The sequence below is a fragment of the Gorilla gorilla genome, chromosome 3 (assembly GCF_029281585.2).
Source record: "Gorilla gorilla gorilla isolate KB3781 chromosome 3, NHGRI_mGorGor1-v2.1_pri, whole genome shotgun sequence".
Lineage (NCBI taxonomy): Eukaryota > Metazoa > Chordata > Mammalia > Primates > Hominidae > Gorilla > Gorilla gorilla.
Window position 1 is genome coordinate 165,634,131 of NC_073227.2, and position 549,534 is coordinate 166,183,664.

General features: G+C 38.2%; 3 protein-coding genes, 1 long non-coding RNA gene and 1 pseudogene across 24 annotated transcripts; 2 read left to right on the forward strand and 3 right to left on the reverse strand.

Moving 5' to 3' along the window:
• Positions 1-105,011: 105,011 nt before the first annotated feature.
• On the forward strand, positions 105,012-106,800 carry LOC101127487 (60 kDa heat shock protein, mitochondrial-like; annotated as a pseudogene).
• Positions 106,801-130,321: 23,521 nt separating this feature from the next.
• On the reverse strand, positions 130,322-365,642 carry ANAPC10 (anaphase promoting complex subunit 10). Of its 9 annotated transcripts, none has more exons than XR_008679333.2 (6): positions 365,515-365,640; positions 363,381-363,507; positions 349,052-349,142; positions 331,887-332,007; positions 226,807-226,882; positions 130,322-130,340 (listed from the first exon to the last, which is right to left on the reverse strand). XR_008679333.2 is itself a non-coding variant. In XM_055385591.2 (6 exons), the coding sequence occupies exons 2-6, from the start codon at positions 363,493-363,495 to the stop codon at positions 261,303-261,305; spliced, it is 537 nt and encodes a 178-aa protein (XP_055241566.1). In that variant the 5' UTR covers positions 363,496-363,507; positions 365,526-365,642; the 3' UTR covers positions 260,327-261,302. The 9 variants fall into 9 exon arrangements, 7 of the variants coding, with proteins under 7 accessions (XP_055241566.1, XP_063561635.1, XP_018880973.1 ...); XR_008679331.2 differs by lacking the exon at positions 130,322-130,340 and adding an exon at positions 172,001-172,202; XM_055385591.2 differs by lacking the exons at positions 130,322-130,340; positions 226,807-226,882 and adding exons at positions 260,327-261,348; positions 291,043-291,206 and having other exon boundaries at positions 365,526-365,642.
• A 3-nt stretch (positions 365,643-365,645) lies between these two features.
• Positions 365,646-396,566, forward strand: ABCE1 (ATP binding cassette subfamily E member 1). Its single transcript, XM_031010027.3, has 18 exons — positions 365,646-365,849; positions 371,815-371,944; positions 373,021-373,106; positions 375,424-375,521; positions 376,540-376,657; positions 377,508-377,645; positions 377,780-377,849; positions 378,373-378,469; positions 379,637-379,726; positions 384,654-384,775; positions 387,290-387,511; positions 388,532-388,591; positions 388,691-388,749; positions 390,374-390,484; positions 390,568-390,710; positions 390,831-390,953; positions 392,341-392,452; positions 394,919-396,566. Exons 2-18 carry the CDS (start codon positions 371,842-371,844, stop codon positions 394,964-394,966), a joined length of 1,800 nt encoding a protein of 599 aa, XP_030865887.1. The 5' UTR covers positions 365,646-365,849; positions 371,815-371,841; the 3' UTR covers positions 394,967-396,566.
• Positions 396,567-401,045: 4,479 nt separating this feature from the next.
• OTUD4 (OTU deubiquitinase 4) lies at positions 401,046-448,053 on the reverse strand. 3 transcript variants are annotated; one of them, XM_031010023.3, is made up of 21 exons: positions 447,160-448,053; positions 442,003-442,086; positions 439,021-439,071; positions 432,487-432,533; positions 431,490-431,562; positions 429,975-430,056; positions 426,861-426,993; positions 423,310-423,373; positions 422,943-423,060; positions 422,785-422,849; positions 419,925-420,019; positions 418,191-418,294; positions 417,902-418,088; positions 413,669-413,831; positions 411,716-411,839; positions 411,351-411,406; positions 410,770-410,850; positions 409,597-409,735; positions 408,780-409,040; positions 407,346-407,386; positions 401,046-406,052 (listed from the first exon to the last, which is right to left on the reverse strand). In XM_031010023.3, the coding sequence occupies exons 1-21, from the start codon at positions 447,316-447,318 to the stop codon at positions 404,832-404,834; spliced, it is 3,348 nt and encodes a 1,115-aa protein (XP_030865883.2). In that variant the 5' UTR covers positions 447,319-448,053; the 3' UTR covers positions 401,046-404,831. The 3 variants fall into 3 exon arrangements, with proteins under 3 accessions (XP_030865883.2, XP_030865884.2, XP_030865885.2); XM_031010024.3 differs by having other exon boundaries at positions 422,943-423,057; positions 447,160-447,959; XM_031010025.3 differs by lacking the exon at positions 447,160-448,053 and adding an exon at positions 446,921-447,022.
• Positions 448,054-459,902: 11,849 nt separating this feature from the next.
• On the reverse strand, positions 459,903-541,139 carry LOC129533256 (uncharacterized). 11 transcript variants are annotated; one of them, XR_008679341.2, is made up of 12 exons: positions 540,773-541,133; positions 535,665-535,724; positions 535,076-535,172; positions 533,915-534,049; positions 532,785-532,868; positions 518,660-518,710; positions 499,050-503,423; positions 480,184-480,297; positions 473,520-474,278; positions 472,308-472,403; positions 468,739-468,881; positions 463,417-464,385 (listed from the first exon to the last, which is right to left on the reverse strand). It is a non-coding gene; the product is annotated as an uncharacterized lncRNA (long non-coding RNA). The 11 variants fall into 11 exon arrangements; XR_008679343.2 differs by having other exon boundaries at positions 463,429-464,385; positions 473,520-473,621; XR_008679334.2 differs by lacking the exon at positions 472,308-472,403 and having other exon boundaries at positions 463,419-464,385.
• Positions 541,140-549,534: the final 8,395 nt, after the last annotated feature.

Below are 549,534 nucleotides of genomic sequence, written 5' to 3' on the forward strand. Positions count from 1 at the left end.
TAGGCGTGACCCACCATGCCTGGCTGATACAAATATTAATAAGAATGACAGACCAGTGAGAAGAGAGATGATGTGGTGGAACTAAAAACGGACATGATGAGATCTTTAAGAGGACACATTAAGAAACTATTATCTTGGATCCCATGTGATCACAATAAAATGAGGTTAGATGGATCCTACTTCTAAACGTGGAATGTAAACCTTAAATTTCTAAGGCAGTGGAGAAGTGGTACCTTCACAGTTGTCACTAAAAGACTTCATAGCTCACACTGGTACTATCACAATTCTCAGCTGCCAATTTCCCCAGGATTTTGACAGTTAATGTGACAGATATGTCTATAAAATCACTCCTTTACACTCACTTTTTTAATAGAAAAGTTGAAACTAATGTTCTATTTCCAATGGAAATGCAATTTAAAATACCAGCCACACATAATATCTCATCAGTAAAAAATAGTTTTTTTCTATTTGGAGTTCTAAAGAGGACTCTCTGAAGATTAAATCCTATTATCATTCGAAGAAATGAGAGGATAAAAGAAAGGAAAACAATTTGGATAAAATATTTCTTCTACATTTTTATAATTTCCATGCAGTATTTTCTATGATTAAAATAAACAAACACTTTAAAAGGGAAAAGGAGAGGGGAAGGAGAAGGAGGTAGAAGGCTGGGTAGCTCCCAACTATAAAACTCATTCTTCTTGGGACTATGCCAGCATCAGAAACTACTTGAGCTCAGTCTTGTAATTTAATAAGATGTTGTCAGATCCTTTTGACATATTTATAGCCTTATAATTAAAACTCCCTGATGCAAAATCCATGTGCTTCATGTAAAGCAATTTCACTTATCGTAGACACTCTGTTCTATGATCTACAGCTACCAAAAGCCACACATGCCAGGTGTACTGGCAAGAGGCAAGAGCTCTGGCCTAGGGCTGGGAGATGCCAAGTCTCCAACTAATTAGCTGGAAGCTACTGGATATATCTCTCACCGCACTGGGACTCAGCTTCCTTATATATAAAAGAACTCAGGTTCTCTCAGCTCTAACAAACAGGTTTACTATTAGGTAGTACTAATTCCATGATCCATGTGGATGGAAGATTTGAAACTGCAAATCTTAGATAGGAATATATTAACTACTGCATTTCACGAATTTGTAGTGGTTACATAATCATAAAAGACACTCTTACGCATTTTCCTCTAATCTCCCAGCCTCCTGTTTGCCCTGGCTCTCCCACTCTTCTGTGGTTCTGGTGTTGCCTCCTCTTAGATGTTCTCTCAATCTCCTTTTTCTGTTTCTTCCATCTGGTAGGTTCATCCTTGAATCCATTCATGTCTCCCACAGCTCTCACTCAAAATTTTTAAGACATTATCTGATCCATGTCCATCATTTCCTTTATGCTGAAGAAGTGCATGTTACAGGGAAGCTGCCACTCTCTTCAGGGTCCCTAATGCTTGGTTTTGCAACTGTCACAAATATCATTATTGCCTCTTCCGTGAATTACGTCCCCAAGAGAACTGCTGTAGGCACCCTACCTGACAGCATATTCTGGGCACGTAGAAGAGCAGAAATGCTCTGTTGATGTCATCGAGAAGGCAGTCAATTCAAGACACAGAAGAAAGCATAACCAAGAATATTAGCCTTCTCAGGCTACCATAACAAAGTATCACACACTGGGAGGCTTAACAGAAATTTATTGCGTTGTAGTCCTGGAAGCAGGAAGTATGAGATCAAAGTGTTGGCAGGCCTGGTTCCTTCTGAGGGATGTAAGGAAAGGATCTGTGCCAGGCCATCTTCTCCCTGTGTCTTTTCACATCACCTTCCCTCTATATGTGTCTCTGTGCCTACCTTTCCCTTTTTATAAGGACACCGATCATACTGGATTCAGGCCTAAACTAATGACCTCATTTTAACTTGATTGCCTCTGCAAAGACCCTCTCTCCAAAAGGGTCACATTCTAAGGTACTGGGGGTTTGGATTTCAACATATGAATTTGAGGAAGGGAGAGGGGGAAGGGACACAATTCACCACAGCACTGTGCCCCAGAAATGGCATCAGACTTCATGGAGGTCTCGTTTTCATTGTCTGACACAGTGCTTCTCAAACTCCATGGTGCCTCATGTCAGATGGGGACTTCACTAAAACACAAATTCTGATTTAGTACATCTGGGCTGGGGCCTCAGATGATTTCCAACAAACCCTGAGGTTATACTAATCCTGGTGGTAAACAGCCTTACTTTTAGGAGCAAGGATCTAATTCATGGTGGATAGGCTGTTTTAACTTCGAGGGCAGAATGGTAATGCTGGAAAAGACTTAGTGGAAACATGACCTTCTGCCTCCAAAAAGGAAACAATGGTGTGGTCTCCATCTTAATTCCAGGCTTGTGCTTCATCGGGTAGAATGTACACAACAGCACAGAGTCAATATTTGTGCTTAGCAGTCAGTCATCCCCATGACACTGGGGATCCTTGCTGTGGTTACTACAGCTGCTGTTCTTATTTTCGTCAATAACATTATAATCACACAAACAAGTACAATATTTCAATGTATGCTGGAATTCATCTATCTGTTAAAAACTGGCTTGCTAAAGTGATATGTACTATAAATAAAATATACATTAGTTTTAAACTGTGTAAATTGTGCCAAGACAGTACATTGCAGTAACAGAAAACTGTGAAAGTACTCCTGTTAAAAGAAAAACAAATGAAAGGAAAATATCACTATGAATAAATATACTTTAATGAAGATGTAGACCTTGAAAAACAAACAAAATGAGCATCTGTGTTATATTGATTTTTTCTACCAATTTTATATAGACTTTATGTTTTAGAGCAATCTTAGGTTCATAGCAAAATTGAGAAGAAAGTACAGATATATCTTGTATACCATCTCCCCCCACATATGCACAACCTACCTCTCCTGTTATCAACATCCCCCACCAAAGAGGTACATTTGTTAAAATTGATGAACTTACATTGGCACATCATAATCATCCAAAGTTCATAGTTTACCTTAGGGTTCACTCTTAGCTCTGTATTCTATGGGTTGCGATAAATGGAAAATGACATGTACCTGCCGCTATGGTATCATACAGCATAGTTTCACTGCCCTAAAAATCTTCTGTGCTGCACCTATTTATCCCTGTGTCTCCCCAAGCCCGGCCAACCACTGATCTCTTTAACTGTCTTTATAGTTTGTCTTTTCCTGAATGTCATATAGTTGGAATCATACAATGTGTAGCCTTTTCAGAATGGCTATTTTGCTTAGTGATATCCATTTGCTTAGAAATGTCTATCCAATAGACATTTCTTCCATGTCTTTTCGTGTTTTGATAGTTGGGTTTTTTCTTTTTAGCACTGAATATTATTCCATTGCCTGTAACACAGTTTACTTTTTCATTCACCTACTGAAAAACATCTTGGTTGCTTCCAAGTTCTGGCAATTATAAACTTGCCAACCATGCTATAAACAACAACATGAAGGTTTTTGGGCGGATATAGTTTTCACTCCTTTGGGTAAATACCAACGAGCTCAATTGTATGGTAAGAGTATGTTTAGTTTTTTAAGAAACTGCCAAACTGTCTTCCAAAGTAGCTGTATCATTTTGCATTCCCACAAACAATTAATGAGATCTCCACATCCTCACCAGCATTTGGTATTGACAGTGTGTCCTGAATTTTCAGAAATACGGTCAGGTGCTGTGGCTCATGCCTATAATCCCAGCACTTTGAAAGGCCAAGGCAGGTGGATCGCTTGAGCTCAGGAGTTTGAAAGTAGCCTGAACCACATAGCAAAACCCTGTCTCCACAAAAAAATACAAAAATTTAGGGTGGCATGCACCTGTGGTCCCAGCTACATGGGAAGCTGAGGCAGGAAAATTGTTTGAACCCAGGAGGTCGAGGCTGCCGTGAGCCCTGATTGTGCCACTGCACTCCAGGGTAGGTACAGAGTGTGGCTTTGTCTTCAGAAAAAAAAAAAAAGGAAAGGAAAGGGAAAAGAACTAAAGTTTTATAACTTTATCCTAACACCAAGGTATAATCATGTTACTTAGAGTTGTAAACATATCTGAAATTATGTCAAAAATGCTATGGAAGCAAATTTAGTGCTATTTGTTAAAGAACAACACAAAATATCTGACCCACACATTTATGTACCACACTTAGAAGGGCTGAGAGCAGGGCTGCCCAATATAACCTTCTGTGATGATAGAAATGTTGTATACTTGCACTGTCCAATATGGTAGCCACTAGTCACGTGTGGCTGTCAAGCTCTTGAAATGTGGCTGGTGCAACTGAGAAAATGAATACTTAATTTTATTTTATTTTAATTAAATTTAAATATTAGTTGCTCATATAAAAAGAGCTTTTTGGTGTTTTTTCTTTAATATTGGCTACTTCAAAAGCCAGAGCTAAAAGCAGTTCAGACAATTTGGTTAAAACATTTTGGTGATATGTTTGACAATCCCATATATGTAATTCATACTGAAATGTTTCATATTCCCTTTTCCTTTGTTCCCTTTTGCTCCTGTAGCTTACTGCAAATAGAATAGTGTACATACTCTTTGCTCTAAAAATTTTTACCTTCACCTTTGACCAAAATCAGTAAAATTCTTAATTCTAAGTAGTTTTATAATGTAGTCAAAATACATTATGCGAAAGTGGAAACTATGCACAGTGATCATGTATATGCCCATTTTTGAGTGTGTACAAGTGAAGAAAAAGCATTATATACAGAGAATTGCTGGTGGGAAGAAGAAAGGGAGGCTAGTACTTGTCAGGTGCCAAGCTCTCCTCAATTAGAGAAAATGCAGGCAGAGGAACTAGGGGCATGAGACTGCCACCATGTATTTTTATACTTAGTTTTGTAAAATTATCCTGGAAGACACAAATTTTGGAGCAATATTTAAAGACAATCAAATCCATTACACTGATCTATAAGATACAGCTCTAAAAATTTCACTACATACAACCTGAAATAACCGTGAGAGATAAGCAATAGAGTAGAGCCAGAGGGAATGTCAGAGGCCCAAATAAAGAGCGAAGAAAAGATACCTACGTAAGTGGAAGTGGACATAATAGGTGTAGTACAGTAACAAGTCAGCTAAACTGAATGGAAACAAGTGGGAGTTAGTAATAATTGCTAACACTTATATAGTGCTGTGTGCCAGACACCTCTTCAAAGAAATGTCAAGAACTGTGAAAGTTCTGAGATGTCACTCCTCTTAGAAACTAACAAGTTAGCCTGCCATAATTTCAGGGAAGCTGACAGAAGACATAAGACTCCTGGGTCAGAGACAAAGGACCGTTCATTAGTCACAGGAATAGCCAGAAGCAGTAACCAGTTCCCTGAGCCCCAGTTCTCACAGATTGAAACAGAAAGAACCAGGTGATATTTGCACTGGAAGTTGGTTGAGTTACAGAAAAGAAACTTTGAGCTTAGGGATCCCAAATCTTTTATAACAGACAGTAGGCAAAGCTACCTTACCTTTGCATTAGAAGGAGAAGCTATCACTGTCTTCCAAGGCTGGCTGTTATACAAGCATCCTTTAAAAGTTAGTTCAGAAGAAATGCATTCAAAACTTCTGCTTACAAGATGTGCAGAAACACAAAAGGTCCATTGAGAATTGTCTCCCAATAAGTACTTTACATATATTGATTCTCTGGACCTTCTCAACAACCACATGAGATAGGTACTCTTATGTCATTTTATAGATTAAGAAATGGGACACAAAGTTCCCACAGCTATTCAATGGTAGAGTGAGGATTTGAACCCAGCAATAGGGCTCTGGAGCAGCACTGTCCCACAGAAATATGTGAACTAGACATATCATTTTAAATTTTCTAGTAGCCACATTTTAAAAGCAAAAATAAACAAATAAAACTAATTTCAACAATACATTTTGTGTAACTCAATGCACTGAGAATATTATTATTTCAACATGTAATCAATATCAAGACTAGTCATAAAATATGTTATGTTGTTATAGTGTCTTTGGAAGCCAGTGTGTATTCTACATTTATAGCACATCTCAATTCAGCTCAAAATTTTCATCAAAAATATTTGATCTGTTTAATAAAGTTTGCATAAAACTTAGAGCTGAAAAAGTAGATAAACATGCCCAAGTTGTTCCAAACACACTTAAAAGCTTTCTAATGACTGAATTATCACTTTTTAAAGTTAAACTAATTAAAATTAAACTACTTAAAAACTCATTTAAACATTGAGTTTTTCAGTCATAGTAGCCACATTCCTATTACTCAAAAGCCATATATGGCTAGTGGCTCCTGTATTAGACAGAAAACTCTAGAACGTGGGCACATAATCACTATGTCCTCACTTACAAAGAAAGTGCATTAAAAACATACAGAATTTTAATTTAATTTTTTGTTCTTCTATTTTGATTGTTCAATGAAGTCACAGTTGTTTACTTTAATCTGCCTGCCCTGACGGATTATTGCAGCAGTCAAGAGAAGCCAGAGCAGAATGGCTGTAGTGTAGTTGAAATCCATTATCAGAGCACAGGCTCATAGCCAGACAGACCTGGTCTGATCCACACTCTGTCAAGTCTTGTCTTTTCTCAGCTGTGTGACCACAAACATATATCCTGAACTTCCTTAACTCTAATTTCTTTATCTTTAAAGTAGGACTATAATAGCACATCTGAGGATAAAATAAGGTGGTTCATGTAAAGGACCTGACATAGTGTTTGGCATATAATTTGTGCTAAATAAATGTCTATTGTTATTCGGTAGCTAGAGTAAATTTAACACAAAAGACCAAACACACATTTAAGAGTAGATAATTTTGAGATGCCCATTTGTTTTCCAAAGAAAGGGCTTGCTCATTGGCTATTCAGCCCAGTGTTACCCTCTAGTGCCAAAAACCTTGAACAGCAAGCATCACCAACCAAAACACCAGAACAGCAAATCTCTGAAAAGACGTGTCCATTGATTCAACCTCAGATGCTGTTAATTAGCACACCATTTTCTAAGGCCCATTCTTCTCAAGTTTTAATGCTCTTTCTTACCAGTTATCTGAGGATCTTGTTAAGATCTTAGTGAGTCTTGTGACTCACTAAGAATGAAGTGGAGCCCCGTAGTCTGCATTTCTCATAAGGTCTCAGGTAATTCCAATGCTGCTGCTCCACAGATCCTCCCTGAGTAGCAAAAGTTTAGACAATTCTATTAATTACTCAAACTCTTTTGAAAGTAACCACCACCAAACTATTAGAATAAGGAATTGCAGGATTAAGCAAAATGTTGTCGTCTTTCTCCTATAGACATGTGCAAGAGGAAAAGCCCTAAATTTATACTAAAGCTGAAATACACCTGAAGTTTAAAGAGTATTTCAGATTGCTTTCTTCCCAGGAAAGTGTCTCAGCAAGACAATAGTGGGGTGGATGGGTCAGTATGCCAATTCTTACATTCCTTTGAGCTCAGAATGTAATTCAGCATCATGTGCTAGACTGGAAATTAATGTTGAGTATAAGTTAATCTGTGTTCATACTTTGAGGTTCGAGGTACTTTGGACTAGATAACAACATGGTGGCAAGGTACTAAACCAGCAGTGGAAACTGAGTCAGAGTCTCAGTAGCTACTAATTAGTAGTTGTTCTAATGTCCCATAGTCAAGACTTTGGAAGAAACCATCATCTGTGTTTTATTTCATATTTGATAAAATGGATGAAAAGATAATCGACACGTTTCTGCAAACTTCAAATGAGATAATGTGGTGAAATTTCTTTGAAACTATTGTCCCATAGATACAGATACAATTCATTAGAAGTCTAACAGAGCAAACTAGCCTCGTATCTTCTTGGCATAATGGACAATATTGATTGTTTCTGGTAAGAATAAAAGAGGAAGGGGAATTTGAACTTTATTTAAATTTGTTCATCCATTTAAAAACACTAATTAAGGCCACAATGACTTAATTGCTCCAAATTTCTAGGTATTTATGTTGCCTCCCACAATGAGACTGCCAAATTAATGATAATATTTATTTTTATGTTGTTTTCAAACATTTGTTTCTGATTATGACTTTAATATACAACAATGCAGTCATGCTTTGTTGGTAAGTTTGCCCATTATCTAGCTGAACTCACTATGCTACTGACTTTGATTAAAAACAAAGTCCACAGAGTTTTTCAAATGCGTGCTGAACATCAAACACAGCAGTCATGTAGAAGGTCTATTGCACTTATCTCACAAAACATTATCATATACTAGACATGAACTCACGTTTTCACCTACTTTCAACAATCCCCTGCCCTCCATGGATATACGTGGAGACTGGTCTCCCTACTTCCTTGTTGTTGTTGTTGTTTTGAAACGGAGTCTCCCTCTGTCGCCCAGGCTGGAGTGCAGTGGCGCCATCTCGGCTCACTGAAAGCTCCGCCTACCGGGTTCACGCCATTCTCCTGCCTCAGCCCCCCGAGTAGCTGGGACTACAGGCGCCCGCCACCGCGCCCGGCTAATTTTTTGTATTTTTAGTACAGACGGGGTTTCACCGTGTTAGCCAGGATGGTCTCAATCTCCTGACCTCGTGATCCGCCCGCCTAGGCCTCCCAAAGTGCTCGGATTACAGGCGTGAGCCACCGCGCCCGGCCCCTACTTCGTTGTTTCATAGTAAGAAATTTCTTTATGTGTTTCTGTTGGCTTCTCAGAAGCTTGCTTTAAAGTATTTCAATTCCACCTGTTTTGACTTAGGATCTCCCTAATTCACTACCCATTTACAATATTAGATTTTTAAAAAGCATTCATATTAATGTGCTATAGTTACTGCCAATGTAAAGGGAAATAGTGTACTTTGATTCCCAGAGTTTGGAGAAAAGCAAAGTCAAATAAATGCAGCCCCATATTTCTATAATGAAAAAAATCAAGGGAGAAAAGAGAAAAGGAAGAAAGGAGGGGAAATTGAGAGAGAAAAAGCAAAGAAGGAAGGAAAGAAAGTAGAAAGAGAAAGAAAAAAAAGAAGGTATGAAAGGAGGGAGGAAGACAGGAAAAAAATTTGAAGGTTTATTTCTCTTATGTTATACTGTCTTTTTAAATTTACACAACAAAACCCAACAGGGCCTAGAATAGTCTTCAACAATCCACCAATTAATTGATATATAATTCTCTAAGACAAGTCTAAGCCCTGTTGGAAAGACAAAGGTATAGAAAGAAGGTCCTTCATTCTCATAACAAACTCTGGGGGAAAAAAAAACAACAACAATCTAAACACAAAAAGATAATGCTATTAGTGTCTAAAAGTACTTACTAGGCAAACCAAAACTTTTTTCTTACATGTAGTCTACTGTGGTTACTTAGCTAAGGCCTATGTTTGGATCCTGGATCAAGAGATGTGGGTGAGATCTTACCTGTGTCATAATTAAGATTCCAGGTGAATTGGCTTGATTAACCAAGAAAAGAAGAAAGAAGATTCAAAAAAGTTCAATTAGAAATGAAAATGGAGATATTACAACCGACACCACAGAAATACAAAAGATCACTATGAACACCTCTATGCACACAAACTACAAAATCTAGCAGAAATTGAAAAATTGGAAACATACAACCCTTCTAGCTTGAATCAGGAAGAAACAAAAATTCTGAACAGACCAATAACAGGCAGTGAAATCAAATCAGTAATTAAAAAAAAAAAACTGCCAACAACAAAAAAAGCCCTGGGCCAGACAGATTCACAGCTGAATTCTACCAGACATTCGAAGAAAAATTGGCGAATCCTAGTGAAACTATTCCAAAAGATTGAGAAAGAGGGAATCCTCCCTAATTCATTCTATGAAGCCAATATCACCCTGATACTGAAGCCAGGAAAGGACATAACAAAAAAAGAAAACAGAGACCAGTAACCTTGGTGAATATAAATGCAAAAACCCTCAACAAAATATAGTAAACTGAATCCAACAGCACATCAAAAGATAATTCACCATGATCAAGTAGATTTTACCCCAGGGATACAGGGATGATTCAACATATGCAGTTCAGTAACTGTGACTCAGCACATTAACAGAATTAAAACAAAACAAGAACTATATGATCATCTCAATAAATGCAGGGCAAGCATTTGTTAAAATCCAGCATCCCTTCAACAAATTAGGCATAGAAAGAACATACCTCAAAATAATAAAAGCCATATATGACAAACCCACAGCCAACATCATACCGAGTGGGGAAAGTTGAAAGCATTTCCTCTAAAAGCTGGAACAAGAAAGGATGCCTACTTTCATCACTTTTATTCAATGTAGTACTGGAAGTCCTAGCCAGAGCAATCAGGCAAGAGAAAGAAATAAAAGGCATCCCAACTGGAAAGAGGAAGTCAAGTTATCTTTGTTTGCTGATGAGATGATCATATACCTAGAAAACCCTGAAGACTCCTCCAAAAGACTCTTAGATCTGACAAATAAACTCAGTAAAGTCTCTGGTTACAAAATCAATGCACGCGAATCCGCTATACACCAACAATGATCGAGCTGAGAATCAAATCAAGAATTCAATCCCTTGTACAACACCCTCAAAAAAATAAAATACCTAGGAATATACTTAACCAAGGAGGTGAAAGATCTCTTCAAGAAGAACTAAAAACACTGCTGAAATAAATCATATATGACACAAAAAAATGGAAATACATCTCATGCTCTGGATTAAAACAATATTATGAAAATGACCATATTGCCCAAAGCAATCTATAGACTCAATGCAATTCCTATCAAAATACTAACATCATTTTTCACAGAATTAGAATAACAATCCTAAAATTCACATGGAATTTAAAAAGAGCCCAAAGAGGCAAAACAATCCTACACAAAAATAACAAATCTGGAGTATCACATTACCCAACTTCAAATTATACTACAAGGCTACAGTAACCAAAACAGCATGCTACTGGTATAAAGGCAGATATATAGACCAATGGAACAGAATAGAGAGCCCATAAATAAAGCCAAATACTTACAACCAACTTATCTTTGACAAAGCAAACCACAACATAAATTGAGGAAAGGACACCCTATTCAATAATTGGTGCTGGGAAAACTGGATAGCCACATATAGAAGAATGAAACTGGATCCCTATCTCTCATCACATACAAAAATGAACTTAATATAGATTAAAAACTTAAATCTAAGACCAGAAACCAAAAAAAGACCTCTAAAAGAAAAGTTAGAAAAACTTTTCTGGACATTGGCCTAGGCAAAAAATTTATGACTAAGACCCCCAAAAGCAAATGCAACAAAAACAAAAATAAGGCTGGGTGCAGTGGCTCATGCTTGTAATCCCAGCACTTTGGGATGCCAAAGCGGGTGGATCACGAGGTCAGGAGATCGAGACCATCCTGGCTAACACGGTGAAACCCTGTCTCTACTAAAAAAAAACTACAAAAAAATTAGCTGGGCGTGGTGGCAGGCGCCTGTAGTCCCAGCTACTTGGGAGGCTGAGGCAGGAGAATGACATAAACCCAGGAGGCTGAGCTTGGAGTGAGCCGAGATCACACCACTGCACTCCAGCCAGCCTGGGTGACAGAGCAAGACTGTCTCAAAATAAATAAATAAATAAATAAATAAATAAATAAATAAATAAATGGAAACTAATTAAACTAAAAAGCTTCTGCACAGTGAAAGAAATAATCATCAGAGTAAACCAGCAGCCTAAAGAATGGGAGAAAATATTTTCAAATTGTGCATCTGACAAAGATCCATAACTTAACATCCAGAATCTACAAAAAACTCAAGCAAATCAGCAAGAAAAAAAACAAATAATCCCATGAAAAGAGAATGGACAGTTCTCAAAACAAGATATATAAATGGCAAATAAACATGACAAAATGCTCAACATCACTAATCTTCAGAGAAATGCAAATTGAAACCACAATGAGATACCGCCTTACTCTAGCCAGAATGACTATTATTTAAAAAGTCAAAAAACAACAGATGTTTGTATGGACGTGGTGAAAGAGGAACCCAAACATACTGCTGGTGGGAATGTAAATTATTACAAACTCCATGGAAAACGGTACGGAGATTTCTCAAAGAAGGAAAAGTAGATCTATCATTTGATCCAGCAATCCCACTACTGGGTATCTACCCAGAGGAAAATAAGTCACTGTAGTAAAAAGACACCTGCACATGTACGTTTGTCACAGCACAGTTCACAAATTGCAAAGATATGGTACCAATCTAAGTGCCCATCAACTGATGAGTAGAAAATAAAATGTGGTATATATACACTGTGGAACACTATTAGCCATAAGAAAGAGTGAAATAATGTCTTTTGCAGCAATTTAGATGGAGCTGGAGGCCATTGTTCTAAGTAAAGTAACCCAGGAATGAAAAACCAAGTATTGTATGTTCTCACTTATAAGTGGGAGCTAAGCTACGGGTACGCAAAGGCATACAGAGTGGTATAATGACAATGGAGACTCAGAAGCGGGGAAGATGAAGGTGGGGTGAGAAAAGAAAAACTACCTATTGGGTACAATGTGCACTACTCAAGTAATGGGTGCATTACTTAGACTTTACCACTATACAATTCATCCATGTAACCAGAAACCACTTGTACCCCCAAAAGCTAGGGGTTCATTGTTGCATGCCAGGAAAATTTAAGACATAGACACATATGAGGAGTTTAGGAGTGGAGGTTTAATAGGTAGAAGAGAAGAGAAAGAGAAACAGCTTCCTCCATAGAGGAAGGGGTCCCCAAGCAGAAAAGACCAGCAGACCTCAAATGTGTTAGGTTTTATAGTCCAGTTTGAGGAGGCAGTGTCTGATTTAGGTAGGGCTCACAGATTGGTTCAGTCAGGTATACCATTTACATAGCATGTGGGGAAGGCTGGTCACCCCACCCTAATCTTCTTATACAAATGGCCTTTCCTGTTGATCAGCCCCATCTTGTCTGCTTCTTACCGTGCACATGGCTGGCAGAGAAGGGAATTTGAAGCCTCCATCTTGAACATGTCTAGTCCCTAGTTCCTGCCAGCATTCACCTGTGCGATCTCTCAGCTTGCTTGTCTATGTCTGCAGCTCAAATTTCCAGGCTGCTCTTTGTTAGAAAATGATTTGGGGCTGCTTTTCATTAAAAAGAAAAGCCATACTGAGGACTCCTATACCCTTACTATCTGCCTAAGTGAGTTTCTCTTAACTCCTGTATCACAAAGTTGCCCTCTCTCACCACTCCTATTCAACATAGTACTAGAAGCCCTGACCAGAGCAATTAGGCGATAGAAAGAAATAAAAGACATCATTACATAGGAAAAGAGTAAGTAAAAATATCCCTGTTTGCAGCATATATGACTCCATACCTAGAAAACCCCATGGTCTCTGCCCAAAAGCTACTTGATCTGATACACAACTTCAGTGAGGTTTCAGGCTACAAAATTAATGTACGAGAATCAGTAGCATTTCTGTACACCAACAACATCCAAACTGAGAGTCAGATCAAGAATGCAATCCCATTCACAATAGAATAAAAGAATGAAATCCCATTCACAAAAAGAATAAAATACCTAGGAATACAGCTAACCAGGCAGGTAAAAGATCTCTATAATGAGAATTACAAAAGACTGCTCAAAGAAATCAGAGATGACACAAACAAAAAGAAAACACTCCATGCTCAGGGATAGAAGAATCAACATTGTTAAAATGGCCACACCAACCAAAGCAATTTATAGATTCAACACTATTTTTAATAATATCAAACTACCAATGACATTCTTTACAGAATTAGAAAAAACTATTTTAAAATTCATATGGGACCAAAAAAGAGCCCTAGTAGCCAAGGCAAGTCTAAGAAAAAAGAACAAAGCTGGAAGTATCATGCTACCTGACTTCAAACTATACTACAGGGCTACAGTAAACAAAACAGCATAGTATTGGTACAAAAACAGACACATAGACAAGTGGGAACAAGATAGAGAGCCCAGAAATAATGCTGCACACCTACAACTAAATGATCTTCAACAAACCTCACAAAAACAACCAATGAGGAAAGGACACCCTACTCAACAAATGTTGCCGGAATAACTGGCTAGCAATATGCAGATGATCGAAGTGGACCCCTTCCTTACACTGTATACAAAAATTAACTCAAGATGGATTAAAGACTTAAATATAAAATCTAAAACTATAAAAATTCTGGAAGGTAACCTAGGAAATACCACTCTGGATGTAGGGCCTGGCAAAGATTTCACAATGAAGATGCCAAAAGCAATTGCAAAAATAAATAAATAAATAAATAAATAAATAAATAAATAATAAGACAAGTGGAACCTAACTAAAGTGCTTCTGGGCAACAAAGAAAACTATCAACAGAGTAGACAGCCTATAGAATGGGAGAAAATTTTTGCAAACTGTGCATCTGAAAAATGTCTAATATCTTGAAACTATAAGAAACTTAAACAAATCAACAAGAAAAATACAAATAACCCCATTAAAAAGTAGGCAAAGGACATGAACAGACACTTTTCAAAAGAAAACATACATGTGGACAACAGGCATATGAAAAAATGCCCAACATCACTGAGCATTAGAGAAATCCAAATCAAAACCACAATGAGATACCATCTGACACCAGTCAGAATGGCTATTACTAAAAAGAAAAAAAAAACAGATGCTGTCAAACTTTCAGAGAAAAGAGAATGCTTATATACTGCTGGTGGGAATATAAATTAGTTCAGCTATTGTGGAAAGCAGTTTGGTGATTTCTCAAAGAACTCAAAGCAAATTATCAGCCCAGCAATCCCATTATTGGGTATATACCCAAAGGAATATAAATCATTCTATTGAAAAGATACATGCACACAAATGTTCATTGCAGCATTATTTGCAATAGCAAAGACATAGAATCAACCTAAATGCCTATAAATGGTAGACTAGATAAAGAAAATGTGGTATGTATAAACAATGGAATAATTACACTGCCATAAAAAAAGAATGAGACCACATCTTTTGCAGCAATATGGATGGAGATGGAGGCTGTTATGCCTAGCAAACTAACACAGGAACAGAAAATCAAATACCCCATGTTCTCACTTATAAGTGGGAACCAAACATTGAGTATCCATGAACATAAAGAAAGGAAAGACACATGGGCCTACTTAAGAGTAGAGAGAGGGAGGACGGTGTCAAAAAAAAAAAAAAAACACTTACTGAGTATTATGCTCATCACCTGGGTGGTGAAATAATTGGTACACCAAACCTCTGTGACACACAATTTACCTATATAACAAAACTGCACAGGTACACCTAAGGGAATCTAAAATAAAAGTTAAAGAAAAGTAACAAGAAGCTTCCTAAAAGTAATAATAATAAAACAAAATGAAATCACATTAAACTTTTTAAAAAGGTTGTTTACACTATACTGTTGTATGTTGTATATTATGTATGAAATAGCATTATGTCTAAAACACAATATATATACCTCATTAAAAATACTTTATTGCTAAAAAAAAGCTAATAATCAACTGAGTCGTCAGCAAGTCATAATCTTTTTGCTGATGTAGGGTTTTGCCTCTGTGTTGATGGCTGCTGACTGATCAGGGTAGTTGTTGCTGAATTTTGGAGTTGCTACGGAAATTTCTTAAAATAGGACAAGAATGAATTTTGCTGCATTGATTGATACTTCCTTTCATGAAAGGTTTCTCTGTAGCATGCAATGAAGTTTGACAGCATTTTACCCACAGGAGAAGTTCTTTCATAATTGGAATCAATCCTTTCCAACCCTGCTGCTGCTTTATCAACTACATTGATGTAACATTCTAAATCATTTGTTGTCATTTCAACAATATTCACAGCATCTTTGCCAGGAGTAGATTTCATCTCAAGAAACCACTTTCTTTGCTCATTCATAAGAAGCAACTTCTCATACAATCAAGTTTTACCATGAGATTGCAGTAATTCAGTCACACCTTGAGGCTCCACTTCTAATTCTATTTCTCTTGCTATTTCCACCATATCTGTAGTTACTTCCCCCAGTGAAATCTTGAGTCCCTCAAAGTCATCCAGGAGGTTTGGAATTAATTTTTCCAGCAGTCCTGCTAATGTTGATATTTTGACCTCCTCCCATGAATCATGAATCTTCATAATGACATCTAAAATGGTGGGTCCTTTCCAGAAGGTTTTCCATTTACCTTGCCCAGATCCATCAGAGGAATTGTTATCTGTGGTAGCTGTAGCCTTATGAAATGTATTTTTTAAATAATAAGACCTGAAGTTTAAATGACTCTTTGATTCATGGGCTGCGAAATAGATGGTGTGATAACAGACCTGAAAATACCATTACCCTCCTTGAACACTTCCATCACAGCTCTTGGGTGACCAGGTACAATTGTCAATGAGCAGTAATATTTTGAAAGAAATCCTTTTGCTAAGCAGTAGATCTCAAAAATGGGCTTAAAATATTCAGGAAACCATGCTGTAAACAGATGTGCTGTCATCCAGGTTGTTTTTTTTCCATTGGCAAAGCACATGCAGAGTAGATTTAGCATAATTCTTAAGGGCCCTCAAATTTTGGGAATGGTGAATGAGCATTGGCTTCAACTTTAAGTCGGGAGCTTCATTTGCCGCTAATGAGAGAATCAATCTGTCCTTTGAAACTTTGTAGCCAGGCATTAATTTCTCCTCTCTAGCTATGAAGGTCCTAGATGACATCTTCTTCCAATAGAAGGCTGTCTTGTCCACAGTGAAAAATCTGATTTTAATTGTAACCACCTTCATCAGTTATCTTAGCTAGATTTTCTGGATAACTTGCTGCATCTTCTCCATCAGCACTTGCTACTTTATCTTGTACTTTTATATTATGCAGAGAACTTCTTTCCTTAAACCTCATGAAGCAACCTCTGCTAGCTTCTAACTTTTCTTCTGAAGCTTCCTCACCTTTCTCAGCCCTTATAGCATTGAAGAGAGGTGGGCCTTGCTCTAGATTAGGCTTTAGCTGAAGGGAATGCTGTGGCTGGTTTGATCTTCTATCTAGGCCACTAAAACTTTCTCCTTATCAGCAATAAGGTTGTTTCCCTTTCTTATCATTTGTGTGTTCACTGGAGTAGCACTTTTCATTTCCTTCAAGAACTTTTTCTTTGCATCCACAATTTGGCTAAATGTTTGGTGCAAGAAGCCTAGCTTTCAGCCAATCTCACCTTTCAACATGCCTTCCTCATTAAGCTTAATCCTTTTAGCTTTTATTTAAATAAGAGACATGTGATTCTTTTTTTTTTTTTCATTTGAACACTTAGAGGTAATTGTAGGGTTGCTAATTGGCCTAATTTCAATATTATTGTGTCTCAGGGAATAGAGAGGCCTGAGGAAAGGAAGACAGATAGGGGAACAGCAAGTTGGGGAGCAGTCAGGATGCATACAACATTTATTAAGTTCACTATCCTACACAGGCATGGTTCATGGTGCCCCAAAACAATTACAGTAGTAACCACAAAGATCACTGATCACAAGTCACCATAAGGAATACAATAATAATAATAATAAAGTTTGAAGTATTGTAAGAATGGCCAAAATGTGACATAGACACCAGGTAGGCACATGCTGTTGGAAAACTGGTCCCAATAAACTTGCTTGACACAGAGTTGCTACAAAGTCTCAATGTGTAAAAAACATATCTGTGAGGATCAATAAAGCAAAGCACAGTAAAATGAGGCATGTCTATACCCAGATTCAAAAAAGTTTATTTTTAGGCAGGTAGCCTGGGCAAAAAACAGTATGACATTGCCATACTGCTCCAAACAGAATGTATTCATTTAACTTCCCATAAAGTTAAAGTCTCTAATAAGAAATATGCGACTATTGCCACAGACATACATAGCTTCTCAAGATCAGTACCTCATACTACTGGAGTTACTTCGTGATCCAATTTGCTTCTATACTCATTATGGAAAAAAAAACCAGCAATGCTAGTATTTTTAAGATATATTAATCTAAAAACCACTGTGTGAAGATACATCATTATTATTCCTTAGGAACACAATCAAATGCATTTTGCACAGCATCCCTAAGTGTGGTTCATGAGAACCCCAAGCAGAATTTTTAATGTTCATCTGGATAACTTTGTCTAGGCCTTTTTCACCTCAATTCCACTTGTCCCCAAATGCCTTTCCAGGCAATTTAACAAAACATGTGAGTCATAAGGAATAAACAGTTGAGCTAATTGAAAGGGGGAAACGGGAGCAAAAAATGCCCATAAAATAGTTCCTTACCCAGACCTGAACATTTATATGCACACCTAATGAGTGGCCAAATGCTTCACTCTCTGGCTAGGTAAAATGTGATCCAATGTTCATTGAATTATGTATCTATAGCAGAGAATTCCTGTGACATACTCATTGCCCTATATTGGAGAACTTAGAGTGCTACTGGAAAAACTAGACTGGGCAGAAGAAGAGCAGAGGAAAAGAAGGTACTTATTAGCAGAGGTTGCATCTCTAGAAAGTGGGTCTGGCAATGGAAGAGAATAGAGAACCCAGAAATAAGACTGCACACCTACAACTATCTGATCTTCAATGAATCTGACAAAAAACAAGCAAAGGCAAAAGGATTCCTTATTTAATGAATGGTGCTGAGATAATTGGCTAGCCATATGCAGACGATTGAAACTGGACCCCTTCCTTATACCATATACAAAAATTAACTCAAGATGGATTAAAGACTTAAATGTAAAACCCAAAACTATAAAAACTCTAGAAAACAATCTGGGTGATATCATTCAGGACATAAACACTAAAAAAGATTTCATAGTGAAGATCCCAAAAGCAACTGCAACCAAAGCAAAAATTGACACATGGGATCAAATTAAACCAAAGAACTTCTGCACAGCAAAAGAAACTATCAATAGAGTAAACAGAAAACCTACAGAATGGGATAAAATTTTTCTAAACTATGCATCCAAGAAAGTTCTAATAACCACTATCTATAAAGAACTTAAATAAATTTACAAGAAAAAATACAAACAACCTCACTGAAAAGTGGACAAAGGACATGAATGGATACTTTTCAAAAGAAGACGCACAGGCAGCCAACAATCATATGAAAAGAAGCTCAATATCACTCATCATTAGAGAAATGCAAGTCAAAACCACAATGAGATACCATCTCACACCAATCAGAATGGCTGTTATTAAAAACTCAAACAATGACAGATGCTGGTGAAATTGTGGAGAAAAAGGAACGTTTATACATTGTTGGTGGGAGTGTAAATTAGTTCATCTATTGTAGAAGACAGTGTGGCAATTCCTCAAAGTCCTAAAGATAGAAATATCATTCAACCCAGCAATCCCATTATGGGGTATATACCCAAAGGAATATAAATCATTCTATTATAAAGACACATGCACACATATGTTCCTTGCAGTACTATTCACAATAGCAAAGACATGGAATCAACCTAAATGCCCATCAATGATAGACTGGATAAAGAAAATGTGGTACATATACACAATGGAATACTATGCAGCCATAAAAAAGAACAAGATCATGTCCTTTGTAGGAACATGGATGCCACTGGAGGCCATTATCCTTAGAAGACTAACACAGAAACAAAAAAAACAAATGCCACATGTTCTCACTTATAAGTGGGAGCTAAATGTTGAGAACACATGGACACATAGAGGGAAACAACACATACTGGGGCCTTTTGGAGGGTGAAGGGTGAGAGGAGGGAGAGGATCAGGAAAAATAACTAATGGGTACTAGGCCTCATACCTGGGTGATGAAATAAACTGTACAATGAACCCCCATGACACATGACACAAGTTTACCTGTAACAAACCTGAATATGTATCCCTGAACTTAAAATAAAAGTTGAAAAACAAAGAAGTGGGTGTGAGTTGTGGGTTTCTAGAATAAGAAGGCCAAGGAGCAGAGGAAAAGCCTCAAAATGTCTGTGTCTTTTAAATAAAAACTTAAAAGGACTGGACAAATGTCAGCTTAAAAGGAAGAAGAAATAAGGAAAACTTCTTATTGCTGTTATGTAGTTATGACTCCAGCCTTCCAAAAGTGTATGGACCAAGGGGGAAAGGCTATTTCTCTTTTTTTTTTTTTTTTGAGACGGAATCTCACTCTGTTGCCCAGGCTGGAGTGCAGTGGCACAATCTCGGTTCACTGCAACCTCTACCTCTTGGGTTCAAGCAATTCTCCTGCCTCAGCCTCCTGAGTAGCTGGGACTACAGGTGCACACTGCTACGCCCGGCTAATTTTTTTTGTATTTTAGTAGAAACAGGGTTTCACCATGTTGCCCAGGCTGGTCGCAAACTCCTGAGCTCAGGCAATTTACCTGCCTCGGCCTCCCAAAGTGCTGGGATTACAGGCATGAGCCACAGTGCCCAGCCAGGAAAGGCTACTTCAAAATTAATGTGTTTTAGTTCCATAAAAGAATTGAGTTGGAATCTGCTTTCAAGATGGCCGAATAGGAACAGCTCCAGTCCACAGCTCCCAGCGTGAGCGACACAGAAGACGGGTGATTTCTGCATTTCCATCTGAGGTACAAGGTTCATCTCACTAGGGAGTGCCAGACAGTGGGCTCAGGAGAGTGGGTGCAGTGCACCGTGTGCCAGCCAAAGCAGGGCGAGGCATTGCCTCACTCGGGAAGTGCAAGGAGTCAGGGAGTTCCCTTTCCTGGTCAAGGAAAGGGGTGACAGATGGCACCTGGAAAATCGGGCCACTCCCACCTGAATACTGCGCTTTTCCGACGGGCTTAGGAAACAGCACACCAGGAGATTATATCCCGCACATGGCTCAGAGGGTCCTATGCCCACGGAGTCTTGCTGATTGCTAGCACAGCAGTCTGAGATCAAACTGCAAGGCGGCAGTGAGGCTGAGGGAGGGGTGCCCGCTATTGCCCAGGCTCGCTTAGGTAAACAAAGCAGCCCGGAAGCTCGAACTGGGTGGAGCCCACCACAGCTCAAGGAGGCCTGCCTGCCTCTGTAGGCTCCACCTCTGGGGGCAGGGCACAGACAAACAAAAAGACAGCAGTAACCTCTGCAGACTTAAATGTCCCTGTCTGTCAGCTTTGAGGAGAGCAGTGGTTCTCCCAGCACGCAGCTGGAGGTCTGAAAACGGGCAGACTCCCTCCTCAAGTGGGTCCCTGACCCCTGACCCCCAAGCAGCCTAACTGGGAGGCACCCACCAGTAGGAGCAGACTGACACCTCACACGACTGGGTACTCCTCTGAGACAAAACTTCCAGAGGTACGATCAGACAGCAGCATTCGCGGATCACGAAAATCCACAGTTCTGCAGACACCACTGTTGATACCCAGGCAAACAGGGTCTGGAGTGGACCTCTAGCAAACTCCAACAGACCTGCAGCTAAGAGTCCTGTCTGTTAGAAGGAAACCTAACAAACAGAAAGGACATCCACACCAAAAACCCATCTGTACATCACCATCATCAAAGACCAAATGTAGATAAAACCACAAAGATGGGGAAAAAACAGAGCAGAAAAACAGGAAACTCTAAAAAGCAGAGCGCCTCTCCTCCTCCAAAGGAAAACAGTTCCTCTCAAGCAACGGAACAAAGCTGGACGGAGAATGACTTTGACGAGTTGAGAGAAGGCTTCAGACGATCAAACTACTCTGAGCTACAGGAGGAAATTCCAACCAAAGGCAAAGAAGTTGAAAACTTTGAAAAAAAATTAGACGAATGTATAACTAGAATAACCAATACAGAGAAGTGCTTAAAGGAGCTGATGGAGCTGAAAGCCAAGGCTCAAGAACTATGTGAAGAATGCAGAAGCCTCAGGAGCCGATGTGATCAACTGGAAGAAAGGGTATCAGTGACGGAAGATGAAATGAAAGAAATGAAGCAAGAAGGGAAGTTTAGAGAAAAAAGAATAAAAAGAAACGAACAAAGCCTCCAAGAAATATGGGACTATGTGAAAAGACCAAATCTCCGTCTGATTGGTGTACCTGAAAGTGACTGAGAGAATGGAACCAAGTTGGAAAACACTCTGCAGGATATTATCCAGGAGAACTTGCCCAATCTAGAAAGGCAGGCCTACATTCAGATTCAGGAAACACAGACAACACCAAAAAGATACTCCTCGAGAGGAGCAACTCCAAGACACATATTCGTCAGATTCACCAAAGTTGAAATGAAGGAAAAAATGTTAAGGGCAGCCAGAGAGAAAGGTCGGGTTACCCTCAAAGGGAAGCCCATCAGACTAACAGCAGAAACTCTCGGCAGAAACTCTACAAACCAGAAGAGAGTGGGGGCCAATATTCAACATTCTTAAAGAAAGAATTTTCAACCCAGAATTTCATATCCAGCCAAACTGAGCTTCATAAGTGAAGGAGAAATAAAATACTTTACAGACAAGCAAATGATGAGAGATTTTGTCACCACCAGACCTGCCTTAAAAGAGCTCCTGAAGGAAGCACTAAACATGGAAAGTCACAACCAGTACCAGCCGCTGCAAAATCATGCCAAAATGTAAAGACCATCGAGACTAGGAAGAAACTGCATCAACTAACGAGCAAAATAACCAGCTAACATCATAATGACAGGATCAAATTCACACATAACAATATTAACTTTAAATGTAAATGGGCTAAATGCTCCAATTATAAGACAAATACTGGCAAATTGGATCAAGAGTCAAGATCCATCAGTGTGCCGTATTCAGGAAACCCATCTCATGTGCAGAGACTCACATAGGCTCAAAATAAAAGGATGGAGGAAGATCTACCAACCAAATGGAAAACAAAAAAAGGCAGGGGTTGCAATCCTAGTCTCTGATAAAACAGACTTTAAATCAACAAAGATCAAAAGAGACAAAGAAGGCCATTACATAATGGTAAATGGATCAATTCAACAAGAAGAGCTAACAATCCTAAATATATATGCACCCAATAGAGGAGCATGCAGATTCATAAAGCAAGTCCTGAGTGACCTACAAAGAGACTTAGACTCCCACACAATAATAATGGGAGACTTTAACACCCCACTGTCAACATTAGACAGATGGATGAGACAGAAGGTTAACAAGGATACACAGGAATTGAACTCAGCTCTGCACCAAGAGGACCTAATAGACATCTACAGAACTCTCCACCCCAAATCAACAGAATATACATTTTTTTCAGCACCACACCACACCTATTCCAAAATTGACCACATAGTTGGAAGTAAAGCACTCCTCAGCAAATGTAAAAGAACAGAAATTATAATAAACTGTCTCTCAGACCACAGTGCAATCAAACTAGAACTCAGGATTAAGAAACTCACTCAAAACTGCTCAACTACATGGAAACTGAACAACCTGCTCCTGAATGACTACTGGGTACATAACGAAATGAAGGCAGAAATAAAGATGTTCTTTGAAACCAACGAGAACAAAGACACAACATACCAGAATCTCTGGGACACATTCAAAGCAGTGTGTAGAGGGAAATTTATAGCACTAAATGCCCACAAGAGAAAACAGGAAAGATCCAAAATTGACACCCTAACATCACAATTAAAAGAACTAGAAAAGCAAGAGCAAACACATTCAAAAACTAGCAGAGGCAAGAAATAACTAAAATCAGAGCAGAACTGAAGTAAATAAAGACAAAAAAAACCCTTCAAAAAAATTAATGAATCCAGGAGCTGATTTTTTGAAAGGATCAACAAAATTGATAGACCACTAGCAAGACTAATAAAGAAGAAAAGAGAGAAGAATCAAATAGATGCAATAAAAAATGATAAAGGGGATATCACCACCGATCCCACAGAAATACAAACTACCATCAGAGAATACTACAAACACCTCTACACAAATAAACTAGAAAATCTAGAGGAAATGGATAAATTCCTCAACACATACACTCTCCCAAGACTAAACCAGGAAGAAGTTGAATCTCTGAATAGACCAATAACAGGATCTGAAATTGTGGCAATAATCAGTAGCTTACCAACCAAAAAGAGTCCAGGACCAGATGGATTCACAGCCGAATTCTACCAGAGGTACAAGGAGGAACTGGTACCATTCCTTCTGAAACTATTCCAATCAATAGAAAAAGAGGGAATCCTCCCTAACTCATTTTATCAGGCCAGCATCATCTTGATACCAAAGCCGGGCAGAGACACAACCAAAAAAGAGAATTTTAGACCAATATCCTTGATGAACATTGATGCAAAAATCCTCAATAAAATACTGGCAAAACAAATCCAGCAGCACATCAAAAAGCTTATCCACCATGATCAAGTGGGCTTCATCCCTGGGATGCAAGGCTGGTTCAATATACGCAAATCAGTAAATGTAATCCAGCATATAAACAGAACCAAAGACAAAAACCACATGATTATCTCAATAGATGCAGAAAAGGCCTTTGACAAAATTCAACAACTCTTCATGCTAAAAACTCTCAATAAATTAGGTATTGATGGGACGTATCTCAAAATAATAAGAGCTATCTATAACAAACCCACAGCCAATAACATACTGAATGGGCAAAAACTGGAAGCATTCCCTTTGAAAACTGGCACAAGACAGGGATGCCCTCTCTCACTACTCCTATTCAACATAGTGTTGGAAGCTCTGGCCAGGGCAATTAGGCAGGAGAAGGAAATAAAGGATACTCAATTAGGAAAAGAGGAAGTCAAATTGTCCCTGTTTGCAGATGACATGATTGTATATCTAGAAAACCCCATTGTCTCAGCCCAAAATCTCCTTAAGCTGATAAGCAACTTCAGCAAAGTCTCAGGATACAAAATCAATGTACAAAAATCACAAGCATTCTTATACACCAATAACAGACAAACAGAGAGCCAAATCATGAGTGAACTCCCATTCACAATTGCTTCCAAGAGAATAAAATACTTAGGAATCCAACTTACAAGGGACATGAAGGACCTCTTCAAGGAGAACTGCAAACCACTGCGCAATGAAATAAAAGAGGATACAAACAAATGGAAGAACATTCCATGCTCATGGGCAGGAAGAATCAATATCATGAAAATAGCCATACTGCCCAAGGTAATTTATAGATTCAATGCCATCCCCATCAAGCTACCAATGACTTTCTTCACAGAATTGGAAAAAACTACTTTAAAGTTCATATGGAACCAAAAAAGAGTCCGCATCGCCAAGTCAATCCTAAGCCAAAAGAACAAAGCTGGAGGCATCACGCTACCTGACTTCAAACTATACTACAAGGCTACAGTAACCAAAACAGCATGGTACTGGTACCAAAACAGAGATATAGATCAATGGAACAGAACAGAGCCCTCAGAAATAATGCCGCATATCTACAACTATCTGATCTTTGACAAACCTGACAAAAACAAGCAATGGGGAAAAGATTCCCTATTTAATAAATGGTGCTGGGAAAACTGGGTAGCCATATGTAGAAAGCTGAAACTGGATCCCTTCCTTACACTTTATACAAAAATTAATTCAAGATGGATTAAAGACTTAAATGTTAGACCTAAAATCATAAAAACCCTAGAAGAAAACCTAGGCAATACCATTCAGGACATAGGCATGGGCAAGGACTTCATGTCTAAAACACCAAAAGCAATGGCAACAAAAGCCAAAATTGACAAATGGGATCTAATTAAACTAAAGAGCTTCTGCACAGCAAAAGAAACTACCATCAGAGTGAACAAGCAACCTACAGAATGGGAGAAAATTTTCGCAACCTACTCATCTGACAAAGGGCTAATATCCAAAATCTACAATGAACTGAAACAAATTTACAAGAAAAAAACAAAGAACCCCATCAAAAAGTGGGCAAAGGATATGAACAGACACTTCTCAAAAGAAGACATTTATGCAGCCAAGAGACACATGAAAAAATGCTCATCATCACTGGCCATCAGAGAAATGCAAATCAAAACCACAATGAGATACCATCTCACACCAGTTAGAATGGCAATCATTAAAAAGTCAGGAAACAACAGGTGCTGGAGAGGATGTGGAGAGATAGGAACACTTTTACACTGTTGGTGGGACTGTAAACTAGTTCAACCACTGTGGAAGTCAGTGTGGCGATTCCACAGGGATCTAGAACTAGAAATACCATTTGACCCAGCCATCCCATTACTGGGTATATACCCAAAGGACTATAAATCATGCTGCTATAAAGACACATGCACATGTATGTTTATTTCGGCACTATTCACAATAGCAAAGACTTGGAACCAACCCAAATGTCCAACAATGATAGACTGGATTAAGAAAATGTGGCACATATACACCATGGAATACTATGCAGCCATAAATAATGATGAGTTCATGTCCTTTGTAGGGACATGGATGAAACTGGAAATCATCATTCTCAGTAAGCTATCGCAAGGACGAAAAACCAAACACCGCATGTTCTCACTCACAGATGGGAATTGAACAATGAGAACACATGGACACAGGAAGGGGAACATCACACTCTGGGGACTGTTGTGGGGTGGGGGGTGGGGTGAGGGATAGCATTAGGAGATATCCTAATGCTAAATGACGAGTTAATGGGTGCAGCACACCAGCATGGCACATGTATACATATGTAACTAACCTGCACATTGTGCACCTGTACCCTAAAACTTAAAGTATAATAACAATAAATAAATAAAAAAGAAAAAAAAAGAATTGAGTTGAAGCATCAGTTAATCTTGGCATTTGGGTATTCATTCAATATTCCACTAAACCATAATTGCACACCCACTTTGGGCTCGTGGTATAGGAATTACCAAGATAGACAAGGCTCCAGGCCTCAGAGAGTATACATTCTAAGGAGGGAGGCCTATTAGAGAAATTAATTATAAACACAATAGCTACATATTGCAATAAACGACACTGTGGCAGATCACATTTTCCAAGGCTGGATGCAACAAGATCTCCCATCCCACATGTTTCCTGGAATCATTCCCCATGAAGACGTGGAGTCTCATTCCTCTATTCTTGAATCTGGGCCAATAAAAAGGAGAAATGATGCTAAGTGACTTTCAAGGCTAGGTCATAAAAGACAATGAAACTTGCACCTTGCTCACAAGAACTGTTGGCTCTTGAAGGCTTTGGCCACCATGTAAGCAGTTTAACTACCCTGAGGCTACTATGCTGTGAAAAAGCTAAAACTAGTTCCACCTGGGAGACCATGAGATTACATGAAAGTCATGTTCAGCCTGGCCCAGCCACAACAGCCTTGCACTGTCCCAGCTCCAGTCACCCCTTGACTGCGATGTCGCAAAAGACCTAGAGGGGAGGCTGCCCCACCAAGTCTTTCTCCAATTTCTGTCCTGAAAAAACTATGAAAATGATCAAATTATTGCTTTTGCTTTGACTCACTGAGGTTTGTAGTGATTTGTTGCATAGTAATTGATGAACAGAATAGCTATGAAGGAAATGAATGGGGTGATGACAAAGACAGTAACTGGGAGTGAGAGCTACTCTAAACAGGGAGGCCACAGAAATCCCACCTCAGGAGAAGGATGTGAGGAGTTTGTGGGGGACATCTGAGGGAGAAGCAAAATCAAGACCTGGAGGGAGAAACAGACTGGTCCTGGCCACCAGAATGGCTGAAATATTGGAAGCAAAGGAAAGAATCAAGTTGGAGATGTAGGCAGGAGACAATTATGCAAGGTCTTGTAGGGTGAATAAGAAGTTTGGGTTTCATTTTAAGTGCATCGGAAAGCGCTTGGGAGATTTGAAACCACTAACATGCACCAGTCCACACCCACTAAGCCAGCTGCATTGATTCCAAGGCTGTCCCCTCCTTTCCACAAGGGATGATCTTCCCCGAGGATGAACTTCCTCGGTGGATGATCAGTAATCCAAATAAGGGGCTTATGTGTTCACTGGAAACTAAAATGGGGTGACATCAAGAAACAGTACAGCCACAGCCCCAATCACCACTTTCTGTTCACACTGCTGTGGCCCATGGTGTCCTATACCTCAGTGATTGGCATCCTATTCTTTACAATGTTTCCTAGTTACCAAGACATCTGGTCCTGAATTCTCTCAACCTTGCACTCTGTTTTGGTATTTATTTTAATGGTCACACTTATTTCCCCTCCGAAGAGCTTTATTTTTGTACTTCTTCACAAACCCCAACACTGAGTATGTACTTGTTGAATTAATGCCTTGCTAGAATAATGAAAAACAATAAAAGAGATATAAGAAATGTTTAACACAGTAGAAAAATCGGCACATTTAGTAAACTGTAATGTTCAAACCCTATCCTTAACTGTATATCATGATGGGTCCTTCTAGGTAAAGTCTTTGTGTCCTGAGCCTTCAATAAATCTTCCCTGGTTGCTGAGGTTTGTGGAGTCTATTTTTTTAAAATAGCAGTTGTAATTCTAAAGACACTCCCAGGAATTTCGGCTCTGTGAGCAAAGAAGGGAGATAGAGATGGGGATGAGATGGGAAAGGGTGGACAGGGTGGTCGACTGGTTCTTATTACAACTGTTTAAGTTTCATTTACATGTTTCTCTAGGTTGCTCAGATCCAGGACAGTGTTATTGGATGTTGAACACCTGTCTTGACACACAGAGCTGCGCCCAGCCTTGCCAAGAGTAGCATTGACATTTCTGCTGCATAGAATTGCACAATGGGACTAAAAATGTGGACACTCATGGGCCTCATCTGGCTCATGGGATTCTGGCTCAAAAAAAGTCACACCACTCATGATTACAGATTACTAGAGTATCTCCTGTGTTTTTACTTCCTATAGTAAATGCAAGCTTGTCATTTTTCTTAAGCCATTTGATTGTATTCACTGGACATTTTTATAGGTCTCAACTTACTTTTTGATGAGACATGAGTAAGAGAAGAGTAACACCTAGACCATATTGCTCCAAGTTTGTTCTCAGGGGGTTCTTGGCCACATTCAGTGAGAGCTGTATTCAAACAGAAAGATACATGGCTCAGTGAGCTCTCTATCCTGAGAATCCAGAATATCTCAAAGATTGTGGAATAATAACAAATATACAGGGACCTCTAGAAAGGCACTTCTCAAATGTTAATGTGTGTACTAATCACCTGGGTTACCACCTTCTGAAATGCAGATGCAGATACAGTAGATCTGGAATGGGGCCAAAGAATGCCTTCCTAACAAGCTTCCAGCTGATGTCAATGACCTGGTCCAAGAGCATACTTTGGTTCTCAAAGCATGGCCCCCAGGCCAGCAGCATTAGCCTTACCTGGGTTATCATGTCCGTTCTCACATTGCTATAAAGAAATACCTGAGACTGGGTAATTTATAAATAAAAGAGGTTTAACTGTCTCATGGTTCCACAGGCTATACAGGAAGCATGATGCTGGCATCTGTTCAGCTTCTGGTAAGGCCTCAGGAAACTTACAATCATGGCTAAAGGCAAAGGGGAAGCGAGGCGTCTCACATGGTGGAAGCAGGAGCAGGAGAGAAATAGGGGGAGGTGCTACACACTTTTAAACAACCAGGTCTTGTGAGAACTTACTCACTGTCATGAGAACACTCCAAAGAGGGATTTCATGAGAAACCCCCCCATGACCCCGTCACCTCCCCCCATGCCCCACTTCCAAGATTGGAGATTACAATTCAACATAAGATGTTGTGGGGACACAGTTCCAAACCATATCACCTGGGAACTGGTTAATAGATGCAAATTCTCAGGCCCTATCTCTGGCCCTACTGGATTAGAAATTCTAGGGGTAAAGCCCAGCAATGTGCATTGTAATAGACCCTCCAGGAAATTCTGACAGATGGATGCTGAAGTTTAATAACCATGGCATTATCAAGATTCACTCACTTTGGTGAACTAAAGGATTTCAGCCAGTCTCCAAATTTTGATCTAATAATCAACAGTTCTAGAATCATAAATTTTGATTCCTCTAATACCAATGTAGAGTTTAGAGTTTAAATCCATTTCAAAATGTTTTATCCTCATCACTAAGGTACAACTTCCATATAAAAACCTCAGTATGTTTTCACATTTAAAAAGATTAATCCCTTCAATCCTCATTTAATGATCTGGTTCAATAATATGATCTTTGGACAAGTCCAATATCCTGAAATCTGGGCTCTTAATGCTTAGGTATAGATGTCAGGCCAAGCGGCATTGGAATTCTTGAAGTCTAGGCATATCTTTGGGCATTTTCAGTGGCCTTGTGGTTTTATACTTGATAGGAGGTATTTAGAAATCTCAGTATTATCTCAGGCTGGAAAATGGTGGACTCAAGACTCAATTTCTTTTACTTAAATGGAGTAAGTCAAATGGATAGCCTCTGAAAATGATTGGCAGGATCAATAAGGTCAGTAAGAATTAGATTACCTTCTCAGTGTACACTGGAAAAATACCTCAGGCCTCAGACTTTGAAGCAAAATTTCCAGGACTGCCAGGACCCTGTTAACTATCACTTTTGAAAGCGCAAAAGGGCAGGTTACCCCACAGGTCACCAGGGAAAGTAGAATCTGGAGCCTGTCCAGGCCACATAACACCAGCTGGGATGCCTGTGAACCAGGCCTAGAGCCTTCATACCTACTCTGGTTTCAACTTTCACAACTGGGACTACTTTGCAATTTCAGTTTTAAGAGTAATCTTGGGGAGAAATACATAAACCCCTGGCTAATACCTTTGTGATTATAACTATGCTAGTACAAGACTGTGCAGCAATTTGAATAACGCTGACTAATAACATGTTAGACTACTATAACCCTTTTCGTCTAAGGACCTCAAAGCGCTCTGCTCATATGACTTGACTAATCCTTGAAACAACTTCTGTGAAATACATGGGAAATATTATTATCTCCGTTTCTCAGGAGGAAAAAAGCATCTGTGAATTGCCCAGGTGTCACCTCACTCTCATAACTAACTTCAAGTCTTACTAAGGGCAGGCAGAGAGATTTGGGATATTGAGGGGGCTAAGGAAGAAAGGGGATGGCAGAATGACAGTCTAGAGTGAAAACAAATTTGGTTGTAATGTAAGCAACATTAATCATAGAGCAATGGAATTACTAAGAAACAGAAAGTGATTGATTTTTTAAATGCTGTACCAAGAGTTGAGTAAAAAAAAATTGGGAGGGGGTTTACAGTTTTGTTGCAGAATACAAATTTTTACATCTCCATGCTTTGCTTCAGTCTTTACTTGGGTCAGTGTAGCTTTGGGGGGATGAGATGAAGGGAAGCCCTTGCTTGATCTCTCCTCATTGCTCAAGTTCATCTTGTGAAGTTCTGACCAAAGGTCAGTAGCTGAGCTTACACTTAACGATTCTCATCCTTGGTTTCCTAATGGTTCCCTTGACTCCAACTTCTTTTTCCCAATACCACTTTTGTAGTCCACATTTTATTTATATAAAAATTACAAAATTTTCCCCAGGAGATCTTCGAGGATATTACCAAAAGTGCCCCAGATTTCCTAAACTGATAAGTTAACATTTAAAACTTTTTAGAATGTGCAATTGCCTTTCTTTCTCTTTCCCTTCCTTCCTTTCCTTCCTTCTTTCCTTTCTTTCTTTTCTCCTCCTCCTCTCTCTCTTTCCTCTTTTCTTCTTCCTCATTTTAAAATGTCAAAAGCTTCCTGACATGCTTTGGCCGTGGAAATGGAACATATTTTCTCATTAGGTTAATTAATGGCTCTGCTTGGGTGGCACAATTCGGTGTAAGTTTCCTTTTAGAATTCTGTCATAACTAAAAAGGATCTTATTTTTGTTATGTTTTGTGGTGTCTTTAAATTTTTATGACTTCTACTTTGTTTAGTCTGTGTGTAATCCTTCTTTTGAAACCTAATGTCCTAGAAAATTTACAGTTTTCTCTCAAAACTGGCACTTTTTACATTTTACAGTAATTCCTGTTTCTTTGGTTTTCACTAGAACTTCATTTAAGTCCTTAAGGTGTAATTCGCAGCTCAGGGAATTTATGATTACATCGTCAAAGTAAACTCCCCAAGAGCAATATATTAAACCTGACAAGATGCTGTTCATTAATCTTTGAAACATGGCCAGGTGTGATGTAGCAAAGTGAGGCTTCCAACTAAGAACAGCTGAAGCACTCCAAACTGCCCCATCGAAAGGATTCCTTCCCCATCACTGCCAAGGCCACCTGGGTGAGGACTGAGAGAGCCAAAGACCTTTCCTTGGCCAACCACAGTGTTCCCTGTCTCTGCTGATGTTCCTACAGCTTTGCAACCTCTCACCTTTTCACACGTTCATTCATTCAACAAATATTTATTGAGCGCCTACAATGGGCCAGGCACCAGGTGGGACTGGAAAGACAGTAGTAACCAAGACAGACCCAATCCCTTGCCTCATGGGACTTATAGCTCACCTAGCTATGAACAATAGCCTCAGGACTCCTTTACCCAATACCATCAAACTTATGTGATATGAACTACATTGCCTGGATCTGAGGCATTTCTTCTCCACCCTAGATGTACCTTTGATGCTAAATGATTCCCATCATTTGTGAGAGAGACCGTAGTACAGCTTGGTGGGTGCATGGATAGAGGTTTGCAAATGGCACTATCAAAGAGAAGCAGCCAAATCCATCTCGGCGGCCGTCAGTGCTCAGTCAGAAAAGCAGAGTTCAGCTCATCACTGTGCAACACTACCTCTAGGAAAATGAGGAAAATCCAGATAAAAGGCAATACCTCTCAAAGGCATTTGTAGGTCTTTCCGTAGACCTTTCTCTTTGCCTTCATAAAATAGTGGGTGAAGGCAATGTGGGATTCTGGCTTGGGTCTGGGAACAGAAAAAAGACCTCAGTGGAAAAACACGTAAAACCTGTACAAAGTCTGGAGTTTAGTTAATAGTAATATCAATATTGATATCTTCATTTTGACAAATATACCACGATAATGCAGATATTAATATTGGATAAACAGGGTAAGGGTGACTTAGGAAAATCCTTACAACTTTTCCATAATTCTAAAATGACTCCAAAATAAAAATGTTACTTTAAAAAGGTTTGCTTATGAAACAGGATCCTTAGAATGAATAATAAAAAAGCTACTAAAATAAAACAAAAGCGTATCATGGGCATAGTCTTTCTTGAAACTAAGGAGAAATATATCCAGGAACTCAAAGCCTAGAAGCTGATATTCTACTAAAGATAATGTTCTCATTGAATTTTGTTCTCTCTCCCATGCCACTTGAAGTCTGTCTTGTTGGTTTTAAGATCTCCTTTGAAGGTGTGTGTAAAAGAAACAAGTGTGTAGAAGCATCCTAGTCCCAAGTTAAAGAAGCAAGATTCCTATTATTTCATATTATAACTCCCTGAATACACCTGATCTTCCCATCATTGCCACCTTCCCTGATTCATACACACACACATACACACACACACCCCCCAGATCATTGCTGATACACAGCTAGCTTGCCCTTCCTTGTCTGCATACTTGCTCTTCATTTTCCTGCATTTTCCTGGTGTTGTAGAAACTTCTTTTTAAGTAACATAACAAGTATTTATGTATGCTGATTAAAGATATTCCTAGCTTAGAACTGCATTCAAGAAGACTTGGCTTATAGCATCTAATAAGTGATTCTTGTTTTTGTTAGCCTTGTTACACTGTGGGGTAGTTACACAATACATGCAATCCACACATCCATTTAAATCTTTTTCAGGGAGCATTTTCCATTTCAAATAAAGATGGTGATGAAAGCATTATTTTCTTAGCTAGCTGCATGCTTGAAAACATAATGGTTTTGTAAACCAAGTGTAAACCTCTGAACAGACAACTGGCTGCAATAAGAAATGTTTTCAAAAAGCAGAGTTAGCTTTTCAACATCCAAATGGTGCTTTAGTTAACCTGAAAATTTATGCCCATCCAGGGAAATTGATCACAGACTTAGAATATTAAACTTGGGATGATTCTTAGAGATCTTCTAATATAATTTTATCATATTAAAGATGAGAAACATTGAGGCCTGGGGGCTTGTGCCTTATTTGAGGCTTAAAATGACTGAGCTGAACTGAAAACCAGATGCCAGATGCCAGGCACATGTCTCCTCTTTGTGCCAAACCGGTTCATCGTTTTGGGGCCGAGGCTCTGAGTTTTAATGTGATTACTCAAAAAGTTTGTTTTGTGTTTCATACCTTCTTTTTAAAAATGAAATAATGTGTGCAAACAACTGGGAATTACCACACATGTGCCATTTGTAATTGTTGCTGTTGTTGCGAATATCATTATCATCGACACTGCCTTATGAGAGAGATGCATGCAAATTCTATAAAGTCTACACAGGAAAGAAAGACAATTTTTACATGTTGACAATTGTTTTTTGCTCTATCCCTTCTGATTTCACTGCATTCTCATGGGGTCCCCTATTCTCAAGAATCTTCTTTTTAAAAATGCCTTTTCTTCTTTTGGACTTTCACTCTGTCTTTTTTAATATATATACAAGCCGACAAGGGGAGCTCACTGAAGAACAGAGCCCAGGTTTCTAGAAAGGCTCTGCAAATAGGAAGTAAAACTACATCACACCATTCATCTGCCAAAAGTAATAAACCCAGCCAGCCTCAGCGCCCTCTTGACTTCGTCAGCAACTAACGCTCCTCATTTCTCCCTTTCCTTGCAAAGGAAAAGGAAAAGATGCCAAGCAAAAAAATGCCAGGCAAATCAAACCATGGGAAAAAAAATAACACCTTCAAACTCAGGGCAAAATTCTCATTTCCAATCCTTGCTGCAGATGTCCCATCCGGTATGTTTGGCAGGAAACACAGCTCTTGGAACAAGACTCAGAACACAGGTTAGAAAGAGGATTTGGCCAGAGGCAGTTTGGTAACTTTAATTTGTAGTTATAAACCCTGAGAAATTTCACTATGGTTTAATTTCATGCAATAATCAAAACAAATCCATATAAGAGCTGTCCTATATGGCTATAAGAACACATTTGTATAAGAGATGTACCGATATAGCTCTAAGAAATATATCTTCTGATTTTCCACAAACTGTTTTAATTAATTACTGCCCAAATTAATCAATCTGAGCTTACCTTTAATTGGTAGGAAAATAAACTACAAGCTCAATATTTAGTATTCCAATATTTGCCCCAAGAAGAAACTACTGTGGGAATTCCAGCCTGGAAAAGCTATTCTTGATTCTTTCCTTTATTCTGACTTGAATCTACCTGCTTCCTGTCTTCAAAATCAGTAGAGGATCATTTGAGAATGAGTTTTAAAAGCCCACCTTCCTCATGTTGGTGTCCATCTTTCTAGTTACTAAGATAAAACAGAATTAATAACTTTTGATGAAACAGTCTTTCTTAAACATAGAGCTCTGGATTAAAAGTCAAGAGACTTGAAATTTTTAAAGTATACAATGTGCAGTTTTTTTAAATTTTTATTTGTAATTGTCAATTGACAAATTACAGTTATATATTTGTATGGGGATACAAAGTGATGTTATAATGTAAAAATACAGTGTAGAATAATTAAATCAAGCTAATTAATATGCCTATCTCCAATTTTTTTTGTGGTGAGAACTTTTGAAATTTACTCTAATTTTGGAATGTATACTGCATTATCATTCACTATATTCACCACATTGTGCAATATGCTTTAAGGTTAAAGAAAACCTAGTTCTTCTTGTATAAGAGGCTTTGTACCTTTTAACCATCTTTTCCCTATTCCTCCCACTTCCCAGCCTCTATAACCAGCATTCTTTCTGCTTCATTTAGTTCCATTGTTCTAGGTTCCACACATGAGTGAGAACATGAAGTATCTATCTTTCTGTGCCTGGCTTATTTCACTTAGCATATGTTCTCCAGTTCCATCCATGTTGTCACAAATGACACGATTGTTTTTCTTTATAGTGGCTGAATAGTATTCCATTGTGTATATGTGCCACATTTTTATTCATTCATCTGTGGATGGACACTTAAGTTGATTCCATAAAAATACTTGGGTTTTAATCCCTGCTTTTCCATAAGTTCATTGTGTATCATTTCTGGCCTCTGAAACTCCTTCTGGGTCCTCCAACATACTCTTTTAATAATGAGAATAGTTTAGAGAATAATGGATGCCGATGAGGATGTGGAGAGAGGAGAACACTTGTACACTGTTGATGAGAATGTAAATTAGTACAGCCATTATGGAAAACTGTATGGAGGTTCATCAAAACCCTAAAAATAAAAGTAATAGATGATTCAGCAATCCCACTACTGGGTGTATATCCCCTCAAAAAAGAAATCAATACATCAAAAAGATATCTGCACTCCCATATTTATTGCAGCACTAATCATAATAGCCAAAATATGGAATCAAACCAGGTGCCCATCAATGGGTGAATGGATAAAGAAAATGTGGTACATATGCTCAATGGAAAATTATTCAGCCATAAAAAAGAATGAAATCTTGCCATTTGCAGCAACATGAATGGATATGTGTCATTATGTCAAGTGAAATAAACCAAGCACTAGAAGACAAATATTGCATGTTCTCATTCATATGTGGAAGCTAAAAAAGTGGATCCCATGAAGATAGAGTAGATTGGTGGTTACCAGAGGCTGGGAAGGGTTAAGGGAGAAGGGGATGAAGAGAGTTTGATTAATGGGTAGAAATATACAGCTTGGAGGAAGAAATAAGACCTAGCGTTTGATAGATCAGTAGGCTAATTAGAGTTTACAGTAATCTATTGTATATTTTGAAATAGCTAGAAAAGAATGATTTTAATATTCTAGCATAAAGAAAAGACAAACATTTAAAGTGAAAGATATCCCAGTAACATTGATTTGAACTTTACAAATTATATGAATGTATTAAAGTATCACATGCCCCAAACTATGCACATCTATTAAGTACCAATACAAAAATAAAAAGTCTCTTCCAGCTCTAATATTCTGATTTTATTATTCGTGCAATTAGATTTCTATCAAATAGGCAGAGAGGAGTACACTAATATCTTAAAAATAGCTGTCATGTGTGGAGAAAGGCACATGCTCATATGTCTAAAGACAAGTATTAATGAAAAAAAGTCATATGACTGGAAAAAAAAAACTTCGAGTTAGAACACTACTCATGTTTCTATTTTTTCTCATTCACCAAACATTGTCTTTAGCTGCTGTTTTCTCTGCCCGGAATTTCTTTCAGGAGAGTGTGCCATTAGCAGAAAACTTAAATGCATCTAAGGAATTTTTTCTACAATGATTAAAAATTGGCCAAGAATATAACATTTTGAAAGCATTACTTCATGGTTAATCTTCATTTTGAAACAGATTCTACCATAGACTGTGGAAGGAAGTAGCTAGCATGCATTGAGCCCATCTCTATATTTGAATGAATGCTTCATGTTTAACATTCATTGCTTCATTTAATATCACACCACTAAAAAGAAAGATATTAATAACCTCTTTCATCAACAGAGGTAGAAAACCAAGGCATAAAGTTTAATAACTTACTCAAAGTCACATAGGTAATAAACATTGGAATCGAAATTTAAAACAAATGTGTGTAATTCCAAAGTCTTTCCTCTATAACATATGAGTATATTTATACTGTACTTTGCCTTATAGAAAAGATTCAGCTTATTAACCAGTATCTAAGTTAGGTTTCCTTACTCTAGACAAAGTACATACAGAGTCATGTAAGTATAATACTTTAATTAAACTGTCAAGCACAAATTGTTAAATTTGATGAGTATTAACATAAATTCAAAATAAGGGAGAAAAGAATATTCTTATTTTGCAAGAGAGTAATGTATGGTCTTTCTTGTGGAAGATACAACCAATGTTTCAAAAGTTGCCAAAGGGATTACACATCTTACTGAGATGGCCTCATCGCACTGGCCGTTCTTTTCAAATAATATTTTCCTACTGCACTCTGGCTTTAACCTAGAGAGTTTCAAGGACCAAAGAGGCAGCAAGTAGAGGCATGGCCATCAGGCAGTGAGTCAAAAGCATGCATAGAGTGTAAAGGCCACTAAAGTGAAAATCAAAGAACCACCCCAGTACCTTTTTGATGTTCCTGGCTGGGATTAAACTCCCCAAACATCCCCCTCATTCCATCCCCCATTCACATAAACACACTATTTATGTACTTCCCTCCACCCTCCTATATCTGGGAAAACCAGGGGCTGTGAAAGGGAAGAAGCAGGAGGAGCTTCCAGGTGTCCTGCTCCAAGGGATTAGAACAGCTCAGCTTTCAACTCTCCACTACCCCACGCATTTACTCCTTCATACTGTACCCATCACTCGCCCTGACAGGAAGAACACCTTGCACCTTTGGCTGTCTTCATAGGATGTATTTCTAAATAAAAGCACCTGTCTGTGAAAGCCAGTCATTCACAGGAGCCACCTAGGAGACAAGTGATTATGTGTTTGGGGAGTTTCTGTACCTGAATGTTTCCAACAGCTCTATCTGCACTATACAGGCTTTTGTGAGATTTTGTGTTGAGAGAGAGACAGAAAAGCAGGTTCCTTGTCTTTTTGTGTCGGAAACACATCTGCAAAGTTGTCACACTCTACAGCAAGTAAACCAAAGGTAAACATTTAATAGTACTTGGAACTCTACCCCTTCTCCACTAAGGAGAGTTGAAACATGTTGGTTAAATAAAAAGTTTGGCTGAAATGAGATTCTTCTCCAAACACAAAAGGAGGTTGTAATTTTAAGCATTTTTCTCCTTGGATTTAATCATGAATATTAAGTATTGGTACCCAAGTGCCAGAGTAACAAACTAAAGTAAAGACCACCCATTAACTTAATTCCAAAGGCTTATTTCATGTAACTCAAGCTCCAGTTATCTGAGAGTGAGTGGTGCTATTCACAACTGCCCATAACAAAAACCAAAAGAGTTTATGGCAATTTGACCTTTTCATTTTTCACAAGTTTATTTTCAGATAGCTAGGAAAATATTTTTCACTTGTATTTGATGACATGATTTCAAAAGCATCTCGACTAATTTCTCGATTAGCCAGGATCACCCCAAATGCCACTCACATTGAATCAGGAGCCAAAAAGGCCATTATTCACTAATGAAAATGTAGCAAAACATAATTTGGACCCAATAATTCACAAGATACTAATTCACAGAAGCAATTGACTTTCTCCTACATTTGTAGTTTGACACATCTTAATACCATTCCTTTTATTTCTTTTTATGTATTTTCATTCTATTCAGGTCTAAACACTCCAACCCTGTCCTATCAACACCAACACTTCATCTTCCTCCATCGCCATTTTAGATGAAAATGAAAATGGAAATGTCTTTTGATATTTCAAAATCTATAGTGCACCTCTCTTTCCTCCTGAAAACAAGATATCACAGATGTTTCAGTCAAAGATCTGAGAATGAAACCACTTCTGCAATTGCGACATGACGCCAAAAGTGAAAACACATTCTTAATGCATTATTTGCCTGGAAAAATAAACTGCATTATGGGGAGGAATGTGGAACAAGGTAATCATAGAAGCCCAGGAGCATAAGAAAGTTAAACTTCTTGACCTGTATCAAATGTTGACAATTCTAACTTCTCTGTTTCAAGAGGACTTTCTGGGACACATTTGCAACATTGCTTAAAAGTCCTGCCACCTAGTGGAAGAAGTAAATAAACCAGTCCTCAGGTAACCTGCGAAATGGAAAGACCCTACAAAAACAGATCCTCTTATCAACACACTCCCCCTCAAAAATCATATTTTGAAACTAACTTTCATAAAATTTTAAGATTAATCAAATGGGTCATTTTAGTTTTCCTTGTTCAAATGTATCACATTCAGGGTAGGAAAGACTTGTGTTTAAGCACTGGGAACTACGGGTAGAATCCAAAAATAGCTTTTGTTAATCTGCTTTAGTTGATAGTTTTCAAAATGGACTCCTCAGAGTTAAGAAATAAACCAGATCCATAGCAGCTTCCCCTTGCAGAGGGCACTTAATCCTCCAAAGGCTCAGCAGAAGAACTCTTTATAGAAGGGATTTCTTTAGTTGGCTAAGATAAAAAATCTTGCCTCAACAAGAAGATAGATCATTAGTGGCCAGACCTCACAAATAGCCACTAAGCTTCTAAGAAAACTTCCTGATGAGTCATGCTGAGAGAAAACTCCTCAGAACAACTTTGATCAAAGTTCAGTTCTTGAGTAAGATCAATATTGCATGGTTGGTCCCAATTATACCAACAGATATGTTATGACAGCAATCAATTCCTCAGTGACCTGAAGGAGTAGACTTGCCTCCCTGCCTACCTGGCTAAGAAAACATGAGTGTCTTTGAGTGACCAGAGCAAAAAAAGTGTGGAATTACTACACACTGCAAATGGAGATGTTTCTATAATACAATGTCACTAAACACACTTGCTATTAGCCAAAGGCTATTTTAGAGTCTTCTTTGTCCATAGGTAAGTGCATATGGTCCTAGGCAAACACCTATTAGCTCTTTCTAAAAGCCCAAGGCTATTCAAAGGGAAATAACATTTGCTTCTGTTAGAAAGCTATGATTCCAGATCCCATTAGTTACATCTTCAATTGTATCTCCTGTCTCTGGGGTAGATGATCTAGTGACAGACACTTGTGGATAAATGATCTACAGATGAACACATGTGAGGTTCAAGTTTATATGTATAAAACACTTTGAAGGGAGTTATGAAAGATCATCTTACCACTCAGTATTCAAGAATTATGCTCTGTGCCTTTATCCAAACTTTCCATTACTTGTTCAGTTTTTTTTAAACAAACACCATTGTTTACAGATCCAGATTTGATTTCACAAAGAATTTATTTCATAATTTGAGACCAAAGTGCTTTTTATAATTTAATTATTTGTATTGCTACATGCAAGAAGTTTTTCCATCACTCTAACAGAAAAACACGTTTTTTAAAGTTTTAAAAACAAGAGAATCTTTAAAACTGGTTCAAAATAAAGGAACTACAGTATGTCCAAAGAATGTGAAATATATTTGTAATAAAAGACCTACTGTATTTCCAAAAGAATGTGAAATATAATTATTGTTTTATCATTTATCATTCTTTCCTAACAATTTTCATAACTATTTATATGATTACATGGTCTCCTTTCTAAAGGAAGTAAATGAGAAACCAGCATAAGAACCTGAGACCTACCCTACAAAAAATACTAAAGGGGGTTCTTCAGGGTGAAATTAAAGGAATCCAGATGGTGACTCAAATCCACATGCAGAAAAAAATGAGCACCTGTAAGGATAATTACATAGGTAAAACTAAAAGAATAAATAGATTTTTGTTTGTAATTTGGTTTTCTTCACCCATTTTTTAATGTTTATTTTCAGTTCAGGGGTACATGTGCAGGTTTGTTAATATAGGTAAACTTGTGTCATTGGAGGTTTGTTGTACAGATTATTTCATCATGCAGGTATTAAGCCTAGTACCCATTAGTTCTTTATCCTGATCCAACCCTCACCCTCCAAAAGGCTCCAGTGTGTATTGTTCCCCTCTATGTGTCCTTGTGTTCCCATCATTTAGCTCACACTTATGAGTGAGAACATGCAGTATTTGGTTTTCTGTTCCTGTGTTAGTTTGCTAAGGATGATGGCCTCCAGCTCCATTCATGCTCCTGCAAAGGACATAATCTTATTATTTTTTATGACTGTGTAGTAGTCCATGTACCACCGTGTATATGTACCACATTTTCTTTATCCAGTCTATCACTTATGGGCATTTAGGTTGATTCCATGTCTTCACTATTGTGAATAATACTGCAATAAACATACACATGCATGTGTCTTTATAATAGAATAATTTATATTTGTTTGGGCATGTACCCAGTAATGGAATTTCTTGGTCAAATGGTATTTCTGTCTTTAGTACTTTGAGGCATCATCATGCTGCTTTCTACAATGGTTGAACTAATTTACATTCCCAACAACAGTGTGTACGTGTTCCTTTTTCTCCAAAACTTCACCAGCATCTGTTATTTTTTGACTTTTTAATAATAAACATTCTGACTAGTGTCAGATGATATCTCATTGTTGTTTTGATTTGCATTTCTCTAATGATCAATGACGTTGAGGTTTTTTTCATATGATTGTATGTCTTCTTTTGAAAAGTATCTTTTCATGTCCTTTGCCCACTTTTTAATAGGGTTGTTTGTTTTTTGCTTGTTAATTTGCTTAAGTTCGTTATAGATGCTGATATTGGACCTTTGTCATATCCATGCATTACAAAACTTTCTTCAATTATGTAGGTTATCTGTTCACTCTGTTGATACTTTCCTTTGCTGTGCAGAAGCTCTTTAATTTTATTAGATCCCATTTATCAACTTTTGCTTTTGTTGCAATTGCTTTTGGCATCTTCATCATGAAATCTTTGCCTGTTCCTATGTCCTGAATGTTATTGCCTAGATTGCCTTCCAGGGTTTTGATAGTTTTGGGTTTTACATTTTGGTCTTTAATCCATCTTGAGTTAATTTTTCTATAAATATAAATATAAATATACATATATAGTATATAGTGTAAGAAAGAGGTCTAGTTTCAGTCTTGTGCATATGGCTAGATAGTTATCATAGCACCATTTATTGAATAGGGAATTCTTTCTCCATTGCTTGTTTTTGTCAGGTTTGCCAAAGATCAGATGGCTGTAGTCGGGTGACCTTAACTTCTGGGTTCTCTATTCTGTTCCATTGGTCTATGCATCTGTTTTTGTACCAGTACCAGTTGTTTTGGTCCTATAGCCCTGTAGTATAGCTTGAAGTCGGGTGGCATGATGCCTCCAGCTTTGATTTTTGTTTTCTGGGTTTTTCTGTTGTTTTTTTTTTTTTTGGTTTTTTTTTGTTTTTTGTTTTTTGTTTTTGTTTTTCCTTAGGATTGCCTTGGCTATTTAGGCAGTTTTTTTGGTTCCATGTGAATTTTAAAATAGTTTTTTTTCCCCTAATTCTGTCAAGAATCTCAATGGTAGTTTAATAGGAATACCACTGAATCTATAAATGCTTTGAGCAGTATGGCCATTTTTACAATATTTACCCTTCTTTTCCATAAGCATGAAATATTTTTCCCTTTGTGTAATCTCTGATTTCTTTGAGCACTGTTTTGTAGTTCTCCTTGTAGAGATCTTCACCTCCCTTGTTAGCTGTATTCCTAGTCATTTTAATCTTTTTGTGGCAATTTTGAATGGGATTGTGTTCCTGATTTGGCTCTTAGCTTGACTGTTGTTGATATATAGGAATATTGGTGATTTTTGCAAATTGATTTTGTATCCTGAGACTTTCCTGAAGTTGTTTATCAGTTTAAGAAACTTTTGAGCTGAAACTACTAAGTTTTCTAGATATAGAATCATGTTGTCTGCCAACAGGAATAGTTTGACTTTCCTTCTTCCCATTTGGATGACCTTTATTTCTTTCTCTTGCCTGATTGCTCTAGCCAGGACTTCCAATACTATGTTGAATATCAGTGGTGAAAGAGTGCATCCTTGTCTTGTGTCAGTTTTCAAGGCAATGCTGCCAGTTTTTGCCCATTCAGTATAATCTTAGCCATGGGCTAAGAATAGATGGCTCTTATTCTTTTCAGATATGTTCCTTCAATAGCTACTTTTTTGAGAATTTTTAACATGAAATGGTGTTAAATTTTATCAAAAGACTTTTCGGGTTCCAAGATGGCCGAATAGGAACAGCTCCAGTCTACAGCTCCCAGCGTGAGCGACACAGAAGACGGGTGATTTCTGCATTTCCAACTGAGATGCTGGGTTCATCTCACTGGGGCTTGTTGGACAGTGGGTGCAGCCCATGGAGTGTGAGCTGAAGCAGGGTGAGGCATCGCCTCACCCGGGAAGCGCAAGGGGTCAGGGAATTCCCTTTCCTTGTCAAAGAAAGGGGTGACAGATGGCACCTGGAAACTCAGGACACTCCCACCCTAATACTGCACTTTTCCAATGGTCTTAGCAAACGTCACACAAGGAGATTATATCCAGTGCCTGGCACTGAGGGTCCCACACCAATGGAGCCTCGCTCACTGCTAGTGCAGCAGTCTGAGATCAAACTGCAAGGTGACAGCGAGGCTAGGGGAGGGGCATCCACCATTGCTGAGGCTTGAGTAGGTAAACAAAGCAGCTAGGAAGCTCAAACTGGCTGAAGCCCACTGCAGTTCAAGGAGGCCTGCCTGCCTCTGTAGTCTCCACATCTGGGGGCAGGGCATAGCTGAACAAAAGGTAGCAGAAACCACTGCAGACTTAAATTTCCCTGCCTGACAGCTTTGAAGAGAGTAGTGGTTCTCCCAGCACACAGCTGGAGATCTGAGAACGGACAGACTGCCTCCTCAAGTAGGTCCCTGACCCCTGAGTAGCCTAACTGGGAGGCACCCTCCAGGAGGGGCAGACTGACACCCCACACAGCCTGGTACCCCTCTGAGACGAAGATTCCAGAGGAACGATCAGGCAGCAACATTTGCTGTTGAGCAATATTTGCTGTTCTGCAGCCTCTGCTGCTGATACCCAGGCAAACAGGGTCTGGAGTGGACCTCCAGCAAATTCCAACAGACCTGCAGATAAGGGTGCTGACTGTTAGAAGGAAAACCAACAAACAGAAAGGACATCCACACCAAAAACCCATCTGTACATCACCATCATCAAAGACCAAAGGTAGATAAACCACAAAGATGGGGAAAAAAACAGAGCAGAAAAACTGGAAACTCTAAAAATCAGAGTGCCTCTCCTCCTCCAAAGGAACGCAGCTCCTCACCAGCAACGGAATAAAGCTGGATGGGGAATGACTTTGACGAGTTGAGAGAAGAAGGCTTCAGAAGATCAAACTACTCCGAGCTAAAGGAGAAAGTTCGAACCCATGGCAAAGAAGTTAAAAACCTTGAAAAAAAATTAGACGAATGGCTAACTAGAATAACCAATGCAGAGAAGTCCTTAAAGGACCTGATACAGCTGAAAACCATGGCACGAGAACTACGTGATGAATGCACAAGCCTCAGTAGCCGATGCGATCAACTGGAAGAAAGGGTATCAGTGATGGAAGATGAAACGAATGAAATGAAGTGAGAAGAGAAGTTTAGAGAAAAAAGAATAAAAAGAAACAAACAAAACCTCCAAGAAATATGGGACTATGTGAAAAGACCAAATCTATGTCTGATTCATGTACCTGAAAGTGACTGGGAGAATGGAACCAAGTTGGAAAACACTCTGCAGGATATTATCCAGGAGAATTTCCCCAAACTAGCAAGGCAGGCCAACATTCAAATTCAGGAAATACAGAGAACACCACAAAGATACTCCTAGAGAAGAGCAACTCCAAGACACATAATTGTCAGATTCACCAAAGTTGAAATGAAGGAAAAAATGTTAAGGGCAGCCAGACAGAAAGGTCGGGTTACCCACAAAGGGAAGCCCATCAGACTAACAGCTGATCTCTCGGCAGAAACTCTACAAACCAGAAGAGAGTGGGGGCGAATATTCAACATTCTTAAAGAAAAGAACTTTCAACCCAGAATTTCATATCCAGCCAAACTGAGCTTCATAAGTGAAGGAGAAATAAAATACTTTAAAGACTTTAAATAAAATAAAATACTTTAAATAAATAAAATACTTTAAAGAAAACGCTGAGAGATTTGTCACCACCAGGCCTGCCCTAAAAGAGCTCCTGAATGAAGCACTAAACATGGAAAGGAACAACTGATGCCAGCCACTGCAAAAACATGCCAAACTGTAAAGACCATCAAGGCTAGGAAGAAACTGCATCAACTAACGAGCAAAATAACTAGCTAACATCATAATGACAAGATCAAATTCACACATAACAATATTAACCTTAAATATAAATGGGCTAAATGCTCCAATTATAAGACAAATACTGGCAAATTGGATCAAGAGTCAAGACCCATCAGTGTGCTGTATTCAGGAAACCCATCTCACGTGCAGAGACACATATAGGCTCAAAATAAAGGGATGGAGGAAGATCTACCAACCAAATGGAAAACAAAAAAAAAGCAGGGATTGCAATCCGAGTCTCTGATAAACCAGACTTTAAACCAACAAAGATCAAAAGAGACAAAGAAGGCCATTACATAATGGTAAAGGGATCAATTCAACAAGAAGAGCTAACTATCCTAAATATATATGCACCCAATAGAGGAGCATGCAGATTCATAAAGCAAGTCCTTAGTAACCTACAAAGAGACTTAGACTCCCACACAATAATAATGGGAGACTTTAACACCCCACTGTCAACATTAGACAGATCAACGAGACAGAAAGTTAACAAGGATACACAGGAATTGAACTCAGCTCTGCACCAAGAGGACCTAATAGATATCTACAGAAATCTCCACCCCAAATCAACAGAATATGCATTCTTTTCAGCACCACACCAACCTATTCCAAAATTGACCACATAGTTGGAAGTAAAGATCTCCTTAGCAAATGTAAAAGAACAGAAATTATAATAAACTGTCTCTCAGACCACAGTGCAATCAAACTAGAACTCAGGATTAAGAAACTCACTCAAAACTGCTCAACTACATGGAAACTGAACAACCTGCTCCTGAATGACTACTGGGTACATAACGAAATGAAGGCAGAAATAAAGAAGTTCTTTGAAACCAATGAGAACAAAGACACAACATACCAGAATCTCTGGGACACATTCAAAGCAGTGTGTAGAGGGACATTTATAGCACTAAATACCCACAAGAGAAAGCAGGAAAGATCTAAAATTGACACCCTAACATCACAATTAAAAGAACTAGAGAAGCAAGAACAAACACATTCAAAAGCTAGCAGAAGGCAAGAAATAACTAAGATCAGAGCAGAACTGAAGGAAATAGAGACACAACAAACCCTTCAAAAAATCAATGAATCCAGGAGCTGGTTTTGTGAAAAGATCAACAAAATTGATAGACTGCTAGCAAGACTAATAAAGAAGAAAAGAGAGAAGAATCAAACAGATACAATAAAAAATGATAAACGGGATATCACCACCAATCCCACAGAAATACAAACTACCATCAGAGAATACTATAAACACGTCTATGCAAATAAACTAGAAAATCTAGAAGAAATGGATAAATTCCTCAACACATACACCTTCCCAAGACTAAACCAGGAAGAAGTTGAATCTCTGAATAGACCAATAACAGGATCTGAAATTGTGGCAATAATCAGTAGCTTACCAACCAAAAAAGAGTCCAGGACCAGATGGATTCACAGCCGAATTCTACCAGAGGTACAAGGAGGAACTGGTACCATTCCTTCTGAAACTATTCCAATCAATAGAAAAAGAGGGAATCCTCCCTAACTCATTTTATCAGGCCAGCATCATCTTGATACCAAAGCCGGGCAGAGACACAACCAAAAAAGAGAATTTTAGACCAATATCCTTGATGAACATTGATGCAAAAATCCTCAATAAAATACTGGCAAAACGAATCCAGCAGCACATCAAAAAGCTTATCCACCATGATCAAGTGGGCTTCATCCCTGGGATGCAAGGCTGGTTCAATATACGCAAATCAGTAAATGTAATCCAGCATATAAACAGAACCAAAGACAAAAACCACATGATTATCTCAATAGATGCAGAAAAGGCCTTTGACAACCCTTCATGCTAAAAACTCTCAATAAATTAGGCATGGATGGGATGTATCTCAAAATAATAAGAGCTATCTATGACAGACCCACAGCCAATATCATACTGAATGGACAAAAACTGGAAGCATTCCTTTTGAAAAGTGGCACAAGAGAGGGATGCCCTCTCTCACCACTCCTATTCAACATACTGTTGGAAATTCTGGCCAGGGCAATCAGGCAAGAGAAAGAAATAAAGGGTATTCAGTCAGGAAAAGAGGAAGTCAAATTGTCCCTGTTTGTAGATGACATGATTGTATATTTAGAAAACCCCATCATCTCAGCTCAAAATCTCCTTAAGCTGATAAGCAACTTCAGCAAAGCCTCAGGATACAAAATCAATGTGCACAGGCATTCTTATACACCAATTACAGACAGAGAGCCAAATCATGAGGGAACTCCCATCACAATTGCTTCAAAGAGAATAAAATACCTAGGAATCCAACTTACAAGGGATGTGAAGGACCTCTTCAAGGAGAACTACAAACCACTGCTCAACGAAATAAAAGAGGACACAAACAAATGGAAGAACATTCCAGGCTCATGGATACAAAGAATCAATATCATGAAAATGGCCATACTGCCCAAGGTAATTTATAGATTCAATGCCATCCCCATCAAGCTACCAATGACTTTCTTCACAGAATTGGAAAAAACTACTTTAAAATTCATATGGAACCCAAAAAGAGGCCTCATTGCCAAGACAATCCTAAGCAAAAAGAACAAAGCTGGAGGCATCACGCGATCTGACTTCAAACTATACTACAAGGCTACAGTAGCCAAAACAGCATGGTACTGGTACCAAAACAGAGATATAGACCAATGCAACAGAACAGAGCCCTCAGAAATAATACCATACATCTATGACCATCTGATGTTTGACAAACCTGACAAAAACAAGAAATGGGGAAAGGATTCCCTATTTAATAAATGGTGCTGGGAAAACTGGCTAGCCATATGTAGAAGGCTGAAACTGGATCCCTTCCTTACACATTATACAAAAATTAATTCAAAATGAATTAAAGACTTAAATGTTAGACCTAAAACCATAAAAACCCTAGAAGAAAACCTAGGCAATACCATTCAGGACATAGGCATGGGCAAGGACTTCATGTCTAAAACACCAAAAGCAATCGCAACAAAAGCCAAAATTGACAAATGGGATCTAATTAAACTGAAGAGCTTCTGCACAGCAAAAGAAACTACCATCAGAGTGAACAGGCAACCTACAGAATGGGAGAAAATTTTTACAATCTATCCATCTGACAAAGGGCTGATATCCAGAATCCACAAAGAACATAAACTAATTTACAAGAAAAAAGCAAACAACCCCATCAAAAAGTGGGCAAAGGGTATGAACAGACACTTCTCAAAAGAAGACATTTATGCAGTAAACAGACACATTAAAAAATGCTCATCATCACTGGCCATCAGAGAAATGCAAATCAAAACCAAAGTGAGATACCATCTCACACCAGTTAGAATGGCGATCATTAAAAAGTCAGGAAACAACAGATGCTGGAGAGGATGTGGAGAAATAGGAACAATTTTGCACTGTTGGTGGGACTGTAAACTAGTTCAACCATTGTGGAAGACAGCGTGGCAATTCCTCAAGGATCTAGAACTAGAAATACCATTTGACCCAGCCATCCCAATACTGAGTTATATACCCAAAGGTTTATAAATCATGCTACTATAAAGACACATGCACACATATGTTTACTGCGGCACTATTCACAACAGCAAAGACTTGGAACCAACCCAAATGTCCAATCAATGATAGACTGGATTAAGAAAATGTGGCACATGTACTCCATGGAATATTATGCAGCCATAGAAAGGGACAAGTTCATGTCCTTTGTGAGGACATGAATGAACTTGGAAACCATCATTCTGAGCAAACTATCACAAGGACAGAAAACCAAACACTGCATGTTCTCACTCATAGGTGGGAACTGAACAATGAGAACACTTGGACACAGGTTGGGGAACATCACACATTGGGGCCTGTTGTGGGGTGGGGGTACAGGGGAGGGATAGCATTAGGAGATATGCCTAATGTAAATGACGAGTTAATGGGTGCAGCACACCAACATGGCACATGTACATATATGTAACAAATCTGCACGTTGTGCACATGTACCCTAGAACTTAAAGTATAATAAAAAAAAAAAGTGCAGGAGCAGGAGTGCACAGGTGTGGTCAAGAACAACAAAGAGGCCAGTGTGACCATGACTGAGTAGAAAGAGCAAATAGAAGATGAAGTCTGAGAGGGAGTGAAAGGCCAGACCCTGTAGAACCTGGTATAGTATTACACTAATTAGACTTTTACTCTGAGTAGGGTAAAGAACTCATCACTGAGAATCTTAAGTGAAGAGATGACATAAACTGATCTGTTTTAACAAATCACTCGTGTGAAGGATGGAAACAGAAAGACCAGTTGAGGGACTAATAATCCAAGCAAGAGATGAGAGTAACTTGGTCTAGAATGGTAGCAGTAGAGGTAGAAAACAGAGATTGGATTTTGGATAAGTTTCAAAATTAAAGCTAAGGAGATTTGTTGATATACTGGGTCTGAGAGAGAGAAAGAAATCAATAATGACTCAGAAGATTTTTACCTGAACAACAAAAATGATGGAGCTGCCAATGACTAAAATAGAAAATACAGTTTGGGAGATAGATCGGGGAAATAATCAGGAGGACCAGCCTGGAATTACAGATTCAATAAAACAAGACTAAACTTCAAGTCAATAGATGTATCATGGCTAATACAGACATGATTACTCAGAAAGCCATTAAGTCCGACGGTGTGCTTGGAGTTAAGATGACTCCACAAGAACTGACTTGCCTCAAATTCCAATGCCAATTTAACTTAGCCATAGGCATGTCGTCACTAACATAGATTATTATATAATACAGAAAATGAATAATACTCTTAGTTTTGCAAGCTATCTTGTGCAGCTTCTTTGAATCTGTTTAAAATAGAAAGCTGATACTGTTCCAATTTACTTGTATGACCAAAAGCGATGTGCAATAGATATCTTGAATATTTAAGTATCCACAAAAGATAAATGTTCAAGTCAGCTTAAAAATGCTAGAATGATTTTCTTAGTTTCCATAGAGGAAAATATAATCTTCAGTCTCTAAATACTAATCCAGATTTTGGATTGTGGCCTTGTATATGTCATTTTTCCCTGCTTTCAGTATCAGATCTATATAAACAGAGCCTAGAAAACTGTATCCTATTAACTATCTTAAACATGCTCTACTGTTGGGTTAGAGAATATTTGAACTATTTGTAATCATTTGCTTCACCATAGAACTGAAAAAAATCACAAATGGGAATACTAAATTACCAGTAGAATTATTTGTGTATAAACAATTCAAATAAGACTTCTTCATCCAAACTAAATATATTTTTCTTTTTAGCAAATATCATGGTTTTTTGGCCACACAAAAGAAGATGAGAAGATAGACCTTAACAGAAATGGAACACAAAGCACAAGTTAATACAAATGTACAAGTATTTCCTAGTGCAAGGTGTGCCTTTTTTTAGCCATGTTCTTGATGCTCTTTGATCACAATATTTATTAAATACTATAGTAATTATTGAAAAAAAAAGACTTTTCTGCATCTACTCCCCAACTCATGCCATGAGGCCAGAGTCATCATGATACCAAAACCTGGCAGAGATGCAACAAAAAAAGAAAACTTCAGGCCAATATCCTTGATGAACATCAATGCAAAAACCCTCAACCAAATACTGGCAAACCAAACCCAGCAGCACATCATCAAGCTTATCCGCCATGATCAAGTAGGCTTTATCCCTGGGTTTCAAGGTTGGTTCAACATACACAAAATTAATAAATGTGATTCAAAACATAAACAGAACTAAAGACAAAAATCACATGATTATCTCAATAGATGCAGATTGTTTGTTAAGTTTATGTGATTGACTTTAGAGTATGTGCAATGTGGCAATGAGAAAAATGTATATTCTCTTGTTTTGGGGTGGAGAGTTCCATAAGTGTCTATCAGTTCCATTTGATTCAGTGCTGAGTTCAGGTCCTGAATATCTTTGTTAATTTTCTGTCTCGATGATCTGTCTAACATTGTCAGTAAGGTGTTAAAGTCGCCCACTATTGTTATTATTATTGTTTGGGAGTCTCTAAGAACTTGCTTTTATGAATCTGGGTGCTCCTGTGTTGGGTACATATATATTTAGAATAGTTAGATCTTCTTGTTGAATTGAACCTTTCATTATTATGTAGTGCTCTTGTCTTTCTTCATCTTTCTTAGTTTAAAATCTGTTGTGTCAGAAACTAGAATTGCAACATCTGCATTATTCTATTTTTCATTTGCTTGGCAGATTTTCCTTCATTCCTTTATTTTGAGCCTAGGCGTGTCATTGCATGTCAGATGGATCTCTTGAAGACAGCATACAAAATGGGTCTTGGTTTTTTATCCAGCTTGCTACTCTGTGCCTTTTAATTAGAGCATATAGTCCTTTTACATTCAAAATCACTATTGATATATGTGGATTTGATCCTGTCATCATGATGTTAGCTTGTTATTTTGCAGACTTGATTATAAGGTTGTTGTGTTGTGTTGTGTTGTGTCACTGGTCTGTGTACTTCAGTGTGTTTGTGTGGTGGCTTGTAATGGTCTTTTCTTTCCATATTTAGTGCCTCCTTCAGGAGCTCTTGTAAAGCAAGTCTGGTGGTAATGAATTTCCTCAGCATTTGCTTGTCTGAAAAGAATCTTATTTCTCCTTTGCTTATGAAGCTTAGTTTGGCCAGATATGAAATTCTGGGTTGGATATTTCCCACCCCAATCTCTTCTGGCTTGTGGGATTTCTACAGAGAGGTTCGCTGTTAGTCTGATGGGTTTCCCTTTGTAGGTGATCTGACCTTTCTCTCTAGCTGTCTTTAACATTTTTTCCTTTCATTTTGACCTTGGATAATCTGATAATTATGTGTCTTGGGGATGTTCATCTTGTTAAGTATCTTACTGGGATTCTCTGCATTTCCTGAATTTGAATGTTGGCCTCTTTATCTAGGTTGGAGAAGCTCTCATGGATGATATCCTGAAGTATGTTTTCCAAGTTGGTTTCATTATTCCCATCTCTTTCAGGGACACCAATGATTCACAGATTTAATCTCTTTGCATAATTCCGTGTTTCTCGGAAGTTTTGTTCATTTCTTCTCATTTTTTTTATATTCTTATCTGACTGTCTTGTTTCAGAAAACCAGTCTTCAGGCTCTGAGATTCTTTCTTCTGCTTGGTCTATTCTGCTATTAATTATTGTAATTGCATTATGAAATTTTGTAGTGCGTTTTTCAGCTCTATCAGTCCAGTTACATTCTTTTCTATACTGGTTATTTTGCCTGTCAGCTCCTACATTGTTTTATCATAATTCTTAGCTTCCTTGGATTAGGCTTCAATGTACTCCTGTTATTCAGTGATCTTCATTCCTATCCATATTCTGAATTCTATTTATGTCACTTCATCCATCTCTACTCACTTCAGAGACCTTGCTGGAGAAGTGATGCAGTCATTTGGAGGAAAGAACGTACTCTGGCTTTTTGAGTTGTCAGAGTTCTTGTGCTCATTCTTACTTATCTTTGCGGATCTGTGTTTCCTCAATCTTAGAGGTTACTGACCTCTGGATGGATTTTATTTTATCCTATTTGATGACCTTGAGGGTTTGACTGTGGTCTAAGGTGGATTCCGCCAACTGTATTCATTTCTGGAAGACGTTAGGGGGCCAAGGCTCAGCTCCCAACTTCTAAACTGTGTGCTCTAACTCTGGGGGACTTGTCTTGGTTCCTGACTTTGTTCTCTGGGCTTCTCATGTTTGGAACCCACTGCACTGAGGGGAAAGGAGGACAGGGACTGAGTTGTGGCAGCTGTGGCAAAGTGCTAATGAATGTCAAGGTGCCTGCCTCCCTGCAGGCACTCAGCACAGTGGCAGAGGCAATCCAGCTGGGGGTGGGGAGTGCACGGGGGCCCCTGCTGGAGAGTGTCTGTGCAGTCACACTGGAGGTGGTGTTGGCCCAGGGATGAGGTGCTGGTGGGTGTAAGTCTGGGTGCCTTCTCTGTGCCCTGCAAGCAGGAATAATCACTCAGGTTGAGGGAGGATCAACCATTCTGTACACTCACTAAGTTAGCACAATGGCAGGATACTGTCATGGGTGAGGCTTGTTGACTCTGTGCTTGCCAAGGCTTTGTCTGCAATGGCAGTCAGCAGGGGGAATGGGGCAGACTGCACTCCCACACGCTGACAGTGCAAGGAAAGCAAAACCTGCCCAGGCAGACATGCACCAGCAAAGCAATGTGAGGAGTTGCCATGGGCCCAGGGAAAGCTACAGTATGGGGAGAGAGCAGACGAGCTCGTGTGTGGCCATAGGGACCACCTTGCTGGAGCTCTGCACTGGTCAGGCATGGTCTGCTAATGCAGAAGCTATGTTGTGGGGCCCCAAGGCACCCAAGACTATCCTGCAAGCAGGCAATGTCCAGTTGGGGCCCTGGGAGAGGCCAGCCGACCAAGGGGTACTCAGGTTGGACCAGCCCTGTCTGATGGGCAAGACCACCCTTCAGAAATCATGTTGAATGGTTTCCCTAAGGCTAAAATCTCCTACAGGAGCAAGTTGAGCCTAAAAGGGATGGCTGTCTCTGGCCACGCTCCACTACAGAAGCCCCTGTATAAAACCCTCCAGGCTGCATGTCAGCTAGCTTACTGCTCCTACTATTTTTCTAAGCAGCTCTTCCTGCCAATTTGAGCATCTATGGTCATCAAAGGGCCTCCTCCTTCTGGTGTTCCAGAGACTTATGGTGAGAGTGAGTTGCTCCTTGCCAGTTCAACTCACCCATTCTCCTGGAGCTGTTGTGACCCAAAAATTAGTCCCTAGTATGTGGTAGCCCTGCACAGGGTTCCTAGCTTTCTCCCTCTTCAGCCCAGCTTCTACATCTCCCTCTATCCATTCTCAGTGCCTTCTCTCTCTCTTATGTTATTTGAAAGAGAATTGCATAAAGAAGTGATTTTAAATCTATGTTCATATGCATGCAGTGTATAAAGATGCATTTTGTATGAAAATAGCACAAAAAAGGGAAGAGAAAACAGTTATATGGAAGTACATTTTTGTATATTATTGAAATTAAATTGGTATTAACCTGAACTAGATTGTTAAAATTTAAGATGTTAGTAGTAATCCCCAGGGAAAGCACTAGGAATGTAACTGAACAATATATAGTAAGAAAAATTATAATGAAATTTACTGATACACTAAATGTATTAGTCCATTTTCATGCTGCTGATAAAGACATACCTGAGACTAGGAAGCAAAAGAGGTTTAATTAGACTTAGAGTTCCACATGGCTTGGGAGGCCTCAGAATCATGGTGGGAGGTGAAAGGCACTTCTTACATGGTGGTGGCAAGAGAAAATGAGGAACAAGCAAAAGTGGAAACCCCTGATAAACCCATCAGATCTCGTGAGACTTATTCACTATCATGAGAATAGCATGGGAAAGACCAGCCCCTATGATTCAATTACCACCCCCTTGGTCCCTCCCACAACACACGGGAATTCTGGGTGATAAAATTCAAGTTGATATTTGGGTGGGTACACAGCCAAACCATATCACTAAATAAATGTTTATTTGACACAAAGGAAACCAGGAATGAAAGAAGAGAGGGAAAAAAAGGACACGACATATTAATATACAACAAGATATCAGACATAAGTTCTACCTTACTAGTGATTACATTAAATGTAAATGAATTGAACACTTTAACTAAAATACAGAAATCGGAAGAAGAGCTTTTTCAAAAAAATATTCCAACTATATGTTACCTTTAAGAGACAGACAATTTAGGTCAAACTAGGTTGAAAGTAAAAGGATGAAAAATGAGATATATTCAAACAGTAACCAAAAGATAGCTAAAATGGTTATACTAAAAAAAAAACTCTAAGACAAAGTTCTTACTAGAGACAAAGAAAAACATTTTATGAAAACAAAAGGTCAATCCATCAGGAAGATATAACAAGTACAAACCTATATGCATCTAACAACAGAGCACCAAAATACACGAAGCAACAACTGATATGATAAAAGGGAGAAATAGACAATTTAACAATAATCACTGGGGACTGAAATATTGCACCCTCAATCATAGAACAACTAAACTAAAGATCAACAACGAAAACAAAGACTTAAACAACATTGTAAGTCAACTATATCTAACAAAGATCTATAGAAGAGAGGGCCCCAATTCCAGGCTGTGGACTGGTACCAGTCCATGGCCTGTTAGGAACCAAACCACACAGCAAAAGGTGATTAGTGGTCAAGCAAGTAAAGCTGAGCTCTGCCTCCTGTCAAATCAGTGGAGGCATTAGATTCTCATAGGAGCACAAACTCTATTGTGAACAGTGCATGTGAGCGATCTAGGTTTCATGCTTTTTATGAAAATCTAATGCCTCAGAAACCATCCCCTCTCTGTCTGTGGAAAAATTGTCGCCCACAAAATTGGTCCCTGGTGTCAAAAAGGGACTTCTGCTATAGAACTTTCCACCCAACTCAGTAGAATGTGTATATTTTTCTCAAGTGTACATGAAACATTCTCCAGGTTAGATCATATCTTAGGACATAGAACAAGTCTCAGTAAATTTAAAAGAACTAAACTCATACAAAAAATGATCTCCAACCACAACAGAATGAAATTAGAAATTAATAACAAAAGAAGATGTCATGAACTCACTAATATGTAAAAATTAAGCAACATGTTTCTTTAAGAACCAATGTTTCAAAGAATAAATCACAGGAAATTTTTAAAAAATGCTTTGAGATGAATAAAACTAAAATACAATATACCAAAATTTATGGATGCAGCTAAAGTAGGTCATAGAAAACAACATTATGCTTTAAATGCCTAATTAGAGAGCAGAAAGATATCAAAGCAATTCCCTAGCTGATATGGTTTGGATCTGTGTACCCACCCAAATCTCATGTTGACTTATAATCCCCAATGTTGGAGGTGGGGCATAGTGGAAGGTGATTAGTTCATGAGGGTGAATGCTTTATGAATGGTTTAGCAACATCCATTGGTGGTGTTCTTGTAATAGAGTTCTCAGGCGATCTGGTGGTTTAAAAGTTTGTAGCACCTCCCCACTCTCCCTCTTGTTCCTGCTCCCACCATGTCAGATGCCTGCTCCCCCTTTGCATTCTGCCATACTTGGAAGCTTCCTGAATTCACCCCAGAAGCAGATGGCACTATGCTTCCTGTACAGCCTGCAGAACCATGAGCCAATTAAACTGCTTTTCTCTATAAATTACCCAGTCTCAGGTTTTTTGTTTTTGTTTTTGTTGTGGTGGTGGTGGTTGTTGTTGTTGTTGTTGTTGTTGTTGTTGTTGTTGTTGAGACGGAGTCTCACTCTGTCTCCCAGGCTGGAGTGCAGTGGAGCAATCTTGGCTCACTGCAAGCTCCGCCTCCCAGGTTCATGCCATTCTCCGGCCTCAGCCTCCCAAGTAGCTGGGACTACAGGTGCCCTCCAACACGCCCGGCTATTTTTTTGTATTTTTAGTAGAGATGGAGTTTCACCATGTTAGCCAGGATGGTCTCGATCTCCTGACCTCGTGATCTGCTTGCCTCGGCCTCCCAAAGTGAGTCTCAGGTATTTTTTATAGCAGTGTGAGAATGGACTGAAACAGAAAATTGGCACTGAGGAGAGAAGCACTGCTGTCAAGATACCTGAAAAATGTGGAGACAGCCTTGAAACTGAGTAACAAGCTGAAGTTTGAAAAGTTTGGAGGGCTCAAAAGGCAACAGGAAAATGAGGGAATGTTTGGAACTTTCTAGAGACTAGTTGAATGTTTGTGACCAAAATACTGATAGTGATACAAACAGTGAAGGCCAGGCTGATGAGGTCTCAAATGGAAATGAGGAACTTATTGAGAACTAGAGCAAAGGTCACTTTTGTTATGTCTTAGAAAAGAACTTAGCTGTATTGTGCTCCTGCCCCATGGGTCTGTAGAATTTTGAACATTAGAGTGATGATTGAAGATATCTGGAAGAAGAAATTTCTAAGCAGCAAAGTATTCAAGATGTGGCATGCCTGCTTCTAACAACCTATGCTCATATGTGTGAACAAAAAAATGACCTAAAATTTGAACTTATATTTAAAGGGGAAGGAGAGACTAAAAGTTTGGATAATATGCAGCTTGGCAATGTGGTAGAAAAGAAAAGCCTATTTTCAAGGAAGGAATTCAACCAGGCTGCAGAAATTTGCAAAAGTAAAAACAGCCAAATGCTAATAGGCAATACAATGAGAGAAGGCCTTGAAGGCATTTCAGAAACCTCTGTGGTAGCCCCTACCATCACAGGCTCAGAGGTTTAGGAGAACTGAATGGTTTTTTGGGCCAGGACCAGGGCTTCACCACCCTGTGCAGCCTCAGAACCCTGTTTCCTGCATCCCAGCCACTCCAGCTCCAGCTGTGTCTCAAAAGGGCTCAAGTACAGCTTAAGCTGCTGCTGCAGAGAGGGGAAGCTGTAAGCCTTGGTGGCTTCCATGTGGTGTTAAGCCTGCAGGTGCACAGAATGCAAGGGTTGAGGCTTAAAAGCCTTTGCCTTAATTTCAGATGATGTATGGAAAAGCTTGGGTATCCAGGCAGAATTCTGCTGCAGGGGTGGAACCCTCACAGAGATTCTCTACCAGGGCAGTGAAGAGGGGAAACATGGGGTTGCAGCCCCCACACAGAGTCCCCACTGTGGCACTGCCTAGTGGAGCTGTGAGAAGAGGGCCACCATCTTCCAGGACCCAGAATGGTAGATCCATCAGCAGATTGCACCCTAGGCTTAGAAAAGCTGCAGGCACTCAACAGCCTATGAGAGCAGCCTCCAAAGCTGAACCCTGCAAAGCCACAACAGTGGAGCTACCCAAGGCCTTGGGAGCCCACCTCTTGCATCAGTTTGCCCTGGATGTGGGACATGGAGCTAAAGTAGATTATATTGGAGCTTGAAGGTTTAATAAATGCCCTGCTGGGTTTTGAACTTGCATGGGACCTGTAGCCCCTTTCTTTCAGCCAATTTTTTTCCCTTTGGAAACAGGAGTATTTATCCAATGCCTATATCCCCATTATATCTTGGAAGTAAGTTACTTGTTTCTTATTTTACAGGCTCACAGATGGAAGAGTCTTGCCTAATCTCAAATGATACTTTGGACTTTTGAGTTAATGTGAAAATGAGTGATGACTTTGGGAATTATTGGAGACATGATTGTATTTTGAAATATGGTGAGAACATGAGATTTGGGAAGGCACAGAGGTGGAATGATATGGTTTGTATCTGTCCACTGAAATCTTAGGTCAAATTGTAATCCCCAGTGTTGGAAATGGAACCTGGTGGGAGGTGACTGAATCATGGGGGTAAATCCCTGATGAATGGCTTAGCATCACCCCCTTGGTGATATTCTTGTGATACAGTTCTAGGGAGATCCAGTTGTTTAATAGTGTGTAGCACCTCTCCCCTCTCTTTCTTGCTTCTGCTCCAGCCATGTAAGGTCCCTGCTCCTGCTTTGCCTTCTACCATGAGTGGAAGCTTCCTGAGTCCTCCCCAGAAGATGCTGCTATGCTTCCTGTATAGCCTGCAGAACTGTGGGCCAATTAAACCTATTTTAGTTCTGAATTATCCAATCTCAGATATTTTTATACAAATATAAGAATGAAATAATACACTAACCTTCCACCTTAAGCAACTCAAAAAAGAAGAGTAAACTAAACACAAAGAAAGCAGAAAGATAGAAGTAATAAAGATCAGAGTCTAAGTAAATAAAAAATATGAAAATAGTAAAAAAAAATTGACTAAACCAAGGTTACTTCTTTTAAGTGATTTAAACAATTGATGAAGATTTAGCTACACTGACCAAGAAAAAACAAGAGAGGACTCAAGCAAATTACTAAAATGAGGGAGTGGACATTACCACTTACCATATAGAAATAAAAGGATTATAAGGAAATTTTATATACATAAATTATATATATATAATTGTATATGCATACAATTATATATATTTTGTTTAAGGAAGCTAAAGATAGAACCCCAATCTATAGGATTTCTGCTGAAAAATCTGCTGTTAATCTGATGGGTTTTTTTTTAAATAGGTTACTTGATGCTTTTGCCTCACAGCTCTTAAAATTCTTTCCTTAATCTTGACTTTAGATAACCTGATGACTATATGCCTAGGTGATAACCTTTTTGTGATGAATTTCATGGGTGTTCTTTGAGCTTCTTGTATTTGAATTTCTAGATTTCCAGCAAGACCAGGGAAGTTTTCCTTGATTATTTCCTCAAATAAGTTTTCCAAACTTTTAGATTTCTCTTCTTCCTCAGGAACACCAATTGTTCTTATGTTTGGTCATTTAACATAAGCCAAATTTCTTGGAGGCTTTATTCATTTTTTAAATTCTTTTTCCTTTATCTTTTTCAGATTGGGTTAATTTGAAAGCCTTGTCTTTGAGTTCTGAAGTTCTTTCTTCTATTTGTTTTACTCCATTGTTAAAACTTTCCATGTATTTTGCATTTCTCCAAGTGTGTCTTTCATTTTCAGAGTTGTGTTTGTCTTTTCTCTATGATACCTGTTTCTCTGGATACGTTTTCATCCACATCCATTTTTTAATCTCTTTAAGTTGGTTTTTACCTTTCCCTGGTACCTCCTTGAGTGGTTTAATAATCAACCTTCTGAATTCTTTATCTGACAATTTGGAAACTTCTCCTTGGTTTGGATTTATTCCTGAAGAGCTACTGTGATCTTTGGGAGTGGTATAAATCTTGTTTTTGCATACCAGAATTACTTTTCCAGTTCCTTCTCATTTGGGTAGACTTTCAGTGAAAAGATCTGGAACTCAAGGGCTGCTGTTCAGATTGTTTTGTCTTATGGGGTGATCCCTTGAGGTGGGGTTCCCCTCCTTCTCCTAGGGATGGGGCTTCCTGAGAGCCAGACTGCAGTGATTGTTATTGCTCGTCTGGGTCTAGATACCAAGCAGAGATACCAGGCTCTGGGCTGGTGCTGGGGAGTGTCTGCAAAGAGTCCTATGATGTGATCCATCTTAAGGTCTCTCAGCCATGGACCAGCACCTGCTCAAGTGGTGGTGACGGGAGTAAAGTGGGATCTGTGGGAATCCTTGATTGCAGTTTTGTTTAGCATACTGGTTTCCTTGAATGTTTGTTATGCTATCAGCGGAGTTGTCACATGGACAGACTCAGGACCTCTGGTTAGCCAGGGTGTTACAGGCAGTTGAATTAGCTATTGTTTTCTCCTTTGGATCATGGTTGTTCTGTTATGAGTTGCTGTAATGGCTTGAGTTGATTGGTCTCCAGCCAGGAGGTGGTGTTTTCAAGACAGCACCAGCTGTGGTAGTAGGAGGGAGATATAAGCTTGCTCTACATTGGCCAGGATAAGTACTCACATTTCTCAGGCAATAGGCAGACCCATAGTGCTCCCAAGAGTTTGTCATTTGTCTTCAGCTACCAGGCAGATAGAGAAAAAACATTCACTAGGGGCAGGGTTAGGCAGGTCTTAGCTCAGACCATCCTTGGGCAAGGTTTGCTGTGGCCACTGTGGGGGATGGGAGATGGTTCTCTGGCCAATGGAGTTATGTCCCCAGGTGGATTATGCCTGCCTTTGCTGCATCATACAGGTCACCAGGGAAGTGGGGGAAAGCCAGCCGTGACAGGCATCAGCCAGCTCCCATGCAGCCAGCAAGGCCAGTCTCACTCCTGCTATGCCCCATCAACAGCACTGAGTTTATATCCAGGCAGCTGGTGAGCAAGGCTGAGGTCTTGCACCAGCCTACAAGCCTCCCCACTGAGAAAGCAGCGCAATCCACCTGCCCATGCTGTGGGCTGTGGCTTCTGGGCTGGTATCTGTACTTCCCATTCACACCCCACCCCTTAGATTCTGCTCAGGAAAATTTGTGCTCAGTCAAAATTATTACAAAGTCTAACTATAAGCTTTCTTAATCCTGTGGCCACTCCCCAATTCTTCTGGCTGCCTTCCCCATGGACCTCTGTGAGATAAAGCCAGGAAAGGCTTCCCTGGACTCAAGCTGGGAACTGAGAGTGCCTATAGGGCTTTTTCTGCTGCTTCTTCTACTTTTATATTTCTCTCAGCTCTCTAAATTCATTTCAGCTCTAGGTAGGGTTAAATCCTTCTCCAATAATCTGGATTTTTTCAGGTTCCCCAATGGGGATGTGTGTTTAGAGGCAGGCTGTTCCCCCTCTTACACTTTAAGAACTCACAGTTTTTCAGCTGGCTCATGGAGTCTGTAGTGGCAAGCCACTTCTTTCAAAGGGTCTGTGAATTCTTTTAGTTTTCCTGGTATGTTCCTGCAGTGGTTCTTGGGGCAAAAGTTTACAATGTGAGTCTCCACATGCTCTTCTGTCTGTCCAAGTGGAAGCTGCACATTAGTCTTGTCTCCTAGATACCATTTTTCAATATGAATAATTATATGCCAACAAATTAGATGACCTAGATAAAATGGACAAATTTCTAGAAAAACATAAATTAACAAAATTGACTCAAGAGAGAATATAAAATCTGAATAGACCTATAATAAGTAAAGATATTTAATTAGTAATCACAAACTTTGCACAAAGTAATGCACAGAGATGACTCCAGTGATAAATTCTACCAAAATGTTTAAAGAGCATTACTCCCTCATAAACTCTCTCAAAAAATAGAAGAGGATGGAACACTGTTTAATTTATTCTATGAAACTGGTATTACTCTAATACCAAAACCACACAAAGATATCACAAGAAAATTATGGACTAATATATTTTATGATATAGAGACAAAAATCCTCTAGAAAATACTAGTAAATTGACTCTAGCAATATATAACAAGGATTATTCACCAAGATCAAGTGAGACTTATTCCAGAAATGCAAACTTGGTTCAACATACAAAAATTAATCAGTGAAATATACCATATTAATAGAATAAAAGACAAAAACCACATGATCATTTCAATTGACACTATGATGGTTAATTTCATATGTCAACTGGAATGGACTATGAGGTACCCAGATTAAGCATTATTTCTTGGTGCGTCTGTGAGAGTGTTTCCTGATGAAATTCACATTTGAATTGGAGGCCTCAGTAAAGTATATTGTTCTCCCAAATGTGGTTGGGTATCATTCAATCCATTGAAGGTCTAAATAGAACAAAAGGCAGAAGGAGGAATTGGCCTCCTTTTTTTCCTGCCTCACTGCTTCATCTGGGACATCTCATGTCATCTTCTCCTGCCCTTGGACCAGGAGTTAAATCATCAGCTCTGGTCTTCAGGCTTTGGCCTTGGACTAAATTCCAACAATGGCTTTCCTGGGTCTGCAGGTTGTAGATAGAAGATCATGTGAGTTCTCAACCTCTATAATCTTGGGAGCCAATTCCTTATTATAGATGATAGATAGATAGATAGATAGATAGATAGATAGATAGATAATAGATAGATAGATAGATAGATAGATAGATAGATAGATAGATAGATAGATATAGATACAGTGGGATACTAGCATAAGGGTACATACATACAATGTGGTACTAGCATATATAATATTTGATGCTCTCAAATATACATTGCTGCACTAGGATAAGGGTAGACATACAGATCCGAAAGTCCATAAATAAACCTCTGTTTCATACTATATACAAAAAGCAACTCAATATGAATCAAAAACCTAAATGTAAAAGCTAAAATTATAAACCTTTTAGGAGAAAACATTGGGGAAAACCCTGAACTTGGATAATGCAATGATTTATTAAAGGTGACACTAAAAGCATAAGCACCCCTTCGTCACGAAAAGATAATCTGTACTTCATCAAAATTAAAACTCTTGTGCTCCAAAGGACACTTTTTTTTTTTAATAGCTTTAGGAGTAAAAGTGGTTTCTGGTTACATGGATGAATTGCACAGTGGTGAAGTCTGGGATTTTAGTGCATCTGTCACCCAAATAGTGTACATTGTACTCAATAGGTAGTTTTTCACCATTCACCTCCCAGCCTCCCCTCTTCTGAATCTCCAGTATTTATTATACCACTCTGTGTGCCTTTGTGCACCCATAGCTTACCTCCCACTTCTAAGTGAGAGCATGTGGTATGTGGTTTTTGATTCCTGAGTTATCTCACTTAAGATAATGGACTCCAGTTCCATCCAAGTTACTGCAAAAGAAATTATTTTATAATTATTTATAGCTGAGAAGTATTCCATGGTATATATATATATATATATATATATATATATATACCACATTTTCCTTAACCACTTATTAGTTGTTGGGCACTTATGTTAGTTTCATATCTTTGCAACTGGGAATTGTGTTGTGATAAACATATGCATGCAGGTATCTTTTTAATAGAGTGACTTCTCTTCCTTTGGGTAGATACCCAGTAGTGGGATTGCTGGGTTGCATGGTAGATCTATTTTAGTTTTCTCAGAAATCTTCATACTGTTTTGCATAGAGGTTTTACTAATTTACATTCTCACCAACAGTACATAAGTGTTCCCTTTTCAGCACATCCATGCCAACATCTACTGTTTTTTGACTTTTTAATAACAGCTACTCTGGCTGTGGTAAGGTGGTATCTCATAGTGGTTTTAATTTGCATTTCCCTGATGATTAGTGATGTTGAACATTTTTCAATATGTTTGTTAGCCATTTGTATATATTCTTTTGAGAAATGTCTATTTATGTCACTTGCCATTTTTTGATGATTTTTTTTCTTGCTGATATGTTTGAGTTCCTTGTAAACTCTGGATATTAGTCCTTTGTCAGATGCATAATTTATAAACATTTTCTCCCATTCCATAAGCTGCTGATCTAATTTGATAATTATTTCTTTCACTATGCAGAGGCTTTTTACTTTAATTAGTTTCCATTTATTTGTTTTTGTTTTTGCTGCATTTGCTTTTAGGGTCTTGGTCATAAATCATTTGCCTAAGCCAATGTCCAGAAAGGTTTTTCAAGGTTTTCTTATAGAATTTTTATGGTTTCAAGACCTAAAGTCTTTAATTCATCTTAAGTTAATTTTGGTATATGGTGAGAGATAGGGATAGTTTCATTTTTCAAATGTGGCTATCCAATTTTTCCAGCACCATTTGTTGAATAGGAAATCTTTTCCCCAATTTATGTTTTTGTATGCTTTGTCAAAGATCAGTCAGTTGTAAGTATTTGGCTTTATTTATGGGTTCTCTATTCTTTTCCATTGCTGTATATACCTGCCTTTATACCAGTACCATGCTGTTTTGGTTACTGTAGCCTTGTAGTATAATTTGAAGTTGGGTAATGCAATGTCTCCAGATTTGTTCTTTTTGCACGGAATTCCTTTCCCTATTTGGGCTCTTTTTTGGTTCCATGTGAAGCTTAGGATTGCTTTTTCTAATTCTGTGAGAAATGATGTTGGCATTATGATAGGAATTTCACTGAATCTACAGATGCTTTGGGAAGTGTGGTCATTTTCACAATATTGATTTTTCCAATCCATGTATTTGTGTTATCTATTATTTCTTTCAGCAGTGTTTTGTAGTTCTCCTTGTAGAGATCTTTCACCTCCTTGATTAAGTACATTCCTGGGTATTTTATTGTGTTTTGTTTTTGTAGCTATTGTGTAAAGGATTGAGTTCTCGATTTGATTCTCTATTTGATCATTGCTGGTGTATAGCAGTGGTACTAATTCATGCACATATTAATCTTGTAACCTGAGACTTTACTAATTCATTTATCATATCTAGGAGTCTTTTTGAGGAGTATTTAGGGTTTTCTAGATGTAAGATCATATAATCAGCAAACAGAGATAATCTGACTTCCTCTTTTCCAATTGGGGTGTCCTTTATTTCTTGGCCTGGCCTGAATGCTCTGGCTAGGACTCCCCAAAGGACACTATTAAGAAAGTAAAAAGAAAACATACAGAAAGGAATAAAATATGTGCAAATCATGGGTCTGATATACACTTAAAGAATTCTTCTGACTAAACATCAAAAAGACACCCCCTTTTTTATTATTATACTTTAAGTTTTAGGGTACATGTGCACAACGCGCAGGTTTGTTACATATGTATACATGTGCCATGTTGGTGTGCTGCACCCATTAACTCGTCCTTTAGCATTAGGTATATCTCCTAATGCTATCCCTCCCCTCTTCCCCCCACCCCACAACAGGCCCCAGTGTGTGATGTTCCCCTTTCTGTGTCCATGTGTTCTCATTGTTCAATTCCAACCTATGAGTGAGAATATGCGGTGTTTGGTTTTTTGTCCTTGCGATAGTTTGCTGAGAATGATGGTTTCCAGTTTCACCCATGTCCCTACAAACGACATGAACTCATCATTTTTTATGGCTGCATAGTATTCCATGGTGTATATGTGCCAGATTTTCTTAATCCAGTCTATCATTGTTGGACATTTGGGTTGGTTCCAAGTCTTTGCTACTGTGAATAGTGCCACAATAAACATACGTGTGCATGTGTCTTTACAGCAGCATGATATATAATCCTTTGAGTATGTACCCAGCAATGGGATGGTTGGGTCAAATGGTATTCCTAGTTCTAGATCCCTGACGAATCGCCACACTGACTTCCACAATGGTTGAACTAGTTTACAGTCCCATCAACAGTGTCAAAGTTTTCCTATTTCTCCACATCCTCTCCAGCACCTGTTGTTTCCTGACTTTTTAATGATCGCCATTCTAACTGGTGTGAGATGGTATCTCATTGTGGTTTTGATTTGCATTTCTCTGATGGCCAGTGATGATGAGCATTTTTTCATGTGTTTTTTGGCTGCATAAATGTCTTCTTTTGAGAAGTGTCTGTTCATATCCTTTGCCCACTTTTTGATGGGGTTGTTTGTTTTTTTCTTGTAAATTTGTTTGAGTTCATTGTAAATTCTGGATATTAGCCCTTTGTCAGATGAGTGGGTTGCAAAAATTTTCTCCCATTCTGTAGGTTGCCTGTTCACTCTGATGGTAGTTTCTTTTGCTGTGCAGAAGCTCTTTAGTTTAATTAAATCCCATTTGTCAATTTTGGCTTTTGTTGCCATTGCTTTTGGACACCCCCATATTTTAAATCAGCAAAGTATTTAAATAAATTTTCCCCAAAGAAAATATATAAATCATCAATAAGCACATGAAAATATGCCCAACATCATTGGTCATTAGGGAAATGCAAATAAAACTCACAATAAGATACCACTTTACACCCACTAGGATGGCTATAACCAAGAAGACAAATAATAGCAAGTGTGTTGTTGAGGATGTAGAGTTTTAAAACCTTTATAAATTCCTGATGAAAGTGTAAAATGATGCATCCTCTGTAGAAGACAGTTTGGCACTTCCTTAAAACGTTGAACAGAGTTGACATATAATCCAGCAATTCAACTGGAGGTATATACCTATGAGAATTGAAAACATAATGTTTACACAAAAACAGGTACTCAATATCAACAGTGTTAGGCTCAATGTTTCCTTTCCGTTAGTCAAAGGTGAATTTTGACACTTGCAAAGAAAGAACCCTAATAGACACACTATATATAGTGTTAATATAATAACACCCAGTTTGACTACATATACATTTCTCTAAATGCTCTATTCTCACAGAGTAGACTCGTTGATATTTATCATATTAGTTGGCATCATAATTATTAACAGATATAATTATGTTTGTTAAATAATTAATCAAAGGTCACACAACTACTACATGTCAGAGGCAGAAATCCCACACAACCATTCAGCTCCAAGATTGATTCTACAGTTCACTTTGAAAAGGGTGAGGCTGTGGTCAGGAATAAGGGAGAGAGCATATTCCAAGCAAAGGACAAAGCTGTAAAAGCCAAGCCCTATCCACAAGGCCTACAGACCTTTATTGTTATGTGAAGCCTCAGGACTGATCTGAGCTTCTTCAGATGGGATATTTCTGTTAGTTAGATTAAGAATTAGTATTGTACACATTATTGTACATCAATGTACAATGTACACCATATTATCATCCAGTCATGTTCATAGCAGCATTACTCCCAATATCCAAAAGGTGGAAACAACTCAACTGTCCCTCAACAGATAAATGGATAAACAAAATGTTTTATATAATGTTTTATCTGTGTGTGTGTCTGTGTGTGTGTGTGTGTGTGTGTGTGCCTAATGAGATGTTATTCAGCCAAAAGAATGGCATTCTAATACATGCTACATGTATTAGATGAGCTTTGGAAACATTATGCTAAGTGAAATAACACATATGAAAAGAATAAATATTGTATGATATCTCTTATATGAGGTAGATAGAATAGTAAAATTAATACAGACAGAAAGTAGAATAGTGGTTATTAGAGGCTGGGAAAAGGAGGTAACGTTGGACCGAGCAGTGGAGCAGGATCCCCAGGACTGAAGGCCACACAGTGCCCTACAGCCCAGAGAACAGGCAGTTTAGCCCACTGGGAGGCTGCTCCTAAAACAAAGGGAGGACAGCATATACTCCCTAGAGTTTAAAAGCTGCCTGCCTGGGTCCATTGACTGCAACCTCACCCCACCAGCATCAGGGCTGCTCTACACTGACGTGCATTCTGAGGACAGGTTCTCCCCGAGGCCCACCCAGGCTGGAACTGTTTCCCAAGTACTCAAAAACACCCCTTGAGAGCCTGGGATCATCCCACCTCATCCACCATTGTTGGCATCCATGCATTCCTCCTGGGGGCTTGAGGATGGGCCCACCCACCTGCCACTACCACCACTGCCAGCAGTCATCCACACACACCACTTGGGGCCTGGACTGACCTGCTCAGCCCATTTCAGCCAGCACTAAAACCAGCATGTGCTGCCTGGGAGCCCAAGGGTTGTTCTACCACCTGTGCTGCCATCTCCCACACCATACATGCTACCCAGAGGCCCAAGGATTCATCCATTTTCCCAGTCCATCACTGGCACTGCCAGCACCTGAGAAAGAGCCTGGAGGCCCAGGAATCAGCCCACCTGGACTTCCTAACCCCAACGCCCACAAATGCCATCCAGGCACCCAAGGACAGACATGCTCAGCCCACTGCTGCCACCACTGGGTTCTGGAGAGAGGCCCATTTGTTGTCCTCATCCCAATAAAGCCTCACCACAGCCCCCACTAACAACTGCAGCCTAAGCCACTGAAGAAATCACAGACACCACTAAGGCCATTTAGGGCCAAAAAAATTATACAAAGATGACACTACTGCACACACCAAGAATCAAAGCTAAAGTGGCCTACCCAACCAACACTGTAGACACATCTTCAGGAAAAAGTTTTCCCCTGTAAAAGTTAATCCAGAAAAATGGAAGAAGCAGCCACCATATGACAGGAGCATTCAGATATCAATGTAAAGAAACATGAAACATAAACATTACAGAAACAAGAAACATGAACATTACAGCTATTAATGTAAAAACACAAGAAATATGAAAAAGAAAGGGAATATAAAACCTCCAAAAGAACACAATAATTCTCCAGCAACAGATTCTAAAGAAACCAAAATGCATGAAATGCCTGAAAAAGAATTTGAAGTGATAATATCAAAGGAGCTCCATGAGATACAAGATAACACAAACATTACAACAATGCACAACAAAATCAGAAAAAAAATTCTTTCAGATATGAGTGAGAAATTCACCAAAGACATCATTTAAAAAGAACTAAACAAATCCTGAAACTGAAGAATTTAATGAGTTTAAAAAAATACAGTCAAGAGTTTCAATAATAGACTAGATCAAATGAAGAAAGAATTTTTCGGAACTTGAAGACAAGACTTTTGAAATAACTCAGAAAAATAGAAAGAAAAAAATGAAGAACACTTATGTGACAAATGAGACACCATGAAGAGACCAAATTTTTAATTATGGGTATTCTGGAAGTTGAGGAAAAGCCCAAAGGCATAGAAAATCTATATAACAAAATGATAGCTAAGAATGTCACAAGTCTAGCAAGAGATTTAGACATCTAACTACAGAAAACTCAGATTCCCAGGTAGATACAATCTAAAAAGGTCTTTCCATAGTATATTATATGAAAACTATCAAAAGTCAAAGACAAAGAAAGAATTCTAAGAACAGCAAGATGAGGATTCCCATAAATGTGACTAGACATTCAGTAACTAACAGCACTAAAGTTAAGTGACTAAGATCTAGTCACGTATAAGGGAACCCCTCATCAGAATAACAGATTTCTCAGCAGAAATCTTACAGGCCAGAAGAGAATGGGATGAAATATTCAAAATGCTAAAAGAAATAAATATGCTAGCCAAAAATGTTACACCCAGCATAGTTATTATTTATAAATGAAGGATAAATAAAGTATTTCCCAGACACGCAACAACTGAGGGAATTTATCACCACTAGACCAGCTGCACAAGAAATGCCTAAGAAAATCATACTCTCGGAAGGGAAAAAACAATATCTATCATCACAAAAGCACACAGAAGTATAAAACTCACTGGTAGAGCAAACACACAAATGAGGAGGAGAAAAAACTCAAATGTTAATACTACAGAAAAATACAAAACTATGGTGACAATAAGAAAGAAAGAATAAAGGATATACAAAACAACCAGAAAGCAATTACCAAAATGACAAAATGACAGGAATAAGAGTTCCCTCACATATCAATAATAACCTTGAATGCAAATAGATTAAATATTCTACTTAAAATATATACAATGGGGTGGCTGGCAAGATTGCCAAATAGGAACAACTCTGGTCTGCAGCTCCCAGAGAGATCAATGCAGAAGGCAGGTGATTTCTGCATTTCCAACTGAGGTACCTAGCTCATCTCACTGGGACTGGTTAGACAGTGGGCGCAGCCCACAGAGTGCGAATCAAAGAAGGGTGGGGTGTCACCTCACCTGGGAAGTGCAAGGGTTTAGGGAACTCCCTCCCCTAGCCAAGGGAAGCCGTGAGGGACTATGCTGTGAGGAATGCTGCATTCCAGCCTAAATAATATGCTTTTCCCACAGTCTTTGCAACACAGAGACCAGGAGATTCCCTCGGGTGCCTACACCACCAGTGCCCTGGGTTTCAAGCACAAAATTGGGTGGCCATTTGGGCAGACACTGAGCTAGCTGCAGGAATTTTTTTTATATACCCCAGTGGTGCCAGGAACACCAGCAAGACAGAACCATTCCTTCCCCTGGAAAGGGGGCAGAAGCCAGGGAGACAAGTGGTGTAGCTCAGTGGATCCCACCCCCATGGAGCTCAGAAAGCTAAGATCCACTGGCTTGAAATTCTCGCTGCCAGCACAGCAGTCTGAAGTCAAACTGGGATGCTAGAGCTTGGTTGGGGGAGGGGCAACAACTATTACTGAGGCTTGAGTAGGCAGTTTTCCCCTCACAGTGTAAACTCAGACTGGGCAGAGCCCACCGTAGCACCACAAAGCTGCTATAGTCAGACTGCCTCTCTAGATTCCTCCTTTCTGGGCAGGGCATCTCTGAAAGAAAGGAAGCAGCCCCAGTCAGGGGCTTGTAGATAAAACTCTCATCTCCCTGGGACAGAGCACCTGGGGGAAGGGGCAGCTGTGGGCACTGCTTCAGCAGACCTAAATGTTCCTGTCTGCCAGCTCTGAAGAGAGCAAAAGATCTCCCAGCACAGTGCTCGAGCTCTGCTAAGAGACATACTGCCTCCTCAAGTGGGTCCCTGACCCCTGTGCCATACTGCATAAAGTAATTTATAGATTCAATGCTATCCCCATCAAGCTACTATTTACTTTCTTCACAGAATTAGAAAAAAACTACTTTAAATTTCACATGGAACTTAAAAAGAGCCCATGTAGCCAAGACAGTCCTAAGCAAAAAGAACAAAGCTGGAGGTAACACGCTACTTGACTTCAAACTATACTACAAGGCTATGGTACCAAAACAGATACATAGACCAGTGGAACAGAACAGAGGCCTCAGAAATAATGCCACACATCTACAACCATCTGATCTTTGACAAACCTGACAAAAACAAGCAATGGGGAAAGGATTCCCTATTTAATAAATGGTGTTGGGAAAACTCACTAGCCATAGGCAGAAAACTGAAACTGGATCCCTTCCTTACACATTATACAAAAATTAACTCAAGATGGATTAAAGACTTAAACATAAGACCTAATACCATAAAAACCCTAGAAGAAAACCTAGGCAATACCATTCAGGACATAGGCATGGGCAAAGACTTCATGACTAAAACACCAAAAGCCATGACAATAAAAGCCAAAATTGACAAATGGGATCTAATTAAACTAAAGAGCTTCTGCACAGCAAAAGAAACATCATCAGAATGAACACGCAACCTACAGAATGGGAGAAAACTTTTGCAATCTAGCCATCTGACAAAGGGCTAATATCCAGAATCTACAAGGAACTTAAACAAATTCACAAGAAAAAACAAATAACCCCATCAAAAAGTGGACAAAGGACATGAACAGCCACTTCTGAAAAGAAGACATTTATGTGGCCAACAAACATGAAAAAACGCTCATCATCACCGGTCATTAGAGAAATGCAAATCAAAACCACAATGAGATACCATCTCATGCCAGTTAGAATGGTGATCATTAAAAAGTCAGGAAACAACAGATGTTGGAGAAGATGTAAAGAAACAGGAATGCTTTTACACTGTTGGTGGGAGAGTAAATTAGTTCAACCATTGTGGAAGACAGTGTGGTGATTCCACAAGAGTCTAGAATCAGAAATATCATTTGACCCAGCAATCCCATTACTGGGTATATACCCAAAGGATTATAAATCATCCTACTATAAAGACACATGCACATGTATGTTTATTGCAGCACTCTTCACAATAGCAAAGACTTGGAACCAACCCAAATGCCCATCAATGTTAGACTGGATAAAGAACATGTGGCACATATACACCATGGAATACTATGCAGCCATAAAAAGGAATGAGTTCTTATCCTTTGCAGGGACATGGATGAAGCTGGAAACCATCATTCTCAGCAAACTAACACAGGAACAGAAAACCAAACACTGCATGCTCTCACTCATAAGTGGGATTTGAACGATGAGAACATATGGACACAGAGAGGGGAACATCACACACCAGGTCCTGTCAGTGGGTGGGGGGAAAAGGGAGGGATAGCATTAGGAGAAATGCCTAATGTAGATGATGGGTTGATGGGTGCAGCAAGCCACCATGGCACATGCATGCCTATCTAACAAACCTGCACGTTCTGCACATGTATTCCAGAACTTAAAGTATAATAATTAAAAAAAAAGTTGGAATGAACAACAACAACAAAAAAGATAGACACCGGCTGAATAGATTTTTTTTAATGACCCAACTATATGCTGCCTCTAAGAATCTCATCTCACCTGTAAAGACATATAAATTGAACATAAAGGGATGGAAAAAGATATTCCACAAAACAAAAACCCAAAGTGAGCAGGAGTATTTACACCTATATCAGATAAAACAGACTTTAAATCAAAAACAGTAAAAGCAGACAAAGTCATTATACAATGATAAAGGAATCCATTAAGCAAAAGTATATAACAATTTAAAATATATATGCACCCAACACCCAAGCACCCAGATATATAAAGGAAATATTATTAGATCTAAATGGAGAGTAGACTCCAAAACTATAGTAGTTGGAAACTTCAACACCCCACTCGCAGCTTTATACAGATTATCTAGACAGAGAATTAACAAAGAACATTTATTTTCTTTTTTTAATTTATTTAACTTTTAAGTTCAGGGGTACATGTGCAGGTTGTTTATATAAGTAAACTTGTGTCATGGGGGCTTGTGGTACAGATAATTTTATCATCCAGGTATTAAGCCTAGTACCCATTAGTTATTTTTCCTGGTCCTCTCTCTCGTCCTATCTTCCACCCTCCAATAGAACCCAGTGTTTGTCATTCCCTTCTATGTGTTCATGTGTTGTCATCATTTAGCTCCCAATTAAAAGTGAGATCATGTAGCATGTGGTTTTCTGTTTCTGTGTTAGTCTGCTTACGATAATGGCCTCCAGCTCCATCCATGTTTCTGCAAAGGAATACTATGGCTGCATAGTATTCCATGGTGTATATGTACCAGTTTCTTTATCCAGTCTATCATTCATGGGCTTTTTGGTTGATTCCATGTCACAAAGAAATATTTCATTTAAACTGCACTTTAGACCAAATGGACCTAACAGACATTTACAGAACATTCTATCCAGCAGCTACATCATGTATATTATATTCATCATACATGGAACATATATGTCAGGCCACAAAACAAGTCTCAACAAATTTTAAAACTTGAAATTATATCAAGCATATTCTCAGACCACAGTGCAATAAAACTAAGAGTCAATAACAAGAGGAACTTTGGAAACTATACAAATACACAGAAATTAAACAACATGCTCTTGAACAACCATTGGGCAATGAAGAAATTAGAAAAGAAGTAAAAAATGTCTTGAAACAACTGAAAATAAAAACACAACATACGAAAATCTGTGACCAATTGCAAAAGCAGTGCTAAGAGAGAAATGTGGCTGGGTGCGGTGGCTCACGCCTGTAATCCCAGCAGTTTGGGAGGCCGAGGCAGGTGGGTCACGACATCAAGAGATTGAGACCATCCTGGCCAACATGATGAAACCTCATCCCTACTAAAAATACAAAAATTAGCTGGACATGGTGGTGCACACCAGTAGTCTCAGCTACTCGGAAGGCTGAGGCAGGAGAATCGCTTGAAACTGGGAGGTGGAGGTTGCAGTGAGCTGAGATCGCACCACTGCACTCCAGCCTGGTGACAGAGCAAGAATCTATATAAAAAAAAAAGGTGTATAGCAATACATGCCTACATCAAAAAAGTAAAAAGTTTTCAAATAAACAATCTAATGAATCACCTCAAAGAATTAGAAAAGCAAGCACAAACAAAACCCAAAATTAATAAAGGGAAAGAAATAATAAAGGTCAGAGAAAAACTAAGCAAAATAGAAACTAAAAACTCAATACAAAGAATCAATGAAATTAAGTTTGTTTTTTGAAAAGATAAGCAAAATTGATAAACTACTAGCTAAACTAGCCAAGAGAGAAAAGACCCAAATGAACAAAATCAGAAATAAAAAAGGAGACATACAACTGATACCATAGCAATACAGATTATTATGAACTCCCACACACTAACAAACTGGAAACCTAGAAGAAATCGATGTATTTGTGGACACATACAATCTACCAAGATTAAAACAGGAAAAAATAAAATAAAATCCTGAACAGACAATTAAGGAGTAATGAGTTTGAATCAATAATAAAATGTCTCCCGACAAAGAAAAGCCCAGGACTGAATGGCTTTATTGCTGAATTCTACCAAACTTTTAAAGAAGAACTAACACCAATTCTCCTCAAACTATTCCAAAAAATTGCAGAGAATTCTTCCTAGTGCATTCTACAAGGCCAGCATTACTCTGATAACAAAACCAGAGAAAACACGCACACACACAAAACTTCTTGATGAACATAGACACAAAAATCCTCATCAAAATACTAGCAAACTGAATCTAATAGCATATCAAAGATAATACACCATGATCAAGTAAGATTTATCCCAGGGATGCAAGGATGGCTTAACATACATAAATCAGTAAATGAGATACATCACATCAACAGAATAAAGGACGAAATTTATATAATCATCTCAATAGATGCAGAAAAGGCATTTGATAAAAATTTAACATTTCTTCATGATAAAAATCTCAAGAAACTAGGCATGAAAAGAACATACCCCAATACAATAAAAGCCATGTATGGCAAACCCACAGCTAATGCCATACTGAATGGAGAAAAGCTGAAAACCTTTCCTCTAAGAACTAGAACAAAACAAGGATGCCCACTTTCACTATTCCTATTGAAAATAGTACTAGAAGTCTTAATCAGAGCAATCAGGTAAGAGAAACAAACAAAAGACATCTAAATTGGAAAAGAAAAATCAAGTTGTCCCTTTTTGCAGATGACATATTTCACATTTAGAAACATTGAAAAACTCCACCAGAAAATGCTTAGAACTGATAAATAAATTCAGTAACTTCCAAGAATACAAAATCAACATACAAAAATTCAGTAGTATTTCTTTGCACTAATAATGAACTAGCTGAAAAAGAAATAAAAAAGGCAATCTCATTTACAATAACTAACAAAAAATTAAAATATCTAGAAGTAAATATAACCAAGGAGGTGAAAGAAGACCACCACAAGGAAAACTACAAAACACAGATGAAAGAAATTGAAGAGAACACAAATGGAAAGACACCCTGTGTTCGGTGAATCAGAAGAATTAATATTGTTAAATTGACCATGATACACAAAGGAATCTACAGATTCAATGCAATCACTATCAAAATACTAGTGATGTTTTTCACAAAAATAGGAAAAAAAATCTAAAATTTGTGTGAAACCAAAAGAGAGCCCAAATAGCCCAAGCAATCCTGAAAGAGCAAATCTAGGAGGATCACACTACCTGATTTCAAAATATATTACAAGGCTATAGTAACCAAAGCAGCATAGTAGTGGCATAAAAATGGATACAAAGACCAATGGAACAAAATACAGAAATCAGAAATAAATCCAGATATTCACAGCCAACTGATTTTTGACAATGGTACCAAGAACATATATTGGGGAAAGGACACCTTCTTCAGTAAATAGTGCTGGTAAACCTGGCTATCCCTATGCAGAAGAATTAAACTGGACCCCTAAACTTCCCCATATACAAAATTCAATTCAAGATGGGTTAAAGACAAACATTAGACCCAAAATTATAAAACTACTTAAAAAAAAAAGCATAGGCAAAACACTTCAAGACAGTAGTGTAGGTAACAACATCATTAATAAGACCATAAAAGCACAGGCAATTGCAACAAAAATAGATAAACAAGACTATAATAAACTCAAACTTCTTCACAGCATTGGAAACACTCAACAGATGGAAGACACAATCTGTTGAATGGGAGAAAATATTTGCAAACTATCCATCTGACAAGGGACAAATATCCAGAATATACAAAGAACTCAAACAACTTAAAAGAAATAAAATGCTATTAAAAAGTGGGCAAAGGACAGGAATAGACATTTCCCAAAAGGAGACATACAAATGGCCAAAAGGTATATGAAAAAATTCTCAACATCACTAATCATCACAGAAATTCAAGTTAAAACCACAGTGAGTGAGGGACAAAAACTACATATTAAGTACAATGTACATCACTCCAGTGACAGGTACACTAAAATTTCAGACTTCACCACTATAAAAGTCATCCATGTAACCAAAAACCACTCATACCCCTAAAGCTATAGGAATTAAAAAAAAAACCACAATGAGATATCTCATCCCAGCTGGAATGGCTATTATCTAAAAGACAAAAAATGACAAATGCTGGCAAGGATGCTGAGTAAAGGGAATTCTTAGGCACTGTTGGAGGGAATGTAAATTTGTATAGCTATTATGGAAGAGAGCATAGAAATTTCTCAAAAAACTAAAAATAGAACTACCATATGATTCAGCAATCCCATTACTGCATATTTATCCAAGGAATGGAAATCAGTATATCAAAGGGATACCTGCACTCCCTTGTTTATTGCAGTACTATTCACAATCGCAAAGATATGGAATCAATCTAGGTGTCCAACAATGAGTAAACAGATAAAGGAAATGTGGTATATATACACAATGGTATACCATGTGGTCATAAAAAGGAATAAGATCCTGTCATTTGTGGCAACATGGATGGAACTGGAGGTCACTATGTTAAGTGAAATAAGCTACACACAGAAATATAAGTATTGGGTATCCTCACTCATATATGGAAGCTAAAAATGTTGATCTTATGGAGGTAGGCAGTGGAAAGATAGATACCAGAGGCTGGAAAGGTTGGGGCAGGGGAGTAAAGAAAGGTTAGTTAATGGATACAAACATACAGTTAGATAGAAGGAATAAGTTCTAATGTTTGAAGGCAGAGTAGGGTGACTATAGCTAACAACAAAAGATCTAGAAGAGAGGACTTGAAATTTTCCCAACACATAGAAATAATAAATTCTCAAGGTGATGGACACCCTAAATGTGCTGACTTGATCATTACACATTCATTCTGTGCATGTGAAAATATTACATGTACCCCATAAATGCATACAAATATTATTTATCAAAAAAATTTTAGAGCATTATCCTTGTCCAGTGTGCCATCTCTTGCTCAGTTTTCCTGTATGGTACTTCACACTCAGGTCAGCTCTCTTTACCTGGGGCTAAGAGAAGCTACGGCCAGCTTCCACCTTCATTAGCTTTGCAGGTAGAAATCCCAGCATAAAGACAGGGCCCACAAAAAGTCCTGCAGGGTGTGCTCTATTGGTCAGGCTTGGGATTTGTGAACCAAATACTCAGGCTGCGGGAATGAAATAACCTGATTGACCAGCTCAGGTCTACTAGTGAGCTGAGTCACAGACCTACTGCTAGAGCCACAGGGTGAATCTGTACCACCTGAATCGCATGGACTAAGAACGAGGGAAAACTTCCTCCTGAGAGATACCAGCATACAGTGGAATATGTACAGTGTACTTCATTGCCCTGCGTACATTCCCTCAACCCTCCTTGTTCGATGCAAGCATGAGTATTTAATGCAAATAGTTGATATTTTCTACTTGAGAACTCTCTCTGGCTGTGGAGCAAGATAGACAGGCCTACCAGGGAGGTGGAGTCCACAGGTACTGTTTTCAACCGGTGACATGAAGTTGTTGAATACAACAACTGCTTCAACTCCTCAAGAGCAACAACTCTGAAGCATGTTCTAGATAGACCCTCTCCCAGTGAAGGTAATCCCAGTGAGGGGACCAGTGCAATTGAGCCCCAGGTCTCCACAATGGTAACCTGCTTTTTAGCTCAAGTTTTCTGCTTCACTCCCCCGCCGTCCTACCTCAGTTACCTGGAATCACCTCCGAAATAACGTATGGACATTGCAATATATGTCTGAGGGTCTGATTGTGTGGAAACTCAAATTAAAATAACATGAACATCATGGTTGGTGAATCCATACTGTTTTCTGTTCATTTCATGTGAAGAAAATTTGTAGGAAATGCTTTGGGTATTGTCTCTCTGTTTTCTTCATAAGACACAGTATATTTGTCTGGACACTTACTGGGTACTAAAAAAGTATTCTATTAGTTCATTTCAATCCAGAAAAAATATTTATTTATCCAGAAAAATATAGCAAGGCATATGTAGATATATTAGTATGCTAGGGCTGCCATAACAAAGTACCACAGACTGGGCGACTGAAACAACAGAAATTTGTTATCTCATGGTGGAGGCTGGAAATCAGAGTTCAAGGTGTAAGCAGCGTTGATTTCTTCTGAGACCTTTGTCCTTGGCATGTAGATGGCCGTCTTCTTCCTGTGTATCTGTGTAATAATCTCTTCTTATATGGATGCTAGTCTGGTTGTATTAGAGGCCATTCTAATGACCTCATTTTGACTTCATTACTTCTTTGAAGGCCCTGAAACCAAATACAGTCACATTCTGAGGGACTGAGGGTTAAGATTTCAACATATAAATTTGGGTGAGATACGATTCAACCCATAACAGTGGATGTCTGTGTTTTGTGTCATTTTTGTCTTTAGAGGCAAAATGCTTTGTGAATAGATGATTTATTTGCCATCCCTCTCTCCACAGATTAGAACAATATGGATTACAGAATAGTGTGCTTTTTTTAAACTCAAGGTTCAGCATTGCTGAGTGGGCCGAGACACCTCTCCCAAAATAAATAAAGGGAAGAAATTTTGAAAACAAGGAAGAACTATAACAGAAAGAAATCTGTGAGCCTCCTGAGTAACATAACCAGGTTCTTGACAAATAGGCCTCCCACAGCACGAACAATGAAAGGCATTCTGATCTGATTTTGAGTCTCCACAAGAAACACCAGCCTTCAGCTCTGGTAGAATTCACCTCATCACCACTGTAGATTTGATATGGCAGACTCACTTTGTATCTCAAGATTGCATTATGCATTCATTTCTCCATTACTTAAATAAGGACACTGGGGGGCCAGTGAACAATGCTAGGCTCTCTTAATTCTGCGGATGGATAGGGAAAATGATGATTGGCTCCAAATGATTAGAGAGTGTGATGATAGTATGATTTACGACCAGCAGTCCCAATGTGGCTATTATTTAGTGTTATGAATAAACTGAGAAAGATGTTCTCTTATGCCACATCACAAGCCAGTATCATCTGAACAGCTTGGTGATGTCATGACCCAAGAATCAAGAAAGTATTTCATTGAGGAGATGGGTGGAATGTGAAGACATGAATGCAGTGATTAAAGAGGCAATGAAAATTGCTTATTTCTGCCTAACAAATGACTTGTCAGCTACAGAAACCAACTCCACTCAACTCTGCACCTTTTTGTATTTTAATACAAAGTTCCATCTTTCCTTACCACTGGAATTTGTGGCTCTTTTGGGCTTCCTTCCTACACATATTTCATGACTCAGAGAGCATGCTAAAATACAGATAGAGATTTCTTGGTTCAGGAAACCAAGCCAAGTTCATTTGCTTCTTGATGCATGTCACCAGGCCATAGGGTCTTTTAAAGAAATTTTTTAAATACAACTTTCTCTAGGCTCCTGATCTTTCAGACCCATGGCAATCTGGGGCCTGTTTCCTATTCCCCACATGCACTTTCAGCTGTGGTCTTTTTCCAATCAATTTCCAGATGTTGTTGCTTATTCATTTTATTTTCAGCACATTTTATCCTTTCCTGAACTCCCACATAATCTTCTTCCATGCCACCCTTCCTTCCCATACCCACCCCAACGAGGCAAATTCCTAAACTCTGCTGCAATTACACCAAATTTAATTGGCTCTTTCATGCCCCAGCTAACTGTGTCCTGACTCTGAAGACGAAACAGATGATTGGACTTCAGGAAGAGCCTTTTCAGAATGAACTCCCAGCTGAGGGCCAGATGCTGTTGAGGTCTGGGCTGCCTATTGTGTAAAGTCTCTGTAGGGAAAAAAAAACATTCACTGGGGCCCTGAAGTACAAACCGCAGTTTGTTTTAGAATCATTTTTTTAATGTCTTTGTGCAAATGTCAAACCAGTAAGCCAGAAATGTTGTTTAAATTGTTATTGTACAATATAAAAATTGCAAAGAGGTCTTGCCTTTCTCTAGTACTTCACGCTTTTGGCAGTATTTGGAAATGAGCTCTTCCACAAAGGATTGATTTTTAAGACAATTGAAACATCTTTAAGACAACTGAAACATCTTTAACAATTGAAAATCTGTAACCATTTTTACATAAATCTTTCTAGTATGCATTACACTTTAGAGTGTGCTGATCATAAGCTAATGTTTTCTTAATGATTCAGAACCAACGTTAAGAATACAAGCAGCCATGCCATAAGATCTATATTTGTCTGCTTTTCCTCACATCCAGGTTTCCCAACCTTGGCATTATTGATATCTTGGGTCAGATAATCCTTTGTTGTGGGAGTATGGCCTGTACAATGTAGGATGTTTAGCAGCATCCCTGGTCTCTAGCACCATCCCTTCAGTGGTGACAACCAATAACATTTTAAGGGTGAGAAGGTATACCATCACATGTTCTCAACATTGTACTCTAGGCCCTAGTCAGTGCAACAAGAAAGAAAAAGGAAAAGGACAAGTATAATGATTGAAAAATAGGAAAAAACACATTATCCTTATTTGCAAATAACATGACTATATACATGGAAAATTCAAAATAATCTGCAAACTGTTGTAATTAATAAAAGTGAGTTTCGAGGGTAATTAGTAACAAAATTGACATAGAAAAACAAATTCTGTTTGGGAGGATGAGGCAGGGAGATCACCTGAGGTCAGGAGTTGAAGACCAGCCTGCCCAACAGGGTGAAACCCCATCACTACTAAAAATACAAAAAATTAGCCAGGCATGGTGGTGCACACCTGTAGTCCCAGCTACTAGGGAGGCTGAGGTAGCAGGATTGATTGAAACTGGGAGGCAGAGGTTGCAGTGAGCCAAGATCGCACCACTGCACTCCAGCCTGGGCAACAGAGTGAGACCCTATGTCTTTAAAAAAATAATAAATTGTGTTTCTATGACTTTAAAAATATTGGAAAATAAAATTAAAAAAATACGACATACAGTCTCATTAAGAAAATCAAATAATTAGAAATGAATCTAATGAAAGATGGATATGAGCAAAAACTACAAAATATTAAAGAGAAATTACCTAAATAAATCAAGAGACACAACATGTACTCAAGATTACTCAGGTTTCTTGCCAGCAATGGTGGTTCACACCTATAATCTCAGCACTTTGGGAGGCCAAAATGGAAGAATTACTTGAGGCCAGAAGTTTGAGACCAGCCTGGGTAACACAGTGAGACACCATCTCTACTGAGTGTGGTAGTGCCTGTCTGTAGTCCTAGCTAGCTGAGAGGCTGAGGCAGAAAGAAAAAAATTTTTTTTCAATTATCTCAAAATTTATCTGCAGATTCAATGAAATCCAAAACCAAATCCCAGCAAAGATTTTTTTAATTGAAACATAAATCTAAATGTATATGAAAATTAAAAGGACTTAGAAAGACAATCTTGGCCAAGCATGGTGGCTCACGCCTATAATCCCAGCACTTTGGGAAGCCGAGGTGGGCAGATCACCTGAGGTCAGGAGTTTGAGACCAGCCTGACCAACATGGTGAAACCCATCTCTACTAAAAATGCAAAAATTAGCTGGGCATGGTGGTGCATGTCTGTAATTCCAGCTACTTGGGAGGCTGAGACAGAAGAATCACCTAAACCCAGGAGGTGGAGGTTGCAGTGAGCCAAGATTGTGCCACTGCACTCCAACCTGGGTGACGGAGTAAGACTCTATCTCAAAAAAAAAAAAGAAAAAAAAAATCTTGAAGTACAATAAATTTGTAGGAATAATACTGTGGGGTTGCAAGACCTATTATAAAGCTACAGAAATTAAGACAGTGTCATATTGGACCAATAGAATAGAAAAAAAGTATTATATTTATTTTTTTGAACTTTTAGGTTCAGCAGTATATGTGCAGGTTTGTTATATGGGTAAATTGCCTGTCACAGGGGTTTGGTGTACAGATGATTTCATCACCCAGGTGATAAGCATGGTACCTGACAGGTAGTTGTGAGATCCTCACCCTCCTCTCACTCTCCACCCTCAAGTAGGCTCTGATGCCTATTGTTTCCTTCTCTGTGTCCATGTGTACTCAATGTTTAGCTCCTACTTATAAGTAATATGTGGTATTTGGTTTTCTGTTCCTGTGTTAGTTTGCTTAGAATAATGGCTCCCAGCTCCATCCATGCTGCTGCAAAAGACATAATCTCATTCTTTTTATGGCTGCATAGTATTCCATGGTGTATATGTACCACATTTTCTTTATCCAGTCTACCATTGATGGGCGTTTAGGTTGATTTCATGTCTGCTATTGTGAATAGTGCTACAATGAACGTACACATATATGTGTCTTTGTGGCAGAACAATTTATATTCCTTTTAGTATATATCCAATAATGAAATTGCTGAATTGAATAGTTCTTTTTTAAGTTATTTGAGAAATCACCAGACTGCTTTCCACAGTGGCTGAACTAATTTACATCCCCACCAGCAGTGTGCAAGCATTCCCTTTTTCCCACAGTCTCACCACTATTTGTGAGTTTTTGACTTTTTTTTTTTTATACTTTAAGTTTTAGGGTACATGTGGACAATGTGCAGGTTAGTTACGTATGTATACATGTGCCATGTTGGTGTGCTGCACCCATTAACTCGTCATTTAGCATTAGGTATATCTCCTAATGCTATCCCTCCCCCCTCCCCCCACCCCACAACAGTCCCCAGAGTGTGATGTTCCCCTTCCTGTGTCCATGTGTTCTCATTGTTCAATTCCCATCTATGAGTGAGAACATGCGGTGTTTGGTTTTTTGTCCTTGAGATAGTTTACTAAGAATGATGATTTCCAGTTTCATCCATGTCCCTACAAACGACATGAACTCATCATTTTTTATGGCTGCATAGTATTCCATGGTGTATATGTGCCACAATTTCTTAATCCAGTCTATCATTGTTGGACATTTGGGTTGGTTCCAAGTCTTTGCTATTGTGAATAGTGCCACAATAAACATACGTGTGCATGTGTCTTTATAGCAGCATGATTTATAGTCCTTTGGGTATATACCCAGTAATGAGATGGCTGGGTCAAATGGCATTTCTAGTTCTAGATCCCTGAGGAATCGCCACACTGACTTCCACAATGGTTGAACTAGTTTACAGTCCCATCAGCAGTGTAAAAGTGTTCCTATTTCTCCACATCCTCTCCAGCACCTGTTGTTACCTGACTTTTTAATGATTGCCATTCTAACTGGTGTGAGATGGTATCTCATTGTGGTTTTGATTTGCATTTCTCTGATGGCCAGCGATGATGAGCATTTTTTCATGTGTCTTTTGGCTGCATAAATGTCTTCTTTTGAATGTCTTCTTTTGTTCATATCCTTTGCCCACTTTTTGATGGGGTTGTTTGCTTTTTTCTTGTAAATTTGTTTGAGTTCATTGTAGATTCTGGATATTAGCCCTTTGCCAGATGAGTAGGTTGCGAAAATTTTCTCCCATTTTGTAGGTTGCCTGTTCACTCTGATGGTAGTTTCTTTTGCTGTGCAGAAGCTCTTTAGTTTAATTAGATCCCATTTGTCAATTTTGGCTTTTGTTGCCATTGCTTTTGGTGTTTTAGACATGAAGTCCTTGCCCATGCCTATGTCCTGAATGGTAATGCCTAGGTTTTCTTCTAGGGTGTTTATGGTTTTAGGTCTAACGTTTAAGTCTTTAATCCATCTTGAATTGATTTTTGTATAAGGTGTAAGGAAGGGATCCAGTTTCAGCTTTCTACATACGGCTGGCCAGTTTTCCCAGCACCATTTATTAAATAGGGAATCCTTTCCCCATTGCTTGTTTTTCTCAGGTTTGTCAAAGATCAGATAGTTGTAGATACGCGGCGTTATTTCTGAGGGCTCTGTTCTGTTCCATTGATCTATATCTCTGTTTTGGTACCAAGAATCAATATCGTGAAAATGGCCATACTGCCCAAGGTAATTTATAGATTCAATGCCATCCCCATCAAGCTACCAATGACTTTCTTCACAGAATTGGAAAAAACTACTTTAAAATTCATATAGAACCAAAAAAGAGCCCACATTGCCAAGTCAATCCTAAGCCAAAAGAACAAAGCTGAAGGCATCACGCTACCTGACTTCAAACTATACTACAAGGCTACAGTAACCAAAACAGCATGGTGCTGGTACCAAAACAGAGTTTTTGACTTTTTAATGATAATCATTCTGATTGGTGTGAGATGGTATCTCATTGTGGTTTTGATTTTTATTTCTCTAATGATTAGTGATGTTGAACATTTCTTCCTATGCTTGTTGGCTGCATGTATGTCTTCTTTTCAAAAGTGTTTGTTTATGTCCTTTGTTCACTTTTTAATGGGGTTGTTTGTTTTCTGTTGGCTAATTTGTTCTTTATAAAAGTTCTTTATAGATTCTGGATATTAAACCTTTGCCAGATGAGTATCATATTTAGATGCATTTTATACTGTCGAATGATTGAAAGAAAAGTTGCTACTAAAATTCTGTGGGGAGAAAGATGATAATTTTAGTAAATGATGCCATAACAATTGGATTTCTATATGGAAAAAAATGAATCTTGATGCCTACATCATCCCATACATAAAAATTTAATTTGAGTTTATCATACACATAAATATAAATGGTAAAACCATAAAAAATCTTTTGAAAAAGTACAGGAGAATATCTTCATTGCTAATGCAAAAAGTACTAAATGTAAATTTAAAAATGTTAAATTACATTAATTAATCTTAAGAATTTCTCTTCATCACCATAAGATATATTAAGAGAGTCAAAAAACAGGCCACAGAGTGGGAGAAGATACTGACAACACTATATTCAGCAAAGGAATATGTACATAATATATTTTTAAAAAACAATTTTAAGTTGGATAAAAGACATGCCCAGAATTGTTATAAAAGAAGATATACAAATGGCCAATAATATATGAGAAGGAATGCAAAATCATTACTCCTCAGGGATAGCAAATTTAAACCACAGATACCATCACACACCCAGCAGAATGGCTAAAATTGAAATGGTTGGCAATATCAAGTGTTAACAAGAATGTGAAGCAACGGGATTGCTGGTGAAAGTGTAAATTGGTACAACCTGTTTGGAAAACTATTTGGCAGTACCTCATAAAGCTAAATATCTACCCACTTCATTGCCCAGCAATTACACTTCTAAGTATATATTTAAGAGAAATAAATACATATTTACTTTAAAAAGACATAAGAACATGAACAAGAATGATCACACCCATTTTATTCATGATAACAAAAGACTAGAAATAAGTGTACATCAAAAAGATCATGAATAAATAACAGTGTAAAACTTTATAGTGTATTGCTGTATGGGGAATACTCACACAGCAATAAAAAAGAATAAACTACTGCAGTGGTAAACATTTAACGACTGCCTCTCCAGCGAGGGAAAAAGTCCTGATTGGTAGCATTTCCTGATGTTTGTGGCATAAATACTCCCACCATGGCCATTTTCAAGTTACCCACATGAAGTCACAGAATGCATCATTGCAAAAAAATGTGCACAACTGCAAGCTGTGTGAGCCAGCTTCAGCACACTGCTGCATTACTAATACATGCAACAATATTGAGGAATCTCTCACACCCTATGCTGAGCAAAATAAGTCAGAAAGTAAAGAGTGTCCAAATATTGCTTTTATATTAATTAGAATAAGAAAAAATATTTGATGATGATAGAAGTCAGAAAAGAGGTTACTATGGAGAATTGGTCTTGATAGGAAAGCAGGACAAAAAACCTTTCTAGGATACTAGAAATATTTTATATCTAACTTTACTCAGTGATTACACACAATATATATCTCATATCTCGATAGATTTACATAAAAATTCATCATGCTAAATGATGAGTTAATGGGTGCAGCACACCAACATGGCACACGTATACATATGTAACAAACCTGCACGTTGTGCACATGTACCCTAAAACTTAAAGTATAATAATAATAAAATAAAATAAAATAAAGAAAAAGTAAAAAATAAAATAAAAAAATTAATCAAGCTGTAAACATAAAAGTAGTGTGCTTTATATGCTTTACTGTATATATGTAATATACAAATTTTTAAATTTTCAAGTAGGATAATGTTGAGTAAATGTAGCTAATTAAACACACATTTTTTTGGTTCATTTTGAAATCTGATTAAAGGAACAGAACTTTTTAAAGGCAAAGACCCATCAGAATGGGGCAAATAGGAGAGGAGACTACAAAATATTTGAAGCTAGAAAAACACTGGACAAGAGAAAATTACTAGTCTGAGAAAACTAAATGCTAAGCTACCAGTGGAGAAGGCCAATACCAACATAGTTTACACCACAGATTCTCCAAGAAATTCAGAAATCAATGCAGAAATTATCATTAAAAACAAAAGCAGAGGAATGGTGCTAAAACAAGGAAGGTTGGTTGATAGCTTCCAGATGCAAAAAAAAAAAAAGTCAAATATTAAAATTCAGGAATTAGAATGCCCTCTGAGTTTTCATAAGCAACACTGGAATCTGGAAGACAATAGAAAAATATTTTCTCAAAATTATTAAGAAGATTTACAACCTAGACATATTTATCCAAAGAAGTTATCAATCAAGTGTGAAGATAGACTAAAGAATATTTTAGACATGCAAGAACTCGTAAATTTTTCTCTCACAAATCCTTTCTCTGGAAGTTATTAGAGATTATATTCTACCAAACTGAAAGAGTAAACTCAGATGGAGGATTCTGGCAACAGGAAATCCAGAGTCAAAGGGAATCCTAAACTGATGGTAGCAGTGATCCTAGAATGATCTCTCTTAATAGTAATATGGAGTAACCTGCCCATATTAGAAACTGTAAAAGGCTTAGAGAAATTTCTTCAAAAGGATGAAGTTGATAGAGCACCTAATATGTCTCAACATCTGAAGATGTTCACTTAGCAGTTTTGAAGCCGGTCATGTTATTCCTAGAAAGTCAAGTAAATGACATCCTCTGCCCCTTCCCCGCCCAAAAGGAAGATATTAACTTCAGGGAACATGAATATTTGTCATAGGTTGCTTCAAGCATTTTTAAAAATTATAATAACAAAAGCAATAAATAACTATAAAACTCTACTGAGAAATTATATTGAGGATAGAAAGTGTGTGCATATGTATTTGGCATAGGGAGAGAAAAGATAATCAAACCCTCATCCTCCATGAAGGAAGTTGAATAGATAATGCCTAAACTGAGAATCGAGAAGTAGCAATACAGCATGCTATTCAGATATATAAAAATTGAATGAAAGAAATAGCTAAAAAAATTAGTTTTTTGTGAATAGTAGGAATGTGAGACTGGAGGCAGGATCCAGCTATTATTTTCCTATAACAAGCTGTGGAGAATCATTTGATTCTTTATACTACATAAATGTATAATTTTGATATACATGGTTTTTAAAAAGTAGAAAAGTTTGAAAAACTAATGTTCAGATGAAGACTATAAGAGGCAGATATTGGCCAGGTGCAGTGGCTCATGCCTGTATTCCCAGCACTTTGGGAGGCTGAGGCAGGCAAATCACCTGAGGTCAGGAGTTCAAGACCAGCCTGGCCAACATGGTCAAACCCCGTCTCTACAAAAATACAAAAATTAGTCAGGCATAATGGCAAGTGCCTGTAATCCCAGCTACTCAGGAGGCTGAGGCAGGAGAATTGCTTGAAACCGGGAGGCAGAAGTTGTAGCAAGCTGAGATCGCGCCATTGCACTCCAGGCTGGGCAACAGAGCAAAATTCCATCTCAAAAAAAAATAAAATAAAATAAAAAAGAGTCAGATATTTAAAAATTAGAGATCTTGGAAATTAGATATATAATTATTGACTTTTTAAAAAAACTCTATAAATGCCCACACATAGACAACTGGTTTTCAACAAAGGTATAAAGGTGATTGAGTGGACAAAAGACAGGTCTTCTGACAAATGATGGTGGGCCAAGTCAACATTCATATTTACAAAAAATGAATTTTTGATCTACACCTTTCACCATATGCAAAAATTAAGTCAGTCATGATGGATCACAGACCTAAAGGTAAAGCCTAAAAAGAAAGACAGTCTACATGACTTTGGATCAGGTAAATATTTTGTATATATGACAGTCCAAGCACAATTCATAAATAAATAAATTGATAAATTGGGTTTCATCACAATTTAAAATTTCTACCCTCTGAACAACACTGTGAAGAGTATGAAAAAAAACAAGCCAGAGGCTAGAAGAAAATATTTACAAAACATATGACTAAGAAGGTACTTGAATCCAGAATATATAAAGAACTCCCAAAACTCAATTATAGGAAAACAAATGACACAACAATAAAAAAGGGGTAAAATATTTGAACAAACAACCCAAGAAATACAGGTGGCAAATAAGTACATTTTTAAATGCTCAGTATCTCTAGTCATCAGGGAAATGTAAATTTAAACTACAATAGCATCCCCCTATACACTTATTTAAAGGGTTAAAATTTAAAAGATTGACCTCACCAAGTGTTGGCAAGGATGTGGAGAAACGGGAAATCTCATAAACTACTGGAGAAAATGTAAAATAGTACAACCACTTTGGAAAACAGTTTAGCAGTTCTCTTAAACAGTTAAATACACATCTGTCAAATGATCTAGACATTCCACTTCTATGTATTTATTTAAGAGAAAGGAAAGTATATGTCCATAGAAAGACTTGTGCAGGAATGTCCATGGCAACTTATTTATTTATTTATTTATTTATTTATTGAGACAGAGTCTCGCTCTGTTGCCCAGGTTGGAGTGCAATGGTGATCTTGGCTCACTGGAATCTCTGCCTCCTGGGCTCAGGTGATCACCTTGCTTCAGCCTCCCAAGTAGCTGGGACTACAGGTGAAAGCCACCATGCCTGACTAATTTTTGTATTTTTTGTAGAGCCGGGGTTTTGCCATAATGCCCAGGCTGGTCTCAAACTCTTGGGCTCAAGCAATCTGCCTGCCTCCACCTCCCAAAGTGCTGGGACTACAGGTGTGAGCTGAGTTGAGGCTCAGCCTCAACTTTATTTTTAATGACCAAAAACTAGGACCAACCCCAATGTCCATCAACAGGTGAATATATACACAAACTATGATGTATCTGTACAACAAAAAATAATCAGCAATAAAAAGGAATGAACTGTTGATACAAACTACAACATGAATCAACCTCAAAATAATTATGCTGAGAGAAAGAAACTAGACAAAAAGAAGCACTTGCTCTATAATTCCACTTACATAAATTTCTAGAAAAGTAAAGCAAATATAAAATGACAACCAGCACGGTGGCTTATGTAGTAGCCCCCAGCTACTCAGGGGGCTGAGGCAGAAGGATCACTTGAGGCCAGGATGTCAAGACAAGCCTGAGCAACAAAGTGAGACTTCAGCTCTAAAACAAATAAAAAATAAAATCATAATCATTTTTAAATGGACAAAAAGCAGATCAGTGGTTGCCAGGGGATATGAGGTGGAGAGAAGAATAGGAAGAAATTCCAAAAGGCACAAGATTTCTCTTAATAGATATGCTCATTATCTTGACTGTGTTGGTAGTTTCACAGATGCATATACATTTGCCAAAATGTATCAAATTATCCATTTTAAGTATGTACAACATTAAATTATTGTATGTTAATTATACTCCAGCAATGCTATTTTTAAAATATCAAGGCCATAAGAGACAAGGAAAGATTGAAGAATGGTCATAGTTTGGAGGACAATAAGGAGACATGACAACTAATTGGAATGTGAGATCTTGGACTAAATAAAATCTGTATTTTAGTTTAATAGAGTTGTGCCAGCACTAATTTATTAGTTTATAATTGTATTATATTTTGTACCAGTGCTGATTTCTTAGTTTATAATTGTATTATATTATGTAAGATGTTAACATTAAGAAAAGTTGGTGAAAGTGAGTGGGAACCATTTTCAAAACACTATACACCTTTAATTATTTCAAAATAAAATATATTTTCTAAAAAATCTATAGAAGGGATAACTCCCAATAGGACAAAGTTAAAGAACAATCAAATTAGAAAGTATAACTGAGGAATTCTAGCAAATGGAAAAATACATATTTTTTAATACAAAATTTGAATGACATGGAGAATAGATGCAGAAGTATTAACATTAGTAGTACATTCAAAAGTCTATAGAAACTGTATGAGAAGCAAGAACTTAAGTAACAACAGCAAAAAAAAAAAAAAAAAATTCCCAGAACTTAAGGTTAGCATGAGTCTTCGAATAGAAAAAGCCATCATATTGCTAAACAGGAAAAAATGCTTTTAAAAGCTATACTTTGAGTCCTGGCACCAAAATTTTAAAACATCAAAAATAAATAGTAAATCTTAAAAGCTACCAGAAAGACAGATGACCTGGAACGGAAGGAGAATCAAATTTATGTTAGATACCCCAAAAGTAATATTGGTAACTATACAACGAATGGAGTGATATCTTTAAAGATTTAAATGGAAATAACTTGAAACACAAAGTTGTCTATCCAGACAAGCTATCATTCAACAGTAAGAAAAACATAAAAATATAATCAGATATATAAAAATCCTAATGTATACCAGCTCTAATGTTGCACAACTCCAAGTACATGTACATGATTTTCCCTGGAGTGGTGCAGTGCACAGCCTGTGTAGTGTGTGCGGTAAACCTAATCCACAGATCCTTCTTGAAAGAATTAAATTCAAGGTCAATCACTAGAAGAATAGGATATATTTCAAACAAATATAATAAAAGTATGGAACAAAGAAAATTTTATTGCTGGAAAAGAAGGGAAGAATAAAACATGTATGAATAAAAAGTATGGTAATAGAAAACAAAAATATCATTAAAAGGTTATGAGAATTACCCTCCCACTGTAAATAACCACAAAACTGAACAAAATATGAAACAACACTTCTAAGATATTCAACAATAGGCAACATAGTCTTGTGACACTTGAGAAGCAGGAAGCAAACAAGATGAAACCTATAATTTTCCTGGCTTTCTGCCAGGTGGTAGTTTTACACAGCTCAAGAAGGGGATTATACGTTCTCTTTATTTTCTCCTGAGGTGAGAAGAGATTGGAATTCAGGGAGGTCAAAATGACTAGAAGTTATGCAGCAGAATTCCAGAGATGGTGAAACTGTAAAACAACAGCTCTACATTCTGCAAAGGAATCTTCTGGAGTGTTTGGAAGAGTATACTAACCTACACATCCATGAAATAAAACTCCCTGAGACTGAGAGCAGGAAATCAGTAGGCTGAACTATTCCCAGAATGAGTCTAGGAATAGTTCACAAATCAGAGTACAGAAACTTCATAATATGCAGAACATTTGGAAGAGACCTCGGAAAGGTTAGACGTCAGTAGTGGGGCTAACCTAGGACTAAAGACTGCTCTAAATCCACCTGAGCAAAATTTAAAAGAACCAAAAGGGCTTGGCAAAACAAACCACAACACTCTTTAAAGGAATCAAATGAAACCAGGTACTCAACAATATAAAATTTACTGTGTGGAATCTAATTTAAAAATGAGCAAGCATGCAAAGAAGCTGTTATGAACTGAAAGTTTATGCCTCCCCCAAATTCACATGTTGAAACCCACTTACGTGATGGTATTAGGAGGTGGGGCCTTTGGGAGGTAATTAGGTTTAGAAGAGGTCATGAGAGTAGAGTCTTCATGATGAGATTAGTGTCCTTGTAAGAAGAGAAACAGACCAGTGCTCACTCACTCTTTCCACCATGTGAAGATACAGCAAGAAGGCAGCCATCTGCAAACCAAAAAGACACCATGCACCTTAATCCTGAACTTTACAGAAATAAATGTTTGTTATTTAAGCCACCCAGTCTATGAGGTATTTTGTTATAGCAACCTGAGCAGACTACAAAACAAAGAGAAAAATGTTACATATAAGCAAAAGAAAAATCAATAGATAGAAAAACAAATGATGCAGATGATGAAATTGTCAAAGTGTATTAATATTATACTGAAAATTTTAAAGAAAAATATCAACACAATGAGAATGAGAGATAAAAATGATACAAGTGGAACTTTCAGATATGAAAAAAATACACAGGATAGGATTAACAGAAGAAAAGATTAGTGAACACAAAGCTATAGCAAGAGAAACTATCCAAAATAATACACAAAAGAGATAATTTTTAAAACAATGAATAAGGCCCTAGTGACCTGTGGGACATTATCAAGCACACTAACATACACATAATCATACTCTCAGTAGGAGGGAATGTAAGGGCATGGAAATACAGAAAAACTATTTGAATAACTACTGGATGAAAACTTTCCAAATTTGATCAAAATTATAAACACGAAAGTCCAAGAAGTTTAACAAACCTCAAGCAAAATAACACAAAGATTATTCCTACCAAAGCACATTATAACAATGCTCGAAAACAGTGATAAAGAAAATCTTAAAGCCATAAAAAGAGACATATTACATACAAAAGTACAATGATAGAGGTTGTATCATTTCTGATAAGGCACTTTTTGTCAGAAACTATACAAACTAGAAAACTGAAAAAAAAAAACCAATCTAAAATTCTACACCCAGTAAAATATGTTACAAAATGAAGGCAAAATAAAAACTTTTTAGGCAAACAATGGCTTAGGAAATATATCACCAGCAGAACTGCACTAGAAGAAAAGACGTTCTTCAAACAGAAAGAAAGTGGTACCTAATAACAATTTGGAACTACCCAATGGAGTAACCAGCATCAGAAATGGTAAATATGCAGGTAAATATGAAAGAAAATTTTACTGAGTTTTAATTAAAAGATCATTGACTTCGGACAGGCACAGTGGCTCACGCCTGTAATCCCTGCACTTTGGAAAGCCGAGGTGGGCGGATTGCTTGAGGTCAGGAGTTCAAGACCAACCTGACCAATATGGTAAAACCCCCATCTCCACTAAAAATACAAAATTTGCCAGGAGTGGTGCTGCATTCCTGTAATCCTAGCTACTTGGGAGGCTGAGGCAGGAGAATCACTTGAACCCAGGAGGTAGATGTTGCAGTGAACTAAGATCACATCATTGCACTCCAGCCTGGGCAACAAGAGTGAAACTTCGTTTCAAAAAAAAAAAAATAATAAACCATTGACTTCTTACAGCAAAATAATGACATGAGCTTGACACTATTATCTCCATCTTATACATGAGAAACTGAAGCACACCTTGGTTAAGTAGCTTTCCCAAGGCCACACAAAGTGATAGAGCTTCTATTTGAACCTAGATGGTCTGAACATTTGGCCCCTACATTATAACATTATACAATAAAAAAAATTATTTTTTCTCTATAGACAGGGTCTCTCTGTCACCTAGGCTGGAGTACATTGTATCATCGTAGCTCACTGCAACCTTGAACTGTTGTGCTCAAGCAATCCTCTTGCATCAATCTCCCAAGTAGCAGGGACTAAAGGCGCACACCACCATACCTGGCTAATTTTTTTGTTTTGTTTTTGTAGAGACAGGGTCTTGCTATGTTTCCCAGGCTGGTCTTGAACTCTGAGTGATCTTCCCATCTCAGCCTCCCAAAGTGTTGGGCTTATAGGTGTGAGCCACCATGACTGGCAAAACATCAAATATTTATAAAATAAAATATTATAGGCCCAATTAAATAAGTATGAACTTCATGTATTAAAATAGATGGATCTCAAAATATTGTTAGGCAAAATTAGCAAGTTATACAAAGATACATATAATATGAAACCATTTATGATAAAAACAAAGGCAAACATAAAAATAACATTGTGAATTTCACAAGGGCATATATACCTATGAAAAATATTTTTCAAAATATGAAAATATTCATGCCAAATACAGTAATAATCATTAGTTAGGAGAAGGAAAAGGACCTGAACTTGAGAGTGTTGATCAAAGAAAACTTTAGTTTTATCTGTAATGTCTTAATTTTTAAAAAGTAGAATATATTCATATAATACAGTTATCAAGCTAAAAGTTTGTTATCAATTCTACTGGACCAGTAATATCAATTATATTCATAATAATCAGTGTCAGTAGTATTAATGACAGTATCAACAGTATCAATGACAGTGTCAGCAGCATCAATAACAAACTCTTAGCTTGATAGCCCCAAAAGCGGATCATTTAATCTATTTTAAGTACACAAAGTCATGTGCAAATATGAGAGTTTTATGCATGTTTCTTGGAGGAGCATTTTAAAAGAGAGCACTATTTTTATGAATAAACCTAAAACACAGAAGAGGTCATTGTAACTAGCATTTATATATCACTTCAGAGATAACTATCAATTTGTGAATATATTCTATCACTTTTCCAGATTTATTGTGATATAACTGACAAATTTAAATTGTGTCTATTATAAATTGATGTTTTGATATATGTATGCATTGAGAAATGATTACCACAATCAAGCTAATATATTCATCAACTCACAGTTATCATGTGTGGGTGAAGAACATTTAAGATCTACTCTCTTAGCAATTTTCAAGTATATTATACATTATTATTAACTATACTTATCATGCTACACAATAGATCTCCAGAGTTTATTCTATAAAACTAAAACTTTTAACCTTTAACCATATCTCCCTATCCCCCCTCCCACCCAGCCCAATAACCACCATTCTACTCTCTGCTTCCATGAGTTTGACCTTTTTAGATTCCAACTATAAATGAGATAATGTATCATTTGTTCCTTCATGTCTGGCTTACTTCACTTAACCTAATATCCTTCAGGTTCATTTGTGTTGCAGCAAATGACAGAATTTCCTTCTTTTTTGAGACTGAATAGTATTTCATTTTGTATATATACTGTATTTTCTTTATCAATTAATCTGTTGATTCTATATCATGGCTATTGTGAATAATGCTGCAATGAACATGAGACTGTGGTTATCTCTTCAACATACTGATTTTATTTCCTTTGGATACATACCCAGAAGTAAGATTGCTAGATTTTATGATAGCCCTATTTTAAACTTTTTGAGGAACCTCCATACTGTTTTCCACTGTGGCTCCAATAATTTATATTCCTACCCTCAGTGAACACAGATTCCCTTTTCTCTACATTACCACAAACACTTGTTGTCTCTAGCCTTTTTGACAATAGCCATCCTAAGATGTCTGAGGTGATATCTCATTGTGGTTTCAATTTGCATTTCCCTGCTGATGAGCATTTTTTTAATATCTGTTGTCCATTTGTATGTCTTCTTCTGAGAAATGTCTATTCAGGCTCTACACCCATTTTAAATTGGGTTATTTGCTTTCTTGCTATTGCATTCTTTAAGATCCTTATATATTTTGAATATTAACCCTTTTTCAGATGTATGGTTTTTAAATATTTTCTTTCATTTTGTAGATTGTAGCTTCACTCTTGTTTGATGTGTGTGTGTGTGTGTGTGTGCATGCACATGTGTCTATTTGTCTGTTTTGCTGTGCAAAACTTTTTTAGTATGATGGAATTCCATTCTTCTATTTTTGCTTTTGTGTCCTGTGCTTTTGGGGTCATATTCAGAAAGCTATTGCTCAGATCAGTTTCAAGAAGCTTTTCCCATAAAACTGTTAAAAAGTAACTATAGCTAGAGAGGTCCGTTCCAATATGGCCAAATAGGAACAGCTCCAGTCTGTAGCTCCCAGCATGATCGATGCAGAAGACAGTGATTTCTGCATTTCCAACTGAGGTACCTGGTTCATCTCACTATGACTGGTTGGACAGTGGGTGCAGCCCACGGAGGGTGAGCCAAAGCAGGGCAGGGCATCGCCTCACCCAGAAAGTGCAAGGGGCCAGAGGATTTCCCTTTCCTAGCCAAGGGAAGTTGTGACAGACTGTACCTGGAAAATCGGGACACTCCAACCCAAATACTGCACTTTTCCAATGGTCTTAGCAAATGGCACAGCAGGAGCTTATATGCCGCACCTGGCTCAGTGGGTCCCATGCCCATGGACCCTTGCTCACTGCTAGTGCAGCAGTCTGAGAATGACCTGCAAGACAGCAGCCTGGCAGGGGGAAGGGCATCCACAATTGCTGAGGCTTGAGTAGGTAAACAAAGCGGCTGGGAAACTCGAACTGGGTGGAGCCCACTGCAGCTCTGCAAGGCCTGCTGCCTCTGTAAACCCCACCTCTGGGGTCAGGGCATAGCTGAACAAAAGGCAGCAGAAACTTCTGCAGACTTAAACATCCCTGTCTGACAGCTCTGAAGAGAGCAGTGGGTCTCCTAACATGGTGTTTGAGCTCCGAGAACGAAAAGACTGCCTCCTTATGTGGGTCACTGACTCCCGTGTAGCCTAACTGGGAGACCCCACCCAGTAGAGGCCGACTGACACCTCATACAGGTGGGTACCCCTCTGGGACGAAGCTTCTATAGGAAGGATCAGGCAGCAATATTTGCTGTTCTGCAATATTTGTTGTTCTGCAGCCTCTGCTGGTGACACCCAGGCAAACAGGGTCTGGAGTGGACCTCTAGCAAATTCCAACAGACCTGCAGCTAAGGGACCTGACTCTTGGAAGGAAAACTAACAAACAGAAAAGAATAGCATCAACATCAACAAAAAGGACATCCACACCAAAACCCCATCTGTAGGTCACCAGGATCGAAGACCAAAGGTAGATAAAACCACAAAGATGGGGAGAAACCAGAGCAGAAAAGATAAAAATTCTAAAAACCAGAGCACTTCTTCTCCTCCAAAGGATCACAGCTCTTCGCCAGCAATAGAACAAAGGTGGACAGAGAATGACTTTGACAAGCTGACAGAAGTAGACTTCAGAAGCTCAGTAATAACAAACTTCTCTGAGCTAAAGGAGGGTGTTCGAACCCATTGCAAGGAAGCTAAAAACCTTGAAAAAAGGTTTGGATGAATGGTTAACTAGAATAACCAGTGTAGAGAAGACCTTAAATGACCTGATGGAGCTGAAAACCATGACATGAGAATTTCATGACACATGCACAACCTTCAATAGCTGATTAGATCAAGTGGGAAAAAAGGGTACCAGTGATTGAAGATCAAATTAATGAAATAAAGCAAGAAAACAAGATTAGAGAAAAAAGAGTAAAAACAAAGAAACAAAGCCTCCAAGAAATATGGGACTATGTGAAAAGGCCAAATCTACGTCTGATTTATGTACCTGAAAGTAATGGGGAGAATGGAACCAAGTTGGAAAACACTCTTCAGGATATTGTCGAGGAGAACTTCCCCAGTCTAGCAAGGCAGGCCAACCTTCAAATTCAGGAGATACAGAGAACACCACAAAGATACTCCTCAAGAAGAGCAACCCCAAGACACATAATTGTCGGATTCTCCAAGGCTGAAATGAGGAAAAAATGTTAATGGCAGCCAGAGAGAAAGGTTGGGTTACCCACAAAGGGAAGCCCATCAGACTAACAGCAGATCTCTCGGCAGAAACTCTACAAGCCAGAAGAGAGTGGGGGCCAATATTCAACATTCTTAAAGAAAACAATTTTCAACCCAGAATTTCATATCCAGCAAAACTAAGCTTCATAAGTGAAGGAGAAATAAAATCCTTTACAGACAAGCAAATGCTGAGAGATTTTGTCACCACCAAGCCTGCCTTACAGGAGCTCCTGAAGTAAGCACTAAACATGGAAAGGAACAACCGGTACCAGCCACTGCAAAAACATGCCAAATTGTAAAGACCATCGATGCTAGGAAGAAACTTCATCAACTAACGGGCAAAATAACCAGCTAACATCATAATGACAGGATCAAATTCACACATAACAATATTAACCTTAAATATAAATGGGCTAAATGCTCCAATTAAAAGACACAGACTGGCAAATTGGATAAAGAATCAAGAACCATCAGTGTGCTGTGTTCAGGAGACCCATCTCACGTGCAGAGACACACATAGGCTCAAAATAAAGGGATGGAGGAAGATCTACCAAGCAGACGGAAAACAAAAAAAAAGCAGGGGTTGCAATTCTAGTCTCAGATAAAACAGACTTTAAACCAACAAAGATCAAGAGAGACAAAGAAGGCCATTACATAATGGTAAAGGGATCAATTCAACAAGAAGAGCCTCAGAGACCTACAAAGAGACTTAGACTCCCACACAATAATAATGGGAGACTTTAACACCACACTGTAAATATTAGACAGATCTACGAGACAGAAGATTAACTAGGATATCCAGGACTTGAACTCAGCTCTGCACAAAGCAGACCTAATAGACATCTACAGAACTCTCGACCTCAAATCAACAGAATATACATTCTTCTCAGCACCACATGCACTTATTCCAAAATTGACCACATAGTTGGAAGTAAAGCACTCCTCAGCAAATGTAAAAGAACAGAAATCACAACAAACTGTTTCTCAGACCACAGTGCAATCAAACTAGAACTCAGGATTAAGAAACTCACTCAAAACCGCTCAACTACATGGAAACTGAACAACCTGCTCCTGAATGACTACTGGGTAAATAATGAAATGAAGGCAGAAATAAAGATGTTCTTTGAAACCAATGAGAAGACACAACGTACCAGAATCTCTGGGACACATTTAAAGCAATGTGTAGAGAGAAATTTAGAGCACTAAATGCCCACAAGAGAAAGCAGGAAAGATCTAAAATCAACACCCTAACATCACAATTAAAAGAACTAGAGAAGCAAGAGCAAACAAATTCAAAAGCTACCAAAAGGCAAGAAATAACTAAGATCAGAGCAGAATTGAAGGAGATAGAGACACAAAAAAACCTTCAAAAAAATCAATGAATCCAGGACTTGGTTTTTTGAAAAGATCAACAAAATTGATAGACTGCTAGCAAGACTAATAAAGAAGAAAAGACAGAAGAATCAAATAGACGCAATAAAATGTGATAAAGAGGATGATATCACCACTGATCCCACAGAAATATAAACTACCACCAGAGAATACTATAAACTCCTCTATGCAAATAAACTAGGAAATCTAGAAGAAATGGATAAATTCCTGGACACATGCACCCTCCCAAAACTAAACAAAGGAGAAGTTGAATCTTTGAATAGACCAATAACAGACTCTGAAATTGAAGCAATAATTAATAGCCTACCGACCAAAAAAAGTCCAGGACCAGACGGATTCACAGCCGAATTCTACCAGAGGTACAAAGAGGAGCTGCTGGTACCATTCCTTCTGAAACTATTCCAATCAATAGAAAAAGAGGGAATCCTCCCTAACTCATTTTATCAGGCCAGCATCATCCTGATACCAAAGCCTGGCAGAGACACAACAAGAAAAGAGAATTTTAGACCAATATCCCTGATGAACATCGATGCAAAAATCCTCAATAAAATACTGGCAAACAAAATCCAGCAGCACATCAAAAAGCTTATCCACCATGATCAAGTCGGCTTCATCCCTGGGATGCAAGGCCAGATCCACATATGCAAATCAATAAACATAACCGATCACATAAACAGAACCAAAGACAAAAACCACATGATTATCTCAATAGATGCAGAAAAGGCCTTTGACAAAATTCAACAGACCTTCATGCTGAAAACTCTCAATAAACTAGGTACTGATGGAAGGTATCTCAAAACAATAAGAGCTGTTTATGACAAACCCACAGCCAATATCATACTGAATGGGCAAAAACTGGAAACATTCCCTATGACAACTGGCACAAGACAGGATGCCTTATCTCACCACTCCTATTAAACATAGTGTTGAAAGCTCTGGCCATGGCAATCAGGCAAGAGAAAGAAATAAAGGGTATTCAATTAGGAAAAGAGGAAGTCAAGTTGTCCCTGTTTGCAGATGACATGACTGTATATTTAGAAAACCCCATTGTCTCAGCCCAAAATTTCCTTAAGCTGATAAGCAACTTCAGCAAAGTCTCAGGATACAAAATCAGTGTGTAAAAATCACAAGCATTCCTATACACCAATAACAGACAAACAGAGAGCCAAATCATGAGTGAACTCCCATTCACAATTGCTACAAAGAGAATAAAATACCTAGGAATCCAACCTACAAGGGATGTGAAGGACCTCTTCAAGGAGAACTACAAACCACTGCTCAACGAAATAAAAGAGGACACAAACAAATGGAAGAACATGCCATGCTCATGAATAGGAAGAATCAATATTGTGAAAATGGCCATATTGCCCAAGGTAATTTACAGATTCAATGCCATTCCCATCAAGCTACCAATTCCTGTCTATACAGAATTGGAAAAAACTACTTTGAAGTTCATATGGAACCAAAAAAAGAGCCTGCATTGCCAAGACAATCCTAAGCAAAAAGAACAAAGCTGGAGGCATCACGCTATCTGACTTCAAAGTATACTACAAGGCGACAGTAGCCAAAACAGCATGGTACTGATACAAAAACAGATATATAGACCAATGTAACAGAACAGAGGCCTCAGAAATAACACCACACATCTACAGCCATCTGATCTTTGACAAACCTGACAAAAACAAGAAATGGGGAAAGGATTCCCTATTTAATAAATGGTGCTGGGAAAACTGGCTAGCCACATGGAGAAAGCTGAAACTAGATCCCTTCCTTATACCTTATGTAAAAATTAATTCAAAATGGAATAAAGACTTAAATGTTAGACCTAAAACCATAAAATCCCTAGAAGAAAACTTAGGCAATACCATTCAGGACAATAACAAGTCTTTGCATGGGCAAAGACTTTATGAATAAAACACCAAAAACAATGACAAAAAAAGCCAAAAATAGACAAATGGGATCTAATTAAACTGAGGAGCTTCTGCACAGCAAAAGAAACTACCATCAGAGTAGAACAGGCATCCTACAGAATGGGAGAAAATTTTTGCAATCTATTCATCTGACAAAGGGCTAATATCCAGAATCTACAAAGAACTTAAACAAATTTACAAGAAAAAAAAACCCCATCAAAAAGTGGGCAAATGATATGAACAGACACTTCTCAAAAGAAGACATTTATGCAGCCAACAGACACATGAAAAAATGCTCATCATCACTGGTCATCAGAGAAATGCAAATCAAAACCACAATAAGATACCATCTCACACCAGTTAGAATGGTGATCATTAAAAAAGTCAGGAAACAGATGCTGGAGAGGACATGGAGAAATAGGAACACTTTTACCTTGTTGGTGGAAGTGTAAACTAGCTCAACCATTGTGGAAGACAGTGTGGCAATTCCTCAAGGATCTGGAACCAGAAATACCATTTGACCCAGCAATCCCATTACTGGGTATATACTCAAAGGATTATAAATCATTCTACTATAAAGACACATGCACAAGTATATTTCTTGTGGCACTATTCACAATAGCAAAAACTTGGAACCAACCCAAATGTCCATCAATGATAGACTGCAATAAGAAAATGTGGCATTAGGAGATATACCTAATATTAAATGATGAGTTAATGGGTGCAGCACACCAACATGGCACATGTATACATATGTAACTAACCTGCACGTTGTGCACATGTATCCTAAAACTTAAAGTATAATAAAAAAAAAAAAAGAAAATGTGGCACATATACACCATGGAATACTATGCAGCCATAAAAAAGGATGAGTTCATGTCCTTTGCAGGGACATGGATGAAGCTGGAAACCATCATTCTGAGCAAACTATCATAAGGACAGAAAACAAAACACCACATGTTCTCACTCATAGGTGGGAATTGAACAATGAGAACACTTGGACACAGGGTAGGGAACATCACACGTGGGGGCCTGTCGTGGGGTGGGGGATAGGGGGAGGGGCACATTAGGATAAATACCTAATGTAAATGACGAGTTAATGGGTGCAGCAAACCAACATGGTACATGTATACCTAGGTAACAAACCTGCAAGTTGTGCATATGTACTCTAGAACTTAAAGTATAATTAAAAAATAAATAAATAACGATAGCTACAATCATTTGTTGAGAGATACAGGTTACAAAAAGATGTAAATTATGACATGAAAAACATTAATATAAGTGGGGGAAGCAAAAATGTAGAGTTTTTGTAAGCAAAGGTAAGTGGTTATCAGCTTAAAATAGTCTGTTATAACTATAAGATGTTTCATGCAAGCCTAGTGATAACCACAAAGCAAAAACCTATAGTAGATACACAAAATATAAAAATAAGTATTCAAAACACATCACCATAGAAGATCATCACCATCAACCATGAAGAAAAACAGTAAGAAAGGAAAAAATGAACAAAAGATCTTAAAACAACCAGAAAAAGAATAACAAAGTGGCAGTAGTATACAGTATATGCTTACCTGTAAATAATTACTTTAAATGTAAATGGATTATATTCTTCAATCAGAAGCTGTAGAGTGGCTGAATAGATTTTTTAGAGACCAAGGCCCAACAATATGCTGCCTACAAGAAACTCACTCCACCTTTATGGACACAAATAGACTAAAAGTGAAGAGATGGAAAAGGATATTCTACTAAATGGAAACCAAAAGAGATCAGGAGTAGCTATACTTAGACAAAATATTCTTAAGTCAAAAACTATAAAAAGAAGCAAAGAAGGTTATTATATAATGAGAAAGGGGTCAGTTCATCAAAACGACATAAGAATTATAAATATATACACCCAATATCAGAGCACCTACATATACAAGGCAAATATTAAATGATCTGAGGGGAGAGAGAGACTACAATACAATAATAGTAGGGTACCTCAATACTTTACTTTCACTATGGACAGATCATTCAGACAAATAATAAGAAAACTTTGGACTTGAACTACACTTTAAACCAAATGAACCTAACAGACATATATAGAACATTCCATCCAAAAGCAACATAATACACATTCTTCTCACATGCACATAAAATATTCTTCAGGATAATTTGTTAGGTCATAAAACAAATCTTAACAAATGTAATAAGATTTAAATCATATGAAGTATCTTCCTTCACCACAATGGTATAAAACTAGAGATCAATAGCATGAACAATCTCAAAAATGTAAAAATATGTAGAAATTTAAAAACATGATCAGGAATAACCAATGGGTCAAATGAGAAATTAAAAGGTAAATTTCAGAATATCCTCACACAAACAAAAATAAAAACACAACATCTCAAAACTTCTGGGATGCAGCCAAAGCAGTTTTAAAAGGTAAGTTTATAGCAAAAGCACTTACATCAAAAAAGAAGAAAGATCTCAAATAAACAACCCACGTTATATGTTATAGAACTAGGAAAAAAAAACTAAGCATAAAGTCAACAGAAGAAAGGAAATAATAAAAGTCAGAACAGAAATAAATGAAACAAAGACTAAAAAAGAATCAATAAAACTACAAGATTTTTTAAAAACTTAGTTATACTAAGAAAGAAAGAAGACTCAAATAAATAAAATCAGAAATGAAAGAGGTGACATTACAACTCATACCACAGAAATACAAAGGATCATAAGAAACTATTATGAATAATTCTGTGTCAACAAATCAGCTAACCTAGAAGAAATGGATAAATTCCTAGAAACATACAACCCACCAAGACTGAATCATAAAGATATAGAAAATCTGAATAGACCAATAACAAGTAGAAAGCTTGAATCACTAACAAAAGGCCTCTCGTCAAAGAAAAGCCCAGAACCGGATAGCCTCATGGAAAATTCTTCCAAACATTTAAAGAAAAACTAATACAATTTCTTCTTAAACTCCTTTTAAAACTTGAAAAGGAAGGAAAACTTCCAAACACATTTTATTAGACCAGCTTCGCCCTGATACCAAAGCCAGAAAAGGACATTGCAAGAAAAGAAAATTACAGACCAATATCCCTGATAAACACGGAAGCAAAAATCCTCAAAAGAATACTAACAAAACAAGTTCAATAGCACATTTAAAAAATAATATTTCATGATCAAGTAGGATTTATCCCTATCCTAGCAAGGATTATTCAACATACTCAAGTCAATAAATGTGATACACCACATTAACAGAATAAAATACAAAAATTATATGATCATCTCAGTACATGCAGAAAAAGCATTTGACAAAATTCATAATCCTTTTATGTTAAAAGCTGTCAATAAGTTATGTGTAGAAGGAAGGTACCTCAATAAAATAAAAGACATATAGGACAAGCCCACAGCTAACATCACCCTCAATGGTGAAAAGCTGAAAGCTTTTCCAGTAAGATCAGAAAAAGACAAAGTTGCCCACTTTCAGCACTTCTATTCAATATTTGATCATTTAAACTGCTTATGAAGTATGGCTATTAATTCAATGTTCATCAAAACTGTAGTAAGTCCCAACCAAGGTGTCAGGCACTATTATAATAAATAAGAATATATTATTTAATAAGAAATACACACCACTCCAGCCTTTATAAAACATGTAGTTCAAAGTAGAAGAAAGGACTTTTAATTAGTCATTAGGCAAATAGGACAATGAAACAAAAGACATAGCTCAGAAGCAAATATATACTTCCCTCACTGACCGCCGACGACCTGCCTCACCAAGCGCATGCCCTGCCGCCGCCCCACAGAAATACTTTGTTTACCCACAGTCTTTTGCCAGATAAGACCAGTGTCCAGGGTACTGGCTCCTCATCTCACTTAGGCTTATGCCAAAGATAATTTTGGTGCAGATGCCTGAGCCTTAATGCTTCAAGGTGTAGACCTTTTAGCCCATGCTGTAGCCGTTACAATGGGGCCAAAGGGAAGAACAGTGATTATTGAGCAGACAGAGCTGGGGAAGTCCTAAAGTAACAAAAGATAGTGTGACTGTTGCAAAGTCAATTGACTTAAAGGATAAATATAAAAATACTGGAGCAAAACTTGTTCAAGATGTTGCCAATAACACAAATGAAGAGGCTGTGAATGGCACTACCACTGTTACTGCACTGGCACGCTCTATTGCCAAGGAAGGCTTCGAGAAGATTAGCAAAGGGGCTAATCCGGTGGAAATCAGGAGAGGTGTGATGTTAGCTGTTGATGCTATAATCACTGAACCAAAAAAGCAGTCTAAACCTGTGACCACCCCTGAAGAAATTGCACGGGTTGCTACAATTTCTGCAAATGGAGACAAAGAAATTGGCAATATCATCTCTGATGCAATGAAAAAGGTTGGACGCAAGGGTATCATCACAGTAAATAATGGGAAAAGTACCGAATGATAAATTAGAAATTATCGAAGGCATGAAGTTTGATTGAGGCTATATTTCTCCATACTTAATTAATACATCAAAAGGTCACAAATGTGAATTCCGGGATGCCTATGTTCTGCTGAGTCAAAAGAAAATTTCTAGTGTCCAGTCCATTGTACCTGCTCTTGAAATTGCCAATGCTTACTGTAAGCCTTGGTCATAATTGCTGAAGACGTTAATGGAGAAGCTCTAAGTACACTCGTCTTGAATAGGCTAAAGGTTGGTTTTCAGGTTGTGGCAGTCAAGGATCCAGGGTTTGGTGACAATAGAAACAACCAGCTTAAAGATATGGCTATTGCTACTGGTGGTGCAGTGTTTGCAGAAGAGGGGTTGACCCTAAATCTTGAAGACGTTCAGCCTCATGACTTAGGAAAAGTTGGAGAGGTCATTGTGACCAAAGACGATGCCATTCTTTTAAAAGGAAAAGGTGACAAGGCTCAAATTGAAAAATGTGTTCAAGAAATCATTGAGCAGTTAGATGTCACAACTAGTGAATATGAAAAGGAAAAACTGAATGAACACTGGCAAAACTTTCAGATGGAGTAGCTGTGCTGAAGGTTGGTGGGACAAGTGATGCTGAAGTGAATGAAAAGCAAGACAGAGTTACAGATGCCCTTAATGCTACAAGAGCTGCTGTTGAAGAAGGCATTGTTTTGAGAGGGGGTCATGCCCTGCTTCGGTGCATTCCAGCTTTGGACTCACTGACTCCAGTTAATGAAGATCACAACATTGGTATAGAAATTATTAAAAGAACACTCAAATTTCCAGCAATGACCATTGCTAAGAATGCAGGTGTTGAAGTATCTTTGATAGTTGAGAAAATTATGCAAAGTTCCTCAGAAGTTGGTTATGATGCTATGGTCAGAGATTTTGTGAATATGGTGGAAAAAGGAATTATCGACACAACAAAGGTTGTGAGAACTGCTTTATTGGATGCTTCTGGTGTGGCCTCTCTCTTAACTACAGCAGAAGTTGTAGTCACAGAAATTCCTAAAGAAGAGAAGGATCCTGGAATGGGTGCAATGGATGGAATGGGAAGTGGTATGGGAGGTGGTATGTTCTAACTCCTAGAACAGTGCTTTACCTTTATTAATGAACTGTGACAGGAAGCCCAAAGCAGTGTTCCTTACCAATAACTTCAGAGAAGTCAGTTGGAGAAAATGACGAAAAGGCTGGCTGATGTTAAAGAAATCACTAAAACCATCAGTTACTGGTTTCAGTTGACAAAATATATAATGGTTTACTGTTGTCATTGTCCATGCATACAGATAATTTATTTTGTATTTTTGAATAAAAAGTCATTTGTACATTCCTGATACTGGATGAAAGAGCCATGTACCAATGTACTGCTTTCAACTTAAATCATTGAGGCATTTTCACTACTATTCTGTTGAAATCAGGATTTTAGTGCTTGCCACCACCAGATGAGAAGTTAAACAGCCTTTCTGTGGAGAGTGAGAATAATTGTATACAAAATAGAGAAATATCCAATTATGTGACAATCTTTGTGTAACAAAAATTTGTTTAAAGTTAAAAAAACAAATATATACTTGATTTATGATAAAATTAACACATGCTAAGGATGGTCTTGATGTACTTATTTTATACCTTACACAAAAATCACTTTTACATGAATAGTATAAAACAATTAAGCTTCTAGGAAAAAAAACAACAAGAGAATAAATTCATGATTTGGGGGTAGATAACAATTTCTTAAATAAGACAGAAAATCCACAAAGAAAAATATTGACAAATTATACTTTATTAAAATTAAGGACTTCTGATCTCAGAAGAGTCTGTGAAAGGTAAGCCAAAGACTAGAAGAAGATATTTGCAAGACACACATATTCAACAACAGACAAATATACAAAATACATTACAAAAAGAATATAAAACAAACCTCTAACATATCAATGGAGTGTGGTGGGAGAGGCATCCCAATAACAAAGTGAGCAAAGACTTGACCAGGAATTTTACAAAAGAAGATATATAAATGGCTGATATATAAATGGCCAATAAAAAGATATTCATTCTCATTAGTCACCATTATGGAGATGCAATTTATAAAAACACAATGAAGATACCACTACACACACATCAGAATGACTAAATAAAATATTGGCAATATCAAATGTTGACAAGAATGCAAAGTCACTAAAATTTTCATACATTGATGGTGGGAGTTTATTTTTTATTTATTTTATTTTTTATTTTTTATTTCTGTGGGCACATAGTGGGTATATATATTCATGGGGCTGATGGGAGTTTAAATTACTAGAACCCGTTTAGGAAACTGCTTGACAGTATCTACTAACACTGAACATATGCCTACCCATGACCCTGCAAATTTACTCCTAGAAATACACCTAACATAAATACATAAATCTTTCAGAAATAAAAAGCAGATACAAGCACAAAAGAATGTTCATTATAGCAGCAGCAGTCATGATAGCCAGAAATTATAAATGACACAAATGACAATGAACAGTAGAATGGATTAAACAAATCGTGGTATATTCATTCAAAGAAACAGGAAAGAAAGACCATTGCCATTCACACCATGAATGTTACAAACATAATATTGAGCCAAAGAAGACCCCAAGAAATACACTGTATGGTTTCATTTATGTGAAGTTCAAGAAAATACAAACTAATCTGTGGCGCTAGAAGTCAAGATATCGGTTACCTTGAAGGAGCTTATTACTGGAAGAGGGAACAAAGGGGTTTTTGGAGTGCTGGTAATATTATATTTTTTTATCTGAATGGGTGATAACATGTATTGTGCACATGCTGTGAAAATTCATCTCTCTCTCTCTCTCTCTCTCTCTCTCTATATATATATATATATACACACTCATGATTTGTTCACATTTTTGTGTGATGCTATATTTCAATTAAAAGTTTATTTAAATGAAAAGAAAATTAGAAATTTGATGAGAGTTCTGGAAATTAGCAGGATGATATGCAAGTATATCATAGAAGACAGATAAAGTCAGGACAGGCATCCTAAAGGACATACTATTTAAATTGAACTATGGGAATTAGCCAGGAAAAAGTAGGTGTGGTGTCAGCAGCAGGGGACAGATGGAGTGGAGAAGGAGAAGACTCTTTTAGGAAAGAAAGGATTTGAGCAGAAACCTAGACACATGAAAAGGGCATAGCTCATTCAAGATATAGAAGGAAGTCTGATGCAAGCAAAAAGACCTAGGGTAGGAGTGGCAAGAAATGAGGCTGAAGACATAGGCAAGATCTAGGTCAGACAGGGCCTTATATGCCATATCAAGAGTTTCAAATTCTATCTTAAATGCAATGGAAAGTTATACATAGACTTATAGTACAGGCCTGACATGACCTGGTTTTATTGTTAGAAGACGGCTACAGCATGGAGAATTGATTACAGGGAAGAAAGACTGGAATTGGAGAGACTGTTTAAGAGACTGTCACAGTACCCCAAGTAGGAGATGATGGTGGATTTCATTAGCCTGGACAGAGGGAATAGAGAGAAAGAAATGTAGGATGTACATTGATGATGGGATATAAGGTATAAAGAAAAGGTACAAGTCAGAGAGGTTTCCCAGAGGTCTTTCCAGACAACTGAGTGGATGATAATGCCAGCTATTGTGATAGGGAATCCTGAAGAATGGTTAAATCAAGGCAAAAGGATGTGTTCCATTTTAGACATACTGACCTTGAGATCTCTGCAGGACATCCAAGAGGAGGTCTCAAGTAAGCATTTGGATACATAAGTCGCAAATTCAGGATAGAGGGCTGAATTGAAGGCATAGGTCATTAGTGATTCTACTTCTTGTAGAATGTGTGACAGAATTATTTTTCAATATTAACATATGCTTTGTTTTTGTTCGATAATTCTCTTTTACCCCATAACCTACCCCCATTCAGGCAACACGACTTTACCATATTAATTGTATTAAAAAAAGGGCCAAATTCTAGACTTCTAAGTCAAAGCTCTGAAGGACCTGAGGCCCAAATTTTACATCATAAACAATAGATTCAAAATAATACATAATCAGTTAGAATTAGTTTTCCTGCCCCAAAAAAGATAAAGGGTTTGAGGGTTGGGATAGAAAAGAGTTGAAGAAGTGACAAAAATCTACACTTAGGTGGTTTCTCTGATTAGGGGCCCTATTTATTACCCTCTACCCAGACCTGCCCTGGGCTGAGTCTTAGGAAAGGGAGAGAAAACAATGGAAACCTCAGATACGTAATCAGCTTAAATATCGAGGAAACTATGTCTCAGTTCTCCTGTGAGTCCCAGGGAGTTGACAGGTTCTTCAGAGCTACCTTAACATAGAGCAGGGTAACTAAGCTATAATAGACCTGTCCTGGACAGCCTGAGTGTTCCATGCTCCAGTGAGGCATGGGAAAATAATAGAAGTTGCTGAAAGGGAGAAGTGAGCGCTAAAGACCTATTGGTCAATATGAGAAAAACATAACAGCCATTTCAATGGATTGATGACCAAAAAGAAGATGAGAACAAAGATGTATCAAGCAATATAAAAGTCTTATTAAAATACCATTACCTTGCCCCAAATCTACATAACAGATGTTAGCTCTTCCTAGAAAAATGCTGCATAACAAACTATCCCAAACTCAGTGTCTTAAAATAAGAACTATTTAGCAAACATGTCTGCAGGTTTGCTGGGAGTTAGCTCATCTAGGTGGATGTGATGGGGGTAAATTCTGCTGGACATGTCTCTCACCCTTTTTCTAGGACTGGTGGACTAGTTGAGGCTTGTTTTTCTTATGGTGCCAGTGAAGGTACAAAGGTCGGCACATCCAAATCTGCATATGTTTCAAACCTCTAATCACATTACTCCTGCTAATATCCCACTGACGTATATGCCTGCTGGTATCCCACTAAGTCCCGTCACTGAATCTGGAGTGAAGAGCTCAGGATAGCCTTGTCCAAAGGTATTCAGTAAAGAGAAAGGTGAAGAATTGGGGCCATTGATTCTGTGTCTACCACATCCACACTTAGATGAAATCCCTGGAAGTGGAGGAAGGAAATATCTATGATTTAACCACAAAAGATACAAATTAGTGACAGAAAAATAAAATCACATTGCTTGCACACCCAGGATTTCAAATTGGGATTTGAAGGAATATTACAATAGGGGCATAAACAAAATGCGAAACGAACCCAAAGGAAAAATCCCATTCTGACATCAGAATGACATCACAAATAAGGTAACATTTGATGAAAGTCCTATGAAAGATGAGTAGAATTTTGAACAACTGAGGTTAAGCAAAAGCACGGAATCATGAAAATTATTCTTTGAAATGGCAAAGATTTCTGTGGCTGGATCATGGGATTTATTGAGTGGAGCGATTTCTCCTCAGAAGACCAGACACATGTGAGCTATGCGAATCCACAGAAGTATTGTTATCTTTCTATTTTTTCCTCGCTTATATGAAGGACTATAGGTCAGGAACTGTGCAAGAGGAGGAATGTGCATATGTTGGGGTGGGGATAGATAGGGAAGGTCTGGAATGGATAATTCATTTCAAACTCAAAAAAGCAGACTGAGAGAAGACATAGGGAGAACTGACAGAGAAACCATAAAGCTGGAAAAAGATTAGAGAAAACCACAAGAAGACCTGTTTAACCCTAATTTCTGTGTTTTTTCTGATGAAGATGTAGTATTAATTGTTTCAGAGTTCATCAGAGATCCACGTATATTAAATCTGAGATATAAGCCAGTTGAAAACAAATATTCCACTTGAGTGGCCTTTTAATGACACAAAGGCTAAAGAGAAAAAAAAAAAAGATTTGCATAGCAATAACTGTCATTGCTTTAAAGCTGCATAGACTTTTCAGAGCCCTGAACAACCACCAAATCAGGAATTCAAACCGCACCCTGGGAAGGCTGGGCTTCTTTTTGTTAAAAAGAAAAACCAAAGATCTCTGAGGTTAGTTACCAGGCAGTAAAAATGAAAAGTCCAAACTCCCCTCTAACCACTGAATATTTGCCATGTAGACCCACACCCACCTAGGATATTGCCAAAACCCCAAAAAAGTACCATGACTAAGATCCATGTCTTTCTCTGGGTACTATTTCCACAGAAAGCTTCTTATGTCTCTTCCCTGACATTTCACAAAATAGAGAAAAAGGAAAGGAAAAAAATATCCCTGAGGAAAGGCTAAGTGTAAAGAAGAATTTGATTTTGGCATTGCTTTGAGAGGTTCCACTTACTTCCTCAACCCATGGAATGCTTATTGTTGAACCAACACCGTAAGAAAGACACAGCTTCAGCTTCAATAAGACTGCACTGTATGCAAAAACATTGAATAAATGGATAAATAATAATTTTTGAACTCCTATTGTGTGCCAGAAATGGTAGTGAGAATTCTACATGTGACTCAAAGATCCTGACAAAGATTTTATAAAGTATTTTCATTATCCCCATTTTATAGATGAGAAAGCTGAGGCAGAAACAGGTTGTGTATCTTTCCCAAGGTTGACATGATAAGAAAGTAGCCGAGTCAGGATTCAGTCCCAGCACTCTGATTCCAGGGCTCATCTGCTCATGTGCTATGTTCACTGACTCCTAGAGAAGAAATTAGAAATAACACCACCCTTACATTAAACTTTCCAAAGAATATAAAAAGAGAGAACATTTTCCAACTCATTTTACGAGACCTGGATATCCTTCACTAAAAGCTGACATGGATATAATAAAAAAGGAAAATTACAGGCCAATCTGTCTTGGGACGGTAGAAGCAAAAAAATGGTATACCAAAATACCAACAAATTGGTTTCAGAGAATTCATGCAAACAAATAAGAAAAAGATAACCCAAAAGAAAAATGCAATTTCACAAAAGAAGATATCCAAATGGTTAAAAAAAAAAAAGGAAAAAAACTTTTTTTTCCTTAAAAAACTATTTTTAAGTGCTCAATGTCACTAGTCATCAGGGAAATGCAAATTAATGACACAACATGTCACCCAAATGATTGCAAGTAAAAAGACTGACAAGACAAGGAGCTGGTGAGTATATAAAAGAAGAAGAACTCTTGGTACAGTCACTTTGGAGAAGAGTCTAGAAGTAGCTACCATAGGTGAAGACATAAAATGCCCTATGAACCAGAAATTCAACTCCTAGGTTTTTACTCAGCAGAAATTCACATATGTGCACCAAAAGACATGTACAAAAATGTGTTTGTGACACCTTTATTCATAAGAGCCCAAAACTGGCAACAACCTAAATAACTATTAACAGTGTAATGGAAAAAATGTGATATATTTATACTAGGGAGTACTATATAGCAATAAAAATGATCTACTGCTATACACAATAATTTGAATAAATCTCACAAATTACAATGTTGAGCAAGAAAAAAGCCAGGCATAAAAGTGGGCATACCCTCTATTTCCATTTACATACTGTTCTAAAATAGGCAAAACGATCTATGATGACAGAAGTCAGAAAAAGACTTATTCTCTGGGAAGTGTTTGTAGCGATTGGTAAGAAAAGAAGGATGCTGGGAATGCTTTATTTGTTGATCAGGGCATTGGTTACATGGTTGTGTCCACTTAATGTTTCAAGTATAGTTCCAGAAGTAACACCTTGGTGAGAGAGAAGGTAGCCCAAATTCATGGTATGTGTATCTTAAGTGAAAGTGGTTCAACCAGGTAGAGGAACATTAAGCAGATTAAATTTCAAAATCAGCTAAATATCCATAGCATCATTTATTGAGTATCTAAAATATGCATGAAACAAATGTTAAGTCCTGAAAATAAAAAGATGAAAAGACAAACTTCCTATTAGCAAATTGTTCACAATCAAGCTGAAAAGGAGGTATAAAAATAATCTATTTCAAAACAAAGTCTGCTGTCTTGGAATTAGGCAAATAGTTTTGAGAGTTTAGAGGAGTGAGGGAAGGCCCTCCAGAAGTGGCAACACTTAAATCTTGCAAGTTTTGCGGGGCAAAGGGCTTCAACAGCCCTTCATCAGCCCATCCATCAGGTGGGAGAGGGAGGGGGTCTGGGCAAAGGTATTTGAAACAGTTGACTGCATTTGTAAAGGAGGACACTGAGAGAAAGCATTGTCAATTATAGGAACATTCGGTAGGTAAGTATAACTAGAGCTGAAAATGCAAGACAGAAATAGAGGTGAGGCTAGGCAAGTAGGGGTCTCTTATTCCATTTTGGATTTTTATCCTGTGGGACATTGGAGCTATTAGAGCTATTGAAGAATTTTTGTTTAATCTAATGTGAAGGGTAGATGGGAGGAAGGTAAGACTGGGAAGATTAGGTAGGAGGTTTTATAAAAATTCAGGAATATATGTCAGGTTTTATTAAACAATTCAAAATCTTAGTGGCTTATAACAGCAAACATTTGTTTCTTACTTACAGGTCTGTGGGTCAGTCATGGTCGGTTTCAGCTTGGCTGGGTTGGACCAGGCTTGGCTTGGCTCTAGACTACATAGGCAGACTCATGTGTGCTCCATGGGTTTTCCCTTTCAAAATTCATGATGAAGGAGCAATGTCTTTTCTGTTCTTCTATTGGTGGATGGCAGGAGTGCAGGGAGGTAGTGGGGTGGGCAGAAACATGCAATATCTCCTAAAGCCTCTACTCAGAGCTAGCACAGCATCTCTTCTATGCACCTGCCACCAGCCAGAGTCTCATGGCCAAGCTCAGTGTCTACAGGACGCAGTAGGATACTCTACCCATAGGGTGAGGAAAGAGAGAATGAACACTTGTTGAACATATTAGCTCAATCTACCACACCAGGCAAAAGATTATGAACCACTAAACTAAGGCAGACAGTGTAGGAATAAACAAGAGGGGATTAAGAAACCAAGACTAACCAGATTCTGATCCTAGCTATTCTGGCTGGACAGAGATCGACTGTCTTGTGAGGAAACTAGGAAATTAAACCAAAAGTTTTAACTCAAGGAAGTGCCTGATTAGAGTTGGGTAGTCAATCTAAATCAGTTAACTAATTTGACAACATTAGCCCAAGATGAGAAATTCAAGAGCAAAGCCTCTCAAAGGGAGATAATGAGAGAGAAGAATTTAAATCAGTAGTAGGAGGTGGGGTCAATAACAATCTTGAGCTTATTCCAGTCCTTGAGGTAATGAGCATCCTGGGAGCTCTCAAAAGGCAGCCCCAGAACATAGAAAGAATGACAGAATAGAAGAAGTAGGAATGGGAGAGTTTAGGATGACTCCTAGCTGGGCAGGCTAACAAATTAGGTAAATACTAGGGTCCTGCTGAATTATGGGACATAGAAGAAGAGAGTTTCAGAAAAAAGATGATAAGTTCAATTTGGCTTGATTTTTTAATCTGAGCCATCTAGGTGAGCATGCCTCCTAGTGAGTTGACAATCAGGCCATAGAGCTCCTTCCTTTCATATTGTTTTCATAGTCTAGAATTCCCTTTCTCTCCTCTGTCATCCATCCAAAGTCTAAAATTTTCATGATCATTTAAACTTCCAGTGCTGTCTTCCTTCTCTGAGGTGCTTACATTTGAAATTAGCACACCTCATTTAACATGGGCCATTTGTGTTATATATACACATGCACACACGTATGCACACATAACAATTTTGTACCCAAAAGTAAACTGTAAGTTACATAATGACAAGGCCTTATGTGACTTTTGTATCTTCTTCAGAACTTTAGCACAGTACTAGAAAAATGTTGAAACCTAACTAAAAAATGCATTTGATAATTAACTATTTCATAGTACTTTTACGACCTAGTTCAAACAATTGAGATAATTCTTATTCTTTAAATGCTTATCCTGGTGTGTATCTCCATGACTATATCTTTGTGCAATAAACAATTGTTGAAATGTTAACCTTGATTCATACTAAGTGGCAGACAAAAGTTAACCTGGTTTAAAAATTAGGTCATAATAATCAATAATCAAGAGTCTCAAGAGTTGACAGTTTGTTTGTTTTTTCCAAGATGGTAGATTAGAGGCTTTTAGTACACCTAGGCTACTTGAAAATAGCAAGATAGTACATAAAGATCAACTTTGTGAGCTTTAATTCAAGAAGAAAAACAAGAATCCACCAGAATTATGAAGGACACCCCAGATCCCGGAGAGGAGAACACTGGCAAAGAGCCTCCATGACAGTATCAGGCTGATAAAAATGAGTGAATCCCCAGTATGTAAGAGAGGCAGAGAGCCTCCCTCCGTGACTCACCTTTCCACTGGGGATCTGAGCAACCCAGGCCATGTGAGAACACTTTGTTTCCCCCAGTCCCTGGAGCTAACTTGGGGAGAGTCTAGGAGACACTGTAAGGGAAAGATACCAGGAAAAGCTGTAGACATTTTCCTAGACTCATAACTGAGAGCAGAATGCCATTTTTAATGGCATTGGTAGGAATGTAAATTAGTTCAGCCACTTTGGAAGGTAATCTGGAGATTTTTCAAAAAAATTTAAAACAGAACGACCATTTGACACAGCAATTCCATTACTGGATATATACCCAAAAGAAAACAAATCTTTCTACCAAAAAGCACATACACTTGCATGTTCATCACAGCACTATTCACAATAGCAAAGACATGGAATCAACCTAGGTGGCCATCAGCAGTGGATTGGATTTTTAAAATCTAGTGCGTATACACAATAGAATACTACACAGCCATAACAAAGAAAAAAATCATGTCCTTTGTAGCAACGTGGATGCAGCTGGAGTCCATTATCCTAAGTGAATTAACACAGGAACAGAAAGTCACACACTGCATGTTCTCACTTACAAGTGGGAGCTAAACATTGGGTACTAATGGACATAAAGATGGCAACAATAAAAACTGGGGACTACTAGAATGGGGAGGGGGAAGGGGGAAAGAGTTGAAAGACTAAGTATTGGGTACTATGCTCAGTACCTGCGTGACAGGATCAATCGTGCCCACACCTCAGCATCATGCAATATACTCAGGTAACAAACCTGCTCATGTACCCCCTGAATTTAAAATAAAAAATGGAAAAAAAAAAAAGAGTTGACAAGACTGAATTGTCAACTGCTTTGTGGTTTCTTTCCAAGCAGATGCCAATCAAAAGAAATAATACATGTTACAAATGTAAAAGCATCCAGAAAATCTAAGTATTTTCTTATAAGTGGTTTTGATTTTTTATATACTTTACATTCAAGTTACTGTCCATTCTACGAGAGAAGGAAGTATAGAGAGTAAATGATAAGCTCAAACTTATACAACTTTTTGTTTGGAGGCAGGAATAGAAGACAGGTCTCTAACTTTCAGACCAGAGCACTAAGACGAAGTGAGTGTAAACTCATAACCAGCTGCTTGATCCCAGTAGGGCAGGAATAAAAGATACAATTGGGGCAGCTAAAATTAAAGGGAATGTTTTTAAATCTTTTAGTTCCTTTTTTAAAGGTAGGCTTTGAAAAACTTCATTTTGTGAGGTGTTCAGTGGGGACCTGGAAAACTGCTCTTAGCATTTTAACATAAATTAAAAATCATTTAAGCAGACCTCTATTCAGCTCTTGCCAACTGCACATTTATTTTTCTGGTAAAGGAGGCTTTGCTATTGCAAATGAAGGGGAAATGAAGGCATTAGAGTTTGGGCATATCAGTGAAAAAAAAAAGAGTAAATGTGGATGTTGGATTAAGTTGCTCTCATGGCTGCAATTCCATTTATCTGGGCAAGGAATTTGCCCCCCAACAAAGTACTCTTTAAAACATTCTCTGAAAACTTAAGTCTCTGTGTAGAATCTGGAGTTGCTGCAGGTGTTTCTTAAAAGCTCATTAGCCCTCCAGAGAACTATGAAAATAAAATCACTCCAGACCTAATGAGAGTCAGAGAGCAAGGTGGTCAGGGAAGAGCTAAGTTAGGAGGGAGCTGTTTCAATTGCACCTGTATTGAGAGGTGGGTGACCTTCAAGAAGCCTGTAAGCTTAGTTCCATTTTGGATAAGCAACTGAAAGAGTGGGGGATGGGAATGGGGAAATGAAGGATAAAACATTACTTGCTAATTCTAAACATATGTAGCCTGCACATTGGTGAGTTGAGGTTGGCAAAGGGTAAAACAAAATCTTGCTGCACTGCTTTCCTCAGTGACAGCTATATTTGTTGATTTTTCCATTGGCGCCGAGAATTTTGAGTCTCCATTTTCTTAATTCTGAAACAACAGAGGGCAGTCATCTCTCACAGCTGAATACAACACTTGACATCTATGTTTTCATATAGAGAAGATCATCCTCTGTGGGCCTGCAAAACATCAGTCTCACTCAGGCCTACAGAGTAGAGAAATTTATATATCCACAGTCTGGTGGGTTCAGAGACCACAGACTACACCTCTTCCTTTCCTTCTTGGCTTCTTCCATTTCCTAAAGCATAACCAGTATCTGAATAGAATATGGCACATAAGGTTCTTCTCCACCCATTTTCTCCTATTAATAGAACATGGCAAAGGAAAAAATCCCATGAATGTCAACAGCTAACTCAATTAAAGATAGCCCACCTGGAGTGAAAATTAATCAGTAGCCTCCTCTTTTAGAAGGTGAAAGAGAACTCAGGAAGGGATGTCACAAGTTACCATATCATGGAATGTGAGAATAACATGAACCAGGAAGCTGCATGTTCTGCAGGAACTAAGAAGACAAGGTATATTCTATGATAAGTAATGTAGCCAAAAAGCTTCTTTTTCACTGTGCTTAAGCTAGGACTGGCTGGGAAATAAAGCAGCTTTGTGAATATTTTATTAGTTCTTTCTTATGGGTGAAGTACTTCTTGTAGCAAAACCTTTATTAATTAAAAATGAGCTTTACGAGAATAAGTTTCCTTACTTCTCCCTACACTTCTGCCAAATCTTGTCCCAGTAGGTTGTGAGAGAACCCAACTCACTAACTGTGGTCCCATTTAAAGTGTTATAAACTTTGTCCTCTTTGAAGGTACAAAGCTGAAATATTGTACACTTTGAGCAGTCTGTAAGCTCTTTGAGAGTGAGTACCATCCATATTCATCTCAATATTTAGCACAACACCTACCATTGTCTGTGAATATATTTTAATTGGTATCAACTAATATTTATAGAGAATACACATTGTCCAAAACATGTTGTTAGCATGACACGGGATATAAAGGTAATTAAGAAATTTATCCCTATTCCCAAGGTCTTTCTACAATAGAAGAAGGTGATTAGAGATGTACAAATATTACAGTAATGCCAGGTGAAATAAGAGAAGTATCGTGAAAGAAGTGCAGATCATGAAAGAATTTTAAAGAAGAGAAAAAGCCTCTCTTTCTGGAGGTATCTGATATGGTTTGGCTCTGTGTTCCCACCCAAATCTCATATTGAATTGTAATCCCCAGTGTTGGAGGATGGGCCTGGTGGGAGGTGATTGAATCATGGGAGTGGTTTCTAATGGTTTAGCACAATCCTCCTAGTGCTGTCTTGTGATAGAGTTCCCAGGAGATCTGATTGTTTGAAAGTGTGTAGCACTTTCTGCTTTGTTCTCTCTCCTGCCAGCCATGTGAAGATGTACCTGCTTCCCCTTTGCCTTCTGCCGTAATTGTAAGCTCTGAGGCCTCCCTAGAAGCAGAAGCCTGCACACCCTGCAGAATCTTTAGCTGATTAAATATCTTCTCTTTACAAATTACCCAATCTCAAGTATGTCTTTATAGCACTGTGAGAACAGACTAATACAGTATCCATGAAAACTAACTAGAGCCAATAATTTTTTGAGATAACCCTGACAGATCAACAGGATTTAAACAGGCATAGCTGAAAAAAGAAAACTGCTTAGTGTGATATGCATACAGAGAAGAATGATTCTGTTTGGCCAAGGAAAAGGACACATAAAGAAAAGTGAATGTTAAGGCTGGAAAGGTGGATTCAGTCTAGCAGAGTTTTCTCAAGTTGCAAGTTATGAATGGATAAATATTGTCTGCTGGTATTTGGTATCTATTCATGGCCCTTTCTATTCTATATTCTGGTCCCATATGTCGAGCTCTAGAAAGCTAAATATTACATGTGCAAGACTCTTTTGCAGCTTAGGTTTTATATATGATTTAGAATCTGACAATGAGATGTATTCCTATAGAGTTTGGAAGGCAAAAAGGAGATGTGAGCCAGTGGTGTGCAGCAGTGTCAGCTAACAAGATTGAAAATTTGGAAGACATTTCAGAGAGCATTCCAGGAGTCCAGTTTTCTGAGATTATGCTGGGAAATCTCCAAAGTTAAAAGATAAGACACTGTGCCTTGAACACCCTACAACTATGAAAAAGGCAGTATTTGGTAGTCTCTTTCCATTCAGAAGGCAATGTGTATGAGTATGGCATCTGAGTGTGCTCCTCTTATCCATCTACCAATTGTATCAGTTATCTATCACCTTAATAATGCTATAAAACAAATCACTTCAAAATTTAGTGGCTTCAAATGAAAGTCATTTATTATTTTTATATCAGTCAACTGGGGACTTACTATTTTGGGATAGTCTCAGCTGGGAAAACTCAGCTCTTTTACACATGGTGTCATATCTTCCAGCAACCTAATACTGCACAGGATTTGGAAAAAGAAACAAACACCCAGCACCTTTTTCAGCTTCTCCTTCAGTCAAGTCATCTGTTATCCCATTGACCAATGCAAGTCTCATTGCTAAGCCCAACAACAGATAGAAAGGGACTATAAAGTTACAAGTCAAAGTGTATAGATACATGGCAGCCATTAAGTGGGGCCATTAATGCAATCATCTACCAAACTGAGTACATGTTAAAGCTGCCTGTTTTGAGTAGGGCCCAGAATAAGAGAAGGCTCTGCAGCCAGTCTAGGCTGCAGTTCATAAACTCTGGCTTTATGACCCAGTATATCTAATGATTTTAAAATTGTTACAGATGCAGATACTATACATGCACCCCAGCAAATGTTGATAGGAAAATCCCGAAATTATCAGAGCAAGCTATTTCCCTCTTAGGAAATACGTATTTACCAAATACTCTTGTTACATTGCAACCTCTCCACAAACTAATACACATGGCCTTATGAGGAGTTCCCTATAACTAGTTAATTGACGAAGAAGAAAAAAATGTCAGCCCGGTTTGTAGCTGGCACCAGCCAAAATTGAACTGCTGCATATTAAAGCCCCAATTGTAAGTAGCCCAATACAAGGACAATCAGAAAAAGTAGTATGTTCAATGAGCAAAATTTTATGCATTTTTTTCTTTTTTTTTCGTAAGAGCCAATTTTAGTTGAAAGAACAAGCAGAGGAAGGATTAAAGGTCTTTCGAGCTGGTAGAAACAAATATAAACCTCAGGGAATATCCGCATGGGAGCCCACACCTTTGCTGCCACACAAACACAGAGAACCACGGTGCGTGAATAACAGGAAATGTATGTTTAAGAAGTCACGTGGCATGCAAAGTGAAAACAAGGAAGCAGACTTGCCCTCAAGGTGGAAGGTCCAGCAGCGGCTTTCCAATAGGAAAGTATCCAAGTCATGGCACCAAATAAGTTAGCGGTGGAAGAGATCCGACTTACACCAAGTTACCAGTGGCCTATCTACCGGTCTGTAGCAATTTCAGTTCTCGCCTCCTCAGAAGACAGAATTCGACTGAGTGGCATAAGGCAGAATTAGAGACTGAGGCAAGCTTCAAAGCAGGAGTGAACGTTTATTTAAAAACTTTAGAAGAGTAAGGAAAGGAAGGGAAAGAGAGAGAAGAAGGAAAGTACCGCTTGGAAGAGAGCCAAGCAGGCAACTTGAGAAACCAAGTGCACCCAATGAGCAAACTTAAATACTGCATCTGGCTCTGCTCTTTGCCTGAAAGGAGAGAAAGAAGGGTTTAAATCTACAGTCCATGGGAAAGAGCTAATGGTTTGGCCAGACAGTCTCGGATGGGAAAGAAAAAAGATTAGAGAATTAGTTATGAGAAAGTCTGGAGAAAAGGCCTATTGCTGGACTCCTCAGAATGGCAGAGTAGGAGAACATTTGTGTTCCACTGAATTCTCACCACAGGGCTGGCTTCTCCGTTGAGGAGAATCCTACCTAGTGAGAAGAAGAAAACCTGTTCTGTGGATTTCATTTAGCTTTTTTCACTGGCTACCCTAGGGCTTGGTCAATAAGCATAGAAACTTACTGGCATGATAGCCGAGATGGAAGTGATGCATGACTCAGCAATATGAACTTTCTCTCACCAAGGAAGATGCAGAAAATGATACTAATGAATATCTGCTACATCAAGGAAACAACAGAAAACATAAACGCACACAAACACACATACAGAGAGAGAGAGAGAGAGACGTGAGAATATTGTATCCATAAAATAGAACAGTTATGGTATTGAAAAAGATAAAATTATTTTAGAAATAATTAGAAGTTTAAAATATAACTCGATTTAAATAATTCAATATATAGATTAAATAGAAGAACGGAAAAACATAAATATCAAATAACTTAGCTTGAAAATTGAGATAAAAAAATTATCCCAAAACACAGTAGTAACACAGTGCAAAGATATGTGAGTAGAAAACTGGAGACATAAAATATTGATGTAAGAGTTCTAATATTCAAAAAAGAGCCCAAATAGCCAAAGCAATCCTAAACAAAAAGAACACAGCTGGAGGCATCACACCACCTGACTTTAAACTGCACTACAAGGCTATAGTAGCCAAAACAGCATGGTACTTGTACAAAAACAGACACATAGACAAATGGAACAAGTTAGAGAATCCAGAAATAATGGGGGTACACTTACAACTATCTGATCTTTGACAAACCTGACAAAAACAAGCAATGGGGAAAGGACACCCTATTCAGTAAATGCTACTGGGATAACTGGCTAGCCATATGCAGAAGATTGAAACTGGACCTATTCCTTACACCATATATAAAAATCAACTCAAGATGGATTAAAGATTTGAATGTAAAACCCAAAACTATAAAAATCCTAGAAGATAACCTAAGAAATACCATTTTGGACATAGGACATGTCAGAGATTTCATGACAGAAATGCCAAAAGCAATTGCAACAAAAACAAAAATTGACAAATGGTATCTAATTAAACTAAAGAACTGTTGCACAGCAAAAGAAACTATCAACAGTATAAACAGACAACCTATAGAATTGAAGAAAATATTTGCAAACTATTCATCTGACAAAGGTCTAATATCCAGAATCTATAAGGAACTTAAATAAATTAACAAGCAAAAAAACACCACCATTAAAAATTGAGCAAAGGACATAAACAGACGCTTTTCAAAAGAAGACACACATGGAGCCAACAAGCAAGTGAAAAAATGCTCAACATTGCTAATTATTACAGAAATGCAAATCAAAACCATGACGAGATACCATCTCCCACCAGTCAGAATGGCTATCACTGAAAAGTCAAAAACAACAGATGTTGGTAAGGTTACGGAGAAAAGGGAACCCTTAAACACTGCTGATGGGAATGTGAATTAGTTCAGCCACTGTGGAAAGCAGTTTGGCAATTTCTCAAAGAACTTTAAACAGAGTTACCATTCTGCCAAGCAATCCCATTATTGTGTATATACCAAACGAAATATAAATTATTCTACCTTAAAGATACATGCACATGTATGTTCATCATAGCATTATTCACAATAACAAAGACATGGGATCAACCTAAATGCCCATCAGTGATAAATTGGATAAAGAAAATGTGGCACATACACACCGTGGAATATATGCAGCCGTAAAAAAGAATGAAATCATCTCGTATGCAGCAACATGGATGAAACTGGAGGGTATTATCCTAAGCAAACTAATGTATGAACAGAAAAGCAAATACCACATGTTCTCATTTATAAGTGGGAGCTAAACGTTGAGTACACACGGACACAAAGAAAGGAATAACAGACACTGGGGCCCTCTTTAGGGTGGAGGGAGGGAGGAAGGTGAGGATCCAAAAACTACCTATTGGTACTATGCTTTTTACCTAGGTGACAAAATAATCTGTATGCCAAACCCCTATGACACCCAATTTACCAACAATAACAAACCTGCACATATACCCCTGAACCTAAAATAAAAGATATAAATAAATAAATAAATAAATAAATACATAAATAAATAAAATGAAAAAGTGATGTGGGAAAAATGTTTAATCATAAGAACTCAAATACAGGTTTACACCAAACAAATCTGAAAATTAGTTGAAATAGATAATGTAGTAGAAAAAACTGAGTAAGCAAACTTGACTCAAAAAGGAGCTGACACTCTGAAAAACCCAATAACTAGAAAAGAAATTTAGAAGAAATCAAAACTCTAGAAAGGGCACAATGCCCAGACAATCTTATGGGCACATTGTATTAAACCTACAAAGAACAGATAATTCCTGTATTATTTACACTGTTACAGAACATAGAAAAAAATGGAATGTTTTCAGCTCATTCTACAAATTTAACATCACACTGAACCATAACCAGAAAAAAACAGAAAGAAACCCACAAAAAAAAAATCAAAAAATCCAAAGACAAATGGAGGCAAAAATCTCCCCAAAAATATTGGAATTTTTTATATTATACTTTAAGTTTTGGGATACATGTGCAGAAGGTGCAGGTTTGTTACTAGGTATACACGTGCCATGGTGGTTTGCTGCACCCATCAACCCATCATCTATGTTAGGTATTTCTCCTAATGCTATCCCTCCCCTAGCCTCCCAACCCCCAACAGGCCCCGGTGTGTGATATTCCCCTCCCTGTCTCCATATATTCTCATTGTTCAACTCCCACTTATGAGTGAAAACATGTGGTGTTTGGTTTTCTGTTCCTGTTTTAGTTTGCTGAGAATGATGATTTCCAGCTCCATGCATGTTCCACCAAAAGACATTAACTCAACCTTTTTTATGGCTGCATAGTATTCCATGGTGTATATGTGCCACATTTTCTTTATCCAGTCTAACATGATGGGCATTTAGGTTGGTTCCAAGTTTTTGCTATTGTGAATAATGCTGCAATAAACATACATGTGCATGTGTCTTTATAGTAGAATGATTTATAATCCTTTGGGTATATACCCAGTAATGGGATTGCTGGGTCAAATGGTATTTCTGGTTCCAGATCCTTGAGGAATCGCCACACTGTCTTCCACAATGGGTTGAACTAATTTACATTCCCACCAACAGTGTAAAAGCATTCCTATTTCTCCACATCCTCTCCAGCATCTGTTGTTTCCTGACTTTTTAATGAACACCATTCTAATTAGCATGAGATGATATCTCATTGTGGTTTCGATTTGCATTTCTCTAATGACCAGTGATGATGAGCTTTTTTTCATGTATTTGTTGGCTGCATAAATGTCTTCTTTTGAGAAGTGTCTTTTCATATCCTTTGCCCACTTTTTGATGGGGTTGTTTTTCTTTTCTTGTAAATTTGTTTAAGTTCCTTGTAGATTCTGGATATTAGACCTTTGTCAGATGGACAGATTGCAAAAATTTTCTCCCATTCTGTAGGGTACCTGTTCAATCTGAGGATAGTTTCTTTTGCTGTGCAGAAGCTCTTCAGTTTAATTAGATCCCATTTGTCAATTTTGGCTTTTATTGCCATTGCTTTTGGTGTTTCAGTCAAGAAGTTTTTGCCCATGCCTATGTCCTGAAGGGTATTGCCTAGGTTTTCTTCTAGGGTTTTTACGGTTTTGGGGTTTTTATGGTTTTAGGGCTTATGTTTAAGTCTTTAATCCATCTTGAGTTAATTTTTGTATAATGTTTACACATTGAAGGGGTCCAGTTTCAGTTTTCTGCATATGGCTAGTCAGTTTTCCCAATACCATTTATTAAATAGGGAATCCTTTCCCCATTGCTTGTTTGTGTCAGGTTTGTCAAAGATCAGATGGGTGTAGATGTGTGGCATTATTTCTGAGGCCTCTGTTCTGTTCCGTTGGTCTATGTATCTGATTTGGTACAGGTACCAAGCTGTTTTTGTTACTGTAGCCTTGTAGTATAGTTGGAAGTCAGGTAGCATGATGCCTCCAGCTCTGTTCTTTTTGCTTAGGATTGTCTTGACCATACGGGCTCTTTTTTGGTTCCATATGAAATTTAAAGTAGCTTTTTCTAATTCTGAGAAGTGTTGCGGGAAGTCAGGTACCCCAAACGGAGGGACCAGCTGAAGCCATGGCAGAAGAACATAAATTGTGAAGATTTCATGGACATTTATTAGTTCACCAAATTAATAGTTTTATAATTTCTTACACCTGTCTTTACTGCAGTCTCTGAACATAAATTGTGAAGATTTCATGGACACTTATCACTTCCCCAATCAATACCCTTGTGATTTCCTATGCCTGTCTTTACTTTAATCTCTTAATCCCGTCATCTTCGTAAGCTGAGGATGAATGTCACCTCAGGACCCTGTGATAATTACGTTAACTGCACAAATTGTTTGAACAATATGAAATCTGGGAACCTTGAAAAAAGAACAGGATAACAGCAATGTTCAGGGAACAAGGGAGATAACCTTAAACTCTGGCTGTCTGTAAGCTGGGCAGAGCAGAGCCATATTTCTCTTCTTTCAAAAGCAAATAGGAGAAATACCGCTGAATTCTTTTTCTCAGCAAGGAACATCCCTGAGAAAGAGAATGCGTCCCTAAGGGGAGGCCTCTGAAATGGCTGCTTTGAGGACGGCCATCTTTTACGGTCATAGATAAGGGATGAAATAAGCCCAGGTCTCCCGTAGCACTCCCAGACTTACTAGGACGAGGAAATTCCCGCCTAATAAATTTTGGTCAGACCGGTTGTCTGCTCTCAAACCCTGTCTCCTGGTAAGATGTTATCAATGACAATGCATGCCCGAAACTTCATTAGCAATTTTAATTTTGCCCTGGTCCTGTGATATCACCCTGCCTCCATTTGCCTTGTGATATTTTATTACCTTGTGAAGCATGTGATCTCTGTGACCTACACCCTATTCGTACACTCCCTCTCCTTTTGAAAATCACTAATAAAAACTTGCTGTTTTACAGCTCAGGGGACATCACAGAACCTGCCGACATGTGATATCTCCCCCAGACACCCAGCTTTAAAATTTCTCTCTTTTGTACTATGTCCCTTTATTTCTCAGACTGGTCGACACTTAGGGAAAATTGAAAAGAACTTACATGAAATATCGGGGGTGAATTTCCCCCAATAGAGAAGAAAGTCAATGGTAGCTTGATGGGGATGGCATTGAATATATAAATTACTTTTGGCAGTATAGCCATTTTCATGATATTGATTCTTCCTATCCATGAGCATGAAATGTTTTTCCATTTGTTTGTGTCCTCTCTTATTTCCTTGAGAAGTGGTTTGTAGCTCTCCTTGAAGAGGTCCTACACATCCCTTATCAGTTGTATCCCTAGGTATTTTATTCTCTTTCTAGAACATAAACTATCACATAAACAGAACCAATGACAAAAACCACATGATTATCTCAACAGATGCAGAAAAGGCCTTCAATAAAATTCAACACCCCTTCATGCTAAAAACTCTCAATAAACTCGGTATTGATGGAACGTATCTCAATAAGAGCTATTTATGACAAACCCATAGCCAATATCATACTGAATGGGCGAAAACTGGAAGCATTTCCTTTGAAAATTGGCACAAGACAAGGATGCCCTCTCTCACCACTCCTATTCAACATAGTATTGGACATTCTGGCCAGGGCAATCAGGCAAGCGAAAGAAATAAAGCATATTCAAATAGGAAGAGAGGAAGTCAAATTGTCTCTGTTTGCAGATGACATGATTGTATATTTAGAAAATCCCATCATCTCAGCCCAAAACCTCCTTAAGCTGAAAAGCAACTTCAGCAAAGTCTCAGGATACAAAATCAATGTACAAAACTCACAAGCATTCCAATACACCAATAACAGAAAAACAGAGAGCCAAATATTGGACATTTTAATTCAGTAGTGCATTAAGAGAATTATAGCATGAACTGGCAGTCTTTTTCACAGAAATGCTAGGACAGGTTAACATTAGTCTGTTGTTTAGTGTAATTCACTACACCAAGAGCTTAAAATAGAAAAATGACATTATTATCTAAATACACATGAAAAAGTACTTGCTAAAACTTAATGATCACTCTTGATAAGAAAAGCTTTTATTCAGCAAACTGACAGAAGCTACCACCAGAAACCTATATGATACTTCTGTTGAATCATAAAGACTACTCCCATTGAAGTTTAAAACAAGAGGAAGGTTCTGTTACTCCCTCAGTGGGAACAAACTCCAACAAAGCAAGGTAGTAAATCAAGAAACAGAAAGATATGAGATCCAGGAAGCAGGAGATACAACACAGAAGAGAGGCAAAGGAAATCCCCAGGATTACTGTGAAGGAAAATCCAGAGTGATAAATGTGCAGCAGATCTACAAAGTAAGGTACAGGAGGTTGAATGATTACTGGAAGGATAATTCAAAAAAAACTAAACTGATAGGACAGTGTTAAAATTCATTGCGACAATATGTAGACTTCAGGCAGAGAGTTTGCATACAAATTAGTAATACATTTACAAAAACTAAGCAAAGAAAAAATGAATTAATGATTAACCCTTCACAGGGAGACTTAAGAAAAATAAATACAGTATTCAATATGACTCAGTTGAAAATACTATTTATAATCATTGGGCTGGGCACAATGGCTCATGACTGTAATCCCAGCACTTTGGGAGGCCGAGGCAGGTGGATCACTTAAAGTCAGGAGTTCGAGACCAGACTGGCCAGCATGGTGAAACCCCGTCTCTACTAAAAATATAAAAATTACCCCCACATGGTGGTGGGTGCCTGTAATCCCAGCTACTCAGGAGGCTGGGGCAGGAGAATCACTTGAACCTGGAAGGCAGAGGTTACAGCTAGCTGAGATCACGCCACTGCACTCCAGTATGGGTGACAAGAGTGAGACTCCATCTAAAATAAAAAATATAGCCATAATAACATATAATGTGTAAACTGAATACTGATTTAACCAAAATTGTGATAAAAATCATTTGGGAATATGGGGGAGGGCATATATTAGAGAGCTACTTTCTAATCTTCCATAATAGTAAGTCAATGAATAATGCTTAAAATTGAAAAAATTTAAAAGTAGTAATATAAGCATGATATTTAGAAATATAAGTATAAAAAACAGAAGAAATAGCTATGAGAATTGAAAGTGGTTGCCACTGAGGAATGACAGAGGTGGAGAAGGATGCAGCGAGGACTGCCAGTTTCTATGTCACGTAAAACTAATTTACTAACTTAAAATACCTTCATATATTCCTTTAGTAAAAATTAAAACTAAATTCAGATTTTAAAGAACACTGACAGTATCCAGTAAGGATGCGGAGAAACATGTGTAGTCTTAGACCTGATAGCTAAGAGAATAACTTAGTACAGGCTTTTTGGAGAGCATGTTGGCAGTAATATCAAAATTTCAAATATCCTTATTATCTAATCCAATGATTCCTCCTGTGGCAAATTATTTTAAGAAAACAACAGGACAGATGTAAAAATTTACCTAAAAGGGTGTTCACAGCATCATACTTTAAAATACTGGAACATTCTGACTATTCATGTACATTAATAAGGACTGATTAAGTACATTATATACTTCCATACAGGTGAATAACTGCAGACTTTTACAATATTGACATAAAGTAGTGGTTTCAAATCATGTTTTTGGAAGTCTATATTCATTTCTCTAGGGCTGCCATAGCAAAGTACCAAAATCTAGGTGGCTTAGAAAAACAGAAATCTATTGTCTTACAGTTGTTGGCTAGAACTCTTAGATCAAGGTGTCAGCAGGGTTGGTTCCATCTGAGGGCTGTGGGGGAGAATTTCTTTCATGCTTCTCTCCTCCTTCTTGTGTTTGCTGGCAATCTCTGGGGTTCCTTGGCTTGTGGATGCACCACTCTGATATCTGCCTTTATCTTTACATGGCAGACTTCCTATGCATGTACCTGTGTCTGTGTCCAGATTTCTCTTTTTTGTAGGGACACCAATCATGTTGGATTAGGGTCCACCCTGGTAACCTCATCTTAACTTTATAAATACCCCATAAGCATTTGGTCACTTTCAAAGGAACTGGGGCAGTAGGACTTCAAAATCTTTTTACAGAACCCATAACAGAATTGTGGGGTCTCTGAGGGGTGCCTCAAAAACTATTGCAATTAACTGTTGGTCCTGAGCTGGTGAGCTCTAGACTTCCCTTGTCCACTTTAACTAGAAAAGTTCCAATTTTTATAAATTAACATTCTGAAAGTTCATATGAAGAAAAGCTTCCACAATTTAAAATGTTTAAAAGCAACCAATATAAAACTATATTTATATATGTGCCAAATATATTGCTAATTAACAAAAGCAGTTTGCAAGCATGTGAATATGTTCCCAGTTCTATATAAGTTTTAAAAAGTCACCATCTATATCTACAGTGCTTATATTTAGATCAACACCATTTTTGGTACAACATATCCCCAAAATATTCACAGTATTAACACGGCTACAATTTTTCAAGTTCCCTTTATATTCATCTTCATGCTTTTCTATATTGTCTAGTTTTTTGCAATGATATATCTTGTAATTAAAAAAGACTATATTATTAAAGAGATAAAAAGGTGGCCAGGTGCAATGGCTCGTACCTGTAATCCTAGGAGGCCAAGGCAGGCAGATGGCTTGAGCCTAGAAGTTCCCAATCAGCCCAGGCAACATGGCAAAACCCCATCTCTACAAAACTAAAAATAAAAATAGAAAAGGACATGATATTCAGTAAATACATGTTGGCAAATTGATCAATATAATTTTATTAGTCTGGCTTGGCTTATAAGAATTTCAAACTGAGGGAATTTGCATAATTATTCAAGTTCTACTCTTCAGAACATCAGTCCTTGCCATTCAAATCCTACTGATGCTCTCTGATAAAAGTGAGTCTGCAAACCCAAGTCTATTCACGGATGAACAAATAAAATGTAGTACAAACATACAATGCAATATTATTCAGCCTTTAAAAAAATTCTGACACATAGTACAACATGGGTGAACCTTGAAGACATTATGTTAAGTGAAATAAGCCAGTCACAAAAGGACAAATGCCATACGATTCCACTTACACGAGGTATTTAGAGTGCTCAAATTCATAGACACCAAAAGTAAAATGGTAGTTACTAGGGACTGGGGGCAGGTGGAAATGAGGACTTATTGAATGAGTATGGAGTTTCAGTTTTGCGAGAACAAAAAAAGTTCTGGAGATGGGTGGTGGTGATGGTTGCACAACAATGTGAGTGTGCTGAATACCATTGAACTGTACACTTAAAAATGGTTAAAATGGGCCGGCTGAGGTGGCTCACGCCTGGAGGCTGAGGTGAGTGGATCACCTGAGGTCTGGAGTTCGAGACCAGCCTGGCCAACATGGTGAAACCCCGTCTCTACTAATAATAACAAAAAACTTAGCTGAACTTGGTGGTGCACACTTGTAATCCCAGCTACTTGGGAGGCTGAGGCGGGAGAATCACTTGAACCCAGGAGGCAGAGGTTGCAGTGAGCCGAGGTTGCAGTGAGCCGAGACCATGCCATTGCACTCCAGCCTGGGTGACAAGAGCGAAACTCCATCTCAAAAAAAAAGTTAAAATGATGACTTTTGTGCATAGTTTACCACAATTAAAAAAATAAAAATAAAAAAGAGACTTTGATCTTAAAACACTTCAAGGTAATGTGTACCTATCTGACATTCATTTTTAATATCATAAGCTCATTTACTTATTATTTTTCATTAATGGATCATTATAACATAATCACCATTTTCATCATCCCCATCAGCATCAAAGTACTGCAAAAACAGTTGTATGCTTTATTCTAAAGATCACTTTTCATTTTCTTTATATAGGCAGCATAAATACTTTTTGGAGAAAAACACTATGAGGAGCATTGAGAAAGTCCTCATTTGGAATACTTAGCTGGACTTACCTAAACTGAACTTTCCCTTCCTTGACCCAGGGCAACCTCTGCCAAGCCCACCACCCTCCAGCTCCTACGCCATGAAAGATCGAAGAAGATAATCAGAAAAACCACCCAAGAAAAGGAAAAGGGAGAATCAGTTACATATCCAGCAAGCCAGAAAACAAGAAAACCCAAATCTGTTGCAGTTCTCTAGTTTCACCTTAAAGGCAAAGAACTGTAGATGCTTGTGAGGAGCTCTTCAAAGCCTAAATTCATAGCCTCTCTACGCGGGAGGTTACCAGCATCTGAAGAAAAACAACCACTACCAGAAAAGCTCTTCTTTGTTTTCATTCTTCGCAGTCCTTCAGGAAACTCTTGATAATGTGAAATGTTATTACTGCAAATGTTGGCTCAAGCAAGTTTACTCTAGAGTCTGACTATCACTGACTTGTTCGCAAAATAAAATCATTTTTAAAGCCTACGAGGAAAGCCAAGAGCAAACCACAAATCAGAAAACCACCAAGGCGGGCTGGCCTCATTGCCAGAATTTAATGTGATCTAATGGGAGGACAACAAGATGTGAGAATTTGATTTTACGATGCTCCATGTAACATTTGGCAATACGGAGGGGTTGGGCCCAACTTCCCCATCCTTAAGCAAACATTTGAAGTAATGTTTCACTTTCTCATCAGTTTTAATTCTGTCAGCGAGAGGGTAGAGATTCAGCCGGGCCTGCTCATTTTAAAAGTGCCGTCTGCTTTGGATGCTCATAGATTTGCTTAATATCCATTTGTATAAGATGAAGATGGGCAGGTGGGGAAGGGGCCAGGAAAATAGGATGAAGCTATTCAGTGGCAGTGTACCAACTGGACTGCCACTCTCTTCTGCACTGGTGATTTATTCCATGGGTGGGAAGGCAGGAATAGGGCTAACTTAAGCAACATTCTTTCACAAGCAAAAACTAACCCCAATGAGAAAGAGTCAGATCTGGGCTGAATCACGTTGCCCAGTCTCACACCAAATGGAACTGGAACTCAGGTGGAGCTCTATTTCCCATCACTCATTCTTTAGAAAAGAAATAAAATGGTAGCAACAGAGAAACGCTTTGCATATGTCAAATTAACAACAGAGGACCCTATGGAATAAAGAAAGCCAGTCAGGAAATCCCATAGAAGGGCACACGAGCAATGAAAAATACATTAAAGTTACATATTTCATGCAGTTTTTATTTCTGTTGCCAGGACAATGGAACGAGAATCAGATCTCTTTTTTTCCTTCTTACAGAAAAACGCAACCTTACCAATGCCAAACTCCTACTTACACTGTCATTTTATAGCAGTTACAAAGTTGGCCCAGTGAAGAAATGTAAAACGCATAGAATCAAGTTTCTTAAAGCAATAGTTTGCTAAGGGAAGTGTAATAAATACAGGGTCTAGGAAAAAATTACTAGAACTTCTATTTCTATTGACTTTTAAGCTAAACACTAAGAAGGAAAGAAAGCCTCACTAAGAGTTAAAATCTGGATGACACCAGTTGTCCTCATTTGGTGCAGATACAGACAGTCACCTCTCACCCACCACCTGTGGACTGTGAGTCTTCCTGAAAGAAGGTTGAGGGCTCAACAGTGCTGAGGGTATGATAGAGGTAGCATCAGTTCAGGTAGGCTGGGCTGCAGTAACACATAGACCAAGCAGGTAATGGCTCAACACAATAGGAAGTTAGTTCTTGCTTAGGGTGCCATTCTGGTGATGAGATCAGCAGGACAGCTCAAGCCATGCCATCACTTAGATGAGGCTCTGCCAACTTCGGCTTATGGTTAGCATAGCCATCTGCATCGCTTCCTGCAGGAAGAAGGAAGAACCTTGGAGAATCACTTCTAGGAGGCTTTTTATGGGACCAGAATGAAAGTGGTACATATTATCGAAGCTCATCCTCCATTGGCCATGACTTAGTCTCAGAGGCACAACTAACCACAAGGGAAGCCAGGAAATGTAGCCTGATTATGTGCTCAAGAAGAAGAAAGAAATTATGGCAAAGAGTCAGCAGTTTCTACCATAGGTGTGCTCATCCATTCAGTGGATTGCAATGTATTGCAATCGACATGTTCCCCTTACACGGATTTAACCATTTTAATAAAATTTAACCTCATAAAATGAACAGGTAGCTGAAAAATATTCCTACTACAAAGTTAAAAATTGAAGATAATATTAATAATACGAACACAAGCCAACCACAAGAAAAGAGCAGAACTAAAGCCTCATATTTTAAACTCTTTGTCAACAATAATGTAAGGTTTTTTTTAAAAAAAGACTATTAAATTACTTCTGGAAAGAAGTCAAACCAAATATTTTTAAAAATTTTAAGTTTATTTGAAATACAGATTTATATCCACTTTTATAATAATGAACCTTATATACCTGAAACATGGCTAATAAGAATGTGAACATATTAAAATTAGCAAAAAATTTAAGTAGCCATAAAATAAACATGGAGAAAAGCTTCTGTAATTTTATGTGCAGTTTAAAGTCGTGTTATACTTAATCTATTCTGAAAAATTTTACTAAACTTGATGAGAGATGTTTAGAGGTCTCCTTTGAGATTTCTCATTAAATAATAAAGTACAAAAAGCCACATACCATTGGGTTCTCATTTTTTCTTCACTCCATAATTTAAAATGGCAAAATAACATATGTAAAACAATCTGGCAATAGGCTGGGCACGGTGGCTCATGCCTGTAATCCCAGCACTTTGGGAGGCCAAGGCGAGCAGATCACTTGATGCCAGGAGTTTGAAACCAGCCTGTGAAACGTAGCAAACCCCGTCTCTACTAAAAATTAGCTGGACATGGTGGCACACACCTATAATCCCAGCTACTCAGGTGGCTGAGGCACAAGAATCACTTGAACCTGGGAGGCAGAGGTTGCAGTGAGCTGAGATTGCACCACTGCACTCCAGCCTGGGCAATGGAGCGAGACTCTGTCACAGAAAAAAAAAAAAAAAAAAAATCTGGCAACAAAATTGTATTCCTTTGTTAATATAAAAAAAAAGCTGGCCGGGTGCGGTGGCTCACACCTGTAATCCCAGCACTTTGGGAGGCCGAGGCGGGTGGATCACGAGGTCAGGAGATTGAGACCATCCTGGCTAACACAGTGAAACTCCGTCTCTACTAAAAATACAAAAAATTAGCCAGGCGTGGTGGCAGGCGCCTGTAGTCCCAGCTACTCAGGAGGCTGAGGCAGGAGAATGGCATGAACCTGGGAGGCAGAACTTGCAGTGAGCCAAGATGGCGCCACTGTACTCCAGCCTGGGCAACAGAGTGAGACTCCGTCTCAAAAAAAAAAAAAAAAAAAAAAAACAGCTGAAGTTTTAAGAAATAATTAAAATATGTTTTGAAGTGTTGGGAGGTTGATTTACAGAAGAATGAAAGTACAGGTTTCTAATGTATCTCAGCTTATGGTATTTTCTAGATCCTGTTTCAATAGTTAAATATATAACTATTTGTGTGCATGTGTGTGTGCACGCATATACCTGTGCATATACTACAAAAAGATACGTACTAAAGAATGTATCTTCTCAAAAATCACTCAACTAATATTTATAGAGCACCTGCTCCTTATCCTGATGCAGTTTTAATTACAGTAGCAATACTCAATCTTGCAAAAACAATATTTTAAGAGAAAATTGTGTAAGTGTATCAATGATGGAGCAACCACTTTGATGAAATGTTTTAAAAGGTTTTTGGAATAAGTTTACTGAGGCAGCATAAATGAAATCTTTTTGCTTCACCATTCATAGGCAAGCTATTGTAACAAAATGCTACAAAATGTCACTCATAAGTTCAATTTTAGAAAAACTAGAGCCTTCAAATAAAGGGAAGTCAAATACCTTATACCCATTAGGATGACTATTATCAAAAAACAAAACAGAAAATAGCAAGTATTGGCAAGGATCTGGAGATAGTATGTTCTTGTGCACTATTGGTGAGAATATAAAATGGTATAGTTGTTATGGGAAACAATATGGTAATTCCTCAAAAAATTAAAAATTGAATTACTATATGATGCATAAATTCTACTTCTGGGTATATACCCAAAAGAATTGAAAGCTGTGTCCTGAAGAGATATTTGTACACCCATGTTCATAGCACCATCAGTCACAAAAGCCAAAAGGTGGAAGCAACCCAGTGTCCATCAACAGATGAACAGATAAGCAAAATGTGATACAGATATACATACAATGAAATAGAGTTCAGCCTTTAAAAAGAAGGAAATTCTGACACATGCCATAATATGGATGAGCCTTAAGGACATTATGCTAAATGAAATAAGCCAATAACAAAAAGATAAGTACTGTATAATACCACGTATATGAGTACCTATAATAGTGAAATGCATAGAGACAGAAAATGAAAGGGTAGTTATCAGAGACTAGGGAGAAGGAGGGATGGAGGAGTTGTTTAATAGGTATAGAGTATCAGTTTTGCAAGATCCATATAATTCTGGAGATTGGTTATCCAAAAATGTGAATGTACTTAACATTAATGAACTATACATTTAAAAATTGCTAAAATGGTAAATGTGTATTATGAGTATTTTACTATAATTAATTGTTTTAATGTAGAGGACTCTACAGTTTGATATTGAGATATGGAGCAACGTTGAAAATATTTTCTATCACGCAGAGTTTGCTGATATTTAAAAAACAAGGGACACACACGCTATCTACTTTCAAGGTAAAGATGATATTTTCACAACAAATTTAAAATAACTGTTCTTTGAAAGAAATTCAAGCTATGCTGATAACATTTTGAAAACATATTTAAAGTGTTTCCATCACTGTGTGTGTTGTTGTCGATAATTATACAAATGCAGCCCTATAAATATTTTCATAACTGAACACTTACACTTAGAAATGGAACATTTAAGCTATTTAATAATTTATCAAAGAGTTTTAATGGCTTAGAATTCAATTGGTGAAACAGTAACAAGCAACCCCCAATTAGTTTGTAAGAGCAAGTGGTTAACATCAGGGAAGATAAAAAATTTTATCCAAATTTCAACAGAAGTTTCTGCATAATTGAAGTATAGACTAGAAAAATGATCATCATGATTTAGTAAGCCTTGTCAATGATGGGTTCCTTCCATTCCTTCATTCCTTCCATTTGTAGATTCCATTCAGATCTACAAAGAGTCATAAGTGATCTTTTTAAGATAAGGCAGTCAAAATTCAAAAATTCTCTGATTGTGGATTCATTAAATTCGAGTTTTATGCTGGGATTTTAAAAACATATTAAACCATATTAAATCATACAACTCTCACTAATAAGAGCAAAAAGAGCTAGGTATCGAAAGCAAAAATAAGTAAAATAATTTTTAAAGTATTCTTTCTTTCATCTATTTTAAGCCTATGTTATTTTCTATCTTACATATGTCTTATAAAGTGCATAATATATTGGTACATAGCATATGCATATAACTCACAAATAAATTAATTTTGTTCACACATAAAAATGTTTATTAATATGGATATAAAATATAGAGACTATTGGTCTAAAATGTCTTGGAAACCAGTTAGGGAGGAATCTACAAACTTTGGTTTAAAAAGCAAATGGTCTAAAACTGCAATATGGAAGACCAAGGTTATATATGAGAAAGGCTTTTCTTTACGGTAGAAGCAAGAAGCCACAAGACTAATTCTCATCCATTGAAATTATGTAGGTATAGTTCTTCCTTAGAGTAACAAGATCAATTCATTTTATTCATAGGAATATTATGTAGCTCTATTGTCCTTAATGCCAGCCAGGAGATAATTCTAAGTATATACCTACAGTCAAGAATAATATTTTGATAGTAAAATAACACTGTACACATAGATTTTCCCTTAGAATATTTAAAGTACTTATGCTTTCATCAATAAGTTTTCTTGAATCTGTTTTGGAATGTGATGGGACATATTTAAGTAAACAAACAATCACATACATAAACACTGTATTAAGCTTTTTATCATCTGATCCCTCCTTTCATGTAAAACCACTGCAGAAGGAAAAAAAATTTTATCACAAAATAGCTATGTCATTCCCATTATTTAGAATGCCTTTCCTTTCTTCTTTCATTTTATCTGAGTTTCCTCTGTAATTTGGGGTTCACTTCCAAAAAATTGTATTCAACAACTAGTATACTACCTGCTTCTATGGTAGATCAATTGCAAAAATGGCCCTGTTTTCTGTATCTACATGCTCTTTGCAATGTGGCTTTGCAGTTCCTCTTATTAGAAAGTGAAGTATATATTCCCATCTCTTGAATATAGACTAACTTTGGCACTTTTATTTTTGGCCAATAAAACATGGCAGAGGTGATAGTGTGTCAGTTCCACTCTAGGCCTACTTCCACCATATGCCTTGGAAAACTCACTAACCCACAGACTAAGACCAGGATGGCTAAGAGACCACATGCAAGAGAGCAGAGGTGTTCTAGATGATCACTAATGAATGTCCCAGGCCCGGCATGGTGGCTCACACCTGTAATCCCAGCACTTTGGGAGGCCGAGGCAGGTGGATCACTTGAGGTCAGGAGTTCAAGACCAGCCTGACCAACATGGAGAAACCCCGTCTCTACTAAAAATACAAAAATTAGCCAGGCGTGGTGGTACATGCCTGTAATCCCAGCTACTTGGGAGGCTGAGGCAGGAGAATCGCTTGAACCCAGGAGGCGGAGGTTGCAGTGAGCTGAGATCGCACCATTACACTCCAGCCTGGGCAACAAGAGTGAAACCCAGTCCCACCCCCACCACCCTCCAAAAAAAATCCTTAACAGAGTTGCCTAATCTGCATGTGGCTAACAGCAGATGCACGTGGCGGTCCAGCCAAGGGTAGAAGAGCCACCCAACTGAGCCCAGGCCAGATTACCAGCTCATAGAATTTTGAGCTAAATGAATGATTACTATTTTAGGCAGCTAAGTTTTGGGCTGGTTTGTTAAGCAGTATTATTGTGATAATCGTTAACACTCCTTACCAGGCATACTAAAAAGATGGAAACAATGTGGTTCTTTCTGCCCTTGAAGGACTCATCTTCTGTATAAGGTCTTTTAATCTGGGGCCCACAGATGGACTTTAAAGAGATTTTAAATTCTCTTAAATTATATGTGAGATTTAACAAGTCTTCTCAAGTGTTTTTCCTCTGGGGAAGTGGAGTTTATAGTTTTTATCAGATTCTCAAATAAGGTGGTCTCTCACCAAAAGGTTAATACAGCACAGTCGTGAAGATATTGATGCAGTTATAAAAAGTATAATATCATACATCAAATCCAATAATAGAGGTATGTGCCAGGTAGTATGGCAATACAGAGAAGAAAACGTTTAAAATCTCCTGAGGAATTCTAAGGCTTTCTCAAAGAAATTATTCTTCCCAAGTGTCTCCACAGACACAAAGAACCTTTCAGGCAATGGGATAGCAGGTACAACTATCCCATTTACGTGTACAATTTCTTTTCCCTAAATAAACCAGGCATGGAAAAGTAAAACTGCCTGGTTTATTTAGGGAAAAGAAATTGTACTTGTAGCAAGATACGTAGTAAAGGTATGGAAGATAAAACTGAAGAAGGCTGAGGTCAAGATGTGAAGGGCTTGTAGTCCATGCCAGGGAATTTGTTTTTTAAAACTGTAAGGATCTGCCACTAAAAGTTTTTAAGCAAAGAAAAAACATTGTGGGCCGGGCACGGTGGCTCACGCCTGTAATCCCAGCACTTTGGGAGGCCGAGGCGGGCGGATCACGAGGTCAGGAGATCGAGACCATCCTGGCTAACACAGTGAAACCCTGTCTCTACTAAAAATACAAAAGAAAAAATTAGCTGGGCGAGGTGGCGGGGGCCCGTAGTCCCAGCTACTCAGGAGGCTGAGGCAGGAGAATGGCGTGAACCCCGGGGGGCGGAGCCTGCAGTGAGCCGAGATCGCGCCACTGCACTCCAGCCGGGGTGACAGCGAGACTCCGTCTCAAAAAAAAAAAAAAAAAAAAGAGAAAAAACATTGTGAAAAATCGCATTTTACAAGTCCTGGTGGCAGAGAATAGAACAGCTTGCTTGGAGAAATGACTAGTGCAAGCTGGCAATAGTACAGGCAGGAAATGATGGAAGTCTGAATTCAGGGAGTGGCACAGAGATGTAGAGGACAGAGGTGAGGTTTGAAAGTAGAATAATCAAGAGCTATTGACTGATTAGGTATAAAAATGAGAAAGCAATCTGGGATTAGTATTTCTTGATTGCACGAATGGAGATGGCGATAAAAATCACTGAGGAGAGAATGCCAAAGGAACATCACAGACAGAGAAATTATTTTAAATCCCATTTTGAACATGTTCAATTATAGATTGTGCAGCAGGCCTAGAGCTCAAACAAATAGTGAAGAACGAAGATTTGGAAGTTACTGACTATAAATTCTGAGGAATTTGAGGAGTCAAGGGAAATGCAGCATGAAGGAAAACTTGAGGGTGATACATATGTTCTAAACACGAAAATACACACGCCTTGGTCAAAGGCACTTAAAGAATTGCCAGCCCAGTGCAAAGATGACTCTTCTGTGACTGGCTCTTGAAAAGAAAAAAAGAGACAGAGAACAAAAAGAGAGAGAGAAAATACCAACTTTTCCTCAGTACATGGAGCAGCAGTGTGTCCTCACAGGCCAAGTCCTGTGAGCCGAGGCTGGGGTTGAGGTCAATGCTCTACCCCTTGAACTGCAAATGCACACAAGCCTCCAGTCCATGCTGTCATCCTGCACACACATCTTGCAAATCAGCTCCACACATTTGTCACTTGAACCAACACTTCCTAAGAGGAGGAAGTTATAACAGCACAGAGAGCGAGAGATATCTCCAAAAGCTTTGGATAAATTAGCATCAAATTCAGATTTTATAAAGCTTTTATTTACAAACACTGACTTATCCCAAAACACTGACTTATCCCAAAACAAAAACAAAGCAAAATAAAAACCTCCAGAAAATGTTTAAGAGGATACCTAGTACAGAGTCCATGGCAGAGTACTGTGAGAATGAAAAGATGAATAGAGCATAAAGTCTGATCTTAAAGGAGATATCAGCTACCACCCATGGTGGCCGTGAGATACGTAATTTGCAAGTTATAGGTATAAAGCCCATGAGAATGGATAAAACCAACCAGAAGGTGGGGGAAATGCAGAATTCACAAATGGCAGCCTGTTTTTTCCCAGAGTTTTGTTTGGCCTGTACAGTGTTTTTTAAAACGATGTTATCTGCCAATATTTAAAAATTGGGAGATTTCACCCCAAAAAATCAAATTCAACTTCTCTTGGAAAATTAATTAAAAGAAATTGCAACACTGGGCTCATGTTGCCACTCAGCAATAATTGGAGCTGAAAAGCAGCAGCTACCTTTAGAATAACCACGTGTCCTTCAATTAGCCGCCTTTCTCATTGTCTTCACTAATTGTATTTACCTGCCTGCTGCTTGTAGGCATCTGAATTTGTGACCCTCTGTGTAGAATCAGAAAGGAGGTCTAAGAAAGGAAAACTGAATCATGTACATCCAGCTATGGCTGTTTATAAGCCAGTATCTCTTCCCCACTAAAAATTAGCTGTTTAAGATCAGACTTGATGCTCCATTCATCTTTTCATTCCATTACTCTTCCATGGGCTCTGCACATACCAGGTATCCTCCAAGCATTTTCTGGAAGTTTTTGTTTTGTTTTGTTTGTTTTTGGTTTGGGATAAGTCAGCATCTATATATACAAACTTTATAAAATCTGAATTTGATGCTAATTTACCCAAAGGCATGTTCATTATTCATTTCCCCTATTCACTGTCATTACCCTAAACATCTGCTCTGATCAGAATAATAAAACAGTAACAACTTATTATACTTGTAATTCACTTAAGATCAGAGGGTCTTACTGAAGCTTTATGACCTTCTGCGGTCAGTAGCTAGAGTTGCACATCCAGAGTTAAGTAATATAGTTAGTTCTGTGTCATACAAAGAATATAATAAGAATATAATAAAACCTCAAGAAATATGAAAAAAATTCTTTTCAGTTTATTGGGCTACTTTTTAATTTTCCATGCCATTCTTCATTTAGAAAGATCAAAGAGAAGGACTTGAGATCATATACTTTGATGACTGGAACACTGAGAGAAGGAGAAAGGGGAGAAGTTTACATTCTTAAAAAGAAGAAAAAAATCAACGTGCTAGTTAGAATTGTATAAGAATCCGACAGTTTCACTGGCTTTTGGCAATAAGTTCCCACTGCCAATTTAGGAATATAAAAGAATTAATTGTATTATCAAGATCAAAGAACTATCAGAGCCACTTATCTGACACCCTCAATCCCAGGGTTTTGCTCTATTTTAATTTTCTCACCTTTTTCCTGCTAAGTAAAGAAAGTGAGATATTAGCTCATATTAAAAAAAAGATACAGCAACTATGACATGAAAGTTAGATCAATGATAAAGATTTACAGTCTAACGTTTATTCTCATTTTCAATAGTTCCCCCAAACCAAAGGTGATAAAAATACATTTTATGTAATCACATTAGCTCATTAATCACCTAAAGGCCTGGCTGTTGACCCTTCACCTTTCCCAATGGGACTGAGGAAGTCAATCAACTGATAAAATAAAGTCTCCATCAGACTTTAAAAAGAAAAAACCTTTTTTAATGATTATGAATAATATATATGTGAGATTCAGGTTAATTTCCCAAAATTTACATCGAGAAAAGAATCAAGAACACTAACTATACCAAAAAAAAAAATGGGATTTTTGCAATCTCTTTTTAAAAGTGAAAGAGAAAGAGAGAATAGATTTTAATGAGCTTCCCTGTTCACCTTGATTAAATCGGAACTTTAGAGAAAATAACCTAGCAGAACTTCAGAAATGTGAAGTTCAAGTTCAACTAATGAAGGAACAAAGACTTTAATTTTAGCTGAATGATCTTCCCATTTCTGTGTCAGTTTCGCACTCTGTTAGATCCTCTGGAACAAAAGGCCCAGACCCTCCCACTGGGAATCTTTCTCTGGAGCCCTAGGCTCTATTGTTGATTTTATCTTAAAGGGCTTGGGAACACATTTTATAAACATGAAAACAGAGAGCAAGTAAGTGTGAGAAACATCCAGTGAAAGAAGGTCAATGCTGTCAAAGCCCCACTGAATTTCTTTTAAAATGATGTAGGTAGATGCATTTCTGGTTGGTATGTTTAGTCAGATAGAGGTTTGAAAATGATATTCATTTGTCCCTTTTCTTACATGTGAAAATAATCACAATTTCTCAGGGAAGAATCGCCTGCTGGGTTACCAACTGCTGGGCTCATCCTCTCATACAACCAAATACCTTATTTTCAGCCTGAGACTTGGGGATGCTTTCTTTGGACAAATCAACATTGGCTTCATGTATGGAAATTCTCCTTCCTAGGGTTACCCAATGCAAGTGAAACCATGGAATTCCATGACACCTGTAAACCATTTCTCCTCTTCTGACTGGATTTGGCACAGCTAAGCATGGAATCAGAACCAGAAAGCCAGAGACCTACCTGCCAAATGAATGCTATTTCAGGATGTCTTCGATGTTGTTGTTTTCCTTTTAAATAAAAATGAAATAAAATCACATAATAACACCACAATGAATTCTGCACATGCTAAAATATGAAAGAGAGGACATTATTTTTTGACCTTTCAATATATGTGAAACACATTTTGTACTAGAACAAACAACTTGAAAATGTATTATATGCACAAATGGCATGTGAATAGAACAGTTGCTTATGAGACTGGGAAAGAAGAGAAACTCTATTCATTGACAGAGGGCTGCCAAAATTAGATATTAAAAACTCCAAACCTTTCTCAGTTTAAGGAATAAAATTAGTCTCTTACAGATCCTACTCCTAAATCAAAAGATGAAAATTACCAAGCTTTAGTACACAACCACATGAATAATTCAGCCTATGAAAGCCACTATTATCCAGCATGGAATCTCTAATATGCAATAGAAAGTTTTCTCAGAATCTCAGAGGAGTTCCAAGATTGAATTTCTCATGACAAATAGTGGTTCTGACAAATAAAAATTCTACCATGAAATATAAAGTCGACATTAAACTAACAATCTATTTAGTCAGCAAGCATTCAGTAACTATGAACCAGCTGGAAAAGACACACCCAATACAAATCTATATCTGTTCTGTCATCTATTCAGGACATATTTATTGAGGACCTACCACATGCTCAGCACCTGCTGGGAGCTGGGGTGTCAGCAAGACAGACATAGTGTTTTTCCCATGGATAGAAATAAAGAGTCTCACTTTCTACTACTGGGCATGCCAAACTACAAGTGATAGTGACAACTCAGATTGAAAAGGTGCTGTTATTGGTGGCAGAATGATAAAATTTTTAGATCCAATTCTCTCAAGGCCAAAAAATTGATGGGGTTACATATAGTTTGATATAGATATTTAAATCACTTTTATTAGTTAAAAAATTTACATAAAGTCTATGTGAATTGTTTTGGTTTTGTTTTGTTTTGTTGTTGTTGTTATTCTTCTGTCTTCTCTCCTTGTAAATCAAATTATGGGTGGATTGAAGTAGGATTAATGTTACCAACACAGAACACTGACTCTCATTTACAGCCTTTGGCATTGAACTGATCCAGAGAAATATCACCAGCATCAACATCATGATCATCATCAAGAGGCTTGCAAGGCCTACTTTATCAATCCTATTTATTATATCCATGGAACATGTGTTATTATCACCAAAATGGCACCAGGGACTTACAGAACATGTCTCAATTCGTAACTCCATTTATTGAATAGCAAATGGATTAAGTATTTTTAGAAGTTGCAAATAGGCTGGCAAATGCAGATGGGCTGGGACTACAAGAAAATGTAATAAACTTCTAATAAAACATTTGAGCAAACTCACACATCTGTGGACAGATGGGAGGCATTACGTAATCAAGTCATTGCTACAGCAAGCTCTAACCGTGCCCCCCTCCTCTCCACCCCGCCAACCCACCCTTACCCCCCACCCTGCCCCACTGCTGCTGTTGGGCCAAGGTTGAGGGTAAAGGGCCTCTGTGAGTTTTCCTTCTCTGTCAGCATCCAGAGAAAGTATTTTTAATATTTCTAAGATGAACTATTAAAATAGACAGCCTTTGACCCAAACCCACAAAAATACACAAAAATCCCCAAATCCTTGACTCAGGAAGCAAGGTTTCACTGCTTGTATTTGTTTGTTTTTTGAAACCGTAATATTTCCATGAATACACTTTGCTGCTTGCCAGAAGTTTTTGTCTCTGACAATGGCACTAGATGGTAATGTTTGAGGTGGGCTCCTTAATGTAGCTTTGGGGAGTAATTTCCAAAGTGATCAATCAGCTGTACAAACCACTAAATGCAGACTAAGTGAATAATGTGAAATTAACACTTAGAAGTCCTCCTTTTAAAGAGAATGTAAATATGTGTGGGTGTGTATAAATTTTACTGAATTCCAGAGTAACATTAGAATTTTCTGTTCACAACTGACTAACCTTCAACTTGATATTCTGGAATGACTTTCCTCCCTTGATCAAAAGTATGTCTCCTGGAGTATTTAACACTTAAGGTGCAAAAATCTGGGGTGAGGGACAGGGGAAAAGAGAAAAAGGGGAAAACACTTCTACAGCATCTGAGAGAGAAGTTATCACAGAGAACTGAAGCAAGTATGTTTTAGAGATGAAACATTGACACAAGCTTTGGAGTCAGCTAAAACAGGATTCAGCCTTATCACTTTTCTGGCCATGTGACCTTATACTACGTTTTTCTAATTGGTAAAATGGAGACAAAAATACTGTTGCAGTAGGTAGCTAGTCAGGCATGAGCAGGACAGGAGTGGGCTCCCCACGCCCCAACCCCAAACACATACCAGAAGTGTCAGGTTACCATCAGGTGATGGTCAGGTGGTTGTTAGCTGTCTCGCTAAAATAATAATTGGTCACAGCCGGCACCAGAGAAGGCCGTCTCCTAATAGATAGAAAACACCTGAAACTGGTGATCAGCAGCTTCCCCATAAGATCTTAGGAGTTGGGCAAGTGGGCTCAAGCATGTGAACTAAGAGGCAAAATGGTGGGGTTCACTGATATATTACCTTCCTCTGGGAATGCTAGTAGACTGGTAGGGGAAGAATGCCTCAAGCGAGCATGCGTACAATTCCAGTAAACACACTGCGTATGCAGCCCCTCCCAAGCGCTGACCAGCCACTGCGCATAGCCCACCCCGAGGGAAGAATCAAAGAAGTAAAGCAAGACCCCGGAAGCATGCCATCATATAAAACCCCAAGTCAAAAGGTCAAACCATGCACTTGATCTCTCAAGTCACTCGCTCGGCCCTCTTCCAAGTGTACTTTACTTTCTTTCATTCCTGTTCTAAAGCTTTTTAATAAACTTCCACTCTTGCGCTAAAACTTGCCTCAGTCTTCTCCTTCTGCCTTACACCTCCTCCGTCAAATTCTTTCTTCCGAGGAAGCAAGAATTGAGGTTGCTGCAGACCCCCTATGTATATGGATTTGCCCCAATGACAATAGTACCTAAAATAGAGATAAAACTAGTGTTTAAAATTATTGTAAGGTTTAAATGAATTATGTATATAAGGCACTTAGAAAAATGCCCAGCACATAGTAAGTACTCAATAAATGTTAGTAACAAATATTGTTGTATTTCAGACCAAAGTGCTAAAAAAAATCAACTAAAAAAATTATTGTTCAACTATCGGGATCCTGAGTTTTAGCAGTAATGACAGTAGAAATCAAAGACTTCAAACTGTTTAGTAAATGTATGATAAGTCAGTTCTTAAAATTTTCCATTAGAAGCTAGATCATTATCATACACTTACGGTTATAACTCTCTTAGATTCTTCTGGTCCATCAATGCCAACAAGCTGCTAAAATGAAGATCATCACTGAAGAAAAAAAGTGTGTGACTGTCTTCCAGCATGGGAGCCTAAGAACAAGAGATGTAAAGTAGAACTTGACTGTGAAATTCATAGGTTTGAGAAACGATATTTCCAAGATCACGATTCATAGGATTTCATAGACAGAAATTAGAATTTCATATGTCAACTCAGAATATTTTATTATAAAAACTTTCAAGTACAGAAATGTGTAGAGAATATCATAATAAACACTGGTATCCCCAGCCTTAAAAATTATAGCATTATGAAGACACTCAGGGCTGCCATGTTGAACAAAGTCACTGTTCTTTGAGTAGAAAGTGAATGATCTCCCTGGAGGATAACACATTGTATTCTACGTAGTTGGAACCCCACCAGCTACCCCAGGATGGAGCTATGTAGCCTTCAACCTAGACACAACCAAAGAGCTCCAGTAAAAACTTCCTGATATCATTCAGACGCCACAATCCTGAATCTGATGTTTATTATTCCTAGTCCCGTTTCTATACTTTTATTACAGATGTATCTATTTGTATGGGTTTTCTGTTTTGAACTTATATGAACAGTATTATTCTTTATGAATCCCTCTGCAACTCGCTTTTTGCGAACTTGATATTATGCTTCTAAAATATATTCCTCTTGATGTCTATAACTTTAGTTCATTCACTTTAACTGCTGAATAGTATTTCATTATATGAATAAATCGGTTTATTTATCCACTCTCCTTTTGATAAAGAATTGGAAGTTGTTTTTCTCTCCACATTTTTTGGATTAGAGCCTTGTAAGTATTCAATACATGTTAGCAATAATTTTGTTTTGTTTTGTTTTGAGATGGAGTCTTGCTCTGTCGCCTAGGCTGGAGTGCAGTGGCGCGATCTCGGCTCATTGTAACTCTGCCTCCTGGTTTCAAGCAATTCTCCTGGCTCAGTCTCCCAAGTAGCTGGAATTACAGGCACACACCACCACACCTGGCTAATTTTTGTATTTTTAGTAGAGACGGTTTCACCATGTTGACCAGGCTGGTCTCAAACTCCTAACCTCGAGATCCACCCGCCTCAGCAACCCAAAGTGCTGGATTATGGGCGTGAGCCACCGCACCCAGCCTGTTAGTCATAATATTATGTCTTATTTTGCATTCAGTACCTTGGTGAGTAGTATCTACTCTTCACTCCTTATGTGACTTTTGTAAATTGGTATCTAAAAAGCTAAAAGTTGTATTTATCAAATCCCCTCACAGTAAGAGATCCACATATGATTTTGGTTTGGCCAAAGACAATCATGAAAGGTTTTTCAGCCTGAAAATAAGATAGACACTGCACTCCGGCCATTTCTTCTGCTGCAGTTGATAAGCACGAACACAGAGGTACTGACAGTGATGGCAGTAGTCCTAATGTCCACTCACTCACAGGTTTGAGAGGCAAGGCATAGTGTATCCATTTTGTCACTGTGAATTGTTGCAGACCTGCTGTGGGTCTGGAACTGGCAGCAGCAGCAACAACTTTCCTAATGATGTGATGATTTCCTAATTGTAGCAGCTTCCTGCTCATGGTAGTGGGTAGTTTTGTTCTGTGGCTGGCAGCTTCCAGATCATAAAAAAGATGGCCTCAGGCCATGTACTGTGGCTCATGCCTGTAATCCCAGCAATTTGGAAGGCTGAGGAGGGCGGATCACTTTGAGGCCAGATTCAAGACCAGCCTCATCAATATGGTGAAATCCTGTCTCTACTAAAAATACAAAAATTAGTTGGGTGTGGTGGTGCGTACCAGCAGTCCCAGCTACTTGGGAGGCTGAGGCTGGAGAATCGCTTGAACCTGGGAGACAGAGGTTGCAGTGAGCCGAGATGGCACCACTGCACTGCAGCCTGGGTGACAGAGTGAGACTCCATCTCAAAAAAAAAAAAAAAGATGGCTTCAGTAGTCCATTCTGTAGTGCAGCTTTAGAAGTCATACCTGAAAGCTCAACTGAAAGTCTATTTTTCCATCCTCTAATGATTTCATTTAATACCCTATAATTAGAGATAGATTTACCATGTCGTTATTGAAGCTTAAGATTTCAGAGACCCTCATTGCACGGGCCAATGACTGGTTATGTATTTTTATAAAAATTGCAAAAGATATTTTTATTGCTATAAATGAAGGCTATTGTCTCTTTCCACTAGCACTGCCCCTCAATTATACTTTCCAGTGTTGATGGAGTGGCCTCAGGCATTTTCAAGTTGCAGTTAAGGAAAAATTGAGTTGGGCATATAATTAGATTGGATTAGCAGACATATTTTTTGTGTTTGCAATCACTCCTAGTTCTCACTGTGTGGAATCACCCAACTTCATGACATGAGGGGACAAATCGAGAGATCACATTGCATCAGGAGAGTGAGTAGTGAAGAGGCAACAAAGTTTAAAATTGACAGAGCCAGAAGTTAATCTGTGGAAAACTTATCCAAATCTTACGCTTCACATAAAAAAGAAATTTGACATAACACTTCCAATTTTGGCAATAATTCTAAAAATTTACATGGCATTGTCAATAATGAGTTGTAAAGATGAAAGAAATTTTATAAACTGTTAATAACAAATTTCAGTCACCCACAAAAAAAATGATACTACAAAGTCATTTATCAAATAAAGTCAATCAAAGGATGTATGAAGCAATATATATAGAAAAATACTGTAAAGGTTTATCCATTTGATTAATAAAATTATACATATTATTGTTCTTGATTTGTGATGTTTGTGGTAAATATAAGCTTTTTAAAAGCTGTAATTTGTTGTAATTTAGTTTCTTATTAATACGTTTAAATTCATACCTAATTTTGTATTTGTAATGTAATATTCCTTTTCCTGAAGAAGGTCCCAAATTTTGTATTAAATTCGTGCCCCCAAACAATTAGGTCCTTCCCTGCCAGTAATAGATTCTTAAGCCAAAGTGGATTCTGCCCTCTGCCAATGGAATTCTAAATTAGTAAATTATGTAATTAGTATCAAGTGTGGTTTCACGCAACAGAGTTTCAAGGAAACTGACCTCTGGAGTTGGTTATCTCTTTCAGGTGGGTTTGAAAATAGTGAGACTCTTATTAGCAACAGATAATAACCTCTGCCTGGCAGGAATGAAGTACCTATGAAATGGAAGGTTTTGGCATACCAGCTGGCTGATCCACAACCCCTTATGGTGAAAATGATAAATAAAAGAATTGTGGGCAGAGTTGGCTAATTCTAAATGCATTGGAAAATTTTTTAAAAGAAAATATGAAGCTCTACATTTTAAATTCTTAGCTCAGTCCACAGGAGACCAGAGAATTTTAGAATTTTCCTAAAATAATGGCTCTCAAACTTCAACATGCGTAAGAATCCCCTGAAAAAGGTTTGTTAATGTACAAACTGCTGGGTCCCCAGCCTCTAGAGTTTCAGAATCTAGTAGATCTAAGGTGAACCCTGAAATTTACATTTCCAATTAGTTTCAAGGTGATGCTAATATTGTTGGTCCAGGGACACTTTGAGAGCTACTGCCCTCAATGAATGTCTTATCTTTTGTACCTTCAAGGCAGATATAACTATAATCAGATGAAACAGGTGACTGAAATACAACTTAAATTCACAGCCTCACTTGGTCTCTTATGTGAAAGTTCGCACATTAATTGAGAAAGCATGGGACATTGTGACTTGGAATGGGAACACTTGAGCGGATTTAGATGACTCTGAGTAACTGAACCTCCAAGCGCCACTGAGACCGAAAACAGCAAATGTAGCCCCTCCCACTTCTGTCAGATAAATTTGTCATATTAAAAGATCCAGTGTGATTGCACCTGCAGTAATTACCTTGCAGAAAGATGCCAATTCTCCTTATGCTCCAACCTACCACCTCTCATCCACTCCAAATATAAAATCAGGTCCCAGCAGACCCCAAAGATGTAAGTACATAGTCTGGCTGAGAAAAAGCTTTATACAACGAAATAGTCTTAAGATTTTGCTAAGTTGTATTGGCATGTTTGTGTGCTGAGTAACCATAGAGGTGCAGTGTGGTATACACGGCTGACTGAGATTCACATATGCAGAGGATAGAAAGCTAAAACAATATCCCTTCTCTTTTACAGACAGGTTCTGGAAGTGATTTAGACTGTGCCAACCAGATAAATTCAACAAGATTTGGGAGATAGAAGTGAGACAGAGATTGCACCTGTGTTCCTTCTGTGCTCTCTACTGGCAAGAATGATCATGGAGTCAGTGCTGGCCGAGTCGCAGTTTCTAGTCACGAGCTTTGTAGGTGTCGAGAGCCAGGGCAGGGTCTGTGTTGTCGGTGTGGGTCATAGCAGGCATGGCACTGATGTGGATCCAGCAGCAGTAGCAACAGTTTTCTGATCCTGGCAGTTTCTGGACTATGACAGTGACCTGGTGTGACAATGTACTACCCTTGGCAATGGCAATGTGGTTCTGGAGCCAGTGGCTTCCTGCTCATACAGGAGGCAGCAGCTCCTTTATTGGCTCAGTTCTGTGGTTGGAGTCATTCCTAAAATCACAACCTACAGTTTTCAGCCCTCCCAATAATGCTAAAGTCGTTGAATAACTTATAATAAATGCCGTCCCACTTAACTGGCTAGAATAAATTCTGTTCCTCACAAATGAACCCCAAATGATACAGAGAACATGTGTGAAAGTGTCTCCAGGGTATTTCCCCAGGAGTGAAATTGTTGAGCAAAAGATTGGGCCACATTTTTCACTTGATTGGATATTGCCAAATTGTCCTCCAAACTGTTGTGCCAATTTACATTGAAAAATTGGAGAAAATTCAGCAAAATTTGTGATTATGACATTTTTAATTTTTGCTAAATTGATGGATATGAAAAAAGATCTCATTTTAATTTGCAATTCCCTGATTACTGATTTTTTTGTACATTGATTAGTTATTAAGTTTCCTTTTGCAGTGAATTGCCTGGTCATATAATTTGTTCATTTTATGTGGACTTGCTTATCTCTTTATTGATTTTTATGGGTTCTTTATTCTGGATACAAAATCTTTGCAATTGTAAATATCTTCTATTCTAGCTAATGGTATCCCTTTTCACTTTACTAATATAATTTTTACTATACAAAAATGTTTCACATCAATGTAATTATCAATCATCTCCTTTGTTGTTCATGCTTTTTGTATCTCATCTAAGAAATCTGTCCTTTCTTATATGGCATAAGAGATATTCCCCTATATCTTTTAAAAGTTTTGAACTTTTTTTATTTTTACCTCTGCAATAAATCTAGAATTTATTTTTGTAGATATATGTAATGTAATTTTATTTTTTGCATATGAATAACTAATTGTTTTGGCACTGTTTGTTAAGTAATTTATTTTACCCCACTGATTTTTAAAAATTCATTAATTTATTTTTTATTATACATACTTAAGGTGCACAATATGGTATTTTAATAGGCACAGTGAAATAATTACTAGAGGTAAGCAAATTAACATATCCACCACCTTCCATGGTTACCTCTTTGCGTGTGTGTGGTAAAAGCACCTAAAATCATTATCTTAGCACATTTTAGATATACAATATAATATTGTTAACTATAGTCCTCATACTGAACATTAGATCTTCAGAGTTACTCATCCTGCGTAAGTGCAAGTTTGTACCCTCTGACCTACATATCCCAATTTCTTCCCCCTCCCTGTCCCTGGTAACCAACTCTACTCTCTATGTATTTGACTTTTCTTTTAGATTCCACATATAAATGAGATTATGTTGAACGTTTCTTTCTGCATCTTGCTTATTTCACTTAGTATAATGTTCTCTAGGTTCATCCATATTCCATTGTGTGTGTGTGTGTGTGTGTGTGTGTGTGTGTGTGTGTGTGTGTGTGTGTGCAGAGAGAGAGAGAGAGACCACGTGCACAATTTCTTTATTCATTCATTGGTCAGCGGACACTTAGGTTGTTTCCATATCTTGGCTATTTTACCCCACTGATTTAATGCTACCTCTGTCCTATTCCAGGCTTCTATATATCCAATGGTCATTTACTGAGTCATCAAGTCTCTTCCATTGCTTATGTCTATACTTGCAGCATTACCACACTGTCAAAATTTTTATATTGATAATCTGGTAGGGTAAGTTTCACAATAATCATGTTAAAAAATTGTTTTGGCTATTCTAGGCAGGCAAAAGGCTATAGTTATAGACCAGAAGAAATAAGGCTACCCAATACAGACAAATTAGGGGGTACCATGTAACTAGTGAACAAATAAAATGCTGTATTCTAGAGTATCAATATGTTTTCTCTTGACTAAATCTATTACTTCAAGTTTTTTACCTTCAACTTCAATAACCTTCTGTTCATTCTGTTTAACAAGTAGTTAATTACACTAATCTATAAATCATGGAAACTCTTTTTTAAACTCATGTTTTAATGACCATATTATTCAGCCTTAAAGAAGAAATTGTATTAGAAAATGATATTTTTAATCCGTTTGTCTCTATGAGTCTACTAATTTCCTTCAGTACTAAAAAATAAGAGGTAATGGATGTACTTGTGCATATCCAACTCATTTTGCTATTTGCTTTAGCTCCCTAATAAACTATTTTAAGAGTAAGTCTGTTTTTCTCTTAAATTCAAAGCCTTTCATAAGAACTGAGGCATTTAATTCTCACAACAGCCATATGAAGCAGTTACTATTATATCATGCCCATTATACAGAAGAGGAAAATAAGACACAGAGATCCTAAGTAACGGGGACAGTGTCCTCCTCTTGCTAGTAAATGGCAGAACCGAGGCTTGAACCCAGGCAATATGGCTTCATCACTTTCCCATTTAACTTAACCTCTGCAGCTCTACTGCCTCTCATCAAACTGAAAATCACAGAAATTTATAGTTACAACCTAGGACAAATACTTTTGAAGGAGAAGGACAAAGATCTATAAGAACATGTAACAAGAAAATATGACCTACTACTTACTAAGTGTAGTTCTTCCTATACCTACATTCTCTCACTCTCTCACCTTATCAATTATCAAAGTATTTTTCTAAGACAGTTCTTTTTAAGGAATTTTGGTGAATAATATTTTCTTTATATTAGTACATAAATATTTCAAAATCATCTAGTTATAAGCTACTAATATCAACATTATTATCATTCATTGCTGTAGAATATTGTTTCTTGGTATGTCAAAAAAGCATTACTTTAACCCTTTATTTAGATTTTCCTTAAAGCAGAATCATCCACTTGTCAGAGCATCTCTAATCCAAACCAGAGGATGACTGTACTAATTAGCTTTACTGTAGAAACAATGAACCTCAAATGATAATGGCTTCCTAAACAAGGGGATTCTTTTTTAATTGACATTTCACATAGGCTCTAGGTCAGCTGCCCATGTGTTTTTGGCAGTGAGTAGGCTGTAGCTCTTCTTTATATTGTCTTCATATTCTAGAACACAGGCTGAAGATGCAGCCTCCATGTGGGACATGCCATTCTCACAGCAGATGAAAAGGAGAGCCAGACTCAAGCACACAATGGCTTTTCAACCTTCTGCTCAAACATGATACCTATCATGTCCACCCACTACTAGCCAAAGAAGTCCCTACTGGCCAAAGAGGCTCAATGTCAGTGAGACAAAGAAGGAGAGAGACTATACAGATGGATAGTGGCTGGACCTAGGCAATAGAACTCTGACTCACAACCTCTGCAGCAACCAGCCTAGAAAGCCAAACCACAACCTCTGTGGCAATCAGCCCAGAACGGTCAGGACTTCATCAGTGACTCCTGGGTTCCCTCTTTTTTGCCCCTGCTTCCAACTTAGGCTCAATGAGAGAAAGTAAAACATGCTCTCCTAACCAATCACATAACATGCCCCACTTCAAGTTAGCCAGCCTACAGTGTTGCCAAACCAAGCCTGTTTTGCCTGTGATGCAGTATGCCAATCACTGAGATGATGAGTTTTGCAGCAGAGAAAGGGTTTATTCATGAGTCAGCCAAAGCAAGAAGATAGGAAAATCTGTCTCAAATACATCCTTTCCCCAACTAAAGATGGGATTTTAGGGGTATTTATGGCATAGAAGGGCAAGGTGGTTCAAGACATAGGGAAAGGTGACTGGGGATAAGGAATAGTGAGGCAATCAGTGATCTTCACAAGCGTAGTCAAGCTTCATAGCTCTTCATAGGATGCATAGTAACAAAATGGCATCAGCAGCATGATCGGAGGGTGGAGTTTTTGGCCCTCTGACATCAAAAGGTCAGCCATTGGACCCTCATGCAGGCCCAGTTGAAGTGTTGGTGGTCTTGGCCAGCTTGAATTAGACAAGAGCTGACTCTAAGTTTCTGAAAAATAACTTAGGCAAACGTTACAATGCTGACCTATATATTAGAGATGTTATTTCTAAGGAAGGTAGTGGGAATTTAGATATATATAGTTTAGCTATGTGACTTTCAGCTATATGGGTTTTAAAATCAACTAAAAGCAAGTGACTAAAAACAAGTGAGGCAATTTAAGTTTGGTGTGCCTAGTGATTAGCCCTTGGTTCGGCAGCTTGCCCATGCCAACATCCTCCAATCAGAACATACCTGAAGTCTTCCCTATAGTTTTCACTATAAACTTTCCTATTCTGTCTGCCTGCCTTTGAATCTCTGGTAAGTGCAAGTGATGGTGGTTGGCTCCCTTGCTATATAGCGAATTCTGAATAAATAGCTTCTGTTTGTTTCATTTGGGTGGTCTTTTCTTATTTCCACAAAATACACCCCTCCTATGGTAGCAGGATGAGGTGGGAAGGGTTACTGCAAATTACAGTAACCTAGGTGAGAATTGCCTGGGTGAGAATGAGTAATCTTTTGAAGGAAGAGGAGAAGGATATCATTGTTCTTTGAAGGAAAAGGATAATAATACAATTGGCTATTGTTCACCCTTGGTATCATGAAGTTGCTTTCTACCTCTTCACATGTGAAATTCTATCCAGCTGTGAGAGTATACTAGAAGTCCAGCACTTCTTGATAGTCTCTATTTCAGGTCTGGATATCTCTACTCTTTCTTCAGAAACATCTGGACTAAAACACGAGTTATATACCCAAGATATAATAGTGGCTCAGGAATAAGACAATAGTAACAAACACTTTTTAGAAAGGAGAGTCGAAGATGCACGGCAATCACTGATCTAAAATCTTCCTGGGCAAACAGAACAGAGCCCTCAGAAATAACGCTGCATATCTACAACTATCTGATCTTTGACAAACCTGAGAAAAACAAGCAATGGGGAAAGGATTCCCTATTTAATAAATGGTGTTGGGAAAACTGGCTAGCCATATGGAGAAAGCTGAAACTGGATCCCTTCCTTACACCTTATACAAAAATTAATTCGAGATGGATTAAAGACTTAAACGTTAGACCTAAAACCATAAAAACCCTAGAAGAAAACCTAGGCATTACCGTTCAGGACATAGGCATGGGCAAGGACTTCATGTCTAAAACACCAAAAGCAATGGCAACAAAAGCCAAAATTGACAAATGGGATCTAATTAAACTAAAGAGCTTCTGCACAGCAAAAGAAACTACCATCAGAGTGAACAGGCAACCTACAAAATGGGAGAAAATTTTAGCAACCTACTCATCTGACAAAGGGCTAATATCCAGAATCTGCAATGAACTCAAACAAATTTACAAGAAAAAAACAAACAACCCCATCAAAAAGTGGGCAAAGGATATGAACAGACACTTCTCAAAAGAAGACATTTATGCAGCCAAAAAACACATGAAAAAATGCTCATCATCACTGGCCATCAGAGAAATGCAAATCAAAACCACAATGAGATACCATCTCACACCAGTTAGAATGGCAATCATTAAAAAGTCAGGAAACAACAGGTGCTGGAGAGGATGTGGAGAAATAGGAACACTTTTACACCGTTGGCGGGACTGCAAACTAGTTCAACCATGGTGGAAATCAGTGTGGCGATTCCTCAGGGATCTAGAACTAGAAATACCATTTGACCCAGCCATCCCTGGGTATATACCCAAAGGACTATAAATCATACTGCTATAAAGACACATGCACACGTATGTTTATTGTGGCACTATTCACAATAGCAAAGACTTGGAACCAACCCAACTGTCCAACAAGGATAGACTGGATTAAGAAAATGTGGCACATATACACCATGGAATACTATGCAGCCATAAAAAATGATGAGTTCATGTCCTTTGTAGGGACATGGATGAAATTGGAAATCATCATTCTCAGTAAACTATCGCAAGGACGAAAAACCAAACACCACATGTTCTCACTCATAGGTGGGAATTGAACATTGAGAACACATGGACACAGGAAGGGGAACATCACACTCTGGGGACTGTTGTGGGGTGGGGGGAGGGGGGAGGGATAGCATTAGGAGATATACCTAATGCTAAATGATGAGTTAATGGGTGCAGCACACCAGCATGGCACATGTATACATATGTAACTAACCTGCACATTGTGCACATGTACCCTAAAACTTAAAGTATAATAATAATAAAATTAAAAAAAAGAAATGTCAAATACTATATAACATTAGAAGAATAGCAGAATAGAATATTGTTGCTGCTGTGAATGAGTTAATTTTTAACTGCTTATTATAAGTACATAGAAAAGCTATTAAGTTTTGAATATTTGTTTTATAAGCAGCCACTTTACTGAGTGCTATAATTTGACCACAGTATTTTTTAGTTGATTTTCTTGGGTTTCAGTAATAGATAAACATATTACCTATAAATAATGATAATTTTGTCTTCTCCTGTCAGTTATATCTCCTTTGTTTTATTGTCTTATTACACAGGCTAGAATTTTCTGAATAATAAAAAAGAAAACAGCAGTGATAAAAAAATAAATAAATAAAATCTTCCTGGGCAAATGTTACAAAGGCTTCTTCTTCTGTGTGGAGAAAATGCTCCTTGATTGTACTCCAGTTCTTTTTCCTGGAAGTAGTTCTGCAGTCCATTTTTCTCTTGGCTATACCCTCTGGGAGGTCTTTCTTCTTTCATTATCCTCTTTGGCTACATCTAAAGAGGTCACTATGGAATATGCTTTCCTTTGTACCTGAGCATCTTACTTGCCTGCTTCCTGCCTATTGAGAACTGGGGACCCAACAGTTTGCTTTGTATTGAACAGTCAGGCACTCTCTCTCCCTCTCTTTGTCTCTCTCTGTTTTATAAGCACACCATGCACACACACACACACAAACACATACACACAGACATGCACATGTGCACACACCACTATTGGCTTTATATCTATTTGATTCCAGTTAGATCCATGTATGCTGTGGTTTGAATGTGTTCCCCAGTGTTCAGGTGTTGTAAACTTAATCCCAAATGGAACAGTGATGAGAAGCGGGGCCTTTAGGATATGCTTAGATAGTGAGGGCTCCTCCCTCATTAATGGATTAATGTGGGTTAGTTATCTTGGGTATAGGTTCCTACCAAAAGTTCAACTGCTTTCCAGTCTCTTTTGTGCTCTTTCATCCTTCAATCTTTCACCAAGGGATGACAGAGCAAGAAGGCCCTCACCAGATGCAGCTCCTTGATGCTGGACTTCCCAGCCTCCAGAACCCAATAAACTTCTATTGTTTACAAATTAGCCAGTTGGGAATTCTGCTATAGCAAAAAAAAAAAATGGACTAAGACAATGTGCCGAAAGCCATGAGTACAATTTTTGTCAAGATCCTCTCTCTAACAAGCTTATCAGTGTTTTATAGAATAGACATGCCCTCATCATCTCCTTTCCCTGAGCCATCTGTCCAGATGAAAGGATTTATTTTGGAGGGAGTGTCATCCTTTTAGAGATTTTAACTAATGATGTAGTAGCCACACCCCTCAACTGATTCTTTTTGAACATTGAGTTTTAGTTGGCCCCTGCTGCTCAGAGGATGTCTGAATTTTATCTTCTACTGTTAGATAAGAAAAATAGTTGCATGTTTTCAACCCTGGAAGTCTCAACATTTCCAAATTTTCCATTTCTTTTCTTTATCCTTGGTCAATTCTTTTCTGAGCTCATCTCTTCTTTATAGTTTCTTGTCAAATGCATCTAACAACAACCATGGTACTCTGGTGACATTCTGTTTTACGACATCTTAACCCAAATCTCAAGTATATTAATATATTATCTGCCTTCAAATTTTTGTGGACAGCAGTTATAACAAATGCTCACTACTCCACATCATAGATTGGCATTTTTGTCTGTCTTTAATTAAAGTTTCCTTGTTACACACTGGCCAGGAGCTAATGCTATACCTTTTAGGGGTTTTGCTATGCAGCATTCCACTCCTGGTTCCATGTTTTTCATATTAGGCAACTTTGCTGTAATAACAAATGATCCCCCAGTCTCTTTGGCTTATGAAATAAAGATTCATTTAGTATATGTGTTACATGTAGGCTGCAGGTAGGCTGTGACTCTACTCCACACAGCTTCTCATTCTCAGACCCAGGCTGGAGAAGCAGCCCCTGCTTGGAACATGTCATTCTCATGGTAGATGGAAAACAGTGTCATAGCCAAACATTTAATGGCATTTATTACATCTGCTCAAATATGATTGGTCAAACGAAGTCACATGGTCAAGTCCAATACCAAATGGGACAAGAAAGAATATTTCTCCATAGGAAGGAATTGCAATGGGTTAAAATGTACAATCTTGTCACAATGAAAGGGGAATAAAATAGAGAAATAATCAAGTTGACCGTTATGGTAAAGAATAGAATTACTTGAAGAATATGTGTTTCTCTCTTGATATGGACAAAGCAAGAGAATAAAATCCTGACTAAAACTTTTTGTTGTTGTTTGTTCATTCATTTATAATCATAGCTCCTAATAATTTTAATTTCTATTAGCAAGAAACTAGTTTTGTTATCTCCTGGGAACAGTGATGACCCCCATCTCTAGCTAGGTGCAGTTATTGTTTATACTGCCTTACATTTGTTCCTGATAAACATTGATAAGAAGGAAGAAAAATACTATATGTGTGATTTGCCTTTGCTCTCGGTTGCTTTGTTTTCACTCGTCTGCTCTAGTCATACCTGAATGTGTAATATCCCATGTAGAATAAAAGAAAAATTGTTCCTCATCAACTCTGCTCACTTCCTGTCCCTAAGAACACCAAGACAAGAAACACTGGGTGGCAATGGAAGGGTAGGACTGCAGATTCCAGCCTCCAGGGATATAAAACTATTGCTCCCTCTGGCAACTTAACTTTCTCCAACAGACTAGGCCAATTTTGAGAATAGCATGAAGATAGTAAGGCCACATCTATTCCAATAATAAAAGTACTCAAAGTATAAGAGTAATCTGCCTTACATATCAGTAAGTAAATGGCCAATTGCCCTCTTTGTCAGCCTTTTACTCCGGTCCAGTGTTGGGAGCAGAGACTCAATCTTACATCTTAAACAGGGCTTTTGCTAGCTTGTATGAGCCTTTGTTCCAAATAGAAAAAAGGTGTCCTGGCTGGGTGCCATGGCTCATGCCTGTAATCCCAGCACTTTGGGAGGCCAAGGTCGGCAGATCACTTGAGGACAGGAGCTCGAGACCAGCCTGGCCAACATGGCGAAACCCCACCTCTACTAAAAATACAAAAAGTTAGCCTGGCGTGGTGGCAGGTTCCTGTAATCCCAGCTACTCGGAAGGCTGAGGCAGGAGAATTGCTAGAACCCGGGAGGTGGAGATTGCAGTGAGCCGAGATCACACTACTGCACTCCAGCCTGGGAGACAGTGAGACTCTGTCTCAAAAAAAAAAAAAAAAGAAAAGAAAAGAAAAGAAAAATGGTGTCCCTTCTAGGTAGATGAATTAGAAAAAGCACCCTCACCACCATGCATAAATTGTTTTTAATCCACCCCCCCAACTTTGGTGAATTAGAAGATGCCCCCCATGGCCCCACCAAGCTAGAGCACATGGCTTAGATAAAGAAAGCAGCTTTATAGAAAGAAAAAATGCAACCTCCACTTCCAGCAAATACAGCCCTTAGCCAGGGTTTTGGTTTGGTAAATGCTGTGTGGCTTCGACTGCAGACCCCACTCACCCCTTGGACCAGGTGCCTTTGTTCAGTGCACAAAAGCACAATTATGGGTGACAGCCTTGCATTTGACATTAAGCATGGGATGCAAAAAATTCTCATGTAAAACGTGTCCAAATGTATATTTTCCCCCAATAAATTTCATTCTCAGCTTCTGCAGACCAGTGTTGAGTGGTTTAATTAAACTCCACACTGATGTGAGCCAGTCACTTGCGTCCATTCTCTATTGAAAAAGGAGCCTTAGGGAACTTAGTGGTCTGAGCACAATAAGACCTTTCTCTTCCATGTAGGCAATATGTCATGTTTAGTGCCCTCCAATGGAGTTATTTATATACTTCCTTAATGCAGAAACAAGCTGCTGGGCTCTGGCTTGGGGGTGTTTTCTTTCTCTCTCTTTCACCATCATTTTGCATTTTATTCTCCTTTCTGGTTCAATCCTCCACATTCAGATCCTTACCTTTTCCCGCCAATTGCCAGTAACAGTATACTTAAAAATGTTTGCAGGATTTTCTTCAGACACCTGCTGTCAACTACCACATGTAGGAGACTTATATAGTAAATGGCTCTCATTAGAAAGATTTGCCATATGCTATCATAAAGAAGCCATTCTTCAACTCTTGTGCTTCACACAACATTATGCCCAGCAGTTGCAAATTTCACAGCATTCACAAGTAGAGTTTTAACAACAACAAAAAAATGGTAAACAAACTAACATTATTTACTTTTGGGAGATGCCAATGTCAAAGCATTGCAGCAGCCTGAGCTATAATGTGGGTTTCAATTTTTCACATTTGTACAATATCCATTCTGGCAATGTGTGTGTGTGTTCAAAGTGAAAAAAGAGTGGCTGGTTACTTGGGTTCTTTTTAATAGACCTACTCACAGTAGAAGCAGTCATGAATAACGTACAACCACTCATCAGAAGCCATATGAAGTTCATAAAGTAGAAGATGAAAATAAATACACCAGTGTTTTTTTAAAAAAACTTGCTCAGCTCTAATATTTATCAGTGTCATTTGAAAGTTGATATTAACTAATAATTTTTTAAAGATGTTTTGAAAAAGAAATTTATCCACTTAACAGAGGAGAATCAATGTGGTTGGCCATTACAATGTAACCAAACTGAGTTTATAAAGCTTTAATAAGATGGTTTATAGATTTGCATTGCATTATGATCCTCCTGAGGATTCTAACATCAGCTAACCCAGTAATAAATGTACTCTAGATCTTGTCCTTTTCAACCTTAATTGGTAGGAAGATAAAAGAAAGATGTTTTAAACTGCAGCTAACAGAGATCTCAAATCAAACTAATCAGAATAATTTTAAAAAAGAAAGTATTTCACATAAGAGGTCTAGAAGTAGGGAGGGGTATAGGATTGGTTAGATCAGCAGCTAATGATGTTATCAGTTCTATATTTCCCTCCACTATTGTTGGCTTTATTCTCAGGCTGGTTACAAGATGACTTTGGGAATTCTAGAGCTCAGATCCTACTAAAATATAGATGACGGACTTTCTCTTCTGTGGCTCTCTTTTAGAAGCAAGCAAATGTGTTCTAGAAGCTCTCCCAGAAGCTTCCACATCTCTTTACTAAACCACCAGCAGCAAAAAAAAAAAAAAAAAAAGGCAGGGGGGTGGATTATCCTGTAATAAAGTAGACTCCCTGTTGGAGCTGGGCAGTTGCTAGTTACCCTTAGGCAGATGACTGCATGCTGTTAGAGGTATACTTTCACAAAATTGGGTTTCTGATAGATAAAAAGAAAGAGAAGGTGAAAGTTGAATGAGGACCAATATGATCCTCTCAGATAGCTAAATCTGCAAGTAGTTTAATAACTGTTAGTAAGTTTCTCTAAAATTAGTACTGAAATCCTGACTATAAAAACAAAAAGTTCTTCCTTCTCAAAGAAATTAACCAGTTTCTTCATTAGGTCTATTATTAAAACAAAACAAAACAAAACAAAAAACCTATACACTCTTAGGAATGCACTTACTGAGTCCATTCAAACTCAAAACTAACAAATTTCTCATTAACTATTTTTAAGTAGATTTTTGGCTTCTTTTAATTGCTGATACTACAGAGAAAGATAAGTGGATTCATGGTCAATATGAAGACTTCTTAACAGCGTAAAAAAAATGTGGATTTTCTCAAAAGATAAGAGAAACATTTTCAGCTTACTGTCATGTATTATTTTTTTCTGATGTTATAGCTACTAATTCACATTTTTGGATTCCATGTAAGTATTCTACATGTTTTTTATGTAGTCTAACACCTTATAGTCCTTGGACCAGCAGCATCAGTGTCATCTGGGAGCTTGTTAGAAATACAAAAATCTCAGGCCCACCCCAAACCTACAAAATATGAATTTTAACAAGATTCCCAGGAGATTCATTTGCACATTAAAGTTTGAGCAGCACTACTGTGAGATATATGTAGTCACTACCTTGTCTCCTGGTGCTGGAGGGATATATGCATAATATGAAATCTAGAAATGACCTACAGTGCATAACTCATGTTACTTTAGCTTGGAACTTGAAGAATTAAGTGAATATCATGGACTCAGAGAACAAAATTTCTGCTCATCTTTTATCACTGTTCCATTAATGCAAATATCAAGATTTCACTTAAACTCATTGACTTAGACATAAGGGATACCAGATCAGAATAATGTCTGATTCCTTCTTCTGATCTTGTTAAAGCAGCCTAGATATTTCCATATGGGTTTGCGGGTACACAGTGGGAAAACTAAAGATCAGAATTTGCTTGGAGACATTTAGACAAATGCTTGTATTATTTCTACCAAGTATGGACTCAGGGCGATATGGAGGCCAAAACATGGCTGTGCTCTGTAAATACCCATGCGAATTTTTTTAAGTGATAATAAAGCTAAAGTTACAGACTGAAATTTGTTCCTAAGTTTGATCATTTGGACAAGTACGGTATGTTCAGAGACTTATCTACCCCACATTTAGCATACTCCCCATCTTGGCATTTCTCTCATTTCCTCGAAAAGCCTTTTCTAGAGAAATTTCAGATCAGCAGCCAAAGAAAATTCAGCTCAATTTGCCCTGCTCCCCATGGAGCTCCCAATGACTGAAGGCTTTCATTCCCTTCTCTCCCACATTAATTCGGATGTGCATTAGTCACCATCTGTGTTTCCTCAGGCTTCATGATGAAAAAGTGGTCAATTTGCTGGGCCAGTCTACACTAAGTTAGTAGGCTGCTGCTTCATCTTCATAGGCAGTTGTTTTGCTTTATTTTGTTTGTTGTTGAAGTTTTTTGTTTTACTGCATACAATGAAAGTGAAATACAAAGATTTATAAAGTTATGGTAAAATCTACAAATGTATGATCTACAAATATGTAGTTCCCAGCACCTTAGCTCCCCATTTGCTATGTAACAACTCTTTGTCATTTGTCCTCCCACACCCATGGCTTTGCAGCATTTCCTCATTTTTCTCCTACATTCAGCCCTGCCCTCGCTGCTCTTCCTTGAACCAGTGACCTTGCCTCTTGCTTTATTGAGAGATACGTGGCTTGCAAGTGAAAAGTCTTTGCTCTGACCTTCCAATTCCAATTTCTACACACCCCTATCTTATCCTCATTTTCCCATTCTTGAGGGGGAATATCCCTTATGCAGTTCTAGACACATCCCTTTACCTTCACTCTTGATCCCATCTGTACTGTGTTGAAGGGCAGTCCCTAAAAAGATGGATTCACATTCTAATCTCTGGAACCTGAGAATGTTACTTTATTTGGAAAAAGGGTCTTTGCAAATATGATTAAGTTAAGGATCTTAAAATAAGATCATCCTGGATTATTCAGCTCGGCCCTAAGTTCAATAACAAGCGTCCTTATAGAGAAAGGCAAAGGAAAATTTGAAACAGAAGAGAACAGGACGAAAACACATAGAGAAAAAGATGATATGAAGATGAAGGCAAAGATTGGGGTGATCATACTACAAGTCAAAGGACTGCCAGCAACCACCAGAAGTTAGAAGAGGCAAGGAAGAGGTCTCACCATCAACCAGGCTCCAGAGAGAACATGGCCCTGCTGACACCTTGATTTCAGACTTCTGGCCTCCAGACTGTGAAAGAATAAATTGTTGTTGTTTTAAGGCACCAAGTTTTTGATAATTTGTTATGACAACCACAGGAAACTAATAAAACTTCCTTAGCAGAGGAAGATCTTGCTCTATCAATTCTTCCTTACAGTTCTTTCTCCTACATTTTCAGTTTCCCTGCTGCTTGTTTTCCCCTAGCAATACATTCTTGCAATTTTCTTCCATCATAAAACCTGTTGTTGTTTTTTAACTCAGTACCACTTTCTCTTTCCTTTCCAGGTAAGCATTTAAAAAAAATATCCTGCACGCTTAGCTCCCTGTCCATTAGCTTCCTCTCACATTCCAAACTGCTGCAATCGAACTTCTCTGCATACCACTCCACTGAAATGCTCTGGCAAATGTCACCTATGTTCTCAAAGTGCTAAAGCCAATGGACTCTTCAACTTTCATCTTATTTGACCTCATGGTTGCATTTGACAATACTGCAAACTCCCTTGAAATATTTCCTTCTCTTGAATTGTAAGATGTAACTCTCTCCTAATTCTCTTACCCCTTTAACCATTCCTTCTTGAACTCCTTCTGTTGCTCCTATTTTCCTAGTCATGAAAATATTCCTAATACTCAAGCTTCTTTCTATTCATGTCTTTTTTCTCTTTCATTTATGTGCTTTCTGAGTAACTTCCTCTTGTCCTACGGCTTTATGCCACATGTAGAGATGAAAATCTAATAGACTTCTTGATAAAAGCACATCTCTGGAGCTGTATGTACACATAGCCAACTGCTGAATGTATCTACCTTAATGCCCCATTAACACCTCAAATTTAATATTTCAAAATTAAACTCTAATTTCACCATCAAAATTGGCAAACATGGGAGCTATTGTTGGGAGGCAATTCTCTGTAGCATTTCTACCTATATATCTCAGATTATCTTTCAAGGATGTTAGTATAGCAAACAACCTTGGAAAATAGAGGTTGCAATGAAGTGAATGTTTGTGTCCCCCTGAAAATTTACATGTTGAAATCCTAACCCCCAATGTGATGATATTAGAAGATGGGGCTTTTGGGAGATAATTAGGTCATGAAAGTGAAACCATCACAAATGGGATTGGCACTTGTACAAAAAAGATCCCAGGAGCTCTCTCTTCCCCTTTCTGACATGTAAAAAACACAATGAGAAGTCAGCAGTCTGCAATTTGGCAAAGGGCCTTCACCAGAGAGAACCTGACCATAATGGCAACTGATCTCAGACTTACAGCCTCCAGAACTCTAAGAAATAAGTTTAGATTGTTTATAAGCCACCTAATCTATGGAATTTTGTTATAGCAGCCTGAACAGACTAAGACAGGTAGTGTCTTCCTCTGAGTCACGGGGCAAATATGTTTCCTGATTACAATAACGAAGATAATTTTTTCCTTCATGAGCAAAGGTTGGGCAGCTTTGCTAACAGACCCTTTAAAAGATTGAGGGTTCCTTTGTGCATGATTCCTCAGCTCTGAGATCACTGTAGGTCAGCATTCAGCTGGGTCTGCTCCACATTGTCCATGAGACTTGGGGAATAAGAGGAACCAGTACGAACATGAAGCTTGTACTGCCTGCTGTCCCAAGAGTAAGCAACTGTCTAAATCTGTTTTTGCTCACTGTTTCCTTATCAGCTGAATTTATGGAACTGTGACCAGCCAGCCTAGCAGCTGCAGTAGTCACTGCTGCTTAGAGACTGCTGGTCCACTTGACAGCTATATGCCTACACAAGGAAGGAAATGGGAAAATGGCCAAGATAGTGCATAAAAAATTTGACATTGAGTTAGTAGAGGCTGGAGATGGAAATGTTTGGGCCAAGTGGAAGACCGAGGACTTCAGCTGGTGGGTTGTCAAAAGCAGAGGTAGAAAACCCTAGATACCTCTTTAGGTACTTCAATCTAAAGAAGTCACCAGTTGTCTATCTCAAAATGCAGAGCAGAAATCTATCTGCCACATGTGAACTTCAGAGGTCTGACTCACATCCATCGGACACTGGCTTCCTGCTGCCCACAGTGGAGAAACTCATTGGCTAACAAGGCATGCCACTTGTATTGGGCATAAGAAAACACTATGGATTAATCAACAAATAAACAAAAATTATATTCCTTTAGTGTTCTACATCTCAGTTAAAGGTACTATTTACCATCCCCCAAGTCAAAAACTTGAGAATTATACTCTTCCCTTCCTTTTATCTTCTCTCCTAATCTACTCCATCATATTGGTGACTAAGTACTGACAATTCCATCTCTGTTACATATCTTCTTTAAGTCTCTTTATCACCATCCCACTTCTACAGCTTTACTTCAGGCTATCATCACTTTGCATCTGGACTCTTCCTATAGCCATCTAACCTATCTCTTTGTCTCAAGTCTTGCTTTCTTCAAATCTTTATCTGTTCTGCTGCTCAACTGATCACATTTGTCCCCTGCCTAGAACTCTTTTGGGTTTCCAGACTGCCTAAAGGTGAAGTACATACTGAAAAATGGCATATGAAACCTAAAACAATCTGGCAAATGCCCTTTCCTAGCTTCCTGGTAAACATCTTACTCAGTTTTCAGGATAGTTTTCATAGATGTGACCTCTTCTCTTAAGTTTTCTTGATACTCTTTGTCCCCCTATACTGGAATTCTAACTATATTTTGTACACAGTTCAATCAAAGCACTGGTATGCTCTATCATATTTGTGAGTTTACATATTTATTCCCTTTGTACTGGATTATTAAATAAGTGAAGAAATGATACCCCTTCTTTATTCCTAGCACCTTGCACAGTACAGAACACAGAGTAAGCACTAAAACAATGCTAGCTAAATATGTTAATGAATGGGTAGATGAAGAACATTAATATCGTCTGCTGCCTTAGAGTCATGTTGGTTGTACTGAAGTGGAACAGAAAAAAACATGGCATCAATTTTATATATGGTAATTAATTTAAAACATATTAAATGAAAATGAGCAAGGACTTATGAATCATAGTATAAATGTTGTATTAATATTTAAGGTAGAGTGTTTAAAGAAAGTTTGAACATGACTTGGACTACTTTGGGCTAAGACCCAGATTGCCACAGGGCAGACAAAATTAGTGTTCATGTTCTCTACCACTGAGGAGGTACTTTAGTGTAAAAGTTTCCAAAGTAATGTTAGAATATTGCATTTATTGTAAGTCATAATATGCAACTCACAATAGAGATATTATTAGCTGGGAAACAGAGTTTACGTAAGAGAGGTATAGAGCTGCTATGGTGTAACACTGGCGACCCCGCACAAATTCATATATTAAAAATTTAATACCGATATGATAGTATTAAGAGGTGGGGCCTTTGGAAAGTGATTAAGTCACGAGGGCCCTTATAAAAGAGGGCCAAGTGAGTTCATTTGCCCCCTTCCACAATGTGAGGATGCAAAAAGAAGTGGTGAGTGAGCCCTCACCAGACACCAAATCTTCTGGCACCTTGATCTTGGACTTCCCGTCCTCCAGAGCTGTAAGCAATAAATTTCTATTGTTTATAAATTACCTGGTCTAAGGTATTTTGTTATACTAGCCTGACTGGACTAAGACAATCACTTAAACCAACAATACAGGAAGGTCTGCATTTATACCCAAAATATATTCTTAGGTAATTATTTACATTAAAAAATTCAACATAGAATTCTTTTAAATATCAAATTCTCCTATGGCATTTAAAATACTGCTCAAATTATAAATATATGACCCTCCCTCAACTTTTCAGAAAGAAGAAAATTCTTACATCCTGGATTTCACATCAAGTTTAGTCCGTGACAACAATTTAGAGGGAAGATTTAAGCTTGCACTGCAGACTCCAGCTTTAGTCTGCACTCTTGCCTGTAATCTATAGATAATGTCATATAAACTAGGGAAGAAGTTGAACTCCAATGCTTCTGCGAATCTTTAGTTGAAATAGAGATTAAGTAATTTTTAGAAATAGTTGACCACATTTTCACAGCATAAAATACTTTTAAGCAAAGGTTTTCAAGGTTCATCTACTGCTGACATTTTTAAAGTTATTTTTGTTAAAGAAAGAAACTGTCAAAACAAGTTTATCTACAATAGGCCAACTATAGATTCTCTTCCAGTCTCTTAGAATTTATTTAGAGAAAAAATTTTGTGTGAGTGTATATATATACATATGTGTGTGTGTCAGTAATTATGTGTATCTAGCAGGTAACTTTGCTGCTTTATGACACTTCTTGAACCACTAGTAAATAACTAAGTGGCTCTAAGTGTTAGAAAATAAAAGCAATCCAAAAACAGAGGGTGGAGGCAGCTGAAACTTTGTAAGTTGCTCAAAAGACTATCTTGGGTCAATGCAAGAGGAAAATCTGAGAACATTTTCTTTAAAAGAAAAAAAAATAATAAAACAGAGCATGTAACTTCAGAGTTCAACTTGTGCTTAATCTCTTTGTGTGGGATTTTTTCATTCCAACATGTATCTCCCAGGACAGGCACAACAGCAATCCCTAAATCATGTTCATCCTCTGAGAATAGTATGTAATAAACATAGCCTTCCTTAAGGAGATATGTGGGTCAGGGTAAAACACTTTATCTCCCATCCTACAAATCCAAAATGTTTATACAGATAGTATCTAGTAAAAACAAATACTAATGGCCACTTTGCTGGGGAAAAGAAGGGATGCAGATGTAACAAAAGAACATGTGCCTTAGGAAATATGGAAGGGGCATGGATTCTCATAATCACTTGAGCATTGTATGAAGTTTATGTATACTTCATTTCTTTTTTTTAACACTGGGTCGTAGGTACCACCTCCTTGGCACACTATAACTACATCACTGAACCAGTTTCTGGTACTCACAGCTTTAAACATGAGCCCAGCAGACAGTCAAGTCCCTGTTAGAATAATGTCAGAAACTATTTTCATGACAAATATGGTATCTGAAGGATACCTTAGATTTCTATTCCTATTCCATTCTACATCTTTGGGTGACAAAATTTATAATCTGGCAGATGAATATGCTTTGAAAAAGCATATTCAAATATCTAGAACATCAATCTTTTGTATATTGCCTTACCCTCCTTTTTACCTTTTTATATGCATTTCAAGGTAACTTCAGAGCCAAGAAGGGAGACATTATTACTATTATGTTACACCTTAAAGAAAAGACAAAAAACAGATAGAAACCTCCCTTCTCAGCCACTCAGTATTTATAGCAGCCATTCTGAAGTCTTTTGGATACACTCTTCATGTGGTATGTATTCTAAACTGTAAGGAGCAAGTGCTGGAGAAAACAGTGAAGTGACCTGTTATTCTGTGAAAAGAAAAGAGGTATTTCTTTGGAACCACCGCTACACCTGCTATGCTTTACTGAAATTCAACCCCTACATTGCTCAATTACTGACACCTGGGAGCTGGCTAGCAAAAATATGGCTGGGCTGGGTGTGGGGAAAGTGTTCAAATGCATCCATCTTGGTTCCTGGGTAAATAACTTTTGCAAATGTCTATGGTTTTCTGGTATAACTGAATTCGGGTTTAACTATATGGTGAAAGGATCCAAACACTTGTGTTTTGATACACACATATACACCCAAAAAAATTTTTTTAAGATATTTGGCAAGGCATTTTGTTTTTAACATTTGTGAAATGCAGCCTAACAATGTTCTTACTGTAGTCCTGCCCAAAAGTGATCACTTTTCTGTACTTTTCCTATGACAAATTTATTTTCCCTATATGCTTTTGTTGGCTAGCAGCTTTGGCATGACCTGACTGACAATGAGCCAGAAGATCTGAGCCGGGGGAAAATGCATGGCTCTCAAGTCTTGGCACAGTGGTGGATAAGAGCAGAGCAAATGCCACGCATTCAAGCAGGGCCCTGTGTGCTGGCTCATCAGCTCAGCAAAGGACAACACAGAGAGCAGATGAAGATGATATACCCTACAACCTCAGAAATAGAAACTCAATTTTTTAAAATTGGTTTTTCAGTGTTAACTAAACAATTGCCAAAGCCTCGTTTAGCTTAGTAAGCTAAACAGTGGGTCATACGTTACAGGCTTTTGTTCATTGCTGCCCTATCTAGAACTTGAGAAAGACCCCCTCTCATGGCTTACCTTTTCCCTGTGAAGGAGAAAGGGAAACTGTCAGCTCAGAGTGAGGATGGAAGTGGCAAGGTTGAAAGAGGTCGTCCTAAACCATGAATTGTAAAGGTATTTTAACAGCAAATTCTTCAAAGAACATACATGTATCTGCAGTAGCAATCTGATTAGGGTATCAGCATTTGAAATTAATCTTTTTTTTTTTTTTTTTTTGAGACGGAGTCGCACTTTGTTCCCCAGGTTGGAGGGCAGTGGCGCAATCTCGGCTCACTGCAACCTCCGCTTCCGGGTTCACGCCATTCTCCTGCCTCAGCCTCCCGAGTAGCTGGGACTACAGGTACCAGCCACCACGCCCGGCTGATTTTTTTTGTATTTTTAGTAGAGACGGGGTTTCACCATGTTAGCCAGGATGGTCTCGATCTCCCTCCCGATCTCGTGATCCGCTGGCCTCGGCCTCCCAAAGTGCTGGGATTACAGGCGTGAGCCACCACGCCGGGCCCTGAAATTAATCTTTAATCTACTACTCTAGCACTTAATTTTAAGCAACATATGTAAGTCTTAAGTACTATGTACTGGGTGATATCAAGGTAGGTTAGCTTCTATCTAGAAAAGATAATCCAAAGATTTCCAGATTAATTGACAGAAGAACACATTGGCGAGCACACACACACACACAGGAAAGAAATTTTTTTTTTTTTTTTTTTTTTTGAGACAGAGTCTCCCTCTCTCGCCCAGGCTGGAGTGCAGTGGCGCGATCTTGGCTCACTGCAAGCTCCGCCTCCTGGGTTCACGCCATTCTCCTGCCTCAGACTCCCGAGCAGCTGGGACTGCAGGCGCTCGCCACCATGCCCGGCTAATTTTTTTTTGTATTTTTAGTAGAGACAGGGTTTCACCGTGTTAGCCAGGATGGTCTCCATCTCCTGACCTTGTGATCCGCCCGCCTCGGCCTCCCAAAGTGCTGGGATTACAGGCGTGAGCCACCGTGCCCAGCCCATGAAAGAAAATTTTTAACTCTCACTCTAACAAAAACTCATCTTCATCAGAATCTGAGTAGCTTCATTCAATAAGTGAATGGGTACGATATCTGGCATGTGATTAAGCCTACCACTAAACAAATAAGGCAATGATTTGTAAAACTTTTCTGTACCACAGAAAAGTTAAAGCTAAAAGCTAAAAGTTATTCCCAGGAAAACATACATACACATCAAATTTTACAAATAATTTCAGAGAGTTCACAGACCTCCATAAAATCTATTGCATCAGTTAGCCTTTGCTGTATAACAAACCACTGCAAATGTTATGGTTTAAAACAACACTAATTATCTCAAAATTTTAGGGATCAACAATTTAGGCTGAACCGAGCTGGGCAGCTCTGTGTTCCCTCATACATCTGTGGTGTGTTCCCTCATACATCCCTCATACATGTCTGTGTTCCCTCATACATCTGTGGTGAGCCATAGGTCAAGTAGTTAGATCTGCTTCTGGGTGTTGGCTCTCAGAGGCTAGAACATTTTGGCTCAGTTCCATGTGGTCTGTGATCTTCTAGCAAGTTGCCCAGGTTTATTATCATGGTGGAGGTAGGTGCCTGAAAGAGAACGGAAATACACAAAGCCTCTTGAGGACTAATACCAGAATTGGTACTACTGCCTAGTTCTTTTGACCAAAGCAAGTCACAAGGCCTGCCCACATTCGAGGAGCTGGGAAATAGACTCTATCTCTTATATAAGGTGTTATAAAATCATATTGCAAGGGACATTATTACAGGGAGGAATAAAAAATTAGGACCAATTTTTCAACCAATTTACCATACCTACTATGAACCTAGGTTAATTTTCTACAATAAAAATGAAGTAATATGATTTAAAAAATAAAGTTTATTTTTATAAACATGCAGGTACAGAAATTAATCATTGCTTGCATTTCAGAACATGTCCTTGTACTGTCACGTCCAGAACCAATAGAACACTGTGGGGAAATAAATATGCCCCACATAACTTAAAGTTCCCTTTTTGTTAGGACATCATGGATTGCACATATTTTTGGTGGAATGAATGTTAGTGATATTGATGGGTCAGCTGAAAAAAGTGACACAGGATATTATAAATGTCTATGTCAGTTTCTATACCCAACTCCGTTGAAGTGATACAGGACTTCAAGACTTTCCATGTGTCTCATTCCTTTGTGATCCTATAGTAAATAACACTAACATTTCCTACTAAACCAGAATCCTAGAAAGCAGCATTTTTACAAAAAATAAGAAAACTTCAGGACAACAGAAGTCTAAACAGGAAATATTCAATGTATAGTGTATCCTGGTGTGTAATGATTTACCCAGTGATTGCAATAGCATTATCAAAAGTCAGCTGTCAATAGATTTGAGTACCATCATGTTTTCCTTTTTGTGGAAAGAACAGAAAAAAAATAATTGACTGTAGAAATCTCAGTAAATAATTGGCAATCAGTGACTGAATTTAGGCAAAATGTATGTTCTTAATTTGGGTACATTTAGTTCACATCAGTTCTGACTTTGCCATTACCAAAGAGTATACATGTCTAGTTAGATTTTCTTTGATATCCTAATGCTGTAATTCTTCTTACATGCTTTTTGTTTTTAATTACAATAGAATGGGTGCAATGACTGAATCCACAGGGATGAATCCTCCACCTAACCCCAACTCCCTCTCTATAATCCTCCTTTAGTTTCCTACTGCTGCTATAACAAATTGTCACAAATTAGGTAGCTTAAAACAACACCGATTTATTATCTTATAGTTCTGGATGCCAGACATCTGAAATGAATCTCACTAAGCCAAAGTCAGTGTGTCAACAGGCTGCATTCCTTTCTGGAGGCTCTAAGGAGCCTCCATTTTCTTGCCTTTTTCAGCTCCTCCAGGCTGCCTGCATTTCATGTCCTCCCTCTTCTACTTTTAAGGACTCTTGTGATTACATTGCAACCACCCAGATAACCTCGAATAATTTCCCCATTTTAAAGTCAGATGATTGCAAACCTTAATTCTATCTTCTACCTTTGTCATGCAACAACATATTCACAGGTTCCAGGGATTAGGACAGGGACATCTTTGGGAGCCATAATTGTGCCTGCCACAAACCCAAGCCCATATCACCTCTTTTCTCAGCTTACCTTAAATATTGATGCCTAGTGGTATGAACCAATTCTTCCCAAAAGAGGCTTCGTAGTACATGTTTATATTAAGCAGAGGTTCTTTATGAAGACAAATGGCATCTTCCCAATGCAAACTCTAGAAACGTTAACTGTATTACCATTGAAATGTAAAAGAATGTATCATGGTTTTATCAGCCATAAGAAGGGCCACTTGAAAGAGTAGATTTCAGATATTTTTATATACTATGGATGAACTATACTCAGAGACAATTAAATGCATCATGCTTAATTATTGATAGGTTCCTTGTTTTATTACAGACCTTTTGCAAGTCTACTGCTTATTTTTACCACTTTATTTGCAAAATATTTGATAATAATTGCTTCTTATTTTGAGGTAGGGATCAATGTCATGAGTTAATTTTTTTAAACTAAAGGTAAGCAAGATTAGTCTTTGTTCTCAACTTAAAACAAACTAGTAAAAAAATGATTCTGCCCATTTACAAACAGATATGAGACTTACTTAAATCCTGTTATTTAATTCTTTATACTCCCAGAGAACAAGCATGGTCTAATTCAGTGTATAATGAAATATGACAGGCTGAAGGCGGGAGTTCTAAAGCCAGAGAAAAAGAATAATCAACTAGAAAATACTAAATGAGGAAAGAAATGAGACCTGGGAAGAAAGGAGAGAGCAGCTATTGCAATACAATGGGAGAGAACATTAATTTCCTTGGGGATTAAACAGTGGTTAAATAGTAGCTGCCTTCCTTTTTACTTGATATGACTTAATTTAAAATATTGATATAAAATGTACAATGTTATATTTGAAAGCATAAGGAAATATGAGAATAAATAAATGCTGACTTGGAAGTTGGATTATTATATGAGGCAGCAGCTCTTTTGCTATGTATTCCATTTATAAAAACTATCTTTGTCTCCATTAAGAAATATTCACTCAAAAAATGATGTGGATGTGTAGATATTCCCATTACCAGTAGAAATTTGGGAGGAAGAAATAAATAGTCAAGAGCTACTTATTAGCTTACTATTTATATAGTTAATGAACACTAACTATATTCAGATAAATCTTGGTGTATTAGTCAGGGTTCCCTAGAGGGACAGAACTAATAGGATATAGATATATAGATATATATGCAAACAGGAGTTTATTAAGTATTAACTTACATGATCACAAGGTCCCACAATAGGCTGTCTGCAAGCTTGAGAAGCAAGAAGAGCCAGTCCAATCCCCAAAACTGAAGACATTGGAGTCTGATATTTGAGGGCAAGAAGCATTCAACACGGGAGAAAGATGTAGGATGGGAGGCTAGGCCAGTCTCGCCTTCTCACGTTTTTCTACCCACTTTATATTTGCTGGAAGCTGATTAGATTGTGCCCACCAGAATAAGTGTAGGTCTGCCTTCCCCAGCCCACTGACTCAAACGTTAATCTCCTTTGACAACACCCTCACAGAGACACCAAGGATCAAGACTTTGCATCCTTCAAACCAACCAAGTTGAAACTCAGTATTAACCATCACAAATCCACCCGTTGTCAGTTTGAACCCATACACATCTCCTTAGATTATAATTTTCAAATAAAGACAATAATGAGGTCATAATTATGTCTTACATAATACAAGTATCCTTCGTACAACCGGAAATGCACCAATCCCCAACCCAAATACTATTACATAAAGTCAACAATACTTAAATGCTGACATGAAGTCAGTAAATCTTATGTCACATGATAAAGGAAAAGGAAATTAAATGAAGATATTTTCTTAGTACAAGTGTATACACGCACAAACAAGTTTTTAACAAAAGAAGGGGGAAATACTCATGACAGTTACAGTCCTCGTTTCTGCAGCTGGTCACGTAATCGTAGCTGGTATTGATGACTACCTTCTACTACCCATTCTGTACTCCCTTTGCCTTCAGCAAGCACCTCAGCAGGTCGTGGTTTTTCTCCTGGTGGAGTGACCCAAACCTTCATTCCTGAAGGGTCTCGACCATTTGTAGACCTGCCTGGATTGGGCTATTATAGTTTCCCATTGATCTTAATCACAGGGCATGGTAATACTAAGAGATGCCCTAATGGATCTCCTGTGTTCCACGCATACTCTTCCTTACCTGAGTTATGGAGTAGTAGACTGATTTCTGGATCATTCTCAGCAAACTCCATTTTCACAGAACAGCAGAGACTACACATTGCTGTCCTGTGTAATTCAAGAATGGTTCTACTTAATCACTAACAAGCAACCAGTGTGACTGTGAGAAGAAGACATTTTGAGAGACGGAATTAATTTGCTTCTACAAAAGAGATAGGGGTAAGTAGAAAAGTAATCTCTCCTAATTTCAATAAGGTTTTTTCAGTATCTCACAAAACAATGTTAAAGACATTTAGAAAAGCAGGTCTTGGGACAAGCTGATTTGGAAGGATTAACCATAGATCATACCACATTTTAAGTCTTTACCAGTATTCAGAATAAAGCAATTAAAATATGAAGTTTATTACATATGTATATTAAGGATCTGCTTGTGTTCTGTAAGACATAATAAATTCCAAATGACTTTGATAAAATAGCTACATTTTCTATAAAATGAGATTAAAATGGAGAGCAAAAATATGTACATTTAGAAACCAAAATAAATAATTCAAATGTTTCTCTTGTGAAACAACTGGGAACTAAGTGGCAAGACTACATTTGACCAGAAGCTGAATGATTTCGCAACATAATACCCTAACTTGGTGGTTTTCAATCAAGGGTTATTTTGGCCCACAGGGCATATTTGGCAGTGTCTGGAGACATTTTTGATAGTCACAATTGGGAGGATGCTATCAGCATCTACCGGATAGAAGACAGAGATATTGCTGCATATCCCACACACAGCAAAGGCTACTCACAACAAAGAATTATCTTGTTCAAAGTTTCAACTGTGCTGAGATTGAGAAAAAAATTAACAAATCGTGTGATACAGGAATGTATTAAAATAAATAATATTAGCATCTAAAGTTTCCCTTCAACCACATTCTGTCCCAGATCTTTATTAGAATATTATGTTCCATTTTAGGGTATTACCCTTCAGAATGTACAGATTTAAATGATTGTAAATAGACTATTATGATTGTCCATGTCTTGGTCTTCTGCTTATACAGTAAGAATTACTGTATTATTGCTCTGTCTCTCACTTATTTAGAAGACCTGAAAATAATTCATGCCTTTTTTGAAGGTAGGTTCTGTGTCTTGGGTATCTAAGATACCTGGATTTTTTTAGTGCCTCACAAATACACTGTCTGATAAACAGGTTAAAAAAGAAAGCTGAATAAAGATTAAGTTGAATGTTTTAGAGAATTAAGTCAGTTTTCAATTATGTGTTAAAAGAAAATCTCTAAAAGTTAAAACACATAGAAAAATATCCAATGTACCAAAAATACAAATACCACAAAACTCTAAATGAATGAGCCAAAACTCTTACATTACCAACATCAAACTATCCCAAAGGCTGAAAATGTTTTAATAATATGCATCTTATAGCTAGAAATATGGTAAAAAATAAAGAATGAAGAATTTCAAAGCAAAATAAACAAACCTTCACGTCACTTGAAGTAGACAACAGTTAGAAAGGGGAAAAGGTGCTGGAAATGAAGTTAGAAGTAATCATTTTAAAGAGTGGGAATGACAAGCAAGTTTTTGTGGTGAGAAGAGTTTGTTTTCATGAGACCACATTGAACAAAATGACACAGTGGAACCATTTTGTGTGGTCCTGTTCATATTTCCATTGGATAGACACTGTACTGATTCTACCATATGCTTTGCAGCCAAATATGACAAAATGTAACCTTAAGCAAAAATATATATAAAATATTGTTTGTTATTTAAATTTTAAAACAAGTATTATATTCAGAACAAGAACCACACAGCAGTTAAGTATTATAAAACATACTCTATGTATGAGCATAGCTTCAGTCTAAACATTTTTTAAATGTTCTTTGATGAGAAGATTTAATTTAAAATATCTTTTAATTTATTAACCTGCTGTATTTCACAAATGCAATAAATTCTACTTTGATAATGTATTATCTGATAACTAAAAGTGCATAATTTGTATTATTTTAAGGTAATGTGACCTGGAAATGGGGAAAATGTGGGAAATCCTCAGAAAAGACTTTTTATCTAATAGCTAGTAGTTTCAACCTCTTTACCAACAAAATCTCTTCCCAATAAAATACCAATACAAAATCAAGGATCTTCTTAGAGTTTCCTTCCCCAGAATGTAAGGAGAAGCAAAACCCAACTGCATCAACTCTTGAATAATTAGGGATTAACCATGGTCAGCATGTTTCCAAATCAATGCCTTTCTCAAATCTGGAAAATTATCTGCCATTGTTTCTTCAAATATGGCAACTGCTATTCCTCTCTAGTCCTCCCCATGCTATCCTGGAACTCCTCGAAACAAATGTTAGACTTCTTCATTTTACTTTCCATGTTTTTTTAACCCTTCCTTTCTATTTTATTTTTTTTCCTCTGTGCTACACTCATTTTATCTCCCCAGACCTTCCATCTCATTAATTCTTTCTTTGGCTGTGTCTGACATACAGCTTAACTTATTGTATTAGCCAGGGCTCTCCAGAGAAACAGAACCAACAGGAGATAGATAGATATCGATACAGAGATTTATTCTAGAAATTGGCTCACGCAATGATGGAGGCTCGTGATCTGATATCTTCAAGCTGGGACACCAGAAAAGCCAGCAGTGTAAGTCAGTTGAGGTTTACTAGCCTGAGAATTGGTATCAGAGCTGATGGTGTAAGTAACATTCCAAATCCAAAGGCCTAAAAACCAAGAGTGCCAATGCCCTACAGCAGGAGAAGATGGATGTCCCCACTCAAAGATCAAATTTTCCCTTCCTCCACTTTTTTGTTCTATTTGGAGCCTCAATGGATTAGATGATGCTCACCCAAACTGATAAAGGTTATCTTTACTCAGTCTACTGATTCAAATGCTAATCTCTTCTGGGAACAGCTTCACAGACATACCCAGAAATAATCTTTTACTAGCTATTTGAGTAGCCCTTAACCCAGTCAATATGACACATAAAATTAAACATCACACCTATCCACTGAGCTCTGTATCTCCAATGATTATATGTTGCATTTCTAAAAGTTCTCCAGTTATTTCCCAAATCTAACTTTTCTTTTTTGATAGAAAAGTTGGCTTTATTTTTTATTCCTTCTTTCATGTCCTTATTTATTTTAAAATATTAGTTGATGATTTTTGTTTACCATTTAAATCATGAAAACAAAATTCCAGCTAATTAAGTGGATCATGCTGATATGGGACATTGCCTCCTCACTTCAAACAGATAACTACGCAGAATAAAACAGTACAAAGAAAATTAAATTGCTGAGTTATAAATTAAGAGAAATTTGCAGGTGCTACAAATAACGGGGGAACATGAAGAGTGGTGTTATGAGTCAAATTGTATCCCTACGAAACTCACACATTGAAGTCTTAACCCTCAGTGCCTCAGAATGTGGCCTGATTTGGAAATAGGTCTATTACAATGTAATTAGTAGTTAGGATAAGGTCATCATGGAGTAAGGTGAGACCCTACTTCAATAGGACTGGTATCCTTTTAAGAGGGGGAAATTTGGACAAAGGCGCACACATGTAGGAGAATACCATGTGAAGATGAAGGCAGAGATTATGCTTCCACACACCATGGAACACCAGAGATTACTAATAAAGGACCAGAAGCTACGGGGAAGGCATGGAAAAGATTATTCCTCATAGCCCACATAATAAACCAGTTTTACCAATAGCTTGATCTCAGGCTTCTAACCTCTAGAATTGTGAGACAATAAATTTTTTGTTTTTTAAGCCACCTAGTCTGTGGCACTTTGTTATGGCAACACTAGCAAACTAATACAAATGGTAAACTAAGAGGCCGAAGCCATTGGGCTCATTGGATAATCAGGACCAGTGATTAGTCTTACAGGCTGGGAGCTAGGGCTTTAAGGCTGGGAAAGAAAATAATTCAAAGATAGAACTTGTGCCCCCAGGATGGTAAAAACTGAGCTAGGAGCCTAGAAGTCCTTTTTCATAAGTAAAAACGGACTAGAGAAATTCTACTTACTGAGCTAAGGAAATTTTTTAAAAGTTTATCTTCTGAGAGGCTTAAGCGAAAAAAAAAAGTTATCTTGGACAACTAGAATTCCAATTTTTTTTTCTTTGCCACATGAGATTATTTTATTTAAAAACTCAAAGGAGGCAGAGTGTGGAGTGGTATCTGTCCACTCTCAGGCACGAACCTGTGTGCACACATCCTCCAATGTCCTGCATGGCCTCTTACATCAAGAGTTGGCTCAGACTCTGGCTGTGGCTCCATCAGAAAATGCAAGGCACAGGCCATAAGCTAGGAAGGGAGCCTTGCAGCTTGGACCTGAGCACAGAAAGACATGCATGGTGGCTCGTACTCATATTGGAAGGCAGAACCATCACAATGCCTCTTTGGGGGTTTCCAGACAGTGCAGGGCTCCTGGACTCCCTTGGTAGCTCCAGTTCTTGGAGAAAGCCACTGATTCTTGCTGGGCAACTCTAGCTCCTTGAACTCCAGGATATGTTCCTGGGACCTGGTCACAAGGGCCTGATGTGGACTGGGGACATGGCCAAGGGGCGAGAGGCTGGGGCTATAGCTCTGGAGTGGGGAGTTGGGTGTATGGCTAAGGTGTGGAGCTGGGGTGCAGGGGACCAGGGGCTGAGCAGATGGCTGGTAGGGGCAGAGAGCTGCTCCCCTGCCCGAGTCTTTGCTAATGCATAACAAAGGTGACCATTGCTCCAGTTCCCAGTAATTTTCTCATCTCCATCTGAGACCACCTCAGCCTGGACTTCATTGTCCATATCACTATCAGCATTTTGGTTACTGCAATTTGACAAGTCTCTAGGAAGTTCTTAACTTTCCCTCATCTTCCTGTCTTCTGTGACCTCCAAACTATTCCAGCCTTTGCCTGTTACCCAGTTCCAAAGCTGCTTGCACATTTTCAGGTGTCTTAATAGCAATGTCCCAATTCCTGGTACCAATTTTCTGTACTAGTCTATTCTTACACTGCTATAAAGAACTACCCGAGACTGGGTAATTTATATAGAAAAGAGGTTTAATTGGTTCATAATTCCACAGGCTGTACAGGAAGCATGGCTGGGGAGGTCTCAGGAAACTTGCAGTCATGGTGGAAGAGGAAGAAGGCACACCTTCACATGGCCAGAGCAAGAGGAAGAGAGAGCAGGTGATGGTGCTACACACTTTTAAACAACCAGGTCTCATGAGAACTCACTCACTATCATGAGAACAACAATGGGGAAATCTGCCCCCATGATCCAATCACCTCCCACCAGGCCCCTTCTCCAACACTGGGGATTACAATTCGACATGAGATTTGGGTGGAGACACAATCCAAACCATGTCACTTACACTACCTTTTTATTTTTTTATTCACCATGATTTTTAAAAATTATTTTTCCCCTTCATATATGTGGATGTATACATAATTTCTATTATTTAAGTTGTGGAATGGAAGATTTTTCACCCTAAAGTAATAAGATCATTTAAGAGAGAGTTTGAGATAAGCATGTATATTTAAAATGTTCAGATGGATAAAGGAAAAAATAGAAACTATAAGAATAGGACAGCATGACAAAGGGATAGATGTTTTATACAGAATAAAATCAAAATTCTAAAAGTTAAAATATAATTGTTATAATTAAAAACTCAACACAGGTTAAATAATAGGAGAGATATGATTGAAGATAGAATTTAAAAACTTGACCTAATGAGAAGAAATTGCCCAACAGAGAAATAAAGATGTATAAAATAGAAAAAAAAGTTAAGAGACAGAGAAAAGGATAAGAGAGCCAATAAATAAATAGTAAGTGTCACAGGAGATGATATATGCGAAATAACATCCAGAGGGATAATGACTAAGAATTTTCCAGAGATGGCTAAATATAGGAATATTTAAATGAATTCTGAGAAGATTTTTTAAAATCTACGCGTGTACATATACTAGCAATTAAAGAAAATCCAATTCAAAGAGAAAACCTCAGAAGCACTGGCGGATTGGAAGTAAAAAGTCTGATTACCTAAAGAGATACAGCAATTAGACTCACAGTAGACATCTTAAAAGTAATAATGGAACCACAAGATGGGAGAATAATACTTTTGAAATAATGACAAAAAACTTTAACTGCTAGTCTAGAACTGTATATCAAACTAAACTATCATTCAAAGACAAAAGTAAAATAAATATCTTTTTAGATTAATAATGACTAAGGGAGTTTACCAGTGACAGACCCTTAAAAAAGGAACTTTGGAAGATGTACTTCAGGAAGTAGGAAAATTGTCTCTGAAGGACCGCTTAAAATGAAAGAAGAAATAATGAGCAAAAAGAAGATTAATTTTTAAAACATTATCTAAAAGAATAATAACATATAAGGCATTTAATATAGAGAGTAAAAAAACTAGCAACAATAATACGTAAGATAAAAGGGAGAATCAGACCAGGAATTCTTTCTTGTGAGGAAACTAAAGATGCCTATTAACTTTAAATTAACAAATTAAACATAAATATATTTTTGAAACTTCAAGGTAACTATTTAAATAATAGAAATTATGTGTACTTCCAAATATGTGAAAGGAAAAGATAATTAAAAATGATGGTGAATAAACAAATAAAAAGGTATTATAAGTAATTCCAAATATATCATAAATTTGCATAAATGTGAATAGATTAAATTCATTGATTACAATACAAGAGAATATTATATAAAAACTAAAAATAAAACCAGCTGTCTGCTATTCACAACAGATGCCTTTCAAACAAAATTATGCAAAAAAAAAAATGAAGGGTTGGAAAACTACTAAATACCAGGCAATAGTAATAAATGGGAAATTCATTCTTAAATTATTGATGTTTTATTGATGCTCATTTCCTCTTGTTTAGTCCTCGATGGCCACAGAGAGCATAGAGGTCATATTTGAAAGAGAACAAATTGCAATAATCACTGTTCCATATATTGAGGTCAGATTTTTGACATCTGAGAGGTGTTAACACAAATGTTAAGGTATTAAATTTCTCCCTCCAACCTCCCTAACTCTGCATCTCAAGTTCTCCATCTTCCACATGATTCTTGATAAATTCTCCAGCCTATATTGACTTTATCTTCTCTGATCCCTTATAGCCCTTATTGTCTACATTATTTGTTTTAACAATGAACTATATGTTGTTTTACAATGTTTACTACCAGCTAGAGTTTAAATCCCAAAGTGCTTATCACAGAGGCACAACAGCACATGGCATGTAATTCATAAATACATGCTGAATTGAACTACAGGATGAAAACTTTTCTACCTGAAATTCAGTGGTATTCACAATGAATTCTCAATAAATTCTGAAAAATGTAATAATATAAATACTAAGAAAATTTACCTTCAAAAACATCATAAAGTAACAAAACAGATTTTAAAAATCTTTATACTCTTACTTTTTGTTTCTTAGAAGCCTTATTATGAAAAATAATTGCCACTTTGGTGAAATTATTTTTATTTTTATTTTTCTTAATTTTTATGAGTACATAATATGTTTATACATTTATGAGATACATGAGATATCTTGGTACAAGCATACAATGTATAATAATCTCATCAGGATAAATGGGGTATTCATCACTTCAAGCATTTATCATTTCTTTATGTTGCAAGTATTCCAATTATATTTTTTCAGTTATTTTATAATGTACAATAAATAATCATTGACTGTAATCACCCTGTTGTGCTATCAAATACTAGATCTTATTCATTCTGTCTAATGACATTTTTGTACCCATTACCCATCCCCACCTTTCCCTGACCCCACTACCCCTCCCAGCCTCCAGTAACCATCATTCTACTTTCTATATCCATGGGTTCAATTGTTTTACTTGTTAGCTCCCACAAATGAATGAGAACATGTGAAGTTTGTCTTTCTGTGCCTGGCTTATTTAACTTAACATAATAATCTTCAATTCCATCCAGTTATTGCAAATGACAGGATCTCTTTCTTTTTTTGTGGCTAAATAGTACTCCATTGTGTATATATACCACATGCTTTTTTATCCATTCATCTGTTGATGGACACTGAGGTACCTTCCAAATCTTGACAGGTGCAGATACATCTTCGATATACTGATTTCCTTTCTTTTGGCTGTATACCTAAGCAGTGGGATTGCTGGATCATATGGTAGTTCTATTTTTGGCTTTTTGAGGAACCACCATACTGTTCTCCATGGTAGCTATACTAATTTACATTCCCACCAACAGTGTTTAAGGGTTCCCTTCTCTCCACATCCTCACCAGCATTCCATATTGCCTGTCTTTAGGATAGAAGCCACTTTAACTGGAGTGAGATGATAGCTCATTGTAATTTTGACTTGCATTTCTCTGATGATCAATTATGTTGAGCACATTTTCATGTACCTGTCTGCCATATGTATGTCATCTATTAAGAAATACCTATTCAGATCTGTAGCCCATTTTTAACTGGATTATTGGAATGTTTCCTATTGAGTTGCTTGAGCACCTTATATATTCTGGTTATTAATCCCCTGTCAGATAGATAGTTTGTAAATATTTTTTCCCATTCTGTGGGTTGTCTCTTCACTTTGTTGATTGCTTCCTTTGCTGTGCAGGAGCTTTTTAACTTGTTGTGGTTCCTTTGGTCCATTTTTGATTTCGTCGTCTGTGCTTTTGGGGTATTACTCAAGGAATCTTTGCCCAGATCAATTGCCTGGAGAGTTTTCTAAATGTTTTCTATCAGTAGTTTAAAAGTTTTAGGCCTCGGATTTAAGTCTTTAATTAATTTTCATTTGATTTTTGTATATAGTGAGAGATAGAGGTCTAGTTGCATTCTTCTGCATATAGATATCTAGTTTCTCTAGCACCATTTATTAAAGACACTATCCTTTTCCCAATGTATGTTTTGGCACCTTTGTTAAAAATGAGTTCACTGTAGATGTATGGATTTATTTCTGGGTTCTCTATTCTGTTTCATTGGTCTATGTGTCTGTTTTCATGTCAATTCCATGCTGTTTTCGTTACAATATCTCTGTAGCATAATTTGAAGTCAAGTAATGTGATTCCTCCAGTTTTAGTCTTTTTGTTCAGGATGGCTTTGAATATTCTGGGTCATTTGTGGTTCCATATAAATTTTAGGATTGTTTTTTCTATTTCTATAAAGAATGTCATTGGTACACTGATGGGGATTGCATTTAATCTGTAGAGTGCTTTGGGTCCTATGGACATTTTAACAATCTTGATTCTTCCAATCCATAAATATGGAATATCTTTCTATTTTTATGCTCTCTTCAATTAGTTGCATCAATGTTCTGTAGTTTTCATTGCAGAGATCTTTCACTTATTTGTTTAAGTTTATTCCTAAGTATCTTATTTTATTTGCAGCTATTGCAAATGGGATTACTTTCATGATTTCTTTTTCAGATTGTTCACTATTGGCATATAGAAATGCTACTGATTTTTGTATGCTTATTTTGTATCCTGCAACTTTGCTGAATTTGTTTATCAGTTCTAATAGCGTTTTGGTGGAGTCTTTAGGATTTTCTGAATATAAGATCATATCTTCTGCAAACAAGGATAATTTGACTCTTCCTTTCCAATTTGGATGCCCTTTATTTTTTCCTCTTGTCTGATTGCTCTAGCTAGGACTTCCAGTACTATGTTGAATAACAGTGATGAAAGTTGTCATCCTTGTCATGTTCCACATCTTAGAAAAAAGGCTTTCAGCTTTTTCCTATTCATATGATACTAGCTGTTGGTCTGTCGTATATGGTTTTTATGGCGTTGAGGTATGTTCCCTGTACACCCAGTTCTTTAGAGTTTTTATCATGAAGGGATGTTGAATTTTACCAAATGTTTTTCAGCATCAATTGAAATAATCACATAGTTTTTGTCCTTCACTCTGCTGATATGATACAGCACATTGATTAATTAGCATATGTTGAACCATCTTTTTATTACTGAGATAAATCCCATTTGGTTATAAAGAATAATTTTTTAATTGTTGTCGAATTCAGTTTACTATGCTTTTGTTGAAGATTTTTGCACCAATGTTATAAGGGATATTGGCCTATAATTTTGTCTTTTTGATGTGTGATATGGTTTGGCTCTGGGTCCCCAACCAAATATTATCTCAAATTGTAATACTCACATGTCAGGGGCAGGGCCTGGTGAGAGGTGATTGAATCATGAGGCAGACTTCTCCCTTGCTGTTCTTGTGATAGTGAGTAAGTTCTCAAGAAAGCTGGTTGTTTGAAAGTGTGTGGCATTTCCCCCTTTGTTCTCTCTCTCTCTCTTCTGCCGCCATGGTAAGACATGCTTGCTTCCCCTTTGCCTTCCACTATGATTGTAAGTTTCCTGAGGCCTTCCAGTCATGCTTCCTGTTAAGCCTGCTGAACTGTGAGTCAATGAAACCTCTTTTCTTCATAAATTACCCAGTCTCAGGTAGTTCTTTACAGCAGTGTGAAAACAGACTAATACAATGTCTGGTTATGGTATCAGGGTAATATTGACTTCACAGAATGAGTTTGGAAGGGTTCCCTCCTTCTCTATTTCTTGGAATAGTTTGGTATTAGCTCTTCATTAAATATTTGGTAAACTTCAGGAATGAAGCCATCAGGTCCCTGGTTTTTCTTTGCTGGGAGAAATTTTATTACAGCTTCAATCTCATTACTTGTTATTGGTCTGTTCAAGTTTTGGATTTCTTCACAGTTCAATCTTGATAAGTTAAATATATCTAGGAATTTCTCCATTTATTCTAGGTTTTCCAGCTTATTGGCAGATAATTGCTCATAGTAGTCTCTAATGATCATTTGAATTTCTGCAGTATCAGCTGTAATGATGTCTTTTTCATCTCTGATTTTACTTATTTGGGTCTTCACGTTTTTTCTTAGTCTGACTAAAATGTTTTTCAATGTTTTTATCTTTTCAAAAAACCAACTTTTTATTTTATTGATTTTTTGTGCTTTTTCTTATTTTAAATTTAACTTTTACTTTAAGTTCAGGGGTACATGTGCAGGTTTTTTATATAGGTAAACTTGTGTCATGGAGGTTTATTGTACAGATTATTTCATCACCCAGGTATTAAGCCTAATACCCATTAGATGACCTTTTTCTTGAACCTATTCCTGCCCCTACCCTCCACCCCATCCTCTGATAGGCCCCAGTGTCTGTTGTTCCCCTCTATGTATCCGTGTGTTCTCATTTAGCTCCTACATACAAGCGAGAATATGTGGTATTTGGTTTTCTGTTCCTGTGTTAGTTTGCTAAGGATAATGGCATCCAGCTCCATCCATGTGGCTGCAAGGGAAATGATCTCATTCTCTTTTATGGCTGCATAGTATGCCATGGTGTACATGTACCACATTTTCTTTATCCAGTCTGCTCTTGATGGGCATTTAGGCTGATTCTATGTCTTTGCTATTGTGAATAGTGCTGCAATGAACATACATGTGCATGTGTCTTTATGATAAAACTACTTATATTCCTTTGGGTATACACCCAGTATTGGGATTGCTGGGTCCAGTGGTATTTCTGTTTTTAGATCTTTGAGGAATCATCACATTGCCTTCCACAATGGATGCATTAATATCCACTCCCACCAACAGTGTAAAAGTGTTCCTTTTTCTCCACAAGTTCACCAGCATCTCTTAATTTTTGACTTTTTAATAATAGCTGTTAGTATTTCTGTTTTTAGGTCTTTGAGGAATTGTCACACTGCCTTTCACAATGGATGAACTAATTTACACTCCCAAAAACAGTATAAGAGCATTCCTTTTTCTCCACAAGTTCACCAGCATCTGTTATGTTTTGACTTTTTAATAGCCATTCTGACTGGTGTGAGATGATATGTCATTGTGGTTTTGATTTGCATTTCTCTAATGATCAGTGATACGAAAAGAGTTTCATATGATTGTTAGCCATATGTATGCCTTCTTTTGAGATGTGTCTGTTCATGTCCTTTGCCCATTTTTTAATGGGGTTGCTTGTTTTGTTCTTATAAATTTGCTTAAGTTCCTTATAGATATTATGTATTAGACCTTTGCCAGATGGATAGCTTACAAAAATTTGCTCCCATTCTCTAGGTTGTCTTTTCACTCTATTGCTAGTTTCTTTTGCTGTGCAAAAGTTATTTAGTTTAATTAGATTCCATTTGTCAATTTTTTGTTTGGTTGCAATTGCTTTCGGCACCTTCATCATGAAATCTTCACCCATTCCTTTGTCCAGAATAGTATTTTCTAGGTTTTCTTCCAGGGTTGTTACAGTTTTTGGGTTTTACATTTAAGTCTTTAATCCATCTTCAGCTAATTTTTGTATATGGTATAAGGAAGGGGTATAGTTTCAATCTTCTGCATATGGCTAGCCAGCTATCCCAGCACCATTTATTAAATAGGGAGTCCTTTCCCCATTGCTTGTGTTTATCAGCTTTGTCAAAGATCAGATAGCTGTAGGTATGCAGCCTTATTTCCGGGTTCTCTAACCTGTTCCATTGGTCTATATGTCTGGTTTTGTACCAGTAGCATGTTGTTTTGGTTACTATAGGCTTGTAGTATAATTTGAAGTTGGGTAGTGTGATATTTCCAGCTCTGTTCTATTTGTTTAGAATTGCCTTGGCTATTCAGTCTTTATTTTTATTTTTTTGGTTCCATGAATTTTAAAATAGTTTCTTCTAGTTCTGTGAAGAATATCATTGGTAGTTGAATAGGACTAGATTTGAATCTATAAATTGCTTTGGGCAGTGTGGCCATTTTAACGATATTAATCCTTCCTAGCCAAGTGCATGTAATATTTTTCCATTTGTTTGTGTCCTAATTTCTTTCAGCAGTGTTTTGTAGTTCTCCTTGTAGAGATCTTTCACCTCCCTGGTTAGCTGTATTCCTAGGTATTTTTGTGCTTGTGTGACAATTGTGAATGGAATTGTGTTCCTGATTTGGCTTTCCCCTGGACTGTTGTTGGTTTATAGGAGTGCTAGTAATTTTTGCACATTGATTTTGTATCTTAAGAGTTTGCTAAAGTTCTTTATCAGCTTAAGAAGCCTTTGGGTCAAGACAACGGGGTTTTCTAGGTACAGGATCATGTCACCTGCAAACAGGGATAGTTTGACTTCCTCTTTTCCTATTTGGATGCCCTTTGTTTCTCTTGCCTGATTGCCCTAGCCAGGAATTCCAATACTATGTTGAATAAGAGTGGTGAAGAGGGCATCCTTGTCTTCTGCCAGTTTTCAAGGGGAATGTTTCCAGTTTTGCCCATTCAGTGGTGGCTGTGGGTTTGTCATAGATGGCTCTTATTATTTTGGGGTATGTTCCTTCAATGCCTCATTTATTCAGAGTTGTTAACAGGAAGTGTGTTGAATTTTATCAAAAGCGTTTTCTGTAACTATTGAGATAATCATGGAGTCTTTGTCTTCAGTTCTGTTTATGTGATGAATCACATTTATCAATTTGTGTATGTTGAAACAACCTTGCAACCCAGGGATAAAGCCTACTTGATTGTGGTGGATTAGCTTTTTGATGTGCTGCTGGATTTGATTTGCAAATATTTTGTTGCCCATTTTGGCATCAATATTTATCAAGGATATTGGCCCGAATTTTTGTTGTTGTTGTTGCTGTGTCTCTGCCAGTTTTTGGTATCAGGATGGTGCTAGTCTCATAGAATGAGCTGGGGAGGAGTCCATCCTCTTCAGTTTTGTGGAATAGTTTCAGTAGGTATGGTACCAGCTTTTCTTTTTATATCTGGTGGAACTCAGTTGTGAATCTATCTGGTCCTGGGCTTTTTGGTAAACTATTACTGACTCAATTTCGGAGCTTATTATTGGTCTGTTCAGGGATTTAATTTCTTTCTGGTTCAGTCTTGGGAGGATGTAGGTGCCCAGGAATTTATCCATTTCTTCTATAGTTTCTAGTTTATGTGAATACAGGTGTTTATCATATTCTCTGATGGTTATTTCTATTTCTGTGGGGTCAGTGGTAACAACCCCTTGTAGTTTCTGATTGTGTTTATTTGAATTGTCTCTCATTTCTTCACTATTAGTCTAGCTAGCAGTCTATTTTATTAATTTTTTCAGAAAAACAGATCCTGAATTTGTTGATCTTTTTAACGGTTTTTCATGTCTCAATCTCCTTCAGTTCAGCTCTGATTTTGGTTATTTCTTGCCATCTGCTAGCTTTGGAATTTGTTTGCTCTTGGTTCTCTAGTTATATTAGTTATGATGTTAGGTTGTTAAATTGAGATCTTTCTAAATTTTTGATTCAGGCTTTTAGTGCTAGAAGTTTCCCAGTCAACACTGACATAGCTGTGTCCCAGAGATTCTGGTATGTTGTATCTTTTTCCTCATTAGTTTCAAAGAATTTCTTGATTTCTGTCTTAACTTCATTTTTTACCCAAAAGTCATTCAAGAGCAGATTATTCAATTTCCATGTAATTGTATGGTTTTGAGTGAATTTCTTAGTCTTGATTTCTAATTTGATTGTGCTGTGGTCTGAGAGATTGTTACGATTTCAGTTATTTTTCATTTGCTGAGGAGTGCTTTACTTCCAATTATGTGATTGATTTTGGAGTATGTGCCATGTGACAATGAGAAGAATGTATATTCTGTTGTTTTGGGGTGGAGAGTTCTCTAAATGTCTATATCAGGTCTATTTTACCCAGTACTCAGTTCAGGTCCTGAATATCTTTGTTAATTGCCTGTCTCAATGATTTGTCTAATATTGTCAGTGGGGTGTTAAAAGTCTCCTGCTATTATTGTGTGGAAGTCTAAATCTCTTTGAAGGTCTCTAAGAACTTGCTTTATGAATCTGGTTGCTCCTCCATTGGGTACATATATATTTGGGATAGTTAGATCTTCTTTAATTGAACACTTTACCATTATGTAATGCCCTTCTTTGTGTTTTTTGACCTTTGTTGATTTAAAGTCTGTTTTTTCTGAAACTAGTATTGCAATCCCTGCTTTTTTCTGTTTTCCATTTGCTTGGTAGATTTTCCTCCATTCGTTTATTTTGAGCCTATGTGTGTCATTGCATGTGAGATGGGTCTCTTGAAGACAACATACCAATTGGTCTTGGCTCTTTATCCAGCTTGCCACTTAGTGCCTTTTAACTGGGGCATTTAGTCCATTTACTTTCAACAATAGTTTTGATATGTGAGGATTTGATTCTGTCATGATGATGTTAACCAGTTATTTTGCAGACTTGTTTACGTGGTTGCTTTATAGTGTCACTGGTTTGTGTATTTCAGCGTGTTTTTGTAGTAGCCAGTAATGGTCTTTCCTTTCCATATTTAGTGTTTCCTTCAGGAGCTCTTGTATAGCAGGTCTGGTGGTAATGAATTCCCTCAGCATTTGCTTGTCCGAAAAGGATTTTATTTCTCCTTCACTTATGAAGCTTAGTTTGGCCAAACATGAAATTCTGAGTTGGAATTTATTTTCTTTAAGAATGTTGAATATCGGCCCCCAATCTCTTCTGGCTTATATGGTTTTTGCTGAGAGGTTCACTGTTAGTCTAATGGGCTTCCCTTTTAAGTGACCTGACCTTTCTCTCTAGCTGCTGTCAACATGTTTTCTTGCATTTTGAGTTTGGAGAACCTGATGTCTTGGGGATGATCTTCTTGTGAAGTATCTTACTGGGGTTCTCTACATTTCCTGAATTTGAATGTTGGCCTCTCTGTCTAGGCTGGAGAAGTTCTCATGGATAATATCCTGAAATCTGTTTTCTCAATTGGTTCCATTCTCCCCATCTCTTTCAAGGACATCAATAATTTGTTGATTTAGCCTCTTTACATAATCCCATATGTCTTGGAGGTTTTGTTCATTTCTTTTCATTCTTTTTACTCTATTTTTGGCTGTCTTGTTTCAGAAGGCTAGTCTTCAGGCTCTGAGACTCTTTCCTCTGCTTGGTTTATTCTGCCATTAATCATTGTGATTCCATTATGAAATTCTTGTAATGTGTTTTTCAGCTCTATCAGGTCAGTTACATTCTTTTCTATATTAGTTATTTTATCTGTCAGCTCCTGCACTGTTTTATCATAATTCTTAGCTTCCTTGGATTGGGTTTCAAGGTACTCCTGTAGCGCAATGATCTTTGTTCCTATCTATATTCTGAATTATATTTCTGTCATTTCCACCATCTCAGCTCAGTTCAGAACCCTTGCTGGAGAAGTAATACAATCATTTGAAGGAAAGGAGGCACTCTGGGTTTTTTAGTTGTCAGGGTTCTTGTGCTGGTTCTTTCTCGTCTTTGTAGGCTTATGTTCCTTCAGTCTTTGAGATTACTAACCTTTGGATGGGTTGTTTTCTTCGTATATTCTATTTGATGACCTTGAAGGTTTGATTGTGGTCTAAGGTGGATTCAGATAACTGGCTTCATTTCTGGAAGATTTTAGGGGATTGACACTCAGCTGCCACCTCTTTGACTGCATGCTCTATCTCTGAGGGACTTGTATTGGGCCCCAACTTTGTTCCATGGTTCCTCAAGGTTAGGAATCCACTGTGCTGGAGAGGCCAAGATGCTCTCAGATTGCTGGTCACTACACTTTATGGGTGGTCTCAGCTAAAGCATTTTGTAGTGTGGTGACAGCAGTATCTGTCCTCATTTGCAAGTGCCAGCAGCAGCAGTAGTGGTAGCTGCAGCAGGGTGCTAGTGTATGCCAGGGGGCCTGCTTTCCTGTGGACATTCACCACAGAGGCAGAGGTAATGCAGCTGCAGTGTGGGTGGAGAGCCCCTGCTAGTGACTGTGTGCACAGTGTTGCTGTCGTTGGTGTTGACTCAGGTACAGGATGCTGGTGGGCACAAGTCTGTGTGCCTTCTATGTGTCCTGCAAGCAGAAGTGGTCACTCAGGGTAGAGGAGGATCTACTGTTCTCTGTGCCTAGTTTCACTCCCACAGCAGTGTTAGCGCAAGGGCAGGGTGCTGGTGAAGACAAAGCTGGCTGCCTCTGTGCTCACTAAGTCTCCATCTGCAATGGCAGTCTGCAAGAAGATGGGGAACAGGCTGCACTTCTGCTGCTGATGGCAAAATAAGCAAAACCTACTCATGCAGACATGCACCAGCAAAGCAATGTGGGGAGTTGCTGTGGGCCCTGCAGAAGCTGCAGTGTTGGGAGGAGCCATGGGTGCTGCCCCACTGGTGCACTCTGCCAGTTAGGCATGGTCTCCATAGGTGGAGACTTCCACCTATGGGCAGGTGTGGCCCAGCTGGGGCCCCAAGAGAGACAGCAGAACAAGTGGTGTTTAGGTCAGACTGGCCCATCTGATGGGCTAGACTGCCCTGCAGAGTTCAGGACCAATAGTTCCTCTAGGGCTAAAGTCTCCTATGGGAGCAAGTAGAGCCTAGGGAGATGGCCATCCCTAGCCATGCTCCACTACAGATGCTTCCACACCAAACCCTCTGGGCTCCACATCAACTAGTTTGCTGCCCCTACCACTTCTCTAAGTAGCTCTCCCTGCCACCTTGAGTATCCATGGTGGTTGGGCAGTCTCCTGCCAGTATTCCAGAGGCCCATAGCAAGAGAAGGTTACTGCTTGTCAGTTCAACTCATCCGTTTCCCCAGAGCCATTGGGGGCCAGGAATGAGTTCAGGTGTCCAGTAGCCCCAGGTAGGCTTCCCAGCTTTCTTCCCCTTCAGCCCAGCTTCTGTGTCTTCCCTTCATCCACTCTCAGTGCCTTCCCTCTGAAGATCTGTTAGAAGTACTCCAGTCGTCTTGGTGCCTCACTGACAGCTGTTTCACCTGGCTGCATCTAGTCAGCCTTCATTTCCCAGCTTCTGGATGTCCTCACAACACCCTCTCAAGTATCTCTCAGTACCTGGAGGTCACAGGAGGACAAAATCACTGGTCTTTGACAGAGTTGCTTGAGCCTCATGGAGCAGAGGACATGGAACAATAAAGACAAGAACCAAGTTAGGTGCACAGGCACCAGAAGACCAAAGAAGTGATTATTTTAATTTAAATTTTATTTATTCCTTCTCTGATCTTTATTATTCCTTTCCTTCTATTAATTATAGGTTTTGTGTGCTCTTGCTTTTCTAGGCTGTTTAAGATGCATAGTTAGGTTGTTAATTTGAAGTTTTTCTACTTTTCTGATGTAGGTGCTTATTGCGATAAACTTTATTCTTAATAATGCTTTTCACTGTATCTGGTAGGTTTTGATATGTTGTGTTTCCTTTTTCATCTGTTTTAAGAAATTTTTAAATTTCCTTCTTAATTTCTTCATTGACCCACTGGTCATTCAGAAACATATTGTTTAATTTCCAAGTATTTGCATAGTTTCCAAAGTTCCTCTTGTTACTGATTTCTAGTTTTATTCCATTGTGATCAGAGAGACACTCGATATGATTTTTTTTTAAATTTTTTAAAACTTGCTTTGTGGCCTAACATATGATCTATCTTTGAGAATAATCCATGTGCTGAGGCAAAGAATGTATATTCTGCAGCCATTGGATGAAATGTTTTGTAAATATCTATTAGGTCCATTTCATCTATAGTGCAGATTAAGTCCTATGTTTCTTTGTTGATTTTCTATCTGAATGATCTGTCCAATGATGACAGTGGAGTGTTGAAGTCTCTACCTATTATTGTATTGGGGTCTATCTTTGTCTATAGCTTTAATAATATTTCCTTTATATATCTAGTTGCTCCAGTGCTAGGTGCATATATATTTATAATTGTTATATCCTCTTGCTGAATTGACCCCTTTATCATTGCATAATGACCTCCTTTGTCTCCTTTTATACTTTTTTTGTTGATATCTATTTTGTCTGATACAAGTGTAGCTACTTCTGCTCTTTTTGGTTTTCGTTGGCATGAAATATCTTTCTCTATCCCTTTATTTTCAGTGTATATGTCTTTATAAGCAAAGTGTTTTTTTTGTTTTGTTTTGTTTTGTTTTTGAGACGGAGTCCCACTCTTTAGCCCAGGCCGGATTGCAGTGGCACAATCTCGGCTCACTGCAAGCTCCGCCTCCCAGGTTCACACCATTCTCCTGCCTCAGCCTCCCGAGTAGCTGGGACTACAGGCGCCCGCCACCGCGCCCGGCTAATCTTTTGTATTTTTAGTAGAGACGGGGTTTCACCGTGTTAGCCAAGATGGTCTCGATCTCCTGACCTTGTGATCCGCCCGTCTCGGCCTCCCAAAGTGCTGGGATTACAGGCGTGAGCCACCGCGCCCAGCCGCAAAGTGTGTTTCTTGTACGCAACAGTTTATTGAGTCTTATATTTTAATCCATTTAGTCTTTTGATTAAAGCATTCAGTCCATTTACTTTCAATGTTAGTATCAATAAGTAAGAATTCACTTACTATTGATATTCTATTTTGCTATTTTGTTACTGGTTTTCTGGTTGTTTTACTGCCCTTCCTTCCTTCCTTCCTTCCTTCCTCCCTCCCTTCCTTCCTTTCTCCCTTCTCTCTTTCCTTCTTTCTTTCCTTCCTTACTTCCTGTCTTCCTTTTTGAGAAGGTGATTTTCTCTAGTCGTATGTTTTAATTTCTTGCTTTTTACTTTTTGTATATTTGTTGTAGGTTTTTTTATTTGAGGTTACCATGAGGCTTGCAAATAACATCTTATAAACCATTATTTAAACTGATGACCCTTAACAGTGATTAAAAAAAAAAAGCAAAGAGAAAACTAAAAAAAACGCTGCATTTTAACTTCATCCCCCCATTTTTAACTTTTTTATTTCTATTTATATCTTATACTCTCTATGTCTTGAAAAGCTGTAATTATTATTCTTGATAGGTTCATCACTATTCATCAATAGTGATCCATAGATCACTATTAGTAGTATTGACATCTAAACAACATTAAATCTTCCAATCCATTAAGGATCCATGTAAGAAAGGGATATCCTTCCATTTATTTATATCTTCTTTCATTTCTTTCAACCATGTTTTATATTTTTCATTGTACAAGTCTTTTACTTTTTGATTAATTCCTAAATATATTTTTTGATGCTGTTTGTGAATGAAATTGTTTTCTTAATTTCCTTTTCAGATTGTTCCTTGTTAGTATATAGAAATTCAACTCAATCTTGTGGGTTGACTTTGTATCCAACTAATTAGGGGAATTTATTAGTTCTAATTTTGTCTCTGTGTGTGGAATCTTTAGGGTTTTCTACATATAAGATCACATCATCTGTGAACAGAGATTTTCTAATTCTTCCTTTCCAATTTATATCCATATTATTTCTTTTTTTCTTTTCTTTTCTTTTTTTTTTTTTTGACAGTCTTGCTCTGTCACCCAGGCTGGAATGCAATGATGCAGTCTTGGCTCACTGCAATCCCCGCCTCCTGGACTCAAGAGATTCTCCTGCCTCAGCCTCCCAAGTAGCTGGGATTACATGCACACACCACCACACCCCGCTAATTTTTGTATTTTTAGTACAGACAGGGTTTCACCATGTTGCCCAGGCTGGTCTTGAACTCCTGACCTCAGGTGATCCATCTGCTTCGGCTTCCCAAAGTGCTGGGATTACAGGCATGAGCCATTGCGCCCGGCCTATTATTTCATTTTCTTGCCAAATTGCTCTGGCAAGAGCTTCCATTAATATTTTGAATAGAAGTATGGAAAATTAGCATACTTGCCTTATTTCTTATCTTAAAGGGAAAGTTGTCTTTCATGATTTAGTATGATGTTCACTCTGGGATTTTCACATATGACTTTTACTATGTTGAGGTTGTTTCCTTCAATTCCTAATTTGAGTGTTTTTATCACAAAAAGGTATTGAGGTTTTCAAATAGTTTTTCTGCATCATTTAAGATTTTTTTCTTAATTCTGTTAAAGTGATATATTGTTGATTGATTTTTATATGTTAAATCATCAGTCTATTGCAGGAATAAATCCCACCTGGTCATGGCATATAATCCTTTTAATATGTTGTTGAATTTAATATTTTGTTGAAGATTTTTATATTGATGTTCATAAAGAATATTGGTCTGTAATTTATTTCCTTGTAGTGTTTCTCTCTGGCTTTGGTATCAGGGTAACAGTGGCCTCAGAGAACGAGGCCTTCCACTTCAATTTTTTGGAAAAGTTTAAGGATTAGTGTTAGCTTATTTTAAATACTTAGTAGAATTCACCAATGAAGCCATCATGTCCAAGGCTTTTCTTTAATGAGAGATTTTGAGTATCTTGCTCCCAAAAGGGGAAAAATAAATAAATAAAGGGGAATTAGTAAAAGGAGTTACCAGCCCTTTAATCCCCTGGAAGTGGCTAGGCACAGTGGTTCACACATGTAATCTCAGCACTTTGGAAGGCCGAGGTGGGCATATCACTTGAGGTCAGGAGTTTGAGACCAGCCTGGCCAACATGGTGAAACCCCATCTCTACCAAAAAAAAAAAATACAAAAATTAGCTGGGCATAATGGTGCTCACCTGTAGTCCCAGCTACTTGGGAAGCTGAGGCAGGAGAATGGCTTGAACCTGGGAGGCAGAGGTTGCAGTGAACCAAGATTGTGCCACTGCACTCCAGCCTGGGTGACAAAGTGAGACTCCGTCTCGAAAAAAAAAAAAAAAAAAAAATCCCCTGGAAGTCACTTCAGCTAAATGGTGTTGCAACAATGGCGGAAGGAGGAGGTGCAAACAATGGCTGCCTTCCTCTATGTCTGCACCTCTGTGATCAGAAGCAACAATCAGCAACCAACACAAATCCTCAAAATTTGGATGACAGGGTCCTTGTTGCCTATCCCAGCTCCCAGAAGTGATATGCAAGCTGCTCCAGGAACACAGGTGCCCACTATGGGACCAGGGGTGGGGAGTGGGTAGTTAGCACTGTGCTAAAAGCTAAAATTTACTGAATTTAACTCCAAATTAACAACCAAATCTTCCAAGTCCAGCTATTTTGGACTCCAGAGTTCAAAAACAGTTATATCAGACACATCTCTATCAGTGAGGCTGTGGGGGATGGATTTCTGGTGCTTTCTACTCTGCCATATTCTCTGAATCCTCCTCTCTGGTTAAATATTTTTAAGGAATGCAGAGTCTGCAAACACCAACATTGCTGTGAACTGAGGTGTTGCTTTTTTTTTTTAAGGAAAAAGGAAAAAAAAGATTAACATAACCACCTGTTTCTACTTGGAAGAAACTCTAGAGCGCAAATGCATTTAAATGGAATACTGCTTCATGACATCACCAAAAAATCATGGTCTGACCTCACATCATTACTGTATCATATAAATATTATTTCTAAGGAAGCCAAGATTTTCTGATTCAAGATGTGGAGTAGAAAAGGACAAAAATGAGATCCTTAAGCAAAAGAAAGTTAGCCACTTGTTGAAATCTGGACTCTGGGAGTACTGAAGTTCAAGCTATACCATGCAACACATATGGAATATAACTTATTCATTACTTAATTAATTCACTTATTTGATAAATATTTATTGTGTGACATTATGTCCCAAGCACTATCCTAGGCAGTGAACAAAAAGACAAAGTCTCTTTCTCATGGAGCTTACATGCAGATAGACAAAAAATAGTAGGCACGACCAATAAACTATACACTGTGTTCAAAGGTGGTAAGTGCTATGGAGAAAATATAAAGCAGGGAAAGGGAATGAGTGACAGGGTGGAGAAAAGTACCGCTATTTCTTATAGAGTGCTTAGGGAAGACCAAACTCGCTGTAATAAACAATCTAATATATTTGAATCATAGTTAATTCAGTCCATAGTCAAACCTTCCGTTCAATCTGTTAATATGCAATACCTAAATTAGCCTAACTTTCTCCACCTGGATATTCTTTTGATCTTTTTTCCTTATTAAATTAAAATGTACCAAAATGCAATGCCTGTTCTTTAGCAGATCAGGCAGTTCAATGTACAAAACCTGAATAAATACCTCCCACCCCCACCCCCAGAGCTGTATGCAATTTGAGTGATTCTTTAAAGGACTTGTTAAAATGCCAAAATAGTGCCACAGAAAACACGTCAAATAAAGATTTAAGTTTTCTTTATGAAAAAAAGTGTTTAACAAGGGTTTATGGGGTTTTATAAAAACACCTTAACACCTTACAGACCTAAGGGGGAAAAAGCTCTATTTAAGTATCATACACCAATAGCAGACCACCCAATGCTGATGACTAGAAGCCTCAAACAGACCCATCCTTGGGAGCCTATGTGGAGACCCTTAATTTTATGGTCATTTTAATTGTATTTGGGTTATTACCTCATGCCCCAGCAAACACCTACAGTATTTAATAAAAATGAGTGTAGAACACTGTTCTAGTTAAAGTATGTATTAGCCAAAATCATAAACTAAGTATGCCTCACCATAAATTAACTGGGTGTTTAGTGTTTCTTTGCCTTTAAGTTGTATTTATTTTCTTATAACATGGTATGCTTCACTATGTACCAAATCAATGTTTACTGACTTGGCATTTAGACAGGCTCTTCTATCTCTAGGTCATATACCCACAAACACACCTGCCCTCCATATTATAAAGTGATAAGTACAGTTAACTGCTGATATTCAAAAGAATGACTATAAAAGATCATTGGGGCTGAAAAGTAAACAAGTCTTGAAAAGAAAAATAACCTTTCATTTTGCAATCATCTAGAGTCTAGCTGTAGTACTACTACTTACATCAATGTTGGTTCAGAAACAAAAATCAGTAGTCTTCTACAGCAAAACAAAAGGAAAATATTGGAAAGAAATGAAAAATACTCCTTCATTTTGTAGAGTCTAGATTATGGATTTTTAATATTCTGCTTCATCACTCAGCAGAAAAAAATTAATAGGTAATGACAACATAAAGAATTAAGAGTTCATCCTCTTTACCACCACCACTTTCTGCCTAGATTTTCTAGCATAACTCCCTTAATTACCAAATTTGTAGCTGCTTCTATTTTCTTACCTCATTATTCCATAACCCATTAAATTTAGCATCTGGACAATCCTCTCCCCCACTCACATTACACTGAAAGAGTTCTTGTTTAAATCCCCCCAAATCTCCTAATTGCCAAAATTGTTGGCCTCTTTTCAGTCCTCAATTGATTTGAACTCTAAGTAACTTCTAGCTTGCAGACCAGTTCTTCCTCCATGAAACTCTCTCTTCCTTAGGCTTCCACATCCTAACCATCCTCATTCCTATTCTACCATCTTGGAGCCCCTTCTCAGTCTCTTGCACTATTTCTCTGAGCATCTCTTAATTGTTGATGATCCCATATCATCCTGTATAGTCTTGTCTTTCCATGCTGCAAATACTTTCTGAGTGATTCTATCAATCTTAATCTACCAACTGTATGGTTACAATTCAAATTGAAGGCATGATGCTTCCCTTCTCCAAGAGAAGTCAGTTCCTCCTCCAGGGTTTCCTACTATGGTAAAAAGTGCTATCACCTACCCAGGTGCTGGTGCCAGAAACCTAGATGTCATCAGTGACTCTCTCTTTCCTTTATTCTACACATAGGATTACCAGATTAAAAATACAGGACCCTCAACTAAATTTTAAGTTCAGACAAACAGCATATTCTTTTTTAGTTTAGTATTTCCAAAATATTGAAATTTAACTGAGTACTCCATATTGTATCTAGCAATCCTACTTCTACTTCTACTTCTAATCAAACATCAGTCTCTTAACTATTATTCAACTATCTTCCTGTCCCTTTTATTTCCCTTCACCTTTGTCTTAGATCTATTGCCACTGTCTCTTGCTTAGGTCTCCAAATAGCCTCCTCAGCCTCCCAAAGTGCACAGTGGCTCATTCCTGTAATCCCAGCACTTTGGGAGGCCAAGGTGGGCAGATAACCTGAGGTCAGGAGTTCAAGACCACCCTCACCAACATGGTGAGATCCCGTCTCTACTAAAAATACAAAAAAAATTAGCCAGGCATGGTGGCACACACCTGTAATCCCAGCTACTCAGGAGGCTGAGGCAGGAGAATTGCTTGAACCCAGGCGGTGGAGGCTGCAATGAGTCAAGATGGCGCACTGCACTCCAGCCTGGGCAACAGAGCAGGACTCCATCTCAATTAAAAGAAAAAAGAAGAAGAAGTAATGTTCTATCGAGAGAGGGCAACTTCAGCTGATAGCTGTCACCCGAATGTGGGCTCAGCATTGCCCAATTTTGCAAGTTTTCACAAGAAGTCATAAATTCAGACTTTACATGAAACCATTTGATGTTTAAATGTTGACACTGGAAAACAAACTGTTCATTTGCCTCCTCAATACCCGTTCTTTTCTTCTTTTTTACTAGTAGAACTCCAATTTTATTCTAGCTAATTTTAAATTTCTTGTTATTATTACATAATAACATTTCCTAGCCTTGTTGTTGATGGGGTACCCATGAGATATAGGCAGTGGTGTTAGGGGACATCTGGAGAGGGTTGAGTCACTTGGGAGAGATGCTGTTTTTGCCCTTGTCCCCTCTTCTCTTCTTCCAGCCTGGTCTGTCGTGATAATGGCTAGAGCTTTAACAGACATATTGGACCATGACCTGAGAGGCAGCTTTGAAGATGGAAGCTATGAGTTACGGATAGCAGAATACAAACATGAAGGGAGCCTCAGTCCTTGGTGACTCTGGTGCTTCCATACCACCCTGACTGTCTACTTCCAAACGTTTCTTATAGAAAACTTTAAAAATTAAAATCAACCTTTACCTTATTTCAAATACTGTTTCGGGATAGGCATTTGTTTTATGCAACTAAATCAATTCTATTATTTTACATTTTCTTTTTAAGTACAAGATGAACCAGTTAAAAAAAGATCTGTGGTCAGTATCTAGCCTTCAAGCCACCTATTTATGATTCTTGCTGGGGGCACAGAAGACATACTAAAAGTTAATAAGTTATAGAAGGTATGTATGTGTGTGTGTGTGTATATATATTCTCTATATATATTCTGTGTATATATATATATATATATATATATATATATATATATATATATACACACACACACACACACACACACACACACATACATATTTCCTAGCTCTGGCCACTGAAAAGCCTGGAAGCAATGACACTCTAGTAGCAGTGAACGCATGTAGAACCCAAATATTGACTTCCAAATTCCATTTTTCTCATGGCAATACAAGGAATCGGTTCTATGAGGAGAAATGGTTGATTCCAGAGCTAAGGCAGGGAAAATACAGGCTGAGCTTGGAACTTTCCTGTCAGTAAGTAAGGAAGTGTTTTTTTTGAATGAGGTAGGCATGTTGAAAGGACACAGGAGCCAACTTGCAAGAGTATTCAATGGCCACTTCTGTGACAATTTGAACATGAAAATAAATAATGATAGTAATGCATTATAACCAGTAGAATAAAGTAAACATTTATGAGTCCATGGTGATATAAGTAATTGAATAAATAAATCAATGTGGAAGAAGTAAAAGCTCTTTTATACAGTAGAATTTCAATTAATAAATGTAAAAGAGATGATAAAAATAATAAAATCATCATTTTGCAAATACTTGAGTTAATAGTTATTGTGAGCCATAATCATCAGCAGATTGTTGATTTGACAACTGAGGCACTTAAAATTGTGGGCAAAAATACAGTGAGAAACAGGATGCTTGCATGATCCCAACATAACTTCCTATAAAATACTTGTTAAAGGGGAAAAGGAACTTTAAATGCAGCAACCTGGTGAACACCTTCTGAACCAAGTGATCAAAATTAACATCATCAGTAATGAGACAGATTTACATTATGTACCTCCTGATACGATGCACTGAGAAAGATATCACATCACTCTAGCGGTATTCTTGCCAAAAATGCATGATTCAACATGTACGTTTCAATGTGAGGAAACATGAGATAAACCCAAATGGAAAAATATTCTGCAAAAATAAATGGCCAGAACTCTTCAAAAGTTTCAAGGTCAGAGCAACAAAGAAAGTTTCAAGAACTGTCTCAGATTAGAGGAAACTAAAGTGACATACCAATTAAATGCAGTGTAGAATATTGGTTTGGTCTTGGACCATAAAGAAGACTTTAGTGGAACAAATGGAAAAATTTGCATAAAATCTATAGATTAGGTAATAATATTCTATCAATGTTAATTTCCTGGTTTTGATTATTGTACTATGGTTATGATTATTGTACTATGGTTATGACATTAATATTTGGGGAAGCTGAGTAAAGGGCATATGGAAATTTTCTACTATTTTTGTATATATTTTGGAAGTCTGAACTTATTTCAAAATAAAAAGCTTAGTGGCATTTTGGGCTGGATGATAAATATATTTTTATAGTAATAATTTAAATAAATTAAAAGTTTTTTTCTTTCTTTTTTTTTTTTGAGATGGAGTCTCACTCTGTCACCAGGTGGGAGTGTGGTGGCATGATCTCGGCTCACTGCAACCTCCGACTCCCTGGTTCAAGCTATTCTCCCGCCTCAGCCTCCCAAGTAGCTGGGATTACAGGCACGTGCCACAATGCCCAGCTAATGTTTTTCTGTATTTTTAGTAGTGACGGGGTTTCACCATGACGGCCAGGATGGTCTCGATCTTCTGACCTCGTGATCTGCCCGCCTCAGCCTCCCAAAGTGCTGGGATTACAGGCATGAGCCACCGTGCCCAGCAATAAAAAGTTTTAAAAGTTAATTTGTTAATGGTTATGTTAACATATTGTTCTTTGTGTTAACAGTATGCTATGCATTTCTAATAGAGCTGGCTATCTATCTCAGAATATTTCTAGAAAAATATTTTTCTCAAATAATTTTAAGTAGATCACTGACAATGGGGATCTCTGAATTAGCAGTGCTATCCCAGGGTGACCACCTCAGATGCATATATAAAATGTCCTGAAATATCACTGAATGTTTTCTGAGGTGGGCAGTGGGATGATACAAGCGGACTCTAAGGAAGATCTACATGGCAATGATATCACAGAAAGGAAGCACACAGCAAAGTAAGAAGTGGTGATCTAAATGAGTGTGGATGAGGATTGGAACTCTGGTCATCAGTTAGGATGGAAGGAAAATATTAGAGAAATTCACATTTTAAAGTTAAAGTTCAGGATTTGGTAACTGCATTTAAAAAACAAGGAAGGAGACGCAGATGCTAGCTATCATCAAAGATAGCAGCATCTTGACAGAAATAAGCAAATGGGGAGGGACAGATGATGAACCCAATTTTGGCCACAATGAACTTTAAATAATGATGGAACATTTGGAGATATGAGGCTGGAACTCAGAAAAGAGATTCAAGCTGGAAGTACATTTGTGTCACCAGCAAAATGTCAATTGCTGCAATTATTAGAACGTATGAACTCTTTGATGGAGAAATTACAACAAAGAAAATCACAGGAACACGGCTGCAGAGGGTAACAAGGCTAGAAATAGGCTCTTCTCATACTTCTATGCCCAATTATTAGCAGAAAACGTGACAAGTTTAGTTTAAAAATTACAGCAGGCAACTTTTGAGATGGTTCCTGCCTCATGATGATCCTCCATTTCTGGGAATGGCTTATGACGATAGGGTTGGAGTTGCAGTGACCATGTCTGACCCTGCACCTTGGCCATAGCTGAGTGATCAAAAGAATATAAGCTGGACCAAGCAAAGCTAAGAAGTTTCCTTCCCATGAGTAAGTAGAATCTGGAAGTAGTTTATCCAGTGTCCTTCCGGGTGAATTGAAACCCCTGGAAATTCAGCTACCATTCAATCTGACTGGCCTTGTGCCCAGCTTCTGGTTTTCACTCTATTTCCCTGCTGGGATAGAAGCCCAGCCCTGAACCCCAGCCAAAAAGTTATAGCCCTTGCTCTACTGACTTCTTGCCAGTTCAGGACACAAACCCCGTAGTGGTACCATCACCACTACCATCCTAAATTTCCTCAGCTACTAGATATTTGTGCACTAACTCAAAAAGACCTCTCAGCAACACACTCAGATAATGGGATAATCCACAACACCTGAGATATTAGCCTGCCAAAAGCCTTTTGAAAACGACTTTTTTTTTTTTTTTTTTTTTGAGACAAGGTTTCACTCCCATCACACAGGCTGGAGTGCAGTGGCAGGATTTCAGCTCACTGTAGCCTTGACTTTCTGAGCTCAGGTGATCCTCCCACCTCAGCCTCCTCAGGAGCTAGGACTACACGCACATGCCACCACATCTGGATAATTTTTTTATTCTGTTGTAGAGATAGAGTTTCACCATGTTGCCCATGTTAGTCTTGAACTCCTGGGCTCAAACGATCCTCCAGCCTTGGCCTCCCAAAGTGCTGGGATTGTAGGCATGAGCCACTGAGCTGAGCCTGCAAATGACTTATTTACATTCATAGGTAGACTACAAACACAGCAACACATTTTGCAGTTTAATTCACTGCAATGACACAATAGCAGCCATAGTTTAAGTGAGAGGTAAGAAGTCTTTGCTATTCAATCATGGTGCAATCACACACTTGAATGGATATCTATTCTTACATTATAAATGAATGTCAATCATAAAGCAGATTCCTCACCCGGAAAGTGATTAGACAACTATCAAGTCTCTTCAATTAAAATTCTAGGTAATTTTTTTTTTTTCTTGAGATGGAGTATCGCTCTGTCGCCCAGGCTGGAGTGCAGTGGTGCAATCTCGGCTCACTGCAACCTCCGCCTCCCAGGTTCAAGCAATTCTCCTGCCTCAGCCTCTCAAGTAGCTGGGATTACAGGTGCCCGCCACCATGTTTGGCTAATTTTTTTGTATTTTTTTTTTTTTTAGCAGAGATGGGGTTTCACCATGTTGGCCAGGCTGGTTTCGAACTCCTGATCTCAAGTGATCCGCCTGTCCCGGCCTCCCAAAGTGCTAGGATTATAGGCGTGAGCCTCCGTGCCCAGCCTAATTTTTTTTTTAACCAAGCAATGATTTTCACTTTTTAGACCCATCTTGTTTCCCCCCACCCCCCAATAATGCTTATGTAACTAAGGACAGCAGTGATCGCATAGTGTTGTATGGTTAGTTGTCATATGAGTTTTTCTCCTTTGAGTTCCTTCAACATGGGGATTTTGTTTCACTTACTCCTTGTATCTGGGTGTCATATATGGTCATTTGCTCACAGTAAGCTTCAATAAGCACTGATTGAACTGCAACATGAACAACTTGTTACAACACTATATACCAAACACTCCACACTTAAGCAAAACTTGCAAAGTCTGAGTTTTCTTTATAGTTCTTAACTATTCCTTACATCCTGAAAAAAATATTTTTAGATAAAAGTAGGCATATTTAACTTCATCAGGGGAACCTTGAGCTTTTTTGGCTATTCAATAGTAGGAAATGAGGGGAAAAAAGCAATTATTGTACGGATTAATATGATCCACCTTCAGAAAGAACGTAGGGCAATTTACAACATGCCAGAGGATGCGAGAACTGGCAAGCTTCATCTTATTGAAGCTCAGATTCCCTGAAGCTACATAAAATTGTAGATGATAAGGATGAGCAGAGGCACAGAGAAAGCACCAGAACCTTAAGGTAAATAACAGACATGGTAGAGTTTGAGCTACAGTGGAATCATTTTCATCCTGAAAAATTTGCCCCAGAGATTTCTTTGGTCCCATGAAAAACATTTTATGAAATATATACATACTAGTTTTCCTTGTTACCCCTAGTGGAGAAACAATGCTTTGAGAGCATAGCAGAAGAGAGAGTTGTTAAAAAATAAGTTTTACAAAAATGTAAAAGCACGACTCTGATACATATATAAAAATGAACACGTGTTAAAACTTTCCTATGTCATATGATATGAAGGAACTGGGCAGATGTTATAACCAGTTCAAAGAGAAAGTCAAAACAGTACAAATTTATAAGGAGTAAAAGATGAGGAGATGAATTGCAAAGAGGGACTAAAATTAGTTTTTCCACATCGAGGAGAAGGTGTATTAAAATCACTACTAGAACAGCCACAAGGTACATATTTTTTAGTTACCTAAAATCTACAAAGCACTGAAAAATAGCTCAAAGACAATGTGCAGGGCTAGAATTGGATCATCTGGAAGCCTGTACTGTTGATGATGCAGTTTTCCTTGAAACACACAATATTTTCTACAGTTTACTTGACTCTCAGGCCCAACAGATCTCTTCAATCATGCATGTTTCAGCCATGCTTTGATAAGCAAATTGCTGTGTTTGATACTTACACTCTCTACTGGTATCTGAGATGCCAGTATTCCATTAAAAAGGAGCCACTTTTTTCATATTAGGGATCTATGTGTGATGGAGCTGACCTTATGCCTTTAAAATTCTGAGGGACCTGACATTCTCTGTCCCAGTGCAGAAACAGGACACAGAGGTTTTGCTTATAAACAAGGCCAAATTATTTTCCCAATAAGGAATGCTGACTGTTCAAATGCTCAGGTGAGTATTGAGTTGAGACTCTCAGGGTCTGTGCCATGAAGTGGGAAGATAAATTTAGGTCTGAAAAGTTTTTAAGGCTGGTATTATCAGGCTTCATACTTGCAACAGTTTCTTCGGGAGCAGAATCTCCCTGATGAACCAGCGTTTTCCACAGCTTTAGAACCACTCTCCATGGTTCTTACTCTTTTATTTCACTTGCCCAATTCATAGAAGCAAAGTGCTATTCCTGCAAGTTAAGTTCTAAATACTGAGGCAGAAAGCTTGTTAGGTTGCTGAGCCCTTCTTCCCTGCAAGTTACCCTCCTGACACACACAGTGACCTCACCCCTTGGCCATCCTCCGGCACCACTGTGGTGGTCTGGCCTTATTATCCTATCTCAGCCCAGGCACTGAAGAGTCTTTGTTCCTGTATCTGAACTTGCTGTGTGGGTGTATCCATTCTTTCTGTTTCATCCCCACCGATCCCTCCAGGAGCTCCACTCCACTCTCTCCTGCCCCAGGCCACTCCTTCTTCTCAGGAATGTTTCTCTTATCTATTTTCCTGTTCATGGCAGCTGACAGCTTTATTCAGAGTCTAAAGACTCATGTAATCCTGAGCAAGTAGGCTGGGGGAGGGATTAGCATCCCTTCTAAACAGAAGGGGCGGTTCCTAGATGACCAAGCGCTCTAAAAACTACCAATCGGCTGCCTTGACCATAAAAGCAGTTCAGCCTGGCCTCGGTGAATGTCTGGTTTTCTTTTTTTAAGTAGAATTATATCCTGATGGACCCACCCGAGTAAGTTAGAAGCAAAATATACATTCAAATAGCTGAATGAGCTGACCTGTTGTATAGGGTTACTTAGTATTGTTCATTTAAATACTGGAGAATGTCTGTCAAACACAATGGTTTTCGTTGTAGCATGGTTGATGTTAAACTGTTCTGACAGTAAGTAGCCAACAGGTTCAGCAGCTTTAAAAGAAAAATCCTGGTTTGTGTTAATAAAACCATGTCATCGGCATCAAGAAGGGCATACTATTTATTATGCCTTGAAGGATTCTTCCCATTTATTGAAAGCTGTATCAAGTTATATATGTGTGAGCTATGATGCCAAATTAGGACACTGCCCTATTTTATACATTTAGAATTGGAATTTTATCCTATTCATGAGAAACTCAGAATATACACCAGGATTATGGAGCTTAATTTGTGAGTTATTCAAAAGACATTCATTGAGTATCCCATTGTTCTATAAATTGGAGATAGATAAATAAGACATGGTCTCTATCTTGGAGGAATTTAAGATAAAGTGGAGAAGACAGTGCAAGTGAATATTACATTTTCAGTGTTAGGACATCACTGTTTGTCACTGGTATATTCCTGGTGTCTAGGATTCCTGGATTTTTATTAAAACTTGAACAGAAATGGAATTCAGTGGTGGTATTATGACACATGGTTTTAAGGGGAACACTAACAAGTAATCTGATCAGAAAATTAAAACACTAAGAAAAGTCATATTTTGTTTTCACTCCTCATATTTTTAATAGAAAAATAAAGCAGCGCATGTATATCCTAAAAAATTATCCACAATCCCATCATTTCATTATTCTTAATAATTTTTTCCTAAAGAGTAACAATGCTTATTAGATTACACCTAAAATCTCCTCATTCTTCATCTAAGATATGTAAGACATATTGTTAGAGCTAATCAGGAAAAAGTGTTTGCCGAAGAGCAGTGAAATTAATTTTGTTTTGTCTTTAAGCTTAAAGTGATCATGAGTTACTAGATCCCATTTAGTAAAAGATTTGAATTTACAGAATACAAAGCGATTGTCATATGACCCTACAGCTGAAGCAGATAACTTCTTGCACTACTAGAGATTAGTACTATTATGGTTTATCTTAAAGAAGCCTTCCCTGGACACATATTTCCTACATTTGTATTTATTACTGGTTCTGTGAATTCAAGCTAAAGTTTTTCATGGAAATCAGTCATAACCACCCCTTCCTTCCAACCACTCCAAAAAGACAAATGAGTTAGAAAATAATCTGGGCTTCTCTGCAGGACTAGTACACTGAAATTCAACACCAGGTTTGCCTCACCTTACCTTGGTCTCTGACTTTGGCCAAGTTATCTCTTTGTACCTGTTTTCTCACCCAAAATTCCATATCACTAAAAGATGATGAAAACCAAATTACGACTAAAGATTTAAAGGATAAATTTGTTTGTTTTTCAGAAAAGAATAAGCTACAGATACCAAACCCCTTTAAGATAACGTCGTCAACAAAAATGGCTGTCTTTCACATTTTTTATCTATAATTTGTTCACCTTTAAAATGGAAGATTGACTTAAATGATCTCTTGGCTCCAATGTGGTATGAAAATTTTGTAACTATGTTATTCTATTACCAAGAGAATTATATCCAGAGAGGTAAGAAAAAAAATAGCAGGCAACAAACATAGATACTACATCCAAAGTAAACATCTCTAAGACTTTTCCAATTTACCTTCTCCCAATAAGAAAGTAAAATCTCAAAGAGTCTTATCTGATGGCAAAAAGGTGCTCTGAAACTTATAGTCTGACTCAGGCCCACAGTCAAGAAATTGATGTGGTCAAAACCACAGCAAATTAGGCATAGTGGCAGAAGGAATCATTTAGAGTAAACTGGAAAGGAATTTGCTATTTTCTCCATTCTGGTTTTTTTCAAACCAATAGAAAAATTACTTCCAAAGCAATTTTTGAGTTGTGTTCAATGATATATCAAAGTAGAAATATCCTTTGGTATTTCTCTAGGCCACCTGTATCTTCTTGGGTGGCTAAAGACCCTCAGCTTTCAGAGTATTTGAGATGTGTATTAATGGCTTAGTATAATGAAGTATCTTAATGGCATATTTACTGAAGCACTTAATCTATTCCTTGGGGGTGAAGAGATCAAGTGTATCCCTGTTAAATCACAGAGGCTTGCTAGAGACAGTATAATGGCTGCTGCAGGCTAGAGTCCACAGACTCACTCTCTGGCTCATTGATAACCTCAACATGTCAAATTTATAATTTGTCACAAGGCATTTTGAATTAGAACCTCAGACATTTTGTCAATACCTGTCAATCCACACCCAGTAAAGAAAGCAATACAGTATCAAGCCAAAGATTTAATTTAACAAACTGGCTATAAACCTGTCATGGGTTGTTGTTGTTGTTGTTGTTGTTGTTGTTGTTGTTGTTGTTTTTAGTTTCCGTTTTTTCATCACTTCCCAAGCCAAATCCAACCAAATATGCAAGGCTCAAAAGAATCACTCTGAGTTGAGAGACATCACCACAGCCTTCCTCACCACCCATTTGTGTGATCTATTAGATACTGGCTGGCCAATATGGTCTCAGTTTATTTGTCCGTCAAATAAAGAGATTAAGCTAAATGGTTTTTGGAACTAATATTCCATAATTCTACTCATTTTTTTCAGGGGGTATGTAGCAGTTTGAAGAACGCCGAATTAAGCTAAATGTCCAATTTTTACCTAAAAGCAATTTTCTTTCTTTTTTCTTTTTTCCTCAAAATAATCTCTATGGTACAAAAAGTTGAAGGTACCTATTTTAGCTTTATTTTTAAGGACGATATTTAAATAATAAAACCAGGAATGGCTTTAAAGAAGCAGTCATCATGAAAAGAAGACAAAAGTTGTAATTTGTAATAGAATTGCTTTTCAATGAAATAATGCCAAATATGAGTGTATTTTCTTTAATCTATCTATATAGGTATGAATAACATGCCAGCAACCCTGTATTGTAAACTTTTTCACCAAGGAAGAGGCCCCTTTAAATAAACTATCTTTATTGTAGTTAATATAAGAAGTGGGGAAAAAAGGGCTAATTCTGAAAGGGACCTGGGAATTCAAAATCACTCCTTTATACCACCTAGAAGAAAATATATAAGAATAAAACTATACAGAGTGATGTCAGCAAGATGGCAGAGTAGGAGAAACAAATATTTTTCCCCCTCCAACAAAAAACAACAAACAAACAGATATCTATGAATGATAGCCTTAAGAAGACTCAAGCATTTGTTTAAGAACCTGCAGCAACACAGTGTAGCAAAAGAAAAAAGAAACAAAGAATAACCACATAGGATGAATCACTGGGGAGATCAGCACACCTGAGACACCTGGAGATGACTAGAAACAAGATGGGTGAGGGCCATCAGTATCAGCCATGTAGCAGCTGCCACCATGGTCCCCAGGGGCCTGTCCTGCAGAGAACACAGGCATCTTTCCCCATTGAGATAACCAACAGCCATCCTACCATGAACCCCCAGAGAGGTAGATATTATTGTGACTTCCTGCAAAGAAGGGGCCGTTGGTATGCTGCTCCTGAACCAGAATCACCAACCCTCTTCCCCACATGCACCCGTGACCCCAGAGTCATGGCCACTTTGTGCATGCCCACACTTCAGACCTTGGCTCTGCAGCTACTTCACTTTTGCCTCCATTCCAGACCATGTGCAGCCATGCCTCAATCACCAGAGCCACCACTGATAGAGGCTTGCTCCACCCCAGGTCTCAGAGCCTCAGTTACCCTGTGCATGCTCACACCCAGACCCCGGTTCTGCAACCATTCTATGAGTACCTAAACATCTAACACCTGAGTTACTGTCACAGAGAGCTAGCACATTCCCCATACCCTGGAGTTGTTGCAGCTCCTTGCATGCCTACACTCCAGATCCTGGTCTGCAGCAGCTCCACTTGAGCCTTGCACAACATTACCAATGAACTATCATGAAAACCTATACCCCAGACACCAGTGCCACTACCACTGCAGGCTCTGGAGTCTTGGCCCCTCTATGTATGCCCATGCTTCAGATGCTGGCTCCATGGCCACGCCACAAGTACAACGTATCAAACACTTGTGCCACTGCCACAAGCACACCTAAAAGCTGAACCTAGCACAAAAGGGATCACCTCACCAAAACTTCCCCAGAGACAGAAAAAAAGGTCAGGAGGACCCCAGAAGCCTTTTCCATCTACGACCCTAACAGCTTTCACCATTACTGCAGACTCCAACAACCTTGGCTGCTGAGGATCTCAGCAATACTTGTCAATGTCAACCTCAGCAAACAGAGCTGCACAAAGACTAGAATCCTGCTCCCTCTCTGGAGCCAGAACCATCACATCCCACCCAACTGGCAGCCTTGTAACCACTTGTAGGATAAGATCTTTCCCCACTGAAACCATGAAGTCTGGAAGAGGAGAATTTTCCATCAAATATGCAGATATCAATGAGAGGCAATAAAAAATATGAAAAGGCAAGAAAACATAACACCATCCAAAGAACACAATAATTTCTCAGTAAATGACCTCTAAGAAACAGAGATCTATGAACCAGGTGAAAAGGAATTCTAAATAGTTGTTTTAAGGAAGCTCAGTGAGCTGCAAGAGAACACAGAGATATAATTCAACAAAATGAGGAAAATAATACATGACTAAAATAAGAAGTTTAACAGAGATTGAAATCATAAAATAGAATCAAACAGAAATTCTGGAGCTTAAGAATACAATGAGTGAAATTAAAAATACAGCAGGCAGTGTCAACAGTAGACAAGCAAAAGAAAGAATCTGTGGACTCTAACACAGGTTATTTGAAAATATATGGTTAGAGGAGGAAAAAGCAAAAGACAGAGAGAATCTTAAAAGCAGCAAAAGAAAAACAAATCCTCACATACAAAGAAACCTATATAAGACTATCAGCAGATTTCTCCACAGACATTTTACAGGCCAGGAGAGAGTGGGATGATATATTCAAAGCACTGAAGGAAAAAAACTGCCAACCAAGAATATCTTACCTGAGAAACCTATCCTTCAAAAATTAAAAAAAAAAAAGATAACATTTTACCAGATCAACAAAAGCTGATGGACTTCATCACCATTATATTTGCCTTACAAGAAATGCTAATGGAAGTTCTTCAAGCTAAAATGAAAGAATGCTAATTAGTAATATAAAAACACAGGGGTGTATAAAATTCACTGGTAAAAAATAAATCCATGGTCAAATTCAGAATGGTCTAATACAGATAGATACAGGAGGCAGATAAAAGGGAGGGTCCCTAGAGAGTCTCTGACCGGCCTGTGCACTGGGAGAACAAGGTGGAGCCATGGGAAGTTCATGCTGTGTGCAGGGGGGTAGGAGCATGGCCTCTTCAGTTCCTGTGTGTGTGACCTGGAATCTGTGAGGTGGAGGGCCTATTAGCAGGACCCCCTCTTGCTTTGCTGAGAGTCTTTTTTCTTTATTTCTTTTTCCTTTTCACCCAATAAGTTCCATTCCCCTCACCCTTAAATGTGTCTGTATTCCTAATCCTTCCTGGTCGTGTGACAAGAACCTGGTTTTAGCTGAACTAAGGAGCAAAGTTCTACATCATTTTGGCACCCGAATTGGGGGCATGAGGAAGGGTAACATGCAAACCAAAAAATCTTTCTCCCTTTCACTTCTAAGCATTTTTGTCCTCAGACGTCTTCTGAGGGTAGAGGAAATTATCCCTCCCTCCTCACTGTTGCTCACAGAGGTCGTGAATGTTGGCCTTTTTCTTCTTTTTTCGGGATAGACAGGTGAACAGCAGCTCCCCTGCTTCCCTCCTGGCCAGGGCTGGTGCACACGGCTCAAGGATGTCCCAGAGCAGGCTGGCCAGCATCCACCACCACGTATCCATGGAGTCTTCCCCTCACAGGGCGAAGGGATCTGCCTCTGTCAGAGAGCAATTAAGTTTCTCCCCCAGTTGGAGGAACTCATTTGCATAAGAATGAGAGGTTCTTCCTCAGGCATCTTTTTCTATTCTCCACCCTGTCAGCAGGGGGCACAGCTGTGCATTTAAGCTGTCTTTTCCTTTTCTCCACTGGGTTAGCAGTGAGGCTTTTTAAAATATATATAAAGAGATTTTACTAGGCCAGGAATAAGTTTCACTGTTTAAATTCTCTTAAACTGTAGCCAATCTGGTGTGCTTTGCATGTCTTTGTGTATGGTCAGTAGTAAAATTTGCTGCAGGCCTCCATCTTGTTTTACATCCTTGGAAGTGTGGCCTGTAACCATGTGGCAATGCTTTGTTTAGCCTCCGCCATTTTAAAATGGTGGTGCAGGCTCAATTCTGACTTAGGGAATAAGTCCTTTATGGTTTGATATCTGTGTGACCTTTGCCATTTGTTGATTCTCTTGTCTTCCACGGACTGCCTTTGTTTTTCCTTTCTCTAAGCCTTTGGTAAAGCTTGAAAGCCAGAAATATTGGCTGCTTGGCCTGGCTAAAGTAAGATAATAAGGGATTTAAAAAGATTTTCTTAAAGAGCACTCAGCTTAATTAAAAGTGGATATCCCAGTTATAGGTATATTTAAAAGGCCTTTATGTTTTTCTCTTCCTGAATCTCGTTTTGCTGGGAAAGGTTTTTTTCCTCAGTCAACTGAATTATTTTTCTTCATTTTGCCTTGCCACCCTTCATGCATGCATGAGAGGGGGGAAACCTCTATTTTCCTCATGGAACCCCAGGAATTAAAAGCAGATGGATCCCTCTCAAAATCTGTTTTTGCCTCCAAGTTATGCCTGTTCATTAAGCCTTAGAAGCTGCGTGTTTTCCTAGCCCTGTCTCTTAAAGGGCTCCACCCAGAGGCCAATCATCCAGTTAGGAGATTGGCAAACAAAAACATCTTATGGATACTGAGTCTTCTTCTGCTTGTCTATGAAGTTATATATGCGTTGTGTGTGTGATGTCTATAAAAAAGAGCTCTAATAAATTGACTTAAAGAAAGATAAGTGCTTGGATCAAATATTTTTTAAAGGTGAGATAAAAGCTGTGGTACCTTTCAGTTCACATGACTTTAATCTTTGAGAAATAAAGACAGCCTTAAAGATTATTGGTAAAATTCAGATGTTGTCAAAATGTAAATATTTGCCTAGGGTTAAAGGATTGTTTTGAATTATGTAAGATAAAGCTGAAAGTTCAAACAAGCTGTGGAAGGAGTGTAAAAATTAATCTTGCAAAAGAAATTCTGTATGTGAACATATTAACTAAATTCAAAAGGGTATTACATTGTTTTCCTATAAATTAACCATTGAAATAAAGGCAAAACAAGGTACTCTTAAGGCACTAATCTGCTCCTCTGCAAAATTTGTAAAGGGTTATAAAAGAGTTATTTTTTTTTTTTTAATTTCTGAGTCATCATTTTGGCAAAATAAGTAACTATAGTAATCTGGAATTTTATTTCATGACATCAAGTGTTTTAAATCTCTAACATTTAATAGGCTTCCCAAAATGGCTTTTTGGATGCTACAGAGGGCCCCTGGAGCATCCAGAAGAGAGGTAAACATGAATGTTTGACATGTTTAGGTACGTGGGATTGCCAAAGAGATGTTAAATTTTCTTCAGGTTATATTTTAGTGAATAATATTAGTATATGTTCCAAAATTGTGTGGGATTTCTAAAATTCTAATGTCTGAGTATATGCTATTAATCACAATTAAGGTTGTTATGTTAAGTTATTGTAAACTACGAAGATAACCAAATTTCTTTGTCCATCATGTTTCAGACTATAACTATCCTGGATATTTTGTTACTCACAGACAGTTGTTGTTTTATTTTGATCCTCTTCAAATGATGGTTTATCATCAGCTATAGAACTTTCACAGGTGCTCTCAAATGCAGGTTTCCGATAACTGAATCAATTTTTTTGACTTTTGTTTGGAACTTGCTGATCCTTACTTTGTTTTTTAGAGTCAAGGAAACATATTTTGAGCTATTTATGGCCTTTAAAAATTAAGATATCCTCCTGTGAACAAAATTTGGAGCATACTTGTTTCTCTCCCTCTCTCTCCTGCCTGGCTTCTCCAGAATTTGGAAACTAGTTGTGAATATTCTTAATTTATGGTAATATAGTTGTTTGCAGCAGTGCAATAAGAATCCATTTTCTTTTTTATTATTATTATACTTTAAGTTCTGGGGTACATGTGCAGAACATGCAGCTTTGTTACATAGGTATGCACATGCTATGGTGGTTTGCTGCACCCATCGAGCCGTCATCTACATTAGGTATTTATCCTAATGCTATCCCTACCCTAGCTCCCCATCCCCCAGCAGGCCCTGGTATATAATATATAATATTCCCCTCCATGTGTCCATGTGTTCTCATTGTTCAACTCCCACTTATGAGTGAGAACATACAGTGTCTGGTTTTCTCTTCTTGTGTAACTTTACTGAAAATGATAGTTTCCAGCTTTATCCATGACCCTGCAACGAACATGAACTCATCCTTTTTTATGACTGCATAGTGTTCCATGGTGTATATGTGCCACATTTTCTTTATGCAGGCTAACATTGATGGGTATTTGGGTTGATTCCAAGTCTTTGCTATTGTGAACTGTGCCACAATAAACATACATGTGCATGTGTCTTTATAGTAGAATGATTTATAATCCTTTGGGTATATACCCAGTAATGGGATTGCTGGGTCAAATGGTATTTCTGGTTCTAGATCTTTGAGGAATCGACACATTGACAATGGTTGAACTAATTTACACTCCCACCAACAGTGTAAAAGCATTCCTATTTCTCCACACCCTCACCAGCATCTGTTGTTTCCTGACTTTTTAAATGATCGCCATTCTAACTGGCATGAGATGGTATCTCATTGTGGTTTTGATTGGCATTTCTCTAATGACCGGTGATCATGAGCTTTTTTTCATATGTTTGTTGGCCACATAAATGTCTTCTTTTGAGAAGTGTCTGTTCATATCCTTCGCCCACTTTTTGATGGGGTTGTTTGTTATTTTTCTTGTAAATTTCTTTAAAGTCTTTGTAGATTCTGGATATTAGCCCTTTGTCAGATGGATAGATTGCAAACATTTTCTCCCATTCTTAAGGTTGCCTGTCTACTCATGATGGTTTCTTTTGCTGTGCAGAAGCTCTTTAGTTTTATTAGACCCCATTTGTCTATTTTGGCTTTTGCTGCCATTGCTTTTGGTGTTTTAGTCATGAAGTCTTTGTGCATGCCAATGTCCTGAATGGTACTGCCTAGGTTATCTTCAAGGGTTTTTATGGTTTTAGGGCTTACATTGAAGTCTTTAGTCCATCTTGAGTTAATTTTTGTATAAGGTGTAAGAAAAGAATCCAGTTTCAGCTTTCCGCATATGGCTAGCCAGTTTTCCCAACATCATTTATTAAATAGGGAATCCTTTCCCCATTGCATGTTTTTGTCAGGTTTCTCAAAGATCAGATGGTTGTAGACGTGTGGTGTTATTTCTGAGGCCTCTGTTATGTTCCATTGTTCTATACATCTGTTTTGGTATTAGTATTATGCTGTTTTTCTTACAGTAGCCTTGTAGTATAGTTTGAAGTCAGGTAGCATGATACCTCCAGCTTTGTTCTTTTTGCTTAGGATTGTCTTGACTATCTGGGCTCTTGTTTGGCTTTATATGAAATTTAAAGTAGTTTTTTCCAATTCTGTGAAGAAAGTCATTGGTAGGTTGATGGGGATGGCATTGAATCTGTAAATTACTTTGGGCAGTATGGCCATTTTCACGATATTGATTCTTCCTATCCATGAGCATGGAATGTTTTTCCATTTGTTTGTGTCCTTTCTTATTCTGTTGAGCACTGGTTTGTAGTTCTCCTTGAAGAAGTCCTTCACGTCCCTTGGAAGTTGTATTCCTAGGTATTTTACTCTGTTTGTAGCAATTGTTCACTCATGATTTGGCTCTCTGTTTTTCTGTTATTGGTGTATAAAAATGCTTGTGATTTTTGCACATTGATTTTGTATCCTGAGAGTTTGCTGAAGTTGCTTGTCAGATAAAGGAGATTCTGGGCTGAGACAATGGGGTTTTCTAAATATACAGTCATGTCATCTGCAAACAGAGACAATTTGACTTCCTCTCTTTCTAATTGAATACCTTTATTTCTTTCTCTTGCCTCATTACCCTGGCCAGAAGTTCCAATACTATGTTGCACAGGAGTGGTGAGAGAGGGCATCTTTGTCTTCTGCCGGTTTTCAAAGGGAATGCTTCCAGTTTCTGCCCATTCAGTATGATACTGGCTGTGGGTTTGTCATAAATAGCTGTTATTATTTTGAGATATGTTCCATCAATACCTAGTTCATTGAGAGTTTTTAGCATGAGGGCTATTGAATTTTGTCAAAGACCTTTTCTACATCTATTGGGATAATCATGTGGTTTTGTCATTGGTTCTGTTTAGGTGATGGATTACATTTATTGATTTGTGTATGTTGAACCACCCTGGCATCCCAGGGAGGAAGCCAACTTGATTGTGGTGAATAAGCTTTTTGATGTGCTGCTAGATTTGGTTTGCCAGTATTTTATTGAGGATTTTCACATCAATGTTCAACAGGGATATTGGCCTGAAATTTTCTTTTTTTGTTGTGTCTGAGACAGGTTTTGTTATGAGGATGATGCTAGCCTCATAAAATGAATTAGGGAGGATTCCCTCTTCTTCTATTGTTTGGAATAGTTTCAGAAAGAATGGTACCAGCTCCTCTTTGTACTTCTGGTAGAATTCAGCTGTGAATCCATCTGGTCCTGGACTTTTTTTGGATGGTAAGCTATTAATTACTGCCTTAATTTCAGAAGTTGTTATTGGTCTATTCAGGGATTCAAATTCTTCTTGCTGTAGTCTTGGGAGGGTGTATGTGTCCAGGAATTTATCCATTTCTTTTAGATTTTCTAGTTTATTTGCATAGAGGTGTTTATAGTATTCTCTGATGGTGGTTTGTATTTCTGTGGGATCGGTGGTGATATCCCCTTTGTCATTTTTTATTGCATCTATTTGATTCTTCTCTCTTTTCTTCTTTATTAGTCTGGCTAGTGGTCTATTTTGCTGATGTTTTAAAAAAAAAACAGTTCCTGGATTCATTGATTTTTTGAAGGGTTTTTCATGTCTCTATCTCCTTCAGTTCTGCTCTGATCTTAGTTATTTCATGTCTTCTGCTAGCTTTTCAATTTGTTTGCTTTTGCTTCTCTAGATCTTTTAATTGTAATTTTAGGGTGCCGATTTTAGATTCTTCCTGCTTTCTCTTGTGGGCATTTAGTGCTATAAATTTCCCTCTACACACAGCTTTAAATGTGTCCCAGAGATTTTGGTACGCTGTGTCTTTGTTCGCAATGGTTTCAAAGAACATCTTCATTTCTGCCTTCATTTCGTTATGTACCCAGTAGTCATTCAGGAGCAGGTTGTTCAGTTTCCATGTAGTTGTGCAGTTTTGAGTGAGTTTCTTAATCCTGAGTTCTAATTTGATTACACTGTGGTTTGAGAGACTGTTTGTTATGATTTCTGTTTTTTTGTTTGTTTGGTTTTTGTTTTGCATTTGCTGAGGAGTGTTTTACTTCCAATTATGTGGTCAATTTTAGAATAAGTGAGATGTGTTTAGAAGAATGTATATTCTACTGATTTTGGGTGGAGAGTTCTGTAGATGTCTATTAAGTCTTCTTGATTCAGAGCTGAGTTCAAGCTCTGGATATCCTTGTTAATTTTCTGTCTCATTGATCTAATATTGACAGTGGGGTGTTAAAGTCTCCCACTATTATTGTGTGGGTGACTAAGTCTCTTTGTAGGTCTCTAAGAACTTGCTTTATGAATCTGGGTGCTCCTGTATTGGGTGCATATATATTTAGGACAGTTAGCTCTTCTTGTTGAATTAATCCCTTTACCATTATGTCATGGCCTTCTTTGTCTCTCTTGATCTTTGTTGGTTTAAAGTCTGTTTTATCAGGGACTAGGATTGGAACCATTGCTTTTTTTTCTTTCTTTCTATTTGCTTGGAAAATATTCCTCCATCCCTTTATTTTGAGCTTATGTGTGTCTCTGCACATGAGATGGGTCTCCTGAATACAGCACACCGATGAGTCTTGACTCTTTATTCAATTTGACAGTCTGTGTCTTTTAATTGGGGGCATTTAGCCCATTTACATTTAAGGTTAATATTGTTATGTGTGAATTTGAACCTGTCATTATGATGCTAGCTGGTTATTTTGCCCATGAGTTGCAGTTTCTTTATAGTGTCGATGATCTTTACAATTTGGCATGTTTTTGGAGTGGCTGGTACTGTTCGTTCCATTCCATGTTTAGTGTTTCCTTCAGGAGCTCTTGTAAGGCAGGCCTGGTGGTAACAAAATCTCTCAGCATTTGCTTGTCTGTAAAGGATTTTATTTCTCCTTCACTTATGAAGCTTAGTTTGGCTGGATATGCAATTCTGGTTGAAAATTCTTTTCTTTAAGAATGTTGAATATTGGCCCCCACTCTTCTGGCTTGTAGGGTTTCTGCTGAGAGATCTGCTGTTAGTCTGATGGATTTCCCTTTGTGGGTAACCCAACCTTTCTCTCTGGCTGCCCTTAATATTTTTTCCTTCATTTCAACCTTGGTGAATGTGACAATTATGTGTCTTGGGGTTGCTCTTCTCGAGGAGTATCTTTGTGGTGTTCTCTGTATTTCCTGAATTTAGATGTTGGCCTGCCTTGCTAGGTTGGGGAAGGTCTGCTGGATAATATCCTGAAGAGTGTTTTCCTACTTGGTTCCATTCCCTCATCACTTTCTGGTACACCAATTAGACGTAGATTTGGTCTTTTCACATAGTCCCATATTTCTTGGAGGCTTTGTTCATTTCTTTTCAGCTTCCGATTTCATGAATAAAGGTCATGCTAGTATCCATGGCATAAATGAGGTCTCAGGAATTCATTTTTTATTACTTATTTACTTATTTTGAGACAGAGTCTTGCTCTGTTGCCTGGGCTGGAGTGCAGTGGTGCAATATCAGCTCACTGCAACCTCTGCTGCCCAGGTTCAAGCAATTCTCTTGCCTCAGCCTCCCAAGTAGCTGAGATTACAGGCTTGTGCCACCATGCCCAGCTAATTTTTGTATTTTTGGTAGAGATGGGGTTTCAGCATCTTGTCCAGGCTGGTCTTGAACTCCTGACCTCGTGATCCACACATCTCGACCTCCCAAAGTGCTGGGATTACAGGAGTGAGCCACCTGGCCTGGCCTTTAGATCTAAGGAATTCAAAGGCTACTGATAGCAGGGGAAAGAGCACATAGATGGGTAAGAGTAAATATTCCCATCCCCTGTCCGCACCCCCCCCACCCCACCCCCATTAACATGGGTGAAAGCCACCCATGGGTTGCACTCTTTCGCAGTCTCTGGGACTGGGGGTTATAAAAATGGAAGAAAGAAAGAAGGATGCCTCACTTTCTCTCCCTCATGTACCCCAGGTATTTTCTAGGAAGAGAAGGGAACCTGGGATGCCTCTCTCTCCTCTTTCTAGATAAGTAGACATTCATCTTCACTCTGCGCCCTTTTTGAATGCATCCTGAACCCCTGGCATGCCTTTGAAAAAAATAACTTTTTTCCTTTTTCCTCCTCTGTCCTGCCTTCGCTGATAGGTAATTGTGTCTCTGTACTATGGGACACTCCCCTCGGATACATCCTCCAAACCGGGAAAAGTTAATTTCCCAAACCTTAAACTGGTTGCCTTAGGATTGGGCTTAGGGGAAGAGAACCCGGAAGCCCGACATGCCAGCAAAAGGGTAAAAGTTTTTTTTATCAGTTGGGCTTTTGTCCTCCTTTTCCCTGTGCAAACTGGTAAAAGGTCTTGGGATTTTTGAGCCGTCACCTCCACTTTGTTTTGTTTTGATACATGTTTTCTAATAACCCAGTTTGTCTCTTTTCACCTTCAGGCCATCAAACTCCAAACATCATGCAACCAGAGCCTCGGACAATGGCCCCTTTTGCCAGGGACCCTCAGATGGGCCTCTGACAGAGATCTGACTGCCATTTTCCCCAAAACAGTGCCCCCTGTCAGCGGGAAGCAGTTAAGATCAGTCTTCATCCTTATCCTTATCCTTATTTTAATGGCAGTTAAATGTACTTCTTTAGAGGGAGGAATGATAGATGTGGGAGGCAGATAAGGGTGAGGGTTCCTGGAGAATCTCCAACCCACCTGTGCACTGGAAGAATGAAGTGTGCAGGTGGGTTGCCATGAGAAGTTCACACTGTGTCCAGGCGGGAAGAGCCTGGCCTCTTCAGTGCCTGTGCGTGTGGCCTGGAATCAATCTGTGAGGTGGAGAGCCTGTCAGAAGGACTCCCTCTTGCTTTGCTGAGAGTTTTTTTTCTTTTTTCATTTTCCTTTTTACCCAATAAATTTCATTCCCCTCACCCTCCAAGGTCTCCCTATTCCTAATCTTTCCTGTTCATATGACAAGAACCTGGTTTTGGCTGAACTAAGGAACAAAGTTCTACATTAATACTGTAATGGTGTGTAAATCAAATATTTCTAGTGTAAAGATAAAAGAGAAAACTATTAAAAAATAACCATAGTTATATTAATTTCTTAAAGGACACACAACATAAAAAATATAAGTTATAAGCCTGGGCAATATAGTGAGAACTCGTCTCTAAAAAAATAAATAAATAAATAAAAATTAAAATAATAATAAATCAGCCAGGCATGGTGGTGCATGCCTGTAGTCCCAGCTTCTTGGGAGGCTGAGGAGGGAGGAGCCCTTGAGCCTGGGAAGTTGGTCAAGGCTGCAGTAAGCCAAGATTGCACCACTGTACTCCAGCCTGGGTGACAGAGCAAAACACTGTCTTAAAAAGAAACAAGTAAATTATAACATCAAACACATAAAATGAAGGAGGAGTAAAAGTGTAGAGAATGAGGCCGGGCGCGGTGGCTCACGCCTGTAATCCCAGCACTTTGGGAGGCCGAGGCGGGTGGATCACGAGGTCAGGAGATCGAGACCATCCTGGCTAACACGGTGAAACCCCGTCTCTACTAAAAATACTAAAAATTAGCCGGGCGTGGTGGCGGGCGCCTGTAGTCCCAGCTACTCGGGAGGCTGAGGCAGGAGAATGGCGTGAACCCAGGAGGCGGAGCTTGCAGTGAGCCGAGATCGCGCCACTGCACTCCAGCCTGGGCGAGAGAGGGAGACTCCGTCTCAAAAAAAAAAAAAAAAAAAAAAGTGTAGAGAATGAATAGCAAGAAAATAAATAATCCAATTTTATAAATGGGCAAGGGACCTGAATAGACACTCCTCAAAAGCAGACATACAAATGGTCAACAGGTATGTGGGGAAAAAAAAAATGCTCAACATCACTAATCATTAAGGAAATGCAAATTAAAACCACAATGAGATATCATTTCACACCCATTAGGATAACTTTCATCAAAAAGACAAAAGATAAGTATTGGTGAGGATGAGAAAATAGAAACCTTGCACACTGTTGGTGGGAATATAAACTAGTATAGCCATTATGAAAAATGGTGTAGAGGTTCCTCAAAAATTAAAAAATAGAACTACCATATCATTCAGCAATCTTACATCTGGGTATATATCCAAAGGACAAAAAATCAGTAGGTTGAAGAGAGATCTGCACTCCCACATTCACTGAAGCATTCATAATAGTCACACTATAGAATCAACCTAAGTGTCCACTGATGGATGAATGAATTTTTAAAATGTGTGCATACACACACACACAAGCACACATATATTTACACATACACAATGGAATACTACTCAGCTGTTAAAAAGCAAGAAATCTTGTCATTTGTGATAACATGGATGAACTTGGAAGACCCTATGTAAAGTGAAATAAGCCAGGCACAGAAAGACAAATACTACTGAACTCACATATACATAGAATTTTTATAAGTTGAACTCAGAAGCAGAGCAGACTGGTGGTTACCAGAAGCTGAGGGTGGGTTGGGGAATGAGAAGATGCTGGTCAAAAGATACAAAGTTTTAGTAAGACAGGAGGAATGTGTTCTGGACATTCATTATACAGCATGGTGAGTATAGTTAATAATAATATTGTATACTTGAGAACCGCAAGGAGACTAGATCTTAAATGTTATCACCACAAAAAATAAAATGTATGTGGGCTGATGAATATACTAATTTGCTTGACTTAATTCTTTCACAATGTATACACATCAAAACATCACATTATACAGCATAAGTATATATAATTTTGTTAAACCTTAATAAAGCTACTAAAAGAATAAAACTATATTCAGCTTCATTGTTGGACATATCATTTAAGTACTGAACATGTAATTACCAGCATTTTTAGTGCAACTAACAGAAAGATTAAATTCATTAAACATTGGCATATTAGGCTAAAATGAAAGACAATGTGAAGGTTAGATTTTCTTTCTGGCTTTTCCTGTGATCAGTGGTGTAAAGAACAACACATTCAACCAATAATTTCTGGGTCAGGCAAAGGAGAGGTAGTATAAAATAAAATCAGTTTTATAATAATGGTGTCATGAGGATAAAAAGACAGAAGAGCTCAGCTAAGTCATATAGAAGCAATTGAATACCTTCTTCATAGACAGCTCTATTCGTAAATCCAAGAAACTCCTAGGCAAAAAGAACAAAGCTGGAGGCTTCACACTACCTGACTTCAAACTATACTACAAGGCTACAGTAACAAAAACAGCATAATACTAATACCAAAACAGATATATAGACCAATGGAACAGAACAGAGACCTCAGAAATAATACCACATATCTACAACCATCTGATCTTCAACAAACCTGACAAAAACAAGCAATGGGGAAAGGATCCCCTATTTAATAAACAATGATGGAAAAACTGGATAGCCATATGCAGAAAGCTGAAACTGGATCCCTTTCTTACACCTTATACAAAAATTAACTCAAGATGGATTAAAGACTTATGCAAAACCTAAAACCATAAAATCCCTAGAAGAAAATCTAGGTAATATCATTCAGGACATAGGCATGGGCAAAGACTTCATGACTAAAACACCAAAAGCAATTGCAACAAAAGCCAAAATTGACAAATGGGGTCTAATTAAACTAAAGAGCTTCTGCACAGCAAAAGAAACTATCATCAGAGTGAACAGGCAACCTACAAAATGGGAGAAAATGTTTGCAATCTATCCATCTGACAAAGGTCTAATACCCAGAATCTACAAGGAACTTAAACAAATTTGTAAGAAAAACATCAAAAAGTGGGTGAAGGATATGAACAGACACTTCTCAAAAGAAGACATTTATGCAGCCAACAAACATACGAAATAAAGCTCATCAGCTCTGGTCATTAGAGAAATGCAAATCAAAATCACAATGAGATATCATCTCATGCCAGTTAGAATGGTGATCATTAAAAAGTCAGGAAACAACAGATGCTGGCAAGGGTGTGGAGAAATAGGAACGCTTTTACACTGTTGGTGGGAGTGTAAATTAGTTCAACCATTGTGGAAGACAGTGTGGTTATTCCTCAAGGATCTAGAACCAGAAATACCATTTGACCCAGCAATCCCATTACTGGGTATATACCCAAAGGATTATAAATCATTCTACTATAAAGACATGTGCACACGTATGTTTATTGCAGCACTACTTATAAGAGCAAAGACTTGGAACCAACCCAAATGCCCACCAATGATAGACTGGATAAAGAAAATGTGGCACATATACACCATGGAATACTATGCAGCCATATAAAAGGATGAGTTCATGTCCTTTGCAGGGACATGGATGAAGCTGGAAACTATCATTCTCAGCAAACTAACACAAGAACAGAAAACCAAGCACCACATGTTCTCACTCATAAGTGGGAGTTGAACAATGAGAATACATGGACACAGGGAGGGGAACATCACACTCTGGGGCCTGTTAGGGGGTAGGCGGCAAGGGGAGGGAGAGCATTAGGACAAATATCGAATGCATGTGGGGCTTAAAACCTAGATGACAGGTTGATAGGTGCAGCAAACCACCACGGCACATGTATACCTATGTAACCAACCTGCATATCTGCACATGTATCCCTGAACTTAAAGTAAAAAAAAAAAAAAAAAAAAAATTAAAAAATCAGACAGCTCTAATGCAGTAGCAGAGAATTAAACCAGTAATTTTCTAATTTCTTTAAGTTCCTTTTTCAGTGATTCCTGGAATTTTCAAGCACTTATCCAAATGCAACACATGCCCAGTTTGAAGGCAAATCCACCACTAAAAAAGTCCCCTTTCACATCCTGTTCTATCTAGCCTCAGTCAGTTTATTCAAGATTCTAGCCCTTCAGCCTTCTGAGCCCAAATTCTCATTTCAAATACTCCACCCTTTAGAAATACCTAATGGACTACTAAAGAATTGGCAAAGAGTAAAAGAAATATTTCATAACTGGTATTTTTATATTGGTTAGAAACATTCACAGGTTATTTTAATTCACTGCTATAGTTCTTATCCCATTTTAGAAGAGCAGTTTGAGCTGGAATTTTTTATTTAGCTTTTACTCTAGACTACCTGCAAACCATTAAAAATGTATCCCCAATTGGGCTCATGGTTAATTAACTGTTCTTTGCCAAATCCATCTGTAAAGATTCAGTATAAAACACCTTTTATTTCCCATTTTGCTCATGATCCTGTTATTTGGTGTCTCTGCTTAGGCTAATTTTGACCTAATTCTCATAAAAATAAATACAGTGGTGTTAGAGTTTTCAACATTTAGGCATCACAGTTGCCTACTTGGAGCTAACACTGCTCTTGAGGAATGAATGACACAGCATATATAGTGCACTAAAGTCCTAGGAAGAAGTGACTTGTGTGTGCAACCCCACAAAGCTCCCATTAATGAAGAGGGTGTTTAATTAAATCTTATAACCCTGAAATAAGAATCTACTCCCATACCATGTTGAAATAGTCCTTAAAGCTGCCATTTATTACATGCTTACCATCTGCAGCAGTAACTTAAACATTTTTTTAGTGATAACAGCTTCACCTCCTCCATTCTCACTTGATTCTTCACTTCTGAGATACAGAACACAGGGCGAGAAGAATCAAAGTTAGTTAACTGAGACAGAATTTATCAACCATTAACAGTTATAGGCCTAATGATTCCATAAAGTTTCAAAAAGGCAGTATTAGATACAAAAACCCAAGCATCCATATAAAAATTGGATCCTTTCATTGCCATTTGGTCAAGGAACAAGATGAAACATGAAAATAACTCTAGTTCAGAAGTCAGAAGACCTGAGTCATTTACTACTTGTGGTTTCAGTTTCGTCTGTCCTGTGGGGGTGACACACCTGCTTTACTTACCTGACAGGGTTGCTTTAAGAATTTGCGAAAAAATGGGCATGGACGTTCTTCGTAAACAATAAAACATTTTACAAAATGTTTGAATAATTTACTTTCATTTTATGTGCATAAAAATGAAATATATTTTTTAAAGAAGTTTTTATTAAAATCTTTCAAAAGGTCTTCTAAAAGATTCCTAATAAAATTTTCTAGTTCTTATCATAAACATAAGGGGTAGGGGTAGCAAGACAGCAGCTACCCAAGGAATAAGACAACAGAAAGCTCAAAATCTGGCATCAGGGAGAACTCTAAAAATACTTAAATCTTTCTAAGAAAGTCTGTAGAAGAGGGATTCACAATTTTCCACAAGAACCAATTTAAATTTAATAGCTGATTTTACACTACAAATCAGCAAAATATTCATACAAGCAGAGTTATTTATTGGCCACCCCAGGGCATTTGTCCTTAGATTGGCCCCTTTTTGCATCTTTACAATGTTTTTGGACACCTGTGAAATTCTCAAGGCAAAACAAAACAGCTGCTCATACTCATGCCTCTGAGTCTTATGAGTCAATTTTATTATTAAGGGTGTTATCAGAGTAGGACTTAGATTAGACCACATGTAAACAGCAATGGTAAATTGGATAGATGAAATATTATTTTAATTGAGATTATACTAATTCATTTATAATTTTTGCTAATCCAATGAAGGACCCCTAATTGTCTAAGTGCCTCAGAGCCAAAATTACTTACACAAGGCCAAAATAATTAAACACAAGCCTCAGTATGAAGTAAATGCAATAGTTCAAGATGAAGTTTGGAGATACATCAATTTCTCTAAGAAGGACTGGGGAAAAAGAGACACATCATGCTTTACACGGCTCAGTTTAGATTAAATCACATTAATATTTTCTAAACAAAGTTGTAAAGTCACAAAATGTCTTAATATTCACTAAGAAGTCACAGATAGAAATACAATTTAATACTTTTCTCTGTATTAAATCAATCTCCTCCTCTCCACCTCTCCATCCTTTTATCTCTCCCTCCATCCTTCCTTCCTCTTTTTTCTGAAAAGCAATGAGCCTATCTGTAAAATAAATAGGAAACAATATAGCCTGGCCTTCTTTTCATTTTTTAATTTTTTGTCTCCTTCCTGCATCACCCCTCTTCCCTAACAAGTGAAGTGAAGAGAGAAGATTTTATTTGATTAGGTCAAAGGTGAGGATCCCAGGACAACATTGTCCTTTTGTCTTTCGTATGGCAGAAAACATAAAACCAGAGGCTACATACCTAACTTATCCACACATACCATCAACATCAATAAGTATTCTACCACCTAGCCTCAGGCAGCTGATTCTTATAGCATTCTGCCCTCCAACCACTCCTCTGTCCTGATCACCCAGCTTTCTTTCGACTGCTCATCCATTCCTTGTATTTTTGTCTTAGCTACTGTTTGTAAATAAGAAGCAGCTACATCCTACCTATGTATTGTAACAGTGACATGAATCTTTCTGATGCCCAAGTGATGTCAAATTATTGCTATGAGATATTCGATACTAGACAATATTATGTAGAAGAGATGATAGAAAGATAGTCTAACACACACACGTAAATACATGCATACGTATATAGGGGGAGTTATTTCAGAGTTACTCAAAGATAAATATTCTATTTAGTAGTTCTATTACTTAGTCAAATTCATCTAACCTGTTTTCTCCAATCTGAAAGAGAGATAATAAGACCTATTTTGTAGGAATGTTGTAGGAATTAAATATTACATAAAGAATATCATGTGACTGGCACAAAGGAAGTGCTCAATAAATGTTAACTATTTTTAATGTTGTGAGGATGAGAAACAGTTTATGCAAGGAATCAAGCAGGGTGTCAGGCCTAAGTAGACATTCAAAGGGACCTGGGTCCCTCTAAATGGCAATCTTTTCTTCCTTTTTCATATTTTAGTATTAAAAGATGTAAGTGAACAAGATCACCAAATAACAACACTTGTAATTCACATGAACAAAAAAATAAAATCAGCAGATAACTTTATTGCAAAAACACTTAAAAGGACCTTTTTAGCAAAGAATATGATTCAAATTTGACCTATTACTATTCCAGATAATGCTGGAATTACTTCCCAAGTTGGAAATAGCATACTCACTGGATAGACTGGATCTTGTTGTCAGTCGTGTGATATTTTCAACAGGCATGGGAGAAAATAGAGTCTAGTATGGGGATAACTAAATCTTAACAGTTGCTGAAAGAACAACTTACTCTCTGACCTCTTTGGGATGAAAAATTATCTATTCACTTGACAAGCACACATGACAAATGTCAAATGCCCTGTATATCTTATGTTGTATGAAATTAAAGATGTGGTACTGTTTGCATTATGGTGATAATTTCTTTAACAATTATCTTTATTATCAAATATTTCAAATTTTTAAAAATGGTAGAGCATATAATGAACCCCTGGGTATATACTACCGGCTTAAGAAATGAAACATTACAAATGTAATTGAAACCCCCCTGTGTTCTCATTTCTCAATTCCCCTGTTTTGTAGAATTCAAGGTAATCACACTGAATTTGTTGTTATTTATTCACATGGGGTGCATTCTTCAGGGTTACTTCCTCAGGCCAAGTTAAAACAGCCAGTCTTCTATCAATCTTCAGAGTTAATTATTCCCTTTGTGCCTTTGAGTAGAATTTATGAAGTGGTAAGGTTTAATGATATTAGAATTAGGTCCTACTTCTTAAATTAAATCCAAAAGCTGGGAAATACCATTTTAAGGCCACAACAACTGTGAAATGTAATGTTCTTTAAAAAAAAAAAATCAAGTCAAGGATATTTAGAAACATGTGAAAAAAGACTTTACAGATGTGGAAAGAATTCCAGATTTGAGTTTCAGTAATATGGAAAACTATACATAAAAACTCTCCTGCTAGATAAACTGGAAATGCTGGGAAAAAATACATGAACTTATAATGCTTAGCTGAGCTCATATAAAAGAAAAATATCCAGATGCCAGGAATAATGAAGCAACTGAAAACCGGACTGGCACATGAGTAGTCTATCCTGTGTTTGCCTCGATGGTGGGTGGTGAGTAGGAGTTGTCAACTAGGAGTTTGATTTTTCAGGGAATGCGAAAAAAAAAAAAACATAGGAGATGAGAACTTAACTCTTGCAATGTGGCATACTGAAACTAAGATCTCTGTATAAAACTCGAAGAGCTAAACTCTCTGGCCACCAGCAAAAGAACACAATAGACAACAGTGAAACTGGTTCTTCTATGCTTGGGCTCTAGGTGGGGAAAAGAAATCTCTTGAGAATCCATAATATGAGCCTGAACTCATACAGGATTGAAATTATCTCAAATGTGGCCTAGAAAGCCACAAGTCAAGAAATTACAAAGAAATAGGTCCCAAGCCAGGGATCTCTATAGAGTACATGCAGAAGTAAACCCAAAACTATTCTGAAAGACAATTCTTAACCCAGGCTGCACAGGAGTTTTACAGACAAAGCCCTGCCGAAGATAAGTTCGCAATGCAAGGTTTAAAACAAAAGAGAAAACAATCCACACTGGGTGGAAAAACCCACAGAAATACCCAATAAATTCACATAATGAAAGTGTCTTACAGAGATTACTAAATAATTATGACAAAAAGAATTATCACATATTTTCACTAATGAGTCTAAAATCTAAAAATTTGATAACTACTACAAATTCTGAATTCCTTAATATACATAAAAATAAAAAATGGTGAGCAGCTGTTAAGAGAAGGATTAATAACTGCACTTTTGGGGACGATCAAGGCAAAATCAGAAATAGAAAACATTGAATTATTTGCCACTGGCTTGCATTGGCACCGTGTAATAATAAATATAAAGTTGTAAATGCACATTATAGCTACTGCAGGAAAACACCTCCTCTCAGAAATGTGTAAACTGATGCTCTTTCATCAAAAGGGCCTATAAAAACACAGACGTAGAGCAAGTTACTACCCTATATAGCATCTAGAGGATGTTGCTCTACACACCAAAGCTCACGTGATAGTTTTAAAGTTAGGGGTGGCAGTGGTAAAGAAATAGGATATATTCATCTTTACATGTTTTCTTATATATATTTGTAATGCCTTATAGATTAATGATCAATATATTCACCACTGTTCCATTACTTATTCTTCTGAGGCTCCCATGTAATAGACACCTATATAAATATCTTAGCATGATATTCATATCTGTTAATTAAGTTTAACATAAACTTGAAATTTCTGCTCACTTACACATAAGCAGTCAATGAGTTCTGTCTATTGTATTGTATATATCCAGTCATTCCTTGCCACTTCCACTGCCACACCCCTGTTTGGGTTGGCTGGTCATCACATCACACGTGGATTTTTCCTTTCGTTATCAAATATTTTATTGCAAGCTTACTATGTATCAGGTACTATTGTCCTAAGTGCTACCTTATTAAAAGAATTTCAGTCCTTATCTTTATTGTCTCTAGTGCTTGCTGCTCCATTTGAATCTTGCTGACTTAACCTTCTTAAAAGACGTATTGTTCACCTGTTTAAAACCCTTTAATGAAAATAATAACAATAAAAAAATAAAAATCCTTCAATGGTTCCCTGGAACTTAGAAGATACAAACAAATTTTTACTTTGATACTAAAAGACTCTCCAAAATCTGGCCTCAAACTATCTTTCTAAAGTTTTCTGTCACCTAGATGTTTACTTGTATTGGTTTGGGAGGCAGTGTCTTCCAAATAAGCCATATCAATTTTTGTCTCATCAGAGTCAGACCGAGTAAAAAACAAAACCTAATTATATTTTGTTTACAGAAAACATATAATAAATACAGGAATGCAAAAGGGTAGCAAATAAAAGAATGGAAAAAAACACAGCATTCAAACATTAATCAAAATAAACTGTATAGTTTTATTAAATCAGACAAAGTAGATTTTATAGCAGAAAACACGACTACAGATTAAAAAAGTACACTTGAAAATAAGCATACTTCATAAGTATAATTCATAAATACTTCATAATTTCTGGTTTGATCTGCCAGAAAGATACAATAATTCTAAATATGTATGTACTTACAAATATGGCCTCAAAACATATAAAGAGACAATTGACAGAATTATAAGGAAAAGCAGACATATCCACAATCATATGGAAGAGTTTCATACAACTTTCTTATTAACCGATAGACCAAGCAGACACAAAAATCAGTAGTATTAAAATATTGGATGATACACTAAAAAACCTAATTACTTTACATACATAGAACACTGCACCCCAAAACTCAAGGGTAAATACTATTTTCATGAAACATTAATAAAAATTGAGCATATGCTAGGATATTAAAGCAAGTTTCAACAAATTTCAAAAAATGTTCCCTGACCACAGAGCAATTATTCTGTAAATCAATGATAAAAGGATACCTTGAAAATCTCTATATATTTAAGGAGAAAATTAAGCAACATGCTTCTAAATGACCTGTGGGTCAAAAAAAGCCATTCTAATAGAAATTAGAAAATATTATAACTGAATAATTATGAATAATTAAGTGTCAAAACATATAAGATAAACTAGAGCTGCACTTGGAGGAAACTTTACAGCCTTTAAGTATATATTTTAGAAAAGAATGCTAAAAATCATTAATCTAAGTATCCATTTCAAAATGTTAGAAAAATAAGGCAAGTTAAGCCCAAAGAAATAGAAGAAAATTATGAAGAGCATGCAGCCATAAAAAATAACCAAACCATGTACTTTTCAGCAACATGGATGCAGCTGGAAGCCATTACCCTAAGCAAATTAAGGCAGAGATAGAAAACCAAATACTGCATGTTCTCACTTAGAAGTGGGAGCTAAACACTGGATTCACATGAACACGAAGATAGTAACAATAAACACTGGATTCCAAACGCGGGGAAGGAGGGAGGAATGCAGGGTTGAAGAACCACCTATTGAGTATTATGTTTATGTCCTGGGTGACGGAATCACTAGGAGCCCCAGCCTCAGCATCATGCAATATACCTATGTAACAAACCTACACATGTACCTCCTGAATATAAACTAATAATTATAATAAGCAGAAATTAATACAATAAAATAAATATATGCAACAGAAGGGATCAATAAACCCACAAGTTTGTTCTTAGAAAAGACCAAAAGAATGGATAAGGTTTTGATGAGATTGATAAAGAGGAAAAAAGAGAAGTCACAAATAACCAATATCAGGAACGATGAGGAGTCTAACACTACATATCCTACAGACATTATAAAGATCATGAAATGATAATATAAATAAATTTATGCCAATAATTTTGAAAATGTATAGGAAATGGATAAACTCTCAGAAAAATATAAATTCCAAAACTTACACAAGAAGATGTATAAAAATCTAAATAGTTTTCTATATAGATATATCAATTCAATCTATGTCTTCATCAGTGAATTTTACAAATAATTTAAGAAATTATTCTAATCTCACACACATTTTTCCAGAAAATAGAAAAAAATTTAAAACTTTTTTTATTTTTTGAAGCCAAACTGATCTCAATACAAAAATGTGACAAGAAAAATACAAAAAAAGGAATATCACAGGTCAATCTCACTCATAATGCAAAATCCTGTGATACACATAGATAAAAAATTCCTCAGCAAATTATTAGCAAACAAAATTAAGTGATTCCCACAAAAGGATACTGCCCATAACAAAGCTGGATTTATTCCAGGATCGATAGTTGATTTAACATTCAAATATCAACCAATATAATTCAACATAATAATAAAGGGAAACATATGGTAATTTCAGTAGATGCAAGGAAAGTTTTGTATACTCGATATTCGTTCATGATTAACAAGCAGAAAGATATTTGGTAAACTAGGAAATAGCATTAATTTGATTAAGTATTTCTCCAAAATACCTAAGCAAACATCATACAAAATCATGAAATCCTGAAAATTTTCATATTGTGATCAGAAACAAGAATGGCTGCTTAATATGACATCTCAGATTTCTATTTAATACCTTACTGCGGGGCCTAGTGAGTACAATAAGAAAATAAAATAAATAAAAGACACGAGAAAAGAAAAAGAAGGAACAACATAGCCTTTATTTACAGATGTAAAAATTTAAATTATTCTAATTAAACAATAAGTTAAAGATTGCCAATACAAAGTCAAGACACAAAAATAAATTTTATTTCCACTTACCAAAACAAATTTGTAAAAGCACTATTTATAATAGCATCAAAATTATCAAATTCCTAGGAATAAATCTACAAAAGTCACATAAAATATCTCTCTAGAAAACAATAAAACATTATTGAAAGATTAAAGATTCAAACACATGGAATATTCTATGAATTAAAAGACTCAATATTGTAAAAGTATCAGTTTTCCTCAGATTGATCTATAGTATAGGGTCAAATAATCCCAATAAAAATTCTGTCAGGTTGTGTGTGTACATGTGTGTGCAACATGTATGCTGATTTAAAGGCCAAGAATAGTTGAGACACTATTAAGAAAGAACAAGCTGAGAGAACTTGATCTACCAGTCGTTAGAAGGTATTACGATTCAACACTAATTAAGATAGTGTAGTCTTGATGATTGGAGCTTCCTACTCGGTTCAAACAAATCAATAAAGAGGTTCAAACAAATTGAACCGAGTAGGAAGCTCAAATACATATCACACATACATGGATACTTGATTTCAAATAAATAAGGCATTACAGAACAATGGGAGATGGATCTTCAGCAAATGGTACTGAGTCAATTGACTATCCATAGATGGGGAAAAACATGAAATTTAACCCATATCATCTAAGGTGAACTGCAGATATAACCTGTTCAACAAACCTTCTAGAATATAATATAGGAGAATATCTTCATGATGTTCAGATTGAAAACAATTTTTTAGCACACAAAAAACACAAAACATTACAAAAAGACCAATAAATTGGTTTACATTAAAAGTAAGAATTTCTGTTCATCTAAAGATCTTTCTTTTTCACTTTATTGAGATATAATGACAAAATAAAAATTGCATATATTCAAGGTAAACAATGTGATGTTTTGATATACATATATGTTGTGAAATGATGACCACAATCAAGTTACTTAGTACATCCATCACCTCATATACTGTGTGTGTGTGGTGAGAATACTAAAAGATCTCATCTTTAAAACAATGAAAATTCAACCCACAAGAGTGGAAAAGGATACTGACTACAAACTGACAAAGAGTTTATATTCAGAATATATGAAGCACTTTTATAAATCAATAAAGACTTTTAAAATATGAGTGAAAGACAATGATATTTCACAAAAGAGGCTATCTAAATTGCCAACAAACATATGAAAAGTGGCTTGACTTCATTAGTTATCAGGGAAAAGAAAATTAAAACTACAAAAAGTTAATATTATACTCACAAAAATGGATAAAATTAAAAAGAAAAACAATATTAAAGATTGGTGAGAATGTGGAGAAACAGCAACTTTTATACCCGGCTGTTGAAATGTGAATGGGTACATCCACATTGGAAAATGAGTTAGCAATATCCACAAAACATGAGCATATCTATCTATCTGTCTATCAATCGATCTAACTATATGTGTATCTAACAGAAATGCACATGCAATATGAGTCAAAAGACAGGTACTAGAATTTTATATCACCATTATTTGTAATAACAACTCCAGTTACAAACAAGTAGAAGGGTAAATATATGCAATAGTAAATGAACAAACTATATTTACAGGAAGCAACTTGAATATATATTACAAAAATCATGCTGAGTAAAAGAAATCCAACACAAAAAAAATATTTTGTACATATGTACCTAATGTTTATTATGTTAAACACTGGTGAAACTAAACAACAGCATTTAATTCAGGATACGGGTTAATCTTGGAGAGGATAAGGGAAATAGTGGTTGAGAGGGGACACAAAGAGGGCTTCCAGGGTACTGATGTGCTCTAGTCTTTGCCAGGTGCAATGACTAAATTCATTGAGCTGGTGTTTGGTGCTCTGTATATATATTATGCTACATACATACACACACACACACTTAAAAGGAAAATAGACTGACAAAATCAGCCAAGGATTACAGTAGACAGGACTCACATAATTCCTCTACTACCAAGTTACTTCATTTTAGTTTGCAAGTAATAAAGAGAAAATTATTCATATACAGAATCTTTTCATTAAAATAATATTTCCTCTTATTATAATTGCTAACTCTACAAAGAGCATATGGAAAATGATTAGTATTATTTAAAATGGGAAACTGTGCTTACACTATATTCTTGATTCTTCCATATCACTAATATATTTCATGCTTCAATAGACACACCATGAAAAAGGATTATAGTATAAATAATACTGTTTCAAACACTTCTTCAGTTTTAAAAGAAAACTTTCTTATTTTGAATCCCAAAAAAAAGTAATTTGACTTGAGAGAGTATGAATTGGACCCAAAGGAATCAAATTGTGTTCCTACTAATGATGTTTTTGTTTCAACACACAACATGCCATATTTCAAAAACTCAAATGTTTTTTTTTAACTCAAATGTTTTTGTGATGACCACTTGAGAGACTTATTTGGAGCTGTGTACAATTTCTGATGGTCTCACTTACAAGTGAATTTTTCTAAGAATTTCATTTGTTATCTAAATTTCTGGAATGGGGAAAGGAAACCTGGAATAATGGATCAAAACTAGGTGGACATTTCTATGATTCCACAAGTATCATCCTCTAGAGAATGTCCTTTAGAAGAGCATCAATTTCCACCCACCTTTTTATCCCAGGCAAACTTCTGATCGCCTTCTCCATGCTCCAACCACAGATAATTTATATACAACAAATATTAACTAAATAGTTTGATTTACACAACATTATTGCCTCAAAAAATGTAGTTGTTATTCCAGAGTCTCTTTCACAATATATAATAATGGGTGGTGTGTGATAGGCCACCCTTACTGCCCCTTTTCTCCTCCAATGCTTTAGTATAGCATATATAATATATACAAATTTTACAAGGGTCTGGTTATAAAATGACAGCTCCTCTATATATAACAGGGTAAGATAAATTTCACCTGGCTCTATCATTCTCTTCTTCTCATATCATTAATTCTATTACTCGTGTTAACACCATGCTGTAGTGCAGTCTGAATATAACCTTCACATTCCACACTTGTTTTCCATGCCTAAAATACCCTCTTGTGTTATTTATCTATACTTAAATCTGCACGTTGTTCTGGAACCAGAATGTAAACTTAAGAACACTTCTTCCCCATTTCTGATGATTCCCAACTGGAAGGAAGCTCAATTTCTTTGCCCTGAGCCTCTCTCACCCCTTCATCCCATCCCTGAGGAGTAAAATTATCTAATATGAAAGTATGGAAAGAATAACAGAGAATACATGGCTCAGCACTACCCTCCTTCTAGGAAGCTTCCTGCCCTAGGCAATGCAACCAGCTATAACGTGATTCTCAGGAATTCATTATTAAAAGCCCATCTTGGCTAAGACTTAAAAATATGTCTAACAATGTGTTGTCTATTAGGAAGGAAGGTAATATTTTGGCCTTCATCTTCACTATTTATTTCATTTCTCAACTTGTACAGAACCTAGGAAGGGGGTCTCTTCATATACCTCTACATACATAAATTTCTATCTTTCCCATAAGAACCTTACAGACTACACTGGGCACTGGCAATATCTGTCCTTATTAAAATAAAATAATACTTATTATCTGTTTCACTCACTGTCACCTTACATTGAGTATGTGTAAATGTCTCTGTGTGTTCCTAGCCATCTCATAAGCTAGACTCTAAGTTCTTTCTGAATAGAGAATATGTTTTCTACTTATGTATGTTCTACACAGGACTTAAGAAATTCAATAATACACATTGTTTAAAAAAGCTGCAATGTTTTCCTCCTGGAACTATATGTAATACAATTGATCACAGGGTTGTAAACATTTTGTTTATTTGATAGGGATGAGCAATAATTTTATATTATTTTTAATAATTAAAAATGGACACTTTTGATCATTCCCCTTTTAAGTAAATATTTATAAACTGTATTGCAGCTGGGCATGGTGGCTCATGCCTGTAATCTCAACTACTTAGGAGGCCAAGGTGGGAGAATCGCTTGAGGCCAGGAGTTCAAGACCAGCCTGGGCAACATAGTGAGACTCCATCTCTAAAGAAAATTTAAAAATTATGTGGTCATGGTGGTTTGCACCTGTAGTCCCAGCCACTTGGGAGGATCCCTTTAGCCCAGTAGTTTGAGCCTGTGGTGAGCTAGGGTCAACCCACTGCATTCCAGCCTAGGTGACAAAGTGAGGCTCTATCTCTAAAAAAAAATAGACAGGAAAAAAAGAATAAAAAATGGTTCTAGCAGACTGGCTTAGAACTAAAGTTAGATACAGTAAGAATTGCTAGAGTGTCCTTTTAGCATGCTGCTCAGTGCCTATTCCTGGGAATGAGCATGTGTCTTAAATAATTTACAGGGTTGCTCATAATCTATTCCAGATTGCAACATTAGCAAGTTTTATCGGGTATTCTTTGATCTTACTAAAAAGTAAGATTGAAAACTCAAGAAATAAAGGGTTTTGGGGTTTCCTTTGAATATTAAATTATAAACTTTTTTTTCCTTCAACTATTATTTTCAGTTCCAGGGTACCTGTGCAGGATGTGGAGGTTTGTTACATAGGTAAATGTGTGCCATAGTGGTTTACTGCACAGATAATCCCATCACACAGGTATTAAGCCAAGCATCCATTAGCTATTCTTCCTGATGCTCTCCCCCTCTCCCACTACAGGTGCCCAGTGTGTGTTGTTCCCCCCACCATGTGTCCGTGTTCTCATTGATCAACTCCCACTTGTAAGTGAGAATATGTGGTGTTTGGTTTACTGTTTCTGCATTAGTTTGCTGAGGATAATGGCTTCCAACTCCATCCATGTCCCTGCAAAGGACATGATCTTGTTCCTTTTTATAACTGCATGGTATTCCATGGTGATTATGTACCATATTTTCTTTATCCATTCTATTATTGACGGGCACTTAAGTTGATTCAATGTCTTTGCTATTGTAAATAGTGCTACTATTAACATATGTGTGCATGTATCTTTATAATAGAATTATTTATATTCCGTTGGATATATACCCAGTATTGAGATTGCTGAGTCAAATGGTATTTATGCCTCTAGGTCATTGAGGAATCGCCACATTGTTATGGGATATGATAAAGTTTCTTTTCAAATAATCTGATCAATCTTTTATTCTTTAATTCATAGTTACACCCACCCTTTTTCCTTTTTCTCCTTTTATCTTTTTTGCCTTTGTTAGATGCCCAGACATGCCATAGTACCAGGCGTTATCAGTACCAGCTCACATTCCTTTCCTTATTTGGAAAGAGGACTAACTTTCTAGCTCATTACAGAAACCGCTTCCCCTTCCTCTTCACTTTCTTTTACGTTCCCACCTTATCTAAAAAAAATTCAAATGTTTAGCCAACCAAGATTAGTTTAGATTGTACGACCCGACCCTGGCCAATGGGGAAAGGGTACAGGGGCATGACTTGCATTAGGAATAAAGGCTCTCGTGCCCTTTGTTCAGATGTGCTGTCATGGTGACTGGCCAAGGCAGCACCCCTCTGGGCAGAAGTAAAATTGCTTTGCTAAGAATCCTTTGTTCGAGTGTTCAATTTCTTTAGGATTTTGAGTGTTATTCCTAACATTGTCTTCCACAATGGTTGAACTAATTTACACTCCCACCAACAGTGTAAAAATGTTCCTTTTTCTCCACAATCTCAGCAGCATCTGTTGCTTTTTGACTTTTTAATAATAGCCATTCTGATTGGCATGAGATGGTATCTCATTGTGGTTTTGATTTGCATTTCTCTAATGATCAGTGATGTTGAGATTTTTTTCATGTTTTTTGGCTGCATGTATGTCTTCTTTTGAAAACTGTCTGTTCATACTTTTTGCCCACTTTTTAATGGGGTTGTTTGTTTTTTCTTGTAAATTTAAGTTCCTTGTTGATTCTGGATATTAGACCTTTCATAGATAGATAGATAGATAGATAGATAGATAGATAGATAGATAGATAGCAAAAATTTTCTCCCATTCTGTAGGTTGTCTGTTCACTCTGATGATCGTTTCTTTTGCTGTGCAGAAGCTCTTTAGTTTAATTAGATCCTGTTTGTCAATTTTTGCTTTTGTTGTGATTGCTTTTGGCATTTTTGTCATGAAATCTTTGCCCATACCTATAATGGTATTATCTAGATTTTCTTCTAGGGTTTTAATACTTTTGGGTTTTACATTTAAGTCTTTAATCCATCTTGAGTTAATTTGTGTATAAGGTGTAAGGACAAAGTCCAGTTTCAATTTTTGGCATATGGCAAGTCAGTTTTCCTAGCACCATTTATTAAATAGGGAATCCTTTCCCCACTGCTTGTTTTCATCAGGTTTATCAAAGATCAAATGGCTGTAGGTGTGCAGTCTTATTTCTGGGTTCTATATTTTGTTCCATTGGTCTATGTGTCTGTTTTTGTAGCACTACCATGCTGTTTTGGTTACTGTAGCCTTGTAGTATAGTTTGAAGTCCAGTAGCATGATGCCTCCAGCTTTGCTCTTTTTGCTTAGGATTGTCTTGGCTATATGAGCTCTTTATTGGTTCCATATGAATTTTTAAATAGTTTCTTCTAATTCTATAAAGAATGTCAACGGTAGTTTAATGAGAATAGCATTGAATCTATAAAATACTTTGGGCAGTATGGCCATTTTCACAATATTACTTATTCTTATTCATGAGTATAGAATGTTTTTCCATTTGTGTCCTCTCTGATTTCCTTGAGCAGTGATTTGTAGTTCTCCTTGAAGAGGTCCTTCACTTCCCTTGTTAGTTGTATTCCTAGGTATTTTATTCTCTTTGTAGCAATTGTGAATGGGAAGTTAATTAATGATTTGGCTTTCTGCTTGCCTGTTGTTGGTGTATAGGAATGCTTGTGACTTTTGCACATTTATTTTGTATCCTGAGACTTTGCTGACGTTGCTTATCAGCTTAAGAATCTTTTGGGCTGAGACAATGAGGTTTTCTAGATAAAGAACCATGTTATCTGCAAACAAAGACAATTTGACTTCCTCCCTTCCTATTTGAATACCCTTTATTTCTTTCTCTTGTCTGATTGCCCTGGCCAAAACTTCCAATACTATGGTGAATAGAAGTGGTGAGAGAGGGCATCCTTGTTTGTGTTGGTTTTCAAGGGGAATGTTTTCAGCTTTTACTCATTCAGTATGATATTGGCTGTGGGTTTGTCATAAATGGAATAGCAGTTACTTTATTTTATTTTTTATTTTTTTATTTTTTTGAGATGGAGTCTTGCTCTGTCGCCCATGCTGCAGTGCAGTGGAGCAATCTTGGCTCACCGCAACCTCCATCTTCCAGGTTCAAGCAATTCTCCTGCCTCAGCCTCCCAAATAGCTGGGATTACAGGTGTGTGCCACCACACACAGCTTTTTTTTTTTTTTTAGTAGAGACTGGGTTTTTTTTTTTTTTTCAGTAGAGACTGGGTTTCACCATGCTGCCAGGCTGGTCTTGAATTTCTGACCTGGTGATCCACCTGCCTCGGCCTCCCAAAGTGCTGGGATTACAGGCGTGAGCCACCACACCCGGCCAGCAGCTACTTTTTACTGAATACTTACTATTTGCCAGGCACTGTGCTAAGTGCTTACAGTTGTTATCTCACTCAGTCCTCTGAGGTATATTGCTACTATTTCCAGTTTGCAAATGAGGATGCCAAGGCTTAGAGAGGCTATGCGTGGCAGATATTATTCACTGTCTGCCAAATACCCATGCTGCCTTCTTCCTTGCATAAAAAAATACTGTTTGTTTGTTTTCAAGTAGGCTATGTGTTTAGCCCTAGAAAACAGTGATTTGCCTAAGTCAACAATGACAATCCTGTTCCCTGATTTTCAGACACATTTGCTTCCTTCTAGATGGAGGTGGTTGTGTAACCCAGTTCTTACCAATGAGACATAAGAAGTATGCTGAATATTTCCAGGTTCCAGAAACGTTTTCCTTCCTGTCAAGAGGACAGATGTGGCCAGTGTCACTCTTCTCCTTTCTTTCTCTCTCAAGTGCCAATGTGATAGTTACATCAACTATCTTTGGACCATGACATAATGATCTAAAAATTATCAGAAAGCCTCTAGGAGACTGCTGGACCAATGAAGTAACCACAGACCTCCAGATTTTTTAATATATGAGAAATATAGAAACTTACTTAAGTCAATGTAGTAGGGGTTTCTGTTATTGATAGCTAAATGCAATCCCAACAGTGATTTTGTGAAAATGAGATATGAGAAAGGACTTGTTAGTGAACGATTTTATTTAAAAATAAGTATTCGGTCAGAGGTAGTGGCTCATGCCTGTAATCCCAGCACTTTGGGAGGCCGAGGAGGGTAGACCACGAGGTCAGGAGTTCGAGACCATCCTGGCTAACACGGTGAAACCCTGTCTCTACTAAAAATACAAAAACTTAGCCAGGCGTGGTGGCACGCAACTGTAGTCCCAGCTACTCGGGAGGCTGAGGCAGGAGAATTGCTTGAACCTGGGAGGTGGAGGCTGCAGTGAGCCAAGATCATGCCACTACACTCCAGCCTGGGCAACAGAGTGAGAATCCATCCCAAAATAAATAAATAAAATAAAAACAAATAAAAATAATTATTTACTGCATGCCTACTAGATGCTGAGAATTGTAATAAAACAAATATAGAAGATAAATAAGACTAATACCTTGCCTTCAAGAGTTAGCAATATACACAGTAAAATATTCATAAATTAACACAGGTTGAGCATCCCAAAGCAGAAAATCTGAAATCCAAAATGCTTCAAAATCTGAAACTTTTTGAGCGCCAACATGATGCTCAAAGGTAATGTTCATTGGAGCATTTCAGATTTTGGATTTTTGGATAAGGGATACTCAACCTGCATAGTACTGGCGGATTACACAAATGCTGAAGAGATATAGAATAAAAAAAATTAAAATATACAGGATTAAAGTCAGGCAAGTAAATGCTCCCAGGGAGTGACTTTCGAGTGACATAAACTGGTAGAAAAGTGACAAAATTACAGGCCATCAGATGCTACACATTAAAAAGTAAAAGAATGAGGGAGTTATGTGGTTAAAATAGACAACTGTATTTGCTTGGCCGCAGCAAAAAGGCTGAGAATAATGAAAAAACAGTTTTTGAAAAGTCAGGAAAGGTATATGGGCTTGAAGGGATGCCAGAGGACTTTGTATTTACTTACATAGGTTAATTTATATAGGTAATATGGAATTAGTACTGATACCAATAATTACAGAATGCCATAGGATGGAATATCATTTGGATAACTATTTTAGCATAAACTAAAGGCTAGTGGTCCAGCTAGGAGCTTCCTGCAATTGACCTAGAATGATGTGAAAGGGGTGAAACTAAAAGTGATAATGTGGAGAAAATATCTGCAGGACTCAGAGTTACTGAGTATCAACAGAAGGAGGGGAGTCAAAATTACACCCAGTTACCAATCTAGCAACTAAAAATTTCAAGACAGAAATAAATTTTGTTCTAAACTGCCCAGAGAACTTCGAAGAAAATTTCTGAAGAATAGGTTATTTGCATATTCTATTAGTTGCTGAATGTTACTCTAAAAAAAATAGGCACTATTTTTTAATAAACAGTAAAATCCCTTTCCCTTGTCTTTGGTAAACACCTGAATGTGTTATAACTTAGTAGCTGATGGCTTGTTATCCTCCTTTTGCCAAGGCTACTCTCTATTTGATTTTGTCTCCATATCCATTTAACATGTGATTCTTATAAATTTCGACAGTTGAAAAACAAATAGCTGGCTGAACTCTCTGCTTCAGTCTTTTGGATACTTTGCTTCTTGGTAAGTGATCAGTATTTTGATATTGTTGTAGTAATAACAGGAAATGATCTGTTAAAATCTGGATCTCTAGCCACAGACGAATGCCAGCGTAAAGAGGAGAGCTAGTCTAAGAATAAAATCTATGAAAAACAGTTTGGGCCATTATTTCTGGGACCACAGGGAGAGAACCGTAATTTGCCCTCAACATTGAAAAAGTGAATACATAGTGGAAGAACATCTTATAGTGATCACTGAACTGCATCAGTGGAAAGCTCATGGCTACAAACTCAGTAATCAAAATAATTGAGGTGGCAAATGCTAGTGCTTCAAACATAATAATGTGAAATACCATTTCCTGAAATAAAAATTCACTCAAAATGTTTCACAAGAATACAGAACAATTTTAAATTGGTCCGATTATAATTTTGCTTCTGTTTGCAAAATAGCAAGCTGGTTCTACTCAGCAGAAAAGACAAGAGGGACACTTAATGGTCGCGGAGTTAATCATGGAATATATAATATTAAAAAATAGATTGGTTCATAGTAGTAAAAAATAACCTTAACTTTTCACATAAAATTGCCATGGATTATAGACATTCTCTTAGATTTTATAGTGGGGAGTTTTCTAATTATTAGACTTAAGATTTTTCCTGTTGATAGGATAAATCATGATCATGAACAATTAATAAACTGATCTGTGAGGCTTTCTTTCTCATCATCTCCCTCTCTCCAAGGCTTTCTGGGTAAAACTGCACAAAAACAATCCCAACTAAATGGCAGACCATGAAACACAGGCAGCTTCCTTGTAGAAGACTGGTAAACAGCCTTGTATTGCAAAAACTTCCAAATACCATACTCCAGGGAGTCATAGTAGAAGACTGGAAGGTCAAAATAATATGGGCAAAAGAAGATAATCCTGGTCTTAAAAGATCTGCAAAGCAAAAATATTCACATATAACCATAACTACATTAATTATATTCCCTGTTTTATGTAACATATTTTGCAAATTTTATCTCTTTAAAAAGCTAATTGATGAATTAAAATAACCTAGAATTCACTTAAAAATAAAATATAATAAATATTTTACTAAGTAAGAATTTTTTAGCAGTAACAATTTTCTAAAACACTAGATAAGTTATCAAGTATTTCATATATTTCACTGATAAAAATTTATATTGTAATATATTAATTTCTACTAAATTACTAGTCATAATGGCTAAAGGAGCAGAAGGCATGGTTGCTAAAATTAGTTTTCAAGATTTGTCAGTGTTTTAGTCATTGAACACTTTCAAATGAGAATAAGTGTACAAAACATCACTTGGTTCTGAATACAAAAATCATCTGTTTCAAATTAATTGTTGTTACTCACATAAAAACAATGATAGTCTGGATTCAAGACTAGGCTTGAGAAGCAAATAACTAGCTGATATTACAAATAGTTTTTCCAACATTCTGGCTTCTCAACAATGTCTTCTTTTTGCCCATTCAGTATGATACTGGCTGTGGGTTTGTCATAGATAGCTCTTATTATTTTGAGATACGTCCCATCAATACCTAATTTATTGAGAGTTTTTTGGATGAAGGGTTGTTGAATTTTGTCAAAGGCCTTTTCTGCCTCTATTGAGATAATCACATGGTTTTTGTCATTGGTTCTGTTTATATGCTGGATTGTGTTTATTGATTTGCATATGTTGAACAAGCCTTGCATCCCAGGGATGAAGCCCATTTGATCATGGTGGATAAGCTTTTGGATGTGTGGCTGGATTCGGTTTGCCAGTATTTTATTGAGGATTTTTGCATCGATGTTCATCAGGGATATTGGTCTAAAATTCTCTTTTTTTGTTGTGTCTCTGCCAGGCTTTGGTATCAGGATAATGCTGGCCTCATAAAATAAGTTAGGGAGGATTCCCTCTTTTTCTATTGATTGGAATAGTTTCAGAAGGAATGGTACCAGCTCCTCCTTGTATCTCTGGTAGAATTCGGCTGTGAATCCATCTGGTCCTGGACTTTTTTTGGTTGGTAAGCTATTAATTATTGCCTCAATTTCAGAGTCTGTTATTGGTCTATTCAGAGATTCAACTTCTTCCCGATTTAGTCTTGGGAGGGTGTATGTGTCAAGGAATTTATCCATTTCTTCTAGATTTTCTAGTTTATTTGCGTAGAGGTGTTTTAAAAACACTAGAAAAAAACCTAGGCAATACCATTCAGGACACAGGCGTGGGCAAGGACTTCATGTCTAAAACACCAAAAGCAATGGCAACAAAAGCCAAAATTGGCAAATGGGATCTAATTAAACTAAAGAACTTCTGCACAGCAAAAGAAACCACCATCAGAGTGAACAGGCAACCTACAAAATGGGAGAAAATTTTTGCAATCTACTCATCTGACAAAGGGCTAATATCCAGAATCTGCAATGAACTCCAACAAATTTACAAGAAAAAAACAACCCCATCAAAAAGTGGGCAAAGGATATGAACAGACACTTCTCAAAAGAAGACATTTATGCAGCCAAAAGACACATGAAAAAAATGCTCATCACTAGCCATCAGAGAAATGCAAATCAAAACCAGAATGAGATACCATCTCACGCCAGTTAGAATGGCGATCATTAAAAAGTCAGGAAACAACAGGTGCTGGACAGGATGTGGAGAAATAGGAACACTTTTACACTGTTGGTGGGACTGTAAACTAGTTCAACCATTGTGGAAGTCAGTGTGGAGATTCCTCAGGGATCTAGAACTAGGAATACCATTTGACCCAGCCATCCAATTACTGGGTATATACCCAAAGGATTATAAATCATGCTGCTATAAAGACACGTGCACATGTATGTTTATTGTGGCACTATTCACAATAGCAAAGACTTGGAACCAACCCAAATGTCCAACAATGATAGACTGGATTAAGAAAATGTGGCACATATACACCATGGAATACTATGCAGCCATAAAAAATGATGAGTTCATGTCCTTTGTAGGGACATGGATGAAGCTGGAAACCATTATTCTCAGTAAAGTATCGCAAGGACAAAAAACCAAACACCGCATGTTCTCACTCATAGGTGGGAATTGAACAATGAGAACACATGGATGCAAGAAGGGGAACATCACACACTGGGGCCTGTTGTGGGGTGGGGGGAGGGGGGAGGGATAGCATTAGGAGATATACCTAATGTTAAATGATGAGTTACTGGGTGCAGCACACCAACATGGCACATGTATACATATGTAACAAACCTGCACATTGTGCACATGTACCCTAAAACTTAAAGTATAATGAAAAAAAATGTCTTCTTTAGCTTCACCTCTATCTTCTTCAGCAGGAAGTAAACTTACATCTCCTCTACACTCTCATTCACTGATTAGAGAGCTCATGACTTTCTAATTTCTGACTTGGTTGGTTAGAGACCTATTGTTTCCTCAGTAGACTGTAAGCAACTGGAAGGCAAGGTTTACATTTTCATCTTTGTTTCCTTACTATATTTATCTTAACTAAACCCAATAGATATGCACACACACCAAAACACAATTGAATGAATAAGTCCTTTTAGAGTTGTGTATTTATTAGTGTTCTGTGACTGTGTATTTTTAAATTCAACAATTTTTGTTTTTTTTTGTTGTTGTTTTTGAGACAGGGTCTCTGTCACCCAGACTAGAGTGCAGTGGTGCAATCATAGCTCACTGCAGCCTCAACCTCCTGAGCTCAAACAATCTTCCTGCTCTCAGCCTGCTGAGTAGCTGGGACTACAGGTGCATGCCACCATGCCTGGCTAATTATTTTTTTAAATTTTTGTAGTGACAAGGTCTTGCTATGTTGCCCAGGCTGGTCTTAAACTCCTGGGCTCAAGCAATCCTCCCACCTTGGCCTCCCAAAGTGCTATTACAGTTGTGAGCCATTGCACCCGGACCCCACAATTTTTACATAAAGTTTCTAGTAATCAGCTCATAAACTGATTTTGAAAGTGTCTTATACCCAGATTATATGTGAAATTAAAATTTTTCGGGGGGGAGGAGCCAAGATGGCCGAATAGGAACAGCTCCGGTCTACAGCTCCCAGCGTGAGCGACGCAGAAGACGGGTGATTTCTGCATTTCCATCTGAGGTACCGGGTTCATCTCACTAGGGAGTGCCAGACAGTGGGCGCAGGCCAGTGGGTGCACGCACTGTGCGCGAGCCGAAGCAGGGCGAGGCATTGCCTCACCTGGGAAGCGCAAGGGGTCAGGGAGTTCCCTTTCCGAGTCAAAGAAAGGGGTGACGGACGCACCTGGAAAATCGGGTCACTCCCACCTGAATATTGCGCTTTTCAGACCGGCTTAAAAAACGACGCACCACGAGACTATATCCCACACCTGGCTCGGAGGGTCCTACGCCCACGGAATCTCGCTGATTGCTAGCACAGCAGTCTGAGATCAAACTGCAAGGCGGCAGCGAGGCTGGGGGAGGGGCGCCCGCCATTGCCCAGGCTTGCTTAGGTAAACAAAGCAGCCGGGAAGCTCGAACTGGGTGGAGCCCACCACAGCTCAAGGAGGCTTGCCTGCCTCTGTAGGCTCCACCTCTGGGGGCAGGGCACAGACAAACAACAAGACAGCAGTAACCTCTGCAGACTTAAAGGTCCCTGTCTGACAGCTTGAAGAGAGCAGTGGTTCTCCCAGCACGCAGCTGGAGATCTGAGAACAGGCAGACTGCCTCCTCAAGTGGGTCCCTGACCCCTGACCCCCGAGCAGCCTAACTGGGAGGCACCCCCCAGCAGGGACACACTGACACCTCACACGGCAGGGTATTCCAACAGACCTGCAGCTGAGGGTCCTGTCTGTTAGAAGGAAAACTAACAAACAGAAAGGACATCCACACCGAAAACCAATCTGTACATCACCATCATCAAAGACCAAAAGTAGATAAAACCACAAACATGGGGAAAAAACAGAACAGAAAAACTGGAAACTCTAAAACGCAGAGCACCTCTCCTCCTCCAAAGGAACGCAGTTCCTCACCAGCAACGGAACAAAGCTGGATGGAGAATGATTTTGACGAGCTGAGAGAAGAAGGCTTCAGACGATCAAATTACTCTGAGCTACGGGAGGACATTCAAACCAAAGGCAAAGAAGTTGAAAACTGAAAAAAATTTAGAAGAATGTATAACTAGAATAACCAATACAGAGAAGTGCTTAAAGGAGCTGATGGAGCTGAAAACCAATGCTCGAGAACTACGTGAAGAATGCAGAAGCCTCAGGAGCCGATGCGATCAACTGGAAGAAAGGGTATCAGCAATGGAAGATGAAATGAATGAAATGAAGCGAGAAGGGAAGTCTAGAGAAAAAAGAATAAAAAGAAATGAGCAAAGCCTCCAAGAAATACGGGACTATGTGAAAAGACCAAATCTACGTCTGATTGGTGTACCTGAAAGTGATGCGGAGAATGGAACCAAGTTGGAAAACACTCTGCAGGATATTATCCAGGAGAACTTCCCCAATCTAGCAAGGCAGGCCAACATTCAGATTCAGGAAATACAGAGAACGCCACAAAGATACTCCTCGAGAAGAGCAACTCCAAGACACATAATTGTCAGATTCACCAAAGTTGAAATGAAGGAAAAAATGTTAAGGGCAGCCAGAGAGAAAGGTCGGGTTACCCTCAAAGGGAAGCCCATCAGACTAACAGCGGATTTCTCGGCAGAAACCCTACAAGCCAGAAGAGAGCGGGGGCCAATATTCAACATTCTTAAAGAAAAGAATTTTCAACCCAGAATTTCATATCCAGCAAAACTAAGCTTCATAAGTGAAGGAGGAATAAAATACTTTACAGACAAGCAAATGCTGAGAGATTTTGTCACCACCAGGCCTGCCCTAAAAGAGCTCCTGAAGGAAGCGCTAAACATGCAAAGGAACAACCGGTACCAGCCGCTGCAAAATCATGCCAAAATGTAAAGACCATCGAGACCAGGAAGAAACTGCATCAACTAATGAGCAAAATCACCAGCTAACATCATAATGACAGGATCAAATTCACACATAACAATATTAACTTTAAATGTAAATGGACTAAATTCTCCAATTAAAAGACACAGACTGGCAAGTTGGATAAAGAGTCAAGACCCATCAGTGTGCTGTATTCAGGAAACCCATCTCACATGCAGAGACACACATAGGCTCAAAATAAAAGGATGGAGGAAGATCTACCAAGCAAATGGAAAACAAAAAAAGGCAGGGGTTGCAATCCTAGTCTCTCATAAAACAGACTTTAAACCAACAAAGATCAAAAGAGACAAAGAAGGCCATTACACAATGGTAAAGGGATCAATTCAACAAGAGGAGCTAACTATCCTAAATATATATGCACCCAATACAGGAGCACCCAGATTCATAAAGCAAGTCCTGAGTGACCTACAAAGAGACTTAGACTCCCACACATTAATAATGGGAGACTTTAACACACCACTGTCAACATTAGACAGATCAACGAGACAGAAAGTCAACAAGGATACCCAGGAATTGAACTCAGCTCTGCACCAAGAGGACCTAATAGACATCTACAGAACTCTCCACCCCAAATCAACAGAATATACATTTTTTTCAGCACCACACCACACCTATTCCAAAATTGACCACATAGTTGGAAGTAAAGCTCTCCTCAGCAAATGTAAAAGAACAGAAATTATAACAAACTATCTCTCAGACCACAGTGCAATCAAACTAGAACTCAGGATTAAAAATCTCACTCAAAGCCGCTCAACTACATGGAAACCGAACAACCTGCTCCTGAATGACTACTGGGTACATAACGAAATGAAGGCAGAAATAAAGATGTTCTTTGAAACCAACGAGAACAAAGACACAACATACCAGAATCTCTGGGATGCATTCAAAGCAGTGTGTAGAGGGAACTTTATAGCACTAAATGCCCACAAGAGAAAGCAGGAAAGATCCAAAATTGACACCCTAACATCACAATTAAAAGAACTAGAAAAGCAAGAGCAAACACATTCAAAAGCTAGCAGAAGGCAAGAAATAACTAAAATCAGAGCAGAACTGAAGGAAATAGAGACACAAAAAACCCTTCAAAAAAATCAATGAATCCAGGAGCTGGTTTTTTGAAAGGATGAACAAAATTGATAGACCGCTAGCAAGACTAATAAAGAAAAAAAGAGAGAAGAATCAAATAGACACAATAAAAAATGATAAAGGGGATATCACCACCGATCCCACAGAAATACAAACTACCATCAGAGAATACTACAAACACCTCTACGCAAATAAACTAGAAAATCTAGAAGAAATGGATACATTCCTCGACACACACACTCTCCCAAGACTAAACCAGGAAGAAGTTGAATCTCTGAATAGACCAATAACAGGAGCTGAAATTGTGGCAATAATCAATAGTTTACCAACCAAAAAGAGTCCAGGACCAGATGGATTCACAGCCGAATTCTACCAGAGGTACAAGGAGGAACTGGTACCATTCCTTCTGAAACTATTCCAATCAATAGAAAAAGAGGGAATCCTCCCTAACTCATTTTATCAGGCCAGCATCATTCTGATACCAAAGCCGGGCAGAGACACAACCAAAAAAGAGAATTTTAGACCAATATCCTTGATGAACATTGATGCAAAAATCCTCAATAAAATACCGGCAAACCGAATCCAGCAGCACATCAAAAAGCTTATCCACCATGATCAAGTGGGCTTCATCCCTGGGATGCAAGGCTGGTTCAATATACGCAAATCAATAAATGTAATCCAGCATATAAACAGAGCCAAAGACAAAAACCACATGATTATCTCAATAGATGCAGAAAAAGCCTTTGACAAAATTCAACAACCCTTCATGCTAAAAACTCTCAATAAATTAGGTATTGATGGGATGTATCTCAAAATAATAAGAGCTATCTATGACAAACCCACAGCCAATATCATACTGAATGGGCAAAAACTGGAAGCATTCCCTTTGAGAACTGGCACAAGACAGGGATGCCCTCTCTCACCGCTCCTATTCAACATAGTGTTGGAAGTTCTGGCCAGGGCAATTAGGCAGGAGAAGGAAATAAAGGGTATTCAATTAGGAAAAGAGGAAGTCAAATTGTCCCTGTTTGCAGACGACATGATTGTTTATCTAGAAAACCCCATTGTCTCAGCCCAAAATCTCCTTAAGCTGATAAGCAACTTCAGCAAAGTCTCAGGATACAAAATCAATGTACAAAAATCACAAGCATTCTTATACACCAACAACAGACAAACAGAGAGCCAAATCATGAGTGAACTCCCATTCACAATTGCTTCCAAGAGAATAAAATACCTAGGAATCCAACTTACAAGGGATGTGAAGGACCTCTTCAAGGAGAACTACAAACCACTGCTCAAGGAAATAAAAGAGGATACAAACAATGGAAGAACATTCCATGCTCATGGGTAGGAAGAATCAATATCATGAAAATGGCCATACTGCCCAAGGTCATTTACAGATTCAATGCCATCCCCATCAAGCTACCAATGACTTTCTTCACAGAATTGGAAAAAACTACTTTAAAGTTCATATGGAACCAAAAAAGAGCCCGCATCGCCAAGTCAATCCTAAGCCAAAAGAACAAAGCTGGAGGCATCACACTACCTGACTTCAAACTATACTACAAGGCTACAGTAACCAAAACAGCATAGTACTGGTACCAAAACAGAGATATAGATCAATGGAACAGAACAGAGCCCTCAGAAATAACGCCGCATACCTACAACTATCTGATCTTTGGCAAACCTGAGAAAAACAAGCAATGGGGAAAGGATTCCCTATTTAATAAATGGTGCTGGGAAAACTGGCTAGCCATATGCAGAAAGGTGAAACTGGATCCCTTCCTTACACCTTATATAAAAATCAATTCAAGATGGATTAAAGATTTAAACGTTAGACCTAAAACCATAAAAACCCTAGAAGAAAACCTAGGCAATACCATTCAGGACATAGGCGTGGGCAAGGACTTCATGTCCAAAACACCAAAAGCAATGGCAACAAAAGATAAAATTGACAAATGGGATCTAATTAAACTAAAGAGCTTCTGCACAGCAAAAGAAACTACCATCAGAGTGAACAGGCAACCTACAACATGGGAGAAAATTTTCGCAACCTACTCATCTGACAAAGGGCTAATATCCAGAATCTACAATGAACTCAAACAAATTTACAAGAAAAAAACAAACAACCCCATCAAAAAGTGGGCGAAGGACATGAACAGACACTTCTCAAAAGAAGACATTTATGCAGCCAAAAAGCACATGAAAAAATGCTCATCATCACTGGCCATCAGAGAAATGCAAATCAAAACCACTATGAGATATCATCTCACACCAGTTAGAATGGCAATCATTAAAAAGTCAGGAAACAACAGGTGCTGGAGAGGATGTGGAGAAATAGGAACACTTCTACACTGTTGGTGGGACTGTAAACTAGTTCAACCATTGTGGAAGTCAGTGTGGCGATTCCTCAGGGATCTAGAACTAGAAATACCATTTGACCCAGCCATCCCATTACTGGGTATATACCCAAAGGACTATAAATCATGCTGCTATAAAGACACATGCACACGTATGTTTATTGTGGCATTATTCACAATAGCAAAGACTTGGAACCAACCCAAATGTCCAACAATGATAGACTGGATTAAGAAAATGTGGCACATATACACCATGGAATACTATGCAGCCATAAAAAATGATGAGTTCATGTCCTTTGTAGGGACATGGATGAAATTGGAAACCATCATTCTCAGTAAACTATCGCAAGAACAAAAAACCAAACACCGCATATTCTCACTCATAGGTGGGAATTGAACAATGAGATCACATGGACACAGGAAGGGGAATATCACACTCTGGGGACTGTTGTGGGGTGGGGGGAGGGGGGAGGGATAGCATTGGGAGATATACCTAATGCTAGATGACGAGTTAGTGGGTCCAGCGCACCAGCATGGCACATGTATACATATGTAACTAACCTGCACAATGTGCACATGTACCCTAAAACTTAAAGTATAATAAAAAAAAAAAATTTTCATATAACTGCAGTTTGTCCAATACTCAAAAGCAATGACTGACTGCAAATAAATCAGTGAATTTGCTGTCATTGTTTTCTGAACTGTCAAAATGGCTTTTCCAATCTTGGTTTTTTATTCACAGGTCCTATACAGTTAAGAAATATAGTTACTTCAAATGTAGCTCTTTTAGGTGATTCTTACGTAAACCAAGTACAATAAGTTATTTTTAAAATCAGTTCTGTTGAGGTATAATTCATATACAATAAACTGTGCCTATTTAAAGTGTATAATTTGATGAGATTTGGCATATGTACAGACCCATAAAACCATGACTATGATCAGGATAATGAATATTTCTGTCATCCCCCCGAATAGTTCATCCCTTCTTACTTCTCCCCACTCCCCATCCTATATAACTGATCTGCTTTCTGTCACTTAGTTTATATTTTCTAGAATTTTATAAAAAATGAAACCACATATATGTACTCTTTTTTGTACAGCTTCTCTTAATATAATTACTTTGGACATTTAGCTGTGCTGTGGCACATATCAATCGTTCATTTTTATTGCTGAGTAGCATTTCATTATATGTATATACCATAATTTGTTTAGACCTTCTCCTGTTGATCAACATTTAGGTTGTACAGTTTTGATGTATTACAAATAGAGCTGCTATGAAGATTCACATACAAGTCTTTGTATGGATATATGTTTTATAATTTGGGGGGTAAATACATAGAAGTGGAATGACTGGTACACATAGTAGGTGGATGTTTAATTTTTTAAAAATTACCAAACTGTTTTCCAAAGTAGTTATATATTAATTGCAGGCATACCTAATTTTATTGCACTTCACAGATAACTTCATTCTTCACAAATTGAAGGCTTCTGGCAATCCTGCATTAAGCAAGTCTATCAATGCTATTTTTCCAACATCATGTGCTCACTTTTGTGTCTGTGTCATTTTGGTAATTCTCTATCTCAAACTTTTTCATTATTCTTATATCTCTTATGGTGATCTGTGATCAGTGATTTCTGATGTTCCATACCACTATAATTGTTTTGGGGCTCCACAAACTGCATCCACATACATACAGTTGCAAAGTTACTCCATAAATATCATATGTCCTTGACTGCTCCATCGACTAGCTGTTCCTATCTGTCTCCCTCTTCTCAGGCCTCCCTATTCCCTGAGACCCAACAATATTGAAATTAGGCCAATTAATAACCTTACAATGGCCTCTAAGTGTTCAAGTGAAAGGAAGAGTCACCAGTTTCTCACTTTAATACAAAAGCTAGAAAGGATTAAGTTTAATGAGGAAGGCATATTGAAAACTGAGATATGCCGAAAGCTAGGCCTCTTTCTCCAAACAGTTAGAAAAGTTGTGAATACAAGGGAAAAGTTCTTGAAGGAAATTATAAGTACTACACTAGTGAACCCATGAATGATAAGAAAGCAAAACAGCTTTATTACTGATAGGGAGAAAGTTTGAGTGGTCTGAATAGAAGATCAAAGCAGCCATAACATTCCTTTAAGCCAAGCCTAATCCAAAGTAAGGCCCTAACTCTCTTTAATGTTAGAAAGGCTGAGAGAGGTAAGGAAGCTACAGAAGAAAAGTTTGAAGCTAGCAGAGATTGCTTCAGAAGGTTTAAGGACAGCAGTCATCTCTATAAAAGTGTGACGTGAAGGGGTTTTAAAATGGCAGTATATCTCTGTCATGCCTACCTTTGAAGAAAACAATTGAAAAATTAAAAAAAAAAAATAGTAGCATAGGAGCAAGCTGGCCTCACTCCCTCAACAGAAAACCAAATACAAATACACAGTGCCAAGATTTTTACCAGTAACAATCCAGAACTCACAAAAGAGGATGAGACAGATCCCAGGACCACAGAGAAGTGAAAAAACTTCAAGCAGATGATAGGAGAATCAGACTTCCACATCCACAATGCCCCTCCTGACAATTCTGCCCTGCAACAAGCTTGCAAAAAGCCTTCCCCCAGCTCACAATTTCTACACTGGAAAGAAATGAGATTGAGGTAGAAGTTTTAGTCTGTTTTTGCCTCTCTATAAATAAATACTTGAGACTGGGTAATTTATAAATAAAAGAGATTTAATTGGCTCATGGTTCTGCAGACTGTACAGGAAGCTGGTGCCAGCATCTGCTTCTGGTGAGGGCTTCAGAAAGCTTACAATCGTGGTGGAAGGTCAAGGAGACCCAGCATCACATGGTGAGAACAGGAGCAAGAGAGGGATTTGGTGCCACACTCTTTTAAAACAATCAGATCTCCTGTGAACTCAGAGTGAGAACCCACTTATCACCAACGGGATGGCACCAAGCCATTCCTAAGGAATCCGCCCCCATGATCCAAACACCTCCCACCAGGCTCCACCTCCAACACTGGGGATTACGTTTCAACATGAAATTTGGAGGTAAAAAACATCCAAACCATATCAGTAGTCAATCAGCTTTCCCATCATCTCGGATTCCCTCGCAAGAGACCTGTACCTGCCTTAACACACAGGAAGCATCATGACTGTCTGAAGGTATAAATATCTGTGAGGACAAGCAGAGACAAACTAGGGAGGTAGGACTACCATCCCCAGCCCTGGAAACTCTGCTCTGTAACTCAGCCAAAGGAGATGCCACATCAGAGTGGCTGTTCAGCAGCACCATGCTGTTATGTTCCACAGGTCCCTTGGGCACAAACCACTACCAGCCTTCCCACACTGCCAGAATAATCCTTTTGGGAATTCCCCCATTCAAGACAGGCAGCACTCTAATAATTTAGTAGAGCAGAGGAGAACCTGGGCTTAAGGAACCACATAGAGACAAAAAGGAGGCATCAACCTAATGGTAAAGATTTGCTAAGAGCAAGGTAAAGCAGGAAGTGCTGGTGGAGAAGCTGCAGCAAGTTATCCAGAAGATCTAGAACAAGCTTGTCCACTTCGCAGGCCACAGGCTGCATATGGCCCAGGATGGCTTTGAATGCGGCTCAATAAAAATTTGTAAACTTTCTTAAAACACAAAGAGTTTTTTTGCATTTTTTTTTTTTGAGACGAGTCTCATTCTGTCACCCAGGCTGGAGTGCAGTGTCGCGATCTCGGCTCACTGCAAGCTCCGCCTCCTGCATTCACACCATTCTCCTGCCTCAGCCTCCCAAGTAGCTGGGACTACAGGCACCCGCCACCACGCCCGGCTAATTTTTTATGTTTTTAGTAGAGATGGGGTTTCACCATGTTAGCAGGATGGTCTCGATCTCCTGACCTTGTGATCCACCCAACTCGGCGTCCCAAAGTGCTGGGATTAGAGGCGTGAGCTACCATGCCCGGCCAGCAATTTTTTTTTTTTTTTAAGCTCATCAGCTATCATTAGTGTATTTTATGCGAGGTCCAAGACAATTATTGTTCTTCCAATGTGACCCAGGAAAGCCAAAAGATTGAACACCCCAATGTAGAACATAAGGGATGAAGGTGGCTACACTAAACAATAGATTTTTCCATGTAGATGAACAGCCTTCTATTGGAAGATGATGCCACCTTGTATTTTCATAGCTAGAGAAAAGTCAATGCCTGGCTTCAAAGTTTCAAGGAAGAGAATAACTCTTGTTAGCAGCTAATGCAGCTGGTGACTTTAAGTAGAAGCCAATGCTTATTTACCATTCTGAAAATCCTAGGACCCTGAAGAATTATGCTAAACCTACTCTGCCTGTGCTCTGCCTGTGGAACAACAAAGCCTGGATGACAGTACCACTGTTTAGAGCATAATTTATTGCATGACTTAAGCCCTCTGTTGAGATCCACTGCTTGGAAAAAAGATTCTTTCAAAATATTACTTATCATTACCAATATACCTGGTCACTCAAGAGCTCTGATGGAGAGTTATGTTGTTTTCATGCCTGCTAACACAACATCCATTCTGTAGCCCATGAACCAAGCAGTCATTCTGACTTTCAAGTCTTATTGTTTCAGAAATACATTTCATAAGGCATTAGCAGGTAAGTGATTCTTCTGATGGATCTCAGCAAAACAAACGGAGAACTTTCTGGAAAGGATTTACCATTCTAGATGCCGTAAGAACATTCATGATTTAAGGGAGAAGGTCAAAATAGCAACTTTAACAGGAGTTTGGAAGGAATTGATTTCAACCTTCATGGATGACATTGAGGGGTTTACGACTTCAGTGGAAAAAGTAATGGCACATGTGGTAGAAATAGCAAGAGAACAAGAATTAGAAGTGGAGCCTAAAGATGTGTCTGAATGGCTGCAATCTTATAAAACTTGGATGACTGTAGAGCTGCTTCTCGTGGATGAGGAATAAAATTGGTTTTTTGAAATGGAACCTATTCCTGGTGAAGATACTGTGCACATTGTTGAAATGACAACAAAGGACTTAGAAGAGTATATCAACTTAGTTGATAAAGCAATAGCAGGATTTGAGAGGATTTACTCCAACTTTGAAAGAAGTTCTACTGTGAGTAAAATGCTATCAAACTGCATCACATGCTACAGAGAAATCTTTTGTGAAAAGTCTATCAATGAAGCAAAGTTCATTGCTGTCCTATTTTAAGAAATTGCCGCAGCCCTGTCAGCATTCAACAACCACCACCCTGATAAGTCAGCAGCCATCAACACCTAGATGAGACTCTCCACCTGCATAGAGGTTACAACTTGGCTAAAGCTTCAGATTATTGTTAGCACTTAGCAATAGTATTTTAAAATAAAGGTATACATACATTGTTTTTTTAGACTACAACAGTGTAAACAATTTTATAAGCACTGGGAAACCAAAACGTTTCTGTGACCCACTTTATTGTGATAGTCACTTTACTGTGGTATTCACTTCATTGTGTGGTGGTCTGGAATTGAACCTGCAGCATCTCTGAGATATGCCTGTACCAGCAGTGCGAAGTGCATTTTCTCCACATTGTTGTCAACACGTGGAATAATCATTTTCACTGTAGTCATTCTAGTGGCTGTGTAGTAGTATCTCATTGTGGTTTTAATTTGCTCTTCACTGGTGTCTAATGAAGTTGAGCATCTTTTTGTACAATTACTTGCCAATCATATAACTTCCTTGGTAAAGTGACTGTTCAAATATTTTGCTCATTTTTAAATTGGATTTTTCTCCTTACTGTTGAGTTGTAAGGGATTTTTATATATTCTAAATATAAATCTTGGTCAAATATATAATTTGCACTTTAGAAAGTAAAATGCAACTGTTTTAGATAATTATGCTTTGTTAATATAATACATTATCTGTATTTTAAATTTTTCTTATTAATAAGGGGAAGCATTATCTTCATAATCCTCAGCTACCAAGTTTTCCCACGCCTAATAAGACAGCCAGCTGGCGTATGAAAAATACGTAAGGAGAATAAAAGTAGAAAACATATTGATTTTCTCAACATCCTTCTAATACCTCCTGATTTTAGGAGTCTCTTGGCAAACTATTAATAAATAATAGGAGATAAGACACTAGATAGTATATGTGATCATCAGTCTTCCTCCTTTTTTCTTTTAAGCAAACTTAATAAATAAGCAGTCAGTAAGAAGTAACATTATTAATAAAACTTCCTGTACTTTTAAAAAAATTAGATTTCTTTTATCTCTAAGACTAAGACCCTGTTGTTTACATGACTGTTTTCCTTATCAGACTAAAGGAAAACATCAGTGCCTAGTGTATATTTCTATTCTTATTTCCTTCATTCTCTCTATTTCCTTTAGTCCTTATTCTTGGTCTTCTTCAATCCTCTCTTCTACCCTACCCAGCATCTGACAAGTATAATGTGCTTAATTTGGTGATTCCAAATAAGTGTTGGCTACAGACTTTTTGGTGATCCTACAGATTGCCTATCATGCTTTTTACTTCAAAGACAACAAAATGAAAGTAATAATACAATTCTTCCCAGAACTTACAGGAAGAAGAGCAGAGTTTTTAATGAGTGAAAAAGTGAAACCATTTTCTATAGTATCCAAATAAATTAGTACTCTCTGCCAGAATAAAGCAAACACACTATTTTTTAAATAATATTCACTATTTAAGACTTTAGTGTACCCAGCAATGCATGAACCACAGAGAGCAATCTTTTCCAAACAAGAGTGAATCTAGGTAAATTCTGTGGCTAAATAACCATCCCGCCAAAAAAAGTAATACATCTGGAGAAAACAGCATACAAAATCAAATCTACTCATTTTAAACCACGGAAAAAAACACATTTCCACATATTTCTTTAAAATCTTTTAATATATATAAAAAATTTCACATACTTTTACGATTTTATGGGATATATGACTGCCCAGGGAATGCTACAATGTCAGACACAAATTTGAAAATAACTCTTCCATAAGTACTGCTAGAACTGAGATGTACAGGAGATTATACAGGCAATCATTACATAATATCATTAGGATACAGACAACCCTAGGGCTGTAAGTATTCCGTGAAGGTGAATATGAGACAATTAATTATACTCCCCATATTAGATTGGTTCTCATCAGACACCTAACACTAAGCTTATTTGACACTGTTTTTAAAAAGATCCAGTATTAAAAGAATAACCTTCCTCTGGGTAGAAAAAATAGTAATTTTGACCTATTAAAGATGATATATATTGATAAAACATAGTCTTGTTCCCAAATATGCAATAAACCATTACTCTAATGTATGAACACTAATGAAATAATCACCTAGCTATTATAATTGTGTATATACTGAAATTTTCAGTTCAACTCTTTTCTTTTGATACAAGGAACTCTTTTCTTTTGATATAAGGGAAAATAAAATGATTGGCTTCAAATCCATTTTTAGTAATGTAAAATATGTGAGCTTTATTACATGTTAAAGAAAATAAAGATAACATGACCCCAAATTTATTTGTCAAAGTTACAATAAAATATTTTTAAACATATACAAAATTACATATAACGGATGCCTTGTTCAATAAAGGTACCTGATATATTATTTAAATACAGGATAAAACAAAGATACGTTTAATGATTTTCATCTCATTTTAAAGTCACCTTATTGAACGATACATCATGAAATCTATAGTTGTACATCTAGGAAATTTACCAATGGAGCTCTCTTCTACTGGTGTGTATATTTTAATTTGTCTCATATGGGTGTCTCTTCCATTTTGGTGATTGGCTAGAACAGCAATCTGTATCATGAATGTACGAGTTGGCTTCTTATGATTGTCAGTTAAGGGAACATGAATCCAGCCACTTGGTTCCACCAACTCAAGTTGCTGCCAAGGGAAAAAAAATCAGATTATGCTTTTATTCAACAAATATAATTTATAACGATGAATGCATTCTATAATAAAATAACATAATTAACATTTTGCTCAACGAAAGAATGACAATATGATGATAATCACTACCAGTTATTGGTCACTTTTACCATGGTCTACTTATAGTTGCTAAGCACTTTAGATGTACCATCTTAGTAGACAAAATAAAAATAGATGTGCTTCATGTTTACAGAATTCGTACAATTTATACAACTTGTACTCTCTGCCAGAATAAAACAAATAAACTAGAAAGTACATGTCTCACAACTTTTAAAAATATGTGAAACAGATGGCTGACTAGACACAAGTAGTATGTGCCTCCTCCATGAAAAGGAACCAGAATACTAAGTAGATACTCATATTTTGAACAGATAATCTAGGAACGAAGGCTAGGATTCATCAGGGAAGAGATGGGAAGTACCAGAAGTAATTAAGGACAGGGTTCGAGGTAGCTTGCCCAGGCAGGGAACTCACTCACAGCCAGGAGAGGCTCCTGGATGTGGGGAAACAATATGAGAGATATGGAGATATCCCCACGGCTCTACACTCTGAAACAGGCTTATAGGATCTTAGTGATGAGAGAAACCCTCTACCAACTAGGGCCTTGGGCCTGACATAATAAGCTGTCTACAGACTGTAAAGAGACGTTACTCCAGAAAGGAAACTCAGGATCTCACAGGCATCCCACAGATCCTGGAGCAACCTCAGCTGGGCGCCACTTGGAGAATCTAGATACTGGAGATCTAGAGACACGGCTGCTGCTGCTGTGCCGGTCTAAGGAGGGAGAAGGGAGACTTGGCGCTCCCATGCACCCCTGGGAAGGTCCCAACGGACCAGCTGCAGGCTGTTGTTGAGACACAAATGAGGAGACCACACTCCCCACAGCTTCTTGTCCATGCTGCTTGCCTGGGAGGAACCCACCCTCTCTAGTTCCATCATCAAAGACCGAAGGTAGATAAAACCATAAAGATGGGGAGAAACCAGAGCAGAAAAGCTGAAAATTCTAAAAATCAGAGCACCTCTTCTCCTCCAAAGAAATGCAGCTCCTCGCCAGCAACGGAACAAAGCTGGACGGAGAATGACCTTGACGAGTTGAGAGAAGAAGGCTTCAGATGATCAGAAATAACAAACTTCTCCGAGCTAAAGGAGGATATTCGAACCCACCGCAAAGAAGCTAAAAACCTTGAAAAAAGATTAGACGAATGGCTAACTAGAATAAACAGCAAAGAGAAGACCTTAAATGACCCCATGAAGCTGAAAACCATGGCACGAGAACCACGTGACACATGCACAAGCTTCAATAGCTGATTCGATCAAGTGGAAGAAAGGGTAACAGTGATGGAAGATCAAATGAATGAAATGAAGTGAGAAGAGAAGTTTAGAGAAAAAAGAGTAAAAAGAAATGAACAAAGCCTCCAAGAAATATGGTACTATGTGAAAAGACCAAATCTACATCTGATTGGTATACCTGAAAGTGACGGCCAGAATGGAACCAAGGTGGAAACCACTCTTCAGGATATTGCCCAGAAGAACTTCCCCAATCTAGCAAGGCAGGCCAACATTTAAATTCAGGAAATACAGAGAACGCCACAAAGATACTCCTCGAGAAGAGCAACTCCAAGATACATAATTGTCAGATTCACTAAGGTTGATATGAAGGAAAAATATTAAGGGCAGCCAGAGAGAAAGGTCGGGTTGCCCACAAAGGGAAGCCCATCAGACTAATAGCAGATCTCTCACCAGAAACTCTACAAGCCAGAAGAGAGTGGGGGCCAATATTCAACATTCTTAAAGAAAACAATTTTCAACCCAGAACTGCATATCCAGCCAAACTAAGCTTCATAAGTGAAGGAGAAATAAAATCCTTTACAGACAAGCAAATGCTGAGAGATTTTGTCACCACCAGGCCTGCCTTACAAGAGTTCCTGAAGGAAGCACTAAATATGGAAAGGAACAACCAGTACCAGCCACTGTAAAAACAGGCCAAATTGTAAAGACCATCAATGCTAGGAAGAAATTGCATCAACTAAGGAGCAAAATAACCAGCTAACATCACAATCACAGGAACAAATTCACACATAACAATATTAACCTTAAATGTAAATGGGCTAAATGCTCCAATTGAAAGACACAGACTGGCAAATTAGATAAAGAGTCAAGACCCATCAGTGTGCTGCATTCAGGAGACCCATCTCACGTGCAGAGACACACACAGCCTCAAAATAAAGGGATGGAGGAAGATCTACCAAGCAAATGGAAAACAAAAAAAAACAGGGGTTGCAATCCTAGTCTCTGATAAAATAGACTTTAAACCAACAAAGATCAAAAGAGACAAAGAAGGCCATTACATAATGGTAAAGGGATCAATTCAACAAGAAGAGCTAACTATCCTAAATATATATGCACCCAATACAGGAGCACCCAGATTCATAAAGCAAGTCCTTAGAGACATATAAAGAGACTTAGACTCCCACACAATAATAATGGGAGATTTTAACACCCCACTGTCAACATTAGACAGATCAATGAGACAGAAAGTTAACAAGCATATCCAGGAATTGAACTCAGCTCTGCACCAAGCAGACCTAATAGACATCCACAGAACTCTCCACCCCAAATCAACAGAATATACATACTTATCAGCACCACATCGCACTTATTCCAAAATTGACCATATAGTTGGAAGTAAAGCACTTCTCAGCAAATATAAAAGAACAGAAATTATCACAAACTGTCTCTCAGACCACAGTGCAATCAAATTCACAAACTGTCTCTCAGACCACAGGGCAATAAAATTAAAACTCAGGATTAAGAAACTCACTCAAAACCGCTCAACTACATGGAAACTGAACAACCTGCTCCTGAATGACTACTAGTTACATAACAAAATGAAGGCAGAAATAAAGATGTTCTTTGAAACTAATGAGAACAAAGACACAACATACCAGAATCTCTGGGACACATGTAAAGCAGTGTGTCGAGGGAAATTTACAGCACTAAATGCCCACAAGAGAAAGCAGGACAGATCTAAAATTGACACAATAACATCACAATTAAAAGAACTAGAGAAGCAAGAGCAAACACATTCAAAAGCCAGCAGAAGGCAAAAAATAACTAAGATCAGAGCAGGACTGAAGGAGATAGAGACACAAAAAACCTTCAAAAAATCAATGAATACAGGAGCTGGTTTTTTGAAAAGATCAACAAAATTGACAGACCGCTAGCAACACTAATAAAGAAGAAAAGAGAAAAGAATCAAATAGACGCAATAAAAAATGATAAAGCAATATCACCAGTGAACCAACAGAAATACAAACTACCACCAGAGAATACTATAAACACCTCTACGCAAAACTAGAAAATTTACAAGAAATGGATAAATTCCTGGACAAATACACCCTCCCAAGACTAAGCCAGGAAGAAGTTGAATCCCTGAATAGACCAATAACAGGCTCTGAAATTGAGGCAATAATTAATAGCCTACCAACCAAAACAAGTCTAGGACCAGATGGATTAAGAGACGAATTCTACCAGAGGTACAAAGAGTAGCTGGTACCATTCCTTCTGAAACTATTCCAATCAAGAGAAAAAGAGGGAATCCTCCCTAACTCATTTGATGAGGCCAGCATCATCCTGATACCAAAGCCTGGCAGAGACACAACAAGAAAAGAGAATTTTAGACCAATATGTTTCAGGATGCAGCATCAATGTGCAAAAATCACAAGCATTCCTCTACACCAATAACAGACAAACAGAGAGCCAAATCATGAGTGAACTCCCATTCACAATTGCTACAAAGAAAATAAAATACCTAGGAATACAACTTACAAGGGATGTGAAGGACCTCTTCAAGGAGAACTACAAACTACTGCTCAATGAAATGAAAGAGGACACAAACAAATGGAAGAACATTCCATGCTCATGGATAGGAAGAATCAATATTATGAAAATGGCCACAGTGCCCAAGGTAATTTATAGATTCAATGCTATCCTCATCAAGCTACCAATGACTTTCTTCACAGAATTGGAAAAAACTACTTTAAAGTTCATATGAAACCAAAAAAGAGCCCGCATTGCCAAGACAATCCTAAGCAAAAAGAACAACGCTGGAGGCATCATGCTACCTCACTTCAAACTATATTACAAGGCTACAGTAACCTAAACAGCATGGTACTGATACCAAAACAGAGATATAGACCAATGCAACAGAACAGAGGCCTCAGAAATAACACCACATATCTACAACCATCTCATCTTTGATTAACCTGACAAAAACAAGAAATGGGGAAAGGATTCTCTATCTAATAAATGGTGCTGGGAAAACTGGCTAGCCATATGCAGAAAGCTGAAACTGGATCCCTTCCTTACACCTTATACAAAAATTAATTCAAGATGGATTAAAGACTTAAATGTTAGACCTAAAACCATAAAAACCCTAGAAGAAAACCTAGGTAATACCATTCAGGACATAGGCATGGCCAAGAACTTTATGTCTATAACACCAAAAGCAGTGGCAACAAAAGCCAAAATTGACAAATGGGATCTAATTAAACTAAAGAGCTTCTTCACGGCAAAAGAAACTACCATTGGAGTGAAAAGGCAAAAAAGGCAACCTAAAGAATGAGAGAAAAGCAATCTACCCATCTGACACAGGGCTAATATCCAGAATCTAAAAAGAACTTAAACAAATTTACAAGAAAAAAAAAACCATCAAAAAGTGGGCAAAGGATATGAACAGACACTTCTCAAAAGAAGACATTTATACAGCCAACACACACATTAAAACATGCTCATCATCACTGGTCATCAGAGAAATGCAAATCAAAACCACAATGAGATACCATCTCACATCAGTTAGAATGGCAATCATTAAAAAGTCAGGAAACAACAGGTGCTGGAGAGGATGTGGAGAAATAGGAACACTTTTCCACTGTTGGTGGGAGTGTAAACTAGTTCAACCATTGTGGAAGACAGTGTGGCGACTGCTCAGAGATCTAGAACTAGAAATATTATTTGACCCAGCATTCCCATTACTGGGTATATACCCAAAGGATTATAAATCATGCTACTATAAAGACACATGCACACGTTTATTGTGGCACTATTCACAATAGCAAAGACTTGGAACCAACCCAACTGTCCATCAGTGATAGACTGGATTAAGAAAATGTGACATATATACACCATGGAATACTATGCAGCCATAAAAAAGGATGAGTTCATGTCCTTTGCAGGGACATGCATGAAGCTGGAAACCATCATTCTAAGCCAACTATCGCAAGGACATAAAACCAAACACCGCATGTTCTCACTGATAAATGGGAATTGAACAATGAGAACACTTGGACACAGGGCCCACCCCGGGGCCTGTCATAGGGTGCAGGGCAGAGGGAGGGATAGCATTAGGAGAAATACCTAATGTAAATGACGAGTTAATGGGTGCAGCAAACCAACATGGTACATGTATACCTATGTAACAAACCTGCACATTGTGTACATGTACCCTAGAACTTAAAGTATAATAAATGAATGAATGAAAGAAAGAAGGAAGGAGGGAGGGAGGGAGGGAAGGAGGGAGTAAGGGAGGGAGGGAGGGAGGGAAAGAAAGAAAGAAGAAAAGAAAAGAAAAGAAAAGAAAAAAGAAAAGAAAAGAAATTAATTCTGACATGTGCTACAACATGGATGAACCTTGAGGACATTATTCTAAGTGAAATACACCAGCCACAAAAAGACAAATACTGCATGATTTTGCTTAGATGAGGTACTTAAGAGTAGTCAAAAATCATAGACACAGAAAGTAGAATAGTGGTTGCCAAGGGGAAAGAGAAATTGAAAATTATTGTTTACATGGTTGAGAGTTAAAGTTTTACAAAATGAAGAGTTTTGACAATGTATAGTTCTTAAATACTGTAAGATTAAATACTATTGTACTAACATTAGGAGAAGTTATGTAATGGGTCACAAAATCAGCACTACTGCCAACCCAAAGACTGCCAGGTCACTTCTGAATAGGAACCACCCACCACCTTTCCCATCACTCAATATTCTTTAATTGATATCAGCTGCTATTGTATGAAACCTACAGTGGTGTAAATAGGATCCATTAGAGTTTCTCTATGAAGACATCGACATCTCTCAGTCTGGCTTCTGGATCTTCTGCTTCCTATTAGCAACCTTTAAGTCACTATCTACTCTGGCTATGACTTACTTAAGAGCAGATGTAACCCGCTAGGCATGCACTGATTTACAGTATTAACTGCAGCATAAACAAAGCTTACATTAAAAAAAGGAAGTAATTCATCAATAAAAAACATGTCAAATATTAAGTACAAAACTATTTACATGTCTTCCTAATGCCATGGAAAATAAATGAAGGAAGGAAAAACTACTTGATAGTTGCTTCAGTAGTTGCTCTTTTCTCCCTACTCTCACTACTTCTCCTTTACTAACCATATCTGTGACTTAATGAAATTCTGTAGAATCTTACTACAAGAACTGTCAACACATGAAGCAGCAGATTCTAGAATTTTAACCATCCTTTCACTTAGAAAGAAACTGAACAAGTTAACATTAATGATGACCTAGTTCTGGAGAAAAAAGGTCTGATATGATCCAAAAGAAACTTCAGAAGTTCCAAATGTGTTAAAAGGAAGCAGCTACCACAAAAGCAGCTTAAGAAGAAAGACAGACTCCAACTCAAAAGGCTCACTATGGAAAGCAAGCTCTTCTGCCCTATTGAAGAAGGCGACCACCTAAGAAGATGACTTTGAAAGTCAAAATCAGTCCCCCTGCTAAACATGGTCAAATCATTCATTTTAGACTAGAAAATCGGAAAAGTTTCTATACAGAGAAACTGCTCCAGAAGTTGTCCCTGGAGAGTTAAGATTATATAGCTTAACTAGTCTTAAAGTAACTTATTTTTTAAAAAAGACGCATAACAAAAGAACAACTAGATAGAGTGTTCTACTCATCTGCATGACAATTCTGAATAAATTTGAAGTCAATGTCAATTAAAAAGAATAATTTTATCAAAAGCCCAAGATAGTAAACACATTTTAAGAAGAAATTACAGAAAATCTTTGGACTGAAAAAAGTAAAACTATTTCCAGATTAATCATATTTAACTATCATTAAAAAGTTACATACATATGTACATAGTAAAAATTTTTTAAACTTACAAAATTATATACATAATATTATTTTTGTTGTAAAAGGCTAAATATCTTTTTCTAACTTTTATTTTAGGTTCAGAGGCACACGTGCAAGTTTATTATAAAGGTAAATTGCATATCATGAGGATTTGGTATAAAGATTATTTAGTCACCCAGGTAATAGGTATAATACCCGATAGGTAGTTTTCCATCCCCACCCTCCTCCCATCTTCCACCCTCAAGAAAGTCCCAGCCACTATTGTTCCCTTCTTTTTGTCCATGTGTATTCAGTGTTTAGCTCCCACTTAAAAGTGAGATCATGCAGTATATGGTTTTCTGTTCCTGTGTCAGTTTGCTTAGGATACTGGCATCCAGCTCCATCCATGTTGCTGTAAAGGGCATGATCTCTTTCTCTTTTATGGCTGCACAGTATTCCATTATGTGAAATTTGGAATTCCAAAATGTGATATATGTACATTTTAAAAATCTACTCTACTACTGATGGGCTTTTAGGTTGATTCCATGTCTTTACTATTAGCTGCAATGAACATACATGTGCATATGTCTTTATGGTAGAACGATTTATATTCTCTTGGGTATATACCGAATAATGGAATTTGTGGGTGAAATGGTAATTCCATTTTTAATCTCTTTGAGAAACTGCCAAACTGCTTTCCAAAATGGCTGAACTAATTTACATTCCCAACAGCAGTGTTACCGATTTTTGTATACAGTGTAAGGAAGGGATCCAGTTTCAATCTTCTGCCTTCGGTTAGCCAGGTATCCCAGCACCATTTATTGAATAGGGAGTCCTTCCCCCATTGCTTGTTTTTGTCGACTTCATCGAAGATCAGATGGTTGCAGGTGTGCAGCATCATTTCTGGGCTCTCTATTCTGTTCCATTGGTGTATGTGTCTGTTTTTGTATCACTATCATGCTGTCTTGTTAATGTAGCCTTATACTACAGTTTCAAGTCAGGTAATATGATGCTTCTAGCTTTGTTCTTTTTGCGTAAGATCATCTTGGCTATTTAAGCTCTTTTTTGGTTCCGTATGAATTTCAAAACAGGTTTTTCCAATTCTGTGAACAATGTCATTGGTAATTTGATAGGTATAGCACTGAATCTGTAAATAGCTTTGGGCAGTATGGCCTTTTAACAATATTGAGTCTTCCTATCCATGAGCCTGGAAGGTTTTTCTCATGTGTTTGTATCATCTCTGATTTTATTTTTTTTGAGTAGTATCTTGTAATTCTCATTTCCCCTCCTTGGTTACGTGTATTCCTAGGCAGGTTTTTCTCTCTGTGGCTACTGTGAATAGAACTGCATTCTTGATGTGACTCTCAGCTTGGATGTTGTTGGAGTATAGGTATGCTACTGATTTTTGTACACTGGTTTTGTATCTGAAACTTTGTTGAAGTCATTTATCAGATCAAGGAGCTTTGGGGCAGAGTAACTATGGTGTTTGTGTAGGTCTAGCATCATATCATCTGCAAACAGTGTTAGTTTGTGTTCCGATCTTCCTATTTGGATGTCTCTATTTCTCTTGCCTGATTGCTCTGGCTAGAACTTCCAGGACTATGCTGAATAGGAGTGGTGAATGAAGGCATCCTTGTTTCGTTCCAGTTTTCAAGAGGAATGCTTCCAGCTTTTGCCCATTCAGTATGATGTTGGCTGTGGGTTTGTCAAAGATGTCTCCTATTATTTTGAAGTATGTTCCTTCAATGCTTGATTTGTTGAGGGTTTTTATCATGAAAGGATGTTGAATTTTATTAAAAGCTTCTTCTGCATCTATTGAAATGATCACATGCTTTTTGTTTTCAGTTCTGTTTATGTGGTGAATTACATTACATTTATTGATCTGCATGTGTTGAACCAGCTTTGTATTCCAGGGATGAAGCCTACTTGATGTTGGTGAATTAGCTTTTTGATGTGTTGCTGGATTCAGTTTGCTAGTATTTTGTTGAAGATTTTTGCATCTATGTTCATGAAGGATATTGGCCTGAAGTTTTCTTTTTTGTTGTTGTTGTGTCTCTGCCAGGTTTTGGTGTCAGGATGCTGTTGGCCTCACAGAACGAATTAGGGGAGTCCCTCTTCCTCAAAATTTCAGTAGGATTAGTAACCAGCTCTTCCTTACACAACCAGTAGAATTTGGCTATGGATATGTGTGGTTCTGGGCTTTTCCTGGTTGGTAGGCTTTTTATTACTGATTCAGTTTCAGAAATCATTATTGATCTGTTTAGGGATTCAATCTCTTCCTTGTTCAATCTTCAGAGATTATATTTCCAAAAATGTATCCATTTCTTTTTCGTTTTCTTTTTTTGAAGGCTCACTGCAAACTCTGCATCTCAGGCTCTAGCCATCCTCCTACCTCAGTCTCCTGTGTAGCTGGGATTACAGGCGTGAACCACCATACCTGGCTAAAAAGAATGTATCTGCTTCTAGGTTTTCTAGCTTATGTGCAAAGAGGGATTCATAATAGTCTCTCAGGGATTTTGGATTTCTTTGGGGTCAGTGGTTACATCCCTCTTGTCATTTCTGACTGTATTTTGGATCTTTTCTCTTTTTTTCTTTATTAGTCTAGCTAGCAGTCTATCTTATTCTTTCAAATAACCAGCTCCTAGATTCAATGATCCTTTGTATGGTTTTTCATGTCTCAATTTCCTTCAGTTCAGCTCTGATTTTGGTTACTTCTTGTATTCTGCTAGCCTTGGTGTTGGTTTGCTCTCGGTTCCCTAGTTCTTTTAGTTATGATGGTAGGTTGTTAAATTGAGATCTTTCTAACTTTTTGATGTGGGCATTTAGTGCTATAAACTTCCATCTTAATATTGCTTTGGCTGTGTCCCAGAGATTCTGGTATATTTTATCTTTGTTTTCATTAGTTTCAAATAATTTCTTGATTTCTGCCTTAATTTCATGTGTACCCAGAAGTCACTCAAAGCAGGCTGTTTCATTTCCATGTAATTGCATGGTTTTCAGTGATTTTCTTAGTATTGATTTCTATCTTTATTGCATTGTAGTCTAAGGACATGGTTGGTATAATTTCAGTCTTGAATGTCTTAGGATTGTTTTATGCCTGATTGTGTGGTTAATTTTATAGTATGTGCCACATGGAGATGAGAAAAATGTATATTCTGCTGTTTTGGGGTGGAGAGTTCTGTAGATATCTATTAGGCCCATTTAGTTAAGTGTTGAGTTCAGATCCTGAATATCTGTGTTAGTTTTCTGCCTCAATGATCTAATAGTAACAGCGTGGTGTTAAAGTCTCCCCACTATTATTGTGGGGTTTTCTAAGTCTCTTTGAAGGTCTCTAAGAACTTGCTTTATGAATTTGGGTGCTTCTGTGTTGAGTGCATATATATTTAGGGCAGTTAAGTCCTCTTCTTGAATTGAGCTCTTTACCATTATGTAATGCCCTTTTTTGTCTTTTGTGATCTTTGTTGTTTTAAAGGTTGTTTTGTCTGAAATTATAGCAACCCGGACTTTTTATCTGAAAAATCTGCCAATCAAGTGGAAAAGATAAAGGGAATTTGTTTGGCAAACATAAAGGGATTTGCTGGGCAGATCCCTTTACCTTCAGACTATGGGTATCATTGCATGAGATATGGGTCTCCTGAATACCTGTCTTCAAATAACGAATAAGAAACGAACGATAGCAATGAATAAAAGAATGTAGGGCAGTAGAAAGAACATCAGACCAGATGATACAAGAAGACCTAGATTTGAATTTCACTTCTGATCAGGAATTGAAGCAAATTACTTATGCTAGCTAACCTTTATTTCTCCATCTATTAGGATGAATCATATCAAATTGTCACTTTTGTAGGTCAAAAATAAAATGACAATAATTTTATTTCTGTATAATTGTTATACTTTCCTCAGAAATTTAAGATAGTAAGATAACATAAATTTCATTATTGCTAAATCCATGGGATCCTTTTCAGTTTGAACCTTCTCAGCCTTTTTTCTGTATTTGGTGCAAAATCTCTACTGAAATGTCCTGTTTTGTTGCCTCTGTGATTCCACCTTCTTCAGGTATTCCTACCACCTCTCTCACTTCTCCCTTGTCTCTGCGGAGACTCCTCTGTATGTTCCTTAAATGTTGCATTCCTCATAGTTCTGTCCTAAAATTAGTCCCACAATACAGGCTTTAATGTATATAACTGTCCAGGTCCATCACTTCTGGTACCTCAAGTGGCTATATGCTGAAGATATAAAAATACACATCTCCTGGGAGGCGCCGGTCCCAAGATGGACGAATAAGAACAGCTCCAGTCCACAGGTCACAGCTAACTATCCTAAATATATATGCACCCAATACGGGAGCACCCAGATTCATAAAGCAAGTCCTTAGAGACCTACAAAGAGACTTAGACTCCCACACAATAATAATGGGAGACTTTAACACCCCACCGTCAATATTAGACAGATCTACGAGACAGAAGGTTAACAAGGATATCCAGGACTTGAACTCAGCTACGCACCAAGCAGACCTAATAGACATCCATAGAACTCTCCACCCCAAATGAACAGAATATACATTCTTCTCAGCACCCCACACGCTTATTCCAAAATTGACCACATAGTTGGAAGTAAAGCATCCCTCAGCAAATGTAAAAGAACAGAAATCACAACAAACTGTCTCTCAGACCACAATGCAATCAAATTAGAACTCAGGATTAAGAAACTCACCCAAAACTGCTCAACTACATGGAAACTGAACAACCTGCTCCTGAATGACTACTGGGTACATAACAAAATGAAAGCAGAAATAAAGATGTTTTTTGAAAACAATGAGAACAAAGACACAACATACCAGAATCTCTGGGACACATTTAAAGCAGTGTGTCGAGGGAAATTTATAGCACTAAATGCCCACAAGAGAAAGCAGGAAAGATCAAAATTGACACAATAACATCACAATTAAAAGAACTAGAGAAGCAAAAGCAAACAAATTCAGAAGCTAGCAGAAGGCAAGAAATAACTAAGATCAGAGCAGAACTGAAGGACACAGAGACACCAAAAAAACCCTTCAAAAAAAAAAAAAATCAATGAATCCAGGAGCTGGTTTTTTGAAAAGATCAACAAAATTGGTAGACCGCTAGCAAGACTAATAAAGAAGAAAAGAGAAAAGAATCAAATAGACGCAATGAAAAATGATAAAGGGGATATCACCATCGATCCCACAGAAGTACAAACTACCATCAGAGAATACTATAAACACCTCTATGCAAATAAACCAGAAAATGAAGAAGAAATGGATAAATTCCTGGACACATACACCCTCCCAAGACTAAACCAGGAAGAAGCTGAATCCCTCAATAGACCAATAACAGGCTCTGAAACTGAGGCAATAATTAATAGCTTACCAACCAAAACAAGTCCAGGACCAGATGGATTCACAGACAAATTCTACCAGAGGTACAAAGAGGAGCTGGTACCATTCCTCCTGAAACTATTCCAATCAATAGAAAAAGAGGGAATCCTCCCTAACTCATTTGATGAGGTCAGCATCATCCTGATACCAAAGTCTGGCACAGACACAACAAGAAAAGAGAATTTTAGACCAATATCCCTGATGAACATCGGCGCAAAAATCATCAATAAAATACTGGCAAACCGAATCCAGCAGCACATCAAAAAGCTTACCCACCACGATCAAGTCGGCTTCAACCCTGGGATGCAAGGCTGGTTCAACATATGCAAATCAATAAACGTAATCCATCATATAAACAGAACCAAAGACAAAAACTACATGATTTTCTCAATAGATGCAGAAAAGGCCTTTGACAAAATTCAACACAGCCCATCATGCTAAAAACTCTCAATAAACTAGGAATTGATGGGACGTATCTCAAAATAATAAGAGCTATTTATGACAAACCCACAGCCAATATCATACTGAATGGGCAAAAACTGGAAGCATTCCCTTTGAAAACTGGCACAAGACAGGGATGCCCTCTCTCACCACTCCTATTCAACATAGTGTTGGAAGTTCTGGCCAGGGCAATCAGGCAGGATAAAGAAATAAAGGGCATTCAATTAGGAAAAGAGGAAGTCATATTGTCCCTGTTTGCAGATGACATGATTGTGTATTTAGAAAACCCCACTGTCTCAGCCCAAAATCTCCTTAAGCTGACAAGCAACTTCAGCAGAGTCTCAGGATACAAAATCAATGTGTAAAAATCACAAGTATTCCTATACACTAATAACAGACAGACAGCCAAATCATGAGTGAACTCCCATTCACAACTGCTACAAAGAAAATAAAATACCTAGGAATACAACTTACAAGGGATGTGAAGGACCTCTTCAAGAACCACAAACCACTCCTCAACGAAATAAAAGAGGACACAAACAAATGGAAGAACATTCCATGCTCATGGATAGGAAGAATAAATATCGTAAAAATGGCCATATTGCCCAAGGTAATTTATAGATTCAATGTCATCCCCATCAAACTACCAATGACTTTCTTCACAGAATTGGAAAAAACTACTTTAAAGTTCATATGGAACCAAAAAAGAGCCCACATTGCCAAGTCAATCCTAAGCAAAAAGAACAAAGCTGGAGGCATCACGCTACTTCACTTCAAACTATACTAAAACCAAAACAGCATGGTGCTGGTGCCAAAACAGAGATGTAGACCAATGGAACAGAACAGAGCCCTCAGAAATAATACCACACATCTACAACCATCTGATGTTTGACAAACCTGACAAAAACAAGAAATGGGGAAAGGATTCCCTATTTAACAAATGGTACTGGGAAAACTGGCTAGCCATATGTAGAAAGCTGAAACTGGATCCCTTCCTTACACCTTACACAAAAATTAATTCAAGATGGATTAAAGACTTAAATGTTAGACCTGAAACCATAAAAACCCTAGAAGAAAACCTAGGCAGTACCATTCAGGACATAGGCATGGGCAAGGACTTCATGTCTAAAACACCAAAAGCAATCGCAACAAAAGCCAAAATTGACAAATGGGATCTAATTAAACTAAAGAGCTTCTGCACAGCAAAAGAAACTACCATCAGAGTGAACAGGCAACCTACGGAATGGGAGAAAATTTTTGCAATCTACCCATCTGACAGAGGGCTAATATCCAGAATCTACAAAGAACTCAAACAAATTTATGAGAAAAAAATCAAACAACCCCATCAAAAAGTGGGTGAAGGATATGAACAGACACTTCTCAAAAGAAGACATTTATGCAGTCAACAGACACATGAAAAAATGCTCACCATCACTGGCCATCAGAGAAATGCAAATCAAAACCACAATGAGATACCATCTCACACCAGTTAGAATGGCGATCATTAAAAAGTCAGGAAACCACAGGTGCTGGAGGGGATGTGGAGAAATAGGAACACTTTTACACTGTTGGTGGGACTGTAAACTAGTTCAACCATTGTGGAAGACAGTGTGGCAATTCCTCACGGATCTAGAGCTAGAAATACCATTTGACCCAGCCATCCCATTACTGGGTATATACCCAAAGGATTATAAATCAAGCTGCTATAAAGACACATGCACACTTATGTTTATTGTGGCATTATTCACAATAGCAAAGACTTGGAACCAACCCAAATGACCATCAGTGATAGACTGGATTAAGAAAATATGGCACATATACACCATGGAATACTATGCAGCCATAAAAAAGGATGAGTTCTTGTCCTTTGTAGGGACATGCATGAAGGTGAAAACCATCATTCTGAGCAAACTATCGCAAAGACAGAACACCAAACACCACATATTCTAACTCACAGATGGGAACTGAACAATGAGAACACTTGGACACAGGGTGGGGAACATCGCACCCTGGGGCCTGTCGTGGGGTGGGGAAAGAGGGGGAGGGATAGCATTAGGAGATATACCTAATGTAAATGACGAGTTAATGGGTGCAGCACACCAACATGGCACATGTATACATATGTAACAAACCTGCACATTGTGCACATGTACCCTAGAACTTAAAGTATAATAAAAAATAAATAAATAAATCGCTTGATCTTGAACCAATAAAAGGAGAGGTATATGGGGGAAAAAAAAACAAAAATATACATCTCCTTTTTAGAAGGCAACTTTCTGAAGGCACCAGCAAGGGACCAGGTATCCATGGAAGGCACGGCAAGACAGAAAGCTTCCACAATAGAAGTCACATGAAGAAGGTCTGGACTTTTAAAATGTCTCTTTTAAATTCAAGAGGATTGCCTGAACGCAGTGGCTCACGTCTGTAATCCCAGCACTTTTGGAGGCCGAGGCGAGTGGATCACCCGAGGTCAGGAGTTCGAGACCAACCTGGCCAAAACGGTGGAACCCCATCTCTACTAAAAATACAAAAATTAGCCGGGCTTGGTGGTGCATGCCTGTAATCCTAGTTACTCTACTCAGGAGGCTGAGGCATGAGAATTGCTTGAACCCTGGAGGCGGAGGTTGCAGTAAGCCAAGATTGCACCACTGTACTCTGGCCTGGATGACAGAATAAGACTGTCTTAAAAAATAAAATAAAATAAAATTCAAGAGGATGGAGTAGTTTGTGGCAAGCCAATGCCCCTGCTGAGAATGCTTATAGGTAAAACATAAAAATTATCATTTTATAGGTATCAGAGACAAGCAAAAGCAATGAAGACTAATGGAGGCCAGGATTCGAGGGAGGAGAGAGCCTCAGGGAGGTGAATGGTCTTTCTGCACCCATTTTAACAACAGGAGCATTTGTTGATGCTGGTAAAGGGCGAGAGGCTAAAAACTATGGCTTTGCCCAGGGAGAGAGGTGTTTCTTGAAGTCAGAGAAACATGCAGAGCTATTACTAGGGTCTTTCAGAAAAGACAAAATTAGAGACTTCAAGGGCTTCAAATAAATGGCCAATTTTTCCCTCACAATATTTGCCACATTCTGAAGTTGCCTAGGATAGGTTGCTGAAAGGTTAAGCAAGAGGCCTCTGAGAAGCACAGCAGAGTTTTTGGCAATCTTTCAGGGCTAAGGAGGGAAGCACTAGAGTTTAGAACTTGCCAAGGGGAAGGAGCATGAAAATACCAGGCTCCTAGTTGAAAGCCTTGAGGGGCTAGGCCCCAGAAGTGTTAAAGAACAGAACTAGAGAGAACCTTGCAAAAACTGCAAAGCAGTTTCCACTGCAAAGCAGCTTCCACTCAGGGACTGAGAGGAGTAAAGCATCTCAGTCTATCTGCTTAGCGGGAAAAAAAGTGAACTTTCCCTAGAAAAAGAAAACATCACCTAGAGCAGCTCTAACAGAAAAACAGAGTGGGCCACAATTATAAGCTATATGTATATGTATATATATATATATATACACACACACACACATATATATACATATATATAAATTTTCTAGTAGCTACATTAAAATTAAAAAGAAATGAGTGATATTAAATTTATACTTAACATATTGAAAATATTGTCACTTGAACATGTTTTGAATATACAAGGTTGTTAAGAAGATATTTTAAAGTGTAAAAAAGATTTTTCCAGTGTCTGACAATCAGAAATGACTATGATTAACATGTTTAAGAAATGAGGCAAAAACAAAAAGAAAAAATAAAGAATTTCATCTGAGAATGAGAATATATTTTTAATAAAAATTCTACAGTTGAAAACTAAAATATCTGTAACTAAGAATTCATCAGATTCATTTAACAGCAGATTATACATACATCATAAGACAAAATGGATAAATTCCTTGAAAAATACAATTTATCAATGCTAACATAAAGAAGTAGAAAAATCTGAATAGAATGACATTTATTAAGGAAACTGACTCATAATTTAAAATCTACAACAAAACTTCAGACCTGGATGGCTTTATCAGTTGGACTGGCTTCTTCTAAATATTTAAAAAATAACCTAAATTTTCCACAAACACAGAGAATAGAAAAGGGAGAAACACTTTTTAACTATTTTTATAAGGCCTTGATATAGTTTGGGTCTGTGTCCCTGCCCAAATCTCATGTAAAATTGTAATCCCCAATGATGGAGGGGGGCCTGGTGGGAAATGACTGGATCATGGTGGTGGATTTCCCCTTTGGTGCTGTTCTCATGATAGTGAGTGAGTTATCACAAGATGTGTTTGTTTAAAAGTGTGTGACACCTCCCTCTTCCCTCTCTTCCTCCAACTTCAGCCATGTAAAATGTGCCTGCTTCCCTTTTGTCTTCTGCTATGATTCAGCATTTCCTGAGGCTTCCCCAGACATGCTTCCTGTACAGCCTGTGGAACTGTGAGCCAATTAAGTGTCTTTTCTTTACAAATTATCCAGCCTCAAGAATTTCTTTAAGCAAGCTAAGAACAGAATAACAGAGGCCTGCATAATTTTTGTTCCAAAATTTGATAAGGATAGTATAAGAAAGAACCTTTACAAACTAATCTTTCTCATGAGCACAAATGAAAAAAACCTAGAACAAATACTAGCAAATCAAATCCAGCAATATATAAAAAGGATAATATATCATTCTAGGCATGTATGGCTGGATTATCATTTGAAAATTAACCAATGTAATGACTTTGTTAATAGTAGAAAAGAGAAAACTCATACTGTCATCTCATTATATGAAAAAAACCCATGTGACAAAATTCAATACTCATTTATGATTTTAAAACTCTTAGCAAATTGGAAACAGAATGCAATCATTAATAAAAAACAGCATCTTTTCATATATAATCAGAGACTTCATCTTGGTGGATGGGAGGCAGGAGTAGATTGCAGCTCTGACTTGGATGAACAGAGCAGCATGTGGAGGCTCATATCGTGAATTTTAGCTCCAGAGTGATTGCAGGAATAAATCAGGAATCCCAAGAGGACCCACAGACCCTCTGAAAAAAGCGGTCTGCTCCTGCAGGACCCAGGAGACACCCCAAATACTGAGTACCCAAACTGCGGAAGCAGAAAAGGGAGATCCTCCACCCCCAAGCACACACTCCTACTGGGGAAACTGAAGGTCTCATTTGAGGAAGAAGATTCTGACCTTACCTGGGGCTGAATCAATTTAGACAGCAGAGTGAAATACAGGGGTAGAGAAAGCAGTGGAAAAGGCCCTGGGAGCTTGCTGGGTCCCCAGGCAGGCCATTCTTGCCTGGCATCACAGGGATCCTTCAGGAGGGCGGCCAGCGGTGCGGAGAAAATACCACAGGGAGAAGGAAGTCTCCAGCTGAATTTTGTAACAATTTGAACTAGTCAAGAAGGCTCCTGGCCAGAACTCAGGGGAGAGCCCAAATCCAGCATCCAGTGTGCAGACTCCACAGGTGGAGGAAGAACTAAAATCCTTTAATTTCATAGCTCGGAGGTGGGTACCATGGGGCAAGTTCTCAGTTCTGCTTGCCCACTGCCTGGAAACAGACTCAGTGCTGTTGGTGGGGGGCACAGTGCGAGTGAGACCGGCCCTTTGGATTATGTGGAAGCTGGGTAAGGCCTGTGATTGCTGGCTTTCCCCCACTTCCCTGACAACCTGCGTGACTCAGCAGAGGCAGCCATAATTCTCCTAAGTACACAACTCCATTGACCTGGGAACCTCACCCCTATCCCCCACAGCAGCCGCACCAAGGCCCACCCAAGGAAAGTCTGAGCTCAGACACACCAAACCCTGCCCCTACCTGATGGTCCTTCCCTATCCACCCTGGTAGTTGAAGACAAAGGGCATATTCTCTTGGGAGTTCTAGGCCCCCCGCCCACCATCTGATCCTCCCTATACTACCACAGCTGATGCTCTCTGGAAAGCGCCACCTCCTGGCAGGCCAACCAGCACAAAAATAAAGCATTAAACCATCAAAGCTAAGAACCCTCACAGAGTCCATTTCACCCACTGCCACCTCCACTGGAATAGGTGCTGGTATCCACGGCTGACAGACCCACAGACGGTTCACATCACAGGACTCTGTGCAGACAATGCCCAGTATCAGTCCGGAGGCTGGTAGACTTGCTGGATGGCCAGACCCAGAAGAGAGACAACAATCTCTCCAGCTCGGCTCTCAGGAAGCCACATCCATAGGAAAAGGCGGAGAGTGCTACATCAAGGGAACAGCCCATGGGACAAAAGAATCTGAACAATAGCCTTCAGCCCTAGACATTCCCTCTGACAGAGGCTATGCAAATGAGAAAGAACCAGAAAACCAACCCTGGTAATATGACAAAACAAGACTCCTTAACACCCCCCAAAAAATCATATTGGCTCACCAGCAGTGGATCCAAACCAAAAAGAAATCCCTGACTTACCTGAAAAAGAATTTGGGAGGTTAGTTATTAAGCTATTTCAAGAGGCACCAGAGAAAGGCAAAGCCCAATGCAAGGAAATCCAAAAAATGATACAAGAAGTGAAAGGAGAGATATTCAAGGAAATAGATAGCATAAAGAAAAAACAATCAAACTTCAGGACACATTGGATATACTTATAGAAATGCAAAATGCTCTGGAAAGTCTGAGCAATAGAAATGAACAAGCAGAAGAAAGAAATTCAGAGCTTGAAGACAAGGTCTTTGAATTAACCCAACCCAACAAAGACAAAGAAAAAAGAATAAGAAAATATGAACAAAGTCTCTGAGAAGTCCAGGATTATGTGAAACAACCAAACTTAAGAATAATCGGTATTCCTGAGGAAGAAGAGAAATCTAAAAGCTGAAAAAACATATTTGGGGGAATAATCAAGGAAAACTTCCTGGCCTTGCTAGAGACCTACACATCCAAATACAAGCAGCACAAAGAACACCTGGAAAATTCCTCACAAAAAGATCATCGCCTAGGCACACTGTCATCAGGTTATGTACAGTTAAGACGAAGGAAAGAATCTTAAGAGCTGTGAGACAAAAGTACCAGGTAACCTATAAAGGAAAACCTATTAGATTAACAGCAGATTTCTCAGCAGAAACTCTACAAGCTAGAAGAGATTAGGGCCCTATCTTCAGCTTCCTCAAACAAAATTATCAGCCAAGAATTTTGTATCCAGTGAAACTAAGCATCAAATATGAAGGAAAGATACAGTGTTTTCCAGACAAACAAGTGCTGACAAAATTCACCACTGCCAAGCCACCATTACAAGAACTGCTGAAAGGAGCTCGAAACCTTAAAACAAATCCTGGAAACACATCAAAACAGAACCTCTTTCAAGCACAAATCTCACAGCCAATATCATACTGAATGGGCAAAAACTGGAAGCACTCCCTTTGAAAACTGGCACGAGACAGGGATGCCCTCTCTCACCACTCCTATTCAACATAGTGTTGGAAGTTCTGGCCAGGGCAATCAGGCAGGATAAAGAAATAAAGGATATTCAGTTGGGAAAAGAGGAAGTCAAATTGTCCCTGTTTGCAGATGACATGATTGTGTATTTAGAAAACCCCACCGTCTCAGCCCAAAATCTCCTTAAGCTGATAAGCAACTTCAGCAGAGTCTCAGGATACAAAATCAATGTGCAATAATCACAAGCATTCTTATACACCAATAACAAACAGAGAGCCAAATCATGAGTGAACTCCCATTCACAATTGCCTCAAAGACAATAAAATACCTAGGAATCCAACTTACAAGGGATGTGAAGGACCTCTTCAAGGAGAACTACAAACCACAGCTCAACAAAATAAAAGAGGACACAAACAAATGGAAGAACATTCCATGCTCATGGATAGGAAGAATCAATATTGTGAAAATGGCCATATTGCCCAAGGTAATTTATAGATTCAATGCCATCCCCATCAAGCTACCAATGACTTTCTTCACAGAATTGGAAAAAACTACTTTAAAGTTCATATGGAACCAAAAGGGAGTCCACATTGCCAAGTCAATCCTAAGCAAAAAGAACAAAGCTGGAGGCATCATGCTACCTCACTTCAAACTATACTACAAGGGTACAGTAACCAAAACAGCATGGTACTGGTGCCAAAACAGAGATGTAGACCAATGGAACAGAACAGAGCCCTCAGAAATAATACCACACATCTACAACCATCTGATGTTTGACAAACCTGAGAAAAACAAGAAATGGGGAAAGGATTCCCTATTTAATAAATGGTGCTGGGAAAACTGGCTAGCCATATGTAGAAAGCTGAAACTGGATCCCTTCCTTACATCTTACACAAAAATTAATTCAAGATGGATTAAAGACTTAAATGTTAGACCTAAACCCATAAAAACCCTAGAAGAAAACCTAGGCAATACCATTCAGGACATAGGCATGGGCAAGGACTTCATGTCTAAAACACCAAAAGCAATCGCAACAAAAGCCAAAATTGACAAATGGGATCTAATTAAACTAAAGAGCTTCTGCACAGCAAAAGAAACTACCATCGGAGTAAACAGGCAACCTACAGAATGGGAGAAAATTTTCACAACCTACTCATCTGACAAAGGGCTAATATCCAGAATCTACAAAGAACTCAAACAAATTTACAAGAAAAAAAACAACACCATCAAAAGGTGGGTGAAGGATATGAACAGACACTTCTCAAAAGAAGACATTTATGCAGTCAACAGACACATGAAAAAATGCTCATCATCACTGGTCATCAGAGAAATGCAAATCAAAACCACAATGAGATACTATCTCACACCAGTTAGAATTGCGATCATTAAAAAGTCAGGAAACAACAGGTGCTGGAGAGGATGTGGAGAAACAGGAACACTTTTACACTGTTGGTCAGACTGTAAACTAGTTCAACCATTGTGGAAGACAGTGTGGCAATTCCTCAGGGATCTAGAACTAGAAATACCATTTGACCCAGCCATCCCATTACTGGGTATATACCCAAAGGAATATAAATCATGCTGCTATAAAGACACATGTACACGTATGTTTATTGCAGCACTACTCACAATAGCAAAGACTTGGAACCAACCCAAATTGTCCAATGATAGACTGGATTAAGAAAATGTGGCACATACACACCATGGAATACTATGCAGCCATAAAAAAGGATGAGTTCATGTCCTTTGTAGGGACATGGATGAAGATAGAAACCATCATTCTCAGCAAACTATCGCAAGGATAAAAAACCAAACACCGCATGTTCTCACTGATAACTGGGAACTGAAAAATGAGAACACTTGGACACAGGAAGGGAAACATCACACACCGGGGCCTGTTGTGGGGTGGGGGTGGGGAGGGATAGCATTAGGTGGTATACCTAATGTAAATGACGAGTTAATGGGTGCAGCACACCCACATGGCACATATATACATACGTAACAAACCTGCACATTGTGCACATGTACCCTAGAACTTAAGAGTATAATAAAAAATATATATATATATATAAATAAAATAAAGCACAAATCTCACAGGACCTATAAAACAAAAATAGAATTTAAAAAGCAAAAACAAAAACCAAAAAATCAAGGTATACAGGCAACAAATAGCATGATGAATGGAATGGTACCTCACATCTCAATACTAACATTGAATGTAAATGGCCTAAATGCTCCATTTAAAAGATGCAGTACTACAGAATGGATAAGCATTCACCAACTGGCCGGGCACCGCGGCTCACACCTATAATCCCAAGGCTTTGGGAGGCTCAGGCGGGCAGATTACTTGAGGTCAGGAATTTGAAACCAGCCTAACCAACATGGTGAAACCCAATCTCTACTAAAAATACAAAAAAAATAAGCCAGGCATGGTGGCAGGCACCTATAATCCCAACTACTTAGAAGGCTGAGGCAGGAGAATTGCTTTAACCTGAGAGGCAGAGTTTGCAGTGAGCCAAGATTGTGCCATTGCACTCAGCCTGGGTGACAGAGCGAGACTCCATCTCAAAATCTCAAAATCTAAAAAAAAAAAATTTCACCAACCATCTGCCACCTTCAAGAGACTCACATAACACACAAGGAATCATATAAACTTAAAGTAAAGGAGTGGAAAAAGGCATTTCATGTAAATGGACATCAAAAGTGAGCAGGGGTAGCTATTCTTATGTCAGACAAAACAAACGTTAAAGCAATGGCAGTTAAAAAAGACAAAGAGGGACATTAAATAATGGTAAAAGGCCTTGTCCAACAGGAAAATACCACAATCCTAAACATATATGCACATAACACTGGAGTCCCCAAATTTATAAAACAATTACTAACAGACCTAAAAAATGAGATAGACAGCAACACCATAACAGTGGGGGACTTAAATACTCCACTGACAGCACTAGACAGGTCATCAAGACAGAAAGTCAACAAATAAACAATGGATTTAAACTAGACCTTGGAACAAATGGACTTAACAGCTATATACAGAACATTCCATCCAAGAACCACAGAATACACAATCTATTCAATAGCGCATGGGACTTTCTCCAAGATGGACCACATGATAGGCCACAAAATGAGCTGCAATAAATTTAAGAAAACTGAAATTATATCAAGGACTCTCTCAGACCACAGTGGAATAAAACTGGAAATCAATTCCAAAAGGAACCTTCAAAACATGCAAATACCTGGAAATTAAATAACCTGCTCCTGAATGATCACTGGACCAACAAAATCATGATGGAAATTATAAAATGTTCAGACTGAATGACAATAGTGACAACCTATAAAAACCTGTGGGATACAGCAAAGGTGGTGCCAAGAGGAAAGTTCATGGTGCTAAATGCCTACATCAAAAAGACTGAAAGAGCACAAACTGACACTCTAAGGTCACACCTCAAGGAACTAGAGAAACACGAACAAACCAAACCCAAACCCAGCAGAAGAAAGGAAATGACCAAGTTCAGAGCATAACTAAATGAAACTAAAACAAACAAACAAAATTACAAAAGATAAATGAAACAAAAAGCTGGTTGTTTGAAAAGATAAACTGATAGACCATTAGCAAGACTAACCTAGAAAAGAAGAGAGAAAATCCAAATAACCTCAATAAGAAATGAAACAGGAGACATTACAACTCACACCACAGCAATACAAAAGATCATTCAAGGCTATATGAATACCTTTACGGTCATAAACTTGAAAACCTAGAAGAGACATATAAATTTCTGGAGGTGTACATCCCTCCCAGCTTAAATCAGGAAGAATTAGATACCCTAAACAGACCAATAACAAGCAACAAGATTGAAATGGTAATTTAAAAATTATCAACAAAAAAAAAGGCCAGGCCCAGAGAATCACAGCAGAATTCTACCAGACTTTCAAAGAAGAATTGGTACCGATCCTACTGACACTATTCCACAAGACAGAGAAAGAGGGAACCCTCCCTAATTCATTCTATGAAGCCAGCATCACCCTAATACCAAAACCAGGAAAGGACATAACCAGAAAGAAAACCACAGACCCATATCCCTGATGAACATAAATGCTAAAATCCTTAACAAAATACTAGCTAACTGAATCCAACAACATACCAAAAAGATAATCTACCACGAGAAAGTGGGTTTCATACCAGGGATGCAGGGATGGTTTAACATCCACAAGTCAATAAATGTGATACACCACATAAACAGAATGAAAACAAAAACCACATGATCATCTCAACAGATGCAGAAAAAGCATTTGACAAAATCCAGCATCCCTTTATGATTAAAACTCAGCAAAATCGGCATAAAGGAACATACCTCAATGCAATAAAAGCCATCTATGACAAACCCACAGCAAATATAATACTGAATGGCAAAAAGTTGAAAGCATTCCCTCTGAGAACTGGAACAAAACAAGGATGCCCACTCTCACCACTCGTCTTCAACATAGTACTGGAAGTCCTATCCAGAGCAATCAAACAAGCGAAAGAAATAAAGGACATCCAAATCAGTAAAGACGAAGTCAAACTGTCACTGTTTACTGACAATATAATTGTTTACCTCAAAAATCCTAAAGACTCCTCCAGAAAGCTCCTAGAACTGACAAAAAAATTCAGTAAAGTTTCCAGACACAAGAATAATGTACACAAATCAGTAGCTCTCCCATACACCAACAGCAACCAACTAGAGAATCGAATCAAGAACTCAATCCCTTTTACAATAGCTGCAAAAAAAAATAAAAAAGAAAAAGAAAAAAACTTAGGAATATACCTAACCCAGGAGGCAAAAGACCTCTGCAAGGAAAACTACAAAACACCACTGAAAGAAATCATAGACAACACAAACAAATGGAAACACATCCCATGTTCATGGAATGGTAGAATCAAAATTGTGAAAATGACCATACCACCAAAAGCAACCTACAAATGGAAACACATCCCATGTTCATGGAATGGTAGAATCAAAATTGTGAAAATGACCATACCACCAAAAGCAACCTACAAATTCATTGCAATCCCCATCAAAATACCATCATCATTCTTCACAGCATTAGAAAAAAAGTACTAAAATTCATATAGAACCACAAAAAGATTCCACATAGCCAATGCAAGACTAAGCAAAAAGAACAAATCTGGAGGCATCACACTACCTGATTTCAAACTATATTATAAGGACATAGTCACCAAAACAGCATGGTACTGGTATAAAAATAGGCACATAGGACAATGGAACAGAGTAGAGAACCCATAAATAAACCCAAATACCTACAGCCAAGTGATCTTCAACAACTACACAAAAACATAAAGTGGGGAAAGGATACCCTATTCAACAAATGGTGCTGGGATAACTGGCTAGACACATATAGGACAATGAAACTGGATCCTCATCTCTCACCTTATATAAAAATCAACTCAAGATGGCTTAAGGACTTAAATCTAACACCTGAAACTATAAAAATTCTAGAAGATTAACGTTGGAAAAACCCTTCTAGACATTGGTTTAGGCAAGGATTTCATGACCAAGAACCCCAAAGCAAATGCAATAAAAACAAAGATAAATTGCTAGGACTTAATTAAACTAAAGAGCTTTTGCATGGCAAAAGGAACAGTCAGCAGAGTAAACAGCCCAGAGTGGGAGAAAATCTTCACAATCTATACATCTGAAAATGGACTAATATCCAGAATCTACAATGAACTCAAACAAATCAGCCAAAAAAAAAATTAATCCCATCAAAAAGTGGGCTAAGGACATGAATAGACAATTATCAAAAGAAGATATACAAATGGCCAACAAACATACAAAAAAATGCTCAGCATCACTAATGATCAGGGAAATGCGAATTAAAATCACAATGTGACACCACCTTACTTCTGCAGGACTGGCCATAATCAAAAAATCAGTAGATGTTGCTGGGGATGCAGTGATCAGGGAACACTTCTACACTGCTGGTGGGAATGTAAACTAGCACAGCCACTATGGAAAACAGTATGGAGATTCCTTAAAGAGCTAAAAGGAGAACTACCATTTGATCCAGCAATCTCAATACGGGGTATCTACCCAGAGTAAATGAAGTCATTATATGAAAAAGATACTTGCACACGCATGTTTATAGCAGCACAATTCACAACTGCAAAATCATGGAACCAACTCAAATGCCCATCAGTCAACAAGTGGATAAAGAAACCGTGGTATGTATACCACAGTATACATGGTGGGATACTACTCAGCCATAAAAAGGAATGAATAAACGGCATTTGCAGCGACCTGGATGAGATCGGAGACTATTATTCTAAGTGAAGTCACTCAGGAATGGAAAACCAAACATCGTATATTCTCACTGATATGTGGGAGCTAAGCTATGAGGATGCAAAGGCATAAGAATGATACAATGGACTTTGGGGACTTGGGGGAAAGTGGGGGGTGAGGAATAAAATACTACAAACAGGGCGCAGTGTATACTGCTTGGGTGATGGGTGCACCCAAATCACCATTAAAGAACTTACACATGTAACTAAACACTACCTGTACTCCAATAACCTATGGAAAATTTTTTTTAATTAAAAAGCATATATAGGCATTCATATATAGAACTTTCTGTGAGCATGTATTTTCATTTCTCTTGGATAAATACCTAACACTGGAATTGTTGGGTCATGGGCAAGTTTAACTTTATAAAAAACTGCCAAACCAAAAAAAAAAAAAAATTAAAAACAGCATCTTTTTTTTATATTTTAGGATGATTAATATATGAGTTATTCTTTTATGTATTTTTGTATTATTATACTTAAAGTTTTAGGGTACACGTGCACAACATGCAGGTTTGTTACATATGTATACATGCGCCATGTTGGTGTGCTGCACCCATTAACTCATCATTTACATTAGATATATCTCCTAATGCTATCCCTCCCCCCTCCCCCGACCCCATGACAGGCCCCAGTGTGTGACGTTACCCTTCCTGTGTCCAAGTGTTCTCACTGTTCTATTCCCACCTATGAGTGAGAACACGCGGTGTTTGGTTTTTTGTCCTTGCGATAGTTTGCTGAGAATGATGGTTTCCTGCTTCATCCATGTCCCTACAAAGGACATAAACTCATCCTTTTTTATGGCTGCATAGTATTCCATAGTGTATACGTGCCACATTTTCTTAATCCAGTCTATCATTGATGGACATTTGGGTTGGTTCCAAGTCTTTGCTATTGTGAATAGTGCCGCAATAAACATACATGTGCATGAAAAACAGCATCTTTTGAACAACCTACAGCATACATCATATATGGTAGTGAAATGTTGAAAACTTTCCCAATGAGATCATGAACAAGACAAGATTATCCACTATCACCACTTCTAGCTAACATTGTACTGAAGTCTTAAGCAATACAACAAGGCAAGGAAAAAGGAGGGCAACAATGGGAAAAGAACTAAGTGGGAGAGGAGGGGATGGACAAGGATTGCAACGGAAGGAAAAAAATTACTATTTGAAAATTGTATGACTGCACATCTAGAACATCCAAAAAAAATCTCCAAACTATTAAAATTAATAAAATAATGTCACAAGGTCACTGGATACAAAGTTAACATAAAGCTATAAAGCTAAAACAGTGTGGAATTAGTGCAAAAATAGAGTAATAGACTAATGAAACTATTTAGAGTTCAAAAACAGATCCACACATTTACAGTCATTTGATTGTTGTCAAAGATGACATTTCATCACAATAGGGAATGGATGTTCTCTTCAAGTAATGATGCTAGATGATTTTAATTTCCATTTGGTGGGGGGAAAGATTTTTGACCCCTACACTTCTCACCATAAACAAAAATCAGCTCCAGATGAATTTAGATCTAAATGTGAAAGACAAAACAACAAAGTTTTGAGAAGAAAATAAAACATCTTTGTGACCTTGGAGCCAGTAACATTTTCTTAAATAGATCACAAAAGCACCAATCAATTAACATTAATTAACTATCCTACAGTTACGAATGTTTGTTCATCAAAAAAGACACCATTAAGGAAGTGAAAAAACAAGCATCAGACTGGGAAGTATTATGCATATATCCACCACAGGACAACTATTTTGAATACATAAAGAACTACTATAAATCAAAAAAGTTATAAATCCAACAGAAATGCAGTGTGTACTGAAGTGTTTATAGGAGCACTAGTTATAACAGTCAGATTATCAAAATACACACCAATAGTCAAGTGGATAAATTGGAGTACATTTACAACATGGAATACTATATAGCAGTGAGGATGAACCATTTGTTAACTACCCAATTGTACCAATGACTGTCACAAACATAAGGCTGAATAAAAGAAGCCAGACACAAAAGAGTATGCACAATATGATTCCATCTATGCAAAGTGAAAAAAACCCAACAAATAAAAACAGGCAAACAAAACTTTAGTGAAAGTAATCTATCCTAGAGTCAGAATAACGGTTAGCCTTCAGGAAGTATAAGGATTTTTGTTATAAAATAACACATCCTTAAAATGGTTGACAAGGTCCTGCATGATTTTGGTCTCTGCTTACCTCCTCAGCTTTATCTTGAACAGTCCTTTGCCTCACTAACTATATTTTACCTATATAATCTGTAATAATGCAGAAATAAATTTACATGATGAAGAAGGCAGATTCTGAAAGTATTCCAAAGACCAACATATGGCCAAAAAGTATTAATTGTACATCATTTAAAATGGGTTATGTCTTGGATACTCTCTAGTAAATTATTTTTATACATGTAAATATAAGAATAATTATAGGGACTTTTGGTCTGTCACATGAGACCTCAGTCCCCTAACTTCTCCTTTAAAGTCTCAAGTTCAGTCAGGTGCACGGCCTCACACCTATAATCCCAACACTTTGGGAGGCTGAGGCCAGTGGACTGCTTGAGGCCAAGAGTTTGAGATAAATCTAGGCAACATAGCAAGACCCCATCTCTACAAAAAATAAAAAAATTAGCCAGGCATCGTGATGTGTGCCTGCAGTCCCAGCTACTCAGGAGGTTGAGGCAGAAGGATCACTTGAGCCCATAACTTCGAGCATGCAACAAGCTATAATTGAAACACCATTGATTAATTTGCAAGTGTTTTGGAAAAGTACTTTAGGAAACTGAACTGAATAAGTATCTTTTTCTTCTTGCTTTCAAAATTCAACTAATATGACGGCTGAGGCATTTGAAAAATATACAAATCCACAAAAGCAATGGGAATAGGAGAGAAGATAAAAACTGATGAGGTGGTAAAAAAAGGGATTAGTGATAAATAACTTACATATTCTCTTTCTCCACTTTGTTTAGTCCCTGAGATGTGTAGAAAGGGACGGTGGGGAAGAGGGCAGCGAGGAGGAGGTCAACAAGAAGCAAGGTACATGGTACCCTAATACCTCTGAAATTTGAAGTACCAGGTAGTTCTGAAGGCAGGGGTGCCAAGTTAGGCTAAAAATACAAAAAAACAAGTGAACAAGAAAACTGGTTGAAAGTCTACAGGGGCATACCCGAGAGAATTTGAGGGTTCAGTTTGAAACTATCACAACAAATGAAATATTGCAATAAAGCAAGTCACACAAATTTTTTGGTTTCCCAGTGCAAATAAAAGCTGTGTTACACTATACTAGAGTCTATTAAGCATGCAATAGCATTGTATCTAAGAAAACAATGCACATACCTTAATTTAAGAATGTTTTACTGCTAAAAAGTGCTAACAATCATCTGGGCCTTTAGTGAGTCATAACCTTTTTGCTGGTGTAAGGTCTTGCCTCAATGTTGATGGCTACTGACTGATCAGGGTGGTGTCGCTGAAGGTTTGGGTGGCTGTAGAAATTTCTTAAAATAAGACAACAATGATGGTTGCCACAATGATTGACTCTTCCTTTCATGGAAAATTCATCTGTAGCATGCAATGCTGTTTAGTAGTATTTTACTTAAGGCAAAACTTTCAAAATTGGAGTTGGTCCTTTCAGACCCTGCCATTACTTTTTCAACTAAGTTGATGTAATATTCTAAATCCTTTGTTGTCATTTTGACAATGTGTTCACAGCATCTTCACCAGGAGTAGATTCAACCTCAAGAAACTACTTTCTTTGCTCATCAATAAGATGCAACTCTTCATCAGTTTAAGTTTTATCCATGAGATTGCAGCAATTCAGTCACATCTTTTAGGCTCCAATTCTAATTCTAGTTCTCTTGCTATTTCCAATGCATCTGCAGTTACTTTCTCAACTGAAGTCTTGAACCTCTCAAAGTCATCAATGCAGACTGGAATCAACTTCTTCCAAACTCTTGTTAATGTTCGTATTTTGACCTTCTCACATGAATCATAAATGTTCTTAATGACATCTGGGATGAATCTTTTCCAGAAGATTTTCAATTTACTTTGCCCAGTTCCATCAGAGGAATCACTATGGCAGCTAATGCCTTATGAAATGTATATCTTAAATAATAAGAATTGAAAGTTAAAATAACTCCTTCATCTATGAGCTGCAGAACAGATGTTGTATCAGCAAACATGAAAACAACATTAATTTCCTTGTACATCTCCATCAAAGCTCTTGGGTGACTACGTACATTGTCAATGAGCAGTAATATTTTGAAATAAATCTTTTCCTCTGAGCAGTAGGTCTCAACAGTGGGATTAAAATATTCAGGGAACCATGCTTTCAACAGATGTACTCTCATCCAGGCTTTGTTCTTCCATTTATAGCACATGAGTAGAACAGATTTAGCATAATTCTTAAGGGCCCTAGGATTTTTAGAATACCGAGTGCTGCCTTCAACTTAAAGTCACCAGCTGCATCAGCCCCTAACAAAATCAGCTTGTCTGGTGAAGTTTTCAAGCCAGGCATTGACTTCTCCTTTCTAGCTATGAAAGTCGTAGTTGGCATCTTCTTCCAGCAGAAGGCTGTTTTGTCTACACTGAAAATGTATTGCTTAGTGTATCTACCCTCATCAACTATTTTAGCCAGATCTGGGTAACTTGCTACAGCTCCTCCATCAGCACTTGCTGCTTCACTGGGCTCTTTTATGTTATGAAGATGGATTCTTTCCTTAAATCTCATGAACCAACCTCTGCTAGCTTCAAACTCTCTTCTGCAGCTTCCTCACCTTTATAGAATTCAAGAGTTAGGGTCTTACTGTGAATTAGGCTTTGACTTAAGGGAATGTTGTGGCTGGTTTGATTTTCTATCCAGAACATTCTTTCTCCATATTAGCAATAAGGCTGTTTTGCTTTCTTATTATTCATGTGTTCACTAGAGTAGCACTTTTAATTTCCTTCAGGAACTTTTCCATTAGAACAAGAGGTTAGCTTTTGGCCTATTTTGGCTTTCAACACGCCCCCCCTTTTTAAGCTCAGTCCTTTCTAGCTTTTGAGTTAAAGTGAGAGATGTGAGACACTTCCTTTCACTTGGACACTTAGAGACCATTGTCAAGTTACTAAATGGCCTAATTTCAATATTGTTGTGTCTCAACCAATAAGTAGGCCCAAGGAGAGGGAGGGAGATGAGAAACGGCTGGTTAGGTGCTGGAGTAGTCAGAACACACACAGTTATCGATTGGGTTTGCCATCTTACATGGGCTTAGTTCGTGGGGACCCATAACAATGACAATAGTAGCATCAAAGATTATTGATCACAGATGACCGTAACAGGTATAATATTGGTGAAAAAGTTTGAAATACTACAAGAATTACCAAAATATGACAGTGACACAAAATGAGCACATGCTGCTGGAAAAATGGCACTGATAGACTTGCTCGATGCAGAGTTGCCACAAATCTTCGATTTGTAAAAACACAGTATTTATCAAAGCGAAGTGCAATAAAATGAGGTATGTCTGTAGTATAAGGAATAGTTAAAGCCCTAGATTCTTACCTGCCCCCAGTGTGAGCAGGCAGTTGATGGTTTCCTTTCCCACTCTTATAGAAAACTAAGGTCTTACCAGTTAGACAGATTAAAGAGGGTCTAGATTCAGGTAAAACAAGACTAGATGGCAGCACCTGAATATAAAGCGAACTGTACAACTGGACATTTAACAGTAAAATCTCACCTCCCTTCCTCTTGCTCAGCTACGAAAACACTGACTCCTAGGCAGATCACTTTGTAGTTTCCTACATATCTCACGTCCCATCCCTTGCCATGTGCCCCAGGCCAGAGAATGCATTATTATTTTATGGGCAAAATGAAAATCCGTAAGAAAAGACCTATACATAATGATGTGTGAATGTCCTCAATTTAACATTTATTGATTGACTGAATGACTGTTTTGTGCAGGGCACTATTCTCATTGGTTGGAATATATCAGTGAAACCAAGAACAACAACAAAATCCCTGTTCTCTTGTAAGTGATGTTCTAGTAATAAACGTAATCAATAAGTGATTACATAGCATATAGGTACAAAAAGTGCATGGGAAAAAAACAGAGCAGGAAAAGACAGAGCTGTAGTATTAGGGGCAGGTGTGTAACCAGCTTTAAATAAGGTGGTCGGAATAGGCCTCAATGAGAAAGTGATGTGTGCAAAGACTTGAAGGAGGTGAGGCTTCCAGACTGGCTACACTACAGGAGGCCCACCAAGAACAAATTCTATGAACACAAATGGTTCCAAACTTATTATTTGTGCCTCACTCTTAAATAAGAGAAAATAGTCAAGGATCTCCTGGTATGTAAGAAACAAGACAAAACAAGACAGAAATTGAAAGCAGCAAGCAAACAAAGACAAAAAAAAGGAACTCCAAAGAGAGGCAGTGAAGGAAGTACAAGAATTTAAAAAACAAAACAAAGCATCATTAATATCCTCAGTGATATAACATATTGCATCCAAGAAACAAGAACAGAATGTTAATTTTTAAAATGGTCAAAGAACAAAAAGAGGTCTTAGAAATTTATATGTACATATGAAGTTTTTGCCTATACATATATATATATATATATATTTTTTTTTTTTTTTGAGACAGAGTCTTACTGTCTCCCAGGCTGGAGTGCAGTGGCATGATCTTGGCTCACTGCAACCTCTGCCACCTGGGTTCAAGCAATTCTCATGCCTCAGCCTCCTGAGTAGCTGAGACTACAGGCGAGTGCCACCACACTTGGCTAATTTTTGTATTTTTAGTAGAAATGGGATTTTGCCATGTTGGCCAGGCTAGTCTTGAACTCTTCACCTCAGGTGATCTGCCCACCTCAGCCTCTTAGAGTGCTGAGATTACAGGCGTGAGCCACCACACCTGGCCAAAAACTTCTTAATTTAATAGAAGTTAAATGAATTGGAAGACAGGAATACAAAAGAAGTAGAAAATGAGAAAATTAGGGGTCTAATGCAGGAGGTTATCATAGCTAATATACGTGAATTCAGATAGAGAGCACAGAGAAAACAATTAAAAACTATCAAAGAACACAAGAGTGTCTCCAGGACTCAGGGACAGGTATCTTCACACTGACAGAAACCATTGAGCATGCTGCACAATAAAGGAAACACATATGCAATAAGGCACAGCATCATGAATTTTCTGAATATCAAGGATAAGGAGATTATAAAAGCTACTTGAGAGAAAAATAGATCACATGCAAAGCATTAGAAATTAAAAGTGGCATTGTATTTCTCAACATTTACGCTGAAACTATGAGGCAATGGAGAATGTGTTTAAAATTCTGAGAGCAAATTATTTCCAAACTAGAATTCCATACCTAGCCAAATCATCCCTTGAGGGTGAGATTAAAATAAAGTTTTCAGTCATGCAAGGTTTCAACAATTTACCTCCCATGTGGAGGATGTATTCCACCAATAAAGGAAGTAAACCAAGAATGATGAAGACCTGGGATCCAGAAATAAGAGGTCTCCCAAAAGAAAAAGTGAAGGAAATTCCCAGGATGATCTTAAAGGGATGTCTTAAGAATACAGCTGTGTCTGAGAAGCAGACACCAAGACAGGGTTAGAAATACAAGAAATTTAGTAGGGGAAATATCTGTAAGAGAAAATGGGGAGGGAGCCAGGGGAAGCTGAAAGAGCTGTTAGATGGTGTGATGGTTAATACCGAGTGTCAACTTAATTGGATTGGGGGATACAAAGTATTAATCCTGGGTGTGCCTGTGTGTGTGTTGCCAAAAGAGATTAACATTTGAGTTAGTGGTCTGAGGAAGGCAGATCCAGCCTTAATCTGGTGGGCACAATCTAATCAGCTTCCAGCAAATATAAAGCAGGCAGAAAAATGTGAAAAGGAGAGACGAGCCTAGCCTCCCAGCCTACATCCTTCTCCCATGATGGATGCTTCCTGCCCTCGAACATAGGACTCCCAAGTTACTCAGTTTTGAGACTTGGGCTGGTTCTCCTTGCTCTTCAGCTTGCACACAGCCTATTGTGGTACCTTGTGTGTAACTTAATGCTTAAGAAACTCATATCATATATATACATATCTCCCATTAGTTCTTTCCCTCAAAAAGAACCATGACTAATACAGCTTTTGGTACCAGGAGTGGTTCTAGAGGAACAGAATATTAAGGACGGGGTTGTTTCGTTGGTTTTGAGGTTTCTGGAGTTGGCTGCTTAATATGATTAGACCCAAAACTGCTAAGGACTCTACTTCTAATAGTATGGAAAATACTGATAGTCCTTGGTGTAAACTGTTTAGAGAGTTATGCAAAATAAATGTGTTTGACACTTGATTCACCACTCTTGAGCGGCAAGGAGTTTAATGACACTACACATAATACCTCTGACCGTATGTGGAGAACCAAGGAACATAATGAAGCTGGTTGGTTGCTCCTAAGTTCAGTGGACAAAGTGATGAAAGAAAATGATGAACTCAGGGATTCTAACTCCTGGCTTCAGAAGCAGGTATTAACCCCTCAAATCTGCTAAGACTGCCCTAAGTGGGGGTCTTAACTCCCGTAGAGAAAAAAGCTGAAATTGTGGAAAAACAGACACAATCTCTTATCATGTGAGTGGCTGACCTGCAACGAAAGATGCATGTACAGCCTCGCCAGGTGTCTACTGTTAAAGTGAGGGCACTGATTGGAAAAGAATGGGACCCTGAAACTTGGAATAAGGAAGAGTGGGAGGACTCTGATGAAGCTGGGGACACTGAGTTCGTAAACTCTGATGAGGCTCTTTTGCCAGAAGAAAGAGCTTCCCCATCCCCAGTAGTGGCAACATCCCCTCCCCGACCCACACTGCCATCAGTCTTTCCACCTTTGTCTGAGAAGATAAACCCTGTGCTGCCTGAAGCAACAGTGATGATCTGAGGTAGCTGCCAGGCAAGAAAATGTTGATTCTCCTCAGGAGCCATCCCCGACACCCTTGTTTGCTTCTAGACCTATAATTAGACTAAAGTCCTGGCAGGCCCCTGGAGGTGAAGTTGAGAGTGTGATCCATAAGGAGGTGCGCTACAACTGAAAAGAACTGTTTGAGTTCTCTAATTTATATAAACAGAAATCTAGAGAACAAGCATGGGAATGGATATTAAAGGTATGGATAATGGTGGAAGGAACATAAGAGTTGTATCAGGCTGAATTTATTGATTTGGGCTCAGTAAGTAGGGACTCTGCTTTTAGTGTTGCAGCTCAAGGAGTTAAAAAAGGTTCTAATAGGTTATTTGCTTGGTTAGCTGAAATATGGATTAAAAAATGGCCCACTGTGAGAGAGGTGGAAATACCTGATCTCCCTTTGTTTAATGTAGAGGAAGGGATCCAAAAGCTTAGGGAGATTGGGATGGGGTAGTGGATTAGTCACTTTAGACCTACTCATCCCAGCTGGGAGGGTCCAGAAGATACACCTTGACCAATGCCTTGCAAAACAGATTTGTGAGGGCAGCACCCCCATTTTTGAAGAGCCCTATAATTGCTCTTCTCTGTATGTCAGATCTAACGATGAGAACCACAGTCACTCAACTACAAAATTTAAATAAAATGGGAATAATTGAATCCCAAGGTGGCAGGGGCCAAGTGGCAGCACTCAATCATCAAAGGCAAGGTGGGCATAGCTACTGTAATGGACAGCAGAGGCAAAGCAGCAATCAGAATAGTCTGACTTGTGTAGAGCTTTGGCATTGGCTAATTAATCATGGTGTTCCTAGAAGTGAAATTGATAGGAAGCCTACTGCATTCCTACTTAACTTATACAAACAGAAAACTTCTAGGTCGAATGGACAAAGGACTAATCTGAATTATAAAAACAGAGAATCACAGCCTCTCAATTTCCAGACTTGAGCCAGTTTACAGACCAGAACCCCTTGAATGAAGGAGAGGCCAGGTCCCCTTGGGGAAGGACCCCACTACATTACCAACAATTTATACAGTGAATCTTTCTCCCATCCTTCCCCAAGAAGACCTCTGGCCTTGTACCAAGGTAACTGCACTGGGGCAAGGGAAATGATCAGGCATCTTGGGGACTACTGGACACTGGCTCTGAGCTGACATTGATTCCAGGGGACCCAAAGCATCATTTCGGTCTTCCAGTTAAAGCAGTTAAAGTAGGGGCTTACAGAGGTCAGGTAATTAATGGAGTTTTAGCTTAGGTCTGACTTACACTGGGTCCAGTGGGTCCCCAGACTCATCCTTTGGTCATTTCCCCAGTGCCAGAATGCATAATTGGCATAGACATACTTAGCAGCTGGCAGAACCCCCACATTGGCTCCCTGACTGGTAGGGTGAGAACTATCATGGTGGGAAAGGCCAAATGGAAGCCAATAGAGCTACCTTTACCTAGAAAAATAGTAAATCAAAAACAGTATCACATCCCTGGAGGGGTTGCGAAGATTAGTGCCACCATCAAGGACTTGAAGGACGTGGGGGTGGTAATTCCCACCACATCCCCGTTCAACTCTCCCATCTGGCCTGTGCAGAAGACAGATGGATCCTGGAGAAAGTGGATTATCGTAAGTTTAACCAAGTGGTGACTCCAATTGCAGCTGCTGTACCAGATGTGGTTTCATTGCTTGAGCATATTAATATATCCCCCGGTATCTGGTATCCAACCATTGACTTGGCAAATGCCTTTTTCTCCATTCCTGTCCACAAGGCCCACCAGAAGCAATTTGCCTTCAGCTAGCAAGGCCAGCAATTTACCTTACTGTCCTACCTCAGGGGTATATCAACTCTCTGGCTTTGTGTCATAATCTTATTCGAAGAGACCTTGATCACTTTTCCCTTCTGCAAGATATCACACTGGTCCATTACATTGATGACATTGTGCTGACTGGATCCAGTGAGCAAGAAGTAGCAAATACACTGGACTTATTGGTGAGACATTTGCATGCCAGAGGATGGGAAATAAATCCAACTAAAATTCCGGGACCGTCTACCTCAGTAAAATTTCTAGGGGTCCAGTCGTGTGGGTCTTGTTAAGATATTCCTTCTAAGGTGAAGGATAAGTTGCTCCATTTGGCCCCTCCTACAACCAAGAAAGAGGCACGACACCTAGTGGGCCTAATTGGATTCTGAAGGCAACACATTTCTCATTTGAATGTGTTACTCCAGCCCACTTATCGAGTGACCTGAAAGGCTGCCAGTTTTGAGTGGAGTCCAGAACAGGAGAAGGCTCTGCAACAGGTCCAGGCTGCTGTGCAAGCTGCTCTGCCACTTGGGCCATATAACCCAGCAGATCCAACAGTGCTTGAGGTATCAGTGGCAGATAGGGATGCTGTTTGGAGCCTTTGGCAGGCCCCCATAGTAAATCACAGTGGAAGCCTCTTGGATTTCGCAGCAAGGGCCTGCCATCTTTTGCAAATAACTACTCTCCTTTTGAGAGACATCTCTTGACTGGGCTTTGGTGGAAACTGAATGTTTGACTATGGGTCATCAAGTCACCATGGAACCTGAACTGACTATCATGAACTGGGCACTTTCTGACCCATCTAACTATAAAGTGGGTTGTGCACAGCAGCATTCCATTATCAAATGGAAGTGGTATATACGTGATCAGGCTCGAGCAGGTCCGGAAGGCACAAGTTACATGAGGAAGTGGCTCAAATGCCCATGTTCTGCACTCCTGTCACCCTGACATCTCTCCACCAGCCTGCACCGATGGCCTCATGGGAGTTCCTTATGATCAACTGGCAGAGGAAGAGAAGACCAGGACCTGGTTCACAGATGGTTCAGCATGATATGCAGGCACCACCTGAAAGTGGACAGCTGCAGCACTACAGCCCCTTTCTAGGACATCCCTGAAGGACAGCGGTGAAAGGAAATCTTCCCAGTGGGCAGAACTTCGAGCAGTGCACCTGATCATGCACTTTGCATGGAAGGAGAAATGGCCAGATGTACAATTATACACTGATTCATGGGCTGTAGCCAATGGATCAGCTGGATGGTCAGGGACTTGGAAGAATCATGATTGGAAAATTGGTGACCAAGAAATTTAGGGAAGAGGTATGTGGATGGGCCTCTCCTGAGTGGTCAAAAGCTGAATATATTTGTATCCCATATGAGTGCTCGCCAACAAGTGACCTCAGCAAAGAAGGAGTTTAATAATCACATGGATAGGATGACCCGTTCTGTGGACACCACACAACCTCTTTCCCCAGCCACCAGTGTCATCGCCCAATGGGCCCATGAACAAAGCAGCCGTGGTAGCAGGAATGGAGGTTACACATGGGCTCAGCGACATGGACTTCCACTCACCAAGGCTGACGTGGCTATGGCCACTGCTGAATGCCCAATTTGCCAGCAGCAGAGACCAACACTGAGCCCTTGATGTGGCACCATTCCTCAGGGTGATCAGCCAGCTACCTGGTGGCAGGTTGATTATATTGGACTTCTTCCATCATGGAAACGGCAGAGGTTTGTCTTCACTGGAATAGACACTTACCAGATATGGGTTTGCCTATCCTGCATGCAATGCTTCTGCCAAGACTACCAACCGCGGACTCACAGAATGCCTTATCCATTGTCATGGTATTCCACACAGCATTGCCTCTGACTTTACGGCTAAAGAAGTATGGCAGTGGGCACATGCTCATGGAATTCACTGGTCTTATCATGTTCTCCATCATCCTGAAGCAGCTGGATAGACAGAATGGTGGAATAGCCTTTTGAAGTCACAATCACAATGCCAACTAGATGACAATACGCAGGACTCGGGCAAAGTTCTCCAGAAGGCTATGTGTGCTCTGAATCAGGGTCCAATATATGGTACTGTTTCTCCCATAGCCAGGATTCACAGTTCCAGGAATCAAGGGGTGGAAGTGAAAATGGTACCACCATCACCCCTGGTGATCCACTGGCAACATTTTTGCTTCCTGTTCCCACGACATTACGTTCTGCTGGCCTAGAGGTCTTAGTTTCAGAGGGAGGAACGCTGCCACCTGGAGACGCAACAACGATTCCATTAAACTGTAAGTTAAGATTGCCACCTGTACACTTTGGGCTCCTCTTACCTTTAAGTCAATAGGCTAAAAAGGGAGTTACAGTGTTGGCTGGGATGACTGACCTGGACTATCAAGATGAAATCAGTCTACCACTCCACAATGGAGGTAAGGAAGAATATGCATGGAATACAGGAGATCCATTAGGACATCTCTTAGTATTACTATGCCCTGTGATTAAGGTCAATGGGAAACTACAACAGCCCAATCCAGGCAGGACTACAAATGACCCAGACCCTTCAGGAACAAAGCTTTGGGTCACTCCACCAGGAAAAAAAATCCATGACCTGATGAGGTGCTTGCTGAAGGCAAAGGGAATACAGAACGGGTAGTAGAAGAAGGCAGTCATCAATACCAGCTACGATCTTGTGACCAGCTGCAGAAATGAGGACTGTAACTGTCATGAGTTCCTTCTGCTTTTGTTAAAAACATGTTTATGCATGTATAGACTTGTACTAAGAAAATATCTTCATTTTATTTCCTTTTCCTTTATCAAGTGATGTAAGATTTACAGACTTCACATCAGCATTTAAGTATTGTTAACTTTATGTATGTACTAGTATTTGGGTTGGGGATTGATGCATTTCTGGTTGTACGAAGGATAGTTGTATTATGTTATGTTAGGCATAATTATGACCCAATATTGTCTTTATATGAAGATTATGTAGGATCTCAGCAGATACGTATAGGTTCAAGTTGACAAGGGGTAGACTTGCAATGGTTAATACTGAAAGTCAACTTGATTGGATTGAGGGATACAAAGTATTAATCCTGGGTATGCCTGTGTCGGTGTTACCAAAAGAGATTAACATTTGAGTCACTGGGCTGAGAAAGGCAGATCCGCCCTTACTCTGGTGGGCACAATCTAATCAGCTTCCAGTGAATATAAAGCAGGCAGAAGAAATATGAAAAGGAGAGATGGGCCTAGGATCCCAGCCTGCATCTTTCTCCTGAGCTGGATGCCTCCTGCCCTTGAACATCAGACTGCAAGTTCTTTAGTTTTGGGACTCTGACTGGCTCTCCTTGCTCCTCAGCTTGCAGACAGCCTATTGTGGGACCTTGTGATTCTGTAAGTTAACACTTAACAAACTCTCCTTTATATATATATATATCCCACATATATATCCTATATATATATATATTATAACAAGGATATACATTATATATAATATCCTATATACAGGATAAAAATTATATGTATATAATCCTATTAGTTCTGTCCCTCTAAGAGAACCCTGACTAATACAGATTGTGATGCAGGTTCGACCCAGGGGACAGGGAAGGAAGGCAGGCTGGGTGGATGTGTGTTAGGCTGCAGTGCCGGTCTAAGGAAAATCTGATGAAACTGTCTGTCAGATGACTCAACGTCTCCCAGGAATGAGCCTGCTTTAGTGTCCCTGTTGTGCTCAGCCACTGACTGGGTCAGAATGTGGTAAGCATGGCCTTGGAACAAACATGGTGATGGATTTCAGAGAGCAGCAGCTGGAGCCATCAGTCAGTTACTGTTTGTGGGCAGAGATCTGAGAGGAACATTCTCATGGACACCTGTGGCGACTTTGTAATGTGTCAACTCAAGCTAGTCTAAAGTACATTTCTCAAGACTCCCTTACCCACAATTCTGGTTAGGTGAGACACAAGAGTTATTTTCATGCAAGATTTGGAAAGCAGGATGTGAGGGCAATCTGGCTGCGACATCTGTCACCCCACTAATCGCCAGAGTTGATTTCAGCTGATCTAGCTGGCTAGATTGGTATTAACTTCCTCCCTCACTGCTCTGTGTGCATCTCTCCCAAAGCTGTGTGCTTGGTCAAAGAGGACGACCCTCCCTGATAGAGGAGGACCACTCTTTGGTCAAGAATATACGAGTAGCTGTGCTTCCCTCACAGAATCCCCAAACAAGCTCTCAAGATTTTGGAGAGCAAAAGAGAGGCAGCAGCCATTTTATTTTTACACTCAAGACAAGCAGGCGCTTTTACAGATCATATACATTACATTGTCATTATCTACTGCTTCACACCATTGTCATGGGGCAGGAGCCAGGCCTACAACTGACCCTCATTCCCTTAGATCTTCCTGCAGGCTCTCTAATTCCTAGGTCAGGTGAGTGTTTAGCTCTAAGAAAAAAGGCATCAACTTCTTCTGCAGGACACTTGTCACAAGATTGGAGGCAGTGAACATGAACGATTCCAGTTCATCTTCATGGGTTCCAGCCTGTGCTCATAGGTTCCAGATTGTTTTTGTTCCCCACCACTTTACATAAATCTTCACTTTCAACTTCCTGCCCTATGGACTTCATGCTCATCTGTTTACATCAGATGTGAAAACAACAGTCTTACAGAATTTATTTAACCAACTTCTACTTGGGAAAGGTAAAATCCCTGTAGTAAATCCCTTACTATACACCCCTGGTCTTCCTCAGCACTCTCTGCTTTTCTGATGGACCTTCCACTGGCAGCAGATGAGCTGGAAGTCCAGGAGTGATGTTACCCAGAAAAAATGTGGAACTGAGAGTTACGTATTGCTGTTTCAAGAAAGAGTTTATAATCTGTCAAGAGAATTTAGAGATATGTTGGTAACCAACATTTTAAAAATTAAGAAACAAGGTAAGTATTAATTCCAGGAAAACAAAATAATGCCTAAAAAAAATTTAAGCATTAGGACATGATATGATTCAGGCATAAAAATACTTATGCGATCATAATAATGAAAACATGCATAATGATTTCAGCAAATACCACAAAAACCTACACTAGTAAGATGAAGATAAGGGAAGTAGATGAGAGAAGGAATGGGATTATAGAGCTAAATCCTGATGTGTTATAGCAGATATGATTAGATCACAGCTTTAAATATAGATACGTACACGTTATTTAGAATTGTACACATCTAATACAGGTATCTACATACATGCATTTAGAAATATGAAAGTAAATATTTCTACAATTTTTTAACAAAAATTGGCTAACATAGCTAACAGGATTGCTCCCAAAGAGTGAGGCAAGAGTGTGGGGCAGGGTGAGAAGTATGATTGTTGCAAGTGCTACTGCAAACATTTCACACTATTTTTTTTAAGAGATTGGGGTCTTGCTATGTTGTCCAAGCTGGCCTTGAACTCCTGGGCTCAAGCAATCCTTCTGCTTCACCTCCCAAGTAGCTGGTACTATAAGCATATGCCATCATACCCAGCTCTTTCACACTTTTAACCTACATACATGTTTTACTGTAGTAAAAAGAAACATTAAATTACGAAAACTCAAAGTTAGTATAACTGAAAACAAAAAACTATGACTTAGTGAGTTAGCAAAACAAAAAAAGAAAGGCAGAAACTTAACAATACCAAGTCTAAACTACTTCGAGTTCAAAAATAAGCACTCAATTAATGCCGAGGTACATATTCACAGTGGTAAAACTATAAAGACAATTAAGAAAGTTAACATAAAAAGGTAGGATCATAGTTTTCCCTAAAGGGTAGGGGAAGGTTTGTGACAGGAACTGAGATACTCATAATGTTCTGTTTCTTATACCAAATAGATAACATGTCTCTGTGTGTGTGTGTGTGTGTGTGTGTGTGTGTGTGGATGTGTGTGCATGCATGAATGTGTGTTTTATGGACTCTGGAGAGCAGAGAAACACTAAGGACCCAACAGAAACTCCAGAACACAGTTGCGGAGCTCCTCATGTTATCCATGAGGTTTAGTTTTTTCCAAGTCCTTCATACTCCAGGTAACATCACGATTTGCTGCTACATGATATTGAAACGTATCTTTTATCTTAGAACAAAAACGAAACAGAATTGTATGTATGGCAGGTATGAGAAAATCTTATGCAAACATATAGAAATTTAGACTATTCACATGTATGAGTAATTTTTAAATTAAAAAGTACACTATCATTCTATTACCATAATTTTTTAAATGTTTTATTATGCTGGCATGAGTCACTACACCCAGCCCTATCACCATAAATTTTAACAGTAAATAAATATTGGAAAAAAAAGAAAGGTTAAAACTAGCCTTTAAGTAAACGTGTCAGAAATATATCTAAGAAAACATGCTATTTGATATCATGCCACTGGATTACAACCCACTGAGAAACAGGTGGGGGCATCATAAATTCAAAATGCCAAAAAGTCACTATAAAACACCTTTTATATAAATCATTTAACTATTAAGTAAACAATTGCTTATTTAAAAATCTAGATGAAGGCGAGGCACAACGGCTCACACCTATAATCCCATGTCTTTCAGAGGCCAAGGCAGGCAGATCCCTGGAGCCCAGGAGTTTCAGAGCAGCCTGGCCAATATGGCAAAACCCTGTCTCTACAAAAAACACAAAAATTAGCAGGGCATGGTAGCATATGCCAGTAGTCTCAGCTACTCAGGAGGCTGAGGCAGGAGGATCGATTGAACCTAGAAGGTCTAGGCCTCAGTGAACCATGATTGCGCTACTGCACTCAAGCATGGGTGACAGAGCAAGACCCTGTCTCAAAAGAAAAAAAAAAAAAATCCAGTTGAAGCAGAAAGATATATGGAGACCAACCTACCTTTTAAACAACCGATAACAATGAAGCCTTTAAAAGGCCATTTTATGACTGGGCCTGGTGGTTCACGCCTGTAGTCTCAACATTTTAGGAGGCGTAAAGGGGAGGATAGCTTGAGGCCAGAAGTTCCAGACAAGCCTGGGCAACACAGTGAGACCCTATCTCTACAAAATAAAAATAAATAATAGATAAAAGGTCATTCAAAATGACGGTTAGAAAGCTAACTAGGGCCGGGCACGGTGGTTCATGCCTGTAATCCTTGCACTTTGGGAGGCCAAGGTGGGTGGATTGCCTGAAGTCAGGAGTTCAAGACCAGCCTGGCCAACATGGCAAAACCCCATCTCTATTAAAAATACAAAAATTAGCCAGGCATGGTGGTGCACGCCTGTAATCCCAGCTACTGGGGAGACTGAGGCAGGAGAACTGCTTGAACCCAGGAGGCAGAAGTTGCAGAGTGCCGAGATGGTGCCACTGCACTCCACCCTGAATGACAGAGTGAGACTCCGTCTCAAAGAAAAAAAAAAGAAGAAAAAAGCTAAGGCAGCCAGGTGCAATGGCTCATGCCTGTAATCCCAGCATTTTGGGAGGCCGAGGCAGGAGGATCATTTGAGGTCAGGAGTCCGAGACCAGCCTAACATGATGAAACCCTGTCTCTATTAAAAATAGTAAAAATTAGCTGGGTGTGGTGGTGAATGCCTGTAATCTCAGCTACTCAAGAGGCTGAGGCAGGAGAATCACTTTAACCTGGGAGGCCAAGGTTGCAGTGAGCCAAGATCGCACCACTGCACTCCAGCCTGGGAGACAGAGTGAGACTCTGTCTCAAAAAAAAAAAAAAAGGCTAACTAAGGCAAAACCTATAAGAAGCAGGCAACAAATTCAACAGATACTTCTGATGACGAGACATCACTTTCTACAGAGAAAAATAGGTCACATGCAAAGCATCAGAAATCAAAAGTGGCATTGTATTTCTCAACATTTACAATGAAAACAATGAGGAAGTGGAAAATGTGTTTAAAATTCTAAGGAAAATTATTTTCAAACTAGAATTCCACAGCTAAGCGATTCTTACTGCAAGGTTATCGCAATCCTATGTAGGTAATGAATAAGATGCACAATTCTGACTTCAATATAATCTAAATATGCTTTGTGGAAATGTGGAATTCTGAAAGAGATTGGGAAGAAAAGTAGTGTGAATTATATAGGAGTGGATGAAAGAGACATGATTAAGGCTGACTCCATTCAAGTTTTCTTGCTTTAGATTTTTCCTTTTCTATGAGATAATAATAAATAACAATTAACATTTTGGAAGCACTTTTTCTTTGGCAAGCACAGTTGTAAGAACTATAGATGTATTGATTTTTTTCCAGCCTTGCAATAGCCCTACGAGGTATACTCTTTTTTTTTTTGTTTGAAACACAGTCTCGCTCTGTCGCCTGGCTGGAGTGCAGTGGCTCGATCTTGGAGCACTGCAACCTCCACCTCCCGGATTCAAGCAATTCTCCTGCCTTAGCCTCCTGAGTAGCTAGGACTACAGGCACGCACCACCACACCCACCTAATTTTTGTATTTTTCAGTAGAGACATGGTTTCACCATGTTGGCCAGGATGGTCTCGATCTCTTGACCTTGTGATCTGCCTGCCATGACTTCCCAAAGTGCTGGAATTACAGGCGTGAGTCACTGCACCCAGCCAAGGTACATTCTTTTAATCTTCATTTTAGATACTAGAAATCTGAGGCTAACATTCCAAGGTTCATGGTTAAATGGCAGAGCAAGAATTCAAACTCCAGCAGATGACTCCAAAGCCCATGCTCTTGGATCTTTAACAACCCAAAGAAATAAATAGTTAGATGTAATGAAAACTCTTAATTTCATGAGATTATATAGAAAAGCAAACTATTGTATGCTTTTGTTTTGGTGTGTGTGTGTGTGTGTGTGTGTGTGTGTTGAGACGGAGTTTTGCTCTTGATGCCCGGGCTGGAGTACAATGGCACGATCTGGGCTCACCGCACCTCTGCCTCCCAGGTTCAAGCGATTTTCCTGCCTCCGCCTCCTGAGTAGCTAGGATTACAGGCATGTGCCACCACACCCAGCTAATTTTGTATTGTTAATAGAGATGGGGTTTCTCCATGTTGGTCAGGCTGGTCTCGAACTCCTGACCTCAGGTGATCCACCCGCCTTGGCCTCCCAAAGTGCTGGGATTACAGGCGTGGGCCACCATGCCCAGCCTATTGTATGCTTTTAAGACCTATAAAAACATAACAAATTTTAATGGCTTTGCTCCTTTCAGCTACCATTCACTGAGCTGCTACTATGTTCCAGGCACTTAAAACATTTGTTGCAATCATCCCAACATCATATCTCCAATTTATAGTTAATTTATAGGTAACTGAAGTTCATAGAGAGGTTATACAATCTGCCCAAGGGTCACCTAGTGACCTAGCTAGCCAGGATTTGAAAGTAATTACCCAACCAAAATCCTGAACATCACCGAAGTAATAACCTTAAAGTATGTATGTATGCCTAGAATAAAAATAAAAGAACATATTCTAAGATAAGTACAAGTGAATAAATACCGACAACTCAAAAAGCCATAATTCCACATATGCTATAAAGAGATGTGGAACTTTGGAGGGGACTGAGAAGGAAGAAACTAATTCAACTGGGTGAAAGTCTCATAATACTTATTGTTTTATATTATTAGTTAATATGCACAGAAATAATGCATGACAATGGGAACAAAGTTCTTACTACAGATCTACGTAGAGGTAAAAATCCAATATACACCTCCAGTTATATTAAAAAAAACAACTGAAGTAGCTCCCCAACCCAATGACCCACAAACACTTTGCTTGTAGGATCTATGACTTCTAGTGGTCCCATAATTCATATATAACAGATTTTACTTATAGAAGTATAAAAATTAGCCAAAAACCCACCTCATAATTTACTTTCAAAAGTGTTTAGCTAAATCTAGAACATCTGTCTAACAACAGTTAAGGTGAAATTTTACAAAATGAATATTTTGGAGTGAGAAGTAACAAATTTTATTTTACATGAATTTTTAAAATACTGAACTAACTCTATTACTTACAGCTTAGATATCATGAAGTTTGACTTCATCTTGACATGAATAATCATCATTTTGAGAAAAATGTTTTAACTTGTTTCCAAAAATGATAATCATTGATAACTGAGGAGAAAAAGCAAAGACCGTTTTTGTTCTATTCACAAGTACCAACAAACAGCCCAGTGTGGAAATGGCTGTATGCCAGGTTGCCCTGTGAAGAATTAGGCTTCATGGCAATCAAGAAACTCAGACATCTTAGGCCCTTAGAAAACTAACACATTAAGGACTTGGTGCTTTCACTTCCCCTTCTAGAAGGCATATGCAAGATATGTCTTGCTTAGATGACAATCTCTTCCATATTCTGGATTCAATGAGAGAATAAGACAACTAATAAGAAGCAAATTGAGGAGCAAGAATCATTCATTGTCTATTGGATCTATTGACTAAAATTTAATAACTGGTTCCAGATATACAGCAATATTATCCTAAATAACCAGAAGAAACAATAATTAAAAGATTCATACAACAATTATGAAATGTAAACGTGCATCTGAATTTTGATCAAGAAACTCAGAGTGAAATTCAGAGACAAACAAACCTGAAATTATATCTTTATAAAAAATAGTCAAAATGGTAAAAATCCAGTTTCAGATATGTATATTTATTCCTTTATTAACTTCTACATAGAAAGTTAAAAACAAAAAATGTTGAATAATTCCAATAAACCTTTGGGGAGACTGTGGATCACAACATCCATTTTACCAAATTTTAACCTTAAGTTCCCTATTATCTGGTAAATAATTTTTTGTTTTGATGTTGTATGAATCTGAATGAAGGTTGAGACTGCCAACACACTAGACTACATTTCACAAGTTTGCTGCTTGTATCTAACGTGATACTCAGTAGCATAAGAGTAAAAATAAATGAAATGAAACATAATCAAAAATTAAAAATTATTCTAAGCACCCATAAATATACTTCCTGAACATTCCTTGATTATGTAGGGTCAGTTGAAAAATTTGACTAACTCATAACAATACTATCAAGAAGCCAACATACTTAAGAATCTGAATTCCAAGTGAAATACAAGACATTTATTTTCAGATGCATAATCCAGCCAAGATATACTTTATAAATAAAATAGATTTTAAAGGGCAAACGTCAATATTTAAATCAATCCTTCTTCACATATATCTTCAACAAAATTTCTCACCTTCAATACTTTCTAATTTCATTTTTTCATTATTTTATAGTATATAAATACACAAGCCTTTTCTCTACTTTTTTGATGTGCCAGTAACATTAGTGCAACATACAGCCATGACAACTTATCCTATAAACAGAATCCCTCACAAATTGAAAAATTTAAGAACCAACAAATGTTTCACTACACTCAGAAAACACAGAGTCTTTATTCCAAGAGGAACTTTCAGTAAAAAAAAATGATGTGTGAACAGCAGACACTGATGTTCACACAAGCATACTGCAGACAACCCAGCAGGCGGTTTTCTGTTTTTTTTGGATTATGCTCTGGAGGTGCTGGCACAATGGAATTTCAATACCCTAACTGCTTATTTCTCTGTATATCTTTAAAATAACAGGTAAAGAAAAAATTATCTTAAAAAAAAACAAAATAAAGTGTTTTTAATTCTTCTTTTCAAACGATGTAATTTATAACCATTACACAAATAGCGAAGAAGCACAAAAGAGGGGAAAAAAGAAATAAAGTAACGTTCCAAAGGTTCAGTTTACAAGGACCTCACACAAAGTTTTTTTTTTCTCTGCAACTCTTACTAGAAACAGTATTATTTGCTAAAAATGCACTAGCTGCCAAGAGCTATGGTCCATCTAAAGCAAAATGCTTAAGATGGAAACAGTGTTAATACAAAAAAAAGACGCAGGATTCAGTATACAAATTTCTGTAAAATCTATTAAAAAATAAGATGAAGTTTTGATTTTGATACATTATTTTGACTAAAAAACAATTCTAATTATAGATAAAATACTAAAATACATAGTACTGTATTAAAACAACAAGTAATCAAATTTCAAACTTTCTAATTAATCCTTTTTTTGTAAGTTATTGGGAATTCAACACTAGTCTTGGTTCACATGATAGAACAATGGGAAAATTTTCTGAATGGTTGAACACTAACCCTGACAAGTGTGGAGAGCCAACTACAATACATTATATGGTAGCATAACCTGCCACCCACGTTGCTGAGAGAACAGCTTTCAAACACATGCACTGAGCTGTAAAACCGCAAAATCCCTTATTACACATTGTCTTTCTTACTTTAGGTGAAATATACCATCAATTCTTTCCATTATAAATCTTTTTTTATTACTATTTTTGAAGACCATTTACAACTTGACTGTTGTTTTCTGACAAAGTAAAAGATGTCTTTTACAAAAAGAAAATGCAACAGGAAAGTTATCACCCTCCTACAGTATTACAAATGAAGGCTGCTATCTGCTGCATAATTTCCCATAGATTAACTGGAGGATCCATATTACCTAAAATGTTTCCAGATACAATTCTTTTTTTCCCTTTGAAAACCAAACCCTTATACTAGAGTTCACCAAGTTTCTTAAAGCATTTGAAAATACTTGCTTTCTTTAATAAAAGCTGATATATTGCTTTGGGAAGTTCTTTAATACATAATTTTGATCATTACCAAAAAAAGAGAAAAACAAATTGTCAAAATTTGTTAGAAAGTAAATGTTCTTTCTCTCTTTCTATGTTTCTTCCCAACACTTTCCCCCTTCCTCCTGCACCAGCACAAATACAAACCTATACTAAAAAACAAAACAAAAAATAGATTCAAGGAGATAATGCTGCCCTTGACAGTATTTGCATTATATTGATGATACATGTAAATGAAGAAAGACTGAAGAATGGCAGGCACACATCATACTCATTATAGCAATGTGTTTGACAAAAATACGTTCTTACCTTTCAGAAAAGAGCTCAATGCAACAATGACTATCAAATCTAACAAAAGGGCTTGAGATACAGAACAAGAAGGGTAAAAAAATGAAAAATTTAAAGACAGTACTTTTTAGAGATTCAAGAAGATTAAAATCATTTCAAAAAATGTGTGTGTTTCTCTCTAATGTTTTGTCTGATTAATTTCCCTCCAAAATTCTCCTTTCTATCCTTTGCATTTCCTTCCCTCCAACTCCCACTCACCATGACCCACCTCCACCCACAGTCTGCTAACTGAATCATAGCATTCCAGGACAGTTACAGGACATAACAGTTTCTTCCGGGGTTTTCATTCGCAATGTTGTTTGCAAAGAGAATTTTATTTGTAAGTGTTTCTATTATACTGACAGGGTCAATTAGTCTTGTGAACTATTGGTCTTTCTGCCTGATAGCTTGGTGGATCATTCAAGTGGTACCGTTCATAACCTATAACTGAATGCAGCCAATTAACCTCAGAAACATGACAATACTGGCTAACTAATGGGCTTTTTAGTTTATCTTAATGACACACTATAGTTAATAACACACTATAATTATATTACACTATAGTAATATAATTTCCCCCGAATTGGTGGTATATTATTTGATATAAATTATATTTTCCCCAAATTGAACTGATTTGTAAATTATGCCACATAAGTTGCACAGAGTAATTTTCATTTTATAGAAGTTCACTATAAACATTCGGGAGTTTTTTTTTAAAACAATAATCAGCTATTATGCCTACTTTTGCTTATATGTTTATACAACTAAATAAAAGTATAAGATTTCTCCCAAGATGCAGAAAGCACTAATACTCTCCAAAAGCTAATGTAAAAATAAATTTGCATTTTACTTCAAATATTCAAAAAAGGCTTAAGTTGTAAAATATTATTTATTTTTTAAAAAACACACCCAAAAAGAGAATTTGCATTAACTGACTGTTTACTATGTGACCAGGTAATGTGAATAAGTACTTTGCAAACTTTATCCTACTTAATTCTTTCTGGAATCCAATAAGACAGACATTGTTCACCTATTCTATATACGAGGAAACTGAGGTTTCAAAAGAGCCAAATATATCTCCAAGATTCACACAGCTAGTAAGTAGCAAAACTAAGATCTGAAACCAGATCTGTCTACTTTGCCAAACTGTGGTCTATCAACATCACTCGGCCTAAAAAAAATATGAGTAAATTCCCTGGTCATCTCCCCATGTCATCTTGTAAAACTGGATTACAGAATACTGCCAAGTTCCAAAGCCATTCTACAAAAGAATATCCAATTATTAATGATCAACAACTTGAAGGAGATTAATGAAGTAAAAGTTTACTAAGATACAATACTCCAGTTTTTTTCATATCACTTCCAACCCAAATGCACTCTCACATATATGAATGTATACGTGATCTTTTACACACATGCTTGCATCCACATGTACCTGTTCACATACACACATACTCATCTAAAATGTCACACGTCAATACTCCTGATTTCCAAGGCTAAAGTACTGTCTGTCCATTATGCCAGCCCACAAAGAAGTAAAAAGCTGTCTTAATGCCGTGGGTATCAAGGTATCAATTTCTTTGCAAAGAAGAATTTTTAAAATAAGTTGAATAACTTTTTCATACTGTAATTTTAAAAAACGATCTGATCTAATAAGCCAACTTAACATATGTTCTAGCAAAAATTATATTATGATTATCTATGCTTTTGCTTTATAAATTTTCAAACATAACTAATTTGTTCAATTGTTGGGCCAAACTGCCCTAAAAGCAAATGCCCTGTTACAGGAGCGCACCCTAAGCATTTCTAAAAATCCATTACTACTCTCAAATCCTCTGCCTTCACATTGGCTACAGTGACTTTCAGTGCTTCATTCACTGCTTAATGGAAAAGTCTGCAAAAATATTTGTGCAATTAGGATAGACAGCGCTTTCTTGAAAATACTGGCTTGGCTAAAAGTCATGGCAGTTAAGATGTATATAAATAACTTTTAAAATGCCCATTTATACTCCCTACTCTATAAATTTGTTCCTGTAAATATTGTATTTCTTTTTAAAAATACATCCTGCATAGAAAGTATAAGGGCTAAGAAGTAAAATTCAAAGTCATCCATATTATAAAGTCAGCTTTACTTTTTAAAATATAACAAAATAAATTCCATAAGCACAAAGAATTTCAAGAACAGAGAACAAAATCAAAGGAAGTATCCACGTTAGTAAAACGATTACCTTAGAAAATATCTAATATTTTGACACATGTGGATAAAGATGTGCTCCAGTGTGTGAAGTTATTAGCTAAATACTAGGAAGCTTAAAATTGCTAAATTCTTGCTTTACATATGCCACAAAAAATAATGCCACTGATGCTGCAGTTTCAAAGAATTAAATCTGTATATCTACTCGAATGCCAAGGGAAATTTCATTAAAATAATTTTTTAAAAAATCCAAATAACCTACATAGGTTGTTCTCTCTGTCCAGTTGCAACAGAGAAAACACTGACATCGAAATGCCAAATATCAACATTAAAAAAAACACTTCACGCTTAGATCTGATAGTAAGGAATTGAATCCAAGACAACCTATCCATTCTCTATAACTTGAGCATGTCTTAATATACATAAGACACATTTATCTAGCACTTTCCAACCTTGTACAGTCATGTACGAGTAAGGATAAAGCAAGCAGCCATTACAAAGCTAACAGAGAAAAGTAGTATGGATGGGCGTAAAGTTATATTGACTAAGAATCTATACATATTAGGTTCATGGTAGATGTTTTTACACTGCTTATCTAATTTTCACAACCACCCAAACAAGACAGGCATTGTAATTTTCATTTTTTAAAGTAAATAAACAGAGGCTCAGAAAAAACAGAGAAATTGTACTCTCTCTCAAGGAAGTGATAATACCAAGATTCCAACTCTGATCTGACAGGCTCCAAACCCCATGATTAAAGCAGCATGTGGCAAAGACAATCTAGAAACATGTTCCTTTATTTGGCTTAGGTCTCACCCTTCTGTCCTACTCTGAAAACAATATTTAAAACCCAGATTGCAGGTTATGAAACAGACTGGGTTTTTCCGTCTGTAAGCCAAGGTTAGAGAACTCTGCGTTCAATGGCGAGTACAATATGACTCTGGGGGAATATCAGCAAGTTTCAAATGACTTTAACTTCAGGTTAAATGGAGTTCAGTGAGTCATGATAATTCCATGCTACCGATAATCCTGAACCTGGTCAACAGAAAAGTTTCAAATTTGAATTCCATATCTGCCTTAGACAATTCCCTCTCAATACAAGGCAAATCTTCATTCAAAATAAGTTTCTCAAAGTCAGGAACACTTCTCAATGCCTTTCATTAAATTTCCTCAGAGAAATGATAAAATTTTTAAATTGATGAAGCTATTGTTCAACTAGATTTTACAAACTGGCTGACAGTAACTTTGACTCAACTTTTACCCTTTTATTATCTTAAATGTGAAGTGGCTACCTAAATACTAAGGTAGAACAGTGAAGGCAGAAAGAGATTTCTTCTCATTCCTCAGTCTCTCTTTATTCCCTAAAGTACCTTGCTTACCATATTTAGCCAGAGCTCATAACCTCTGGGCTATGATAAGAGGCAAATTAGGATTGCCCTATATTCCCCAAAGCTTTTTACATTCCCTTTAGTCATAATCTTCTCTAAGATCACATGCTTATATCAGAAAGTAGGCTGCTAGAGTCGAATCAATTTTAGAACTAATCTGCCTTGGATTCTTTTCCTCAGTAAAGCTAAAACAGACGCCCCTCCACTATCTTTAAAATAAATATCAAAGGCCACTGCAGAAATAAATTGCACAAATATTAACTGAGCACCTATGTGGTAGGTACTCAGCTACATGAGTGATCAAGACAGGTAATGTCCTTGTGCTAACCAAAGCCATCAAAGATTTGTGCGCCCTGAAAAGAAATATGCCATAATATGACAAAATAAATGAGGGCCAAGATTAGTGTATAGAAATAAATATATACAATTGTTACCACATGGGTCACAAATTTGGTTCTAAGCTTCCTGACAGTCAACACGAAGTGGGTATCATTACTGGTTCTGACACAGTATAGAGATTCTTCTACTTACAGATTCATTTCCAAAGGGTCATCATTAAGTCTACTTAATCACATGTGTCGATAAATTTTAACTATAGAAGCAATTACTAATACCATCTACTGGTAGTTGACAGTGCTGACATATTTCTCCCCCAACCACCTCCCTCAATATAGGTCCATGGATACTAAGAAGAAATTCTATGAAAACAATTTTATAAAACAATGCTGCCAAAGAATAATATTTAAAATTGCTAAAGAACATGTATGTTTTTCAAGCAGCCCCAATTAAAAAAAAAAAGGAAATTCAACCACTGGAGGAATAGTCCAAAGATACAGGAATAATTGAAACTATCAGTATCTCAGTTATTTCTTATGCAAGTTTTGTGTGTAATACCTCTTTGCTCTAATTTATAAACAGGAAAATACAACTTTGAGATAAAGTTTTAAAGTTTTAGCAATTATATCTAAAATAAGTACAGGCATATCCCAGATACATTGTGGGTCCGGTTCCAGACCACAGCAATAAAGTGAGTACCACAATAAAGTGAGTCAGTCATACAATGTTTTGGTTTCTCAGTGCATATATTATGCTTACACTCTACTGTAGTCTATTAAGTGTGTAATAGCATTATGTCTAAAGAACAATGTACATATCCTCACAAAAAAATATTTTACTGCTAAAAATTGCTAACAATACCCTGATCCTTCAACAAGTTGTAATTTTTTTTGGAGGCAGAGTATCTCACCTTAATGATGACGGCTACTGACAGATTAAGGTGGTAGTTACTAAAGGCTGAGGTGGCTGAAGCAATTTCTTAAAATAACACTGAAGTTTACCTCATTTATTCAATATTCCTTTCATGAAAAATATTCTCTGTAGCATGCAATGCCACTTAATAGCATTTTGCTGACAGTAGAAGTTCTTTTAAAACTGGAGTCAGTCTTCTTTATCAACTAAGATGATGCAATATTCTAAATTCTTTGTTGTCATTTCAAGAATGTTCACAGCACCTTCACACACTAAAAACTACTTTCTTAGCTCATTTATCAGAAGCAACTCTTCACCTGTTCAAGTTTTATAATGAGATTGCTGCAATTTGGTCACATCTTCAGGCTCCATTTCTTTTTGTTTTTTTGAGATAGGGTCTCTCTCTGTAGCCCATGCTGAAGTGCAATGGCATGATCATGGCTCACTGGAACTGCCGCCACCTGGGCTTAAGCAATCCTCCCACCTCAGCCTCCCAAGTAGATGGGACTACAGATGTGCATCACCACACTCAGTTAATTTTTTTGAATTTCTTTTGTAGAGATGGGGGTCTTGTTATGTTGCCCAGGCTGGTCTTGAGCTCCTGGGATCAAGAGATTCTTCCACCTCAGCCTCCCAAAATGCACCTGACCTTCAGGCTCCATTTCTAATGGTAGTTCTCTTGCTGTTTCCACTACATCTGCAGTTACTCCCTCCAATGAAGCCTTCAGACCCTCAAAGTTATTCATGAGGCTTGGAATCAACTTCTTCCAAACTAATGTTAATGTTCATATTTTGACCTTTTCATGTGAATCACAAATATTCTCAGTAACATCTAGAATGGTAAGTTATTTCCAGAAGATTTTCAATTTGCTTTGCCTAGATCCATCAGATCATTTGCCACTATTTATGGCAGCTAATGCCTAAAGAAATGTATAAGACTTGGAAGTCAAAATTATTCCTTGATCCATGGGCTGCAGAATACATGTTGTGTTACCTCCTTGTACATCTCCATCAAAGCTCTTGGGTGACTATGTCCATTGTCAACAAGCATAGTATTTTGAAATAAATCTTTTTCTCTGAGCAGTAGGTCTTTACAGTGTGATTAAAATATTCAGGAACCCATGCTCTAAACAGATGTGCTGTCATCCAGGCTTTGTTCTTCCATTTATAGCACATGGGCAGAATAAATTAGGCATAATTCTTAAGGACCCTAGGATTATTAGAATAGTGAGGGCTGCCTTCAACTTGAAGTCACTAGCTGCATCAGCCCCTAACAAAAGAGCCAGCCTGTCCTGTGAAGCTTTCAAGCCAGGCATTGACTTCTCCTCTCTAATCTTAGCTGGCATCTTCCAGTAGAAGGCTTTTTGTCTACATTGAAAATGTGTTGCTTGGTGTATCTACCCTCATCAACTATTTTAGCCAGATCTTCTGGGTAACTTCCTACAGCTCCTCCATCAGCACTTGTTGCTTCACCTGGCTCTTTTATGTTATGGAGATGGCTTCTTTACTGAAACCTCATGAACCAACCTCGGCTAGTTTCAAGCTTTTCTTCTGTAGCTTCCTCACCTCTCTCAGCCTTCCTAATATTGAAGAGAATTAGGACCATACTGTGGATTAGGCTTTGGCTTAAGGGAATGTTGTGGCTGGTTTAATCTTCCATCTAGGCTACTCAGACTTTCTCCATATCAGTAATAAGGCTGTATTGCTTTCTTATTATTCATGTGTTCACTAGAGTAGCACGTTTAATTTCCGTCAGGAACTTTTCCCTTATATTCACAACTTCGCTGTTTGGAGCAAGAGGCCTAGTTTTCAGCATATCTTGGCTTTCAACATGCCTTCTTCATTAAGCTTAATTCTTTCTGGCTGTTGAGTTAAAGTGAGAGATGTGAAACTCTTCCTTTCACTTAAATAGTTAGAGACCATCATCATTAGTTAGAGGCCTAATTGAATCATGCCAATTAATTAGGTTATTAACTGGCCTAATTTCAATATTGTTGTGTCTCAGGGAACAGGAAAGCACAATTAGAGAGAAAGAGATAAAAAAGCAGCCAGTTGGTGGAGCAGTCAGAACACAACATTTACCAATTAAGTTTGCTATGTTATATGAGCATGGTTCATGGCGTCCCAAAACAATTACAATAGTATCTTTAAGAATCACCGATCACAGATCACCATAAAAGATATAATACTAATGAAAAGGTTTGAAATATTGTGAGAATTACCAAAATGTGACAGAAACAGGAATTGAGCACAAGCTGTTAAAAAAAATGGTGCCAATAGACTTCCTTGACACAGGTGCCACAAAGCTTCAATTTGTAATAAAATGCAGTTATCTATAAAGTGCAATAAGGTGAAAAGCATAAAATGAGGTAGGCCTGTATAGTACTTAGTAGACAATGAAAATGGATGCGGTAATTTTTAAAGAACTATTCTTTTTTTTCATGAATCTCAAAGAATTCATGAAAAATTCATGCAGTTAGAGTAATAAGCCAACAGCCACATAGTTATTATTGCATACAGTTATTGTAGAGACATTCTATGTAAACTATATATATGGATTGGCCAGATTCACCATAATTAAGTGAAATGGGAGAAGGAGCCAACAGGACTTTGAAGAATATTACAATTTTCCTGAAAAATTTAATTTAGTCTAAGGACACAAATAATCACAGAGTACCTTTTAGTCAACCTCAGAGGATTTCACATAGTCTGATTACTTAGGTTAACTCCTACAAAATTGAAAAACTGTATGTTAAAGAAAATATGATTTTAAGTAACATTTTAAAAAATTGGAGTGAAAAAAGAACTGCATGTTCTCATTTATACACGGAATCTAAAGTTGAACTCACAGAAGCAGGGAGTAGGATGATGGTTACCTGGGGCTGGGAGTAAGGGGGACAGTTGGGAGATGTTGGTCAAAGGACATCAAATTTCGGTGAGGCATAAGAAATAAGTTCAAGTCATCTACTGTGCATCACTATGAGTACAATTAATAATAATATATTGTATACTTGAAAATTGCTAAGACAGATTTAAGCGTTCACACCACAAAAAAATGACATATATGTGAGGTATTACCTATGTTAATTAGCTTGATTTAGTCAGTCTACAATGTATAAAAATATCAAAACATCATTATAAGCACCATAAATATACACAATTTTCTGTCAACTTAAAAAACTAAATTTAAAAATTAGTAAAATAACACTAGCCTAACCAGTTTACAGAGGTGGAATCTGCATATTTTCTAATTTTAGTTGTTCTCACAGATAAAATAGATATACTAATACAATAAAACAGTATTTTAGTTGTTACTGGTTATAAGTTTCAATTATAAATAACTATATTGATTTCTATTATAAAATTAGAGAGGTTTTCCTATTTAAAAAAAATATCGGGGGCTGGGCGCGGTGTCTCATGCCTATAATCCCAGCATTTTGCGAGGCTCAGGCGGGCACAGATCACGTGGTCAGGAGATTGAGACCATCCTGGGTAACACAGTGAAAACCCGTCTCTACTAAAAATACAAAAACTTAGCCAGGCGTGGTGGTGCACACCTGTAATCCCAGCTACTCGGGAGGCTGAGACAAGAGAAGCGCTTGAACCTGGGAGGCGAAGGTTGCAGTGAGCCAAGATTGCACCACTGCACTCCTGCCTGGGCAACAGAGCGAGACTCTGTCTCAAAAAAAAAAAAAAAAGGGATACTCATTTATTATAAAAATCTCATTTCTTTAGCAGCATATATACAGTCTCAGGGAAGAAGTAGGAAAAACAGCAGTTGCCAGTGTACCATAAATACTATTATTATTTTAGCTAAGTGTGCCAGGCAAACCCTAAGAAACCTTATCCTGACTGATGAGGAAGAAGATTTAGAGAAGATTATATATTTTCAATATGACGGACTTGCCATTATGTTTTGTTTATCTAGTGGCAAAGAATGGAAACTTAGGAGATATATAAGAACCAGAACAAGAATTTTATCTTTTCATTATCAAAAATAAGTAACAGAAAATTCACATAGCTAATCAGGAAACATGTTAATTTGGAACAAGATTAAATCTAAAGACTTTAGGCTCAATAAAGATTAAAATAGATAGCTAACATATTATCTGAACAATTTCCCTACTATTGCCTCATACTTATGGTACCACTTAGTCTAAATCTAGATCTTTTCTCATGGTAAGTGCTTAGAAAGCTTCCTCTACGTACTGCCTCTGTCCTACTTAATTAAGTATAAGAAATCAAGGCTAGTTGTAGGCCATCCAGTTAGCTAATTATCATTATTAATTAGCTATCTAATTACAAAGTAGGCAACAGATTCTAAAAAAGTGGTGAGATGGCTAAGCTACAGTTTCTGTTTTGTACCATCAACTATAATTTCAAATACAAGAGGAAAGATTCCCAAATATCTACAAATCCTTGTATGAAGAATTCTCTTAATTCCTTTATGAAGCAGAAATGGACACAGAAAAGTATGCATTGTCTTTTATTTGCAGTTTCTGCTTCAATATTCTCATTCCTTTATCCTGAGACTTGAAGATTCATTGATTCTCCATTTACATGTAAAACATGAGGCTGAAAAAAAAAATGAGGTTCCTGACTAGGCTCACCTCTATTAAGATATACTTTTAAATTATGATAAAATGCTTCAGCAGGTAGTTTCAGCAAGATTTACTGCAGCACTTTCAGCTGATTACTACTGTGTGTGTGTGTGTGTGTTTTTGTTTTTTTTTTGAGATGAAGTCTCTCTCTGTCATCAGGCTGGACTGCAGTGGCGCAATCTCAGCTCACTGCAACCTCTGCCTCCCAGGTTCAAGCGATTCTCCTGCCTCAGCCTCCTGAGTAGCTGAGATTACACGCACTCGCCACCATTCCCAGCTAATTTTTCTAATTTTAGTAGAGATGGGGTTTCACCATGTTGGCCAGGATGGTCTCCATCTCTTGACTTCGTGATCTGCCCGCTGCGGCCTCCCAAAGTGCTGGTATTACAGGCCTGAGCCACCGTGCCCAGCCTGATTACTACTGTTTTAATCAGCAACATGTTAGTCGCCAGAAATATTTACGCAAAATTTACCACACCAGGTGCGGTGGCTCACACCTGTAATTCCAGCACTTTGGGAGGTCGAGGAGGGCAGATCACGAGGTCAGGAGATCGAGACCATCCTGGCCAACATGGTGAAACCCCATCTCTACTAAAAAAAATATACAAAAAATTAGCCGGGCATGGTGGCGGGCGCCTGTAGTCCCAGCTACTTGGGAGGCTGAGGCAGGAGAATGGAGTGAACCCGGGAGGCAGAGCTTGCAGTGAGCAAGATCGCGCCACTGCACTCCAGCCTGGGCAATGGAGAGAGACTCTATCTCAAAAAAAAAAAAAAAAAAATTACCACAGGATGAGGGGACATACTGAATAGTGTGTGTGTGTGTGTGTGTGTGTGTGTGTGTGTGTGTGCATGCGTGCAGCACACGTGTGTGTGTGCGCGTGTGTCCATGGAACTCAGGAAAAAGTGGTCAAGTATGAAAGAGGTCAGTAAATGAACACTATTAGAGACCCCAGCCACTTGCTCAAGTTTACTGTTCTTTCTCCTTGTTATGTATCTACCCTCGCATCTATTTTATTCATTCTACACCATTCTGTGTCTTCCCGTATCTTATAGTTGTACTCTTCTACTTTATAACTTCAGTTTGCACATGGCCCTTCACCTTACCCACCCTTTTCTATATCACTATCTCTCAGTATCAGATCTTGCCGATGCTAACTTTGCCTCTGTTTCTTCTGAGTTAAACTTCTAAGGCAAAAAAATTAAAAATAGAACTAACTTGTAATCCAGAAATCCAACATCTGCATATATACCCAAAAGAGCTGAATAAAGGATCTTAAGATAAGTGTACACCCACTGTTCACAGCACTGCTATTCACATTAGGCAAGAGGTGGGAACAACCCAAGTGACCACTGAGAGATGAATAGATAAGCAAAATGAGGTACATACATTTTGCACCTGCTGAATATTCTTTGGTCTTTAAAAAAAAGGAGGCCGGTGAGGTAGCTCAGGCCTGTAATCCCAGCACTTTGAGAGGCCGAGGCGGCCGGATCACCTGAGGTCAGGAGTTCGAGACTAGCCTGCCCAAAATGGTGAAACCCTGTCTACACTAAAAATACAAAAGTTAGCCGGGCATGGTGGTGTGTGCCTGTAGTCCCAGCTACTCAGGAGGCTGAAGCGTGAGAATCACTTGAACCCAGGATGCAGAGGTTGTAGTGAGCCAATATCACGTCACTGCACTCCAGCCTGGGTGACAGAGCTAGATTCTGTCTCAAAAAATAAAAATTAAAATTAAATTTAAAAAAAAGGAAATCCTGTCACATGATACAACATGAACCTTGAGTACATTATGCTAAGTGAAGTAAGCTAGTCAAAAAAGGACAAATATTGTATGATTTCACTTATATGAGGTATCTAAAGCAGTCAAATTCATAGAAACAAAAACTAGAACAGTGCTCACCAGGGCCTGGAGAAGGGGGAAACTGGGAGTTGTTATTTAATGACTATGATTTTTGGTTTTGAAAGACAAAAAAGTTCTGGAAATGTGTATTCACAACCACGTGAATACCATATATGTAGTACTACTGAACTAACTACATAAAAAATGGTTCAGGTGGTAAATTTTGTGGTATATGTTTTTTGCAATTAAAAAAGTTTTTAAAATGTCTGAGACAGGGAATCTGATTTGCCCAGATAATCTCTTTGAAGCAAACTACACAAGCATGGGTCAATGGCAAGCCTATGAACTTCTGGTATTGTCACAGGCGTGTGAAACCAGAGCAACTCCATCTTGAATACGAGCTGGGTAAAATGAAGCTGAGATTTACTGGGCTGCATTCCCAGACGGTTAAGGCACGCTAAGTCACCAGATGAGATACAAGGTCAGCATAAGATACAGGTCATAAAGACCTTGCTAATAAAACAGGCTGCAGTAAAGAAGCTGGCCCAAACCCACCAAAACCAAGATGGCCACGAGAGTGACCTCTGGTAGTCCTCACTGCTACACTCCCACCAGCGCCATGACAGTTTACAAATGCCATGGCAAAGTCAGGAAGTTACCCTATATGGTCTAAAAAGGGGAGGCACGAATAATCCACCCCTTGTTTAGCATATCATCAAGAAATAACCATAAAGATGGGCAACCAGCAGCCCTCAGGGCTGCTCTATGTAGTAGCCATTCTTTCATTCCTCTACTTTCTTAAAAAACTCGCTTTCACTTTATGGATTTGCCCTGAATTCCTTCTTGCGCAAGATACAAGAACCCCCTCTTGGGGTCTGGATTGGGACCCCTTTCCTTGTAACATCTTTCTGGCGACCACTAAAGGGACTATAGTGCGGAAATCCCCGACCCAAAGGTTAACAAGTTTGGGTAAGTGGTGGGGTCCTGTAACAGTGTGGTTATTTAATAACTTTTTAATTAAATGCCTACTGTTTCAGACACTATGCTAGGCTCTCAGCCAAGTGCTCACCCCTGCTCTGACCAGCAGGCTATATTCCCAGTATGTTTTCCTTATAAGAGGGATTGATAATCTGCATTTCTAAAACCATGTCATTTTCATTTTCATAAGTAAAATGCATATTTCTATTGAATCATATCCTGTCATATGGTTAAATAAAGGGTTTTTAGATTTTGTGGGTTTTTTGTCTTCTTTGCCCTAGGCTGTTACCATTGCCACTTTGCCTAAAAGAAACAGTGCAGGTCTTCTATAACTGCTGCAAAAGATCACTTGAAAAAAGTGACCTTACAGGACAATGCTCTTGAAAGAAAATTCATCATCTTCTAAGTTTAAGTACGCATTAGCAGTACAGAACCTTCCAAATCAACACATTATGAAAGAAAACAAGAATCCTCCTCAGAATCATCTTATTTGGCACAAATATTATAATAAGAAAAGACAGAATTCCTGCTATTAAATCATTTCATTAGTCCCCAGTCTATAAATTTAGAAACAATTACTCCAAAGAGTGCTTAAACAAGTTTTAAGAACTACCTTAGTTCAGAATTGCATTAAGTAAATTACATTAAGTAAACTGCCTATTAAAACATGAAATACAGGAAGTGTTTCAGTCCCTATCTGCCTAGATAATCCTGACTTTATATGACTTCATATGAGAATATGACAACATATTCTCTTAATTTTCTTCCCATCTTTCTAAGAGTTCCTCTCAGCTTTCTTCACTGGATAACCTTTTCCTATCCAACTCTTGAATATTGGCATCTTCATGGTTCCAGCCCTAGCACTCTTCTTTCATATCTAAACTTCTATTTACACACTGATGATTCCCAAATCTGTATCTCTAACCCAGACTTCTTTCCTTAGGTTCAGATCCATATACCATACCCTACTATCCATGGACTACCTACTGAAAATCCCTCCATTTGAAGAGATACCAGATATCAGTGACCAAAATTAATCTCATTATCTAAGTCCCTTTCTCTCTGCCCCTCCCCCTCAGAATGTTCCTTCTCTGTATGCCATTACTAGTAAATGCCAACTTTCAACCAGTTGCCTAAGCTGAGAATTCCAGATGCCCCTTTCTACTTACTCAAATCCTACCCAATATTCTGAATATACCCCAGGTAGCAATCAGTCACAAGTCCTTTTAATTTATTTCAAATATAGGGAACCCAACTGCCATAGCCTTAATTAAATCCTCATAATTTTTACCTGGCTAATATTATATCTACCTGGTCTCTAGGTGCTCCAGCTCCCCCATTCCCATGATTAAGCTGTGTTAATGTTTCCTCATTTAATGTCTGCCATTACGTACAATCTGACTATACATTTTCACTGAAACAATTATATACTATATTTATTTCCCTACAAGAATGTAAACTTATGTATGGGAACCATGTTACATCACAATATATGTGTTGAATGAATAAATACTTCTCCAGTCTTTCTTACCACTCCCTCAGACCTATCCAGCTTCCATGGCAGACTGAATTACTTGCACTTCTGTCACTATACCATGCTACTGTGCTTCCATACAGGGTCATGTACATCATGACCCTGCTAGAATGCCTCCACTTGATTTTGCACCTGAATAGGCTTTGTATTTATCCTAAACAGTCAGTTGAACCATCAACCTCTTCAGCTTTTTAAACCACTGGGCTTTAAAAACCACAAAACAATATTGTGTTTTTAAACACAATATTCCATTGTGTTCCCATAGCCACCTCCAGGTACTTACTATACTAAATGGCAACTGAGAATTTTTTGCATATCTCTTCCATGAGACTATGAAGTGCTCAAAGGCAGAAACTGTGACTTTATTGTATCCCCAGTATCTAACACAGTACCTGGCACTTAGCAGGCCCTACAGCATTATTCACAGAATAAAGCATGAATCTGTTTTGTATGAAATGCCAGACTACATCTCTTAAATAATCTATAGTATAAGTTTGTGGTCAAACAAAAACAAGATACAATCAAGTTTCTAAAAAATATAGATGATACTTCTTCTTAAAAATACAGATGATACTTTTCTGTATAACATATTTTAATTCCAAAAGGAAATATGCCCCAAATGCATAGTTACCTCAACTCCATTTTGGAAATAAGTGATGCATACAATAATAAATAAAAGTTTTCAAAAATTCTATATATTGCTTTTAGAGAAGGTTAGAAGATAACATTTTTTGCCCTAAAAATTATGTGTATCACACCAAAACATTCCACAATGACTTCAAAGATGAACTAAAGTTAGTTATGAAACTACTTTTTTAAAAAAATCTTTTAAACTAGCTAAATTCAACAAAAACTATTTTTCCAAAGACTTGATAAATTACACTTTCTGTCTTATCAAACCAATTTATGTTTATAGATACTGCCTAAGCCATTCCACTTTATATCAAATTGTTTAAAATAGGCCCCTCATAAGAAAGCAAATATAAGTAGATTTTGGGATCAACAAATAGAGCCAGAACTTTTGTCTGCATCTTCTTACTCTATCACATACATTAGGGGAACTCAAATTTTAATAGGAAATATTATTTTATCAGAAGAACTGACATACTAACCACTTCTGTCAAAGTACCATATATGGACTCACATGGTTGTGCTACTGAAATAAGACACAAGTAGAGAGTGAAAGGCCACATGAAACCATGGGAAAACATTACAGCTCTCTCTAACACTGAAGACTTATTTCAAGCCTCCTTTAAAAAAAAGTCTCTTGGTAACAGCTTTATTATCTGAAGACAAAAACAGAGCTTAAAATTCACTTAAGTACTCGATCTTGTGCTCTTGTGCTCTATCAATATTTTATCCTTTCATGGCCACAAATTTTAGAAGCAATAAACCAAAGGACAACTTTCACATATGCTGAAAGTATCTACTTAACCTTAACAAGTTGTTTCTCATATAACAATATAGAAATAATTTGAGAACTGTCACAGTGTGTCTAAAAAACACTTTAGTTTCATATTTAAGTACAAAATATTCTACAATAATTTTTAAAAACAACAATAACTAGTTAGCAAACTGAAAAGGACTTTAAGTATCCTTGAATTTCAGCTAGAGATATTTTCTAAAATGCTATAATGATCACATCTAAAATATAATGTTCTTTGGTCCATTGCTCTAAATGGTAAAAAAAAAAAATCTCACACATTATTTTTCCTTCTGAGAGCAAAAGAAAAGAACAACATTAAATCAAAACATAATGCTAAAACGCAAGGGATTTAAGAATTTAAAAACTACCATCTTGATTTGAAAATTTCTGTTGAATAACATGAATTCATGCACAAAAGTAACCCAACTGAGATGAAGCATTCTGCAAAGAAAGTGTAGACTCAGAAATGCTAAATTATCACTTCTATATAGAAATAGTCTCTTGTGTAGAAGCAATAAATTGCAAACATCTTATAAAATGTTCTTAAATTGTTGGTTTTCAATTTATGTGGAATAGGATATTTTGAATACAAGAAAGTAGAATGAGAAGCATAAATAATTTCAATTTTGTCATTAAAAATATTCTGTTTGGCCAAATCCAGTTTTAGTATCTTGTGACTATTCAGCAGAAAGTTCAATTTAAGTCCTCAGGTATAGTGGTTAAAATACTCATTCTAGGGTATTAAAGGAAGGGTCTGATGCCTTTGTAGAGAGTTATCAATAGAAGTAACAAAGATCTAGATACAATACATGCTTCATAACTAAAATGAAGGAAAATAAATAGGATAGAAAAAGAATAATTTATTGCTAAATAAGGCAGCTATATGCTTTTCTCAACTTAGACTATTTTTTAGGTTACTACTTCAAATCAACAATTACAAAAAATAAGCATCTCAAGTAAACAAATTCATAATTTCTAGTGAAAAAAAAAGGAAAATCTATTAAAACATTTCAGTACACACTACACTACACCCTCCAGTGGGCAAACATCCACGGAAAAATAAAAAAGATTTAGGTGGATTTTCCACTCAGTTAAATCAGTACTATAACTAATGAAATGATGACTCTGAAAACCTCATAAAAATTCACACTATTTTAATTACTTGTTTTAGTATCTGAGTCAGAAGCAGCAAAGTTTTTTTTATATATTTAGATATTGTGGTAGAATAACAGAAAAAATAAAATCATGATCTGCTTCATCTTTCCTTAAAAAGCAAAGTGCTATCAGGCTCCTATTTAACTTACAAAGAAAAAAAGGTAAACAGTATAAATCTCATACAAAGATGTATAATTAAAAGATAAAAGTATTCATATCACGAGCTGCAAAAGCTAGGCACTAACAATTTAAAGCAACATCCAAAAATTATGGTTCCTGAGTGAGAACTATGGCAGAAAAGTAGTATGTTCATTAAGTTTTCCAGGAAAACAACTCACATTATCACCTGGTAATATCTTGTATTACTGGTCTCATGAGGCCATGTGGTCACTAAACAGAAATATAAACACACTTAGAAAAAATTAAGAGACTACCTATAAGAGCTCTTTTTCTATATGGGTAATGTTTCAGCACTTAGATGACATAATAGAAGCAAAGACTAGATTAAAAGTATTTTACAAGGTCCAAATATCGCTTAAAGTTTCTCCTGTTAACTTCTCAAAATCCTTATTTAATGTCAGTAAAATTTACAATAGAATACAAAACATCTTTAATACAGATACCTAGAAATTTCATATGAATATGTACACTTCCCAAAAATGCATCAAAGAGTTCTTGAATATATATTCTCCAGGAAAAACAAGTACAACTAAGATTACATGAGGTCTTGAACTTAGTACAAATAGGCTACGAAACTAGAAAATAAAGGACAACAGTGACATCTAGAGGAGGTTTCAAATATATACCACGTATATCAAATCAAAACATTTTATTGCTAGTGTTTCACTTATCACAACTGCCTGAGGAGCTATATGATAAATCTTTAGTTATAAATCAAAACAAGCCAACTCTACTTACAAAAGGCTTACCAATATGAGTGATCCAATCATTTGGTAATGTGAATTTTTAATAAAATACAATTTAATACGTCAAGTCATCAGAGAACTAAACACTGATTAAATGTATCAGATATGTGACTAAAAGAAGGGCTGTCAATTGGTCCAAAAATAAGAGGCCAGGTGCAGTGGCTCAAACCTGTAATCTCAGCACTTTGGGAGGCCGAGGTGGGTGGATCACTTGAGGTCAGGAATTTGAGATCAGCCTGGCCAACATGGCAAAACCCCGTCTCTACTAAAAATACAAAGGAGGCTGAGGCAGGAGAATCACTTGAACCTGGGAGGCAGAGGCTGCAGTGAGCTGAGATCAGGCCATTGCACTCCAGCCTTGGTGACAGAGCAAGACTCTGTCAAAAAAAGAAAAAAAAAAAAAGATTATGGAAAAAAAATTTAAAATATTCTGAATTTAAAAAGCACTGGGTGAACAGAAAAACTTAAGAAGACTAAGAGCTGATTTATTTATTAATCTATTCAAGCACAGGAAGTACACATCAACCAGCATGGCCTGTCAGACAAAAGAAGAAATGTTTTTAAATTAAAAGAAAACTAATTTACAACAATTTTTCAATTTTTCAGAAGCTGAAATTAGTTTTCAAGAAGGGTTTCTTAAAAGTAAGGGCTGGGCATGGTGGCTCACGCCTGTAATCCTAGCACTTTGGGAGGCCGAGAGAGGCAGATCACTTGAGGCCGGAGTTCGAGACCAGCCTGGCCAACACAGCAAAACTCCGTCTCTACTAAAAAGAGAAAAAATTAGCTGGGCATGGTGGCGCATTCCTGTAATCCCAGCTACTCAAGAGGCTGAGGTTTAAGAATTGTTTGAACCTGGGAGGTGGAGGTTGCAGTGAGCCAAGATCATACCACTGCACTCCAGCGTGGGCGACAGAGTAAGACTCTGTCTCCAAAAAAAAGAAAAAAAAAAGTAAATTAAGATAATTGTCTATAACAAGACCAAGAAGTTATCTCAAAGTAACAAACAACCTGAGTTCAGATGTCAGCAAGATGGCATTCCCATGTTCACTGCAGCATTATTCACAATAGCTAAGATATAGAATCAACCTAAGTATTCATCAATGAATGAATGAATGGGTAAATAAACTGTGGGGTATATATACCCAATGGAATATTATACAGCCCTAAAGAGAAGGAAATCCTGTCATTTGCAGCAGTGTGGATGGAACTGGAGAACACTATTGTTAAATGAAACAAGCCAGGCACAGAAAGACAAATACCACATGATCTTATTTACATATGGAATATTAAAAAGTTGAACTCAGAAGCAGAAGGAGAATGATAGTTTCTAGGGGCTATAATGGAAGGAGGGATTGGGGAGATGTTGGTCAAAGGGTACAAAATTTCAGTTAGATAGGAAGAATAAAATCAAGAGATCCAGTATATAACAGTGACTACATTAATAAACTATGTGTTATATTCTTCAAGATTGCTAAGAGAGTGGATTTTGAGAGTTCTCACCACAAAAAAGTGGTATGTGAAGTAATGCATATGTTAACTAGCTTTATTCAGTCATTCTACAAAGTATATATATTTCAAAACATCATACTGTACATGATACATACAATATTTAATAATTTTTTAAAAAACAATACCTCAAAAGACAAAACAACAACAAAAATACCTTGGACAATATCCTCACCTGTTCTTATTTGTCAATACATATGCAAGTTTTACGAGGACAACACTTATTTAATAAGAAAACAATGAAAGTACATGTGATTTCTATTAAGTATTTTATTACTAACTCAGATAAAACATATAAATTTAGAGACACGGTCTTAATATAAACACTAAGTCAAATAAGAGCCAAGACCACAACTTAACTGGAGGCCTTTCAAAGATCACAAGTGCTTCCCAAATCTCTCAGAACCACCAGATTTTAATGATTATTTGGGCTTAATGATTTTCTGACCAAAAAATGTCAACAGCCACAGCTACACAATTATGTAGTTCAAAGTCATTGAAAATACCTCTGAAATACTTCAGGACTAAAGCACTGTCCTAATAACTTCATGCAGGATAAATATATTGTGGTATATTCAAACAGTGAAATACAACTCAGAAGTAAAAAAGAATGAAGCAGTGACACATTCAACTACGTGGACAAATCTCAAAAACCCTAGGCTGAGTGAAAGAAGCCATACATAAAAGTTATATCCTGTATGACTCTGTTCATATGACATTGTAAAACAGGCAATATGGATCTATGATAAAAAATCAATCAATCAATAAAATCAGTATAATAGTTATTTCTGACGGTAGGATAGAGATGAAGACTGAACTGGGAACAGATATGATGGAATTCTCTGGAGTGGTGGAAATGTTCTATATTTTAACAGGAGTTGGGATTACATAAATGTATGTGTTTGTCAAAACTCACCAAGTAATATACTTAAGATTATGCAAAATTGTGCATAAATTTTATCTTAAAAAATGAAAATTAAGCAAATGTTGATAACTCTACCAATATATCACACTGGTATTTGGGGTGAAATGGACAAATATGCACAAGTTATTTTTAAATGCACAAAAAAATTAGATGGACAGATTGTAATAAAGCAAATATAGCAAAATATTAACAACTGAAGAATCTAGGAAGTGAGTATACTGGCATTCACTGTACAATTCTTTGAGTTTTTCTGTATGTCTGAAAATTTCAATAATAAAATATTGTGGAAAAAATAAAGAGAACAATCAGAATTCAGAAGAAAAAAATTTTACACTCAAACATGTTTTCTCCAATATTTTTCTTTTATATATTAACATTTTAACCTGTCTAATGTAATGTCAACTGTGACTATCTTCTAATGAGTAAAAGTTAAAGGATGACATATTTTTAAAAATTTGAAAGACATACCCGAATTTCTTGAAGGTTGTGAAAATTATTTCCTACTCTGACTGAGATCTTGCTTGGAGTATAGCTTTCATCAGATTTGTAGTCTGCATAAATACATAATGTCTTCACTGTTGTTTTTCTTCTAAAAGCAATAAAGTAAAAATAACATGCACTTCATCATATGAAAAGATTTCCAATGCATCTTATCTTCTGATTTTAAAAATCATAGTTTGCTAAAAGGAGTATTTGAATCAACATTTTCATATCTTTTAATTTCAACAAAAATGAAAAATGTAAAAATATAGGTCCAGATAGTATGTTAAATATAGGCCCAGATAATATGTTAATTATACAGACACCTATGTAGAACATAGTCAAGAGCCAGATGCAAGCAAAGAAGGATCAGTTAAGCCAAATTAGGTACTTTATCACGCAAACAAGCATTAAGGATTTCCATCCTCTTCATTTGTATTTTAGACAAAGAAATTATTCTCATAAGTTTGGTTTCCTTTACTAAGTACTTACTTCATTTCCTATATTAAATACTTGAAAATAACTAGCTAAGTGAGGAACTGGGTCCAGCAAAGAGAAAACTACCTTTCCTAAAAAATACAACAACCTAGTTTTAATGCAAGAAATAGAATTCTGCTGTTGATTTTTTTCTTTCTTTCTTTCTTTTGCTATTGATTTTAAAATATACATATCCTAGGGAAAGAAGAAATACATAATAGAAAACGAACCTCAGAAAAAATGCAAGTGGCCAACAAAACATGAAAATGTGTTCAACGTCTAATAATCAAAGAAAGAGAAATTAAAACACACAGAGATATTAGTTTTATCATCATATTGGAAAATATTTAAACAACTGATAGTACTCAAATTTGATTAGAAAAAGGTGCTTTCATCACCAGTTAGTAGAAACACAACCTTTGACCTACTAATTCAAACTTCTGAGAATGCATTAAAATACAGTAACACAATCACTCAAAAATTGATGTCTAATGAAGGCTGGCCTTGGAGAAAAAAATGGATGCAGAAAAATCTTGTCCTGTGATTAAATCACTAAAAAATTAAAAACAGCCTAAATATCCATGACAATAGAGAATTGGTTAAATAAATTACAATACAGCCATTCAACGAACTGCTATAGAACTATTTAAAATAATCATGTACATATATAGTTACAGTAGAAAAAAGATTATAAAACAATATATACAGAAGAATCACATTTGGGGGAAAACAACAATTTTTTAAAGGCATGTAAATCTATATTTGTATATAGAAAAAGACCTAGGTGGAACTACCCAAAAATAGTAAAATTAACTGTTTTCGTGGGATGGGACCATAGGAGATCTTTATTTTCTTCTTTATGATTTTTATAGTTTCTGAACAATTTTTCAGAATGAGCATGTGCTATTTGGCCACCAGGAAAAAAAAAATCTAGGTGATTTTAAAAACCCAAAAACCCATTAAGAAATCTATTTACATGTGCTTTAAAAGTTAAGTTCTAGTATAAACTGGCACTAACTTTGTAACAATGAGCTCCTTGAACAGAAGTACTCTGTGTCAGAAGTCAGCCTATAAAAACAGCAGGGGCTCTGTAGCTCTTAGTAAGGAGACCAAACTTCTGTAGCCTAAGCTATTCATTAGAAAGGAATAGGGAAAGTTAAGGACTTTTCCTCGGATCAAGAGGTAAAACACTAAATACCCAGGAACTGCTGACGGATAAAGACCATTATTAGGTTTTTAAAAGAGGCCAAAGGTATCAAACTGACATCTTTCTCTCTGCTGAGCCAGAAAGGAGACAGGAGAGGAAGCAAAGAAAGACAGGAAATTTTTGAAGACCTTTTTCCTTGATGAGCCATAAGCAGGAAGTAAATGATCTTTCTTCTTATGAAGAGATCAAAGATCACGAAGATGGCTCTTAAGAACTTTTTTTTTTAAGGAAGAAAAGAAAGGCAGATCTAAAGGATCAAGTTTTTTGCTCAGAATAATTACGTTTCTAAATTGTGAAATTCAGGTACACTTATTCACTGCCTTCAAGATGATCAGGGCAAGGTTAGAAAAGCAAAGAATACTAAAAACACTAATGATAATAAAAACAGTAACAGCAAAGAGCAAGTGAATATTTTGTGTCTGGCCCAGAAGTAATGCTCTATACATATTGTCTCATTTATTTCTCAATGTTGTCAAATAGGAACTTTTATTATCTTCATTTTTCTGATTTAAAAAAAACATAACACTTAGGTTAATAACTGGCTTAAGGTCAAAAAGCTAGTAGGAGGGAACAGTTGAAATTAAAAAATGTGTCTGTCGACCTCACATGATTTTAACCAAAACTTCCTTTTAATTAATTTTGCTTAGCTCATTCAATAGTCATTGATACGAGTTTACAGTAATAGGTAGGTGTCTGTAGTTTTTTAAATTTTTTCTAAGCCATGAGTTATTATCGTAAGGTTCACGTACCCACAGAAATCGTACGTATAATTTGCTATATACATAGTTTCATTAAATTTGCATAGGAAACTGTGACCTCACCAAAAGTTTAAAATAATTAAAAGGTAGAGTAAAAAATTTTAAAATAATTTATCAATTTTATCTCATGATGAATTTTAAAAATAATATTTCATGGAAAAGCATGCTATGTTTCAAATAGTGATAAGATTATGTATGTGATTATGTATGTGATAAGATTATGTATGTATTACATAATAATATGTATGTATTACATAATATTATTTATGTGATAAGATTAAACATACAGACTATTACACATAGAGGCAGTAGCTCAAACTGCTCAAAACCATCATTATAATAATAATCACTCCATAGTGAATGCTCACTATACGCCAGGCATCATGCTATATTCGTAGCATAAGATATTACAAGAGTGGGGAAGGAAGAGGGCAATACTTTCCTATTTCTGATGACATAAGTAACACTCCTGGACACTCTCTATCCCCTCACTCACTACACGCTTTCTCCTGAGAAAGAGCTTCTGGCAGGAACCAAACATTTGCTTTGTTCCTTCAGGCCACTAATTTAATAGAGGCACATGCTACCTGGTCTAGTGGTATAACTAGATGAGTAAGACTGTTTAATTCTAAGGTTCAATATTAGGAAACACACTTGACTAAGATATAATGCAGTTATATTTCTCAAATATCAGTTCTGTCTGTTTTATAAAGTTGGTATTTTGGCCGCCTCCTGCTACCACAGATACGAGCATCTGCTGAATAATTTCTCATTGGGTTTGGAACCCATGAAATTCTGATTGAAGACATTAGTGACAGATATTCCTAGTTGCCTAACCTAAAATCCCTTTATCCCCTCTTTCTTCATAACATCTGGCTAAAAGATCCAACTTCCCTTAAAGTTAGGTAGAGCCATATGACTAAGTTATGGCCAGTAAGATTTAAACAAAATGATGGTGTGTACTAAAGAAGGTTTCTTTAAAAGAAAAACATGCCCCTTTTACCTTTCTCATCTACTCCTTCCTGCTGCCTGGGATATGGACATGATAGGTGGAATTCCAGTAGGCATCTTGGACCATAAGACAAACTTGAGGATAAAATCTACAAGCTAAGAATGAAGGAATGTAAAGAGAAGGAAACTGGGTCCACAAACACACTGTGAGGCTGCCATACCACTCCTGGACTGCCAGGCTCCTCTTACATGAAGAGGTAGAAGAAATAAATTTCCACCTTGTAGAAAACACCATTATCAAAAGCTCTGCTACTAGATGTTCCGATTTCTAATTAATACAGCATGACTGTGTCTGTATTACAGATGCAGAAACTGAGGTTCACATCAGGTTAAGCAAGTGGTCCTTGTTTACACATCTAGTAAAGCACAGAGCCAGAATTTAATCCAGTTCTATGTGACTACATTATATAAGAGTAACTAATAAACCCTAAGATACAAAACTTAAAACTAAATGTATGTGATAGACGATAGCTTTACATTTAAAGCTAAATGTAAAAAACAAAATAGTTATAAAACATGTTTTTAAAATCGTTCTTCTTAACGTGCTAGATACATTACCAGGAGGTTGAGACAAAATAGAGTCCACATAGTTTTTTAAATCAGAAGCAAATATTTATAAATAACTATATTCTTCCATATATGTTCCTGGTATAAAAGTGAAAAATGGGGGCCGGGTGCAGTGGCACATGCCTGTAATCCCAGCACTTTGGGAGGCTGAGGCAGGCAGATCACGAGGCCAAGAGATCCAGACCATCCTGGCCAACATGGTGAAATCCCGTCTCCACTAAAAATACAAAACTTAGCTGGGTATGGTGGCGTGTGCCTGTAGTACCAGCTACTTGAGAGGCTGAGGCAGGAGAATCGCTTGAACCCAGGAGGTGGAGGTTGCTGTGAGCCAAGATTGAGCTACTGTACTCCAGCCTGGTGACAGAGCGAAACTCCATCTCAAAATAAGAAGTGAAAAATGTCCTCTGTATCAATGTTAACTAGATGCTAAGATGAAAGTTTTCGCGGAAGACTACAACAACAAAGACCATGTTTTGAAAGGATATATGAGACCTTAATGCATAATTTTCAGCAGATACGGTCTTAAAATAAAATAAAACAAGAAAGTCCGAGACATCTGCTCATGAAGGTTAACTGCTACATGACTTGCCTTCCCACTACAGACAACTAGAATACTGGAGAACATATCTGAAGCATCCAGAGATGCTGAGCAACAGGCAGCACAGGCCTCTAGGTCCTGAGAGAAAGGAAATAAATGAGGTGAGCCCTACAAACAACTGAGTTTTCTGGCTGCAGGCAATTTTGGGACTGCAATGTGAAGAGGGAGATGCCAAAGAGAATCTAGCAGTCTACTGAATTGATAAGGAATAAGCTACATAAAGAAAAAACTCCAGAAATATGCGTGGGGTCCCCTTCATTCTATGCCTGAACACAATATGAACATGCATACAGCAAAACTTCACAAGGATAGGCAAAGAACAAGCACTGGGGAAAGAACAATTACTGGAAAGCAGTAAGCCAAACAATTTCCAGCGGGCACAGAGGACTGGGAATCATTAAAGCTCCCAATAACCGAAGTGGTAAGTCCTCTTCAAATACCTAAGACATTCGTTTGAGATCCCAGATGAGTCAAGCCTTAGTAATGAGGCTAATCTTGCCTAAGAGAAATGATCTTAAAGAGTGGTCTGGGGACCTACAGAGGACCTCAAGACTCTTTCAGAGGATCAGCAAGGTCAGAACTATTTTCTTAATATTACTAAGATGTAATTTGCCTTTTTCAGAATCATTCTCTTATGAGTATGTAGTAGAGTTTTCCACAGGCTGACATGGGATATTGTAAAAGATTTAATGAACAAGCAGAAATGAGACTCCAGCTATTTTTTGTGAACCAAAAAGGTTCACAAAAAATCTAAACAATGACACTCTTCTCACTATTTTTGTTGTTGTTCATTTGGGAAGAGACAGTTGTTTTTCATAGAATTGTTATTTATGTTGTTAACACATAATAGGTTAATTATTGTTTATTTTTAGTGAATAACTAAATAATTTAAAGTCCCTAATCTATAATTTATAAAATAGTAAATAATGAGATACATATATAAAGATTTCTGGAGTCCTCAATAAAAGTTTAAAGCAGTACTGAGACTAAAAAGTTTAAGAACTTCTGCTCTAAAGCAGGGCTTGGTAAGCTACAGCTTGCAGGCTAAATGTGGACCGCCACCTATTTTTGTAAATAAAATTTTATTGAAACTAAGTGACACTCCGTCATATACACATTGTCTATGGGAGCTTTAATACTACAATGGCAAAGTTGAGCAATTGCAGCAGGACATATAAAGAAGTCTTACAGCTTAACAACAAAAAGACAACCCAATGTAAAAAGAGGGAAGGGACTTAAGCAGTCATTTCTCTGAAGAAGATATACAAATAACCAGGAAGCACATGAAAAAAATGCTTGATAGCACAAAACATTAGGGAAATGAAAATCAAAACTATAATGAGATAGACTCATTAGGATGACTATTATCAAATGTTGGCATGGATGTGGAGAAACTGGAACTTTTGGGCATTACCAGTGGGAAGGTAAAATGGTACAGCTACTGTGAAAAACAGTATGGAGGTGACTCAAAAACTTAAACATAGAATTACCATATGATCCAGCAATTCCACCTCTGGATATATATCCAAAAGAAGTGAAATCAGGTACTTGAACAGATATTTGCACACCAATGTTCATAACAGTATTATTTACAACAGCCGAAAGGTAGAAACAACCCAATGTCCTCTGACGAATGGATAAACAAAATGTGGCACAGTCATACAATGGAATATTATTCATCCTTAAAAAGGAATGAAATTCTGACACATGCTACAACATGAATGAACCTTGAAAACATTAGGCTAAGTGAGAAAAGTTAGACACCAAAGGATAAATATTATATAATTCCACTTATATCAGGTCCCTAGAACAGTGAAATACACAGAGGCAAAAAATAAAACAGTGATTATCATGGACTGGAGAGAAAAGGAAATTGGGTGGTTATTATTTAATGGGTTCCACACAGGATGATGAAAAGTTCTGAAGATGGAGGTGGTAGTGGTTGCACAACACTGTAAATGTACTTAAGGATACTTAACTGTACATTTAAAAATGGCTGGCCAGGCACAGTGGCTCACGCCTGTAATCCCAACACTTTAGGAGGTTGAGGAGGGCAGAGCACCTGAAGTTGGGATTTTGAGAATAGCCTGACCAACATGGAGAAACCCCATCTCTATTAAAAATACAAAATTAGCCGGGCGTGGTGGTGCATGCCTGTAATCCCAGCTACTTGGGAGGCTGAGGCAGGAGAATTGCTTGAATCTGGGAGGCAGAGGTTGCAGTGAGCCAAGATCGTGCCATTGAACTCCAGCCTGGGCAACGAGAGTGAAACTCCATCTCAAAATAAATAAAGAAATAAAAAGGCTATAACAGTAAACTTATATTTATATTTCACTACAAATAAAAAAAATCTTTACTGTTTATTACTCACCATCTCAAGAGAATAAATATTAAATAAATAATTAAATATTGAATTTTATTATTCACCATCTCAACAGAATAAAGAAAAACCATATGATCCATATGAACAGATACAGAAAAGGCATTTGAGAAAATCCAAAAATGTCTCAGGAAACTGGGAAAAGGGAACTTTATAACCTGATAACCTGAAGGGTTATCTTAGTTTCTTTCTAGAAAGGATGAATAATCCTCATCAGGAAGCTGGAGGTACTACCATGTAAAAAAGAAGATGATTAATATACCCTCAACAAGAGAACTGCAGATGAATCATCCATAGCATTAAGTGAATGTGGTGGCTGATTCTCTCAACCCACAAAAGCATCCATAATAGTCAGCTTTAAACATACAGCCAAGTACAGAGAACATCAATGCTATATCACCAAGACACAAATGGCAATTACAGACTTTCCTTCTTTTCTTACCTCTTCTTCGTTCCCATACTAGCAGATCTAACAAATTCAGAAATGTGAAAGGACAAAAAAAACACAAAAAAACAAAAAAAAACTAGGTAGGGTAAGAGAAGCAAACTACACCCAACTTGCAACATGCCCAAGTTTAGGGAGAGGAATAAACCTTAAAGAAACTTTAAAGCAAGATTGAGGCTTTCACTATTCACTAGAACTGAACACTTCTATTTCTAAAATATATTTTGCCATTTGAAATAAACATAAAACTGGGTATGTTACCAAAAAGTGTGCTATATGCTCCCCACCAAGTTCTCATCCAGAGCAGAGAAAGAGCTTCTTCTAATTTTAAAACACAATGAGATATAAAAAAGTTGCTTTATATATGTTACAATATATGTTCACCTTAACAGATCAGTAATACATATAAATTATTTCTCAACTAGCTGAGAAACTGCTACATAAATCGAGAGTTGCTTATTTTCTATGTGAAGAAAAAAACATCTAAGGAACCAAATAGTTTAACAAAATATAAACTCCAAATTGAACCTCTTTCAAACTTGTTTGTAATACAATTTTTTCAATACAGGAAGTTCTTCCATTAGTACATAATGTTTTCATGAAAACATGGATGAAGATCAAATGGAAGAAAGCTGAACCCTGAACTTATATAATAGAGGTAGGAAAGTTAGTTCTCAAGTGCTAAAAAAATCTACCCAATAGAGGTAGGAAAGTTAGTTCTCAAGTGCTAAAAAAATCTACCCAATCCTAAATCACAATCCTAAATTATACCAGATGGTTCGGTCTCAATCTTTGACAATAAATATTTAACATTTCCTTTTGGTGTTCATAATTCAATATGTAGGTGACTAGTAAAGTCCAATGAATATCTAGTTGAGTTTAATGATTTCCAATGTATTCACAAGTATTAATACACTGTGATTAAGCCTAGTATCTATTACGTATCTTTTTTTTTTTTTTTTTTTAGGAGACAGGGTCTCACTCTGTCACCCAGGCTGGAGTGCAGTGGCATGACAATAGTTCACTGCAGCTTCAAACTCCTGGCCCAAGCGATCCATGTCAGCTTCCTGAATAGCTGAGACTACAGGTGTGTACCACCACACCCAGGTAATTTTTTAAGTTTTTTGTAGAGACAGAATCTTGCTTTATCTCTCAGGCCAGTTTTGAACTTCTGGCTTTAAACAATCCTCCTACCTCAGCCTCCCAAAGTGTTGGGATTATAGGCGTGAGCCACTGCACCCAATCTACTATTTTTTACATGACATCAGCACTTTAATTTTTCCATTTGCTCTACTTTTAAAAATAAGGGGAAAATGCAATAAAGTATTCTATAATTGCACAAATGCTTTTTTACAAAGATACCTAAGCTGCTGAAACTGTAGTGCTACCAGGCAATAGGTCCTGTTGTTCACCTGTTACCTGATATTTTTTAAAAACCTAAAATTAATCCAAAGAGATGATTAAGCAAAAGTATAAATGTCACAAAATTATAAAGTTTAAAATTTATGAACAGTGTAATTTGGGGAGGAGGGTAAATAAACTAATTTGTATGATTTGGCTTAAGCAATTTACATCCATACATACATTGGTATTAAAGTATATACAGGATTTTATTAAATTTATAAAGTACTTTCTGTTCCAAGTGCTTTAAATGATAATGGAGTTTATTGCTATCAATGTTTTCATTCAACCCAGGCTTTAGTAAATACAGGTTTTTTGAAATTTATAATTTATCCTTCATTATTAAACTATCAAAATTTCTCTTTAAAATGAAGCAAACCAGCACAACTGTTCAATATTTTTCTCAGCATTCTTGTGTCCTTTTCTATTTCAATAAATTTCTTTGCGACACAGAAATCATTTTAACATAATTAAAAATGTTGTATAATGTTATTACCATGATAAAAATAGCAAGATTACATTTAATAAAATTTGTAGAAATTTTGATGAAGGCAGATCAAACAAAAGCACAAATTTTGCTTTGTTCCTACTCAGTTTAATATTTCAGTATTTATCCTTTTAAATCAGCAAACAAGTACATTAGTCCATATAATCCATATTAAACTAAATTACTACCCAATTTTCCTTAAAATATTATTCCCAATATTCCTTTAAAAATTATTAACAAATTCTGAAATTCTCCCCAAGAAAATTAGCCCTTTACAAACAGAAAATAATTCATTTTATAAAATATATAAAACATATATTATATAAAATAGAGAAGCAAAAAGCTTCTCTATTTTCCATTTAAGTACAAAATTACACATTCAAAGAACATTTCATTTTCTTATTATATTTTTTCCTTCCCCCTCTCTACCTTAGGACTTATTTCTCCTAACTGCCAAGAAAAATTACCTCTCTTTTTGAGGAGGGCAGAGGGCTTTTTCCCTTCATTTAATTATGTAATAGGTAACAGTTTTTAATATATTCTATTCAAATTTTTATGAAGATCATTTCTTTGTAAGTTTTCTGCATGGCTGACAGAACAGCACCTTCCTCCAAAGAAAAACCAAGAAATATGAAAATTTTCCAAATTAGATTTTCAATGTATGAGCCTTATGTGATACTTAATTGCTAGTGTGTCTATTCTTGAATTTGGAAATATGTCATACTTTAAATTATGTTCATATTCTAACACTTAAAGCTATTTCACAAAAAAAGCGTGGTAAACATTCAGCAAGTGAAGCATAATGTATTTTAATTAGACCTAATCAGAACCATTAGGACTAAACATGAGCTTAGAGGAACATGTAATCTAACCACCATCTATTCCAATAAATAACCAGGTTCAAAATTTTTCTGACAGGTAGCAACTATTACTATCAAGCAGTTAAATTATCTTTGATCAGTTCCAATTTTTAAAAGTTTTCTTTATACTAAGCCATAACTGGTCTCTGTGTAGCTCTTACCTTTTGGGCTAAGTTTTTTCTTATGAGATGACACATACAAAACATCTAATTCCTCCACAAAGTATAAATCCTTCAAATTACGGAAAGAAAGCTACCATGTCCCCCAAAGTTTTCGGCAGACCATAGGTTCCAAATTTTTTTTTTTTATTATTGTTTGGCTTCAATCCCCTATTCTGCCTACTCCCTTCTGAGCACATCCTAGACCTTCTTTATCAGTGTTAGCAGGGGAAGCCGACATGGAATACAACACACCAGGAGGTCTTCATAGATTCTGTGCTTACCTTATTGCATCCCAAAATCATACTAGCTTTTTTAGCAACCACATCACACTGTTAACTGAAACTAAACTCACTGTCAACTAAAACTGCTTAAATATCTTTCACACTTCTGGCTTTGTCCTCCTTTCCCATCTTGAGTTTACACTCTTCAAAAGGAAGGAAGAGAAGTGGATTAAATGTAGAACTATAACTTTATATTACATTTATTATTTACTAATAAAGAGACTAGTACCTAACTTTTATTTTAATTTTAGCAACCATCTTAAATAAAACTTTTATTTAAAAAGAATCTCAGGGTTGATCAGAGCCAAGGTGGCCAACTAGATGTGGCCAGGAAGAGCTTCATTCACCGAGAAACCAGACCATCAAGAAGACAAGCATACTTTAAGCAGACTGTCAGAAGGAAGGCATTGAGAGTGGACAGAGGGAGGACCAAGCAGACCCTGGGCTGAAAGGGGAGTAAGCTAGGAACCGTGAATGGGGTTGCTGAGCACCAGGACTCATTTCTGGCCCTGAGCAGCTCCTGGGGAGGAATTAACTAAATAGGTGTGGAGTAGTCCACTCTCACCATATATCTCCAGAATTCTAGCGGCAGGAGGCCCCACAACCCCCCCAGGCATCTGAACCAGCAGGGAGTGCTGCTTGGAGAGTTAGCAGGCACAGGACCCCAGCCTGTGTGGAGCCCAGAGGGTTTGGCATGGAAATGGCTACAGCGGAGCACAGCCAGGGATGCCTGTCCCTTAAGGCTTGTCATGTACCTCTAGGTGGCTTTGGCCTTTGTTGACTGTTGGACCTGCACAATATAGGGCTGTCTTACCCATGGGATGGGGGCCAGTCTGATCTGAGCAACACTTTGTCTGCCAGTCTCTCCCAGGGTCCCTGCTTGGCCACGTCTGATTGCAGCACAGCCTCAGATGACCTACTGGGTGCTTCCCAGCAGCCACTGCCATAGCTTTTTCACCAACAGACCCCACCTAACCAACAGAAAGCTTTAGCAGATGGGCTGCTGCCAGCATACATTTGCCCACAGACTTCCCCTGACTGCTTTGACTGCACCCCTCATCGGAGTGTTGTTGCCAGCACACTGGAAACACTGTGGCCCCTCCAGTACAGCAGTTGCTTATCTTGAAGGGCCAGAGAACAAGGTTTTGGGTCTGTTCAAAGGCCCTCTGGATTACAGCATACAACCCACAAGCACTGAGCTGAGCCTTGGTACCCTAAAATCATCCAGAAATGAAGCTAGTCAACTAAACCCAACTTGTACCACAGTAAAATCCTCGATGACATCAAAGAAGATAAAAGCAAAAAAGTCCCATCTAAAGGACAGCAACTTCAAAGATTAAAGGAACATTTTCCCACACAGATGAGAAAGAACCAGAGCAAGAATTCTGGCAAGTCTAAAAGACAGAGTGTCTTCTTACATCCAAATGAGCATACTAGTTGCCCAGCAATGGTTCTTAACCGGAATGAAATGACAGAAATGACAGACATTTGGAATTCAGAATTCAGAATCTGGATGGCAGTGAAGAACATTAAGATGCAGATGGAAGTTGAAACCCAATCCAAGGAATCTAAGGAATCCAGTAAAATGAATCAAGAGCTGAAAGACGAAATAGCTATTTTAAGAAAGAACCAAACTGATCTGATAGAGCTGAAAAACTCACTACAAGGATTTCATAATACATTCAGAAGTGTTAACAGCAGTACACACCAAGTTGAGGAAAGAATCTCAGAGAACAAAGACTGGTTCTTCAAATCAATTCAGCTAGACAAAAATAAAAAAGAATTTGCCGGGCGTGGTGGCTCACACCTGTAATCCCAGCACTTTGGGAGGCCAACGCGGGTGGATCACGAGGTCAGGAGATCGAGACCATTCTGGCTAAAACGGTGAAACCCCGTCTCTACTAAAAATACAAAAAATTAGGTGGGTGTGGTGGCAGGCACCTGTAGTCCCAGCTACTCAGGAGGCTGAGGCAGGAGAATGGTGTGAAACTGGGAGGCGGAGCTTGCAGTGAGCCGAGATCGTGCCACTGCACTCCAGCCTGGGCGACAGAGCAAGACTCTGTCTCAAAAAAAAATAAATAAATAGAATAAAATAAAATGAAAAAGAATTTTTTTAAAAACGAGCAAAACCTCTGAGAAATATGAGATTATGTAAAGAGACCAAAACTACAACTCATTGGGGTCCCTGACAGACAGGGAGAAACAACAAGCAAATTGGAAAATATATTTGAGGATACTGTCCATGAAAATTTCCCCGATCTCGCTAAAGAGGTCAACATTCAAATTCAGGAAATTCAGAGAACCCCAGAGTATATGAAAGAGCTGGTATCAACCCTACTGAAACGATTGCAAAAAACTGAGAGGAAGGATTCCTCCCTAACTCATTCTATAAGGCCAGCATCACTCTGATACCAAAACCTGCCAGAGATCCAGTAAAAGAAGAAACCTCAGGCCAATATTCTTGATGAACATCGACACAAAAATCCTCAATAACATACTAGCAAACTGAAACCAGCAGCGCATCAAAAAAGGCTAATCCACCACAATCAAGCAGGCTTTATTCCTCGGATGTAAGATAGGCTCCACATATGCAAATCAATAAATGTCATTCATCACATAAACAGAACTAAAAACAAAAACCACATCATCTCAAGAGATGCAGAAAAGGCTTTCAATAAAATTCAACATATCGTCATGTTAAAAATCCTCAACAAACTAGGCATTGAAGGATCATAATTCAAAATAATAAGGGCCATCTATGACAAACCCACAGACAACATCATACCGAGCAAAAACTGGAAGGAAGCATTCCCCTTAAGAACCAGAACAAGACAAAGATGCCCACTCTCACCACTTTTATTCAACATAGTTCTAGAGGTCCTAGCCACAGCAATCAGGCAAGAGAAAAAATAAAAGGCATTCAAATAGGAAGAGAGGATGTCAAACTATCTTTGTTTGCAGACAATATAATTCTACACCTAGAAAACCCCATAGTCTCTGCCCAAAGACTCCTAGATCTGATGAACAACTTCAGCAAAGTTTCAGGATACAAAATCAATATACAAAAATCAATAGCATTTCTATATACCAATAACATACAAGCTAAGTGCCAAATCAAGAACACAATTCCACTCAAAACAGCCACACAAAAAAACAAAACACCTGGGAATACAGCTAACCAAGGAGGCAAAAGATCTCTACAAGAATTACAAAACACTGCTGAAGAAAATCAGACATGACACAAACAAATGGAAAAACATCCCATGCTCATGGATAGGAAGAATCAATATTGTTTAAAAAAAAAAATGGTCATAACTGCCCAAAGCAATTTATAGATTCAATGCTATTCCAATCAAACTACTGACAGTTTTCACAGAATTAGAGAACTATTCTAATATTCATATGGAACCAAAAAAGAGCCTCAATAGCCAAAGCAATACTAAGCAAAAAGAACAAAGCTGGAGGCATCACATTACCCAACTTCAAACTAAACTTCAAAACAACAGTAGCCAAAAGAGCATGGTACTGGTACAAAAACAGACACAGAGACCAATGGAACAGGTTAGAGAACCCAGAAATAAAGCTGCACATCTACAACCATCTGATCTTCAACAAAGTTGGCAATAACAAGCAATGCGGAAGGAACTCCCTATTCAATAAATTGTACAGGGATAACTGGCTAGCCATACGCAGAAGATTGAAATCAGACCCCTCCCTTTCACCATATACAAAAATCAACTCAAGATTTATAAAAGACCTAAATGTAAAACCTACAACTATAAAAACCCAGGTAGAAAACCTAGGAAATACCTAGAAATACCTAGAACATAGGACCTAATAAAGACTTCATGACAAAAACTCCAAAAGCAATTAAAACAAAAATGTAAATTGACAAGTGGGACCTAATTAAACCAAAGAGCTTCAGCACAGCGAAAGAAACTATTAACGGAGTAAACAGACAACCTACAGGATGGGAAAAAATATTTGCAAACTATGCATCTGACAAAGGTCTAATATCCAGAATCTATAAGGAACTTAAATTTACAAGAAAAAAGCAACTCTATTAAAAAATGGGCAAAGGACATGAACAGACATTCCTCAAAAGTAGACATACAGCGAACAAGCATATGAAAAGATGGTCAACCTCACTAATCACTGGAGAAATACAAATCAAAACCACAATGAGATAGCATTTCACACACAAGTTGGAATGTTTATTACTAAAAAGTCAAAAAAAAATAACAGATGCTGGTGAAGTTGTGAAAAAAAGGGAATACTTATACACTGCTGGTGGTAATGTAAATTAGTTCAGCCACTGTGGAAAGCAGTTTGGAGATTTCTCAAACAATTTAAAACATAACTACTATTAGACCAAGCAATCCCATTACTGGGTATATATCCAAAGGGATTTAAATCATTTCACCATAAGACAAATGCACACATATGTTGATTGCAGCACTATGCACAATAGCAAAGACATGGAATCAACCTAGATGCCCATCAACAGTGGACTGGATAAAGAAAATATTGTAAACATACACCATGGAACACCACACAATCATAAAAAAGAATGAAATCATGTCCTTTGCAGCAGCATGGATGCAGCTGGAGGCCGGCATCCTAAGAGAACACAGAAACAGAAAACCAAATATTGCATGTTCTCACTTATAAGTGGGAACTAAACACTGAATACATGGCTGGGTGTAGTGGCTCACACGTATAATCCCAGCACTTTGGGAGGCCGAGGCGGCTAGATCACCTGAGGTCAGGAGTTTGAGACCAGCCTGGCCAACATGGTGAAACCTTGTCTCTACTAAAAATATAAAAATTAGCTGGGCGTGGTGGCAGGCACCTGTAATCCCAGCTACTCGGGATCCTGAGGCAGGAGAATCACTTGAACCTGGGAGGTAGAGGTTGCAGTGAACAGAGATCACGCCACTGCGCTCCAGCCTGGGCAACAGAGACAGACTCTGTCTCAAAAAACAAACAAACAAAAAAAAAAAAAACACACATTGAATACATACAGATACAAAATAGGGAACAATAGACATGGGTGCCTACTTGAGGTGAAGGAAAGGAAGAAGGTGAGGACCCAAAAACTACCTATTAGGTACTACACTTTCTACCTGGATGACGAAATTTGTACACCAAAACCCAGCGAAAGGCAACTTACCCATACAACAAACCTGCACATGTACTCCCTTAAACTAAAATAAAAGTCAGAAGGAAAATAAATAAATCCTGCCTAACATCTGCTTTTGTAAGATAAAATTTAATTAGAACAGCTAAATTCTGTCATTTATGCACTGTGTAGGGCCACCTTTGTGCTATAACAGTGGAACTGAGCACTGTAGCTGCAAAACAGATGAGATGGCCCACGAAGTCTAAAATATTCACTATCTGGCTTGTTGGAAATTTGCTGATTTGTACTCTAGGACAATAAAAGCAAACAACTAAAAATACAATGCTATAGAATGTTAAAATAGATGGTATAAGCCAGGTACAGTGGCTCACGCCTGTAATCCCAGCATTTTGGGAGGCCGAGGCAGGTGGAATCACAAGGTCAGGAGTTCCAGACCAGCCTGACCAACATGGAGAAACCCCATCTCTACTAAAAATACAAAATTAGCCGGGCGTGGTGGCGCATGCCTGTAATCCCAGTTACTCGGAAGGCTGAGGCAGGAGAATCGCTTGAACCTGGGAAGCGGAGGTTGCAGTAACCCGAGATCACACCATTGCACTCCAGCCCAGGCAACAAGAGCAAAACTCCATCTCAAAAAAAAAAAAAAGATGGTATAAATGGAACAAGATAGCTGAGTTAACTGGTTTCCAACTATGTCAATAAATTCAGCCAGGCCCAGTGGTTCATGCCTGGAACCCCAGCATTTTGGGAGGCTGAGGTGGGAGGAATGCTTGAGGCCAGGAGTTCGAGACCAGCTTGGCCAACATAGCGGCCAACTGTCTCTTATTTAAAATTTTAAAAATCTGATAATAAATACATTCAAAGCATTGAAAAACATGTGGCTGTTTTTCCTTTCCCCTCAAAAAGCATTATCAAAAAGGAAAATGTCCTTAAAGGTTCTAAGTAAAAAAAAAAAAAAAATTTTCCAAATAAAAGTAAAAATTTGAGAAGTTATATGAATATTCCACAGCTAAAAAACTTACGATCATCACTCGAGGTTTACTTAATATGATACATTAAGGTATTGTATTGGGCCATAAGCAAAATATATCTTTCTGAAAGTACCCGCAAAAAATAAATTATATTGAAAAGCATATTTGAGAAACATCTACATAAAAGGAACTGCAACATACCATAAGAAAATTCATAAAAAATAAGACAGAGTAACTTTAAAATGCTAATAATCTAACTGAACTGAAAAATAATCTATAAGACTTCAGAGTTTAAAAAGTTAAGTGTATTTCATTGTAATTTCTATCTTTAATTTTTATGTTAATAAAATAGATTTATTTGTCTATAACCTACAGTAGATGAAAAATTTGAAAATGTATTAATTACCTGAATTGGATGTTCACTAAATGAGGCTGGGAACCATCTGATTGCCAATAAGTTTCTAGATTGTCATCTCGTAACTGATCCACTCCAAATCCTAAAAACACCAAAAGTGTCAATAAATCCCTGTGAAAAAGAAAGAACTATACATGCAAAACATAAAATTAACATATGTATTTGTCCAGAAATTTTGAGAAACAGAAAGGTCAGAAATATTAAATTTTTTTTTATTTATTTTTTGTAGACAGGGTCTTGCTGTGTTGCCCAGGCTGGCCTCGAACTCCCAGCCTCAAGTGATCCTCCTGCCTTGGCCTCCCAAAGTGCAGGGATTACAGGCATAAGCCATAGCACCCAGCTGTGAAACTTAAATTAACCAGAATTCTTCTACCCTTTTATTCAGAGCTCAACTCTTAAGAGAAATATCACTTGCACATACAAACCCTATATTAGGATCAAGTTATTTTGTTGTCACCTTTTTAAAAAACATCTTCTAGGAGATATTATATTTTTTTGAGACAGAGTTTCACTCTCGTGGCCCAGGCTGGAGTGCAATGGCACAATCTCGGCTCATTGCAACCTCTGCCTCCCGGATTCAAGCGATTCTCCTGCCTCAGCCTCCCAAGTAGCTGGGATTACAGGCACACGCCACCATGCCAGACTAATTTCATATTTTTAGTAGAGAAGGCGTTTCTCCATGTGGGTCAGGCCGGTCTCGAACTCCCAACTTCAGGTGATCCACCCGCCTCAGTTTCCCAAAGTGCTGGGATTACAGGCGTGAGCCACCACGCCCAGCTGGATACATTTTAAAGAACGTATGCATTTAAACTCAGTTTCTTGTGCTTTTTGCAAGCTGATAGTAAGAATGACTAAGCACAAAATCCTCAAAAATAAACACATTCTAATAAGTTCAATATGCCATGCTTACTGAGACAAGAAAAAAGATGACTTAAAATATTTTCAAAAGGTATATATATTTTGAAGCCAAATGCTTCTGATTAAAATTCTGATTAATCAAAATTAAATTTACCCAGAATCCCATGTTCTCCAACCATTCTACATAAATGAGTTGTACAATCCTGTGTTTTTTCCTGATTAAAACCACAATAATTCATAATAACTTTAGAAATGAATCTGATTTAATGGTAAAATGCAGACTTTTTAATAAGAGAAATAAGTTTAACTTACATTTCAGTTTTACACTAATTAATATATTCATTATGGAACAAATCCAAAAGGAACAAGACACAGTGAAAAGTCACTATCTACCATCTCATTCTTCTCTCCAAATATAGTTAATGTTTTCAGTTTATTGCATGCCCTTTCACAGATACTATATGCATATACAAGCAGTCATATATGTATTCTTTCTATTCCCTTTTCTTTAAACAAATGATAGCGTACAGTAAATAGCTCTGCATGTTGGTGTTTTTTAATTTTACTTAACATATCTGGAGTTTTTTACCATATGAATATTTATTCCATATCAATAAATTAACAATAATAATAACAATAACAAACACTGATATCACATTAACTATGTGCCAGGCGCATTCTAAACATTTTATATATGTTAAATAATCTAATATTTATTAGCTCATATAACAACATAAACAGCTTCCATATTTTTTAAGGTTGTATAGTCTACCACTGTCTGGAAATATCATAATTATCTCACCACACCTCTGCAGAACATTTAGGTTGTTTCCAATGTTTTGCTATTACAAACAATACTGCAATAAATACCTAGCTGTCTACGATCTTTAAATATATGTTATTTCTAGAGAATAGATTTCTAGGAATAGAATCCTGGGTCATTTGAATCTTTAGTTTGATAAATATTGCCAAATTGTCCTCCAAAACATTTCCTCACCAAAAATGTAAAAGAATACCTATTCCCTCTCAATGGCTAGTAAAAGTTGGTATGTTCTGAAATTAATATACTAGATTTTGACGACTTTGTATGACAAAAACTTTAAATATATATTTAATGTTTTTATATTGATATGTTGAAGTGATATTTTGAACATATTGAGAAAAATAGAATAATTGCACTTTTATAAAATTTTTTTAACGTTGTTGCTAGATAATTTTAAATTACAAATGTGGTTTGTGTTACATTTCTGTTGGATAGCACTGCTCTGCACCCAGGCAAAAATGCAGTTAATCTTTTAAATATTTACTCACCTGATAGATTAAAAAATTGTATTTCACATTTATTAATATTTATATTTTCATGCTTATTCATATCCTCCTATATTTTCAATAAACTTAGGTCTTTTGATTATTCATAACACTTTTACTATTACAGATCTTTTTTTTTTTTCTTTTTGAGACAGGGTCTTGCTCTGACACACAGGCTGGAATGCAGTAGCACCATCAAAGCTCACTGCAGCCATGACCTGCTGGGTTTATGCAATCCTCCCACCTCAGTCATCTAGGTAGCTGGGACCACAGGCATGTGCCACCACATTCAGTCACTATTATGGATATTAACACTATGTCTGTTCCACGTAATCCAAACATGAATGGATTTGTATCTTAAATTTGCATCTGCTGCCTTTATTGCGCATACTAGTGGATAAAAGAAGTTTATCCAGAGAAAATGAGTTTTGCATTGAATTTCAAATTACTAGTTAGCTAGATAAAGAGGTAGAATGGTAAGATTCAGGGGCATTCAGCAAAGAGATAAGCATATAATGTCATGAATCAAGAAAAATGGCATACATGGAAAACAACAGTGGGTCCTTTGAGAGCTAAGGCAATACATTGGTGTGAAGCAGGAAATAAGCCAGACATATCAAAGGAGCCAGATCACACAGACCAGGGGTGTCTAATCTCTTGGCTTCCCTGGGCCACACTGGAAGAAGAACTGTCTTGGGCCACACATAAAATACACTAACACTAACAATAGTTGATGAGCTAAAAAAAAAAAAAAAATTCATAATGTTTCAAAAAAGTTTACTAATTTGGTCCGCATTCAAAGCTGTCCTGGGCCATATACGTCGATAAAATGTAAAAATTGGGCTATTACTTCTTCCGTAACTCTTAAATCTGCACTGTCCAATATGGTAGCCACTAGCCACATGTGGCTACTTGAAATATAGCAAGTCCAAATTGAGATGTGCTGTAAGTGTTAAAATACACACTGGTTTGAAGATTAGGACAAAATGTAAAATATGTCATTAGTAATAGTAGTCCAGTTATACTAGATTTAAAAATATTATTACAATTAATTTCACCTATTTTTAGCCCTTTTAAACGTAGCTACTATAAAATTCCACATGAAACTTGTATATATATTTCACGTCACATATTCTATCGGACAGTCATGCTTCAAATCATGCTTCGTTCTTTATACAATATTGCTAAAGCTAATCCAGAATATTAGGTAATGTAAGTTACAAGATAAAAAGCTGTTTTACCAGCCTGTGCAACATAGTGAGACACTGTCTGTACAAAAAATAAAAAAACTTAGCCAGGCGTGATGGCACTCATGTGGCTGAGGCAGGGGGATCACTTGAGTCCTGGAGTTCGAGGCTGTAGTAAGCCATGACTGTACCACTGCACTCTAGCCTGGGCAACAGTGCGAGAACCGGACAAAAAAATAAAAATAAAAATAAAAAAAACTTTTACCTCCAATATAAAGAGTTATAGGTCTTAACTCTCTTTTTCTTTTTAGTACTAGTTTATGAGTTCCCTAATAAAGGATAACTCAATCACGATTCTTCCGTAAAAGCTCCACAGTTTAATGTTCTATTGATTAAAAGGTTTTTTTTTTTTCAGTTATTTTATTTTGGCTACCTCAGCTAGGTTTTTTTCCTCCTTCATTTCACAACTTTATTATGTATGTGTTCAAAGAGGTTCAAAGAACAAAATAGTATTTGTTCTTAAAATGAAAAAAAAAATTAAACACAAATCTGAATAATTTATTCAGAATAAGAAATGTCCTATAATTCAAAACTGATCATTTAAAATTTGTCTCTAATTTATTGCTTAGAAAGTATCATAGTACAACTAAGCAGGTCTAATATCTTCAAGTACTGATTAGTCTAAATCTTTATGTCTGAAATACTAAGTATGATTACCAACTTTTGCTTCCTCAATATGCCTTACAAACGGAACCTCTTACAAACATCTCCTTATGTGCCAATCCCGTCTCAACCTCTTTTCCAAAGCTTCCCACTCAGTACTGTATTTGAATTTTTTTTCTTTTTTTTTTTTTTAAGATGGAGCCTCGCTTTGCCGCCCAGGCTGCAGTGCAGTGGCACGATTTCAGCTCACTGCAACCTCCACCTCCTGGGTTCAAGCAATTCCCAGAAGTGACTGTTGCAGGTGGCTGAAGCTCACCTTTGCAGGGGGCAGAGCTTCAAAAAATAAAAGTCTAAAATATGAAGGACGTAAGAGTGAAGACTTGCCTCAGCCTCCCCCAGAGTAGCTGGGATTACAGGCGCCTGCCAACACGCCCAGCTAATTTTTGTATTTTTAGTGGAGATAGGGTTTCACCATGTCGGCCAGACTGGTCTCAAACTCCTGACCTCAAGTGATCCACTGGCCTCAGTCTCCCAAAGTGTTTAGATTACTGGCATGAGCCACCGTGTCCGGCCCTGAATTGTTTTAATTTAAACAAAAGAACTAAAACAAAGACGTATCTATGGTAACTGCTTTAACAGGTATCCAGAAAATCCACACAAATAACAATATTACACAGAAAAAAACTTTTATATGAGGTACTGGTTCTCCAATGCAGTTATTATATGATGTACTGGTTCTCTAATGCAGTGGTTCATACAGTGTCATTCCTGAACCAGCAGCATCATTATCACCTGGGAACTTGTTAGGAATTCTAGACATGTATCAGAAACTTTGAGAGCTCAGCCCTTTTGAGAGTTTATGTTTTGATAAATCCTCTAGGTGATTCTGATGCATGCTAAAATGTTAGAATTACTCCTCTAAGGCAAGGTTTCTCAATCATGGCACTACTGATATTTTGGACTGAATAATTCTTTGTTCGGTACAGGGGATGTCCGGTGCATTGAAAGGTATTTAGCTGTATCCCTGGGCTCTACCCACTAGATGCCAATAGAAACACTCCCCCAACTCCCCAACTCCCCCCCACCCTCATGTCCCCAGTAATCACAACAATCAAAAATATCTCCAGACTTTGTACCCTGGAGGGTAAAAGCATCCCCTGGTGAGAGCAACTGCCCTAAAGAAAAGAAAATCAGTATTCATCTATGGTTATTGTTATTGTTTGGTAAATACTCATGCTTCTCTCCCCACTCTCCATGGGAGGGATACGATTCTGCACTCCAGTCAATATCGGGGCTAAATCATGACTTACTTCAGTCAATACACTGTGACACAAGCAGAGGCGGTAAATGTGCTTGCAAAGTCTGGCTTGGTCTTCTGAATGCTCTGCACTCCACTAAGAGAATATGCCTGGACAAATGGAGCAGACTTGAACCTGACTCACAGCCTAAAGCCGAGCCATCACCAAAGCACAACGTAAATTTGGCTGATCATGCCACTGAGAGACTAGGGTTGTTTGTTAAGCAGCATTAGTGGAGCAAGAGCACTAACACAACACCACTAGAGACATATTTGAGCAGCCCAGCTTAGACTGCCTTTATGAATAAAACAGTCACTTTCCTTTCAAGCATATCTATTAACACAACTAGTTTCACATTTGCTAAGGGGCTGTTTTTTCTTTTTTCTTTTTTTTTTTTTTTGAGACAGGGTCTCGTTCTGTTGCCCTGGCTGGAGTACAGTGGTACTATCACAGCTCACTGCAGCCTGAACCTCCTTAGGCTCTGCTAGGGGGCTATTTTAACTGAGGCAAATGTCTTAACTATGAAGACCTAAAGAGAGATACAAATGGTCTCTGTAGAGAAGTTCATCCATATCATGCACTAGACCTACACTGTGGCTATACACATTTAAACGAAGTAAAATTAAAAATTTGGTTCCTCAGTAACAGTAGTAACATTTCAAATGTTCAATAGTTTCATGTAGCTAGTAGTTACCTCACTGCATGGTGCACTAAGTTCTAATGGACAGCACTGATAGATTTAAGCAAATAGATTATAATATGAAGTATTAGTACAACAGTAAAGAGATGAGGCCAGGCGCAATGACTCATGCCTATAATCCCAGCATTTTGTGAGGCTGAGGCAGGCGGATCACTTGAGGTCAAGAGTTTGAGACCAGTCTGGCCAACATGGTGAAACCCCGTCTAAAACTAAAAATAAAAAAATTTAGCTGAGTGTGGTGGTGCGCACCTATAAACTTAGCTACCTGGGAGGCTAAGGCACGAGAATCACTTGAACCCGGGAGGTGGAGGTTGCAGTGAGCTGAGATCGCACCACTGTACTCCAGCTTGGGCAACAGAGCGAGACTCCACCTCAAAGAATAAAAATAAAAGAGAAATGAAGAATTAACTAACTTCCTGAAACACTTGTTTCCTCTTGACTTCTATCCATGATTTCTCACTCTCCTGGTTTTCCTCCTAGTTCACTAGCCACTTCTTAGTATACTTTGTTGACACCTCTTCCACTATTCTGCCAGATCTCTTCAAGTGTCCCAAAGCTTTATTCTTTTCTCTAAATTCTCTCCCTAGGTGAGTTAGTCCAGTTCCCTTAGAATATCATTGGCACACTGATGACCTTCAAATTTGTATCTCCAACCCAGAACTTCAAGCAGAGCTCCCAGCCTCTACAGTCAATTGCTTACTAAACATTTCAACTAGAAAAATAATTAGGCATTGCAAAATTAACATATATAAATCAAATTATTTATTTTTCGACCCAAAATCTATTTACTCCCTCCACTCCCTCCTTCTTTCTCAACTCAGGAAACAGTATGAGTTGTTCTGCCAGAAAGGTCACTCTGAAGGTTTCCTCCTGTGAATCATAATTATTCCACCTCTAAAAATATATCCCAAAGCCATCACTCTTTTCCATATCAACAGTTCTTAAGCCTAGTCCAAATCAACATCATCTCTAACATAAATTACTATAACATCATTTCCTCCATTGGTGTTCGCCATTATGCCACTATCAACCATTATCCACAGTAGACACAGTGATCTTTTAAAAATTCTGTATCAGATCATCTTCCTCTCCTGCTTAACACCTCCAGTGGTTTCCCTTTGTACTTAAAATCAATACTCTTTTTCAGGGCCTACAAGAGTTCATATAATCTGTCCCACCATGTCTAATTACATTTCCAATCCACTCTACCATTTCTCCTCCTTACTAACTGCTCTCCAGCCCCTATAGCCTTCTTTCTGAACCTCTAAAACGCCAAATCAACTAACTTAGAGCCTTTGAACTAACTTCCTGGTGTCAAGAAAGTTCTTCTCTGAAATCTTTGCACAACGAATTCTTCTTAACATTCATGTCTCTGTGCAAATTTCACTTATAAAAGAGGCCTTCCATAATCCCACAAACTAACGTGGCCTCCCACTTAAAGTTACTTTCTATTATATTGCTGTCTTATTTTCTGCAAAGCAAATATCACTATTCAACTCAGAAATCCTTTAACTCAAAGGCCATAATTGTCAGTTACAGCATGAACTTCAATAAAAATTTAGTGATTTTTATTTTAAGAAAAACAGAATTTACAACATCCCATTAACCTTCTCAGAATTAACTCAATGTCTTCAAAAAAAAACAGGGAACAAATAGCATACAAGCCCTGTAAGATGTTCACAAAGTACAGCCATACTGAATCCCTTCTTTGTATCAAATATAGAGTTAAGCACAGCAGATGTACTTATTTTTCCCCTAAATTTGTTTTTCAACACTGGATTAATTTGGTGCTTATGAAATGATTAAATTATTTTAAAAGACCCTATTATATGGTAGCAGTCATAACACAAATTTGTTCTTTTGTTTTTCCAGTCTCTTAGGTAGAGACTAACAATTGTGCTGAATTGTAAGATTGTTTTGTGGTGTGTGTTCAACTAAGCAGAATCTACTAAACACATTCCAACTTTAATCTGAATGAAATATTGAACCATTATTTCCAAAGATACAAAAAGATTTTTGCAAAGCCATGGGCCACCTACCATCCTGTAGCAGGCAAGTAAATCTGTATCTCCCAAAGACTGACATTAACATTTTGAAAATTTCTTAAAATTCTCCTTTATATCACTTCCTATCTGATTTATCGCGTCTCCTGATTTCCTTTTTACTTCTAATCTTGCCTCACTTCAATCCATCCTCCACACTTCTCAAATATGAACAAACACTGATTGTTTTACTCTGTTACTTACCTTTTCAACTGCTCATATTATCTATACAGTAAAATATGAACTGTTTAATAAAGTCCTCTATAATCAGGCTTCTTCCTAACTATACAGCTTCACATATGCCATTTCCCTATGTTCTAGTCTCATTTACTACATGAAATTAATTGACTAAGCCATGTTTTGTTTAAGTTGTATACCTCTGCACATATTATCATTTCTTGGCATCCAACGAGGATTGGTACCAGGACCTCTGTGGTTAACGAAATCCACTGATGCACAAGTCCCTTATTTAAAATGGCTCCTCTTGTATACTTCAAATCATCTCTAGATTACTTATAATACCTAATATAATGTAAATATGTAAAAAGTTGTACAGTGTTGTTTTTCTATTTGTGTTATTTTTGTTGTTGTATTGTTATTTTTTGTGGGTTTTTTCCAACTATTTTCAACCTTCAGTTAGTTGAATCCATGAAATTAGAACCTACAGATATGGAAGGCTAACTGTCCCATTTCCCTTGCTTTTATGTCCTTAGTGAAATCCTATTCTTGCTTCATCATACAGAATAAGCATCATCTCCATGAAGACTTCCATGATCGTTTCAAGCAAAGTAAATCACTTTCTTCTTTGGGCTAGTTCTACACTGAGCCCATACTTAGTGGAAAGCACTATTGTGTAATGGAGTCTGTCTTGAATTCCAGAATTTCCTGCTTATCACGTGATCTTTGTCAAATTACTTAATCTTTCTGTACTAGTTTCCTCATTTGGAAAATGGTAAAAGAAATAGTACAACTTCATATAACTTTTGAAAACCTTACTGAGATAACTGGTTATTTTATGCATGTAAAGTTCTTAGAACAGCATCTATCACTTAGTAAGCACTAAATAAAAGTTATTAATTATTACATTATGTAGTAATAGTTTAAAGCTATACTTCCTCCACTAAATTGTGAAGTCCTTGACAGTAAGGATTTTGTCTTTTTTGTCTTTCAATCTCTAACAAGTTTGAGTTACAAATCTCAGCAACTATCTGCTGACTTAAACTGAAAAATATCTGACCCTAGAGAAGCAAAGATCGAGCAATCACTTTCTCATGCAGTTTCCTGTATAAAGAGTAGTCATTCTTAATATGTAAAATGCTAATCATATAATGATATTTCACTGATAGACTCAAAGCTCAAAATCACATGAAGTAAGACATATGACATTGCACTACTGAACTTCATGAATTTCATACTCAACACATTTTTAAGTGATCCTGCCACTCCTCTAGTAGCAGTAACTATTGATCTCTTCTGCACCTCCAAGATGTCAGAGCAGTGGGGCATCTTCAGGAAACTGGTGACATGTGTTGCTCTCTTCAAACCAGTGACTGGTGCAATATTGTGATAGTAATGAGGTATGATTCAGTGCTAGTTTACCAAGGAAGGTAAACTTTACCAAAGGAGTTCAACTAGCACTGATTTGTATCTCATTACTGACACAATATGGCACCAGTCTAGTCATACTAATAGATCAAACAGTGAAAGATGTTCAATTTAATCATATTTACAGGAATATTTGATACGATAATGGATATTAAGGAATTCCAAAGAACCTAAACGAAAGCTGGAAAAGCTTTTAAAAAACGGGGGGAGGGGGAAATCACCACTACAGTATTCCATAGTGTATATGTACCACATTTTCTTTATTCAATCTATCACTGATGGGCGTTTGGGTTGATTCCACATCTTTGCTATTATGAATAGTGCTGCAATGAACATACATGTGCATGTATCTTTGTAAAATAATAATTTATATTCTTTGGGGTATATACCCAGTGATGGGATTGCTGAGTCAAATGGTATTTCTGGTTCTACATCTTTGAGGACTCGCCACACTGTCTTCCACAATGGTTGAACTAATTTACATTCCCACCAACACTGTAAACACGTGGAGTACTATCCAGCCATAAAAAGGAATGAGATAATGTCCTTTGCAGGGACTTGGACAAAAGACCACAAAAGACCAGCCACAGATACAAGGCTGTCTTGAATAGGAGGGGCCAAAATACTGAGGCCAGGCACATGCGGCCTACCTAAGACTGCTGCTGCACTAGGAAAACAGAACTACCCTGCCTCTCTCTTTCAGGAGCTGGAAGCCATCATCCTCAGCAAACTAACACAGGAACAGAAAACCAAACACCACATGTTCTCGCTTATAAGTGGGAACTAAACAATGACAACAAATGGACACAGGGAGGGGAACATCACACACTAGGGCCTGTCGGGATGGGGTAGGGGGAGGGAGAGCATTAGGAAAAATAGCTAATGCATGCTGGGCTTAATACCTACGTGATAAGTTGATAGGTGCAGCAAATCACCATGGGACACATTTACCTATGTCACAAACCTACACATCCTACACATGTACCCCAGAACTTAAACTTAAAATTTAAATTAAAAAAAATCACCTCCATCCAAACAACAGGAAAAAGCTGGATAAACTACAAACTCCTACCAGACAGCCTGAAATCCAGGAATGGGGCAGCCCCCATTCCCAGGAGAAAAAAGATTACAGATTGTCCCAACTGTAGTGGAGCACAGGAAGAAGGAACAGAGACCAAATAAATACATAAGAAGAAACCAAGTATAACTTTAATAATTTGACAAAGACCAAATGCAGGCTAGCATAATAGTACAGCAACACTGAGAGCCCCAAACACAAGGTGAATTCACACTGACTCAGACTCTTTTGCAAGGGCCCTCACTTTACACACAAAGATTGGGAGAGGGGAAGAGACTAAACAGCCTAAGTCAGTGCTACAGATACAGAGGAGGGGACTGACCACCAGTGAAGGAAAGCAAAAAGTTCTACCCTCCTTCCAAACCCTTCTCTCCCATAGAGGAAAGGACTTAAGCTGCTGTAGGAGGAGAATCAACCCTGTTGACACCAGGACACAAATACAATCCATCCTTGCTGAAAGATGAGTAAAAGAAAAAACTCTATACCTGAGAGAGGGGCAAACAACAGTCCTTTCTCAGAGTGAGGCAGAAAACTCTCTACCACAAAAGACCAGCCACAGATACAAGGCTGTGATGAATAGCAGTGGCCAAAATGCTGAGGCCAGGCACATACAGCCTACCTAAGACTGTAGCTGCACTAGGAAAACAGAGAACTAACCTGCCTCTCATACCCTGAACTGAGTAATGAAACACAGTATTCTACAGCTGGAGGTAGGGCAAGAGCATGGCAAGAGGCACCCTCTGTAGCACAAGTGTGCGCCAAAGCACAGGAAAACTGGAGTGGAACTATTATATAGAAAAATAAGAAAATGTCTCTGGCACAATGGTCCCACAATAAGCACAGGGCATCTTTAGAGGAATCTGAAGCCTGTGAGACACTGAAGGTAACCATAGCAATAACAAAACTCAAACTCAGCTCAATTCCTAACTAATGCAAATCCCACAATAAAGGACAAATGATAGAAAAAAGGCATCCATTTCAAGGTGTAAAAACTATTTATCTCAGTATCTACTAATCTGCACATATTTGGCACTCAATAAAAAAAAAAGACAAACAAAAAGAAAAACAAAATTATCATAAACAGAAACAGACCCAGAGATGACCCAGTTGTTGGAACTACCAGACAGGAATCTTAAATAACTATAACTATGAGTAAGATGTTAAAAAAAAAATTAAAACCTAGAAAGGTAGATGAAATGTGTTAACAGACAGGAATTTCAATAGAGATGAAAATTCTACGAGTCAAATGGAAGAGCTACAAATAAAAAATATAATATCACAGATGAAAAATTTCCTAGGCAGAATTACCAGTATATTCAATAAAGCCAAAGATGAATGCAGCAGATTCGAAGACAGGCCAATGAAAAATACCCGAACTGAAACACAACTCCAAAAAAAGTGAAAAAAAATAGAGTACCCAAAAGCTGTGGGATAATACCAAATGGTCTAGCATATGTATAATTGGATTCCCAGATTCTTAGAAAGATAATAGAGAAGCAATAGGGCAAAAGAAATAATTGAAGAAATAATGGACACAATGTCTTTTACAACCTAGTCTCAAAAGTCATATACCATCAGTTTTGCCTTATTCTACTGGTCCCAGAAACCAATCCTGACACAATTTGGAAGCGGTCCACAGAAGGGCATGAATACCAGAAGGCAAGGATAACTGGGGACCATTTTGAAAGCTAGCTACTACAAATCTGGTGAATGGATAAACAAACTGGTACACCCATACTGTGGAACAGTAATCAACAATAAAAAGGAATAAACTACAGATATGTGCCCCAGCAAAACCCACAAGTGAATTATGCTAAATGAAAGACACTAGACCCAATAAGCTACATACAGTATTTATATCGGCATTCTGGGAAAGGTGAAACCAAAGGGACCCAAAACTGAGCTGTCAGGGGCTTGGAAAGGCCCAGAAGACTGACCACAAAGAGACATGAAGGAACTTTGTGGGATGATGGCAATGTTATATATTTGATTATAATGCTGCTTATATGACTGTACATGTCTGTAAAATTCACAGAACTGTACACCTAAAAAGGGTAAGTTTTATAGTATGTAAATTATACCTCAAGAAAGTGCTCATAGAAAGACAGAGAAGGGAATCTTGAGGGGAAACAGAAGAGGCTTGGTTGAGAGGATGGATACAGGAGTCGTAATGTGCAAATAATAAAAGTTTCTGAAAGAAAGATGACTACTAAACTAATAACATTATAAAGTTCCTCAAGCTAAAGAAATTTCTCCAAGCTTGAGTCTGCAGGTGAAAACTGCCTATCAAATTATGGGTTACAAGGGTGAGAAAAGATATCCTGGCAAATGCCATGAACTCAAGAATAAAGAGAAAAACCTTAGATGCTTCCAGAAAAAAACAAGTTACTTAGGAAAAAAAAAAAAAAGAGAGGCAGGCATAGGCCTTTATACCCACAACATGGCAAAAGAAGATAATGAAAGAGCATTCATAAATTTTTGAGAGAAAAGGACTGCCACCCAAGAATTCTATCCCAACAAAGAGTAAAAGGAAAGTATTTTGGCATATGTTATCACTCATTTATCCAATTGAGAGAAACGGCCAGAAAAAAAAACTAAATAACAACTGAATCATAGCAGAGATAGAGGAGGAAAAGAGAAGACCTTATGACATATGTAATTAAATTTAACTAGGGAATAGTAAAGAAATTGGACAGAGATATAAGATAAAAAAAAAATTCAGTGCATTAGAATTAAAATAAAGCATCTAAACAAAAGGAATATTAAAATCAGACCAGTGTACAGTAGTATCTTTATCTGCAGTTTCATCTCCGCAGTTTCAGTTACCCTTGGTCAATCATGGTTCAAAATATTAAAAGGAAAATTCCAGAAATAAACAATTGGTAAGTTTTAAACTGTGTACTGTCTGAGTAGTGTGAAGAAATTTCTCACCATCCTGCTCCATCCCACCCAAGACATAAATCATCACTTTGTCCAGCATATCCACCCCTTTGTCCAGCACATCCACCACTTTGTCAAGCATATCCACACTGTGTATAGTACCTGACCGTTAGCCATCAACATCATCTGCTCCTGATATCCAATCATCAACATCATCGTGGCTTGATGATCCAGAATCACCAGTAGCAGATGCTCCTCCTTCTGAAGTACTGTCAGAAGGTTAATAGTAGCCTAACACTACATCACAACACCTATATTCTTCACCTCACTCGCTCTCATCACATAGACATTTTATCTCTCACATATCGCAGGAGGAAGGGTACAATACAGTATTTTGAGAGCGAGAGAGACCACTTTCACAAAACTTTTATTACTTTATTACTTCTATTGTTATAATTGTTCTATTTTATTATTAATTATTGTTAATCTCTTACTGTGCCTAATTTATAAATTACACTTTATCACAAGTATTTATGTATAGGAAAAAACATAGTATTAATATAGAAAGGGTTCAGTACTATCCATGGTTTTAGGCATCCACTGGGAGTCCTGGAATGTATCCCCTGGGATAAGGGGAGATGACTGTACAAGGAAACTGCAAGTGACTATTTCCAACAGCTTTTTTGCTTGTTAGTATTTACCTGGTTTGCAAGATGAGAGTGACCAAACAGCTTGTGACCCAATTTCCCGTACTGTTCCAGTCCTTTCCAACTGCTTGGGGTCAGCACCAGGAGGTGTCTTGTTTGGTGTAGTCATTTTTAAAATATTCTACGTAGAAAACAAGAATGCACACATTGTATCAGGAACTGGGCATCTTTCTACAAAAGCTTTTTACCAAGAAAAATTTAATGGAACTCATATACCCTGACATTAATCATTTATTCTGAAGAATGCAGTTAATATAATTAAATCACTGTAATTTAAATCTTAGGGGCTGGGCATGGTGGCTCGCACCTGTAATCCCAACACTTTGGGAGGCTGAGACAGGAGGACCATGTGAGCCCAGGAGTTCAAGACCAGCCTGGACAACATGGCAAGACCCCATCTCTATTTTTAAATAAATAAAAATCTTAGGAATTCAGGTTTTGTTTCATATGACCAGATATGCAAAGCAGTGAGCTATAGTAGTCAAAAGAGCACAGAATCAAAGTTTTGGCTTCAGTATCTCCTTTAATCAGCCTAGACTTTGAGTAGGTCTGGGCTTTATTTCCTTTCCTGTTAAAGAGGTTCACTTGATGATTTTTACTTCTACAATGCTATGCAGTTCTATAATTCTATGCCTGAAAATTCAAATGACTTTCAGCCCCAGAAAAGTCAGACTGAAATACTTTTATTCTAGGAATATATAAATATTGATCCTCATTTTATTTACTTAATTCCTTTTTTTTTAGAGACAGGATCTAGCTATGTTACCCAGGCTGGTCTTGAACACCTTGCTTCAAGCGATCCTCCCACCTCAGCCTCCCAAGTAGCTGGGATTACAGGTGTGATCCCATCACCCCACTAAGATCCTCATTTTAAATATTCATTGAGTGATGCAGAGAACAGTCATACCTGCCCTCTAGCTGTCAAAACTTTTATTTAAGATCCAGCCCGGTGGCTCACACCTGTAATCCCAGCAGTTTGGGAGGCCAAGGCAGGTGGATTGCTTGAGCCCAGGAGTTCGAGACCAGCCTGGAATATGGTGAAACCCTGTCTCTAAAAAAATTCCAAAAAATCAGCCTGGTGTGGTGGCACACACCTGTAGTCCCAGGGGGGCTGAGACAGGAGGATCACCTGAACTGGGAGGCGGAGGTTGCAGTGAGCCGAGATCGTGCTACTGCACTCCAGCCTGCGTAACAGAGCAAGACACTGTCCCAAAAAACACAAAAATAAGAAAAAAATGTTAAAAGTTCACTTACATACGCTCTTACCATAGAAGATAAGGTCAGGAAAATGGCTTCAAGATTTTGAAGTGAATAACTGGCCCATTCTAAAAAGGTTGACCTCATCTTTCACATCTTTTGTTAATTTTACTAAGTCTATTCATATGTGAAAAAACACTTCAATACTGGATCGTGAACAATATGTAAAACTCCTTTGGTAGCGCAGTTACTGCTACTGAACATTGTTATATATGCTATTCAAAATAGGTGCAATAGTTCTGCATACCGTTTCCTTGACACCTCCCATTGTATCCGAAGTTGTTCTTTAATCGGCACACAAGCACTTGATACTTACTAAATAACGGCAGAGACAACGGACTGTAAACTTTGGCAAGGCCTGAGGCTTAAATGCTCAATAAGTAATTTACTGAATGAATAAACAGATGAATAGGTTCAGTCATGAACTAGTTGTCACTTGCCTGCAAGTTAGGTGAGATCTAGGGCGAGACTATTCAACCTGCAACCATCATTACTAACTGAATGTCCTGTTACCTAAAAAAAGATAGAAATAAAGCCCATCTTTAGGGCAGAATTCAACTGCCGGACTTGGGACTGGACGCCACCAAGTGGATAAAATATGGAGCTTGGAAAAGACTGGATTCCCGGCCCTGAACTGACCACACAGTTGAGAGGAAGCTGAGGCCTAGAAGAGCGCGCAACAGTAAGCCGTGTCGGCACCAGACTCTGTTGGTCCTACTGACACCTCCAGCGTTAGAATGACTGAGGCTCCACTCCTGACCCACCGGCCTTGAGGAAAGCGCAAACGTAAAAAAAGATTGAAACCGGAGAGGCGAATGCATCTGTTTACGCTAGTACCACGCTCGACGTCGGAGAAAGGCCACACACTCACAGTTTCCAGACCTGGCTGCTTGCCGAAACTCAGGTTCTCAGGACCTCCAGCAGCTCCGTGCCACTCCCACTCGGCTTCCTAGGACAGCCTGGCTTCGCCAACGGCGTTGAACAAGGGTCGCAGCTCAATGACGTCATATCTCCCTACCTACCTCCAGGGTTCCGCCTCACGCTCTATGTCGCGCGCGCGCACTACGTCCTATGGCTTGCGCGAGCGGCGGCTGGGCACCGCCATTTTGGCCGGTGGCCGTGAGAACACGCTGTGTGGCTGAAAAGTGAAGGCAAGAGCTGATTTGGCCTCTGTGCTCCCCTCCGCAAGGGGATCGTTTTCTCCAGGTACGTGAATAGCCCGGAGAGGTTTGGCCGTTAGCTGCCATCTGCCAGGTTGGAAAGAATGTAGGGACGTTCTCCGAGAGCCTTTGGTTAGGCCTTAGGTGGCGGAGACAGCAGCAGCGCGTGGCAGCGGTTCCTGCGGGACAGCTGGAACTGATGGAGCGCGGGCGACGCCGAGAGCTTGGGGGCGCCTCGGTCTTCCCCTCCAGCCGACCCGGCTGTCGCCGCTGTTGCCTGCCACACCCGCGAGGGACTTCGAGAATGGACCTAGATGCCGTAGTCTCCACTCCCCCTTTACCCCACTCCCGCCCTGAAGCTAAACCTGCTGGAGAGGAAGGCACCTTCAGAACTTACAGCACTCTCTAGTACCCCCACACTCCTCCAGCACCCTAAAATGGATATATTGTCACATGTGCATATTTGGTTGTGGGAAGTCGTGGCTTCCACGTTTTGTTGAGTGGAATGAGTCATGGCATCTTGCCGCCATGAAGTCGAATACTCGCTGTCCACTCCCAGGGTTTATAGAAATGATGCCCACATGTCGCTCTGCTTTTCTCAGAACAGCGTGTACGCAGCTATGACTGGGGTTGTCCCAAGTAGTTTCGCAGTAGAAATCCTATAGTTTTTTTGGTACGCTTTTATAGCACTAGGCACTTTCTCCCCTTACCCGTTTTTCCTTTTATTGTATCTAATACTCATTGAGATCAAGGTTGATGTCTTTACTCAGAATACCTTTATTATCTCTTCAGGGCTTCGTACATTGTAGGCATTTAATACGTATTGTGAATGAATGACAGCCAAAGCCGAATTCCCACCTCCCATTAACTACATAAGCTTATTTTCTCTTTTTTGATGGTAAAAATCTATAAGGGGAAGAACTGTCCAAATAACATGTTTTATTTTTTTTACTCTTTCCCAACAGGACTGCTAACTAGTCATTTATGATAGTGGCATTTATGTTGCAGTAGTTTGTCCCATATTCTGAGAATATTCATTGTATACCAGCCACCTGACAATAATGCTTTGTTAGTGTAACCAAAGGCTCAGAACCTGTATTTGAACCAAAAGCTGTTTGGGGTTTGTGAGCTTTTTGAGAACTTAGTTCTCCCCTATTTTAAAAAAGGGAGTTTTTTTGTTTGTTTGTTTGTTGGAAGAGCATCTAACAATTGGGAGGGAGGGGGAGAAAACAATATTAAGTTAGAGTTCTTCTAAATGTCTTAAACTTAAAACTCTTTGAAATCAGAGCCGTGTACCACTCCTAACTTCTACGTGTTTTGTAAGACTAATAAACTACAATAAGCATGGGTTAGACTATTTCATGTGATACTAAACATCATTAGTTAACAGCAGTCTTTGAAATGCTTTTACACAGCGTTACAATTATTTTGGCTTTAGACTGTAAATGCTTCTAAGTATTCCTCACTTCCTTTTTTCCTCTCAGCTGTAAGAATGACACTGAGGGTCATTGTTCTAGTGTCAATTTTGAACACTTTTGTCTTCGAATCTGAAATATCCGCAAATCCTTCTTTGTTTGCAGGAGCCTGTTAACTATAATCTTCCTCTCCAAGCTTTACTGTGCCTAAGTTTTCTATTGAAAAACAAGTAGGGAATCCCCTTGCCCCAATTATTGAAACTGATACAGAAATTGAATTAAAAGTGTTCACACAGTTAATTAACAGTTCTGCAAAGAATCCATGTTCATTTTTCTTAAATGCATTACAATTTATCACTATTTTTATATAAATCAGTTTATTAACCACTTCTGGTATGTTTTTATTCTTCTGTAAAAATCAAGCCAGGGTAGTGACATGCACCTATATCCCAGCTATTCGGGAGGCTAAAGCAAGAGGATCCTTTGAGCCCAGGAGTCCCAGTCTGTAGTGTCCTGTGATCACTGCCCTAAGCCAGGACACCATAGCAAGATCCCCGTGTCTTTTTAAAAAATTGTCTTTTACAGTCTTTTGGTTTTTAAAATAGTTTGAAAAATTAAATATTTTAGTAGTTTAACAGAAATAAAGTTTAAGCAATTTCGTGATGATTTATTCCCTGGTGGGGAATTCATTATGCTCTTTCACTGAGTAATTTGTAGAAAGGCATTCAGTATTTAAATTAGAATGCATGGTGTCCAGTTTTAATAGCTTGCTGAAGAATCTTCATTTCCTAGGAAGTTGTCATTTCCCGAATAATAGCTTTTTTGTGACAATTCAAGCCATCTAATTTCTTCCTCTTCTAATCTTTACAAGACCTGGACCAGTTTTTAGAGGAATAGAGTCAACCTGTTTATTGGAATAACCCTGCACTTATTACATGAACATTTAGTCTCCTTTTGAATGATTTTTTTTTTCAGTATGTAGTTTAGTGGACAACTGTCACTATAAAATATTGGTAACTTGCAAGATTTCTAAAGTTGTTATAACCTACAGGAAAATTATTTACTATATTTAAATTCATATTCTCATTCATTTAGCAGAAATGCTTGATCTCCTGTGTGCTAGGCACAGGTTCAGCCACTGGAATGAACAAAAATTCCTACCCTCATGATGGATGGAGTACATTCTACTTGGGGAGGGGAAAAATGTGTGTGTGTTTGTAGAGAGACAATATACATACACACACCCACGATAGATGTGTGCATATACACCAGATATATATAAATATATATATATATGGAATATATAGTATGTCATATAGTTGAGCTAGGGAGAAAAATAAAGCAAGAAAGAAGGATGAAGAGGCAGTTGGGTGTATTTTTCGGTAGTGTATATTGTGGTAGTGTAGTTACAAAAGGCTCACTGAGAAATAGTAAAGACTGAAAGGAGTAAGCCATGTAACTCTCTAGGGGGAATAGCATTACAGGCAGAAAGTGCCAAGATCCTGAAGCAAGAACATGCCTGGCATGTGCTAGGAACAACAAAGAGCCAATGTAGCTGGAGCCATACAAGAGCTAGAGTAGTTGGAGATGAGATCAGAAAGTTAACAGAGGCTGATCAATGCCTCATTGATTATTTTCAGGACTTTGGCATTTACTCAGATTGAGAATGAAGCCATTGCAGGATTTTAAATAGAGGAGTGACATGATCTAGCTTACTCTTTAAAAGGCTTCCTATGGTTCCTGTGTTGAGAATGAACTGTTGAGGGTTAGAGTAGAAAGAGGTGAGGGTAAAAGCAGAGAGATCTGTTAGGAAGCTATTTGAGTGATGCTGGTAAGAGATGATAGTGATAGCTTACACCAAACTCATGAGATCAGATTCTGGATGTTTTATAGCTTCAGTGGGATTTTCTGTTATTAGGTGGAAAAGAAAATGACTTCAAGGATTTGGGCCTGAGCAAATGGAAGACTGGAGTTGCCATCTAACAAAATGGGCAAGACTGCTGAAATTTTGGTGAGGATATCAGGAGCTTAGTTGGGAGATTCCTCTTAAGCCTTCCAGAGATGTTAGGTGGGCAGGAAGGGTTCAAGAGAGGTATACTGACTAAAGATAGAAATTTGGAAATTTGCAGTATATAAATGGAATTTAAACCTGTGAGACCAGAATAGAACAATTTGGGGAATGAGTATATGTGGAAAAAAATGACTAAGTCTTAGAGCACTCTGCATTTAGAAGCCAGGGGGATGAAGATGAGTGACCAGGAAAATAGTAGAAAAACCAGATTAGTGTTGTATCCTAAAACCAAGTTAAGAAAGGGTTTTTATCTAGTAGGAAAAGTGTTTATTTGTGTCAGATGCAATTGATTGGTCAGGTGAATTAAGGTCTGATAACCATTTGTTTTAGCCATGTGAAGAACAACGATGGCTCGACAAGTTTTGATTAAATGATGGGCTCTAGAGCCTAGAATGGATTCCAGAGAGCATGTAGAGAGAAATTTGAGACATTGAGTATAAGCAGCTCTTTGAAGTAGTCTTGAAGAAGGAAAAATGAAACAATGGGAGACGATGGGGTCAGATAATAGAATGCCTGAATGCTGATAAGAATGAGCCAGTGGAGAGAATAATTGATGAAGTTAAAGACAGAAGGGAGAATTGTTGGGACATTCTTATGGAATGTCTTCTAGTGTACAAATGGTCTTAGCCAGGGAAATACATACAGTGTCATTGCTGGTTGGCATAAGGGTCCATTTGAGATGATGAATTTAAAGGGGGACTAGTCAGCAGGTTTTGTGTTTTTTTTTCACCTACCTATTTTCAGCTCTATGTGTGCAGGTGAAGAGTCGAATTTAACCAAGATTGTGATTTAGGGTATTTTAGCTGGGTGAGAAGGAAAATAAAAACACCAAGAACTGAGGGACAGTGGAAATATGATAGAATCAAGAGATAATGAAAGGTTTGAAGAATGGAGGAATCAGAGTTGTTGGATTGTTGTGTAGTAGGGGGTGAACTAAAAAGATAAGAATGGTTGGAGAATGGAGTATTTGAAGTTGAGGTTATAGAAGGATTGCAATTACTGGTAATGATAAGGTCTAGGATGTAACCAGAAAAAATGAATGGCTGTGGTAAGGTAGAAGACAAGCTGTTTGAGGAGAGGGGTTAAATGAGAGGACAGGAGGGTCATCTGTGAGCATATTGAAATCAAGAACTATGTCAGGAGTTGTAAAAGAGTGTGTGAAAGTTAACAGGGGCTGAAATCTTCAAAGAATGAAAGGGAGTGATCTGGTGGTCACTACTAACTAAAGCAGTTAGATAGTTGAGATGCAAAACTTTTTAGGGAGGAGGGAGAGATAATAGTCTAGGACAGCGTTGAGGAGCAAGATCTCTTATCCCCGTCCAAGCCTAATGATATTGATGGGTGTGAAAAAGACTTGAGATGTCTACAAAGGGAAGCAGTCTATTAAAAAAAATAAAATAAAGTCAAGATTGATTATCACAGTAAGAAAAAGACAACATGATGTCTTTCTAAATAGATAATCTTGGTTTCACATTCATTCATTACATATTGGAATAAACTTGAGTATTAAGGCACCTTTTGGAATTTTTTACTTTAATCACCATTCTAAGGAAATTAATTTCTGAACCACTAAGCCCAATATTGTGAAAGATTTTTAAGTTCACTTTGATCTTAATGCTGTGTAGTTGATTAAATTGGAATATCAGGACTTATAAAAGCTTTAAAAGTGAGCATAGTATATACATATAGTTACTTGGTCTCCTTTTAATTTCATTGCTATTATGATTATTTGCCATTTCTGTCAGTGTCATTATAGTCAGATGTACACGACGTGAAGTAATGCTTAGTTTGGGGGAAGAGCTTGTGGGATTTCCCCCATCCTGCTTCCCCTTTTTCAGTTTTCCTGGCTATTAATAATTCTTTTTCCATTAGAGCTTTAGATTTGCTTTGTGTGGGTTGGTTGGGGTTTTTTTTTTTTTTTTTTTGAGACTGGGTCTCACTCTCATCCAGGCTGGAGTGCAGTAGTGTGATCTCAGCTCACTGTAACCTCCACCTCCTAGGCTCAGGTAATCCTCCCACCTCAGCCTCCGGAATAGCTGGGACCACAGGCGCACACCACCACATGTCTGGGGTTCTTTTGTTTGTTTTTTCTTATGAGATTGAATTAAATACATAAATTCAGGAAGGGTTTAAATCTGTGATATTAACTATTCTTTATTATAAAAACTGAGATAGCATGTCATTTGTTCAGGTCATTTATATCATTCGGTGTTGTTTTAAAGTTTTCTTGTGTATATCTTGTTGAGTATATTCCTAGATATTTTCTTTTTGTCGCTATTGTAAATGACATTTTTTTCTTTCCTTATATAAGTCTTCTGATTAAAGTATATATGTAAAATTTGATTTTCCCAACCTTACTAGATTATAGATTATTTTACAATTTTTACATTTGTCAAAATTTATATTTTTTTTTGCAGATAATCATTTTATCTCCATATAATGATCATTTATGTTTTCCTGTCTTCCATGTATGCAAATTAGTTCCCTTAACTAATGGCATTAAATTGTTGATTTTTCTTTCGTAGAAGAGCTGGATATTCTTTCGCACAGTTATGGCAGACAAGTTAACGAGAATTGCTATTGTCAACCATGACAAATGTAAACCTAAGAAATGTCGACAGGAATGCAAAAAGAGTTGTCCTGTAGTTCGAATGGGTAAGCTGTTTTGTGGATCATTTAAGTATAAAAGAAAACCGTGAAAGAAATCAACTGGTTTGATAATTCTTTACGGACATTAACATAAACTTTGTGTTCACCATTAGTTTCATAAAACTGTGAAGACAAGAAAAGTAGTTTGTTCTAAATTTCTTTTATTGCTTTGTGACTGAAGGATCATATTTTTTAAAGAAAGACCAAATTTTAGAATAATACGTCAATATTTAAAAGTGTATTGGATGTGAACTCAAAGCAGAGTTCAGCTTACTGATCTTAAAATCTTATAATTACTTTAATATTACATATATAGTAATTAATTACTATAATCAGTGGGGGAAGGGTTACAGTAAACTTTGACAGTATTTTCATATTTAAAAAATGAACAAAGAGCTTAATAAGAATGACTATTCATAAGGTTTAACTATATTTTGAAGATTAGATAAATTTCCTACAATTCAGTTGAAAAATTATTGGTAGTCGTTAAGGGCTATGTTAAGTAATTGTGAATATACGAATGAGGCATAGAATTACTGAATCTTAGAATTACTGAAACTTAGAAACTTTAGTTGTCATCTGTTATTGTCTCCTTTGCTATTCAGAAATTCCATTATCCCTACTACCATGTTTAATTTTAGCTGTATGTTAGATGACTGCATACCTTTTTGGAGTTTTACTGATCTAGCTACAATAGTTCATTCGTTTAATGCTCTGCCTTACCATTTTCAAGGCATATTTTGTTTTATGAATTTAAAATTTAGGTTAATCAGCTTAAAAATATTTCAGGATATATCATACTTTTACTAGCATATTTTCTTCCCCAGTAGTAAATTAAGTAAAATAAATATATATTAAAGTCATCTCCCTGCTGCCAAACAAGGATATTCATATAAGTGATTAGAAATCTCCCCACAAAGCACTGATTTAAGACATTATCTCAAATGTATTTCTTTGTATGGCCTTTGTATTTGAAAATCTGCTTCTGTATGGAAATTTAGAACCAGCATTGCCTAAATAACAGTGTTCGGAAAATTAGAAGATCAAAGGAAATGGCTTAATTATATCTTTTCCTTTACCAGGAAAATTATGCATAGAGGTTACACCCCAGAGCAAAATAGCATGGATTTCCGAAACTCTTTGTATTGGTTGTGGTATCTGTATTAAGGTAAGTAATATTTTATTTACTGGATCAAACGTGTAACCTAAAACTGAAATCTGAAAATTCTGGATACCATGCTATAACTACTTTAAGTGAGGCAAAGTATAAAGCAAATGAATAGAGAATGTAAATTTAGGAAAGTGGTATTCTAATATCAGTGACATTGTTGCTTTTTTAAATAAATTAAACCACCCTTTTTAAAAGTTACTCTTGCTGTACTCTATAAAGCCATTTCCAACCAAAATTTCTCTTTTTTCACCTTTTTATAAGGACATTACCATCACATTACATGTTTCTTTCAAGTCTGTATTGAATTTTAAATTCACACCTTTTAAATAGAAATGCACACAGCCAAAAATTTTAAAATTTAACCTAATTCTTCTACTTTATTACACATGCTTCTATTGAATTTTTCCCAATAGTATAATACTTAAAATAGCTCAATTATTAATAGTTTTTGTTGCCTTGAATAGTTTGATTAGGCTTTTGACTCATGAATGGTGAATTTCCAACTTTAGTTCATAAAAGAAATTTAGGAGCTAATGTGTAACATACTTAATTTTGATCTTTCTGTTTGTAGATATTATAAAAAGGAGCTTCACCAGAATTCAGATACCACGCTATTGTTCAAATAAATCATGTGTATATTTCACATTGGTTTCTGAATCCTTGTTTAAGTATCCGGAAAGATTTCATGGATATCTGAAACATTTTCACTTGCTTTGAAAATATAAACAGGAAGCATTCCTTCCAGCAAATATTTACTAATCTCTTACTAGATACCTGCCTTTATCCTGGGTGCTGGGAATCTGGTTTTGAGCAATATAGTATCTATTCTATTTTCTCTCTTTGTGCTGTAAGAAAATTATATTAATTTAAATTTTAAATTTTGGATATACGCTTGAGTGGCTAAAAACATACTAATGAGATGCTCCTCTTTGAGGGTGGAGAAGTAATGTATAATTCCTGAACACTAAGATATTATAATGCACCTCATATATGAACAGTGGATTTTTTTTTCCTTGTAGAATTAAGAAGTTTAAATCACTTGCAGCATATAAGCATTGTATGTACATTTAAGAGAAGACGATAATGGAGGTAACTCCACTATCCTCCACTGTATTATAGAAAAATATAATTTGTAAAAACTTAATAGTTTTGGTTAGAGGGTGGAAATTACTTTATTAGAAAACAAGAGTAATTATCTGTTTTTATAATGTATAAAATGGAAATTCCCTGGAATCTCTAAACACGGAAACTTAGAATTGGTCCCCTAAGCTCATTGAACATGTCTGCTGAACAGATCTCTAATAACATGAGGTTATAATTTTTGCATGTACCTCTGTAGTTGTCTGTACTTACGAAAAATTTTTCTAGCCATATTACCATTCTTAAATGACCTTCCTGTTTTTGCTGTTCTTGTTCCTTGGACAGTCATCTTATAGTTGAATGTTATTTGAATAAGCCTATGTGTTTTGTTTTGTTTTTTAATGTGAATTGACTCCGAGAATTCAAGGATGTTATTCATATAAGATAGATAAAAGTCATAATGGAGACATTAATCCCCGGTCTGTGCAAATATGCTAGCTATTGGTGGGATGGAAATAGCCCAAAAAAGGATAAGATCCATGACCTCAAACGACTTTACAAGGTAGAACAGGAAGTATACAAGGGCAGGAATAATTGAAGGAAACAGAGGGAGAACATCTGTTTTGGAAAGAATATAAAGTCATATATTCAGTGACTTTTTTGTTGACTTGCCTCTTAGCCTCCCCTCATCTAATATGTTTTAACAAAACCAAACAAAAAACCTCAAGTTCTACAAGGTTTTTCAATAAGTATTAAGCACTCTTTAAATGTATAGGATTATACCCAACACTAAAGGGAATTCAAGTTACAGTTGACCCATGAAATCACAGGTTCAAACTGCAGATCTACATACACGTGTATTTTTTCCCCCAACCAAATGCCAATTGGAAATAGAGTATTTGCAGGATGCAAAACCATTTTAGAAAGGGCTGACTTTTTCTTTTACTCAGGTACTCCAGGGCTGACTGCAGGACTTGAGTATGTGCCAATTTTTTGGTGTACTCAGCAGTCCTGGAACAATTTTCCCCACATATACTGAGAGACAATTGATATAATTCTAATGTTCAAGGAACCTTTTATTTTAAGTAAATAGTAAAAGGAAATGAAACAACATTTCACATCTTTATGAAATCATGTTTAGAAGATTGCTTATAAAAATATTTTTAATCCATTTTAGTTATGTGTATATGTCTACAAATTAATACAAAAATTAATTCTTTACTTTAAATAACAGAAATGCCCCTTTGGCGCCTTATCAATTGTCAATCTACCAAGCAACTTGGAAAAAGAAACCACACATCGATATTGTGCCAATGCCTTCAAACTTCACAGGTATATTTTCACATCAAGATTCCTCTTCTGTCAAGTTAAGAGTAAAATACATTTGGGATTTTAAGAGAAGTGCAGAAATTGGGGGGAAATGCTATTAACCAGTCACTAAAGGAAAATACAATATTATAACATCATGCAGAATCATACTGTATATGTCTGTGGTTCATTCTGGCTAACATTACAGTTACCTATGGGACTTTTTAAAGCTACTAATGCCCAGGTTTCAGCCCAGTTTAATTACATCATAGGGTCTGGACCTTAGTATATTGAAAAAGTCCCAGGTGACTCTAATATACAACTGGGACTGAGAGTCACTGTTGTTCCTAGTACCCTTATCCCCAAAATAACTTTTAAGGGAACTTGCCTTTGATTTTGTTTATCCATTAATCTTATGATCTACAGAGAATATCACTTTGAATTTGGACATGTATTATTAAGGCACAAATAAATCCTTAGTTTGGGATTTTTATCTGCTGAACACTAACACTTTGAATCTAGGAGTCTAGATTTTACTAATAAAAAAGTATTTCTCAACCTGCCAGCTTTAAGGGGCCTACTGCAGCAGGGAGAAGGAAGTGGAATATTTCTGGTTGATGTGGCACTTCTCTCCTTGTAAGTAAATGGCAGGCCAGAAAAGAAAGACATTGTGAGGATGCACCTGCTGTGTAATTTTGTACCAAAGCATTTTGTTATACATTAAAACTGGGCCTTATATGTAAAGAAGAAATTTACTTTAGGATGGACTTTGAAAACTGAATAAATAAAACTTGTAGTAATGTTGTTTAAGGATGCATTTCTAACAATTAACAGTGTAAGTTAATCTTGGCTGTTCTTTTTTCTAATAGCCATTAATCTTGGCTGTTTTTTTCCTAATAGCCAATAATATCTGGCATATGTTTCTTAGCTTATTAATGGATGTGTGTGAAGTGCAGGTGCGTTAAAATATATCATTCTGATGTTATGTGGCTTTTTCTGTGTAAATCTGAGTTGTTTTATTATTTTTGTATACTTGTAACAGGTTGCCTATCCCTCGTCCAGGTGAAGTTTTGGGATTAGTTGGAACTAATGGTATTGGGAAGTCAACTGCTTTAAAAATTTTAGCAGGAAAACAAAAGCCAAACCTTGGAAAGTACGATGTATGTATTATCACCTTGTAAAAATTAATATCATGAGTCAATTTTATGAGATTTTGGGGGGATGATATGTATATTTTTAAAATATTCTTATTTTCAAAATTATTTATGGAATTAATGCTGAGAAATTTATAAACAAAGCTCTTTTGTACTTTTGAACTAAAAATCTGTTAATGTTACTTAACTGAAAATTCTGAGTTGTTAAGCCTTGATCTGAAGCAGAATTCTGCTTGATTCTGCTGTATTACACACGTTTCTATTTAATTTGTCCCAATAATGTAAAAATAGCAATTAGTTTTTGTTGCAGTCAATAGTTTGATTAGGCTTTTGACTCATGAATGGTAAATTTCCAACTTCAGTACATAAAGAAATTTAGGAGCCACTGTGTAATGTTCTTAAGTTAGATATTTTTATTTGTAGATATTATAAAATGGAGCTTCATCAGAGTGTGGATGCCGCCCTATTAATTGTTCAAATAAATCATAAGTGTATTTTGCTTTTCATTTCTGAATCCTTGGTTAAGTATCCAGAAAGATTTTTTGGATACCTGAAAACATTTTCACTTGTTTTGGAAATATGAGCAGGAAACATTCCTTCCAGCTTAACCTCTTATTAGATGCCCTTCTATGTCCTAGGTGCTAGGAATCTGCTTTTGAATAACATAATATCTGTTCTGTTTTCTTTCTTTGCTGCTATAGGGAAATGAGACTTTTATTAATTATGTTCGCCTCCAATCTTAAGTTAAAAGCCACAAGTGTTCTATTTGCATATATATTCTATTTCCTGTAGCATTCATCCTCTTTGTCATTGTATTATTAAATTCACATGATTCTGTATTTTTTTTTTTTTTTAGGATCCTCCTGACTGGCAGGAGATTTTGACTTATTTCCGTGGATCTGAATTACAAAATTACTTTACAAAGATTCTAGAAGATGACCTAAAAGCCATCATCAAACCTCAATATGTAGACCAGATTCCTAAGGCTGCAAAGGTCGGTTTTTGATAGAGGGAACTTAACGGATATTGGTAGAAGTATAAAAGATATATCAAAATAAACTTGTTTTACTTTGTGATTCTTTTTAATATTGAAAGAAAATAGTAACTGTTTTTGGTATATTGTGGCAGGGGACAGTGGGATCTATTTTGGACCGAAAAGATGAAACAAAGACACAGGCAATTGTATGTCAGCAGCTTGGTAAGTGTTTATTTTGTGTTTGTGTGAATATATATTTATTTATTTTTTGAGACAGAGTTTCGCTCTTGTTGCCCAGGCTGGGGTGCAATGGTGCAACCTCTGCTTACCACAACCTCTGCCTCCCGGGTTCAAGCGATACTCCTGCCTCAGCCTCCCAAGTAGCTGGGATTACAGGCATGTGCCACCACGCCCAGCTAATTTTTTGTATTTTTGGTAGAGACCGGGTGTCTCCATGTCGGTCAGGCTGGTCTCGAACTCCCACCCGCCTCAGCCTCCCAAAGTGCTAGGATTACAGGCGTGAGCCACGGCGCCCGGCCATTTTGTGTATATATTTCAATAGGCCCTGAACTTAAGTGATGAAAGTACACATCTTTATGTGGATTACTGAAAATCTCCAGTAATTGTTATATTTAAACAATTTTCAACTGAAATAGCATTCAAACTTCAAATGATGACATGCAGTATACTTTTTACCTGGAAGAGGTGAAATACATTGAGCACAATGCCTCTATGTTCTTTGTAGATTTAACCCACCTAAAAGAACGAAATGTTGAAGATCTTTCAGGAGGAGAGTTGCAGAGATTTGCTTGTGCTGTCGTTTGCATACAGAAAGCTGATATGTAGGTTACTTTACAATTTTTGTTTATCTTCATCCGTATTGTAGAGTTTTCAGTTGTGATGCTGCTAATAGAGGAATGGTTTTGAGAGAAATTAATAGAAATATTATCTAAGTTCCTAATTTCGAGGTAAGATGTTGAAGCAGTTGTGTATCCACTACCCATTTTCCCTGTTATATTCACAGGGGAAAATATTTATTTACTTAGATAGTTTATAACTGATAGGTGCCAGAACTTTTTATATAAAGTCAGTTATTCATTATCTAAGCTCTCTTTTTTTGAGACGGAGTCTCGCTGTGTTGCCCAGGCTGGACTGCAGTGGCGCAATCTTGGCTCACTGCAAGCTCCACCTCCCGGGTGCACGCCATTCTCCTGCCTCAGCCTCCTGAGTAGCTGGGACTACAGGCGCCCGCCACCACACCCGGCTAATTTTTTTTTGTATTTTTAGTAGAGACGGGGTTTCACCATGTTAGCCAGGTTGGTCTCAATCTCCTGACCTCACGTCCACCCACCTCAGCCTCCCAAAGTGCTGGGATTACAGGTGTGAGCCACCGCGCCTGGCCTAAGCCCTGTTTTTATGTGAAAAGACTTAAGCTCTCCAGCCAGGCTAGCAAGCTTTTTAATATCTGAATCAAGATGCGAGGTCTTTTAAATCACCGTAGATCACTGTGGCATGCCATGTGAAAGAGAGGAGAGGAAAGTTTCCTTCCTTTGTTTAGTGTCTCTCCTCCCAGACATTTATTGCTGCTTTTTCCACATTTCTGCCCTGTTGTCTGGTGAAGGCTAACTCTTCCCCACAAAGTATTCTATAAATTCTTGAAATACCCTCCAAAAAACTATGCTTAAATGCAGCTGACTTAAGAGAAAAGCTCTCCAAACTACTTGAGACTATATCAGAATACTTTTTATGAGGAGTGACCAATTTGTAAATTAGCCTAACCTGGTAGACCCTCACCAGACTTGGTGTGTAATCTTGCTTTCTGTAATTTTTTCCTTCTGCTTCTGAACAGAATACAGAAATTTTTACCATTACAAGTAGACTCTTCATTACTATTGGAGATTTGTGTTGTGGTTAACTCAAAAGCTTCTGATACTACAGTGCTTTAAAATAGTATGTAAGGTAAAATGTCTTGTCTTTCAAACTTATATTTGCTTTTTTTTTTTTCATAGTTTCATGTTTGATGAGCCTTCTAGTTACCTAGATGTCAAGCAGCGTTTAAAGGCTGCTATTACTATACGATCTCTAATAAATCCAGATAGGTAAGTAGAGATCTGGCATATTACTGTGTTGTTTTGTTTGGAGATTTTTACAGATTTCTAAAGATTAAACACTGGGACTGTCAATGTGATTGTTTATAGCTACCACCTAAATTTACCTTTCTTTACCTAGAACAGAGGTTCTCAATGCAAGATTCATTTATTAACACCCCCCGCTTCCAGGGAGCTTAGGAATATTCTGAAATTATATGCAAATTCCGTAGCTTTATAGGAAGCAGACCCTTGGCTTTTACCAGCTATCTTTCTGTCTCTCTCTCTCTCTCATTTTCACACACACAACACACACACACACACGCACACGCTTAGAATTTGTAAGAATCACTAGAGTAATTCTGGTTTTTCAGAATCTTGCTGGACAAAAGAAAAGAAAATTATCATAACTTCTGTTAGTATTCAAAATATGCTGTGTTTATAGGGTGCTTTTGTGGTTTGTAGAGTTTTCAGATTCATTATGTCATTTGATCCTCATGGTTATCTTGTAGGAATCTAGATGGTATTCCTATTTTGCAGATGAAGCACAAGGTCAAAAATCTAGTTGTTTGTTCTAGGTTACAAATTTACTGTATGACAAAGCTGTGACCCCAGGGGTTTTTTTCTGTATAGCATTTTCTGTGTTATACTGCCTCTTCTGACTTAACAATTTAATGAACATCCTTTTAAATACATGGCTCATCTTGCAAGAAAGCAAGAGAAATCCCAAATGGTCAAAAACTAAAGCATTAGAACTGTAGAGGAGTAATAGGACCAGATGTTGATGGCTTCTGTAATAGGTCTTGGGTTTTAACATCCACTCATGGGCAAGAAGCAAGGTCTAGTATTGGATTTTCACACATAAAGTGCCAGGACTCTCAAAGGACTGCTGTCTCACTGAAAGGGCGAATTAGAAACAACTCGTCTATCATTGCACGGAAATGTCAAGAAAGCAAATATCTGTCATTCACTCCCTGGAAGTGAAGGGATTGCTCTGTTTCGAATCTCTATTCATGGGCCAGCAGCACGCCTGGCTATGGAATTGAAATTTATATAACCAGTGGAATCTGTGAACCCTTCAAAGTGAGAAAGTAATATGTTTAAGGGGTCTGGAGCTTTTATGGTACATAGCAGAAGCAACGAACCAATATGCTTTCAACCCTGGTTGCACAGGATTCCTATAGGTAATGGCTCATGAGGACGAGCTCAAATTGTAAATTATGAAATTTATAAATTAGAGGAGGAAACGGTCCGCAAATTAGCCAGCAGATATTATATGGCAGCAGGATTCAAGAACTTTAGGTGACATTCTAAGGGAGGCTATTAAATAATCTTCAAAATAAAATCTTTAAATAAAAGGATTCGAAACCCTAAGGATATAATGCTACTAAAAAAGCAATAGGTAGATGTTCAGAAACCCAGACAAGTCTAGAAATTAAAAGCATGGTGACATTACAGATTCACTGGACATGTTAGATGGGTTAGGGACAGCAGAAAAGTGCATTAAAAACCAGATCTTAGGAAGTTACTAGAATACAGCAGAGAGAGAATAAAATTAAAATGTGGAAGGAAGGTTCAGAAACCTGGAGAATGTAATGAGGAAACTATTTACATATATCTTAATAGTCTGAAAAATAAAGTGATGAAAGGATTATGACTGAGAACTGTTCAGAATTGATGAAAAATTCAGCTCCTTAGATTCAAGGAACACAAGTTCTACAGATACTAACTAATTCATGTAGATACTTTGAAGTGAAACTTAGAATATCAGTGATAAAGAGACAATCTCATGTGAGCCAAATAGAAGCCATAATTTTTACTCCATACACAGGCATTAAGAGCCTGGGCATTATGATAGGCTCTTTGGGGAAGGCAAGTGTAAAAATACAGTCCCAGTATTCAAGGACTTCACAATGTGGTAAAGAAAAATACACACTGTGGTAAAGAAAAGCATACACATTACCATAGTCTTGAAAGGAATACACAAAGTCAGGTCACTAGTTCTCAACTCAAGTCACTTTTTATAAAAAGTATTTTTATAGCCCCTTTTTATACTAAAATGAAAGTCATAGATAATATCTACGTTCATATAAAACTTTAAAGATATCAAATCATGTCCTAACAATAAGAGGAAAACTAAAAGAAAATACTAGTTTAAAGCCTGTATTTGAATGTGTAACTGTTTAGACACATCACTAGAAAACAAGGCATCAGGTACTTATATTGACTTATAACAAATAAATTTAAAATTAAAAGATCAGTAACTATTTTGTATAGTTGCAATAGGAAAGTGAAATAAATAAGTGTAGATGGACCTCGGGGAAAAAAAAACTAGTTAAGAAAAAGTAATACTACCCAAGACTTTCCTATATTATAAGAGAGAGGACAGTAACTTTAATTGTAATAGGGATAACATGGTAAGACAGATTGGCATGACAACGTAGAGAAAATTTTTAAGACATTTCACAAGTGGGCTGGTCTTATTTACAGGTATAAGGTTAAGATCTCTATGTAGTGATAGATTGATGATAAAGAGTCAACAGAAAGTATATCTCCATTCTGAAATTCGATGGGTCAAGGCATACATTCAGTCTTTAATGCCATAAAAAGATTTTGGAGATCATATCCTTGGATAATGAAAAATAGAGGATGCATTGGACAAAAGAATAGAGATTTAAGAAGTTTTATAGAGTTTGACCTCAGAACATTATCAGTAACATTGAAGACTAAGAGATAGCCCCAAATTAACTGTAGGGTATACATTTTTTACAACCTAGATTCCTTACTATGCTACAGATTTTTATTTCTTCCCAACTTCTCAGAAAACAGAATGGCTGACCTAAATCATGTTTATATTTTGGACTTCTGTCTCCATAACCTCCATTTGAAGGTTGGGGTTGGAGGCAGGAAGTTTGACCTATTTTTTTCTTCTTTTCAAAGCAAAGTAAAAGCTACTACGTAATACAATGCTCCCTCACACTGGCTGTTTAAGGAAACATAGGATTTTAAGAGTAGAGAAGTATTCCATGTAATGGATTAGTGCCAACAAAGACACCGATGCAAGATGAGTATCACCAGCTCACCTGGGTGATTTGCCATTTTTATTGATAATTACCACCATTGTGGTAGAAAACATTTCCTTTTAATTTTCCCTTTTCATCTTAGATCTGCTCTTATTTTCCATTGTTACTTTTTTTTCTTGCCAGATTACTCCTGAAATGTTTTCTCATTTCATTCCCTTACTCTAGAATTGTGCTATAGCCTCTAGACAAACATCCTTATTTAAATTTGAATTGAAATTAAAATTTTATTTCATCAAACTAGCAACATTCAACTTATGGGTAGTAGTCACTGTATGGGACAACATAGAGATAGAACATTTTCATAATTGTAGAAAGTTCTGGACAGTGCTATTTCAGAACCTACTACTATCTTCCTCATTTCCAATTAGTTCATATTCTTCATTTTGTCATTCAACAACTTTTTTAGGTGTCTGTTAGTACGTAGTGTAAGACTAAAGATCACAGAGGTGCTAAAATGTATTAAGAGTCTCCCTTAAGATGTTTATGAGCAAGTTATAGGGGTAATCAAAAATAATAAAAGTCCAAGTATCAGTCCAAATACTTGTTATCAGTATTCAAGAGTGAGGGGGAAAGCTCATTTGCATATTAGGAAAAGTATTCCCATAGCAAGTTGGATTTGAGATGGACCTTAAAGGGTTAAGTGGGATTTCAGCAGGTAAAGATCTAGGCAGGAGACTACTTAGAAGAAGAATAGCTTCTTAGACACCAGAGAAGTAGAGAAGTGGTTTATTTAAGAAAAAAGATGCATTCTTCAGTGTTTCCTGTGTATGAGCTAATAGAAAGATAGTAGCTAAAGTTTTAGAAAGTGTTGAAAGTCTAAGTCTAATTAATTTAAGTGATTAATTTCATTTGGAATTGAGACTCACATCAGGGGACCTAAAGAAAATGGGATATGAAAGAAATACGAGGGCCTGAACTAGAATTTAGGCAAAGAAGAAAAAGGATGAGATTGAAACACAAGACATTGTTGAGAAGGAATTCACAGACTTTAACAGTTTAAACAAAATATCAGTGGGAATAAAATGTCATTTTTGAGGGAATGATAATTTCGTTAATACAAATATGGAGAATTTTTATTTGTGTAGGAAGCTGATACATTAATTTGACATATGAGATGTCTACAGGACATTTTTTTAACATGTTGAATGGTGTTCGATATGGAAATGGGAATAAAGTGCTACATAAAACCTTCATGACTATTACTTGCGTCTAATAGCTTCTATTCCAGCCAATACTGTATCACTTCATTCAAATATAGCCACTTAAGCTTCACATCGTATCCCATTCTCATTCATAAAGTGCTCCAGTACCCACTAACCTGTTTTCTTTCTGATGTTCACTGATTTTATTATCTGTGGAGCATATTTTGCCATGTAATCTTTTTTTGTTACCATTTCATACCTATTCCTTGTCTTCCCCAGCTAAATGGAAACGTCTCAGGTTAAGGATTCTGTCCTATCTTTGTGTATGCATCCATCCCCTACTACAGCTATCATGGGACAGGACAGGTACAGGGCTTAATACATAAATTGAGTAGCATAATAAACAGTTTAGGCTACATCTGAATTAAATCTATTATAATTACTTTGTAACACTTATTTCGAAATATGTTTCTTATTAGCAGAATGCATTTAATTCATATGTCAATAAACTTTTAAATTGGCTGGTTTTTTCCTTTTCAGGAAAACATTTTTAAATATGAGCATTGATAATGAGCCTTACTAAAAATGTTTTATGGCTTTTGCTTCTTATGTCTTTATGCTTAAATTTTATTAGATGTATCTCTTTTTCTGAAATTTCCAACTGTTAAAAATAGTTACGTAAGAGTTTTAACTAAAATCTGGTTTGATTTTCAGATATATCATTGTGGTGGAACATGATCTAAGTGTATTAGACTATCTCTCCGACTTCATCTGCTGTTTATATGGTGTACCAAGCGCCTATGGAGTTGTCACTATGCCTTTTAGTGTAAGAGAAGGTAACTTGAAAAACTTTTTTCACATATGCTGTATTCTCTTCTATTCTAATGCTTATAAACTACATTATTGATATTAAGTAATTTTACATTGGTCTGATACCATCCAAAACTCTAGTTCCTTGGAATTTAATCACTGAGCATATAAGGTTATATATATCAGTTGTTATACAAAATATATTTTTTTCATTTTGGAGAATTTTCTCCTGGGGATGGGTAGAAATGCAATGTTACTTTTGTTGGGGGTTGGGAGGCTACAGTAAAAGTCCTCTGCATTTTGGCTTCTGCAGTATTACTGTAGTATTTGTCATTTTCAAATTAACTTTGACAGGCCAATACCAGTAATGAAACTCTTAAAATGCTTTCAGTGTTCATCTTGTTTTCATGTTTTAAATTTATCTGTAATATGTATACTATGTTTTTGGAACTAAGGCTATCTAAAAGCCTAATAAGATAGTTTAGTAAGTGTATTAAAATTTTCATTTAGTCTTTGTACTTCCAAGAAAATTAGATTCCCTGGCCTCTCCCTTCCATGTCTCCTCCTTACCTGTGTAATTTAAGCAAAAATAGAAACTAGCGTACCGCTAAGTGGCTCCTGAAACAAGTACCAATGTACTCTCTGCCTTCTATACCTTTTTCCTTTTTTTCTTCCCATTTTCCTTTCACTGCTTCCTTACTTGTGTTTTATTTTTGTTTTTCTCTCCACCTGTCTTAAACTGACAATTCAGAACGCTAAAAGGGCTGTTTACTCAGGAAAAAAATACCATCTCCTAGAAGTAGAAAAATTCATGTAGCGTGTAGTTCCCTAAGAGGTGACAGGTTTTTTGTTTTTTTTTTTTTTGTTTTTTTTTTAATCTTGGAGGAATCTTTTTTATACCTAAAAGCTCTTTTGGAAAAATAAATTTATATTGCATTATAATCCTTTTCATAAAAAGATATTGGGAGTTTTTATAATTTATAAAAAGTACATAAATATTAAGATGTGGGGAAGAAATTGTTGTAACTTACCTACTTATACATTTGAGATAGATGCATACTTTAAAGAAAAATTTGCAGTTACCTAGTTTTCTTGCCAGTAGTCTTAAGGGATGACATCAGAACCAATTTATTAATGTTTTATTCTTGTCAATTAACAAATGTGTATTGAGTACCTTACTCTATACCATGTGGTAGTCTTTGAATCAAGTTGATAATAATATGGGTACTTGGCAGTCATTCTTCACAACTCCAGTTATAAATGTCATGTCTAAAGGCTGTGCCATTCAGTAAATGGTACCCAGTAAGGTTTTTAATGTGCTCGATCTATTAAAACAACTTAAGAAACTTTAGTTTTTCTCTGTTCCTTTAATATATTGAAATCAGTGCAGCATACTTAAAAGCTTTCTATAAACTGTAAAGGTGATTACAGTTTGAACTCATTTTTAAATTGACAAGACAAACATTGAAGTAGGACTGTAAAGACTGACTTGCTGTGGTTTTTTTTAAATGAAGTCACTTAGTTCTTTGAGCCTTTATTTTCCAAAATAAGTTAGGTATTTGAACCAAGTGGCTGCTAAGGTTCCTTTGAGTTTATGTTTTTATGTAATTGTTTTTATTTAATTTTTTAACTTCACATTTATAGGTTTTAGATAGTTTAAGATCAAAAAACGTGCTGATTTTAGCAAAATAAATGTAATCTGTTCATTTGTTCTGTCAGCAAAGATGTATTGAACACCTATGTTCTCGGATGAGGATACAGGCTGCATGATGTGTCTCTCAGTTCCAAATAAAATGAATAACGTCAAGACCTTCCAAGAAACTTCAGCTTTCTCTTCACTTAAATATAGGAAACACTGAAATATGGATTATTCATTGTTTCTCAAATACGCTTTTCATTTCAGTGTGTCTGCCATTGTAGATCTTAAAATTTTATTACAGAGGGTTCTTGTATACAATGTGGATTTAAGTTATTAAAATCTGTTTAGATATAATGGTGGTTATCTTTGTACAGTGAAGCCATTAAAAAAATGTTAACTGGAATTATCTCATATTCAATTTCATATGAACCTGCAGGATTAATTTTTTTAAAGCAATAAATTATAACCTCAAAATATGTGCTTATGTCTCATGAAATTAAATATTGATAACATTGTATATTTAAAAATTTATCCCCCAAACTTTTATATCAATATTACATCAATCTGAAAATACTCTTACGTATTTGTCATTTTCGCTTTAAACATAAAGCAAAAAGGACATCATGTGCTCTCTTTTGCATAAAACCTGATGGAAAAAGTAATTACAGGATAATGAGAAGATGTACTTCATGTGGTTGGGGAGGACATGCATATATATTCATGAATTATTTAAACTTACATTAAATATATATATTTTTTTAAGTTACTTCTTTATATGCAGACCAACATGTTAGCAAAAATCCACAGAAATTTAAAGTATATAGTCTATAGATTGCTCCCAAGAGAGCTTAGGATTTTGGCTCTAATGATTTCTCCCGGTTGACAATTTTCTTCCCAACAGGCATAAACATTTTTTTGGATGGCTATGTTCCAACAGAAAACTTGAGATTCAGAGATGCATCACTTGTTTTTAAAGTGGCTGAGACAGCAAATGAAGAAGAAGTTAAAAAGATGTGTATGTATAAATATCCAGGAATGAAGAAAAAAATGGGAGAGTTTGAGCTAGCAATTGTAGCCGGAGAGTTTACAGATTCTGAAATTATGGTGATGCTGGGGGAAAATGGTAAGTTTTCTGTTTTGTGTTAAGTAAAAATCTTCCTGTTTATCTAGTAAATTAGTTTTAACTGTTTTGTGGAAAAATTTGAATCATATGTTATAGGGCTAGCAGCAGAGTTTTATTTAAACCCACAAATTTCTTAGTGTACTTTCAAATTTTTTTGGCATTGTGTAATTCAATTTCACTGTAATTCAATCAGGTTAATAGTTCTTATTTTGTTTTATAACCTCTAGTGAAAATAAGGTGTTCTTTGTCAGCTGGTTTTTTACATGTAAATTGATAAGGCAGTTATTAATCTTATAAATTGACTAAGATGGAAAGGATAAATGGTGATTCAGAAATAATCCAGCTTTAAAAATTTTTTCCTCATACACTTCAATGTGGAACTTTTCTTATTTTAAATTCAGAGCAATCTACCTTTGTAAATAATTGTATTACCAGCATATATTTCATAATAAATTGTCATAAGTATAGATATAAGATGAATTTGACTACTAAATATGTGATATTGCCTTCATGATTTAAGAACTATTTGAATTGTAATCTTACAGCTTACAAAACTATAGAAGATAAATTTTATATAAAGATTGTTACAATGTATCAGTCTTTAGATAATGGGAATTTTGAATTGGGTTGCAATTAATTTAAATATTTTATATAAGTAAACTTTAAAATTACAGTTATCTTTCATAAAACAGTCTATACTATCTTAATAAATTATGTGCCCTGATAATTTAGCTAAGTAGATCTTTTCAAACTATTGCAGGATTTAAACTTTATAGATATACCATTTATTAAAATTGTCATAAGCTTTGACTAGTCTTTATTCCTCTTAATTACCTTAGAATGACACTTCAGAGGTGAGCCATGAAAGACTTAAGTATTTTTCTATATAAACTTCAGAATTCAATAATGTCAGTGTATATCTTTAAAACAAATTTCTCAGTTAAAACCAAATAGGACATAGTGATTTACTTTAAACGTCAAGCATCTTTCAGATCAAACTGTCATATGTTGTGTTGCCAGGAACGGGTAAAACGACATTTATCAGAATGCTTGCTGGAAGACTTAAACCTGATGAAGGAGGTACATTTGTAACTGTTGAGTCTTTTTACTCTGTTTTACACAGTAAACTTTAAAGATCTGGGCAGTTTTTAGTGTCTTATGTATTTCATTATTTTGCAGGAGAAGTACCAGTTCTAAATGTCAGTTATAAGCCACAGAAAATTAGTCCCAAATCAACTGTGAGTTATTATTTTTTATATGGTTACTAAAGAAAATTTTGTATATATGCCTATAGCTTTCATCTTTTACTATATTAAAATTTTTCTCCAAATTAGATTCTATACAGTTTTATTGATAGTTGCAAACAAATGTATTAAGAGTCCAATCCTTGATTCATATCCACTGCTAAGAAAGTGCTTTAAAGATATTTGTCATCTTTGGCCGGGTGCAGTAGCTCACGTCTGTAATGCCAACACTTCGGGAGGCCTAGGCCAGCGGATCACGAGGTCAGGAGATCGAGACCATCCTGGCTAACATGGTGAAACCCCGTCTCTACTAAAACTACAAAAAACTAGCCGAGCATGGTGGCAGGCGCCTGTAGTCCCAGCTACTCAGGAGGCTGAGGCAGGAGAATGGCGTGAACCTGGGAGGCAGAGCTTGCAGTGAGTGGAGATTGCACCACTACACTCTAGCCTGGGCGAGAGTCTGTCTCAAAAAAAAATAAAAAAATAAAAAAGATGTTTGTCATCTTTTTGCTAAATAAATAATTAAAAACCTAATGTATTCTGTGCTGCAAATTGACAACAGCAAGAAGGTGAAAAGGCTATACCCACAAGATGGGAGAAACATTTGCACATCATATATCCAATAAAGGACTTGTATCCAGCATATATAAAGAACTCTTATAATTAAAAATGAGCAAATGTCTTTTAGTTATTCAGCCATAAAAAGAAATGAAATATTAACAAATGCCACAGTCATTGAAACCATTATGTTAAAGTTAACCTCCTTTGATTTCTGCGGGTGTTGTATTGAACTCCTCAGTACCTCAACATTCAATTTATGTTTTGTCTACTTGGCTTAGCTTACCATAAAAGTTTTGTCATTGATGCTCTCTATAAGCTTAGCTTTAATTTCTAAAATTCAGCCTTATCCTGAAACAGCAAGGAAAAGCCATCTTAGGATTCATCCCTAGCACATTATCATGCATTTTGTGTTCTCTTACTGATTGCCTAAGGTTGCTTGATACCCACTTTGACCTTTGGAATTTCTACTCTTAAATGATTTTTCCTCTGAAACATTCATTATTTGCTTATTACTTTCTAATTTTAAAATTATTGCAGGGGCTGTGGAGTGGAAAAAAAAAAAAAGATTGTTGCAGGCTGGGCATGGTAGCTCACGCATGTAATCCCAGCACTTTGGGAGGCTGAGGCAGGAGGGTCACTTGAACCCAAGAGTTTAAGACCAGCCTGACCAACATGGATCCCGCCTCCACAAAAACTTAAAAATTGGTTCAGCATGGTGGTGCATGCCTGTAGTTCCAGCTCCTCTAGAGGCTGAAGTGGGAGGATCGCTTGAGCTTGGGAGGTTGATGCTGCAGTGAGCCCTGATCATGCCATTGCACACCTGGGCAATGGAGCAAGACCCTGTCTCAAAAGAAAAAAAAAATTCCTTACTTGTTGGACATGATGGGTTTTGAATAGAAAATCTCAAAACATGTCAAAGATGGTGGATACACATTGATATCTGTTGGTGGCAAATTGATATACTTTTATTCTGAAGCTTAACTTTGTCAAGATTCATAAATAGAAGAGTTCTGTAGTGAAATTTTGTCATTTAAATACTTTTTTATATTAAAAACAGGGAAGTGTTCGCCAGTTACTACATGAAAAGATAAGAGATGCTTATACTCACCCACAATTTGTGACCGATGTAATGAAGCCTCTGCAAATTGAAAACATCATTGATCAAGAGGTACTTTAACATAATTTTTTTTATTTTTTTATTATTTTGAATTTTGGATGCCTTTACATGGTTTGCTAAACTCCTCCAATTAGGTGCAGACATTATCTGGTGGTGAACTACAGCGAGTAGCTTTAGCCCTTTGTTTGGGCAAACCTGCTGATGTCTATTTAATTGATGAACCATCTGCATATTTGGATTCTGAGCAAAGACTGATGGCAGCTCGAGTTGTCAAACGGTAAATATCTTGCTCATAGCCATATTTTGATTATGTATACTGTCCTACAAGTGTGCTTAATATAACAGTCGAATGTTTTATGATAGAAAGCTATAAGATTTCAAAATCATTGTGTTTTAGTTTCATACTCCATGCAAAAAAGACAGCCTTTGTTGTGGAACATGACTTCATCATGGCCACCTATCTAGCAGATCGCGTCATCGTTTTTGATGGTGTTCCATCTAAGAACACAGTTGCAAACAGGTAAAATTACTTTTTAATATGTTCAAAGTAATTCATTTTAAATTTTCCAGTAAATAGTAAAGTCACTCACTTTAATTTTTAAAAAATGAAAGCTAGGAATTCTAGACTTGATTCTGTGACTCCTGAGATCATTGGTATTGGGGACTGGATGGGACCATGTGGAAGAGTAGTTTTTAGGCTTCAGTGTGGAATCCCTCACCAGGAAGATAAAAAGCTGTAGGCCACAGCATAAAAAGCTGTGGGCCTCTCACCTTTTCTCAGCTTAACTTTTGTTTACTTTATTATTTGAATTTCCCAAAAAAGATTGAAAACTATTGCTTTCATACATGATAGAAAAAGAAAACAAGATTAAAGAGGTTACATGATTTGTCCAACTTACGCTGACAGTGATTGAGCTCACAGTGGATCCCAAATATCTGGTATTAATCTGTAGCAGAGTTAAAATAAATGGTTTTACCTTTTTCGTTTTTTCTTCTCATTTTTCCTTGTTAGCCTGATTAAGAGCACTTGCAATATAGAGAAGCCTAACATTCAGATCAAGTTATGAGAAATTCATTTTACCTTTAGTGCTAAAGCCTATATTATTAGATTGAACTAAATGAAATTACTGGTGTTCAGTTTTCACCTATAAAACCAGCAGTTTCCTGTGGTTTCAGCATGTTTTCTGGTATTGGAGAGCAAGGAATGGAGTTGCCATTTTAATAATTCATCTAAGAAATAAAAGTATTTTGCTGGGCTTCTTCCCTGAATTCCTTTTTTTTTTTTTTATAAATTGAGAATTACACATTTCTTGAAGAGCTAGGGAAATTTCTTAGCATATGTGATGTTTATTTGTTCATCTAGTGATATCCCACCTTTCTATTTACAAAATTTTAAAATGTTTCACATGTATGTTGTGATTTGGCATGATTTAAGAACTCGCTTGGGTAAAAACGATGAAGCATAGAAATTTAGAAAGGAGTTGTCACTGAAAACCACTATTAGGAGGACATATTCCCTCCAGTAACAAATTTTTCATATAACTTTTTAAGATTCTCATCCCCCCTAAAAATGTGCAATTTGAGATTCTGTAATCTACTTATTAATGATCTTCTGTTTTTCTAAAGTAGTACTTCTATCTTAAATGTTTCTTTCACCAGATTAGAAATCCAGGTTAAATTTTTTTTGTTGTTTTGCACAAAAATATTACAGCCAAGAAAACTATATAGTCCAAGCAAAGCTATTTCTGAACACAGGATTTGTAATATGCTGTTATTATACTGTTATCCAGATGATTTATGATTGGGGAATTTGAGGGAATAGTAATTCTTAATACCCTTCCTCTCAAAAGGTAGTTACATTTCTGAAGTAAAATTTAATCAAAATTGATTTTTTTTTTTTCTCCTAGTCCTCAAACCCTTTTGGCTGGCATGAATAAATTTTTGTCTCAGCTTGAAATTACATTCAGAAGAGATCCAAACAACTATAGGCCACGAATAAACAAACTTAATTCAATTAAGGTATGTAGAAAAATTGTCTTAAATCATGGATTACTGATCTCAGTATAAACACTGGAAAGGCTATTTAAAAATCAATAACATATGGCTGGGCACAGTGGCTCACGCCTGTGATTCAAGCACTTTTGGGAGGCCAAGGCAGGCAGATCACTTGAGGTCAGGAGTTTGAGACCAGCCTGGCCAACATGGTGCAACCCCATCTCTACTAAAAATGCAAAAATTAGCCGAGTCTGGTGGCAGGTATCTGTAATCCCAGCTACTCAGGAGGCTGAGGCAGGAGAATCGCTTGAACCTGGAAGGTGGAGGTTGTAGTGAGCTGAGATCATCCCACTGTACTCCAGCCTGGGCAAAAGAGTGAGACTCTGTCTAAAAAAATAAAAATAAATTAAAAAACAACCAATATTTTATTTTAAAATTCCTATGTTTTTTACATTTTAAGACCTGATGGCATACTTTAGTGTGCAGTAGGCAGCAATTGTAATGTAGCTGTCATTGCTGTGTGAACTCAAGAGCTCTTCCTGTTTTCTCTTTAAGTTGTATCACAGTTGTACTACCTATATTGATTACCACTTAAAATGTCTGGGGAAAGATTACACTAATTCACCATTGTAACAAAGAATTTTTTAAGAATACCTTAACCAATTTCTGTTATATTTTTCAATACATGATTAAAAGGTGTATTTTAGGCCAAGCGCAGTGGTTTATGCCTGTAATCCCAGAACTTTGGGAAGCCAAGGAGATCGAGACCATCCTATCTAACGGTGAAAACCCATCTCTACTAAAAATACAAAAAATTAGCCAGGCGTGGTGGCATGCGCCTGTAATCCCAGCTACTCGGGAGGCTGAGGCAGGAGAATCACTTCAACCCAGGAGGTGGAGGTTGCAGTGAGCTGAGATTGTTCCACTGTACTCCAGCCTGGGCAACAGAGCGAGTCTCTGTCCCTGCCCCCGCCCCCCCAACCCCCCCAAAAAAAGTATATTTTGAAAGTCTGAACAAGCTCCTGTGATGAGGAAAACATTGTGTCTACTTAATTGACAGTGTTTTTTGTCTTTGTAGTACACAGTTGTGCACCCTACAGTTGATTTCCTCTGTGAAATACAGTATTTGTTTCTTTTAAAAGGCAAAAATCTTAGTCACTCAGAAACAGAAAGTAAATGAACTCTAAAAGCATTTCTGGGTTGTTTTTTTGGTTTGGTTTTAGTTGTTTGTTTTTTTGAGGCAGAGTCTCACTCTGTCACCTAGGCTGGAGTGCAGTGGCATGATCTCGGCTCACTACAACCTCTGCCTCCCGAGTTCAAGCAATTCTCTGCCTCAGCCTCCCGAGTAGCTGGGATTACAGGTGCCCACCACCACACCCGACTAATTTTCTGTATTTTTTTGATAGAGATGGGGTTTCACCATCTTGCCCGTGCTGGTCTTGAACTCCTGACCTAGTGTTCCACCTGCCTTGGCCTCCCAAAGTTCTGGGATTACAGGCGTGAGCCACCATGCTGGCCATCATTTCTGTTTTTAATATCTGCAGTGCCTCAAAGTGTTTACATTTTATCACTCTGTATCCATCATCCTTAATGCTTAAAAGCTTTAGAAGTATGTTATACATACTTCTGCTGTAGCATTTATTTTCATATTTGTAGTCCTAGCTTTGCTGCTAAACCATGAGCTCTTGGAATGCCAGAGGCAAAGTTATCTTGCACGTCATTGTATTCTTAAGCACCTAACAGTATGTCTGGATGCCTTTTTGCTGATTGATATTACTTCTTGGCCAGGATAGAGAAATGGTTAAGTTCTCACATAAAATTGAAGAGTTTTCTCAGTTTTGAAAAGCATATTGGGTAGAAAAGAAGAATTTCTTTGGAAGCATTAAGGACACTTTGTATTGTCATTTTCTTAGACAGACTTATGGTTCAGTCACCATGAGTTATCATTTCTGTATGCCTACTCATCTTAAGATTGTCATACCTTAATCCTAATAAGAGAACAGCTCAACAAGTAGGTAGGTGAGATTGTTACTGGCCAGTATTGGAAAAAACTTTATATATATATATATATATATATATATATATATATATATATATATATATATATATATAGTGTAATAGGCAGATCTCAAACTGACAGTATGCTGCATTTTGAATCTGGAGATAAAAGTTGCATTGATGAAAATGGAATTTAATAGTTTTCCTAGAAATAACACATAGCAAAATTTTATATATGTGAGGCATCTTATATAAAGGGACTTTACTTGAGTTGGTGCAAGTGAGTCATTCTAGCATTAGGGATGGGGTAGAGGTAGTTATCTTTCCTTTGAGCAGTGGACCCAGGAATATCCAGAAACAGATGGTATGTGCAGAACAGGTTGTACAGGCACTGTTGTAAAGCACAGCTAAGTAATACCATGAGTGAAAGTCTACTTTTACCTATAGTAGAATCGTGTTGCTGATTTTTGTGGCTTCTGTTTTCTTTTTTAGGATGTAGAACAAAAGAAGAGTGGAAACTACTTTTTCTTGGATGATTAGACTGACTCTGAGAATATTGATAAGCCATTTATTAAAAGGAGTATTTACTAGAATTTTTTGTCATATAAAACTTGAATCAGGATTTTATGCCCCACATACTCTGGAACTTGAAGTATAATTTACTTAATATAACATAAAAAGCCAGTTGGGTTCTAAATTGTAGTTGAAACACAGAAAATGCCACTTTTCTGTTCCTGAAGAGGCCCTTTTGTGCATAATATTCTAAAATGAAGACATTTCAAGCTATACAAATTACCTCCAAGTTTTCATGATGTATGGGAAGATTTTCAGTAGGTGTATTATATTCACGGTACCAAATGCTGACCAGTGTTGCTCCATTTTTTAAATCTTGAAAAGGGTTTCTGTACTTACCTGGTTTGCCAAGTATGTCAGTGTGATGAAACTGCCCTTATTTTAAAAGCAAGTCAAAGATTCCACTGATTGACATTTGATAAATAAACATCAGGATTATGTTTATTATTTGTTTTCAGTCTGCACTATATTACCAGTATATGGTTTCCGAGGAAGATTATCTACTACAAAACACCACTGTTGGAAAAATAGGTATTTTTTAATTGTTTTTAATCTTTTTTGGTGCTTTTAAACATGTTTAGCAAAAACCAATTCAGTTCCATTCCCCGCAAAAAACCCCTAACTTTACTCTGAACTTTTTTTGTTTTTGCATTCCATGAGGTTCTGTATTCAGTCATTCTCTAGGTAACGTCATTTTTGTACACATATATTTATATAATCACCGATTGAGATTTAGGAAAAAGCATTTCTAAAGAATATTTGCTTCCCTTACAACTACAGACTCGAAATCTTTAAAGATGGTGCCTAAGCATCTATGTATTTTTTTTAAGTTCCACAGATTTTTCTGTTGGGCAGCCAAGGATTATAAACCACTTCGCTAAAGGCAACATTAATGCAAAAGTCCCCAGATGGCAATACAAAGTATCCCCTGGTACCACATATATTCATTTGTGAGTTTGGATATAGAGCACATTATCTAAACCATTTTTTAGTTCCAAAAACCCATCTAAATTTCTTGAGTTCCTGAATTTTGAACAGGATTACCTGGAGCCTGGAGCCACTTTAAGTCGTACTTCTGACTAAACTGGAATTATGAGTGAGGAAGAGTGTTTACTAAATAAATGACTGGGGCAAGCAAAATTGAGGAGGAAATTAGAAACTATTTGACAAACTTTAAGAGCTACTTGAAATAATAGAAGTCATGATTAATATGCAAATAATGGCTAGAAAGTATGGTTTAACTGGACCCCATTATGCCTTTTAAAAAATAATTTTAGTAACCCATAAATACATGTTGTAAAAAATTCAAATATACAGAATGGAATAAAAAAATGATCTCCCTTTATTACCCTCCCAAAGGTTACCAGCGTTTGAATTTAATAATGTATATTCTTTCATGCTTTTTTCTGTGCACTTACCTAAGTGTGAATATGTAAAGGGTTTGTTTTGTATACAAATGGGATTATACTAAAATAAGTAATGCCTATTTTTAAGGATAGGTTAAATTTGTGAATGATCATTTCAAATATATTGAATAAAATAAGCAAAAGCTATTGTTATTTACTGATCCTGGATTGTCTTAAAGTACTTGGGATATAAGAGCACAGTTCTACTTACTGCTAATGACAGAATATGTATTAAACGTATTTTCATGTAAATTAAATCTTTAAAATATGGATCTTAAAATTTTACATAGCAACAGAAAGGCCTACAATTGCTAACACAAGAAAAATACTTGTAAAATCAGTATTACATAGAGCATCAATGCAGATGTTAGCAAAAGAATGAGACTACTTCATATGTCCTAATTGGAAAAAGTCTCAAATACTTAAAAAAACAAAAAACTGGAACAATTTACATACTACCATTTTTTGTGAAAATATACAAAATATTAAAATAAAGGAATACTCAAGAAACAGATGATTGCTTTTGACAAGGACAATTTGATCAAAGAATAGACGGGAAAAGGAGACATTTATATATACACATATAATAACCTTTGAATTTTACACTTTGCATGTGATTATAAATCATTGAAATTTTGGGGTTTTTTTCTGTTTGTTTTTTTTGAGATGGAGTCTCGCTCTGTCACCCAGGCTGGAGTGCAATGATGCGATATTCACTCATTGCAACCCGCCTCCTGGGTTCAAGCAATTCTCCTGCCTCAGCCTCCTGAGTAGCTGGGATTACAGGCACCCACCACCACACCCAGCTGTTTTTGTATTTTTAGTAGAGACGGAGTTTCACCATGTAGGCCAGGCTGGTCTCAACTGGACCTCAGGTAATCCACCCGCCTTGGCCTCCCAAAGTGCTGGGATTACAGGCATGAGCAACCGCGCCCAGCCATTGAAGTTTTTAAATCGTCATTGGATAGTAATAGTGGCATCTGCAGCCACTTCTCTCCACATTTGAGATAATACTGGATAATCCATATTTTCTGTGTTCACTTAGTGTAGTCTTAAAGGCAGTGTACTGATGCTACAACTGTTTTTTGCAATTTAGGTTAACCTAATTTTAGACTACAAGCATTTTGAAGTCCAGTCTTGTATCTGTCTTAACACTCAGTATATGTAGCATGGTGTCTGGCATGTAGTGGCCTACTGTATTGAAGGAATGAACCTGCATGCCACAGAGAAAGTAGGAAGACTACAAAACTGCTGTGTTGTATAATTTCCTTCATGTTCATCAATATACTTGGATACAGGTATGTCAAGTCCTTAACCCCAGTGCCTAGTCTGCTGTGAGCACTCAATGAGTGGTTCAGAAGAGAAAGTAATCATTCTGAGTTGGAATGTCAGAAAGGACTACATGAATTAGGTCCCAGGAAACAGTAACAGCACCCATCTTACTGAGTTGTTAAAAGGATAAGTGAGATAATCTACATAAAGCAAAATACATGTCTGCTGAGAGGCAGAAAGGAACATGGGCATTTAAGAGATTAATGGAAGGAAATAATGGATACAGGCAGATTGTGATGAGCTTTCTGTGCCTTCCAGATTGAAGTTAGTTTTTTACATGCTGAAAGTAGGAATTGAAGAGACAAAGCAAGGCCAGTTAGTTAGAGAAGCGGAAATATCCAGACAGTAGTTGTTCCGGAGCTTCTACTTTAATTTTTCACCCCTTTGTCTTAATTTTTTTAAGCATTTCTGCTCTGTCCACTTAATACATGCAGGTCTAAACTTGGCTGTATACTGTGCTGACTGTTGCTCTTGGAAGATTGTTTCCTTTGTAGTGTTTCAGTTTGTGAGCAGATGTTCAGCGAGGCTGTATCTGAAAATTCTGAGATTTTGTGTGGCAAATACCATTTATCCTCAGCCCTGTACTCACCACCACTACCACCTCCTCTGCCAATTTGTTAGGGTAGACAGTATGCTCAGTCCCACGTGGTTGGTCATAATTGGTCTAAGACATAGAAAATCCTCTTCCATACTTTCCTAGTCTCTTGCAGTTAAGCCATATGACCTAATGCAAGAGAGTTCTAGCCAGTAAATTGAAACCTCTTGAGGTTTTTCTAGAAAATACCTCAAGAAAACCTCGTTTTCCTAATAAAGGGAGATTATCATCTGGTACTGCTTCTTGAGGGTGTAATATATGGAGCAAGCATTTCATGCCCATAAGGTGACACATATAAGGGAAATGCAAAACAAGCTACAAGAATGTTACTCCTGACATTAAAACGCTGCACAACTGCCAGCAGCCACTTCTCTCCACATTTCTTGAGAAATAAATCCCTATTTGTTTAAACCTGGTTAAGTCAAACTGGTTTCCTGTTTGCCATCAAGAAAGGTCTTTTCCTTGAGAGGCTCTCCATTTGCCTTCTGCCAGGGGAGCCAAGTGTGTTACCACCCTGGAACTACTTTTCAGTTTTCCTAGTTTGTGAGTTTCTGGACCTCAAACCTAAATGAATGTGGTAACATTTTCAGTGGTTGTTTTGTTTTTTGCCTTTAAGAAACTGGATCCCAGGCCAAGAGAGTTTTGTCTGGGAATTTTTAATTTCACTCCTTTTCGCTGGGGTGACTCTGGCTTTAATGAAAATGTTAGTTCCAGCTCCCAACCTTGCATGTGCCTAAGTATAGGTCTCCCATGTCAATGGTCACTTTTTATCTGTGCTTCTGGTTTCTTGTCTCCATTTACAAAAGTATCTTATAAAACTATACAGGACTTAAATGCTTTTACTACTAGTTTGGAAGGATGCAACAAGTAACAAATATATCCCTAGATAGGTAAATTGCAGTAGTTTGTTTTCTATTTGATCTGAAGGTCGTTAGTCCAAAGTCAAGATTCTCATTTTTTTAAAAAAGAAATTGGCTTACTACACAGAATTTTATCAATCGGTTAACCTGCCAGTTCAGTTAAGAATATTCATAGGGATAGGAGGCCTTAAGAACCACACTCATCTACATTTACATCTTTTTTTTTTTTTTTGAGACGGAGCCTCACTGTTGCCTAGGCTGGAGTGCAGCGGCACGATTTTGGCTCACTGCAACCTCCGCCTCCCAGGTTCAAGTGATTCTCCTGCCTCAGCTGGGATTACAGGTGCGTGCCACCATGCCCGGCTAATTTTCATATTTTTGGTAGAGACAGAGTTTCACCATGTTGGTTAGGCTGGTCTCGAGCTCCTGACCTCATCGTGATCCACCCGCCTCAGCCTCCGAAAGTGCTGGGATTACAGGTGTGAGCCACCACGCCTGGCCTACCATTAACATCTTTAATCTTTGTAATGTTTTTTACTAAATGTGAAAAATAAAATATAATTACAGGAATGTTATGTATTTTTAAAGGATTGCCTCTAAAGCCCCCGTTTCTCTAATGAATTCATTATAGAAAAACCAGTTTCAAAAACTAATGTTTATACCTATGTCTGTCTGTAGCTTTTCTTAGAAAACCCTATTAAACTATTCTGAGAGGTCCACGTTTCATGAAGAACTCACAGATTAAGTTAGGGTGCAAAAGTTTATGAAGGGAAGCTGTGTTTAACTTCCTCTTTCATAGTTACTTACATTCTCATACTATGCCCTAGACCCAGACCTAAGTCTTTGAAAGAAAAGGGAAAGTTTAATTATTCAAAGTGAAAAGCAGGCCCTTTGTATCAGACACTTTTTGGAGACCGCTGACTTAATTTGGGTCACTGCCATGCACTTCTGGAGTGATCAATTCTGCAAGAGCCCCCCATCCAGCCACAAACACACCTCTTACTAACCAGCCCCCACACTGGCTTCTCTATTGACTCCATGGATAAACCCACGGGCATACTGCCAAGAACCTAATGTTTCCTTTCTCCTTCCTTTCTCCCTTTCCCACAAGGTTCTATATTTTACTCAGCTCCTAAAGCAGTCTCAAAAGTTCCACATGCCAACTCTCGTTACCTTTGTAATGGCTCATCCTCCTTCCCAGCTTGCTGACCCTATTCCTAGATCACTCACTTTTCTGTCAAATACTTGAACTGAAAGAGGCTCTTGTTTCAGGTTCGGCCTCCTGAGGAAGCCAGACTAACAGAAAGTTCATATTGTATGTAAACAAGTATTGACTTGATAATATTCTCTGGTAACTTTTATAAAGAAAAACAGGCTTTAAGAAATTGAGTTTTCAGAGTATAAAGTAAGTATACTTTGTTTTCAAAACACTCAATTTGCTTCACCTTTAGCCAACATAAATATCACTGAATGCTAAATGTAAAAACCATTAAAAAACAATTTAATCCATATTCTTAGATATTCTGCACATTCCCATTTAGTCATTGCAGAAAAAAAATGGTAGCACTAGCTATAAAATCACTTAAAACTAGACTCAAATACGAGTCCTACCACTTACTAGTTGCATAACCCTAAGCAAGTAACTTGGCCTCAATTTCGTTATATAAAGTAGGGAAAATTACAGTACCCATAGATTATAAATTCTACATGGCTTTTAGTTGCATGTACGAGAATTGTCTTCTAGCTGGAAACATGTCATGGAAATCATTTATTTTAAGGAGTTTACAAAAATTCTCGAGATCTACATGCTATATTACCTGGTTAACCCTGGAACCAAAGAATCACAAGCAGAATCAAGAGACAAAATTTAATATATGCACACAGTTTTATATATAATGCAGCATCACACCATGTAGGGCATTTACTCTTATTTTATACATTCAGATATGTTTGAAACACTTCTTAAGGCTACAAAACAGAACATAGAAAAATAAACAGGAATATATTCAACACTTACAAAAAGTGATATGATAAAGAATATAAAGTACTAGTTTCCTTTTAACACTTCAAAAGATATGTATATATACTTTTTTTTACAAGTAACATCACAAATGATCACATCTTCACATGCTCTTAAAGTATTATTTGTACTCAGTGTAAGGCTATTATCGTTTTTCATACATAAAATTTTCTAGCTCTGTAACACAATGCAATTTTTAATCCATTCAAGTAAGTTCAACCCCAAAGTCGCCGCTTCCCAGCATTAAGACATGCACCCACCCCTCTTCTAAGATTTTCTAAAACTTGTATTTCGGGGAGAAAGACCTCTTTTAAAAAATAATCCCAATTAGTGGGAGAGTAAATGGCTGACATTAGTAGCAAAACCTTAGTTATCTGAAAAATAACATATTGGAAATGAGACATTATTAGGATTTTAAACAAACAATAGCATTTAGACATAAAGTAGGAAGCAAAATACAGTAAACAGAAATAGTGTAGCCAAATATGCATTCTCTTCAGCTACACTAGAGTGGACCTTGCTTAGTACCCTTAAGTAAAAGACAAAACATTTACCTCATCTAAAAATGAAGGTAAGACGAAAGAGGCAAAAATAAATATTGCTAGTTTCTAGGATGGCTGAATGTTTTCTAAACCAGAAATGGTTAGAAAGGAACTTTATTGCACCAAGTCAATCATAAGCAAGTTTGCAGTTCACAGGCATTTTAATTCAACCTTGAGTCACAAAGGAAACAACACGCTGCAAGAATACAGTCTGCATTAAATAAGATATATCGGCATTGTGGTCTGGGAAAACCTATGCTTGCCAGGACAAAGCAGGGTCTGAGCTTAGGTCTGCCATGAAAATGAATTTGTGGGTTATCAGTAAACAGTATGAGGACTACACAGATGCCAGCATCCTGCTGCCAAGGAGACATGGGGCAAGAGTTGAAGATTTGAGAGGAAATGAAGAGACATACACAATACCAAAGGGAAAAGGGGGCTGGAATCAAGTTCAGCCAAAGCACCTAACACAAAAAACAGGTGAGCTTTGGTCAGTCTGTTCTTCAAAATATGTATGATCATAATATGGTGAAGATTCATAATTTCCAACTCAAAAATACAAATGATCCTCAGTTCTATACTTTTGCCTCTATTCTCTTATAAAGAAATATGTCAACATACAGTATGACATAAACAGTTAAAATGAAGGACAAAAGCTTGCTTAGCCTTAGTTTGACCTCAGCATAAGGCAAAATCCCCTGGACTAATTAATACATTTAAAAACAAAGGAAAAAAAGCGAAACCAACCTTCATGCAAAGATTAATTTTAAAACTATCAAAAGTCAGTTCTTTTATTCCAGAGGTCACTGAGAAAAGTACCATCTGCTAAAATTCTCTTTCAAGCACTTCTTCCATCATATCCTAGAGGTGAGATATGGGAAACAGAAAGCAAATCAGTGTTTCCTTCAGGAGCTATATTCTGTTACTCAATTGAGGTAAGACAAAGTGACAATGAAGATATGAGTAGTATTTCCTTCCAATTTTTAAACATTTTCAGAAGCTGAGATCAAACCCCAGTCAATAAAATGCAGGACACTAGAAGCAACAACTTATTTTGGACTCCTGAGATCAAACACACTGAACTTTCAAATCTGGTGTTTGTATCAAAATGTGATTTTCATTAAAATCAGGTAAGCTAGTCCTACATAAAAAAGCATGAGCTGAAAGTGGAGGACCCTCTATCTTCTCATTCCTTAACTGAGCCACCGATGTTAAGAAAAAAATGGCTTAAGCGGTACCTTCAACACCTATTCTAGTTAAGAAGGTGACAACAAATTCCTTTCAATAGGTTCTCTCAAGAAAAGTTTTCCACACAACCATCCCAGTCTTTACAATTTTTTACCTAGCACCATCATAATAAAATGTTATCTTTCAAAGTGCTCTCTAAAATCCTGTTACATTATCTAAATGCTAATCACTACTCAAATCAGCAGTTACACAGACGTTAGGTAATTAAAACAGCACAGAGGTAAATAACCATTATTACAGTACAGTGGCGATTCACTGAGCCCAGCTGGCATCCAAACATTCCCATAGGTTATCAGAGAACCCAGAAAACCCATCTGTTTCAGTTTGTCAAATTCAAGTGAATTGTATTTTCTTAAGTAATTTGCTTTACAAAAAAAGAAAGTCACCGCATCTGGTTTTGGCTAGGTATATTACACGTGGCATGCAAAGAGAAATTACTACTATGTTATTTGCATAGCACTCAAACTTCCTGATCAGAAGATAATCTCAACATAATAAAAGAGTGGATTTTCACATTGGTATGCACAAATAAAGAATATAAGCTACAGTTATTTTTACAAAATAACACAGATGAATGAATACTGTGTTAATTCAGAGTTCAATCTCCAAATGAGAACAGAGTGCAACATGCAAAGGGAACCTCTAGTGAATACTGCAAAGACTGGAAGAAAGCAGAATGTAAGATGTTACCTACCTAAGGGTAACAAGCTATAAAATACAAAGCAAAACCATTTTCTAGCAGCATCCTCTAGAAAAGAACTAGAAGTCACAATCATATTATCTTCTATACAATAGTTCCAGCCCTGACAAGTAGAACATGCAAGTGTAAAGTGAAAGTGATACACAACCAATGGTGCGGGGGGTGGGGGGGGGGGGGGGAACACACACAACTCTAGAAACCTGTCAAGCTAAAAATTTTTAACATTTCTTCTCACAAAATATTTAGAATCTGTCAGTGCATTAGTGTTAAAGTGGCATTAAAAAAACTTCTGCAGTTCTAACTGATGCAGATTATTTTCAAAATGCATAGCATCTACATTTCTTTCGAGTAGGCACCATGATATTTACACCAGTGCTAAGAATTCTTGGTGGAAACAGCCATTTCATTGGATTTCCTACTATTCTTCTATGCAATCTCAACAAATACCAAAATTCAAAAATATACCTTATGAATATTAAAAGAACTATATACAACATTGCTAAGACACAGTTAATAGGCTGCCTTATGTGAATATTAAAGAGAAGACATTATTCAAGTTTGACAGATATTGAGATGAAAGGCCTTTGGGTTGGAAGCATTTTAAAAGACAACAGTGTTTTAGGCTGAGAATTGTTTGAGCCCAGTTTATGACTAAGGCATTGCATAATAAAATATACATTTCTATTTGGTGCAACGTTATGTTTGGAATCTATAGTGTGTCAAATGGTATATTTTCTTGTCACTTTAGTAAACACTATAAAGCACACATTTCCAACATTTGAAATCAAACTTATAAACTTATAAGGAAAAAAGCCAAACACTAAATCTATAATGTTTTATATTAAGCTGTTTGTAAAAAATACTTTAACAAACTTATCTTCTACTTTTTACGGGGACAGTCACTTGATAAATAAACAGATTCTGAATGAAGAAAACTGGCAATGCCAGGAATTAACCTGCCCCCTTGAACTCATGTCCAAAATGTCTTGTCCAGTATGGGAGTGAAGGTAAGGGGGGCTGGGGAGAGGAAAGAGTTCCAACTGGGGTTTTTACTTTATTGTATTTTTTTAAAGCCTTCAGAAACATTCCACCTAAGAGTTTCTGTTAGAAAATACTTCGGCAACAACCATCAAGTGTGCTGTCCCCTATGGCCATCTCCCATCCCTGATCTCCTCCTATCTCCCCTAAATGGTCGCCCTCTGACATTTCGATGGTACTGATAACCTTCATCCCGACTTCTGCTTGGCTGTCCTTTCCAGGACTCCTCACTTCTCACATGTTGATATCCACCCCTACCAGAATAGCCCCAATCACTTTTGTACTTCCTGCTTCCATAAGTTTGATTATAGAACTGCTTGGATCTACCACTTCTCAAAATATTAGACACTTCATTTTCATCTTCTGAACTCTCTTCTTTTGGTCTTTGCACTCTGCTATCAACAGAGTTGGCCCCAGGGCTGACCACATCAGCAGCAGTCTTAGGATCTTTTACTTTTTCTGTTTTTTCTTTCAGGCTTTGAATGGTCCTTTTAGGTTCAAGTTCAACAGGCACAGTTTCTCTCTCTCTGTTTAGAATCTGAGTGGGAGGATGAGCCTTTCCCTCTGCTACAGGAGGGATGGAAGCCAATGCCATATCTGCCTTTCGTGTCTGGGAAGATTGCTCTGTCCGGCCTTCGTCCGGCTTACTGCTCACACTTGCTTCAGGGAGAGAATGTACATGTTCACCCCTGGCTTCTGCAAACTCATCTGCTGTTGAAACTGAACCACAATCTTTAGACAGATCCAGATTTTCCAGAGACAGATCCAATTCTCCTTTTTCATCAGAGGGCAGGACAATATTCTGCCTCATTACTGGATTTTCTATGAATCCCTGAAAAGGGTACCCATACCAAACATGAGGAAAGAAAGGAGGTGCAATAGGAACTGGGCCTAAGAATGGATTGGGTCCAAAAGATGGCTGGGGGAACATATTCTTGCCACTTAGTGACTCTTCATAATCAGCATGCAGAAGCTGCCCAGGGGTCTCAGATTCAAGATCAGCCTGGTAAGACAATTGTCCATGACTTTCAGACACCTGAGATGGAGGGATAACCAGAGGTGAAGAAAATGTCGGCGGTCCAATCTCTGGCTGTGGCATTTGACCATTAACACTGGCCTCAGTCTGCATAGGAAAGTGGGCATCAGTACAGGTACAATCACCTTCATTCTGAGCAGCAGGAGCCTCTTGGAACCAGGGATTATGAGGATAAACAGGGACAGGGACCTTTGGGTACATCCTGCAGGCTGCCAGGTAGGCCTGGTGCAGAGGGTACAGGTAAGAATGTGGGGCCCACATAGGACAACTGTACGCCTAAAGAGACAAAAAACAAATAAACAAAAGAGGAGAAAAAAGAGAGGTTTGGGTGGATATCAATCTACAAGTACTAGGGTCAAAATAAGTTTCTCATGCCTACAAAGACCATATAATCTATAGTCCAAATACTAAATCACTGTGATAACCACGTGAAAATGAATTACAAAATTCACTGCTTTAAGACTCCATTGCTTGCTCCTGTCCTAAAACCAATCTGAAGTCCTCATAGGTTGATAGGAGATAGTATCTCCATCACTGACTGTTTAGCCAGACCTGCATTCACATTCGGGCTCTACCACTAACTCACTGTGTGACCCCATGCAGGCCAGTTAACATCTGAATTTGTTTTACTGGGAATGCCAGTATAAGAGTAGATGATCTCCAATGCCAGGACTCTGCAATTCTAGGAACCCCCAAGAGTACTCCGAATGTAAGGATTAAGTTAGACCTCTAATCAGGGAGGGATAATGTTGAAAATGAAATATTCCAAATCCTTCCTCTGCAAGAGTTCAGCTAAAAACCAAAATATGAAGAAAGTATAACCAGCTAATTGGCTAACCAATTAAAATCAACATTAAATACATTAAAATTAAGCAATGCAGCAGACAGTAAAATAATCAAGTTTCTTTTTATGAAAGTGGTCAGCAGGCTAAGGTAGGGCACTTCGTTTCATAGTTTAACTGTCTAGAACCCACAAAAACTAATCTAGGACAGGAGAAAACCTAACATTTAACAAGGACAGAGTTCTCCAACCTAAGAAAAGCTATTTCTAGGCTGACCACTTCCCAAAGGATACCTCTGCTCTTCTAGTCAACAACCACACTATCTTACATAGGAGGATGTACACGTTATTTCCTTTGATCTTTTCAATAATGGAGGCAAGTAAAGAATATTACCCCCATTCTATAAATGAAAAAAGCTAGGCCCAGATACACTACATGGCTTGCCCAGGGAAATTCAGCTAAAGAGTGATGGAGCAGAACTTCAAGCCCAGATTTACATCTAATTATTCCCCAGCAAGGGCATTTCCACTAGGCTGCCCAAAGATGCAGCTATGTCTTAAATATACTCACAGGTTAAGCCATCACCAGTTAAGACAAAAAATAAGTAAAACTGGAGCCTCTACTGGCACCAAAAACAAACGATATAGTACTGAAAATGCTGGTTTTTAAAATGATGAGATTTAGTAAACTTTAGGTTACTGACTGACAGGGTAAGAGTTAACACTAGTAATAATTTAAAACACTATTAATGAATAAAATAACTTTTAAGATGATAAAATGTAAATACCTTCACACCAAGATTGAAGAAGAATCGAAGAATATTCTTATCTAAAAATAAAAGTAATCACTTGTTAAAATTATATATCTGCAGAGATTTTTTTAAATCATCCTCATTAAATACATAGTTCTAAAGACAATTTTACCTACTATAATTGTCTTCTCTAGCCTGGGATACAAAACATAGATTAAAAACTGTAATATAACAACCCAAAAACAGGTTGTTCCCAAAGGTTAATTCCAGATTCAATATGCTTTGTCTGTTAGCATATAAATCCCAAAATGGCTTAGATTGAAATTTTTATCTCATTAAAACTGAATCTGGGTAAAGGACATTCAGGTGGCTTTCTTTCTCAACTTTTCTGGGGGTTTAAAAATTAGGAAATAAAAAATGTTGAGAAGAATGGTAAAATCAACATAAAACCTAACTTATTAGTAGCATCATTCACAGGATAATATTCTTCCAAGTATTCATTTGCCATGAGCCAGTTACTCATAGACACAAACATCAAACTACTAACTAATAAAACAAAAACATCCACATAAATCCAGGTAAACAGCATATAGCAGTCAGTGCATTACTCAAATTTACAGATATAAAATTTTGGAAACTAAAAAGGAGGGAGGGGTAAATTCCTTAAAAATAAAGAGGGAAAGCAAACTTTAGAAGAATTTTTTAAACAAAAATAAGACATACTAAATATAGTACTTTAACAGCCACTACATACTATATTTGCTTTTCTCTGTAACTTTTTCATGGATGCATATCTGAAATGCAGACCAGTGTTGATAAAGCTCCACAGTGTTTAGGTATCTAATTAGTGAAATTATTATTATCTTAATTCAGAATGGTTTCAAGCCCATTTATGTAAAAACACACAAGGAGGTATCATTACTAAGCATACTAGCATTAACAAGTATGCTAGAAACATTAAAAAAAAATTTTCTGGGCCAGGCGCGGTGGCTCACACCTGTAAACCCAGCACTTCGGGAGGCCAAGGCACGCAGATTACGAGGTCAGGAGATCGAGACCATCCTGGCTAACACGGTGAAACCCTGTCTCTACTAAAAAATACAAAAAATTAGCCAGGCCTGGTGGCATGTGCCTGTAGTCATCCCAGCTACTCAGGATGCTGAAGTGGGAGAATTGTTTGAATCTGGGAGGTGGAGGTTGCAGTGAGCCGAGATCACACCACTGCACTCCAGCCCGGGTGACAGAGCGAGACTCCGTCTCAAAAAAAAAAAAAAAAAAAAATTATAATACATTTTCTAATAAATCAAGCTGAAACAAGAATGACTGACTAATAGCTAAACCTTTGCTGTCCTTCCCATCCTTGAGCTTACTAAGAAACCAGACCTCTGACCTCTACTTACATCTCTTCATTTCTTAACTAAGCTTATTTGGACTTGATAAAGTCGATTTGAACTTGGAGAAGGAGCTCACCTTTAGGTAGGTCCTCCCCAGTCTGACACAGTGAATAAGGTGGTACAATGGCTCGATCTCCCTTTTCATTACAAGGAAACCCAGGATAGAGTGGGTCTTGATAAAGGCTCAATGTCTGAGGCAAAGGCATCAAGGGCTGGTTAACTGCCTGTATTGACACAGGAACTGGAGAGGGTGTTAAATGAGCTTGGGATACAGCTGAATCAGGTCCAGTGGTCAAAGTCTGTGTCACTGACAAAACGGGAATTGGAGCAGGGACACCTACAAAAGAAAAGAAAAGGAATCAAAATGACAAAAGATGAAAATCTCTACAAATATGCTTACATTAACCTATAAAGAATGCTGTATAACTGATACAGCCAATCTAAAGTAGTACCTTTTAATATCAACCAAGAGCCCTCCTGGACACCAAGAAGGAAATACGTCCAGGACACAAGCTCTGAGTCAATGTCTTCTAATAGTAGCTCTTGCAGGCACGTGTAGGACATGGGGCTGGTCAAGGGGTTCATTACGGGGCCATAAAGAGCTGGCCCATGAAGGAAGCATCAAACCGTGGTGCTAATTAGTGCTGAGCAACCAAAGCAACCAGCTCAAACATCATGCTCCTGAGACTATGAGGGCATATGTCAGATGAATACAACACCAAATGTACATGGTCTTTCCACATTGGAAGCAGAGCAAAGCAGAGTATCACAGAAAGCTCTGTGAGGCCCCACACACCTAATCCTGCTCAGAGGTCAAACTTTCACTCAAGAATTTGAAGTCTCTGACTAGAAAGGCATTTTGGCTGGCTAGATTTTCTAAACCCTTCTCTAACCTGTTGGTCCAAAAGTTGTAGGTTCACTTGGCCAGGCTGGCACAGTGGCTGGTAAAGAAGGCACCGCAGGAGTTAGATGTACCTCTGGAGAAACTAGAAGGGGAGCTGGATTTGACAAAGACAAATGTTCTGCTGGCTTCTTCAAGAAAGAGGTGAGTGGGGGAAGACAGAAAAAGACAAGAGGTCATTTTGCTTTAACACTATTTCTAACCACCAGATACATATTGAATTGCCTGCCTTTTATACAAATGAAGTACAAATAGCCCTTATAGTCTTAGAAATGTAAGAAAAACACACAGTAGCTAAAGATAATATGCAAACAAATTTGATCCTAACCAAGGGTTGCCTACCAACAAGGACTGTATTTTTTAATACAGACAGGGTTTCACCCTGTTGCCCAGGCTAGTCTCAAAACTCTTGGGCTCAAGCGATCTGCCCGCCTTGGCATCCCAAAGTGCTGGAATTACAGGCGTGAGCCACCGCACCTATCCACTAGCAGAGTTAAATACAACACAATACTTTTAAGGCAAGTGAGCAAAATCATTGAAATCCTGAAATTCATGATTATTTAGAAAAACTCCTCATATAACTATATGCTTTCTTACCAATATGAAGAATGTTGGTTGAAAGGCATTTAACATTTAACTTTGTCTACTCTTGTATTAGGATCAAGAACTAAAATGTCTGCTAGAACACAGGTTCATCATGAAATTTGTAAATTGGTATTTTTTTAATGTATATTTTTCAAACCTTTTCAATCAGTACATTCCCTCCCATCTGTGAAATAACTGATGCAGATAACTCTTTTAAATTTTGAAATAAAGTAGAAATTCAGTTTCCCTTCAAAAATCTAATTTTCAAGTAAATCTACCAAAGTAATACAAAGTATCAAATATAACGATAACAAATATAAATATATTCAAAGTCAATTCAAAAGAATGGTCTCAATCACCAGAAAATGGTGGTTATTTCTATAACATTCCATAAATATCGAGAACATTCTAGACTAACATCAGAATACATTTAAAAATCATAACCACAGCCAAACTGTGATGCCAGAAAAAATTCTCCCATTTCCCATACTGATGTTTTCTGTTTTTAAATGACCCTATATACAGAGCAAAGAAACCCAGAGAGTGGAGCATTCAATGTTAAATGCAACAATATACTTACTTGTTCTGCAGGAGAAGGGCACTCTAACTTCTCTGACTTTGATGGTGACGAAACTGTTGCATATTTATCATCAGTAATATTCTTTGGAAGCAAAAAAGAAGCAAAGTTTTGTATTTCAGAGACCCACATTCTGGAATATTGATGGTTTCCTTTTATAATTCACCCTACCTGTATCTGACAGAACCCTCTCACCACTGAGTATTTTTTCCAATTGTATGTTATTTTCAACAGGTAGGCTAACTTTGCCTGAACATCTTTATTACATCAAACTACTGGGCAGTTTTCACTGGAGGCAAGGCTTCAAACATTATACTCTTCTCCTTTAAAAACATCACTCTAGAGGGACAGAGAATAAAGGCTACTTTCTAACAATTCAGGCAGGGCACCCTAATGTACCTTGAAGAAATTGTCATAATTTGTGAGTGACTTCTCAATCCCCATCATCTTTTCCCTGCTTTTCTACTTTCCTAATACACAGCTATAAAATTTTGAAATTATTTTCACCTTCTTCCACTTCTTCCTACTGTACTACACAGTATTAAGGACAAAGAAAAGATGCAAGTAGTGTTTAAAACTTTTACCTCCAATGTGCTTGGTTCGGGTCTTTTATCCAACTGACTATGTCCATGAATAGAGTCTGTAGCAGATCAAGATTAAAAAAGACAGCATAAGCCACCAGTCATGTCTGAACACAGAAGAACAAAATACGAAGATAGAAGAAGCCAAAAGTATTATTTGAACCATGTTTAGTCAGTGAAAATGTAGTTTTTAGAACAGCACTTAACATACTTTAGCTTGAGTCGATACTTCTCTGCAACAATCAAAATCTGTGACATTAGATAAACTACTTAACAACTTAAAAACGGTTCTTTCCCAAATATATGACATTAAGCCAGTCATCTAAAGAGATCTCTAGCATCTGCTTTCTGATGATGAGATAACTTACCTTTGTCTTTTCGTTCTTCTGTATCCATTCTCCGCCTGCTTCCTTTTCTATCACTTACATGTGATGATTTTCTCTGGACACATGGATTGCTACTCTGAGAAGCTGACTGACTGACTGATGAGCTCTTTAAAATGAACAAAACCCAACATTTTGTGTTAAAGATTTACCCACAGATACATGAACAAATTCTATAATTAATCTTACTCTTCATACTTCTAAAATCTTAAAATTCACAGCCCTGTATTTTTAACTGAAACTAAAGAAGATAGAATCTAGGGTCCATAATTAATTATACACCCTAGATTAACAGTCTTATCGCTAAGTTGAAAGGATTAAGCAATCAGATTTCGACTTAGATGAGTAGACTTAATCTTCATATCCCTGTTTCAGGAAGCCACCCTGAACAAACCTTTATCCTACAACTTTTCTTTCAAAAAAAACAACATCTTCTGTGCCAACCTTCCAAAAAAGTCATTGTAGCGCCATATTTTTTGATGGGGAGTTGGGGAGAACCTAAGTGCAAATTAGCAAACACAGTGCACTAGGATTCTTATCACTGAAATGCTTACTGTCAGCAAATCACTTAAACTCTGAATGAGATAAGGGACTGAAATAAGTCAGGTTTTTAAGCTAAATTATCACTGAGGGTTCTAGGTTCCTGTTTTGGCATTCTAAATAAATGTTCCACACAGCTAAGAGGAGGATCTCAGCCCTCTCTAACAGGAGTTTTCTAGAAAACAAATCTGAGCCACTATCAAAAGCAATCAGTATCAAACTCCTTAGTCTAAAATGATGAGTATGAAGGACCCCATTCTTAATAAGAAAGAAATTTCACAACCTGTACCCACATTACAGTAGTTGTACATTTACAATTCACTAACTGAAAAATGCATAATGGTATGAATACAAGCTTAAACAATTTGTAGTTGTTATTTATATAATAACACGACATGAGAGATAAATGTACTTCGCACATAAACAATGCTTATTTATGTACGGATTTGGGCACTTCAATCATTCCTAAATGGATTCGGCACTTCTTCCAATAATTCCTAAACTCCAATGCCTGTGCCAGATTAAACTGCTATTCCAGATCACCTGTTTTCAACTAAACTCCTCCTCAAGCCTCTAAGGAAGTCCACGGAGACCAGAAGACACACCTGAGTGTGTGGGGCTTTAATGTTTTATACTGGTATACTGGGTAACTTCCCGTAACAGTCCATTATTTAATCTACTCTAAAGAGAGAAAGTGTCCAACCACCATTCTGGATCATAGGTCATTTGGGTACTACTTACCAAGATGTAAAAGACCATAGGCACAGGCTCCCAGACATGAGAATGAATTAGGTACCCCTCCTCTGTGCTGCCAACAAACCCACCTCACAGAGCACATACTTCATTCTACATGAGAACAGTTTTCCCTTCTGACTTCCCAAAAAGAATTAAGAAACCTGAAGATAGAGAACACTTCTTTTATCAGAGAAGCATCCATCACAGCCCAGTGCCTGACACATGGAGAAAGGACAAAGCCACAGGATGACATGCGCTACCACCTCCAACAGCAAACACCCTGAAAGACAGCTCTCAAAAGGGCTTCCTGATTTTACACATAGATGTTGTAACGGATTAACTAAATCATGAACCTCTACTACACAGTACTTCTGCTAACAAATTAAACACATTTTAGTTCAAAAGAAAACACTAAACACTACAAGTGAACAAACCAGTTTACTTGCCTCAACTCTATCATCAACCTTTTAGTAATATCTCTAGGTCTAGAGATATTACTAAATATGTGAAAAGGAAAAATAGGAAAAATGTGAAAAATGTGATCTTTAAAGTATTTAGAGTTTAAAAATTATTAGTTTACCCTCGGGAACTATGGCTTAATCTAAAAACTATATTAAGAGAAACTCCTGTATAATGACTTTTAAACTGTCTTTTCATACATACGGAAAGGGCTGGGAAAGCCTGTTCATCTCTGTTCTGAATCTCATAGAGTAAACGGGATTCTTCTATAGCTTGCTTCTCTCTGCGCTCTTCTGGGGAAAGGCCGAAATAGTTAGATTCTCGACTTGTGTGATCAAAATCCTCAACTCTTTCACGATCAGGTTTTCTGTCAAATAAAACATTCTTGTCAGAAAATAAATAAATAAATAAACAAAACATTCTTGTCAAAAAAAAAAACACAAAACTGTACTGAGTACCTAAAATAAAATGATCTATTTTGCAATACAAACATTTTACTAATTTAGCTACACTGACATTTTAGAACATTTGGCAGTCTGGTTAATAAATGTTTAAGCAAATGGAAGCTCCTGTAGCATTAGCCTACCTTACAGAGAGTCAAGAAGACAAACAGCAATGGGAGGTAGAGGGGAAAAGAAAAAAAAACTTATTTCCAAATGATACAAAAATGAGTGAGCACTGTATATACTTGTTATACCATATTCCAATATTTTCATTAAGAATTAATTCTCAAAGGGAAAGTTATTAGTTTAGGTCTCAAAAGCATTCTCACTTTCTGTTCTAAGTAAAGGGGAATGGTCCAATGGTCCAATGAGACACTAGGACCATCTTCCCACTTGTTTATGACACCACCAAGGGAGACACAGAGCTGAAAAAGAAAAACTAAAACATGTCAGGCTGGATACCAATTGCATAGATAAGACTGCTGTCATTTCAACATAATTTTGGTCAAAAAAGGCTGACAAGAAATTAATGAATAGAGTTTAGTACCCTATAATCCAACCCTAATGTGTTATATGGCTTATAACTATTAAAGGCAGTATGAATACTATTTCTATCATGTCTAACAGTTCTTCAAAATGGAACATGAAAATCTAAAAACCTCTAAAAAAAATACTTTGTCACAGTACAAAGAAATATTATCCTCCTCAACAGAGTAGAGCACTATGATGTTATCTGATTTTTTTTTAACCTCTGAAATAAATAGCCATTTCATGTCCTTACATAGTCCCATTTATAATCACACTCTAATTACAATAGGACAGATGTCAGCCCTAATGGTATCCATGAAAAAAGGGAGGGATAGAAAATCTAGACTCTCAAAATTTTAGACCAATCCTTCCCAAATCCCAGTGGTAAAAAATTTTGAAGAGGACTCAGCAACTGTCAGGAGTTTCTGGAAAATTAGCACTACCTTATCACCATCTCCTATCACCCAAAAAAAATGACCACTACTATATGGCCTTCATCTCATCCTCACCTACCACACAGAGAGAAGCTACTACTATCTATTTTCATCTAGCATGAAGACAGATATTCAGCCACAGTATTTCCTGGATAGCCACATTAACGAAAGCATATATGGCAATCTTGCTTGGTTTTTGGTTATATTCTGTGTTTTCTCCACAGGAAGAGACAATTATCAATGAAGAAAAACTGGAAAAAGTGAGAGGCCAAGAAGGTCTCATATCCAGCACTACGGTTCTCTTTTGCTCTATAACTAGAAGAAATTCAAAAGTGATGTGTTACAGATTAGAAATACAGTGAAGATGAACTGTACTGGGCTTAAATCAATTAGATTGTTAGCTATAAAATTCTAAAATCTGACTAGATTTTGTAATAATCTTACTTTAAATATTCAATAAAGTTTTTAAATGTTTTAATACATTAGTAAAATTCACTCACACACACAATGGAGAAGGCATACTAACCTAATGACAAACTGCAAATACCACTAGGTTCTAATGTAATTAGTCACAATGTCAAAAAATCTCTAAAGTTTCATGTCTATGGTATTAATTACCACTGCCTTGTCACACACCATCAAGTATTTTTATATACCAAGTAACACATATAGCTAACACATAAAAAAGGATCCTAATAAGATATGCTTCTCTATACCATAGTATTGAAAACACTGTTGATTAGAGGCCGGGTGCGGTGGCTCACGCCTGTAATCCCAGCACTTTGCAAGGCAGAGGTGGGCTGATCACCTAAGGTCAGGAGTTCGAGACCAGCCTGACCAACATGGTAAGACCCTGTCTTTAATTAAAATACAAAATTAGCCAGGCATGGTGGTGCATGCCTATAATCCCAGCTACTCGGGACACTGAGGCATGGGAATCGCTTGAACCTGGGAGATGGAGGATGCAGTGAGCCAAGATCGCACCACTGCACTCCAGCCTGGGCAACAAGAGTGAAACTCCGTCTCAAAAAAAAAAAAACCATTGATTAAAAGTATTACTGGTACAAGACATCTATCTGAGCACTATACCAATTCACAGGCGATCAGAGTCAACACCAGAAACACACTGGATTATAAATTCAGTTTATAATAAACAAGTTTATTTAAATTAACCATTTAGTAGTCTATGTGTATTTTCTTTTTTAATCTTTAAATCACTGAAGAGTACACTTGTGTTCAAGGAAAAAGAATATTGCTTTTTCTATCAAAAAATGGGAATGTCATTAAACAATTACTTTCTGCCTATAACCTTCCTATAGTTACTTTATATTTTTAGGTTTCCAAAGTTAACAAAGTAAGTTAATATCTTAGATACTTTTCGTGCATTGAGTAAGCTACCACCAGGGGCTACTGGAGTTTGGTCAATGTCCAAACAACAAACTTCAGCCATAACTAGTTGATTAGTGGCATAAATTCTGTCTGTCTGGGAGAGGTAATATAACGGATTAGAATCATTAGTATTTGTTATGGATTGAAGTGTATTTCTCAAAAAGATATGTTCATATTCCTAATCTCTAGTACCTGTGCACATGACCTTATTTAGAAATAGAGTCTTCTCAGATGTAATCAATTTAAGGTGAGGTCATACTGAATAGGGTAGGACCTAAACCCAGTATGACTAATGCCCTTACAAGAAGAGACAGACACAGACACATGGGGAGAACACCATGTGATGATGGAAGCAAAGAATGGAGTGATGCACCTACAAGCCAAGGAACCTCAAGGACTGCAGTCAACTCCAGAAGTAGGAGGCAAGCATGGAACGGATTCTCCCCTAGAGCCTTCGGAGACAGCATGGCCCTGGCAACAACTTGATTTCAGACTTCTAGCAACCCAAAGTGTGAAAAAATAAATTTCTGTTGTTTTAAGCTGACCAGTTTATGGTATTTTGTTACAACAGCCCCAAGAAACTAAAATAGTATTGATAAATGTCAGCTTAAGAAGCTATAATTCTGTCTTGAAGACGCTACATAAAACGTATTTTTTTCTTTCCTCTCTTTTTAAGACTAGCCAACTACAGTAGTGAGAAGGGGTGAAAGAGTACAACAAGGAGTTTGATCTGTAACTGACTGTGATCAACTGAGATAACTCACGACCTTCACACCAGCCTATACATCTTCAGTGACAAAATGTTAAGTGCATTCACAAAAAAAGGAACACCCAAATGCCAGAAATAATGGAACTAAAGACCAGAGGGTTAGCAAACACATAAGCTGATGCTACAGCTCTTCGGGCAATTGAGAAGGTGCTTTGATGGGAAAGGTACTTGTCATAGTCACCTATGAAGACTCCACAGGAAACACAGTCATATTTGCACGATGAAGACAGCTTCAACATAAGACACAGCCTCTCAAATAAAGCTCTTCCAAAGGGCTATAAAATTACTGAACAGAAAGGGAAGACTAGGGAAAAATTAAAATCCATATAGCACAGGAAAATTATGATCCTAAAAGTTCATCTGCCTCTGGATACTTAGTCAGAATGCTGATATTTATAATTTCACAGACCTAAAATTGTAGCCCCATTCAGTATTAAGAGACATCACCACAATCAAAACTTATCAGATCAAAGTAAACCAACAATTTTGGGCTGCTTTAAGTTCTTGTACAAATGGGAGTATCCTCACCTCCCAAGGAAATAGGAATGCAATCTGGAATCCAGTATTTACCATATTACAAGCCACCAGAAAATAATTAAGTGCCAGAATAGAATTGGGCTAGAATAAGATCTCTCAAACCATTTGAAAAAATTACTAAAAAATAAAGGTCTCTCTATATATACTTCCTTGCTTTGAAGAGAATTATAAAGAATTGAGATCCTCACATGAAGTTTTATACAAAATGCTCCTAATACTAATATAGGGACAATGATATGAATAAAAAGTTATAATTATTCAAATGCACATAATGTGGCAAATATAACAAATGCCTCTTACTTGATTTCTATACTTCTCTTACATTCAAGAAGGTTACCTTATGATCTGTGAAGGTGTCCGGCTAAGATTTTTGTGCTCACTGGAGAATTTCTGAGACTGTGACCCTGAAGAATGACTAGAGAACGCATGTTGTCTTACTCCTGAAGGATGCTGCAGTCGAGGAGGTAGTGCTGATGGGGCTTTTATTGGCTTGCTTGGATTCTTTGGCCCTCTGTAATCCACATCTGTTGTAAGAACCCAAAAGTACATCATAATATTCATATTATAAACAATCCCAAGTACCATCATCCCAGTCCCAAAGGAATGATAGCTTGATGTGCTCCTACCAGAATGGAAATTTTGTCCAGAAGTGGAAGGTTTTTTCATCTTCTTCCCTGACACTGTGTTCCAGCTTTCTGGGGGAGGTGCCTTGAGGTTCTTTGATGTGTGCCTTCAAAGGGGAAAAGACTTGTGATAGCTTAAAATACCCTAGTAAGAATACTTAAATATTCTGCATATTTATTTTCAGCTTATACAAGAATTTCTAGTTTTATTTCTTACATTAAAAACAAATTACAATTAAGGTACAAATTGCATTTACCAATCCAGATGTAATTCTAATCAAATAAAATGATATAAATCAAAAGCATATTTTCTAATTTAAAAAAAGTTGAATCACAATCTAAGCAAAAGTTAAATAAATACAGAATGACTTATTCTTTTAGGATGATGGTACTGTAGTTAAGGTGGGGAAGGAAGTCTTTGTTCTGTTAGAGAAACATATAAACATCTACTGGAGAAATGGTGTGATGTTTGGATTCCTTCAAAATATGCCAATTTCATTTTCATTTTTTAAAAACATATTAGGGAAAATAGAATAGAAAATATTGCCAAGGCCAGGTGCAGTGGCTCATGCCTGTAATCCCAGCACTTAGGGAGGCTGAGGTGGGCGGATCACAAGGTCAGGGGTTCAAGACCAGCCTGGCCAACATGGTCAAACCCCATCTCTACTAAAAATAGAAAAAATTAGCCGGGCGTAGTGACACATGCCTGTAATCTCAGCTACTTGGGAGGCTGAGGCAGGAGAATCACTTGAACCCGGGAAGCGGAGGTTGCAGTAAGCCAAAATTGCGCCATTGCACTATAGCCTGGGTGACAGAGCAAGACTCCGTCTCAAAAAAAATGAAAAAAATTTGCCAAACGCTGTTAGTTGCTAAAAATGGGTGTTGAGTTATATTGGGATTCAAAAATTGTGCTGCTGGTTATAATGGGGATCTATTCTTAATTTGTATATGTTTAAATTTTTCCACAGTAAAGTTTAAGGTGTGACTTACTACCTTTTTCTCTAATAAAGCCCAGCAGCAACTGAAACAAAGATGCTCTAAAATAACACTGTATAAGGTAAGCCAACAATATTTTACTACTCCATCTGACAAACACTGACTGAATACTAACTACATGCAACGCAGTACTGAATGAATTTAAAATGAATCCCTCCAAAGTTCCCATATTACGATCCAGTCAATTTCTTGAACTGTCTTTGTGCACAATGGTACATTTTAAACAGTAAGCAACAAAACAAATAATCTTCATTTAAAGTTTGACAATGTGCAAAATACTAAATTTGCACATTTAGTGCTTTTCTAGAGGTCGGAACAAATATACTTTCTTTTTGTTTTTTTAAGACGAAGTCTAGCTCTGTCGCCAGGCTGGAGTGCAGTGGCTCACTGCAACCTCTGCCTCCCTGATTCAAGCGATTCTCCTCCCTCAGCCTCTTGAGTAGCTGGAATTTACAGGCATGCGCTGCCATGTCCAGCTAATTTTTATATTTTCAGTAGAGACGGGGTTTCACTATGTTGGCCAGGATGATCTTGATCTCCTGACCTCATGATCCACCCATCTCGGCCTCCCAGAGTGCTAGGATTACAGGCATGAGCCACTGTCCCTGGCCCAAATATACTTTCTATACATGGGCAATTATCTTTCATTGAATTTGCAAATACTGAAGGCCATTTTAAAATGCTCATGATTAGGCTAAATGGAGGAGGCAGTAAATGCCTTAGCTGAAGAGTAGTACATACTTCTTTCCCAGTTCTTCAACCAAAACTGGTCCATTCTCAGAATGAACTCCTTGAACATCTGCATTCAAAAATTTTCCATTGTGATCCAACCTAACCTGTTAAAAATTCCAAAAATGAAAAGGAAAAAAAAAATCAGTCACCTGCTTCCTTTGCATTACTCATCAGTTTTTTGTGGTTTTTTTTTTTTTTTTCTTGAGACAGGGTCTCACTCTGTCACCCAGGCTGAATGAAGTGCAGAGGCGCAATCTTGGCTCACTGCAACCTCCACCTCCCTGGTTCAAGCCTGGGATTCTCCTACCTCAGCCTCCCAAGTAGCTGGGATCCCAGGTGTGTGACCCCACACTCGGCTTTTTTCTTTTTTTTTGTATTTTTAGTAGAGACAGGGTTTCACCGTGTTGGCCAGCCTGGTCTCAAACTCCTGACCTTAAGTGATCCACCCACCTAGGCCTCCCAAAGTGCTGGGATTACAGGTGTGAGCCACCACACCCGGCTTTTAAAATTTAGTCTTTAATTAAACAGAAAATAAAGTTTATCAGTAAAAACAAAATAAGTTCAAATAGGTCTACAATCAAATCCATCTCCTTAACCTCCCAGACCTCCATATCTCCTACCTAAAAGAAAGAAAACCTTTTCTTCTTTGTCCTTCTAAATTTTTTTCTACACTTATTTTCTAAATTGTTCAAAAAGTAGGAGCACAATATGTTAAGACTCTAAACAAAAGAGGCAGCACGTCCTGGTTCTGAAGGCAGGGCTGTGGCCCCACATACCCCAGGCTTCCAGGTCTGGCTCTTCCACTTGCCAGCAATATGACCTTGGGCAAGTTATTTTTCTCTCCCTTCAGTTTCCTCATAATGCAAAATGGAGCTAATAATAGTACCTACGTCACAGAACTCATGGAGATGGAATGAGGGTGCACAGGATACACATAAAGGATACCAACTTGCACACAGCAACCACTCTACAAGTGAGAGTAACTATTATTACAATTATCTTCCCATTTTTCCTATATTAAAAATGTGCAACTGTGATTTTTATCCCTAAAAATAGATCCATTAACTGTTCTCTAGCATTCAATTAATATTACGCAGTTGTAAATCCATGATAGAAGAGTAAATAAGCCTAAGTTTTCTTCCTATAAACTGCCCACACTGAAATTGTGCACCTGCCAAGTACAACATACAGGACAATGCTTTAAGCAACCTCCCACTTTTAGCAGTAAATCAAAGTCCTCAAGCTGGTATTTCATTCTTCAATGACAATAGACATTTTTCCTTCAAAAGTTTCACAAAAAAATTCTTTTCTGAACTTAGTTGTTATCAAAAGTTTAAACTACATCTTACACACTTGAGTAAACAAGTCACCTTAGAGTCATCTCAGTTTCTTAAAATTTTAATGAGATGTTATCCAAAAGAATGGTCAAGTAGCACAGATAGAAATAAAATACTCTAAAAAGGAAAAAAATGAAAGCATGTGCTTTACCATCTACTTTATCAAAAGCACCTACTTCACCAAAAGCAGTTTCAACCTCAAAGGAAATATGCTTGACTTAAAATAAGTAACACGACTTTAGTGATACAGCATAAGCCATCTTCTCTTTTGAGAAGGGTGGGGAGAGAGACCTTTAAACCCTGGATTTAATCTCATTTGTTCTCTTTCAAGTTTTCCCAATCAATGTAGTAAAAACTTCCACAATTCCCTTCTACAATTAGAGCAGATTTATGACAATCCCATAAGGCAGTACCTGAATGAATCATGTTCTCTTCTCCCTCACCTTTAAATACCCCAGAACCAGAACTACTGAAGGTTCTTAAGATAAAATCCTGGCTAATCAGATGACTTCACATAAACCAATTTATCATAAAGTAAATGAGTGTTTCCTCCATAAGTCAAAAAGAAATGTTTGCCAGTGGCTGTTTTAAAGTAGTTTTTTTAAAAGGCAACACTTTTTGATGGAAATAATTTCTGATGAGAATTAACTTCCACATAACATTTTTTGTGTATGTGGGGGTTTTGTTTTTGTTTTTGAAATAGCAATATTTTTCCACAAACGAAGAACAAAAAAACAAGAAAAGAGACCTTGTAAATCATCTTACCTAGGGTTTCTTCTGCCTAAGCATTACTGACACTTTGGACTAGGTATTCTTTGTTAGAGGGAGATGAGGGAGGCTGTCCTGTCCATTGTAGAATGTTTGGCCACAGCTTTGGCCTCTACCCACTAGATGTCAGTAGCACCCTCCCAGTTGTGAGAATAAAAAATGTCTCCAGACACTGCTGAATGTCTGATGGTGGTGGTGGGGGGCGGGGGGCAGAGTGAGGGTTAACCACTAGTTTAAGAAACACTGATTTTAATCCAACTTTTTCCTTTAACAATCAGCTACTCAAATCCAGGGCAGCTGCTTATTCAAATTAATTGGCAAAAACTCCTCTGTGGCTCACTTTCTTTCCTCAGTCCAACAGTAAATATTGTGTACGTATCAACATCTCCCAAGATGATTTTCATAAACAAAACTAAATGACCTATAAAGTCAATTTTGAATCAATTTCAGTCCATTTTAACAAAAATACCTCAATATCTTAAATGTTATCATTACTTCTTTGAACCAAGTAATACCAAAGGCTGAATTGTTTTTAAAGATCATGTGATGGGATGCCACAGTTTTAGATACATACAATTTTAGCAACGTATTCAAATGAGTCAAAAAGCTAAATACTTGTAAACTATTAAAATGTATATACATGATAAATATATTCTGAAATCCCAAATTAACAACACGTTCACACCTCAGCTGTTTTCTCTGTTTGTATTAGAAAAAGCAAAGTTTCAAGTAAAATCTCTTCTTCTTTTACATAAGTCACTTACTTGACATTTGTCTCCAACTTCATATTGTAAGCCAGCAGCAATGGAATAATCACGTTTTTGCTGAGCTGTTAAAAAAAAAAAGGTCAGTATAATATAAAGTTGACTTATTTTCAAGTGCTACAAAGCAAATTTATGGAAAATGCAGATTTTTAACTCACCTTGTTTAGACTTCAGCCAAATTTCATATTCCACATTTCTATAGACTGCAGGATTGAGTGACTTAAGAACCTTTCTAGACAAAGGCAGGCTAGTAGAGTTCCCATTGTTCTTCAGCTGCTAAACAAAGTCAGGAAGTCCAATCAACACATAAGTGCTTTTAAAACATTTTTGTTTGAGATACATGTAAAACTAAAGTCAAATGAAGAAAAGAAACTTCAAAAAATTAGGAAGCCACCAAATCAATTTCTGAGTAGATGATCCTGACTTGACTGAAATGTACCAGAAAAAAGAAAAAAATTAAGATTTTAATGTACATGCTTTCTTATATTAAAGAACTACATTTAAAACCACTTTTAAAAAAAATACCTCATTGCCTGACAAAGGTTTAAATCCATTCACATCAGCAGCAGCAGCAGCAGCAGTTTTACTCCTACAAAGAAAGATAACCATAATTGGGGCAGAAAAAGGTATTTGCATGTAATTACCTTCTAACCTCATCTAAACGTCTTCAAAGTCAGAACTATGCTCCAAAAAGAGCTATATTCCAGTGAGCTTATACAAGTTTTGCTACAAGTATATCTATATATAAAAGGGTATATGTATGTAAATGTGTGTATATAAGACAGAAGTCAAAGACAACAGTAATTCTAACTGGCTCAGTAATAAGAAAACATAAATTGTGAAATTTGGGTGGGTAGAATAATTGAATTTACAAAACAATGTAAAAACTTCCTCTCAATATACACATGAGGCCCCATTTAAAAACACAATCCATTTACAACAAAAGTATCCATAGGCAGATTCAACAACCCTTTTATTAAAAATACTCTACATCAGCCGGCCATGGTGGCTCACGCCTGTAATCCCAGCACTTTGGGAGGCACAGGCGGGCAGATCACCTGAGTTTGAGAGTTCAAGATCAGCCTGACCAACACGGAGAAACCCCATCTCTACTAAAAATACAAAATTAGCTGGGCGTGGTGGCACATGGCTGTAATCCTAGCTACTCGGGAGGCTGAGGCAGGAGAATCGCTTGAACCCTGGAGGCGGAGGTTGCAGTGAGCTGTGATCACACCACTGCACTCCAGCCTGGGCAACAAGAGCGACACTCCGTCTCAAAAAAAAAAAAAAAAATACTCTACGTCAAATAATGTTCAGCACAATGAAAGTACCATCATTAGCCCTTTAAATTCACTGTCACATACATACCTACACATTCATATACTCAATAAATAACTTGATTGTCTACTATGTGCCATAGTACACCTTGAACAACACAGGTTTGAACTGTGCAGGTCCACTTACACACAGGTTTTTTTTTTCAACCAAAAGCAGATCAAAAATACAGTATTCTCGGGACGTGACACCCAAGTATACAGAGGGCCAGCTTTTCATATAAACAGATTCACAGGGCCCGTGGTAGGACTTGAATATGTGCAGATTGTGGTATACTCAAGAGTCCCAAATCTCCTGGTAAACACCAAGGGACGACTGTATTATTAGGTGCTAGGGTCTAGCATTTAAGAGAACAAAATCTCCGCCTACATGAAATGTACAATCTGGTGACAACAGATAAAAACTAAATAAGTAATAAGTATGTTAAATGCTGATAACTGCTATAAAGAAAAAAAATAAGTAGGCAAAAAATGAGTGTTGAGATGTAGGCTGATATAGTTTAGCCTTGTGCCCCCACCCAAAATCTCATCTTGAATTGTAATACTCCCCAAGTATCAAGGGCAAGACCAGGTGGAGATAATTGAATCATGTGGGTGGTTTCCCCCATGCTGTTCTCATGATAGTGAGTTCTCACAAGATCTGATGGTCTTACAAAAAAGAGGCCGCAGAGGCTCACGCCTGTAATCCCAGCACTTTGGGAGGCCGAGGCGGGTGGATCGCCTGAGTTCAGGAGTTCGAGACCAGCCCGACCAATATAAACCCCACCTCTACTAAAAATACAAAATTAGCCAGGCGTGGTGGCACATGCCTGTAATCCTAGCTACTCGGGAGGCTGAGGCAGGAAAATCGCTTGAACCCGCAAGGCGGAGGTTGCAGTGAGCCAAGATCACACGATTGCACTCCAGCCTGGGCAACAAGAGCAAAACTCCGTCTCAAAAAAAAAAAAAAAGAAAAGAAATTTTAATAATGCAATAGAAAGGTAACCCACATTCCAAGGACAACAACAGTGCAGTATAAAAAGAAAAACACAATAGTGAACACATCTTCTTACACACCCGCTCTACCATCTCTGGTAAACTTCTCCAGCTTACTAGCCCCTAGTCTATACTTCACCTGCCAATTGCCATACAAGACCCAGTTGTTTCTAACACCATTAACAGCAACAGCAACCAAAGGGCATGTTCTAGAAGTCCCCCAACCCCAATCACAGGTAATAAGTTGTAACAAGCTAGTCATTCTCTCTTCCAATGTCCCCCATGCTCAATGACATGGTGCTCAGAGAGAACCGTAAAGCAAAATTTCTACCTATGCAAAGTCAGTCTATTCTAGAATTAAATTTACAATGGCCGACACTGATTCAAGTTAGAAAGAAATGGTGGCCAAATTTTCAATCAGGATCAGAAAATTTTAATTCAATAAATACCTGGAATTACAAATCAAGAGATATACAGGCCAGGCACAGTGGCTCACGCCTGTAATCCCAGCACTTTGGGAGGCCAAGGCGGGTGATCACAAGGTCAGGAGATCAAGATCATCCTGGCTAACATGGTGAAACCCCATCTCTACCAAAAGTACAAAAAATTAGCCAGGCTTGGTGGCGGGCGCCTGTAGTCCCAGCTACTTGGGAGGCTGAGGCAGGAGAATGGCGTGAACCCAGAAGGCAGAGCTTGCAGTAAGCCAAGATCGCACCACTGCACTCCAGCCTGAGCAACAGTGCAAGACTCCAACTCAAAAAAAAAAAAACAAAAAAAAAAAAACAAATCAACAGATATACATATATTTTTAAAGTTATTTTTATAATAAAGAATTAGATATCCTAAGCCTTAAGTTCCATTTCTATCTCTAGTGTCACAGAGTGTAACATACCAAGTACAATCCTTTCATATTCTCATACAACAATGTATACTTTTAGCTTCAATAAGAATACCATAGGGTTGGTTCTTACAAAAGACAGAGTAAACATCCTAATATAACTGATAACTAATATACTGGATACCGTATCTAGGACCTAGGCTATGTACTTCATATGCTATCTCAGATTTAATCTCATGAATTGTCCTTTTTGAGGAAATACTGATTATATCCTAATTTTAGAGTATTGGAATTAAGGCTTCTTAGAGAATTTAAGTAACCTGCCCCAAGTCAAGTTAGCAGGAAGCCATGATTGAAACCAGAGCCCAACCTCTTAAACACTATCTTGTACGTCTTGTGTGAAAAAGAAAGCTAAGCCTCGGAGACTCTACGTTCAGACATATTTACTCACAACCTACACAGAGGCATTATCCAGAGGTGTTCACATACTTATAACCCCAACTTGGAACTTTCATTATCTAAAAAGAGGCACTACCTAAGAAAGAAAACAATAAAAGAAAGTGAAGGAAATCCAAACGGCCATTTTATTTCATTACTGGGTATGTGAACAATTGACAAGTTAACTTTAACATTTTACAATACACACACATATAGGTAGGACCAAATTTATTCTACAAATATGCATCTAGATTGCATACGTAAATTCTCATCAACCAAAAACACCAACTTTCAAAACAAACAGTCCCATAATAGAAATTAGGTAAAATTAGTGACAGGGATAAAGAAACTTCAGCAGACTGCTGTATTTTATGAATACCATTAATACCTCAATATATGTTATACAAAGACATTTACTGAAATGTAAAGACATTTACTTAACTGTTTCCTTGTATGGCACTAAGAAAGGTATTTTAGGATTTCATTCTTACTTGCAACTGTCATCCTCTGAATCTGATATTTCACTGTTATCTTCATCAGCTACTTCCAACGTGTCTAGTTCCATCACAATTTTACTAACATCAGTTTTAAATACCTTCTCATACAGCAATTCATAAAGGAGAGCTGCAATTAATGACAGACAGATTTTCCAACATTAACTACAGGCAGTTTTTTAAAAACAGGAACAGACCATCACATTGTAACTTTCTATTGCTCAGGCTTTTAAAATCCTGACTAGATATCTGCTAAACCTTATGGTCAATAACATAATTTTATCAGAAAGTTACCTAGGGTACAACTAAAATTTCTGTAAGTGCAGTTAAGTAGTTTAAAATAATTGCAAAAGACAGTGCCATTTTTAAAACTAACACCATCACAAAAAGGTATCACAACTGTGAAACAAGTAGGAAAACAGGAAAAGTCAAAACACACACACTGAGCAATTATTACTACTACATTCCACACACTGTGCACCTTTATATATCCTTACGTTTAATTCCAGCACAGTGAAGCATTATTCTGATTCTACAGATAAGGAAACTGAGACTTAGGGATGTCATACAACATGCCCAATCTTAAGAGACTTAGATTAAAAACGTTAAGAAGCTTTAAGATTGCTAGAAAGAGGAATATAGTATAGTACATACTAGCTGACAAGTCAGAAGACTTGGATGCTAGTCTAAGCTTTCCCACTAATTGTAACCTTGGACGAGCACTTCTCAGGTTGCTATAGAAAAAGAGGATGTTTGACTACATAACCTAGCTCCAGATTTTAATTTTACATAAGGAACTAAAAAAGCAGCTGTTACAAAATATATTCTCAGCAGCCACTGAAAGAAAGAAGCATATTTAGACAACTTTGCTGCTTTAAATAAAGTAAAATTTTAAAACTCCAGTCTTGAATATAGGGAAATATATTTTAACAAAAATTCAAAAATACATGGATTTTAGGACTCTGATTTGGTTTTATTACAATGAGCTTTAAGAAAACAATGTACTAAGAATTCATCAACAATGGGGCCAGGTGTGGAGGCTCACATCTGTAATCCCAACACTTTGGGAGACCAAGGCGGGCAGATCACTGGAGGTCAGGAGTTCGAGACCAGCCTGGCCAACATGGTGAAACCCCGTCTCTACTAAAAATACACAAATTACCCAGGTGTGGTGGTGCACACCTGTAATTCCAGCTACGCAGAAGGCTGAGGCAGCAGAATCGCTTGAACCCAGAAGCCAGTGGTTGCAGTGAACTGAGATCATGCCACTGCACTCCAGCCTGGGTGACAGAGCGAGACCCTGTCTTAAAAAACAGCAAAAGGCCGGACAGGATAGCGCTCACGCCTGTAATTCCAGCACTTTGGGAGGCTAAGGTGGGCCGATCAGTTGAGGTCAGGGGTTTAAGACCAGCCTGGTCAAGATGGTGAAACCCCATCTCTACTAAAAATACAAAAATTAGCCAGACTTGGTGGCGGGCATCTGTAATCCAAGCTACACGGGAGGCTGAGGCAGGAGAATAGCTTAAACCCAGGAGACGGAAGTTGCAGTGAGCCGAGATTGTGCCACTGCACTCCAGCCTAGGCGAGAGAGCAAGACTCCACCTCAAAACACAACAACAACAACAAAAAACGCTGGGTGTCCACCTCTAAATGAGTTCCACAGAGACTTCCTTCTTATAGACCATCTTTCTTCCAGGTTCCAGTAACAGGAGTTGCAGCCCTCGTATCACCCAAACCACAGGCACTTAGAAGCACAGGAAAGACAAGCTCTAGGAGCTATCTTTCCCAAAGCTGAGATGTCCAGATTGTGACTAGCTAGGAGGGAGAAGACACAGCCCAGGGTACAGAGGCTACACTTCGATATCTTACAATGGATTAATTATTTAAAATAGTGTATTGCACATATCTTTACTGGTTACCACTAGCTTAAGAGCAGAGGAAAAAGCTGTCACAAGCCCAGCACCACTGCTTTATGACTGATCTGTACTTTGCCAGAACGGATGATATAAAAGAAACTGGTAGGAAGGGTCACTGCTCTTATACAGCAGGAATTCTCACACAGAAGAAGGGCAAGGGGAATTCATATGCCCAGGAAACATTTGGCAAATTCTGGAACTATTATTGGTTGTCACAAAGGGAGAGAGAGTGTGTTACTGCCATCCACTAGGTAGAAGCCAAGGATGCTACTTAACATTCTGAAGTTCACAAGAGAGCCTACAACAGAGGATTATCTGGCCGAAAATATCAATAGTTCCAAGGTTCAAAATGCTGCCCTGGAGCCAAATACAATCGAATGTTTGATTTGCTCAGTCATTTGGATTTTCAAGCTATACACTAACAGTTTTTAAAATGCATATAAATATTTATTACCAAAATGACTGCAGGAAAAAAAAGTTGGTATTTACAAGTCAAACTCTAGCCACAAGCTCCCTTTCCTCCAATTTCTCTCTGTTTTGTTTTGCTTTGCTTCACTTTGAAACAAGGTCTCACTCTGTTGCCCAAGCTGGAGTGTAGTGGCACAATAATAGCTCACTGCAGCCTTGACTTCCTGGGCTCAAGTGATCCTCCCACCTCAGCCTCCCAAGTAGTTGGGACCACAGGCATGCACCACCATGCCCAGCTACCTTTCCTCCTATTGCAACAAGTTTTTATTATAATATTAATACTCTTGGTAATTTAAGGTTCTTGGACATATCTTTTATATTATAACAGAATAGAATTATTTGCTCTGATTTGTTTACATTAAGACTGTATAAGACTGGGCATGGTTGCTCACGCCTGTAATCCCAGCACTTTGGGAGGCTGAGGCGGGCGGATCATGAGGTCAGGAGATCGAGACCACCCTGGCTAACACGGTGAAACCTAGTTTCTATTAAAAATACAAAAAATTAGCCAGGCGTTGTGGCGGGCGCCTATAGTCCCAGCTACTCGGGAGGCTGAGGCAGGAGTGGCATGAACCCGGGAGGCGGAGCTTGCAGTGAGCGGAGATCATGCCACTGCACTCCAGCCTGGGAGACAGAGCGAGACTCCGTCTCAAAAAAAAACAAAAAACAAAAAGACTGTATAAGTTTAGGAATATAATTTCCCATATAAACACAAGGTGATACTTACACTGACACATAGCAGAGCTTTCTTTATACTTTATGGGATACACAATATCATAATGATTTCCATTTGAAAAACACAGTAACACCTGAAAGGGAAAAATAAAATAAACATTTCAGCCCCTCATACATATAACATTTACATAGCAATGTATGTCTCCAATGCCTCTGAATTACTAGATCATTTCCAAACAGACAGTGAGTATTTTAGGAGTAACCTAAAGCTTCAGTGTTGTCAAGCTACAGTACATCCATATGCTGAAATGTTATATAAACATTAAATCAAAAAATTCAAAATGATTTCTGGAAATGTTTATAGGATCACAAAAAAATAAAAATAATATATGAAAACACGCTTTCAACTACTTAAAGAACAAGACACTGTAAGAAAATATTTCAAAACTTTATTAATGCTAACCTCTAACAAGCAAAATTTTCTAACAAGCAAAATCAAAGTTAAATTTCTTTGTATAAGTGATTTTCTAAATCATCACTTATACAAAGAAAAATGCACATTGATTTTGTTTAGAATATAACAATATATCTCAAAACGTGTTTTGAAAAAGCCAGATCCCTTAGAAAGTCCCAGAAACCCCGAAACCCTTATAACAGTAGTATTTCACTCAATTCCCCTCTAACTTACCACCATCAGCATGGTGGAACACAAGTCACTTCAATTTGGCCATCATGACTCCAAAATAGCTACTTAAGACAAAAATTCTCTTATAATAAGTCAGTTGATCTTTCTTTCTAGGCTTCACAAAATTTTTCAGTTGCTTCTGCTTTATGACAGATAATGCAACGACACCCTTGTGAGTAAAATTTACACTAGGGAAATATTTATGATTACTAAAGTATTCCTGGATGTAATGGCAGAACTTATTTTCACAAGTTATTTTTTTTTACTAATGTTTATATTGATAAAAAACTATAATAGTCTAGTTCATCATATGTATTAATGTCTCATAATTCTTTTCAGTGTTTCTACTAAAATGTTATAAAAGGGTTAAATACAGTAACTTGTGGGAGCAAAAAAAATACAAAATAATATGACTAAGTGACAATTAATAGGAACCTTTTTTTTTTTTTTTTAAGACGGAGGTTCGCTCTTGTTCCCCGGGCTGAAGTGCAATGGTGTGATCTCGGCTCACTGCAACCTCCACCTCCCAGGTTCAAGCGATTCTCCTGCCTCAGCCTCCCTAGTAGCTGGGATTACAGGTATGTGCCACCATGCCCGGCTAATTTTGTATTTTTTCAGTAGAGACGGGGTTTCTCCATGTTGGTCAGGCTGGTCTCAAATTCCTGACCTCAAGTGATCTGCCTGCCTTGGCCTCCCAAAGTGCTGGGATTTCAGGCATGAGCCACCACACCCGGCTATAGGAACTTTTAAGAAATCAGAATACCATAACCTTAATATAGAAATATTTCAAAAAATCATTTAAAATTATAGCTTATGAGGTCATGGTAGCAACTAAGCGGTTCTTTTACTTAAATACTTTAGAACACTTTGAAAAATTCTTACCTTTTCAGGAAAATTATTTTCAGTTACTTGTGAAGGAGAAACATTTGGTTCCCGATAAATTATAAAATCTTTTCTGAAAATAACAATTAGAAATTATTTATAATGGACTATACTTCATGAATTTGAATTTAATCATTCATTCATTCATCAAGGGCCTAATACGTGCCAGGCACTGTCCCAACCACTGGAGATACAAAAGACAATAATGAGATAACTAAGGTGTAAAATATCTATATAAAAGTAACCTTTTTAACATGTAAAATTTGAAATATTATTTGTATATATATTAAATTTCAGATATAATTCTAAAGGGACACTTCAAAAATCAAAGAAATTTTGAAGATGAAATTTAAACAACATTCTGAAAAGAAAAAACAAAGTATTTACCTGCTCCTCTACTAGGCAAAAGTAGCAAAATTGAATACAGGTTGAGCATCCCAAATCTAAAAAGCCAAAATCCCAAATGTCCCAAAATCTAAAACTTTTTGAGCACCAACATGACACTCAAAGGAAATGCTCATTGGAGCATTTTGGATTTCAGATTTTCAAATTAGGGATGCTCAACTGGGTAAGTATAATGTAAATATTCCAAAATTTAAAAAAAAATTGAAATCCAAAAACTTCTGGACTCAACCATTTCAGATAAGGAATACTCAATTTGTAACATGGTATTTTAGTACGGTTCTAGTGGCCATTCAATACCACTGACCCTGAGAAAGTAGAAAATCATTTCTCTATAAAGTTGATAAGTGATATCTTACAGAACATAGACAGGAAAAATTTCTGTACCCTTTTCCAAAGTATTTTGAGAATTAAAATTTCTAAACACTGACATATCTAAATGTCAAAATCTAATTGATGCAATTAAAAAAAACTTAGAAAAGATGCTTCATAACTAAAGTATAAAAGAGCTTTGCTATTTTAACATTTTTAATATAATGGAATATAATTTCCCACTGGTTTCATTTTCTTTTACTTATGTTATTACAGTGTTTACCTGTACATAAGAGAAAGGGCACTTATTTCCACTTGTCCTACCCATTCCTGTATTGAAGAAAAAAAGGTGGCATGTAAGTGTCTCACACTTTTTAGATTCCACTTTATATTTCTATACATACCTTTATACAGCATACATAATGAGTTCTTAAAGCTCATTATTATTAGTAGTATTGTGAATATTATAAAAACGTTTATATAAAACAGACCACAATATGTGGTAAAATGCAGTCCAAGTCTCTTCCACACATACACAAAAAAATACTAACAGGGTGAAATGACAGTTCCTATTGGTGTGGCAAGACCACAGCATGGCATCTGTAAGTTGAGACTTTTTTTTTTTTTTTGAGATGGAGTTTCGCTCTTGTTGCTCAGGCTGGAGTGCAGTGGCATGATCTCGGCTCACCGCAACCTCTGCCTCCGAGGTTCAAGCGATTCTCCTGCCTCAGCCTCCCAAGTAGCTGGGATTACAGGCATGTGCCACCACGCCCGGCTAATTTTATATTTTTAGTAGAGACGGGGTTTCTCTATGTTGGTCAGGCTGGTCTCGACTACCGACCTCAGGTGATCCACCTGCCTCAGTCTCCCAAAGTGCTGAGATTACAAGCGTGAGCCACTGCGCCTGGCCCAAGTTGAGAACGTATTGAAGGCAAGGGCTATCCTCCAGCCTAGCCCTCAGGAGAGCGCCTGGCACATGGTATAAGCTCGGGAAATGAAATACTGAATAGAGGCGGCCGGGCGCAGTGGCTCATGCCTGTAATCCCAACACATTGGCAGGCCAAGGAGGGCGGATCACCTGAGGTCGGGAGTTCGAGACCAGTCTGACCAACATGGAGAAACCCCCTCTCTACTAAAAATACAAAATTAGCCGGGTGTGGTGGCCCATGCCTATAGTCCTAGCTACTCAAGAGGCTGAGGCAGGAGAATCGCTTGAACCCAGGAAGCGGAGGTTGCAGTGAGCCAAGATTGCACCATTGCACTCCAGCCTGGGCAACAAGAGCAAAACTCCGTCTCAAAAAAAAAGAAAGAAATATTGAATAGAAGCAGAAAATTGGGAAGTATAGAAAAGGGCAGAAGGTCTCTTATATTCAGGGTAAATGAAGGTACAAAAGAGAGCAGTGTCCTAGCAATTGTTTTGAAAACAAGAGAAATTCTACACTCCTTAGAAAAGTCACTTAAAGCCTTTCTGAAAGGCAAATGGCCAGTATGTTTCAAAATTTAAAATGTCCCATATACCCTGTGACTCAGCAATTCAACTTCTATAAATCTATCATAAAGAAATATTTCACATCTACAAAAGTGTATGTAAAATAATGACGTCACTGGGAGTTATTTGTAACAGTGTTAAAAAAAAAAAAAGTCCCTAAGATTCCTACAGAATAGTAAAATAATTCATGTTTCAGGCAGGATGTGGTGGCTCACGCCTGTAATCCCAACACTTTGGGAGGCCGAGACAGGCAGATTACGAGGTTGGGAGTTCAAGACCAGCCTGACCAACACAGTGAAACCCCGTCTCTACTAAAAATACAAAACATTAGTTGGGCCTGGTGGCACATGCCTGTAATCCCAGCTACTCGGGGGCTGAGAGAGGAGAACCACTTGAAGCTGGGAGGCAGCAGCTGAGTGAGCCAAGATCGCGCCGCTGCACTCCAGGCTGGGAGACAAGAGCGAAACTATGTCTCATAAAAAATAAAAATAAAAAATAATTCATGTTTCAGCCACACTATAGAATATCATGCATTCATTCAAAAGAATGAGGTATAACCACATGAAATGACCTAGAAAAATCACTCAAGATTAAGTTTTAAAAGTAAATCATGGGAAAATAATACTATTTGTGAAAAACAAAAAGGCATATATATTGGTACATGTGCACACATGGAAAGGGGATGGGGAGGATACATCCTAAATTGACAATAGAGACAGGGAAGTTAACATGAGGAAAAATGAAGAATTTTCACCCTTCATTCTATAATACATCTATATTTTAAAACTTTTACCGTAAGAATATTTTCCTATAGTACTGTGAAGTCGGTAAAGACTTAATACATTAAGTCACCAAAAACAATGAGCTTTGGTAAATGAATGCTGCCACTTATTCCTTGAAAGAAAAGAAAAACTGAAATAAGGAAAATATTTTAAACAATGTTTTGATCTTAGACCAGCACAATCTTTTCCCTCAGAGACTTTTCAATAGTTCTTAAAAGTTAGCTCTGATTTTCAAAATGAAATAGGTGCCATATATTAAAATAGATCTCTTAAAATAAGCCTCAGCTTAACAATCATGGCTTCTCACAAACTGCTAGAAGTGATACCCTCTGGTGTAGAGGAAACCGTTCACTGATATGAGTCTGTTTAGATCAAACACACGAGCTACATTTCTAATTTTTATACAAGAAGTATTACATCACTTTAAAAAATGAAAAATTCTGCCAGGCACGGTGGCTCACGCCTGTAATCCGAGCACTTTGGGAGGCCGAGGAGGGTGGATTACCTGAGGTCAGGAGTTCAGGACCACACTGGCCAACATGGTGAAACCCCATCTCTACTAAAAAATACAAAAATTAGCCAGGCGTGGTGGTGGGTGCCTGTAATCCCAGCTACTCAGGAGGCTGAGACAGGAGAATTGCTTGAACCCAGGAAGCAGAGGTTGCAGTGAGCTGAGATTACACCATTGCACTCCAGCCTGCGTATTAAGAGTGAAACTCCATCTCTAAAAAAAATAAAAAATGAAAAATTCTATCCGTCTCAACAAAATGCTACATGAGAATAATGTACGTTTTGATACGTAACCTTCAGAATAAATTCTTTTGTAGTCTGGTTAGGTAAACAATGGATATCCTAAAATCTTCCCCAAGCAGTGTCAGTATTAAATTATTAAAAAAAAAAAATCGATATTATACTACCACTGTCTTCTACCTTAACACTGTAATTTTACTTAATCAGCATTTTTTATGATGTGTGACATATATCTTTCTTGTAAAAAGAATTCCTTCAAAATGTTTTAACTAATTAACCATACTATATCAAAATTACATAACTTAAATGTTCTTAGTCATCAGTATTAAGCTCTTGTTCCTCAAAAGACATTGTTAAGAAAATGAAAAGCCAAGCTTGTAATCCCAACTATTCCGGAGGCTGAGGCAGGGGAATCACTTGAACTCGGGAGGCAGAGGTTTCAGTGAGCTGAGATCATGCCACTGCACTCCAGCCTGGGCAACAGAGCAAAACTCTGCCTCAAAAAATAATAATAAATAAATAAAATAAAAAATTAAAAAAAAAAAAAGAAAATGGAAAGCCAAAATACAAACTAGAAGAATGTATTTGTAGAACATATATCCAATACAGAACTTATATCCAGTATAAAGAACTAGTAAAATTCAGTAAGAACAACAGCAATTAAAAAATGGGCAAAAACCTATGAACAGACATTTCACCAACAAAATTAGATGACAAATAAGCACATGAAAAGATGCTCAACATCATTAGAGAAATTCAAGTTAAATCACAAAGAGTGCTGGCAAATATGTGGAGAAACTGAAATTCTCATAATATTGCTGATGAGAAAGCAAAATGGTACAGTCACTTCGAAAAGTTTGGCAGTTTCTCTTAAAAATATGTTTACCAGATGACCAAGCAATTTTGCTCTAAGGTATTAATCCAAGAAAAAAGAAAACACATGTCTACACAAAGATTTATAAGCAATTGTTCACAGCAGCTTCAATTTTAACAACCCAGAACTGTAAAGAACTTAAATATCAATCAGCTGGTAAATGTATACACAGATTGTGATAGGTACATACACAGGTTATTTTTCTTCAATAAAAAGGAACTACTGCTAAACGCATGAATGAATTTTAGTATTTCCAATAGGCTAAGTGAAAGAAGCCAAATACACAAGACTACAAACTCTATCATTCCACTTATATGCATCTAGAAACAGCAAAACTTAGAAAGCAAATCAGTGCTTGCCAGGTCCCAGGGGATAGGGGGAAGAGGATTAACTGCAAAAAGGCAAAAGGAAACTTTCTGGAGTGATGGAAATGTCCTTTATGATGTTTGCTGTGGTGGTTACATGAGCATATACACTTGTCAAATCTCATCAAATCGTATATTTATAAGTGATGAATTTCACTGTATGTCAATTTTACCTCAAAGCTGACAAAAACATATTCTCGCACAAGTTTGAAGTACCTTCAAAAGGTTCCACTATTACTCATTAAGAGGATAAAGATGCTTTCTCTGAGAACTGGATGAAGCAACTGAGTTTATCCATCAAATATCTGCCAAATGGTTTCTGTTTCCATTTTATACAGCCATATATTAGGAAGGCAAAAAAATATATTTATTTATTTTTTGAGATGGAGTCTCACCCTGTTGCCCAGGCTGGAGTGCAGCGGCACGATCTCAGCTCACTGCAACCTCTGCATCCCAGGTTCAAGCGATTCTCCTGCCTTGGCCTCCCGAATAGCTGGGACTACAGGTGCACGCCACCATGCCTGGCTAATTTTTTTGCATTTTTGGTAGAGACAGGGTTTCACCATCTTGAACTCCTGACCTCAAGTGATCCTCCCGCCTCTGCCTCCTATAGTGTCGGGATTACAGGCACGAGCCATTGTGCCCAGCCCAGGAAAGCAAAAAAATAAGAATGAAGATTTATAAATATTTGTTGCTAGTAACAAAAAAGAAATAACTGTCAGAAGATGCCATCCAACCCTTCAGTCAACAAAATCCCTCAGAACTGGAACACAGCAGTGAATAAAACATACAGAACTCTGTGTTCATGGAGCTTAATTCAAGTAGGAAGACGACAAAGTACACAGTACATTAAATGATATAAGCACTACAGAGAAAAATAAAGCAGAGAGGGGTACAGGGAAAGTGTTGGAAGCTGAGAATTACAATTTTAGATAGGATAACCACTACTCTGACTTCCTGCCCCAAAAACCTTATATGGCTTCCCAATGCCTGATGCCTAGGCCCCAGGCCCAGAGGCCCCGATTCAGGTATGGAATGGGGCCAGGGAATCTGCATTTTCACATGCACATCAAGTGATTTTGATACAGATAACCTACAGATCACACTTTGAGAAACACAGGTCTAAAGCATAAGCTCCAAACCACTGACCCTAACACTGAAGGCTCTCCCACAGTCTGGCCCCAACCTGCCTTCCAACTCCTTTCTCACTACTTCTTATCTTCACATACTCAATGCTCCACACAATTGGAACTGTTTTCTGAATCTGCTTTGCTCACAGTTTTCACTGCCTGGAATGCCCTTCAGCCCAGGCATTTCCTATTTAGAATCCATTCAGACTTCAAATACAACTCACTCTCCAAGTGTTGCTTTGTCTACCCAGCTAGAAATAACACTTTGAATGCCTACAGCATCACAGCTATATACCTCTTGTGACAAATCTCCTTTTCTAGCTTGTATTGACCTTCTTTCCTATGATAGGGAAACTTTTTTGTTATCTACATTATCTCTGCATCCCCAGGGTGACTAGGAATTCTTGGCCCATAACAAGCACTCAAATTAGTGTTAGGCAACCAAATGGATACATCAGTCATTGATCAAACACCCTTGGTTCCTACATTACATTCCCTTTACTCCTTAACTCTTCTTAGCTTTTTTCTTTGCCAATGTTATTTTTACCTTAACATTCTAAATGGCATTCCAAGATACTTGGATTTTTACAGTGAGAACGTTAGTTTTGTAAAGAGAAAAAAATTAAGAAAAATCCTTTTAACATCAACATGACTGAAAAAATATAGCAGCAGGAGTTGGTCAGTAAGTGCTATCCTTTTCTGTCTCAACAGTCTCTTCCCTCTTCACGAGATGATCATGGAAACAGGAACCTGCATGAAAGAACTCTGCCTTCTCAGTTGCCTAGGAAGAAAAACTCTGCAGGCCAGGTGTGGTGGCTCACACCTGTAATCCCAGCACTTTGGGAGGCTGAGGCAGGCGGATCACGAGGTCAAGAGATCGAGACCATCCTGGCCAATATGGTGAAACCCCATCTCTACTAAAAATAAAAAAATTAGCTGGACATGGTGGTGCACGCCTGTAGTCCCAGATACTCGGGAGACAAATCACTTGAACCTGGGAGGCGGAGGCTGCAGTGAGCCGAGATCATGCCATGCACTCCAGCCTGGCAACAGGGTTAAATTCCACCTCAAAAAAAAAAAAAAAAAAAAAAAAGAAATCAAACTTCACCCTGTCCAAGTTCCATGCACACACCAACATAGCATTCTGAAAATCATCACCCCAGTATTATTTCAGATTTTTATACTACATTTACATGCCATTATAGCCAAGATAAAATAGCACAACTCTGCCTTAGTGAGGCAACCTCTAACATACAGCTCCAACTTAAGTGCTGCATAATATGTGTAGGAAACGTTTATAAGGAAATAGGATACACCGTCACTGCAACTCCTCTATACACTGTAATAGTAATCTTCTATTTTAATGAATTTTAAATACATTATTTGGATATATAAAAATAGAAATATACCAGAAGACTGTGACATACCTGTGGATTTTCCAAACGCTTTAAATATTCTTCAAATGATCCTTCTATAAACTGCAAAAAATAAATATATTAGAAATGTCATCTAACATAAATGCCAAAACAGTTAACCGCTTCGCTGTGTAAACATTCACTGTGAATTACTGAGTTTGTACATAAACCTAAAATACCTCAGTATTATTTAAAAATATGTACATAATCCAATTATGAAAACATATAGCAATCATTAAAGACTATAAACATACAAAAGAATTTAAAGAAGGAAATTTTGTCAGGAAAGGTTTCCTGAAAGAAGAGTGACTCAAGATGAATGCCGGACAGGATCTGGATGGCAACAGGCAGCTGATACTCTACAGAGAGGGCCAATGTGGCGTGAGGAGGAAGAGGAACACTGTGTTGGGAAGACAAGCAATCTGGCCAGCTGGAGCAGGACAACCTGTTGTGGAACTGAGTGGGAGAAGAACCCAAAGGGGGGCCTGTTTACAGAGGGCCTTGAGCCCAGGCAGGACTTGAAGGCTAGATGAGAAAGGCCATTCAAGGCCACTTCAGGTGACATTCTGAACTGAGAAATTATATGATGAAAGCAGTGCTTTAACTTGGTAGTGACCAGTGTGTAGAAGGGAATAAAACAAAGACTGACTTACAAGCTAAGAAATAGTATAGCTTAATAATACAGATGAGAGTACTCATTGTCTCTCAGGTGATACTAGAAAGAGCGATGAGAACTAGTAAGGCGAAAAATATTTTGAAGCATCAACAAAATTTTTCTAATACAGCTTGCTTCATCGCTTCATTGTTACTTTGACATAAAAACAGTTTATTCAAGCTGTGTAATAACACAACCTTTTTTATGTTTCTTTCATAGCAATCGCACTCATTTGAGAAATCTCTAAAAGTCATTTGTTGAACCACCAAATTCAATTACGTTTAAATTACAGTCCCAGTTGATTTAGCAAAGAGATATACTTAAAGACATTAAAGTATACTCCCTTGTCTATAAAATCTTTTAAGCACCCTTGGATTTTAAGATTGAGATTCTTTCATAGATTATATAATGTCAAATTGCCAAAAATATCTTAAATTTCAAAAGATATTTATAATAAAAGAGCCATATATATTAAAGAGCCCACCGATAAAGGGCTACTGTTCTGTATTAGATGATTATAGGTCTAAGGAAAAAAAAAACACAGAACCATTTAAAGTTACAAGAGACTGCAGAATTCTGACACAAGCCTGCATCCTCTCTGAGAGTCTCCTTTCTGAGCAGAAAGCGTCCATCTATGCCATGGCTGAACAATGTCAGTAACAAGGCATAATCCTTTCTACAACATCTCTTTCCAATTCTGGACAACTGAAACTGCTTGAAGGTTCATAAAAAGAAAGTGAAACTTTTCCCCATGGAACTTTCAACCTCTGATCATACCTCATAAAATTATATGGACTAAGGCCAGGCACGGTGGCTCACGCCTGTAATCCCAGCACTTTGGGAGGCCAGGGCAGGCAGATCATGAGGTCAGGAAATCGAGACCATCCTAGCTAACATGGTGAAACCCCATCTCTACTAAAAATACAAAAAATTAGCCTGGCGTGATGGCGCCAGGCACCTGTAGACCCAGCTACACTGGAGGCTGAGGCAGGAGAATGGCATGAACCCGGGAGGCGGAGCTTGCAGTGAGCCAAGATGGCGCCACTGCACTCCAGCCTGGGCGACAGAGCGAGACTCCGTCTCAAACAAAAAAAAAAAAAAAAAAAAAATATATGCAAAACACTTAATGCCTGGCATATAGTAAGCACCTCAACCAATGTTAGCAATGTCCATTATTATCAACACAGTTTTACCCTCTGGGGCCAATGATTAATAAGAATCAATTTAAAGACCATTCCACCTCCCCACTTCCCTTCTCTACCACACCTTTGCACTCTCTTATCTAGCCTCTGCGTTACCAGGTTTTTTTAATAAAACAAGGTTTCAAGCCTATCATTTGCAAAGTATTATATCAACATTCTCTACCAGTCAACTGGGGGAAATAACACCCAAAGTTGTCACATTACATAATTCTAGGTCTTAAAACCAGTAAGTAATAAATCCTGTAAGACTTTGAATGTAAAATGAAAACAGGTCACTGTGGCATCTTATTTCACATACTACTGAGAAAATTATATTAAGCTGTTATACAACATTTTATTAACTATTAATCACTACTTACATAATTATAGTGTTCTGATATGTGAGTTCACACTGAACCCTGAAAATTAAAAACCTATGAATGCCCTCTGATAAAATTAAGGGTTCAGCATTACTTACACTTCAGCGTATTTTTTACACTGCAAGTCTGAATTTTTTTTTTTTTTTTTTGAGACAGAGTCTCACTCTGTCACCCAGGCTGTGGTGCGGCAGCGCAACTCGGCTCACTGCAACCTCTGCCTCCTGGGTTCAAGCAATCCTCGTGCCTCAGACTCAAGAGTAGCTGGGACTCAGGCATGTGCCACCATGCCACTATTTTTAGTAGACACAGAGTTTTGCCATGTTGGCCAAGCTGGTCTTGAACTCTTCACCTCCCAAAGTACTGGGATTACAGGTGTGAGCCATGCCCAGCCTGAATTTTTTTTTTTAATTTATAGGGAGTTACCCATCACAGAAACCACTATTAATCACAACACCCCCAATTCCCTGACCATGTCAGACAAAGCCCACTCTTAGTATGCAAGGGCCTTGTCCAGGTCATCTTTCCATCCCCCACAGCTCAGCGTCTTATCCATCATAGTAGCTTTCTAAATGTCCAAATAAATGCAAACCATAAAATAGCCTAGAAAACAACATAACTCAATATAACTAGATTAATTCAATAGAGAAGTTTTTTTAATAAGTGTTATTTTCATAACCTGCATTAAGATCCAGCCTGTGAAATTCTACTAGAACACTTCTAAAAGCCAAAATGTAAAACCAAGTCAAGACACCATTACATGTTTGAAATTAAAAGTTACCGCTTCAAATTTCTCTCTGTTCTCTCGAAGATAGTGAATACAGGCCATTCTGACTTCAACATGGCGAGACTGAGAGTGCAATACCTAAAAAGAAAAGGCAACAAACACACTATTAAGCATTTAGTTAAAAGTTACAACCTAATGTCTTCTTTTACACCCAAAATAATCTGACAACCAATAGATTATCAGTCTTTCTCCATTTCCCTTTCTATAATTTCGATATCTTTACTCATTCCTACCTCTTCTTCTAACTAAGCATAGCGAAAACATGACATATACAAACAATACTACTTCTTAAGCCAAATTTGTAAAGAATTTATTAGCCTTTCTCCTTTAGGACATTTTTGTAAATTTAGGACACTCTCTTCCCTTGGCCTTCCCTCCACAATAACTTTACTCTTCACAAAGAAGAGCTAACAAAATCCATGCTACACCACGCTCAACCTCATCCTATACATATTGAAAAAGACAAACTGGCAACTTCTGTAGGAATGTATTTTGAGGCTTTCAGCCTGTAAGAGGCCGATTTATTTTTCCCATTAATTCTGAATCCACTTAGAGGCTCTACGTAAAAATTTAAGTCCACTATGGTTTCAGAAAAATTAAGGCACTCATTCTTTCCTTGGTGATCAAGCTTACAAGACGAGAAAGAACATCCAAGTAGGCAGCATAGGGGGTGCAAAAATGTTGTGTGATGTCACCCCAAGAGGTTTGGGGTTTGTTTTTATGCCCTAAATTGTAAAGTACCAACCTACAAAGTATGATCCAGATCCTCTCACTCTGCAGTTTACATTTTCTTCTATTAAACAACCAGTTCAACAAAAAGATAACTTACTGGCATGTGGTCTTTTACCAAAATTCTAAAGCTGTGAATTGAAACAACTATTTCTTTTTTTTTTTGAGACGGAGTCCTGCTCTGTCACCCAGGCTAGAGTGCAGTGGCGCCATCTTGGCTCTCTGCAACCTTCACCTCCCAGGTTCAAGCGATCTTCCTGCCTCAGCCTCCTGAGTAGCTGGGATTACAGGCAACTACCACAGCGCTTGGCTAATTTTTGTATTTTTAGTAGAGACAGGGTTTCACCATCTTGGCCAGGCTGGTCTCAAACTCCTGACCTCGTGATCCGCCCACCTCGACCTCCCAATGTGCTGGGATTACAACAGGCATGAGCCACCGTGCCCAGCCTGAAACAACTATTTCTTATCCAATGCTTCCTTCTAGCTAGCTCCCAATTCTTTTTTTCCCCCACCAGGCTGGAGTGCAGTGGTGCAATCTCAGCTCACCGCAACCTCCGCCTCACAAGTTCAAGCGATTCTCCTGCCTCAGCCTCCCGAGTAACCGGATTACAGGAGCTGCCATGTCCGGCTAATTTTTCTTTTCTTTTTTTTTTTTTTTTTCCGGCTAATTTTTCTATTTTTAGTAGGGACAGGGTTTCACCATGTTGGGCAGGGTGGTCTCAAACTCCTGACCTCAGGTGATCTGCCCACCTGGGCCTCTCAAAGTGCTGGGATTACAGGCATGAGCCACCACGCCCGGCCCTAGCTCCCAATTATTTAACATGCTTAACGGAGATTAAAATTCTTTTCTATTACTGGGTATCTCAAATAAAGATATTCCTGTACCCTAAAGGGTTATGGTTTTAAAAAAAAAAAAAAAAAAAAAAAACTCAGACACACTTAAAATAACACATTTCAAACTACCATCAAGGCCTCTTGAGAATTTATATTAATAGAAAGTATCTTTAAAAGTTACAGATCCTGGCCGGGCACGGTGGCTCACGCCTGTAATCCCAGCACTTTGGGAGGCCTAGGAGGGTGGGTCCCCTGAGGTCAGGAGTTTGAGACTAGCCTGGTCAACATGGTGAAAACCCCATCTCTACTAAAAATACAAAAAAAAAAAAAAATTAGCCAGGTGTGGTGTTGCGTGCCTGTAGTCCCAGCTACCTGGGAGGCTGAGGCAGGAGAATGGCTTGAAACCAGGAGGCAGAGGTTGCAGTGAGCCGAGATCGTGCCAGGGCACTCCAGCCTGAGTGACAGAGTGAGACTCTGTCTCAAAAAAAAAAAAAAAAGTTACAGATCCAATTGAGTGGTTCTCCCTTTACGTTTAGCATGAGTAGAGAATTTGGGAAAAGGGAGGCTCCAGCTGTGCATTCTACAGCTCTCTTGGATCACAACCAAGGCTCATTTATACCCACAGAACCGGCACAACTGCCTGGACGCCTAGTATGTCCTATTACGCTGAGATACACTGAAAATGCACCTGTTGAGGTTAGCAATTAGTTTGTTTTCAGTGTAATAACTGGTTTTCAGTTTAACTGATTCTACCTTCACTGCTGTTCTTGGACACTATTAAACTATATTCTTATATATTCTGAGAGTATGTGACCAAAAAGGACTATCTATATATAAAAATAACCACCGTAGAATTTTTTTGCCAATTCAACAAATGACATTTAGCAACACCTCTTTCACAGAAGCTATGTTAGACACTATCATGAATCAAGGTATTACTCGTATGAATAAACCACAGTGTCACCTGATAGGGCTTTCCTCTGCCATTAGCAACGTGGAGCTAGTCTTAAAGCCATTTACCTAGCAACAGGTGGCAAACATAAGTTAGTAAAGCTTATTTTCAATCAAAAGCAATGGTAGGCATATCTACTGGTTCTTCTCTTTTAACAAAGATTTTGGCACATACAATCTATCTGAACCTGTTGCTCAGAAGCAAAACTCTTGGCAACTTCTATAAAGTGTGAGAGTGCTGGTAATTCACAAAGTCAAGCACTGCAAGAAAAGCAAGGTTAAATGACAACTTTCTAAAATGTAAATTATTGTGCAAGGTTGAGAACACTTCGAAAGAATTAAAGTAGTATGACAAATATCTCTGCAAATTCATATATACATGAAAGCAAACTAGATGGCTTTCCCATTTTTACTTGGGACAAGATAGTGATAAATACTGGGAAAGGCTGAGACACTATTTTAGCAAGTCCTCTAAGACTGCCCTATTTTTAGCTCCATGGCTGTGGAGCTGATTCAGGTCAGGCCTCCGGCAGGCCCAAATCCATAAGTATAAAAAGGAAATGGCCTATCTAAATCAGATAATTTGGAGAGAAAGACCAAAATCCTAACTCGAGTCTCCTCCCCCTCTTTAAAAACTGCCACTTATTTACTTTGATTCCTTCTTAGAAATGATGAGTATTTGTGATTTTATAGGAGAAATTGTTGGCAAAAAATATAAATTATTGGTACACATTTTAAAAGGGAAGCGTGACGCTGGTATTACTTCCTTTTTCCCACACACACTTTGCCTTTGGCGATGATGGCTATAACTGTAGTCTACTGAATAACTGAACTTCCCCCAAAGTTCAAGGTCTTCAGCTAAGCTCATCAGACTAAAACTGAGTCACATAACTGGGAAGGGTAGTCCCTTATGCCTAACCTAAACCCCATTACAAAATACAATAAAATGTGTTACCTGATGTAACAAAGAGTTCTTAGTGTAAACTAGCTCTTGCCCCTTTTCTACTTAAAAACAGAGATCCCACTACAATAAAAGAGGCTTCTGTATAATCAAGGCCACCAAGTATCTATGGTATGCACTACGGAAATCAGGCACACCTTTCTGCTTCAATATAAACTAGGACTCAAGATAACTCAAATCCAAGTAAGCGCCAAGCTTCCCTTACCGCCATTTATTTCTACCTCCTTGCTTACCAAACTCTTGCTAGGTCTAACAGTACGTTATAAATATGGGCTGAATTCACTTCCACCTCTTCCCTAGGCTTCTGGAGGTGCTGAGGAGTCCAAGAAAGCAGGACAGATAGAGATTCAGAAAATTCACAAATGGGGCAGACTATTTACCTACTAACAATAAGGACCGGAGGGAGTGGGTGGGTGTGAACATACCCCACAGCAACATCGAAAATGAGAAACGGACAGAGCCTGGTTTGGGGAGCTTTTGGAAGAATTTTTCAATGACAATGTCCGCAACATAAAGCAACGGTTTGTGTCCGTTAAATCGATTTCTTGTTTTAAAGAAAGATTTTACGCTACCTATGGTAAATAAATGGCTTGCCTTTTAATGTTTAAAAATGAGAACAGACTGGCCTCCACATGTTAAGTAAAACATTTACTCACAAATAAAAATTTTAAAAGTTATTTAGCATTCAAAAAAGGTGAGGGAAAACAGAAACATCATAAAAACCCCACAGGCGGGTAGGGAGGGGTGTGCGATGGGGTGTGGGGAGCAGGTCCTAGGTCAAAGGAAAGCACATGTGAATCGTCTGAAAGACACACCAGAGCAGAAACTTTTATCCAGCTACTTCGGCAGCTATTTTTCAATATAGGATGGGTTTTGGTGACTGCACACCTACAACACACAGTGTTATATAACATGGAATAAACTCGCTCAAAAAAAAAATTCAGAAAAATCTTCCTGAGCAACCTGTGTTAGAAAATGGTTTTGAAAAGCTCCAGTTACACGTACCCTTTCTACTACCAACATCAAAACAGGCTTTTTTTAAAAAGTCAGTTCTGTTTAGTATACCTACACAGCCCAGCAGAGCATAATAAAGGGTGGAACCTACTCAAGACAAATCCTTCAAAATATTCTATATTTGTAAAAGGCTGGTTTTCTCAAACGGCAGTTTGCCCATTTGATTCAAGTGACATGGGCGAGCTTGCCTACCCCACATTCCAAAGTCCAGCAGCAAACCAAAATATGTTCCACAAGTAAAGTTTGATCCACCACTTCTAGTAAACACTTGGTTTACTGGAGTGGGGTGAGCGTGGTGCTTCTCAAACGAAGGGAAGGAAGGTGAATGCGGAACAAAAGTGAAAAATATGTCGCCAGGTCCCCAGCAATAAATCAACTGTACAAGCTCCGAGCAGGCCTCACAAGTTGTCCTCAACTCATTACCTCTTCATCAGGAGAGAGACACCCCGTTAATTTGCGGGCTTTCGAGTTTCAATTTGCACCTTTCAGACGCAAAGCAGCGTCCCACTCCGGCGTTACAATGGGGCGCTGTGACGACAGCCAGGGCACGCGCAGCCCCGGCCGTGGGCGGCCCGGACAGCCCGCAGCTGCCTCCCCACCCAGACCCGCCGGGCCGTCCCCGCCTCCCCTCGAAGCCCCCTCCCCCGCCCCCCTGCAATTACCTGCTCCGCCACGGCCCGGAACAGGCACGACCCGTCCTTTGCGACCAGTTTCCGATACAAGCCCAGTTTCCGCAGATAGGCGTCCATGGGCGTCGCGTCCTCGCGGGGCCCCGCGCCGCCCTGGTCCCCGCCGTCGGGGACGCCGACGGCAGCCTCCATGTTGCTGGTCCTGCTGCAGGCCAGGCGCGGCAAGGGCTAGCCCCACATGGCTAGGCCGCCGGCTGCTCGACGCCCCGGCCTGGGGCAGGCGGCGGCTCGGGCTGGGGCTCGGGCTTGGGCTCGGGCTCGGGCTCGGGCTCCGCGAGCGGCGGCAGGCGGCGGCGGCCCGAGGCAGCGGTCCGCGCTCTCCGGGCGCATAGGGGAGCCCTGCCTAATGCATGGCTGTCCGCACGCGGCCGCCTCCTCGGAGCGAACACGCGCCCACGACAAACGAGGGGAGCGGGATTAAGGAAAACCCCGAGAGTGAGTAGTCACTTCCCGACGGCCTCGCTGCCTGACTCAGGACCCAGGCCGGGGGTCGCCGCCCCCACAAGTTTCCTCGTCCGTACCGGTGTGAAGCGAGAAAACCCCCGCCCCTGGCGCGCACGCTGGGCCGGCTCAGGTGAAGCGGGGCCTGCGCCCCCGCGCACTCCCCACGCCGGGAGCCGAGGAAACCAAAAAGAAAGACGCGGCCTTTCGTTTCCCCACCTCGCTGGAGGGCGCCGGAGGGGCGGGGAGCGGGTGGGGGCGCCCGGGAGAGAACAGCACCTCGCAGCCCAGAATTTGTTTTCGCTTTCGGCCCGACAGCGGAGAGGACGGCGGGAGATGTAGTCTTGGCAGCCGCAGGAAGTCGGCTTGCGGCGGGCGGGGACGCGCTGGCCGGCCTACCCGGGGGAGGTGCCCGGGAGGCGCGCGGACTACAAGTCCCTACAGCGCGGGCGCCGCCGCCGCCGCCGCCACCGCCCCGAGCCGGCTTCGCGCTGCACTGGCGCCGCGTCCGTGAGCAGGCCGAGGGGGCTCCGCCGGCCGATGTGGGGCGACCTGCGCGCGCCACCCGCCAACCCTGCCGCTGCGCCGCGGGAATCGCGCGCGCCGGGCTGGCGTGGAGTTGCCAGGGACACGGCGGCGCAGTGTCGGCCCTTTGTGTATTTCTTTCCAGAGGGCGCACCTGTCTGCTCCCTTCCCCCCGGCCTGCTCTCCTGGCGTTTCCATGGAGGTGGCTTTAACGGCTTAAGCAGAAAATAGAGCTAATTGGCGGAGGCTCCGGGAACTGGCACGGTGCGGGACGACACACTCTGTCCATAAATCAACCGTGGACTGCTGATTGCTATTAGTAGTACAGCTCACATACTACGGCAAGATGAAGGCTTTGCCAAAGACATTTTTGTTCACCCTGTCACTGTAGCTGAGCACCCCGTCACAGAGACATGTCACTGTCGGAAGACGTTAGGGTTTTTTTTTCCCCTTAAAAAATTCATCTTGTAAATTGCTTGATAACATGCTGACTGGACTGGCCATGGCTTCCACCAGTGCTCGAGGCTTCAGCTCAACTTCCCACCCTCCGACGTTGAATGGCAGGGAATTGACAAAGTTAAATTATGCTTTAGAACCCAGAATTTATCCAGCATGCTTCTGTTGCACCAGAATTTTATTTTGCTAAGATACAACAACATCTGGTGTCCTTATTTAAATACATGGTTAATCATAGGAACTAATTCAGTCTTTTAGGCTATGGTGGAGGAGAGGGAGAAGAAAAGGGAGCGTTACTATAGGTTTAGACATGTAGTCAAATACCTTGGAATGGGGGGCAAGGCAGGCCAGGTGGTGAGAGTCCAACGACAAAAATTTTTTAAAAACTACGTTAGACACTTTTCAGTATTTTCAGTGCAAGCAATCAGTCATGTATTCACTTTCCTTGGAGCGTCTTTGATTTCTTAATGTTTAAATATTGTATCTCAAATTATGCTGCTTTTAGAGAATACAAACGTTATCGTTACCTAAATGAAAAAATGTCCCTGCCTCAAATTATTTGTTGTAGCGAAGAAACACTTTGAAATCAGGTTTAGAAAAGTATAGTTTCAGCCGGGCGTGGTGGCTCACGCCTGTAATCCCAGCACTTTGGGAGGCCGAGGCAGCCTGGTCACCTGAGGTCAGGAGTTCGAGACCAGCCTGACCAACATGGAGAAACCCCGTCTCTACTAAAAATACAAAATTAGCCGGGCGTGGTGGCACATGCTACTCGGGAGGCTACTCCCAGCTACTCGGGAGGCTGAGGCAGGAGAATAGCTTGAACTCGGGAGGCAGAGGTTGCGGTGAGCCGAGATCCCAACATTGCATTCCAGCCTGGGCAACAAGAGCGAAACTCCGTCTCAAAAAAAAAAAAAAAACGGAAAAGAAAAATATAGCTTCAAGTCAAACCTGTTGCTTTTCTTTTTAAAATACACTTACATTGCATATACTTCTCATTCTTCTCAAAAAAAAAATTCCTGAGTATTGCCACTACTTAAAACATGGATCGCCCTTGTTTTTGAGTTTAAAAGCTTGCCTTTTAAACTCAAAGAGAAACTCAAAGTAATATCTAAACTCCTGCTGAATGAATGTAGAACAACCTCACTCTAAGCTGGCTGCTTCTGGTTCCAAAATTAGAAGTGATGCACCTGTTATATCTGACCCTGGGCCTGTTTAAGGAAATCCTTTAGGTATTTTGAGACCTAATCCAAGACAGACCCTCTGTATGCCAACTTCCCAAATATAGCTCAGTGTTAAGGCAATATTAGAGGATCCTATGTCTTTAAACTGCACCAAAACTTAGAGAAACTCACTTAACTTTCAAAGGATCTTTACTTGTTGACATTAACTTCTGAACCTTTTCAAGAAACCAAACCAGAGTTGATAGAATGTTTATTCTACGGAAGCCATTTCTGACTGTGTGAAGAACTCTAAACAGACATCATTTTAATCAAATAATACCTGAAAGATTCAATGCTTTTGAGACCTAATGAAATTATAAAATTAAACGTATGCAAAGGAGTCAACCAACTTTTTTCTTCTTGTGCAAAGTCAATGCCTTAAGTTTGTTTACTCTGACAAACTTTAGGGCTAATAATTGTACTAGATAGAATTTTTTAAATTGTTTTTAAGTTTCATAGATTGATAGATTTTATGGAGTTTTGTTTTTTCCAACAATACCTAAGATTAGGTATTGTAGTAGGCAGCCTCTAAAATGCCCCACCCCCGACCCCCACCCTGTGATTCCCACTTCCTGGTATTCACACTCATATAATCACCTCCACCTTGTAACAGGATTGGTCTGAGTGACCAATAGAATAGAACAAAAGTAATGGTATGTCACTTCTGAGATTAGGTTATAAGAGACATTTTTGGCATTTTGATTGGCCTCTCATACTCCCTGTCTCATGGGTCACTCATGCTGGTGGAACCTGGCTGCTATGTGTCAGATTTACAGAGAGGTTCCCTTTGTAAGAAACTGGAGCCTGCCTTCCTCCAGCAGTCATGTGAGTCAGCTTTGAAGCGAATCCTCCAGCCCAGTCAGGTTTTCAGACAACTCCAGTGTTGGCCAAAATCTTGACTACAACCTCAGGAGAAACCCTGGCCAGAACTACCCAGATAAGCTCTGAAATTCTTGACCTCAGAAACTGGGTGAGATAGTGTTTATTTTAAGCTCCTAAATTTAGTCATAATTTGTTACATGGCAATAGATAAATAATACAGATATAATTCTTCATTATTTGTCTTTACTAGATAGAGAATGAATGCATTTTGACAATTCGTGAAAATAATCACTAGGTTAGTATCAGTGGTTGTACCAGTTCTCTGAATTGTAAAGATGAAAAGGTAAGTTATTTTACCAAAGAGTCAAAATAGTAAGTAATAGGATTTCTTTTGAATCTATGAAATCTCTTACAAAAATAGAGTAACCTAAGAATGTCTTTATTGCCACATAGCATTGTTTCATTTTCTACAAAAATTCAAGTAATGGAATCCTACTCAAAAAATGTATTTTATGAAGAAAGACCTGTTTCTTCTGGATCTTATCTGCCAGAGGCTGCTAATTGTCATTCTCCACTTCCCATTTGATTTCCCCCGAGTTTTTGCTGGGCCCATGGGCACCCAACTTTGGGCTATATCTCCCAGCTACCTTAGAACTAAATGTGACCCTGTGATTGTGTTTAGGTCAATGGGATGTAAGCAGAATTATTTAACTTCCAGCTCATCTCCTTAAAGATGAAGCTTCCTGCCTTCTACTCTCTGTCCTATTTCCCATGAGCTGCTCTGAAAACATGGTTGAAGGCCGAGTGCGGTAGCTTACGTCTGTAATCCCAGCACTTTGGGAGGCCCAGGCGGGCGGATCAGCTGAGGTCAGAAGTTCAAGACCAGCCTGGCTAAAGTAGTGAAACCCCGTCTCTATGAAAAATACAAAATTAGCCAGGCTTGGTGGCGGGCACCTATAATCCCAGCTACTCTGGAGTCTGAGGCAGGAGAATCACTTGGACCTGGGAGCCGAGATCGCTCAACTGCACTCCAGCCTGGGCAACAGAGTGAGACTCCATCTCAGAAAAAAAAAAAAAAAAAAAATGGTTGAAACTAGTTAGCCAGCTTTGCCGGGCACAGTGGCTCACGCCTGTAATCCCAGCACTTTGGGAGGCCGAGGCAGGCGGATCATGAGGTCTGGAGTTTGAGACCAGCCTGACCAACATGGTGAAATCCTGGCTCTACTAAAAATTCAAAAATTAGCTGGGTGTGGTGGCACACGCCTGTAATCCCGGCTACTCGGGAGGCTGAGGCAGAAGAATCGCTGGAAACCGACAGGTGGAGGTTGCAGCGAGCCAAGATCCGGCCATTGCACTCCAGCCTGGGTGGGCGACAGAGGGGGATTCCGTCTCAAAAAAAAAAAACAAAAAAAACGAAACTAGTTACCCAGCTTTGATCATGCAAAGACAACACCGTAAGATAACAGAGCAATGAGATGGAGGACTGAGCTCCTGAATACTTCATAGCCTGTGACCCTTGAACCAGTCCTCTCCAGTCTGTGAGAAATAAACTTATTTTACCAACCGTTGCTGCTGTTGTTATTATAGCTACTTAGTCTATGTATTCTAGCACATTTCCCCCTCAAATATTAAATAAGTGATAACATTTGGGACAAATTAAATTTATTTATAAGAGTTTCTGAGTTGAGCAGAACATAATTCTTTTTTTTTTTCTTTTGAGACAGAGTCTGTCACCCAGGCTGGAGTGCAGTGGCACCATCACGGCTCACCTCCCCAGGCTCAGGTGATCTTCCTACCTTAGCCTCCAAAGTAGCTGGGACTACAGGTGTGCACCCCCACTCCCAGCTAATTTTTTGTGTGTTTTTAGTAGAGATGGGTTTTCGCCATGTTGCCCCAGCTGGTCTCAAACTCCTGAGTACAAGCAATCCTCCTGCCCCAGCCTCCAAAAGTGCTGAGATTACAGGCGTGAGCCACCACACCTGGCCCATAATTCTTGTTTCTGAGAAGTTAGGGAATTGCCAAAGACTTAATTGCGAGATTCCAAATGTTAAAGGGCTTCAAAATATGAAGTTTTAACATCGAAATAATGGTGTTATTTCAACTAATGACTTTCTCCCTCACCAACCCACATCCCCTTCAGCTGCTACATTTGATGGTGTTGACCACCTTTTCATTTTGTTACTCTCCTTCACCTTTTGTAAGGTGAGATATCTTGTGTAGTCAAGATATTTAAATATCTTGTCTTGATTATATCTCCTTTGCTGATTCCTTTTCTCCCCTACTCCCCATCTCCTAAATGTGGGGGTGCCCCAGGTCTCAAGTTTTACCTTTATTTAGCCCTGTTCTCTTTTTCAAGCTTTAATGTCTTATCTCTAGTCCATGCAGGACATTTCCATCTAAAACACATTTCTAAAAGTAAACTCATTTTTCCCTTAAAACCATCCCCCTCAAGCACTCTAACATCAAGCATTGGGTTTAAATAGTAGATACTCAAAAAACACAACATTTGCTGAATGATTTAATGATGTATCATTTATTATGGTAGATAGCTCTTGTTTTTGCTTAATCGTTATCCATTCTCTGTGGAATAGATGAGAAACAATAAGGAGTTATAGTCAAGGTGATGAAAACCAACTTTTTGCAAATGAAATAATTTAGTTAAATGCTCAGGAAAATCAGGAAAAAACTGGTGTGATGGGACTACATTTCCAATTTATATTTTGGAGGAATGATCATTCAGAAAAATAATCTTATCTGTAAATCTACAACAGAATGAAATGATAGAAGAGAACGTATGCTATAGCTTTTGTGTTTCATTTGCAAGCTATCACAAGGAGGAACTGGCTGGTAGTAGTAAAAGATTTTACCTAGTAAGCTTATGATTCTATATGCATTGCCCACCTTCTCTGGTAACTTGGAATATCAACCTTAGCAAAGTCCTTCACAAGCCTTCTAAGTCTTCAATACTATACATTCCTGCATAGCAGAAAATAACATTGCACGAGTTAGTTTACCTTTTCCTTGCTAGAGCAAAAGGATCAAAAGAATTACAGAGGGGAGACTTCATCTCCCAAAATGGGAAGCAAATACTTCTTACTGCAGGAGAGTGTTTGAAGATCAAGGCTTGAAAGAAAAGAAGACCACTTTTCTTAGTTTTTAAAGTAATTTTTAAAATTTCATTCTGGCTTAATGGTCGTCAAGATCAATTCAAAAAATTACAAAAGAAAAAAAAAAGGAAAGAAGGAAGGAAGTACAACGAAGGGTAAAGGGGCCAGGACCCTGGTGCCATCTATTAGCCAAGTGAGCTAACCTAGAGAAGGACCTTGCAAGGGGCTTGGCTGAAAATGCTCAGATATCTGTCTTTTCTAGCTCACCATCCAGCCTCCGCATGAGGGAGCATCTCTTGTTGGCCATGTTACTTAACTGTACCAGCACTTCATAGCTTGACTGCTCTGTAGTACCAAAGTTGGTATATGCCATGAGATCCTTACTCAATCCTAGTAGAGACAAAAGAGCCCCCATCTGCACTTTAGACAGATGAACTGAATAAGTTTCAAACCCCAGAGCTAGGACTGCAGTCCTGAGACCCTATAACCTGTATGACTAGAGAAGTGAAACTATGATTTAGTTTCTTATTAGAGCTTCGACTTCCATATATTGCTATGCCTAAGCTGGATGAACTAATAAACTTCACAGTAGACTGAGGCTCTTACACAAGTAGCTAGTAGCTAGTCACAGTCCATCATCTCTGCAAATAAAACCTCCACATACTTCCAACCATTTACCTCTCCTTCCACCACTACCTCTTGATTCCACCCTGACAGAAGCAAACTTGCAAAGTCCCATTGCAAGGTATTTACTTTAGCTCCCCAAATAGGATTGTAAACTCTTTGTAGGCTTGTAGAATTTAAGATTCTTTTTTTCTTTTTCAAGTGTCTAATAGTATATTTGCTTTTGCGTATTCAGATTAAAAATTCAATGAATATTCATTAAATGATTTCATGTATTCCCAATGAAATGCTCAAAGAAGAAAGTATTTCAAATGAAAATACATAAATAACCACAGGTTGTGGAACCTCAACCTGTAGGTTGAGGCCTAAATATTTGATATAGAACAGTGGACCAGGATTATATGTTAAGTAGTACTTAATACCATCTTCCTAACCAAACAAATTGAAGATAATCTAAATAGAGAATTGGTCAAACACATTCTAATATGTCAATACAATTAGAATACAGTACTATTCAGCCTTTAAATACAATGTGTCTGTTTCTGTATGTGTGTCATATCACAATCATCCAGAAAACCGTATAAAACCACAGATTATTGAAATTGAAGGTAGAAGATGGTGATGAATTAGTCAAATATCAGTCACAAATTAATGATTGTACAACTTAGGTGATGAGCACACGTGAGTTCATTATACTGTTCCTTTTACTTTGTATGTGTTTGGAATTTTCTATAACAAAAAAGTTTAAAAACAGAGTTTTTAATATCCTACTTCAGGCTGGATGTGGTAGTTCACACCTGTAATCCCAGCAGTTTGGGAGGCCAAGGTGGGTGGATCGCCTGAGGTTGGGGATCCGAGACCAGCCTGGCCAACATGGTGAAACGCCACCTCTACTAAAATTACAAAAACTAGCCAGGTGTGGTGGCACGTGCCTGTAATCCCAGCTACTTGGGAGGCCGAGGCAAGAGAATCACTTGAACCTGGGAGGCAGAGGTTGCGGTGAGCTGAGATCACACCACTGCACTCCAGCCTGGGCAACAGAGTGAGACTCTGTCTCAAAAAAATAGTAAATAAATAAATAAAATCACACTTCAATTTTTCTGTCTCAGAATGACCAGGAATGGTACACAGGAATCTGTGTTTTTTTCATTTTCTCCCCAGGTGATTCTGAAGGTCAGCCAGCATTTGGGAGCATCCGAAAATTGGGATGGGGAGGCACCCACCCAAGAAAAGGAAATTATAAATTTTTAAATTAATATAAGCAAATAGACTGTGACCTGCATCCCAAGTTTATAATTCCTGTTCTAGATCACCAGGAAAAATTTCTGAAGACTCCAATCTTAATATTGCACATTGTTTTATTTATAATACCATCTGCAAAGACATCTAAAGATAAAATTGTATTTTTGAGATGGTTGTAAAATGTAGTATCAATATTTTTACATTAAAGTAAAAACATACAATAAGGCATTGTTAACAAAATATGCAAATATGTAGCATAAAAATCCAAAACAACATATATGTGGAATATGTACTCTTGTTTTTATTTATTTATTCATTTATTCTTTTTTTTTTTTAGACAGAGTCTCACTCTGTTGCCCAGGCTGGAGTGCAGTGGTGCAATCTCGGCTCACTGCAACCTCCACCTCCCAGGTTCAAGCGATTCTCCTGTCTCAGCCTCCAAAGTAGCTGGGATTATAGGTGTGCATCACCATGCCCGGCTAATTTTTTTTTTTTTGAGATGGAGTCTTGCTCTGTTGCCCAGGCTGGAGTGCAGCAGTGGCGCGATCTCAGCTCACCACAACCTCTGCCTCCCGAGTTCAAGTAATTCTCCTGCCTCAGCCTCCTGAGTAGCTGGAACTATAGGCACATGCCACCATGCCCAGCTAATTTTTGTATTTTTAGTAGGGACGGGGTTTCACTATGTTGGCCAGGCTGGTCTCGAGCTCCTGACCTTGTGATCCACCTGCCTCAGCTTCCCAAAGTGCTGGGGTTACAGGCGTGAGCTACTGCACCTGGCCTTAATTTTTGTATTTTTAGTAGAGACAGGGTTTTGCCACATTGGCCAGGCTGGTCTCAAACTCCTGACCTCAAGTAATCCACCCACCTCTGCCTGCCAAATTGGTGGGATTACAGGTGTGAGCCACTGCTCCTGGCCCAGAACATATTACTCTTAAAAGCACTGTAAAACCTGAGTGAAATAATTTTTAACAGCTTTGAGATACAATTGACCCAATAAACTGCATATATTTAAAGTGTACAATTTTGATATCTTGATATAATGATATGCCCATGAAACTATCACCATAATCAAACTAATGAACATATCCATCACCCCTCAAAGTTTCCTTTTCCTTTTTTGTAATCCCTGTATATCACACACACACATGCACACACACAAACACACACACACACACACACACCCACCAAGTCTCCAGATAACTACCGATCTGTTCTTTGTTACTGTAGATTAGTTTGTATTTTCTTTTATTTATTTATTTATTTATTTATTTATTTTGACACGGAGTCTCACTCTGTCACCCAGGCTGGAGTGCAGTGGCGCGATCTCGGCTCACTGCAGCTCCACCTCCCAAGTTCCCATCATTCTCCTGCCTCAGCCTCCTGAGTTGCTGGGACTACAGGCGCCTGCTACCATGCCCAGCTAATTTTTTGTATTTTTTAGTAGAGACAGGGTTTCACCGTGTTAGCCAGGATGGATTCGATCTCCTGACCTTGTGATCCACCCGCCTCGGCCTCCCGAAGTGCTGGGATTACAGGCGTGAGTCACCGTGCCCAGCTGATTAGTTTGTATTTTCTAGAGTTTTTATATAAATTGAATTATACTATATGTGCTCTGTTTTGTCTGACTTATTTCACTCAGCACAATTATTCTGGGACTGATTTGTTCATTTCATGTATCAGTAGTTTTTTTCTTTTTCTTTCTTTGGTGGAGTAGCATTCCACTGTATGAACATACCACACATTGTTTATCCATTCAGCTGTCGTATATTTGGGTTGTTTCCAGGTTTGCGCTATTAAAAATAAAGCTACAATACACTCTTCACTTTTCTCAGGCAAATTACCTAGGAGTGTAATGACTGGGTCATATGTCACATGGTAAGTGAATGTTTAACTTTCTAACAAAAAAAAAAAACTACCAAACTGTTCCAAGTGGGTTGTACCATTTTATATTCATTGGTTACACCAACAGTACATGAGAGTTCTAGTCCCTTCACATCCTCTCTAACACTTGGTATGGTCAACCTTTTTTTTTTTTTTTTTTTTTGAGATGAAGTCTTACTCTGTCACCCAGGCTGGAGTACAGTGGCATGATCTCGGCTCACTGCAACCTCTGCCTCCTGGGTTCACACCATTCTCCTGCCTCAGCCTCCTGAGTACCTGGGAATATAGGCACCCGCCACCATGCCCGGCCAATTTTTTTTTTTTTGTATTTTTAGTACAGACGGGGTTTCACCATGTTAGCCGGGATGGTCTCGATCTCCTGACCTCGTGATCCACCCGCCTCGGCCTCCCAAAGTGCTGGGATTACAGCCGTGACAGACTGTTTAAATATTAACCACTCTAATGAGTATGCAGTGGCATTTCCTTGCAGTTTTTCTTTGTATTTCCTTAATGACTAATGATGTGGAGCCTCCTTTCATGTGCTTGTATGTCATTTGTATTTCTTCTTTGGTTGAGTATTCAATTTGGTTGGGGGTCTTGCTTTTAGGATTTGTTAGGTGGGACCAGAGCAGCATTTAGCTTAGGGTTAATTTATATCCACTACTGAGGCAAGACCTTTCTGAGTATTCTAACCAATGTCTCATGAATTATGAGATTTTTCAGTGTGGCTAGGAGGAATCAGCGCTCTCCTTGCACTGTCTCTATACTGGGCATTGTTTTCTCTAATTTTCTCAGGAAGTTGTTTCCCTGGCCTTGGGTGGTTTCCTCCCATGCATGCATTGGTTACAAGACTTCTCCACAAATCATCACAGTTATTTCTCTATGCAGCCCTCTTCTCTGTTGTACTGTGTCCAGTGAATTGGAGTTGCCTTGCTCTCTCAGACTCTTAGATCCATCTACTCAACTCAGGGAGTCCCTACACTTCACTTGAATTTCCCCTGCCTGTGCCATGACTGAAAACTCTCTCAAGGCAATAAGCTGAGGTAATTATAGGCTTACTTCATCTGTTTCCTACCTCTGTGATTGCTGTCCTTTGTTGTCTAATATCCAGTGTCTTGAAAATTATTCTTTCATATATTTTCTTGACTTTTTTCTTTGTCATTTCAGGAGGAAAGGTAAATAAGATCTCTACTACTACATCTTGGCCAGAAGCAGAAATTTGAAAACAAATACAATGAGTATTTTTATGTTTACAGACTTTTCAGTTTGGGCCACAAAATAAGTCTAGTTTCCCCTGCTTTTTTTTTTTTTTTTTTTTGAGGTGAAGTCTCACTCTGTCACCCAGGCTGGAGTGCAGTGGCGTGATCTTGGCTCACTGCCACCTCTGCCATCCGGGTTCAAGTGATTCTCATGCGTCAGCCTCCTGAGAAGCTGAGACTACAGCCACACGCCGCCACACCTGGCTAACTTTTGTGTTTTTAGTAGACACAGAGTTTCACCATGTTGACCAGGCTTGTGTTGAACTCCTGACCTCAAGTGATCCACCTGCCTTGACCTCCCAAAGTGCTGGGGTTACAGGAGTGAGCCACCAAACTCAGCTGGAGAGAAAGAGTTTTTATTTATTTATTTATTTATTTATTTATTTTTATTTATTTATTTTTTGAAGTAAAGTCTCACTCTGTCACCCAGGCTGGAGTGCAGTGGCGTGATCTTGGCTGACTGCAACCTCTGCCTCCTGGGTTCAAGTAATTCTCCTTCCTCAGCCTCCCAAGTAGCTGGGATTACAGGTGTGCTCCACCATGCCTGGCTAATTTTTTGTGTTTTTAGTAGAGATGGGGTTTCTTTTTCTTTTATTTTTTTTGAGATGGAGTCTTGCTCTGTCGCCCAGGCTGGAGTGCAGTGGCACGATCTCTGCTGACGGCAAGCTCCACCTCCCAGGTTCACGCCATTCTCCTGCCTCAGCCTCCCAAGTAGCTGAGACTACAGGCGCTCGCCACCATGCCCGGCTAATTTTTTGTATTTTTAGTAGAGACAGGGTTTCACCATGTTAGCCAGGATGGTCTCGATCTCCTTACCTCATGATCCACCAGCCTTGGCCTCCCAAAGTGCTAGGATTACAGGCGTGAGCCACCGTGTCTGGCCAAGAGATGGTGTTTCACCATGTTGTTCAGGCTGGTCTGGAACTCCTGCCCTCACGATCCGCCCGCCTCGGCCTCCCAAAGTGCTGGGATTACAGGCAGGAGGCACCATGCCCGGCCAAGAAAGAGTTTTCTAAAAGTGAAAGAAGTACATATTTGACCAAATACATACCAAAGATGCATTTTCACACTGGAAAAAATAAAATAGAATCCACAAAACACTCTAAGGATCAATACATGAGTTTAGTAAGGTTGCAAGATACATGTTCAATCCAAAACCAATTGTATTTCTACACACTAGCAATAAACAATCCAAAAATGACATTTAAAAAATTCTATTTACAATAGCATCCAAAAAAATAAAATCTTAGAAAAAAATTCACAAAAGAAGTTTGAAAATTATATGCTGAAAAGTATAAAGCATTGTTGAAAGAAATTAAAAGAGATATAAACACAGAAAGATATTAGTGTTCATGGATCAGAAGACTTAATTTTTTTTTTTTTTTTTGAGATGGAGTTTAGCTCTGTCACCCAGGCTGGGGGACAGTGGCAGGATCTCAGCTCACTGAAACTTCCACCTCCTGGGTTCAAGCGATTCTCCTGCCTTAGCCTCCTGAGCAGCTGGGATTACAGGCGCACACCACCATGCCCGGGTAATTTTTGTATTGTTAATAGAGGCGGGGTTTCACTATGTTGGTCAGGTTGGTCTAGAACTCCTGACCTCGTGATCTGGCCACCTCGGCCTACCAAAGTGCTGGAATTACAGGCGTGAGCCACTGTGCCTGGCCAGAAGACTTAATATTGTTAAGATGGTAATACCACAAAAATCAATCTACAAATTCAACATAATCCCTACCAAAATCCCAGCTACCTTGGCAGAAATTGAGAAGCTAATCCTCAAATTTATATGGAAATGAAGGAGACCCAGAATAGTCAAAACAATCCTGAGAAAGAAGAACAAAATTATAGTATTCATGCTTCTCAATCTCAAAATTATTACAAAGCTACAGTAACCAGGCGTGGTGGCTCACACCTGTAATCCCAGCAGTTTGGGAGGCTGAGGTGGGCAGATTGCCCGAGCTCAGGAGTTCAAGACCAGCTGGACAACAGGGTGAAACCCTGTCTCTACTAAAATACAAAAAAATAGCCGAGCGTGGTGGCGTGCGCCTGTAATCCCAGTTACTTGGGAGACTGAGGCAGTAGAATCACTTGAACCTGGGAGGCAGAGGTTCCAGTGAGCTGAGATTGTGCCACTGAACTCCAGCCTGGGTGACAGAGCAAGACTCTCCAAAAAAATAAAAAGACAATTCTTGGGAGAAGATATTTATAAATCATATATCTAGTAAGGGATTTTATTGAGAATATAAAAGAACTGTTACAACTGAATAAAAAGACAACCCTATTAAAAATAAGCAGTAGATTTGAATAGCCATTTCTCCAAAAAAGATATAAAAATAGCCAATAAGCACATGAAAAGATTTTTCATTACTTATCATGGAAATAAAGATCAACACCGTGATGAGATACCACTTCACACATGCTAGGATGGCTATAATAAAAAAGACAGACAATAGCAAGTTTTGGTAAGGATGTGGAGAAATTGGAACTCTCATACATTGCTAGAGGGATTGTAAAACTCTCATACATTGCTAGAGGGATTGTACAGCCACTTTGGAAAACCAGTTTGCCAGTTTCCTAAAATCTGAAATATAGAATTATCATATGATCGAACAATTATACTTCAAGGTATACATTCAAGATAATTAAAAACGTGTCCAGATAAAAACTTGTATACTAATGTTCTTAGCAACATTATTCATAATAGCTGAAAAGTAGAGATAACCCAAATGTCCATCAACTGATGGATGAATAAACAAATATGGTATATCCATATAATACAATTAAAATGAAAGTACAAACACAACAACAAAATGGTGAACCTTGAAAATATGCTAAATGAAACAAGCCTGGCACAAAAGGCCACATGCATGATTCCCTTTATATGAAATGTCCAGAAAAGGCAAATCCATAGAGACAGAAAGTAGAGGGAGTTGAGCAGTGGGAGAATGGGGAGTGGCTGTTATTAGGTAAGATTTCTGAGGACAGGTGAAAATATTTTGAAATTAGATCAGGGTAAAAGTTGTGCATCTCTATGAATATGCTAAAACCATGAAATTGTGCACTTTGAAAAGGTGAATTTTGTGAGATATCAATTATACCTCAATAGAGCTGCCATAAAAAATAAATAAAAATGGGCCAGGCCTGGTGGGGCTCACACGTGTAATCCTAGCACTTTGGGAGGCCAAGGCGGGCGGATTACCTGAGGTCAGGAGTTCAAGACCAGCCTGGTCGACATAGCGAAACCTCTTCTCTACTAAAAATACAAAAATTAGCCAGGTGTGGTGGCAGGCGCCTGTAATCCCATCTACATGGGGGAGGCTGAGTCATGAGAATTACTTGAACCTGGGAGGTGGAGGTTGCAGTGAGCTGATATGATGCCACTGCACTCCAGCTTGGGGGATAGAGTGAGGTTCTGTCTCAAAAAATATAAATACATAAATAAATAAGAAGTATAAGTATTTCAAATAAACTTAAAAATTAAAAAAATGCATTTTATTATAGTAATCTCCCCTTACTGGCGGGAGATACATTTCAAGACCCCCAGGGGAATGACTGAAACTGTAGACAGTACCGAAACCTATACGTTCTGTTTTTTTCTATACATATTAATGCATACTTATGATGAAGTTTAATTTATAAACTCGGCAAATAAAGTAGAATAATTATAACAAAATACTGTAATAAAAGTTATGTGAATGTGGTATTTCCCTTTCTTTCTTTGAAAATATCTTATTGTACTGTACCATGGGGAACTGAAACTGCAGAAAGTGAAACCTCAAATAAAGGGAGACTCCTGTATTTGCTGTTGGGTCTACCACAAGGCTCAGTTGTATAAAGTCAGCCACATTTTCTTGTGCCAAAATCTACCATGTTTCCAAACAATTCAGTAAGTGTTTGTTTCATTTTCCCCAATTAGCAAGAACAGTCAACATGTGTAAACTCATTATTTGGTAATATAATAAGCTTATCTGGTATTATCTTCTAGGATAAATACTTGTAACTTTATAAATAGCACATTCAGTCTCCTAATTATCCATTTTTATAAAAATCTTATCCATAGATAATCTAAGATGAAGAAGTAGACAATAAAGTACCAAGAAAAAATAAAACACCAGTAGAATGAGAAAGTGTAGCAGGACATGAACTTCTTGTTTTAATGTTTTCTTTCTCTTTCTTTGCAATAAACACATTCCAGGAAAGGCATGTCTAATGCCACTCCTGAGAAAGGAATGAAGGTATTTCCCTTACCTGTTTAAAGACTGACCACTAGCCTATAACTATTGCTCTAAGCACGAGTTTTAATGAGCCATCAAGATCTATTGTGGGGCCTGGCACGGTGGCGCACGCTTGTAATCCAAGCACTTTGGGAGGCCGAGGCGGGTGGATTGCTTGAGCCCAGGAGTTCAAGACTAGCCTGGGCAACATGGTGAAACCTCGTCTCTACTAAAACCACAAAAATTAGCCAGGAGTGGTGGCGCATGCCTGTAATCCCAGCTACTTGGGAGGCTGAGGCAAGAAAATTGCTTGAACCCGGGAGGTGGAGGTTGCAGTGGAGATCACACCACTGCACTCCAGCCTGGGCGACAGAGCAAGAGTCAGTCTCAAAAAAAAAAAAAAAAAAAAATCTATTGTGAAAGAAATTAAGAATAGTCATTTGATTTGTGTGTGACTATGTACAAAAAAAAAAAAAAGAGCAGAAAGCATGTGAAGTGAGATGATAGGAACTGGTGATTGGGACATAAACCTAGGAAAAAATGTCACAGAAAGTAGGAGCCTGGTGCGCAAGAAGTGCAGAGTAGGTGGACTATTACACATAAAGTTTCGGTACCGCAAAAGAAATAGCACTTGAATATAAAATTTTCTTTTTAATTCTCAGCAAGGCAAATTACTTCTATATAGAACGGTGCGCCCTTACAGATGGAACAATGGTGAGCGCACAGGTGGACAAGGGAGGGGAAGGGGTTCTTATCCCTGACGAACTTGGCTGCAGCTGCTGTGTGGTTCTCCTGTTAGCTAGGGTTAGACCACACAGGCTAAACTAATTCCAATTGGCTAATTGAAAGAGAATGATGGGATGAGAGCTTTGGCGGGAGTCAGGGCAGAGCAGGTAGCAGGTAATCCTAATGAGTTAGGGTGGAGCAGGTGGTCAGAATGAGTTAGGGTGGAACAGGTGATCAGAATGAGTTAGGGTGGAGTAGGTAATGGAAAAAGGTTGCTTTATGAGGAAGTTAAGTTTAAAAGTAGAAGGCAAAGAATTGAACATACTGACATATTAATTCTTTGAAAATAAATTTAGAACTCCTATCTAACAGGACTAAGGATTACTGTGAGGCTTACTGCCCAACCAGCCCCAAGCCTTCACAGGGGGAGACTCCAGGCTCTTGCACGCATGGACTCTGCTGGCTGGCACAGACCCAGCTTATCAGCAGATCACCATCTGATTCCAGAAATTTCACTCTGTCCCCAACCAGCCACTCCACATTTACACCGTCTCTGCAGCGGCTTAAGTCTTGTTGAGGTCCAAGGAGGGCCTTGGATATCTGGAACAATGGTGAGGGTGCTGAAGTGAGCCAAAGTCATGTTCCCTCCTCCAGCTGGGATGTGTGGTGACTTCTTCCCTTACTGTAACATGGAAAGAAAAAAAACAAGAAAGAACAAAAAAATGGTAAGTTATGCTCCTGAGCTTACTGAGACAACTATTTACCTATTGTCTCTCGATCCCAAATAGATCCTTTTGTAGCTGCTCACTGATGCCAGGACTGGGACTTTGCAAATTACATTTCCCGAGCTCCTTCGCCAGTTGGCAATCTGTTAAATTCTGCAAATCAGAGGCACAGGAGGGAGATTGGAAAGTTGAAGGGGAGGACAAGTGACTTCTTTCTGACTTTTTGCTGTTTTTATGTTGGCCTAGCTTTTTCTCTCACCCCCAGAAGAAGCCTCATTACCCTCTCAGAGGTGCCAGGGAGCATGCACTTCTCAGACGTCTTATCCCCAGTTCAGGAGGCCCTTCCTCCAAGGAGATGAGTGGTCATCTCAATATCTTCCCTTTTATTTCCCGAGACCTGAAGGTTGTTGTTTCTGCTGTTCTCTCTGGGTTACCCCAGGGCTCCATTTTTGTTCTTCCAGTCTTACAGCACTTGAGTAATCAATTCTTTCTCTATAATCTCACCTGTTCAAATACCTAGCACTGTTTTTTGTTTGTTTGTTTGTTTGTTTTCCTTCCTGACTGGACTGTGGCTGATACAATACTACCCTTTGCTAGCTGTAACATGGAGCAACATTCCCTTCTTCTTTTATAAAGGGTAAAGACTGAACCAAAAAAGAAGAAAAAATGGGTAAGTTTTGCTCCTTGGGTAACTCAACCCAAATCATCTTTCTAGTTAAATTTTTAAGTTCATCTCAGTTTGAACTTATGCACTTGTTTTTCAACATGCTTAACCACCACCTATAATGCCTCTTGTCTTAATGAATGGATTTCCATATAAAATAAACACTGAAGACTCTTTTTCTTAGAGTATGTAACACATTTTTGTGAAATAAAAATTATAAAAGTATAATTCCAATTGTATTTGTAAGAGCAGAAGTTCTATTAATATATTTCCAGACCACTCCCCAGATAAAAGAGAGAGACTACCAAATTTCCATCTTCAGTCATCTATCCAGAACCAAAAAGCTCTTCTAGTGGCAAGATATGTAACCCTTTCTTTTTTTCTTTTCTTCTTCTTCTTCTTCTTCTTCTTCTTTTTTTTTTTTTTTTGAGACAGAGTTTCACTCTTGTTGCCCAGGCCTGAGTGCAATGTCGAGATCTTTGCTCACTGCAACCTCCGCCTCTCCGGTTCAAGCAATTCTCCTGCCTCAGCCTCCTGAGTAGCTGGGATTACAGGCATGCACCACCACGCCTAGCTAATTTTGTATTTTTAGTAGAGACCGGGTTTCTCCATGTCGGTCAGGCTGGTCTCGAACTCCCGACCTCAGGTGATCTGCCCACCTCAGCCTCCCAAAGTGCTGGGATTACAAGCGTGAGCCACTGCGCCCAGCCCCCTTTCTTTTAATTTTTTTTTTTTTTTGAGACAGAGTTTTGCTCTTGTTGCCCAGGCTGGAATGCAATGGTGCCATCTCGGCTCACTGCAGCCTCCACCTCCTGGGTTCAAGCGATTCTCCTGACTCAGCCTCCAGAGCAGCTGGGATTACAGGTATGCGCCACCACACCTGGCTAATTTTGTATTTTTACTAGAGACAGGGTTTCTGCATGTCGGTCAGGCTGGTCTCAAACTCCCGACCTCAGGTGATCTGCTCACCACGGCCTCCCAAAGTGCTGAGATTACAGGCATGAGCCACTGCACCTGGCCTTTTTAAATTTTTAAGTAGTCTCCTTTCACCTGCAGAATTTGCAGAGCCTTTTGAGACACTATATCCCCTCCTCCTTCTCTGGCTAAGTTGTGTTTAAGTAGAGCAGCATAAGGCTGATGGATGGTATTTTTTCAAGATGAGTATTTAAGAACATTCCATAAATAATCTGTGTCAATTACTAGTTTATTGCTTCTTAGCTCCAAATCCACCCTTCATTGCCTGCACCATAATAATGAAGCTAGACTTTCTCCTTTGCCAGTTGGCATGATGTTAAGCTTTGTCAGTAGAGGGTGTTGGGGGGATTCTGGCTGGAGAAGAAAAGAGTTTCTCTCTCCCTGATTGCAGTGTGCTCTTCTTGTCAGGCTCCTGCAGTACTCAGCCACACCCAGTTGCACCCAGTGATTATTAGCATATGGCACCTCCCTACGAACAGCTTTTCATGGGACCTCTTTGGTGACTTGACAGTGGAGTGCTGGCGACAAGTTATTTCTCCATGAACAGCTTCCCCCAGCACTTCATTAGGTGGATTTACAGCAAGTTTCATCAGTATGGCACCTCTGCAAACTTCTCTGCCATCCAGTGAGCTAAGTCCTTGCTGTTTCTATGAGGTCTGGATGTCAGCCCGGAATGGGCTTCCTTATCTCGGTTCTGTGGGTAGTGGCTGCTCCCTAAATCTGCTATCCATGATATGAACCCAAAAGTACCTGACAGATCTTAATCAACTTAGAAAGTTTATTTTGCCAAGGTTAAGGACACGCCCATGACACAGCCACAGTAGGTCCTGACAACATGTGCCCAAGGTAGTCAGGGTACAGATTGCTTTTATACATTTTAGGGAGGCATGAGGCATCAATCAATACATATAAGATGTACATTGGTTCGGTCTGGAAAGACGGGACAACTCAAAGCAAGGGGCTTCTAGGACACTGGTAGGTGAGAGACAAAGGGTTACATTCTTTTTGAGTCCTTGATCAGCTTTTTACTGAGTACACAATTTAGTCTGGCTCAGTGAATCCACATTTTTACATGAATATTAGGGCAGAGGAAGCCATCAGATATGCATTTCTCTCAGGTGAGCAGAGGGATGTCAGCTTCTGCTCACATCTGTGAAGATAAGCGATCAGGATGAACTTCAACAGAACTGTTTTAGGGTAAAGATCTTGAGGCCCACAAGGAATTTCCTTGTGGGCAAATTGTGAGGGAGGTATGTAGCTTTGTAGGTATCTTATTTAGAAATAAAATGGGAGGCAGGTTTGTCTGACCTAGTTCCCAGCTTGACTTTTCCCTTGGCTTAGTAATTTCCTAGCCTTGTGGAAAAAGTCAGTCTAAGAAAATGAAGGTGACATATAGAGAAAAGCAACAGTAGGAGGAAAATGAAAAAAAAAAATGTTGGCGTTAGAGCGCCTGGTTTTAGTATTATCACAGGCACAAATGTGCCCTGGCCCTTACCACGGTTTAGTTACTTGTACCAACTGATTTATTTTTCCCCCTAAGCTACTTTGTGTTAGGTTTCTATCACTTATAATTGAGAATCCTAAAATGTTAACTTTCCTGAGGACCCTTGACCGCATTCTCACTTCCACTCTTTATTCCTTCAGCATATTTTATATGTACTAACCATTTGCTACTTTATACTGTGCTTCTTCCCTAACCGCCCATATGGCACAATTTTACATTTTTAGCTAACGGTATCTAAGGCCGTATTTTGCATATATACATTTTGTTATTGCCAATTAGATGGCAATTGGCACATCTGTTACAGTGCCATGCATGTCGTTTGCTATTTAGTTGATGAATGGAAATTCCATAGCGTTACAAATGTGGTTATTTCCCTTTAGGGGTCTTATTTAAATATGTATTACAGGACAGCCCTCCCTCAGTATCCATGGGGTGGGGTGGGGGAGTGGGAAAGGGGGAATTGGTTCCAAGATCGCTGCAGATACCAAAATCCATGCTGTTCAAGTCCCTTGTATGAAATGGTGTCATATTTGCCTACAACCTATGCGTATCCTCTGGTATACTTGGTCATCTCTAGATTACTTATAATACCTAATACAATGTAAATGCCATGTAAATATTTGTTGTGTTTTTTTATTTGTATTTTTTTATCGGTGTATTGCTATTTAAAATGGTTTTTTGCACATATTTTCAACCCACGGTTGGTTGAATCTGCAGATGCAGAACCTGCAGATATACAGGGGGCCAACTGTATATGGTGCCTAAGAAATATTCAGATAGCATACTGTAATAGCAATAGCCTCTATTTGTTAACACTCCATTTTATTTAAGGAACTATGTTTTTCATATATTATCTTGTTTAATTGTCACTCTAGGAAGTTTTATTATTTGTTTTAAATATGAAAATACTAAAATTACAATAACTTGACAAAACTTGAACCAAGGCTTCACTGACTCCTAAGTTCATCTACTATGCTATGCTGCTTCACCCATAGTGTAGATACATTATATTTTGAAAGGAAAACCCCTGAAGGTGTACTGTATATAATTCAACCTTTGCCTATAAAAATTGGTTTAGGAAGAATAATTAGGTAGAGCCCAGGGTACAAAAATATTATTACTAAACATTGAACACTGTTCGACTTTTTAAAAAAGTACTGAATCTACCCAAGACAAGGATCCTCTTCATCTGCCTGTTTGATGGTGTGCACACAACGAAACGAGGGCAGTATTAGAAATGTGATTCTATTGGTCTTATTTGCCTTTGATGCTGTTCTATATTGCAGTGATGAGAAGCTCCAGTCATAGTCCTGAAATAAAACCAGTGACTATTTAAAGCTAGTTTTATTTTTCTGAGAAAAATATAAAATAAAACATATATACAAGTAGCCTTGTCTTAATATCCTCTGACCAAATTGCCTTCTCTTATTCTTTTTTAAAAATTTGTTTGATACATTTCAATTTTTTTTATCAAATTAAACTTACTGTACATTAAGAAAAGATACACAGAGCAGCATTTTTTCTTTTTCTTTTTTTTTTTTGAGATGGAATCTCGCTGTGTCACCCAGGCTGGAGTGCAGTGGCGCGATCTGGGCTCACTGCAAGCTCCGCCTCCCAGGTTCACGCCATTCTCCTGCCTCAGGAGTAGCTGGGACTACAGGCGCCCGCCACTATGCCCGGCTAATTTTTTGTATTTTTAGTAGAGACGGGGTTTCACCGTGTTAGCCAGGATGGTTTCGATCTCCTGAGCTCGTGATCCGCCCACCTCGGCCTCCCAAAGTGCTGGGATTACAGGCGTGAGCCACCGCGCCCGGCCAGAGCAGCATTTTTTCAATAATTATCAGGCCTTTGGAGGTGAGGTTATTAAATTTTAGGTCATAAGTCAAACTTTTCATGTTTGGCTAGTTGAACCAATTAATTTCTTTTTTTCCTAAGCTACTTTGAGCAATTGTTCTAAAAATTTATTTGCTGGAGTTTTTGTGGCTCTTTTTTTTTTTTTTTAAAGACTATTATTCATGTAAATAAAGTAATCGCAATTCATTTGCTATAGTTCTCATTTCAACTCTATATCAGTTCCTGGAGAGAACTGGATATAACTTGAAAAGATCAGTGGTGCTGTATCGATTACTTGCAGTCAGAAAATATTTCAGTAGCTGTATTTATGATGTTAAAAAAGATAGATAAAAAGCAAAAAACATTTGTTACATCAGTCAAGTTTTTGTTCTTATGTGTGGCAAATAACTGATTTATTATCATACAATAGGCTAGTTTTGCTTTTATTTTTCTCTTTTAACTGAAATTACAAGTTATCCACAATTCAAAGACTAATTTTGTACCAATAAGGAAACAACAATGCTTTTTGATGCTTCACTCTGAAAAGCATTATAAAACTGGACCAACTAAATCATACCTCACTTAATGCTGAATTTGAGTTTAAAATCAACACTGTGAAAGAAGGGGATTGTAGTGAGAGCCTACCCCCACAGAAACTTTTGGTTTTAAATACCTTCCAATGGCTTGGCCTATGTGCAAAAGACAGTTCATCCGGAGATGGGCACACATTTACAAATGGGCTGTTCAATGTTGCAAACAAATAGGTTAACAGTCAATTGAATCATTTCTGCAAATAGGCAGATTTTTACATGTGGACTCCAAGTGGCAGGAGCATATATGTACATGCCTCTGATGTTTTCAAAGCAGGACATCTTAAGGGGACTTTTTTTTTTTTTTTGTAACTGCAGCTAATAACACTAAGGATTATACATGTGTTTACTTCTTCCCTGTGAGATTTTCCAAATGCTCAGTTGATTTTTTTTTCTAATTACTATTTAAATGAAAAAAAAATTTGACAAGTAGACACATTTTTGTACTTGGATAATACTGTTCACTCCAATTTAAGTCTTAGCAGCAAAAATAAATTCAAATGCATTTAAGTCAGTAAGGGCCATACCAGAATATAGCACATTTACCTGCTTAAAGGAGGGGCTAAGAATTAAGGACAAACCCATAATCATACCACTCCTACCCTGGACCTGCTCCATGTTCAGCCAGTAAAGAAAACAAATTAGTCTCTTTCTCAAAAGCCAGGGAGCAAAACTGAAGAGAGCCTCAGAAAGCAGAAAAATATATTCCAAATACGCACTAGGAAAATGCCTAAATTGAGCAATCCTCAAGTACCTGAAGCAGTGTGTGTACCATTGTTTTCCAACACAGATTTTTCTTATCTCTTCTCTATTTAAAACATGGAGTGGGCAGAACGTTTTAATCCAGAGTTTTTACTTTTGTAACCTAGGAACGATAATTTGAGGCTTCTAAGTAGGTAAGTGTTGCCATGGATACAAAAAGAAATCTCTCCGAGATCTCCTCCTGCATGGAGCTTATTACTAAAAAAAGGATGTGAAGCTCAAAGTATATCTAGACAGACTCGTGGACTGTTAAGCTAGCTGAACCCTTGGTCTGTTAGTAGTTTTGAAAAATAATTTTAGGCCGGGCGTGGTGGCTCACACCTGTAATTCCAGCACTTTAGGAGGCCGAGGCGGGTGGATCACGATGTCAGGAGATCGAGACCATCCTGGCTAACACGGTGAAACCCCGTCTCTACTAAAATACAAAAAATTAGCCGGGCATGGTGGCGGGCGCCTGTAGTACCAGCTACTCAGGAGGCTGAGGCAGGAGAATGGCGTGAACCTGAGAGGCAGAGCTTGCAGTGAGCCGAGATCGTGCCACTGCACTCCAGTCTGGGAGACAGAGTGAGACTCCGTCTCAAAAAAAAAAAAAAAAAAAGGAATTTTAACTATCCAGATGCATTGTTTGTTGGTATATATAATGATGTAACTTCTATGGGGAATAATTTGCAAATAATCATCAAAATTACAATTATATATACCCAATGACCCAGAAGGTCTTCTGGGAATTTCTGCTGCAGATATACAGAATTTATCCTACAGATATTTATAGCATGTACATATATGCTAAAGCATGCACACATAGGTTATTTGTTGTGACATATTTTTGTAATAGCAAAAGCCTGAAAACAACCTAAATTTCTATTAATAAAAGACAGGTTAAATAAAATAAGGAATACTACAGAGCCATATCAATATGGAATGATGTATAAGACACATACTGTGAAGCAAAAATAGTGAGTGTACTAAAAATCAAAGTGAATAGTATGCTACTATTTGTGTAAAAGAGAGGGGTTGTATTCATATTTATTTGTTGGTATATGCATAACATGTCTTTGGATGGATTCATCAGCAAGTGCTAGCATTGATTGCCTCATGAGAAGTGGTACTGGGTGACTGACATACAGAGGGGGGAGCGGGTCCTTTTAGTGTGTACCTTTCACTGTATACCTTTTAGTACTTTTTGAATTTTGAATCATGTAAATGTACTAACTGTCAAAACACAAATCATTTAAAACTAAATATACACAGATGAACCCACAAAACTTTCATTAATTCTAGCCATACTTAGGAATGCTTTATAATCTCCATCTTTCATCTTGTATAAAAAGCCTTTCCAACGTGGAAAAAGTATGTTTGGAAAATGTATAAAATAGTAGTAGCTAACTGAACATACGTTGTGTGCCAAGTAGTATACTCAGATCTTTACAAATGGTTTCTCAATTAATCTCTACACTTCCATGAGACAGGTACAATTATCTCATGTTATGAAGGAAGGCACTGATGTAACACAACTAGGAACAACACTAGAGACACCCACGTATTACTGACTCAAAAACTTGTGTTTAATCACTGCCATACTGCTGTTCTTTTCTTCTTTCAATGAATTCTTCTTTCTTCTTTCCTGAATTCTTCAATGAACTTTGGCTGAACATCAGCACATAAAATTGAATACATGGGAGGGGAAATGTATAGGTATTATTTGGTGACTAGTTACCTCACTTGATCAGTAAAAAATGTTTCAGAATAAAGAGGCCAAATATATTGGCTGCATTCTTGCATTCCAATGTGGTATAATTTTGAAACCATCTGGTTAAAATCACAAGGCATTAAAATATAATTTGTGACAAAATAAGAACTTCAACAAGAATAGAATTAACCATTTAAAAAAATTCCTGTCTTTGGTGGCTTAGTATCTAGAGTCAGATGTGAAAATATTGCTTAGCTTTGGGCCATGTGAAAATTTGAAAATTCTTAGGTTTGTTGGACTTGAGCCTTGTGTAGTTGAAGTTTCATTTAGCATCGGCAGTACTCAACTTTAGTTTTCTAAGAATAAAGATATTTGAAATGCATTTTGGCCTTTAAATATTTTGTAGCAAGCAATTCTTGTTAAATATAAACAAATCAGTAATATCTGGATTACTTGCAACTTCACATGCAATTTTAAGGGAAAAAATAAAATGCCTAGAAGAATATATTTAAGGCTTGGCCATATATGAAATTTGAAAAATGGACTTCTTTGGGTAGGCTTGTAGAGTTTTATTTATCAAAAAACTATCTATACTCATTGTGTAAATAAAGAGATTAAACTTAGAAGGTCATTTCTTTGCTGCATTACAAGAGAAATACTCAACAATATTCATGTAAATAATAACACCATCTTATATTAAAGTACTTTTTCACTTATATAAGGAAAATGCTTTGTTTTTACATTTTATAAAATTAATAGCTGACTTTTTAAAGAGATAATTGTGACAAAATTTCAAGTACAATTTCAATATCTTTTAATTTAAAAAACTCCTACCTACTTTCAGAACAGTTTGAAGTAGTTTATAATGAAATATATATATACATATAGTTTCATTCAAGGTCCAGGAAGGAAAGCATAAACCACTCAAGATGTTTCACCAGAGGGAGCTTTGATACAGAGAATTAATGGTCAGAAACAAAAGCTGAAAATTTAAGCATAGGACATTGAGGCAACCAAGAGACTGGCCCCACAATAAGCTACCACCACCCCTAGCAGAGTTACAAGTAATTTACCTTCTTGTTTCCTCCCATACTTCAATTTTCCACCAGTGTTTTCCATTGGCTGAACCTGTCTGGAAGCCAGAGGAAGAAGGAACCTGGAAAATGTACTTTCCTCTGAGATAGCGTGGGGCACAGAAAAGGCAGAAAATTTATTTGAGAGTCTAACCATTTTGCCATTCAGGATCTATTCTTATTCTTTGTATTAGTCTGTTGTCATGCTGCTAATAAAGATTTACCTGAGACTGGGTAATTTATAAAGGAAAGAAATTTAATGGGCTCACACATTCACATGGCTGGGGAGGCCTCACAATCATGGCAGAGGCAAAGGGGAAGCAGAGGTACATCTTACATGGTGGCAGGCAAGAGAGCTTGTGCAGGGGATCTCCCCTTTATAAAACCATCAGATCTCATGAGACTTATTCACTATCATGAGAACAGCGGAGGAAAACCCGCCCCTATGATTCAATTACCTCTCACCAGGTTCCTCCCAGGACATATGGGGATTATTACAATCCAAGGTGAGATTTGGGTGGGGACACAGAGCCAAACCATAACACCCTTATACCAATACAACAGCAACTCCATGATTCTGCCTAACATGAGTCTACTATCCATCATGCAAACAAAGATACTGTTGTCTTTTTTCCAGAAAATGGACACACAAGGTCCTAGAAAAGTCAGCCATTGTATCTATCTCAAGATTTTCCAGGTGATAACACAATCCTGTAATCCTCCCTGTTGTGGTTCCTTGTGGTCCTGGTTACCTGTGAACTAAATTGTAAAATTAGTCACTACCAATTCTCATTCAACATAAGAGGGAAGATAATGGTAAGAAAATCTGAAAGAAAAAAAAACTGGCACATATGAAATATTGTCTGCGTGTATGTGCATAGCTGCTATGATCCATATTTCTGTAACTGATTACAGGGTCAAGAGTGATATTTATTACTTCCTTCTTCCACCACCCATTTCATGATTGCTTTGTCCTAATATAGCACCTGGATTTGTTGGGATTCTGTACCTGATTGGGTGACTAAGATCTTTATACTGAAGGATCTTAGTCCATAGAAGTTCAGACTTTATTGGGTGGCTTTACACTGGACATAGAAGTAATGAGATATCCTAGAGAATCCCTGGGGTTCTAGACATGATCCTCCCTACCTGCACCATGCACCAGCCACCCAGTTTTCTTGTGTTAATCAGATCAATTTTTCCAGTCTCTACAGCAACTTCCTTCTCTACTTGTTGGTGAGTCTCAGCTTCCAATTTGATGGGACTTGTGTTGGATTCTCTGGTGACAGTATTCCTCTTTGGGAACTAAGTCCTGTAAACTAGCAAAGCCCAAGGGTGAGAATGAGAGGCAAAACCTCTGAGAAAGGGCTAGGCTTAACAGGGAGAGAGGCCACTCCCATTTCTATTACTTGGACTATCCCATGTATTATGGCTATGGGAGAAATAACACATCATAAATAGAGAGCTGGATCAGAGTTATACTGCACCCCTACAACATAGAATGTTGTCTTCTGGCAGATGACATAACTGGCTTCTTAGTAAGCTAGTCTTCCATTCTACTAGGCCAGCTGCTTCTGGCTGATAATTTAGGTAGTAAGACCAGTGAACTCCATGAGCAATGAACAATCATACTTTTTTTTTTTTTTTTGTAAAATGGTTTCCAGAAGTCATATTGTAAGGAATACCATGCCACTGAATAAGGCCTCCTGTGAGCCCATAGATGGTATTGGGAGATTTATTGCAGGCATTGAGGACAAATGCATATCCTCAGTAAGTGCTTAATTTGCTCCTTCTGTGATGGAAGGAGCTCACTATGGTCTACCTGCCACAAAACAGCTGGCTGGTCTCCTCTGGGAAATGTGCCGTATCAGTGACTCAATATTGGCCTCTGCTGTTGGCTGGTTGGGCACCCAGCAGTGGCTACAGTCAGATCAGCCTTGTTAAGGGAAGTCTCTGTTATTGAAGTCCCTGTTATGATTGACTCTATCCCTACTGCTATGGTCACTTTGTATGCAATCAAGTACCACGATGGGTGAGAAAAGAGGCTGTACCGAATATCTTCTTTTTGCTCCCCTCTCCACTGTACTCTGAGTTATGAGTAGTTACATGTGAGATTCTGCAGTTGCTAGGTATGTCTACCTCAACTATCCAGAGATATATCCAGAGACAGAGGATATAACCACAAGATGGGGCTGCGAGCCCACTGGGCCCACTGTGACATAGTCTCAGCCCAAAACTCCATTAACCCCCTGACCTCTATAAGCCCCCATTCTGAATGAATGATGGATCACAGTGATTTTTCCCAGGGATTAGCATCAACTCAAATTTGGTTAGCATCAACTCAAATCTATGAATTCCCCCAAATTTGGATACTTGTCTTTTCCCAGTGCACAGTCATCCTGGTAAAGGACTGCAGGTCTCACTGGGGTAGGTTTGAAGGACGATTTCTAGTACAAGCATGCAGTGTTGTCAGATCCTTCCTGATAAAACCCATACTCCTGGCCGGGCACGGTGCCTCACACCTGTAATCCCAGCACTTCAGGAGGCCAAGGCAGGTGGATCACCTGAGGTCAGGAGTTCGAGACTAGCCAGGCCAACATGGTGAAAACCCATCTGTACTAAAAATACAAAAATTAGCCGGGCATGGTGGCCGGTGCCTGTAATCCTAGCTACTTGGGAGGCTGAGACAGGAGAATTGCTTGAACCTAGGAGGCAGAGGTTGCAGTGAGACAAGATCGTGCCATTGCACTCCAGCCTGAGTGACAAGAGCAAAATTCCGTCTCAACAAAGAAAAGAAAAAAAGAAAAAAAAGCCCCACTCTCCCTTTCAAAGGGCCCCAAGCTGTCGAATTGGCTTAGATCTGGGAAATGTGAGAGGCTATGAATTCCTTTTGCAGTGATCAGGTAAGGTTTCAGCTCCTCACTTCTAGAATATTTCTGATGGTATAGATCAAATGTATTAGTATGCTGCCATCTATTTCATTCCTAAGAACACTTTGTTCAGTTAGCCACCACCACAGATCCCTTGGTGTCAAAATACTCTCATTGTCACTCTGTACCTGTTGCTGCTCATTCTGGTAATTGCATCCAGTTTGTTTCTGATAGTTAAGAGCTTTCACCTGGCCTAGGTCATGCCAGGATCCAATTATTCCCACTCAAGTTGTGGAGCTCATCCCAACGGCAGCATCTTCCAGCATCCTAATCAGTCAACAGAGAACAGCCACCACCAGGTTTTTCCAAGATGCTGGTGCACCTTTTGCTAATGCATTTTCTCAGTGAAGTAGCAAATAAGGAAAATAGGGAAAGGGCGAGTGAGTTTCATAGAATTAATCTACTCCAACATTCTCGTACCCCTAAGCTTTTAAAATTTCTTCTTCCACATTTTGAAGCGAAGTTCTGGTATGTTAACTTCATTGAAGGTAGGCCTCTACTGAATACAAGTTTAAGCCAATCAACCAAGGACACTGATAAGCCATTTCCCACTTACGTACCCCAAATCTTATATACTGAATAAGTGCACCCATAGATAAATTTGGCTTGATTCAGTGTTAAATTCCATTCTGTTTGGTCTAGCACCCTAAAAACTATCTTTAGGCTAGGCATGGTGGCTCATGCCTGTAATCCCAGCACTTTGGGAGGCCGAGGCCAGTGGATCACCTGAGGTCAGGAGTTTGAAACCAGCCTGGCCAACATGGTGAAACCCTGTGTTTACTAAAAATACAAAATTAGCCGGGCGTGGTGGCACATGCCTGTAATCCCGCCTACGTGGGAGGCTGAGGCAGGAGAACTGCTTGAACCTGGGAGGTGGAGGTTGCAGTGAGCCGAGATTGCACCATTGCACTCCAGCCTGGGCAACAAGAACGAAACTCCATCTCAAAAAAAAAAAAAAAAAAAAAAGAAACTATCTTTAAACATTTTACCTGGGCTCATTCTGATGAAAATTGGCAAGATTTGACAATTCTTTTGGTATATAGGCTATCTGCACCTGGATCAGATTGCAATTCTCCCCCACAGCATGCTGTGATCTGACTCTATTTCTGGGTCTGTAAGCAATGACAGATGAAAGATAGGAAAGATTGGTGATCAAGTCATGCAGGATGGCTCTTCCTCTCCTTAGTAAACATGGGATACCCTGTCATTGAAGGAGGTATGCCAGCAAAGTCCCAGGTTCTGTTCAACCTTTACTGTATCCCTGGACTAAAGCAATGTATGCTGGTCTTGTTTTACATTCCAGACTGGATAATGTGTGCCTCACAGGCTGTTCTCACAAATGGCCTCTTCTGCCTGTTTTGAGTACATACTATCTGTGCTCTGGGGTACAGAGTACTCTAGGGTTCACCCTTGTTCATTCCTAATTATCTATAGTGCAACCTACAAAGTCAGTGACCAGCCTCACTGGCCCTGTGGTTGAAACAGAGTGCCGACAGAGTGAAGTCCCCAGGCAAACCTGGGGATCAGAGTTGCAGGAGGAGGCACTAAGAGATAAGGGTCAACTTGTACAGGATTGATCCCCTTGCAGGATGCCGTTTAGAAAATGAGTTGGCTTCCTGAAAAGTTTTATGGGAATTGATTATTGCTCAGTGCATAAGACAATGGCCAATGGCAAGTATTGGACCTAAGCTCCCCCACCCTAATGATGACAGGGAATGGATTGGTGCTCCCCTAACTGAATGTTAAGGTATTGAGTTAGGCAACCAACTCACCATATCACATAGCTTCCAGGCTTGGACTCCAGCCTCTACTCATTTCATACCAGAAGATGAGAGGATAGTGCTGAACTGGAAGAACAGAGCTAGATCCGTGTTTCTGCTCTGTCATATTGCTGTTGTGTTCCAGGCTCTGATGATACCTCATGGGGGATGGGGGTTTGGAGTAGGGGGCTATTGCTTCCTTAATAATGAGCAGCAAAAAGGCCTCATAGCCCAAGGGTTGGGGTCCTTCCCCCAACAGGCTGACACAGCCAGAAGTCTCTGTGCTGCCCCAGAACGTATGGACAATGGGACAATCTACACTCCTAAGATTTCTGTTTCTATGAATCTTCTCCTATGAATGCAACTATATGTGTGCTGTGTGGTCATTTTTCCTTGTTTGCTCAACACTCATAGGGCTTCTTGTCTGATTTGTGTATTGCTTGGTTAGAGTTATTTTTCAAGCATTGTTCTCAGATCAAATACAAGGGTAATATATTCTCTGCGTCCCTGCATATAACTTTCTTTCCTGGTTAGCCAATTGTTTTGTTTTGTTTTTGTTCTTTGTCTATGTAAAGTAGCATGTCAGCCCTTTCCTCACAGTAATGGGTAGATGTTATTCTACTAATTTCTTTTTTTTAAATTTTTAAAAAATTTTTATTTGAGACAGAGTCTCACTCTGTCGCCCAGGCTGGAGTGCAGTGGCGCGATCTCGGCTCACTGCAAGCTCTGCCTCCCAGGTTCACACTATTCTCCTGTCTCAGCCTCCCCTAGTAGCTGGGACTACAGGTGCCCCCCACCACGCCAGGCTAATTTTTTGTATTTTTAGTAGAGACGGGGTTTCACTGTGTTAGCCAGGATGGTCTCGATCTCCTGACCTCGTGTTCCACCTGCCTCGGCCTCCCAAAGTGCTGGGATTACAGGCGTGAGCCACTGCACCTGGCCTCTACTAATTTCTAGCTTCTAACACTGTAGATTTGAAGTCAAATGACAGATTGTCTTTCTTCCTTTATAAGTAAATTTTTTTTCTGCCTCGAAGTTTTTATGAGTTTTTCATCATTCTTGAAGTTTTAAGTTTACAAGAGCGTGCCCAGCAATGTGTGTTTTCTTGTTAAAACCATCTGGAGTTCAGTGAGCCCTTACAGTCTGCAGATGCATATCTTTCTTCAGCTCATGGTAATTTTCTTCTTCTATGTTTAATTATTTTCTTTTTTCCGTTATTTCATTTTATTCCCCTGTGGATTGCCTATTACTCACATGTTGGATCTTCTGGATCTATCCTTCAAATCCTTTATCATTTCCCTAATGATTTTCATCTCTTTGTAATTTTGTTCTTTGCTTCAAGATCTCTTTCACTTGAACTTCAGGCCAGTAACCTGAATTTCAACTTTAAACATCTCTTTTAATTGAGACGCTGAGTTCCTAGTTCATTCATGCTATTCATGAAACTCTTTTAAGAGTTCTCATTATACTTTTAACTCTCTTCCAGTCACTCTCTTTTAATAAGGGATTCTTCTGAGTATTCATCTTCTCCTTGGCTGCTAGACCTAATATATTGTCCTTCCTCCCAGTGGTCTACTGACCTTTGAGAACCATGGTTTACACAGGAACTGTGGATCAGATTCTAGCATTGGTGTTCTCTGGTGTAGGTTCTTAGGCTCTCATCTGGCTGAGAAATAAGAAGTTCCTATAGCAGCTCCCTCCCTCAGGGAGTTGTGTTCATTATTGGCCCCAGTGCTTCACCCCTCCCCATATCCATGCCCTTGTAACTTTGCAATACCCTCCCATTCTGGATGAGATGATCTGCCTTGGGATTTTGTTCTGGTCTCAGCCATGTGATTTGATATGACCAATGGGATGTTTTTCAACCAGGGGCTTGAAAAAGTGCTTGCACATTTCCACTCACTGTCTGGTTCCTCTGCCTTCACGATGGGAACATCCTAGGCTAACCTGTGGAAGGATAACATTTGGACCTACCAGAAGTGTGTCATTCAGTTGTCCCTCCAAATGACTTTCTATCTCATTTCAAGGTGTTCATAAAGTCTGAAAACATAGGCTCATATATATAACACTATCCAGGACATCTTCAATCTGTAAAAAATAAAATAACATAATTATTTACATTTCCAGGCTTCATGGACACTCTTGTAGAACAAAAGCCAAAATTGTAATGATGATCTACGAGAGGCTCTACATGATTTCCTGCTCTCCCCACCTCTCTGACCCCCTGTTCTTTCCCCTGTGCATTCTGCCCCAGGCACACTAGGCTCCTTTTCGTGTGCCTGAAATGCCTTCGCCCTTTACCCAAATATCCCCAGTGAAGTGGTTTGAATATTGGTCTCCCCAAATCTCATGTTGAAATGTAATCCCCAGTATTGGAGATGGGGCCTGGTTGGAGGTGTTTGGGTTACTGGGGTGATTCCCTCATGAACGGCTTAACACCATCTCCTTGGTGATGAGTGAGTTCTCACTCTGAGTTCATGTGAGGTCTGGTTGTTTGAAAGAGTGTGGTACTTCCCCCCATGACTCTCTTGCTCTCTTCATGTGACATGCCTTACTCCTGGTCACCTTCTGCCACAATTATAAGCTTCCTGAGGCCTCACTAGAAGCAGATGCCAGCACCATGCTTCTGGTAAAGCCTGCAGAACTGTGAGCCAATTATATCTCTTTTCGTTATAAAGCACCCAGCATCAGGTATTTCTTTATAGCAATGCAAGAATGGGCTAACACAAACACATCCCTCAATTTCCTCATGCCTCCTCAAAGGTCACTTTTCCTCATCACACTACTTACTCCCCTCTAGTACTCTGTATTCTTTTACTCTGTTTTATCTTTTTCCAAAGCACTTATCATAATCTAACATACTTTTTGTTTTACTTATCTATTTCCTTTATTTTCTCTCTTCCTGACTAGATTGTAAATCCTGTAAAAGTAGGGATTTTTGTCTGTTGTGTTAACTCCTGATGCAGGATTTTTCTCAGTCCCTTTGCCAGTCAAGGACCTCTGGCTGGTGATGCCCCTGCCTGGGCCTTGCTCAGGGCATGCTACCTGCTGCAGGAGATGGCCTGCTCACTTGGCCCGTCTGGGCCAAGTCTTGCTTGCACATCAGTTCCCGAGTTCTTGTCTCACATCCAGGAAGAATGAGAATATGTCGACAACTGAAAAGTGAGCAAGGCGGGGAGTTTTCTTGAGTGTTGAAATAGCTTTCAGGGGAGAGGGGATGTGGGGGTGGTCCTCCTACCTTAAGACAGGAAAGTGCCCTGTATATGGGCTTTTATGGGATCAGAATGGGGAGGTGCAGGCCATAGCTAGTATTGGGAAAGGCAATATTTGATGGGTTAAAACGCACTATTCAAAAAGAATCAATTGGGAAAGGGCAGGCAAACAGAAATAGAAGTTCTCTGGGTTGTGGGTTTCATTTGTAACCAGCAGTCTGGTCTTTCAGCCTTCAGGCTGTTTTTGGCTTGAAGGTGGTTTCACTGGGGACCCACCCCTATCTGCCTGGGCATTTGGCTTCCTCCTGTTGCCATCACTTCTATAGCTCTAATACCTATATCATACTGGTAAATGTTACTGGATTGAATAAAACCATCAACATTTATTTTATTATAATTATTTGCTTTTAGAGACAAAGTCTCACTGTGTTGCCTAGGCTGCAGTGCAGTGACTATTCACAGGTGTGATAATGGCACAGAACAGCTTTGAACACTTGGGCTCAAGTGATCCTCCCTCTTGCCTCAGCCTCCCAAGTAGCTGGGATTATAGGTGTGCATCTGGCTTGCAATCAACGTTTTAAAGCATTATCTTTGGCATAGAGACAAATGCTTATTTTATTTGTTGTGACAGAACAAGCATTCTGTTCATCTAAAAGTTGTATCATGTCATTTAAGTTCAAATGAAGTCTAAGCGTAGCTGGAGAGAGTTGATGGTTTTAAATAAACTGTATTTAATCTGTTAAGGGCCTATTACATTTCCACTCACAATGGATTCTTACAGTGGTAGATATGATGTGAATTTTGAATAAATTCAATTTTTTTGGTAAAATAAAAGATAATTATATCTCAACATAACCCTTAAAAATTCTTAAACATTCTCAACAGATTTCTCATTAAATTAAAACAGAATATAGTTTTGGCTATTAGTATAATGTGATCATGGGTTGTTCTGAGGCTTTAGTTTAGTAAAATAACCTCCTGATATATTTCAAAGAGCAAATTAATTCAACTCTTTCCTCATGTTACAAATTGTTAAATATATGTACACACTTGTTCCAATTAGCCATGAGAAATACTTAGAGAATATTGATAAAATACACAAAAATCTCCTTTTTCCATTTAATGCTGCATGTCATTAACTATTCTTTATAAATATGGTTGCAATTGTAACAATTCCATATGGCTTTTCTACGATTTAGTTTTATAGTCTCCTGTTACAAGATTTGTAGATTGTTTTCTATTTTTCTGTTTTTTTTTTTTTTTTTTTGAGGCGGAGTCTTGCTCTGTCATCCAAGCTGGAGTGCAATGGCGCGATCTCGGCTCACTGCAATCTCTGCCTCCCGGGTTCAAGCAATTCTCCTGTCTCAGCCTCCTCAGTAGCTGGGATTACAGGCACCTGCCACCACACCTGGCTAATTTTTTTTTTTTTTTTTTGTATTTTAAGTAGAGATGGGGTTCCACCATCTTGGCCAGGCTGGTCTTGAACTCCCAACCTCATGATCCACCCACCTCTACCTCCCAAAGTGCTGGGATTACAGGCGGGAGCCACCGCACCTGGCCTATTTTTTTCTGTTATAAATAAGACTTTGATGATCATCCTAGGACATAATTCTTTGAATGTATCTCTGTTATATATATATTTTGGCTAGAGTCATAGGTATAGAATTAATTAACCAAACGATATAAGCATTTAAAATTTTCTTGCTCCATAATTGTCACATTTTGCAGAAATGTTGCATCACTTTTTACTTCTATTAGCAATATGTTAGTGCATCTCATCCTTCTCATATCAGCACTGAATTTTTTTATTGTGGTAAAATATACCATAAACATATGGTAACATAATGTTTACCATTTTAGCCATTTTTAAGTGTACAGTTCTGTGACATTAAGTGTATTCACATTGTTGTGCAACCATCATCACCATGCATCTCCAGAACTTTTTCCTCTTCCTAAACTGAAACTGTCCACATGAAACACTAACTTTCTCTTCTCCCCACGACCACAGGCAACCCCCTTCTACTTTCTGTCTGTATGAATTTAACTACTCTAGGTACCTCATATGGGTGGAATCACATCTCTCCTTTTGTGACGGGTTTATTTAATTAATTGCCTTCAAGGTTTATCCACGTTATGGCATCTGTCAGAATTTCCTTCCTTCTTAGGGTTGAATAATATTTCATTGTATGTATATAGCACATTTTGTTTTTCCATTCATCTTTCAATGGAGACTGGAGTTGCTTTCACCTTTTGGCTATTCAGCATTGAATTTTAAAAAGACTCTACCCTAGTTTTAATTGTATTTATTTGATTTATTGTAATACTGAACACATACACACACAAACACACACATTTTGCCCCCCTGAGTAGCTATTTGTATTTTAAAATTGATTATGCTAAATTTGTCACTCACTTTAGTAGGTATTGTCTGTAAGCAACATAGGAACGTATTAAGCTAAGAACATATCATTTATGTTTATATCCAGGGAGAAAAGTTTTAATATCTTGTCATATATCCTTTTTTTTTTTTTTTGTTTTGTTTTTGCAATTAGCTACAGTTGCCTTTAGGTGGCATTAGATCCTTGGGCATGTGTTACAGAGATTTTTGCTTATTGGATGTGTGTATGTATGTTTTGACAGCTTGATGGATTTAAAAGCTGATCCAAATGTTATTTGAGGTCTAGAATGAAATATAAATTAATATAGAAGCTAGGCATCCTGAGACCTCTTTCATTATGCAACTACATGCTGACTAAATGATGTCTTCCTTTTTTTTTCTACAACAAATATTCTCCAGTTCTTTGCCTTGGATTAGATACTTTTAGAACAAAAATCTTAAAAATGTTCTGAAGTTCAATGTGAGGTTCTAAGCAAAATGGAGACTATTGTTTGGCCCAAATTTTGTAAAAATTTGGATTGAAAGGGAGTTCTTTCATGTATGTAAGAAATCCCTTATACCTATTTTTCTGAATCAACACTTCAGACATCAGCATTTACCATGGTTGGCATAATGGAAGCTTAAGCCAAATATTTAGCAATAAAGGATGTGGAGAAATTGCCATCTGTATGGATTCCGGTATTTGGAATCATACATATTATCATTCATATTATCATTTTTTTGCTACTTCATTCAGAATTCATGTTTCTGAAAGACACTATTAAAAAAATTCTCAAGGCACTTTGGTTCCTTTAAAAGATGCCTTCCTTTCGGGAAAAGAGAGTCAGATTTTAGCACATTTTACTTGGTTGTCATGGGTTTGACTGGGGCTTGGGGGGTCAAGGGATTTGCCTGGGGTCTCAGGTTGGTGACTTTGTGGCTAGCCTCCTCTACACTGTGTTGGAATCAGCTGGCTCCAAGATCCTTGTTCTGTCTTCCTACTAGACCACATTGTCTTCCAAACGAAACCACAGTAGTGCTGAAAGCAGGAAGGAAACTCTTCAACTCACTTGTTTTATAAAAACTTCTTTTAAGGCAAGGACAGGGAACAGTAAGAATAACCTTATTCACAGGCGAGTGACTTGAGCCATCTCTGCCTTTTGAATGTTAGCTTTTTCTTTAATAAATTACTCCTGAAAATACTGTTTGTAAAGATCAATGAAATACTTCCTATATATGTTAGTGATAGTTTTTCTTTTCAAGAAAACATGTTGTCATCATATCTAGGGTAGAGAGCTAATGAACTTTGAAAACCCGTTATGTGGCAGGTGACTTACACTTGTTATCTCAAATAATATTCACAGTAACCCACAATAACATTGCAAATAAGCACGACTAATTCCATTTTATTGGAACAGAACTGGAAGTTCAGAGAGAGTTTTCTTCAAAAAGAAAAACTTGTTTAAATTCCCACAACTAGTAAATGAGAGAATCAAGATGATGGTCCATTCCTATTGAATGCATGTGGAAATAGGAAGAATTTATTTAAGTTTGAGAAATATTTCTTTGCCTATCCCAGACTGACATCTTTTGAATCCATATAAAATTTCACAACTTTTCTTTTCTTAATAGTCTCAGATTACAATTAATGAATTTTAGATGCAGTTCACAAATTTTGTCTTTTCTATAGTTATATCTTAACCATAATCAGCAGCATCTTATAATTTTTCACTGAATTTGTAATTAGTCTATGTAGGGGGTCGAGGGATATGGGGCTGATCAAGGAAAAGGATGTCCACAAGAGAGGCAGTGACAAGTTTGTTGGTGCTTGGCCAGGGTTGCATGAGAGGAGAAGTCCCTCACAGCCTTACTGGTGAGGGAGGAGGACAAGGGAGAGAGAGATTGGAGAGGAAGCTTACATAGAGTCTCTGGGTCAGAGAGCCCAGCTTGGCTTGAGGCCTTATAACTACACGGCCCTGTCTTATGAATAGGTAACAGCTGTTGGGTGAGATTTTGCGGGGTATGCAAAGCAGACAGGCTCTAAGCAGCTAAACTTTTCTTGGTCAGGCTATTTTTTAAATAACTGGATGTGTAAAAATTTAAGTTTGGTGTTAGTGGGCTTTTGAGCTAATGGGTCTCAGCCTGCAGTGGAGAAACAACCAACTTTGAGGCTAATATACAGAGGCTATCTTTGGCCGATTTATGTAACAGTCTATCCCAAGGCACTAGAAGTATTTAATTGTTTTGGGAAAAGATAATAGCTTTTGATCATAGAAAGTATGTGATTCAACTAAACTAATAGTTTATTAGTTCAATGATATTACTCTCTGTGGTTTTATTTACCTATACTTGTATACAGAACAAATACTATTTATAATAAAGGGAAGTAAGTACCCCACCTTCAAATATAATTTTATTCCAGTGTTTAGTATATATGCTGCTGAAATGAGCACAATTTTATTCCAAAGAATTGAATAACATATTCAAATAGTTCTGCCTCCAGCTACAGCCACTTAAGAATTCATGGTTTGATAACAGTAACATGTTTAACTGTTTTTTATCCATATATGTTTGAATTACATAAACATTGATGAAAAGTATAATAAAACCTTAAACTCCTTTTCCATTTTGTAGGTATATATATATGTTTGTCTTTGGTTCATGAAAGCAATTCCTATTTTGCTATGAGAAGTTACTAGTTCAATTGGAACTCAGAATATTTACAGCTATGTAAGACTGTGGGCCCTCTGCTGTTTTGCATGCTGGCCCTGATGTTGCTGGCAGCTCAAGACATCCTCCTGTGTTCAGGCTCATCCAGGCACCAGCTTCTGTGCTCCCAAATTTCAGGGGACACGTGTCACGATTCTGTAAGAACTCTTACTGTACACTGCATTGTGATCTGGTTGTACCTTGGGTCTGTGTATCTGCAGTGATTCTCTACCCTTCAGATTCCATGAAAGAAATCTGCTATCAAATGAATTGCTAGGCTTTTGGTGGGCACTGGTTGCTGGACCAGTGTAGCTACCTTGAAAGGAATGTGTCTAATTTCTCTCTTTGAATGTGTGGGCCCTTATGCCACCTATCTCAAATTTGAGGCCTCATCGGACCCTCTAAGATTCCCAGGGAGGCCTCATCAGACGCTCTAAGGTTCCCAGAAACTATCCCACTTGTCATTCTATGATTTATATAGAAGATTATTTACTGGACTAGAAAAATATGCTTATGAAGAACAAGCGGGAACTAACATTTGATGAGTGTATTATATGAATTACCACATTTACTCTTCGTGAAAACCCTAAAAAATAGGAATCGTTTTTTTCTTTTTTATTGATCATAGGTAGAGGAGACTCTACCTATGATTAAAGTGATGATCCAAATTGAGATCTGTTTGACTTTGAAATATGGGCACTGAAATTATTAGCATTTAAAAAATATATCAATAACCATTTCCCCTTTAAATAATACTAAGACAGAAATTGCATTAAACCAATTAGAGATTTTTAAATATTTGAAAAGGAATCAATAAATGTGATACATCATATAAACAGAATTTGGACAAAAACCATATGATCATCTCCATAGACACAGAAAATGCATTAGATAAATGAATTTTAAAAGATAAAATTCAGCATACCTTCATGATAAAAATCCTTGACAAACTAGGCATAAAAGTAACATACCTCAACATAAGAAAGGCTGTGTATGACAAACCCACAGCCAAAATCTCACTTAATAAGAAAAAGTCGAAAGCACTTCCTCTAAGAACTGGAACAAGGCAAGAATGCCCACTTTCACCACTCTTATTCAACATACTACTGGAAGTCTTCGCCAGAGCAATCAGGCAAGATAAAGAAATAAAAGGCATCCAAATTGGAAGAGAGAAAGTCAAATTATTCCTGTTCACTGATGATATGATTTTATATCTAGAAAACCCTAAAGATACCACCACAAACTCTTGGATTTGATAAATAAATTTAGTCAAGTTTCAGGATACAAAATTAACGTACAGAAACACTAGCATTTCTATACACCAATACCAATTTGGCTGAGGACCAAATCAAGAAGGCAATTCCATTTATAATAGCTAAAAATAATAATGAAATACCTAGGAATATATTTAACCAAGGAGGTGAAAGATCTCCATAAGGAGAACTACAAAACACTGATGAAAGAAATCGTAGATGACACAAACAAATGGAAAAATATCCCATGCTCATGGATTAGGAGAATCAATATTGTTAAAATGATCAAAAAGCCCAAAGCAATCTACAGATTTAATACAATCCCTATCAAATTATCAATGTCATTTTTCACAGAATTAGAAAAAAGCAATTGTAAAAATCACATGAAACCAAAAAAGAGCCAAATAGCCAAAGCAACCCTAAGCAAAAAGAACAAAGCTGAAGGCATTACATTAGCTAACTTCAAATTATACAGGAGTATAGTAACTGAAACAGCATGGGACTGGTATAAAAATAGACACATAGATCAGTGGAACAGAATAGAGAACCCAGAAATAAAGGCACATACCTAAAACCAACTGATCTTTGACAAAGTCAACAAAATTTACACTGGATAAAGGACACTCTATTCAAGAAACGGTGCTGGGAAAATTGGAGAGCCATATGCAGAAGAATGAAACTGGACTGCTATCTCTCACCATATATAAAACTTAAGATCAATTAAAGACTTAAATCCAATACCTGAAACTATAGAAATCCTAGAAGAGAAACTCTTTTGGATGCTGGCCTAGGCAAAAATTTATGACTAAGTCCTCAAAAGACAAATGGAACGAACTAAACTAAAAAACTTCTGCACAGCAGTAACTAAATAAGTAGATAAATAAATAAAAGCAACTGAATAACAGACAACCTATGAATGGGAAAAAATTTTTTGCAAACAATGCATCCATAAGGGCTAATATCCAGAATCTATAAGGAATTCAAACAACTCAACAAGAAAAAAAAATAATCCTATTAAAAAGTGGGCAAAGGACATGAACAGACATTTTCCAAAGGAAGACATATTAGTGACCAACAAACATATGAAAAAATGCTTAACATCACTAATCATTAGAGAAATGCAAATTAAAACCACAGTGAAATACCATCTCATACCAGTCAGAATGGCTATATTTAAAAAGTCAAAAAACAACAGATGTTAGTGAGGATGTGAAGAAAAGGTGGCCGGGCACAGTGGCTCACACCTGTAATCCCAGCACTCTGGGAGGCCACGGGTGGATCACTTGGGGGCAGGTGTTCGAGACCAGGCTGGCAGGCATGGCGGCACATGCCTGTAATCTCAGCTACTTGGGAGGCTGAGGCACAAGAATTGCTTGTACCAGGAAGGCAAAGGTTGTACTGAGCCAAGATCATGTCACTGCACTCCAGCCTGGGTGACAGAGACAGACTGTCTCAAAATAAAGCAAGAAAGAAAGAAAAAGAAAGAAAGAAAGAAAGAAAGAAAGAAAGAAAGAAAGAAAGAAAAGGGAATGCTTGTACACTGTTAGAATGTAAATTAGTACAACTGTTATACAAAACAGTATGCAGATTTCTCAAAGAACTCAATATAGAACTACCATTCTATCTAGCAATCTCATTATTGGGTATACACCCAAAGAAAAAGAAATCATTGTACCAAAAAGATACCAGTACTCATATGTTTATTGCAGCGCTATTCACAACAGCAAAGACATGGAATCAACTTAAGTCTCCATCAACAGAGGAATGGATAAAGAAAATGTGATATATATGTATGAACACTACTCAACCATAGAAAAGAATAAAATCATGTCTTTTGCAGTAACAAGGATGGGACTGGAGGCTATTATCCTAAGTGAAATAACCCGGAAACAGAAATACTGCATGTCCTTTCTTACAAGTGAGAACTAAGCAATAGACACACATGGACATACAGACTGAAATAATAGACACTGGAGGCTCTAAAAGGTGGGAGGGCGAAAGGGGAGTGAGGGGAGAAAAATTACCTATTGAGTACAGCGTTCACTATTTGGCTGATGTGTACACTAAAAGCCCCTACTTTACCACTACACGTTATGCACATGTAAAATACCTATACTTTTACCCCCTACATGTATAAACTAAAAAAAAAATTTAAAGAAATACTTGAAAAGGATAACAAAACTTACACAATAACTCATTTTTAAATTTATAATATCAATTTTTACCATCTTAAGTCAATGGTTATCTTTCAGAAACTTTGTAGATAACACTATGGAAATATGAAAAGAAAGATAATCTAGTAATACATTCATTTGTTGAACGAGGGAGTTTCTTTTTATCCCTGAGCATTTTGTTTAGTAAAACTGACCTTAATTGTGCCTGTCACCTACTTTACATTAGAAAAAACATATACGTTGCCTAAAAGCAAGTTGCAACATTGTGTGTCTTTTGTTATCTGTATTTTTTAAACTGAGGTAATACTTCAATAAAGCAGTTATAATAATATATAATTATATAACAGAAAATATTATAATAAACTGCATATTTTTAAAGTGTCTACTTAGATACATTTTTTAAAAATAATTTCCAGGGTACCTGTGCACAACCTGCAGGTTTGTTATATAGGTATACATGTGTCGTGTTGGTTTGCTGCACCCATCAACTATTTCTCCTAATGCTATCCCTCCCCCAGACCCCCACCCACCAACAGGCCCTGGTGTTTGATGTCCACTGCCCTGTGTCCAAGTGTTATCATTGTTCAATTCCCACCTATGAGTGAGAACATGCGGTGTTTGGTTTTCTGTTCTTGTGATAGTTTGCTGAAAATGATGGTTTCCAGCTTCATCCATGTCCCTGCAAAGGACATGAACTCATCCTTTTTTATGGCTGCATAGTATTCCATGGTGTGTATGTGCCACATTTTCCTAATCCAGTCTATCATTGATGGACATTTGGGTTGGTTCCAAGTCTTTGCTATCGTGAATAGCGCCACAATAAACATACGTGTGCATGTGTCTTTATAGCAGCATGATTTATAATCCTTTGGGTATATACCCAGTAATGAGATCACTGGGTCAAATGGTATTTCGATTTCTGGATCCTTGAGGAATCACCACACTGTCTTCCACAATGGTTGAACTAATTTATACTCCCACCAACAGTGTAAAAGCTTTCCTATTTCTCCACATGCTCTCCAGCATCTGTTGTTTCCTGACTTTTTAATGATTCCCATTCCAACTGGCTTGAGATGGTATCGCATTGTGGTTTTGATTTGCATTTCTCTAATGACCAGTGATGATGAGCATTTTTGTAATGCATCTGTTGGTTGCATAAATGAATTCTTTTGAGGAGTGTCTGTTCATATCCTTTGCCCACTTTGTGATGGGGTTGTTTGTTTTTTTCTTGTACATTTGTTTAAGTTCTTTGTAGATTCTGGATATTAGCCCTTTGTCAGATGGGTAGTTTGCAAAAACTTTCTCCCATTCTGTAGATTGCCTGTTCACTCAGATGGTAGTTTCTTTTGCTGTGCAGAAGCTCTTTAGTTTAATTAGATCTCATTTGTCTATTGTGGCTTTTGTTGCCATTGCTTTTGGTGTTTTAGTCATGAAGTCCTTGCCCATGCCTATCTCCTGAATGGTATTGCCTAGGTTTTCTTCTAGGGTTTTTATGGTTTTAGGTCTAACATTTAAATCTTTAATACATCTTGAATTAATTTTTGTATAAGGTGTGAGGAAGGGATCCAGTTTCAGCTTTCTACATATGGCTAGCCAGTTTTCACAGCACCATTTATTAAATAGGGAATCCTTTCCCCATTTCTTGTTTTTGTCAGGTTTGTCAAAGATCAGATGGTTGTAGATGTGTGGTGTTATTTCTGAGGCCTCTGTTCTGTTCCATTGGTCTATATATCTGTTTTGGTACCAGTACCATGGTGTTTTTGTTACTATCACCTTGTAGTATAATTTGAAGTCAGGTAGCATGATGCCACCAGGTTTGTTCTTTTTGTTTAGGATTGTCTTCGCAATGCAGGCTCTTTTTTGGTTCCATATGAACTTTAAAGTAGTTTTTTCCAATTCTGTGAAGAAAGTCCTTGGTAGCTTGATGGGGATGCCATTGAATCTATAAATTATCTTGGGCAGTATGGCCATTTTCACAATATTGATTCTTCCTATCCATGAGCATGGAATGTTCTTCCATTTTTTGCATCCTCTTTTATTTCATTGAGCAGTGGTTTGTAGTTCTCCTTGAAGAGATCCTTCCCATCCCTTGTAAGATGGATTCCTAGGTATTTTGTTCTCTTTGTAGCAATTGTGAATGGTAGTTCATTCATGGTTTGGTTCTCTGTTTGTTTGTTATTGGTGTAGAGGAATGCTTGTGATTTTTGCACATTGATTTTGTATCCTGAGACGTTGCCGAAGTTGCTTATCAGCTTAAGGAGATTTTGGGTGGAGACAGTGGGGTTTTCTAAATATACAATCATGTCATCTGCAAACAGGGACAATTTGACTTCCTCTTTTCCTGATTGAATACCCTTTATTTCTTTCTCTTGCCTGATTACCCTGGCCAGAACTTCCAACACTATGTTGAATAGGAATGGTGAGAGAGGGCATCATTGTCTTGTGCCAGTTTTCAAAGGGAATGCTTCCAGTTTTTGGCCATTCAGTATGATATTGGCTGTGAGTGTGTCATAAGTAGTTCTTATTATTTTGAGATATGTTCCATCAATACCTAGTTTATTGAGAGTTTTTAGCATGAAGGGCTGTTTAATTTTGTCGAAGGCCTTTTCTGCATCTATTGAGATAATCATGTGGTTTTGTCGTTGGTTCTGTGTATGTGATGGATTATGTTTATTGATTTGCGTATGTTGAACCAGCCTTGCAGCCCAGGGATGAAGCCAACTTGATCGTGGTGGATAAGCTTTTTCATGTGCTGCTGGATTTGGTTTGCCAGTATTTTATTGAGGATTTTTGCACTGATGTTCATCAGGGATATTGGTCTAAAATTTTCTTTTCTTGTGTCTCTGCCAGACTTTGGTATCAGGATGATGCTGGCCTCATCAAATGAGTTAGGGAGGCTTCCCTCTTTTTCTATTGATTGGAATAGTTTCAGAAGGAATGGTACCAGTTCCTCTTTGTACCTCCAGTAGAATTCAGCTGTGAATCTGTCTGGTCCTGGATTTTTTCTGGTTGGTAGGCTATTAATTATTGCCTCAATTTCAGAACCTGTTATTGGTCTATTCAGAGATTCAACTTCTTCCTGGTTTAGTCTTGGGAGGGTGTATGTGTCCTGGAATTTATCCATTTCTTCTAGATTTTCTAGTTTATTTGTGTAGAGGTGTTTGTAGTATTCTCTGATGGTAGTTTGTGTTTCTGTGGGATCGGTGGTGTTATCCCCTTTATCATCTCTTATTGCATCTGTTTGATTCTTCTCTCTTCTCTTCTTTATTAGTCTTGCTAGCCGTCTATCAATTTTGTTGATTTTTTCAAAAAACCAGCTCCTGGATTCATTGATTTTTTTTGAAGGCTTTTTCGTGTCTCTATCTCCTTCAGTTCTGCTCTGATCTTAGTTATTTCTTCTGTTCTGCTACCTTTTGAATTTGTTTGCTCTTGCTTCTCTAGTTCTTTTGTGATGTTGGGGTGTCAATTCTAGATCTTTCCTGCTTTCTCGTCGGCATTTAGTGCTATAAATTTCCCTCTACACACTGCTTTAAATGTATCCCAGAGATTCTGGTACGTTGTCTTTGTTCTCATTAGTTTCAAAGAACATCTTTGTTTCTGCCTTCATTTCCTTATTTACCCAGTAGTCATTCAGAAGCAGGTTGTTCAGTTTCCATGTAGTTGTGTGGTTTTGAGTGAGTTTCTTAATCCTGAGTTCTAATTTGATTGCACCGTGGTCTGAGAGACAGTTTGTTGTGATTTCTGTTCTTTACATTTGCTGAAGAGTGCTTTACTTCCAATTATGTGGTCAATTTTAGAATAAGTGAGATGTGGTGCTGAGAAGAATGTATATTCTGTTGATTTGGGATAGAGAGTTCTGTAGATGTCTATTAGGTCTGCTTGGTGCAGAACTGAGTTCAAGTCCTGAATATCCTTGTTAACCTTCTGTCTTGTTGATCTGTCTAATATTGACAGCGGGATGTTAAATTCTCCCATTATTACTGTGTGGGAGTCTAAGTCTCTTTGTAGGTCTCCAAGGACTTGCTTTATGAATCTGGGTGCTCCTGTATTGGGTGCATATATATTTAGCATAGTTAGCTCTTCTTGTTGAATTGATCCCTTTATCATTATGTAATGGCCTTCTTTGTCTCCTTTGATCTTTGTTGGTTTAAAGCCTGTTTTATCAGAGACTAGGATTGCAACCCTTGCCTTTTGTGCTTTCTATTTGCTTGGTAAATATTCCTCCATCTCTTTATTTTGAGCCTATGTGCGTCTCTGCATATAAGATGGGTCTCCTGAATACAGTACACTGATGGGTCTTGACTCTCGATCCAATTTACCAGTCTGTGTCTTTTAATTGGGGCATTTAGTCCATTTACATTTAAGGTTAATATTGTTATGTGTGAATTTGATTTGTCATTATGATGTTAGCTGGTTATTTTGCCCATTAATTGATGCAGTTTCTTCTTAGCATCGATGGTCTTTACAATTTGGCATGTTTTTGCAGTGGCTGGTACCGGTTTTCCTTTCCATGTTTAGTGCTTCCTTCAGGAGCTCTTGTAAGGCAGGCCTGGTGGTGACAAAATCTCTCAGCATTTGCTTGTCTGTAAAGTATTTTATTTCTCCTTCACTTATGAAGCTTAGTTTGGCTGGATATGAAATTCTGGGTTGAAAATTCTTTTTGGAATGTTGCATATTGGCCTCCACTCTCTTCTGGCTTGTAGGGTTTCTGTGAATAAATCCGCTGTTAGTCTGATGGGCTTCCCCTTGTGGGTAACCCGGCCTTTCTCTCTGGCTGCCCTTAAAATTTTTTCCTTCATTTCAACTTTGGTGAATCTGACAATTATGTGTCTTGGGGTTGTTCTTCTCAAGGAGTATCTTTGTGATGTTCCTCTGTATTTCCTGAATTTGAATGTTGGCCTGCCTTGCTAGGTTGGGGAAGTTCTCCTGGATAATATCCTGAAGAGTGTTTTCCAACTTGGTTCCATTCTCCCCAGCACTTTCAGGTACACCAATCAAATGTAGATTTGGTCTTTTCATATAGTCCCATATTTCTCAGAGGCTTTGTTCATTTCTTTTTACTCTTTTTTCTCTAACCTTGTCTTCTCACTTTATTTCATTCATTTGATCTTCAATCACTGATACCCTTTCTTCCATTTGATCAAATCGGCTATTGAAGCTTGTGCATGCATCACAAAGTTCTCGTGTCATGGTTTTCAGCTCCATCAGGTCATTTAAGGTCTTCTCTACACGGTTTATTTTAGTTAGCCATTCATCTAACCTTTTTTCAAGGTTTTTAGCTTCCTTGTAATGGGTTAGAACATGCTCCTTTAGCTTGGAGAAGTTTGTAATTACTGACCTTCTGAAGCCTACTTCTGTCCACTCGTCAAAGTCATTCTCCATCCAGCTTTGTTCCATTGCTGGCGAGGAGCTGTGCTCTTTTGGAGGAGAAGAGGCTCTGGTTTTTAGAATTTTCAGCTTTTCTGCTCTGGTTTCTCCCCATCTTTGTGGTTTTATCTACCTTTGGTCTTTGATGTTGGTGACCTACAGATGGGGTTTTGGTGTGGATGTCCTTTTTGTTGATGTTGATGCTATTCCTTTCTGTTTGTTAGTTTCCCTTCTACCAGTCAGGTCCCTCAGCTGCAGGTCTGCTGGAGTTTGCTGGAGGTCCACTCCAGACTCTGTTTGCCTGGGTGTCACCAGCAGAGGCTGCAGAACGGCAAATATTGTAGAACAGCAAATATTGCTGCCTGATATTTCCTCTGGAAGCTTTGTCCCAGAAGGGCACCTGTCTGTATGAGGTGCCCATTGGCCCCTACTGTAAAGTGTCTCCCAGTTAGGCTACACGGGGTTCAAGGACCCACTTGGGGACAGTCTGTCTGTTCTCAGACCTCAAAGTCCATGCTGGGAGAACCACTGCTCTCTTCAGAGCACAGTTGGAAATGTAGAAATCACCTGTCTTCTGCATCAATCGTGTTGGGAGCTGCAGACCGGAGGTGTTCCTATTCGACCATCTTGGAATGGAACCTCCATTTAGATGCATTTTGACATAGGCCTATGTTATGGTTTTAATGTATCCCCCAAAATTTCATGTGTTGGAAACTTAATTGCCTTTGTAACAGTATTCAGAAGTGGGGCCTCTAAGAGGTGAAAGATTAATGCCATTATCTTGGGAGTGGTCTCCTGATAAACAGATGAGTTTGGCTTGATTTTCTCTCTGCCTTGTATGCTTCCTTGTCATTCTGCCTTCCACTGTGGGGTGACCCTTGGCAGACGCTAGAGCACCATGCTTTTGGACTTCCCAGTCTGCAGAACCATGAGTCAAATAAATCTAAGGGCTAAGGGGGCAATATGAGGGATTGGCAATTGGAAGCTGGCAGAGACTGAATGTGCCAGACAAAAGTAGGGTCTTAGCGGGGGCACACAACAATTGCCATACTGTAGACCTGCAGGAAGCTAACCAGGCCTCTGCTCCTGCCTGTTGACTTCTGGAACCAACTGGAAGCCAGAAGACAGGGGATCCATGATGCATTCTGCACAGCTCAGTCACCAGAGGTTCAAAGAAGAGCCAGAAAGAATAGATAGTGGGTCTGGAGAAGCATACACAGAATATCCATGTACAGACTTCCAACAATACCCTGTTCTCCTTATACATTAATGCCTTAAACTACTCACTTCTGATCTAGAAAGTCATAATACATGGTTTCAATCTAGAGACTAGTGGTTCTCAAAATTTTCTTTCTATACTTTCCTAATGTAAGATTATTCTAGGAAGCGAACACTCATCCAGGAGCCACATTTCCCATCCCCTTGTATGTAGGTGACATATTGAGACTGAATTGACCAATGGGAGCTGAGTATAAAGGGTTTATCCCTCTTTCAAGCTCGGCTCATGAAAAACTGCATGTTTGATCATCCATGCTCTTTTCCTCTTTAAATTGGCTGGAACGAAGGCAAACTTTACTATTATGATGTTAGGAATCATATGTTGAAGATGAAAAGGTCAAAGATGGATGAAATCTGAGTCCCTGAATCACTATTTAGAGAGCTCATAGAAACAGAAATACTTGCACTGGAAGAAAAAATAAAATACACACAAGAAACTTATTCATTAGGGAGGCGCTATGGTTTGAAAGCTTATGTCCCCCTCAAAATTCATGTTGAAACTCAAATACCCAGTGCAATGGAATTAGGTATAGAGGGCCTGTAGAAGCTGATTAGGTCATGAGGGTGGAGCTCTCATTAGTGACCTTGGGGGTAGAGAGAACTAGTCAGGTCCTCTTGCCTGTCTTCCTCCCACCATGTGAGTATGCAACAACAGAGCACCACCTATGAAGCAGGGAGCTGACTTCACCAGACACAGAACCTCCTGGCACCTTGACCTTGGACTTCCCAGCATCCAGAACTGTGAGAAATAAATTCTATTTGTTATACAAAAAAAAAAAAAAAAAAAAGAAGAAGGCCTGGTGCAATGGCTTATGCCTGTAATCCCAGCACTTTGGGAGGCCAAAGCAGGCAGATCACTTGAGGCCAGGAGTTCGAGACCAGCCTGGGCAACATGGTGAAACCCCGTCTCTACTCAAAATGCCAAAAACTTAGCCAGGCATGGTGGTCCCAGCTACTTGGGAGGCTGAGACTGGAGAATCGCTTGAATCCGGGAGGTGGAGGTTGCAGTGAGCTGAGATGGCACCACTGCCCTCCATCCTGGGTGACAGACCAAGACTCTGTCTCAAAAGAACAAAAACAAACAAACAAACAAACAAAAAAAAAAGAGAGAGAGATTGGTGGTTCTCAATTCCTTTGGGGTCACAGATTTTAAGATGTGCATGTAAGTACTCACACAAATTTATGTACAATATTTTGCCTCCTCAGAGACAGATAATATTTTAGTAAATAATGAATTTGATTTTTTCACTTATATTCTCGGAAAAAAAAGTGGCCAATATGTAACAACTTAAAAAATAAATCCAAATTGTGTATTTAAAATTAAAAAAAAAAGAAATTCAATAGGATATTTCTGTTAACAAGGACATTCCAAAAGTACATGGATTTTTTTTTTTTTTTTAACTTCAATAAGAACAACTTTTGGAGCGGTCACTGGCAGGTTAACATGCCAACTTTTTCAACTTTGACATTCCACAGATGTCAACTCTAACACTAGTGATAGAAAGTTATGAAATCTCTGACTTCAAGGGTGAGTATTGCAGATGGAATCAAAATTCCCATTGCTTGCTTGCTTTTTCAAGTAAGGATTGTATCAAAAAATACCAGAATTCTCAAACAGTTTATGAGTTGGATTCTATTTGTGCCTTTTTTTTTTCCCCCGGATCATTGAGAACATCTTTGTTACTGGCACTGTCTAGATGGTATTTTGAGCAGAATTTTGCAGTGTTTCCAAGTGCTGCAGTTTCTTCCCGCAGAGAGATGGCCACTACAGACTCTAGCTGCCAGAAGAATTTCCCCCAGATCTGGAAAGTTTCTACAGTTGCTTACCTCGAATATTCACATCCAGAGAGGTACTTCCTCCAAAGTGCGGTTTTCCAACAACTCCATAATGGTGAGTATGAGACCTGTAGTTAGGAGTATGGGCTCCAAATTTAGACTACCAAGGTTAAAAGCTTTGCTCCACCCACTTGCTAACCATGGTAATTTAAGCAAGTGACTTGCCTGTTTCTTCATCAGTGAGTAAAATAGTACCTATTTGATAGGATTATTGTAGGAATTAGCTTAATTTAGATAAAACCTTATAATAGGGGCATCTGCATTTTTTAGTTGTTCAAATGGCCACATATATCTGGAAGACTATGAAAAAATCTCTTCCTTGCTGTTCGTTCTTCTGTTCATTCATTCATATATTTCTAAGTATTTACTGAGCACCCACTATGTGCTCAGCATTGTGCTGTGTGCCAGAGATACAATGATCAGCTAAAATAGAATCAGTGCCTGGCCTCACTGAGCCCTCAGTCTAATGGGGAAGACAGATATTAATCAAACAGTCATAAACACACATGTAAAGTTGCTGTGGAGAAAAGGTATATTGTCCTGTGAGAAAAAATAATGGAGACTTAACCAATAAGAAAACATTGTTTAATCTGCAATCTTAAGACTAAGTAGAAGTTATCAAAGAGTTACTTACCCCAAGTTCAATTAAGTTCTATTAGGCTTAACTTCCAGACAGCTGATGAATTTCCATATAGCAAAAGAAAACTTCATAATCTGCTTTTCTAAGAAAACTTCTTGAAAAGACAGAAATGCAAGGCTCTGAAGCTAAACAGGTTGATGACTTTGTGGTTGCAAGCAAAATTTTATTTGGGATTTACCTTTGACACTAATGCAAGACAATCTAGAATGGAATGAATCTCATTGCTAGTTCTCCAAGCATGCATAGTATCAATGTTTCTTTGAGTGGAAATTTTGTTTGGCCAATAAAGTTTTTACAATTTCAACACCATAGGAGGCCTTTGAACTTTCTAAAAGTGCTCCCAAAATAGAAATCCTCATTTGATGCTGTGCTTGTGCAGATAACATGGGAACTGGACCTGGCTCTGCCAACAGATGTCAATACTTTCACGATGAAGAGAAATAGCGATTCCTTCATGATCTGCTTCAAAATATTGGAATAGATTTTAGTGATTCTGGAATGGATGAGAAGATTTGACAGAAGCATTGTTTTACTTTTTAAATTTTCCTTCAAATTACAAATCAGCATAACCATTTCCAGGACATTTTGCTTCAGCAAGGTCTTTTATTTAGTCGTGCAGCAAGCGATCTTGCAGGATGACTCAAGACAATACATCTTTGTGTTGGAGAAAATCCAAGTTTTTAATGCTTTCCAATTGACCCTTTTACTAAGGCAAAAGAGTGTATTTTCAGGATGTAAGGGATCACTTCGGCTTTGTTCGGTTCCTGCTTCCATAGGTAATATGTTCCACAATGCAAGCAAAATCCAAGGGGGCAGACAGAGATAAAGAGAGATTCTTGGCCAGGCGCGGTGACTCACGCCTGTAATCCCAGCACTTTGGGAGGCCGAGGCAGACAGATCACGAGGTAAGGAGATCGAGACCATCCTGGCTAACACGGTGAAACCCCGTCTCTACTAAAAATACAAAAAATTAGCCGGGCATGGTGGCAGGCGCCTGTAGTCCCAGCTACTTGGGAGGCTGAGGCAGGAGAATGGCGTGAACCCGGAAGGCGGAGCTTGCAGTGAGCCGAGATTGTGCCACTGCACTCCAACCTGGGCGACAGAGTGAGGCTCCGTCTCAAGAAAAAAAAAGAAAAAAAAAAGAAAAAAAAAGCGAGATTTTTGCTGGGCACGGTAGCTCATGCCTGTAATCCCAGCACTTTGAGAGGCCAAGGCGGGTGATCATGAGGTCAGGAGATTGAGACCATCCTAACTAACACGGTGAAACCCCATCTCTACTAAAAATAAAAAAAATTATCCAGGCGTGGTGGTGGGCACCTGTAGTCCCAGCTACTGGGGAGCCTGAGGCAGGAGAATCGCTTGAACCTGGAGGCGGGTGCAGTGAGCTGAGATTGCGCCACTGCACTCCAGCCTGGGCGACAGAGCGAGACTCGGTCTCAAAAAAAAAAGAGAGGGATTCTTTTTTTTTGGTGATATATCCTAGCCTAAACTGATATTAAGGTATAAACAGACGTTCATAATCATAATATGTTTCATTTTCAATTCATGTCAAAGAATGGCCTGGTAAATATCATAACAGGCCAATGACACCAATAATGTACCAAACTGTAATTTTGCATACTGCTTTTTACTTATTTATTATGAAACAATGCTTTCATAAAAATATGTTATACAAAAAGTTTTTCTCCCCCAACTATAGTTTTAAATATTGGGGAAGACGTGCAAAAAAAGTATATTTTTCCCCAGGTTTGTGGATCCTCTAGAAGTCATCCATTAGTTCTCTGGCTTATAAACCAAGGGCTAACAACCTCATCTATCAATAAGGCTTTAATCTTCTGATACTAATCTATCTCTTCACTTTCACCTTCATCTATTAAATATAATTGTCTGAAGTGAGACAGGAAATAATTAAAATAACTTGGAGCAGCAATTTCTAAACTGTGGTGCAAAGGGACACTGACGGCCCCTGGAAAAAACTCATCTTTCCCTTTGCCATCTCCTCCTCTCTCTCCAGACTTTTTTTAAAATCCCAGTGTTTCTCTGAAATTATGATGAATCTCTCAAGAGTTTTTGTGTATCAAGATTGACCACTTGCACATCTGAGAGAATATTGCCTTCTTCTAGCAGGGAGTTTTGACCTATGTAGGGTTTGGGAACACTTACAGCATTCAAAGATCCCCTTTAAAAGGGGTCTGGAGCCCAAACCTCCATTTTAATTTACACATCCTGTGTATCATCTGTTACAGTTCTTTCTTTTCATGCTATGACTCTTCATCCTGCCCTTGCTCTGATTTTTACTGAAGACCAGCTACTTCAGCCTGTCCATGCGTGATCACTTTATCTGGTATTCTTTTTCCTTCCTCATGTTAAATCCTCATGTTCTTAAGTTTTCTAATTTGTGACCTTCTCATTTACTCTAAGCCTGGCCCTATATGGAGAGCTTCATCCTCCCAGCAGGGGTCACCATAGTTCCTTCCCGGAGAGCCTATAGGTATCATGTTAAAGAATCCACCCTCTGGTCTTTATACAGTTCCAGTTTCTATAGAACATTATAAACACTAAGGCTCAACATTCACATTGTATTCATGTCTGTCCTGATTTAATATTGACTAACACTTTAAACACTTTTTGAAGCAAGTAATGTTATTTTAAAATCGTACGTATTTGTTTTTGTTATAAATTCCTGGATGGACAGGAAAGATAACCCCCACATCATGCCTCATACATTGTAGATTAAAGTTCTTATCCTTAGATACAAATGTATAAAAGACAAAATTACTGTACTTTTTTGTTCTTTTTTTCTTCAATCTATACTTTCTCCTAATAAATTGGAGATATTTGAAGCACTCAGAATCTAAGTATCTGAAGCACTTAGAATCTAAATGATGTAATATAAATAAGATTAAATTAGAATATATTTGTTTTTTAGAATCAAGCATTCTCTTTAAAATTCTTTTCTATATTTATGCCATTTTAATTCATTGCATTGATTTTTAAAAAAATTACACAAATGAAAAAGAACCAGGAAAAGTTAGCTATGTGGTAGTTAGTTATGGAAACATAATAAAGTGATTATTTGAGTGAAACTCCGGGAGCAACTTGACTTAAACAAAGATATCACACCAACAATTCTACCTTCTCATTTGTGCATTATTAAATTAGATCATTCCTACAAGCATCAAATATACTATTGTTTTTCTAATCTTAAACAAATATGACTTTTTTTTTTTTTTTTTTTGAGACAGAGTGTCACTCTGTTGCCCAGACTAGAGTGTAGTGGTGTGACCTTGGCTCACTGCAATCTTTGCCTCCTGGGTTCAGGCAATTCTCCTGCCTTAGCCTCCTAAGTAGCTGGGACTACAGGTGCATGCCATCATGCCCAGCTAATTTTTGTATTTTTAGCAAAGACAAGGTTTTGCCATGTTGACCTGGTCTCGAACTCTTGACCTCAAGTGATCTGTCCACCTCGGCCTCTCAAACTGCTGGATTACAGGTGTGAGCCACCATGCCCAGCCAATACAACTTCTTTTGAGCCTACTTCTCCAGCTACTGCCCTGTGTCTCTGCCTTCCTCTGCAGCAAAAATTACTTGAAAAAGTTGCTTATACTTTCTGTCTTCTTCTTCCAGTCTCTTATACCCATTCAAATCAGGCTTTTCCCCACCTGTCCCTGAACTTGCTCTCATCAGGGTAACCAGTGACCTCCATGTTGCTAAATCCAATGGCCGCTTCTCAGTTCTCCTCCAATTTGGCTTATGGGCAGCATTTGGCAAACATTTTCTTCACTTGCTTCCAAGACACCACAGAGGCTGGTTGTCCTGTTACTTAGTTGATCCTTCATGGCTGATCTCTTTCTGTATCCTCTTCCTCTTCCTGAACATTAGCATGCTAGAATTCCATAGGCTCTGGCATGGTCCTCTACTCTCCTCTACCTCCATTCACTTCCCAAGTGATCTCATCCAGTTCCATGACTTTAAATATCATCTGTTCCCTAAGCAATTTTGCTCAACTGCTGATAACAAAGATGCAATTACAGCAGCTTTGACACAAAATAGTTCATTCTCTTCCATATTAGGAGTCAGAAGGAGGCCATCCACAGCTGATATGGCATATTCACAAGGTCATCAGAAACTCAGGCTGCTTCTGATTTTCTGTTCCATCATCTTAGCACGTGGCTTATATTCTCAAGTCTGGGACTACAGGCACGCACCACCACATCCAGCTGATTTTTGTATTTTTAGTTGAGACGGGGTTTCACCATGTTGGCCAGGATGGTCTCAATCTCTTGATCTCGTGATCCTCCCACCTCGGTATCCCAAAGTGTTGCGATTACAGGTGTGAGCCACTGCTCCCAGCCTAAATGTGAAGTTCTAAGGGGGAAGAGGAAAAAGAATATTTGTTAAGTACCTGGTAGTTTCTGCCATAACATCAATATATCAAAGAGTCCCATATTCATATTTCCAGCCCTGCACTCTTCTCCAAGCCTCAAGACCACTTACTGTGCTTGGATGCACACTTGGCAACTAAAACTTAACATGAGCAAAGCACTGCCTTTGTAATGGAGACTCAAAGATGAATGACTGTGAGTTGAGGGAAGAATGAGGAGTGAGAAAGTGAAGACAGTGAATACAGTATAGAGAACTCTTTCAGGAGTTTTGATAGAAAGAAGAGCAGAGGAACAGAAAAATGGGAAGTAGCTGGAGGAGAATGTAAAATCTCAGAAGAATTTTGTTTCATTTTATAAAAAGAATAATATTTCAACCTATTAGTATAATAATGGGAGTGGTTTAGGAGAGAAGAAATGAATGACTCAGGGAAAGGGGAATAATTGTAGGAGTAAAGTCCTCAAGAAGATGGGGGAGACAAAATACAAAGCACAAATGAAATCAGCATTTGATGTAAATGACAGAGAAAGCAGAGTATGGGGGCACAACTTATAGGCAAGACGGCTCACTGAGTTTAAGCTTCGATAACGCATTTTGCTCCAAATACATGACAAAAATAGATCAAATGTAAAAAAAAGATAAGTCTAGGATAAAAAATAAGACAAACATCTCCTAAATGAAAATAGAACAAAAATGTCAAAGTGGCTAGACTGAAGTCACAAAGTTTATGGAAAATCCAGAAAGCATCAAGTACTGGTTAGGATTTCAGCTCCTGAGGGGCAGAGGACACTAAACTTGCTCCATGAGAAACTGAATCCAGTTTTACAGCTTGAAAACTCTTCTATTCTCAGGAGTGAGGCTGGAAAAAATTACATTTATTTATCTATTTTTTAGAGATGGGTTTCACTATGTCACCCAGGCTGGAGTGTAAAGCTATTCACAGGTTCAATCATGGCTCACTGCAGCCTTGAACTTTTGGCCTCAAGTGATCCTCCTGCCTCAGCCTCCTGAATAGTGGGGACTACAGATGTGTGCCACCATGCCTGGCTCTGAAAAAATATTAAAACTCTGCATGACTTGTATTTGGAGATGTGGCTTTTAGGAAGCTGTGGACCTAAGGAGAAGGGGGTGCATAGATACAATCTCACAATTAAAAATTGAGTCAAAATACCTAATTGCTCTATGACTAGACCTATGGAATCCTCAATATCACCTTGTAGACAAAATTTCAAGCTGGAACAGTTGGATTTGGTTTCTGATTGAAGGTCTGCTGACAGAATGAGTTCATGGTTAAGGCATGGGGGAAGGGCAGAAAAAAATGTGAAAAGCTTCCAAATGTTTCAATATGAGCCTGAAAATCCAAATTCCAAAAAACATGGGTAGGTCTAATGCTCAGCAAGAAAGTCAACAAAATCAATAATTAGAATGTGAATTACCTGTAGATAAAAATTAATTTTACCTCTGAAGCAGCTTGATAATCTTTTTTAAAAAAATTATTATTATACTTTAAGTTCTGGGATACATGTGCAGAACGTGCAGGTTTGTTACATAGGTAAACACATGCCATGGTAGTTTGCTGCACCCATCAACCCGTCATCTACATTAGGTATTTCTTTTTTTCTTTCTTTCTTTTTTGAGATGGAGTTTTGCTCTTGTTGCCCAGGCTGGAGTGCAGTGGTGCAATCTCGGCTCACTGCAACCTCTGCCTCCTGGGTTCCAGCGATTCTCCCATGTCAGTCTCTCACATAGCTGGGATTACAGGCTCCTGCCACCATGCTGGGCTAATTTTTGTATTTTTAGTAGAGACGGGGTTTTGCCATGTTGTTCAGGCTGGTCTTGAACTCTTGACCTCAGGTGATCCGTCCACCTTGGCCACCCAAAGTGTTGGGGTTACAGGCATGAGCCACTGCAACCAGCCAGGTATTTCTCCTAATGCTATCCCTCCCTTGGCCCCCTACTCCCTGACAGGCCCCGGTGTGTGACATTCCCCTCCCTGTGTCCATGTGTTCTCATTGTTCAACTCCCACTTATGAGTGAGGACATGTGGTGTTTGGTTTTCTGTTCCTGTGTTAGTTTGCTGAGAATGAGGGTTTCCAGCTTCATCCATGTCCCTGCAAAGGACGTGAACTCATCCTTTTTACGACTGCATAGTATTCCATGGTGTATATGTGCCACATTTTCTTTATCCAGTCTATCATTGATGGGCATTTGGGTTGGTTCCAAGTCTTCGCTATTGTGAACAGTGCTGCAATAAATATACGTGTGCATGTATCTTTATAGTAGAATGATTTATAATCCTTTGGGTATATACCTTGTAATTGGATTGCTGGGTCAAATGGTATTTCTGGTTCTAGATCCTTGAAAACTGGCCACACTGTCTTCCACAATGATTGAACTAATTTACACTCCCACCAACAGTGTAAAAGTGTTCCTATTTCTCCACATCCTCTCCAGCATCTGTTGTTTCCTGACTTTTTAATGATTGCCATTCTAACTGGCATGAGATGGTATCTCATTGTGGTTTTGATTTGCATTTCTCTAATGATCAGTGATGATGAGCTTTTTTTTTTTTCCCCCGTAGATGGAGTTTTGCTCTTGTTGCCTAGGCTGGAGTGCAATAACGCGATCTTGGCTCACCACAACCTCCACCTCCTGGGTTCAAGCAATTCTCTTGCCTCAGCCTCCCAAGTAGCTGGCATAACAGGCATGTGCCACCACGCCCAGCTAATTTTGTATTTTTAGTAGAGATGGGGTTTCTCCATGTTGGTCAGGTTGGTCTTGAACTCCCAACCTCAGGTGATCTGACTGCCTTGGCCTCCCAAAGTGATAGGATTACAGGTGTGAGCCACCATGCACAGCCTATGATGAGCTTTTTTTCATGTTTGTTGGCCGCATAAATGTCTTCTTTTCAGAAGTGTCTGTTCATATCCTTCACCCAATTTTGATGGGGTTGTTTTTTTCTTGTACATTTGTGTAAGTTTTTTGTGGATTCTGGATATTAGCCCTTTGTCAGATGGATAGATTGCAAAAATTTTCTCCCATTCTGTAGGTTGCCTATTCACTCTGATGATAGTTTCTTTTGTTGTGCAGAAGCTCTTTAGTTTAATTAGATCCCATTTGTCAATTTAGGCTTTATTTTTGCCATTGCTCTTGGTGTTTTAGTCATGAAGTCCTTGCCCATGCCTACATCCTGAATGGTATTGTCTAGGTTTTCTTCTAGGGTTTTTGTGGTTTCAGGTCTTACATTTAAGCCTTTAAACCGTCTTCAGTTAATTTTTGTGTAAGGTATAAGGAAGGGGTCCAGTTTCAGTTTTCTGCATATGACTAGCCAGTTTTCCCAACACCATTTATTAAATAGGCTATCCTTTCCCCCTTGCTTATTTCTGTCAGGTTTGTCAACGATCAGATGATTGTAACTGTGTCTCTGCCAGGTTTTGGTATTAGGATGACGCTGGCCTCATAAAATGAGTTAGGGAGGAGTCCCTCTTTTTCTATTGTTTGGAATAGTTTCAGAAGGAATGGTACCAGCTCCTCTTTGTACCTCTGGTAGAATTTGGCTGTGAATTTGTCTGGTCCTGGGCCTTTTTTACTTGGTAGACTATTAATTACTGCCTCAATTTCAGAACTTCTTATTGGTCTATTCAGGGATTCAGCTTCTTCCTGGTTTAGTCTGGGGATGGTGTACGTGTCCAGGAATTTATCCATTTCTTCTAGATTTTCTAGTTTATTTGCATAGAGGTGTTTATAGTATTTTCTGATGGTAGTTCGTATCTCTGTAGGATCAGTGGTGATCTCCCCTTTTTCATTTGTTATTGTGTCTATTTGATTCTTCTCTCATTTCTTCTTAATTAGTCTTGCTAGCAGCCTATTTTGTTAATCTTTTTGAAACACCAGCTCCTGGATTCATTGATTTTTTTGAAGGGTTTTTCGCGTCTCTATCTTCTTCAGTTCTGCTGTGATCTTAGTTATTTCTTGTCTTCTGCTATCTTTTGAATTTGTTTGCTCTTGCTTCTCTAGTTCTTTTAATTGTGATGTTAGGGTGTCGATTTTAGACCTTTCCTACTTTCTCCTGTGGGCATTTAGTGCTATAAACTTCCCTTTAAACACTGCTTTAAATGTGTCCCAGAGATTCTGGTACATTGTTTTTTTGTTCTCATTGGTTTCAAATAACTTTTTTGTTTCAAATAACTCATTGGTTTCAAATAACTTATTTATTTCTGCCTTAATTTTGTTATTTACCCAGTAGTCATTCAGGAGCAGGTTGTTCAGTTTCCAGGTAGTTGTGAGGTTTTGAGTGAGATTCTTTTTTTTTTTGAGGCAGAATCTTGCTCTGTCGCTAAGCTGGAGTGCAGTGGTGCGATCTCGGCTCACTGCAACCTCTGCCTCCTGGGTTCAAGCGATTCCACTGCCTCAGCCCCCTGAGTAGCTGGGACTACAGGCATGTACCACCACGCCTGGCTAATTTTTTGTATTTTAATAGAGATGGGGTTTCACCATGTTGGCCACGATGGTCTCGATCTCCTGAACTCGTGATCTGCCCGCCTCAGCCTCCCAAAGTGCTGGGATTACAGGCATGAGCCACCGTGCCCGGCCACTTGAGTGAGATTCTTAATCCTGAGTTCTAATTTGATTGCACTGTCGTCTGAGAGACTGTTTGTTATGAATTCTGTTCTTTTGCATTTGCTGAGGAGTGTTTTACTTCCAATTATATGGTCAATTTTAGAATAAGTGAGATGTGGTGCTGAGAAGAATGTATAGTCTGTTGATTTGGGGTGGAGGGTTCTGTAGATGGTCTATTAGGTCTGCTTGGTCCAGAGCTGAGTTCAAGTCCTGAATATCCTTGTTAATTTTCTGTCTCTTTTATCTAATATTGACAGTGGGGTGTTAAAGTCCCCCACTATTATTGTGTGGGAGTCTAAGTCTCTTTGTAGGTCTCTAAGGACTTGCTTTATTAATCTGGGTGCTCCTGTATTGGGTGCATATATATTTAGGATAGTTAGCTCTTCTTGTTGCATTGATGCCTTTACTATTATGTCATGCCCTTCTTTGTCTTTTCTGATCTTTGTTGCTTTAAAGTCTGTTTTATCAGAGACTAGGATTGCAACTCCTGATCTTTTTTGCTTTCTATTTGCTTGGTAGATCTTCTTCCATCCCCTTATTTTGAGCCTATGTGTGTCTTTGCATGGGAGATGGGTCTACTGATTACAGCACACTGATGGGTCTTGACTCTTGATCCAATTTGCCAGTGTGTGTCTTTTAATTGGGGCATTTAGCCCATTTACATTTAAGGTTAATATTGTTATGTGCCAATTTGATCCTGTCATTATGATGCTAGCTGGTTATTTTGCCTGTTTGTTGATGCAGTTTCTTCATAGTGTTGGTGGTCTTTAGAATTTGGTAAGTTTTTGCAGTGGCTGGTCCTGGTTTTTCTGTTCCATATTTAGTGCTTCCTTCAGGAGTTCTTGTAAGGTAGGCCTGGTGGTGACAAAATCTCTCAGCATTTGCTTGTCTGTAAAGGATTTTATTTCTCCTTCACTTATGTAGCTTAGTTTGGCTGGATATGAAATTCTGGATTGAAAATTCTTTTCTTTAAGAATGTTGAATATTGGCCCCCACTCTCCTCTGGCTTGTAGGGTTTCTGTGGGTAAATCCACTGTTAGTCTGATGGGCTTCCCTTTGTGAGTAACCTGACTTTTCTCTCTGGCTGCCCTCAACAGTTTTTCCCTCATTTCAAGCTTGGTGAATCTGACAATTATGTGTCATGGGAGTTCTTCTCAAGGGGTATCTTTGCGGTGTTCTCTGTATATTCTGAATTTGAATGTTGGCCTGTCTTGCTAGATTGGGGACATTCACTTGGATAATATCCTGAAGAGTGTTTTCCAACTTGGTTCCATTCTCCCCATCACTTTCAGGTAAACCAATCAAATGTAGGCTTGGTCTTTTCATATAGTCCCATATTTCTTGAAGGCTTTGTTAATTCCTTTTCATTCTTTTTTCTCTAATCTTGTCTTCACACTTTATTTCATTAATTTGATCTTCAATCTCTGATATCCTTTCTTCCACTTGATTTATTCGGCTATTGATACTTGTGTATGCTTCACAAAGTTCTCATGCTGTGTTTTTCAGCTCCATCAGGTCATTTATGTTCTTCTCTAAACTGGTTATTCTAGCTAGCAATTCCTCTAAATTTTTTTCAAGGTTCTTAGCTTCCTTTATTGGGTTAGAACATGTTCCTTTAGCTCGGAGGAGTTTGTTATTACCCACCTTCTGAAGCCTACTTGTGTCAGTTGGTCACACTCATTCTCTGTCCAGTTTTGTTCCCTTGCTGGTGAGGAGTTGTGATCCTTTGGAGAAGAGGCATTCTGGTTTTTGGAATTTTCAGCCTTTTTGGCTGGTTTATCCTCATCTTCGTGTATTTATCTACCTTTGGTCTTTGATGTTGGTGACCTTCAGATGGGGTTTCTGTGTGGACGTCCTTTTAATTTATGTTGATGCTATTCATTTCTATTTGTTAGTTTTCCTTCTAACAGTCAGGACCCTCTGCTGCAGGTCTGCTGGAGATTGCTGGAGGTCCACTACAGACCCTGTTTGCCTGGGTATCACCAGCGGAGGCTGCAGAACAGCAAAGATTGCTGCCTGTTCCTTCCTCTAAAAGCTTCATCCCACAGGGGCACCCACCAGATGCCAGCTGGAGCTCTCCTGTATGTGTCTCCTGTATCTGTCGACCCCTGTTGGGAGGTGTCTCCCAGTCAGGAGGCACAGGGGTCAGGGTCCCACTTGAGGAAGCAGTCTGTCCCTTAGCAGAGCTCGAGCACTGTGCTGGGAGATCCACTGCTTTCTTCAGAGCTGGCAGGCAGGAAAGTTTAAGTCTGCTGTAGCTGTGCCCACAGTCGCCCCTTCCCCCAGGTGCTCTGTTCTAGGGAGATGGGAGTTTTATCTATAAGCCCCTGACTGGGGCTGCAGCCTTTCTTTCAGATACCCTGCCTGGAGAGCAGGAATCTAGAGAGGCAGTCTGGCTACAGGGGCTTTGCCGAGCTGTGGTGGGCTCTGCCCAGTTTGAACTTCCCAGTGGCTTTGTTTATACTGTGAGGGGAAAACCGCCTACTCAAGCCTCAGTAATGGCAGATGCCCCTCCCCACACCAGGTCCACTTCAGACTACTGTGCTGGCAGCAAGAATTTCAAGCCAGTGGATCTTAGCTTGCTGCACTCCGTGGGAGTGGGATCCGCTGAGCCAGACCATTTGGCTCCCTGGCTTCAGCCCCCTTTCCAGGGGAGTGAACAGTCCTGTCTCGCTGGTGTTCCAGGTGCCACTTGGGTTTAAAAAAAACAAACAACAACAAAAAAAACTCCTGCAGCTAGCTTGGTGAATGCCCAAATGCCTGCCTGGTTTGTGCTTGAAACCCAGGGCCCTGGTGGCGTAGGCAACAGAGGGAATCTCCTGGTCTGTGGGTTGCGAAGACCCTGGGAAAAGCATGGTATCTCGGCTGGAGTGCACCGTTCCCCTTGGCACAGCCCCTCACAGCTTCCCTTGGCTAGGCGAGGGAGTTCCCCGACCCCTTGCACTTCCTGGGTGAGGCAATGCCCAACTCTGCTTTGGCTGACCCTCCGTGGGCTGCGCCCACTGTCTAACAAGTCCCAGTGAGATAAGCTGGGTACCTCAGTTGGTAATGCAGAAATCACCCACCTTCTGTATTGATCTCACTGGGAGCTGCAGACTGGAGCTGTTCCTATTTGGCCATCTTGGAAGAACCTCTTCTCTTTTTTGAGACAGAGTCCCATTCTGTTGGCCAGGCTGGAGTGCAGTGGTGACATCACTGCAACCTCTGCCTCCTGAGTTCAAGTGATTCTCCTGCCTCAGCCTCCCTAGTAGCTGGGATTGCAGGTGTGTGCCACCACACCAGGCTAATTTTTGTATTTTTTAGTAAAGACAGGGTTTTGCCATGTTGGCCAGGCTTGTCTCTAACTCCTGACCTCAGGCTATCCACCTGCCTCAGCCTCCCAAATTGCCGGGATTACAGGTGTGAGCCACCACACCTGGCCATTTGAAAAGCTTTTAATGTAAATATGAATGAGTGGTTCAAAGACATAAAAGCCTAAGTTCTACTAAAAGGAACAAGGAATTATGAAATAAAAAGAAGCAAAAATAAAATACAAAAGAAATTATTAGAAATTTGTAAGCTGGAGTGTGAATGTATTTGAAGATTTGAATTTTGATATAGTTGAAGAAAAAATTAGTGATTTCCAAGATCTTAAAAAGGAATACCCCAGAATACAGGAGAGCAAAGAGAGAGTATGTATGGGTATGGACACAGGCAAATTGGTGCATTCTGTGATGGAAGATTAGGCAGATACCTTTGTATTGCTTCTATTTTTTTCAGTAAAATTAGAGATACAAGCATCAGCTGAAGTGAAAAGATGTTGCAGGTTTGAGGAGAAATGATAAGGTGTCCTTTGAGAGAATGGGATAGCAAATTGATTACAGAAATGTGGAAGGATTATCAGGAAGTGCTGGTGGCCCACTTTAGTCTAAATAGGATTTAGACCCCCTAAAAGGTATTTGTTTCTAATGAGACAAGTCCCGGGCAAGGAGCAAGAAGAAAACTGAGTGAAAGGAAAATAAATACCAGGAACACTTTCAATTCATTGTGATTACTTACTTTGATAAATAAAAAATTGGATTCTGTCTGTAAAAAGCCAGATTTTCAAATGAAAGTGTAGAGAAAAGAGGATATAAATGATCTGTGATGCAAGAACAAAGAGAGAAAAAAAGAAGAGGAAAACAGTAGAGATATATCACAGTACCATGTATTAGAAGCAGGTGCAGTGAGTAACAGATACTTGGAAAGCAGAGACTATAGTTTAGGAGACAAAGAAATTTAGTTCCTGGAGGGGGCATCAAATAGCTATCCACCTCTATTGACCCTCAAAAGTTTCTTTGTAATATATTTTAGGAAATTTTTATCAAAGTAAATTAAAAGTTTATAATTTATAATTTAGTCTTCTAAGAGTTCATTGTCTATCTAGAAAACTCTGCTCTTGGCCAGGCACTTTGGGAGGCCAAGCGGGTAAATTGCTTGAGGCCAGGAGTTCAAGATCAGCCTGGCCAACATAGCACAATTCTGTGTCTACTAAAAATACAAAAATTAGCTGGGCACGGTGGTGTGGGCCTGTAATACCAGCTACTCGGGGGGCTGAAGCATGAAAATCACTTGAACCCAGGCGGCAGAGGTTGCAGTCAGCTGAGATTGCACCACTGCAGTCCATCCTGGGTGACAGAACAAGACTCTGTCTCAAAGAAAAGAATACAAAAAAGAGAAAAGAAGAAAAGAGAAGAGAACAGAGAAAAGAAAAGAAGAGAAGCCGGGGAGAAGCCGGGTACGGTGGCTCGTGCCTGTAATCTCAGCAATTTGAGAGGCTGAGAAGGGCGGATCACCCGAGGTCAGGAGTTCAAGACCAGCCTGGCCAACATGGTGAAACCCCATCTCTACTAAAAATACAAAAATCAGCTGGGCATGGTGGCAGGCACCCGTAATCCCAGCTACTTGGGAGGCTGAGTCAGGAGAATCGCTTGAACCCGGGAGATGGAGGTTGCAGTGAGCCAAGATCACACCTCTGCACTCCAGCCTGGGCAACACAGCGAGTGTCTGTCTTGAAAAAAGAAAAAAAAAAAAAAGAGTAAAGAAAAGAAAACAAAAAACTGTGCTCTTGGAAGCTCATTTCTCAATGATGACAGTTATTAATGGTGGGAAAGTTTCTTTTTCCTTTCCTCATTTAGAAAATAATAATATATGCCACGAGAACTTGGTAATACTCTGACTACTTGAAAAATAGGCATCTATATATGTCCATTCAGTCAGTCAACATGTATTTTATTGCTTGTGTACCTGCACACACCATGGTTTATCTACAAGAGAATGTCGTGGCATGTCAATTTGATTGCCTGGATTCAATCCCAAATTCTGCTACTTAATACTATTGTAACTGGGATTGAGGAAGTTAAACTTTTGTTTTTTTTTGAGACAAGAGTCTTGCTCTGTCACCCAGGATGGAGTGCAGTGGCATGATCTTGGCTCACTACAACCTCCGCCTCCTGGGTTCAAGTGATTCTCTTGCCTCAGCCTCCCGAGTAGCTGGGATTACAGGTGTCTGCCGCCACGCCCAGCTAATTCTTTTTTTTATTTTTAGTAGAGACGGGGTTTCACCATGTTGGCCAGGCTGGTCTTGAACTCCTGGCCTCAAGTGATCCACTCACCTCGGCCTCACAAAGTACTAGGATTATAGGCAAGAGCCACTGCGCCTGGCCTACTTAAACTCTTTGAGTCCCTATACCCTACTATGAAATAAAGCTGATTATAACAATACCCTCTCTCATTATGTTCCTGTGAACATCAAATGATATAAGGTATTTAAAGAGTTTAGACTAATGCTTCACAGGTGCTCACTAAAAGATAGCTGCTATGATTATCTACTAATTAAAATTCCAAGGAGTATATTATACTGTCCTAGACAATGATGCCAAAGTTAAATATTTTAGAGTGGCCATAATGCATGCATTTCATGTCTCCAATGCACCTAGCAGCATTTTGCCAAACAAAACTACTTTAAGTTTGATAAATACTTTGCAATTCTCAAAATGGTGGCATAGCATTATCTAAATTGGTCCTCACTGCACCTGGAGAAGGGCAACTGTTATCTCAGTGTAAGAGAGGTAGGAGAAGAGGCTTGGAGAAAAGTTGAGTTGAACATGGCTGGTAAACTGAAGAACCCAAAGTAGAATATAAGTTTTTATTACTCATGGTTGTTAATAAGCATCATGGAGATTGAAAAGTCATTCGTGGAATTGTTGGTTAGCTTAATAATTGCCCTAATCATGTCTTTGTTTTGAAATGGAAATTGTCTTATTTTACTTGCCTTGTAGTAATATACCTAAGCATATCCACAAACCACAAAGAAACTTTGTCAGTTCATGTGCTGTATGAAGCATAATTTTTCTTTTTTCTTTTTCTTTTATTATACTTTAAGTTTTAGCGTACATGTGCACAACGTGCAGGTTTGTTACATATGTATACATGTGCCATGTTGGTGTGCTGCACCCATTAACTCGTCATTTAACATTAGATATATCTCCTAATGCTATCCCTCCCCACTCCCCCGACCCCACAACAGGCCCCGGTGTGTGATGTTCCCCTTCCTGTGTCCATGTGTTCTCATTGTTCAGTTCCCACCTATGAGTGAGAACATGTGGTGTTTGGTTTTTTGTCCTTGAGATAGTTTGCTGAGAATGATGGTTTCCAATGAAGCATAATTTTTCTTATTCATTTACACTGCAAGCTATTTCATATTTTAATAGAACGCTTAACGCCTTTTATTGGATAGCTTAAAATTCATATTTTCAGCAGTTCCCTTCCAGTTACACATGGTTTGCAAAAGAAAATCTAACTATTGCTCTTGCTTCATATATTTTTTGTCGTTATCTACCTCTTTCCCTTTTCCTTTTCTGTTTCACACTGAAGATCAGTGAAATCTGTGGCATTTGTTATTTTTGCCATATGGTGCCATATGAAAATAAATTAATATGTTTTTGTTCCAATCGTTTTATTATTTATTGAAGGTGGGAAGTTACTGGCACTTTCTATGATGCTATATTAAGCACTTGCTTGGAGTTTGCTATTGCTATGATTTGACCTTCATGTGTCTTTCTCTCTTCACTTTTGTCTAAAGAGGAAGGTCTTTTCCTGTTTGGGAAGATAGACTGGGGCCTTTGACATACTGGTGGAGAAATGTGCACGGCTGCCGACCCATGGGAGCCTAGAAAAGAGGGTAGATGGTTTCACATATATAAGGACATGAGGCAGCTCTCTTGGAACAGGCAAGAGAGACAGGAAGAATATTGTGGGCACAGCAGCTTCCATGCGATGTGAGACTGAAGGGAACCTTGTGGTGTAGAAGATCTATGAAGATTTACGTTATTTTTCAAGGCTTTTGGAGTTGAATTTGTAAATTTTTTTTTTTTTTTTTTTTTTTTTGAGATGGAGTCTTGCTCTGTTGCCAGGCTGAAGTGCAGTGGCACGATCTCAGCTCACTGCAACCTTCGCCTCCTGGATTCAAGCGATTCTCCTGCCTCAGCCTCCTGAGTAACTGGGACTACACGTGCGTGCCACCACACCCGGCTAATTTTTTTGTATTTTTAGTAAAGACGGGGTTTCATCGTGTTAGCCAGGATGGTCTCGATCTCCTGACCTTGTGATCCACCCGTCTCAGCCTCCCAAAGTGCTGGGATTACAGGCATCAGCCACCGCGCCCAGCACCAGAATTTGTAAATATTTTGAATGTGTCACTGTGAGTCCTAAGATTGCAGCAATGTTATATTTGGATGATACAATCATATACACAAAATGTATTTAATTCAGCTATATTTAATTAAATACACATTTGTGTATGGCCTTGTGCAGAATGCTTATATAAGAAAAAAAATTGTGTTTTTGATGATAATGCAAAAAAGTTGAGAAAACCTGCCCACTAAGGGATTTCTTTTGAAAAACTGCCTTAAAAGAGAGCAAAATAATTTTTTTCTTTTGCATTTATCTAGACAAGCACTAAAACTTTGTCAGTAGTCTTTAAAATTAGATGCAAGGTTTCTTCCTAAATGGATGAGCTTCTCTGGAAAAATAACAAATATGAATGTTTGGATATGTTACAAATTATGGGCTTTAGTTTATAAATTTATTCAGAAAGTCTCTTAATTTTTCTGGAAATAAAATAGCAGCATTGTTCCAGCAATTTTCCTGAACTATGTGGTTGGTTTTATTGCCCTCTTTGCTAGAAAAATTTGGCTCACAGATTTCCCAAGTTAGCAGAATCAGTGAAATTTAGTATAAAGCTGTCATTTTTTCCAGTTAACCAAGTGGGTGATTCTCTCCTGATTGGTTCCACCACAAATTTGTGATTTCAAGCGTCGGCTGGATCTTCAGTGCTGTTAGGCAATCATTTCTGTGACAGAGGCTGAGGCTGAGCTATCTGAAACAATTTATAATCATCTTCTCTCTTACCTTTATCTGCAATTCAGATGAGAAAACTAAAATTCCCTACTTCCCAGCCTCCTTTGCAGTGAAGAGATATAAAATAGTTCCGGCCAATGAAGCAAAGTGCTTCCTTTGGCAAATAGAAAGGTAATAGCTCCCTATGAAAACACTTTTCCCCTTTAAATTGTTTGGTCCTTTTTCTTTTTCTTTTTCCTACCTTGAACTTGGATGGAATACCTGGAAGTGCCGCAGCCATCTTTCCACATGAAGTAACAATCCTAAGAAACCTGGGCTTCTAAGGGCATCATTAAACCACCTTTATTTCCTTTCCATTGTCCCTTCATTGGGTAAATAAAGAAACCCCTGTCCATTTAATCCATGTTAGGCTCTCATTATTTGATTACACTTTGGATTGAAACACTTTTTAGCACCAGTTGGCTCCCTTTCTTTACAGTGGCAGTTTGCAGTTCTACCTGAGTGTGCATCTTTTGGTGGTCTCCTTAACTGGTTCACAAAGTTCCTACTTTTGTTCCCAAATCTGTATGGTTTATGGAAAGTCAACTCATTCCCATATTCAGGGACAAAGCAGACTTACCAGGGACAAAGCCAGTTGGTGCACTCCACAGTCTAGCCATACTGTTCACAACTGGGTGTTTAAACCAAGATAGCCCAATCAGAGTGAGTCTCAAAACTTTTGCTGGGAATTCTGAAACATTGTCCTTCTCTTTCTCCAGTCAGTGTGGTGTTCCAGTGCAATGTCAGGAGCTGCTACATCCATTTTGCTACTATGCAGTAAAGTAGTCTAAGTAGACAGTTGGCACACTGAGGAAAGCAGGTCCCACAGCATGGCAGAGAGACAGCCTCCTGACCTGACTGCACTTGAAACCTGTCCGTTAACTCCTTTTTATTGTTTAATTACTTCAACTAAGCTGAAGTTTTACTGATACACTGTTCTAGTGTGGCCTCTCTCAGTGGAAAACCTCATGTGCAGGACATCTTCCGTTTGCTCCTCCAGATCTGTTCCACTTGTTTGCTCCCTGTTCTTACCTCATGAAACAAAATGGTATTGACTCCATTAATAGGCATCCTTGCCTCTGACTTCCAGGCGGGTTTGGCCAAAGGGAATCATCAGCAGGTGATCAGAGGAATGGAGAGAGAGGAGTAAGATCAAGGTATTTTTTTCCCTGGACCCCCACCTTGTCGGGTCACTACAAGCTGCTGTGTCCCTTGGTCAAATGCTAAAGCTCCTTTCACATGGTCTCTCCACACAGACTTTTCTCTCCCTGTTCTAATAACCACATCATCCTCTTGCTCACTCAGTCCTATGCACGGTAATGGTTCCTCACGGATGCCACCTAGAGAACTCCACTAGGTCTTGTGGTTTCCCTACATTCTGAGCACTCTTTTGTAGATAGTTCCTTTATTAAAATCTCCTCAAAGTATCAACTTTGACCATGTCATCTGTTTCCTGCTGAGGCACTGAGCAGTACATCTCATTCTCTACTTCACCAAGGAAAAGGCAGCCATATGTCTTCATATCTCCAGCCATCATTCAGAGTACCCACACATACTCGAACACAGTTTGAGGCTTCAATTCTGTATTTCTGAGACTGCTAGGGGATGTGGAACAAGTCTGTGCCTCTTTTCCTCTTCAAAAGAATGAGAATAATGATGTTTTCCCTATATATCTTGCCAGGAATTCTGTGATAACTAAATCATATAATGGATATGAAAATACTTAGCAAAGCTGAGTTCTAGACATACAAGAAGTATTATTACCATTATTGTTACTACTATAGAGCTAAATGTCAACCCAAGTTTTGACTGTAGCCCAATGAAAGATGACTGAATTCTCTCTCTCTCTCTGAGTTTACATGCTGCTATCTAAACACATGTATGTGTTTTGGTGACAATTGCAAATACCTTTACATACTGGCCATATACTCCAATCAACCATCATTTTAGTACAAATTATACTTGCTATTCATATCCTTTCCTATGTGGTGATTACATGGTAGAAAGAGCTTTGGCTTTGGAGCCCACTGCATTTAGCTTCAAGCTTTGCTCCATCATCACTTACTAGTTCTTGGATACCAAGGAAATCACTTAGCCTCTCTGAGCCTTGGTTTCTTGGTTAATAAAATGATGAAAATTGCAAAGACTGAATACCTGCTCTGGTATCCTTCCCTTTTCCTTACCTAGTAACAGGAGAAGATGTCCTGCAATGGTGCAGCACACACTTCCTGGACCTGGAACAAGAAGGCCATGGCTTAACTTCTGTATAAAAGACAGAGGGATAGCATGCCAAAAGATGGACTCTGAGATGATTGTGGCAAAAGGACTGGGAAATGACAGCATGCTCAGGTCAGGGAGGGGACGCTCTCTTTGATTGAAGCTTACTGGAAACCACACATTGTGGGTGGGACTAACTGGCCACAGAAATTCTTCCCAGAAGTAATCCATGTGATTTGAGGACATTTTACTGATGAGATTAAGATGCTAAAATGCCATCGTGAAGCAGCCAACCTAAAGTATAACTAATGTATAACCAGCTGTAAACTTGGAAATTGTAACATTTTATGTATATTGATTGAAATAATAATACTGGGTGAGGGAAATAGCATTTTTCTGGAGCATCTACTTTGGGTGGGCCTGGCAACTTATACAGCATACATCATCTCATTGAGTCTTCTTATTAACCTCATGCAATGGGTATTAAAATCCTTATTTGACTTATGGGGAAATTGAAACTCCAACGGTGCACACAATATGTAAGTAGTTCTGGATCAACCTCTCCAACTCATAGGACTCTGATGTGAATATGTATAGTGGGTATGAATCTAAGGCCACAGATTTAGGTGCACAAGAAATACATCAGTTTTATTCTTATGTAACTCAGCTAAATTTATATCCTGAGCCACTATTCCAACAGGATGGCAAAAAGTTAATCTCTCCCAACTTGAATTCCTGCCTTCTCTCTTACATGGGGTTATATCTGAGTTCTGACTTTGTATGGTTTATATAAATTTATGTGATTATATGGTTTATTTGGTTCCAGAGCATTGGTGGTTAGCATAGGGTTAAAGGAAATCTGGTCTTCACTGAGGGGGCCAAAGGGAAATCTGTTACTCCCTCATTGGGCTATGCAGGTTGTCATGGCAATATCTTTTGTTCTCATCTGTGCAAATCTAGTTAGTCTCCCTCAAATATTTTTGTCCTTTGGGTGCATGAGAATGTTCTGTTGCTGCTCCACCATGATAGCTTCAAAGTTAGACATCGAGAGTATCCCTGGACAGATCACAGAGATATTTCTTCTGTGGTATTATGCTATTTACCCAGGATTCTACTTAGTTGCAGGAGCACAGGTGTCTTCTGCTGTTGGATTCCATAATTTCGTCTGGGGTTTTGGCTCTGCCTCACTTTCCTATGCTCAGTCTGAGAGCAAGGCAGTGTCACGCATGTCTGTGTGAAGTGAATCCACCGAACAGGCTTTGTGTGAGCAACAAGGCTGTTTATTTCACCTGGGTACAGGCGGGCTGAGTCCGAAAAGAGAGTCAGCAAAGGATGGTGGGATTAACATTAGTTCTTACAGATTTGGGATAGGTATACAAAGTACATTCTCAAGGGTGGGGAGAATATTACAAAGTATCTTTTTAAGGGCAGGGGAGAATATTACAAAGTACCTTCTTAAGGGCAGGGGAGAATATATCTTATCAGTTAGGGTGGGGCAGGAACAAATCACAATGGTGGAATGTCATCAGTTAAGGCTATTTTCACTTTCGTGGGTCTTCAGTTGCTTCAGGCCATCTGGATGTATACGTGTAGGTCACAGAGAATATGATGGCTTAGTTTGGGGTCAGAAGCCTGACAGGCAGACTCTCCCAGACACACTGGTATCATACCGTTATCACTTCCCCTTTAACTTTTTTCCCCCCAGATATGGAGAATCTGTTTGTAGTTGGTAAGGGAGGCTGATAGAAAAGGTCTGCTCATACTGTTCAAGAATGTTGTCATGATCCTTTGTGTTACTCTAAGGAGCTAAATTTCAAAAGACAAAGCTAAAAAGAGTTTCCATTTTTTCCTCTCTTTTCTGCTATTACATATCTTTCCTAAGCCGATTAATACCTATTGGTTTAGGTGTCTTAGTAGAGTGAAGAAAATGCTGGGAAACAAAAAACTCCTCTTTCAGAAATATTGTCTTGTCTACGTACAAAGGACTTCATTATTTATTTATTTAAATACAGTAACAAATTTGAATTCAAGGTGGACTGGAATCACCCCTAACCCTCCCTTGGCTGATTGGGATGTATTCTCTTTTCTTTCTTTTTTTTTTATACTTTAAGCTCTAGGGTACATGTGCACAACGTGCAGGTTTGTTACATATGTATACATGTGCCACGTTGGTTTGCTGCACCCATTAACTCGTCATTTACATTAGGTATTTCTCCCAGTGCTATGCCTCTCCCATTCCCCCACCCCACGACAGGCCCCAGTGTGTGATATTTCCCGCCCTGTGTCCAAGTGTTCTCATTGTTCAATTCCCACCTATGAGTAAGAAGATGCCATGTTTGGTTTTCTGTCCTTGTGATAGTTTGCTCAGAATGATGGTTTCCAGCTTCATCCATGTCCCTGCAAAGGACATGAACTCATCCTTTTTTATGGCTGCATAATATTCCATGGTGTGTATGTGCCACATTTTCTTAATCCAGTCTATCACTGATGGACATTGGGTTGGTTCCAAGTCTTTGCTATTGTTAATAGTGCCGCAATAAACATACATGTGCATGTGTCTTTATAGTAGCATGATTTATAATCCTTTGGGTATATACCCAGTAATGGGATGGCTGGGTCAAATGATATTTCTAGTTCTAGATCCTTGAGGAATTGCCCCACTGTCTTCCACAATGGTTGAACTGGTTTACACTCTCACCAACAGTGTAAAAGCATTCCTATTTCTCCACATCCTCTCCAGCATCTGTTGTTTCCTGACTTTTTAATGATTGCCATTCTAACTGGTGTGAGATGGTATCCCATTATGGTTTTGATTTGCATTTCTCTGATGGCCAGTGATGACGAGCATTTTTTCATGTGTCTTTTGGCTGCATAAATGTCTTCTTTTGAGAAGTTGTCTGTTGATATCCTTTGCCCACTTTTTGATGGGGTTGTTTGATTTTTTCCCTGTAAATTTGTTTAAGTTCTTTGTAGATTCTGGGTAGTAGCCCTTTGTCAGATGGGTAGATTGAAAAAAGTCCTAAAGCCTCTAATACAATGCATATCTGTATTCTTTAATACAAGTTTTAATATAATGCTCTGTCAACAACTACCTCCAAGGTAGCTGAAGGTTAATAAAACACTTTTTACAAAGGAATTGACAATTCACTAGCTTGAAGGTCCTTAATTGTTCTCTGAACAAGACCAGACTTACCGGTATATATCTGAAGGTGGATCTCTATTTACATTGTCTAAAAATTGACCAGAAGCTGTGGAATAAGCTGTTTCAGAATAGCTCACAAAGGCTAAATCTATAGAGGTAGAGATGAGGGCATAATAGAAGAGTTGGTAACATAACATGTTTAGTGGGACATTTCTAACAGAGATTATGAGAGTAAAATGCACTGTGATTCCCTTTAATTTTACCTACCAATTTTTGCCCAGGCCTATTTGATGAGGCAGACCAACTTAGTATGCCTTTGTAACTGTACACATTTCCATTTTATAGTCGTTAAAATGGATTAATCATTAGCATTTGAAGATTCTATTTTTTCTCCTTCATACATAAACCCAATAAATAAATGGACAGATGGACTGATGGATAAGTGGATGGATGGATGGATGGATGGATGGATGGATGGATAACTGTAATTTAAATTGGAAATTTTGACTGATACAACAATATACAAAATACATTTCAAAGTGAAGTGTTGGACCAGAGAGCCTAAATTTCAAGGATGGTGACTGATATTAAGTTCTAATACCCACAACATAGATATGTAAGATTATGGTACTTGAGAGAATTTTGTGAGGATTATTTCAGTGGAAAAATAAATGTACTGTGAAGGAACAGTGATGATGGTTGTATGTACTACATTTCAAGATAGTCACTAAACTCCATAAGTATTTCCTGCACAATCTTGTATTTAAATTTTTGGTATCTTGTTCATCATGGTTTTTTATATTAATAATTATTTTTAAAAATTTTCTTAAGATATGTTTATCTTGGCCGGGCACAGTGGCTCACACCTGTGATCCCAGCACTTTGGGAGGCCGAAGTGGGCAGATCACCTGAGGTTGCAAGTTCAAGACCAGCCTGGCCAACATGGCAAAATCCCGTCTGTACTACAAATACAAAAATTAGTTAGGCATGGTGTGCCTGTAATCCTAGCTACTTGGGAGGCTGAGGCAGGAGAATCGCTTGAACCCAGGAGGTGGTGGTTGCAGTGAGCCGAGACTGTGCCACTGCACTTCAGCCTGGGAAACAGAGTAAGATTCCATCTCAAAAAAAAAAAAAAAAAAAAAAGACATGTTCATCTTAATTACTGAGTTTTCTGGTACTTTCTTAAATTCTGCACTCAAAAGACATGTATTACTAGTTCCACTCTAGTCACAGCCCTGACTGGGGGCATACAAGGTAATGCCTGACCCTTATCAGAGCCTGATAAAGCAGCCTACGACAGCAGGATAGAGGTGGGAGACCAGGAAGGTAGTGTATGCTGTTTTAATAGTGGGTCAAAAGTATGTGAATTCTAGGGACTAGATGAAGAACAAGAGGTAGAAATATCAGCCTAGGGTTATTTAAAAAGGTTTTCTGTCCAAGAGTGTAGTCTGTGAGGGCTGAGGCAACCTAGAAATAAATAGCTTTGGGATATACTCTTGCAAGACAGAAATTGAAGGGCACAGAGAGTGGCCAACTGAAACTGAGGCACTGCCACACTTGGAGAGTTAGATTGAGAGCCTGGGTGGTTGCAGGGCCCCTAACTCTCTGCTCTTTACCCTACCCTCCAATCCTAGAGGGGTTAAGCATGAAGGTTTATGGCATATTCTTCCTTGAAGACTGCTGGCCTGCCTACAGCCAGGTCTTGGGGCCTGCCTACAGCTAGGTAGTGGGCTGGGGAGGAGAACTCTTAATTTTGAATATATTAGACAAATATAGTAAATACTGAATCAAGACTGATTTTTTTATATTAAAGTGAACTTAGGCCACAAGGACTATGTTGCAAAACTATAGGGGCACCATCCCATTACAATCTATTGAAGCTGGGCTCCAGGAGACTCCATTTATAAAGATTACAATGCAAATGTTGCCCCCTGGAGTTGTGCAACTCAGAGGCTCTGATAAAACATTTATTACTTGAATGACCAGAAAAATCATAGGGCTGCCTAGGTTTTTAATGCAGGCCCAGGAATAAAACTTCTCCTAGTGAAAGATAAAGATGAAAAATAATTTATATTTCATTTAAACTCCATAAATTTTGCCTGTTCGACTTATGGGTAGAAAAGGATGGATGAATGAATAAACGTAGATATTAAAAAGTCAATTTAAGTTACTAAAGAGAGTGATCCTACTTAAATGTGAGATGATTTAAGAGGCAAATTCCTATTGAAAAGGATAGACACATTTACTGAAGCAAATTTCAATCTCTGATGGACAGGATGCCATTAGGGGACTTTATCTGTATTTCAATAGTTGATATCCCATATAGATAAGCTAGTTGAAAAGGGAATTCTGTGCCCCGATGCTCTTGGGAGATATACACCCATCTAACACAGCTGACATCTACTGTCTTGTTTGCTAATCAAATCTCTGACAGCCACCTAGTGTGTTGCCACATTTCTGTGGTTCTCTTTTCTCCAATCTCACTTCTACCATCTTAGTTTCAGTCATTTCTCAGCAAGGTTACAGTAATATCTAATTAGCCTTCTCCTCCAAGGGGTCCCTCAAGTATCACCCACATTTGGCGACAAATGAAGCCTTCTAAAATACAAATCTGATCAAAAGAATGCAAGTGTGTGGGTATGTGTGTAAGTGAGAGGTTAAGGTTTACCCTTTAGGTTGTACCACATTAAATGAAGAATTACACCTTTGCCCTGCTTCTCTTCTGAAGCAAAGTGCTAACCTTTTCCAGAAAAGCTTCTCATTCTGAGAACTGTCTCCCTTAAAATACCTGAAGAAGATATTTTTCCAAGTTCCTTTCACCTTTAAGTCTTTATCCAACTCTTAGACTCCTCAAGTAGTCTGGCAATTATCCAATAGCCTATTGTTATCAACACATACTCTAAAATAGTTGAGGTTTCCCAGGGTTTGGATCCCAGCGTACTGCTATGTTTTATCATAAATATCCTAAAGCCTTCCTTCAGTGACTGACTTCTGCAAATTCCCAGCTGTGGACACAGGTGGCTTCTCAGATGAGGTGACTTTCTGACTCTGCCTAAGAATACACTATTGATGATAACTGAATTCTCAGACAGGAAGAAAATAAAGACTCTAACAGGGCTGTCTCCCTCAAATAGTCAAGATTTCCAAACCAGGCAAAGGTTTAAACCTACTGTAACAATTCTGAGAACACCGCAGAAATGAAGTAAAACTTCTTTAGATATTTATTATTGGCTTTGAAACAATGCTTTTCAGCAGAGCGAAAGAGAAAGATCAGAATCACCCAAGCAATTTTTTCAAGCCACAAATAACCACCCCTTCTCATATGAAGAGTCACACAAGCCCTTTTTAGAATTAGCTATACATACATGATGGCATCTCCAGGAGTATAGGGGAAAGCCAGCAATGTGTGATTTTTAAAAATAATAACAATAACAAAAATCATGTAATATGTCCTGCCACCAACTTACCTCCCACCTCAGAATCATCCCAGATTAAAAACAAATGCTTTAGAAAATATGTTGCATTTTTAGAAAAAAAAAAAATGCAACTATTCATGTGAATGATGCAGCTGCAAAGTTTAACAGGAGATCAAAGACATTTTGACATTTAGGACATAAACACTTGGCCCTTGGGTGGCCACCATCACTGTTGTCCCCTTTGCCTGTTCACCTCAAAAGCTGCAAGACTCCCCTGCTTGCAATGAGTCACCCACTATTACTCACAAATTTCTGCCAAGTTCACGTCAGCAGCTGTTGTTTTCAAAGTCAACATCCATGCTGTACTGTTTTGAGGTTTCTCCATTACTTTATAATATTTCCTCTATTTCTCTGCTGTCTTCCCAGCCAAACTTGCATTCAGAAGCAGGCATCTTACTAGCATTGCTCTCATATACAAATCCAGGATATCAGAAGTACAGAGTCAACCATAACTAACATTTTAACTAAAATTTGTTATGTCATTCTACAGTTTCTCAACCAAATACTCTCACATCCTTCAAACAAATAACCACTATATTACTTAGAGGCTGTGAAGGTAGAAGACTTTCTCAATTGGAAACACGTTTGGGTCTATGGTAGGGTTGTGATTTCAATTTTTGCAGTTAGCTAAGGCAAAGAGACACACTGCAAATTTTCTTCACATGTCTGGAATTTAAACTTTTATTAGGTATGGAAAGAGTAGACTAACTAATCTACAAACATATGTTCATATTACCAAATAAATATAGCTTTTTAAAAATGTTAACATTTGCCCTATAGACATGTAAGAACTTGGATTAGGTCTTCAGTATGTAGAACTGAATATGAGGTATCTTGTGAGATAAAAACTTCGATCTCTTTTTTCTTTTTATTACTTCTCCAAGAAAAAAAAAAAAAAACTTCTGATCTTGCATCAAGTCACAGAATGCCTTTCAGACAATATCATAATGCCACTGAATATTTTAAATATATATAGTTAAAAATTATTTTTTCCAATTTTCCAGAGCCGAAAAGGAAACATCTAGAAAAGCTTGAATTGCCAAACTTTACTAAAATACATTAGCAGTTAAAAAGCAGAGCCCTGAACTCACTGAAGGGCAGAGGGAGGTATTAAAGAGCACCCTATTCTCCCCGGAGAACTCGGTTGTGTGGCTGTATGTTAAGTGTGTGGGGAAGCATTGGCAGGAGGAGGAGGTTGGGATGTCTGAGGTGGATGGAAGTTGGAGTATAATTGCTCTCTGACAGTAGAACAATAGAGCTGTAAAAAGCTCTGCTTCAGTTCAACTCAGCTTTCTCTCCCTCTTTCCCTCCCACCTACATGACAAACAGAACACAATCAGGCACTTTTTGTCCCTGACAGTGACTATTACCGGGAAAAGGACCACGGTAAAAGCATGTCTTATGCAAGACCAATCTCCTAAGGAATATTTTATAAACAACTAACAAAGCACTGTCAGAGTGGGATATTTGTGAGGTGCTAAAATAGGTAAAAGGAGGTCGATGATCCATTTCAAACATTTCCATTTATTTTATCACTTATATTTCTGACTTTTCTTTTGCCCCTCTTCCTAGTATTGCCATCACTTGGTTGGTAAGGGGGAGGCAATATGACTCCACAATTCAGTTGACTGGGATACATTTTCCAGCACTCAAATGAAAAGGTACTAGATGAGAACCAGAATGAGAAAGAAGCCCAAAATTTTAGTTCTGTCTATGCCAAATACTAACCAAGAGACCCTGGATTAGTCACTTAGCCTCTCTGGCTTCAGACTACTTATAAAATTTATTTCACAAATATGTCTGATGTGAAATGTAATATAAAAGTCAAAGATAGTAATACCTCACCTACCTAACTCAGGGAGCTGTATAGGCACTAGGCACTATATGAATATAAACAAAGTTTAGAAGAAAACTGTTGAGTTCAGGATCTAAACTGAATATGCAGATATATTTTTATGGATCTTATTGGCCTTCATTTTTAATTGCAACATTCAATTCAAAGTTAATAGCAATATTCAAAATGACCAAAGCCAATAAATTAAGTATTTAAGTGCTGCCTAGATGCCCACTGCATGCCATGTACTAAGAAGGGTAAGAAACATTAGGAAGCCTGAACTGAGATCTTCCTCCATTTACCATCTCAACAGGAAGGTACGTGGGAAACCACTAAGGAATGGCACAAGTCAGTACATAGGTGCAGTGGCAAACACCATAGGAATGCAACGATGAGCTGGAATGAGTTGGAGTAAAGAGGAAAGACTTGGTGAAGGAGATGGGGCTCCAATGGGGCCTTGGAGGAACTTCAAGTTGTTGTAACAGGGGAGAGAAGAAGAGAAGCATAGGAAAAGGCTGGAGAATCCTGGCTTGTGGACAAGGGAGAGTTTTAAAAGCACATGATGATCTTGGATATATAGGATAAGATAAAATGATGAAGGGCTGTGACTGCCTGAGTCTCTGGTTTTGATAAGTCACTTCACATGACTCTAAGATGTTGGAGGGTTAAAACAGTGTGGGGACTGAAGGATGAGGAGAGAATACATAGAGCTCAGTAGAAGACCAGTGAAAAAGTTCAGGTATCAAGTGATGAAATCCATTCATCAGAATAGTAGCAACCAGAATGGACACTTGAAACCAAGACCACAGTTCCTGGGGACTGATAAGATGTGGAGGATGAAGAAAGAGAGAGAAATCAAAGACTATTCCAATGTTTTGGTTATCAGGGACCAGAAGAATGGTTATCCCATTGAATAAGTGGAATTGTTATAAAATGAAGTCAGTTTGTGAACAAACATCAGTTTTGGATATATTGGGTTTAGAGGCATGAGCTAAGAGTAGAGATGTGAGAAGTTCAAAATTCCACACCAAAGCACAGACCTAGAGCCCAGACTTAAGATACAGATGGAGCTAGAGCTCAGAGATTAACAGTTGATTGAAAAGAACTGGCCAAGGCCTACTTCCGTGAGGAAATACTGCCCACAAACAGTGATAGAAGAGAAGTCATGCAAGACAGAAAAAAGTGATAAAACAGAGAGATTAGAATCCCAGTTTTTCTAATACTTGATAAGCTTGAGAAAGTAACTTAAACTCTACTTCTTCATCTGATAAATAAGACACCTACCACTATAAGGTTGTTGACAAGACTAAGTGAGATTAAGTGATAAAGTATGCAAATCACATTTAGCAACCTAAAAATCAGAGAAGGAAAACAAGAAAAAGAGCTATCATAAAAAGCAGGGGCTTGTTTTTCAAGGTAAAATCAGAGAATGGAACTGGTCAAAGGAATATTTTAGCAAATGCCAATAGTCCAAAATGTAAGAAAGTACAGTGCGTAACACACAAAAAGTTACGGACCCACTCACTGCAGCAATTATCTCATCATGAGAAGAATTTAAGAATGCCTTTGTGCTTACTATCCTCTCTAGCTGGAATGCTATTCCCCCTCTGGATTGTGCTAAAATATCACCTCGTCAAAGACACCCTGACCCTATCTGAACTATTATTCTTATTATTCTCTACCCTTTTATCCTGCTTCATTTTTGTTTACTGTAATACTACTAACAATATTACATATTTGTTTGCTATTAGTTTCAATCATAGGAAAAGGAACTTTGTTTTCTGAGATATCCCCAAAATCTGGCCATAGTAGGCACTCAATAAATATAAATTAAAAACTCAAACTACCTCATCATAAAGAGTAAATGCATTTGGATTTGGTAGAACACTACAGAAATGCAACATAAAGTGAATTTCCTTCTCTGGATCACCTTGAAAAAACCTTCTGCCTGATCTTAAGAAAGAAGTTCAGTGGTCTTCATAAGCACTACTAGTGTAAATCCGTAACAGCCACAGATGAGTAAACTTACAGTCACCTTCAGAAAAGGATATTTACTAAACTTACTGAATGCCTACCATGTACATCAGAAACAAAAGGTTTGGGGCATTTTGCAGGGAGTAGGTGGAGTGATTTCCCAGCATCATATATTTTTTAAACTACTACATAAATGCTACCTATTTCCAGAATTCACTTCTCAAGTCCCCAAATGTACCTCAAAGTTGTCCCTATATGTAACACTTCCTTCAACACACATTGATCCACATGTCTTCTTTCACCATTACCTTGTTTGTGGGCCATTATTACTCCTAAATATTTTAAATGTCTTTGTCTATCACTGGGGAGATTCACCTGTGATATGAGAGATGCCCAATGTACATTTAATTAAACAAAAATAAGAATACACTCCAATGCACTATAACAGACAAACAAATGAATACTGGGTATCCTGTAGCAAGGTTCCAAATTCATAGCAATTGAATCTTAGAAAGAACACTAAAGGTCATCTGGTCCAGTGGACTGCAAATGTCAGGCTTCAATGAACTTTTTACTGATCTATGTCAAAATGAGGACAATGTAATAAGTTTTCATAAGGCTAAGTTTTTTAAATTTAAAGACAATCCTTTAGTCAGATTATATTCTTCCTTATATTTGAGGAAGTGGCGTAGTCATAGCTCACCACAGCCTCCAATTCTTCCACTTCGACTCCTGAGTAGCTAGGACTACAGGAGTGCACCCCCATGCCCAACTAATTTTTTTTTTTTTTTTGAGTTTCGCTCTTATTGCCCAGTCTGCAGTTCAGTGGCACAATCTTGGCTCACTGCAACCTCCGCCTCCCGGGTTCAAGTGATTCTCCTGTCTCAGCCTCCCGAGTAGCTGGGATTACAGGCATCCACCACCACGCCCGGCTAATTTTTGTATTTTTAGTACAGATGAGGTTTTACCATGTTGGCCAGGCTGGTCTTGAACTCCTGACTTCAGGTGATCCACCTGCCTCAGCCTCCCAAAGTGTTAGGATTACAGGCGTGAGCCACTGCGCCCAGCCCCAATTAATTTTTTAATTTTTTGTAGAGACAGGATCTCACTATGTTGCCTAGTCTATGGCCTCAAGCAATCCTTCTGCCTTGGTCCCCAAAGTGCTGGGATTAGAGGAGTAAGCCACTGCATCTGGCCTGAACCTATCCATCTTTGAAAAAAAATTTAAGTTTTGCTTCTTTTCATTAATCATTATATAAAACACTAAATATAAATGCCATGAAATATTCAATCTCCGATTTCTAAATTATGATTTTTCAATTTATACTCATGACAAATTTAAATTGTCACTGCCTTATTAAGCTATTATGTCAGATACAAGCCTGCTTATTAATCCAGTGACAAAAAAGCAGAGTTCAGTTAATCTAAAATTTTAATAAATCTTAAAGGCATTTAATATAAAGTATTAAAATCCAAATAACAAGATTTTATATTTAAATGCAAAATACTTGCTGAATATTTATTATAGTATCCCAACTTTTAAAGAGAAAGATATTTAAAAATAAACATGACAAGGAAATTAAAGAAGTCAACTTCTTAAATATAACCAAAGGGTCAAAAAACATTTAAGTCAGTTTGAAAATTAAACTTTAGGAAAAAAGGTAAACCTTGTAAAAGTCTCATTAAATTTCAGAAGCCTACAAAACGTCAGCAACAGAAAACATTTAGTTCACGTGTATTACATTCCGGTTGAATTTTTTCCCTCTGTCCATTTAGATTTATATTGGCTAGTCTTTTCATCAACAAATTTAGTTTTTAAATCTTGTTTTTTAGCAATAGAAAATCCTTTATCATTTCTAGAAGATAAACCCACAGTAGAGAGAAAAGACTATTTAGCCTCAAATTCTACAGCATAATAAACAACTACAGGGAAAATGACAAATTTTTTTTGTATGTATGTATATATTTCTAAGGGAAAAAATCCTTCTGTATAAAACTCACTGGATGACACCAATTTTTCTAAAACTGGGAATCAATACTAGAAGGATAAAACACCATTTTAAAATTCATGTTCCAAGTCAGTATTTTACTTTAATAACAGTTACAAAATAGTGAACAACGCACAGGAAGCGATAATAGCCGAAATCATAAATCAGCCATGCATGCAGTTCATACTTGGTAGAGGGAGGTAGAAGGCACTGAAAGTGCACTGTTGGACGAATTTATAATCACTCTAAAAACAAAACCCTCTAAAAAGTGAATCTAGGGACTACCCAGACAAGATGGAAAGGCTCTGATTCATGTGTTAGACTGCATAGAATTTCAGTCTGTAGTAAGCAGGGTACCTGGAACTCTATACATAAAATTCTGTGTCATATTCTTTTTTTTTGAGATGGAGTTTCACTCTTGTTGCCCAGGCTGGAGTGCAATGGTGTGATCTCAGCTCACCGCAACCTCCACCTCCCAGGTTCAAGCAACTGTCCTGACTCAGCCTCCCTATTAGCTGGGATTACAGGCATGCGCCACCATGGCCAGCTAATTTTGTATTTTTAGTAGACACGGGGTTGCTCCATGTTGGTCAGGCTGGTCTTGAACTCTCGACCTCAGGTGATCCGCCTGCCTCAGCCTCTCAAAGTGCTGGGATTACAGGCGTGAGCCACCGCGCCCAGCCTCATATTCTTTCACTTAATCCACAATATCATGTACCAATGGGCAAAACTTTGCTCCATTTCTAAAAATAGTTAAACTGAGAAATTATTCAAAGGTACATTTTTATATGTAAGATATAGCAATTTTAAACATCTTACCCCTTGTGACAAATAAGAAATGGCACAAAGCCACTACATATCATTTGAATATAAAAATTTTTTTCTTTTAAAAAAGCTCTCATTTCCCATGCAATTTTAAGAAATAAAATTTTCCCCAAGGGGATGGCAGGAATGTGATTTCATGAGAATTACTATAGTTGGAGAGAGTCCAGAAAATCTAAAATAATAAAATTGGTTATAAGCTGACAAATTTTATTGGCTTAACTGCAGGTTAAGATTTCACTCTGCTGGCTTTCAGGAAAAGGCCCTGACAAGTTAAATGAGAATGATTTAAAAATATAAATTCAAGAAGCTACACAAATACTTATAAAAGGTTATGCAGTGTGTTGTATTTTTGAGATGACTTTTTTTGAGCCTTTTAAGTCAAATAGTCAGTTTAGTGATTTAAATATGTAAACTGAGAACACCATAAAATGATAGACTGGATTAAGAAAATGTGGCACATATACACCATGGAATACTATGCAGCCATAAAAAAGGATGAGTTCATGTCCTTTGCAGGGACATGGATGAAGCTGAAAACCATCATTCTGAGCAAACTATCGCAAGGACAGAAACCCAAACACCGCATAGGTGTTTCTCACTCATAGGTGGGAATTGAACAATGAGAACACTTGGACACAGGGCGGGAAATATCATACACTAGGGCCTGTCATGGGGTGGGGGATGGAGGAGGGATAGTATTAGGAGAAATACCTAATGTAAATGACCAGTTAATGGGTGCAGCAAACAAACATGGCACATGTATACATATGTAACAAACCTGCACATTGTGAACATATACCGTAGAACTTAAAGTATACTACTACTACTAATAATAATAAAAACTGAAATTACCTCAACAAAAGGCAATGCCAGGTGGTTACAAACACGTACTACCCAATTCTGCCTGAAGGTGGGAGTCTTCAGTTATGTAATGGTCTACGACACAGCAAAAAAAAAAAAAAAAAAAAAAAAACAGTATTAGACATAAAAGAAGAAACATTTTTACCCCACTCCAATCTGACAGTGCAAAAATATAAGTATATAATTAAGGCTCCCTTATCCATCTAGAGTCATAATAGGCATTGACCCATCTATAAAAACAAACAAAAAAAAGAGAGTGAGAAGCCAAAAATGGAAGAGAAAAGTATACCTGAAGGAATTGGTTTACTCTACTGTAATGTGTTAGATAACTTAATGCTATTTAGCCTGATGCTACTACTGTTCTTTTGGTGGAGAGATGGTGGCGTTACAATTACCAGGTGGCTGAATTATGTATGCTGAGTTACTTACCCAAAGCAAAAGACTGAGGAAGAATAATTGGAAAAATCTGCAGTTACAAATGACACATATATGTACTCAAAATGAAAGGGGAAGTACAAAGAACAAAAAAAGGGAGTACAGGCTAACTATAACAAACAGAACAATCACATCAGATTAATGTCTAGATTCTTAGGTCTTATGTCCTAATAAACAAAAGGTTAGTACTGACAATATGATACTTAAATGACATGTCTATGACAGCTAAGGTGAAACAGAAGCCAAACAGATTTCTTGCAGAAAGAAATGGCACAAGAAAACATTGGCATGCAAGTGCTTTTGATAACCATCTCTTATGAGACTTATAATAGCATCTTTGGATTTATTTTGAATATGTCTAACTGGTTTGGCTGCTTCTCTTTATTTGGTAGTTCAACATGAAAGCTAAATTTGCCACATTGAGACCTCAAACCATGGTGGCAACACTGTTTATTTCCATGAAGCAGGGAAAATCCTTATGAGTAAGAACTAAGGAGTAAAATCACTGTTAGCTTACACAGGACTTAAAAAGGCTTTTCAACTAAGACATTTCTACATGAAATTTGGTACTTAATAATGGGTATAGTTGTATGTACTTCACAAACTTAAAGATTACTCAAATATGCACATAAAGGTAACAGTAAGCAACAACAACAAAAAGGAATCAGAACTATCAGGTTACTGACCCATGTCCTGAAGGAGCAATGAAGTATAAACAACACTGCACCCTGTTACCAGGCATCTGACATCTGTTCACTCGCGATTCTGCATTTAGGTAGTCCTCAAATTTACTATCAATGTAATTGATAACAGGCTGCCAGCTATAGAATGCAAATAAAGAAAACAATTAAGTTGCAATTCTACATATGAATTAACTGATGACTGTTAAAGGACAATAATCAATATTTTCAAATACGCAAAATGAATTTACCAATGGAAGATATGTCAAGTTATTCTATATAAAGATTCAAAAATATAAATTATGTTGAATAAATCTTTATTCATTACTTCAAAACTTTCCAAATGAAAGAAAATATTTATTGTTGAAACACAGCTAAATTATTAGCATATTATTGGCACTAGTAAGTGTATTAATAACACACTTCATAATATGAAAACAATTATATTCAGTTTCAAATTTCAAATGTGAGATTACTTTAAATAATATAAAAACTTCATGATGAACTTAGGAGTTTTAAGAGTTGACAGAAAAATACCCCAAAAACAATGTGAATTCAAACAAAAATAAAAGTTATTTATAAAATACTAAGATAATTACTTCAGACTAAAATTTCATAGTTGTTTTCTTCACTTAGGACTTATGGAAAAACTGAAGGTCTAAATATCAGGTTTAAATTAGGATTGAGATAGAATTTATACAAATGGATAAAATTAAAGCAAACAGTTTTAAATTTCTTACAATAATGAGAATTCTATCTAGCTATGTTATTTTGGAATATGTCTTAAAAACAATTTTATGATAGGTATTATCTCCATTTTATCAAAAAGTAAATGGGTTCAAAGAAGTTAAACTTCTTTGTTTAACTTTGAAGTTAAACTTCTTTGTTTAACTTTGAAGTTAAACTTCTTTGTTTAACTTTGAAGTTAAACTTCTTTGTTTAACTTTGAAGTTAAACTTCTTTGTTTAACTTTGAAGTTAAACTTCTTTGTTTAACTTTGAAGTTAAACTTTGTCAAATAAGTGGCAAAGTTGGTATACAAACCTGTCATGTTACTTGAAGTTTGGTGACCTTTGCTAAGAAGAGTTTTAAAATGTTAAGAAGAGAAAGTTTAACCACCCCAATACCCCAAATACACTGGAAAGTTGTGAGGACAAATCCTTCTTACCAATTACTATTATCCACTGCATCTCCAAATCCTGGGGTATCAACTATTGTAAGCAGCAACTGAACACCACCTTCTTTGATTAAAACTTTGGTTCCACCTATAAGAGTAATTGGTGCAGATGTTAATATCATACATTACACCAGTGATTTCCTACCAGGGGTGATAGTAGGGATGTTTGAGTTTATCTACCTACTCCCACATTTTCTTTAGGATCAATGATTCTGGGCATTGGAAATCCAGATTATTTGAAAGAAAAGCATATATACAAATAGTATGCCAATCTCTTGGCAAATTAATACTGGGTTTATGAGTCATACTTGGTATAAAGAAAGACAGAGGAACTGATAAAATAGTGATCACCACTAAAGACATGTAATACATAATTTAAATGTGCATCTAATAATACAAATAAGCAGTTTGAGTGATTCAGTCATTCAGAGTTCAGATGTAATTCATCAGGCAAGAACATTTAATCTACCGTTTATAGTAAATGTCTTCCTAGACTATTCTCTATCAAGTTTGGCCCAAACCACTCACTCAAATGAACTTACTATCATTCCTAAATCTTTCTCAGCATGGATGTAATTACCCTTATATTTATGTTATGGCTAGGATCCAATCCTCTTCTCAAATGTGATTTTTCAAACTCCTATAAATCAGCAAGAAAATGACAGAAAATATTAAGATTACCAAAACACTTTAATGAAATCTGAAGTTATTGGGTACGAAAGACATGTTCAACCTCACTAGAAATCAAATAAAATAAACTCAAATACCTTTATATCTTTATGCACACACAACAGCAATGAGTGCCTAAGTCTACTAAGACATGCACAAGGATGTTCCCGTTAGTAAAAAACTGAAAATCCAAAGGCTTATCTACAATAAATAATAAAGGATATACTGATACATTCACACAATGGAGTATTATACGACGATGAAAAAAACAACTACACCCAACATGAGTAAATAATACAGACATAATCTTCACTGAAAGAAAACAGATACAAAAAAGTATACGTATATAACGTTCAAGAACAGGCAAATTTATGGAGAAGGCAGTCGGTAAGCTGTTTGTCTTTGGGGGTTGTAATACTGAATGTGAGTGAGCACATGGAAGAAACTAGGGTTCTGGAAATGAACTGTATATTAATTTGGACAGTGGTTAGTTTTACCTTTCATATCTAAATTCATAAATACTTAAGTGAAGGTATTCATAATAGATACCCAAATTAAGAAAGTTCAAAGTTCATTTTCTTGCTTAGGTTTAAAATTTCCAATATTTATCACAAAATAAATAAGCATGTAGGATCAAGTTTTTAGAGTAGAATTTTGCAGGTAATTTTAAATCTCAAGCCCTATGAAGGTTACTAAAAAAAAAAAAAAAAAAATTCCTAAAATAGAAACATTAAAAAGGAGAAATAAGATATTTACTTCACAAAATTACTCCTTTGGGGTCTTGCAGTATGATATATATGAGTTACTGCTCAGAATATATAGACTGTCCTGTCCTGTGCACTGGGATGATCACTACCACTTCTTCAAATCCAGCTAAAAGCATCACGGCCTCAACGAAGCCTACTCCAGCCAGAACTGTTCACGTGCCTCCTCTCTGCTCGTGTCCTATATATTACCTAAGCAGAGCTCACTAACAATATTTTTCATCAACAGCTTAGGGCAGCGCTGCCAAATAAAAATACCATGTCGGTCATGTAAGTAATTTAAAATTTTCTTAGTAGCCACTTTTAAAATAGGAAAAAGGTGAAATCAGTCAATTTTATTTAACCCGATACATCCAAAATATTATCACTGTAGTATACAATCAATATAAAAAATTACAGAGATTTTCTTTTCCATGCTCAGTCTTAGAAATCTGTGGCATATTTTATATTTGCAGAACATCGCAATTCAGACTACCCACATTTCAAAGATTAATAGCCACATGTGGCTACAGGCTGCTGTACTATTTAATAAAAAGTGCATATCTAGAGTCTAGTCCCTTGCTCTATAAAGTGTGATCTACCATTCAGCAGCATCAGTATCACCTGGAATCTTGTTAGAAATGTAGAAATACAGCTCATCTCAGAACTACTAGAAGAAATAAATTTAACAGGATACCCAGGATTGGAATGCATAGCAAAGACTGAGAAGCAGTAAATTAGATCACATATAGCTTGGGAGTCTTACAGAATTGCTATTGCCATTCAACTATGATATGGTATTATCCCACTGACTAATATAGAACACTGTATTTAAATAACAATAGTTTTTCTATGAATCATGTTTTCTCTCCACTGTCCAGTGCAATTTTCTACAATGATGAAAATCTTCATATATGTGCTGCACAAAATGGCAGCCACTTGCCACATATGGCTGTTGAGCACTTGAAATATATCTGGAGCAAATGAGAAACTGCATTTTAATTTAATTAATTTTAATTGATTTAAACATGTGGCAAACGACTATCATACTACATAGCACAACTCCAGGGGAATTGGTTACTATGTCACAGTGTCATCTCTAGGAGAATCCTTAGGACAAATTTGGAAAGTTCTAGTCAAGATAATTCGATTAACTGTACTTCTTCTGTTTTTTTAATTTTATTAAGTCATATTTACCATCTTACACTGGCTAAGGGCAAATTTGCATCTTACCTCTAAGGAAGCATAATAAAAGTTACAACACGTGCTTTGTGTGTATTAATATTATTCCAGCTTATCATCAATTAAAAATACCAATATCTAGACCTGTACGGGCTTTTTAATTCTCTGAGAAGGACCCGGATACTCTGGAGAATACAAATCTGGGAGGAATAATGAGTTGATTAATGTCAACTTTCCCAATCCAGATTCGCCTAAAAGAAATAAGGGAAAATATCTGTTAAACTCACCCACTTTACCCAACCTTAAATATTCAACAGATGCTGTAATTGAACTTGCTTTATGCAAGTATTTCTTGGTGAGACAATGAAATGACATTAGAAAATACGCTACAAAGAATAAGTATCTTGTCCTCAGTTTCTTAGCTATCAAATTAAACTCACGTTTCCAAGGATTCTTTTCAGCCTTCTAATTATACCACTTATATTCATTAAAAGTAATGTATCTAATAATTACATTTTTAACAGTAATGTATTCCCAAAGAAAAAAGTCAGTCATTATTTAAAAATCCAAGTTGGATTATATATCACTGCTTCAGTGAAATAAAGTTTTTCTTTATTAATAGACAATAATGAATGAATAATAAACAAGAAATCATGCAGCTATAAAAAGCAAAAATCTGCTAATACAAAGAATAATTAATCACAATGAACATCTCCGTATAAAATTCTAAATCACAAAAAATACTTTCTAATTTCACCGCCCATCAGCCTAAATATAAGGGTGCTTCTCCACAAACCAGAATCCAAAAAATCTTAGGTAATTACTTTTTCTACCACTTCTACTCAAGGTGGGAGGCAGACAGGAAGGAAGCTAGGGCATGATTTCTACTCTGACCACATACTCTTTTTTGACTCTCCGTGTTTAGTCCAATATATATAGTCCAGTGTATAGTAATTATTACAAGTATACCAAAATATAAATGGCTTCAAGGTATATATAACCTAAGGTTAAAACAAATTATAAATCAGATTATGATAATTAACATGGCACAGAGTTAAAGTATTTATTGTTAATAACTCACTTAGCATAATAGGCATGTTTAGCCTAAGTAACTGATGTCACAATATTTTTATGCCTAGGAGGAATTCTTTTTATATTAGCTCTCAAAAGAGATAAGATTCTCTCCACGTGGTTTGGGCTTACCCCTTTGACTGAGAGCATGCCACTTTTTACTAGAGGTTGATGTATGACTCAACTTAGAGTTGAGGATGAAAAGTGGGGATCATAGCACCTGCCTATACCCTGGTACAGATCATATGATGTTGATTTATTTATTTGTGGAGTCAGGGTCTCGCTGTGTTGCCCAGGCTGGAGTGCAGTGGTACGATCATGGCTCACTGCAGCCTTGAACTCCTGGGTGTGGTGGTGCGCACCTGTAGTCCCAGCAACTCTGGCAGGCTGAGGCAGGAGAATCGCTTGAACTCAGGAGGCGGAGGTTGCAGTGAGCTGAGATTACACCACTACACTCCAGCCTGGAGACAAAGACTCCATCTCAGGAAAAAAAAAAAAATTTAATTAAAAAGTTCTAGTATCTAAAATGAGCAAAATCGCCAGGCGCGGTGGGTCACACTTGTAATCGCAGCACTTTGGGATGCAGAAGTGGGTGGACCATCCGAAGTCAGAGGTTGAGACCAGCCTGCAGTGAGCCGAGATTGCACCACTGCACTCCAGCCTGGGAGACAGAGTGAGACTCCATTTCAAAAAAAGAATTAGCCAAGCGTGGTAGCATGCACCTGTAGTCCTAGCTACCGGGGAGGCTGATGGGGAAGGATTCCTTGAGCCAGAAGGTCAAGGCTGCAGTGAGCCTTGTTTGCACCACCTCACTCCAACCTGGGCAAGACCCCATCTCAAAAGAGAAAAAAAAAAAACACAAAAACAACAAAACAGAACAGAACAGCATCACTTCCTTATCATTAGTTTGAAGGAAGTGAATTGCCTGTAAAAGTTTCCATTTTCAAAAAAAGTATTAAAATATAGTGCAAAGCCAGGCACGATGGCTCATTCCTGTAATCTCAGCACTTTGAGAGGCTGAAATGGATTGCCCCAGGAGGTCGAGGCTGCAGCCGAGCGATCCTCTCGCCTAAGCCCGGCAAGTAGCGGAGACTACAAGTGCGTGCCACCGTGCCCAGCTAATTTTTTGTATTTTTGTAGAGACAGGGTTCCACCATGTTGCCCAAACTAGTCTGGAATTCCTGAGCTCAAGCGATCCACCCGCTTCCGCCTCCGCCTCCCAAAATGCTGGGATTATGGGCGTGAGCCACCGGGCCTGGCCCAATTACTTTCTTCAGTCTGAGCATGAGCGCTGGAAGAAAAGCGCTCACTTGCATATAATTTTTTAGAGACAGAGTCTCCCTCTGTTACACGGGCTGGAGTGCAATGGCGCAATCTCAGCTCACTGTAACCTCAACCTCCAGTGCTTGATCGCTTATATAATCTCAGCTCACTGTAATCTCAACCTCCCAGGCTCGATCGCATACATATACACACATATATTTGTTTGTTTAGACGGAGCCTTGGTCTGTTGCCCAGGCTGGAGTGCAGTGGCGCGATCTCCGCTCACTGCAACCTCCGCATCCCGGGTTCAAACAATTCCTGCCTCAGCCTCCCGAGTAGCTGGGATTACAGGCACCCGCCACCACGCCCGACTAATTTTTGTGTTTTTAGTAGAGACAGGGTTTCAGTGAAACCATGCTGGCCAGGCTGGTCTTGAACTCCTGTCCTCGTGATCCACCGGCCTCGACCTCCCAAAGTGCTGGGATTACAGGCGTGGGCCACCTCGCCCAGCCGACCGCTTTATATTTTTAAAAAGATGTTTTCTTCGTTTCCTAGCCCCTTCTACCCTGCTACAAAGTTTCAAAGACTTAATGCTATTACAAAGGGCCGTCAGAGGTCAAGCTCAGGGGTGCAGCTCCCTCATGCCCGGCAGCCTCAGAGGGGGCCGACCCTACCCAGGATGAGCGGCGCCAGATAGCTGGGGACGCTCCCCGGGGGTCCCCGGGCCCTGGCTGGGGGAGGTGTTGTGGGGCGCACTTACCCAGGCTCAGGTGAGGCGAGTGGGCGGCCGGGGCTGCAGCTGGCGCTGGCCATTGAGGAGCTTCTGCGCGACAGTGCGATCGGTTGCACCTTCTGCGACATGTGCCGGCCGGTTGGCGCGCAGCGCCTGCTAGCGCAGAGTCTGGCCCTTGCTGCGCCCGGCCCCGAAGACCGGGAAGTCGTAAAGCTCCTCCTCGCAGCTTATGTGCGGCGGCGGCCGGGCCGAAGCCTAGCGACACAGAACTGCCAGCTCAGCAGCCGGTTACATCCCGCCCGGCCACCGGTAGGCAGCGTCCGCTCATGCGCGCTCCTGGAAGACCCAGCAGCCCCGCCGCGAGTTCCGATTGGCTCCGCGTGAGTGGCGGTCCCCTGCGACCTCACAACAGCGCGCCTTCCGTGACGCCACAAGAGCGCGCCTCCAACAAGAGCGCGCCTTCCGTGACGTCACAAGAGCGCGCCTTCGCCGACACCATAGAGGCGGGCCTCTGGCGATGTCAGAGGAGCGGGTGTTCGGCTACGTCACTGGGGCGCTAAGGTGACTGGAGCTGGGCAGTCTTGTCCTCAGAGTGGGGACTGGTAAGAGCGACCTCCCCGCCAGGTCCTGTGTGTTGCCAGCTGAAGAAGGGTAGCTGAAAAATTCAGACCCAGCACAGTGTTTGTGTTGGTCAAAAGTAGAAAACTATGTCTGGCGCGGCCGAGGCGGGAGGACCCTTCAGGCCAAGAGCAGCCTACCAACATGGCGCAACCCCATCTCTGTACTCCTACCTCAGCCCCCCAGCCCTCAAGTATGAACCCAACGGTTCAAGGCTCCAGTGAGCTATGATCCCACCACAGCATTCCAGCCTGCGAGATTGAGGTAAACCCTGTGCAAAAAAATTTAAAAACTATCCAAGTGTGCAACAGGGAGGGACTGCTAAATAAAACATGAGGCTGGCTGGGCCCTACTGTAATCCCAGCACTTTGGGAGGCCGAGGCGGGAGGATGGATGGCTTGGGCTCAGGAGTTCGAGACCAGCCTGGGCAACATGACGAAACCCCGTCTCTACAAAAGATACAAAAATTAGCCGGGCGCGGTGTGCACCTGGCCTAATTTTTGTATTTTTTTCTAGAGATGGGGTTGGGGGGGGGGGCCTCGCTATGTTGCCCAGGCCAGTTTCGAACTCCTGAGTTGAAGCGATCTTCTCACCTTGGCCATCAGAGTTGTCGGGATTACAGGCGTGAGGGACAGCGGCCCACCTGGGTTAGGCTACTTAATGACATAAGAAAGTGCTCCGCCAGGCTCAGTGGCTGACACCTGTAATCCCAACACTTTGGGAGGCCGAGGCGGGTGGATCACCTGAGGTCAGGAGTTGGAGACCAGCCTGGCCATGGTGAAACCCAGTCTCTACAAAAAATACAAAAATTAGCCAGGAGTGGTGGCGCATCCCTGTAGTCCCAGCTACGTGGGAGGCTGATAAAGGAGAATTACTTGAACCCGGGAGGCGGAGGTTGCATTGAGCCGAGATCGCACCACTGCACCCCAGCCTGGGCGACACAGCGAGACTCCAAAGTTTGACACCAGCCTGGGCAATGTAGTGAAATCCTGTCTCTACAAAACAAACAGACAAAAACCCAGGCGTAACTGTGTCCACCTGTGGCCCTAGCTAGTTAGGAGGCTGAGGCAGGAGGATCACTTGAGGCCAGGAGCTCAAGGCTGCAGTGAGCTATGATAATCCCACTGCTTCCCATCCTGAGCAATAGAATGAAAGCATGTCTCTAGATAGCTAGCTAGCTAGCTAGATAATTGATACGTAGTTTTGTATCAAATTTTTTCCCTAGATTTGAACATGTTTTTCTAAAGTAGCATTCAGCACATCAGCGTTTTACAGTCTTATTAGTTGTTAATATGATTATGTTTTTCTGAAATACGGTATCCTTTACAAAAGCAGTTTTGTCTTTCAAGGCACATAGATAAGGCCCTCAAGTGAATTTGTCTGATGTTGGCGACTTTGGTACCATTTTGTCCACTTGATTGGAAAAGTCAGTCAATAATTTCAGGTCACTGTTGGCCTTAGAAGAAGAGCCCAAAGGCAACAAGCAAAGGCGCTGGTGTCCAGTCGCCTTCTAGAAGCATTTTCACTTTCTCTTAAGGTTTCCCTTGATGAACATAGAAGTACTGTATGTAGAATTGACCCAGTGCTGCCCGGGCAACTTTTTATATTAGGCCACATTTACAATTCTTACCTTTATGAGAGGCACCCTGGTAGGCTAGTGGAGTTACACACAAAGTCTGATCTCAGCTGCACTGTCCAGAGATGCAACACGGTCCAATCAAATAACATTCTCTGAGCCCACTTCTTTAGCTGTAAAAAAAGAATAACATACCCATCTAAAAAGGCAGCTTATTGTATTTGATTGGTCTTTTATTTTCTATGAAACTGTGTTTAACACAGTAATTATTTTCATTTGTATACTACATTTGTGTTGTGTTTTTGGTTTTAGTTTTGTTTTTGAAATGGAGTCTTTTTTTTAGTGGTTTTTTGTTTTGTTTCGTTTTGTTTTTGAGATGGAGTCTTTCTGTTGTCACCCAGGCTGGAGTGCAGTGGCATGATCTTCATTCACTGCAACCTCCACTTCCCAGGTTCAAGTGATTCTCCTGCCTCAGCCTCCTGAGAACCCGGGATTACAGGTGCCCACCACCACACCCAGCTAATTTTTTAAATATATTTTTAGTAGAGATGGGGTTATAACATGTTGCCCAGGCTGGTCTCAAACTACTGACGTCAAGTGATCCACCTGCCTTGGCTTCCCAAAGTGCTGGGATTATAGGCATGAGCCACCGCGCCCGGCTTGTTTTCAAATAAGGGTTTCTTGGCTAGGCATGGTGGCTCACACCTGTAATCCCAGCACTTTGGGAGGCCAAGGTCAGTGGATCACCTGAGGTCAGGAGTTCGAGACCAGCCTGACCAATATGGAGAAACCCTGTCTGTACTAAAAATACAAAATTAGCCAGGCGTGGTGGTGCATGCCTGTAATCCCAGCTACTCAGGAGGCTGAGGAAGGAGAATTGCTTGAACCCGGGGGGCAGAGGTTGCAGTCAGCTGAGATCGCACCATCGCACTCCAGCCTGGGCAACAAGAGCAAAACTCTGTCTCAAAATAAAAAAAAGATTTCTTAAAATGATATTTTCAGTATCTTATAGATGATGTGTAAGCAGCAATCTTAATAGGATGTTACCCGACACTTTGCGAGACTGGCAGCTAATTTGATCCAGATGTCTCTAATTCTTTTTTCTTTTTCTGTTTTTTTTTTTTTTTTTGACAGAGCCTTGCTCTGTCCCCCATGCCGGAGTGCAGTGGCACGATCTCGGCTCACTGCAGCCTCCACCTCCCAGGTTCAAGCGATTCTCCTGCCTCAGGCTCCCGAGTAGCTGGGATTACAGGGGCACGCCACCATGCCCAGCTAATTTTTTGTATTTTTGGTAGAGACAGCGTTTCACCATGTTGGCCAGGCTGGTCTTGAACTCCTGACCTTAGGTGATCTGCCTGCCTCAGCTTCCCAAAGTGTTAGGATTACAGACATCAGCCACTGTGCCTGGCCCAGATGTCTCTAATTCTAACATGAGATGTATTGCAGGATCATAGCAGAGTGAGTTGCTGATGTATCCAGAAGGAAACAAGCTTGGAACTCTCACGACAGCTGTCCTGAGAAGTGTGTGTGTGCTGTGCTTGAATATCTCACTGCTCATTTATACACGGGCTTTCTGGTGACTGAGTTAACAGTATCTGTTTCATAAATAATGTAGCCCTCTTTCTTTCTTTCTCTTTTTTTTTTTTTTTTTTTGAGACAGGGTCTTGCTCTGTTACCCAGGCTGGAGTGCAATGGTGCAGTCTCGGCTTGCTGCAACTTCAGCCTCCTGGGTTCAAGTGATTCTCCTGCCTCAGCCTCCCAAGTAGCTGGGATTACAGGCATGCACCACCACACCTGGCTAATTTTTTCTTTTTTTGTTTTGAGATGGAGTTTCGCTGTTGTTGCCTAGGCTGGAGTGCAATGGCACAATCTCGGCTCACCACAATCTTTGCCTTTCGGGTTCAAGGGATTCTCCTGCCTCAGCCTCCCGAGTAGCTGGGATTACAGGCATGTGCCACCACACCCGGCTAATGTTGTATTTTTAGTAGAGACGGGGTTTCTCTATGTTGGTTAGGCTGGTCTCAAACTCCTGACCTCAGGTGATCTACCCGCCTCAGCCTCTTAAAGTGCTGGGATCACAGGCATGAGCCATCGCTCCTGGCCTAATTTTTGTATTTTTAGTAGAGAGGGGGTTTCACTATGTTGGCCAGGCTGGTCTCGAATTCCTGACCTCAAGTTATCTGCCTGCCTCGGCCTCCCAAAGTGTTGGAATTACAGGCGTGAACCACCATGCCTGGCCAGCTCTATTTCTTTAAGCCTACATGTTTTGCACTTGTTAAAAGTATTTGAATATACAATTACTCAGTTTCCCTTGTTTATGCTTGAATTTTGTATAATCTTAAATATTTTTTCCAATCTAAGCTTTATTTTATCCTGTTTCTTCTATATTTGTATAACTTTAGGTGGCTATCTTCATTGAAAATTTTTTCTCAAAAGCCTTAAAATAGAACATAGTTCTTGGCAGCAATTTGAAAGTTATTTGAGGAGAAGGGGAGACTTACAATGATAATTCAATTGAAGCAAACTAAAAAGTAATGAAGCAAGACAGAGGAAAAAGCAGTATTCACTTGAGCACATCCCAAAAGAATAACATTTCAAATGTAACTAGAAAAAAGTATGCTGAAGTTTGCAATACAGAAATAATTATTAAGATAGCTTTAAAGCCCTGCTCAGCTTTTGAATGTTGGGAATTGACCCAGAGGTGGCTGTAACCTAAGATGGTTCCTTCAGTAATGACCATTTTTTCTTTTTCAAGATGATGATTATTCCCCACCTTCTAAGACACAAAGACCAACGAGCCACCACAGCCACCAGTCCCAGAACCCGCCAATGCTGGGGAACGGAAAATGAGGGAGTTCAACTCTGGTAAGTTCTCAGCGAAATCCACGACCTTTTCCTTTATCTTCTGGACTCTCAATGTGACTGATGAAAGTTGTAGGGGTGGGTTGCCCCTACACACCTGTGGGTCTTTCTCGTAAGGTGGAACGAGAGACTTAGGAAAGAAAAAGACACAAAGTATAGAGAAAGAAATAAGGGGACCCGGGGGACCAGCGTTCAGCATATGGAGGATCCCGCCAGCCTCTGAGTTCCCTTAGTATTTATTGATCATTCGTGGGTGCTTCTCGAAAAGGGGGTTGTGTCAGGGTCACAAGACAATAGTGGGGAGAGGGTCAGCAGACAAACACGTGAACAAAGGTCTTTGCATCATAGACAATGTAAAGGATTAAGTGCTGTGCTTTTAGATATGCATACACATAAACATCTCAATGCTTTACAAAGCAGTATTGCTGCCCGCAGGTCCCACCTCCAGCCCTAAGGCGGTTTTTCCCTATCTCAGTAGATGGAGCATACCATCGGGTTTTATACCGAGACATTCCATTGCCCAGGGACAGGCAGGAGACAGATGCCTTCCTCTTGTCTCAACTGCAAGAGGCATGCCTTCCTCTTATACTAATCCTCCTCAGCACAGACCCTTTACAGGTGTCGGGCTGGGGGACGGTCAGGTCTTTCCCTTCCCACGAGGCCATATTTCAGACTATCATATGGGGAGAAACCTTGGACAATACCTGGCTTTCCTAGGCAGAGGTCCCTGCGGCCTTCCGCAGTTTTTGTGTCCCTGGGTACTTGAGATTAGGGAGTGGTGATGACTCTTAAGGAGCATGCTGCCTTCAAGCATCTGTTTAACAAAGCACATCTTGCACCGCCCTTAATCCATTTAACTCTGAGTTGACACAGCACATGTTTCAGAGAGCACGGGGTTGGGGGTAAGGTTATAGATGAACAGAATCTCAAGGCAGAAGAATTTTTCTTAGTACAGAACAAAATGGAGTCTCCTATGTCTACTTCTTTCTACACAGACACAGTAACAATCTGATCTCTCTTGCTTTTCCCCACAAAAGTTACCACATGCTCTGCAGGGGGAAATGGTTTAGCATGTATTACTACATCTTAATCACATCTTTGTAAAGCCAGGAGCATTTTGAAAGTCACGTTACAGACATTGTTTAAACATAGTCTGTATTTACCAAAGTATAGGACATTGTATCATCTCATATTAATTAGTTAGTTGGCTCAAAATTAGTGCTAATGACTTAGTAATTCAGTGATTTCTGTTAGCTTTAAAACCTTTATTTCAGAATTATTTCACCTCTTGGTTTTCATTTTTGCTGTGTGTCACTGCCTGCCGGCTGCTAATTTATTAACTCCCAGTGAATCACGTGTCCTGTGAAGGGACTGAATATTAGTGGCAAATTATGTTGATGATTTGTATTTTGAATAAATAGTTTGAATACATAGAACATTAAGCTTGTATACATTTTGAAAATAGTATTTTAATATTCTACTGTGTCATAGTCACAATGATTGGATATATATTGAATTTATATGTACTTTAAGTTGTTATATGTTTATGGTCTAGCATTCTAACGTGCAATTGTATATCTGTTAAGTCTTTTTTTTTTTTTTCAAGATTAGACTCTGATTTATTGAGGCATCTGTTTGATGCCACATTAAGTGGCCCAGGCTTTGTGTAGGGGTTGAGGTTAAAGCAGGAAGAAGGGTGGTGAGAGGCAGGGGTACCAGGATTAGGTTGGAATACCTGGGGGTACTCTGAGGCTCCCCAAGTTTCCCTGGTCTTGGCTGGCTGTGCTGCTGGCCTGGGCATCTGATGGGCCTGCAAGGGTGGTCCAGGGGCTAGGGCAGGGACTTTGGAGTCACGCTGTTGGCTTTGAATCCAGACTCCTACACTTGGTAGCTGTGAACTCTCCATGCCTCAGGGACCTGCAGAACTGAGCTCTGTCTGAGCCAGGTTCCATCCAGGCACTGTGGATCCATCCAGAGGGGCACTGCCTCAGGTTGCTCACTATTCACTGCCTTCTCAAGCAGACCCTTGTCTCCTTCTAGGCCCTCACAATCCAGTGGAGGAGACGAAACTCATCTGCCTCTGTCCCTCTGGGCACACCCCATGCCAGGTGCATCTGTGGACAGGGGCCATGCTCCTGGGCTTCCAAAGTTGGAGAAAGCTGCCAGGCTCAGGTGGGTACATCACAGCAGCTGCTGCCCTCTGGACACAGTAACAAAAGAACACTCTGGGCCTGGAGCCCTGGTCTGGGGCATTGGGCAAGGCTGTTGCATTTCTCTGAGCCCATTTCCCCATCTGGAAAGTGCGCTGATTGTATCTCCCTGTGGGCACTGAGGGCTCAGTGTTAGTTTGAGAGCCAGCATCTGGGGTTTGGGCTGTAATTTCCCGTCAGCCCCATAGCTGCGGGGAACCAGGGACTTTGTTGGGATTACCCTAGGCATCAGTCTAGCTTCCTGCCCCTGGCTTGGGCTCAGCACCTGAAGTAGTCTAGGGGGTAGGTGGTCCTGGTGGGGGCTGGGGCTTTTCCCCAGACTGAGGTCACACCCAGAGCCAGAAATCTTGGTGCCTGCTCTGGACAAAGGTGCCAGCCTGTGCGACAAGAGTGAAACTCTGTCTCCAAAACAAAAACAAAAAACCTTGCATCATTTCAAGGGGCTCACACCTTCCTAAGGGCCTGGTAATTGGCTGGCTCTGGCCTGCATCTGGCCCCGAGGGTGTAGGTAACACCCCACCTTAGCTGGTTTCTTCCTGCCAGGGCCAATCTTCAGACCTCGGGACTTTGCAGCCTATCCCACCTCCCCTCTGGCCAGCCTTGAGCCCTTGTGGGTCCAGCACTTTTTCCAGGCTGTCTCCTGGTTGTCCTTCTGCCTCGAGGCCTGGCTCATGCTGCTCCCCCTCCCACTCACCAAGACCCACAAGGACCACTCCACACCCAGCTCAGCCCCGTCCCCTCAGATAGTCCTTTCTCTTTCCTCAGGTGGCCAGGTGCATATCTTGGTGTGGGGACCTTCACTGTATTTGGGAATGCCTACTGGTCACCTCGGTGACAGAGACCAAGGCATTTACCTGATATGAGTGTCTTGGTTCACTGTCTACATGGCTAGGGAGGGAGTCAATAATAGGCTTTTCACTTGCTGCAAGGGCCAGTTCTCCTGGCCCCATGGCTCTAGGGATGGAGGACGCTGCAGGAGATGCACCGCTCACTTCCCAGCTGAGGACTGTGGGTCATCTCAGGGCGATTTCACAGTCCCCACATGCCCCACCCCCTCAGCTCTGCAAATACCAAGCAGTGCAGCCTGCCTAGGGGATGATGGGCTCGAGAGTGCCCAGGTAGTGCCCAGAGTGCCCTTGGCTGGCCCCTCACCTAGCTGCTTCCACAGCTCTGTAGCAAGAGTTCTAACCTTTTTTGACCGTGAAGCCTGCTGAGAATAAGAGCTGTGGACTGTTTTCCCAGAAAGGCATGTATATGCTCTCCACACAAAACCTTTCATTGTGGCCAAGCACAGTGGCTCATGTAATCCCAGAACTTTGGGAGGCAGAGCCAGTCAGATCACCTGAGGTCAGGAGTTCAAGACCAGCCTGCCCAACATGGCGAAACCTTGTCTCTACTAAAAATACAAAAAATTAGCCAGGCCTGGTGGCAGCCACCTGCAATCCCAGCTACTCCGGAGGCTGAGGCGGGAGAATCACTTGAACCCGGGAGGCGCAGGTTGTAGTGTGGTGAGATCACGCCAC

Excerpts from the sequence above, each read along its gene's own strand:
- ABCE1 (XM_031010027.3), top strand. The coding sequence starts at position 371,842 with ATGGCAGACAAGTTAACGAGAATTGCTATTGTCAACCATGACAAATGT. Across the intron at positions 377,850-378,372 it reads AATTGTATGTCAGCAGCTTG|ATTTAACCCACCTAAAAGAA; the intron begins GTAAGTGTTTAT and ends TGTTCTTTGTAG. Across the intron at positions 388,750-390,373 it reads AAATTAGTCCCAAATCAACT|GGAAGTGTTCGCCAGTTACT; the intron begins GTGAGTTATTAT and ends TATTAAAAACAG.
- OTUD4 (XM_031010023.3), bottom strand. The coding sequence starts at position 447,318 with ATGGAGGCTGCCGTCGGCGTCCCCGACGGCGGGGACCAGGGCGGCGCG. Across the intron at positions 442,087-447,159 it reads TCCGGGCCGTGGCGGAGCAG|GTATTGCACTCTCAGTCTCG; the intron begins GTAATTGCAGGG and ends TTTTCTTTTTAG. Across the intron at positions 418,295-419,924 it reads GTTGAAGAACTGGGAAAGAA|GCACACATCAAAGAACCTCA; the intron begins GTATGTACTACT and ends TCCCCTTTGAAG.
- ANAPC10 (XM_019025428.3), bottom strand. The coding sequence starts at position 363,495 with ATGACTACACCAAACAAGACACCTCCTGGTGCTGACCCCAAGCAGTTG. Across the intron at positions 349,143-363,380 it reads ACTCTCATCTTGCAAACCAG|GATTTGGAGTGGATCAGTTA; the intron begins GTAAATACTAAC and ends TGGTGTTTTTAG. Across the intron at positions 261,349-331,886 it reads ACAACCTTCAAGAAATTCGG|CAACTTGAGTTGGTGGAACC; the intron begins GTATGTCTTTCA and ends TTCCCTTGGCAG.